Source organism: Fulvia fulva, chromosome 2 (assembly GCF_020509005.1).
Source record: "Fulvia fulva chromosome 2, complete sequence".
NCBI classification, from domain to species: Eukaryota; Fungi; Ascomycota; class Dothideomycetes; order Mycosphaerellales; family Mycosphaerellaceae; genus Fulvia; species Fulvia fulva.
Window position 1 is genome coordinate 5421846 of NC_063013.1, and position 509691 is coordinate 5931536.

General features: G+C 51.5%; 153 protein-coding genes across 153 annotated transcripts; 70 read left to right on the plus strand and 83 right to left on the minus strand.

The window, feature by feature from the left end:
• Window positions 1–67012: 67012 nt before the first annotated feature.
• CLAFUR5_03423 (Ecp5) lies at window positions 67013–67808 on the plus strand (the record flags this gene model as incomplete). Its single annotated transcript, XM_047902571.1, has 3 exons — window positions 67013–67016; window positions 67068–67150; window positions 67548–67808. The coding sequence occupies 3 exons, from the start codon at window positions 67013–67015 to the stop codon at window positions 67806–67808; spliced, it is 348 nt and encodes a 115-aa protein (XP_047758939.1).
• A 481-nt stretch (window positions 67809–68289) lies between these two features.
• On the minus strand, window positions 68290–68863 carry CLAFUR5_20157 (uncharacterized protein; the record flags this gene model as incomplete). Its single annotated transcript, XM_059462994.1, has 2 exons — window positions 68290–68442; window positions 68495–68863. The coding sequence occupies 2 exons, from the start codon at window positions 68861–68863 to the stop codon at window positions 68290–68292; spliced, it is 522 nt and encodes a 173-aa protein (XP_059318901.1).
• Window positions 68864–68965: 102 nt separating this feature from the next.
• CLAFUR5_03424 (uncharacterized protein) lies at window positions 68966–69728 on the minus strand (the record flags this gene model as incomplete). Its single annotated transcript, XM_047902572.1, has 2 exons — window positions 68966–69280; window positions 69336–69728. The coding sequence occupies 2 exons, from the start codon at window positions 69726–69728 to the stop codon at window positions 68966–68968; spliced, it is 708 nt and encodes a 235-aa protein (XP_047758928.1).
• Window positions 69729–71221: 1493 nt separating this feature from the next.
• Window positions 71222–71687, plus strand: CLAFUR5_03425 (uncharacterized protein; the record flags this gene model as incomplete). The annotated part of the gene is made up of 2 exons (XM_047902573.1): window positions 71222–71291; window positions 71344–71687. The coding sequence occupies 2 exons, from the start codon at window positions 71222–71224 to the stop codon at window positions 71685–71687; spliced, it is 414 nt and encodes a 137-aa protein (XP_047758927.1).
• Window positions 71688–72948: 1261 nt separating this feature from the next.
• CLAFUR5_03426 (3',5'-cyclic-nucleotide phosphodiesterase 1) lies at window positions 72949–74754 on the plus strand (the record flags this gene model as incomplete). The annotated part of the gene is made up of 1 exon (XM_047902574.1): window positions 72949–74754. The coding sequence occupies one exon, from the start codon at window positions 72949–72951 to the stop codon at window positions 74752–74754; it is 1806 nt and encodes a 601-aa protein (XP_047758991.1).
• A 489-nt stretch (window positions 74755–75243) lies between these two features.
• CLAFUR5_03427 (uncharacterized protein) lies at window positions 75244–75864 on the minus strand (the record flags this gene model as incomplete). The annotated part of the gene is made up of 1 exon (XM_047902575.1): window positions 75244–75864. The coding sequence occupies one exon, from the start codon at window positions 75862–75864 to the stop codon at window positions 75244–75246; it is 621 nt and encodes a 206-aa protein (XP_047758929.1).
• A 220-nt stretch (window positions 75865–76084) lies between these two features.
• CLAFUR5_03428 (Tannase) lies at window positions 76085–77883 on the minus strand (the record flags this gene model as incomplete). The annotated part of the gene is made up of 4 exons (XM_047902576.1): window positions 76085–76645; window positions 76687–76766; window positions 76797–77601; window positions 77632–77883. The coding sequence occupies 4 exons, from the start codon at window positions 77881–77883 to the stop codon at window positions 76085–76087; spliced, it is 1698 nt and encodes a 565-aa protein (XP_047758990.1).
• Window positions 77884–78726: 843 nt separating this feature from the next.
• On the minus strand, window positions 78727–79385 carry CLAFUR5_03429 (putative kinetochore protein spc24; the record flags this gene model as incomplete). The annotated part of the gene is made up of 2 exons (XM_047902577.1): window positions 78727–78901; window positions 78961–79385. The coding sequence occupies 2 exons, from the start codon at window positions 79383–79385 to the stop codon at window positions 78727–78729; spliced, it is 600 nt and encodes a 199-aa protein (XP_047758989.1).
• Window positions 79386–79663: 278 nt separating this feature from the next.
• CLAFUR5_03430 (Mitochondrial fission 1 protein) lies at window positions 79664–80330 on the plus strand (the record flags this gene model as incomplete). The annotated part of the gene is made up of 4 exons (XM_047902578.1): window positions 79664–79682; window positions 79764–79782; window positions 79847–79940; window positions 79998–80330. The coding sequence occupies 4 exons, from the start codon at window positions 79664–79666 to the stop codon at window positions 80328–80330; spliced, it is 465 nt and encodes a 154-aa protein (XP_047757540.1).
• Window positions 80331–80726: 396 nt separating this feature from the next.
• Window positions 80727–81335, minus strand: CLAFUR5_03431 (uncharacterized protein; the record flags this gene model as incomplete). Its single annotated transcript, XM_047902579.1, has 1 exon — window positions 80727–81335. The coding sequence occupies one exon, from the start codon at window positions 81333–81335 to the stop codon at window positions 80727–80729; it is 609 nt and encodes a 202-aa protein (XP_047757541.1).
• Window positions 81336–82019: 684 nt separating this feature from the next.
• On the minus strand, window positions 82020–83438 carry CLAFUR5_03432 (Zinc finger C2H2 protein; the record flags this gene model as incomplete). The annotated part of the gene is made up of 1 exon (XM_047902580.1): window positions 82020–83438. The coding sequence occupies one exon, from the start codon at window positions 83436–83438 to the stop codon at window positions 82020–82022; it is 1419 nt and encodes a 472-aa protein (XP_047757537.1).
• Window positions 83439–86108: 2670 nt separating this feature from the next.
• On the minus strand, window positions 86109–88205 carry CLAFUR5_03433 (uncharacterized protein; the record flags this gene model as incomplete). The annotated part of the gene is made up of 1 exon (XM_047902581.1): window positions 86109–88205. The coding sequence occupies one exon, from the start codon at window positions 88203–88205 to the stop codon at window positions 86109–86111; it is 2097 nt and encodes a 698-aa protein (XP_047757539.1).
• Window positions 88206–88647: 442 nt separating this feature from the next.
• Window positions 88648–89152, plus strand: CLAFUR5_03434 (U6 snRNA-associated Sm-like protein LSm7; the record flags this gene model as incomplete). Its single annotated transcript, XM_047902582.1, has 3 exons — window positions 88648–88840; window positions 88894–88965; window positions 89016–89152. 3 exons carry the CDS (start codon window positions 88648–88650, stop codon window positions 89150–89152), a joined length of 402 nt encoding a protein of 133 aa, XP_047758623.1.
• Window positions 89153–89723: 571 nt separating this feature from the next.
• CLAFUR5_03435 (Cytochrome P450 monooxygenase TRI4) lies at window positions 89724–91019 on the minus strand (the record flags this gene model as incomplete). Its single annotated transcript, XM_047902583.1, has 1 exon — window positions 89724–91019. The coding sequence occupies one exon, from the start codon at window positions 91017–91019 to the stop codon at window positions 89724–89726; it is 1296 nt and encodes a 431-aa protein (XP_047757956.1).
• A 1055-nt stretch (window positions 91020–92074) lies between these two features.
• CLAFUR5_03436 (Rpb7-binding protein seb1) lies at window positions 92075–94495 on the minus strand (the record flags this gene model as incomplete). The annotated part of the gene is made up of 2 exons (XM_047902584.1): window positions 92075–94264; window positions 94373–94495. 2 exons carry the CDS (start codon window positions 94493–94495, stop codon window positions 92075–92077), a joined length of 2313 nt encoding a protein of 770 aa, XP_047758622.1.
• Window positions 94496–95780: 1285 nt separating this feature from the next.
• On the plus strand, window positions 95781–97284 carry CLAFUR5_03437 (Citrate synthase, mitochondrial; the record flags this gene model as incomplete). The annotated part of the gene is made up of 2 exons (XM_047902585.1): window positions 95781–95903; window positions 95980–97284. 2 exons carry the CDS (start codon window positions 95781–95783, stop codon window positions 97282–97284), a joined length of 1428 nt encoding a protein of 475 aa, XP_047757526.1.
• Window positions 97285–98251: 967 nt separating this feature from the next.
• On the plus strand, window positions 98252–99302 carry CLAFUR5_03438 (Citrate/oxoglutarate carrier protein; the record flags this gene model as incomplete). Its single annotated transcript, XM_047902586.1, has 3 exons — window positions 98252–98459; window positions 98517–98889; window positions 98945–99302. The coding sequence occupies 3 exons, from the start codon at window positions 98252–98254 to the stop codon at window positions 99300–99302; spliced, it is 939 nt and encodes a 312-aa protein (XP_047758239.1).
• Window positions 99303–99900: 598 nt separating this feature from the next.
• On the plus strand, window positions 99901–100841 carry CLAFUR5_03439 (Short chain dehydrogenase citE; the record flags this gene model as incomplete). Its single annotated transcript, XM_047902587.1, has 4 exons — window positions 99901–99999; window positions 100029–100154; window positions 100206–100627; window positions 100697–100841. 4 exons carry the CDS (start codon window positions 99901–99903, stop codon window positions 100839–100841), a joined length of 792 nt encoding a protein of 263 aa, XP_047758240.1.
• Window positions 100842–101051: 210 nt separating this feature from the next.
• On the minus strand, window positions 101052–102152 carry CLAFUR5_03440 (uncharacterized protein; the record flags this gene model as incomplete). The annotated part of the gene is made up of 1 exon (XM_047902588.1): window positions 101052–102152. One exon carries the CDS (start codon window positions 102150–102152, stop codon window positions 101052–101054), a length of 1101 nt encoding a protein of 366 aa, XP_047758362.1.
• A 527-nt stretch (window positions 102153–102679) lies between these two features.
• On the minus strand, window positions 102680–104113 carry CLAFUR5_03441 (uncharacterized protein; the record flags this gene model as incomplete). The annotated part of the gene is given in 3 exon segments (XM_047902589.1): window positions 102680–102937; window positions 102973–103566; window positions 103583–104113. 3 exon segments carry the CDS (start codon window positions 104111–104113, stop codon window positions 102680–102682), a joined length of 1383 nt encoding a protein of 460 aa, XP_047758361.1.
• An 822-nt stretch (window positions 104114–104935) lies between these two features.
• On the minus strand, window positions 104936–106513 carry CLAFUR5_03442 (putative cardiolipin-specific deacylase 1, mitochondrial; the record flags this gene model as incomplete). The annotated part of the gene is made up of 1 exon (XM_047902590.1): window positions 104936–106513. The coding sequence occupies one exon, from the start codon at window positions 106511–106513 to the stop codon at window positions 104936–104938; it is 1578 nt and encodes a 525-aa protein (XP_047758360.1).
• A 2821-nt stretch (window positions 106514–109334) lies between these two features.
• Window positions 109335–110711, plus strand: CLAFUR5_03443 (Sporulation-specific protein spo7; the record flags this gene model as incomplete). The annotated part of the gene is made up of 1 exon (XM_047902591.1): window positions 109335–110711. One exon carries the CDS (start codon window positions 109335–109337, stop codon window positions 110709–110711), a length of 1377 nt encoding a protein of 458 aa, XP_047758359.1.
• Window positions 110712–111577: 866 nt separating this feature from the next.
• On the plus strand, window positions 111578–113438 carry CLAFUR5_03444 (Manganese lipoxygenase; the record flags this gene model as incomplete). Its single annotated transcript, XM_047902592.1, has 2 exons — window positions 111578–111934; window positions 111987–113438. 2 exons carry the CDS (start codon window positions 111578–111580, stop codon window positions 113436–113438), a joined length of 1809 nt encoding a protein of 602 aa, XP_047758358.1.
• A 57-nt stretch (window positions 113439–113495) lies between these two features.
• On the minus strand, window positions 113496–114309 carry CLAFUR5_03445 (putative xyloglucan-specific endo-beta-1,4-glucanase A; the record flags this gene model as incomplete). Its single annotated transcript, XM_047902593.1, has 2 exons — window positions 113496–113777; window positions 113830–114309. 2 exons carry the CDS (start codon window positions 114307–114309, stop codon window positions 113496–113498), a joined length of 762 nt encoding a protein of 253 aa, XP_047757576.1.
• A 642-nt stretch (window positions 114310–114951) lies between these two features.
• On the plus strand, window positions 114952–115494 carry CLAFUR5_03446 (UPF0303 protein; the record flags this gene model as incomplete). Its single annotated transcript, XM_047902594.1, has 1 exon — window positions 114952–115494. The coding sequence occupies one exon, from the start codon at window positions 114952–114954 to the stop codon at window positions 115492–115494; it is 543 nt and encodes a 180-aa protein (XP_047758357.1).
• Window positions 115495–116103: 609 nt separating this feature from the next.
• Window positions 116104–116808, plus strand: CLAFUR5_03447 (uncharacterized protein; the record flags this gene model as incomplete). The annotated part of the gene is made up of 1 exon (XM_047902595.1): window positions 116104–116808. One exon carries the CDS (start codon window positions 116104–116106, stop codon window positions 116806–116808), a length of 705 nt encoding a protein of 234 aa, XP_047758356.1.
• Window positions 116809–116906: 98 nt separating this feature from the next.
• On the minus strand, window positions 116907–117248 carry CLAFUR5_03448 (uncharacterized protein; the record flags this gene model as incomplete). Its single annotated transcript, XM_047902596.1, has 1 exon — window positions 116907–117248. The coding sequence occupies one exon, from the start codon at window positions 117246–117248 to the stop codon at window positions 116907–116909; it is 342 nt and encodes a 113-aa protein (XP_047757575.1).
• Window positions 117249–117930: 682 nt separating this feature from the next.
• Window positions 117931–118366, minus strand: CLAFUR5_03449 (uncharacterized protein; the record flags this gene model as incomplete). The annotated part of the gene is made up of 2 exons (XM_047902597.1): window positions 117931–118278; window positions 118337–118366. The coding sequence occupies 2 exons, from the start codon at window positions 118364–118366 to the stop codon at window positions 117931–117933; spliced, it is 378 nt and encodes a 125-aa protein (XP_047757574.1).
• Window positions 118367–118779: 413 nt separating this feature from the next.
• CLAFUR5_03450 (Sphingomyelin phosphodiesterase 2) lies at window positions 118780–120961 on the plus strand (the record flags this gene model as incomplete). The annotated part of the gene is made up of 5 exons (XM_047902598.1): window positions 118780–118923; window positions 118954–119041; window positions 119092–119786; window positions 119824–120829; window positions 120867–120961. The coding sequence occupies 5 exons, from the start codon at window positions 118780–118782 to the stop codon at window positions 120959–120961; spliced, it is 2028 nt and encodes a 675-aa protein (XP_047758395.1).
• Window positions 120962–122064: 1103 nt separating this feature from the next.
• On the minus strand, window positions 122065–123456 carry CLAFUR5_03451 (uncharacterized protein; the record flags this gene model as incomplete). The annotated part of the gene is made up of 1 exon (XM_047902599.1): window positions 122065–123456. One exon carries the CDS (start codon window positions 123454–123456, stop codon window positions 122065–122067), a length of 1392 nt encoding a protein of 463 aa, XP_047758504.1.
• Window positions 123457–123935: 479 nt separating this feature from the next.
• CLAFUR5_03452 (uncharacterized protein) lies at window positions 123936–126128 on the minus strand (the record flags this gene model as incomplete). Its single annotated transcript, XM_047902600.1, has 2 exons — window positions 123936–126045; window positions 126103–126128. The coding sequence occupies 2 exons, from the start codon at window positions 126126–126128 to the stop codon at window positions 123936–123938; spliced, it is 2136 nt and encodes a 711-aa protein (XP_047758396.1).
• A 1739-nt stretch (window positions 126129–127867) lies between these two features.
• CLAFUR5_03453 (Major facilitator superfamily multidrug transporter mdrA) lies at window positions 127868–129669 on the minus strand (the record flags this gene model as incomplete). The annotated part of the gene is made up of 3 exons (XM_047902601.1): window positions 127868–128327; window positions 128415–129145; window positions 129193–129669. The coding sequence occupies 3 exons, from the start codon at window positions 129667–129669 to the stop codon at window positions 127868–127870; spliced, it is 1668 nt and encodes a 555-aa protein (XP_047758505.1).
• A 492-nt stretch (window positions 129670–130161) lies between these two features.
• CLAFUR5_03454 (Prefoldin subunit 4) lies at window positions 130162–130730 on the minus strand (the record flags this gene model as incomplete). The annotated part of the gene is made up of 4 exons (XM_047902602.1): window positions 130162–130354; window positions 130403–130470; window positions 130529–130660; window positions 130710–130730. 4 exons carry the CDS (start codon window positions 130728–130730, stop codon window positions 130162–130164), a joined length of 414 nt encoding a protein of 137 aa, XP_047758397.1.
• Window positions 130731–131724: 994 nt separating this feature from the next.
• On the minus strand, window positions 131725–132140 carry CLAFUR5_03455 (40S ribosomal protein S25; the record flags this gene model as incomplete). The annotated part of the gene is made up of 3 exons (XM_047902603.1): window positions 131725–131750; window positions 131813–132022; window positions 132083–132140. The coding sequence occupies 3 exons, from the start codon at window positions 132138–132140 to the stop codon at window positions 131725–131727; spliced, it is 294 nt and encodes a 97-aa protein (XP_047758398.1).
• A 274-nt stretch (window positions 132141–132414) lies between these two features.
• On the plus strand, window positions 132415–133074 carry CLAFUR5_03456 (ADP-ribosylation factor-like protein 3; the record flags this gene model as incomplete). Its single annotated transcript, XM_047902604.1, has 1 exon — window positions 132415–133074. The coding sequence occupies one exon, from the start codon at window positions 132415–132417 to the stop codon at window positions 133072–133074; it is 660 nt and encodes a 219-aa protein (XP_047758399.1).
• A 615-nt stretch (window positions 133075–133689) lies between these two features.
• On the plus strand, window positions 133690–138390 carry CLAFUR5_03457 (Response regulator mcs4; the record flags this gene model as incomplete). The annotated part of the gene is made up of 7 exons (XM_047902605.1): window positions 133690–133998; window positions 134062–134281; window positions 134332–135975; window positions 136024–136209; window positions 136258–136812; window positions 136866–138248; window positions 138323–138390. 7 exons carry the CDS (start codon window positions 133690–133692, stop codon window positions 138388–138390), a joined length of 4365 nt encoding a protein of 1454 aa, XP_047758400.1.
• A 1671-nt stretch (window positions 138391–140061) lies between these two features.
• On the plus strand, window positions 140062–140958 carry CLAFUR5_03458 (uncharacterized protein; the record flags this gene model as incomplete). Its single annotated transcript, XM_047902606.1, has 1 exon — window positions 140062–140958. The coding sequence occupies one exon, from the start codon at window positions 140062–140064 to the stop codon at window positions 140956–140958; it is 897 nt and encodes a 298-aa protein (XP_047758393.1).
• A 53-nt stretch (window positions 140959–141011) lies between these two features.
• On the minus strand, window positions 141012–142115 carry CLAFUR5_03459 (Hydroxymethylglutaryl-CoA lyase, mitochondrial; the record flags this gene model as incomplete). The annotated part of the gene is made up of 1 exon (XM_047902607.1): window positions 141012–142115. The coding sequence occupies one exon, from the start codon at window positions 142113–142115 to the stop codon at window positions 141012–141014; it is 1104 nt and encodes a 367-aa protein (XP_047758394.1).
• A 1849-nt stretch (window positions 142116–143964) lies between these two features.
• CLAFUR5_03460 (uncharacterized protein) lies at window positions 143965–144864 on the plus strand (the record flags this gene model as incomplete). Its single annotated transcript, XM_047902608.1, has 1 exon — window positions 143965–144864. One exon carries the CDS (start codon window positions 143965–143967, stop codon window positions 144862–144864), a length of 900 nt encoding a protein of 299 aa, XP_047758018.1.
• A 669-nt stretch (window positions 144865–145533) lies between these two features.
• On the plus strand, window positions 145534–146719 carry CLAFUR5_03461 (Sideroflexin fsf1; the record flags this gene model as incomplete). The annotated part of the gene is made up of 3 exons (XM_047902609.1): window positions 145534–145637; window positions 145761–145894; window positions 145944–146719. 3 exons carry the CDS (start codon window positions 145534–145536, stop codon window positions 146717–146719), a joined length of 1014 nt encoding a protein of 337 aa, XP_047758016.1.
• Window positions 146720–147429: 710 nt separating this feature from the next.
• CLAFUR5_03462 (uncharacterized protein) lies at window positions 147430–148644 on the plus strand (the record flags this gene model as incomplete). The annotated part of the gene is made up of 2 exons (XM_047902610.1): window positions 147430–148304; window positions 148359–148644. 2 exons carry the CDS (start codon window positions 147430–147432, stop codon window positions 148642–148644), a joined length of 1161 nt encoding a protein of 386 aa, XP_047758023.1.
• A 449-nt stretch (window positions 148645–149093) lies between these two features.
• On the minus strand, window positions 149094–155258 carry CLAFUR5_03463 (Pof6 interactor protein 1; the record flags this gene model as incomplete). The annotated part of the gene is made up of 1 exon (XM_047902611.1): window positions 149094–155258. The coding sequence occupies one exon, from the start codon at window positions 155256–155258 to the stop codon at window positions 149094–149096; it is 6165 nt and encodes a 2054-aa protein (XP_047758019.1).
• Window positions 155259–155497: 239 nt separating this feature from the next.
• On the plus strand, window positions 155498–156394 carry CLAFUR5_03464 (putative transcriptional regulatory protein; the record flags this gene model as incomplete). The annotated part of the gene is made up of 1 exon (XM_047902612.1): window positions 155498–156394. One exon carries the CDS (start codon window positions 155498–155500, stop codon window positions 156392–156394), a length of 897 nt encoding a protein of 298 aa, XP_047758031.1.
• Window positions 156395–156566: 172 nt separating this feature from the next.
• Window positions 156567–156782, minus strand: CLAFUR5_03465 (uncharacterized protein; the record flags this gene model as incomplete). The annotated part of the gene is made up of 1 exon (XM_047902613.1): window positions 156567–156782. The coding sequence occupies one exon, from the start codon at window positions 156780–156782 to the stop codon at window positions 156567–156569; it is 216 nt and encodes a 71-aa protein (XP_047758028.1).
• A 29-nt stretch (window positions 156783–156811) lies between these two features.
• CLAFUR5_03466 (uncharacterized protein) lies at window positions 156812–157654 on the minus strand (the record flags this gene model as incomplete). The annotated part of the gene is made up of 3 exons (XM_047902614.1): window positions 156812–156830; window positions 157006–157398; window positions 157485–157654. 3 exons carry the CDS (start codon window positions 157652–157654, stop codon window positions 156812–156814), a joined length of 582 nt encoding a protein of 193 aa, XP_047758034.1.
• A 359-nt stretch (window positions 157655–158013) lies between these two features.
• CLAFUR5_03467 (uncharacterized protein) lies at window positions 158014–159443 on the minus strand (the record flags this gene model as incomplete). The annotated part of the gene is made up of 3 exons (XM_047902615.1): window positions 158014–158147; window positions 158201–158329; window positions 158417–159443. 3 exons carry the CDS (start codon window positions 159441–159443, stop codon window positions 158014–158016), a joined length of 1290 nt encoding a protein of 429 aa, XP_047758033.1.
• Window positions 159444–161160: 1717 nt separating this feature from the next.
• CLAFUR5_03468 (Aristolochene synthase) lies at window positions 161161–161893 on the minus strand (the record flags this gene model as incomplete). Its single annotated transcript, XM_047902616.1, has 3 exons — window positions 161161–161308; window positions 161366–161558; window positions 161608–161893. 3 exons carry the CDS (start codon window positions 161891–161893, stop codon window positions 161161–161163), a joined length of 627 nt encoding a protein of 208 aa, XP_047757517.1.
• A 698-nt stretch (window positions 161894–162591) lies between these two features.
• CLAFUR5_03469 (uncharacterized protein) lies at window positions 162592–163510 on the minus strand (the record flags this gene model as incomplete). The annotated part of the gene is given in 3 exon segments (XM_047902617.1): window positions 162592–163275; window positions 163330–163366; window positions 163383–163510. 3 exon segments carry the CDS (start codon window positions 163508–163510, stop codon window positions 162592–162594), a joined length of 849 nt encoding a protein of 282 aa, XP_047757516.1.
• Window positions 163511–163794: 284 nt separating this feature from the next.
• Window positions 163795–164763, plus strand: CLAFUR5_03470 (uncharacterized protein; the record flags this gene model as incomplete). Its single annotated transcript, XM_047902618.1, has 2 exons — window positions 163795–163958; window positions 164013–164763. 2 exons carry the CDS (start codon window positions 163795–163797, stop codon window positions 164761–164763), a joined length of 915 nt encoding a protein of 304 aa, XP_047758345.1.
• A 469-nt stretch (window positions 164764–165232) lies between these two features.
• Window positions 165233–166474, plus strand: CLAFUR5_03471 (uncharacterized protein; the record flags this gene model as incomplete). Its single annotated transcript, XM_047902619.1, has 1 exon — window positions 165233–166474. One exon carries the CDS (start codon window positions 165233–165235, stop codon window positions 166472–166474), a length of 1242 nt encoding a protein of 413 aa, XP_047758346.1.
• Window positions 166475–166702: 228 nt separating this feature from the next.
• On the minus strand, window positions 166703–167715 carry CLAFUR5_03472 (Oxidoreductase BOA1; the record flags this gene model as incomplete). Its single annotated transcript, XM_047902620.1, has 2 exons — window positions 166703–167221; window positions 167251–167715. The coding sequence occupies 2 exons, from the start codon at window positions 167713–167715 to the stop codon at window positions 166703–166705; spliced, it is 984 nt and encodes a 327-aa protein (XP_047758343.1).
• An 816-nt stretch (window positions 167716–168531) lies between these two features.
• CLAFUR5_03473 (uncharacterized protein) lies at window positions 168532–170781 on the plus strand (the record flags this gene model as incomplete). The annotated part of the gene is made up of 3 exons (XM_047902621.1): window positions 168532–169246; window positions 169303–169643; window positions 169699–170781. 3 exons carry the CDS (start codon window positions 168532–168534, stop codon window positions 170779–170781), a joined length of 2139 nt encoding a protein of 712 aa, XP_047758344.1.
• Window positions 170782–171564: 783 nt separating this feature from the next.
• On the plus strand, window positions 171565–173248 carry CLAFUR5_03474 (BZIP-type transcription factor MBZ1; the record flags this gene model as incomplete). Its single annotated transcript, XM_047902622.1, has 2 exons — window positions 171565–172507; window positions 172560–173248. 2 exons carry the CDS (start codon window positions 171565–171567, stop codon window positions 173246–173248), a joined length of 1632 nt encoding a protein of 543 aa, XP_047758349.1.
• A 749-nt stretch (window positions 173249–173997) lies between these two features.
• On the minus strand, window positions 173998–175560 carry CLAFUR5_03475 (uncharacterized protein; the record flags this gene model as incomplete). Its single annotated transcript, XM_047902623.1, has 5 exons — window positions 173998–174054; window positions 174106–174679; window positions 174736–174829; window positions 174881–175451; window positions 175507–175560. The coding sequence occupies 5 exons, from the start codon at window positions 175558–175560 to the stop codon at window positions 173998–174000; spliced, it is 1350 nt and encodes a 449-aa protein (XP_047758350.1).
• Window positions 175561–176672: 1112 nt separating this feature from the next.
• On the plus strand, window positions 176673–177488 carry CLAFUR5_03476 (40S ribosomal protein S5; the record flags this gene model as incomplete). The annotated part of the gene is made up of 3 exons (XM_047902624.1): window positions 176673–176812; window positions 176929–177112; window positions 177171–177488. 3 exons carry the CDS (start codon window positions 176673–176675, stop codon window positions 177486–177488), a joined length of 642 nt encoding a protein of 213 aa, XP_047758347.1.
• Window positions 177489–177913: 425 nt separating this feature from the next.
• CLAFUR5_03477 (SWR1-complex protein 5) lies at window positions 177914–178951 on the minus strand (the record flags this gene model as incomplete). Its single annotated transcript, XM_047902625.1, has 1 exon — window positions 177914–178951. The coding sequence occupies one exon, from the start codon at window positions 178949–178951 to the stop codon at window positions 177914–177916; it is 1038 nt and encodes a 345-aa protein (XP_047758348.1).
• A 334-nt stretch (window positions 178952–179285) lies between these two features.
• CLAFUR5_03478 (uncharacterized protein) lies at window positions 179286–181112 on the minus strand (the record flags this gene model as incomplete). The annotated part of the gene is made up of 1 exon (XM_047902626.1): window positions 179286–181112. The coding sequence occupies one exon, from the start codon at window positions 181110–181112 to the stop codon at window positions 179286–179288; it is 1827 nt and encodes a 608-aa protein (XP_047758351.1).
• Window positions 181113–181602: 490 nt separating this feature from the next.
• CLAFUR5_03479 (RuvB-like helicase 2) lies at window positions 181603–183072 on the plus strand (the record flags this gene model as incomplete). The annotated part of the gene is made up of 2 exons (XM_047902627.1): window positions 181603–181611; window positions 181663–183072. The coding sequence occupies 2 exons, from the start codon at window positions 181603–181605 to the stop codon at window positions 183070–183072; spliced, it is 1419 nt and encodes a 472-aa protein (XP_047758352.1).
• A 260-nt stretch (window positions 183073–183332) lies between these two features.
• On the plus strand, window positions 183333–184343 carry CLAFUR5_03480 (Tungstate-binding protein TupA; the record flags this gene model as incomplete). Its single annotated transcript, XM_047902628.1, has 1 exon — window positions 183333–184343. One exon carries the CDS (start codon window positions 183333–183335, stop codon window positions 184341–184343), a length of 1011 nt encoding a protein of 336 aa, XP_047757673.1.
• A 1664-nt stretch (window positions 184344–186007) lies between these two features.
• On the minus strand, window positions 186008–189058 carry CLAFUR5_03481 (Hypoxia up-regulated protein 1; the record flags this gene model as incomplete). The annotated part of the gene is made up of 1 exon (XM_047902629.1): window positions 186008–189058. One exon carries the CDS (start codon window positions 189056–189058, stop codon window positions 186008–186010), a length of 3051 nt encoding a protein of 1016 aa, XP_047757672.1.
• Window positions 189059–190128: 1070 nt separating this feature from the next.
• On the plus strand, window positions 190129–191346 carry CLAFUR5_03482 (CRAL-TRIO domain-containing protein; the record flags this gene model as incomplete). Its single annotated transcript, XM_047902630.1, has 1 exon — window positions 190129–191346. One exon carries the CDS (start codon window positions 190129–190131, stop codon window positions 191344–191346), a length of 1218 nt encoding a protein of 405 aa, XP_047757671.1.
• Window positions 191347–192956: 1610 nt separating this feature from the next.
• On the plus strand, window positions 192957–194717 carry CLAFUR5_03483 (High-affinity glucose transporter ght2; the record flags this gene model as incomplete). Its single annotated transcript, XM_047902631.1, has 3 exons — window positions 192957–193096; window positions 193154–193945; window positions 194009–194717. The coding sequence occupies 3 exons, from the start codon at window positions 192957–192959 to the stop codon at window positions 194715–194717; spliced, it is 1641 nt and encodes a 546-aa protein (XP_047757670.1).
• A 493-nt stretch (window positions 194718–195210) lies between these two features.
• On the plus strand, window positions 195211–196374 carry CLAFUR5_03484 (Regulator of phospholipase D SRF1; the record flags this gene model as incomplete). The annotated part of the gene is made up of 3 exons (XM_047902632.1): window positions 195211–195702; window positions 195771–196009; window positions 196062–196374. 3 exons carry the CDS (start codon window positions 195211–195213, stop codon window positions 196372–196374), a joined length of 1044 nt encoding a protein of 347 aa, XP_047757677.1.
• Window positions 196375–196890: 516 nt separating this feature from the next.
• On the plus strand, window positions 196891–199946 carry CLAFUR5_03485 (ATP-dependent DNA helicase PIF1; the record flags this gene model as incomplete). The annotated part of the gene is made up of 3 exons (XM_047902633.1): window positions 196891–199638; window positions 199691–199773; window positions 199838–199946. 3 exons carry the CDS (start codon window positions 196891–196893, stop codon window positions 199944–199946), a joined length of 2940 nt encoding a protein of 979 aa, XP_047757676.1.
• Window positions 199947–200163: 217 nt separating this feature from the next.
• Window positions 200164–201288, plus strand: CLAFUR5_03486 (uncharacterized protein; the record flags this gene model as incomplete). Its single annotated transcript, XM_047902634.1, has 2 exons — window positions 200164–200304; window positions 200353–201288. The coding sequence occupies 2 exons, from the start codon at window positions 200164–200166 to the stop codon at window positions 201286–201288; spliced, it is 1077 nt and encodes a 358-aa protein (XP_047757675.1).
• Window positions 201289–202609: 1321 nt separating this feature from the next.
• Window positions 202610–205205, plus strand: CLAFUR5_03487 (Beta-glucan synthesis-associated protein KRE6; the record flags this gene model as incomplete). The annotated part of the gene is made up of 2 exons (XM_047902635.1): window positions 202610–204134; window positions 204187–205205. 2 exons carry the CDS (start codon window positions 202610–202612, stop codon window positions 205203–205205), a joined length of 2544 nt encoding a protein of 847 aa, XP_047757674.1.
• A 679-nt stretch (window positions 205206–205884) lies between these two features.
• CLAFUR5_03488 (uncharacterized protein) lies at window positions 205885–206824 on the plus strand (the record flags this gene model as incomplete). The annotated part of the gene is made up of 2 exons (XM_047902636.1): window positions 205885–206672; window positions 206725–206824. 2 exons carry the CDS (start codon window positions 205885–205887, stop codon window positions 206822–206824), a joined length of 888 nt encoding a protein of 295 aa, XP_047757679.1.
• A 302-nt stretch (window positions 206825–207126) lies between these two features.
• CLAFUR5_03489 (Elongator complex protein 2) lies at window positions 207127–209541 on the minus strand (the record flags this gene model as incomplete). Its single annotated transcript, XM_047902637.1, has 1 exon — window positions 207127–209541. One exon carries the CDS (start codon window positions 209539–209541, stop codon window positions 207127–207129), a length of 2415 nt encoding a protein of 804 aa, XP_047757678.1.
• A 190-nt stretch (window positions 209542–209731) lies between these two features.
• Window positions 209732–210153, plus strand: CLAFUR5_03490 (Ubiquitin-related modifier 1; the record flags this gene model as incomplete). Its single annotated transcript, XM_047902638.1, has 3 exons — window positions 209732–209766; window positions 209817–209981; window positions 210036–210153. The coding sequence occupies 3 exons, from the start codon at window positions 209732–209734 to the stop codon at window positions 210151–210153; spliced, it is 318 nt and encodes a 105-aa protein (XP_047758495.1).
• Window positions 210154–211741: 1588 nt separating this feature from the next.
• On the minus strand, window positions 211742–213362 carry CLAFUR5_03491 (uncharacterized protein; the record flags this gene model as incomplete). Its single annotated transcript, XM_047902639.1, has 3 exons — window positions 211742–212790; window positions 212843–213205; window positions 213254–213362. The coding sequence occupies 3 exons, from the start codon at window positions 213360–213362 to the stop codon at window positions 211742–211744; spliced, it is 1521 nt and encodes a 506-aa protein (XP_047758496.1).
• Window positions 213363–213720: 358 nt separating this feature from the next.
• On the minus strand, window positions 213721–215739 carry CLAFUR5_03492 (uncharacterized protein; the record flags this gene model as incomplete). Its single annotated transcript, XM_047902640.1, has 1 exon — window positions 213721–215739. The coding sequence occupies one exon, from the start codon at window positions 215737–215739 to the stop codon at window positions 213721–213723; it is 2019 nt and encodes a 672-aa protein (XP_047758497.1).
• A 352-nt stretch (window positions 215740–216091) lies between these two features.
• CLAFUR5_03493 (Aprataxin-like protein) lies at window positions 216092–216992 on the plus strand (the record flags this gene model as incomplete). The annotated part of the gene is made up of 2 exons (XM_047902641.1): window positions 216092–216215; window positions 216268–216992. The coding sequence occupies 2 exons, from the start codon at window positions 216092–216094 to the stop codon at window positions 216990–216992; spliced, it is 849 nt and encodes a 282-aa protein (XP_047757599.1).
• Window positions 216993–218247: 1255 nt separating this feature from the next.
• CLAFUR5_03494 (uncharacterized protein) lies at window positions 218248–220196 on the plus strand (the record flags this gene model as incomplete). The annotated part of the gene is made up of 3 exons (XM_047902642.1): window positions 218248–218568; window positions 218620–218766; window positions 218856–220196. 3 exons carry the CDS (start codon window positions 218248–218250, stop codon window positions 220194–220196), a joined length of 1809 nt encoding a protein of 602 aa, XP_047758491.1.
• Window positions 220197–220593: 397 nt separating this feature from the next.
• CLAFUR5_03495 (uncharacterized protein) lies at window positions 220594–222400 on the minus strand (the record flags this gene model as incomplete). The annotated part of the gene is made up of 4 exons (XM_047902643.1): window positions 220594–220620; window positions 220678–221287; window positions 221338–221478; window positions 221535–222400. The coding sequence occupies 4 exons, from the start codon at window positions 222398–222400 to the stop codon at window positions 220594–220596; spliced, it is 1644 nt and encodes a 547-aa protein (XP_047757598.1).
• Window positions 222401–223952: 1552 nt separating this feature from the next.
• CLAFUR5_03496 (uncharacterized protein) lies at window positions 223953–224663 on the plus strand (the record flags this gene model as incomplete). Its single annotated transcript, XM_047902644.1, has 1 exon — window positions 223953–224663. One exon carries the CDS (start codon window positions 223953–223955, stop codon window positions 224661–224663), a length of 711 nt encoding a protein of 236 aa, XP_047758493.1.
• A 46-nt stretch (window positions 224664–224709) lies between these two features.
• Window positions 224710–224991, plus strand: CLAFUR5_03497 (uncharacterized protein; the record flags this gene model as incomplete). The annotated part of the gene is made up of 1 exon (XM_047902645.1): window positions 224710–224991. One exon carries the CDS (start codon window positions 224710–224712, stop codon window positions 224989–224991), a length of 282 nt encoding a protein of 93 aa, XP_047758494.1.
• A 23-nt stretch (window positions 224992–225014) lies between these two features.
• CLAFUR5_03498 (uncharacterized protein) lies at window positions 225015–226538 on the minus strand (the record flags this gene model as incomplete). The annotated part of the gene is made up of 2 exons (XM_047902646.1): window positions 225015–226115; window positions 226170–226538. The coding sequence occupies 2 exons, from the start codon at window positions 226536–226538 to the stop codon at window positions 225015–225017; spliced, it is 1470 nt and encodes a 489-aa protein (XP_047758489.1).
• A 375-nt stretch (window positions 226539–226913) lies between these two features.
• Window positions 226914–227435, plus strand: CLAFUR5_03499 (uncharacterized protein; the record flags this gene model as incomplete). The annotated part of the gene is made up of 1 exon (XM_047902647.1): window positions 226914–227435. The coding sequence occupies one exon, from the start codon at window positions 226914–226916 to the stop codon at window positions 227433–227435; it is 522 nt and encodes a 173-aa protein (XP_047758490.1).
• Window positions 227436–227784: 349 nt separating this feature from the next.
• Window positions 227785–228116, minus strand: CLAFUR5_03500 (uncharacterized protein; the record flags this gene model as incomplete). Its single annotated transcript, XM_047902648.1, has 2 exons — window positions 227785–227955; window positions 228012–228116. The coding sequence occupies 2 exons, from the start codon at window positions 228114–228116 to the stop codon at window positions 227785–227787; spliced, it is 276 nt and encodes a 91-aa protein (XP_047757808.1).
• Window positions 228117–228559: 443 nt separating this feature from the next.
• Window positions 228560–230737, plus strand: CLAFUR5_03501 (uncharacterized protein; the record flags this gene model as incomplete). Its single annotated transcript, XM_047902649.1, has 6 exons — window positions 228560–228565; window positions 228685–228702; window positions 228755–228826; window positions 228884–228934; window positions 229068–229370; window positions 229436–230737. The coding sequence occupies 6 exons, from the start codon at window positions 228560–228562 to the stop codon at window positions 230735–230737; spliced, it is 1752 nt and encodes a 583-aa protein (XP_047757809.1).
• Window positions 230738–231035: 298 nt separating this feature from the next.
• CLAFUR5_03502 (uncharacterized protein) lies at window positions 231036–232150 on the minus strand (the record flags this gene model as incomplete). Its single annotated transcript, XM_047902650.1, is given in 3 exon segments — window positions 231036–231548; window positions 231568–231828; window positions 231941–232150. 3 exon segments carry the CDS (start codon window positions 232148–232150, stop codon window positions 231036–231038), a joined length of 984 nt encoding a protein of 327 aa, XP_047757806.1.
• A 383-nt stretch (window positions 232151–232533) lies between these two features.
• Window positions 232534–233971, minus strand: CLAFUR5_03503 (tRNA dimethylallyltransferase; the record flags this gene model as incomplete). Its single annotated transcript, XM_047902651.1, has 2 exons — window positions 232534–233802; window positions 233858–233971. 2 exons carry the CDS (start codon window positions 233969–233971, stop codon window positions 232534–232536), a joined length of 1383 nt encoding a protein of 460 aa, XP_047757807.1.
• Window positions 233972–234287: 316 nt separating this feature from the next.
• Window positions 234288–235189, plus strand: CLAFUR5_03504 (ABC transporter domain-containing protein; the record flags this gene model as incomplete). The annotated part of the gene is made up of 2 exons (XM_047902652.1): window positions 234288–234423; window positions 234477–235189. The coding sequence occupies 2 exons, from the start codon at window positions 234288–234290 to the stop codon at window positions 235187–235189; spliced, it is 849 nt and encodes a 282-aa protein (XP_047757812.1).
• A 385-nt stretch (window positions 235190–235574) lies between these two features.
• On the minus strand, window positions 235575–236198 carry CLAFUR5_03505 (uncharacterized protein; the record flags this gene model as incomplete). Its single annotated transcript, XM_047902653.1, has 1 exon — window positions 235575–236198. One exon carries the CDS (start codon window positions 236196–236198, stop codon window positions 235575–235577), a length of 624 nt encoding a protein of 207 aa, XP_047757813.1.
• A 30494-nt stretch (window positions 236199–266692) lies between these two features.
• On the plus strand, window positions 266693–267793 carry CLAFUR5_03507 (uncharacterized protein; the record flags this gene model as incomplete). Its single annotated transcript, XM_047902655.1, has 2 exons — window positions 266693–266915; window positions 266961–267793. The coding sequence occupies 2 exons, from the start codon at window positions 266693–266695 to the stop codon at window positions 267791–267793; spliced, it is 1056 nt and encodes a 351-aa protein (XP_047757811.1).
• A 722-nt stretch (window positions 267794–268515) lies between these two features.
• Window positions 268516–277365, minus strand: CLAFUR5_03508 (UPF0648 protein; the record flags this gene model as incomplete). Its single annotated transcript, XM_047902656.1, has 1 exon — window positions 268516–277365. One exon carries the CDS (start codon window positions 277363–277365, stop codon window positions 268516–268518), a length of 8850 nt encoding a protein of 2949 aa, XP_047757814.1.
• A 646-nt stretch (window positions 277366–278011) lies between these two features.
• Window positions 278012–279123, minus strand: CLAFUR5_03509 (COP9 signalosome complex subunit 5; the record flags this gene model as incomplete). The annotated part of the gene is made up of 2 exons (XM_047902657.1): window positions 278012–279048; window positions 279102–279123. The coding sequence occupies 2 exons, from the start codon at window positions 279121–279123 to the stop codon at window positions 278012–278014; spliced, it is 1059 nt and encodes a 352-aa protein (XP_047757815.1).
• Window positions 279124–279331: 208 nt separating this feature from the next.
• On the plus strand, window positions 279332–282737 carry CLAFUR5_03510 (DNA polymerase delta catalytic subunit; the record flags this gene model as incomplete). Its single annotated transcript, XM_047902658.1, has 2 exons — window positions 279332–281934; window positions 281999–282737. The coding sequence occupies 2 exons, from the start codon at window positions 279332–279334 to the stop codon at window positions 282735–282737; spliced, it is 3342 nt and encodes a 1113-aa protein (XP_047758571.1).
• A 2545-nt stretch (window positions 282738–285282) lies between these two features.
• On the plus strand, window positions 285283–287488 carry CLAFUR5_03511 (Pyriculol/pyriculariol biosynthesis cluster transcription factor 1; the record flags this gene model as incomplete). Its single annotated transcript, XM_047902659.1, has 2 exons — window positions 285283–285608; window positions 285661–287488. The coding sequence occupies 2 exons, from the start codon at window positions 285283–285285 to the stop codon at window positions 287486–287488; spliced, it is 2154 nt and encodes a 717-aa protein (XP_047758570.1).
• Window positions 287489–288846: 1358 nt separating this feature from the next.
• On the plus strand, window positions 288847–290307 carry CLAFUR5_03512 (uncharacterized protein; the record flags this gene model as incomplete). The annotated part of the gene is made up of 3 exons (XM_047902660.1): window positions 288847–289224; window positions 289339–289839; window positions 289894–290307. 3 exons carry the CDS (start codon window positions 288847–288849, stop codon window positions 290305–290307), a joined length of 1293 nt encoding a protein of 430 aa, XP_047758573.1.
• Window positions 290308–290347: 40 nt separating this feature from the next.
• Window positions 290348–291082, minus strand: CLAFUR5_03513 (uncharacterized protein; the record flags this gene model as incomplete). Its single annotated transcript, XM_047902661.1, has 1 exon — window positions 290348–291082. The coding sequence occupies one exon, from the start codon at window positions 291080–291082 to the stop codon at window positions 290348–290350; it is 735 nt and encodes a 244-aa protein (XP_047758572.1).
• A 490-nt stretch (window positions 291083–291572) lies between these two features.
• On the minus strand, window positions 291573–293536 carry CLAFUR5_03514 (uncharacterized protein; the record flags this gene model as incomplete). Its single annotated transcript, XM_047902662.1, has 2 exons — window positions 291573–293243; window positions 293294–293536. 2 exons carry the CDS (start codon window positions 293534–293536, stop codon window positions 291573–291575), a joined length of 1914 nt encoding a protein of 637 aa, XP_047758575.1.
• A 1584-nt stretch (window positions 293537–295120) lies between these two features.
• Window positions 295121–296539, minus strand: CLAFUR5_03515 (uncharacterized protein; the record flags this gene model as incomplete). The annotated part of the gene is made up of 4 exons (XM_047902663.1): window positions 295121–296075; window positions 296129–296218; window positions 296273–296380; window positions 296433–296539. 4 exons carry the CDS (start codon window positions 296537–296539, stop codon window positions 295121–295123), a joined length of 1260 nt encoding a protein of 419 aa, XP_047758574.1.
• Window positions 296540–296982: 443 nt separating this feature from the next.
• On the minus strand, window positions 296983–300953 carry CLAFUR5_03516 (Endoplasmic reticulum transmembrane helix translocase; the record flags this gene model as incomplete). The annotated part of the gene is made up of 2 exons (XM_047902664.1): window positions 296983–297588; window positions 297639–300953. 2 exons carry the CDS (start codon window positions 300951–300953, stop codon window positions 296983–296985), a joined length of 3921 nt encoding a protein of 1306 aa, XP_047758577.1.
• Window positions 300954–301544: 591 nt separating this feature from the next.
• CLAFUR5_03517 (Cullin-1) lies at window positions 301545–303930 on the minus strand (the record flags this gene model as incomplete). The annotated part of the gene is made up of 2 exons (XM_047902665.1): window positions 301545–301733; window positions 301792–303930. 2 exons carry the CDS (start codon window positions 303928–303930, stop codon window positions 301545–301547), a joined length of 2328 nt encoding a protein of 775 aa, XP_047758576.1.
• Window positions 303931–304614: 684 nt separating this feature from the next.
• CLAFUR5_03518 (Mitochondrial intermembrane space import and assembly protein 40) lies at window positions 304615–305529 on the minus strand (the record flags this gene model as incomplete). Its single annotated transcript, XM_047902666.1, has 2 exons — window positions 304615–305288; window positions 305337–305529. 2 exons carry the CDS (start codon window positions 305527–305529, stop codon window positions 304615–304617), a joined length of 867 nt encoding a protein of 288 aa, XP_047758579.1.
• Window positions 305530–305745: 216 nt separating this feature from the next.
• CLAFUR5_03519 (Thiamine pyrophosphokinase 2) lies at window positions 305746–306573 on the plus strand (the record flags this gene model as incomplete). Its single annotated transcript, XM_047902667.1, has 1 exon — window positions 305746–306573. One exon carries the CDS (start codon window positions 305746–305748, stop codon window positions 306571–306573), a length of 828 nt encoding a protein of 275 aa, XP_047758578.1.
• A 1528-nt stretch (window positions 306574–308101) lies between these two features.
• On the plus strand, window positions 308102–310915 carry CLAFUR5_03520 (Importin subunit beta-2; the record flags this gene model as incomplete). The annotated part of the gene is made up of 1 exon (XM_047902668.1): window positions 308102–310915. One exon carries the CDS (start codon window positions 308102–308104, stop codon window positions 310913–310915), a length of 2814 nt encoding a protein of 937 aa, XP_047757861.1.
• An 830-nt stretch (window positions 310916–311745) lies between these two features.
• On the plus strand, window positions 311746–312755 carry CLAFUR5_03521 (Rhamnolipids biosynthesis 3-oxoacyl-[acyl-carrier-protein] reductase; the record flags this gene model as incomplete). Its single annotated transcript, XM_047902669.1, has 4 exons — window positions 311746–311815; window positions 311870–311915; window positions 311976–312281; window positions 312341–312755. 4 exons carry the CDS (start codon window positions 311746–311748, stop codon window positions 312753–312755), a joined length of 837 nt encoding a protein of 278 aa, XP_047757862.1.
• Window positions 312756–313255: 500 nt separating this feature from the next.
• Window positions 313256–315649, minus strand: CLAFUR5_03522 (Glucan 1,3-beta-glucosidase; the record flags this gene model as incomplete). Its single annotated transcript, XM_047902670.1, has 1 exon — window positions 313256–315649. One exon carries the CDS (start codon window positions 315647–315649, stop codon window positions 313256–313258), a length of 2394 nt encoding a protein of 797 aa, XP_047757863.1.
• Window positions 315650–317348: 1699 nt separating this feature from the next.
• On the minus strand, window positions 317349–319175 carry CLAFUR5_03523 (uncharacterized protein; the record flags this gene model as incomplete). The annotated part of the gene is made up of 1 exon (XM_047902671.1): window positions 317349–319175. The coding sequence occupies one exon, from the start codon at window positions 319173–319175 to the stop codon at window positions 317349–317351; it is 1827 nt and encodes a 608-aa protein (XP_047757864.1).
• Window positions 319176–319413: 238 nt separating this feature from the next.
• Window positions 319414–321090, minus strand: CLAFUR5_03524 (uncharacterized protein; the record flags this gene model as incomplete). Its single annotated transcript, XM_047902672.1, has 2 exons — window positions 319414–319927; window positions 320090–321090. The coding sequence occupies 2 exons, from the start codon at window positions 321088–321090 to the stop codon at window positions 319414–319416; spliced, it is 1515 nt and encodes a 504-aa protein (XP_047757865.1).
• Window positions 321091–321961: 871 nt separating this feature from the next.
• On the plus strand, window positions 321962–324652 carry CLAFUR5_03525 (uncharacterized protein; the record flags this gene model as incomplete). The annotated part of the gene is made up of 1 exon (XM_047902673.1): window positions 321962–324652. The coding sequence occupies one exon, from the start codon at window positions 321962–321964 to the stop codon at window positions 324650–324652; it is 2691 nt and encodes an 896-aa protein (XP_047757866.1).
• Window positions 324653–324785: 133 nt separating this feature from the next.
• On the minus strand, window positions 324786–326357 carry CLAFUR5_03526 (uncharacterized protein; the record flags this gene model as incomplete). Its single annotated transcript, XM_047902674.1, has 4 exons — window positions 324786–325172; window positions 325213–325497; window positions 325639–325899; window positions 326157–326357. The coding sequence occupies 4 exons, from the start codon at window positions 326355–326357 to the stop codon at window positions 324786–324788; spliced, it is 1134 nt and encodes a 377-aa protein (XP_047757867.1).
• A 1236-nt stretch (window positions 326358–327593) lies between these two features.
• Window positions 327594–330245, plus strand: CLAFUR5_03527 (uncharacterized protein; the record flags this gene model as incomplete). The annotated part of the gene is made up of 1 exon (XM_047902675.1): window positions 327594–330245. One exon carries the CDS (start codon window positions 327594–327596, stop codon window positions 330243–330245), a length of 2652 nt encoding a protein of 883 aa, XP_047757868.1.
• A 168-nt stretch (window positions 330246–330413) lies between these two features.
• Window positions 330414–332890, minus strand: CLAFUR5_03528 (uncharacterized protein; the record flags this gene model as incomplete). The annotated part of the gene is made up of 3 exons (XM_047902676.1): window positions 330414–331241; window positions 331532–331878; window positions 331933–332890. The coding sequence occupies 3 exons, from the start codon at window positions 332888–332890 to the stop codon at window positions 330414–330416; spliced, it is 2133 nt and encodes a 710-aa protein (XP_047757859.1).
• A 426-nt stretch (window positions 332891–333316) lies between these two features.
• On the minus strand, window positions 333317–334152 carry CLAFUR5_03529 (uncharacterized protein; the record flags this gene model as incomplete). The annotated part of the gene is made up of 2 exons (XM_047902677.1): window positions 333317–333888; window positions 333984–334152. The coding sequence occupies 2 exons, from the start codon at window positions 334150–334152 to the stop codon at window positions 333317–333319; spliced, it is 741 nt and encodes a 246-aa protein (XP_047757860.1).
• Window positions 334153–335999: 1847 nt separating this feature from the next.
• On the plus strand, window positions 336000–337272 carry CLAFUR5_03530 (Transcription factor atf21; the record flags this gene model as incomplete). The annotated part of the gene is made up of 2 exons (XM_047902678.1): window positions 336000–336226; window positions 336279–337272. 2 exons carry the CDS (start codon window positions 336000–336002, stop codon window positions 337270–337272), a joined length of 1221 nt encoding a protein of 406 aa, XP_047758646.1.
• Window positions 337273–339193: 1921 nt separating this feature from the next.
• On the minus strand, window positions 339194–340116 carry CLAFUR5_03531 (uncharacterized protein; the record flags this gene model as incomplete). Its single annotated transcript, XM_047902679.1, has 2 exons — window positions 339194–339884; window positions 339959–340116. The coding sequence occupies 2 exons, from the start codon at window positions 340114–340116 to the stop codon at window positions 339194–339196; spliced, it is 849 nt and encodes a 282-aa protein (XP_047758645.1).
• Window positions 340117–341051: 935 nt separating this feature from the next.
• CLAFUR5_03532 (DNA polymerase alpha subunit B) lies at window positions 341052–343118 on the plus strand (the record flags this gene model as incomplete). Its single annotated transcript, XM_047902680.1, has 2 exons — window positions 341052–342884; window positions 342942–343118. The coding sequence occupies 2 exons, from the start codon at window positions 341052–341054 to the stop codon at window positions 343116–343118; spliced, it is 2010 nt and encodes a 669-aa protein (XP_047758644.1).
• A 98-nt stretch (window positions 343119–343216) lies between these two features.
• On the minus strand, window positions 343217–344080 carry CLAFUR5_03533 (uncharacterized protein; the record flags this gene model as incomplete). The annotated part of the gene is made up of 1 exon (XM_047902681.1): window positions 343217–344080. The coding sequence occupies one exon, from the start codon at window positions 344078–344080 to the stop codon at window positions 343217–343219; it is 864 nt and encodes a 287-aa protein (XP_047758643.1).
• Window positions 344081–344363: 283 nt separating this feature from the next.
• On the plus strand, window positions 344364–345209 carry CLAFUR5_03534 (Ubiquitin-conjugating enzyme E2 J1; the record flags this gene model as incomplete). The annotated part of the gene is made up of 1 exon (XM_047902682.1): window positions 344364–345209. One exon carries the CDS (start codon window positions 344364–344366, stop codon window positions 345207–345209), a length of 846 nt encoding a protein of 281 aa, XP_047758642.1.
• A 138-nt stretch (window positions 345210–345347) lies between these two features.
• CLAFUR5_03535 (uncharacterized protein) lies at window positions 345348–345608 on the plus strand (the record flags this gene model as incomplete). Its single annotated transcript, XM_047902683.1, has 1 exon — window positions 345348–345608. The coding sequence occupies one exon, from the start codon at window positions 345348–345350 to the stop codon at window positions 345606–345608; it is 261 nt and encodes an 86-aa protein (XP_047758641.1).
• A 1272-nt stretch (window positions 345609–346880) lies between these two features.
• On the minus strand, window positions 346881–347960 carry CLAFUR5_03536 (uncharacterized protein; the record flags this gene model as incomplete). The annotated part of the gene is made up of 1 exon (XM_047902684.1): window positions 346881–347960. One exon carries the CDS (start codon window positions 347958–347960, stop codon window positions 346881–346883), a length of 1080 nt encoding a protein of 359 aa, XP_047758640.1.
• Window positions 347961–348379: 419 nt separating this feature from the next.
• On the minus strand, window positions 348380–349883 carry CLAFUR5_03537 (uncharacterized protein; the record flags this gene model as incomplete). The annotated part of the gene is made up of 4 exons (XM_047902685.1): window positions 348380–349383; window positions 349440–349478; window positions 349539–349688; window positions 349763–349883. 4 exons carry the CDS (start codon window positions 349881–349883, stop codon window positions 348380–348382), a joined length of 1314 nt encoding a protein of 437 aa, XP_047758639.1.
• Window positions 349884–350645: 762 nt separating this feature from the next.
• Window positions 350646–351265, minus strand: CLAFUR5_03538 (uncharacterized protein; the record flags this gene model as incomplete). Its single annotated transcript, XM_047902686.1, has 2 exons — window positions 350646–350845; window positions 350896–351265. The coding sequence occupies 2 exons, from the start codon at window positions 351263–351265 to the stop codon at window positions 350646–350648; spliced, it is 570 nt and encodes a 189-aa protein (XP_047758638.1).
• Window positions 351266–352104: 839 nt separating this feature from the next.
• CLAFUR5_03539 (DNA polymerase gamma, mitochondrial) lies at window positions 352105–355608 on the plus strand (the record flags this gene model as incomplete). The annotated part of the gene is made up of 1 exon (XM_047902687.1): window positions 352105–355608. The coding sequence occupies one exon, from the start codon at window positions 352105–352107 to the stop codon at window positions 355606–355608; it is 3504 nt and encodes a 1167-aa protein (XP_047758637.1).
• Window positions 355609–356208: 600 nt separating this feature from the next.
• On the minus strand, window positions 356209–357496 carry CLAFUR5_03540 (Fructose-bisphosphate aldolase; the record flags this gene model as incomplete). The annotated part of the gene is made up of 3 exons (XM_047902688.1): window positions 356209–356308; window positions 356362–357110; window positions 357266–357496. The coding sequence occupies 3 exons, from the start codon at window positions 357494–357496 to the stop codon at window positions 356209–356211; spliced, it is 1080 nt and encodes a 359-aa protein (XP_047757707.1).
• A 737-nt stretch (window positions 357497–358233) lies between these two features.
• On the plus strand, window positions 358234–363155 carry CLAFUR5_03541 (Pre-mRNA-processing factor 19; the record flags this gene model as incomplete). The annotated part of the gene is made up of 11 exons (XM_047902689.1): window positions 358234–358246; window positions 358301–358345; window positions 358403–359320; window positions 359373–359810; window positions 360133–360163; window positions 360205–360418; window positions 360508–361704; window positions 361768–361917; window positions 362368–362590; window positions 362661–363020; window positions 363076–363155. The coding sequence occupies 11 exons, from the start codon at window positions 358234–358236 to the stop codon at window positions 363153–363155; spliced, it is 3669 nt and encodes a 1222-aa protein (XP_047757708.1).
• A 163-nt stretch (window positions 363156–363318) lies between these two features.
• On the minus strand, window positions 363319–364292 carry CLAFUR5_03542 (uncharacterized protein; the record flags this gene model as incomplete). The annotated part of the gene is made up of 3 exons (XM_047902690.1): window positions 363319–363469; window positions 363529–363695; window positions 363747–364292. 3 exons carry the CDS (start codon window positions 364290–364292, stop codon window positions 363319–363321), a joined length of 864 nt encoding a protein of 287 aa, XP_047757706.1.
• Window positions 364293–364738: 446 nt separating this feature from the next.
• CLAFUR5_03543 (ATP-dependent DNA helicase pfh1) lies at window positions 364739–366544 on the minus strand (the record flags this gene model as incomplete). Its single annotated transcript, XM_047902691.1, has 1 exon — window positions 364739–366544. One exon carries the CDS (start codon window positions 366542–366544, stop codon window positions 364739–364741), a length of 1806 nt encoding a protein of 601 aa, XP_047757625.1.
• Window positions 366545–368284: 1740 nt separating this feature from the next.
• CLAFUR5_03544 (Na(+)/H(+) antiporter 1) lies at window positions 368285–370254 on the plus strand (the record flags this gene model as incomplete). Its single annotated transcript, XM_047902692.1, has 4 exons — window positions 368285–368307; window positions 368360–369128; window positions 369184–369347; window positions 369402–370254. The coding sequence occupies 4 exons, from the start codon at window positions 368285–368287 to the stop codon at window positions 370252–370254; spliced, it is 1809 nt and encodes a 602-aa protein (XP_047757623.1).
• Window positions 370255–370804: 550 nt separating this feature from the next.
• On the plus strand, window positions 370805–371011 carry CLAFUR5_03545 (uncharacterized protein; the record flags this gene model as incomplete). Its single annotated transcript, XM_047902693.1, has 1 exon — window positions 370805–371011. One exon carries the CDS (start codon window positions 370805–370807, stop codon window positions 371009–371011), a length of 207 nt encoding a protein of 68 aa, XP_047757705.1.
• A 258-nt stretch (window positions 371012–371269) lies between these two features.
• CLAFUR5_03546 (Mitochondrial inner membrane protease subunit 2) lies at window positions 371270–371935 on the plus strand (the record flags this gene model as incomplete). Its single annotated transcript, XM_047902694.1, has 1 exon — window positions 371270–371935. One exon carries the CDS (start codon window positions 371270–371272, stop codon window positions 371933–371935), a length of 666 nt encoding a protein of 221 aa, XP_047757621.1.
• Window positions 371936–372032: 97 nt separating this feature from the next.
• Window positions 372033–373197, minus strand: CLAFUR5_03547 (putative tartrate dehydrogenase/decarboxylase; the record flags this gene model as incomplete). Its single annotated transcript, XM_047902695.1, has 3 exons — window positions 372033–372394; window positions 372459–372906; window positions 372955–373197. 3 exons carry the CDS (start codon window positions 373195–373197, stop codon window positions 372033–372035), a joined length of 1053 nt encoding a protein of 350 aa, XP_047757704.1.
• A 509-nt stretch (window positions 373198–373706) lies between these two features.
• On the plus strand, window positions 373707–374378 carry CLAFUR5_03548 (Pleckstrin y domain-containing family A member 8; the record flags this gene model as incomplete). The annotated part of the gene is made up of 2 exons (XM_047902696.1): window positions 373707–374026; window positions 374081–374378. 2 exons carry the CDS (start codon window positions 373707–373709, stop codon window positions 374376–374378), a joined length of 618 nt encoding a protein of 205 aa, XP_047757702.1.
• Window positions 374379–374507: 129 nt separating this feature from the next.
• Window positions 374508–375879, minus strand: CLAFUR5_03549 (U6 small nuclear RNA (adenine-(43)-N(6))-methyltransferase; the record flags this gene model as incomplete). Its single annotated transcript, XM_047902697.1, has 2 exons — window positions 374508–375684; window positions 375746–375879. 2 exons carry the CDS (start codon window positions 375877–375879, stop codon window positions 374508–374510), a joined length of 1311 nt encoding a protein of 436 aa, XP_047757703.1.
• A 608-nt stretch (window positions 375880–376487) lies between these two features.
• On the minus strand, window positions 376488–379696 carry CLAFUR5_03550 (Elongation factor 3; the record flags this gene model as incomplete). The annotated part of the gene is made up of 2 exons (XM_047902698.1): window positions 376488–379370; window positions 379421–379696. 2 exons carry the CDS (start codon window positions 379694–379696, stop codon window positions 376488–376490), a joined length of 3159 nt encoding a protein of 1052 aa, XP_047757481.1.
• Window positions 379697–382902: 3206 nt separating this feature from the next.
• Window positions 382903–383523, plus strand: CLAFUR5_03551 (uncharacterized protein; the record flags this gene model as incomplete). The annotated part of the gene is made up of 1 exon (XM_047902699.1): window positions 382903–383523. The coding sequence occupies one exon, from the start codon at window positions 382903–382905 to the stop codon at window positions 383521–383523; it is 621 nt and encodes a 206-aa protein (XP_047758465.1).
• Window positions 383524–385184: 1661 nt separating this feature from the next.
• On the minus strand, window positions 385185–386837 carry CLAFUR5_03552 (GATA type zinc finger protein asd-4; the record flags this gene model as incomplete). Its single annotated transcript, XM_047902700.1, has 3 exons — window positions 385185–386015; window positions 386305–386395; window positions 386575–386837. 3 exons carry the CDS (start codon window positions 386835–386837, stop codon window positions 385185–385187), a joined length of 1185 nt encoding a protein of 394 aa, XP_047758467.1.
• A 928-nt stretch (window positions 386838–387765) lies between these two features.
• CLAFUR5_03553 (Phosphatidylinositol 4-kinase lsb6) lies at window positions 387766–390093 on the plus strand (the record flags this gene model as incomplete). The annotated part of the gene is made up of 1 exon (XM_047902701.1): window positions 387766–390093. One exon carries the CDS (start codon window positions 387766–387768, stop codon window positions 390091–390093), a length of 2328 nt encoding a protein of 775 aa, XP_047758466.1.
• Window positions 390094–390419: 326 nt separating this feature from the next.
• Window positions 390420–391625, plus strand: CLAFUR5_03554 (uncharacterized protein; the record flags this gene model as incomplete). The annotated part of the gene is made up of 1 exon (XM_047902702.1): window positions 390420–391625. One exon carries the CDS (start codon window positions 390420–390422, stop codon window positions 391623–391625), a length of 1206 nt encoding a protein of 401 aa, XP_047757479.1.
• Window positions 391626–393493: 1868 nt separating this feature from the next.
• CLAFUR5_03555 (Pre-mRNA-splicing factor CWC21) lies at window positions 393494–394056 on the minus strand (the record flags this gene model as incomplete). Its single annotated transcript, XM_047902703.1, has 2 exons — window positions 393494–393773; window positions 393827–394056. The coding sequence occupies 2 exons, from the start codon at window positions 394054–394056 to the stop codon at window positions 393494–393496; spliced, it is 510 nt and encodes a 169-aa protein (XP_047757478.1).
• A 250-nt stretch (window positions 394057–394306) lies between these two features.
• On the plus strand, window positions 394307–395617 carry CLAFUR5_03556 (Cell division cycle protein; the record flags this gene model as incomplete). Its single annotated transcript, XM_047902704.1, has 1 exon — window positions 394307–395617. One exon carries the CDS (start codon window positions 394307–394309, stop codon window positions 395615–395617), a length of 1311 nt encoding a protein of 436 aa, XP_047758464.1.
• A 91-nt stretch (window positions 395618–395708) lies between these two features.
• Window positions 395709–397565, minus strand: CLAFUR5_03557 (Cytochrome P450 monooxygenase; the record flags this gene model as incomplete). The annotated part of the gene is made up of 3 exons (XM_047902705.1): window positions 395709–396144; window positions 396521–397152; window positions 397287–397565. 3 exons carry the CDS (start codon window positions 397563–397565, stop codon window positions 395709–395711), a joined length of 1347 nt encoding a protein of 448 aa, XP_047757480.1.
• Window positions 397566–398338: 773 nt separating this feature from the next.
• On the minus strand, window positions 398339–399496 carry CLAFUR5_03558 (putative thioesterase atnL; the record flags this gene model as incomplete). The annotated part of the gene is made up of 2 exons (XM_047902706.1): window positions 398339–399244; window positions 399299–399496. 2 exons carry the CDS (start codon window positions 399494–399496, stop codon window positions 398339–398341), a joined length of 1104 nt encoding a protein of 367 aa, XP_047758461.1.
• Window positions 399497–400481: 985 nt separating this feature from the next.
• On the plus strand, window positions 400482–401615 carry CLAFUR5_03559 (uncharacterized protein; the record flags this gene model as incomplete). Its single annotated transcript, XM_047902707.1, has 4 exons — window positions 400482–400512; window positions 400561–400661; window positions 400711–400817; window positions 400871–401615. 4 exons carry the CDS (start codon window positions 400482–400484, stop codon window positions 401613–401615), a joined length of 984 nt encoding a protein of 327 aa, XP_047758460.1.
• A 48-nt stretch (window positions 401616–401663) lies between these two features.
• On the minus strand, window positions 401664–402875 carry CLAFUR5_03560 (Epoxide hydrolase A; the record flags this gene model as incomplete). Its single annotated transcript, XM_047902708.1, has 3 exons — window positions 401664–402416; window positions 402470–402701; window positions 402775–402875. 3 exons carry the CDS (start codon window positions 402873–402875, stop codon window positions 401664–401666), a joined length of 1086 nt encoding a protein of 361 aa, XP_047757934.1.
• A 684-nt stretch (window positions 402876–403559) lies between these two features.
• CLAFUR5_03561 (Transport protein particle) lies at window positions 403560–407858 on the minus strand (the record flags this gene model as incomplete). Its single annotated transcript, XM_047902709.1, has 1 exon — window positions 403560–407858. One exon carries the CDS (start codon window positions 407856–407858, stop codon window positions 403560–403562), a length of 4299 nt encoding a protein of 1432 aa, XP_047757935.1.
• A 351-nt stretch (window positions 407859–408209) lies between these two features.
• On the plus strand, window positions 408210–412117 carry CLAFUR5_03562 (Tuberous sclerosis 2; the record flags this gene model as incomplete). The annotated part of the gene is made up of 2 exons (XM_047902710.1): window positions 408210–408301; window positions 408655–412117. The coding sequence occupies 2 exons, from the start codon at window positions 408210–408212 to the stop codon at window positions 412115–412117; spliced, it is 3555 nt and encodes a 1184-aa protein (XP_047757936.1).
• A 649-nt stretch (window positions 412118–412766) lies between these two features.
• On the minus strand, window positions 412767–413107 carry CLAFUR5_03563 (uncharacterized protein; the record flags this gene model as incomplete). Its single annotated transcript, XM_047902711.1, has 3 exons — window positions 412767–412857; window positions 412924–413046; window positions 413094–413107. 3 exons carry the CDS (start codon window positions 413105–413107, stop codon window positions 412767–412769), a joined length of 228 nt encoding a protein of 75 aa, XP_047757755.1.
• Window positions 413108–414152: 1045 nt separating this feature from the next.
• Window positions 414153–416040, minus strand: CLAFUR5_03564 (Developmental and secondary metabolism regulator veA; the record flags this gene model as incomplete). The annotated part of the gene is made up of 2 exons (XM_047902712.1): window positions 414153–415831; window positions 415896–416040. 2 exons carry the CDS (start codon window positions 416038–416040, stop codon window positions 414153–414155), a joined length of 1824 nt encoding a protein of 607 aa, XP_047757921.1.
• A 3495-nt stretch (window positions 416041–419535) lies between these two features.
• On the minus strand, window positions 419536–423044 carry CLAFUR5_03565 (uncharacterized protein; the record flags this gene model as incomplete). The annotated part of the gene is made up of 2 exons (XM_047902713.1): window positions 419536–419652; window positions 419715–423044. 2 exons carry the CDS (start codon window positions 423042–423044, stop codon window positions 419536–419538), a joined length of 3447 nt encoding a protein of 1148 aa, XP_047757924.1.
• Window positions 423045–424790: 1746 nt separating this feature from the next.
• CLAFUR5_03566 (Beta-galactosidase) lies at window positions 424791–425537 on the minus strand (the record flags this gene model as incomplete). The annotated part of the gene is made up of 1 exon (XM_047902714.1): window positions 424791–425537. The coding sequence occupies one exon, from the start codon at window positions 425535–425537 to the stop codon at window positions 424791–424793; it is 747 nt and encodes a 248-aa protein (XP_047757754.1).
• Window positions 425538–425582: 45 nt separating this feature from the next.
• Window positions 425583–426119, minus strand: CLAFUR5_03567 (Beta-galactosidase-1-like protein; the record flags this gene model as incomplete). Its single annotated transcript, XM_047902715.1, has 2 exons — window positions 425583–426012; window positions 426070–426119. The coding sequence occupies 2 exons, from the start codon at window positions 426117–426119 to the stop codon at window positions 425583–425585; spliced, it is 480 nt and encodes a 159-aa protein (XP_047757933.1).
• A 194-nt stretch (window positions 426120–426313) lies between these two features.
• On the minus strand, window positions 426314–426661 carry CLAFUR5_03568 (Beta-galactosidase; the record flags this gene model as incomplete). Its single annotated transcript, XM_047902716.1, has 1 exon — window positions 426314–426661. The coding sequence occupies one exon, from the start codon at window positions 426659–426661 to the stop codon at window positions 426314–426316; it is 348 nt and encodes a 115-aa protein (XP_047757756.1).
• A 313-nt stretch (window positions 426662–426974) lies between these two features.
• On the minus strand, window positions 426975–427900 carry CLAFUR5_03569 (Dihydroanticapsin 7-dehydrogenase; the record flags this gene model as incomplete). The annotated part of the gene is made up of 3 exons (XM_047902717.1): window positions 426975–427261; window positions 427318–427552; window positions 427607–427900. The coding sequence occupies 3 exons, from the start codon at window positions 427898–427900 to the stop codon at window positions 426975–426977; spliced, it is 816 nt and encodes a 271-aa protein (XP_047757757.1).
• Window positions 427901–428814: 914 nt separating this feature from the next.
• Window positions 428815–430329, minus strand: CLAFUR5_03570 (Tyrosinase P; the record flags this gene model as incomplete). The annotated part of the gene is made up of 4 exons (XM_047902718.1): window positions 428815–429019; window positions 429072–429432; window positions 429585–429723; window positions 429850–430329. 4 exons carry the CDS (start codon window positions 430327–430329, stop codon window positions 428815–428817), a joined length of 1185 nt encoding a protein of 394 aa, XP_047758521.1.
• Window positions 430330–469938: 39609 nt separating this feature from the next.
• On the plus strand, window positions 469939–471016 carry CLAFUR5_03571 (uncharacterized protein; the record flags this gene model as incomplete). Its single annotated transcript, XM_047902719.1, has 3 exons — window positions 469939–470381; window positions 470433–470478; window positions 470600–471016. 3 exons carry the CDS (start codon window positions 469939–469941, stop codon window positions 471014–471016), a joined length of 906 nt encoding a protein of 301 aa, XP_047758520.1.
• A 316-nt stretch (window positions 471017–471332) lies between these two features.
• Window positions 471333–471836, plus strand: CLAFUR5_20158 (uncharacterized protein; the record flags this gene model as incomplete). Its single annotated transcript, XM_059462995.1, has 1 exon — window positions 471333–471836. One exon carries the CDS (start codon window positions 471333–471335, stop codon window positions 471834–471836), a length of 504 nt encoding a protein of 167 aa, XP_059318902.1.
• A 598-nt stretch (window positions 471837–472434) lies between these two features.
• On the minus strand, window positions 472435–473291 carry CLAFUR5_03572 (uncharacterized protein; the record flags this gene model as incomplete). Its single annotated transcript, XM_047902720.1, has 2 exons — window positions 472435–473042; window positions 473102–473291. 2 exons carry the CDS (start codon window positions 473289–473291, stop codon window positions 472435–472437), a joined length of 798 nt encoding a protein of 265 aa, XP_047758519.1.
• Window positions 473292–474651: 1360 nt separating this feature from the next.
• On the plus strand, window positions 474652–475063 carry CLAFUR5_03573 (uncharacterized protein; the record flags this gene model as incomplete). The annotated part of the gene is made up of 2 exons (XM_047902721.1): window positions 474652–474865; window positions 474921–475063. 2 exons carry the CDS (start codon window positions 474652–474654, stop codon window positions 475061–475063), a joined length of 357 nt encoding a protein of 118 aa, XP_047758518.1.
• A 737-nt stretch (window positions 475064–475800) lies between these two features.
• On the minus strand, window positions 475801–479684 carry CLAFUR5_03574 (Regulator of nonsense transcripts 2; the record flags this gene model as incomplete). The annotated part of the gene is made up of 3 exons (XM_047902722.1): window positions 475801–476382; window positions 476436–479560; window positions 479618–479684. 3 exons carry the CDS (start codon window positions 479682–479684, stop codon window positions 475801–475803), a joined length of 3774 nt encoding a protein of 1257 aa, XP_047758621.1.
• Window positions 479685–509691: the final 30007 nt, after the last annotated feature.

Genomic DNA, 509691 nt, shown 5'->3' on the forward strand with positions numbered 1-509691 from the left:
CTTGCATCTCACAGGCCAGGCTCTCGCCCTGACATCACAAAAGACCAACAAACCGTCAACCACTCGAGTCATCCTTATGGGTGACCACGCCACCGATAGAGGTGTTAACCTCGACAACCAAGACACTCCATTCCACTTTAGTGAGTGGACTGACATCCCCTTCTCGAACGCCGCTGCCTTCGGTGCCTAGGCAAACGCCAACCCCGACACCGCCTACGCTCTCATCAACCGCACCGTCTCCTCTTTCCGCGAGACCGCCCAGTAGGTCGAGCAAGCAAACAACTAAGCAATATACCTTCAAGGTATTGTGAACACCTTCCAGAACCTCGCCCCGTACGCCGACGACAACCGCCGCCAGCACTTCTCCAAGAAGGTCAACGACCCAGACGAGTTCGACGGCAACAAGAGCAAGTTTGAGGCATTTGAGACACAGCTCACTATCAAGCTGTTGGCTAATGCCGACCACTTTCCGTAAGAGAAGGACAAAGTCACGTACGTCTTCTCCCTCCTTCGGGGAGACGCCGCGGCTCAGGTACAACACTACATCGACAACGCCACGTAGACTATCGGCTGCCCGGACGTCCTCACCTTGATGCAGGACCTCCGTGCTGCCTTTAGTGATCCAGACCGTAGAGCTACCGCCTAGAACGCCATCCATAACCTCCTCTAGAATAACAAGAGCTTCGCCGAGTACCTCGCGGCCTTCAACCGCGATATCGGGTTCACCGGCTACAACGAAGAGACCAAGAAGAGCACTCTCCGCCGTGGTTTGTCAGCAGAGCTTCTTCGAGCCCTCGAGGACAAGGACGTCGGTGCTATAAGCTTCCGTAAGCTCGTCGAGACCTACCAGCGCCTCGACTCTAACATGAAACATACCGCCTCTCTCCTCGCTTCCCGTTCTTAAGGTCGTCAGCCTCGTGGTCCCGGAAGCCACTTCGCTGCTCCACTAGGCGCCGCCGCTCCTACGGCTCTCCCTCCCGTCTCTGTAGGTGACGCTATAGATCTTAGCGCTAGTGCCGCCGTCCCTCGAGTCCAGGGCCTCGTCAACGGTAAGCTCACTCCCGAAGAGAAGCTTCGCCGTCGCCAGGCCGGACTCTGCACCTACTGCGGCGGTCCAGGCCACATCGTAGCTAACTGTCCGCAGCTCGCTGCCCGTAACGCCCGCAACCCGGTTCGCGGCGCTGTCGGCGCTATCGAGCCTGCTCCTGCTGCTCCCGCTGAGCAGGAAAAAGCCTAGGTCTTCCTCATCGACGCGATGAAGACCAAGAACAACGTTTACCGAAAGTGAAGAGAGGAAAGAAGTTGAGGATTAATACAGCACAGCTAGACCTGTACGACGAGACGGGCAAGGACTACGCTTGCAAACCGTTCGTCACGAATGTAAATATCGGCTCAAAGAAACTCTCTTCTTCCAATCTCACTCTCATAGACACTGGCGCACTAGGCGAGTCTTTTATGGACTATAAACTCGCGACCTCTCTCAACCTCGAACCCTAGGAACTGAAGTACCCTCGCACCCTTGAACTCTTTGACGGCACGGAGACTACCACTAGTAAGATTACTCATGTTGTATACACGTCAATCACCCTCGGAGGCAAGCGTATGTCGATCACTAGCTTCCTTACGTCCCTACCGCATCAGAAGTTTATCCTCGGCCTCCCCTAGTTCAGACGACACCGACCTATCATCGACTGGACTTCCCTTACTGTCAGCTTCCCTCCAGAAGTTCCTCCGGCACCTCCGCCTTCTCCGCCGCCTTAGCGCGGTCCTGAGTATACCAAGATCTTCTAGGTGAACGCCGCTACCTTCACCACTGCTGCTAAGCAGCCCAAAGCTCAAGTCTTCGCCGCCTCTCTCCGCGATATCGACATCGCCCTCGAGAAGCTCGACAAGAAGCGTACACCTACCGACCCTACTACGAAGGTCCCTCCTTAGGCATACTATATCCTCTACGTATTCGATACTAAAGCCGTAGACGAGCTGCCTCCTTATCGCCCTTACGACTATAAGATTAAGCTAGAAGAAGGTGTAGAGATACCGTTCGGACCGCTATATTCTATGTCCCGAGCAGAGCTTATCGTCCTTAAGAGATACCTCGAAGAGAACCTAAAGAAGGGGTTTATTCGAGCGAGCCGTTCTAGCGCTAGTAGTCCCGTTATGTTTATTAAGAAGCCCGGCGGTAGCCTACGCTTCTACGTAGACTACCGAGGCTTAAACGCTATTATAAAGAAGAACCGCTACCTAATACCGTTAATTTAGGAGACGCTCGAGCGCCTCTCTAAGGCTAAGTACTTCAGTAAGCTCGATATTATCGCTACGTTTAACAAGTTACGAATGGCAGAAGGACACGAGTATCTCACAGCCTTCCGTACTCGCTACGGGCTGTTCGAGTCGCTCGTTATGCCCTTCGGCGTTTGTAACGGGCCTAGTACCTTCTAGAAATTCATTAACGACATCCTTTAGGAGTTCCTCGATCAGTTCTACACTGCCTACATCGACGACATCCTAGTCTATAGCGAGACCAAGGAGGAGCACCGCGAGCACGTCTCTAAGGTCCTTCAGAAGCTCGCAGACGCCGGCTTGCAGCTCGACATCGACAAGTGCGAGTTTGAGAAGACCGAAGTCAAGTTCCTTGGTTTGATCATTACCGCAGACGGCATCAAGATGGACCAAGAGAAGATCGACGCTATCGTCGAATAGGATGCTCCTACGAACGTCAAAGAGGTCCAGGGTTTCCTAGGCTTTGCCAACTTCTACCGCCGCTTCATCCACGCATTTTCGGGCGTGGTACGCCCTTTGACGAAGCTCACGCGCAAGGGTGAGAAGTTCGCCTGGACCGACGAATGCCAGGAGGCTTTTGACTTGCTCAAAGCGAAGTTTGTTGAGAACCCGCTTCTACGGCACTTCGATTTCGAACTGGAGACCCGTGTAGAGACCGACGCATCCGACGGCGTGGTGGGCGGTGTCCTGCTACAACGCCGCTCGCCTGAATCCCCCTGGTTACCTGTCGCCTTCCTCTCCAAGAAGATGACCGCCACGGAGTGTAACTACGAGATCTACGACAAGGAGCTTCTCGCCATCGTCAAAGCTTTCGAAGAGTGGCGCCCCGAGCTCGAAGGCTCTGCTATGCCCGTCCAAGTAAGCTCCGACCATAAGAACCTCGTCTACTTTATGAAGAGCAAGCTGCTCAATCGTCGCCAGGCCCGCTGGAGCGAGTTCCTCTCCCGGTTCAACTTCGTGATCTCGTACACGCCCGGCAAGGCCAACTCGATGGCCGACGCCCTTACCCGCCGCCCTGGTGACTCTCCAGTTGATCGAAGAGGGGGCCGGCAAATCGCAGGGCAACAAGTCATCAAAGAGCACAACCTCTCTTCCGAGCTTCGAGAGTACCTATCGAATGGCCAGCCTACGCTCGCCGCTTCCTTTGCTACTCTCGTGCTCGCTCCTGCCTACCTTGACGAGAGTGACGATGAATCCGAGCCTGAAGAATACGCCTCGGACGCTGAGGACTTGAACGACGATGAAGAGGGCTCAGTAACGACCGACGGCTCATCCGAATCAGACTTTGAGGGGTTTGATAATGAGGAGCAGCCCGAAGGCATCATGGCACGAGTACGAACAGCGTACGATGCCGACATAGACGCCTAAGAGTTAGTTCAGGCCCTTGAATCTAGCGCGAGGACATTCCCGGGCTTCTCGCTATCCGAGTGCGAGCTCTAGGAAGGTGTCGTCTACTTCCGTAAGAAGCTTTACGTACCGCAGCCCGAAGGCTCTAATATCCGAGCTGAGATTCTTCAAATCATCCACGACTCCGCCTCTAGGGGTCACCTAGGCGTAGCTAAGACCCACAAGCTCCTCGCTAGGTATTACTAGTGGCCGCATTCCTAGAAGGACGTCCGCCGCTACGTGCTGAACTGCGCTGCTTGCCGAAGAGCCAAAGCTAACCGCCACCGTCCCCACGGTCTCTTGCACCCTCTCCCGGCTCCTGATCGTCCGTGGAAGCACATCACTATGGACTTTATCACCGATCTTCCTCACGGCAAGACCTTCAGCGGCGTGAAAGCAAAGGCCCTTCTAGTGATCGTGGACCGTCACTCCAAGGACCGGTACATGATCCCGTGCTAGAGCATGACCGCAAAGGAGACTGCTCGCTTGTTCTACGAATTCGTCTGGCGCTTTCAAGGCCTCCCGGATAGCATCACCTCTGACAGAGGCACCCAGTTCATCTCGCACTTCTGGAAGCGTCTGTGTGCTATCCTGGGCATCAAGCATAACCTCTCGACCAGTTTTCAGCTACAGACCGACGGCCAGACCGAAATTACGAACGCTATCCTCGAGCAGGTCCTTCGTTGCTTCGTCGACTACCACCAGAAGGATTGGCCTCAGCATATCCCTGCGGTGGAGTTCGCTACTCGTAACTGGGACTCGGAGACTACTGGCTACTCTCCCTTCTATACTACGAGAGGTTACCACCCTCGTATAGGCATGGAACCAGAAGAACCTCTCCCGCCTACCGAAGACGCAAACGAGCAAGCAGCAGACGAGTTCGCTACTATGCTCTCACAGATCCATGAAGAAGTTCACGACGAGATGGTGTACGCACAAGCAATCTACGAGGATCAAGCCAATCGTCGTCGCCAGCCAGCTCCCGACTACCAAGTAGGCGATATGGTCTACCTCAACTCCAAGAACATCAAGACAGACCGCCCCTCCAAGAAGCTGAACTGGAAGAACCTAGGTCCTTTTGAGATCACCGAGCGTATCAGTTCACACGCCTAACGTCTAGCTCTTCCTGCGAACATAAAGATCCACGACGTCTTCTATCCCGTACGCCTTCGGCCGTCGGCTAAGGACCCATTCCCGAACCAAAACCAAGACATGCCAGGTCCTCCCGATGAAGTAGAAGTCGACGAGCCTATTAACCTACCTTCTGACGACTATGCCGTCCGTAAGATCCGGGGAATCCGCGTAGAGCCCAACGACGTTGAAGGACTACCGCCGATCAAGTATGAAGTCGAATAGCAAGGTTGCCCTAAGTAGGATACCTTATAGGAACCTATCCAACATATCATCTTCAATCGTTAAGCAATCGAAGAATACCACGCCCGCGTAGACGGCCTAGAAGTCAACATCGGCAGGCTCTTCGAATCTGAGCTCTTCGACGGGGCTTACTAATAGCATATCGACCATAACATTAGGCCTAGGCCTAGTACTAAAGCTGAACATCCTCGATATATAGAACTACTACGGCTTCGTAGGAACTCAGCTTTGTTCGGGGGGGCTACTGTCATGGTCTCCCCACAGAGTGTACAGAAGGTGGGGACAGAAGAGCCTCAGAGTGCTCAGAAGTCGTCAAGAAGTGACAGTCCAGCTTGGTATGTGAGCGCCAAGAATCACATGCCCCGCAACATTCACTACGGGACCCAGCCCTCCAAATTCACCCCTCTACCAAACCTTGACAGATTCACTTCGGCTCGTGACTGTGTGACTCACGGCACTCCCGCGAGCACCCGCGACTGCGCTGGACCCTGGAAGAAGCACGTGGAAGACTCGGAACGTAGGGCAGGTTGGAATAAGGTTTTGAGCAAAGCTGCTGAGCGCGGCTTCGCACGGGTTAGCCCTGTTGATGCGGGGACACGCACTCGCGAGGGTCGCGTATAAATATCTGGCCTTCCCCAGGCCTCTCTTGCTTTCTTCGTCTTTTGTTTTGTGTAGCAATCATACCATACCCTTTTGCATCTGCACTTCGCACCTGCATTCTCGCTTTCACCCTTGCATCTCACAGGCCAGGCTCTCGCCCTGACAGTAGTATACTACATTAATATGCTTTGACCTATTATAGATATAGGCATCTTTAATAAAGGTTAAAGCTACTTAGTTGTCACCTATAAGCTTTACTAGTCTTAGCTTATTAGTAGTACTTTTGCTAACCTTGATCCTAGGTTAGAATAAACACTCTCTAACTAGGTCAGGACACCTCATCTCTCTAAGGACTATAGTAAGAAACTGTAACTACTTAGCTACTATATTTATAGCTATAAACTCAGCCTCTATTGTTTATATAGATAGATATTTCATTAAGCTGTTATAGTGCCCTTTGGCCTATATAGCTATACTATCTTGTTTTCGTATATATAGAGGGGAAACCGTGTTAGTGAAAACCCCTCCTCCTTCCCGCCTGTCTTTTCCTCCTAGTTATTGTCTTAATTTTCCCTTGTTAGGGGTACGCTAGTGTTATAGGCCTGCCCTAATAACTACCCTATCTGCCACCCCCTAGCTTCCGCCTCTTGTCTATCTACTCCTCCGTCTCGCTAGCGAGGCTAAACTGCTAGAGGTATCCCTACTGTAGTATCTACCGAGAGATTCGGCGAATATTGCCTTTGTCCCTAATAATTGACTTGTAGTCTCTCCTTCCCGCTTAGTGCCTCTAATTTCCCCTGCCTCTCGCCTACTACGGGCATCGTAGTAGTATATGTTCTAGGTTTTACGATAGGTAGCTATACTAGTAGGCTGGGCTATAGATGTCTAGTACGCGTCTTCTAAATAGGTAGGCCCTTAACCTAATATGTTCGGACCTGATTTGGATCGCTATGCTTGCCTCGGCCCTTGTCAGGTCCCTATATAGCTAGTAATTGTGTCTCTAGAAGGCTCGGAGCGCTATCGGGCCTATTGTCTTAGGGGGCTTCCTTTTCTAGTCCTGCTCCTATAGGTAGCTCGCTATCTATTCCGCTAGGCTTTAGGTCTTAGCCTTGCTCCCGCCGGCCTAGCGAGTCCTACGCTCCTCCTCTTTTCGTGCTAGCCATTCGGTGCTTGTCTATATAGCCGTAAAGGTAGTAAGGTCATCCTCTTTTTGGCTTGTCCTATATCCGGCCCCTCTCCGGTAGTGGCTTTCTATCTTATTCTTTACCTCCTAGATCGTAGTTTGTACTAGGTAACCTGTCGTCCTTACCGCGTATTGAATTCTTATTCCCCGGATGTACTAGCCGATTAGTAGTGTTCCTGTCTCCATTTCTACCGTGCTTATTGACGTTGTCTTATATACGCCTAGTACCCTACGTAGGTTGCCTACCTATGTCCTGTTTAGGGGTTGCTCTATCCGTTTCGGGATCGGCTTGCCTACGCCTCCTGTTCCCTAAATCTGTGCCCCGTATAGCATAGCTAGTCTGACGATCGCCTTATATATTACTCTTGCCTTATCGAATGTTGCTCCCTATGTAGATGCCGTAAGTCTCTTTATCGAGGCTTCGTTAACTTGTGCTCGACTCTAGGCTTTCTTAACCTATACATTCTAGCTTAGCTTTGGGTCGAGCTAGATCCCTAGTACTCGTAGCTCCGCTAATAGCTTTGTCTCGTAGCCTTAGATTCTTACCGCCGCCTTTATATTATAGTATATTCTCGCTTTACTAAATTGTATAAGTTAGTACTTTTTAGGGGCGAACTGGGCACTATACTTCTTTGCCCACTCCTCGCATTTCTTGTGCCTATCTTCGAGGAGGCGACAGTTCTCTTCTGTCGAGTCTGACTAGGCTAGGATGTTTATGTCGTCCACGAACCCCGATACTAAGGTTTGCGGAGAGGTGAGTAGGGGGATTAGATCAGACATAAATATTAGAAACAGGATAGGGGAGAGAGTAGATCCCTAAGGTATTCTAGTCTCTACCTTTACCGGGTCGGACGTGTACCTTCCTAGGACTAGGTATGTCGTCCGTTCCTAGAGAAAGGAGTAGACGAACGTCGTTGCCTACTAGGGGATGCCTTTCTACTATAGGATATATATTAGCCTTTGGTATAAGACGTTATCGAAGGCTCCTACGATGTCGAGGGATAGTAAGGACGCCGCTCGGTTCCTACCGTAGTACTAGAGGGTCTGAATTTGCTCCGTAATTAGCTCTATTACTATTAGTATCGATCGCTAGCTTCTTCCCCCTATCTATGTTGCTAGGAGTACGTAGTTGTCCTCGGCTAGCTACGTAAGTCTCTAGGCTACTATCTTTTCTAGGACCTTCCCTATCGTGTTTAGAAGTGCGATTAGTCTATACGACTTAGGCTAAGTATAGTCCTCCTTCTATAGCTTACGTAGCACTACTATTATAGACTCTCTATACGGCTTCGGGTGATACCCTAGCCGTAGGTACGCGGTAAACAGGTTTACTAGGCTCGGCGCGATCTCTTCTCTATACTCTTTTAGTAGTATATTTAGTATCCTATCTAGGCCTAGGGCTTTCCGTCCTTTTAGCTTACTTATAACTCCTATTACTATATTAGAGCTAACCGCCCAATCTATGTCTAGGGGTTCCGGGTATATGCTCGGGTCGATATCCGTAAGGTCTACCTCTACTTACGTCGAAAAGAAATGGTCGGCTAATACTTTTACCTTACCCCGGGGCGTAGCCTAGGCAATCCCTTCGCGGTCTACGTAAGGAAGGAATCGTATTTAGCAAGCTAGCTACGAGATAAGGTGACAAGTCTTAACCGCGCTTTCCTACTTATCTAGTACTACCGTATAGCCTCGTTTCGAGAGGTTAGCCCGGAGTAAAAGCTTCCCTCTACGCCCTCCCTCCCTGTTTGCTCCTTAAGCCAATATCCACCTCTATAGGCCTAAGCCCTTTAGTGCTCTCTATTAACCGATATGCGCATCCGTCCTCTCGGGCTATATAGACAGTGTTAGCCGTCGCTACTAGTATATACTACGCCCTAGGTTTTGACGCCCTTCGCGTTACCGTAGCCTATCTCTAGAAAGCGGCCGTCTATACCTCGTAGGTTTGCTCGGGGCACACACTACGCCGGGCAGCGTACTCCTTACGTTTCTATCTACTAACTAATATGAAGTTCCTTATTACCCTGCCCTCGATCCTCCCCGATTATAGAACTAATCCACTCGTATTATACGTCTTTTCCCCGTCCTAATAGCCGTCTTATCCTTACTTAGACTATCGTCTTTTCCTCGTCGTAATCTACTATATTAGACTAGGTACGTTATATAGCGGGATAGGTAGTACCTTAGGCAAAACCCTCGTTCCTATACCGGGTGTTCAATAGGCCCTTATAGGCTTCGTCGCGTGTCTACCTACCCACCGCATTGCCCGCTAGCAAACACTAGATTGCTTCGTAGTCCGCTCGACGCCGTTACATAGTCCGCTCAGTTGTTGTTCTGTAGTCCGCTCGTCTAATGTTCGTTGCTTAGCCCGCTCGGTTTGCGGTCTCCGGAGGTGAAAATTCTGCACTTATACTAGAGGTGTCCTGTCGAGCGTATAGGCCACGGTTCCGCGCCCTTCTTATACGTAGAAAGAAGAGGGACTCGCTCCCGACACGAGTACACGCTCGTCGGGCTCTATTGTTTATATAGTAACAGACCTCTGCTTCCTACTTATCTAGGACATAGTTGATCTATAAAGGCACTGTATATATCTAAGGATTAAGACTCTATCTACCTTATCTATAGTATAATTATAATCTGAGTATCCCTAGAGAATACCTCCTCCTCTTCTATACATTAAGCCTAGGTCTAGGTATGATCTTAGATATCTAGAGAGTTTCTTCAAAGCTCTAAGATGTTGCTTTAAAGGGTCAGTAATATATAAGCTAATCCTTCTAAGGGAGAAAGCAAGGTCTAGCCTTGTTATTGTTATTAGCTATATCTAGGTACTATTACAACTCTAGTACTCCTGTTTGTTATACCTCTTATCTATAGTAGCTAAAGGTCTTAGATTCTTATAGCTGTCTATAGGTAAGAGTATAGGTGTGGCGTTCTCTAGAAAGATGCCTATCTTAGTAAGGTTAGTTTAGATATAGTGTCCTTAATCAAGCTTTAAAGTACCTTAGGACCTGTTTCTTATAATCCTTATTCTAAGGATCTTCTTAGGTTCCCTAAGATCTTTAATCTTAAATACTCTTCTAAATTTAGCCTTAAATTACTAAACATCTAACAGCTTTAGAGCTATAATAGGGATGTTATCTATATAGGTAAGGACTATAATGTCTCTTCCTCTATAGATGAGTAGGTATAGATCTACCTAGGACTAGGTGAATCTAATCTATTCTAGCTTAGTAATATAGGGCTTGTTCTAATCTCTAGCTACTTGCTTTAGTCTATATAGGCTTCTAAGGACCTTAAAGACTATATTTAGTAGAATTTCAACACCTAGGGGTGGGATTATATAGATGTCTTCAAGAAGGCTACTTTCGATAAAAGCATTGTTTATATCCACCTAGTGCATCTTAAGATCTCTCTTATATACTATAGCTATGAAGACCCTAAGGGTATTATACCTAATAGTAGGTACAAAGGTATCTTCAAAGTTAATACTATATTTCTGTAAAAACCCTCTTATAACTAGTCTTCCCTTGAACTTTTTAATAGCTCTACTGATCATTCTTTTCATATCAAAAACCTACTTAGATGTAACCAGGTTTACACCCCTTGGTAGTACAACTGGATCCAAGGTGTTGTTGCTTCCTAAGGCAATAAGTTCTTTCTAGATTGCCTCTTTCTACATATGTCCCTAATTGGGGTCTCCTACTGCCTCCTTATAGAACTTTAGGATTAGCACTTCCTACTAGTAGGCTATAGCCTGCCCAACAGTAGCAAATGTATGTCCCTCTATATCATTCAGGATTTCCTTAACCCAGCTTATAGTTAGATCAAGATGAAACATCTGAGCAATCAATGCCCTATAATGCTTGGCTTCATGCTCAGCAGAGCTATCATCTTCATCCCCCCTTGACCTCTTGTTGCCTACAAGCTGAGGCGGCTGTTAAGGTTGATCCTCCTGAACAAGTTCCTCTTCCTTTTCTTTTCTTGGAGTCCCCTCTCCTCCAATCTTCTAGTACTCTCTAATGTCTTTTAGAGGTTAGGGAAGTTACACAAACAGAGGCTTTACCTAGAGCTGCTGTGGCTGCATTAATGAACTAGAGACCTGAGCAGGGGGTCTTCTAACAGGGTTTCTCTTTGGGGCTCTGCTTGACTAGTTTGTGAAGGTGATGCTAAGATCTACATCACCCCCCTTCTTATTCTTAAACTAGTCAACTTGCCCGTGTGTTTTGATGGCTTTCATAACAGGCTCCCAGAAGAGCCATTGCTTTGTGGTGTTCTCCACATAGCTAACAAAGACAACTTCTTTACCCCTATTCATGAGCTTGTCACTTCTCAAGCCTTGAGGTTAGGATCTCGGGTCTACATAGACTACTGCTTTACATCCCCAGACTCTCAAATGGTCAACTGTAAGTACCTGGCTAGTGAAGGCTTCTTCTAGTGAAAGAGTAGTACCATCTATTATTAGTCTATTTGGAAGTCTGTTTCTGGCCACAGTTTGAGCAATAAGGGCCTCTGGCCAGAATTCAACTAGCATATTTGAGTCCTCAAGCATAGCTCTCGCTGTGTTCTTAGAGGCTGAGATTGACCTTTCCACAGGTCCATTCTGAAGTGAGTTGTAGGCATCAGTTGTGTCTATCTGAATGCTAAACTCCTTCTCCCACTGTTTTAGCAAGGAAAGAATTTCCCTTACACCATTACTACGGATTGCAGATAGAAAACACCTTCAGCTGTTCTCTACCTGAACCTTCCATTCCTTTAGAGCTGTAGGAGCATCACTCCTAGCCTTTAAAGGGATTACCCACTTCTTATGTTTGCAAGGGAGCAGACCTTACAGTTCTGGTGTTTAGAAGGAACAGGAATAGGATCTTTCTTGTCAGTGACTCTATACAGGTTTCTTAGCAGCCCCTTGCCAAGGTGTGCACATCTTCTATGCTATAGCTCCTACTGGTCCTGGGACTCAGTGGCAGTCATAGCCTGTTCCAATTCATACTTAAAATGTGTACCTAACTTAGACAGATCTAAGTCATGCTCCTGTAGAGAGGCATATGCTTGAGGCATAGCTTCAAGCTGCTCTGAAACACTTTGAATGAATAGAACACCCCCTCTTAGCTTTGTCTGGACAACAGGTTTTCTAGAAAGGGATTTGAGGGTGAAACTGGGTGGTTAGACAGCAAACTGTTGGCTGAATTGATTCCAAGAAACAAGGCTAACTCTAAGGCCAGGAACAAACAAAACATTCTTCAAGACAATCTGCTTCCTAGAAGGACCACCCATCACTGCACTCCCCTCATGTGTGGCATGTAGGTAGCCACCCCCAACCTTGATCCACTTCCTCTTCTGAAGAGGTTTCAGGGTCCTGAAAAGTGAATCCTGGTCAGTCATATAGGATGAAGCACAAGAGTCAAGCAACCACTCTGAGGAGGGGTACTTGCTTTTGGCTTCCACAGTTGAATAGGCAACCTCATCAACTTTATCATCCTCTGATGGTGTCTCAGGGTCTGATGAGTCTTCATGGGTTGTATGGGCTCTTGCAGGCTTCTTGGTGGATGAGGCTTTCTTCTTCTGGCTGTCACCCACCTTCCTTGTCAGGTCCTTCATCACCACTAGGATGTCCCTCAGGCTTGGGGATAGGGACCTCCTTCTTGGTGGTGATGATTGTCTCTTTGTAACAGAGGTGTTTCCTCTGTTGAACTTGTCCTTCCTGACAGCATGCTTGGCTCCAGAGAGGTGTGGGCAATCCTTGATCACATGATCACCATCACAGAGATGGCAGGTGATCTTGCCCTGGAAACCTCTTCCTGCAAACATTGCTGTTTCCTTGGATGCAACTTCCAGCCTGGATTCATGTGACTCAAGCAGTTGTAGACAATCTTCATATGACAGTCCTGGCTAGGCCAGGATGGTGTTCTTAGTATCAAGATACACCTTAGGCAGGGCTTGAAGCAGATGCTTCAGCTTCCTTGTAGGCTTTCTGTAGTGAGCCTCTACTAGGTCAACTTTAGCAATCCTTCTTGCAAGATTGCCAAGGTGGACCTAGGCCTGTCTGATGGTCATGCCATCTGTCATTCTGAAGTTGATTAATTCTTGAACAACTACTAACGTGCTTCACCACCGAGCGGGCCACACCACCGAGCGGGCCACTTTTGCCAAGAACTGTACCACTTCCACAGATACAGCTATGCAACCACCATTACAGCGTATATTGTCTTCAAACGAGGCCAAACTGACCTTAGCTGTCCAGGCCACGAAACGCGACGCGACAATCACGAATCGACTTGCTACAAAGGTATACGACGCGTCTCGAACTATACTAGGGTATCGATTAAATAGACGACCTCCTCGGGGTGACTGCGAGCCCAATTCGAAGAAGCTTATAGAGCTAGAAGAAAGGGTGATACTTGAGTACATACTCGAGCTAGATCTTAGAGGCTTCCCGCCATTAAAGGCTAGTCTACGAGCAATGGCCGATTTATTACTATAAGAGAAGGGTCTTAAGCCCGCTGGTCTCAATTGGACAGACAAGTTCATTAGGCGGTATCGTGAGCTAAAGGTTCGCATAACACGTAGATACGATCGTCAGCGAGCCCTAATAGAAGATCTAGACGTTATCGAGGAGTAGTTCTTACTTATACGTAATATAAAGGAGAAGTATAGCATCCTTAACTAGGACACCTACAACTTCGACGAGACAGGGTTTATAATAGGTGTCATCACGTCTTAGAGCGTCGTTACGGGTTTAGAAAGGCGTAGTAGAAAGAGGAAGGTCGTTTAACAGGGCAATAGAGAGGGAGTAGAGAGATAGCGTATTAGATAGCTCTTATACGAAGCAAGATTAGTAAGCTACGTAAGTCTAACGAGGCCCTTATATAGCGGGAAGTACGAAAGCGCAAGTATATTTAGTCTAGAGGGTCTCTAACCTTCGATAAGGCGTCGTAATTAATACCTCTAGAGGATACTAGGAGGTAGGAAGTGAGTAGTAAGTCGCTAGATAGTGTTCGGCTAGTACTAAGGCTATAACGCTATAAGCAATATAGCGAGTCGGGGTATAACGTACGCACCTATTAAGTAGACTCGCTAGATAGCTAAGAATCTAAAGAGGAGTTGTCCTCCTAGTAACGATTCTATAGGATGTCGTCGTATTAAGATACCGTCGTAATTAAAGTAGAAGTAGTATAGTTCTTAGTAAAAGTAGCCCGCTCGGTAGTATAGCCCGCTCGGTAGTAAAGCACGTTATTATATATGTAAGTTAGCATAAACCTTGCTATACTTTGCCCTTATCTTAAGCTAGATCTCTCTAGCTTGTCTTATCTCTAATACCTTATCTTAGTTATCTTGTGATAGGTAGATAAAGATCTTATATCTCGCCTTTATATTTGCTTTCCTCCTAACTAGACTATATCTTAACTCTTTAAGTCTAGGTAAGGGATCTGATAACTTAGATAGTATTAAGGAGCTAGGTGTGCTTAATAATAGATAGCTTATATCTATAACCTAAAGCACATCTTAAGCTTTAAGATAGTCTTATATTAATAAGAACTATTCCTCTAGTTGTCCTTAGTTAGGATAGGTACTACTCTCCTCCTACTAAGGGTACTATGTCTAGTTCCCTCTATACCTTTATATATAGGACAGGATAGCTACCTATAGAAGAAAGGTATTCGTTCGTACGCGATCGGATCGATAGGAGGTGAACCAAACGCGAGGTTTATAGTAGAGAGAATAGCTATCTACTAGAAAGCGAGGAAAGTCGGTCGTAAGGATCGTGTTTCTAAGACACTGTCTATAGCTCTCTTAGGGGAGGGTGTTCTAAGACACTACGGCTCTCTTAGACGGAATAGTTAGTTAGTAAGGACAATACGATGTCCTAAGAGCAACTCTTCCTAGTAGGCTCGCCTACCTTTCTGGAGTATTACTATAGGCTTCTCTACTAACCCTCTAAGTTAGTCAAAGTCTAATAGTGCCTTACTAGGCTCTTTTACGACTAATATACACCTATAGCGAGCTATAGCTTCCTATATAATGCGGAGGCGGCCTCTAGTCTCCCCTTCCTTTTAGTATTATAGAGGAATAACTACTACGACTTTAATCTATAAGACCTAAAGGCTAATCCGGGCTTATAACCTATTAAATAGGTACGAATTACGTAGCCGTAGAAGATAGGAATTACAGAATCTATAAATAAAGAAGGACCTAATAGGATAGCGTATATCTAAATATAGTATCGCTAGTTAATAGTATAGGTATTTTAGGAGGGATAGCTATACTTAGGACTTAACTAGTATAGACGACTAACTACCCTAGTAAGTAAGGGCGCGCCTAGTGACCTTAGGATAGCTTACGCGTAGGTGTATATACTTGCCGGTCCGCGGGCCGTGAAATATATATAGTGATCCTAAAAGATAATAAATCTGAAATTTTTAGATTTCCGTATTTTCGCCTTATAGAGAGATTCTTCGTAAATCCTAGCTTCCTACTAAGGTCGCCTCCTAACTATATATATCTCAGTAGTACCCCTATATACCCCCGCTACGTAATCAACTATTAAAGGTTAACCTTATATTCTATATCAGAAATTAGACTATACCCGCGGATCGATCTCTACGCCAAAACAAGACACATTCGAAAGCTCTTATTAAGGCCATTCTAACGATATATAAAGCAGGCCACTGCCCCTAGGACTAAGGGAGTTCTACCTTATTTAATCTAGACAGCTTGAAGCTCTCCTCACCCTGTTTCTTTAGCTCTAAACGCCGCGGAGGCGCCTAGCTACAGTAGGTAACTCCTAGGCAATAGTAGCCTAGGATACGGCACTAACGGCGCCTACGGCCCTATAGGCGAAGCCCCCCTAAGACAACTAGTAGCAACTTATAGAGGACGTAAAAAGTATAGAAACTAACGATCAGCTCCCTTACCGGTCTCTATAGGTAATGATCACTTAGCTACGCACGGCGCTTATACTATCGTATTACCGAGGGCAATAAGAAATGAGGACGACGTCCTAGGCGATTAGTAAGGCCACCCGGAATCAACACCCCTATAGCTAGGCATCGGTCGCGGTATCGATACTAGGCCCCCGCCTAACGTACGATATAGTTACGATCCGTATTATAGTAAAGGAAGACTAGGCCGAAGTTACGAAGCTATCGAACAAGGAGCTCGCCTAACAAATTAACTAACTAGGGGTGGTCGTAGTGAACTAACAGTCTAACGGCACTCTATAGATCTATACTAGCTCTACTACTACTAGGAGGCACCTAGAGGCACAGCTATAGTAGGCATCTAAGGTTGCGGCATTAGCGAAGGTCTTAACGAAACAATTTATGATCCTAGTCTACGACATGCCTAAGGAGTTTGACCTAACTAACTAGGGTCACCTACGCGCTCTCTAAGAGGACAACCCGGTCACTCTTAACTCTCTAATCTAGAAGGCGACTTAGCTCTATAGGAAATGGCTAGAAGGAAAGAAGGCCTCGGCGCTAATAGTAGAGCTATAAGACGCGAAAGCGGCGGATCTAGCGATAGAACAAGGCCTAGTCTAGTAATATAGCCTCAAGATAGTAGAAAAGTACTCCTTATCCTTTCGTGTCCTCTAATACTTCAAATGCCAACAGTATAGACACCAAACCTACACGTATAGAAACAAGTAGGCCTGCTCGAACTGTATAGGAGACTATATGTCTAGGGACTATATATCGACTACGAGACGGTACGCGAACTGTCCGGGGCACTACCTATCGTATAGTACGGAATGCCTATAGCGGAAACTAGCGAAAAACAAGGCAATCACAAATAGAACCGTCGCCCTAAGATTCTACGGCGACCGTAAGGCTAGCCTATACCGGAACTAACTAGCGGCGGTCGGGTATAAGCGCCCTAGGCCCGAGAATAATATAAAGGATACGTAACCTAGGGCGTACGGGAGGCCACGTGCTCTACTAGCTACGGCGAGGGAATCTAACTAGGCCCGGCTCCCCTTTAGTATATAGCTAATAGGCGTAGACTAGGACGTATAGGGTAGTAGGACATAGGACGATATAGAGGAAATGATTGTCGATACCGATAACTAGCCTCGACACGCTTAGTATTATCTAGTATAACGTCAACTATAGTAAGGATATAGTCTAGAACCATTTCCTACACGAGGCGGACCCGCGCGTCTACTACGTCCTTACAATCTAGGAGCTATAGATTAACCCGCACTATAAGAGACTAACGACCTATAAGTCACTAGGCTATACGACATGCCTACGAGGCGACGGCAGACCCCGTACGTACTTCTATGTCAGTAAGGACATACTAGAATCCGACTGGGAGGTAGTGTACTACGTAGACGAAGAAGGCGGGGGCGATATTACCTCCCTCTACGTAGGTAGCACCTAGATACACAACCTATATATACAACCGCTAGCCTCGAGGTCTAGCCGCGACCTAGGGGTCTATAGACACCTAGACAGTGCGCTTAAGAGACAAGGGTACCACATCGTAGTAGGAGACTTCAATATATACCACCCTTCCTAGGAAAGCCTTATATAGCCGCACCCTATAGCCGACGAAGTACTCGACTTAATAGCGAGTAACGCAATTGCCCTCAATACCCCGAAGGACCTAGGCACCTAGAAGAGAGGGGGACTCTAAGGCACGATCGACCTCTCCTAGATCTTAGATAGCTACTACTACACGGTAACCTACTATAGGATCGAACATAAACTCGAGGCGTCGTCAGACTATATACTAGTCAGGACCTCTATTACGACATAGATATAACGCACACTAGCGAGAACCCCTAAGCTAAACTAGGGAAAGGCCTACTAGGCCAACATCTAGGCGTACCTCGATAACTCTAAGAGGCTAGTCTAGATCGCGTAGTAGTAATACAATAGTAAAGACGAGATAGACGAAGTAGTCTAGGGGTTAACGGACGAAATTAGAAAAGCCACCTTACTTCACGTTCCGCTTACCTAACTAACGATATAGTCTAAGCTATACTAGACGCCGGAGTGCACTACGGTAGTAAGAGAAGTAAGGAGAGCCCGCCGGGTATAGACGAGTAGCTATAGCGAGGAGGCCTAGAACGTATATAGGGAGGTATACTAATAGAAGAAAGCTATAATACGAAGGGAGAAAGCAGTCGGCTAGAGGGCTATAGTAGAAGAAATCGCCGGTAAGCTAGAGAGGATATAGAAGCTAGCGAAATGGGCCCGATAGGACCCTATATAGGGCCCCTCCTTCTCTATCCTAGCGCTATAATCGCCTAGTAGCCCGGTTAGCGACCCCGAGGCTAGGGCGCGTCTACTAGCTAGCAAGTTCTTCCCGCCCCTAGTCGAGGCTAATCTAAGCGATATAAACAGCTCTACTCCCCTAGCCCCTAGTATCGCGGTCTAATAGGAGGTGTCCGAGGGAGGAGTTACCGCTATACTAAGGAAGTTGCCGGCGAAGAAAGCCCCGGGGCCGGATAGGATCCTAAACGAGCTACTAAAGAAGTGTAGAGATCAACTAGCCCTAGTAGTTATAGCAATCTTTAACGCCTGCCTATAGACCGGATACTACCCGATAGCTTTTAAACAATCGACGATAGTGGTCCTACGTAAGCCGTAGAAGGAAGACTATACGTAGGTGAAGTCGTACCGCCTAATTACGCTCCTTAACACTCTTAGGAAGGCGCTTAAGAAGCTGGTTACAACGAGACTCTCCGAGGCGGTAGAGGAACACTCCCTACTCCCGGACACCTAGATAGGTACGCGCCTATAGCGATCGACGCTATCCGCGATAGAACTTATTACCTCTTAGGTAAAGGCTATCTAGTATAAGAATAGGGACAAGGTGGCTTCCTTACTTAGCCTAGACATATCGGGAGCCTTCGACTACGTGTTATACCCGCGGCTACTCTATATCCTAAGGTCGAAAGGACTCCCTAAGTGGCTTGTTAACTTTGTACGGTCCTACCTCCAAAACCGTAGTACGTCGATCCTAGTCGGCTAGTATAGAAGCCTATTTCAAGTAGTCTATACTAGAATCCCGTAAGGCTTAACGCTAGTACCTATTCTATTCCTCTTCTTTATAGCGACGCTACTCCTAGCCCTAGAATCCTAGAACACCGCTACGAGCGGCTTCGTAGACGACATAAATATCCTAGCGTAGTCTTCCTCGACTAAGGAGAACTATAGGCTACTAGAAGAGAAACACAAGATCTGCGAGGACTAGGCTAGGAGGCACGGGGCTCGGTTTGCCCTAGAAAAGTACAATCTAATACACTTTACGCGCCGGCCACGGTTCTACAATATATAAGCTTCTATCTAGATATAGGGGCATATAACTAACCCGGCAAATCAGCTTAGTATCCTCGGACTATAGGTGGACCCGGCGCTACGGTAGAGGAAGCACGTATAGGCAATATTACGGAAAGCTAAATAGAATATAGCATTATACTAGAGGCTTACTACGTCTATATAGGGGGCGGACTTCCGGTAGTTACGACTTCTATATACGGCTATTATACGGCCGGTCCTTACCTATAGTAGCCAAGTATAGTCCTTAGGCGAGAGGGCCTACCTATCGAAGGGACTCGTCGCGCCGCTAGCGAAGATCTAAAACTAATGCCTAAGGAAGGTCACCGGGGTATATAAGTCGACACTAACGAGGATGCTTAAGTACGAGACCGCTATACCGCCGATCGACCTATATATCTAGGGACTACGGACCTCCTACTAAGGCAAGTCGGTACAGTACCTAGTATAGAAGGTTATCGCTAGTATAGCCGTAAGGGCCCGCGAATTAGTACTAGCGTATAGGGGCATTCGACCCGGAAACGAGCCGAACTACCGGGTAAGGGACGAATAGCTAGTAATACAATAGGAAGGTAAGAAATCGATTATAGAGCAACTATAGAAAGAGAGGTAGAACAACCAGGTTGTAGGGTATAGTAGACGCCCTTAGCTAGCGGGACAATCTAAGGAATAGTTAGCTACAAAATCCGCGGTTAAGCACCCCCCGAAGCTTATCTACTACCGCCTTACGAGGGTATAGAGTAGTATAGTAACCTAACTACGAAGCGAACATATCGGCCTCTAGGGGTACCTATTATAGAGGAAGGTTCTAGGATACACGAATACTAGCTACCCCTACGGCTATCGCTCCTAGAACGTACGGTACGCACTCCTCGTCTATCCGAGGTAGTTATAAGGAAGGGGGGAGTGGATAGTAAAGGCGAGGAACCGGACGATTAGGGCACTTCTTAACAACGCTAAGGACCTACGGCGCATTACGAACTAGATACTAGAGAAGGGCTAGCTAGAACAGTACCGCCTAGTAGGAGTAGTATAGGAAGAGAGGATACGACGTAGCGCGACGAGACCGGCTAGGAGCGGGGGCTAACGGGGTAGTGACATAGACTACGTACGTTTAGTAGGAAAGCTAATCTAGATAAGGAGAAGTTAGGGGCGGGAAGGGTTTTTACCTATTCGGGTTTCCCTTTGTATATAACAATAGATATATACCTGTATAGGCCGGATAGGGTCCTAGAACAGGGAAATGACAAATCTATCTATCTATTAAAGGTTAACGAGATTCGACGCGCAAATTTCAGGGTCTAGAGGGTGCCCTTAGCTCGTTAATATATCCTCCCCTATTACGAAACTGTCCCTAGTTGCACCTCTACTACGCCTATCATAAACTAAGTGTTATAGTCTCCCTATAGAGTATATAGAAGGTAGGGACAGAAGAGCCTTAGAGTGCTTAGAAGTCGTTAAGAAGTGAAAGTCTAGCTTAGTATATAAGCGCTAAGAATTATATACCCCGTAATATTTACTACGGGACCTAGCCCTCCAAATTCACTACTCTACTAAACCTTAATAGATTCACTTCGGCTCGTAACTATATAACTCACGGCACTCCCGCGAGTACCCGCGACTACGCTAGACCCTAGAAGAAATACGTAGAAGACTCGGAACGTAGGGTAGGTTAGAATAAGGTTTTGAGTAAAGCTACTAAGCGCGGCTTCGTACGGGTTAGCCCTATTAATACGGGGACACGTACTTACAAGGGTCGCGTATAAATATCTAGCCTTCCCTAGGCCTCTCTTACTTTCTTCGTCTTTCGTTTTATATAGTAATTATACTATACCCTTTATATCTACACTTCGTACCTACATTCTCGCTTTTACTCTTATATCTTATAGGCTAGGCTCTCGCCCTAATATCACGAAAGACTAACAAACCGTCAACTACTCGAGTCATCCTTATAGGTGACTACGCTACCGATAGAGGTGTTAACCTCGATAACTAAGACACTCTATTCCACTTTAGTAAGTGGGCTAATATCCCCTTCTCGAACGCCGCTACCTTCGGTACCTAGGTAAACGCTAACCCCGATACCGCCTACGCTCTTATTAACCGTACCGTCTTCTCTTTCCGCGAGACCGCCTAGTAGGTCGAGCAAGTAAACAACTAAGTAATATACCTTTAAGATATTATAAACACCTTCTAGAACCTCGCCCCGTACGCCGACGATAACCGCCGCTAGTACTTCTCTAAGAAGGTTAACGACCTAGACGAGTTCGACGGTAATAAGAGCAAGTTTAAGGTATTTAAGACATAGCTCACTATTAAGCTATTAGCTAATGCCGACTACTTTCCGTAAGAGAAGGACAAGGTTACGTACGTCTTCTCCCTCCTTCGGGGAGACGCCGCGGCTTAGGTATAACACTATATCGACAACGCTACGTAGACTATCGGCTACCCGGACGTCCTTACCTTAATATAGGACCTCCGTGCTACCTTTAGTAATCTAGACCGTAGAGCCACCGCCTAGAACGCTATCTATAACCTCCTCTAGAAGAATAAGAGCTTCGCCGAGTACCTCGCGGCCTTTAACCGCGACATTGGGTTTACCGGCTATAACGAAGAGACTAAGAAGAGTACTCTCCGCCGTGGCCTATTAGTAGAGCTTCTTCGAGCCCTCGAGGACAGAGACGTCGGTACTATAAGCTTCTGTAAACTCGTCGAGACCTACTAGCGCCTCGACTCTAATATAAAATATACCGCCTCTCTCCTTACTTCCCGTTCTTAAGGTCGTTAGCCTCGTAGTCCCGGAAGCCACTTCGCTACTCTACTAGGCGCCGCCGCTCCTACGGCTCTCCCTCCCGTCTCTATAGGTAACGCTATAGATCTTAGCGCTAGTACCGCCGTCCCTCGAGTCTAGGGCCTCGTTAACGGTAAGCTTACTCCCGAAGAGAAGCTTCGCCGTCGCTAGGCCGGACTCTGTACCTACTACGGCGGTCTAGGCTATATCGTAGCTAACTGTCCGTAGCTCGCTACCCGTAACGCCTATAACCCGGTTCGCGGCGCTATCGGCGCTATCGAGCCTACTCCTACTACTCCCGCTAAGTAGGAAAAAGCCTAGGTCTTCCTTATCGACGCGATAAAGACTAAGAATAACGTTTACCGAAAGTGAAGAGAGGAAGGAAGTTAAGGATTAATATAGTATAGCTAGACCTATACGACGAGACGGGCAAGGACTACGCTTATAAACCGTTCGTTACGAATGTAAATATCGGCTTAAAGAAACTCTCTTCTTCCAATCTCACTCTTATAGACACTAGCGTACTAGGCGAGTCTTTTATAGACTATAAACTCGCGACCTCTCTTAACCTCGAACCCTAGGAACTAAAGTACCCTCGTACCCTTGAACTCTTTAACGGTACGGAGACTACTACTAGTAAGATTACTTATGTTATATATACGTTAATTACCCTCGGAGGCAAGCGTATATCGATCACTAGCTTCCTTACGTCCCTACCGTATTAGAAGTTTATCCTCGGCCTCCCCTAGTTTTGACGATACTAACCTATTATCGACTAGACTTCCCTTACTATTAGCTTCCCTCTAGAAGCTCCTCCGGTACCTCCGCCTTCTCCGCCGCCTTAGCGCGGTCCTAAGTATACTAAGATCTTCTAGGTAAACGCCGCTACCTTCACTACTACTACTAAGTAGCCTAAAGCTTAAGTCTTCGCCGCCTCTCTCCGCGATATTAACATCGCCCGCGAGAAGCTCGATAAGAAGCGTACACCTACCGACCCTACTACGAAGGTCCCTCCTTAGGCATACTCTATCCTCTACGTATTCGATACTAAAGCCGTAGACGAGCTACCTCCTCATCGCCCTTACGACTATAAGATTAAGCTAGAAGAAGGTATAGAGACACCGTTCGGACCGCTATATTCTATATCCCGAGAAGAGCTTATCGTCCTTAAGAGATACCTCGAAGAGAACCTAAAGAAGGGGTTTATTCGAGCGAGTCGTTCTAGCGCTAGTAGTCCCGTTATATTCGTTAAGAAGCCCGGCGGTAGTCTACGCTTCTACGTAGACTACCGAGGCTTAAACGCTATTATAAAGAAGAACCGCTACCTAATACCGTTAATTTAGAAGACGCTCGAGCGCCTCTCTATAGCTAAGTACTTTACTAAGCTCGATGTTATTGCTACGTTTAATAAGTTACAAATAGTAGAAGGACACGAGTATCTTATAGCCTTCCGTACTCGCTATAGGCTATTCGAGTCGCTCGTTATACCCTTCGGCGTTTATAACGGGCCTAGTACCTTCTAGAACTTTATTAACGACATCCTTTAGGAGTTCCTCGATCAGTTCTATACTACCTATATCGACGACATCCTAGTCTATAGCGAGACTAAGGAGGAGCACCGCGAGTACGTCTATAAGGTCCTTTAGAAGCTCGTAGACGCCGGCTTATAGCTCGTTATCAATAAGTACGAGTTTAAGAAGACCGAAGTCAAGTTCCTTAGTTTGATTATCACTATAGACGGCATTAAGATAGACTAAGAGAAGATCGACGCTATCGTTAAATAGGATGCTCCTACAAACGTTAAGGAGGTCTAGGGTTTCCTAGGCTTTACTAACTTCTACCGCCGCTTTATCTACGCATTCTCGGGCGTAGTACGCCCTTTAACGAAGCTTACGCGTAAGGGTAAGAAGTTCGCCTAGACCAACGAATGCTAGGAGGCTTTTGACTTGCTCAAAGCGAAGTTTGTTAAGAACCCGCTTCTATACCACTTCGATTTCGAACTAGAGACCCGTATAGAGACTAACGTATCCGACGGCGTAGTAGGCGGTATCCTACTATAACGCCGCTCGCCTAAATCTCCCTAGTTACCTATCGCCTTCCTCTCTAAGAAGATGACCGCTACGGAGTATAACTACGAGATCTACGATAAGGAGCTTCTTGCTATCGTTAAAGCTTTTAAAGAGTAGCGCCCCGAGCTCGAAGGCTCTACTATACCCGTCTAAGTAAGCTCCGACTATAGAAACCTTGTCTACTTTATAAAGAGCAAGCTACTTAATCGTCGCTAGGCCCGCTAGAGCGAGTTCCTCTCCCGGTTCAACTTTATAATCTCGTATACGCCCGGTAAGGCCAACTCGATAGCCGACGCCCTTACCCGCCGCCCTAGTAACTCTCTAATTAATCGAAGAGGGGGCCGGCAAATCGTAGAGTAACAAGTTATTAAAGAGTATAACCTCTCTTCCGAGCTTCGAGAGTACCTATCGAACGGCTAGCCTACGCTCGCCGCTTCCTTTACTACTCTCGTACTCGCTCCTACCTACCTTAACGAGAGTGACGATAAATCCGAGCCTAAAGAATACGCCTCGGACGCTAAGGACTTGAACGACGATAAAGAGGGCTTAGTAACGACCGACAGCTTATCCGAATCAGACTTTAAGGAGTTTAATAATAAGGAGTAACCTAAAGGTATTATAGCACGAGTACGAATAGCGTACGATACCGACCTAGACGCCTAAGAGTTAGTTTAGGCCCTTAAATCTAGCGCGAGGACATTCCCGGGCTTCTCGCTATCTAAGTACGAGCTCTAGGAAGGTGTCGTCTACTTCCGTAAGAAGCTTTACGTACCGTAGCCCGAAGGCTCTAATATCCGAGCTAAGATTCTTTAAATCGTCTACGACTCCGCCTCTAGGTGTCACCTAGGCGTAGCTAAGACCTAAAAGCTCCTCGCTAGGTATTACTAGTAGCCGTATTCCTAGAAGGACGTCCGCCGCTACGTACTAAACTACGCTACTTACCGAAGAGCTAAAGCTAACCGCTACCGCCCCTACGGTCTCTTATACCCTCTCCCGGCTCCTAATCGTCCGTAGAAGCACATCACGATAGACTTTATTACCGATCTTCCTTACGGTAAGACCTTTAGCGGCGTAAAAGTAAAGGCCCTTCTAGTAATCGTGGACCGGTACTCTAAGGACCGGTATATAATCCCGTGCTAGAGCATAACCGTAAAGGAGACTACTCGCTTGTTCTACGAATTCGTCTAGCGCTTTTAAGGCCTCCCGGATAGTATCACCTCTAATAGAGGCTCCTAGTTCATCTCGTATTTCTAGAAGCGTCTATATACTATCCTAGGTATTAAGTATAGCCTCTCGACTAGCTTTTAGCTATAGACCGACGGCTAGACCGAAATTACGAACGCTATCCTCGGGTAGGTCCTTCGTTACTTCGTCGACTACTACTAGAAGGATTGGCCTTAGTATATCCCTACGGTAGAGTTCGCTACTCGTAACTAGGACTCGGAGACTACTAGCTACTCTCCCTTCTATACTACGAGAGGTTACTACCCTCGTATAGGTATAGAACTAGAAGAACCTCTCCCGCCTACCGAAGACATAAACAAGTAAGTAGTAGACGAGTTTGCTACTATACTCTTATAGATCTATAAAGAAGTTTACGACGAGATAGTATACGTATAAGCAATCTACGAGGATCAAGCTAATCGTCGTCGCTAGCTAGCTCCCGACTACTAAGTAGGCGATATAGTCTACCTTAACTCTAAGAACATCAAGACGGACCGCCCCTCTAAGAAGCTAAACTAGAAGAACCTAGGTCCTTTTGAGATCACCGAGCGTATTAGTTTATACGCCTACCGTCTAGCTCTTCCTACGAACATAAAGATCTACGACGTCTTCTATCCCGTACGCCTTCGGCCGTCGGCTAAGGACCTATTCCCGAACCAAAACTAAGACATACTAGGTCCTCCCGATAGTGTAGAAGTCGACGAGCCTATTAACCTACCTTCTAACGACTATGCCGTCCGTAAGATCCGGGGAATCCGCGTAGAGCCTAACGACGTTAAAGGACTACCGCCGATTAAGTATAAAGTCGAATAGTAAGGTTGCCCTATATAGGATACCTTATAGGAACCTATCTAACATATCATCTTTAATCGTTAAGTAATCGAAGAATAATACGCCCGCGTAGACGGCCTAGAAGTTAATATCGGTAGGCTCTTCAAATCTAAGCTCTTCGACGGGGCTTACTAATAGTGTATCGACTATAATATTAGGCCTAGGCCTAGTACTAAAGCTGAACATCCTCGATATATAGAACTACTACGGCTTTGTAGGAGCTTAGCTTTGTTCGGGGGGGGCTACTGTTATAGTCTCCCTATAGAGTATATAGAAGGTAGGGACAGAAGAGCCTTAGAGTACTTAGAAGTCGTTAAGAAGTAAAAGTCTAGCTTAGTGTATAAGCGCTAAGAATTATATACCCCGTAATATTCACTACGGGACCTAGCCCTTCAAATTTACTACTCTACTAAACCTTAATAGATTCACTTCGGCTTGTGACTATATAACTTACGGCACTCCCGCGAGCACCCGCGACTACGCTAGACCCTAGAAGAAACACGTAGAAGACTCAGAACGTAGGGCAGGTTAGAATAAGGTTTTAAGCAAAGCTACTAAGCGCGGCTTCGTACGGGTTAGCCCTATTAATACGGGGACACGCACTCGCGAGGGTCGCGTATAAATATCTAGCCTTCCCTAGGCCTCTCTTACTTTCTTCGTCTTTCGTTTTGTATAGCAATTATACTATACCCTTTACATCTATACTTCGTACCTACATTCTCGCTTTTACTCTTATATCTTATAGACTAGGCTCTCGCCCTAACACTAAGAAACTATACCTATAAGTTATACGTAAGGAAGGCGGATCCGGCGTCTAGTCAAGTAGTTAGTCTAAAGATATTAAGGAGATCGTAAGTTCATTCTATAAGGGGCTAAGGAGGCTAAGTTAAGGTCTAGTCTTTGTAGTATACCTGCTCTCAAATTAAGGATATAGCCTACAAATTAGTCAAGTACGCTAGAAACTAGGTACTAGAACTAGAAGCTAGTCAAATTAAGGTCAGAAACTAAAAACTACTAAGTGAACTCCTTAGTAAAGGAGGTACGACTAGGAAGTAAGAGCCTCCTTCTAAGCATTTTTCTAAAGGCTAATATATATCTATCGTACTAGTGAACTATAAGTTAGGGACCTCCTTACGCCTAAAAAAAGAAATAATAAAATCCTATCCCTCCTTTGACCTAAATCCTAGTAAATTTGGCTATCTCCTCCGTAGTAAGGTTATAAGGCCGTACCTATAGTCTCGTCGGCTTAGATTCTAGTTCCGGGGGTATAGTAGCTCTATTAATGCCTATTAGGAGTATATGGTCATCCTCTTTATCGTTAGATTCGGACGTAGTAGGTCTATTCTCGTTCGGAAGATCGCCTTTTTGACATTCGTAATATTAACCCTATACTCTAGCGCTATAAGTTCTTTAGCTTTAGGAAGATTAAGCTCCGGGTCCGGTCTTAACTATAGGATCAGCTTTAGGTTCTCTCGGGCTTATATACCCTTTAACCTCGTACTATTAAGCTCTTCGAGGACGTATATACTAAACCCTAAGTATACCTTAGCTATACGATACGGCCGAAGCTAGCGGTAACTAATCTTTCTAGATAGGTCATCCTTATACGGCTTGTCGAACTTGACTATAAGATCTCCGACCTAGAACCCCTAGAAGTTAATACTACGTTTAGTATTAAAGTATTCCTTACTTAGGGCACGAAGCCTTACTCTTCGTAACTATACCTCCTAAAGACTTATGTCCCGTACCTGTAATTAACGCGCCTAAATAGCTAATAGCTGCTCCGTTAATCTAATAGATCCCTATTTACAGTTCGCCTATATCGGGTATTCTACCTCGATCGGGAGAATAGTACGATAGCTATATAGGACCTCCGCCGGAGTTATAACCGTAATTCTAGATACCGTAGTTCTATTAGCCTAAAGCACCGTAGTAATCTATCGTTCCTAGGACTTCTAGGTGTTCTTAGTAAGCTTAGCTAATATAGCTAGAATAGGTCGATATCCTACTTCTATAGTTATATTAAACTACGGATAGTAGGGTAAGATCTAGATATACTTAATATCTATTCTAATAAGCATCCTCTCTACCTCCTCTTCGTTAATACTAGCGCTATTAAGTACAATCTTATAGTAGTATCTATACCGGCTAAATACTATCTTATATAGATAGATAGATTTGTTATTCCCCTATTCTAGGACCCTATCCGGCCTATATAGGTATATATCTATTGTTATGTATAAAGGGAAAACCGAATAGGTGAAAACCCTTCCCGCCCCTAACTACTCCTTATCTAGTTTAGCTTTCCCTCTGAACGTACGTAGTCTATGTCACTACCCCGTTAGCCCCCGCTCCTAGCCGGTCTCGTCGCGCTACGTCGTGTCCTCTCTTCCTACACTACTCCTACTAGGCGGTACTGTTCTAGCTAGCCCTTCTCTAGTATCTAGTTCGTAATACGCCGTAGGTCCTTAGCGTTATTAAGAAGTGCCCTAATCGTCCGGTTCCTTGCCTTTACTATCTACTCCCCCCTTCCTAGCGACCACCTCGGACAGACGAGGAGTATATGCCGTACGTTCTAGGAGCGATAGCCGTAGGGGTAGCTAGTATTCGTGTATCCTAGAACCTTCCTCTATAATAGGTACCCCTAGAGGCCGATGTGTTCGCTTCGTAGTTAGGTTGCTATACTACTCTATACCCTCGTAAGGCGGTAGTAGATAAGCTTCGGGGGGTACTTAACCGCCGATTTTGTAGCTAACTATTCCTTAGGTTGTCCCGCTAGCTAAGGGCGTCTACTATACCCTACAACCTAGTTGTTCTACCTCTCTTTCTATAGTTACTCTATAATCGATTTCTTACCTTCCTATTATATTACTAGCTATTCGTCCCTTACCCGGTAGTTCGGCTCGTTTCCGGGTCGAATGCCCCTATACGCTAGTACTAATTCGCGGGCCCTTACGGCTATACTAGCGATAACCTTCTATACTAGGTACTGTACCGACTTGCCTTAGTAGGAGGTCCGTAGTCCCTAGATATATAGGTCGATCGGCGGTATAGCGGTCTCGTACTTAAGCATCCTCGTTAGTGTCGACTTATATACCCCGGTGACCTTCCTTAGGCATTAGTTTTAGATCTTCGCTAGCGGCGCGACGAGTCCCTTCGATAGGTAGGCCCTCTCGCCTAAGGACTATACTTGGCTACTATAGGTAAGGACCGGCCGTATAATAGCCGTATATAGAAGTCGTAACTACCGGAAGTCCGCCCCCTATATAGACGTAGTAAGCCTCTAGTATAATGCTATATTCTATTTAGCTTTCCGTAATATTGCCTATACGTGCTTCCTCTACCGTAGCGCCGGGTCCACCTATAGTCCGAGGATACTAAGCTGATTTGCCGGGTTAGTTATATGCCCCTATATCTAGATAGAAGCTTATATATTGTAGAACCGTGGCCGGCGCGTAAAGTGTATTAGATTGTACTTTTCTAGGGCAAACCGAGCCCCGTGCCTCCTAGCCTAGTCCTCGCAGATCTTGTGTTTCTCTTCTAGTAGCCTATAGTTCTCCTTAGTCGAGGAAGACTACGCTAGGATATTTATGTCGTCTACGAAGCCGCTCGTAGCGGTGTTCTAGGATTCTAGGGCTAGGAGTAGCGTCGCTATAAAGAAGAGGAATAGAATAGGTACTAGCGTTAAGCCTTACGGGATTCTAGTATAGACTACTTGAAATAGGCTTCTATACTAGCCGACTAGGATCGACGTACTACGGTTTTGGAGGTAGGACCGTACAAAGTTAACAAGCCACTTAGGGAGTCCTTTCGACCTTAGGATATAGAGTAGCCGCGGGTATAACACGTAGTCGAAGGCTCCCGATATGTCTAGGCTAAGTAAGGAAGCCACCTTGTCCCTATTCTTATACTAGATAGCCTTTACCTAAGAGGTAATAAGTTCTATCGCGGATAGCGTCGATCGCTATAGGCGCGTACCTATCTAGGTGTCCGGGAGTAGGGAGTGTTCCTCTACCGCCTCGGAGAGTCTCGTTGTAACCAGCTTCTTAAGCGCCTTCCTAAGAGTGTTAAGGAGCGTAATTAGGCGGTACGACTTCACCTACGTATAGTCTTCCTTCTACGGCTTACGTAGGACCACTATCGTCGATTGTTTAAAAGCTATCGGGTAGTATCCGGTCTATAGGCAGGCGTTAAAGATTGCTATAACTACTAGGGCTAGTTGATCTCTACACTTCTTTAGTAGCTCGTTTAGGATCCTATCCGGCCCCGGGGCTTTCTTCGCCGGCAACTTCCTTAGTATAGCGGTAACTCCTCCCTCGGACACCTCCTATTAGACCGCGATACTAGGGGCTAGGGGAGTAGAGCTGTTTATATCGCTTAGATTAGCCTCGACTAGGGGCGGGAAGAACTTGCTAGCTAGTAGACGCGCCCTAGCCTCGGGGTCGCTAACCGGGCTACTAGGCGATTATAGCGCTAGGATAGAGAAGGAGGGGCCCTATATAGGGTCCTATCGGGCCCATTTCGCTAGCTTCTATATCCTCTCTAGCTTACCGGCGATTTCTTCTACTATAGCCCTCTAGCCGACTGCTTTCTCCCTTCGTATTATAGCTTTCTTCTATTAGTATACCTCCCTATATACGTTCTAGGCCTCCTCGCTATAGCTACTCGTCTATACCCGGCGGGCTCTCCTTACTTCTCTTACTACCGTAGTGCACTCCGGCGTCTAGTATAGCTTAGACTATATCGTTAGTTAGGTAAGCGGAACGTGAAGTAAGGTAGCTTTTCTAATTTCGTCCGTTAACCCCTAGACTACTTCGTCTATCTCGTCTTTACTATTGTATTACTACTACGCGATCTAGACTAGCCTCTTAGAGTTATCGAGGTACGCCTAGATGTTGGCCTAGTAGGCCTTTCCCTAGTTTAGCTTAGGGGTTCTCGCTAGTGTACGTTGTATCTATGTCGTAATAGAGGTCCTGACTAGTATATAGTCTGACGACGCCTCGAGTTTATGTTCGATCCTATAGTAGGTTACCGTGTAGTAGTAGCTATCTAAGATCTAGGAGAGGTCGATCGTGCCTTAGAGTCCCCCTCTCTTCTAGGTGCCTAGGTCCTTCGGGGTATTAAGGGCAATTGCGTTACTCGCTATCAAGTCGAGTACTTCGTCGGCTATAGGGTGCGGCTATATAAGGCTTTCCTAGGAAGGGTGGTATATATTGAAGTCTCCTACTACGATGTGGTACCCTTGTCTCTTAAGCGCACTGTCTAGGTGTCTATAGACCCCTAGGTCGCGGCTAGACCTCGAGGCTAGCGGTTGTATATATAGCTTATATATCTAGGTACTACCTACGTAGCGGGAGGTAATATCGCCCCCGCCTTCTTCGTCTACGTAGTACACTACCTCCTAGTCGGATTCTAGTATATCCTTACTAATATAGAAGCACGTACGAGGTCTACCGTCGCCTCGTAGGTATATCGTATAGCCTAGTGACTTATAGGTCGTTAGTCTCTTATAGTACGGGTTAATCTATAGCTCCTAGATTGTAAGGACGTAGTAGACGCGCGGGTCCGCCTCGTATAGGAAATGGTTCTAGACTATATCCTTACTATAGTTGACGTTATACTAGATAATACTAAGCGTGTCGAGGCTAGTTATCGGTATCGACAATCATTTCCTCTATATCGTCCTATGTCCTACTACCCTATACGTCCTAGTCTACGCCTATTAGCTATATACTAAAGGGGAGCCGGGCCTAGTTAGATTCCCTCGCCGTAGCTAGTAGAGCACGTGGCCTCCCGTACGCCCTAGGTTACGTATCCTTTATATTATTCTCGGCCCTAGGGCGCTTATACCCGACCGCCGCTAGCTAGTCCCGGTATAAACTAGCCTTACGGTCGCCGTAGAATCTTAGGGCGACGGTTCTGTTTATAATTGCCTTGTTTTTCGCTAGTTTCCGCTATAGGTATTCCGCGCTATACGATAGGTAGTATCCCGGACAGTTCGCGTACCGCCTCGTAGCCGATATATAGTCCCTAGATATATAGTCTCCTATATAGTTCGAGTAGGCCTACTTGTTTATATACGTATAGGTTTAGTGTCTACACTGTTAGCATTTAAAGTATTAGAGGATACGAAAGGATAAGGAGTACTTTTCGACTATCTTAAGACTATATTACTAGATTAGGCCTTGTTCTATTACTAGATCCGCCGCTTTCGCGTCTTATAGCTATACTATTAGCGCCGAGGCCTTCTTGCCTTCTAGCCATTTCCTATAGAGCCAAGTCGCCTTCTAGATTAGAGATTTAAGAGTGACCGGGTTGTCCTCTTAGAGAGCGCGTAGGTGACCCTAGTTAGTTAGGTCAAACTCCTTAGGTATATTATAGACTAGGATCGTGAATTGTTTCTTTAAGACCTTCGCTAATACCGTAACCTTAGATGCCTACTATAGCTGTACCTCTAGGTGCCTCCTAGTAGTAGTAGAGCTAGTATAGATCTATAGAGTGCCGTTAGACTATTAGTTCACTACGACTACCCCTAGTTAGTTGATTCGTTAGGCGAGCTCCTTATTCGATAGCTTCGTAACTTCGGCCTAGTCTTCCTTTACTATAATACGGATCGTAACTATATCGTACGTTAGGCGGGGGCCTAGTATCGATACCGCGACCGATGCCTAGCTATAGGGGTGTTGATTCCGGGTGGCCTTACTAATCGCCTAGGACGTCGTCCTCATTTCTTATTGCCCTCGGTAATACGACAGTATAAGCGCCGTACGTAGCTAAGTGATCATTACCTATAGAGACCGGTAAGAGAGCTAATCGTTAGTTTCTATACTTTTTACGTCCTCTATAAGTTGCTACTAGTTGTCTTAGGGGGGCTTTGCCTATAGGGCCGTAGGCGCCGTTAGTACCGTAGCCTAGGCTACTATTGCCTAGGAGTTGCCTAATGTAGCTAGGCACCTCCGCGGCGTTTAGAGCTGAAGAAATAGGGTGAAGAGAGCTTTAAGCTATCTAGATTAAATGAGGTAGAACTCCCTTAGTCCTAGGGGTAGTGGCCTACTTTATATATCGTTAGAATGGCCTTGATAAGAGCTTTCGAATCACTATCTTATATAAGAACTTAGTAATCGCTCGCGAATTTAGAGGCTTCCGTACGACCTTCGCCTTAATTTACCTACTTAGAGCTTCTCGGGCGATAAGTAAGTACCCGTTTCTATATACGTAGACGGGATCGTAGTACTACCTCTCTCCTATAACCTACTAAGTCGATAAATACATTTCTCCTACTCTCTAGTTACCTCCGCGAAAGTTATAAGGAGTATAAGTCCTTACCTAATTCGATACGTTAGAGAAGTCGCCCTCCTAGTAATACCGGCTAGTAATTAGATTATATACTAGCTCGGTACTCTAGTAACTATGCTTTTTATAATAGTACATTACGATCTCTTTCTAAGCATTATTATCGTCTACTACTAGCTATATCGGGACACCCCTTCGCCGCTAATAAAATAAGAGCTTATCTCTTAAGTAGTACCGAGGACTCTTATTAACGAGGTTTCGATACTTAGCCCGGGTGACCCCTTCCGGTCGTATTCGATATTCTAGAATATAAGCTATAAGCTAGGAATTGTTACTATACTAGGGTTCGAGGAGTCGTTTACGCTCTAGAATAAAGGAGAAAGTGTTAATTAGCTCGGCGTAACGGAAGAATTTGTCGTTAATTATCTTGTTAATATTATTATTAGGTTCCGTAAGCTCCTTAGCTATAGGTAGTTTACGAGACAGTACATCCGGTCCGGAGTGCTTCTTCCTATCGATATACCTTACTTCAAAGGTAAATAGCCAGATCTAAGTAACCTACCTTACTATTATAGAGTTTAGAATATCGAATACTAGCCGATTTAACTACTATACTAGCGTTTTAGTATTAACTTCGAGGATAAAGTCTACTCCTACGAGGTAGCGCTATACCTTCTTAAGGCTCTTTAGTACTCCGAGGCACTCCCGCTTTTATATATCGTACTTAGCCTCGTCTACGTTCTAGGTACCGCTCTTATACCTTACCGGGCATCTTCGTCGAGTATTATCTAGTGATTCCTACGATATTATATAACCCTACCTAATACTACTCGCGTTAATAGAAACGAAGATCCTACTAGCTCCTAGGGCGTAGGAGATAGTTACTAACGCTAGTGTTATTACTAAGAATCTTACTAGGTTCTCTTTCGAGAACTACTTATTCTTAGTCTAGACAAACTCGACGTCCTTCCTTAAAAGCTTATATATTGACCGAGCAACGATCACGAACTAGGGGATCTAAATCCGGAAGTAAATATAGATCCTAATATAAACTCGAACGTCCTTTACGTACTTTAGGGTTAGCTAGTCTAAGATCTTAGCCACTACCTTAGGATCTAGATAGCGGCCGCTCGGGCTAGTAATATAGCCTACGATCTTTAGGGTCTTATAAAGCTACTACGACTTCTCCCCTACAACTATCGCTCCGGCCCTCTCTAGGTCTATAAGAACAAGATTAAGGGATATAATATATTCTACGACCTATCGTTAAAGGCTAGGCTCTACCTTAGTATTACTCTAATCCTTAGTAGGACCTTTTATGCCGATATCGTTAAGAAATAGTTTTACTCGGTAAGAAATATAGTCTATTAATACCTTAGTTACTGCCCGTACGAACTAAGTAACTAAGTTCGTCGTACCCTATAGTAACGTAATATACCGTAGAAGCCTAAGAGGCGTTATTAAGGCCGTCAAATCTCGGCTACTTTCGTGAAGCGTAATCTAGTCGTACCCCGAAAACAAGTCTACTAAAGAGGCTACTCTATATCTAGTAAAGTCTTCCGAGAACCCGTCCGTATCTAGGGGAATGTTCGTATCTGTTAAACAGGTACGAGTTGCGTAGCAGTGGAAGACGGCGGATCACACCAAAGACGAAGAAGGACCCAATGGGATAGCGTGTATCTACATACAGTATCGCCGGTGTTGGTGTAGGTAGATGCTAGGTGCCCGGATGTTTGCCAGCCTATAGGCTGGCAAACCCTAGTCACGTGATCTAATCACATGACACACCCACACCTACATGCTTGTCCTGCGGCCTGTATGTTCTCAACACTCCCACTCAGGCCACATGGTCTCCTACAATCCCTTTACGCAAGCTGGAGCTGCCTTACAAAGTTTTGGAACTGCTGGCCATTGAGGGGCTTTGTTAACCCATCAGCAGCCATGTCCTTTGTATGGCAGTAGTCCACTGCAATCTTCTTCTGCCACCAGAGATGTCTGACATAGTTATATGCAACATCAATATGCTTTGACCTTTCATGCACATGGGCATCTTTGACAAGTGTCAAAGCGGCTTGGTTGTCACCCATGAGCTTGACTGGCCTTAGCTCGTCAACAGTGCCCTTGCTTGCCCTTACACTCGGCTGGAAAGAGCTCTTTCCCACCAGTTCTGGGCACCCCATTTCCCTGAGGACAGCAGCAAGAAATTGTGACTGCTTTGCGGCTGCGTGCATAGCCATGAACTCAGCTTCCATTGTTGATGTTGCAACAGACTTCTGCTTCCTACTCATCCAGGACACAGGTGATCCACAAAGGAACCACACGTATCCCAGAATTGAGACTCTATCCACTTTGTCCATAGCGTAGTCAGAGTCCGAGTATCCCTGGAGATTGCCCCCTCCCTTTCTATACATAAGACCTAGGTCTGGGTACGACCGCAGGTATCGGGAGAGCTTCTTCAAAGCCTTCATATGCTGCTGCGAGGGATCAGCAACAAATGAGCTAATTCTTCCAAGGGGGAATGCTAAGTCTGGCCTTGTCATTGTCATTGGCCACATCCAGGTACCATTGTGGCTCTGGTAATCCTGTTTGTTGCACCTCTTATCCATAGGTGCCGTAGGCACTAAATGCTCGTAGCTCTCTATAGGTGAGTGGGTTGGCGTAGCCTTCTCTCTAGCCATGTTCATCTTGGCTAAGTTAGCGTGGACATAGTGTCCTTGATCAAGCTTCAAAGTGCCTTGGGACCTGTCTCTTGTAATCCTCATTCCAAGGATCTTCGTAGGTTCACCAAGATCTTTAATCTTAAACACTTTTCCAAGCTCAGCCTTAAACCACTGAACATCTGACAGCTTCGGAGCTGCAATGGGTATGTCATCCACATGGGTAAGGACCATAAGGTCTCTATCCGTATGGATAAGTAGGCATGGATCTACCTGGGACTGGGTAAATCCAATCTTCTCTAGCTTCGCAACACAGAGCTTGTTCCAGTCTCTAGCTGCTTGCTTAAGCCCATAAAGGCTTCGTAGGACCTTGAACACCATGTTTGGAGGTGCTTCAACTCCTGGGGGTGGGATCATATAGATGTCTTCAAGAAGGCTGCTTTGGGTAAAAGCATTATTCACATCCACTAGGTGCATCTCGAGATCTCTCTCACATACTACTGCCATGAATACTCGGAGAGTATCATGTCTAACAGTAGGTGCAAAGGTCTCTTCGAAGTCAACCCCATATTTCTGTGAAAACCCTCTTGCAACTAGTCTTGCCTTGAACTTCTCAATGGCTCCACTAATCATTCTTTTCACATCAAAGACCCACCTAGAAGTAATTAGATTCGCACCCTTTGGCGGTACAACTGCTTCCCAGGTGTTGTTGCTTGCTAAGGCAATAAGTTCGTTCTCGATTGCCTCTCTCCACATATGTCCCCATTCGGGGTCTCCTACGGCTGCCTTATAGGACTTTGGGATTGGCACTTCCTGCTGATAGGCTATGGCCTGCCCAACAGCAGCAAATGCATGTTCTTCCACGTCGTTCAGAAGCTCCTCTACCCAGCTCATTGTAGGGTCTAGATGGAACATCTGGGCGATAAGAGCCTTATGGTGTTTAGCCTCATGCTCTTCAGAGTTATCATCTCCGTCCCCCCTTGACCTCTTGTTGCCTGCAACCTGAGGTGGCGCTGGGTGTTCGGATGGGTCGAACTGAACGACATCTTCTTTTTCTTTCATTGGAGTACCCTGATCTCCAAACTTCTGGTATTCCCCAATGTCCTTTGGGGGAGGGGGAAGTTGCACAAACAGCGGTTGCTGTGGTGTTGATGACTTGGGTAGGTTCTGTATAGATCCACCGTTATCGGCCTTCGACAGTGTTGAAACCGCCTCAATATTTTCTCCTGGGCTTCGTAACGGTGTCTCTGATAATCCCCTATCGGAAAATTTCGCCCCAAAGGGCTTCCTCCCAACAGGATTGCGCTGTGGCGCTCGACTCGGCTGGTTAGTGAAGGTGATACCAAGATCCATATCTCCCCCCTTCTCATTCTCAAACCAGTCGACGTGACTATGCGCTTTTATTGCTTTCATGTCGGGATCCCAGAACAGCCGTTGTTTTGTGGTGTTTTCTGAGTAGCCCACAAACACGGCTTCTTTTCCTCGGTTCATCAACTTGTCTCTCCTCAAGCCTTGAGGTTGGGCTCTTGGGTCTACATAGACCACAGCTTTGCATCCCCAGACGCGGAAATGGTCGACTGACGGTACTTGGCCAGTAAAGGCTTCTTCTGGTGAAAGAGCAATACCATCAATGATCGGACCATTAGGCAGTCTGTTTCTGATCACAGTCTGTGCTTGCAAAGCTTCTGGCCAGAACTCAACTGGCATGCCAGAGTCTTCAAGCATAGCCCGGACTGTGTTCTCAGAGGCTTGAATTGACCTTTCCACAGGTCCATTTTGAAGAGAGTTGTAGGCATCAGTTGTGTCCATCTGAGTGCCAAACTCCTTCTCCCACTCTTTTAGCAAGGCGAGAATTTCCTTTGCACCATCACTGCGGATCGCAGACAGAAAGCACCTTGACTGCCGTTCTGCCTGGACCTTCCAATCCCGTAGGGCTGCAGGAGCGTCGCTCCTGGCCTTCAAAGGGATTACCCACTTCTTCCTAGAGAAGTTGTCTACAATCTCAAGCCAATATTTGTATCCTAGCCTAGAGACTGCGCCCTGAAAAGGCCCACAGATGTCAATGGAGATGAGGGCCAGCCTCTCCCCTTTCCTCTCTGTGGCAGGTCCTTTGAACTTCCTCATGTTTGCAAGGGAGCAGACCTTGCAATTCTGGTGTTCAGAAGGAACAGGAATGGGATCTTTCTTGTCAGTGACTCTATGCAGGTTTCTTAGCAGTCCCTTGCCAAGGTGTGCACATCTTCTATGCCATAGCTCCCACTGATCTTCGGACTCAGTGTTAGCCATAGCGGTACCGTCACGTTCTTGAGAGAGTATGCCAGCATGCTGTGGCTCAAGAATTTCCGAGATCGAGTGGATAAACGGTACTCCTCCTCGAAGTTTGGTCTGGACAACGGGTTTACCAGACAAGGATTTTAGGGTGAAACTGGGTGGTTGGACAGCAAACTGTTGGCTGAACTGATTCCACGAAACAAGACTAACTCCAAGGCCAGGAACAAACAGGACATTTTCTAAGACAATTTGCTTTCCAGAAGGACCACCCATTACTGCACTTCCCATATGTGTAGCTTGTAGATAGCCACCCCCAACCTTGATCCACTTCCTCTTTTGAAGAGGCTTCAGTGTCCTGAATAGTGAATCTTGGTCAGTCATATGTGATGATGCACAAGAGTCAAGCAACCACTCGGACGAGGGGTACTTGCCTTTGGCTTCCACAGTGGAATGGGCAACCTCATCAACATCATCATCTTCTGATGGTATCTCAGGGTCTGATGCGTCTTCCTGGGTCGCATGGGCCCTTGCAGGCTTACTAGAGGAGGCCTTTGGCTTGCGGCTCTCCTTCATCTGCTTTGCAAGGTCCGTCATCACCTTGAGGACATCACGAAGGTTTGGTGATGATGACCTCCTACGAGGTGGTGACGGTTGTCTCTTAGCAGGGTAGGTAACCCTAGCTAGTTTGTCCTTGTTCCTAACAGCCTGCTGAGCTGCAGAAAGGTGTGGGCACTTGCTCATAAAATGGTCACCACCGCAGAGATGGCACGTGAGCTTGCCCTGGAAACCCTTCTTAGCGAACATGGCTGTCCCTTGATGAATCATTGATTCTTGCTTCTCCCTAAGAATTGCAAGAATGTCTTGTGGTGAGAGATTCACCTGGGCATCAATTGCATCGCGAATTGGGCCAAATGAGTCTGGCAGAGCTGCTAAGAGTTGCTGGATCTTTCTGTCCTCAGTCTTGATGTCTTGGAACTGAGGCGAGATTGAAACAGCCCTCCTTGCAATTGAGCTAAGCTCCTGCCAGGCGTCATCTATAGACTGGTCTTCTGTCATCACGAAATTGGTGTATTGCTGAAGCAAACTTCTTCCAGTAGCGAGAAGTCTTCTCTTATATTTAGCTTCAGCCCATTCCCACAACTCCTTCGCATGCCGGATCTCGTATGTCATCTCTTGGTCATCTGTCGACAGACAGATGTACATCTCATACAGGGCCGTTGCATTGTGCCGTCTGTACGATGCCTTCCTTATCGCTTGATCCAAAGGAAGGGATGACTCCGATGATGCAGAGGGTGTCGCTATAGATGGGGTTGCAGCGGGAATGTCCGTGATGATGTCTTCGAGGACCCAGTCAACCTGCTTTGATACCAGGTGTATTCTCATCAGCTTGAACCATGTTTCGTGGTTCTCTCTTGTCAGAAGAGGTGCTGCTCTCTTTCTTATGAACCCAGTCTCGTTCTCCATTTTTTTGTAAGTTGAGGGACAGGTTGGCTGCCCTTAGGTAAAAGGATGTATTCGGTCGTACGCGATCGGATCGAAATGGGATAAACCGAACGCGAGGTTGATAGCGGAGAGGATGGCTATCCGCCGGGAAGAGGAGGAAAGTCGGTCGGTAAGGATCGTGTTGGTGCTGAGACACTGTAGCGTAACTCTCTTAGCAGAGGGGGTTTCTGAGACACTGCGGCTCTCTCAGAATGAACAGTTAGTCGATGCGAACGCGATGTCCGGAGAGCGACTCTTCTCAGTAAGCTCGCCCACTTGTCTGAGGTATTGGCACAGGCTCCCTGACTCGGAGTCTGACAGTGCCTCACTAGGCTCTTTCACGTCTTATATGCACCTACAGCACGGCTGTAGCTTCCTGTGCAAGGCGGGTGCGGCCTCCAGTCTGCCTTCCTTTTGTTCTGAAGAGGAATAACTCCAATACGACTTTGTCGAGGGTGAAACACCGAGTTGCTAACCCGGGCTCATAACCTGTTAAACAGGTACGAGTTGCGCAGCAGTGGAAGACGGCGGATCACACAAAAGACGAAGAAGGACCCAATGGGATAGCGTGTATCTACATACAGTATCGCCGGTGTTGGTGTAGGTAGATGCTAGGTGTCCGGATGTTTGCCAGCCTATAGGCTGGCAAACCCTAGTCACGTGATCTAATCACATGACACACCCACACCTACATGCTTGTCCTGCGGCCTGTATGTTCTCAACAGCCTAGATATTAGCCTAGTAGGCCTTTCCCTAGTTTAGCTTAGGGGTTCTCGCTAGTATACGTTATATCTATATCGTAATAGAGGTCCTAACTAGTATATAGTCTAACGACGCCTCGAGTTTATATTCGATCCTATAGTAGGTTACCGTATAGTAGTAGCTATCTAAGATCTAGGAGAGGTCGATCGTGCCTTAGAGTCCCCCTCTCTTCTAGGTGCCTAGGTCCTTCGGAGTATTAAGGGCAGTTACGTTGCTCGCTATTAAGTCGAGTACTTCGTCGGCTATAGGGTGCGGCTATATAAGGCTTTCCTAGGAAGAGTAGTATATATTAAAGTCTCCTACTACGATATAGCACCCTTGTCTCTTAAGCGCACTATCTGTCATGGTCTCCCCACAGAGTGTACAGAAGGTGGGGACAGAAGAGCCTCAGAGTGCTCAGAAGTCGTCAAGAAGTGACAGTCCAGCTTGGTGTGTGAGCGCCAAGAATCACATGCCCCGCAACATTCGCTACGGGACCCAGCCCTCCAAATTCACCCCTCTACCAAACCTTGACAGATTCACTTCGGCTCGTGACTGTGTGACTCACGGCACTCCCGCGAGCACCCGCGACTGCGCTGGACCCTGGAAGAAGCACGTGGAAGACTCGGAACGTAGGGCAGGTTGGAATAAGGTTTTGAGCAAAGCTGCTGAGCGCGGCTTCGCACGGGTTAGCCCTGTTGATGCGGGGACACGCACTCGCGAGGGTCGCGTATAAATATCTGGCCTTCCCCAGGCCTCTCTTGCTTTCTTCGTCTTTTGTTTTGTGTAGCAATCATACCATACCCTTTTGCATCTGCACTTCGCACCTGCATTCTCGCTTTCACCCTTGCATCTCACAGGCCAGGCTCTCGCCCTGACATCACAAAAGACCAACAAACCGTCAACCACTCGAGTCATCCTCATGGGTGACCACGCCACCGATAGAGGTGTCAACCTCGACAACCAAGACACTCCATTCCACTTCAGTGAGTGGACTGACATCCCCTTCTCGAACGCCGCTGCCTTCGGTGCCTGGGCAAACGCCAACCCCGACACCGCCTACGCTCTCATCAACCGCACCGTCTCCTCTTTCCGCGAGACCGCCCAGCAGGTCGAGCAAGCAAACAACCAAGCAACATACCTTCAAGGTATTGTGAACACCTTCCAGAACCTCGCCCCGCACGCCGACGACAACCGCCGCCAGCACTTCTCCAAGAAGGTCAACGACCCAGACGAGTTCGACGGCAACAAGAGCAAGTTTGAGGCATTTGAGACACAGCTCACCATCAAGCTGTTGGCTAATGCCGACCACTTTCCGCAAGAGAAGGACAAAGTCACGTACGTCTTCTCCCTCCTTCGGGGAGACGCCGCGGCTCAGGTACAACACTACATCGACAACGCCACGCAGACTATCGGCTGCCCGGACGTCCTCACCTTGATGCAGGACCTCCGTGCTGCCTTTGGTGATCCAGACCGTAGAGCCACCGCCCAGAACGCCATCCACAACCTCCTCCAGAAGAACAAGAGCTTCGCCGAGTACCTCGCGGCCTTCAACCGCGACATCGGGTTCACCGGCTACAACGAAGAGACCAAGAAGAGCACTCTCCGCCGTGGTTTGTCAGCAGAGCTTCTTCGAGCCCTCGAGGACAAGGACGTCGGTGCTATGAGCTTCCGTGAGCTCGTCGAGACCTGCCAGCGCCTCGACTCCAACATGAAACACACCGCCTCTCTCCTCGCTTCCCGTTCTCAAGGTCGTCAGCCTCGTGGTCCCGGAAGCCACTTCGCTGCTCCACTAGGCGCCGCCGCTCCTACGGCTCTCCCTCCCGTCTCTGTAGGTGACGCTATGGATCTCAGCGCTGGTGCCGCCGTCCCTCGAGTCCAGGGCCTCGTCAACGGTAAGCTCACTCCCGAAGAGAAGCTTCGCCGTCGCCAGGCCGGACTCTGCACCTACTGCGGCGGTCCAGGCCACATCGCAGCCAACTGTCCGCAGCTCGCTGCCCGTAACGCCCGCAACCCGGTTCGCGGCGCTGTCGGCGCTATCGAGCCTGCTCCTGCTGCTCCCGCTGAGCAGGAAAAAGCCTAGGTCTTCCTCATCGACGCGATGAAGACCAAGAACAACGTTTACCGAAAGTGAAGAGAGGAAAGAAGTTGAGGATCAATACAGCACAGCTAGACCTGTACGACGAGACGGGCAAGGACCACGCTTGCAAACCGTTCGTCACGAATGTAAATATCGGCTCAAAGAAACTCTCTTCTTCCAATCTCACTCTCATGGACACTGGCGCACTAGGCGAGTCTTTTATGGACTATAAACTCGCGACCTCTCTCAACCTCGAACCCCAGGAACTGAAGTACCCTCGCACCCTTGAACTCTTTGACGGCACGGAGACTACCACTGGTAAGATTACTCATGTTGTACACACGTCAATCACCCTCGGAGGCAAGCGTATGTCGATCACCAGCTTCCTTACGTCCCTACCGCATCAGAAGTTTATCCTCGGCCTCCCCTGGTTCAGACGACACCGACCTATCATCGACTGGACTTCCCTTACTGTCAGCTTCCCTCCAGAAGTTCCTCCGGCACCTCCGCCTTCTCCGCCGCCTCAGCGCGGTCCTGAGTATACCAAGATCTTCCAGGTGAACGCCGCTGCCTTCACCACTGCTGCTAAGCAGCCCAAAGCTCAAGTCTTCGCCGCCTCTCTCCGCGATATCGACATCGCCCTCGAGAAGCTCGACAAGAAGCGTACACCTACCGACCCTGCTACGAAGGTCCCTCCTTGGGCACACCACATCCTCCACGTATTCGATGCTAAAGCCGCAGACGAGCTGCCTCCTCATCGCCCTCACGACCACAAGATTGAGCTAGAAGAAGGTGCAGAGACACCGTTCGGACCGTTATATTCCATGTCCCGAGAAGAGCTTATCGTCCTCAAGAGATACCTCGAAGAGAACCTAAAGAAGGGGTTCATTCGAGCGAGCCGTTCCAGCGCTGGCAGTCCCGTCATGTTCGTCAAGAAGCCCGGCGGTGGTCTACGCTTCTGCGTAGACTACCGAGGCTTGAACGCTGTTACAAAGAAGAACCGCTACCCAATACCGTTGATTCAGGAGACGCTCGAGCGCCTCTCTAAGGCCAAGTACTTCACCAAGCTCGATGTCATCGCTGCGTTCAACAAGTTACGAATGGCAGAAGGACACGAGTATCTCACAGCCTTCCGTACTCGCTACGGGCTGTTCGAGTCGCTCGTTATGCCCTTCGGCGTTTGTAACGGGCCTAGTACCTTCCAGAACTTCATTAACGACATCCTTCAGGAGTTCCTCGATCAGTTCTGCACTGCCTACATCGACGACATCCTAGTCTATAGCGAGACCAAGGAGGAGCACCGCGAGCACGTCTCTAAGGTCCTTCAGAAGCTCGCAGACGCCGGCTTGCAGCTCGACATCGACAAGTGCGAGTTTGAGAAGACCGAAGTCAAGTTCCTTGGTTTGATCATTACCGCAGACGGCATCAAGATGGACCAAGAGAAGATCGACGCTATCGTCGAATGGGATGCTCCTACGAACGTCAAAGAGGTCCAGGGTTTCCTAGGCTTTGCCAACTTCTACCGCCGCTTCATCCACGCATTTTCGGGCGTGGTACGCCCTTTGACGAAGCTCACGCGCAAGGGTGAGAAGTTCGCCTGGACCGACGAATGCCAGGAGGCTTTTGACTTGCTCAAAGCGAAGTTTGTTGAGAACCCGCTTCTACGGCACTTCGATTTCGAACTGGAGACCCGTGTAGAGACCGACGCATCCGACGGCGTGGTGGGCGGTGTCCTGCTACAACGCCGCTCGCCTGAATCCCCCTGGTTACCTGTCGCCTTCCTCTCCAAGAAGATGACCGCCACGGAGTGTAACTACGAGATCTACGACAAGGAGCTTCTCGCCATCGTCAAAGCTTTCGAAGAGTGGCGCCCCGAGCTCGAAGGCTCTGCTATGCCCGTCCAAGTAAGCTCCGACCATAAGAACCTCGTCTACTTTATGAAGAGCAAGCTGCTCAATCGTCGCCAGGCCCGCTGGAGCGAGTTCCTCTCCCGGTTCAACTTCGTGATCTCGTACACGCCCGGCAAGGCCAACTCGATGGCCGACGCCCTTACCCGCCGCCCTGGTGACTCTCCAGTTGATCGAAGAGGGGGCCGGCAAATCGCAGGGCAACAAGTCATCAAAGAGCACAACCTCTCTTCCGAGCTTCGAGAGTACCTATCGAATGGCCAGCCTACGCTCGCCGCTTCCTTTGCTACTCTCGTGCTCGCTCCTGCCTACCTTGACGAGAGTGACGATGAATCCGAGCCTGAAGAATACGCCTCGGACGCTGAGGACTTGAACGACGATGAAGAGGGCTCAGTAACGACCGACGGCTCATCCGAATCAGACTTTGAGGGGTTTGATAATGAGGAGCAGCCCGAAGGCATCATGGCACGAGTACGAACAGCGTACGATGCCGACATAGACGCCCAAGAGTTAGTTCAGGCCCTTGAATCCGGCGCGAGGACATTCCCGGGCTTCTCGCTGTCCGAGTGCGAGCTCCAGGAAGGTGTCGTCTACTTCCGTAAGAAGCTTTACGTACCGCAGCCCGAAGGCTCTAATATCCGAGCTGAGATTCTTCAAATCATCCACGACTCCGCCTCTGGGGGTCACCCAGGCGTAGCCAAGACCCACAAGCTCCTCGCTAGGTATTACTGGTGGCCGCATTCCTGGAAGGACGTCCGCCGCTACGTGCTGAACTGCGCTGCTTGCCGAAGAGCCAAAGCTAACCGCCACCGTCCCCACGGTCTCTTGCACCCTCTCCCGGCTCCTGATCGTCCGTGAAAGCACATCACTATGGACTTTATCACCGATCTTCCTCACGGCAAGACCTTCAGCGGCGTGAAAGCAAAGGCCCTTCTAGTGATCGTGGACCGTCACTCCAAGGACCGGTACATGATCCCGTGCTGGAGCATGACCGCAAAGGAGACTGCTCGCTTGTTCTACGAATTCGTCTGGCGCTTTCAAGGCCTCCCGGATAGCATCACCTCTGACAGAGGCACCCAGTTCATCTCGCACTTCTGGAAGCGTCTGTGTGCTATCCTGGGCATCAAGCATAACCTCTCGACCAGTTTTCAGCCACAGACCGACGGCCAGACCGAAATTACGAACGCTATCCTCGAGCAGGTCCTTCGTTGCTTCGTCGACTACCACCAGAAGGATTGGCCTCAGCATATCCCTGCGGTGGAGTTCGCTACTCGTAACTGGGACTCGGAGACTACTGGCTACTCTCCCTTCTATACTACGAGAGGTTACCACCCTCGTACAGGCATGGAACCAGAAGAACCTCTCCCGCCTACCGAAGACGCAAACGAGCAAGCAGCAGACGAGTTCGCTACTATGCTCTCACAGATCCATGAAGAAGTTCACGACGAGATGGTGTACGCACAAGCAATCTACGAGGATCAAGCCAATCGTCGTCGCCAGCCAGCTCCCGACTACCAAGTAGGCGATATGGTCTACCTCAACTCCAAGAACATCAAGACAGACCGCCCCTCCAAGAAGCTGAACTGGAAGAACCTAGGTCCTTTTGAGATCACCGAGCGTATCAGTTCACACGCCTACCGTCTAGCTCTTCCTGCGAACATAAAGATCCACGACGTCTTCCATCCCGTACGCCTTCGGCCGTCGGCTGAGGACCCATTCCCGAACCAAAACCAAGACATGCCAGGTCCTCCCGATGAAGTAGAAGTCGACGAGCCTGTTAACCTACCTTCTGACGACTATGCCGTCCGCAAGATCCGGGGAATCCGCGTAGAGCCCAACGACGTTGAAGGACTACCGCCGATCAAGTATGAAGTCGAATGGCAAGGTTGCCCTGAGTGGGATACCTCATGGGAACCTATCCAACATATCATCTTCAATCGTCAAGCAATCGAAGAATACCACGCCCGCGCAGACGGCCCAGAAGTCAACATCGGCAGGCTCTTCGAATCTGAGCTTTTCGACGGGGCTTACCAATGGTGTATCGACCATGACATCAGGCCTAGGCCTGGTACTGAAGCTGAACATCCTCGATATGTGGAACTACTACGGCTTCGTAGGAACTCAGCTTTGTTCGGGGGGGCTACTGTCATGGTCTCCCCACAGAGTGTACAGAAGGTGGGGACAGAAGAGCCTCAGAGTGCTCAGAAGTCGTCAAGAAGTGACAGTCCAGCTTGGTGTGTGAGCGCCAAGAATCACATGCCCCGCAACATTCGCTACGGGACCCAGCCCTCCAAATTCACCCCTCTACCAAACCTTGACAGATTCACTTCGGCTCGTGACTGTGTGACTCACGGCACTCCCGCGAGCACCCGCGACTGCGCTGGACCCTGGAAGAAGCACGTGGAAGACTCGGAACGTAGGGCAGGTTGGAATAAGGTTTTGAGCAAAGCTGCTGAGCGCGGCTTCGCACGGGTTAGCCCTGTTGATGCGGGGACACGCACTCGCGAGGGTCGCGTATAAATATCTGGCCTTCCCCAGGCCTCTCTTGCTTTCTTCGTCTTTTGTTTTGTGTAGCAATCATACCATACCCTTTTGCATCTGCACTTCGCACCTGCATTCTCGCTTTCACCCTTGCATCTCACAGGCCAGGCTCTCGCCCTGACATCACAAAAGACCAACAAACCGTCAACCACTCGAGTCATCCTCATGGGTGACCACGCCACCGATAGAGGTGTCAACCTCGACAACCAAGACACTCCATTCCACTTCAGTGAGTGGACTGACATCCCCTTCTCGAACGCCGCTGCCTTCGGTGCCTGGGCAAACGCCAACCCCGACACCGCCTACGCTCTCATCAACCGCACCGTCTCCTCTTTCCGCGAGACCGCCCAGCAGGTCGAGCAAGCAAACAACCAAGCAACATACCTTCAAGGTATTGTGAACACCTTCCAGAACCTCGCCCCGCACGCCGACGACAACCGCCGCCAGCACTTCTCCAAGAAGGTCAACGACCCAGACGAGTTCGACGGCAACAAGAGCAAGTTTGAGGCATTTGAGACACAGCTCACCATCAAGCTGTTGGCTAATGCCGACCACTTTCCGCAAGAGAAGGACAAAGTCACGTACGTCTTCTCCCTCCTTCGGGGAGACGCCGCGGCTCAGGTACAACACTACATCGACAACGCCACGCAGACTATCGGCTGCCCGGACGTCCTCACCTTGATGCAGGACCTCCGTGCTGCCTTTGGTGATCCAGACCGTAGAGCCACCGCCCAGAACGCCATCCACAACCTCCTCCAGAAGAACAAGAGCTTCGCCGAGTACCTCGCGGCCTTCAACCGCGACATCGGGTTCACCGGCTACAACGAAGAGACCAAGAAGAGCACTCTCCGCCGTGGTTTGTCAGCAGAGCTTCTTCGAGCCCTCGAGGACAAGGACGTCGGTGCTATGAGCTTCCGTGAGCTCGTCGAGACCTGCCAGCGCCTCGACTCCAACATGAAACACACCGCCTCTCTCCTCGCTTTCCGTTCTCAAGGTCGTCAGCCTCGTGGTCCCGGAAGCCACTTCGCTGCTCCACTAGGCGCCGCCGCTCCTACGGCTCTCCCTCCCGTCTCTGTAGGTGACGCTATGGATCTCAGCGCTGGTGCCGCCGTCCCTCGAGTCCAGGGCCTCGTCAACGGTAAGCTCACTCCCGAAGAGAAGCTTCGCCGTCGCCAGGCCGGACTCTGCACCTACTGCGGCGGTCCAGGCCACATCGCAGCCAACTGTCCGCAGCTCGCTGCCCGTAACGCCCGCAACCCGGTTCGCGGCGCTGTCGGCGCTATCGAGCCTGCTCCTGCTGCTCCCGCTGAGCAGGAAAAAGCCTAGGTCTTCCTCATCGACGCGATGAAGACCAAGAACAACGTTTACCGAAAGTGAAGAGAGGAAAGAAGTTGAGGATCAATACAGCACAGCTAGACCTGTACGACGAGACGGGCAAGGACCACGCTTGCAAACCGTTCGTCACGAATGTAAATATCGGCTCAAAGAAACTCTCTTCTTCCAATCTCACTCTCATGGACACTGGCGCACTAGGCGAGTCTTTTATGGACTATAAACTCGCGACCTCTCTCAACCTCGAACCCCAGGAACTGAAGTACCCTCGCACCCTTGAACTCTTTGACGGCACGGAGACTACCACTGGTAAGATTACTCATGTTGTACACACGTCAATCACCCTCGGAGGCAAGCGTATGTCGATCACCAGCTTCCTTACGTCCCTACCGCATCAGAAGTTTATCCTCGGCCTCCCCTGGTTCAGACGACACCGACCTATCATCGACTGGACTTCCCTTACTGTCAGCTTCCCTCCAGAAGTTCCTCCGGCACCTCCGCCTTCTCCGCCGCCTCAGCGCGGTCCTGAGTATACCAAGATCTTCCAGGTGAACGCCGCTGCCTTCACCACTGCTGCTAAGCAGCCCAAAGCTCAAGTCTTCGCCGCCTCTCTCCGCGATATCGACATCGCCCTCGAGAAGCTCGACAAGAAGCGTACACCTACCGACCCTGCTACGAAGGTCCCTCCTTGGGCACACCACATCCTCCACGTATTCGATGCTAAAGCCGCAGACGAGCTGCCTCCTCATCGCCCTCACGACCACAAGATTGAGCTAGAAGAAGGTGCAGAGACACCGTTCGGACCGTTATATTCCATGTCCCGAGAAGAGCTTATCGTCCTCAAGAGATACCTCGAAGAGAACCTAAAGAAGGGGTTCATTCGAGCGAGCCGTTCCAGCGCTGGCAGTCCCGTCATGTTCGTCAAGAAGCCCGGCGGTGGTCTACGCTTCTGCGTAGACTACCGAGGCTTGAACGCTGTTACAAAGAAGAACCGCTACCCAATACCGTTGATTCAGGAGACGCTCGAGCGCCTCTCTAAGGCCAAGTACTTCACCAAGCTCGATGTCATCGCTGCGTTCAACAAGTTACGAATGGCAGAAGGACACGAGTATCTCACAGCCTTCCGTACTCGCTACGGGCTGTTCGAGTCGCTCGTTATGCCCTTCGGCGTTTGTAACGGGCCTAGTACCTTCCAGAACTTCATTAACGACATCCTTCAGGAGTTCCTCGATCAGTTCTGCACTGCCTACATCGACGACATCCTAGTCTATAGCGAGACCAAGGAGGAGCACCGCGAGCACGTCTCTAAGGTCCTTCAGAAGCTCGCAGACGCCGGCTTGCAGCTCGACATCGACAAGTGCGAGTTTGAGAAGACCGAAGTCAAGTTCCTTGGTTTGATCATTACCGCAGACGGCATCAAGATGGACCAAGAGAAGATCGACGCTATCGTCGAATGGGATGCTCCTACGAACGTCAAAGAGGTCCAGGGTTTCCTAGGCTTTGCCAACTTCTACCGCCGCTTCATCCACGCATTTTCGGGCGTGGTACGCCCTTTGACGAAGCTCACGCGCAAGGGTGAGAAGTTCGCCTGGACCGACGAATGCCAGGAGGCTTTTGACTTGCTCAAAGCGAAGTTTGTTGAGAACCCGCTTCTACGGCACTTCGATTTCGAACTGGAGACCCGTGTAGAGACCGACGCATCCGACGGCGTGGTGGGCGGTGTCCTGCTACAACGCCGCTCGCCTGAATCCCCCTGGTTACCTGTCGCCTTCCTCTCCAAGAAGATGACCGCCACGGAGTGTAACTACGAGATCTACGACAAGGAGCTTCTCGCCATCGTCAAAGCTTTCGAAGAGTGGCGCCCCGAGCTCGAAGGCTCTGCTATGCCCGTCCAAGTAAGCTCCGACCATAAGAACCTCGTCTACTTTATGAAGAGCAAGCTGCTCAATCGTCGCCAGGCCCGCTGGAGCGAGTTCCTCTCCCGGTTCAACTTCGTGATCTCGTACACGCCCGGCAAGGCCAACTCGATGGCCGACGCCCTTACCCGCCGCCCTGGTGACTCTCCAGTTGATCGAAGAGGGGGCCGGCAAATCGCAGGGCAACAAGTCATCAAAGAGCACAACCTCTCTTCCGAGCTTCGAGAGTACCTATCGAATGGCCAGCCTACGCTCGCCGCTTCCTTTGCTACTCTCGTGCTCGCTCCTGCCTACCTTGACGAGAGTGACGATGAATCCGAGCCTGAAGAATACGCCTCGGACGCTGAGGACTTGAACGACGATGAAGAGGGCTCAGTAACGACCGACGGCTCATCCGAATCAGACTTTGAGGGGTTTGATAATGAGGAGCAGCCCGAAGGCATCATGGCACGAGTACGAACAGCGTACGATGCCGACATAGACGCCCAAGAGTTAGTTCAGGCCCTTGAATCCGGCGCGAGGACATTCCCGGGCTTCTCGCTGTCCGAGTGCGAGCTCCAGGAAGGTGTCGTCTACTTCCGTAAGAAGCTTTACGTACCGCAGCCCGAAGGCTCTAATATCCGAGCTGAGATTCTTCAAATCATCCACGACTCCGCCTCTGGGGGTCACCCAGGCGTAGCCAAGACCCACAAGCTCCTCGCTAGGTATTACTGGTGGCCGCATTCCTGGAAGGACGTCCGCCGCTACGTGCTGAACTGCGCTGCTTGCCGAAGAGCCAAAGCTAACCGCCACCGTCCCCACGGTCTCTTGCACCCTCTCCCGGCTCCTGATCGTCCGTGAAAGCACATCACTATGGACTTTATCACCGATCTTCCTCACGGCAAGACCTTCAGCGGCGTGAAAGCAAAGGCCCTTCTAGTGATCGTGGACCGTCACTCCAAGGACCGGTACATGATCCCGTGCTGGAGCATGACCGCAAAGGAGACTGCTCGCTTGTTCTACGAATTCGTCTGGCGCTTTCAAGGCCTCCCGGATAGCATCACCTCTGACAGAGGCACCCAGTTCATCTCGCACTTCTGGAAGCGTCTGTGTGCTATCCTGGGCATCAAGCATAACCTCTCGACCAGTTTTCAGCCACAGACCGACGGCCAGACCGAAATTACGAACGCTATCCTCGAGCAGGTCCTTCGTTGCTTCGTCGACTACCACCAGAAGGATTGGCCTCAGCATATCCCTGCGGTGGAGTTCGCTACTCGTAACTGGGACTCGGAGACTACTGGCTACTCTCCCTTCTATACTACGAGAGGTTACCACCCTCGTACAGGCATGGAACCAGAAGAACCTCTCCCGCCTACCGAAGACGCAAACGAGCAAGCAGCAGACGAGTTCGCTACTATGCTCTCACAGATCCATGAAGAAGTTCACGACGAGATGGTGTACGCACAAGCAATCTACGAGGATCAAGCCAATCGTCGTCGCCAGCCAGCTCCCGACTACCAAGTAGGCGATATGGTCTACCTCAACTCCAAGAACATCAAGACAGACCGCCCCTCCAAGAAGCTGAACTGGAAGAACCTAGGTCCTTTTGAGATCACCGAGCGTATCAGTTCACACGCCTACCGTCTAGCTCTTCCTGCGAACATAAAGATCCACGACGTCTTCCATCCCGTACGCCTTCGGCCGTCGGCTGAGGACCCATTCCCGAACCAAAACCAAGACATGCCAGGTCCTCCCGATGAAGTAGAAGTCGACGAGCCTGTTAACCTACCTTCTGACGACTATGCCGTCCGCAAGATCCGGGGAATCCGCGTAGAGCCCAACGACGTTGAAGGACTACCGCCGATCAAGTATGAAGTCGAATGGCAAGGTTGCCCTGAGTGGGATACCTCATGGGAACCTATCCAACATATCATCTTCAATCGTCAAGCAATCGAAGAATACCACGCCCGCGCAGACGGCCCAGAAGTCAACATCGGCAGGCTCTTCGAATCTGAGCTTTTCGACGGGGCTTACCAATGGTGTATCGACCATGACATCAGGCCTAGGCCTGGTACTGAAGCTGAACATCCTCGATATGTGGAACTACTACGGCTTCGTAGGAACTCAGCTTTGTTCGGGGGGGCTACTGTCATGGTCTCCCCACAGAGTGTACAGAAGGTGGGGACAGAAGAGCCTCAGAGTGCTCAGAAGTCGTCAAGAAGTGACAGTCCAGCTTGGTGTGTGAGCGCCAAGAATCACATGCCCCGCAGCATTCGCTACGGGACCCAGCCCTCCAAATTCACCCCTCTACCAAACCTTGACAGATTCACTTCGGCTCGTGACTGTGTGACTCACGGCACTCCCGCGAGCACCCGCGACTGCGCTGGACCCTGGAAGAAGCACGTGGAAGACTCGGAACGTAGGGCAGGTTGGAATAAGGTTTTGAGCAAAGCTGCTGAGCGCGGCTTCGCACGGGTTAGCCCTGTTGATGCGGGGACACGCACTCGCGAGGGTCGCGTATAAATATCTGGCCTTCCCCAGGCCTCTCTTGCTTTCTTCGTCTTTTGTTTTGTGTAGCAATCATACCATACCCTTTTGCATCTGCACTTCGCACCTGCATTCTCGCTTTCACCCTTGCATCTCACAGGCCAGGCTCTCGCCCTGACAACCTCCTAGTCGGATTCTAGTATATCCTTACTAATATAGAAGCACGTACGAGGTCTACCGTCGCCTCGTAGGTATGTTGTATAGCCTAGTAACTTATAGGTCGTTAGTCTCTTATAGTACGGGTTAATCTATAGCTCCTAGATTGTAAGGACGTAGTAGACGCGCGGGTCCGCCTCGTATAGGAAATGGTTCTAGACTATATCCTTGCTATAGTTAACGTTATACTAGATGATACTAAGCGTGTCGAGGCTAGTTATCGGTATCGATAATCATTTCCTCTATATTGTCCTATATCCTACTACCCTATACGTCCTAGTCTACGCCTATTAGCTATATACTAAAGGGGAGCCGGGCCTAGTTAGATTCCCTCGCCGTAGCTAGTAGAGCACGTGGCCTCCCGTACGCCCTAGGTTACGTATCCTTTATATTATTCTCGGCCCTAGGGCGCTTATACCCGACCGCCGCTAGCTAGTCCCGGTATAAACTAGCCTTACGGTCGCCGTAGAATCTTAGGGCGACGGTTCTGTTTATAATTGCCTTGTTTTTCGCTAGTTTCCGCTATAGGTATTCCGCGCTATACGATAGGTAGTATCCCGGACAGTTCGCGTACCGCCTCGTAGCCGATATATAGTCCCTAGATATATAGTCTCCTATATAGTTCGAGTAGGCCTACTTGTTTATATACGTATAGGTTTAGTGTCTACACTGTTAGCATTTAAAGTATTAGAGGATACGAAAGGATAAGGAGTACTTTTCGACTATCTTAAGACTATATTACTAGATTAGGCCTTGTTCTATTACTAGATCCGCCGCTTTCGCGTCTTATAGCTATACTATTAGCGCCGAGGCCTTCTTGCCTTCTAGCCATTTCCTATAGAGCCAAGTCGCCTTCTAGATTAGAGATTTAAGAGTGACCGGGTTGTCCTCTTAGAGAGCGCGTAGGTGACCCTAGTTAGTTAGGTCAAACTTCTTAGGTATGTCGTAGACTAGGATCGTGAATTGTTTCGTTAAGACCTTCGCTAATACCGCAACCTTAGATGCCTACTATAGCTATGCCTCTAGGTGCCTCCTAGTAGTAGTAGAGCTAGTATAGATCTATAGAGTGCCGTTAGACTATTAGTTCACTACGACCACCCCTAGTTAGTTGATTCGTTAGGCGAGCTCCTTATTCGATAGCTTCGTAACTTCGGCCTAGTCTTCCTTTACTACAATACGGATCGTAACTATATCGTGCGTTAGGCGGGGGCCTAGTATCGATACCGCGACCGATACCTAGCTATAGGAGTATTGATTCCGGGTGGCCTTACTAATCGCCTAGGACGTCGTCCTTATTTCTTATTGCCCTCGGTAATACGATAGTATAAGCGCCGTACGTAGCTAAGTGATCATTACCTATAGAGACCGGTAAGAGAGCTAATCGTTAGTTTCTATACTTTTTACGTCCTCTATAAGTTGCTACTAGTTGTCTTAGGGGGGCTTCGCCTATAGGGCCGTAGGCGCCGTTAGTGCCGTATCCTAGGCTACTATTACCTAGGAGTTACCTAATGTAGCTAGGCACCTCCGCGGCGTTTAGAGCTAAAGAAACAGGGTGAAGAGAGCTTTAAGCTGTCCAGATTGAATGAGGTAGAACTCCCTTAGTCCTAGGGGTAGTGGCCTGCTTTATATATCGTTAGAATAGCCTTAATAAGAGCTTTCGAATATATCGTGTTTTGGCGTAGAGATCGATTAGAAGGATATATACTCTACACTCTTACTATATAATATTAAGAACATATAGGCCGTAGGACAATTATATAGGTATAGGTATGTTATATAACTAGATTACGTAACTAGGGTTTACTAGCCTATAGGCTAGTAAACATCCGGATACCTAGTATCTACCTATACTAATACTAGCGATACTATATATAGATATACGCTATCCTATTAGGTCCTTCTTCGTCTTTCGTATAATCCGCCGTCTTCTACTACTACGTAACTCGTACCTATTTAATAGGTTATAAGCCCGGGTTAGTAACTCGGTATTTCACTCTTAATAAAGTCGTATTAGAGTTATTCCTCTTAAGAACAAAAGGAAGGTAGACTAGAGGCCGTACCCGCCTTATATAGGGAGCTATAGCCGTGCTATAGGTATATATAAGACGTAAAAGAGCCTAGTAAGGTACTATTAGACTCCGAGTTAGGGAGCCTATACTAATACCTTAGATAAGTAGGCGAGCTTACTAAGAAGAGTCGCTCTCCGGACATCGCGTTCGTATCGACTAACTGTTTATTCTAAGAGAGCCGTAGTGTCTTAGAAACCCCCTCTAGTAAGAGAGTTACGCTATAGTGTCTTAGTACTAATATAATCCTTCGACTTTCCTCCTCTTCCTAGCGGATAGCTATCCTCTCCGCCGTTAACCTCGCGTTCGGTTTATCCTATTTCGATCCGATCCGATCGCGTACGACCGAATATATCCTTTTACCTAAGGGTAGCCAACCTATCCCTTAACTTACAAAAAATAGAGAACGAGACTAGGTTTATAAGAAAGAGAGTAGCACCTATTCTAATAAGAGAGAACTACGAAACATAGTTCAAGCTAATAAGAATACACCTAGTATTAAAGTAGGTTAACTAGGTCCTCGAAGACATTATTACGGACATTCCCGCTACAACCCTATCTATAGCGACACCCTCTATATTATCGGAGTTATCCCTTCCTTTAGATTAAGCGATAAGGAAGGTATCGTATAGACGGCACAATATAACGGCCCTATATAAGATATATATCTGTCTATCGATAGATAACTAAGAGATAATATACGAGATCCGGTATACGAAGGAGTTATAGGAATAGGCTGAAGCTAAATATAAGAGAAGACTTCTCGCTACTAGAAGAAGTTTGCTTTAGTAATACACCAATTTCGTGATAACAGAGGACCAGTCAATAGATAACGCCTAGTAGGAGCTTAGCTTAATTATAAGGAGGGCTGTTTTAATCTCGCCTTAGTTCTAAGACATTAAGACTAAGGACAGAAAGATCTAGTAACTCTTAGTAGCTCTACTAGACTTATTTGGCTTAATTCGCAATACAATTAATACCTAGGTGAATCTCTTACTATAAGACATTCTTACAATTCTAAGGGAGAAGCAAAAATCAATAATTTATTAAGGGATAGCTATGTTCGCTAAGAAGGGTTTCTAGGGCAAGCTTACGTACTATCTCTACGGTAGTAACTATTTTATAAGTAAGTGCCTACACCTTTCTGTAGCTTAGTAGGCTATTAGGAACAAGGACAAACTAGCTAGGGTTACTAACCCTACTAAGAGACAACCGTCACTACCTTGTAGGAGGTCATTATTACTAAACCTTCGTGATGTCCTTAAGGTAATAACGGACCTTATAAAGTAGATAAAGGAGAGCCGCAAGCCAAAGGCCTCCTCTAGTAAGAAGCCTATAAGGGCCTATACGACCTAGGAAGACGCATTAGACTCTAAGATACTATTAGAAGATAAAGATGTTAATGAGGTTGCCTATTCTACTATAGAAGCCAAAGGCAAGTACCCCTCGTCCGAGTAGTTACTTAACTCTTATGCATTATTATATATAACTGACCAAGATTCACTATTTAGGACACTAAAGCCTCTTTAAAAGAGGAAGTGGATCAAGGTTAGGGGTGGCTATCTACAAGCTATATATATAGGAAGTGTAGTAATAGGTAGTCCTTCTAGAAAGCAAATTGTCTTAGAAAATGTCCTGTTTGTTCCTAGCCTTAGAGTTAGTCTTGTTTCGTAGAATCAGTTTAGCTAACAGTTTGCTATCTAACTACCTAGTTTTACCCTAAAATCCTTGTCTAGTAAACCCGTTATCTAGACTAAACTTCGAGGAGGAGTACCGTTTATCTACTCGATCTTAGAAATTCTTGAGCTATAGTATACTAGTATACTCTCTTAAGAACGTGACGGCACCGCTATAGCTAATACTAAGTCCGAAGATTAGTAGGAGCTATAGTATAGAAGATGTACATACCTTAGTAAGGGACTGCTAAGAAACCTATATAGAGTTACTAATAAGAAAGATCCTATTCCTATTCCTTCTAAACACTAGAATTGTAAGGTCTGCTCCCTTATAAACATAAGGAAGTTCAAAGGACCTACTATAGAGAGGAAAGGGGAGAGGCTAGCCCTCATCTCTATTAACATCTATAGGCCTTTTTAGGGCGTAGTCTCTAGGCTAGGATACAAATATTGGCTTAAGATTGTAGATAACTTCTCTAGGAAGAAGTGGGTAATCCCTTTAAAAACTAAAAACTAGGAGCGACGCTCCTATAGCCCTACGGGATTAGAAGGTCTAGGTAGAACGGCAGTCAAGGTGCTTCCTATCTACGATCCGTAGTAATAGTACAAAGGAAATTCTCGCCTTACTAAAAGAGTAGGAGAAGGAGTTTAGTACTTAGATAGATATAACTAATGCCTATAACCCTCTTTAAAATAGACCTATAGAAAGGTCAATTCTAGCCTCTAAGAACATAGTCCGGGCTATACTTAAAGACTCTAGTATACTAGTTAAGTTCTAGCTAGAAGCTTTATAAGTATAGACTATGATCAGAAACAGACTGCCTAATAGTCCAATCATTAATAGTATTGCTCTTTTACTAGAAGAAGCCTTTACTAGCTAAGTACCGTTAGTCGACTATTTCCGTATCTAGAGATATAAAGCTATAGTCTATATAGACCTAAGAGCCTAACCTTAAGGCTTAAGGAGAGACAAGTTAATAAACCGAGGAAAAGAAGCCGTGTTTATAGGCTACTTAGAAAACACTACAAAACAATAGCTATTCTAGGATCCCGACATAAAAGCTATAAAAGCGTATAGTCACGTCGACTAGTTTAAGAATAAGAAGGGGGAAGATATAGATCTTGGTATTACCTTTATTAACTAGCCGAGTCGAGCGCTATAGCGCAATTCTATTAGGAGGAAGCCCTTTAGGGCGAAATTTTCCGATAGGGAATTATTAGAGACACCGTTACGAAGGCTAGGAGAAAATATTAAGGTAACACTATCGAAGGCCGATAACGGTAGATCTATATAGAACCTACCCAAGTTATTAACACTATAGTAACCGCTATTTGTGCAACCTCCCCCTCCCCTAAAGGACATTAGGGAATACTAGAAGTTTAGAGATTAGGGTACTCTAATAAAAGAAAAAGAAGATGTCGTTCAGTTCGACCTATCCAAATACCTAGCGCCACCTTAGGTTATAGGCAATAAGAGGTTAAGGGGGGACGGAGATAATAACTCTAAAGAGTATAAGGCTAAACACTATAAGGCTCTTATCGCCTAGATGTTCTATCTAGACCCTATAATAAGCTAGGTAGATGAGATTCTAAACGACGTAGAAGAATATATATTTGCTACTATTAGGCAGGCCATAGCCTATTAGTAGGAAGTGCTAATCCCAAAGTCCTATAAGGTAGCCGTAGGAGACCCCGAATAGGGACATATATAGAGAGAGGCAATCGAGAACGAACTTATTGCCTTAGTAAGTAACAACACCTAGGAAGCAGTTGTACCGCTAAAGGGTACGAATCTAATTACTTCTAGGTGGGTCTTTAATATAAAAAGAATGATTAGTAGAGCTATTAAGAAGTTTAAGGCAAGACTAGTTATAAGAGGATTTTTATAGAAATATAGGGTTGACTTCGAAGAGACCTTTACACCTACTATTAGACATAATACTCTCCGAGTATTTATAGCAGTAGTATATAAGAGAGATCTCGAGATGTACCTAGTAGATATAAATAATGCTTTTACCTAAAGTAGCCTTCTTAAAGACATCTATATAATCCTACCCCTAGGAGTTAAAGTACCTCTAAACATAGTGTTTAAGGTCCTACGAAGCCTTTATAGGCTTAAGTAAGCAGCTAGAGACTAGAACAAGCTCTATGTTACGAAGCTAGAGAAGATTAGATTTACCTAGTCCTAGGTAGATCTATACCTACTTATCTATACGGATAGAGACCTTATAGTCCTTACCTATATAGATAACATAACAGACCTATTGCCTTGCTCAACACACTAGGCAAACTCCTGGAAAAGATCATAGCAGAAAGGCTGACAAACCTAGCTGAAGAACATGGAATCCTTCCTGAAGAACAGATGGGAGGCAGGAAACAAAGATCAACACTAACAGCTGTGGAACTTATCACAGAGCAGATCAAGACCCTATGGCACTTTGGGAACAACAAAGCAGCCACACTCCTCTCACTAGACATATCAGGAGCCTTTGACAATGTCTCACACCAGAGGCTGATCCACATCCTGAAACAGAAGGCTATCCCTAACTGGACAGTCCAGTTTATCCAGTCCTTCCTCAGAGGCAGAACCACAAGACTAAGACTGGGCAGATATAAATCTGACAGCATGCCTACAGAGACAGGAATCCCACAGGGATCAACAATGTCTCCAATCCTGTTTCTCCTCTTTATGGCAGACCTGCCAGCAAAGCTAAACTCCAGAAACACATCAGCCTCAGGGTTTGTAGATGACACAAACATCCTAGCCTGGTCAGACAGCACAGAAGAGAACTGCAGAATCTTGCAGAAGAAACACAAGGAATGTGAGGAATGGGCCAGGAAACATGGAGCCAGATTTGCCCCAGAGAAGTATCAACTCATCCACTTCAGTAGAGCCAGAAACAGACACAATATGCAAGCCCCAATCACTATTCAGGGACACACAACAGAACCCTCAAGTGAATTAAGGGTGCTAGGAATATGGATGGATCCAAAGCTCAGCTGGGGACCACAGGTCAAGAAAGCACAGGCAAGAGCAGACAACAACAGGCAATCAATTAACAGGCTTACAGCCTCCACATGGGGAGCCACATTTGCGAAAGCAAAGGTTATGTACAAGGCCATTGTGAAGCCAGCCATGCTATATGGAGCCCAGATCTGGTCAGCCCAAGACAAGATCCCAAAGAGAATTGCAGATCCCATCAGCAGAGCCCAAGCCTCCTGTCTGAAAAAGGTGCTTGGAGCATACAAGTCAACTCCAACAAGGGTGGTCGAAATGGAGTCTGGCTCCCCACCAGCCAAGCTCTACCTTCAAGGGTTGAGATACCAGTATGCAGGAAAGACGTCTGCATACCCAGCCCAGCTAGTAATCCAGAAGGCAGTCAACAAAATCAGGAGCCAGTGCACAAGAAGGCACAGACAAGCAAGACCCAATCCAGCCCCACAGAAGCAGCAGGACCTGCAGAAGTTCAAAGAACTAGCAGAACAGCTGCACCTAGCCCAGCAGGAACAGGACAGAAGGGCTCAAGGGAGAGGATCAGCAGCCAGCCAAGGGAAGAAGCAACAGTCTCTAGCTGAAAGGATGGCAGGACTCCTCTGGAAGACTGAATGGACAAGAACCCCACAGAGGCCAGGAACCCCAAAGGCACTCCAACAGTTTGGTAGCCACAACTACCTACTGTACTCAGACCTGACCAGGTCAGAAGCAAGCATAGCAATACAAATCCGCTCTGAACACATCGGAGTCAGGGCATACCTGCATCAGAGAAAAGTCCCAGGTATCGAAGACAAGAGTTGCCCATGCGGCTACCTGTCCCAGAATGTCGAACATAGACTTCTGGTTTGCAAAGAATGGAGTACAGGGAGAGGTGAATGGAGGGCAAGGGCAAGGAACAGAAACTTCCAAGCCATGATCAGCAATAAGGGAGACCTCCAGAGAATTACAAGGTGGATCATCCACCAAGGATTTTTGGAGCAGTTCTCTCTTACTAGGGAAACAGAGAGATGGATTGAGGAGAGAAAGAAGGAGGAGGAGAGCAGGAAGAGGGGGACAACTCTAGGGTTGCAGACAAGGTAGTCAGAGGCTAACCACCATGACACTAGTGCACACTAATGGAAGGAAAACTGAGAACTCATGGCAAGGAAGCTATTAGAGAAGGAGAGGAGGTTTTTACCTAGGAATAGGTTTCCTACCTTATGCAGTAACATATATAGACATAAACCCGCATGGGCCGGAGGGCACCACAACGGGTAAATGAATCATCTATCTATCTATATAGATAACATACCTGTTGTAGCTCCGAAGCTATTAGATGTTTAGTAGTTTAAGGCTAAGCTTAGAAAAGTGTTTAAGATTAAGAATCTTAGTAAACCTACGAAGATCCTTAGAATAAGGATTATAAGAGACAGGTCCTAAGGCACTTTAAAGCTTAATTAAGGACACTATGTCTACGCTAACTTAGCTAAGATGAACATAGCTAGAGAGAATGCTACGCTAACCTACTCACCTATAGAGAGCTACGAGCATTTAGTGCCTACGGTAGCTATAGATAAGAGGTGTAATAAACAGGATTACTAGAGCTATAATAGTACCTAGATGTAGCTAATAATAATAACGAGGCCAGACTTAGTATTCCCCCTTAGAAGAATTAGCTTATATGTTACTGATCCCTCGTAGTAGTATATAAAGGCTTTAAAGAAGCTCTCCCGATACCTACGGTCGTACCTAGACCTAGGTCTTATATATAGAAAGGGAGGGGGCAATCTCTAGGGATACTCGGACTCTGACTACGCTATAGACAAAGTGGATAGAGTCTTAATTCTAGGATACGTGTAGTTCCTTTATAGATTACCTATGTCCTAGATAAGTAGGAAGTAGAAGTCTATTATAACATTAATAATAGAAGCTAAGTTTATAGCTATAAACGTAGCCGTAAAGTAGTCATAATTTCTTACTACTGTCCTTAGGGAAATGGGGTGCCTAGAACTTGTAGGAAAGAGCTCTTTCTAGCCGAGTATAAGGGTAAGTAAGGGCACTATTAACGAGCTAAGGCTAGTCAAGCTTATAGGTAATAACTAAGCCGCTTTAATACTTATTAAAGATGCCTATATATATAAAAGGTCAAAGTATATTAATGTTGTATATAACTATATTAGACATCTCTAGTAGTAGAAGAAGATTATAGTGGACTACTACTATATAAAGGACATAGCTACTAATAGGTTAATAAAGCCCCTTAATAGCTAGTAGTTCTAAAACTTTATAAGGTAGCTCTAGCTTATATAAAGGGATTGTAGGAGACTATATAGCCTAAGTAGGAGTGTTAAGAACATATAGGCCGTAGGACAATTATATAGGTGTAGGTGTGTTATGTGACTAGATCACGTGACTAGGGTTTACTAGCCTATAGGCTAGTAAACATCCGGATACCTAGTATCTACCTATACTAATACTAGCGATACTATATTTAGATATACGCTATCCTATTAGGTCCTTCTTCGTCTTTCGTATAATCCGCCGTCTTCTACTACTACGTAACTCGTACCTATTTAATATATACTACTATAGGCTCCCTACCGCCGTATCGATTTCCGCCTCTACGCGGAGGGGTACCGGCGGTACGAGGGCCGTTATTCGTTCTTTTAGTACCTTATTAATCTCCTTCTAGTCCGCTCTCTTCTACTAAGGCCGTAGTTCTAGGGCTAGTAGCGCCTATAGGTATATTACGTCGAACGTCGTACGGATAGCTAGGTAGTCTAGATAGCCGGTATCGAGTTCTAGATCCGTATCGTAGAAGATAGTCCGCTAGGCTATCTACTATATCGCAAAGGTTAGGTTAAGCGTCTAGGTCGTATTTTTCTACTAATACGTAGCCGTACCTACGGGAAGTACTAGGCTAAGGCCGGATACCTCTACTAGACCGATAAGCGCGTCTACGGCGCTATAGGCCGAGAGTACGCTATCGCCTCCCTATCTTAGGTAGTAGAGGTTAAGGTCGCCGACTAGGATATATATATTAGCTTCCTCTTAGAGAGCTTCTTAGAGCTAGTAGAGGGTAGCCGACTAGCTATCGTCTTCTATCGAGCCCGGTACTAAGTACGGGTTATAGGCGTTATAGATAGCTATTATCTTACCGTCGGTAAGGCGTAGCCGTAGAGAGGCTATATCGCTAGAGTAGGTATAGGTCGTCTACGTTATTATCGCGATTTCTTTACTTACGTAGAAGTAGACCCGCGCTACCGGCTAGTTACCTTAGAGTACTATAAGGTAGTATCTCGGGTCTACGAGTATCGTCTTTCCGTTTATCTACTACTCCTAGATAGCGACTATATAGTACCGGCTAGGGTATAGTAGGCTAAGGAGTAGCTTCTAGGCCTTATCCTTACTCTTATTAGCGTTATACTATACGATAGTTAGCTAGGTAAGCGTACTATTTATAGCTAGACTATTATATTAGCTATAGTTCCCTATTCTACCTCCGTAGGTTTACTACTATATTATTATCCTCGTCGCCCTCGCCCTCGCCTTCGTTATCCTATCGCGGGGCCGGCGTTACTAGCGTAGCTACCGGTAAGGGCGCGCTACCTCGGTAGGGGCGGAATGTCGTCGTATCGAGGCGCGTCTATCCGAGGCCCTAAGCCCGGGGGTCGGTAAGCGCTAGTCGGCCTACTCCGTATATTAAGCGTCTATTACTATTTAGCGTCCTCTTCTTACTCCTATATATAACCGGCTAGAAGCCGTCGGCGTCGACTCTTAGACGGTATAGTACTATCGCTATTCCTCCTCTTTCCTAGCGTATACCTAGGCGCGCTCCTATTGCCTATTCCGCTACCTACCTCTTTACTCTATACCCGCCTATCTACGCCTTATAGTCCCCGCCGTAGTTAGCATACTTACTTATCTTAAGTTAGGGGTATTCGCGGGTATTATATACCTTCGCGTAGTAGCCGTAGTAGGTCTCCTACCGATAATACTTTATAGTATACCCGAATCCCTAGTACCGGAAGTACTAGGTTACTATATAGGTATAGTTATACTTTTTAACGTAGTAGTACGAGTAGGCTAGGACTAGTCCCTTCTCTATAGCCTAGATCCTCTAGCTATTATACTTAAACGCGAGTACGAGCGACGAGTATTTCCGCTCTATTCGTTCCGGCGTCTTTAGCTAGTACGCCTAGGTAATAATAAGGCCTAGGATAGTAGCCTAGTTATCCTTTACGATAGCCTCTACTATCGCTACCGGGCTAGTGTCTACTAGGAAGGTATTAACTCGGACACTATATATAAGGGCCTAGTATACTAGCGCGACCGGCGCTACGCTCTTCGCGTTTAGTACCTCGACCGTCTAGGCTACGCTCTATAGTAGCGTCGGTCTCCCCGCTATAGTTACGAGCGTATAGCGTACGTCTCTACTCTTTAGCTTCTAGGCTATAATAATGTCTTATTTACTAGCCTAGTACGCCTACTCTATAAGGCGTTAGTACGATAGTACCGCTACCTACTCTCTTTCTTTAGGGTTGTCTATATATATCGTAACCTCGCGCTAATCTAGCCTAACGCGGTACGTTAGTTACTCTACGGCTACTATAGCCGCTTAGGTATATGTCGCCGGCCTAGCTCTTCCTAGCGCCTAGATCTCCCGTAGGAGGTCCGCGTTCGTTACTTCCTTTACTAGCGCTAGCGCCTTCGTCGCCCGTAGTAGCTCCTAGATTGCTTTAGCTAAGCTCTCGAGAAGGCTACGGATCGCGCGTTCGTAGGGCAGATTAGCGCTCGCGAGGGTGGCTATAATTTCGTATATAATTGCGGTATATTCTGCCGTGTCTATACCGTGTTTCGTATGCTAGTTCTTCTAGTTAGTGGCTTGCGGTTGTTATGGTCGTTATGGTAGATAGTCTCCGTGTTTCGTTTCTCCCGGGCGCGTCGTCGCTCCGTGCGTTTCCCTTCGTTCGCCGCCTTTCGAGGGCGCTCTTTGCTTTTGCGACGCTGTCGCCCCTTCGTTTATCATCGTGGCTTAGCTCTTATCTAGGGTAAGTTGTTGCCCTAAATTAGTCATCGCAATCTCCTCGGCCAATACCCATTATATCCTTGCACCCTGTAACGCTCATTTCGACCTTATAATCTCATCTCACGCTACAAGGTTATGCCATCTTTTTATACACAGCGTACTCACCAATATTGGCAGTGACACCTATATTGCGGCAAGGAGATAGCGTTCCGGCGCTGGCAGACGCTGTAGCCGTGTCGGTCCCTATATACCCACGAAGCGGGTGTTGGACAACCTAGTGATATTGGACACCTCAATAAAACCACGCTTTCCAACACGCGTATCTTCTATTTAACACGCGTTATCTCATCAATATGGTTGCTTCTGTATATCGAGAAGAAGAGGAGCTCATTAGTGAGGCCGTACAGTGGTACTGCGACGCGTCAAATCCAGGTCCTATTAAGCAGGTAGCCGCCAACTGGGGTGTCGATTACCAACGCTTCAGAAGACGACTTCTCGGTCACAACTCACGCAGTACACGGCCGCGTACGCACACGGTGTTGACAGACGATCAAGAAGCTGTTCTTATAACCTACTTAAGGAGGTGTGACAAGATAGGCGTATCCGCGCGACTCCGGATGGTCCAGATCAGCGCAAATTCGATCCTTAAGCGATACTATACTGGACCTAGATCACCTCTAATTATGAGCTCGAAGTGGCCACAACGATGGCTCAATCGACATCTAGAATAGAAGAAGGTGAAGCAACAACTATTAGAAGCAGTAAGAGCAGCGGCATAGGATATTGGTGACCTTGAATAGTGGTATAGCAAGCTATAGGAGACCTGTTAAGAGCATGGCATATTGCCTAAGGACATGTGGAATATAGACGAGACTGGCTTCCGCATTAGTGTTGCGAAGAACTAGTACGTTCTTAGGCAATATCCGAAGAGGAAGAACTTCCTTCCTACTGCTAACAACCGTGAGAGCTCTACGGATGTTGTTGCTGTCTTAGCAGCTGGGCATGTGATTCCAGCCTTCCTCATCTTGATAGGCAAGATGCACCTAAATACGTAGTACTAACACCTTGAAGACGACACGGTTGTGGGTGTTAGTGATTCTGGATATACGAATGACCTGCTTACACTAGAATGGCTGCGACATTTCAACGAGCACTCTGCGAAGACATAGCGAGGCGCATACAGGCTGCTGTTGATAGATGGGTACGGCTCTTACTTCACGATTGAATTCATTGAATATTGTGACGAGCATCTAATAATCCCCTTTGCACTACCAGCCTATATAACACACTTTCTACAGCCCTTAGATGTGGTCGTATTCTAGCCTTACAAGCACTGGCACGCAGAGGCTGTGGATTCAGCTTCTCGCTATAGTTGTAGCGACTACAACAAGCTCGAGTTCTTGCATAGCTTCGAGGCCTTTAGAAGGCAAGTAATGAAGCCAACAACCATCATAAGCGGCTTCGAGAAGTGTGGTATCTACCCCTTCAATTCGGAGCCAATATTGGCTCGTGCAAGGCAAGACCTAGCTGCTCTTCGATCGAATAAACGAGTCTTAACACCGGAGCCGATTGTTAACGATAAGCAGCTTCTAACAACAGTGAGGACCTTCGGTCGATACACTGCTACGCTTATAGCTGATCCATTGATAGATGAGTCTATTAAGCAGCGACTGGAGCCACTCTTCCGTGGAGCCCAGATTGCTATCGTTGAGGGCGCCGAAGCAGTAGCTGAATTGAACAACACCACGGTCCGCCAGAACGCTCGCAATGCTCGCAACACTTAGAAGAGACAACACCTTCAGCGTGGAGGTGTCATGAAGGCTATCAACGCAAGAGCTGCTATACAAGAACGTGAAGAGAACACAGTAAAGCAGCTTGAAGCCCAGCTAGCACGTGCAAGAACAGGTGAATTGAGACACCGGATAAGCAAGATTATGAGCTATATCAAGGGGACGTACAACAGACCTGCTTATCCAGTGGAGAGACGGAAGATTATGCCAATATGGCTTGCCTGTATGGACGATATAGCCAATAGATAGTTGAATACACCTCATTGATATCGTTGAGGTGTCCAATATCACTGGGTTGTCCAACACCCGCTTCGCGGGTGCATGGGGACCGACGCGGCTAAGTCTGGCAATCGTAAGCGGTGGTCCAGACCATCATGAAGATTATTTAAAGGATCGCCAAGCGCAACTACACATGCATGTCTCTGCCGCCAATTAGCGCCGAAATGCTGAGAATCCGATATGACCCCTGGAGATGTTAAGAAGGATAAGTATCGCGCATGGCCTCACCGCGCGGCACTGACATAGCATTACACGAGCAGCCACCAACACGATAGCTGATATTATGAGCAAGTCCCGCTACATCCAACCCTTTCATATGCTCTCTAACATCCTAGCAGACACTTTTACTCTACTCCTGGCCACACTCCCACTGCTGGCATATGGCAGGGGCGACAATAAGCCCGGCCAGTTCAATTACATTGTAAGTGGGTCTTCGACGCTGGATCTGCCCATACCTCAATGTCCTTTGTCACAACCTCTCTCGCTAGAAGTCAACGGTGCCCTCGCGCGACGCGTGGCATATAGCAAACAGTGTGAGGCATCAGCGCATCGGTCCATGCTCTTTGGTCGTTGTCAGCTCAGCGGCCCTATCGCGAATTCGGCAGCATCGACATCAGGGCGGATGGTGAGAGGCGAGTCGAGAAACGAAACATGTCACCAGACTTGCCCGTTTCTTATGCATGAGCCGGCATTATCTCGAGATGGCGGTTCCATCTCGAGTCAGCCGCCTCACAGCAGAAACCTAGATCATTCTACCGAGAGACGTTCCCTATTCTCTTTCCCTCTGCTCAAACACTGTACTGATTCTCTATCACTAGTGCGAAGATATCCCTTGCGACGAAGAGGGGGTCGACAGCTGGATTCTGCAAGCATGCATCGGAATTGGAGGGACTGAGCTTACAGCTCATGGAGGGATATACGACACGACTGGAGAACTCGTTGGCCGGACGGCGATCTGCTTGTGTGCAAGGGGCCAGACGAAGGCGCATGATTATAACATCAGTGGGGATTACCCGCCAGGGGTTGCGCATTTGACGTTTGATGTTCGGGCGCCTTACTGGTGTCAGAGTTCTGGATAGGTCGTAAATGATGAAGGGGAAGTGAGACGATGGAGGATTTTGGGGACTGCTGGGTCAGGCATCTACTGTCGCGGCAACTGTCAACGCGCTGCGGATGCTTAACTTACATTAATGCACAAATCTATCAGGCGACGCGCTACACCTCGAGCGAATCGCCGTGTTCACTACCAGGTGCATGCACGCCAGATAGATCGAGAGGAAGCCTTTGGCTTGGTAAGGAGTTGAAGCGCTCAGCAGCTCCATGTTGTGTCGTCGTCTCCACCATGAACGGTAGTGCACGATCTGGCGTTGCGATAGAGTACATTACAAGTCATTGGCCGGCACGGCGTGTGCGGACATAAGCTACTGCCTCAGCTCTGTGCCATTGCCGGCCACAATCCTCTCATCCCTGCGTTCGATCCGGCCGCACTCTCGTGTCCATAAACTCGCAGTCTCCAAGCGCACCATTCTCGGCCACTTGCACTAAGAGGCTGTCGTCAAATTATCGTGGGTCTCGACGGTCCTCATCCAGCCACGGGATGCGATCATCGTGCACAAAGATGTGCTTGCCCTTCAGTCTCCACTGGTCGTACTTGTTGATGCCCAGGAACATGCCTTCACCATCGAATAGGCGCGCGGCGTTACTTGCCGCGGCCTGAGTCCTTGATGTAGTTTGGCAGCTTCCGCATCCTGTGCTTCTCTCTTACCTTCCAATGACCCACCACGGAGCTGATGTCAATTTTGCCTCTCACGAGAGCATGATGAATTGTCTGGCGGTTTCCCCATCGTTCTTCAGCCTCATTGTGCTGCCACCAATAGCGGAAGATCTCCCGACCAAGCTTGTGGATTTTGTATTGCGCATCACCACCGTAGTATTCGACACTCACAGTAGCTATGTCGCGCTCCACGTCGCGGAAGAGAGTGGTCCAGTGGGCGTGGTGAGCGAAGATGAATGGCGCAAGCTTGTGATCGCGACAAGCGCAGAAATGATCGATCCTTCGGCAGTCGCGCCCGTGTAGAGGTGGTGGGACAGACGATCCCGAAGGCCTTTGGTAGTACGATATAACTTCAGCCATCGCCTCCTTATACAATTCCACTGACCTAAGAATGCAAGAAATTCTTAGGGATGTGTTAGGGTACCATGCATAGAGACCTTTCTCAATGATGTATTGGGCGACTCAACCGCCCATCTTCTTGAAAAAGCCGTACTCGTGAATCCACTCGAGCAGATGTTGGATGACGAGCACGACGCTTGGCGACTTCGAAGTCCTCCAAGCTTTCGGTGGGTGGCCGGCCAAGAATGCAAACGCGATCTTGTGCGCAGACACCTTCGCTGAGATATGCTCTTCGGGCGTGAAAGGAGCCGAGTAGTCCCCATTGATGCTTTCCTCGGCGAATGCTTTCGGTCTCGCAGACCAGACGTCGGCATTAGGAGTCTGCTCGAGCAGCGAAGTGAGGTGTTGCTCTCGTATCATTGTGGGCGTGGCCTCAGTCTAGAGCAATCACTGTCAGCAGAGTCCGATGCCAGGCTAGTTTGAACCCACTTACCTTGCCTACCAGGGAGGCATCTGTGGGTGTTTTAAACTCAAGCTCGAATCGCTTGGGCTTCTGGTCGCCGACTGTCTTATTGTGTGCCCAATACTTGCTCAGGCTTGCACGCCAGAAAGGACTGCTCTGCTCCAGTACTGTGCTTGTGGTGATCACAGTGACTTGCTCGAGTGGTGATAACGAGATCACCACATCTCCTCCTTCGACCACGACACTTCTCGACCCTGTCTCGGGCAGACTTGCCGCCGCGAGGCCGCTCGACGAGTTGATTTTGAAATGGTGCGCGTAGTCAACAGGATCTTCGTCGACGTGATAATCATCGTCGCTGTCATATCCGGGGTCGTTGTATTGCCACTTGGAGTATGGCTGGCTTCCATCTTCTGAAACTTCCATCTTAGTGTCTGCTTCTGATGATGTGAGGTGGGTGCTTTGTTGTTCTTGATAATGGTCTTGATGTTCTATGTGGATTGTGCGACGGGTAACTGTTGAGTGACCAAGGTAAACTTATATCTAGCTAGTGATGAGGGGCAAGTCAAAGTTCGTACACGGGCACGAATCGGCTGGTGAATGAAGTACTCGGCACCGCAAGCTTCTTTTCGGGTTCGTGCTTCTCCTTCCCAAAGCACGTGCTGTAGTGTATATAGATAGATAGATTTGTCATTCCCCTGTTCTAGGACCCTATCCGGCCTATGCAGGTATATATCTATTGTTATGTACAAAGGGAAACCCGAATAGGTGAAAACCCTTCCCGCCCCCGACTACTCCTTGTCTAGATTAGCTTTCCCTCTGAACGTACGTAGTCCATGTCACTACCCCGTTAGCCCCCGCTCCTAGCCGGTCTCGTCGCGCTGCGTCGTGTCCTCTCTTCCTGCACTGCTCCTACTAGGCGGTACTGTTCTAGCCAGCCCTTCTCTAGTATCCAGTTCGTAATGCGCCGTAGGTCTTCAGCGTTGTTAAGAAGTGCCCCAATCGTCCGGTTCCTCGCCTTTGCCATCCACTCCCCCCTTCCTAGCGACCACCTCGGACAGACGAGGAGTGCGTGCCGTACGTTCTGGGAGCGATAGCCGCAGGGGCAGCTAGTATTCGTGTATCCTGGAACCTTCCTCCATGATAGGTACCCCTGGAGGCCGATGTGTTCGCTTCGCAGTTGGGTTGCTATGCTACTCTGTGCCCTCGTAAGGCGGTAGTGGATGAGCTTCGGGGGGTGCTTGACCGCGGATTTTGTAGCTGACCATTCCTTAGGTTGTCCCGCTGGCGTAGTGTATATATACTTGATCTCCTGTGTGGCCCGCCTTGGCCGATAAGTGTATATATGTTGCTGGCATGCGCAAGTCCAGTTCGCGCTCTGATCAATAGTCGGTGGGAAAGCCATCGCGCACTAACCAGCGCTCCGTGAGGCGCAGCACCGATGTCCTCGAGTATGCTGGGTAGCGTGAGGCCTCTCAGGCTGGTGGCGCATCCTGTGGCGCATCCAAGCACTGCCTCCGATCGAGAGGCAACTCTTAGTTCATGGACTTTGGCCCAAGCGTGCGTAGACTTCGGGACGCCTCTCGACGAGCAAGAAGGCATATGCCATGCAAGTGTGCTCTAGATCGTTCGGTCGGCCAGTACTGTCATGATAAGCGGCTACTGTGGTCAGAATGACCATAGAAGATTGTTGTACTGGCCATGATGGTCTGCTGTCTACCCAAGAGCGCTCATATCAAAGGCCGCCGTTCGGGCAACTGCAGGTTGACGTTGCACCAATCGATGCAGGCGAACGTCATCGTGAAGCATTGTGAACACCCCTGCAAGGAGAGAGCAGTCGCGTTTGTTGACCTTCAATCTTGACCTGCCTTCAGGTTGTGCATTTCACCTTGACAAACCCTCTCGAAACAGACATCAACATGCTATCCGGCATCAGACAGCTCGCAGTCCGCCGAGCAGGATTCGCGCCCGGGTCCCAGGCCGCTGGAAGTAAGTGCAATCAGATCGATCCTGACACCTACACAGGACTCACTCATCCCAGACGTCGCCCGCCGCTCATATGTCAACGAAGGCGCCACAAGCAAAGGCGGACCGGGAGCGACCAATGTCCGCGACTCACCATCCAGCAGCGGCGAGGCCAGCGGTGTGAACGCCAGCCGTGGCCTTGACGGCGAGACACGTGAGAGCAAGTCGACAACCGCTCGCCCCGTCACAAACCCGGAAGAGTCAGGTCTAGGCGGCCAGGAGGAACCGCAGCCATCGCAAGAGTACATGAAGCGGCCGAAGGACGAGCCAGATCACATCAAGCGCCAGCATGTCGAGGCGGAGGGACAGAAGCCGTTGGATCCAGCTGATGATGGCTATGGCATCACGAGTAAGAAGTAGCGGGAGGTGGTGGTGATGATATCGCGAAGAGGGCAGCGACTGCTTCACTATCTCAAAAGCTGCTGGCACGTTTGGGAGTGATTGGGAAGGATGGTAGCTGATGAAGGCGACAATCTACAGTACTTTGACAAGCAATGATTTCTTCATGCCTTGTGACGTTGGACGACAGACGTTGTTATCAGAGCCCAAATCTCTCCCGACGCATGATCCATGTCTTGTTGAGTGCATCGTCGTCCGGTGACCAGCGCATGTTCCTGCCCAACACGGCAATTTTCCAGATGGTGCGAAGAAGATGCGAAGATCCGGGGCATCGACGACGACGATCCTGACGACATTGGCGTGTCATGTCAGACATGCCAACGGTCTGTCTGCATGTGAAGGGCACAACAGCGACAACGAAGCTGCTATACATGACCAGGTTGATGCGGTGCGATGGCCGTGAGGAAGGAGAGCCAAGTGTCGTCGAAGCTGCAGGAGCTGCTACATACATGCATGTACACACATCGGGTCGTCGCAACGATAGACTTTGGCCAGACCAGGGGGCGCCATGGCGGAGCTTTCGGGCCATGCTTTCGCCCTATGATTCTATGAATCTACGATGCCGTGGTCGCGTGTGGTACTCAGGTACTGTAGGCTGTAGCGTGCTGCGTATCGGTATCGTCGCAGCTGACAGTGACTTGATAGCGTGCCAGACTGTTCAAAGGGACTTTCGACTGCATTCCGTTCCTGCTAATAGGTACACAACTACAGCTCGTGCGACGACGCTCTACTCAGCAGCCGCGACTCGACGGCCCATGCATGTACGCTTCTGGCCCGCATCGATTCAGCTGAACGCGCCCACCTCCAGGTCTAGAACGCGAGCTCGTCACAGCCCTCGCAGTGTGCAACCACACACAACATCAGCTGAAGTAGCATAACGCGAAACATCGCCCACACACATTGTGTTTGTGTTTGCTCAGGAGCGAGGACAAAGCGATTGTGTACGATTCCATCGGACAAGCATCCTGTGCTGCATCCGTGGTTCAGGGTCGCGGGAAGGTGCATTGGGAAAACGAGCACGTGGCCCTTTGTTTCGTATTAGACAAACTCGACCGCCGACTCGGTGCGCCCTTCAGACACTCGAAATCGACCACGGCCGACGAGCAATACCCCGAAACACCTCGAGGACACAGCAAAACGTAGGCACTGGATGGTGTCGCAACAGAGTGCAGCGGCTGAGACAAGCGGACGGGCAGGCTGAGGCACGGGTACATGCGCACTGATGAAAGACACGAATAATGAAGCGGCGGGCTCAGACATAGGGCTGCATGGTCAGGAACCGGCATTGCACGTCATATGCCTGGGTAATTCAGGCGGACCCAGTGAGGAGAATGTGACGGCCTTCTTGGTACGCTCGATAGGCAGCGAATGGGCTAAAGGCTCGCTGCTGGCAGTAGATGCTGGTTCACATCTTGCGCCCATAACCAGAATCCTCGAACAGAGCTTCCCGAGCATAAGCGGGGACAGGAGCAAGGCTGGCAGGGGCTCGAACGGAAGCCATGCGTCGAATGGGGATGGCATTAGTTTGCCTGGTCGGCTAGAAAGGGCATCATTATCGCCATCGCCTGCTGTGCCAGAAGACAACCCTCCCAAGCCAGAACCCACAATCTTAAGCGAAGGACCATTTGCTGGCCTAAAGTTTCCCAACGACTCAGCCCGTGCGAATGCGCTGCATGTCTTGCGGACTTATATTGCAACCTACCTAATCACGCATCCACACCTTGACCATCTTTCGGGTTTTGCCATCAACACAGCAGCTTTCCATGCGACTTCACGACCCAAGACGCTGGCAGCACTGCCAAGCACAGTCAATGCGATCAAGGACCATATTTTCAACGATGTTATTTGGCCGAACTTGACCGACGAGGATGGCGGTGTCGGCTTTGTCACATTCCAGCGCTTGAAGGAAGGCGGCGATGTCATGATCGGCGAAGGTGAAGGTAGAGGCTACATTGATGTTTGTGATGGATTGAGCGCGAGGGCGTTTAAGGTTTCGCATGGGACATGCACCAAAGGACCGCCGAGCCATCACCATCGGGGAAGCATTCCAGGCATACCAGATGGCAGCCCGCCTTACAATGGCTCCATCGCGGGGACATTACAAGACCTTGGATCTACAGCAATGAACAGGACGACGTCGTTTCCGCACTTGCAGTCAGGTCCTCCGACACCTGGTGTATCGTCTCGGCAGAGCTTCTTCAACAGCCACCCTTCACCTGCGGTACAGGCGACCGATCAGCATCGTGCATGTGTGGTGGACAGCACGGCTTTCTTCTTGCGTGACGAGTATACACAACGGGAGGTGCTGATCTTTGGTGATGTCGAGCCGGACTCCATATCTCTAACGCCCCGAAATCACATCATCTGGCAGGAAGCGGCGCGAAAGATCGCACATGGTGTGTTGGGTGGCATTTTCATCGAGTGCAGCTACGACGACAGCCAAGTAGATGCTCTCCTTTTTGGTCATCTCAACCCAAAGCACCTAATCGCCGAGTTACAGTACCTCGGACGACAAGTCAACGAAGCCAAGTCCATTCGCGAAGCGGAGAGGAACACCAAGAAACGGAAGCGTTCTGGTCCTAATGGTCTGGACAACATTGCTAAGAACGTGTTCCCAGAGAACGACCACCGCAAACGAAGCCGCAGCCTAGCGAATCGAACAGTCTTCGCCGATGACAGACGGCGCAGCAGCGCGCCCGACAACAGCACGACGAGTGCCCCGACGGATGCCACGAATCGCTATCACCCCCAACTAGATCATGACATGATTTCGCCACAGAACACATCTTTTCCGAGACCTGATAGTGTTGTGGACAACAGTACCGGCAGCACTGCTCACCATGAAATGCCTCTTAGTGGCATTAAGATATTGATAATTCACATCAAAGATACCCTTAAGGATGGTCCGCACGTTAGCGAGACTATCTTGACGCAATTGAAAGATTATGAGGCACAACTTCAGGAGGAAGGACAGGGTTTGGGCTGCGAGTTTGTTATCTCGCAAAGTGGGGAGAGCTACGTGTTTTGATACTGGGGTTGGGGTTCATGGGTCTTGGCAACACATGCGACAGGACGCTCTCGATAATCTGATCCATGGTTGCGCGCGTAGGGCAAGCATATCGGAAGGAGTTACGGTGGATCGGCCAAGCATTTGACACGGACTTGAATGCATGGAAAAGGTGCGTGGTTCAGGAGCTAGTTCCAGGTTGACTTGCTCTCACATATACTTACTCAAAAGTGTGTCTCATCCCGTTAGCAACGCGCTTTGCTCTCTTCCGACTCACGTCTTCGCACCCGCAAGGGCGCTCGCAGTACTGGTCTGCTATCTGAGTCTCTTTGAACAAATACATTGCACTTCTATTCGCAAGAATAAAAGTGGCGGCGACGCGCTCAGCTCCCTCGAAATGCTATACTCTCAGCACCGCTGCGACGCGTTGGCCTATCTTAGGCAAGTCGTCGATCATAGAGTGGCGACGCGCTCGGACAAAATGCACTATCATCCGACCTGGAACCCGCTTCAGCCCAGTCCGCGAACAGGTCGAGCAGCGGCGTCCAACTTCCGCAGCATGCAGAAAATCTGCTCCTTCATAGCGAATTTTGATGCTCCGACCTCCTGCTCGCTCGTCCCTTCTCCTTTCATCTCAACTTTCCTGAAGAACTTGCGACCTTTCTTTGTGTAATCAAAGATGCCATGAGCGGTGTTTGTTAAACTTCCAAGCATCGGGAGAGTGACTGTCGCATCGATCCGCCACACGTTGGTTCGAGCGAGGAGTGTAGCGCTGAAGGCTACGTGTCTGTGCTCGCTATCCTCGCCTCCGCACTCTTGGGTGATTGTGAGGTGTTGGATGTGTTCGAGATCGATTGTCGGAATCCGAGAGATGAGCGTCTTGTCCAGTTTGGCATGAGTGTTGTGGCCACACTCGATGATGAAGCGCAAAGTGCGCCAGTAGTTGCGGTAGGCGCTTCGGTAGAGACCCTGGGCTTCTTCGTGGATCTGCCGGCAGGTCAAGAGGAAAGCTTTTGAGGGTGGCGTAGCATGGCGGAGGTCTACGGGATCTGTCTGACGTTGCGCGACGCAGAGTTGGTAGATGGAGTTGCGAAGTTCGGCTGGGGGTTGGAGCAGTCGCGATGATGACATAGTGCGACGCGGCGATTGTTTTCGACAAAGAGGGAGAGAGGATGTCTTAGCAGTGATTGTTTGTGTGGAGTCGAGGTGGCATGGAAGCGTGAAGAGAGACTTTCGGGAAATCTGCGCTTGAAGCGTGTCCTTGTTCATCTAGTGGCATTTGCATGTGATCTGGTCTTGAGATTCTTCTAGATCACAACAAACACTCATGAACACCTTACAACCCCAAAATCTAGCATATTGGCACCTTGAAAGCCGGGAAGGTGTAAGTCCAACTATCAATCGACGCTTGATCACTAACACAGTCGAATGTAGAGCTGTGACCCTGCCAAAGCGGACGGCTTGGCCACTGGCACAGCTGCTGTACCTCGCCTTCGTAAGGGTTGGAAGTAGATGTGATCGCAGCGTTTAGTCGGCTTGGCTTCACACCATTCTCGACCCAGTCAATCATGGTCTGCATATTGTCCTGTGGGTAGGGACCTGGCTGCAGCGTGTTGGCACCGCAGTGAGCAGCCCCTGGAATGAGGTAAAACTGGTACCAATCGGACAATGCCTCCTGGGCTTCCTCGTCGGTAGAGTTGGGGTACACGATCGAGCGGACAGACTGCCAGTAGTGCACAGAGGATGCAGAGGGAATGCTTGGGTCAGATTTGCCGTGATAGTGCAGCAGTTTGCCTCCGGACTTCTGGAATGGAGTCAAGTCTGGGATCGTGGTCTGGAGACTATCGAGGTAGCGGAAGTAACCGATAGTCATCCACTCGACCAGATTATCGTAGGTCACACCATCGAGGTTCTCGAGATTGTCGATGTCGAGAGCTGAATAAATTTGGTCACGTATTGGCCGCCGGTGGACGGGCTATTGAGAGTCCAAGATTGAGTGCTATTGTCCCAGGTCGGGTCAGCATGGGATAGATCTTAGCCGATCTGGTAAGACAAGTATGCACGCTCGCCTTGCGAGTTGTGCAGGCCATCGTAGTACGCTTGGGCCACCGCGATATCCTTCTCTGTGATGGTACCATTCTGAGCAGGGGTCGAGCTACTTTGGCTACCGGCTGGTTGTCGCTTCACCTTGTTCGAAAAGCCAAATCCGAGCGAAGAACTCGTGGTAGCCGCACAGTAGTAGCTTCCGCCAACGAGCGAACTCAGGTCGAAGTTCAGCTTGCAGAGGTCTGTTCTAGAGATGACACCATTTGTACGGCCGTCAAGTGGATCGCAGGCTGCAATGGTAGCGTTGACGATCTTATCCGAGGCGCAAGTGGGTGTGTAGTAGTCCATGGCGTGCTCGATAGTGGCTGGGTAGACATGGTTGACCTGTTGCTGCGCGAAGCGGAAAGCTGGGGCGCCCGTGATAGCATCATCGTACTCCTCGCCCCATCTCTGGACTTGAGACATGCCTTCTCTGCGTCCATCGGAACAGCCCTCGTAGTAGGTGTAGATCTTTGTGTCAGTCGAAGAGCCGTAGAGCGTGGGCAGAATCTGCTTGGCCATCCGGGTCATCTCGCCAAGCGCGGTGTACGCAAGTGCGTATGTGGCGTCCCAATTGATTGTGCCATTGCCATAGAGCACCTCCTTATCGTAGCTGTAGTTGAAGGCATCGTAGCCTGCGCTGATCGCACCGCTGGCGGCACTGTACTCGAGACCTCCAGTCGCATCGCTCGACAAGGAGAAGCCACTACCACCAGCCACGTAAAAGCGACTCTTGTAGTTCGATGGCACCGGAAATGCGTATTTGACGACCACCTCATCGTTCTTACCTGTGTGTGTTTAGGTGACCGGCACGTTGCAGTAGTTGAAGGTTTCGGACGACGAGCTGGAACTGCTTGACGCTTGACGCTTCATCATTCCTCCACCAGTAGTTGCGTTGTACACGGCACTGGCTGTGACTGCGGACGTGATGAGGTCAATCCCAAGCAGTGTACCATTCGCTGGAAGCGCGGCCTGCACATTCGACACTGTGCACACAGTTGAGAGTGGCGAGGTATCAGCTCTTGCTGCCAGACCAGCGGCAAGAGCTCGAGTGATTCCAGGCATGGTTACAGTGTCCAAGAGGATGAGTCGAGATCGCGAATGAAGTGCTTGCAGGGTGTGTTGTCCTACATCAAGAAGCGGAACTCTTAGACTCGCAGCAACTGGAGAATGCCTACCTTGCACGAGAAAGATCGAGCCACCAGCCTTACGGTGGCCATATGCGCACGGTGCCGACGACTCAAGACACTCGTGGTCGTCGTAATCCTTGCAGGCAGCGAAGAGGCCAATGGCTAGAATTTTCGTGTTTTGAGTATAGCCATGCAACACTGTCGGAGATGAGTAGCACACCGCAGTGCAGCCATGAAGCCTAGCCACGCAACCGCGCACTGTACCGGTCTGGAAGATCGTGGCTAGCGATATCGAAGGTGTAATTATGGCAAAGTCTCTCCCCCGAATCGATCAGAAGGACTCGGCCTTTAGAATTCGAGCGTGTGGTGATCGTTTAGTGTTCATGGATTTGTGACCGCCACTGGCGACAACCAGAATACGTCCTCGCCGCAGATAGTCTTTGCGAGGGATCGCCGTAACCTGCCGCCAGTTGAAGTTGAAGGTGACGAGTTGAAGTTTCGGCCGACCTGAGGGATTGAGTATTTGAGAGGTTGAGGCTCTCTGAGCAGCAGTTCCGGTGGCCCACATCAGCCGACACATACAGCAGCTTGCACCAATGTCCGAAAAGAATCCGTCGCTTCGCACACATGGAACTCGTTTAGTCAGTGTCACAGAATGGTGCTGGAAAATGGTGTTGACCCAAGTTATTGGTCATTATGAGACGAGCCCAAACTGCCCATCTTCCTGGTATCTTTCGCAAACGCCAAACGCCTTCCCGTCTGTCTGCAATACATCAAATCATATGCTATCCCACAAAGTCTTGGTGTAGTGGCCTGGAGCCTGCGAGCTGTCCACATCAATCACATTGACATCTCCCTTGCCAGCGTTGTGAATGACGGCTCTGTTGTATTCTCCGGTCTTCGCGTCTTGCTGTACCTCGATTCCGAGAGAACGGTAAAAGCTCAATTTGAGGCTATTGGAGGGATTAGCATCAGTCCCATGGACAACTCCCATCACTCCCTGTCCACTCACATATTGGCATCCTCTTGCTTCTGCACAGATCTTCTCGCACCACCCTCCACGCCTTCTTTCTCGAGCGTCTCCAACTGCTGTTTCAGCGCCGCAAGCTCCCCGCCTAGTCTTTCTGTCTCGATCTCTGCATCGTTGACGCCTTTCGCGATCCTGAACTTCTCGGTGTCCATCTTGAGCATCTCTGCTGCGTGACGTCCTGCATCGTGTCGCTCCTCTTCGTAGTCGTACTGTCCCTTGATGTTGTTTAGCCGTCTACTGAGGCTGCTCAAGACGTCGGTCTGTTGGTCCAATCGCGATTGTCGCGCGCTCGCCAGTGTGTGCAGTGATTCTGATATGCGGTTCAAGCTGTCCTTGTCTGGTGCAATGCGGAATTTGCTCGTCGTTGCGGACATCAAGTCTACCGGGTCTTCGTCGAACAAGACCATATTTGCGGCTATCGCGTTTTTCGTGCGCGTTCGTGGGTCTGTTCGAGGGCAAATGCAAGATTGTCGCACTTCAAGGCCAATGTTGATGTGGTGCGTCACTTCCCAAACAGAACGCTCCTTCCTCAGCAACCACGCGACGCGGACCGAGTCCCGCCTGGCCCAAGCTTCAGACCCTTGCCCGCCGGGTGACGTTTTGGCCGCCACGCCTTGTGAGAGTTGGCGAAGGCAGTCGCAATCCACATCTTCTGGTGCAACAGATCACCACATCGGAAGTCACCATGGCAGAACATCTACCCTGTGAGTCTTGAACCAGCAACGTGCGACGACTTGAAATCATCATCAATATGGATGCAAAAGCTGACCAAAACCGCTTTCCAGATGCCGCGGATGCAGAGAGGTATGCCGTCGCCTTGGTCGCGAGTTCACGATGTTCGGGACAGAGAGCTGATCCACCCGTGTAGCCCCCTGAAGCCAGCAGAACTCCAAGTCCTGCGGTTACAGTACGAGAAAGAAGGCGAATATGTCTCGCTGCAGACCAAGTTCAACTATGCATGGGTATGATCAGGGCCAGACACCTCGAAGCACTTGGACAAGCTCTCATGATTACACTAGGGCCTCATAAAGTCATCATCGCGAACAGACCAACAAGACGGCGTACGACTCCTCTCGGACATATTCCGGCAGAGCCCCGATCGAAGGCGAGAATGCTTATACTACCTCGCCCTCGGCAACTACAAACTCGGCAACTACGCAGAGGCACGACGATACAACGATAACCTACTCGAGATCGAACCGAATAACCTGCAAGCACAGAGCCTGAGCCAAATTGTCGAGGAGAAGGTAAACAAGGAAGGTCTCGTGGGCATGGCTATAGTGGGAGGACTGGCAGTGGCCGCTGGTGTCGTCGGTGGCATGATTTTCAAAGGAGCACAACGAAAGAGATAGCGGAGCAGAGAGTCCGTACAACTTGCATTGAATAGGGAGCGGGAGCATGGCGTTGCAGATAAGTTGTTCTTCGAGCTACAATTACGAGTCTAATCTCTGTTACCCTTTGGCTGCTGCCCTGGTCACTGATCCATGTCTGGCCCTATCTCACGACTCGAAGTCGAGCCTAGGTGCGATCTTCCCTGCCGCTACATCCTGAGTCACTCCCAGGCGTTGCCGAAGCTCGAACAGGTCGAGCCGTTGCTTGCCATTCGGATAAAAATTGCTCTCATCCAACCACTTCTCCAATGCCTGCTTCGCTATCGACCAGTCGTCGTCGATTAGACTTAGCCAGGTCGAGTCGCGAGATCGACCTTTTGCGATCAGATGCTTCCGAAAGGTGCCCTCATACTTGTATCACAGTCTCTCAGCGGCCCTTCGCGAAGGCTTGTTGAGAGCATTGCACTTCCATGTCACTCTTCGATACGGTGGTGAAGTGCCCTTTGCTAGTGCTTGGGACTCTGGATCGAGCACATTCTTCAACAGCAAGTAGTGCATTTCTGTCGCAGCGGTCGTTCTCTGCAGAGCCGGGCCAAAGAGGATGCCGCCGACCTCGATGTCTCGATGCTGGTTGTTGATGTTGAGGTAGGAAATAATGCCCAGGACGTCACTGTGTTTCGACTCAGAGTCTTCAACTGTCCTCTCGGCGTTGAGGGGGCTTCGAGCAGCTTTGACTACATAAGTTACAAATCCTGCTTCGGTTCCCAAGGCGGAAAGCGTGCTCCAGAGTTCATCTACGCCTTTCGGTATCGTCCAGGGTAGATAGTCAAACAAGTAGCCATTGCTCTGGAGTTGAAGGTTATCGGACAGACTTTGCATGTGAGAGCGGTCGATGCGTTCGAGTGTGACAAGTTTGCCTTTTAGTGTGAAGGTGTTGTCTGGGATGGCGCATAGAGTGGTGTCGACTTCCGGTCCCAGATCTGCAATTCGAGGGACATCCTCGACTGCTTCTTGGCTAGGCGGCATGGTCGTATGCTTTGCTGCAAAGTGTCAGTGAGACCTTAAAAAGGTTGTTCAAAGTCTCTGTATTTCGAAGGGAAAATGTCTTACGCCTTATACAAGCCGAATACGGCAAGGGCGCAACAGCCTGAAGCTCAAGCTCATTGCGCGATGGCAACTGCCAGATCTAGCAGCTGGGATTGTCAACGTAGGCACAATTCACTTCAACACATGATTGGAAAGCACACACTGCTGTATCATATACAGTCCCACCCCCTATGTAATATATTTCAATACCATAGAAGCGCCACCCACCCTTCTTCCTCCCTGATGCAAGATTCGTTACCTAGAATACAGTATCAAACCCGAGAGTACAAGTAAACTCCGAAGCGAATCTCGAGCGTGGTATCCTCCTTTTCCAGGTTGTCCCATCCTTCCATGACTTTAAATTCCCCATGCTTTCCGTGGCCCAAAATCCAGTAACAGCCCTTCCGTTGGGGTATATCCGAGACCGTAATACGCAATGCCGCCGTGATACTCATTAAGTTAATCGTTCATTACCGCCCATACCTGTCGTAATAAAAATGCTTTTCACATTGTGCATTGGCCATAGAGCTTTTTGTGCTCGGCCTCGATCCAAAGTGGTTTCTCGTTCGCGTACCACTTGCGCAGATTGTTGAGAAGCTGGAGAAAGGTCAGTCTTGTCAAATATTAGGCGTGAACGGTGAGTGTGCTCGCCTTGTTTGCGGTCTTCTCATCGTACGTTTGCACGATCCCTCGCTCAAGCACATGGAATTCGAACGGAGGGTTGCGGCGACCCTTCGCGTTAGGTCGGAGGTGGGTCTTGAAATGGTCGCCTGTGTTATCTGGGCGACTGAAGGCTTTGCCGCATTTAGGCAACGGGCATTTGTAAGCACGCTCTCTCGAGTGCATGCTCATATGCCGCTTCAAGTGCTCAGTTCGCTCGAAACGACTACCACAGGGGTTGCCAGGTTCATCTTCGTAGGTGCACCGATGCGGCTTGGAGTCTTTCGATTCATGGGTGTGGGCTATGCCATTCTTGATCTCAAACGGCTTTCCTTCACATTGTACGATTATGCCGTTAATTTCTTGCTCCAGCCATGCTTTCCCTTCATGCTGGGACTTGCGTGAACGCTTGGCAGAACGACTATTCTTTCGTGCAACGCGCTGAGGGTTGTATCCACCAGGAAGCTGCCGCGATCGGGGCGTCGAGGTGCCACGAGACGGGGATGAGTACTCGTTCTTGATGTGGACGAAATCCGGGTCGGACTCGTCGAAGTACGCACCCATGGGGCTTTCAGGTCCTACTGCGTAAAAGTCACTGTATCCCGAGGTGTCTGAATCGAAGCTCTGCGTATAAGCACCGTGAACAGTCTCGCCTGTACCGTATGCAGAGCTTGTGTCCATCGTATAGTCCTCTTGGGCATTGACCTGCGATGGGACCACATGTTGTGGCTGATGGAATGCTGACGATGCCAGTGAAGCATGAGACGGTCCATACTGCGAATATGATGGTTGCTCAAATGATTGCTGAAACGATTGGTCAACATTGCGGTACCCAAGTGTGGCAGGTGAGCACTCCTGGCTGAAGTTCAACCCGGTAGGGGCTACGAGGCTGGACGGAGTTTGCCGTGCGATCGACCAAGCGTTGCGAGCTGGCGACGCGGTCATTGTGGACGCAAAGCTGTCTTGTCCAACAGAAGGGTAGATCGGCATGTTTGAAGCATCGCTCATTTGCTGGTGTTCGAATGGCATGCCAAACATTGACTGGCCCAGGTGCGCATTCTGGCAACTGTCGTTCATGGTCGCGGCGATGGAAGCGTGTAGGTCAACGCCGTCCGTCCAATGCGCAGTAAAGTCGTGAGACTGCGCCATGCTATGAATCGGCGTTACCGGCTGTGAGTAGCCGCTGATGGACGACGGGCCTGACTGGGATGCATCTGATAACGCAGAAAATGCCAACGACGGTCGTCGAGAGTCATGCGCAGACTGAGGCGGCGTAAGAGGCAACCCATGGAAAGCGAGAGCCTTTTCAGCAGGGCCACGAGTGTCAATACCGGGCACGACAACGCCACGCCCAGGTCTCACAGGTGTACCCGATGAAGACATGTCGAAAACTGCAACACGTTGTCAGCCGTTTCGTCCCAATTCGATCACATTGTCTTTGAGACTCCATACACAAGACAGATACCTCTCGTGATCAGCGTTCGATGTTCAAATGAGAAGAGTCAATAAAGAGAGAGACTCAAGCAGGTGGGAATGTTTCGGTGATTGGAAAGTGTGTGGCTTTTAATCGTGGCATGAACACCTATGGCTCAGGACGTAAAAGAGGCCAAGGAGGCTCGCTCGAACTCACCATTGTGCACTAACATCCTCAGGCTGGCAGACTGCGCTCGTGTCGTACGCAACGCAAACCTTATGTCAGGGTTGTTGTGGAGGGTGTCCTGGGCGACGATCTGTATGGCACAGTCAGTACAGTCTGGACGCAAAGGTAAATGCCAGTACAACCGAAACCGAATCAAAAGTGACGGACTCACTGGTTGTCCAAACAGAATTCAGCAAGAATAGGCGACCAATTTCCAGTAATTCTGACAGGATTGCTATAGGATCAGCAAGGGGTAGTTCAACCGGTCCTGATCTGGTGTGGCCTCAGGAACAACGGGCGTTTGGGACTGTGATGAGAAGTGAAATGGTGGATGGGAGTACTTCTCTGCCGCAAACACAGACCTTGCTGAGAATAAGTATTCGTGCGTCCAGACGTCTCAAAGCTCAGAGTATACGCCTTGCAGGCGGACTCTTGTGCACAACGACGGCCCGGTAGATCGGCTCAGGGTAGTAGGAAGTTGTTGAGAGGGTGGTCTACCCATTGCAACGTCAGCCGTATGGGGAGAACGCCTCCAACCTGAGGAATGCAACAGTATCGGCAGTTGCCAGCCGGTACAGCAATCATAATGCTGTCCGATCGATGGCCGAATGACATGCGTAAGAGGTACAGATGATCAGATTCGCCCTCAACGATCTCGCGGATCTGCCGCAGCGAAGACGGTTCGTCTTGATGTTTAGGCGGTCTGCAAATGCTACCCTGTACCTACATCTGTGGTGAGCACGGACTGTTTCAGAGACTGATCGAGCAGACAGTCGGACTCTTCTATATGTATCCAGGTTGGAGACGCCGTTGCGGCTATTAGCATCGATACGCCCACGAGTCAGGAAGCGCGGATCTCCAAGAAGCCATTCTCATGCGATGGTTGCGCAACATGAACAGAACGGTTCCTGACTGGCCATTGTCAAGAGATGTGGGCCTCAGATTCTTACTGTCCTCGGTCTCGGCTGCGCTGTAGGCATGCACACGGCTGCCAAACAGAGCGGCGCAGCACAATGGTGGCGCAGAGTGGGCTCCTGCCGTGTATTGGTAGAGTCCGAATGCTTCGACGAGAGCTGCAGCCATCCACTTAGCACACGATGCATCGTTGGACGATGGCAGATGTCAATGCCAGAACCCGTGATGAGGCCATGGCTTGAACGACGTCGTCTTGTGTAATCATCACTCATCAATCTCCAGACTTTAGTGTGGAGACTCCCGTCATGATCATGAGAGACTCTGTTGACACACCACCGGGTTGTTGGAGTTGTCAAAGAGTCCGCGTTGTCGCACAGGCGGCAGGGAAGAGGCCTGCACGCCCGGAAGTTTGAGGAACGCTGTCAACTTCAAGCGAGGCTTCTCCACTCCACTGTCCCCCAGAGTAAAGAGTCGAATCCTGACCTCTTGCATCGTTGCTTCTTTGCTATGAGCTATCGAAAGCCTTCGTCTCTCGGAAATGCTAAGAGGTGACGTTGCAACCAGGATGGCTCAATGCGGCCAATTGCATGAACGCGTGAGTGGTTGATCCGCCGGAGGCGTGGCGCTGGATACATGTAGTCTTATGGCAGACGGGTACCTACCTCATCTGCGCGCTTCACTCCGGCATGGAGTCCATTCTCCAGGTTGGATCCTGGTCCCTGATGGCGCTACTGCTGCGCGTTCCTGATCTCCATGCCGCGCCGCCCTTGTCTGTGCCGTGCATCGACGTTTCAGCAAGCGCATGGCCCGCCAAAGTCGTTCAAATGCAGCCGCGCTTGGTGTGGAGAGCGCGATGAGCTCCAGCCCGGCAAGCCAGATTGATGTGGATCCACACCCTCAATATTAAGCTGCAGAAGCAGTTATGTCTCGCATGTCGCTCCTTGCCGTCACCCCCCATTGGGCACAACGAAAAGTTGCACACAGCCTATGTGATGTACCGCGGGCCGATCAGGAACTCGGCCAGTGAGTTCGCCTGCTCACTCACTAATGGCGAAGGACATGTCGCTATTGCGAGCGTGGAGGTTGGCGGATGACAGCATTTGGATTGATGGATGGTTCGTGGTACCAACGAACATACCTCGTGAAGGCAGCATCGGTCTTGGAGGGGGAGAGACCTGCATGTTCTGACGGCCACCCGCATCCGCATGCTTAGACGTCCGCGTTGTCAGGGCACAGTCTCGAGGCTTGGCTTCGGAGATTTTCCTGCCTCTTGTATAACATCTGGAGCTTGTCATCAAACCATCTACAGCGTCGACGGTCAAACCTGCGGATGATCAGCACCTTCACTCAACTCACGTTGCACAGCATGTCGAGCGGAGTAGACCAAGCAGTTCAGACTTCAAGAGCACCAAGGCCTCTTCACCTTGTCTAGATCTCTATGTCTGCAAGTGCGGATAGCTGCTCACGACCCGACAATCAGGAAGGACCGGCGGTTGCAGTCAGACAGCCCGCCAGCCAGAACTCAAAGTTACACCATCGCCAGCATTGTTGTTCACCGCCTGAAATCCGCCTGCATGGTCTGAAGAATGGCCATTCAACTCAGCACCCGCCACGATCAAGGGCTCTGCTGCATCGCCCGGTTCGGCAAATACACTTTCGGAACGACCTTTGTGCGACTCGTCGTGTACTGGGTCGTAGCTTGGTCGCTTAGCACTGAGGCTCAGCGTGTCCTGGACATGTTCGACACGGTCATCGTGCCGGTCCCGCAGTGTGCTGTCTGGCACTCGGTTTTCTGCTGGCTTAGCAATCTGCGTCTCGTCGCCCGCCAAGCCGACATCTCCATCTTGGCCGTCCTCCCAACCCTGTCTGGCAAGTTGCCGGGCGTTGGCCAGACCTTCTTCGTCCTCTCTGATCTGCATCTCCTGCTCTTCTTTAGCATCCAGAGCTTCCAAATCTTCCAAAGGGTTGCTATCGTCTTCGTCACTATCGTCGTTCCGGTTCTCACCACTCTCGCTGCGAGCGGCATCGCTGTCTCCGTTCAGATAGCCATTGCCCTGCGCGGAGTCACGAGAAGGCGAGTACCCCATCGATGGCGGATATGCTGAGTCCATCACATGATCGAGCGCTCCAAGTTCGTCGCGCGACACATCACGCCAATGACAACGCGCGTGCTTTCTGGTGCAGCCAGCACAGGAAGTCAAGTTCTTCACGCAATCCATGCGTAACCGCCGGCAACGATCGCATGGAGGCAACACACGTTGACCACGAGGCAAGCCATCCATATGAGCCTGACATAGTGGTCGGAATGGCTGACTGCTTTCGAGCGCAGGCGGCAAAGGGCGACTGAAGTTGTGCTTTAGCGGTGCGTGAGTGCCATTGTACATGTGAGCGCCGATGCTAGACGACGGCCGATGTCCAAGAGTGGTCACATGGCTGACAGACTGGGTACGAGAATGTACTGTGCTATCTCCAGCAGTGTAAGGCATGATGTCGTTGCTAAAAGCGTTGGGTGGTACTGGCGATAGCGAAGAGGCGTTGGAATCGATACCGTCGTGATGGTTGATTGTGACCTCTGAGGCTCGAGGAGCGAGCTGCTCAACAACAGAATGGTGTCTTGCTTGTGGCCTGCCCGACCCTTGATTGTGTGGCAGGCTTTCAAAGTGTTGCAATAGCTCGTTCCTGACGGCCGCAGATGATCCCAGGCTTGGCTGAACAGGCTCTGGTCTAACAGTATCGCTGGCTTGTGGGCCGTTCGACGTATTCACAGCGACGAAGTTTGAGCCAGAGGTGGGCGGCGCAGTTGTGGTCTGCACAGCATTCGCTTTGGCTGGTGTCCCGCTCCCACCTTCTGCTCTCCTCTCGAGTATTGCTGCTCTGCGTCCCTTCAGCCGATGGCTCAGCTGCCTAGTCCGAGCCGCAACCATGTCTGCCGCATTCGTGAGCTCCTTGAGCTTGGCTTCCAGCACATCGCATGTTCCCACTTCCTTCTCCTCATCCTCCCAGATCGGTAGCGGCGGAATCAGCTCCTGACATCGTCCACTATTGATGAACAAGAAGTCTTCCTCGCTGATCTGCACGCGCAACTGCCTCTGTGGGTAGTAGAACTGACACACGCGCTTGCCCTCTGAGAAGGTGCTCAACGTGAACTGACTCGGGTGCGAGCGGGCGAACTCAATGACGTCGAGCCAGGTGATCTGCGATGCATCCTCGAGGTTGCTCGACGAGTGCTTCTGGTGGGTAGCGACGACCTTGGGCGGTGTTTCGAAGCAGCGTTCGAAGCGCTTGATCAGTATCGGTCCGAGCGGTCGGGCGCCCAAGTTCGAGGCCAGCGACTCGTGTCGATCGAGGATGTTGCTGTAGGCCGATAGCAGATGTAGGAGGTTCGGTAGGGTGTCCTCCTTGTTGATTAATGGCAGATCGTCGTGCGATTGACGGGCGAGGTAGTTGATGCTCAGCTGGTGGCCCGTCTTTGCAGACTTCGGTGCTGGAGCTGCATCTGCGCCTGCACCGGCGCCTGCTCCTGGGCCACTGTTGCTACCCATCGAGGGGCTCCTCTTCCGCTTCGACGAGTCCATCGCTGACCCGGTGAGCTCCATGATGGGTGGCGCATAGCGGAGGGAAGGGGCAAGAGGTCGCGACAAGCAGCAGGAGTGGGAGGCAGCGGCAGCGGCTGGCTGGCTTCGTGCGTGCGTGGGAGCGGCATTCAACTCCGCCACCTCACCTCCGCCCACCAGACACATGCCCGCTCACTCACGCGCGAACAGGGGTGATGAGCCACTTTAGCTCCTCCACCGACGCTGGCAACGGTGGTCATGGCCGGAGCCGCTGTGCATGTCGTCCGTCAGCCATCTAGTGTCAAACAGTCTTCAAGGTCCCGTCAAGTGTTATTGAGTGCAATCCCACACGCCCTCGCTGACAGCCACCACGCTCCACCCTGCCACCTGTTTTGGGGAGCGGGCCCGCGGAGCCGATGGGCCGATCCTTCCACTTCCTGCACATCGGCTTTCCGTATGACTTGCCAACAGCACAGCATTCATCATGTCGGAGCATGCAAGCTTCAGAGGCGGCGGTGACAGAGGTCGCGGTGGACGTGGTCGTGGAGGCGGCGATCGTGGCGGACGTGGCGGAGGCAATCAGCAGCAGGGCGCCGAGCGAAAGAAAGAAAACATTCTCGACCTCGCCAAGTACATGGACAAAGAGATCAGTGTGAAGTTCAACGGTGGCCGCGAAGGTGAGCCATACCAGTATGGTGAGTTGCTATTTGCTAACATCGATTGCTGCTAGTGACCGGTACCTTGAAGGGCTATGATCAGCTCATGAACCTCGTGTTGGACAACGTCAAGGAAGTGACGAGAGGTAGGCCATGCCGAATACATCATTCTAACACTCATACTGACTACATACAGATGAGGAAGGAAATACCAGCACCCGAAATCTAGGTCTTCTAGTGGCGAGAGGCACACTCCTGGTCTTGATATCACCACTGGATGGCAGCGAGGAAATCGCCAATCCCTTCATACAGCAGGATGACGATGACGAGTAAGCAGAGAGGCCTCACGAAATCCCAACGCAGCGCGAAGCATTTGGTCATTTGTGTACTATGAGGCCCGCAAAGCGTACGCACGAGACGTTGTGCAAACGGCAGATGCGGAGCAGCAGCACCAGTCCAGGCTCGGAACGTTACTCGCATGCCTCCAGTACTCTTCGGACGCGCCAATCTGAAACATCGCTCGCATCGGGGAATGAAGCGATGTTCAACGTCGCGTAGTCATGATATGGCACTTTTGCTAGACCCAAAAGCAGACCACGATGACAAAATGGCCGTACCACAGCACAACAGCAAACGAGAAATTAAAAATGGTCAAACGCTACATTACACCTTGTTCTACTCTCCCTCTAACCAAAACCTGGATACCCTCCGTATCCAGCCTCGGATGCGCAATTTGATAATCGTGCAAGAAAGCAACATCTCTATAATCCGTCCGATACAGCTCACACTCAAACTCAGCAAAGCTCGCCAACACCAAACACATTGCCGCATTCGCCACATTCACCCCCAAGCACTCACTTCCTATGTCCCTTCCCCATCGCCATCATGCTCCGCTTCCGCCGCTTCACATCTTCACCATCTCCAATCCATCGCTCCGGGTCGAATGTGGTGGGTCGGGGAAGAGCTCTTCGTTCATGTGGGTGCCGTATGTTATGCATGACATTTCCGTTCCAGGCGGGAAAACGTAGGTCTGCCCTTTGTTGGGACCGTAGCTGGCTGTGTAGGTCAAGCTTTCGGTGGGAGAGGACCGGGTCATGCGGTTTGTGACGCCAAAGGTGAGGCGATTGGTCTCTAGTATCACTGCGTTCAGGTACGGAAGTTGCAGCAGCTCGGTGAGTGAAAGCGTATCGTGGTCAGATCTGCTACGTGCTTCGTGTAGCTCATCTCGCAAATTTTGGAGTGTTGTAGGATAATGGAGCAGATAGAAAGATCCATACCCCAAGGACTTTGCCGTGGACTCCGTTCCAGCCATGACGAGGATCGTGGCTTCATCCTGGAGTCGTGGCAGCGTCTTCTCCTCAGGCGGGAGGGTCTCGCTATCGCGAAGCTCATAGAATACGGAATGACGACCCTTCCTGTCATTGTGCGTATCCGCCAGTACTGCCTCGATGTCCTTGCCAGCTGCTGCCTTGAATTCTATCAAGTCCATGACAGCTGGCGGAACCGCAAACCCTCCCAGCTTACTGAGCCCTCTCCCAATCCACGGAAAGTGCTTGTTGATCTTCACACCTGTCAAAAACCTCATGAGATTGTTACTCTCGACCTTCGCCTCTGGTAGTCTATTCATCAACCCATTATTTGATCCAAAGCAGAAGTTGCGCACAAGGTCATTCGCGAAAGCGAAATACACATCTGAAAGGTTCAGTGGCTGGCCCGACTTCAACGCACTCTCAACATGCCTAGTCACCTGCTCTCTCTTCTCCACAATCAAGTATTCCATCGATAAGACCGACTTTTGACTAAAATAAGGATTAAGCGCATCCCTTCTCATCTTGTGCAAGTAAAAGTCCTCAGCCCCAGCAACGCTCTGATCAACCATCAGCCCAAACTTGTTGGGATTGTTCCGATTTCTGAGAGCATATATCGTGCCCAGAAACTCCGGGTCGTTGATGTGAACCTCCTCAGGAACAGGTCGTATGATGGGCCCATACTTGGCGTGCAAGTCTCTGATTCTGGAATGGTATTGACCTGGCAACCAAAGTTCGTAGTACATTTCGTACAATGTGCTGATTCCAACGAGAACAGGTCCAGGGACTTTGGCCAGTGGGTGGAAGAACAGTCGATGAGTGACAGTGTACACCAGTGCAGCAAGCAGACCACCAGCGACCATGACGGCCAGATGGGTTGGGTGTACGTCCATAGTGCTACAATTCTGAAGGATATATCAACCAAGCTCATACCCATAATATGCTACAGGTACAACAAAAGAGCTGACATGTGCCATAGGCAAGCCGCTTAACCCGGGTACGCGGCGTGATGCATTTCAAGCTGACGCCAATGTGATCCATGATGCGTATGTGCTGTGAGACATGGCGAGGCAACTTGGTGGCATCCACCAACACCGGGTGTGAAGCTTCAGCATATCTGCCCTGTAGGTCTAGCAGATGAAGGGCCTGCAGAAGCGCAATGCTTCGTGATCCTGCATGACTACATAAAATGATATGCTGAAAGGCCTCCGTCCTTATTGAAATGAGCGAAGGGTAGCACCCGCAGCTCGAGGAAGCAGTTGTCCGCTGTCCTCGCGATGCCGCATGCTGCTGTCGTCGCAACGTGTATATATATTGTTTCCTACGTACTCGGAAGGGGATTCACCGCGCCGGGGCTAAGAAGCGAGCCAATTAAATAATTGTAGGTTCTTTTTCAGCCAATTAGACGACAGCTCGAGTTTGTTAGCGATGGCCTTTATCCTAAGACCTACCCCTACTAAGCACGGACCTTCGCCTTCCCCTTCCCTTTCCCCTTCCCCTTCCCCATCTACCCCTTTACCTTCCCGTTCGCAGCGCTTCGAAGGTGACAGAGTCTGATTGTTATTCTCGCTCCAGGGCGCTTGGAGGGTACGCTCGAGTGCTCGCAAGCTCGCACGTCGCAACCCTCACCGCGCGCCCTTCGCTCAATCAGCACGCGGCACGCAAAAAGTCTATCCTGCACACGACCGAGCCCTGAAGACCACCAAGTGTTGTTTCTGTACAGTATATGAATGGCGACACTGCACGTCTTTCCACAGCCCGCGCTGTGAAGCAGTATTGGATGTTGCAGAAGTCGTCGCGGTAAGCAGATAATTACATGTACGCTTACAGAAAAGCCGGTAGTACCGACCGCTATGCCGCCCAATGCACAGTCCCGATATGCTATGCTGTTCTTATGCTGGGTTTGCCTGACCCTCGTCCAACGCCTCGCTAATTGAAATCAAGCAGTTCACCGGCTCTGGGGCAGAAAGCTGAATCCGAAACCAGGCACTGCCGGTGGTGTCGCGACCGCCACAGGCTCTGGCCTCGCGGCATAAGCGTATGGATCCATCGCCGGAGGTCCTCCTGTCACGCCACTGTAACCCCCATATCCTTGATCGCCTCCACCACCACCACCTCCACCCCCGCCTTGATGCTTCTTGCCATGTCGACGTCCGCCCCCACCTCCACCGTCCTCCCGCTGCCTCTTCGCTGGTGCATTGTTCTCCGGTCCCACACGCTTGCTCATCGCCTTGCTGCTGACTCCGGCACCAATCTCAATGTCCGGCTCTTCCAAGACCATGCCTCCTTCCAGCGACCTGCCGCCAGTGCCGCCATACTCAGCCGTGTGAAGCCACTTGAGGTCCGCCTCAGTGAGCTTGTGAATGGGAATAATACTCTCACCCCGCTGGTAGTCACAACACTCACGTGGCCCAAATCCAACGCCCCATTTGGTCTGGCGTGCGACAGCCATGACCTCTCTGTCGTTGCGATTCTGCATTTCCTCCATCCCGACTTTCGCGGCCAAAGCATGGTTACGTGTCGTCATCTTCACGAAAGCATGGCGTTTGTCACGGTTGGCGATACACGTCTGCACCCGACCGTAGCGCTCGAACACATCCTGTATCTCTTGTTGGGTTCCGTTAGCACCACCGACGAAGAGCGTGCGTGACAAGACCTTGATGTTGTCTGGCGGCAAGCTGCTGTCGTGACCGATGTACTTTGGCTGCATTGGCCTACCGTTCATTGCATACGCTCCAGGCCCAGGACTATTGCGCATGGGTGAGCGCTGTCGGTAACGGCCACGCTGATTGCCTCCACGGCCTTCATCGTTTTGGCGCGATGTGGCATCATATGATCCATATACGGGACTGCCGCGTCCGCCACGACCACCACGTTCCGGACTCCTGCTACGACCACTACCATTGCGGCCATAGTCACCTTGGGCAGCATATGCAGGGGCAGGCGGCCGATACTGTTCCTCGAATGCCTTAAGCACTGGACCCCACTTATCAGGTGGGATGCCAACCTTCTGTAGATCCTGCAAGAGTTGAAGCGCGGGAATGAGCTTTTGATGATCGTTCAAGATGTTTTCGGGAAGAAGACCCCGCAGCTGTGCGAGTGGATCAGCTGTTTGTGCCCTTTGCGCTTGGTGCGCTGGCGGAGGTGCGACAGGATACCCTTGTGGAATGGATGGTGGCGGTTGTGGTGGGTAGCCGGGGAACTGTGGAAGAGATGGCTGCTGAAAGGTGGGAGTTGGCAACGGTTGCGCAGAAGGGGGAGGAAATCCAAACGGTGGCGGCACAGGCGCCTGCACTGGCGTTGCCTGTTGTCCTAATGTTTGTTGACTGAACAATGCAGCCAATTGTGGTGGGAGGCCTGCGGGAAGACCTGCAGGAAAGCCTGGTGGCGGTGCGGCAGATTGTGCTGCGGGTGGGAATGTTGGTGTTGGTGCAGGTGGTGGTACGCCTTTCTGTAGGGCAGCCATTATGCTGTGAAGATCGGCTCCTGGAACAGGTAAAGGCTGCGTCGCTTGAGGTTGTGATGGCGCCGGCACGGGCTGTGGAGCATGGCCGTTTGCTTGAATCTGAGGTGGTTGCGTTGCACCTTGAGGCATGCGAAGGAAGCCTTGTTCGTACAGATGAGCTGGCGGGTAGCCAACAGGTGTCTGGACAGTTCTAGTTGGGATGGGAGCCATGAACTTCTCTGTCGATGGTCGCTGTGTCGTCGAATGTCCTGTGTTCCCGTTGACTGCTGGAGGTGCAGGGGCAGGTGCAGGAGGTGCGGGCGCCGGTGCTGCTGCTGCTTGAGGAGGTGCGCCACTAAGCTTGGCCTTCAACTCGGCGATCAAGTGTGGAGGGAAGGTGCTGCCTCGCTCCCATATGGTGATCATGTTCGCAAGCTTAGGTTTCTGGTCTTCAGGGATGGCTCTCATGATGTCGTCGAACAACACGGGCATGAGTTCAGTGACGCGCTTCACAGCAGCAGGGTACGAGCCCATCTCACCGCGACCCTCGATGTGCAGATTCTGTCCGTTCTTCTTCGCGGCGTCTATCCATTGCCGTACTACGCTGTCGATCACATACAATGCGCCGAGTTTATGCGTTGCTGGTGCCTTCTTGAGTGCGCGATAGAATACCTGCACGATTGTGGATTCTGCCTGCGACGCCGTTGGTTAGTTTCGTCTCATCGTCGCATGCGCCACTTCGAGTCACGTGCTGCCTGTCGACCGTTGCAGTTTGGAGCGCTGTTGGACTGGAGGACATACCTGGATGTTGCTGACGCAGATCTGCGTGATGGTGGCGATTTTGTTTTTGCTTGCTCCCGGTGGCTTCAGCTGGTTCAGCGAAGAGAGGAGACCGTCAAGGTCATTCACGTTTGGAGTTGCCATAGTGAAGCCTACTAGTGCGCTGCCCTTGTCTGTGTCAAAGATGTCGAGCTACGCTCTACGTGTGGCCTTGGGTGGCTCTGTCACCAGTCTACAGCTAGCTCACGGCGATTACTGAAGGACAGTCAGCAACAGAAACCCGCTACAGCTAACGTCTCCTGTCGATGTCGAGATCCTTCAAGCTACGTGGTGTGATGCGTTGTCTGTCCTGATCACTTTGCGCGACAGCCGCTGCGAAGATAGCTTTGTATGGGACTCGAGTGTTTCTGTTCCAAAGTGTCCACTTGTTGCCACCTCGTTTCTGCTCAACTACTGAGCTTTCGAACTCACCCGTGTGGAGGCCAGATGATGCCAAGAAGGTTGTTCAATCTCCGAGATGGCTTTGCGGGTGGTAGGCTTCGATACTACAGCGGTAGTGCGCACGGTAGAAGGTGATGTGAGGTGATCCGAAAGTGGTCCTGTGGTCTGGATGTGTGCAAGAAGCAGCTGAAAGCGCGCAGAAAGCGAGTTCTGGAGGCTTAGTGAGAGCGACGGAGACGACGACACTCAAGAGCCTCAAGTCTTTGAAGTGAATGTACGTGTATGGAAGGTCAGTGGTCACTCGAGGTGATTGAAGTGCCTTCCACTGGCAGACGGTCGCACGGGTCACAGGATGCGGCAAGTGCTAATTGTCGTACCAAGACGATTCTTATTAGGTGGTTCCGGAGCCGGCGATGAGGCTGAAGGGGCAGGAGGGTGTTGATGTTGGTATCCACAGAGGATGTTACCTGCAGTCGAAGTCAAGGAGGAGGAAGTTGTCGCAAAATCTTGCCTCTAGTTCATGCCTGCCCTGCACGTGCCTCGGGCGCGCGCCTTCCTTGTGCTCGGTCGGATCAAACCTAAATCGGCAAAGCTCTGGCATCGGCGACGGTCTTCAACACATGCATTGATGCGGTAAGAAGGTGCGGACGACACGGTGATGAGAGGAATACCCTATTGCTGCATAGTCAATGCAATTCAACATAGGTAGACTGCGGCCGTAGAATGATAAGAATACATATCCCGCTGCAACGAGACGTTGCTGAGAAACACCCCTGCTCACTCTGTCATCCGTGCGCCGACGCAACAGCTTCCATTCGCGAAAGCTCCCGCTCCGATAAATCTTCACCAACACCTCAAGACCACAGTCGCTCCGACAAGCCATAGCCACTTTTCGCCTCGCGTACACTCCAGCACCGAAGCTATCGTTCGGGCTGGTCCTTCTGACACTTTCTAATCCTCTTCTATAGACCTGCATCACTTCGTCGACATGGTTCTCAACAACATTGCCCGGACTGCGCTTCGCCGCACCATGGCCGCCCAGCCTGCCGTCCAGAGCTGGACTTCCCGTTCGGCATTCAACGCAACGAGGACCTACGCCAGTAAGAGCGCCGTAAGTGATGCGATTGTTCTGGCCTGGCCAAGAAGTCTATCGTTAGAGCATCAGCTAATCGATCGTTCCTGCACAGTCGCTGAAAGAGACATTCGCCGCAAGCCTCCCGGAGAAGATTGAGCAGATCAAGATGCTGAAGAAGGAGTACGGCAGCAAAGTCATTGGTGAGGTCACCCTCGACCAGGTATACGGTGGTGCCCGTGGCATCAAGTCGCTCGTGTGGGAGGGCTCAGTTCTTGACTCTGAGGAGGGTATCCGATTCCGCGGCAAGACTATCCCAGAATGCCAGGAGCTTCTTCCAAAGGCACCAGGTGGCCAGGAGCCATTGCCAGAGGGCCTTTTCTGGCTCCTCTTGACCGGCGAGATCCCAACAGAGCAGCAGGTTCGCGACCTATCCGCTGAGTGGGCTGCCCGCTCTGACGTTCCATCGTTCGTCACCGAGCTCATCGACCGCTGCCCATCTGACCTCCACCCAATGGCTCAGCTTTCCATCGCTGTCAACGCGCTCGAGCACGAGTCTGCTTTCTCCAAGGCATACGCCAAGGGTATCAAAAAGACGGAATACTGGGAGCACACATTCGAAGACAGCATGGACCTCATCGCAAAGCTGCCCACCATCGCTGCCCGTATCTACCGCAACGTCTACAAGGATGGCAAGGTTGCACCAATCCAGAAGGACAAGGACTACGGTTACAATTTGGCCAACCAGCTTGGTTTCGCTGAGAACAGCGACTTTGTTGAGCTCATGCGCCTCTACCTGACCATCCACTCTGACCACGAGGGTGGCAACGTCTCTGCCCACACCACTCACTTGGTCGGTTCGGCACTCTCCTCTCCATTCCTCTCGCTCGCCGCTGGTCTCAACGGTCTCGCCGGTCCTCTCCACGGTCTCGCCAACCAGGAAGTGCTCAACTGGCTTCAGGAGATGAAGAAGAGCGTTGGCTCGGACCTGTCTGATGAGAACATCAGCAAGTACCTCTGGGACACCCTCAAGGCCGGCCGCGTCGTGCCAGGTTACGGTCACGCCGTTCTCCGCAAGACCGACCCACGTTACGTATCGCAGCGCGAGTTTGCCATGAAGCACCTTCCAGACGACCCAATGTTCAAGCTCGTCTCCCAGGTGTACAAGATTGCCCCAGGTGTCCTCACGGAGCACGGCAAGACCAAGAACCCATACCCCAACGTCGACGCACACTCCGGTGTCCTTCTCCAATACTACGGCCTCACCGAGCAGAACTTCTACACCGTGCTCTTTGGTGTCAGCAGAGCCCTTGGTGTCCTTCCACAGCTCATCATCGACCGCGCTGTTGGTGCTCCAATCGAGCGACCAAAGTCGTTCAGCACCGAGGCCTGGGCCAAGCTTGTCGGCGCCAAGTTGTGAACTGCCTACACATTTCCGCGCACACCGAACAGCGATGCACGCGTAAGGCGAGCACTGCACATACTTGGAGGCGATGGAGGTGGCAGCGAAATGAAATACAAGAAGAAGTGAGATGGCATAGAGCGCGAATTCCAGAAAGCGCTCCTGCCAGTGTACTACAAAGCTTTTTGCGTGTGTCAATAGGGATTGCTGTTGGATCATTGGGAGCTAGAGGTGTTCGAGCGAGTGTCACAACTAGAATTAGCCTGATGGACCTATGTAGCATGAGACCTCTCAGACCATGAGCGACAGCTGTTCTGTTGCCCAGTGATGATGATGGTGCGATTCTGTCACCAGCTTCACTTTGCCATACATGATACGCCGAGAGCACCTCCTAGCGCTGTCTGGGGTCGTCGTTATCGCATAGCCGGGCGCCGTATTGTTATCGTGCAATACCGCTGGGACTTGTTATGGAGTCGAAGGGACGCGGGTGAGACAGCTGTGTGGAGGTGTGAAGCTCGTTGTTGAGTGTCTCAATCTTGGGTGAGCTGTTGTCAGCCTGCACAGTCAAGGAAGCGAGCATATATTGGAGTAATGATGGATATATTTCAAGGTCCGAGCTTCGACGAATGCGCCGGCTCAACCAAAAGTTGGACGATATCGAAGACTCGAGTCAGGCATTCTTTGCTGTCCCGGACTATTGTGTGAAGTCGTGTCTTGCTCTTCCTACACCTCGCAATTGTGTATACTGCATGTGTCCATTGTGCTCGTCGCGTAACCACCCTACCGGTCAACTGACCTCTTCGAGTGCTGCTGCTGCTCTCTCGGCTGTCCCTATCGTCCCAACCGAATCGCAGCATCACACGTCCTCCCCGAAACATCGTACACCACAACGACCATCCCAACCCATAACTTCAGCTACTAGGCCACGAAGCCGCACGATTGCCTTGGTCCGGCCTTTGATACCCGCACAACACCTCATATCAGCATGTCCGTCGTCAGCACTGATGGCAAGAAGCTCGAGAAGAAGCCCGTCAAGTTCAGCAACTTGCTGCTGGGCGCCGGTCTCAACATGTTCGAGGTGACGACCCTCGGCCAGCCTCTCGAGGTGATGAAGACCACCATGGCAGCCAACCGAAAGGACGGCATGGCAGGCGCTGTCGCCAGGATCTGGAGTCGTGGTGGCCTCTTCGGCTGTGAGTAGCCGTGGCATAGAGTGTCACTGGGAACAGTTCGCTGACAGCACCACATAGTCTACCAGGGTCTCATTCCATGGGCCTGGATTGAAGCTTCCTCCAAGGGCGCTGTCCTCCTCTTCGTCGCTTCCGAGGGTGAATACTACGCCAAGAGCTTCGGCGCGAACAACTTCGTGGCTGGTATCAGCGGTGGTATGCTGGGCGGTCTCGCGCAGGCATACGCGACCATGGGTTTCTGCACGTGCATGAAGACTGTCGAGATGACCAAACACAAGGCTGTGGCAGGAGGTGCGAAACCACCGGGCACGATGGAGACCTTCATGGGCATCTACCGTGCGGAGGGTATCAAGGGTATCAACAAGGGTGTGAACGCGGTCGCCGTGCGACAAGTCACCAACTGGGGTTCACGATTCGGTCTCAGCAGAGTTGCGTACGTTTACTGATGGGCTGGGACGCATGGGACATGGCGAGCTAACGATTTGCAGTGAGAACGGTATTCGCAGCTTCACCGGCAAGACCGACACCTCGCAGAAGCTTTCTGCTCCCGAGCGAATCTTGGCTTCTGCTCTTGGTGGTGGTCTCAGCGCGTGGAATCAGCCTATCGAAGTCGTTCGTGTCGAGATGCAATCGAAGACCGAGGACCCGAACCGTCCAAAGAAGATGACTGTCGGAAACACTTTCTCCTACATCTACAAGCAGAACGGCCTCAAAGGTCTGTACCGTGGTGTTGCGCCACGTATTGGTCTCGGTGTCTGGCAGACGGTCTGCATGGTGGCCCTTGGTGACATTGCCAAGGAGATGGTCGAGAAGGCCACAGGCGAGGCTGTCACTGCGAAGCATTAAAGATCGAGGAGCACATGGCGTTTGAGGAAAGACCTGGTAAGGGAGCGGCAGTAACATGCCACAGCTCTGCTTTCTTTGGTTATGCTGTTAGAACTGCATGAAGCATGCGTACTGGAACTGTAGAGATTTGACTGATAGAGAGGCAAGGCAATATACATCAAATGACCAGACAGGTAGAGTCGGGATGCACATCTTGCCATCCAGATCCAACACCCAGGTCGTTTTCTGACAGGTATCCGACCATTGCTGCAAGCAGTCCATGAGCAAACTATGTGGCTTTGGTCGCCAGTATAACTCGAACTGCGATGCTGCAAATGCTGACTTTTTAGTATCGCTGAAGACTGTCCTGAAGATCATAGACGAGCCGGCTACACTAAGTCAATTCAGGAAGGACGAGCTGCAACCTAGTCAGCAAGTGAGGCGGTACCACTCACATCAAGGTTTCGTCCAGTTGAAGCAGCTCAAGGTATCGCCGCCATGTCCGCCAAGTAAAGCCCGAGAGCCGGACCACATTAGTACAGTACTACATGCGTATCGTACGTCCTTTCTCAAAATCCAACAACGCAGCAAGCACGATTCCGCATTGCAGACATCCACCATGGCACGTCTTTATCCTTCCTTCACGCCAACGTACCACAACGACCAGTATCCAGCAATTGACCCACCTCAGCCGCACCTTGACTGCTCAAGCAAGATCGTCTTGATCACAGGTGCAGGACGCAACAGGCCATCGCGATAGCATTTGCTCAAGCCCACGCGAAAGGCATCGCTCTGCTAGGCCGAACCCGCTCAACCTTGAACGAGACCGCCGCGAAGGTCAGAGAGATTTCCAGCACCACAGATGTCTTCCTCGTAACAGCTGATATCACCTCCCAACCTGAAATCCAAACGGCCTTCGACTAGATAGTCGCCCACTACAACGCGGCCCCTGGCATCCTCGTCAACAACGCAGGTGGCTTCAGCGGCATAGGCTCACTAATCGATGTCAACTTCGACGAGTTCTGGCAATCCTTCGAACTCAACACTAAAGGGCCCTTACTCGTCTCCCAATGCTTCATGCGCGCCTGTCGCGACCATCAGGGTATCGACTCTCGCAAAACGCTCATCAATGTCACATCAGGCGCCGCCCACATCCCATACTTCCCAACCGGTGCCTCCTACGCCTGTTCCAAGCTGGCCAGCGCGAAGATTACAGAGTATATTCACTACGAGTATCCCGAGTGGAATGTCTTCAACCTCCAGCCGGCAGTTGTAGCGACGGATTTGGCGAGGCAGGCAGGGAGGAAGGCGCCTGATTCGCCGAGACTGCCGGCAGGGATGGCGGTGTCTTGGCGAGGGATCCGAGGGCGAGGGAGTTGAGTGGGAGATTTGTGTGGGCGAATTGGGATGTGGAGGAACTGGCGGAGCGGAAGGAGGAGATTGTGGAGAAAGAGGTTGCTGTTGCTGGGCTTAAGGGGCTTTGCGGAGGAGGAGAATGACGAGGAGTTGATTAGACGGGCGAAGAGTGTGCATAGGAATGCGGATAAGCCTGCTGAGTAAAACAGCAGTGATTCGGTACTGTATGGAAGAGTGAAATTTCTCGAAATTATCATCTCAAAAGGCAGTCATTTCATAGTAACGCTTCCATTTGTAGGCGCCACAGGCACAATCTAAGTCTATGCCTATACTTGTATCCCCGAAAGCCACCCAATTCCCTCGCAGGAGCTCCAGCGACTCCATAATGATTTTCAATGATTCTCGGCTCATGCCCTACTGCAGTCCAAACATGTCTATGTCGATGGCATCTTCGTCTTCTTCCACCCTCGCAACATTGACACCAGCCGAAGGCGGAGCAGCAGGTGCGGCCAGCGGTGCCGTGATGTCAAACATAGCATCGAACTGCGCGTCCATGAAGCCAGCCGGCTCAGAGTCCACAGGCTGAGGGTCGGAGTTCTGAGGATATTCTGCAGCACGGGCCGCGATGATTCGAGTGAGCTCCGTCACATAATCACCTCCCAGTGCTGCCGCCGTCGAGCCTGGCACCTGCCGAGGCGCTCCCGTATACCCATCCGGCTGACGTGGTGCAGTCTGCATAGGTGCCATCGGCCTGTTTGACGTCTGCTGAGGTGCAGTGTGCGGTGCCGGTCGCTCGTCCACCTCCTCGACCTTGAACTTTCGGGGCACGTGGGCGAACTCCTCTGATTGTGCCTCCTCGATGAGGCCCCAAGCACTAAGAGAATAACCGTCAGGCACGCCACGCAGGTCGAAGACTTCGACCTTCGTGTCTCGCCCATCGATACGGCGGTCTTCGAGCAGCGAGCACTTATGGGGATGAAACTTGCCGCCACTTGGGGTGGAATATCTGTAGCCAGTCCGAAGCTTGGGGTGCAGAGCCCTGATGCCGAGCTTCTTGACATCCGTGTCCCAGAATTCTTGCTGCGATAGACGGTAGATGTCGTACGCTCTGACATGCCAACCAACTGCGACCGGGTCCAACATCTCCTCGAGCCGGCGTCTGGTCTGGTCTTTCTGCTTCTCACTTAGCATCTGAACCTCGTTGATGAACTCGTAGTCCCTTCTCTCTGGAGTTTGGCGCAGGAGTCTGGTTTGGCCAAAGAAGATAGTGTGATACATCGGTAAGCTTTGCTCGATCAAGTTTGAGAGAAGTCGAAGGGCTTGGTCGAGCACAGCGTAATCGATCTTAGGGTAGCCTCTAAATGTGCATTTCGATACGACTGGGGGTATAGCAGTCTTCAGGTTGGGCTCCGAGATGTCGATGAGGCCCTCCTTACGCACGAAGCCACTGCAACATACGAGAGCGCAGTTCTTGACTAGCGGTTTTGGTGGATGACGAATCGACATTGCCTGCATGGTGGCCGGTTCTCCTGAAGTCGGCTGGTGATGAGAGTATCCTACTGCTTGCGTGTTTGGCGAGGTAGTGCGACAGACTTGTGCTGTGGTCCAGATGGTGGCCAGAACGGTGTTGTCTTGAGTATAATGAATCCATGATCGCGTACTAGGTGAGTAGGAGATGTGTCGTGCTGTATAACACTCGCGCAAAGTAAGTCTCTCGATACGTGAATATAGTCGTGAAGCAACCGCCCCGGTGGACGCATTCATAGCATTCACTAGACTCGAGTCGGAAGTTGAGTAAATCGGTTGATAAGCAGAGTGGAAGCTGGATGATCAAGTATCAGATGTGGCAGTTCTTGCTCTATATGTAGACTTTGTGATTATTGGTGGCGCGGAGGACCATCAGTCGCCAGTCACCGCCTACATGCTTTTCCAGGTCACCTGTTGCATGTCAATCTCTATCTCGTCTAGGATGCGGCCATCGCCATCCGCATCCACGACATAGTCGCCGAACATTGCCACGTCGTCCTGCATATCCATGTCTTCTAGTTCCTTCTGCATCGTGCCGTTGTGAAACCGGCATCTTCGAAAAGTTGGAAGCCTTCTGCCGGCATCGTGTTTAGTCGAAAGCCGTGACCCTCGAAGACAGCCGGTGGGTTTTGATGATATGTTGATGTAAGTGCTTCCGCAGAAATTTGCGCAGCCTCCTCGTCGTCTTTCTCGTACATCGGTATATCTGCCATGGCCGGCTCCTCCACTTCCTCAACCTTGAATTGGCGTGGAAGAGAAAGGAACTCTGGTGACTGAGTAGCCATCTGGAATGCACCCGGCCATGCACCCTGTCTTCTTCAACCATAACCGCTTTGTGAGGATTGAAGTAGCCATCCTCTGCGCTGACGTAGCGGTATCCTGTGCGACGAGTGGGATGCAACGCTTTGATACCGATGAGCTTGACATCTATATCCCAGTAGTCTTGCTGGGAGAGTCGGTAGATGTCGAAAGCACGAACATTCCAGCCCATACAGATCGGGTCCAAAGGCTCTCCACGAACACCGATGACTGAGTTCGAGCTGTTGTACAGGTTGGCGGTGTATCGGCTCGGAAAGTCGATGGACACAATCATCTGTTCGAACGTGCTTGGTACTCTGTCCACCTGGTAGAAGTCGACTCTGTTCGGTACCCTTGGATTCTTGAGCTTGCGTTTCGGTGGCGGCAGTTGATGGGCCATACTCCGAGAACTGTGCATGTACTCGATGATGCCACCATTGGTCCTCAGTTCCCATTCGAAGCCCTCCTCTGCGATAGGACTTCCGTCAAAGTAGAAAGCAGGCGCATCCTCCCATCCGTTGATCAGCTTGCTCTCCTTGCGGCTGGCCATAACAGCGGCGTGCGCAAGCTCATGGCCGAGATCTTTTGCGAAGGCGAAAATGGGCTGTGAAGCGCTGAACAGGGTCAGCGTTCGGCTTGCTGGCCTCCACCACAGCATCGTAGACCTCTTGGTCGATGCGGACACGGCACTCTCGCAGGAAGAATGCGTTCTTGTGCTCCTTTCCAGTCGGAGCAGTACTGCTGCCCTTGCCCACCTCGATCATGACATATTCGGACATTATCTCGAGTGCTCGTCGAGTCTTCTCCTTCTGCTCCCAGGTGAGCTCCTGAGGCTCGCTGTAGAAATCATAGCTTCGCTTGTTGTCGTTAAGTCCCTGAATGTGTCGCAGGTTGCTGAAGAAGATGGTGAAGTAGAACGGAAGGCTGACCTCCAGCATGTTTGATAGCATTCGCAGGGCTTGGTCGAGAACACCGTAGTCGACATCGTGGTAGAAGTTTTTTTCTGATAACAGCGGATGGATGTTGCCTGTCAGATTTGGCTCTTGCAAACTGATGAGACCTTCCTTTCGGACGAACCCGCTGCAACAGACCGCCTCGCAGCCCTTCACCGGGTTCTTGGCCGGATGTACGAGTGCCGTAGCCCTGAGCATCTTGACAAATTCCTGGCGTGGATGATGTGGTGATCGTTGAGCGGGGTTGGGGATATGACTGGCCTTCTCGGTGGTGGGTCGAGCCTGAAAGCTGTCCGAGGTGGTGGTGTTTTGAATATACCGAATCCATGGTCGCGTACTGGGTAAGTAGGAGATGTGTCGTACATCGCGCTGTATAACAAGGCGTAAAGTATATTTCGATGCGTGAAGGTAGTGTAGTAGTGAAGCAATCGTTCTGGTAGAAGCATTCATTACGTTCACTAGACTCCGGTCGGAATGTGAGTGAATCGGGTCATTAGCACGTGTCAAATGAATAGAATGCGTGGCCGCAGTCCTAGTAGAACTCATCGCCTTCGATTTCTGCGGTGCAGGCAGCTGAGTCCGGGATTGCAGTCGTGACGTCCTTGACGATGAGCGTGTATGGCCAGAGCCCAGAGAATTTGATGGCAGAATCATGACTTCAGGCGAAGTCTCGCGAACGCCTCTCAACTTCGTCTCTTCCACGAAGTATAATATGGAGAATCGACTGTGTTTGCTGGGCGGTCAAGATCGAGGCGTTCTGCTACATGCAGCGCTGCATGGCACCGAGTTTCTTTGTGTAGCGCCTCCGTGTCTCGGACTCGTAGTGACCACCAGTCGATCATCGTTTCCACAGGTCTCAACATGATCTTGAAGCCGCGAGTAATGGCAAAGTCGTCGTTGTAGGTGGTATAATGACCTCAATGGTGCTATGGTCGTCGCCGCTCGCGCTCTATGGTATAAATTGGTCTAACCGACCCCTCGCTATGCAAAAACTCAATCGAGAGAGAGACAGTCGCCGTGTCATTGCAATGATGCTAGTCTCTTCTGTCGCTTCTCAACATCCTTCATCTCATTCAGTACTTCGTTGTTGAATTGTTCGTAACCATCGAGGTAGACGTGATGTCCAGCTTTGCGGATGATGGTGACCTTGGTCTCACCATTCTCGAGCTGCTTCTCACGCTCACTAGCTTGCGACAGCGCCTTCTTCTTCTCCTCTCGCATCCGCTCTTGTGCAGCATATCCGCCGGCAATGTCCATCCAGTCGTTCTCGCCGTACATCATCACGACCGGAAGTCCAGTCTCTCGTTCTTTCCTCGGCACTTCCTCGGTCTTTGATGAAGCGTTGTCTGGAGACGGCTCTCCGTGTTGTTCCAAGAACTGCCTGCCTACACCATGGATTCTTCGGACCAAGGGAGATCGTGCAAAAGCGCCCGGCGCAAGAATGTATGCAAGCGCGTACTCGCCACTACCACGCTGTCGAAAAAGCGAGTAGCTGTAGTCGTGCAGTGCTTGAGCCTCGTCAGCGGGCAGGTGCGAGAAGCGCCTGCTGGTCCAGCCAGATACTAATCGAGGTCCAAGTGGTCCAGAAAGCCTTACCAGCGAAAAAGGCGAGATGTTAGCATCCCAGAGCGTTGTCAGCCACTTCGGCATTTGCCGCCGTGGTGGCTTGTTGTCGCCCTTCACTGTGCCCACGCTCGCGTCCTGTGCGACTTGGTTCGCCATAGTGCTGTCCCCGGGTTCTGGCATATCTTCGTTGACCGCGTATGGGTCTTCGGGTATGCCCACAGGCGAAGCCAAAATGAGTTTGTTTAGGTGCCCAGGATACTTCAGCGCGTAACATACTGCCATGTACCCACCCATACTGTGTCCTAGGAGTGTAAACTTATCGATGCCCTTCTTCTTTCGCCACTCTTCCAATGCATCGACGAACCAAGACTCAGCCGCGCGAATTTTCCCTTCCTTGTCTTTCGCGTTGATTCTGAAAGGTGGTCGCGTGCTCCGACCCATACCAGGGAGATCCAGCGAATACAGCCTCCAGTTTGGTAATCGTGACAACGCTTCGTAGTTCTTGTAGAAGAAGCCGAGTCCTGCACCGTAGCCGTGGACCATGACAAGGTTATTGTCTACTTCCTCGCCCAGCCTCTCCACGCTGAACTCGTTCAATGCCCGGTTCTTGCCACTCAGCTCGACCATCTTGCTCTGCCACTGTCGCGGTCCGTGAGGATCGTGTATGCTGGTCGTTCGCTCGATAGTCTCGCCACTTCCCGAGCTCTTGCTCTTGTCGAGACTTAATGTGGAGTTGTTTGCGGGCACAGGGGCGCTGCCAGTCTGCGTGTGCGTGGGCGGCTTTTGCAGATACGGAATGAAAGCCATGACTTTGTGCTCCGTGACTGCAGGCGCGAGACCAGCCCACCATTGTGAGAAGCCCTCTTTGTAGCCCAGCGGAAAGTATGCGTTACCATCACGCCCATGTCCTTTGGGCTCTGCCTGTGCATCCTCGTTCGCGCGCTGACGTGCCAACATCGGCTTGCCTCCCATCGGGGCTGTTGGGTATTGAGGCCCGTTGTGGCCGTCGGCGGACTCAGAGGTAGACGCCATGGTCGAGTAGCTGCTCTCTTGAGTCGCAACGGAGGATGGTGTGAGTGGGCTCGGGGTTGTGGTGTAGATGGCAGCGAGCAAGACGGTCGATCGTACGGGAGCTGGGAGCGCGAGGATGCCACTCGCTGATCGGAGTGAAGAAGCCACTTTGGCTGGGAGGCTCGGGCTTTCTTTGATCACGCCGAGGTGGCAGATGTCGTTGTTGACAGTTGTATACTTCGCCCCTCGGACTTTGGCAGGAATGTATCGCCGCAGCGGCCGCGTCTCTCATGCAATCATCGCTGCAATGACGACCCCCCGTGGACCCTTGATCCGAACAACCCTACACCTCAACAAAGCCTCAACATTCCCTCCAGGCGGTGTAGTTCATCACTTCACGTCGCTGTCACCCTGAACACCCACCACCAATCGCGTATGGCGACTACAGTCCAGCGAAGACTTCTTCATCTGGCATCGTACAAGGGGACCGACGGCAGCAGATCCACCGCAGATTAGGTGTAGCGACTCAAGTATGGTCGGGCACTGCTGTGGTATGGTGATATCGGTCTACATAAGATGGAGCTTTGCTAACGATAGACATTCGGTGTGTCGCGCTTGACCGACCGTCCTCAATCTCTGGATGCCGACATCACTTATCGAGGTTGACAGAGTCCTGGCCCTCCAGGTGCAATGACCTCGTTCGGGACAACCTTTGGAAGTCTAGTCAGCCACTGATCTTCAACTTCGGTGATTGCCACGTACTTCTTTCAGGTAGACGCCTTGCGGGACTAGGTTCTCTTCCAGCCCAGTGCCATGAAAGAGCGGACCGCAGGCCTCCACCGAGCCTTCGACGTTGGAGCAGTCAGCTGCGGTACCTCGCAGGCAATACAAGAACACGCCATGTTAGCCGATTTTGCACGCCACCCGCATGCTCGAGGAGCGACGTCGTCTTACGTTCCACGCAGCCCACCAAGTGAATGTCGTTGAATCTGGTTCTACCGGCTCCCAGTGGCGAGCTGTGAAGGACAAACGAGGTGGAAATAATCGAGGTGGCGTGGTAGCCCTACCGAGGACCTCAAAGAAAGAATCGTATCTGGAATCCGAAGCATCATTGCCATCAATGGTGCGATTGTTTGTTGTAAGTCCTTCGGCCAGAAGATTGGAACAGTAGTTCTCGGGTCCTCCGTTGTCTGGTCCAGTGCAGCCTACTCCGGCTCCGCCGATATCTCGTGGTTTTCCTTGGCGGATGAATGTCGAGTTGTCCTCGACGGCGACCGTACAGTCCGCATCGACGCCTCCACAAAGAAGGAGCATAACCGATATCGTAAAGAAGAAGATCAAGGAAGGTGGAGGTGCATAGCTAGACCTGAGATCACTCGATCTCTGAGGAGCTGTGCGAAGTTCGCCCTGGCAAAAGGAATCCCAAGCAATGCTCTGTACGTCCTGCGATTCTGCATTCGCGTTTCCACCAGTTGAGACGCAGTCGATGAATCTTGAGACATCTGAGCTTATTCCAGTCCCACCGGTGGCACAATGCATGAAGCACCCCAGGTGTTCTTCAACTTCAGCTTCGCCGCAGCAGGTAGCCATCAGCGTGCGATTGTTCGTCTTCGTCCCGCAGCGGACCATGTCAGAAGGAGGCGGGAGTATGGGACTTCTGCGAAATTGGCACATTCTGATTCGGTCAGACTGAGGGTTCCGCCATAAGCAAACGTTTGAAGAGCCCTGCTAGGCGTGAAGTCTCCACAGGTCGTCATATTTGCCGGCGAAATGTACTACCAAATTGATGCGATACCTTACGGCCTGCCAGTGGCATGTCATGGCGAGATATACTCAAAGACCTTTCGGCACATGCCACAAAGGTGACGTGAACGCCGGGACACCCACGACCTGGTGACTGAGCATTGCTAACGAATCGATCAGGTATTCTGTGGAAGGATTGTAGCCAAGCAGCAATACTGCAGTGGCATCCAACGCTGTTTATGTCGACTTAGCGTTGGCACCCAAGGAGTGACAGCTACGCAAGCTAATGTGAAAGTGAATGTGCATACTGTGAAAATGGCCAAGACAATACGCCAAGACGACCTTGATGGAAGTCTTAACACTGAGATACTCTCCGCGGCGTCTCCCATGTTGGGTTGCCTTACGCGTTGTGGTTCAAATGGCCGCGGGACTTGGCCAGAATGTCCACAAATCGACAAGACTAATGCTTCCGTGGTCGTGAAGAGTGTGCAAGCTTCAGTGACATATGGCGAGCACGGGAGAAAGCGGTAGGCGGCGAACTGCACACTGCACTTGTTCAACTTTGCCGCAGGTAACAGCGCACAGGGGTAATTGATCACGAGCAGTTGTATACTGATACTTGCGCTTCAATTGAACAAGTCAAAGACATCTATTGCTCATTCCTAGAAGGGAACTTCTCAACATTACTCCAGGCTTGCGTGCGCTGTGCCTGCCATACTTGTTCATGATTGATCTAAAATGAGTTATGTAACGTATGGGATCTTTCACATGCACGTTTCCCTGAGCATTCGTCGTCAAGTACATGTTTCCGGTGAAGTTCGATGTCGGCCAGGGTTTCTCCGATGCAGGGACCGACCAACTCGGAAGGACCAAACTCCGGCCATCACCGCCACAGCACATGCATTTTCACCCATCAGCTCACGACCTCAACCATTCATCGTATCACTAGCCCGACTCTCACATGATTGCGAGCATGAGGTGAACGACTCGTCCGTCGACGTCACATATGCCGGGATGCTGGAGCTGAGCTCGACTTTACTGTTCACCGTCGCGTGGCTGGGCAGCGTAAATACAGAAACTAGCAACGGCTCGGTGTATCATGAGCGACCCGATCGACCGCATCGTGAAGGGTGCTCCTCCGCCTGATGTCAGTGCCGAGCAGGTGGCGGCGAAAGCAAAGGCTTCATCATCATCTTCATCTATAACAGCGCCACTTTTGCCGGATGGAACGAACAGCGACCCCCGGGATGCGCTACCTTCGAGTCCGCCGCAGATATATCTCAACTTGCTGATCCTGGAGTCATCTCTACGACTGCAGTACATAAGCTTGCGAGCCCGGCTGAAACTACACCTACTGCTGGTTGTGGGACTTGCCGCGTGGAATCTGCTCTTCACCTACCTACTATTTTTCCGCCCGCGAGAGGATGGTAGCGGAGTCGGTGGTAGCGTCTACTGGGTCGTAGAATCAACTGAGAAGCTAGGGTGGTGCAGTGGAGTGGTCACGCTGTGTCTCTTCTGGGGAACTGGCATGTACGAACGTGGCGTGCGATGGCCTAGGAAGTTTGTGTCGACCACAAATCGTGGTCTGCGAGGCTTCAACTTGAAAGTTGTGGTTGTCAAAGGCTCCGTTCTGTCGGAAGCGGCTGGATGGCTGGCTATGCTGGACCAAATGGGCTGGTTTCGAGAAGATCGCGTGAACTTCCAGATTGTTCCCAAAGACATCGAATTAGGGGCGCCAAAAGACCACTGGAACGCACATGCAGAACGGCATGGTATGCTGGAGGAAGACATTGCGCCGGGCGGCGATGTTTTGCGAGTATTGTTACTGCCCAAGCCGTTCTCTCCCGACTTCAGAGAAGGATGGGACACTTTCAGGATGGAATATTGGGAGCGCGAGAATGCGCGGCGCGCCACTTTACGTTCAGTCGTACGAGCACGGAAGCGCGAGGTAGCTAAGAGAGATGGAGGGTGGTTGTGGTGGACAGGCTGGCGTGGATGGCGCAACGTCCGACTCAACATTTTCTCTGGAAGAAAATCAAGGCGACAGATGGAGCTAGAGAAGCTGGCCATCAAAGACAAGCCTTCGGCGGAGCGCATCAAAGAAAGAAGGCGCAAAGAAAGCCTTCTGCGCGCCGGGTCACATTCGCGTCAATCCTCACAATCACGAACACCGACACCAGATCCCGAAGGCGGGCCACAGCGACGACCGCGCCGTGGTAGTAGCACTCACTCGACGGCTGCTGGTACGCGTAGGCCACGGCGACCACCCGTTGACTCCAAGAGCCGGCTGAGCGCCACGGAGACGCTGCTCCACGAGTCGCGCGGACCAACGGCTCTGTCTAAGAGATCTAGCACGATTAGCGCTTCCAGCGCTGAAGATGCATTTAAAAAGGAAGAAGACACCAGCAGTTCTTCTCCAATGAAGCAAGAAAACCTATTCGCAGACGAGATCAAGCAAGAGCCAGCCGAAGCATGATGGGGTATTTGTCTGGTACACCTTTTCGCAAAAAAGATGCACATCTTCACGAAAACCGCAACTCATTCCGTTCCTGTTCGATCACACTTGAGGTAAGACTGACCAGCTTTTGCAGAGTCAGCTTTGATATGCAGCCCAGCCGCCACCCGGTGGCCGAGTGTCAAAGGGAAGTGACTTGCATGAACCTCGACAGGGCAGTCTCGCTGACCCCGGGAATGATCATACTCCAGGACGAAGACAGAGTTGTGCACACAGACTCAGCCTTGCCTTTACCCGTTCGAAGACGCGCCAGTGCTGCAAGATTGTAGACGGCATGATCCACCTGAAGGTGGATTAGCCATCCTGCATACACAATGCCGATGGGTTCGCCACGGCACCCACAAGTTGATGCCATCTCGTTTCGCTCATCACGAGACATGTGTTGACAGCAAGCGTACACTTCCTCACACCCTGTCCATGCATGAGGGCTGACGCGGGACAGCCGCTGCCATCACATTTAAGGTTTCAGGTGACTGATTTTAGAACAGCTGACTGTGTGCAGTGCCACATTCTCTGATCCTTCCGCTAACATCTTCAGGGGTCATTTCGGATTCTCAGCATCTCGGAAGCGTGTCGCAATATACGCCGCTTCGACAGCCAGAATATCCTTGTCGTGAGAGGATGTACCCGCGCGCTACCGAAATGCTGAGGATCCGAAATGACCGTGGTAGATGTTAGTTGTGGTGTGCTACACCTTGCCATCCTGCACAACAGCTATCCGGGTTGGAGAGCCCTGGCTGCATCCTACACACCACAAATCGCACCCCAAACGGATGGTTAAATGGGGGAGTTCCGCACGCGACCTGTAACTGAACATCTTTGTCGCAATGATTGTCTCAAAGTTGGCCGTATGTACAGTCGCAATACTTGGAGCATCTGCTTCCCCGGTCTTTCGTCGTTCAGTCGCAGCAACGGGGCTTCGATCGAGACAAGATGGCACCATATCGTCAACAGCCTACTCCGTGCCTGGAGCCAACAGTAATGAACTTCGAGCCGATGAAGTTAGCAGAAAGAAAGAGACCTTTCTGTATGGGCCCTCCTTGGGGGTAGGACCAGCGTATCCAGCTGGAGAGTTGGGACTGGTATACATAAACGCAGATGAAGCCATCGTGACTGCTGAGCGTAATGCCCAGCTAGCCGTATCTAGAGGTGATGGGACGCAGGCAATGGCAAATGCAGCAAAGGTAAAGCCGCTGGAAAACATTCTGGAAGATGTGGATACTGATGAAGGAACAGTACAATGGCCTCAAGACGCTCGATGATTACACGAGGCTCTACGACCATGAGTGGCAGAACAGCTCCAGGCCAACGGGCCAGGATTCAGGCATACTAACCAACTACACGCAGGACCTGCTCTTCTCGATGGAGCGTCTTTCTGTCAACCCATACGCTGTTCGCCGGTTGTTGCCACTAGAGGAGCTGCCGTTCGCTGTTGAGGATGCCACCATTCGAAGCATGGCTGGCCAGCCTCTGCGAAGCCTATTGGACGACGGACGACTGTTCTACGTGGATCACAGGAACCAAAGCACTTACAACCGAACTGACAAGTTTGGCGCAGCCTGCGATGCTTACTTCTACATCTCACCATCGTCTGGCGACTTTCTGCCATTGGCCATCCGAACCAATGTTGGCAGTAACCTCATATACACTCCGAACGACTCACCAACGGACTGGCTGCTTGCCAAGATGATGTTCAACGTCAATGACTTCTTCATGGCTCAAATAGATCACCTGGCCAGAACACACAGCGTGGCAGAGATTCTATACCAAGCTGCAATCAGAAGCCTTAGCGACAAGCATCCTGTCCTCGCAATCCTGAAACGGCTCATGTACGGCGCCTTCGGCATACGCCCGTTGGCAATGACAATTCTCTTCAACCCGGGTGCGGCGATCGACAGATTCTTTCCGTGGACTGGCACGGCTGCGACGCAGTTCAACAATGATACTTACGCAAATGGCTACGCCGGTGCCTTCCACGCCAATTGGATCCGCAACAATCTTCGTCGCCGCGGTCTCATAGACTGCGCCCATGGTCCACCTCTCAAGGATTTCCCGTTCTACGAAGACGCCGGTCCAATCGTGGACGCCATCCATCGATTTACACGCACTCTCGTGTCCTCCTACTACCCGAACAATGCCGCCATCCGTGCCGACCCAGAAGTCCGCGCCTGGCTGGCAGAGTTGACTGGCAATGGCGAAGTCATTGACTTCCCTCCCATCGACACACGCTCCGATCTCGCCAATGTGCTCGCAGAAGTTGCGCGCCTCGTTTCGGTGACGCATCACGCTGTCAATACGAATGAGCTCATCACCAGCTCGGGGACACTTCCGTTTCATCCCACAGCTCTGTATCAACCTATACCGACTGAGAAGGGTATCACCAATGTAGTGCCCTGGCTACCACCTTTGAACCAGAGCCTTCGCTGGATAAGCGTGTCTGCCAACTTTGCGAGGCCCTTGTTGGCGGGTACGAATAGAAGTATTGTGCATATGTTTGATGATGACGTGATGCTGGGGAGGATGAATGAGGACACGCGAAGGGCAAATGATAGATTCATGGAGACGATGAGGGCGAGGAGTAGGGTAGTGAAGAGCAGAGGCTTCGGTAAAGATGGACTGAGTCAGGGCATGCCGTTCGTATGGAACGCTTTAGACCCTGATATCGCGCCGTGGAGTTCGACAATTTAGCGTAGAAGATGTGGCAATGTTACAAAGTATGAATCTGTGCTGCATCTGCCTGCATCTCTATGCTACCGTCAAGCTGTATGCAGAAGTGGTAAAGGTAACGTCGCTGCCAGAGAATGCCTCGGTTCCAGCGCCGGCGCTGATGAGATATTGGCTGGTTGAGAAACCCTGCTGCTGGACCAAGTGGTCGAAGAAGTCCATGAGGTCGCCACTGAAGGCATTCACATCGCTTGGCGCAACGAAGGAGTACACTGTCATCTGCCCATCAGGACCCTTATACAGGCTCCAGTCTGTGCCCGCGATGGTGGTTGTTGCCAGTGCGGTGGGATCGCCGTCAGCGCCCTGTCGACGTTAGTTTCATCATGACATGACGGAAGAATGTAGGAGCACTTACGTATGTGCTTGAGATTGGCCCGGCATCGCCCAGAGCGGCAAGCCAGATCATGATCTCAAACTCCTCATCACCTTCGGCGGAGGATGAAGTGAACAAGTCGGATGCAACATCTGCCACAACATCACTGCCCTCATTTGTCCAAGACCACTCTGAGTCCAACGACGAGACTGTTGCAAGTTGCTTTGGTGATGTGACCAAGGATCCAAGGACGGCATTTGCGTATGACTTGACGGAGGTATCGCCCAGCCAGGACCATGTCGTTGCCCAGGATAGCAGGTTGTTGGTGAGCCCAGTGACGCCGAAGCATTGCTGTCCAGAAGTGGCTTGAGCTTGACCCCACAGGTTGTTGTAGAATGTGTAATCGCCAGTCTGGACGCTGCCATATTGCTCGCAGTTTTCGGCGCGCTTATCGAGTGGCGTTGGTGAGGCTATGGCGAGGTTGGCCAGCGCCAGTGCGAGGACTGCCAAGGGTGACTCCATGGTTTCGATGAGTCGTCGGAGTGGCAGGCCGAGATGGTGGTCAAGAAGGTAGACTGTGGATTAGATGAACGTTCAAGTCCCAGCCTCGAACAGATAGGGCTACGAAGAGATGCACGATGAGGGTGGTGAATGCGAAGGAGTGTTGAGTTCAGATAGGCCAAGGCCGGCAACCCTCGCATAGACGCTTCTTCCCGATACTGCCAATGCAGTGCTGCGCTCAGCGAGTGGCGTAGCACCGTTCCGCCATAACGTGCGAGGTAGAGCGACCTTTCCAGGAGCCGGCAGACGCGATGGTTCGCAGGTCAAGACAAAGCTTGTCCGATCATCGTTTACCAGCACATAGCAAGCGTTGCTTGCAAGCGAAGGCGCTATTCAACGATGAAACAATGTCCTGTTAGGAGTAGACAAGGATGCTCCACAAGTGAAGTTCGGTCTTGAAAGCCAGTGTAGGCCGAGTGGACGGATTTGACTGCAGAAGTGTAAGTGTAGCATGCAGTGATGATATGGTCGTCCTAGTCGCGATCACACGAGTGCCTCCTGCTTCAAGCTTGGCTGCTACGACGGCTCCACAACAGCACCGAACCTGCTTGACCTCCAATGCTTCACCACAAGCAGCTAATAGTCGTTCAGCCATCCGCAATCATGGCCGCAGAGCCCACGATTCCCATGCCGCCTCGCGAGCTCGAGGAGATCAACATCATCGACAACTCACTCACATTCCCCACGTTCACCGCAAACACAGCCTGGACGTTGGGATCACTCCTGAGGACCCGGCTACTTCCTTTCTCCAAGCCCGTGGTCATAGACATCAGCCTCGCGAACAACAATCACTGTCTCTTTCACGCAACGACACACTCCGGAACAGCTCCTGATAACGGTTCGTGGGTTGCTCGCAAAAGGAATACGGTGCTTCGGTTTGGCGTGTCATCATGGTACTTGCACAACAAGTTCAAGGGCGATGAGAGCGCCTTTGGTGCCAAATATGCCCTCGGCGCACGAGCTGGGGAGTATGCTATCCATGGCGGTGGCTGGCCGGTCAGAGTGCAGGGTGTTGAAGGTGTGATTGCGGTCATTGTGGTTTCAGGTCTGAAGCAAGAGCAGGATCATGGTATCATCGTGCAGATCGTGAGGGAGTATCTCGAGGAGCTAGGCATTGAAATGGGCGAGAAGAAGAAGGAGGATTGAGGAAGGCACCCTCAACACTCGTGGCCGAACAGTGCTGCTGTCGAGTCTCACTACCACAGCTTCAGACCTAGACCTGAATAAATTCAGCCTATGCCACGCATGACTTTGCTTCCTATTGGAACCCAAGCATGCTGCCTACTCTACACCAAGCCATTACAGATTATGGCCGGTCTCTAGCGCAATAACGGCAGGCTTACCGGGGTCCTGGCTATCTTTGTGTCAACGAGAGCTGTACAGTGGGCTGTCAATCTTGTCGAGCCATGATTTGGGTCAATGTCTGATGTGATGGCCATGGCGTGAATTTGCAAGGACGAATCAGCATACCCGAACCCGTTCCTCACATCATCTACTTCATATCCACTGCACAGTCTTCTAGACCCCCTGCAGCGGTCTTCGAGCTCTTGGTGAATCCCAAACAACCTTTGCTGTCTTCATGGATTTGCTTCTCGCTTCACTCCTTCCATCGCAAGCACATTACGCGAGCTCGAGCGGGTGAATGCATGTGATGAAACGCATGAGCTAACAAGGGCTCACCCCCATCTATAAAAGCACAGATGATTGGAAATCAGCGTCTGTAGGTACGGCAAGGAGAATGATCCAGCTCAATCGATGAACAAGCCCCGCCGAAAGCACCGACTATGCTGCAAGTCATGGTCGCCCGTCACCGAGTCGTTGTCACTTCAGCTTCTGCGCGTGTCGCGATTGATCTACAACGAAGCAGCACTCGTGGTGTTTGCTGACAACACCTGGCTCATCGAGGCCAGCCAGGGAGGCTTCCAGAGATTCATGGCTAAGCTCATGCCTTGCCAGCTACGAGCCATCAAGGAAATTGAGCTGTATTGTCGCCTTCGTTACAGCGAGCGCGGCGTACTCCCAAGATCAGGTCTTACCATCGGCAAGAATCTTGCCAGCCTTCGTCGCCTTCGCGTCGGGGTCGTCCTAGATCACCATTACATTCAGACCCGGGAGGATAAGGACCTGGGGAAGTGCTTGAAACCCCTAGCAGATCTGGCGCAGGGACAGCTCGATGTCGTGAAGCTATCTGTCTCGAGGGTGAAGGGCAAGGTGTCTAAAGAGCTACATAAGCGATTCCAAGATCTGGAGAGCTTCATGCGGTTGAGCAAAGCAGAGCTCGAGGAACGTAGAGCGAAAATGAAACAGGACAAGGCGGAAGAGGTGGCGCAGGCTCGTGACGAAGTTCGAGAGAAGGAGGAAGCTCAAGCACAGGCGCAGGCGAGGCAACAGGAGGCGCGGAATGCTTCGAGGGATATGGCCCGTGCCAAGCGAGGCCTCCGTGCTCTCAAGAAGAGCTAGATGGTCAGAGTGAGTCAGACGAGAGAAACTTGAGGATGGCCTCATGCAGCTGACCACCGGCGCGCTGCCTGATACCGAGGGTAGTCCACAGCTCAGTTCTAATGCATGCCCAATCTGCCACACTTGCACGGCGTGGTCGAAGTGTGGAAACACGAGGGATCAAGCTTCTTGCTCCAGATCTTGTCGATAGTCGGACGTCGTTGCATCTCGTCAATAGTCAGACCATCCAATTTGAAGCCATACATGTCGACACAAGTGTGCGAAGTATGATCCCATGCGAATATCATACACCGGTCTGTGCGCTCTCTTTCGCTCCGAATGGCCTCGAGGCAGGCTTGGTGAGCTTCTTCCTTGTATGTGACTTCCCTCTTCTTTGGCGTGTTGGGGTCCGGACTGCGGAGGAAGGGCGGAGTCCGTGGGATGTTGATGTTGATCGGCATGTCGTTGACGTGGCTGGAGCCGAACCTGTTCGGGTACGTATCTTATGTTTGAACCGCGACTCGGGGGAAGTGTTTGCTTTTGGTCAAAGAAGCTGCGTGTCTCGTGTTGAGAGAACGACTTGACTCTTCTCCACGGCTCTGAGAAACACAGGCTGCTTGAAAGACACTTGACGCGAGCATCGCCATGGCTAGATGTTTCGCGCCGGCTTAGTGAGCAGCCGTTAGCAAGCATGACTTGGCACTCTCAGATAGTTGATTGATCTGAGGAGATGCCCGGACGCCGGAATGGATTGTTGACCGTTTACCAGAAATACCATTGCTAGATGGGTGCCGTATACATGGTTGGATGTGTCCGCACGTGGCTGACGGGATCCAGCATGAGCCATCTAAGCTCATGACTTCTGGCGGTTGCAAGCTGAAATTCAGTCTACTGCATAAGTCGGCATCGGGCGCTCTTTGATGTACGCTGTGTCCGCGCAGGCCAGGTCAAAATCCAAGAACGACATAGATGCCGATGCGTTTCCGTCTAGGAAGAGAACTGAATGGTCGCAAGTGACCGGACAGCGTCAGTTCATCGTAAGCCCTTGTTCGAATGTGTGATGCGGCGAGACTGCGAGAAGCTGTGGTGGTCAATAGCTGTGCTGAGTGGAGTGGAGATATCCTTCATGCTGCATGGCCTTCTTCATCCTCGCCACGTCTCGAATAATGCGTTCCACGGTGAAGACGGTCCCTCTCCAGTCTTTACGGTGGTCGCTTCCACGATGTCCGGTCTGGGGGTTTGCTTCTCTGCCTCTTGATTCACCGCCACCTCGGTGCTCTCTCCCTGCGCCTCCTTTGCCAGTCTCTGTGCTCTTGCCGCCAAGCGCCGCTCCTTCAGAATCTTGAGCTCCTCTGCAATCTCATCGCGCTCGAAGGGGATCTGATGAGTCTGTCCTTCCTTGGGCCAGAAGTCGGGCACGTTGAATCTCGAGTGCAGGTTGATGCCGAAGTAGTACATGAAGCCGATGGGGAACATGATGTACATGCCGAACTACATGTACATTCTATCAGTCTCGTCGGCTCCTGTCGATGCAGAAGTCGTTCCTCACCTTGAAGACTTCGAGATGTGGGCCACCCATGATTGCGACAGTTCGGTGATGATATGTGTTTTGACGCTCACTTCAAGACAGCAACAAACAGAGTACACGCAATGTCGATGTAGCCCCGTCGGTGTCGATGAGCGCTAGACGCGGACTCATGCTCAGACCATAGAACTACCCACATTCTGGACTTTTGGTCCGAGCGCATGGCAGAAACACACGCACGCATAAATGAGCCGGGTAAGGCGGCATGATCGCGCTTCACGTGTCGCACCTTGACGAACCCATTGGCTCTGATACCAGGAGCATGGGTACGTGTACACAGTCCCCGCGACGACGCAGCCCATGTGGTCCGCAGCAGTCAACCATGCCAAGGCTAGTGCGCGTCCAGGACGTCGACGGGCCTTCCTCCATCGCCACCACCATGTTCCAAGCCAAGAGGGCAGCCGGGGATGGATGGCAATTTCCAAGCCATACTGCTCCTCTCCATCGCAAGGATGGTCCTCTTTGAACGCGTCCTTGCGCTTGCCCCGCTTCTGCTTCAGCTTGGAGATGCACAATCAAGATATGGCAGTGCAGCAGCCAGTGCGCCTGGTGTTAGCTCTTTCGTTGCGCCATCTGGCTAGCCTACGTCGGTCTTCTCGTCCTACTACCCATCTCCGACCGGGCAAGAGCCCCAGCCAGCAGTCTATCATCCGGTCCTGAACATTACCTGTGTGCTTGCTCAAACAACTCCAGACAGTCGTTATGCTGACATCAGCCAGTCCCTGCCAATTTGACCAATCCAGACACGATACCAGACAATGATCCCGACCCCGTTTACTACCCCAAGCCAGTCGCGAACTTGACCAACGCAGAGCAGCAGAAAGTCACCGAAAATGTGGTCAAGCAGGTCAAGGAAGTCATCGCAAGTCCCTGCTTCACCAGCAACTGCTCCAAATGCATTGCGGCACTTTCACTCGCCAAAGGTGCTGCCGATTTTGCTCCCAGTCTTGTTCCCGCAGCTATGGTCAGCCTATGCAACGAGACCAGCCTGCACTCTGCCAGTACTTGCAAAGAAGACTTCGAAGCTACCACTTTCGGTGCGATCTGGACGCAGGTTCTGGCATTCGCGGATGTCAGTGGGCTGGATGGGCAGTATATCTGCCACTCTATCTCGACCTCATTCTGCCCGGCGCCGCTCACGTCATCTCTGAATACCGCGAACTTGTTCCCAAAGGCCAAGCCGGAAAACGCTACAGCTCCTAAAGCAAGCGGGAAGCGTGTCAAGGTCCTGCATATGAGCCATTTTCACATCGACCCACGTCACAAAGTCGGCTCTGAGGGCAACTGCACTTCTGCGTTGTGCTGCCGTAACAACAACGATAATACTGCACTGCCGCATGGACAAATCAGCTTTCCAGCGCCGCCTTTTGGCTACTTTCAGTGTGACACTCCCTACGATCTGGGATTGGGCTGCGCTTCAGGCCGTGGGCCCGTTGACTGGCACTTCAAAGGACGACCCACTGGGTTGGACGATATACACCGGTGATCTTGTCTCTCACGACCCTCAGACTCAGCTCAATCGTGCATACACCGAGTATGCTGAGACGTCCGTGTACAACTACCTCTTCAAGAAGTACCTCACTAGACCTGTCTTTCCTGTCCTTGGTAACCATGACACCAATCCAGAAGCTATCGATGCACCTCATTCACTTCCTGGGCCACTTGGACAGCAAATGAGCTGGAACTACGACCATGTTGCAGCGCTGTGGAAACATGAAGACTGGCTCGATGATGCAGCAGAAAACCAAGCTCGAGTTCACTACGGCGCTTACAGCATCAAGAACCACTATGGCCTACGCATCATCACTTTCAACAGTGACTTCTGGTACAAGAGCAACTTTCTCAACTTCATCAATACCAGCAATCCCGATGTGAGTGGAACGTTCAAGTTCGTCATTGATGAGTTGCAAGCCGCTGAGGACGCCGGAGAAAGAGTCTGGCTATTTGCACACGTTCTTTCGGGATGGGATGGAAGCAACCCGATGCCAAACCCTTCCAACCTCTTCTATCAGATTGTCGAGCGGTACTCACCACATGTCATTGCCAACATCTTCTTTGGGCACACACACGAGGATCAGTCCATGATTTACTACGCCAACAACGGCACAAAGCAGTCGCTTGACACTGCTCTCAACAATGGATGGATTGGCCCATCAGTCACTCCTCTGACCAACCTCAACAGTGGCTTCCGAATGTACGAAGTCGATACCGGCTCTTTCGACATCTACGAAGCGTACACTTGGTACACTGATGTGCATACTTTCTCAAATATGACCCGTCAAGGACCTACCTTTGAGCTTGAGTACTCTACTCGTGAGACGTATGGTGGAGCTGCTGGGTGGCCACAGGATGCACCGCTGAATGCCACATTCTGGCATGCGGTCACAGAGGCAATGGAGAAGGATCATAGTCTTGTTAGTAAACAGAACACATTGACGGGCAAGAGCAGCATCAAGAGTCCGAACTGCACCAATGCTGCTTGTGCTGAGGCGAGAATCTGTTAATATGAGGTCTGGAAGTGTTGCTCTGGGTCAGCAGTGTCCGCAAGGTTATGGGAGTGTGCAGAGTGCTTTCTCGCCCAAGTCGTAATAAATTTCCAGAAGGACGCGATATGTACAGTAACATATATCACAAAGGCAGCACATTGAGCTACGATGTCCTCCCGATTTCTTGTCGTGTTTTAAGAAACCTGCATGAAGCTTCGAGCGCTCTCACAACTAGATGCACTATCATCACCTGTTCTTCCTTACACATCTTGCACGCCATTGCTTGCTCTTCATGCTTGCGAAGTCCCAAGTCTGTACGCTCTCGCGTGGAACGGGCCACCGGGGGAGCTCAAAAATAATCCCAAAATTGCTTCCCTTCCACCCCAACTTATTACTTACGACGAGTTCAAAATCAAAGATTCAGTCCACTGTTACGGAAACATAGATAAGGCTGCGGGCCCGCTTTACTTATTACCAACAAACAAAAAAAAAGATGGTACTTTCAATGCATCGGCCGCTGGTTTATAGTTAGAACATGCATTCGCAAACACATGGCGGAGTAAGAACTCACGGAATCGAACCCGGGGCTAGCCGACAAAGCAAGTGAATGCAATGGCAACGGCTAATTTTACCACTAAACCACCAATGCTGGTCGCAAGTCGTGCTTGCTGATGAAATTTAGTCGAGCAGTGCCGTATATGTACCTTTGTCTTAAGGTGCGGTGGGGCAGCTGTCGCTTGCTGGGATCCGCTGGCAAGCCTCGCAGGCTCCAGGAGTTAGCTCTGCTGCATTTCTGGCCGAGGAGTGAGCACATGGAGCAGATCTCGCAGCTCTGAAGCGCGGTCCAGTCGCCAGCTCTGTACATACAGAGTGACAAGCAGTCGGATCACAGAAAGAATCAGTGTCAATGAAGATGTGGTGCCATGTGGTTCGGTGGTCGGTGGACAAAGTCGGTGAACAAAGTCCGTGAGACGTAGAATGACTTGGCATCACGTGATATCGCACGGGCCTCTCACAGCCCAGAACCACCACAATTGGAACTGCCGAGAATGCTTCTGTTTGGCACAATAATGCATCTACTCAAGCTTATGAGGGAGGAAAGCAACTCCAGGAACAACTTAACGGTACTTGCTGTCTATCTCTACACCTGACCCAGTCTCACACAGGGAAGGAGGACTACCCACCCATGTACCCTACTCCTACACCCTACTTCAACACCCCTGAACTCGGTCCCGCATACCCACCATTGCGATACATTTCAATAACAGCATTCTCATCAATCGTCGCTGCCGTCTGCGGTCGCGAGTAGATCGACGAAGGTATCGGCGCCCTCTTTGTCGGTCTCTCAACACTCAGACTCTGCGGCCTCACGGAAGCACGACTGTAGTTCTGCGTGCTTCGATCGACAGGCTCGTCTTCGAATGGGTTTCGGATTCTGTACTCCTGCGACACGGTCTTGGCTTCAGCGTAGAACTCACGTTGCACGGCGCTCATACGTACATGACCTTCAGAAGCGAAGGGAGAAGTGTCCGCGAACGGGGCGTACTCTTCTTGCGCTGGTGATCGTAGCGGTTGAATAAGCGGAGCTGTTGAGGAGGCACTGGTGGGTGTTTGCGCCCATGAGTCGGGCGTGTCCTGCACCATGGCGTTAGTGACTTTGACGTGGTCCTCTTGGCTGAGAGATCGGTCTGGACGTACTGGCCTTGAGCGGAACTTGTAATCACCAAGAGCAGGCATACAGGACGGACCTGCCACCGGTCTTGAGTTTGGTGCAGGATGAAGCTCGAAAGGCGGATTCGAGTTTACAGCGCTGGATCGATGAGGACTGCCGGCTGTCGAGCTTCTGGCCTGCTCCACGAACTTGTCGATGTAGTCGCGAGGACCATGTGGGTCGACCGATTTGTTTGCCTCGCGCGCTGCTCGGAGTCTCGAGCCACATTCCCACATCCCAAGAATCGCAGGCTCTTCCTTATAGCTGAACTCGACACATGATCTAAGCATTTCCTCAAAGAAGTGCACTCTTTTGCTCTTCTTCCAGTTTTCAGGTCGGAGCCCTGCGATCGTAAGAGCCCCGAGCGCAGTGACAGCTGGACCACTCTGTGCGATGTGGCCAAGTTTGCACACTACACATTTGGTATCGAGGAAGGACCAGATACAGCTGGGACTTGGATCTCTGCCGAACGTCTGCCTAAAGTGCGTAGGCTTGAGCCAGATGGCGTTCATATCTTGGAGCAAAGCAATTGGAAGGCTGTCAACGAAGTCGTTGCCTCTGATGTCGGTCCATCGCTCAAGTGCTTTGAGAGACACCTCATCTTGAGTGACGCCAAGGATACTGTCCAAGGGAAGAGGGTTGACCTTTTTGTGGGTTGAGCATGAAGATGTCATGAGAGGATACTTAGCTTGAAGATGGGCAGGAAGGTCAGCTATGCGCTTCTTGATATCATCATGGTAACAGGCTGCCGCAGAGGTGCCAGGAGGGGGGATCGGGGCTGCGATAGAGGCAAGCTGGACAACGTCCGCCTTACTCAGGTCCTTGTAGTCGATCGTGTACTTGGAGGACCGATGGGAGTCGTGGTGGTGAGTGTGTCTGTGTGACATGTTTGCGTATAGTCCGTCCCTTGCTGTCATGGAATCGATGGTGATGATTGGTGGCTGAACTTTGGGTCTTGTCTGATCTCGTTTCTTCTGCGTCGTGTGTTATTCCTACCTTCACTGTGAGACACTGCCTGCAGTGTTGTGAAAGTCGGGGTCTCGTGAGCGCAGTCGGTGAACGTGAAAAGCAAGGAAACACAAAGCAAGCAGGCAAGCCTGCAATGCCTGGCAGGTAAGATATATATCTTTTAGTGTTCTCTGGTACAATGCATTATGCTCGTACAATGGAGCCTTTTATCATCAAGACCTCGTCTTTGTTATCGTTTCACCGTGACCTTGTCTGACAATCCAATTCTGGTCATTGGAGGCATACATCGAAGGCTTAAGACAAAGAGCATTATTTAGCGACTCGCTTCGAACGCTCAATATGAGGAAGTTGTTGCGCGAGGATAGTCGACCTATCTCTCAAAGGTGGAATAATTGTATCATGATCGTGTGCGGCTCCCGACTTTTACTTTAAGTCCGGAACTTGGCCTCGTGCATAAGAAGCACGTAAACGTATTTGATAGAGAAGCTGGGTTGAGTCCCACACAGGCCGCGTGCGTGTGTTGAGTGCAGGAGATGCACTGAACCAGTACCATTCCCTGATCGTGAGGCACGCCGCAAGTGCAACGGATCAACAGCCGACCTGGCTGAGCTGCCCGTCGTAAGTCGTGTTGCGCGTAGGGATTTTCCGGGAACTGATGGGTAGGTGACACCGAGTGCGGCTGATCCATAGACATTACGCTCCATCTTCGGTTGTGAGCGTCCAGCGCGGTCTCTGGCCACTCGAGGCTGAGACTAGGTGTCTGTGCTCCAGCGATGGAATGCTGTCGATCAGAGTGCATGTCCATGGGAGCAGTGTCGATCGTGGCGGCCGCCGAGCTCGCTGCGCGTCGCTGGCCATTTCGACTGGGGGTCTGTTTTCGAAGACTGCCTCCACGCCGCAGCTGAGCGGCGGCAGCGATAGCGGCTCTGGAAGGTGTCACTTTCATCGAAGCTGATGAGCTTGAATGAGGTATGCTCAAGCCTTCGAGGTTCTCCACAGGGGGGTCCAGTTTCGCGACCTTCGACTTCCTCTCCTCACCTCTGGCGAAACTGAGAGAGGCGCTGCGGCTTGGTGTTTGGTCCTCCTCGTCTTCCTCCTCATCACTCGTGTCGCTGTCGAACAGGCCTGGAAACCTCTCTTGATACTTGTCAAGCATCGACTTGCTGGGAACAAGGCTTGGCACATTCTGTGTCACTGTCCTCGCTCGGCCACTCTCGTCAATGGTGAGTATGACAGATGCACGCGGTGTGATTCTTCTCGATTCGGATATTGAGCCAAGTGGCAGTCTGCCAACGCGCTTCATAGGCGATGCTGTCCGTGGTGGCTGCAACGTGCTGCTGCTGCGACTTAGGCTTTCGCTGCTGTTGGCTCTCGGTGCGCTTGGCGGCCTGGCTGTACCTGTGGTGTTGCTCCGTCGAAGGCCCTTGGATGTACTGGACGTCGTCGATACAGTGTCCACCGACGATGTAGTCTCGGTACGCTTATGTTCGGCATTTCCACTGTCTTTGCGCTTAGTCTCAGACTTGGGCGCAGTGATTGGCGGTCTGTTAGGCTTAGTGTTTGACGACTTCACGGGGCGTATCGGTGAGCTGTAGACCAGAGAAGGGTCCACACTTGCTGTGGTCATAGCAGGGATTGGAGGTGCCTGCTGCGATGTAGCGACGGGCGCTGCGGATGCTGGCCTCTCGAACGGCGGCTGTACAGGGAAACTAGACATGGCCGGCGTGTTGAAAGACACAGTCTGAGCAGCACTGGTCTGCATCGTTTGGGTGGGCCAACCCATGGGACCTGATGTCGTCGGTGAGAATGGGTCGTCTAGTCTGCGTGGCTGCTGCGAGTACATGGTTGGATTGGGCGCCTGTTCCCACATGATCTGTGTCTGAGGATAGATAGGTGCAGACTGTGGGCCAAGGTTGGCGAACTGAATCACCTGAGGCGAGAACTGCAAGTGCGGAAACTGCATAGGCATTTGCTGCTGACTCTGTGGTGGTTGAATCGCGGCAGGGACCTGTTGCGGGCTAGCAAATCTTCTGGATGCGATTGTCGATGGCGTCCCGAAGGCAACGAACTGAGACGGCGTAGGCTTCTTGACAGATGATCCCCGCGTAGGGGGAGGCGTCTGTATCTGAGATGTGTCGAAGGACATGGCAGCTCTGGGCTGTACTGGTTGGCCATTGGAGTACCCGTACACAGGACTCACCATTGCCGGTGGGGCACTAGATTGTGTAGGAGGTGGCATCGCCGGATGTTGGAGCATTGTGCCATTGGACTGCATATTGGCGTAGTAGTTGTCCATGTCTGCCGGCATCTGCTGCTGTCCTTGCACCGGCGTCATGATAGCGTAGTCTGGCTGATGGGGTGTAGCATAGCCAGGCATCTGCGGTGTGCTGAAGGCATCGTTGAAGTGGGACTGGAAGGTGCCCGTCTTGGGCGTCTGATAGACATGCTGCTGAAAATTGCCGGCCGTGGGTGTCGCCGTGGGACTTGGGAAGGTCCAGTCTACGGCACTGAGCACAGTATCAATATGGGTACAGCCACGACTTGCCCGTGCGCACTTTGCCTACCCATTGTATGTGTGGTCGAACTCCATGACACTGTGCGTTCTGTCTGCCGCCCTGGCAGGAGTGGGAGCAGCCCTTGAGTGACGGCGAAGTCTCTATTCCGAATCTTATTGCATCGTCGTCTCCACTCTGCTTCGTCAGGTGTATGGGACCGGTGTGGGCGGGCCGGGAGACGGTTTCGTGCCGCGTTGGTCAGAGCAACAAAGGTCGAAGGGAGGACGACGGGTGGGGTGGTGGGCGGATGGCAGGAGTGGATGGGAGGATGGGATGAGGTGAGGCGAGGTGAGGTGGGAGACGGGTAGATTCTTGCGGTCTGCAGAGCAGCTGCTGAACAGCACAGGAGCACTGAGCAATGGTACTGGTAGCTCTCCTGGCAACGGATGCAATTATTCCAAGGCTGCAGACACTCTACAGGGCATGGCTCGCCGCAGCGCAGTACTCATTATTGGCGGAGAGCAAGAAGAGCACGGTCGTGTGCACTGTGCCGAGCAAGGTACAAACGGTGCGGCGGGCTGTGAGCGAGATGTGTGATGATGGCATGGCAGTTGCCATTCCTCGGTGGCATGGAAACTAGACATGTTGCATGCATCTCGGAACTTGATCAAGATATGTGCGATGCGAACGCAGGCACCGCAAGCGAGGCCAGGCAAGCCCATGCACCCATGCACCCATGCACCCATGCTAGCTCTCTCGCCAGCCCGCCGTTGCTCTTCTGGCCTGCATGCAGCATACCAAGTCAGAGTGTGGCGGCCACTCAGTGTCGAGCGGAGTTTGGAGAGCTATCTCGTCGCTCATTAAGCTTTGTCCAATCAAAGTTTGGGCGAGATCTTCCACATTCATTCAACATTGATGAAGCCCTCAACTAATAAGCCATCCTCCGCACTCTTTCACGCCTTCTGTGCCGTGCCGTGCTTCCTTTCCCATCACTTTCTCATCAAGACCTTCCATACTACATACTGATGAGAGACGTGCTCCATGTATCGAGATGCTGCTGCAAAGAGCGTGTCATGACCGACTGGTCATCAATCGCCGGCGCCGATCAGAATTCAGGCCCCCTGCTTGCTCTACTGCTCTATTGCAGGGACACTCCCACGTGACTCCGAGCAGCCGGTACGCCCACACTCGTACACGGTACCTTGCACAAGCGTTGCGTGCTCTGCAACGAAGCTTTGACCCTAGGAAACACACACCTGCGTGACCTGCTGGTATGCCACCGTCCACTCTGCTGCGAACCAGTTTGTGCCACTTTTCGCATGCGACGCTTGACGCCTGCCATGAATCGCCTGATTGCCAATCACCCAGCTCGCATGCCGTGACTCCCGTATGCACACCACCACACCTACAACACCGTATCGACAATCTCTCATGAGCGCGCCTGTCGCTCGAGCGTCAAACGTGAGATCCAGGGTCCACTTTGCGGACGAATATCGAGTGGTAGCTTTACGCCTTTGCGCCATCAATCGCACGGAACATTCTATCCTATTGCGCTGCCCTCTCATCACATACATAGACAGATGAGTGAGCGTCAGATGCCGGGCCAGGATACCATGCTTGAGACGGGAATGTCTCACTTCGCCTTATCTCCTTGCTTATGACTGCATCATCGACTGCAGGTACCTACACACACTTGTATTCATTTGACTAGCGAAAAGTGAACACGATTCGTGCTGACATAACTGCGGTTGTATTACTGCCTACGCATCTGCAGAGCACAAGTTGCCGCAGCTGCCCGAACCATCGTCCGGACCCATGTATATCAAACCATATCCTAGACTTGCTTTTCAGGGTCACTGCGCACAAGCTGCTCCGCGACGCCAGGACTCTGCTGCCCTTCTTCGATTTGCCGCCGCTTCTCTTGGTGGTCCGCTTTCTGTCGTTTCAGTTCCTGACACCACTTCGAGTTTGCTCTAATACTCTCTCCATACTTGATGAACACAAACGGTATAACTCCCATCGCTATGCTCACGAATCCCAGTAGGCTACAACTCCAAGCAATGCCCAAGGTAGTGTACATAGATCTCGCTGCGAAAGGAAGCACAACTCCAAATATGCTTCGTGAACAAGATGCTGCGCCCATAGCACTCGCTGCGAACACTTCGTAAGCGTCGATGATATAGTTGATCAGGGCCATGAAGATCAATAAGAACCCAATGCCAAACGGTATAGCAGAAAGCGTAGGAACAATCCAGTGTATATCCGATCTCGCGGTCCAGCCGAGCCAGAAAAGACTGATGGCAAACAAGGGCGCTCCCAGCAATGCAATGGGGAGCCGAACATATTCTTCCTTCTGCGACCAAGCTGGGGGCGGTGATTACGATCTCGCTTTGTCCAGGTAGTGCTCCCAGTAGAGGTATATGCCAGTCGCGAACACAGATCCAACGCCAATAGGAAGGAATGTCAAGCCCACTTCTCCAGCGTTGAAGCCATAGATTCCTTCGAATGTGGTCGGATACGCCTGGAAGAAGAAATAGAAGACAGCGTATACCATGCTGAGATAGAGGCAGCTAAATAGCACGATCCATTCGAACAGGAACATCCGGACTGGGCGTGTAAGGACCACTGTGACAAACTCCATCCAGTTCTGCTCCACAAGCTCTACCGGTGCAATGATGTTCTGGTCACCAGTCTCCTTTCTAAGCTTCTCAGCACGTCGTTTCAGCAATATCGGACCATATGTCTCAGGCAAGAACAAGACAAACGGCCACGTCACACCAGCTATGATGAGTGCTATCCAATACGCCCATCGCCAGGAGATTGGCGCAACGAAGCCAGAGATGATCGGTCCAGCAAGCGGGCCCCAGGTTGTGGCAGCCATGAAGGCAGTGACTGCACGCCCTCGAGTTTTTGGTGTGTCGAAGACGTCGGCGTACATCCCGCCGACGACAGATATTGGTGTGGACGAGCCAATCCCGACCAGCAGTCGCATGACGATAAGGCCCGAGAATGTCGGAGCAAGAGCGCAGCCCAAGTGAAAAGCTGTAAAGATCACAAATGTGCCTATGACTACCCACTTCCTGCCAAATGATTCGCTCATTGGAGCGAAGACCTTTCGTATGTCAGAACTGTTGTAAGCGACCGCAGGACTGGACTCACCAAAGGTCCTAGCACATATCCAACAAGGTAGATGGACACCGGCAGCACCAACAAGCTTTCGTTCGTGATGCCAAAATACTCCGGTGTCTGTTTCGAGGCACCTGATGGTAATGCACTCCCAATTGTCGAGTTCATGACCAACGCTATGCAGGTCAATGTAATATAAATCTTCTTGGTCACGCTCCAGTTGTATGGGTTTTCTGGATCGCCCTTTGGGAACGACACAATGGTCCGTTCTGCCACATTGTGCTCGCTGGGGCACCGTGAAGGCAAACTTGATGCATATCTAGAATCCTGAACTGACTTGATGTCGGGGTATCTAACCAAGTCGACATGGTCGTTCGCGATGATGTGCTTCCTTTCGGCACCGGAATCTGTATTGTCTCCCACGAAAGTGCCTGTAGGTCTGTTCAACCCGTGATCAGCCTCAGATGTAAGAGATCTGTCGTCGTGACCATCTTGGCCATTGTGCGTCATGTTCGGTTGAGTAAGAGGGGATACATAGGTTTGCCGAAGGCAGAGTGGCAAGTTCAACAGATAGCAGATCTATTTTGAAGATGTGAATAATAAGGAAGTTGTCATGATTTGCTTTGATAGAACAAGCGTTGTGATGCCACTACACGCCACTGACAGCATACACACATGTTGTGATCGCTTGTTTCAACCTTTCCTTAGCTGAAGGTGAACGGGAAGTCGGCATCGTTGCCCAAGCTTCTAAGGTACGTCTATCATCTTGCCGACCTCGGCTAGTGTGCCGTCCCGGGTTGGCATATACTCGGCGTGGGATAATCGAGTTGCATGCGTGATTCATCTGCATCTGTCATGAAGGTGCATCGTCCTGATTGGATCTCAAGTGTTTTTCCTGTAAAGATTGACAGGCCCGGTATGCGTTGGCGGGAGCGCCAAGACTCGTCTTCCGCAGAACCGGGAGCTGAACCTGAAGCGTCCTGTCGAAGGTAGCAGTCTCCATCAGGCCTCCAGGTTTATTGACTTGCCGAAGCGTCCATAGAGTGCAGCCTTGAGCTTGTTCATTTCTTCGCGCAACTCGGTGAGCTTGTCTTCCACACCTGACACGTCGGTATCGATACGTTCCACAGCTGCGGTGAGCAGTTCCTGGACGTCTGGTACCGGCAGGTTGAAGAACGAGTCTCCAATCTTGTAGCTGCGCTAGGTCAGCCAGAAGCCACAGCATCTTAAAGTCGACTCGTACGGGACTTTGTCATCTTCATCTGCAAGCTCCAGCTCTGTGGAGATCTCCTCGAGATCCTCCTTGTCTTTCTGATTGCACTTGGTTAGTTTGACCGATTGTGGATTCCCCGAATTCATGGAAACGTACCTGCTTGACTTTCAATTCTTCTTCCAAGGTCTTCTCTCTCGAGTGCAGGCGGCTGAACCGATTTATCTTCTCCTGGTCTTCGCGGCGGACTTCCTTTTCTTCGCCGATCTGCTCCTCTTCCTCGCGGGAGAGCTGTGGTGATTAGTGCCCGGTTGATTGAGATGAACGATACGCTACGTACCATGCGCGTTCTGGACAGCATCTTGACAGTAACGTCGATGGCCAACAGGTTGAATGCACGACTGACCTGAGACGATTGCAGAACACGTGCGGTGGCGCTAACATTGACAGGGGTACAAAGCCAAATTCGGGGCAGGTCAAGCGGACCAAGAAGCAGGCACCAAGGCCCGAGACACAAGTCGTCCAGAGCTGCTCTTCCCCCTCAACCGCAAGTCCGAATGCTTTACATTAGAGACCTAGACCATAGTGCCTTTCTGCTCAGACACAGTCACGGGCTCAGTCCCTGCGGCTATACCGGACGCACGCACGAGTAGGCTGTGCCGAATGTCAGTGATTGTGCGAAGTGTTAGTTGTGCGCATCATGATTGCGGCTGTCGCAGATCTCATGCCAATTACCGCACGGAGGATGGAGGGTACAACATCGCGAGACTTTGAAAGACCGAACAGAAAGCACACTGGATTCTGCCCATATAGAGCCAGGGCCATGGACAGACGAGGGGGTTACCTATACAATGCTGCCGCACTCTCTTGAGCACGACGATAACGATAGGGTAGCTTGGCTACTCCTTGAGACTTGTGAGCGTGTTAGCGCAACGCTCGCGCTTCGTCTGTTGTGCGTCGAGGATCAAAGATATCCAAAGCTCGCAGTGAAGATCGTCGTAGCTCGCTCTCTGGCGGTGCGGCGGACACCACTTTCGTCCGTAGCCTTTCGAGTGACCTGCTTTCGCATCTTACCGTTGCCGCACTCCGGCTTGATCTCCCACTGCGCGCTTGTGTGAGGACAATGATAGTTGAGAGTGTTTGGTTCGTGACGTTTCGACGGCTTTTTGCTTTCGTTGCTGCTGTCTAGGCTGCTTGTGCTATTGTGCTACTCGAGCCTTCCTCGACGACCGGCATCATGCGGTATCAAAGCGTGCCTGCCTTTCCGCTCATTGCAGCTCGTGTTCGCTGTGCTCCTGTGAACAAATCCATCCGATGCGCCGTAGGTATCATGCAGAAACGTCGCGCGGGCCCATCTAATCGCCACCACCGACTGCGCGTGCTGTAGAGTATCGTCAGTATGCTGCGGCAAAGGATCCCATGGGCCGATATGTGGACACATACTGTAAACCTTGCAGGCGCTGTGTCCGATCACTTGCTTGATGACACCCTTCTCCTCGAGGTCGTTAAGGGCCTTGCGTGCTAGCGAGCCGTTGATCTTCAGTCTGTCGACGAGGACGGCGACTGTGATGAGGCGGTATGACTGGACATCCTTCTGGAGCTTCTCGCCAGTGTTCTTGTCGAGCACCACGGCGTGGTTGGCCTTGTCCTTGACTGTGCGAAACTGTCAACATCTCTCCGGTACACGCCCAGCGCTCCCGATTGTGTGCGTACCCTTGCCCTTGGACCACTTCTTCTTTTGCTTCTTGCCACCTGTTGCTGCTGGCGCCATGTTGTCGGTGATGTGGATGGAGTGGACGATCTGGTGCGAGACTTCGAGGTGGGAAGTGCGCTTCGCCAAGAATGAAGGCCAAAAAGTGGAGTAGATGATTCACGTGCACGGGTGGTCGATCGGTCGCCTTACAATTCAGGCAGGAACATCAGTCGCGCTTGCTGTCCCTTCACCTTCAACTTGCTGGCTGCACTGTTTCAGTTCCACTCCCACAGCCTCTCACACCTCGCACCTCACGCCTTGCTATGCGGTATAGCGACTACTGGTAGCAGAGATGTATCATCTCTTCAAATCCCTCTACCTTCACGCCACCAGCAAAGAGGAGTACTCGATCCTCTTGCTGGGGCTCGACAACGCGGGCAAGACGACATTGCTCGAGCAGATCAAGAGCTTGTACAACGATGCCCACCAGCCCAACCTCAAGACCGTGCCGACAGTAGGTCAAAATCTCAGTGTCATCGATCTACCAGAACTCTACCTGCGGGTCTGGGATGTAGGTGGGCAACACTCTCTGCGCAATCTCTGGCAGTCTTATTACAGCAGTTGTCATGCCATTGTCTTCGTCATTGACAGCACAGATATCGGCGACGCGGATATTGAGAGATTGAGCAAGGGCAACGTGAGAGAGGACGAGGAAGGCCGTCTGGACGAGTGCAGGATGGTGCTGGAGGACGTCCTACAGAACGAAGAAACCGAAGGTGTTCCGATCCTAGTTTTGGCCAACAAGCAGGACCGCGAAAACTGCGTCGAGGTTGTTCGGATCAAGGAGGGCTTGGTGAGGAAGGTCTTCGAGGGTGAGAAGGGGCAGAACGTACGGGACAGCAGAGTGCTGCCACTGAGTGCCTTGACTGGCACTGGCGTAAAAGAGGCCGTTGAATGGTTGTGCAGTAGAATCAAGTGGAACAAGGAAGCGAGGCCACCAGTGATGCGGTGAGCGTGTGGCTTATTGCACAGCAGCGCAGCTCTCAGAGCGTGTTGGGTAGATGTCGAGTGCACGAATTCGCGCTCGCATTTTACACGCCTCTGGTGTCCATATGCGGGGAGTTGAAGTGTTACGCGGCCACGATGCGAGGGCAGGCACCAGGCGCTCACGCTTACGCTTACCAGTGCTTCCTGCTGCTGCTTCTGGCCGGGCCTTCTCGCTGCCGGCTTACCGACGCATGCCTTCCAATGACGATGCACCGGTCACCAGCTACATGTACCAACCGATTGTGCCTGCAATGCCGGTCTGGGGCCTTGCGTGGCTACTACGCTTGCTGTAGTTCGACTTCATTGTTACAGCGGCTCCGGTCCAGACGATCACCGGCGTCCTGCTTTCCCGTGCATCATCGGTACGACATGTTTACAGCCACCCGAATCGTACCTTGGTATTGAGTATCGTTTCTCAGCAACTCGCCCATGTGTGCTTACTCCTGGAAACCTTGAGCTCTTCGGCATCAACACCTCGATCATCAGCAAAGACCGTCACCAGAAGCTGCATCACTCATTCTTCCAATTGACGCCCATCGCTACCTATCACTCCTAAAAGCTTCCAATTCCTGGTATCGACATGCGCTCACGACGAGGCTCATTCGTGGATACTGGTGATCAATACACCGAACCTAACGATGTCGGTGAAAAAAGAGCCCGTGAACTATATCAGTACTACAGGCCTCAGAAAGAAGCCAAGAATGAAGTCATTTTCCTCCCCTACCCGGCCACTGTTCTACAAGCACATGCGCAACTGGCTGCCTACCGCCTTGATGTGCAACGCGCCTTCGTAGCCCTGGTCGACAAAACCAGCTCCTACTTCGTTGCCGAAGCCACGAAGACACTGGATCTCGAAGACAATAGCAGATCTGAAGCAATGGATGATGGCGTGTAGTGTGGCAGCACCTCTATGCCCAAGTCTGGTGGTCTGATCGAGTGGACTCTGAGTCAGGATCCTCGTGAAGAGAGAGGACAGCATATTCCAGCACATTTGGAAATCCTGGACATGACGAAGGATGATCGCTGGAAAGACAGCAACTTTGTGACTTCTCAACCATACTTCCGCTACTACTGTGGCCTGCCGCTACGCACCGACAACGACATCAAAATTGGAGCTCTCTTTTTGCTCGATACACGGCCGCGCGAATCGACAAGCCTAGCTCGACTCAAAGGTGAATTTCTCACGTTGACTTCAGATTCATCAAGCTTACTTATGTTGTAGTACTGAACACCATCGCGCACAACATCATGGTACATATGCGGACTGTCAAAGAGTCGCATGAGAAACAGCGTGCCGTTCATATGAATATGTGCATGGCGGACTTCATCAATCCCGAGCACCGTTTCCGCAGTCGGCAGCTACATCCACCGGGAAGGTCTGACTCGCGGGACGCCCATCAAAGTGCTCCTCAAAGTCCGGCCCAGCTCTTGGATACCTCTCCATCGCATCATATGCCGAATGGGGATTACTTCCACGAGGATGAAGAGTCCGAAGGCAATAATGCTTCGCAGAGCATCGCAGAAGACGCGTTCCATACAGATCAACATGCACAGGCTCCTTCGAGCACAGAGGATGCCAGAAGCAATGGGGCCTCGGCCGCCGGTGTGTCGACACACACACGTAGCAGCAACAAGAAGTCCACTGAGCCTGCCGATGACAACGAGATGCATGACGCTCTTCCTAATGACGCTCTTCCTAATGACGCTCCTGGCGCACAGACTGCTCGGAGTGTACCTGAAGGGGATGATGAGGCTGCGGAGGAAGCACCGAATCCAGAAGATTCGCAGACAAGCATCCAAGGACCTTTTAGAGCCGATGCACAAGACTCTGGACACGATGCATCGCTACCAGTGCCGGTCAACGAGCTGAGGGACTCGAACAGTGAGCAAAGTCAGGTCACGAGTCCAGGTACCGACTCTCCCCGGGGTCGGATGGTGCAGCGATCTGCAACTGAAACATCCTCTGTTAGCCCGCCACCCAAGAAGAATATCACCGAAGCGGATCACCAGCGGGTGTTCGATCGCGCTGCATACTTACTTCGTCAGGCTTTGGACTTAGAGAAAGCCGGCGGAGGCGGTGTTGTTCTGCTTGATACAAACGCTCTCGCGGACAGCACTGATCCAGCGATGAGAAGGCAGCCATCACAACACGACGAGAAGGGCGATTTGTCGAGGCCTCCTTCCTCTGACATGCTCACACCCAGTGGGCAACCCACGACTGCGCGTCAGACCAAGACAGCTTACAGTGGAACGATACGGGAGAGAGTCGTGCTAGCTGCTGCATCGATTCAGCCATCAGGAGAAAGTCCGCCCCAGAATTTCGGACGGGCAGACCCAACTTGGAAAGTCACATTGTCGCCTCCCGAGCTTGCCAGAATGTGCAGAAAGCATCCAAGGGGCAAGCTGTTCAATCTGCCAGAGAACGTCGGCACGTCTCTTTTCGACTGGGAGGGTTGCCCTGTCACGGGGAGTCTCTCGTCTAAGCTCTATGAGTTGGTTCTTCTGCGTCGACAGTTCCCGGATGCCAAGCAGGTGATATTCGTCCCGATGTTCCACGCCAAGCTGAACCGCTGGACGTCTTGTCTCGCTTATACCAACTCACGGATGCGGATATTCTCGTACGAAATGGATGACCTACCAATACTCTCGTTTTGCAATTCGATCAGAGCAGAAATCGTTCGGCTAGCCACTGTCTTTGCTGATCAGCAAAAGAGCGACTTCATCGGATCTGTGTCGCACGAGTTACGAAGCCCCCTTCATGGCATACTCGCGTCCATCGAGTTTCTGCAGGACACCGAGTGCGACGCTTTCCAGAAATCATGTGTGGACACGATGGATGCTTGCGCACACACTCTGCTTGATACAGGTACGCAACATAGCAGTGAAACTCGCTAACGTTGGCTGACTTTGGCAGTCGCAATGGTCCTGGACTACAGCAAAGTCAACACTATGAAGCGCAAAAAATCGGACGATTCATTGTCACAAGACTCTGATCGGCAAGAGCCAAAGATGCCGACCACCACGAGCTTGAAGAGCGAGCCATTGTTCGCGACCGATCAAGAGTGTGATATCGCTTTGATCACTGAGGAGGTCATTGACGGTGCGTTGCTCGCCCAAAGCGAGTGATAACATTGCTGATACTTTACAGGGCTGGCCACCGGTCATCTGGCAAGACATCGTACCAATGCAGGCTTTGATGAAGCCCCACAAAACTTCAATAGCAGCATACATGACAGCCTGCGGCCAGAGTTGCGACGTGTCATGAACGCAATACGTGTTGAGGTCGAGCTAGTGCTAGACATCCAAGGACCTTCGAAGTGGACTTTTGCCACACAACCTGGAGCTGTACGACGCATTGTCATGAACATTTTTGGCAATGCCCTCAAGTATACGAAGCATGGACACATAAACGTCTCCCTTCGCTTCGTCAGCCAACAAGGCTCGCAACATGGGGACCAGACCGTGAAGTTCGACCAGCGAGACAAGCCAACAAACGTAAAGCTCACAGTCACCGACACTGGGCAAGGTATCTCACCAGAACATCTGCGCACGAAGATCTTCACTCCTTTTGCGCAAGAAAATGCCAAGTCCGCTGGTACCGGTCTCGGGCTCAGTATCGTCAGGAACATAGTCAACATGCTCCAGGGTGAGATTGACATCAAGTCGATCGTCAATGTTGGGACCATGGTGATCGTTACATTGCGTAAGTCATCTCCTTTATTCTTGTCATCACGCCGGCTAACACAACGCTACCAGCTATGAAGAAAGCGAACCCCGATAAGGCAGCCCGGGCACCACCACCAGCATTAATTGCAGGACAACCAGCCTCGTATTTACAAGTCAAGGATCCCAGCATGTCGGCTTTACAAACCTTGCAGAATCCGCCACAGGTCGCTATTTACGAGCCCGCAATGGAACATGACAGCTTTGGACAGTCGCAAGGTGCCGTGGCCGTGCATGCGGCGCTTGTCCAGTACTTAACCGGGTGGTTCGGCTTTCCGACTCTGCAAACATGGGACTTCGATCTGCCAGCACAGGTCCTCGTTGTGGACGAAATACACCTGCCGACACTGCTCGCCCGACGACCGCAATTTCTAGAAACTCTGTCTCGGCAAAGTTTGATCATTCTGTGCGCGAATGTCGCTCGTCAGGCTGTATTAGCCAAAGACATTCAGAGTACGAGGGTCGAGTTCGTTTCAAAGCCATTCGGCCCCTTCAAACTGGCAAGAGCTCTGCACAGAGCCCTGGAGAAAGCTGCAACGACGTCCACAAAAGTCAGAAATGTCGTCCTGGGAGTGGATGATGCTGGCACGTCAGCTCTCGGGTTAGCTAATGCTTCACCTGACGAACAGAAAGCACTGCAACCCGGAATCGTCTCACCATTGGAGTGTCGTCCGAGTGCTGCATCAAGCCCAGCACAATCACCTGGGACACCTGTCGAAGAGATCAGACGTGATGGTTTTCCATTCACTGCCAAGCAGACTCCGCCGCCTGTTTCGCCTCGCCCTGGAGTGCACGAGGTAGACCCAGAGGCTAGCTCTGTCGGGCGACGGCAAATTTTGCCCAGCTCGCTAAAACCACCCCCACGAATCTCATGTCTACGCGCAAATACCGAGATCACCACAGTTCCTCGGCCTTTACCAACACCTATCCCGGAGAAACCAGCATCATCCGATGATCTTACGCTGGTCCCCGGGCCGAGCTCAGCGCTTGTTCCTTTCTCTATCTGGAACACACCAGATACACCGCAGACCAGAAGACCTCGCCTACTCCTCGTCGATGACAACAGACTCAATCTGTCTCTCCTTCACACCTTTGTGAAGAAGCGTGGGTTTCTCGAGGGCTTTGCTCGTACAGCAGAGGACGGCGCTCAGGCGGTCCAAAGCTTCGAAGGCAACGACCCCGACATCATGTTCATGGACTTATCCATGCCTGTCATGGATGGACCGGAAGCAACTCGCAACATTCGCAGTATCGAGGGACTGAGGCGCACCGGGAGTGATCGTGATAAACTGGCGGCCGGAAAAAATGTTCTCGCGAAGAATAAGCAACCGGCGCTCGTAGTTGCCATCACCGGCAATGCGAAGAGCAGCGATCAGACTGAGGCGTTCGACGCTGGACTTGACGTGTATATGACGAGTAAGATCGCCCCGGCCGCTGACGGCTTCTGCCCCTTCCTTGGAGACGCCAAGGCTGACATACGTTGCTCTTAGGACCCGTCAGCTTCAAGGAGGTCGGAAAACTGCTTGCGAATTGGAGGGAGAGGGCACACCCGGAATGAACGGACGCTGCCTTACGAGCAGATGATCATGTCAAAGGGAAGTGCTGGGGAGCAGGAGGTCAATCAGGTTAGTTGGGTTCAAGTAAGGAGGCATCTATCTGGTCAGCTACAGGTTACAAAGACCCTGAAATGATGAGACCTACACCAAGCATAGCATACCACTGAAGGGAATGTTCATTGGGGAGGTTTTAAGTGGTACTGTATGCTAAGCTCAAGGGCTGTCAGCGATCGCTGCACTGCTGATCGCTTCTCCTCACGGTTAGCTCATCATGGCGCTCTGCCGACCTTTGTTTCTAGTCAACTTCTCCTTCGTCTATGTATATCTCTCAGACGAATGCCGTCGCCTGGATCATGCCACGTTGATGTCTAGAGATGCTGCATGCCACTGATGTCTCAACACGGAACAGAATCAGAACCAAGACCATCTCGCAAAAGGCAACGCTCGCCTCCTCCGAGCACCTTCTGAAGCTGCACTACCGAACACACCGCATCACACTCTTCGTTCACTGTCACCGACTCTAGTCACAGTCAGGCAAGTTATTCGACGCTAGCTACGTCCTTCGATAGCGTCGCTTCTTCCTCAGACGTCGCGGCAGAATGCGAGACGTCCAGCTTGACCCGAGGCACTTCGCCCAATGCGGCACGAGATCGACCATATGAGCCATTGCCATCGCCCAACAGCATCAGAGTGCTTAGTCTGTTGCCAGCGACGTCTCGAAAGGATCCGCTCAGTGCCGACTTACTCATCGTTGATCTTGACCATGGATGCGCATTCGAAGCGCTTTCATTAAGCGTAGCGACCGAGCGCTAGCCACACCGGAGTACGAGCTTGCGAGTACGTAGGTGAGGCGTCAGCGAGGGAGTGAAGCTCTATACCAGCCCTCAACTAGCCTTGGCGCCCGCTCTGATTGGTCAACTTTCAAGTTTTAGGGTCACGTGACCTGCCGCACTGTGCCTGTTGGCGAACTCGCAAACATATACTCGTCGCTAACGCCTATGTCGTCGTATAATAAGCACTGTACGTCGGGTAGCGGTAGCGTGGATCGCACGCTACTTTGCAGTCTAGAAGGGTTGGTAGAGAGCTCCACTCCGCTACGCTTACCTTTGGAGGTTCACAACCGCCAACAGCACATTTTACACCTGGGGCGAAGCTTTCCACGGGCAGGACCCTGGCAGGGATACGATCAGGCTCGGTCGTTTGCCGTTCACCATCACAGGTAATCTGGGCCATGCCTTGAGAAGATTACGTTATAGAGGGCAGGCTAGATGTCTCTGGGTGGACGCCCTATGCATAGACCAAGGTCATGATCGTGAACGGGGTTACCAGATAGAGATCATGGAGCATATATACTCACACGCAGACCATGTCTTGGCTTGGACAGGCGAGGACTCGGACGCTAAAGATGGAGACTACATCTAAGTTACAAGTTTTGCGAAATTGTTGAGCGCTCTCCTAGGCCTCCCCAGCGCGCACTTGCGGCGTTCCAAGCTCAACATCACAATTACAAGACATTGAGCAGCCTATTCGCGAAGAGACGATACTTCCATCGGAGATGGGTTATCCAAGAGCTCTGCCACGCGAAAGAAGTGAAGGTTATGTGTGGCGGCAGCTGCGTTAGTCTGGCCACATTCAGCGCGTGTGTACACAAAGTGCCCGCCTCTCGCAGGGGCATGGAGAAGCTGAAGGAACTATGTTCACTGATTGGGCACATCCGTCAAGGACTGGCTGACTGGAGACTGTATCAACGATATCCAGACCATCCGAGGCTCAGGGAACTTAATGTATTGCGAGTTCCGATATTGACGGACTTCCTCTGGATGCTGCAGCGATTCCATGCTTTCGACTGCACAAAAGCCAATGACAGACTCCACGCTATTGCAAGCCTGTGGAAGAGTACTCAAGCGGCCGAAGTCTTCAACATATCTTCCGACTACACTCTCTCATGCGAGCAGCTGTATACACAGTTTGCTCATCGCTTCATCACGGCACATCTGCCGAGGACCCAGGCCATCAGCCAACTCTTGAGTATCGCAGCAGATCAAGCAGGTAGCGGCACTAGGGAGAACCGCGAGCCTGTGCCTTCCTGGGTGGTCGATTGGCGACTGCAACCCGCGTTGAACATCAGTCTGGACGAAGTTTTCGGCGATGTCAATCTGCGGCACTCCGAACCATCTGACGCATCGGAAATTATCCTAGCCACGCGATGCTATGGCACAGTCGTCGAAGCCCATGGCCACTATCGCGACTGGACTTTGCTGACGGAACGCGGTCTGGTTATGCCATGTTCCGAAGGAAATCTTTCTGATGATGAGTACGTCACTTCATTGAGCCAGCTTTGCACCAGACTAGACCCCGGAGACATTCTGTGCCAGCCATACGCGCAGTATCGTGGAAGACTCGGTCATGTGGCTGACGCAGGCATCGTCCTGAGACCTTGCAAGACACAACCACACACGGTGAGAATTGCTGGCCGCTTCCCCTTGGACCTCTGGTTCAATGGGGCCACTGGAATAAACAGAGACACCGCTAGCATACCGTCCACCGCCATCACCGTCTGCATCGTGTGAGCTTGTTGCTGATGGATACGCCATGCCAGGCATGATCACTTTCGAAAAGTTGTTCAGAATTGCAGTGGCATTGCAAATTTATGTCTGCTCCGCCAGAGCAAATGGCAGCCAAGCCACACGGCCTCGATCTTCAAGCCACCACTAGACGCCTGTCGTGCATGCTTTCTGACCGTAGATGGTCGCCTCAAAGCTAGTCTGGAATGCGGCCCGGCTGCTTTTGAGCCTTTGAGGTTTCCGGCCAGCGCTTCTCCCACACGACTTTGGTTGGCAGTACCGAGTTCCGCCGTGATCCAGCTACCAACTTCGGCAAGAGCGTCCAGATCAATGCCGGTCTCGATGCCAGCTCTTTGAAAGAGGTACACCAGATCCTCGGTCGCAGCGTTGCCCTTAGCTCCCGGACAATACGGGCAGCCACCGAGCCCAGCAACACTGCTGTCAAAGACTCTCATGCCATGTTGATATGCCGTCCAGGCGTTACTTGTAGCTTGACCATAAGTGTCATGAAAGTGACCCGCAAGCGTAGTGATCGGTATTTTGGCTGCCTTCAAAACTTCTAGAAGATGGCTAACATCCCTCGCAGTTCCGACCCCGCTGGTATCACCCAGGCTGACCTCGTAGCAGCCCATGTCCAGCAATTCCTGAACAACAGCGGGAACGCAGTCTTCTGTCGATGTGCCCTCAAATGGACATTCAAAAATGCAGCTGACGTATCCACGAACACTCATGCCAGCCTCGATAGCGCGCTCGGCAACCTTCCGTGCCCTGTCCAGGCCTTCGATCACCGAGCAGTTGATATTGGCTCGGCTGAAAGCTTCCCTTGCGCTGACGAAGACTGCGACTTCATGTACACCCTGGCTGATCGCGATCTGCAGGCCTTTCATATTCGGGACCAGGACGGGATGCCGAGTGTTGCCATCACGTAGCAACTCCTGGATGGGCTGGGCAGCTAGCAGCAGTTGAGCATCAGAAAGTTGCGGCACTGCTTTGGGTGACACGATGGACGTGAGCTCGATGGAGGTCAACCCAGTCTTCCGGAGTCTTGATATGAGCTCGATCTTCGTTTCCGTTGAAACGGCCTTCTTCATGTTTTGAAGTCCATCTCGAGGCCCAACTTCGACGATTCTGACAGCTTCTCTGGATTCTGTACATGGCTCCATGCCCTCTACCTGGCTGCAGTTTAGGAGAATGTATATCGCCGTCGAATATGCCAGGAGAACGATTGCCGTCGTCGATTTTGCGGGAAGCTCGTATCTTTGTACTAATCTTCAGCAAGGTGCGTCTTCGGCCAGACAGTGGAGTACTATGACGCTACATGAGTGCAGTCAGCGATTTCCGGGTTGTGATGATAGAAGTGTCATCAGCCGGTGTCCGAGGCTGACGGTTCAGTGGAGCCGAGCTGTAGCAGCGTCGGCTGCACCGAACATGTCCTACGCTGGCAGCTGTCTCACACGTTCGGGAAGATGAAAGCAAACACCCATTCTTCGTTCTTGCACATGTGTGACAAAATAGTCTAGAACCAACCATGTTCCATGCATCCCAAAATTCGGAAACCTTGGTGACACTAGCTTGCTCGGGCATATCCTGTGGACATTCATGGTGACGACTGCGGCGTCGTGCGTGGGTGTGCACTACGCACAAGCTGATGCGCAATTGCGGTGCTGATAGCGAGTGCCATAACGGGACGTATGCTGTAGCCACTTCGCAGAATCCTGCACCATGTCAATTGAGGTGCTTTCTAGCTTCTGGGTGTCTATGGCAATGGTGGACCTGGACCGAACACCGTCTCTACGTGCTCAATTATCGTCAGAGGCTCCGCATGTCAGTAGTCAGGCATGAAGACGAAGTCAGGTCGCTGTCTTTGAGCAAGAACACAACGCCGGTCCAAATACCTGAGAGTCGCTTGAGCGATCGCGCGCAAGGTGTAGAAGATGTACAGTTCGGTGCTGGCCAAAAGAAAGTGAATCATGAAGCCCTATAGCAGTCACGCTCCAAGACCATAGTATTCTCCCGTCACAGAACCAGCAGTGATGGGTGGACTTGGCACATCCATATATGCAGCCCAGGCCAACAGGCTGCGAGCCGAGGAAGCCGTCATCGGATGAAAGCAGTTTGTGCCCACCACGATCATCTCCTGCTGCTGCTGTGTACTGAGACAAGAGGGCTGCTGACGTGTTTCTCCCCGCGATCCAGGTCTTGTCGCGCGCATCAAGATGCTGTGATGTGCCTGCGGCTGGACGCTCCTTCATATTCTTACTGCATCGCACTCGTCGTGCATGCCATGGCATGTCAAGCAGACGGGACAGCGTCAATGTGACGAACATGTCTTTGCTGCCACAGGCTATGGCACCGCACCGGGCTCGGAAGAGCAGAAGGATCGAAGGTGGCTCATCTCAGCGGTGGCAGAGACCTCTGGAGGCAGTTCGTGTTCGCAGTTGACAGTCCCGCCTGGCGCACAGCTTGACCAAAGCCAACTGTTGTCCAGGTAACGCCAGTCAAGTTTTGATGCGGATTATCTAACCTTAGTGAGAGTGTGGCGCCAGGTGGGATCGTGCAGCACATGGGGAAGACTTCTAATGCTCGTGTTGCGCACTGCCGTAGGCCTCTCATCTCCACTCCTTCCCTCTGCTCTCCTCTGCTCTCAATCCTGTTAATAGGTGATAACATTGGTCATCCACTCGCCTGACGAGCCCAAGGACGTCGTGTCCGTCTGCAAGACCGCTCTCACGAGATTGATCGCCGTGCGACCTTTGTACGTCCATCTAGCTTTGCAATCTAGAGCATCGAGAAAGAGCTGCACCTCGAGATATCAACAAGCTGGCTGGACAGTGGGCCGACGCGGCAGCGGAGGGCACGACACATTCCACGGCAGACCTGAAGACCTCTAGACTGGATGCCTTCAGAAGGCTCCGGCCTATACGGCCGCGAGCGCAGAGCTATAGCAATCTCGATGGACGTCGCGACACAGTCAAATGGTACTGGAAGGTGACAGCCGTTGGCAGTGCATTCATGATCTTGGGAGGCTTCCTGATGCTGCCGGCTACATTCGAGAAAGAGCGGCTGCACGACTCTGAGGATCATCAGGGACACGATTCAGATATACGAGTTACACCTGCGGTGCTGGGCATATTTGCGATTGCACTTATCACAGCCGCGCTCTCTTTCACTGGCTTGCTATGCTTCGCCGTGAGGAATGCACTTTTCCAACGAGACCTGATCTTCCTCCCGTGTCTGGCCTCGTGTGTTCTCGGATTATTGACTGTAATCTATGACTTCCTGGTCTTCTCGAGATACGAGTTCAAGACACCAGCGCTCTTGACCACGGTTGCCGCAGCTGTGTCGACCATCGTTTACAGCTCACTCCTGATCTCTAATCAGCGCAGGATCGGGAAGACCAGGACAGTGCCAGCGCAGCTCCCAATACCAATGGTCACGCACCAGCATCAAGACAGCGAATCTACCCTGTGGCAGGATCCATCGTACTACCAGAACTACAATCGAAACATGTTCCCAACTGCTCATGTGCCGAGAGAGCCGCCGCCATCGGGCTACGACCCGAACACTATCACGGAGGACGAAATGCAGAGACAGCAAATGTTGATGCTTTTGCTCAACAGAGATCAGCCGTCTACGCCAGACCCGTCACAGAGTACTTTCCGCCTCGACTGGAATGGCCAAGACGATGAAGATGCACCGCGCAATGGGTATTATGGCCCGCCTGACTCGGCCCAGCCTTCGACCGCATATCCGGGGCCTTCGCCGGGCATAGTACGACAAATGACGAACGAGTTGCGACCCTGGGATGGTGTATGGAGGGGCGTGACCAACAATCGAAGGATTCCAAGACCTACGAGCAGAGAGTTCAGAGAACAACGCCGCAGGGAGATCGAGAGGGGAGGACCTGAATAGTGTGTGTGCATATGGTGTATTACGAGGCGTTGTCTGCTGTTGATGAACTACTTGGGCACCCTGATAGCGGCGGCGCATTGGATGTTGTGGTGTTGGGTCGTGCATAGATGTCTTTACCGTAATGTCAAAACTGAGGCCGTAGTTGCTTGTCTCACCGTACTCGAGCTTTCGTGATGCTGTTCCGATGTCTGAAAATTACAAGAATGGCATTGATGACCATCTTGGACTCAATCGTCGAGTTTTTCTCATCTCATGCACGGAGTGCATCCAGCTCAAGATCTTCCATAGTGAGGGTAAGACCGAGCGCGGGAAGAGATGTGGTTGGTACCTACGTACACGGCCTAGGTATCTTCGGTCGTACTTAACTTAGACCTGGGCAAGGACAGTGTTCAGTTTCTGCGGAACTTTCTGCTGGACGTGGTGAAGAGGAAGTCACAAAAGTGAGCGCAGAAATTGGAGAGATACCATGGCTCGTGCTTGACATGCATGAAATCTTAGTGAGCGGCCACTATTCAAACACGCGCAGCCGCCGGAAATTTGCGGCTTGTTGATCAGCCGATCGGATAGCAGAGCCGAGATAGAAAGAAGCTCTCACACCGATTCGAGCGCGTCCTTGGTCACCTCTCGTCTCTGCTGCCACATTCGACCCACACTGTGCGCAGTGTCGACATGTCAGCCTCACTCCCGGGCAGCAGAGAACTACCTGCCTCTCAATATGATTTGAGCACATACTGGGGCCGCGTGCGGCATTCCATTGATTTGACAGACCCCAGGTGAGCCACGACGAAGCGAAGACACGATATGATCTGCATGGATCAATAAACGTACGCTTTCAAGCTCAACGCTCCGTCGTGCTGAGAGCATCGAAGACCGGAAAGCTGACCATGTCACCACAGGACGCTCTTCACCTCCGGCACGGGGCTCGAGCAGGCAAAGTCCCTCATCACCAAGTACAAGCAAGGCGAGATCAAGTCGATGACTCCTGAGCTATGGAGTGCAAAGAAGATCGTCGATTCCACACTACATCCAGGTGCGTGCAAATCGCCGCCTACTGTCGGACGATGCTCACCATCACGCAGACACGGGTGAACCAGTGTTCCTGCCCTTCCGCATGTCAGCTTTCGTGCTTTCGAACTTGGTCGTCACTGTAGGCATGCTCACGCCGAACATGTCGAATACTGGAACGATCGCATGGCAAATTGCTAACCAGTCCATGAACGTGGGAATCAACTTTTCGAATGCCAACAAAAGCTCGCCTATGCCTACTTCGGCAATTGTCCAGTCTTACTTTACCGCTGTTGGTGCCAGTTGTGGTGTTGCAGTCGGACTCAACTCCATCGTTCCTCGACTGAAGCGAATCAGCCCAAGTACAAGGGCTGTGCTGGGGAGACTCGTGCCCTTCGCGGCAGTGGCCAGTGCTGGTGTGGTCAACGTCTTCCTAATGCGTGGCGAGGAGATCCGTCACGGCATCGACATCTATCCAAGTGAATCTGAAAGTGCAAAGGCGAAGCGTGAGGAGGCCGGCAAGCCTTTGGAAACCATAGGCAAAAGCAAAAAAGCTGCGACCCTGGCGGTCGGTGAGACTGCGGCTTCACGAGTGTTGAACGCAACACCGGTCATGGCTGTCCCGCCACTCATTCTGATGCGATTGCAGCAGACCGACTGGCTGAAGTCGAGACCGCGGATGGTACTTCCTGTGAACCTTGGGTTGATCTTTGCGACAAGTCTGGTAGCATTGCCACTTGCGTTGGCCGCTTTTCCACAACGCCAAGCTGTGCAAGCCACGAGTCTTGAGAAGGAGTTCTGGGAGAAAGGTGGCGAGGGCGGTCTCGTGGAGTTCAACAGAGGTATTTAGACCCGATCTGATCAGCAATTTTCAAAGCTGGCGTGGAGTCTGGGCGTACGATGGCATGGTCCGTGGGGATGGAGCACCAGATGCTTCGTAGTGGTAACTTCAGTGTAGCCGGGAGGTACATTGCTGCAGTGGTATCACTCAATTGCTCTCCTACGGTAAAGTTCAGACCAAGCATGATCAAGCATGCCTTGTCATGCAGACGAACGCGTGGCAAGCGACCCCACTTCCTCTTCGCGCGATGTCATCCGACCTCACCTGTCGAGCTAATTAAGCGTAGCGACCGAGCGCTAGCCACACCGGAGTACGAGCTTGCGAGTACGTAGGTGAGGCGTCAGCGAGGGAGTGAAGCTCTATACCAGCCCTCAACTAGCCTTGGCGCCCGCTCTGATTGGTCAACTTTCAAGTTTTAGGGTCACGTGACCTGCCGCACTGTGCCTGTTGGCGAACTCGCAAACATATACTCGTCGCTAACGCCTATGTCGTCGTATAATAAGCACTGTACGTCGGGTAGCGGTAGCGTGGATCGCACGCTACTTTGCAGTCTAGAAGGGTTGGTAGAGAGCTCCACTCCGCTACGCTTACCTTTGGAGGTTCACAACCGCCAACAGCACATTTTAACACTCGGGGTCTATACATTGAACCATCATGTGAGTATCTCATAATCTGCAACATAAACAAAGCCGCCAGATGCTCATCAGCGCACCGGGACAATGCCTCCTTCGAACCTCTTCCACCGCCTCTCCAGCGAGCTCGGCATTACAACCCTCATGAACTCGTCCAACGATGTCCACCTCCTTCTCATCACCCGCTTCATTCGCATGTTCGCCTACGGCTCCTCTACTCTGATTCTAGCCCTCTTCTTCGCCGCACTAGGACACTCCGACACCAAGGTCGGGCTGTTCATGACCCTGACATTAATCGGAGATGTTCTAATCAGCCTAGGCCTGACACTGGTCGCAGACCCCCTTGGTCGACGCAAAATTCTGCTTCTGGGAGCGCTGCTCATGGTTCTGTCAGGTATCGTGTTTGCGAATGTATCAAACTACTGGATCCTGCTGTTCGCTGCTGTGGTAGGGGTGATTAGTCCAAGTGGGAATGAGATTGGTCCTTTTCGAGCGGGGGAGGAGTCGACGCTGGCACATCTCACCGAGGCGAAGACGAGGTCTGATATTTTTGCACTTTATGTCGTGGCTGGTACTCTGGGAACTGCGGGTGGGAGCCTGACGTCTGGATGGGTCACGCAGGAGTTGCAGGCCCATGGGTGGGGCGTGACCTCGTCGTTTCGATTCATCTTCTGGATGTATGCCCTTGTTGGAGCGGCGAAAGCCGGGATGACTTTGTTGTTGAGTGACAAGTGCGAGGTGCAGTCTGGGCCAGCTCCAGAGGTCGTGCAGATGCGGAGACAGGATCCAGAGGAGGATTCTGGAGAGCGGGAGCCGTTTCTTGATGATGCAGATGCAGATGGTGAAGAAGAGGTCGCAAGGCCGGCATCTGTGACGCCGAAGAAGTGGTTCAATCTGTCAAAGAGGTCGCAGACTATGCTCGCTAAGCTATGTGGTCTATTCTTCTTCGACTCATTAGCAAGGTATCTGCTCTAGTTATCACATCGCTATATGATCTCGCTGACTTAATATCGCAGTGGCATGGTTCCCGCCTCTCTGGTGGCATACTTCATCTCACGTAGATTCGGCATGGAGGAGGGTACGCTGGGCACAATTATGGCCAGCGCTCAGTTCGTATCAAGTATCGGCAATATGTTCGCCAGCTCCGTGGCGAAACGTATTGGGCTAGTCCGTACCAGTCAGTCGTCCACAGCACACGATAAATGGGGCAGTCATGCTGACAACCGACAACAGTGGTCTTTACTCATCTACCGAGTGCTATCTTTCTCGCCCTACTGCCAGCGCCGTCGTCTCTATTCATGACGATCATGCTTCTCGTAGCCAGGTCAATCCTGAGCTCAATGGACCAAGCACCCCGCAGTGCTTTCCTGTCAGCCGTGGTCCTACCAGACGAGAGAACAGCTGTGATGGGGATCGTCAACACTGTGAAAACGATGAGCCAAAGCTCAGGCCCACTCATTACTGGCACTCTGGCCAGCGACCAGCGCTTCTGGATTGCCTTTGTGCTTGCCGGTAGCTTGAAGGCTTCTTATGATCTGGCGATGCTGAGCATGTTCGTGAACACCCCTCTGGAGGGTGAACCAAGGAATATCAATGGGTCCAACGTAGCAGCATCGAGCACCCAAGGACATCAAGACGGTCCAGTACCTTTCGATGGTGCTCCGACTTCATCGCGATTCGAAGTTGGCGATGACGAACAAAATTCCGACGATGATTCACAAAATGTCGCAGCAACCAGGTTCTGAAAGTGCTCACCCACCAAAGTTCATCTTGAGTGCGATCGTGGGCTCTCGGTCTGAGCTGAAGTCTTGTCTCGAACCACGATTGCCAGTCTGCGACTTTAAGATCTTCTCCATCAGCTGTTTCTCACCACCCGCTAGGCTGCCGACCAGGGTTCTGAAAGTCGTGTTGTCCGCGGCAGCGAGCTCCAATAGCCGCGCTGCGATCCTAGGATACACCGACTGGCCATCCTGTGCTGCCCTGCTGAGCAGAGTCTTGATCACCAGTACAATTGCAGCTGGTCTTTGGTCAGGGGCGATCTTTGTTGCAGTATATGTTGTGAGTGTCTGAGCCATGACAGACTTTGTCTCAGCCATGCCTTCCAAATCGGGAGCATTCAGCAGAAAGTTGACAGCATGTGAGAATGTCAATCGAGTGGCGACACTCTGTAGCAAGAGTGTGCGATAGCAACCAGCGGTGACCTTGGTCGTCATTGGCGATGAGAGACACTCACGCAGCTCGCCAATGAAGCGCAGCATCAGGGGATCATCGCTCTCGAAAAGCGGCTGAGCGGCCGAAAGTAGGATGGTGATGGTGAGCAGAGTGTTCTTCTCACAAGGCAGGCTTGCTTCCGCCTCCCGCTTCTGAGCATTTCGCAGGATTGCAAGCATGCGTTTGAAAGCATTTTGGACTTGTTGCTTCGTCTGAGGTCTTTCGTCTTCTACAATGCTCGCAATGAAGCGACGAAAGATTGGCAGCGCTTGAGGGACAACAGCAGTCTGACAGCTTGCGGTGCCGAGAATGGTCACGAAAATGTGGAGGATCGATGCGTGCAAGTCCGTCTTTATGATGGAAGGAAACACTTCCGAGACATCCACAAGTGCCTGCAACGATGCACGCACCAGGCTAGTAGCCTCTTCTGAAGACTCCAGCTGCGCAGATACTGGCGTTTCAGCCAGACCCGGGACGAGTCCGCCAATGACTAGGACGATGATGCGAGTGAGCTCAAATAACTGCTCGATATCGTCTGACAACTGTGCTTCGCCGTTGATAGGCGTCTGCAGACCTTGCCTGGACGATGGGTGGACAAGGCAGAGATTCCGCGCGATCTCGACAATGATGGACTGCATGCTCAAACTTTCCGTGAGCACCATGCGATCGAGCAGGTCCATTGTCTCTGCGAAGACAACTTCCTGGTAGATCGCATTGCCAGACACCGACGGGCGTATGATCTTCTTCAGAGCCTCCAAGATGTCCAAGTTGCGTCGTCGAGCCATTACATCGTCGTCGCCACTTCGGACGGCAAGCGATTCGAATGCCAGACCGTAAAGCACGAAGAAGAACGCCACTGGCTCTTCTCGATAGTTGATGCCGGTGTTCTTGCGGGCGATGGTTCCGTCGATGCCGTCTTCTTCGTTATCATCCTTATGTTGCTCTAGCTGCTTGTTGTCAAGCGCATCAAAGACGAAATCGCTATCCTCATCAATAAGACTTGCGATGGCGTCAACCAAGCTCAGCCACGAAGCATGGTAGAACTTTAGCAAGGTCTCACGGTTCAGCGCTGCGTAGACTGTGTCGAGGTCTCCAGACGTAGCAGGTGTTGTGGTGGTTGCCGAAATTTCTGGCTCAAAGCGCAACCGAGCATACTCTCGCAATGACAAGATCCACAGAGGGACTAATTGTGCGATGTGAGGCTTCACTACTTCGGCAAGATACTTTTGCTCTGCGCTTGCAATTTGTAGTTCTGCCCAAGCAGCGAAGACAGCCATGCGAACCATAACCTGTGCACTCGAGCTGAGTCCCTTGAGATCTCCGATGCTGGCAGTGTCTGTATCCTGGGAGAAGCTGTCTAGGGCGGAGACGAGTGTTTTGAGGATGCGACCCATACGTTCGATGTCGGTCACGATACCAGTAGCAATGAAAGTGGCGCAGACGTTGACCGCAGCCCCAGCCAGCTCAGGTGACGAGTCAGCAGCGAACGCGGGCGTCAACGCGGAGCTGATCTGAGCCTGGTACTGTTCAAGCAGCATCGCTTCCTGGAAGTCAGGATCTGGTGTCCTGCCAAACATCTTCAGAATCTGGTCAATGATTTGCATACCTACCACGCGCAGAGCGGCCACGCCGGCAGTAGACGCCGAGAACGCGATTCGGATAACATCTGCGACTTTCTGCTGCAGCGCCGCCTCGCCAGGAGTGTCGTCACTGACAGTAGCCTCTTTTTGAATCATTGCAATGAGATTGTGTAGGCATTGCATTGCGAACAGACGTACCTGCCAGCGCATGAGCTCTTGTGTTGAGGATGCTGCTTCAGCTTCGTCTTCTTTGGATGCGCCAGCAGTAACTGCAAAGCCAGCAACTTCTTCGTCTTGAAGGTCAACGCCCGCAGTAGCGGTCGCACTTTTGGCCACCGCCGTCTTCGACTTGTCTGCCTTCACCATGGTCTTGGTCAGTATGTCGTTACATCTACGGATCCAGTCTGCAGGGTCGCTGGACCCGGTCTGTTGTAGCCAGTTCAAGAAGATGTTGCGGACAGCCTGCTGCGAAGGCTCGAAATTGAGGTACTCCCAGAGCCGTTCCTCGAGACCAGGTCGCGCAACTCGCACAATCTCAGGGGCGTCGCGTCGCATCAGTGTGAACAGACCGTGTAAAGCAAGCTTCGAGACATCCTCCGAAGGCGAGTCGATGTCATCCTGCAAGCGGCGAACGTACTGAACAAACTCCATATGGCCCGGTGCATATAGTGACAGATGCTCTAGACATCGCAGACTCTCCAGCAGAGCAGCAGTCTCCTCTTCTCGAGAGAAGAGACGCACCATCGTTAGTATCATATCTCGGGCCTTCGCCATATCCTGTAGGTCCGGCCCAAGGACATTGATGAGCGCATCGACACCACGAGCCAGTGTGGCAGCCACCGGCAGATCCATGGACATGTTTGACGAAGCCTGCGCCACGGTCTCAATGTTGTGACTGTCTGACACGTACAGCTGGCTAAGTAGACCTATCGTAGTCGTAACATAGCCCGAGAAGTTCAGTCCGGCTGACTCCGCAATCGTCGCGAGACTGCCCAGTGCCCAAAAGTGAACCAGTGGATGAGTATCTGCAGCCAGCGACATCAAGATGCCAACAATGTTCTTCATGTGCAGTCCAGCTGCCATGCCACCAAGTTGTGAATGAATGTGAGCAAGCGCAGATGCGCAGCCAGCACGTACATAAGGCTCACGGTTGTTAACAATAGTTTCTGTGAGATAGGTAACCTCTGAACTCGTAAAAGCGGTGCCAGAGCTCGAGCACAGCCGGCCAAGCGCGGCAGCAGCCATGCATCTAATGCTGTCGTCTGGGTCCTTGATGCAAAGGTGAAGTAGCGCCTGCAGACCCTTCTCGGCCTGCATGCTCTTTAGCTCGCCACGAGCTGACCCAAGGTCTCCTGTTGTCACCCGCAACGCCATCGAAAGTGCAAGCGCAACATTCGCGACGATCGCTACTTTCCGGGCAGGGTCCTTCTGCAGCATCGGTGCGTTTATAGAAGAGCTGATCTGCTGTATAGTGCTGTCTTGTACTTTGGGGCTCTGTAGAGGCAATGAGAGACCAAATGCCGCGATGGCTGCATTCACGACTTCGGTGGCCGGAGGTCCAGGCAGTTCTTGCTCGGTTTGCGCAGATGACAAGTAGCAGGAGGTAGGGTCATTCTCAGCGGCTACGCCGACTGGCGACAGTATGGCTTGATCGATCTCTGCTTCTTGATCGGATCTGCTTGTCCAGTGCCTTTCATGTCCACCAGTGATCGGATTGCGGATGTCGAGACCTCGTAAACACCCCGATACACCGAAGCCATAATTGTCGCTCAGATCCCAGATGCTTTCGAAAGTGCTTGCAGAAGATGCGATGGCGGCGCTCAATGAATTTGGTGCGTCGTACTCGGAGTCTGAAAAGGAGGCGACGGCAATGGGCAAGATGGTCGAGTGCGCTGTTGCTTCAAGGCTTCCAGCTGGACTCAGGCTGAGGAGCTGCGAGAAGCACTGAAAGACCCTGCGTCGAACCATGACCTCGTAATCTTGCAACTGCAGCGCGGCAGAAAGACGATTCGATGGGTCATCGCTAGTTCTTTTCGAAGGCAACCCTTGCAAGAACGTGACAGTGTTCTCAAGCATCACCGATAATCGCCGAGAGATATCAGATGTGAGTAGCCGTTGATTGTACGTCAAGAATGCTTTTATTGACCCCAGAGCGCACTCTCGTACATGAGCCAAGTAGCTCAACTCTAGCATGTTCCGCTTGCTGATGTGGTCGCTAGAGACGGGCTTAGGCAGTGCATTTCGCCACAAGAGCATAAGTTGCGCTACGTGAATCTTCACGAAGTTAGGTCCAAGGGACATGAGACCTCCAATCATGATCCAGGCTACCTGCAACTGGCAACTTGACACTCTGAGGTCAGAGCTGCCGCTCGACTTCAGTAAGTTCGTAGCCTGTTGGAGCACCCTGGCATATACGTCAACCGACCCGTATAATGGATGCTGGCTCGATGTGCTTAAGATGGCTGCCAGACCGTGCGCGTAACCTATGCAGCGACGCTGGCTCTGGCGCGGACCTCCCAAGAGATTCAATTCGCGACTGACACTGTTCATGCATATCGTGACCGTGGGCAGTAGCTGTTGTGGACACGCGAGGGTGAACGTGCGCAGTGCTCGTGCAGCATGCACCTGGACTGTAAAGCTTGGGTGTTGAAGTACCTGCAGTAATCCTTCGCGGCAGCCTTCCGCAATAGTGCCAATCGCAGTGTCCAGTCGTTGAGTGAGCGAAGTCAATGCACTGATCGCACCAGTCAGGACTGCTTTCGATGGCTCTGGTCGTTCTTTGACGGTCTGTGGATAATCTTTGATGATATCGTTGAGCAGAAATCTGCAGGCATTCATTTGCGCTGTTTCGCCTATCATTCCACCTATGACTTGGTCGAGGATGATGCGTACAAACTTGCGGCACATCAATTGCCGATACTGGTTGTATTGCCAGCCAGGGTAGTCTAGCAGGTCCTTGAACAGATGGTTCACGATCTCGCCATACTTTTGTTCGACAACACCTTCGCCAAGTGCTCTTAGCACTTTAATGTAGCAGACCGCGATGCCAGCTCGAGCTCTGTTCGGTGTAGCGGGTTTGCAGAAGTGCGTTGACAATAGCCGAAAGATCTCTAACAGCCCATAAGACAGTGCCGTTGCAGATTTCTCTGGCGCTGGGGATGAAGCACGTTCTGCTTCATCACCTTCTTCCGATAAGCCAGTCTTCTTCGACTTTTTTGGCTTTTTCATCTTAGGTACCGCATCCTTATTCGGCGACTCGGTATAGCTCTTCACGAGCTCTGTTGCAAGACTAGAAGCTGCTGCATGTCGGACCCTGACAGAGGCGCTCTCCATCGCCTTGAGTAGCGCCGCCTGTAGCTTGTCAAAGTCGCTGGAATTGTCGAAATATGATGTATATCGTATCAACTGCTCCAAGCACCAACATGCGTTAGCCTGTACAAGGAGAGATCTGTCGGTTCCTGCAGCATTTCGAGCTTGTTTCCATATAGCACGTCCCAGATCTTCGTCTATCGCGACAGCGATGCCCTTCGCAATCTTCCCGCAAGCCTGGAATATGGCACTTCGAAGTGCCGTGTCGCTCGCTGCAGGCTTCAGCAGCTTCAGCACAGCAGTACATGCCAATGGTGACAAACTGATTGCACTGTCGCCCGCAGCGTCAAAAATGACGCCCAAACAGTATACCGCGGCATGCTTCGCGCGGGCGTCCTTGTCTTTGCCGGCATTGACAATCGCGACCAGTTCATTGATCGATTCGTAGAGGATCTTCCTGCTGCCTTTTGTAAGGATGCCGTGGAAGCATCTACCAACATTCTTGCGTATTACCCTCGTCGGCGCTGGAGACGCGAGGTCGATCACTTGGAACAGCTCTTTCTTCAACGCGACCTGCTCTGCGCTGACTTCGTCGTTCGTGATGTCCTCGACATGCTTCGCGAGGTCGGCCGTGAAGGTGAGGAGATATAGACCTTGCTGCTCCGAGGGGAGCGAGTGCAGCTTTGAGACATCTAGCTCGTATGCAGATGTCGGTGCAGCTGCTTCTTTCGTGCCATTCGTAGTGGTACTCGTGGTGGTAGCTGGCTTATTGACGGACTTGGTGGGGGGTTGTGCTGCAGACTCCGGGTCGGCCATTGTGACCAGGCAGTGCTATGCTATGCTATACCATCCCGCGGCCCCGAGTATGCCTTCAAACACGTAACAAGGCCGTAAAAAGTCGTTCAGTCGTGTCGTGTGTTCATGTCAGGAGCAAGGATGTTGAATGTACAGTCCAGTTATAGCTCCACAAACATTTAATCCGAATGCCGAGCTATGTCCGCTGATACACTTCTCTCTACCCTTGTTAGTCTCCGTTCTACTTCACCATCACCATCATGGCACCCAGCAGAGGCCTCCACTCCCTGGATCTCATCCATCGACCCTACCAGAGATACCTCTGCTCACAATGCCGCACGCGGTCCTTCGCAACAACACCCACCTCCCTCTCCGGTCATAGCAGGTGGTCCAAGATCAAGCATGACAAGGCAAAAACAGATTCCTCAAAGAACAAAGCACGCAGCATCTTCAGTCATGAGATAGCAACAGCCTCGCGCCTCTTCGGCCCCGACCCCAACATGAACCCTCGCCTCGCCGACATCATCACCAAGGCCAAGAGAGAGTCGTTCGCCAAAGCAAGCATAGAGGCAGCCATCGCAAGAGGTCAGGGGCGGAGCTTGAGCGGGCATGCTTTAGAGAGCGTGACGGTTGAAGGGTTACTGCCGAACAATGTCGCCGTCATCGTGGAATGCGAGACGGACGGAAAGCTCAGGACTTTGGCAGAGGTACGGCTGGTCATCAAAGAAGCCGGAGGCTCTGAAGGCAAAACTGGATATCTGTTTACGAAGAGGGGGAGGGTTGTGTTTGAGGCGAAGGAGGGAGTCGGGATGGATGATGTGTTAGAGCCTGCGTTGGAAGCTGGAGCACAAGATGTTACGGAAGATGATGATGGGAAATTCGTGGTTTGGACGGAGCCTGGAGACACGAAGCATGTGGGCGAAGCCATGACGGAGGCTCTTAGTTTGCAAATTGCCACGTCGGACATTGTGTCGGTCCCAAACGAGGATACGAAGGTTGCGGTACCCAGCGAAGAGGCTGCAGGCGAGCTTAGACACTTCATTGATCAGCTGCAAGAGAAGGAGGCGAGCGTGCAGAGCATTGCAATGAACGTTTCCCAGGGGAACCTTGAAGCCGATGCCTGGAACGACTTGCGGAGCCGCTTAGGAGCGTCGTAAATTCTGGTCTGTACAAAGGACAGCAAAGCTAAGTTTAACTTCGGCTATCTCTTCATCTCAAAACCTGTCGCCAACAGTGGCATGCATACGCTGATTCCTGAGCATCGCTTTACTACCAGCATGTGTATCCTCTTCGAGTCCTGTACAGTATGCATCACATCAACGTCTCAGCTCACACCTTCTGCTTCCTAGACGGTGGCTCAGCGCCGATCATGTCGAAGAATTCAGCCTCTGTGAGGGTCTTCAGCTTCTTCTCCTCGATCTCCTCCACTTTCTTTGGGCCTGGTTTGATGCCGAGGATGACATAGTCTGTGTCCTCGAGCTTCTTGACGATCTTGGCACCGCAAGCGACAGCGGCTTTCTCCATCTCGGGCCGATTGGCGGTCATCGTGCCAGTAAAGAGTAGATCGAGGCCCTTCAAGGATCCTGGAGTTCCCTCGATGGCGGTGGAAGTGCTCTTCTTAGCTGCGGCAGCCTGCTTTGGAGCGGCTCTCTTGGGTGCGGACTTCTTGGCTGGGGGTGGCTCTTCCTCGACTTCTTCCTCGGCCTTTCCCTCTTCGCCCGTTTCCCGGCCAGCGGCCGCCTTGCCAGTCTCGACCATCTCCAGGAACTCAGCCTCATTGATTGTCTTCAGAGACTTCTCCTTGATCTCGTCGACCTTCTTCGTTCCAGGGCGCTCTCCAACCACGATGAGGTCGGCTTCCGCAAGCTTCTTGTCACTCACAATGTCGGCACCATACACTTTAGCAGTCGCTTCACAAGTCTTGCGGTCCATGGACTTGAAGGTTCCTGTGAAGGTCATCTGCAGCTTGTTAGCATAATCGCGGCCATCTTGACGGACACCACTTGCTTTCAGACCCTGCAGCGAATCGGCCTTGCCCTTTGGTATGGCCTTCTTCTCTGACTTTTCGGCGGCGGCCTTCTTGCTCGGGGCCGGCTTCTGGTCATCGTCCTCCTCGTCTTCAGCGACGGTCTTCTTGGTCTTCACTTTCGAAGCAGCGGCACTACAAATCAGATCAATGACGAGGACAGGATCACAGGCGTTCTGAACCTACCCCTTGCCACCCTTGGCCACCCTTCCTTTACTGACAGTTCCGTGACCTCAAATTTCACCTCAGCATCCTCCTCCTCGCCATGGGCTTCGGCAGCTTCAGTGGCCGCGTCTCGAGTGGCGAATGCCTCCAACACTTCGAGGCGACCTTCAGAGTCAGAGGTGAAGTCGCGTCGCGTAACTAGAAAGACCGAACGCGGCGGTGCCATCGCAAGTGCAGCTTCAGGCCGAGATTAGAGAACTTGCAGTCAACTACTTCTGGGCTGTGGTTTTGCGATTACGGTAAAAGACGGATGCGGTACAAAGATCGAGCAAAGCAGGAGGCGACTTGGTTGTTGATTGTTTAAGCATTATGGAAACAGACGCTTGACCGGTCAGCTCAGGTGGAGCTCAGGCAGCAAGACCCTGGGCACGCAGTCACGTGTCGGAATCGACGGTTTTATTCCCCCGAAAGAAGAGGGACGAACGCTGTTGCCGCCTGTTGATTTGCCACAGCCTTGCCCAGACCCAGAGTCTTCACGTTGAACCGCCGTCTTGGTCCCATCATAATTCTGCCATACCCGCCATATCACGGCTGTCCGGGTTCGACGATGTTGTCTGCCACTCGACCCAAGCGAGCATTGGGCAGCCAGGTGTCCTCCGGATATACCCACCAGGTAATGATACCGAAGAGCGTGATGGCGCCGAAGATCACAGGCGAATCTGCAGCAGTCAGTATCGATACACTATGCGTCCATGCGAGCGGTTCGACTTACAGTTGAAGCTCTGGGAAGTGACTGGGAAGACGATTGGTGAGAACAATACGCATGCCAGGTAGGTGTTCCAGATGAAAGCAATGAAGTTCAGTGGTCGTGACCAGCGCCCGAGAGACCATTTGGCATTCGCTGTTGACAGGCTGTGGGGAGTCAAGAATGTACGACCAACTGTGTCATATTAGCTCTCTTCGGCGGGTCTGTCAAGCCAAAACTTACAGCAGATCAGAGCATATGCCGTGATTGTGGGCACACCAGCCGCACTAACCAATGACGTGAAAGCAACCGGGCTGGCCAAGATAGTGCAGAGCAACAAGGCCGCGACTGCATGCATCACGATGATCGCGTTCTTGGGTTCCTTCTTGTCGCTGACTTTCGCAATCCAACCAGACCACGGAAGAACGCCATCGCGAGCCACAGCCCATATGAGCCTTGAGCTCGCCACTCCAGCGACAGTCGCATTAAAGATGAGCCCAAGGATGCAGATGACATTCATGAAAACATGCCCACCCCTGCCCATGCTGAGAGCATAGATGGAGACGAATGGCTGCGGTGCATTCAGACCGTATAGCGTCTCCAGATTCGGCAGGCAGAACAGGAACAAGATGACAATCGGGAAGCCTATCGCAGCAGACGCAGCGGCAGATGTAAAAATTCCTTTGGCCGCAACCACATTGGCGTTCTTGGTCTCCTCTGCAATGTGCCCGCTTGCTTCGAAACCGACCAGGACTCCAGCAGTGACAAAGTAGCTCAGCATCCAGTTCCACACAGGTGGAGCTCCAGTCTCATTGTAAGTCTGTGTGAAGACGTACTTGGCGTCTTGAAACCCATAAGTCTTGGACACTGCGATCGGGAGCCAGGTGATGTTGAGGAAGAAGTCCAAGAGGATGAGACAAATTGCAATCCGGAACACGGTCCTGTAAGTTTTCGGGTCCAGGTAATTCATCCCAATCGCGAGGAAAAGAATCACCTCGGCCACGATCCACTGTACCGCACGGAACTTGATGTTTCCAGTGTCAGTCGGAAAGTCCACGCCGAAGATGGTAATCTCGGACAACAGGAAGTTCGCGGCGGCCTGGCAAGTGCTGGCAATGAACGTCGTCCAAGCTGTGGTGGACCACCAAGCCACTACGAAGCCGAAGAGTCTGCCATAACGTCGCCCACCGCTCTCTGCTGCCCAGAAGTAGATCGATCCGGCTGCAGGGAGAGCAGAGCAGATCTCAGCCAGTACGGCTGCAGTAATCATGACGAAGAAGCATGTCACAACGTACGAGCTCCAGTATGCTGCTGGACCTCCAGCACCAACTCCGATGGTGAAGGTCGTTCGTACGCCACCCACGGAGTAGAGAGCGGCTAAGAGAAGTCAGTGACCATGCCTTTGCTGGTCTTCATAAGACGAACCAAAGCTTGCCGCGAAGCTCTCGAAGAACTTCCATTGACGATGGAGTGACTGTGAAATGTCAGCACTCCGTAGGTATGCAAAGCAATACAGTACCTACCTGTTTGTAGCCAATTTTTTGCTTCTGAAGTCAGTTGCACACGTTTCAAAAGTCAAGGGGCAAGAGCATCGGCTGATATAAGGGTCATGCATCTCCAATTCCGCGCAAATTACTGCGATCAAGTTCAACACGGTATATTCTCAGCCTTGCCCATATGCCGCTCTCACTCCCTGACTGATGCGTGGTTGGTGAGAGGGTCAGATGGCGAAGCACCCGCGTGCATGACATTAAGCTTGATGCTGCTCGTAACTCACTGAGTATCTCGAAGATTACTTTGAACCATTGCTATCACTCCATAGTGCTCTCGCTCGGTCGTACCAAGTAGCGTTCGTCTGAATCCATGCTAGAGGTCTCGTCGGGAAAGTCGGAGTGAGGGTCGGAGACGACATCGTCGTTAGCCTTCGTTTCCTTCGTTGAACGATGCGTAAGAGGTGCCATGGCGACAAGTGTAGTCTTGGCAGGTGCTTGAGGTGAATGACTCTTGACAGGCGACGAAGCGAGGTCAAGAAGTCAAGAAGAATGTTTTCAATTGCACCGAGATTGCTCCCCACGCCATTGACGCCATCAGCCATCTTATCAGGAACCTTATTGGTCGTCGAGGGTCATCACGGCAAATGCGTGGAGTGCTACCTGCTTACGTCGCTATCGACAATGCTGTGCAACATGAAAATGGCATTGAGGTTCTCAAAGCCATCCCATGCCGTATACATGCCCAGAATCCTGTAACTCTCTGTCGGACCACTCCCCATCGCATATTGACCGCACATGCTGCCATCAATTCCAGACTCGTGCGTGTCTCTTGGTCCGAAGATAACAAGAGGCTTCAACGGGAACGCTGCTCTCCTGATCCATGTCTGCTACGCCCTCGATGTCTCCAAGACAAACTCTGAGTGCCTATAAAAGAGGCTTGTCCTCCGCGTTCCCAATCGTCTGGACCATGTCGTGTTGCGTTTCAACCAGTCAAAATCGGCCACAGTATGCCGGTCTCTGGCAATCTCATATCGGAATTGCATGCAATCTGCGATCTGCACTTCTTCTTGATCTCATGATGACGACTGCTCGAGCTGCGGTCTTCCAGCGGTTCGCTCTATTTATGCTTCTGCTAAGACCTGACTAGGGCAAGACTTTTAAGTGATGGCGTAGGCATAGAGGGGAAGCTGTGCCTCCCACGAGGTTGTGCCAAGCTTGTGCTTGCAAGCGTCGAGACGACTACGACCGGCGGTGCTTTGCAGCAACTGGCGTCGACATGCACAGTCTGTACCTTTTGCACGAGTCGCCGGACGGCGTAATGCAGACGAATCGGTCTCGTCGAGCGACGTTCGTGATCCTTTTCGTGGTGGAGTGTCTACCGGCATCCTTTCTTGGTGATGGTCCCTGGTCGTTACCCTTGATGTCACTTGGATATACTCATGTGGTTGATTAGCCGTCGAAACGCAAAGGCGTAAGTTAGCCTCGCCGGTCATTTCAAGGAGAAGAGAAATCGTTCTCGAGACAGTGGCCGATAGCGAATGGCTCAAGAGCTCCAACCAACGAGTATCCAAGCCGGAGACTGGCAGGGACGCGGTATGAATCATGTCGATGCTGAGGTCGGCCTCGCCTAACGAGGTTCGCGCTGTCTATTGTCAGCTACAAAATTCATGGGAGGCGCACCGCAGCAATACTTCCTTACCTCAAGTGTGCCAGGCTCGTTGACCAAATGTCATCGACAGCAAGATAGTCGACGGCTCTCATCTCATCCAGGGTTCCGCAAAGCATCCAGACTGCTGGTATATTGTCGTCTGGTAGCCAGTAACCTTTGGCCGCTGAGTCGAGTGCTCCAAGGTAGTCTTCGCCATCTTCTAGGTCGAGTTCGACCAACGACTCTGCACATCCGTCAGCAAGCTGCGTACAACTTGGAACAGGACATCTTACCTCCGATCAAATACAACAGAGCCATTAGTCGCGCCACAAGGACCATCCGCTCGTCCAATCCAGATGGGAAGTATTCGTATGCCAGATGACCGACTCTATGCTTAAGGTACTCAATCTTCGCCGAGGCGTCCTCGAAGTTCCAGTTGCCCAACACATATTCGTTCGTGAACGCCGCCACTTCATCCTTCTTCAGATCGTAGTCGCACATCGCGTATTCGTCCACCTCCGGCAGGGTCTTACGCTTCATCTTGATGCCAGAGTCGGCACGCGAAATTGAGGTCGTCATGTTCGCTCGAGAAGTCCTGTGTTTGTCGCGGTGCAGGGCGAGCGCTGCTGCGTATAATGTGCTGTTCTGCTCTTGTGGTGAAACAGAGAAAGATGAGAAGAGAAAGACTCGAAATAAATCGATCGAATCCTCGAGGATAATAAGATTTACCTCTGCAGGCCTACCACCGGCCTTTTTACCAGGCACCTCTCATCATTTCTGCGAATAGGGTTGCGCAGAAGAATGCAGTGCTGCCGTCACGGCACAATGTTGCACGGTTTCGAAGGATGCACGATAGTGTACAAAGCTCAAAGCGGTTGTGAGGGCGGACTTTGATCTAGATTGTGCCACTTGCAGTTAGATTGCATCCTTCGCTCGTGCCACGGCCGCGCTTATCAGCAGATTAATGCAAGCCACTCAATGTTGGAAGGGCCCTAGTCGCAATGCAGATATTTGTCCTGCAGTGTCCGATGGCTCATACCTATGCGCCAACCAATCGCATTGTATACCTAGAAGTCTTCAGCTCGTCCTCTTCTGACCGACTTACCCATACCACGCCTTTCAGCTTGCGACCGAAGTGCGTGGCGTGCATCGCTTGTAAAAAGTCCAGCTCGATCGACCAAATGTTGTGTAATACCTTCGCAAGTTGCAGCGAACTTTGCTGTACAGCATAACCACGATCTTGCAAGCAGAGCAGCAAGACTCGCACAGGTCTCATGTTAGCCCTGCACCCGCAGCATCGCCGGGTCTCTAGACTTGATCAGATGGAACTCCTCCTGTCTGCCGTAGACCCATTCGAAGCGCTCAGTGTCCCGGTCCCAGTACACATCCTCCTCAAGGAAGAAGTTGAAAGTGTCGTTCATCTCTGGCACGAAATGCTCAGCATACAGCTCAATGCTGTAATACATGTCCTTCAACAGCTCGAGATCGCCAAGGACCGAGACACCTTTTTGCAGATTTGACATGCCAATCAGCGTCCCAGCCGAATGTCCCCAGTCGCCTATCGGATGCGAGTAGATTCGTCCTTCGATTGCCTGGGACTTCATCTCGTCCTGAGCATACTTGAGGATTTGGTTGCCTGTGAAGCCTGGCCGCATCATTCGACCAACAATGTCTTGTAACTGATTGGCTTTACGCAGGCCATCGCGGAAACCTTTAGGAATGTCCTGTTTTGATCTTCCTGGTGGAAGAACGTACGCCAGGTGCTGAGTGTCTGTGTTGAGGCCCAGAGCAGTAACGCCGAAGTCTACGTGAAGCAAATCTCCGTGCTCGATCAGTTCCTTGCCAACGAACGGTGGGTTCTGCGGTACATCGGTACTTGGTAGCACGACGGTGACGTCTGGGTGGAACCACGTAGTATAGTTCAAGGACTGTAGCTTGTCTCGAAGCCACCATTCCACGTCCTGGAAAAGAGATCAGTCGTGGATGTGTTTGAATCGCAGAAGACAGCGACTTACTGTCGGTTTCGTGTGGCCAGGTGTAATGACACGCTCACTAAAGCACTTGTCACCCTCTCAACCTCCCGTCTGAAGCACAGTCGACAGCCGTGGCCATGAACACTCCGTCTCCACGACGACGACCATCGGATGTTGCTGCCGCAGCTCCGATGCCCTTAATCAATTGCCCAGGAACACCCATGTCGGCGACCAGCAATGCATGTTCTTGGCATGTTGTGCCACGAGGAGGGAGGTGGAGACTGGAGTAGGCTGTAGCTTCACGTGGCTGGGACCGTCCAATGACAGCACGATACAGAGCTCATTGTACCTGTCCACTCACCCGAGGTACAACTCTCACCAGTAATCACTATGGGGTGCGCTTCTCCTAGCAGTCGAGCCATCTTGCTCTGTTTGCTGCTTCACCAGACTGCTGCAACAACACTTGACTGTCGCTATACCAGTAGACCAACATAACTAATCACAAGCATGTCGGAACCAGCCAGCCAGCCAGGTGCTCCCACAGATGGCGCTCAGAATCAACCGTCGCACGCCTCCGAGAAGTCGCTTGCAAGAGAGGCAGAGAAGAGGATGCCCAAGAAGGCAGTCAGTCTGTTGGCGACCCCAGATCGCATCATCCTGCGACTGAACAAGTATGCAGTCCGCTCTGCAGATGAGGTGTGAACGTTGACTTACATCCACAATAGGCTTCTGGCTGCTCCAGGCGGTTTGAGCGCGTTCCTCTCGACCTTCAACTACACACTGTACCTCCTCGCCCATCTCGACTCAAAAGCCGGTCCCCTCAAGGCGCGCATTGCCGTGTTCCTCAACCGCCAGACAGCCCTCCCATCTGTAACTCCTGTAGTCGTAGGGGAGCCATCGCCGATTCAGAACCTCGGCTCGTTGCTGTCTGCAACACGCACCACACTGCGTCTCTTCGGACTGTTCCCAATGTACGCATGGGCAAGGCAGCTGTTGCAAGGACCAAAGCCGGGGCAAGATCAAGTGCTGTACGCGACATCAGTAGCGCAGTGCACGCTATACATTATCTTCCAGTTCTATGAGAACGTTGCGCTGCTCACAGACAGCAAGATCCTGCCAGGAGCGCTCACAGCGAAGTACACGGAGAAGTACGGCGGAAAGGCGACTGCCATCTACACTACAGCGTACAGGGCATGGTTCCTCGGTTTCTGCTGCGACTTTGTCAGACTTGCAAGAGAGGCACAGCTGGACAGTGGCAAGCGTAGCTCGAAGAGCGCAAAGGAGAACGAAGAGAACGACTCGAGGTGGTACGCTGAGCTGCTGGTGCCAATGTGCTGGTTCCCGGTAGGCTTCCAGTTCGCGCAATGGAACGAGTCTGGGTTCCCAGGGTTCAACTTGGGTTTCATGGGTGCCGCTGGAGCCATGGCTGGTCTGTCCAAGACGAAGGCGTTGTGGGACGCGACTGCTGATGCATAGATTGCTCAGCTTATACTGGTGGAGACAGACTTCAGAGGAGAGTGTGAGGATTGAACATGGAAAGAGTAGTCCAGTAGGAGACGGGCAGGAGCGACAGATTTGAGATGATTATTGTTAGCAGAAGACTGTGTGAATTTACAAGCAGCAAGGCGTTAATTGCAGCGCGCGACTTTGATCATCAGCAACTTAACGTGCCGCAAGACAGGCGCAGTACTGTGGGTCAGACCAGTTTCGTAATCTGTGGACGTTGTCAAGATGAGTTTGAGTCCATCAGGATGTTTTCATTGCATCAATTGAGTCTGCTTCATTCGCCCTGTGTCATGTTACTGTTTGCCAAGCCCAGCATCGTCGTAACCCTGAAGCCCGCTCATCTTCTGAAGTTAACACCATGCCTGCAGCCTCACTTTACTTACTCAACTCGCATGTGACCCGCAATCGTCGTCACACTTCGCCAATCGATATCCACACCATGTCGACTTCACACCACCTCCCGACATCTGACGCCCAGGAATGGCGTGAGAGTGTGCTCAGTACACGATCCCTCTCCTACATCAGCAACGCCGGCACGCCTCGACCAGCGAATCCACATTACTACCGCGCCCCAACACGACAAAGCACTCTCAACAGCACGAGCGAGTACTCAGAGGACGAAGATCTGGAGATGGCGGGCACTCAGCCAGAACCTCAGGCTCCCGCCTTGAACGATAGACCCGAACTCCCAGACAGCGTCGCCAACTCACTGCTGTTTGAGCTGCCCAGGGAGATCCGCGACCGCATATACTCACTGTGCCTGATGTCAAGAGAAGCCTTGCCCGTGGAGTGGCCCCGTCCAAGAGACGCGCATACCAGGTACAACCTACAACCGCAATTGTTGAGGGCCTGTAGAATCATACACGACGAGTCTGCAGCGCTACTATACACTCTCAACAACATGACATTCCATCATCCGTCAGACGCCAACATGTTCGTCAAAGCGATAGCCTCCTCGCCAATGTATGGTCAACAGATCACCAACCTTAGTCTACACATCAAGGCCCAGGACATGCGTATATGGATGCCGTACATTACAAGCACGGACGAGTCTCGAAGTCTCAAGGCAGACTTTCCCAACCTCAAGGAGCTCGGTGTACGCTTCCGTAGTAACAAGTGGGCACACCAACACACACCAGACTCCAACCTCAAGACATGGCACGAGGATAGCCGACTGGACGAAGTCATCGACGGACTGCGTCATGTCTTCATGCCAGAGAGCCTTCCAGAGCCGATCAGTGAGCGCGACTTCCAGGAATACATGGCACAAAATCCCACAGCCTTTCAGGAAGCAGGAGACAACTATCCGTTGAGGAAGCGACTGCTCGAGCTGCAGAAGGCTCGAGCCAAAGTGCCAAAGCATCGCCACGATGCTCCAGTCATTCGAGTGTGCTGTGCTTGTCGAGTACATACATCTCATTTCACCGCCCTTACTGAGCCACAGCTCACTGACGCAGCGGCGGGCGAGGAGTTACCACCTCCAGTACCTGTCAGAGAAGGCGAAGAGTTCAGCGGCTTCACTGCAGTCGACTTGCAGAATGGCGTCAAGAGGCTCCATGATCCAGACCTTGGCTCTGCTAACGTTGCACGAACACCATACGCGAACAATAATGGTATCTTGATCGCGCTTGAGATTCATTGCTTAGATCCGAAGAAGGACTCTGCGGAGCGGACAGCTTGACTAGACGGGTCCCTTGAAGTTGTGTTTGAGGGATGCGATCGGTGTGGCCGAGTCTTCGTCACTTGGGCAAGACCTGTGGAGGGCGGTGCTGCAGTGGTGAAAGACTGCCCTTGCCTCAAGCTGTTTGGGCTAGGCGGTCTTCTTTGCTGTTGACTGAATACGATTTGAGAGCTCACTCGAAGCAGCAGATAACCATACAAGGTGTCGACTTCTATCCATAGACTACCACTACTTGGTCTTTGCGTTATCGAAGTCTCTCTGCCCAAAGATCTTGTTGTCCACCCATGCTGGCTCTTCCAATTCCAAGCCGCTCCACCACTTCTCGATGAACTGCCGAGCTTTCACAGGCTTCACATCAGGGAATGCCCTGTTCAGATCGTCTCCGACCATAGCCCACCCTTTCTGAAGCGCGACTCTGGCCTGATTGTACAAGGCCTTGCTTGGGTTTTTCGCAGCTTCATCAAGCAGAACGTCCAAGTCATTCTCCTTAACCGAAAACTTACGACCCTGCACGTCCTCGAGCATCCCGACCAATTCCTGGAAGGACACGACATCGCCTTGCATTCCCAGATGCTCGGGCCATCTCTCCAGCTCGAGCGCCCTATAGACGAACCGCGCAACATCCCTTGTGTCAGTCAACACCATCTTCGCGCTCCCGTCCCCCGCCAAATCCGCAGTGCCAGCCCTCATATTCAGCACAAAGTTCCACGGCCTCAACCCTGCCAAGGCTTCTGTTCTCCCGTCTGCCTTCCCTCCCGGAGCCCGACTTCTGTGACCTCCTTCGGGGTCCCCGTCGCCAGCACAGACATGAACAACCCACAATTGAAGCGAGTATACTCCGGAATCCCAGACTTCCTCACAGCTTTCCAGACTTCCGCCTTAGGTCGGTACATTTCCACTCCCTCATACCCATTGCCAGCATACTCGCTCGGCGCGAAGCGCTGTACCCCTGCCTCCTTGGCGGCTTTGAGTAAGTCGAGCTGAGGATTATGGCGACCATCGAGTTGGCCGCCGATCAGGGAGAGGACAGTGTGGACACCCTGGAGCGCCTTCACGGGTTCGGCGTGGTCAGCGTAGTCGACTGTGCGAAGGTCAACGCCCAAGGCGGAGAATTCGGGCTGCTCTGATCGGGAGAGGAGGACGATCTTGTGTTCTTGGTCTTGCGCGTTGAGGTGAAGGAAGGTGTGCAGGAAGGTTAGGCCTAGGCCTGTGGTGGCTCCGGCGAGGGCCACTGTTACCATGACAAGGGTTGTGATGATGCTGCAGAAGCTGGGTGCTGGGCGAGAGGAAAGATGAGATGTGCTGGTGGATTACTTATATCTACGATCCCTCTTGAGAACTACGGTGAACGTTTCGACACGAGGGTATTGAAGAAACGCATTACCAACCCTATCCGATGCGCCCGCTATATCCATCTTGAAGCTCTGGATCTGTCCGAGTGTTGCAGGATATCTCGCAAGAGCGACGATGCAGTCGAAGCAAACATATCGCCAAGGATCTGAAGGCTGAGCAGGTTAGGGTATGGGCCCGACACCCGACCCAAGGGGGCCGAATGCTGTGTCACATGCTTCTGAGATATCACTGTCGTTGCTTGATCTGGTCGTGGACGCGGATGTACAGTAATTTTCACGAGCGTTCGCTCCGTGGACACTCCGGATGGTGTCGTATGCAGGTCGTTGAAACCATCATTTACCATACAGACTTGATCATCTGAGTCCAGCCACGAGCAAGTGCGGGTGCTGCGGCGGGTAGCGGCAGGACTTCAACTGTCGAGCAGAATACGGCATTACGCATTCTGGTCAGAGGTAGCCTCGACATCAGGACCGAGCCAACTCGACATCATATCTGCGGCTGGTGGTGGGGAAGCAAACAAAGTCGATCATGCTAGTCCGGGGTCAGCTGGAATGTGGCATGCATTCCAGACGTAATCAAGAACAACATTGCGGCTTCCAGCACCTTGCAGTCAGTACTTTGCCGATGCCTCACCGCTTGTACCTCAAACACCTCGTCGGCATGATGTGAGATCTCTGCTGTGACCACACTCAGCAATATCCATCATGCTCATCATGGGTATCATCAACATTGCCCAGACCATTACGGCCTTGGTCTGGGTGACCGGGAAATCAATCACCGTCAGCATCGCAGACTGCCTTGTCGCAGCCACAACAGCCACGATCGAAGTGTTGAAAGACGACCCCATCTTCCAGACAGGACATCCTCGCCTCGATGGCATCCTCGCCTGCACCCTCTACCTCGCTCTCTTCATCGCCTGCTACATCGTCCTGTGCGAGCTCCTCCAAGCTTGGACCGACGAGCTCGGGGACGAGCTCCAGGACCTGGCAATTCCAGACTGGCAAGCTCTCAACGAGGGACACGTCCGCCGCCAGCGCTTAGCCAAATTCTTCCTCACCTTAGCAGCTCTGATCCTCATCTTCGTCCACACTCTCCGCTTCAAGCACCGCAGTATCAAGCTCAGCTCTTTCAAACTCACGCAGGAATGGCAAGAGGCACAGAACGCTTTGAAAGGTACCAAGAACTTCGGCGATTACCTTCCTGGCAGGGTTGATGTAAAGGCGAAGGTGTACAAGTATGCGTACGGCAAGTTGCCAGATTGGCTGGTTGAGCGGTTTCAGTGGCTTCCTCACGATTGGAGTCGCAACGCAAGCGTGTGGAGCTACTTCCGACTTTTGATCGATGAGAGCCGGCGAAACTGGTGGACGAGGCAGTGGATAATGGGTTGGGGTGCTTGGTCCGTGTTTGTTGTAATCGAGAGTGAGTATCGAATCGTCACCTTTGTCGCAGACTGGCGCTGATGAAACTTCCTGTAGCTGTGAACCGTGACTATCATTGTTTCGTGCCCCTCAGCTATATCTTTCTGGGCTACTGTAGTAGCCTGGCTTCGATGCAATCTGTGTTCTTCGCGCAAATACTGTTGCGCCCAAGACAGACAGAAGACTACAATGGAAAGAAGGTGGACTTCTGGATACCTAGGCCAGTGTGGGTCCTGGGGATAGGAGCTATCGAAGCCTTCTGCCTTGGAGTACTACCAACTTTGCTCCAGTGGATGTCTGAGGCATCCAGCGAGGCCGCATCGATATGGAATTTTATCTTTGGTTTGGTTCAGGCAGTACTGATCTTGGCGCCGTTCGTGATTGCTATTAGTGATGAGGTGAGTAGTGTGTTGGGAATCGTCTGCCTCAGAAACTGCGCTAATCATCGTGTAGATTGGGGATGACTATACATCCGCCGAGACAGCCAGGAAGACGCTGTCAAAGGCGTGGTGCGTCCTGTCTGTCCTCTCCGCAGCCTCGCACATCTGGACATCGGTTCTGGCCTTTCGAGAGGCGAATCCTGCTGGATGGTTTGGCAGGCACAGTCGGTGGGGAGGACAGCTCGGCTGGTTCATACCGTGGCGAAATGAGTACTATCGCTCGAAGGACGTCGGTAGCGCAGGTTGGAGCATCTTCGAGGAGCTAGGCGATCACCCCTGGATCAATGCTGTTGGTTGGGACGTGGTCTTCTCCGTGCTAGGGCTGTGCATCTGGTCTGTCATCAGCTCTGCGAACGTGCGGGATATGCTCCAGTGCACATTCATGCCTTGGTTGGACGACATCGAAGACGTGGTGGAAGACGTGGTGGAAAATGCGATGGAGCGAGTGCACCAGATGACTGAGGAAGTGGTGTCAAAAGCAGGGAGTGCCGCACAAGGCGTACAGGAGATATTCGATGATGTTGTTGACCAAGCTCAGCTTTTCGTGGAGCCAGCTCTAGAGCAGGCTAGCAGGACGGCGGAAGACGTACGCGACAAAACAGCGCCGATGCTGGACTCTGCGAAGAAGAGATTACAGGAAGCCTGGTCGCAGAAGCCAGAACTTCCCAAGCTGCCAGGCGCTCCTAAGTTGCTTTCGAAACGGAGCTCGCGCGCACTCCCTGGAACAGATGAGTCTGATGAGGACGCGCAAGTCGATCGGCACACGTCGAAAAAGACTCGTGCACGTGCAACGGCTCAGCCCACGACGAGGGCTTTACGATCACGCAAAGCAGCTGGTTCACGTTCAGCTTCTCGTCCTGCGCAGACAAAACCTAGGCGTGGTCGATCGGGGGGCTTGGGCGGCGCCTCGGGCCTGTCTGGTGGAAACGACAGTGCTGGTCGACGTGGAAGACATCAGAGCTTGTCGTCGACAGCGAGTGAGGTGATGGCTGCTGCCATCAACGCGGAAGCTGCCGGTGTGACGTGGGTGCTGTGGGTGGTTGGAGGTTTGGGAATGGCTTCTGCCGGCGTGTACGGAGCTGATCAAATTTCATGATATGTCCTCTTTATCGCAGCTGGTGTGGCTTTGTGGTAGACGTCCAGGTGTGTTCTGTAGGTGAGAATTCGAATGTGCCTCGCAGTGCCTCCTCAGCTTTGGCCGAGACGGCAGTGGACTTTTGGAATGCAAGGCGGCGCCTCATACCGGGACGTCCCCATTCAGACGACGAGCATTCCGCTGCTGCCCACGGCTCCGGTGGACCACCCGGTCGGTCAGTGTGAAAGAAAAGTTCAGGCAGTGGTCGCTGACGACCCTGACGAGAGCCCTCCGTGAGCATCGGTGCACGCGAATGTCGAGTGTGAAGGTGCAAAGCAGCTGGGCAGTCTTGACATGACGTGCTGATGTCGCTAAAATTGGTGCACTACAGCCGGAGCAGTCGGCGCTTCGGACAACGGGTGGTGCACCGTGCACCGTCACCGTGCGGACGTGAAACAGATCCCTGCTTGTGCCGTCTGCTGTCTGCTCCTTAGCGCCCGGCTGTTTTTACACTGCCACGATGCCTCCTCGCTCCTTGCACGTCAGCCAGGCCTCCATCTCGACACTCTCTCACCTTCACCACACCATCGACACTACTCATACCCCATCAAACAGCGACTCAACCCTTCGGACCACGCTCGCTCCGACCAATACCCCCGCAATCGGGCACTGGAACACCGCGACAGCCTCTGAGCCATTGGAAACAACCAGCTGACGCGGCCTCCGACATTGCCTGCAGCCGAGGCGACAGATTGCGAAGAAACGCCAGATAAGGCAATCAGGCACGCACATCACTCCCTTTGCATGGCCCACTCACGACATCACTCCCAAATGAGCCGACCGACTCCTCAATTGAAGACTGAGCAGTTCGACATGGACTCTTTCTTCGACTTCAACCAGGGCGGCAACCAGCCCTCGCCCGTCACAGCCTCCTCATCGCGCACCGACGCCCTGTCGCCATTCGAGAAGGAGGAACAGCAGAAGTTCAATGGCCCGAGCCACGACTATGGCCAGTTCAAGCAGCAAGTCGGTCTGCCCGTAGGCAGCATGGCGAATATGCCCGTGAATGGCATGTACGACGGCTTCAACTCGGGCGTCGATGACATGCGCTTCAACTCTGGATTTGGCTGGAACACCGGACTGGACATGGACGCCGATATGGGCATGGACTACGGCAACTCACACACTGCTATGCCTGCCATGTTCTTCCCGCCCAACGACAGCCCGGCAGACAACTACGTCAACCCAAACAGCGTCGGCGGCCACGAGGAGCCACCAAGCAACGTAGGCCGCCTCTGGCCTGGCATGCACTCACAACAGGCTCAGCAAGCTGCCATGCAGAAGGCTGCCCAGGCGCAAGCCGTACAGCAACGCCAATTGAAACTGCAAGCCCAGCAGGCCCAGTACCGCCAAGTCGCCAGTCAAAGTCGATCAAGCCAAGGCTCGTCTCAACAGACACATGGCAACGGCAAGCGTGCATCGCATGCTTCTGAGCCACACGTCGAAGAGTCTATCTCCCGTCTGCTTAACCAGATGCGCCAGAACAGCCACTCTGTGCCGGATGGCGATGACGCTGACTCGCCGGGCAACATGCTGCCTCACATCGCACGCATGAAGAAGGATGAAGAGGAGATGGATGAGGATGAGCGCCTTCTCGCATCAGACGAAGGCAAGAAGCTCTCCAGCAAGGAGCGCAGACAGCTGCGGAACAAAGTCTCTGCTCGCGCCTTCCGTTCAAGGAGAAAGGGTAAGCTTTGATCGAACGTGCACCCTCACGACACGTACTAACAGCATTACAGAATACATTGGCCAGCTCGAAGGCGAGGTAGCCATGAAGGCCCAGGAGAGCAATGTTCTTCGACAGGAGAACCAGGCACTTCAGGCAGAGAACGAGCGTTACCGTGGCTTGATCGAGACTCTCCTTCGCCACCCAGCGTTCACGCCATTCATCAACGACATCAGCCAGGACCCTTCGGTGCTACTACCCAAACAGCACCAGCAGCAACGTCAGCAGCTACAGCCATCCGTTGCTCCCACTCCTCAACCTCAACCAGCGCAACCCCACCAGCAACAGCAACAATCGCAACCGGACGTGAAGCCTGAGTACCTCAACTTCGATGCATCACTGCTTCAGATTCCACAGTCACAACCAGAGCAGCAGAAGCAGCAGCAGCAGCAGGTTGGCCTCGCCATGATACCGGAGAACGATTTCAGCAAACTCAATATCAACGGCTTCAATGCGATGAACTTTCAGGCTCGGTTCAACAGCGTCAATGCCTACGCGGTGACAGAGCTAACAAGTGGGCCTGATCCTGTCGAGCTACTCATCGAATCGCCAATCCGCCTGCCATGCTCCGCCTCTGCTACCTCTTCTACTGCCTCGCCTGCCACCTGCTCTGGCGCCTCGAACGACTCTTCTCTGAATGTACTACTGGCCAAGCTCGATTCCGCCGCGAAACGAGTTTCAGCCGACTCACTATACTGCTAGCTGTTCAACAGCACCACTCGATACCCTCGCCGTACCACATCATCGTCGACCATCACAAGTCGACCGGCGTTTTCTTGTTTCCGGAGTTCCTCGGCTGGCGGCGTGAGACCACATACTAGCGATTTTGCTTTTCCGTTTGTTCAGATAGAAGCGTCAAGTGTGTCATAGCTCATAGTCTCCAAATCATCAAGCGATCTTCGAGACGACTCGCAATCCCACGTTCTCCTCTACCTCACTCCAGCTGCGCGACATCCTTCGTCTCACCTGTGCACCATCGTACGATTCTGCGTACCAGGATATCTGTCTCCACAACAAGGATTCCATCTCACAGCCACCTCCCAGCCGTGGGCTAATGTAAGCGGTTGGCTGGCCGCCAGGACGCCTGGTACTCTCTGACTGAGCACAAAAAGGCTATACATGGCAAGTCAGCGTCACTACTGCAAGGTACGAGGTGTGTGTCAGGACTGCATTGTCGGTGCTTTGGAGACCGCATTGCCGCTTGTATGCATGCATAGCTGCAGAGCCGGAGGGAGGTGTTGAGCCGCTTTCACATCAGGCTTTGAGTGTGCATGCATACGCGGCGCTCATGCCGGCTCCTCACTTCAATGCCAGATGCAATCTTGGGCAGCAGTTTGGAGTTTGACGGCATCGGACTGATGTGGTAGGGCTGGGACGTGGGGTGAGAAGGAAAGCTTTTGGTTTGGCGAAGTTGTTGAACAGTGATGCATGCTGCATGGCCATTCTCTATCTCACCTCCCAAATACGGAGAAGGCTTGCGTTCTCCTCCCAATCCAGCGCTGCCAGTACTATATCATACGTCAGTCTGCGTTTCTGCAATGCCGAATGGAATGACTGACCTGCTCAAAGTAGTACCTCGCAAAGTACCATCCTATCATAGGCCACGAATTCAGATACCATGACGCGAACGACACGCTCCGCAATCGAGTGAGCTCAGTCTCCTGCAACGCCTTACGCTCCCACTCTGCCACTCTGTCCTTGCCAAGACGCTCGCTCTGACTTGGCGGGCAAATCACCTCTTTGACCAATGTAGTCGCAGCAAATGCAGCAAGACTCGTTCCCATACCAACATTCGGCTGCGACTGTGTCAAGGCATCGCCGATGAGGAAGAGTCGGTTGTTGAAGTACGCGGCTTTTGGTGCGCTGATGGAGCTGATAACGGACACGAACGGCTCTTTAATGTGCTCGGCTAGCTCGACCAGCTCTGGGTTGAGGAGACGGCGTGCTTGCTCCAGCTGTGACTTCCAGATGTCTGGTTGCAGTTTGCCTTTCGGAATCGTCGTTCGATGGTAGTGGCCATCACTGTCGGTCATGATGTCGCGTAGAGAGAATTGCGTGGGCCAGAAGTACCATGCGAAGTTGATGTATCGTTCCCCTGGCTTGAGAGAGCCGTTGTTGCCTGGAATTGTGTATCTGCATGCACGTAAGGCTAGGCGACTAAGCTGGTCGAATCGATATGATAGGCTTACATGACGCAGTATGTGTGCTGCCCCGGCCAGATGATGGGCTTGTCCTCGATCTTATCGAGAAGCTCCTGCCTGAGATCTTTCGTAGGTACTGTACCTGCTTCTGCGTCAGCAAGCCCGCATCACGACAGCCATTCGAAGCATTTACCACGCCATATCACGTAGCCAGGCTCCTCGCGCTCGAGGCCAGGGTTGAGCTGCCGCCGGATCGGGCTGTTGGCGCCATCTGCTGCTATCACAATGTCGCCCTGGTAGTGCTCGACCTCGCCACTTTGCGCATTCTGAACAATGGCAGTCATTCTGCCATCAATATCATCCACCTTGGTCACTTTCTTGCCAGTCAAGTAGATACCCTCTCCCTCGTTGCTCTCAGCGTCGACTGGTGGTGGGTCTGGCACATACGAGCTCGCATATCGATCGAAGTTCGCTCTTGCCCGGTAGTATGCCGAGTCCCAGGTAGTCAGATTGGTCTTGGTCGGCAGTTTGTACTTGACATCCATATTCCAGTCCAATACATAGAAGGCATCGTTTGCCACTCCCAAAGGTCTGTCTTTCAGTCGATCTTCAGTCTCGAAGAAGGCCTTCACATGAAATGATAGGCCAACGCCCGCAGCCAGTCCTTCTCGCTCGGATGATTCGGCTTGCTCCAGAATTCGAACATTGTGACCTCTGCGCTTCAGCAGTATGCCTGCCATCAAGCCACCCAAAGAACCCCCGATCTGCAGTACGATTCAATGTCATATGTTAGGTGCCGACAGCGTGGAGCCGACTTACGATGAGCACATCCAGCGGCTTCAAGTCGGACTTACCACTTTCGAGGCTCGCCATGATGCTCAGTGCTGGCTTGTCTGAATCCTATTAATGTTTGCCACACTACGTCGAAGAGGTTGAGGAGTAGTGTACGCAAAGGTCAAGATGACAAGTCGATGGATGTCAAGAAGTTGAACCCTGGTCAAGCTCAGATCACAACACCAGGGATCGTAGTACAGCCGAACCTGCGATGTGGAAGGCGTCGGAGAGTGGTAGCGTCGTAGATCCCGACATGCAGTCAGTGGAAAGTCGCAGGATCGAGCAAGAGCTGACTGCAGTGTCACAACAAACTCAGTTGATGCAATGATCGACGGAGGAAGAGACTCAAGGGCGGCAGGAACCATATCAATAAGCTGAGGGCACACTTGGAGGCCGACTGTGTGCAATGTGCCGTACAATCATCGCTTCGTTCACGATTGAGCAAGACAACCTGATGGTATTTACTGAAATGGTGGACGGTGGGCGGTGGCCGGCATGGAACCGAGTCGATTCTAAAGTTCGGAAGATGTGGTTTGCCTTTTCTTCCACGTGTCGTGACTCGTGCGTGTGCTGACCGCTGCGAACGTGACTGTTTTATCAGCCGCGGAGTAGCAGCACCCGATTACGGGCGAGAGACAGCGTGAGTGAGTCTGTTCCCACTACGATCGTGTTGTCAGCGCTCTGATGCCGAGGATGGCTTCGTCAGCGAACAAGACGCCTCGCGCAGTACGGTGAGACCGTTGGCGGCGAGGAGCGTGAGTGTGTTTGTGTACATGTCCAGTTCCGCCTGTACGGCGGAGATCCAGCATATGCACTGCAGATGGTGTGTACTCGACGTGTGCCGCGTGTGTGAGAACGGTGTGGTGTGGTGTCAGTGGTGAAAGTCGACTGTGGAAGGTGCTCGCTTTCTATCTCAGCAAGCTCAAGCACATCCGGCCTAGCTCAGCCATCTCAGACCACCCAATCACTGTCCTTGCTCGGCCACGACATTTCGCCCGCCAAGGCTGGAGGGCACACTTCGACTTCGGCGTGTCTTCTGCCTCACACAATTGCGGCGACTCCAACTAACCACGGCAGCACACCTCGCACCAACACACCACTCCTACACCAACTTCCTCACCCAGGACCCGGAGTAGCAGTCCATCGCGAACATGTCTGACGGCGAGGTCGAAGTCGAGGCCGTCCAGGCCTACCCAGTCCTGCCAAAGGATGTCACCGCTGAGATTGGCAGCACCAAGCTGTTCAACAAGTGGAGCTACGAGGACGTCGAGATCAGGGACATTTCGCTCACGTATGTCTGCCCATTATACCCCGAGATGCAGAGATGGAAGTGGTGGAGATGGCGCGGAGAGGGCACACACAGGCGCATTGATATAAGGGCATATGGCTGACGATATGGCATCACAGCGACTACATTCAGATCCGCCAGCCAGTATACATCTCCCACTCCGCTGGCCGGTACGCCGTCAAGCGCTTCCGCAAGGCGCAATGCCCCATCATCGAGCGTCTCACCAACTCGCTCATGATGAACGGCCGCAACAACGGAAAGAAGCTCATGGCTGTCCGCATCGTTGCCCACGCCTTTGAGATTGTGCGTTTCACACAATAACATCTTCCCCACCGATCACCTTCACTAATACCATCACTAGGTTCACATCATGACCGACCAGAACCCAATCCAGATCGCCGTCGACGCCATCGTCAACTGCGGCCCTCGCGAAGACTCCACCCGTATCGGTAGCGCAGGTACCGTCCGTCGTCAAGCCGTCGATGTTTCCCCGCTCCGCCGTGTCAACCAGGCCATCGCCCTCCTCACCATCGGTGCCCGCGAGGCCGCTTTCCGCAACATCAAGAGCATCGCCGAGTGCTTGGCGGAAGAGCTCATCAACGCTGCCAAGGGTAGCAGCAACAGCTACGCCATCAAGAAGAAGGACGAGCTGGAGCGTGTGGCCAAGAGCAACAGATAGACGACGAGTCGATATGGTCAACGAACAGGCTGGTTTCTTGCATGGATGGATCGGTGTTTAGTGGTGGTTGTGGCACACAGTTCAGATTTGGCTGTGCCTGCAATGCGGCTCGCTGGCTCCATCTACCCTTAGGCAGGTCGGGTATGGAAGCTGTGCCTGCTGTATGGCGCTTTTCACGCGCGAGACTTTGGTGTGGTGTAGACCTGAGGCTGTATGTTAAGCCTTTGCCATGATAAACCCCAAATCAAACAGTGAAAGCGACACGAGATGACGTTCGCATGCATCGCAATGAACATAGAATCACAACCTGCTCCACCAGTAACACAGTCTTGGCACGAACAATTGTACATCAGGTCTGTTGCATGACCGTCATGGGTATCTCTTAGCATCATTACGCCCCAACACCAACCCAACACTAGCTATCGCTACAGCTTCAACCTCGCATCCCTCGCAGCCTGCTCCCTCGCACCAGCTGCACGATCCAAGAACGCCTCCCTCGCCAAGAAACCCCTCCGACTCTTCCCATACTCGTCCAACTCGTCCCTCAAACCCTCCTGATCCACGAATCCCTTCCAATCCAACTGACTCTTTTGCACCGTACTCATCTTCTGCGCCTTCTTCTTCTTCTCCTCCGCCCTCTTTTCCGCCATAAGCACATCCAATCTCGTAGGAGCTTTGAGCCGTAACTTCTCCGGCGCAACACCTTTGACCAGTCCTATCGGATTCGGCTCGAACATGGAGGGACGTTTCAGCGGCTTCAGTAGACCTGTTGAGTCTGCGGGTGTAGGATTTGAGGGGTCGAGTTCGGGGTGTTCGGCGAGGTATTGTTTCGCTTCTTTCGAGGAGCGGGGGACTGTGTCTGTGACGATGGTGACTTCGCCGGCGTATTCGATGCGGCGTTTTATGGTGATCATATCTTCTGACGATATTGGGGCATTCTCCTTGTTGTTCTCCTCGTCGTCGATGTCCATCGCATCGTCCTCGGGTTTGGGTGGAGTGATCGTTGTCCGACCTATGGGCATGCTGCTGAGGTCTGCCCATAGTGCATTCACATCGATTGTGACTTCGCCATCTCGTGCACGCTTGCGATTCTTGCGTTCTTCCTTCTCTACTACTCTTTGCGCCCTCGTTCGAACGAGACCGCCCTCGCCGCCCGAGTCTTCATCGTTTGCGCCTGCGTCCTTTCTTCGCTTCTTGCGCTTCCTCTCCTTGATTGTTGCCTCGTCACCGGAATCCAAGTCTCCATCTACGTCCGCCGTCTTTCGCTTTCCGCTTTTCTTCGGAGCAGGCTTGGTTGCCGCCGTATTTTCTTCATCTTCGGAAGACGACGAAACGTTCTCGTCGTCGTCGGCTTCTTCAGGCGCAAAGTCCTCGTCTTCGTTCTCGTTGTATTCTTCGACTTCCTCTTCCGGTGGCTCAGGCTCTGGCTCTACGACCTTGCTCACATATCGTTCTCGCGCCATGGTGTTGTAGTTTAAAAGGTTCGGGATGAGTAGTTGCAGTAAAGCCGTGGTTGGGAAGTTGGGAGGACTAGCGATTGAGGTAGGTTGCAGATCACCAAGCACGCTAACGAAAGTCTATATTCGGGGCCTGCCGAATGCTCGTCCACATTTGCGCAACTAAACGCTGCGATCATAGTCTTAGTGGACATAATTACAAGCCCTACTGTGGTCTTCCAAATGCCCAAACGCCTTATCTCGCTCATCGCTCATGGGGTATCTCGCCTTTGCACTCGTAGAAAAACGCCTTGCCACCCTATGCACAATTCAAGCCACCAGCACCATCGCTCAAATCATCTCAAGAAGTCGCATCATTGAGTGCTCTCTCCAGCGCATGCTGTTGGGTACCTTGAAGCTGCAGGACATCCTGGCAGAGGGCCTTGTACTCGCTGTCAATCTCGGCAAACTTCTGCTGGCCTTGGATGACAGCATTCTCGTGCGCCTCAACCCGCATCGTCAAAGAAGCAGAATCGGCACGGAGCTGGCCGATATCTCTGGCATGAGCTGCCTTGACTTCTTCGACAGTAGCGGACCAGGTCAACAAGTCTGGATACTCCTTGTTGTACTTCTCTCTCATGACCCTCATCATCGCGTCATGGATCTCGTCTGTGCTTGTGTTGTTGAGTCGCATCGTGTTCGAATCGTTAAGTGACTGCAAGGCGCCGATGTGGTTCTCGATCCAGTGGTCCCACACGACACCAACAGGTGGACGTGGCCACAGTATTTCCATCGTTGGATTCTCTGGGGGCGGCTGCAGCTCTCTCACGACCTCCTTGACCGGCTTGAACGGCTTCATGCCCAGTGGGTTGCTTGGGTCGACAGCGGCAGGAGGAGTGGGTTGCTTGGTCGGCTGCATGTTGTTGGTCTTGGATGCCAGAGCATCTATTTGCTGCTGGAGCGTCTCGAGCACTTCTCTTGAGCATCCCTGCGAGACGTTCTCCTCGAAATCTTTCCGGAGGCTCTCCTGGGAGCTCAGGCACTCGTTGATCGTCTGAGCGTTGGCGTGTTGAGCCAAGGTCACCTCCTTGGTAGTGCCCAACAATGATTCGAATTCTGCCTCTGCCCATTTCTTGACCGCCCCAACCTTCGTGTCAACAAGCTTCTCGAGGAGTCCAAGATGGTCATTCTCTCTTCCCTCCATGTCATCCAAGCGATCTTCCAACCCTGTGAGCTTAGCTGGGTCCATCGTCACGGGAGGTTGCTGCGGTGCCGATGCTTGTAAGCGTTCTATCGATGCATGATCTTCGTTGACGCGCGCCTCCAGTGTCGCGAATTGCTCCGCGGTATGCTGCGGCGCCGTGGACTGTTGCTGCTCCACGTCGTCTAAGCGCGTGGACAAGGAAGTGAGCTTCTGCTCGATCGATGCGAGCTTTGGCAAAGCTTTCGATATATGACCTGCATTGGCCTTGACGACTCTGAGATCTGCTTGGCCGGTGAGCTGTATCTCGACAATTGCGGTCGCAGCTGCGCCAACGCATCTCTCTTGGGTGATTCGTGCTTGCTGGAAAGACTTCTGAGCTGCATCGTAGCGCTTCTGCATATTTGTTCGGGCTGATGTCTTCTGCTCTTTGATCGCTGGGAAATTGGCAAACTGCTTCTCCAAGGCGTCGTGTTCGCGCTGGGCCTTGCGCAGGGCGATATCTGCTTCCTTGAGCGCCATCTTGTTGACGGCCACCTCGGCGGCTTGATCTGAGACACTCATCAAGGCTTTGAATATGGAAGCGTGTAGATCAGGAGAAGCGTTCTCTGTTTGGGGTAAAGCAGGTGCAGCACTGCTCATGAACGCAACAGGCGCGGTTGATGTCTGTGGCGTGTTACCCCCGCTGCTGCCCATGTTACCAATTGGGGATGCATGTCCGTTTTGACCATGTAGCTGTTTCGTGCCAGTGGAAATGCCATTGATGCCGTTGGTGTTGACTGAAATGGAGTTGCGACGGCTGCCAGCAGGAGAATTGACATTCGACCGACGTGGATCGTTGATGTTGATGGAAGACTGGCGAGAATGATTGCCGCTGATCACTGATGCTGGCTGCTGGGTCTGGATGGGCTTCTTGATCACAGGCTTGTCGCCACCAGTTGGCGAACGACTAGCTTGCCGCTTGCGGAGATCTTCCTGCTTGGACATGAGTGTGCGCGGGTCGTTGTTGGCGCGCACGCGAGGATCGCCTGCAGCGGCGTGGGAAGCTATTTGATTCTAGCAATGCGTTAGTGTTTGCAGCAGCATCAAACAGTATACAGATGTGAACCGCGACAAGTGTACTTACTGCTTCGCCGTCAGTGGCGTGTTGTTTCGATGGTTTGGAAGTCACTTCTCGAGTGCGATATTGCGAGTAATTAAAAGTGGGGCATGGATTCAAGGATACTGCACCGCAAAGCTCGAAGATGCGGACAGAAGTCGAGTTGAAACGCGAAACCGTTCCAGCGCGACTGAGCTCCTGCTGGTCGAAGCTGCATGTATACTTTCTGATATTGCTTGCAACACCCATATACCCTGCTCCAACAACAATCAAACTCAACAGATCAATCGCACAAACGCCCTCGACTACCCCTTCCGAGCCAGAAGGATAACATCTTCGACAGGCTGTTGCACAGGTAAAGTCGCAAAGCTCAGCAAAATGGCGGCGGTGTGCTCAACCCAGTAGTAACGCGACAAACATTAGCTGACATTGAGATAGCCTATAACGACCGTATCCGACTCGAAAGAGCGCCAGGGGCTCAATCTCATCGCCGCGCACTCTCACATTCACGGCCTCGGCGTCACGCCAGACACTCTTACACCAAAACCTGCAGCAGATGGCTTAGTCGGGCAGTTGCAGGCGCGAAAGGCCGCCAGCGTCATATTACAGATGGTGAAGGAGGGCAAAATCGCAGGACGAGCTGTGCTGATCTCTGGACCGCCGAGCACTGGAAAGACAGCCATTGCGATAGGCATGAGCAAAGGCTTAGGAGAAGATGTACCATTCACGATGTTGGCTTCGTCGGAGATTTTCAGCCTCGAGATGAGCAAGACAGAAGCATTGGAGCAAGCATTCAGAAAATCCATCGGAGTGCGGATACGGGAAGAGAGCGAGGTCATTGAGGGAGAGGTAGTAGAGATCCAGATTGACAGATCTGTGACTGGGAACAACAAGAGTGGGAAGCTCACGCTGAAAACGACGGACATGGAAACACTGTACGACATGGGCACTCGGATGATCGACAGCATGACGAAGGAGAAGGTGATGGCCGGAGACATCATCAGCATCGACAAGGCCAGCGGCAGGATCACAAAGTTGGGACGAAGCTACACGAGGAGTCGAGATTACGATTCCGTGGGCGCAGACGCGAAATTCATACAGTGCCCTGACGGCGAGCTGCAAGTCCGACGAGAGACGGTACACACAGTTTCCTTGCACGAGATCGATGTGATTAACAGCCGCACACAAGGATTCCTGGCCCTGTTCTCTGGTGATACCGGGGAGATTCGATCGGAGGTCAGGGAGCAGATCAATACCAAGGTCGCAGAGTGGAAGGAAGAGGGCAAGGCGGAGATCGTGCCTGGCGTGCTTTTCATCGACGAAGTGCACATGCTGGACATTGAATGCTTCAGCTTCATCAATCGAGCACTTGAAGACGAGCTGGCTCCCATTGTCATCATGGCATCCAACCGTGGCTCAACGACTATTCGAGGTACCAGCTATAAGAGTCCGCATGGCTTGCCTTTGGACTTTCTGGACCGCGTGGTCATTATCTCTACACAACCGTACCAGTGTGATGAGATCCAGCAAATCCTGTCCCTACGTGCCCAAGAAGAGGAGCTTGATGTGTCGCCAGACGCACTGGCTCTCTTGACCAAGATCGGTTTGGAGACAGGTCTGCGGTATGCCAGCAACCTCATCACGACATCTCATCTACTGTCTCAAAAGCGGAGAGCCAAGGAGGTCGAAATTGGGGACGTGCAGCGGTCGTTCCAGCTGTTCTACGATCCGACCAGGAGTGTGCGATTTGTATCAGAATTCGAGAGAAGGTTCATTGGCGAAGATGGCGGCGTGACATTAGGAGCGGGTACAAATGGTGTTACCAATGGGGACGCTATGGAGACCTGAGGGATGCCATGACCGTGTTGTCACTCGGGACTGGGACGATAGATGATGAGATCTGCATAGCAAGGCGCGGGTGGAGTTCTTGCCGGCTGCAAGCAAGCGAGCTGGTCGGCGAACCAGCGTCGGGCTTTGGATCGGGCGTGACTTTGGCTGAGCTGAAAGTTCTTTCAGCACCAGCAGACTGTAGCAATAGTGTTTCAATAAAGACTCTTGATCAGCCCGCCTTCATTCGGGCTCCTATTTGACATCGCTAAACATTGGGTATGGCCGATGGTCTTCGTGAGGCGGATCACGTCGATGCCAATAGTCTCCCGCAATGTATCGCTGTCACGCACCCACACGTGGCACGTTATCGGAAGACGCGGTTACTCGAGCAAGATCATGGCCCTGCTGGATCGCAATCGCTGAGCACCATAGATCAAGAGGTGTACGGCGACCCCAGGCACCCGATCCGATTCAGGATAGGCAACGGCGGCGCTGGATTCACGGGGCTTCTGAGAGTACTGAGCGAGAGCTATATCCGTGAGCATGGCAACGACTTCGGGATAGGGTGGGTCGCGAACCACAGTCGCTACTCACAGCTAGCCTTACTCGCCGATGTCGTGCAAGTGGCGTTGACTTACGAACCCGACAACGAAGACCTGGCCATTGGAGAAGGCTGGGCTGTAAGAGTCTGTAGAGCATTCAATGACCACTTCGTGTTGGCGGGTCCCGAAAGTGATCTCGGAGCTCGAACAATCGTTGAAGGCTTACGCTCAATCGCACAACGCAATCTTGTGGCAGATTCTGGTCCCCAGCGATTGCAGCAGCTGATCTTTCACACGCGCGGCGATGGCTCTGCGACGTACTGCAAGGAGCGCTCACTCTGGAAGGCCGCCGGTACTGACATCGAAAACAGCAAGTGGGTCAAGACCTATGCCGTTGCTCCATACGATGCTTTGCGCCGAGCAGAGGCAGAAGGCGCGTTCCTGATTAGCGATCGTGCAACCTTTCTCTCCGCGAAGGAGGATGGGGTGATATCTTCTCTTAGGGTTCATGTCGAAGGCGGTCCAGAATTGCTCAATCCATGTTCAGCGCTAGTGAGGGACGATGCGACCAGGATGGCGTGCCAAGAGGGGGCAAATGCATGTGATTTTGCGAAATGGCTAAGCGGAAGCAAGGCGCAAGATATTATACACGACTATGGTCGGGACTGGAAGCTTGAGAAGCCACTCTTTACCGTCGCCACGCAGAAAGAATTCGCAGAGGACGATAGACTCGTGCCTTCCCGATGAAGCACCAAGGCATCACCCGCACCCTCCAGCAGCGACATACAACACTGCGAGCACCTTGCGACCAGACAACGACATACACTTGACAATAAAGATCAGAAGCATCTAACGGGTCTCAGAGGTTTGAGTCAAGAGTTGATGGTAGCCGTTGGTGCTCACATTGCGGGCGGCGAAAGTGAACGCACAGGCCCACCCGCTGGTGAAGCCATATATCTGCACAGTCAAATTGCACTCACAACAACTTGAATGTAAGTCGCTAGACTAGCATCCATAATAAATTTGCTGGTTTAGCGCAGTCGTTGTGAGCAAGCAAAACTACAGTGGGACTTTCCTCATTAGAGCAAATACCCCCGATGACTCACAATTACCCTCTTGAGGAAAACTCTTGAGGATATTCTGAGTGCTGTGTTCTCTTCACGCCGCTAAAGGCGTTTCTTTTTGCTGTTTGTGCGCTATCTCCGACCGCGAGTTCGACTCCTGCTTGCTGCACCAAACCTCCAGCTGGTCTTTTCCTTTTTGGACTTTTGCTTCACTTCGAGCACATACGCGCAACCACGCCTGCGCCTGCAATTTATACTGCACCAGCATACATTCGACAGATAGCATTCAATACAGTACTACCATCACTTTGGGTCCACCCATCACGTCCCTGCCCCCTTTTTGCCTCGTGCCTGCACTTGAACTCGACTCACATGCTCCTGCCAGCAAGAATCTCACGTGCCGCACCTGCTCCCCGCTCCCTCTTGCCCCTCGAGATGGACACTGCATTTTACTTAGACAGACCACGTGCGTACCATCTCGTCACCCTCGAGTGTTCCGCACTCCAGCGTGAAATTCGCGATCCTCAGCAACCTTATCACCAAATGCTCATCCACACTCTGCCACACGCCGCACCTCCACAGCCACATTACTTTCAAGAAAGAGCGCTATACGACGCTACCATATCATCACGCCCTCTGCATCTCCCTTCACATCTCATTCAGCGTCCCACTCATCCCATGCATACTCGCCGTCCTCACACACATCCACCTCCCTTCCCTGCGCTCCCACGTCCAGGTGCATGTACTCTTGCTCTCCCCATCATTGGGCATGCCGCTGTTGCGGATCACAGTAAAGACCGTGGCAACTGGATCGCCACGAGACTGAATCACATGTGAGTCCGTCACCTCAGTGTGGAAACCCGGATTCGCGGAGCAGAGTTCACGGTATCTCTCCATACAGCCCTCTTTGTCGGACGTGACGACGGTGCACCCGATGAAGTTTTAGACGGTGTGCTCGAGATGGGGTGACATGCGGTCCCAGATGGGGCTCTTGAAATCTCGGCGATTGAGAGCGTCGAGGAATGCGATGGTGAGGGTTTCAATTTTGTGACCTCTAGGTCGCTCCTTTACTGGGGCTCTATGCGCTGAGTCCTGCATGGTTTTTGGCTGGCACTACCATTTGATGCAGTATACATGTGGTCGCTGTGAATCCGGAGGAAGTGGAGATGCCTCGCGTATACTTGCCCGTCAGAATCCATGTCGATCATATGTCGACTACTTCACCTACCAGGAGCACCACGATACTGTTTCCTCTTATATCATTTGCAAAGGACCTGAGAACGGTTGTCTGTGCTGGATCAGATTGCAAGTATTCGTTTCACTTTATGGCATGACCTCTACGCCTAACTACAATTCTTCATGTTCCCTGTCAGGAGTCTCTTTCTTCCCATCTTTCTTCATCCATTTCAGCATGTCCTCAATGCTTTCGCCGCCCTTGACTGGCTTCTGTTCTGGAGCCTCAGCTGCTTCTGGGTCCGCGGCTTCGTGTGTCTCATGCTGTTTTGCCGCCGAAGAATCTTCAGGTGCGGCATCTGCCGGTACAGGCTCTTCCCCGTCAGCTGCTCGGTCAGCAGTCGCTTTGCTCGGCTTCGTCGTCTTGGACTTGGTCGTCTTGGGCTTCTTCGCTTTGGCTGCCTTGGCCTTGGTCGTCTTCTGTACCAGATCCTCCAGTGCTCTAGCAATCTGTTCACTCTTGCGCTGAGCGTCTCGTGAGAGGAAGACTGGGTCTTCGTATGGCTTGAGCTTCTCCTGTTCTGCAATTGTCTCCTTCAGCCAAGTTGAGATGGAGTTGTAGGTCTCGTTCACTGTCGTCAAGTCCATACCTTCGTACGGGTTAATTGCGGCGGGCGTTTCACTCGGGGTTGGCGATGTTTCAGTCTCCGCGCCTTCGAGTTCATCGAGATCGGAGGGTGCCTTCGAACCCGCAGTTGTTGAAGTTTCTGATGAAGCTGTAGCAGCGCTAGCTATGCTTGCAGCAGCCTTCGATGCCGCTGATTCGAGTCTCAAGATGCCCTTCTGAAGTTTATCAAGGGACTTCTGCAAGCCTTCCACGGTCTCAGATCGGCCCGTACTTTCCCTAAGGCGGAGCTGTATCGGTTCAACGAGCTTCTTCAACGCCTCGCGCTTCTCCTTTAGGGTTTCTGTAGAAGCTTTCGATAGATCACCAGACTCCATCCACTCCTTGGTCGATTGTAGAGTGCTGCTGATCAGGTCGCGCTGCTCCTTGGTGCTCACCTTCTCATAGACCTTGTTCTCCAGGAAGTCGCGGACTGTGTAGGTATAACTCTCGAGAACATTCTGTGCCTCATCACGAGCGTAGCGGGCTTTGTCGGAAAGATCAAAGTCTTTCAAGCGTTGCAGCACCTGCGTGATTGCATCGGGCGCAGGCTGCGGATTGCCTTCTGTTGTGCTGGTCCACTTCAATGGGATCACTTCAGTCTGCTTCTTGGGTGGTTCTGGAGCCTTGGAGCTACTCGCAGCCGCAGTGGACGATGATGCAGCTGATCCGGAACTTGCTGACGCTTTGGCGTCCACTTGCTCCACAGGACCATCAGCCTCGTCGTCCAGGGGCTGTTGATCACCCTTCCCGAAACCAAGCCAGCCCTTGACCGAGTCGCCGATGCTGCCGGTCTTCTTGCTCGGATCGACTTCACAGCTGACACTTCCTCCGGTGACATCAGGTAGTCCGAGCGGCAGGCCAAGTCGCACGCTGAACTTTGTGTCAATCGACTCTTTGCCACAGCCAGCGATACGGATCAGTTCCTCAACAGAGGCGGTGAGGTTGCTTGACTGCACTCTCAAGGTAGGTCTGTCCACACCGCCAACGTTCTGCACGAAGCCAAAGGAAAAGTCCTCCTTGTCTTTGAATGAGACTTGCTTGGTCGTGGAACCGGAGCCAACAGGCGAGTTTGGTTCGAAGAGCGGCTTTCTCCGCTCTTTACCTTGGTCATCATACACCAAGGTCGCTGCATAACCGGCAACATCAGAGTCACGGATCTCCTTAACCTTGAAGCTCGGCGAGAGTGCAGCCGCCTTGAAAGCGGCGCCAAACACAGCAGACTCGTCCGCGTTCACGTTGCTGCGTAGCTTGGCTTGATCGTCAACAGCGCCTTGAAGTTTTGTCTGAACGAAGGGAGTGCGAACGGCACCTCCGTGTAAGATGACCGAGTTCAGGTCTTCGACCTTCAGATCAGCCATCTTCAACGCATCCTTGATTGGAGTCTGAACGCGATCCGCGAAGGACTCCGTCAACTTCTCGAATTCGGTGCGGGACATCTTGGTGCGGAAGTCAATGTCAGGCATGATCTCTTCAAATCCGCTGTTGACCTCACTGTTCGCGCTTAGGATCTGCCGGGCTCTTTCAGCCTCCTTCCAGAAACGAGCCATAATGCGCCCATTCTGCTTGATTTCGTCTTCAGTTGTTCCACGGCTCTTCAGTGCGGGCTTCGTTAACAACTTCTTCACGTAGTCGTCTACGATAACATGGTTCAGAGCATCTCCTCCAAGTGTGCGATCCCATCCAGCACCAACAACGGCCACTTCCTGCACCGTCTTGTTGAATCGACCAGTATCCTTCACGCTGCGTGACTGGAAGCGCATGATGGTGGCAGTCGTGGACCCCGCACCCATGTCGAAGACCATGTGATACTCTGGCTGCTCGCCCTTGGTGACCTCTGGGAACGTCCTTGGCTTCGCGTAGTCGAGACCGACAGCTAGACCATCTGATATCAGGCCATTGACCTGAAAGCCGGCAAAGCCTGCTGCCTTCATGATCGCCTGCCTCTCGTCGGCTGTGTAGAAGGGTGGAATGGTAACAACCACATCATCCACGCTGCTTCCCTTGCCTGCCATATTCTGGGCATTGCGCTTGATGTTGGCCAGCTGCATCGCGACCAGCTCTTCAACACTGAAAGCCCGCTCATCTTCGGGGAATGCCGAGCTCTTGATCACCGTTGTTCCAAGCTCTTCAGATGCTTGCAGTTGCAGACCAGGGTATCGCTCCTTGTAGATCGATGTCGTCGATTGGCCTTCGTTGCCCGATGGTATGCCCAAGAGGAACTTCAAGTTTGGGAAGACCTCGCCGGGAAATCGACCTTGTAGTGAGAGTGCATCGCCGCCATAAGCACGCTCTGGGTAGCTTCCGGCCTCAGTGATGAAATTGCCCTTGGCGTCTCGGGTAGGCTTGAATGCTACAGCCGCCACTTCTTTTCGTTTCGAGTCTTTTGTCAAGACGATGTCAAATGGTATGCCTGGTTTCACCAACACTGCTTTTATGTGTTCTGTCCCAAAGTCGATGCCGAGTACCGCAGCACTCGCCGAGCTTATGAACAGCAAGAGGCTGAGGCATAAAGCTAGTGGCGACATTGCGCCAGCGCGCCGCCTGCCTGAAAGTATCATGATGTGTCCTTTGTGGTGTGGGAAATATGTACGCGGTCGTGCCGCTGACGCTGGTCGCTCGTGTGAGGGATTACCGAGACATTGAAAGTCGTGCGCAGTCCGAAGAGGAGAAAGCTGGAACAAGGTGTTGTCAAGAGTGGTCACGACGAAGGGCAAGCTGTTCTTCCGTGTAAGGCTTCTGGTCTCTTCGAAGGACAGATGTTCTTTAAATCCAATTTCGTCAAAGCTTCGAATCTTCAGGGTTCAGCTGCAGGCTGCAGGAGCTCTTTCCGTGCGATATGATGCAACATTAACTAACACTGGCACGACTCCGATTGCATGCTCATCAAGCAATGTAGCATCTTTCACACGGATCCGACACAGGTAGCCTGTGAACTGCGACTGTCATCTAATAGGTGCCTCAGGCACGAACTGTCACATGTCAGCAACACCACATGCATCTCTCGAGATGATCGTTGACATGTGCGTTTGGAGAATGTACATAGCATCGCGATCTATTCGCCATGAGCAATCAACGGTGTATGACTATGACAATCAGTGCTTCTGCATAAATTTCAGTCATAACATGGATCCTTTGGAGGGCCGAACAAAGCCAAGGGGCTCGATAGTCGGCTCGCGGATCTTCATCGCATCCACAGACGTCACAAATCGTACAGCTCGGGTGCTCGGATGCAATAATACGTGCGGACTGGCTCTGGACAGTCTTCGGGCTGCTATCTGACTGTGATAGTTGTTCACAAATCCTGCCAGAAATCCAACTGACACCAATGCCACGAATGTGAAAGACACATTTCCGTCAACAAGTCTGAAGCGAAGATTGTGTTCCGTCTCCTGCCAGCGCAAACTCTCGTCAAAGCCAAACGCCAAAGCAGGGTCCGAAGCTTCCTAGCAGTCTGATTGATATTGTTGGAGGAGCACTGGAGGTAGGGCTGAACCAGCACCATTCGCCCGTCGCAACCTCCTTCCTTCATCCTTATCGAAACTGACCTGCTCGGTTCAGGTCGTCCACTCGCTTTCTGCCCTACAATCGTACAGAAGTCGGACTCTACCGACATACAGTACACAGCAGGATGACGGACACCCCCCAGAGTGGCGCCATTGGAAACGAGAACCTCAGGCCGAAGATGAACGGAGCACCAGACGACAATTCTCGGCCGGCGTCGTTCGTTTCCGCCGTCTCATCCCAGCTTCAGACCACAGACACGCCAGCCAGCAGCGCCACCCAGACTACCGCAGGTGCTGAACGAGAAGAGGAGGAATGGACACCACCTACCAATGGCCCGTTGAAGACCCCAATCCCGAAGCATTCACGACACAGCAAGATCGCGCCACAGCCCAAGCTCACAGCCGAGCAAGAGTCGAAATATACCACAGTCCTGGAACAGGTGTCACAATGGACAACAATTCCTACCTCGACTGCCAAGGGTGCCCCGCAGGCACCGCTTGAGGAGCACGAGCGAATGTTCTTGACACGAGAGTGTCTGCTCAGATACCTACGTGCGACCAAGTGGAAGCCGGTCGATGCTGTACGGAGGTTGCAAGAGACACTGAGCTGGCGAAGAGAATATGGCGCAGACACGTTCACACACGACTACATCAGTCCCGAGAACGAGACGGGAAAGCAAGTACAGCTTGGCTTTGACAATGATGGGCGTCCATGCCTATACCTCAACCCTGGAAAGCAGAACACCAAAATGTCGGACAGGCAGATACACCATCTATGCTACATGCTCGATCGGACTATCGATATGATGCCGGCAGGTGTGGAGAACAGCGCGCTCATCATCAACTTCCAGGGCGCTGCTAGTGGCACTGTCCCGTCAGTCGGTCAAGCAAGGGCAGTTTTGAACATTCTCCAAGGACACAACCCTGAGCGTCTAGGCAAAGCATTGATCAGCAAGACTCCGTGGTATGTGAACACCTTTTTCAAGCTCGTTAGTCCTTTCATCGACCCTGTGACGAGGGAGAAGATGAAGTTCAACGAGGACCTCCGAAAATACATTCCTGTCGAGCAGCTCTGGAAAGATGATGGTGGTGACCTCAACTTCGAGTACGACCATGCAGTTTACTGGCCTGCATTTGACGAGGAGTGTAAGAAGCGACGAGAGTCATACCGAAAGCGATGGGAGGAGGGCGGCAAGAAGCTCGGCGAGTATGAGGAATACCTACGAGGAGGCAGCCAGTCTTCTCTTCAGCAAATATCAGGGCAAGCAGACGAGGCTGCTACACAACCGCAGAGCCAGGACGCTGACATGGCGGCTGAAGGAGCGGCCAAGTTGACGGTTTAGACAAGTTGCTAGCATCGTGATTGACGGTGAATGATCGACCGACTCCGTGGCAACATCATAGGCGCAATCAGCAAGGCTGCTGCATGCAATATCAGATGCTCCGTGGAATCAGAACGAGCTTGTACAGAATAGCAGTGATTTCAGCAAAGCAGAAACCGGCCAATCCAGGTCCAGAATAGACATTGAAGAGAAGCCCGGATAGCGTTTGACAGAATTCGCTTTGAGCCTTTATATACCATACCTCTCCGCCGACCCCATACACCATTGCAAATCCTGGTCTCGGGAGGTGGTGCGTACTCATGCACTGAACATGCGACACGACTTGTGTGTGTGGTCGTTCAGCCTCGTGGTCACAAACATCACGTTGGATCCATGCATAGAAGAGTAAAGTGTTGTGGTCTGGTCCATGATTCCGACTATTGCCGTAGCTGCGTCGACAAGGAACGTTCTTCGTGCTTTCTGTTGCATTCTGCTAGCGACAGTCTGGGCATGCGTCAAGTCGATTGTTGCCTTCATCGGAAAGCCTTCGAACTTCCTTGCAGACACTGGCCTATCCGATCCCGAGTTTTGCCCTGGCATGCTTCCACAAGAGCCGATGGCCGGACTCGAGTGTGGGCCGAGTATTCGGTCACTTCACGGCGGTATCGCAAAAGCAGTACCTGGCGGCCCACTATCTCCTGTGTCAAATCTATGGAGTATGATCTAGAAGCAAAAAGACCTTCTCCAAGCTAATGGGACACGTTCTTCGTCTCCAGTGCCCAGATCCTCAACTTCCATTGAGACCATTAGCAAGATTATTGAGCAGCAGAAGGGTGGACGTTGAAATCGATCTGCAGAGGCTCTGCTCTGCCGGAGACTAATGCATGCGGGCCGATCCCAAACATCCTTGTCGAAAAAGTGGTCTGAGCACAGCGATATCAACGGCGTGACACGTCCAGCTTCTGAACAGAATCTTTCCACCAGACCAGCATCAAACCTTGTCTGTTCGCGCGCAACGATCCACAACCACATGCCGTCAGACTTCGATTCGGCTCTCTCAGCGGCAGACAAGAATTTGCTAAGCCGCCGAATTGGACACTACTGTGGTTCCTGCAAACAGAAGCTTCGCTCAAGCACCGAGAATGTGTCCTTGCAAAGGCTGTGCTCGCGTCGTACGGCATACATTGAATGCTGACATAACCAGCCTTTCGACTGTCGCTCCCTTCCAGAATAGGTATGATTGCCAGGTAGGTCCGATGTGATAGGACCACCAATCAATACTTCACCCTACGGATCTTTCCTGCCGCGGTCCACTTCAAGCGCGCAGGATGGACCCATCTCTCTACATGAGTGCAGTATAGCACTTGGCCCGACCACGCTCCAGCCGAGCACAGGCACGACGGAGACGACAAGTTCTGCAACCCGCGTGCCCGCCAGAGTTGCATTCTGATATTGGGGCTTGCCACGGGCCTCCGAGTATGAGGCCCCGCGACTCCAGCGGCCGTGTTGCGGCGCGTATTGTCGGATGTTGGAGAGCATAAAAGAAGTCTGCTGGTCCTCGTCGTTTCTCTTTCTCTCACCCCACCTCCCTTTCTTTCCAGCAACATCAACCGTTGTTCTCCTGAGCGACCATGCCTTTCCTCAAGCGCACAGAGCGGGAGGCCCAACATGCCAACCAACTCGAGAAGACGGCATCTCCTGAGCCAGTTGGTGGCAAGGTAACATTCATGGCAGTGTACCTAGGACTGGTCGCCAGTATTGGTGGCTTCATGTGAGTCTAGCATGGGCAAGTCTACGAGAGCTCCGTTCGCTGAAAGCATCACTCCAGTTTCGGTTACGTCTCTGGTCAAATCTCTGGTTTCTTCGAAATGGCAAACTACGGTCGACGATTCGGGCATGTCCAAAATGATGGTACAATCGTTTTCTCTGCCGCACGTCAAGGTACCATCACTGGTCTGCTCTGCATCGGATGTCTCTTCGGCGCCCTGATCTCTGGAAAGATGGCCGATGTTATTGGACGAAAGCTTTCCATCTCCGCGTCTGCCTTCTTCTGTTGCGTGGGAACAGTAATCGAGATCTCCTCCGAAACCGCATGGTACCAATTCGCCATTGGGCGCCTCGTCAATGGTCTTGGAATTGGCGCTCTGTCAGTGCTTGTGCCAATGTACCAGTCGGAAAGCTCGCCTGCCCGCATTCGTGGTGTGCTGGTGTCATCTTACCAGCTGTTTATCACTCTCGGTATCTGGACTGCGGAGATGGTCTGCTACGGCACTCACAATATGGCCAGCACTGCATCATGGCGCATCCCCAATGGTCTGTCATTCCTGTGGGCCCTGATCCTCGGTGCCGGTATCCTGTTCCTCCCAGAGTCGCCTAGATACGCATACAGAGTTGGTCGTGAGGACGAAGCTCGCACTACCATTGCGAGACTCGGCGGTCTTGCACCAGACTCACGTGAGGTCAACATCTTGGTCAACGACATCCGTGTCAAGCTGGACGAGGAGCATGCCGGAGGTGTTGCTAACTGGCACGAGTTCCTGACGGGTCCACGCATGTTCTACCGTGTGGTCCTCGGTATCGTACTGCAAGCAGGTCAGCAACTCACAGGCGCCAACTTCTTGTAAGCAAGCCCTTCTCCAAATCGAACATGTCTTGGAGACGCGCAAGCTAACGTCACCTCTAGCTTCTACTATGGGACCACGATCTTCAAGGCCACCGGCCTCAACGACAGCTACGTTACACAAATCATACTGGGAACAGTCAACGTTGCATGCACTTTCGGTGGCCTATACGTAGTGCAGAAGTGCGGTCGTCGCAACGCGCTCATGGTCGGCGCTGCATGGATGTTCATGTGCTTCATGGTCTACTCCTTCGTCGGCCACTTCGCTCTCGACCAGAACAACCCTCAGGCGACCCCGGCTCCAGGCAACGTCCTCATCGTCTTCTCTTGCCTCTTCATCGCTGCTTTCGCCACTACCTGGGGACCGATTGTGTGGGCTGTGGTCGGTGAAATGTACCCATCGAGGTACCGCGCTCCATGCATGGCCCTCGCTACCGCATCCAACTGGTTATGGAACTTCTTGATGTCATTCTTCACCCGCTTCATCACGGACGCCATCGACTACCTTTACGGTCTGGTCTTCGCTGGATGCTGTCTAGCACTTGTGATTATCGTGTTCTTCTTCGTCATTGAGAGCAAGGACAGGTCGCTGGAGGAGATTGACACCATGTACGTGCTCAAGGTCAACCCGATAACCAGTGCCAAGTGGGATGGAAGCCAGGTACCAAAAGAGCCAGACAGTGGATTCACCAGCGGCAGGAACAGCAGCGACGCTGAGAGAGCGGCCGGTGCTCCGGTTGAGCGCGTGCCAACAAAGACTCTGGAAGAGTAATGCAGTTCATGATTTTGTTCGCGCGGAAAGGTGGCGTTATCACAGTTGAGCGCTGGAGTCAGTACAATAGTCGTGTAATCCATTGTTGGATGCTGCAGATGCACAATTCGTGAACTTCCTTGCCTTGCTTCTTGTATCGTTATGAGTATCGTTATTAGGTATATCAGGCTCTACTACTGCAATGCGAGCAAGACACTGTCTGCTTGTGATGCCCAGCAGTTGTCAAGCAAGCTGAAACCTGCTTTATTTGGCTCGGCAGAGATGTCATCATGTGTTAGCTGGAAATGGCGTGGCTGGTGACGCTCCCCACCAAATGCATGAGATCGTCCGCTAAAGTCGATCGCCAATCTTACCACCGTTTCGTTCTTCACCTCCGCCCCCCTCCGTCCACACCCACGTTGCACAGCGCTGCGGAGAGTGTCGCGTGGCGGTGTATTGTGTGGCGAGCGAGCGAAGGCTACGGGCACCGGGGTGAGCGAGTTGGAAGAGGAGAATGCCACTACTCCCTGCCAACGTCGTTTCTCCGGTCAAGGAAGAAGACAGCGATCCGCATCAAGCCGGAACCATACCACCATGGGTACACATCAACGACAGCGACGAGAAAGCGCGCTTCCTCCCGCCAGAACCATCAGTACCCAATACGCGGCACTATAAACCACCAACCAAGTACGAGCCGGGGCGGAAGTGGGATGCGTTTCGGACGGCAGAGCCAGGTCTGCTGTCGATGCCCATAGCAGACCATCAGACGCGATGGATCCCGTTTATGCAATCCGGCCCGAATCCACGAGAATACAGAGGGGAAGGCGTTGTCAAGGATGAGCAATGGATGGCTGAGAATACGCCTATATTCACGAGAGGGTGGGAAGAGGAAGATGAGATCGACCCACAGGCAAAGGCGGGCCAGACAGGCATGCAGGGGATTGCGTTCCTAGGGAAATGGCTCATCAGTCCGGAGAGACAAGAGAGGACGGTCAAGTTCTTCTGGGTAAGTCGAGAAACCAACGCGGGTAAAGGTCAGTATCATGTGTGATGCGGATGCTGACAACAACGCAGAGAATGCTCCTAAAGAATGCATTTGTGCCACTGGTCTTTCGACTGACCATTCTTACATTCTCCGCCGCTGCCGCTGGCGTTGCTGGAACCATTCTTTCATCTGTCCACAAGGTCAACGAGGATCCCGATCCTAGCAACCAGTGCGCACCACGAGCTTCTACATACATGGGCATCATTGTCGGATCGATAGGCGTGCCGTACATTGCCTACATTACATGGGACGAATATATGAGCAAACCGTGAGTGTCACCCACTTCTGCATCATGTTGAGCATGTACTAACGGTTCTCAGGCTTGGTCTGCGCTCCGTTGCGGCTAAGACACTTCTTCTCCTCTGTGATCTATACTTCATCGTCTTCTCCGCCAGCAACTTGTCTCTGGCATTTAGCGCTCTTCTGGACGACAGCTGGGCTTGTTACGATATCTCCTACCAGGTTGTCGGTGATGTTCCAATAGCGGTCTCTCGAACATGTCCCAACAATCCCGGGATATGCTCCAAGCAGAAAGCCCTGACGGGTGTGCTCTTCGTGGCTTTGGTGGCATGGTTGTTGTGCTTCAGCATCAGCGTGCTGAGGGTTGTCGAAAAGCTGCGACTCGACTACTAGTACTGGTTGGAGAAGCAGCGGTATACGATTGACGAATGATGAAATGATACCCAGAACATTGGTAATGTGTATACAAGCGCGGCGTAGACAGGTTGGCAGGGCATCGAACGAGCATTGGGTGTAGCATACAGTACAGGATACTGGCGTCAATGTACGAGCGTTGTGTCAAGGCCTTAGGGCATCACCAACACCATGCGCAGTGGCGACATGCTGTTCACTGCATATGTCGCAAAGCATGCAGTAAGCTCTTACCTTCCGATGGATCTCCTTCACGAAGCGCACGCGAAGGCTTGGTCAAAGCTCACAAAACGCGAATCTCGCGTCGCGTCTATCTGGGCCAACCACGACCTTATCCCACCACACATCATGCATGCCAGATATCTATAGTGCCTTCCTGGCTGCTAGCATCGTTGAAACTGGGCACTGCTGTTGCGACAGTCGCTTGCTAAAGATATCGAACCTCCTGGACAACTGCAACACAGATAAATGTGACATCTGGCTTCGCAAGACTGCAAAATGGCCCTACCTCAAACAACGTTCGTACCTTGTCCGAACGGCACCGGACTGATGCCTCATCCTCTGGCACTGGACTCGATCTCTCAGGCCCAGTGCAGAGTGTACCAGCAAGACCGTCCAGTGGTCGAGGGAGCTTTTCGCCAAAACACCATAACTTTCAGCATGCGACAGATAATGCTTTCTCACCTGTCCTTCTATTGCTATAGAGGCGTGCTCAATGGGGCGCCCTGTACGTTGTCCGAGGGTCAGCTGACGAATATGGGCACGTGGCTTCTACAGCAGTATCCGGCATTGAGCATGGAGGAACAGGTCACATGGCTCAGAGCAGATTTGCAAGTCCGGGAATCAATCTCTACGAAGGACCAGCAGATACTGAAGCTAGACAACATTGCCCAAGCCCATCGTGGCAACTCAGCGACTACTGAGCCGGCTACGGAATATATCCTTGCGATACAGCGACGCCTTCAAATCACCTTGCCTCAAATTGATCATCTGCGGAAGTGCGAGGAACGGGTCATTGCTCTCATTGCTTCCCGGCAACTTGTCAAACCACTGCCGATTGTAGAGCCCGTCTCACAGACTCCGGCCAAGTCGGTGCCAGAGCGGACCCCTTTGGCCTCACTATCTGCGAACATGGCATCCAAAGCACAGACAATGCCAGGCACTTCGCTGAAGAGAAAGCGAGCTGATGCTGAGCCGAGGAACGCATCCGAAGTGATAGAGCTGCTTGACGATTCCGAAGATGAAGATCAATTGCAAGGCAAAATTGAGGCTATACAAGCGAAGATCGCCGCGATGCGTTCGCGGACGAGCAAAGAAGATGAAATTATCCCTGGCAAGCGAGTAAGGAAGAGTCGTAAGGTGGCTGGTGAGACCAAGACCAAGCCAGTCGTGCAACAGGGGCCCATACTTGCGAACGCGCAAATTTCACCGAGGCCGACTCCTGTCACCCGGGATGCTTATGCACCTCCTCGAAGCTCGCAAAGGTCGCCACCTTCGCGTAGCTCCAGCGGGAGCGTGAAATCGTCACAACCCCGAGAAGCAATATCGATGGCGGCGAAGAGCTCAGCCGCGGGGAGGGCCTTGCCCACTTCGAGCGTGTTCTCGCCACAGAACCAACGGAGTCTTCCTGCCTCGTCTAGACCTTGCTTTGGGCTCGTCGCGGCGGGTCAAGCTACAGCACCTGTTCCGATGTCGAACTTGTGCCAGATAGCTCAGCCCCCCAGCAGCCAGGCAGGTCGACAGCAGCACGTGGTAGATCTAACATCATCGAGTCCGGTACGAGCCCAGCCAGCTTCGTCCATGCCGGCATCTCCAGATGGACCAACTTTGTGCAAGGAACAGCAAGAAGTCGTGAACCTCATCATGGCCGGAAACAATGTTTTTTACACAGGCGGCGCGGGCTGCGGAAAGAGCACAGTCCTCAAAGCATTCGTGCCGCGTCTGCGGGATAGAGGCAAGGTCGTGCGAATCGTTGCGCCCACTGGCAGAGCAGCTCTCGATATCAATGGCTCGACTACTTGGACGTATGCCGGCTGGACGCCTCTTCACATGAAGAAGCCTTTGGCAGATCTAAGAAAGGCCGCGCATGGAAAATTCGTACGAAACAGACTCAAAGGCACGGATGTGCTGGTGATAGATGAGATCAGCATGGTCGAGAATCATATGCTTTCCAGACTTGATGCGATCATGAAGGAGGCCCGTGGCAACAACAATGCCTTCGGTGGAGTCCAGCTGGTCGTCACTGGGGACTTCTGTCAACTGCCTCCTGTCCGCCCTTTCCAGTACTGCATGCATTGTGGTCGCGAACAGGCGCAGAAGATCCTCGCTGATGGCAGGACTGTCCATCGTTGCTACCAGCACGGCGATTCCAATGATGATGACAAGTGGGCTTTCAGAAGCACAGTCTGGCAGGATTGCAATTTCAAACACATCAATCTGACCAACATCCATCGTCAGAGCGATGAAGTATTCATCAAAATCCTTCAGAAGCTGCGGATCGGGACAGAGCTGACGACAGCTGACCGGAAACTCTTGATTGATCATCCTTGCGATGTCAACAACGCCGTGAAGCTGTTTCCTACTAGGGAAGAAGTGCGCCGTATCAACATGGCGGAGTTCGACAAGTTGAAGACAGCTAAGCACAGCTTCACTTGCCTCGACCACTTTCGGTGGAACGAAGAAAAGCACCCACACCGCAGGACGAAAGGCGACCGTGATCACCGTGATGGTTCGCTCGTGGCATTGAGAGAACACCGCTTGGACAGTTTGGTCGAATACAAGCAAGGCATGCTGGTCGTGCTGTTGGTGAACCTCGACATTGCGAACGGATTGGTCAACGGCAGTCAGGGTAGAGTTATCGGCTTCGAGCCTTTCGATCCCGCGAAGCTGCCGAAAGCAGGCCGAGATGTGGGTGGTACACGGACAGGAAAAGCTCCTTCCGGAAGATTCGGTACATCGCAGGGCGGCGGCCGTCGCGCGCGGGAGAGGTCCATGGAGCCTGAACAGGATTCCAAGGGAGAGTTGCGAGGGGAGTACGCCTTCTTCAGAGAAGCGCAGATCTCCGAGTACATTCAGCACGCTCGCAACATATCGAAGTTGTGGCCTATTGTCGAGTTCGAGAATGGCCTGAAACGAACGATCTATGCAGACTGCCAAGTCAATGAGCTTGGAGATGAAAAGGAGTATACTCTTTTGGCTAGGACCCAGATACCGCTTATCGCGGCTTGGGCGATGACGATACACAAGGTGAGCAAAGTCCTACGACACGAGCAAAGCATCACACTGACCCTGTGAACAGAGTCAAGGCATGACATTGAACAGGGTTATTGTCGATCTTGACAAAAGCTTCGAAGAAGGGCAGGAGTATGTTACTTTGTCGAGGTAAGTCGTGACAAGATACACCTGTTCGCATGCGAAGCACGGTCGCTAACACTTTTGGGTCCAGAGCGAGGAGCTTGGATGGCCTAAAGGTCATGAGTCTGGGTGACAATGTTGGAAAGGGTGGTAATGCACAAGTGAAAGAGTTCCTGTGGCAGAAGTTCAAGTTGAGATAAGTATTGAGTCAGCTTCGAGCGATACAAACACTCTTCACCAAGTGGAATCTGACGTAGTGGATTGCCTCCTGCCTCCTTCCCTACCGGCGTGCGTCGCAAAGACGTGAAGCGCGAATAAGTGGGTCTCGCTGCCTGGAAACGCGACGAGCTCGACTATCCAACATCTTTCACATTGTCTTCCTCGAACCAAACATCTCTCACACACACCGTCGACGCGATGCCACCAGCTACGAAGCGACACAAGACTGCCACCGTGAAGGCATCTCCCAGCAAGAGCTCAGACACACCTGCAGGAGCGAAGCCATGGAAGACCACGACGCGGCTGACGGATGGAAGGGAGCTTTCTGAGATGTCGAGGGTAAGTAGATAGTGCTCTGACATACAACATTCGTTGACCACATCTCAGTTTGACGAAATAACCTCGAAATTCACTCAAGCCGTCACCATCAAGTACAAAGAGGCCTTCACACTGAGGCCACTCATCATCACCGAAGGCTCGCTCCAAGGTCGTCGCGTTCTTGTCGTGGAGCTCTTCAAGGACTACTTCCGCTTTCTCGATTTGCCGACAGAGATACGCTTGATGATATACGAGATGCTGCTACATCCACACTCGGGCCCGATGAAGATTGGCACAGCAATGCGGAGAGGAGAGAATAGGCGCCCTTTCCGCCGAGGCGAGGATCTTGTCAATTACTCTTACATACTCGCTGCCAACCAGCAGATCTCCGCTGAAGCTGCACACGTGTTCTACGGCATCCGTCGCATCGACTTTGACGACCTCGGACACTGTCAGCTTTTTCTCAAGACAATCGGTCACATGCGCGGCTATCTACGGGATATTCGTATTGGTCCAAATGGCTACAGCAGAAACAAAGCACGATCAGTCTTCAGCATGCTCAGGGATGCAAATGTACTTCGAAGACTTGAGTTTGACCACACTAACGTGTGCCGCGATAATGCACCGACCTGGACTCGCGCTGCGAATGTTGACACTGTGGCAGCGGACCTGAAGACTCTGTTCAAATCGCTGCGCAAGACCCACAAGACCTTTACAACCTTACAGGATATCCTCGATCTGCTTCAGGTAACTGGAAACACGTGTGGTCATTGTCGAAGCAAGAATGGGGAGAATGTGGCGTGCTTCAGTTGTGACATTGCGAGTCGCGGGGAATCTCATACTTGTGCAGGCTTCGATTGCGGCAGCGGTGGGGGTACTGTGAGATGCTCAGACATGCAATTGCATTGCGAGGAGGTTCAGAAGAAGCTTCGCGCTGCCGTAGCCAAAGTATTGGGCATCGAGGTCGAAGACGGGAGCCTAGTGCACAAGTCTACACAAATCTGAGATGCTCGCGATGCCGCCGATCATGGGCATTAGGCTTGGGCTTGCTCGGTATGTACATGCACGAAGTCTAGCTCGGTGGGCTGTCAATGGCCATCACTTGCAGACAGTCGAAGGATATTCGCTGCAGCAACACATAGGAGTACCGATATTCGTTACATCCCAGTGAGACTCCAACACCGTTGCGGTGTGAGATACAGTGTATACGAAGGTAGTGTTGTCGCGATAATTCTCTGAACGCACAGACTTCTCACCTGCTTTTGCCCAGGAATTGAACTCGCGAGGTACCTCCCCAACACCAATCAGCATGACCGACGTTCTCGATGCAGCTGCGGCAGACCTGCAGCGGAAGGACCTGCAGTTGCAAGGGCAACGGTCGGGATCGACAGAAGACGCAATCAAGCAATCGTTCGCAGCAGACACTTGCATCTTCAAGCAGGTGGTGCCGGACCACCCATCTGGCGGGAGTTATGTTCGCGTCGTTGCGAAGATGCTTCCATTCGTATCTCCTAGGCTTTCGAATACGATGTTTGACGTGAAACAGATCCCGGCGGCGACTCTTGCATTGGCATTTGGTCCGCTTGCGGTTGCACGAGCCGAGCAGGAGCTCAAAGCTTAGAAGTCTTCCCCATGTGCTGCACGATCCCACCTGACACCACACTCTCACCAAGGTTAGATAATCCGCATCAAAACTTGACTGGCGTCACCTGGACAACAGTTGGCTTTGGTTAAGCTGTGCGCCAGGTGGGACTGTGCGCCAGGTGGGACTGTGCGCCAGGTGGGGAAGGCTTCTAATGCTGGCGTGCATACGCTAGACTGTGCTGTGAGACGTCACATTGAATGTGGTGAAGATGCAGGTACCTGCCAAAATAGCGTTTTAGCTTTAGCTCGTCCCAGCAAGACGTCACTGTCCTGGCCAGGCTGGCCTGGATGTTTCTGCTGGTCTGCACATTCGCTTTGCGGTCTTCACTTCACTTGTTTCCTGCACGATACTGCACCTGCCACAAAGACGACGACCACGCGAGCCACTTTCCCTATCCGTAACGCTGCGATGCACTAGCACGCAATCCCCGACTGCACCCACACTGGCGACGATTCACAGCAGGCCCATCCGACCACGACGAGCAGACGGCGCGTGCTCTTTCTCCAGATCCACCTCCACCTGCTCTCTCTCCCCACATCGATCCAGACTGGACGCTGCCATCGTCTATACTGCACATCGTCACTGCCAGCTCCCACCAGACGCCGCTCGCTCATGCATGCGAGCTGGGTGAAGGCCATCTGGACGCTGCTTTCACCCAAATAGTCGCTCCGACGCCAGTGCATGGTCTTCCAGGAGCTGTGGGCCATCAATGCAATGGCTCCCCCAAACCCTCAGCAGCCATACAACCGCAATATAAGACCCACACTGCGAGGTCCTCAGCGATACGACGGCGCCGGTGAGCGGCAGATACAACAGGCTGGTCGGTCAGCAACGAACCTCAATGCGCAGGCCTCAGCGCAGTCATTCCGGGAAGCCTCACGGCCCGGCTCTACGGACAGAGTACCACAGGTCCTACCACAGTCGCCCTCAGAGCACGACAGCAGACAGCTAGAAACATCAGACCTATCTCCATCATCACCATCATACCAAAGCGGTCCAGTCTCACCCTACGCACCTCCCGTGTCCTCGCCGTTGAACCCGACGCCGTCGAACTCAAGTGGAGGCAATGAGAGCAGAAAGGGCAGCCATGGCAGTGCCGGCAATGTCACAGAGCCGTCAAGTCCTGTGGAAAGCAGAACTGCGGTGGCAGCAGCGGCGAGCTCGTCACTTCCATCGGGTGCACAAACGCCTTCCCAGCCCTTGCTGAGACCTCCAGAAATGTCGCACAACGATTCAACGACAAGTCTGGCGCGAGTGTCTACGCCTCGATCGGTGCGGGATCTGGGAACGGACTACGATCGATACTACAACCCATTCGCTACACAAAACAACTCGAGAAACAACTCGCAACTAGACCTATCGTCATCTTTACCACGATATAATTCCTCCTCGCAACTGCATGCACAAGGTGCAGTCACTCCGGCTGATTTGGCGTCACGGCTTTCGAATCCGTTCAGAGACAACAAACGAGCGTCGAACCCGTTTCTTTCAGCGAACAACACAGAACCGTGCACTCCGGCACCCGAGAGGGACTATCAAGAGAAGTCCGATGCTAAGGCTCCGGTGGTTGGCGTGACTGCAATACCTCCTAGGAGCGGGACACCAGTCTTTATCAGCAACGCTGATCCAGAAAAAGTACCCTTCTATCCTTGGGTGGACGATCGGCTTAGTGCGCCGAACCAGTACATGCTTTATGCCGACCAGAAAGAGGACGACGATGACATGCATATGCCAGCTTGGGACGACGACAAGAAGTTCAAGCCAACATTGAGGGAACGATTCAACAAGGACAACATTATCAACACGATTGGTATGATCTTCCTGTTGACAGGGTTGTTCACAGTCTTTATCATCCTGCCTGTGGTGTCATACACCGGTACGAGCTTGATTCCTTACAGCTACGAGACGCCGCTGGACCAAATGCCTGGCTACGGTGATGAATCCCAAGCATGGGCGCATGTGAATGACAAGAGTTATCCTCTACTCACAAACATCAGGACCGGCTTGATTGATCCAGACACTCCATCTTCGGCTAAGACTCGCAAGAGTACTGATGGAGACGATCTTGTTCTGGTCTTCAGCGATGAGTTCAATGAGAAGAACAGGACCTTTTACCCTGGAGATGATCCATACTGGTTCGCACCAGACATCTGGTATGGTGCCACGCAAGATCTTGAGTGGTACGATCCAGATGCCGTCAACACTGGTAGGTTTTGTATGACAAGCCTCTTTTTCGCCATCGCTGACTTTCCTCGCAGGCGGCGGCACTTTACAGCTCCAGCTTGACGCCTTCAACAATCACGGTCTTCAGTACAGGTCAGGTATGCTGAATTCTTGGAATCAGCTATGCTTCAAAGGCGGCGTCTTTGAAGTGTCCATGAGTCTGCCAGGACCCGCTGGTGTGCATGGCCTGTGGCCAGGCGCTTGGACGATGGGCAATCTTGGCCGACCAGGCTACCTTTCCACAACGGAAGGCATGTGGCCATATACTTATGACAGCTGTGATACCGGTATCACACCAAACCAATCTATGACCGATGGCACGAGTTTTCTGCCTGGCCAAAGGTTACCCAATTGTGCTTGCTACGGCGAGGACCATCCGACTCCAGGGACTGGTCGTGGCGCACCTGAAATCGATATCGCCGAAGTCAGCGGAGATTGGGGAGGTTTGGGAGTAGGAGTTGCGACGCAGTCCTTCCAGGTCGCGCCGTTTGACATCTTCTACTACCCAAACTACGAGTTCATGGAGACACCGCATTACCAGTTCAGCTTCGTGAACACCTACACTGGAGGTCCTTTCCAGGAAGCTGTATCAACGACAACGATGCTGAACAACGACTGGTATGATGGCAAAGCATACCAGAAGTATGCCTTCGAGTATGTGCCTGGAGGAGATAAGAAATCCCACATTACATGGTTCGTTGGCGACGATGAGATGATGAAGTTCGACGCTCGAGCTATTGGTCCCAATGGCAACGTTCAACAGCGTCTGATCGCCGAGGAGCCTTTGTCTATGATCCTCAATCTGGGGTTCTCCCATAGTTGGGTTAACATCGACATGGCCAACCTCCGCTTTCCGACGGTCATGAGGATCGACTATGTTCGGTGGTACCAGAAGCCAGGAGATGAAATGGTTACATGCGATCCTCCTGGCTACGAAACGACCGACTACATCCGCAGACATCCAGCGGCATACAACAATCCCAACTACACACGATGGGAAGACGCGGGCTACTCATGGCCGAAGAACACCCTCGTGCACGACTGCAAAGGGTGATCATCATGCTTGGAAAGAAAGGCGTGTTTGTTCACACACATACACATTTGTACATATAGTACAGTACGCATTACTACTACGGCGTTTGCCCCAGGAAAGGCAGAGGGATCTTTCTATGTTACAGCAACGAACGACGATTATGGGCTTTTATGATACACCACAAATGCATGATGAGATGGGACCGGGACAGTCTAGGGAAAGGAGTAAACTGTGGAATGGGCTTTGATGGTAAAAAGGCGATATGCGATAGGCATATTCTGTGATCACTAGACGCACAATGTTCAGTAGTGCATATAAATGAATGTGTTAATACCTTACGATGGCCTGCTGAACAGAACGCCACGAGATGTGATCGTGCAAGGTTCTTGTCGGTACACTCCTTTTACCAGCTGGAACTCATGTGTTCTGGACACCGTAATACCTGGAGCTGATGAAGTCACACGACCGGTCCCAGACATCACTCCATAGCGCGAGTAAGAATCCCGGGAAAGATCTACGACGTGGTCGCAAGTAGAGTTTTCGCTTGCCACGGAGTCACCCGGTGGCGTCCTCGCATCCCGGCTGACGATGTCTGAGAGCTGGTGGTGAAGATTGTAAGACGTAGACACCTCTCGACCGCCACGGCGATATAATAATGTTGGAGGAGCCGCGCTGTTAGCATACGTTCTTGAGTATTGTCATGCGCTCTTGGATACCATGGAGGAAGCAGAAGGGTGACGGAACTTTGACGGCGCAAGGAGATGCTGAAGTAAAGACGGCGGCGAATTCGAACGAGGAGAGGATTGCCGCAGATCATGTACAAGGGAAAGCGTTGTCACAATGTCAGTACATGATACCGACACTTCTCGCCGCGCTGAAGGCGGACCCGAAGCTCAAGGTCTTGGACGTGGGTTGTGGATCTGGGGCGATTGCTATTGAGCTTGCTCAATTGGCACCCGAGGGCCAAGTCACTGGCATTGATATATCAGGGGCAGTATTGGAAAGCGCGAAGGTCCAAGCTGAAAGTCGGGGAATCTACAATGTCGATTTTGTTAAAGGCGATGCTTGCAAGCTGCCGTTCGAAGATGCTACGTTTGACGTAGTGTGTACACATCAAGCCGTGGCGCATTTCCTAGATCATGTCAGGGCTATCAAAGAGATGAAGAGAGTCACAAGAAAGGGTGGGATTATTTGTATGCGGGAGGGAGATCTGAGTACGGCGAGGTTCGGACCTGGCTATCCATTGTTGGAGGAGTGCGTTAAGGTAATCATGGAAGTGCACAGAATGGGTGGTGGCACACCTGATGCAGGGAGGAGACTCAAGGCTTGGACGTTGAAAGCTGGTGTGCCAAAGAGCAGTATTGTGGAGACACATTCTGCGTGGACGTATGATGCTCTTGAAGGCCGTAGAGAGTACGGAGGTCATTGGCCTGCCCGGTGTACGCAAGGTGTCTTTGCGGAAATGGCAAGAGATGTTGGAGTCACAAGGTATGATTTGTGTGAGTCGCGAGGGGGTTACATGCGCTGATGAATCCCGAAGCGATCGACTAGAGCAGTACGCATTAGCCTGGTCGAGATGGATCCAGGATCCGAATGCCTCTTTCACTATGATGCACGGCCAGATCGTTGCCAAAGTATGATGCTGGGTCTAGCATGGTCGTGTACGGTCGTCGGGCCGTGGCCACCAGCCATATCGCAGTAGTCGCAGATCACCGCTGGACAGGCGCGTATCCGGCGACTTTTGGAGGCCGCAGCAGCAGTAGTAATAACAAGGATACCATCTCTTCCAGTGCAGAGTGCAAAGCTGTCAACCTTTCATTGGCAATGCCGTGGTATGAGCATCACGGTGGCTAGCCTGGCGGTGTCGCTTTCGTCAGGCGAAGCAAGCTCTTGTATGGCGATTGCTCCTGTTTAATCATGGCATACCATTAGAGATGATACATCAGATGTCGTATATCCTAACAGACATGTCGTCACTGGCTGATGCGAGTTGTGCCTTGCTAGAAGTGCTCGAAGCATCATCGGTGTTGCCCACAGGTCTCCATCTGAGAGCGGTAACAGTCTTACAATGCGTCAATCGGGCATCGATGTCATTCCTCTGCAGGACCTTCAGCGTCGCAGCATCTAACAATGCGAGGCCGATTCGCCCAGTGTCGTCGCCAAACGCGATCCTAAGGGTATCCTGGCCAATTACGGGGTCGAAAGCTACAGTTGTGACAGGTGCAGCCGTGGCAATTGTAGCCACGCAGTCCGCCTTGCCGTCGGCAAATTGCCAGATCTTGATGGACTTGTCTCGTCCGGCAGTAGCAAAAGTGTAGTTGCAGGTGACTGGTGCCCACGAGCAATCCAAGATCATTCTTGAGTGACCTTTCGGATTCGATGTAAACAGCGAATACGATTTGAGGTCGTCCGCGGCTCGCTTGAAAATGGCCCACTGACGGTCTCGACCTACACTGAGCAGGTACGAGTCGTCTGGAGAGAATCCAAGACTCGTTGCTGTCAAGCTGTGTGCAGTCAGGGGCGGCTTGACCTCTCGCCACTCCTTCGTGTCATACAGTCTGATGACAGCATGATCAATCGAGCTTGCCTTGCAAGCTGTTGCTACCAGTGATCGATCATTGCTGGTCGCAACCGCGCAGATCTCATAACCGTGACCGTACAGCTTTTCATGCTCGGGCCATAATGTATGACGAGCCAGATGGTCTTCGAATGTAGGATGTTCCACATCGAACGGTGTCTTGTTCGTGGCAGCAGTAGATGGCTCTTGTGGCTCAGTATGACCATTCGTATGTCCGTTGTCAAGTCCATTCGGCTCTTCGTCTTCTTCAGCGCCGGTCATAGCCTTGTTCGACAGCCCGAGCACGGGAATGTTCGCCGTATCTGGCAGATCACTTGAGGGTGATGTAGTCTTGCCCGCAAGTTTCAAGACGATCTCGTCTACGGCTTTCGGCTTGTTGAAGACGCGCAACAACTTCTCGTCGGCACCCGAGATGAATTGATTATCGGTGACAGTATCAATGCAGTTCAGATCGTAGCCATGTATCTGTGGACGCGACAGCTCGTGCCACGAGGTTGTGCCCTTCTTCTTCCATTCCGCCAGCAGCCTCGTCGTTTGATCGGATGCTGTCGACAGTAGGTAGTTACCAGAGGGCGACCACGCTAGCCCCTGCACTTCTCCCACATGGCCACTGATACCCACCTTTTGCAGCCACATGTCGCTGCCTTGGTCGTATGCCCACCGCCGCCAGCTACCACTCCGACCTAGACTGACCACAGATAGACCTTCCGGCTGCCAGAGTCCGATCCAGAATCCGCCCGTGCTTCCTGTAGCTGACGTAGAGCCTTTGAGGGAGCTTATCTCTCCTAGCCTGCTGTTGCACACCCACAGACCGGAGGCGGCATCAGCATGCCAGATGGATAGTGAATTGTCGGCGGATGCTGAAAGCAAGATTGGACCCTTTTCGGTGCTCTCACCGGACTTCCATCGTGCGGTGTATATCCAGTCCTCATGGCCGATGAGAAGCGCCTCGAAAGTGACGGAATGCTTGGAACCACTTTTGCCGACTTCATGTGTCTTGTTGGCAAGTGACTTCTTTTCGATGGGGGCAGTCATCTCGTCTGCGATTTGTGCCGACGTTGTCGTTTCCTTCTGCCCTTCATGGAATCGCCACAGTCGAATGTACTTATCCTGGCTTGCCGATGCCAGCAGAATGTCACTGTCGCTTGAATTGGCCTCCTTCGTGAAGTCCAAGGACCGAATCCAACCTTCATGACCACTCAAGGACGCCTGTAGCTCAAAGTTGGCGCAAGGCTGACTAGATACATACAGCTGGATCACGCTGGACGTCCCCGCAACAGCAAGAACAATATCGCCGTTTGGAAGTGCAGTAAGAGCAAGCGCTAGAGGAAGATATCGTGGCTTCAATGAGATAGACTGAATGAGCTTAGCTGTTGTGTTCTCGAGTCGCCACACTTTCACTGTAGCGTCTGCGGATCCTGACACGAATATGCCAATATCTGGTAATATCGCCAGCGCGTTGATCGATTCGTTGTGTTCCGTGAGGCATTGGGTCTCCTCAAACGAATTCGATACATCGTTTGCTGCCGTCCACAAGAGAATCGTCTTGTCTGAACTCCCACTGATGATCAGGTGCCGATCTCCGCGCTCCACTATCTTCACGGCGTTGACTGAGTCGGTATGGCCAGCCAAAAGAGACTCGATGCCTCGTTCTGATTCATCTTCTGGGTTCCATAACGCGATGTTGTTGCCGGCGCCGAAGGCCAACAGCGCAGACGCCCAGTCCGCAGCGGATGAGTGTCTGTTGCCGCCAGCAGCGATATACTCCAGTGTGGCCATTAGATCTCCGAAAGCATGGTGTTGTGTTGCGAAGAAAGAAACTTGATGACTGCCGGAAGGAGGCTCGCTTGTGGCTGCGAATTTTGGCCACGAAGCAGTCAGCGCATGGCTTCTCCTTGCCACATCGACACAACAAGACCGTCTCTCAACATCACAAGCGGTCACTGAATCGCATCGCGTCGCGGTAATCATGGCGGCAACTGTAGATCTCGCAGTCGAGTTCACGTAGGTGTTTCCCACTTCTCTTATCTACTTCCCGTCTAAGTCATCATCAGTGGAGGACTCGAGCTGCTCTTTTCAGATCAACGAAAGCACAAGATATCAATACCTGCGAAAGACCCATCTGGACAGCCTGTGAACGTGGCGTTCCTCATACAGTGGCTTTGCGATAACTTGATGAAGGATCCAAGGAAGGACATGTTTGTTCTGGACGATACAGTGTGAGTTGCCAACTCGCGCGACAATGATCGAGTTGGTTGTCTGACCTGGCGCAGGCGACCTGGTGTTCTTGTCTTGATCAACGACGCAGACTGGGAGCTGGAGGGTGAGGACAAGTACGAGGTTCAGCCAGGCGACAACATTGTCTTTGTGTCGACACTACATGGAGGCTGATGAGTGCCTTCTTTCACGTCACAATGCAACGGATACATGGAAGGCCAATGAGCTGGAAAGCAGTGCTGGCCTGTCAAAAATTGACTGCTAACGACCTGCCTTGAGGTACGAGATACTAGGCCACGATGAGCAGGGAGATCGCCATCAAGATATCCCAACGTTGTGCTTCGCGCAAGCGATGATCTTTGGAGCCATTGCGGCATGTCCAGCAGGAGGTAGTCGGTCAGCTCAGCATCCCTTCATCCACATACACACGTTGCCACAATAATATCTGGTCACACAACCTTCATGAGCAACAATGCTCCTATCAGTGTTACTCGATCATTCAACAAGAAAATCGCCAAGGCGGATGTCTCCACATGTCACAGAACAATACGAACAACGCCGGCTATATACTTGAATTTGCTCTAGCAGAGCAAAAACTAGAGCAAAAAAATGTCACAAGCTTAGCCTGTTGGTAGATAAGGTCCCTGACTGGATGTTAGAACATGACTGTCAGAAGCGACATAGCAGAGATACTCACTACCAGGAATCGAACCTCTGAACAGACGTTAGGAGAAGTTCCATCAGTGACCGTAAAATCAACTTACGGGTTCCCGGAATGTTGATTGAATCAATCAGAATCCTATGTGATGACTGGCGAAGACTGTTAGCTACATATCGAAACAGATTGTAACAACTCGACTTACCCGCTACACTATAAAAACTCGGCTGCTCGAAGACGCTGTATAAGAGTGCAAAAAGAACAATGACAAGCTGCGCTTATTGGTACTGAGGTCGTACCAGGAATCGAACCTCTATATAGGATATCAGTGGTACTCCCGGCGGCAAGGAAGAGGAACACGAACGGGTTCCCGGAATATCATGACTGGGCGTCAGAATCCGATGTGATCTAAGGCGACGTTAGGCAACGGTCAAGGCAATCAGGGCATTGTTGCTACTTACAACCGCTACACTATACAACCGCATTGTTGATGAGTATAACCCCTCTTTTGGGCTGCGGTGAGATGAGGCAGCAAGACTGCTTGGTATTTATATACCCGGTTGATTAGGTAATGCGACTGAAGATCTACTTCAATACATACCTTTGTTAATGGGCCGAGGATGTTCCAGACGGCGGCGAGGTGCTCAGCCTCACGGGAAAGAATAACGAAGAGTCGCCATGGATTCTATGTGTCAAGAAGCAAATTTTGGCCAAGTAGGGAGAGCTATACTGAGCTGTGCAGAACTTTGCTCGATCAAAAACTCTCGGCGCACTGAACATGATTTGGGAGTTTCGTCGACCCAGCAGGTTTGCCAGGCTTGCGTCTTTGCTGCCGTTGACTACGACCACATAACATCTGCAAGGGCCACTTCGGATTCTCATCACTTCGGAAGCGTCGCCAAGCGCACGGGTAACTCCTCTCACGACCAGGATGAAATTGCTGGAATAGCGGCGTACAGGTCGATACGCTACCGAAGTGATGAGAATCCGAAGTGACCCTTGCAGATGTTAATGTAAAGCATACATGGAGAGCGGCACTGACAACGTTGCGAGCTATATGATCATTTCTATCGTTCGAGCGACGACCATGTGATGACAACTGCGTCAAATCTTCTCATGAGCCAGGATACCCCAGCCCAGCACGCGCCAGACTTCCTCCTTGAACCACTCCTGAATGTCGGCCTCCTTGACCTTTGGCGTCGGGATATCCTCAGCAGCCGAAGGCATACTCAAGAAATCCATGAAAGGGTCGTCTTCATCCCTTCCTTCCATACCGAAGATACCATTCACCAACGTCCGCTGCAAGCACTCCTTTGCTGCAATCGACAAAACACCCTTCGAAGCTGTCTTGCTCGACTTCGTCTTGCCCGCTTTGCTGTTCGACGTCGACCCGAAATATGCCGGCGCCAACGACATGATTTTGTTCAAGAGGTGAATGAGGTATGGTGCTTCGATCCGGACTTGCTTCAGTTGTATCTCGTTCAGTGGCGGCTGCCCGGGATCCTCGATCTCGTCCTCGCTCTCCCTACTTTGCAAGATCTCCCCCTCCGTTGTCGCTCCTCGCGAATGCCCGAAGACGGTGGTGAACAGCCGGTTGCCCAGTCTGTCAAGGACACAGTAGCTGATGCCTTCGAACAAGGATTTGTTTGAATCCAGCTTCGAGTCTAGTGAGTCGACGACACCGCACAGGAACGAAGTGTACATGCTAAGCGATGAAGTCTCTCTTGCTGTTGGCACCTTGGATTTGATCTTGGCCTTCGATTTGTCGATCTGCTTCTGTGTGGATGAGGCAGGTTTGCCAGATTGACCCTCACATGCTTCAGCCTTAGAAAGCTGCTCGAGTCCCGCAAGGAAGTCCTTGAACAACTGCACGATAGCATAGATGATTCTGTTCTGTACCGCAACCCCTTCTGGAATGTGGCTCAGCCTGTTGAAGCCCACGAGTATTGACACCACAGTTCGGCTTGCAACGCTGAGGACTGACTTCAGGTCGTCCTGAGTTGTGGCATGAGCATCCCGAAATTGCTGCAGTACGATTGCCGGTAATGTAGCTGAAGCCTTCTGAAGCTGGTAGGCTAGCTCCAGCGATTCCGTTTTGAGATTGCTTCTGACAATGGCATGGATATGGTAAACGCTGCGTAACAAAGTGTCGCCTGGCACATGTCAGCTTCACGGTTCTGCAGCAGGAGACACTGGACAATATACCTGTCTCTCCAGCTTGGCTGAATTCTTGGTCTTCCGGAAGATGAAGGCCACCAGAAACAGTTGATGGTGTGGTCACATTCGTCTTCGACTTCTTGGGCGAACGCGGCACTGGGATTGTATCTTCATCAACTTTCTTCCGCTTCTTGTTTGGGCTTGAAGGTCTTGGTGCATCACTTTTGCCCTTCATGGCGTCAAGCTCTCTTTGCAGGTCGGCACCGTGGTTCTCCCAGGCCTTCACCGCTTCCTTCATACGTTCGGCCTCTGAGCGCCAGTACGAAGACCTGTCCAGATGGCGGTGCTGGCTGCTGATGGCGAGGTCTCGCTTGCCTTTCGCCACATGTTGTTTCAGGAGACGGATGTATTCTGCACGACGTCAGTAAGCAGTGGGAAGTGTGAAGTGGATCTGCTCACCTCCTGCAGATAGCTCCTCGGGTTTCGATCGCAGCACTGAGGTGGCAAGTGCGATCACTTCCGCACTTGGCGTTACTGCTGTCATGCTTGCTGAAGCTGAAGCTGCCATAAGCGGCGGCGCGGTCGCAACTGCTCTGTCGATCGCGGGAAGTACAGGTCAACAAATGATAGTTCGAATCGGATGAGACGACGGGAAGTGTCTTTCAATTAGAGTTGTGGTGCCACATGGACCAAGTCGTAGCAAAGGAAGGCACGCCGCTTCGGATACGTTGAAGTCGCGCCTTCCTCCAATCCCTAAGACCTCGGGACCTCGCGATTGCCTCGAATCGAACTCGCCTTTCAAGACAGTCTACCATGTCTCGCATTTCGGCGAGCGTGAGCTATCACCCGCGTAGTCGATTGTGTGGAGGTATGAACAAAGCAGGTCAGTATCTCAGCTGCGACCCGTCCTCTTGTGCCAAACCCCATCAAGGACTACCTTGGGCGAACCGACCACCCTCCTTGGACTGCCTCGCCACATCGACTTGATCCCTGAAGCTCCGCCATAATCGCTTAATCTCACCATCACGCTCCATCTGGTCGACGATCTTGTTTGCATACTTGCGCCTCTTCTTGGTGTTCCACCGATCACGCTCGACGATGCGCTCCGCGTGGAAATACCCTCTCCCAGTGAGGAAAGTGAGCACCCATTGGTTCAGAGCGTGACGCCAGTGTTGAAGGTTGTGCGCTGTTTCCGCGTTGCTCTTGCAGAACTTGCCAACATAGAAGATATGTGTTTCTGGCACAATCTCACGGTCTTGGGCATCCCACGCTGGCCTGTCTGCCCGGTCGCCCTCGGCGTCAGAATCGGAGTCGGAATCCTCGTGCTCACCCTCGTCGTCGTCATTCGCAACATCTTCCAGAGTGTTTCGGTGATATGGTTGACCGCGGAATTGAATCTCCCAAGTTGCTGGATGGTTACTGCGATTGCAAGCGTCGCACTTATCTCGAAGGTAGTGCTCTGCGGCCGAGCGATCGAGCTGCTCGAAGGCGATCTCAGGTCGTGCTTGTAAAGCGAGAGTGAAATCGGGCTTCCACGCGGACGATGTGAACTTCGACCCAGCAAGCCCTCGCACTTCGTCATCGAGCTTTCTGAATGTGAGATCGTAGAGCTGATCATCGCTCTTGAACGCAGGGTTGATCTTCTTCTGTACCATCCACTCAACTGCGTACTTGAACAGCTCCTTTGGCTTCATAGAAGCGTACTTGGTGAACTCGATCGGCAAGCCATGATCTGGTACTCCAACTGGTCCTTCCTCTTCTTCTTCAACCACAAAGTCATCGTCGTTTTCGTCCGGCTTGAATATGTGGCGGCTGCTTGTGATTTGTACCTCGTCCTCATCCTCATCATCCTCCCCGTCGTCAGGGATCTCTTCCTGCTCTTGGCCTCCATCATCCTCGAGCTCCTCGTTGTCATCTTCCACCACCTGCGGTAATTGGCCTGTTCGCTTGCGTTTGAGCCTGTCCAGTGCAGCTTGTCTAGCACTCTTTTGAGTCGATTGAGAGGTCGTCGGGTTGAATTCGAAATCGCTGCTGGCCCCAAGATCACCCATATCCTCGGCTAGATCTTCTCTTTCCTGCTGCGACAGCACTCTCCGCTGCTTTAGTCTCCGTCTGCTTGGCGTCTTTGGCGCGTCTGCATCGTCCTGTTCGGCCTCTTCCTCGCTTTCGCTCGCCTGCCTCCGCCGCTTCCGGCTTGGTCGCTCTACTTCAATCACGTCGTCATCCTCACTCTCGATTGCCGCCGGTGGTGAATCAACGATGAAGCTGCTGTGAGAGCCCCTACGCTTTGGCTTCCGCTTCTGCTTGCCACTCGTCGTTGGCATTCCGTCTTCGTCTTCACTCTCTTGCAGTACTCGCTTCTGTCTCCTACGTATCGCAGTCGATGTTACCACGTCGCTTTCTTCGTCTTCGTCGTCCTCTGCAGGTGCTTCCTCTTTCTCCTCAGCGGCTGGCCTGCGAGGCTTCGCCACTGCCTTCTTGAGGACGGGCAGCTCCGACTCGGAGTCGCTGGACAGGTCCACAAGCGCGTGCTGTCCCTCGGAGCTGAACAAGCCTTTCTGCGCCGAGCCGGAAGACCTCACACGCGTGGAAGGCAGTCTCACTGGGGAGTGGAAGCTCTCAGGATCGCGGGCGCTACTGAAGTCTAGGCGTTGCTGCTGAGAACGAGTGCGGGACTTGCGCTGTGTAGGCTGGATCGGTTCATCATCACTATCATGATCAGACACGGGTTCCTTTGAAGCCTTGAGCGGTCTCTCCAGTGACGGGGCAGGTGTTGGGATCGTGGAGACCTTACGCCGCTTTGCCGAGCTGGGAGAGCTGTCGAGAGTCACAGCGGCGGCGCGATCGCGTATCTGCTGGTGGTAGTCCTTCGCTGCTGGTGATGAAGACGGTAGTGGCGTGAAGGCCAAACGGCTCTGTTTGCGAGACGATCGTGAGGTAGGCATGTCGGTTATGATGTCGAAGAGCTAGTGTAGTATTACATGTCGTTGCAAAAGGAGCAAAGCACAAGCAAGGCAGCAGAGCGAGTGTGTTAGTGTGGTGTCAAGAAAGTGAATGGAAACACTTCAGTGGAAGACGCGCAGCGCGACATAGAACCTACTGTATGCATGATGCGATCACGGAGCTTCGGCAGCCTTCGAGGCTCGAGCACTCATCGCCCCTCTGACAGGGTGGGGTTTGCTCTTCCAATACTCGACTCACCAAAACAACATCGGCTTTCACATGTTTCGATTCACTCCCACACGGTGACTGTGCTCTCCCACGTCGCGCATCCTACGCGTCCGACGTATACCCACGATGGCCACGAACCGGGCGTCAGCAGACGATTTCGAAGATCCGACGCGTGAGCATGTCACAGGCACAGCTGTTCCTGGCCAGCAGCCAACGAACCAGTCTCCACCTTCTGAACGACCCAATGCCTGTACGCCAGCTTCTCCTTAGGTCGTCTTCATGATGTCTGATATCTGATATAGTCACAGAGATGATGAAGCCCAAAAAGAAACAGACTGCGAGCAACACCGATGCACCGACCAAGCAGACCATCTTCTCTGGACGCGATGGCCTAGCAGCATACACCATAGACCCAGCGTCCTTTCCACAGAGCCGGGTTGTACGCTTCAACGACAAGTTCACGATCATCAGAGACCTCTTTCCTAAAGCTTGGATACACTTGCTCATCCTTCCGCGGGATCCGAAAAAGAATGTGCTAAGACCACAGGACGCTTTCGATAATGTACGATTCCTCGAAGAGTGCAAGCAGGAAGAGAAGAAGGTTCGTGGCATCGTTGCAGAAGAGCTACGGCGGAACTTTGGGAAGCACTCCAAGTCAGAGCGGGCGAGGATGGAGGCTATGGAAGCGGAGGACCCGCCGGATGAGCTGCCTACAGGGCGCGACTGGTCGAAGGAGGTCATTTCTGGTATCCACGCGAATCCAAGCATGAATCATGTCCATATCCACGTTCTGTCCCGCGACATGGTTAGCGAGCCGATGAAGAAGATCAACCACTACCTTTCCTTTACGACAGATTTCTTCGTATCACTGGACCAATTCCCACTGCCGGAGGATGACCACAGGAGGAACTACCGCCACTTGCCGGCGGACATGCATTGTTGGCGTTGCGGAAAGAATTTTGGAAACAAGATTTCCAAGCTCAAGGAGCACTTGGCCGAGGAGTTTGAAGAGTGGAAGAAAGAATAAGAATGAGGCGACTTGATGAACAAGGCATATTGGCAGGTTCCGCATTGGTCCGACAGCAACACGAGACCAGTGGTTGGGACAACTCGACTTCTTGGCAAGAGTCCGACTACCAGGTTTCTCTTCACCTGTAGTGTTCTCATACCTCTGACTAGAGCTAGACTGTAGGTGCTCACTCATCGTTTCGATCATTACTGTTTTTGCTGATACTCGGTTGTAGAGAGAAGACGCAATAGAGTTGCAGCGGCTCTATGCATAAGAGCAAAGAGCTTTCCGCGTGGTAAGGACCATATTGCTGCTGTAGGCGCCCGAGCCAGATGGAGCTGCGACCGGGTTAAGGTATGGGGTGAGTCAAGGCGACGCATCTCGTGCATACAAAACCGCCGATCCCTTTGCTCTGTAGCATTGTGTGAGAGGTAGTAATATTGACTTGGGAGCATCCTGGTCGAGCATGATCGCCAACTGATGTCACCTCGAGCCGAAGTTGAGACGTGAATTGGCTGACATCTCAAAAAGACGTGACCCAGCACAAACATTCCCAATAGCTGCCCCAGGTCCTCCACATCCGCGATCCATATCCGACAAGACCGGCTCTGCGTTGCCAGCACGCGCTTTGTTGCTTCACGCCATCTTCCGAGAGACAGACAACGCCACTCGAGTTGTGCACGTCTCGCGTGTTACACCGCGCCGCCAAGGCTAAGCTCGATTCGTGAGAAGTTTTGACGCTGTGAAACAGCACCAGTCCATCACAACGCGCACTGGCGCATTCAGCACATCGCAGAGCGCTCACCGCGTTCCTGACGCCGTTTGAAAGTCGTCTGCGCGGAAGGCCTCCTGCAGTGCCAACGAGTGAAGTTGCCGCACTTTCCAGCTGCTGGCGTCGCTTGCAAACGCTGCTTCCCTGCTTTCCGCTCGCGTCCCGCCGTCTGTGCGCGTCGCGGTCAAGGCTTCTGGATCCCGACCTTTCTCTCTGGGCACATATCAGGAAGCAGACAGCCAGACCTGCCACATCGCCATCGCCACGCCCACACCACCTCCGTCCTCGCGACACACTCCACCATCCCACCGGCATTGGCGACACATCCATCATCCTCACTTCGCATCACAGAGAAAGTCTTCCAAAACTCTAATCCTTCCGCTTCGAGAATCCGGCCGCCATCACTTTTTTCACCAACTTCATCCACCACCGACTTAACTTCGGAAACACTGCCGCCAGCAAGACATTCATCGCTCATCATCGCAATCACTGCAAGCAGCCATGCTAGCACCGTCAGCCGACTCGGACCCTGATCTCGATATCCCACTCAACTTCAGCATGGCCTCGCTAGATCCCATAGGCACTCCTCGCCGCAGTGGCTCATTGGCAAGCTCGATGAACGGCCTCAGCGCCACAAACAGCAACGGTAACGTCCATCTCGCTGGCTTGGGTGGAGTGAGTGGCAGTCGCTTCTTCAGCAATGGCGTCCGCAGCAATGGTGTTGCGACGCCCCCAATTGAGAACAATGGCTCGGCGGCTGGGTTATATCAGCGCTTCGAGTGGCTCAAGGATAAGGAGTCGACGAAGGACAAATTGACTGAGGTACTTACTGCTCATAGCAAGATCAGCCGGTTACGCTGCTAACGAGTGCAGGAAATCTTAGCTCGATATGCCTTCCTTGAAGGAAAACACGATGAACTGCTTCGTCAGCTCGAAGAAGAACGCAGCAACCGATCAACGCAACCGAGTAACAACGAGGAGATGTATCGGAGCTATATGCACCGCATGACGGAGATGCTTGTAAGTATTGGGCGATCCCTCCTCTGACCGCTACGCCACTGCCTCGCAGTCAGCTTGCCAACGAACCTGTACTGACAGTCTCCTCGCAGAACCGTGAAGCCTTCATGCTGATCCTCATCGACGGAGACGGCATGGTCTTTAACAATGTTCTCCTTCGTCTTGGCGAGAAAGGTGGTCAGGAGGCAGCCAAGCAACTCAGGAACACCGTTCATGAATGGGCGAAGACGACATTGAAAGACTGTCCTTCCGACTTCAAGGTCGTCGCACGGATTTACGCCAACGTCAACGGCCTTGCCGAAACCTGCCGACGTGCTGGCCTTGTAAGCTCACCGGAGATCATCACTGACTTTGTCCGCGGCTTCACAAACAGCGGCGACCTTTTCAACTTCATCGATGTTGGCCCAAGCAAGGACAGGGCCGATTTCAAGATGAACGCAGAGTTCAAGCTGCATATCTGGAACTACCAATGTCGGCACATACTCTTTGGTTGCAGTCACGATAACGGCTTTGCACGCCTGCTTGAAGGCTATGCTTTCGATGATGAGGCACGCAGTCGTGTTACTCTTCTGGAGGGCGTCAAATTCGAGAAGGAACTAGCAAAGCTGCCATTCAACAAGAAGAAGCTCGATGGCCTGTTCCGAGAGAGCAAGATCAACCTGACACCACCAGACCTACTCACTGATCTGCCGCGCGATCGACACGATTCTAAGAACTCCTTCAATCCCGCCAGCGGCGTGTTCACCCCAGCTTCGCGTACTCCAGTACCAGACACTCCCCTCTACAGTCCGAAGACCTTGCCTCCGCCTGGCATAACGACTCCAGCTCCGTCTGTTCGCGGCGATCTCACACGCACCAACTCGATCGCTTCGTCAACAGCCGTGTCTGATACTCCGGCTGTTGCAGCTCCTACTGGTGGTACTCGCGGCGGCGGTTGGGCCAACGTTGCGCGTGCGTCTGCTGGACTGCCACTACAGGATCTGACCAAGAAGCCATCCGATGCCAAGATCGCTACAGGTCCGGTCATCCGCCAGAACAAGGACGGCTACCGCGTGGACGCTCACATGGAATACCACCACGACCGAGTGTATGAGCTCAAGAAGATGAAGTACTGCAATCAGCATTACATCGGCCGCGGCTGCTGTCATTGGAACAGTGGCAATGGCAACTGTCCGCACAAGCACGATACCAAGCTATCGAAGGACGATCTAAAGTGGCTACGTGTCGTTGCTCGAGAGACTGTCTGCAAGAAGGGGGCTTCCTGTCTGGAGTTTGATTGCATCTATGGTCACCATTGTCCTTATCCCAAGATGACCGAGGGCTCTTTGAGGGGCATTGGCTGCATCAATGGTGAGAGTTGTCGGTTTGCGAAGGAGATGCATGGCATGGACACTACTGTCGCCACTATACTACGTCCGGAAGACCTTGAGTAGGGCTGGTAGCTCGTGGAGACACGAGCTTGGGACTGCGCCTATATGGCGCTTAATTACATTGACATTCTCGCTGAGACGTCGATCCACTGCAATGAGATGGGAAGCTCCCACGCTTTCGCTTGCAACGTCACCCCAGATGTCTCCTTGAACGCCCTCGACGCGTGCCCATGAACTAAAACCTGACATTACGAGTAGTATCGGTGACAGCACTGCAGCAGCTTTTCTGGCTTTTCGATACTGATAATGAGGACGTTGTGACCTTTCAAAAGCAAGTGTACATGTAACTGCTCAGTTCCACGGAAACCACTTGTCTCGCAATGCAGAATCGGCCGTGCTCTTCGTTGTGATCTATACAGTATTGCTGCCCAACAGAGAACTCCATCATGGTCTCCGCACATCACAAGGTATATCTAAAATGCGGATTCTGGAAAAGACGTCAGTAAGCCTCCGCCGATGTAAGCGCAGCACAATCAGTACTCACCTCGAGGTCCGTCATATTCGCCTCTCCCATCCCCTGTCCAACCCTCTCCTGTTCCTCCTTGCTCAATCCACTCGCAGCAGCAGCCTTATCTCGCTTCCAGTTCTGCCACATGTAATAACCTCTCCACGCACAAATCAACAGTCCCTCGAGTCCCAAGCAGACACAAGCTCCAACCGTGCCCGGAACATACCTTGGCGCATCCGCCTCCTTGAAGATCTGCGCGCCCACCATGTTCCCGACACAATAGCCCACGAACGTCGCGGAGCTGATGATTGTCTTCTTCGTCCTGCCGGCGACGTTCGAAGGGATAAGAGTCCAAGCCAAGAACATCGCCAGCACAAAGGGCACGGTGATGAGGTACATGCCCCATTTCGTCCATTTGTACTGCTGTGTGTTGGGTAGCATGGACATTGCCAGGAGCCCGACGAAGGGTGGGACGCAGGCAGCAGCCATGACGAACATTCTGCGATTGGGGACGTTGCGAGTATAGAAGCCGACGGCCACGAAGATGAGGACTGAGATCACGGAGCGGGGAATTTCGACGAGGAGGACCTGGAGTTCGGTGAAGCCGAAGGACTTGTTGATGATGCTGCCGAATGTTGTGAGGCAGCTGAGGGGTGTTAGTGATAGGGTATGCGCTGGAGATTGAGGAGAACCTACCCGTTCGGAACTGAAGAGAGGAAGGCGTTGACCATGCAGAACCAGAGCTGGGGGTCTCTGAATGCTTCGCCGACTTGGTACCATGCCCACTTCACGCCAGTGACGTCTCGTCCGGCTTTGTTCTGGACAACACGAGATTGCCTTCAAACCCTGTCAGCATATGGACCTGACGATCAATGGCACCGGAAAGCACTGACGCAATCATCCTCTCCTCACTCGACAACCAGAATACTTCCTTCGGACTTCCAAGCAGCCCAAAACAAATCAGTGACAGCACAACAGTGCATGCCCCGAGAAAGAGACTGATGCACCTCCATGCCGCAAGGCCGCCGTACTCTTCCGCATGGCTCCCAATTCCATACATACTCAGATTGCCGATAATTCCGAAGCCAGCGTTGGCACTTTGGAAGAACAACGCCCTAGAGCTATGCTCCTCGGTCCTATACCAACTCCCAATAACCAACACAAATCCCGGAGAGATAGTACACTCAAAGAATCCCTGCAGCGCTCTCAGCGCCATGAGATGGGACCAGTTCTGGGCAGCGCCGATGCAGGTGACCACAACTCCCCAGCAGAACATGTAGATACTAAGAGACTTGCCAAGGGACCAGCGCTGGAGCAGAAAGTTTGAAGGAAATTCTCCGCAGAGGTACGCGATATAGAAGATTGTGGTAAGCCAGGAGTATTGCTGTCCAACAAGGCCGGTGTCCTCGCGAAGACCGAAGATGGCCTGGGTGCCGAGGGCGGTTTTGTCGGTTTGCTGGATGCCATAGCAGAACCACATCAGGGGGAGGAGGAATCGATCTAGCCGGGAGTTAGCACGTGGCAGGGGGATATGTCGGCCGTTCGCTGGAAACATGCCTATCTTCCTGAGAACTTTCTTGTACTGTTCTGGAGTGTAACCACAGTGCGATGAAACTTCGACCTCGCCATCTTTTTCCGAAGGAACAAGCTCAAGGTCGGTAGCGATAGGTGTTTTCTTCTCATCGATCGAGGTATCCTTGGAAGTATCAAAGACTTTGTTGACCTCGATGGGTACCACGACTTCCGGAGTAGATGCCATCTCGTCTGGGTGTCGTGGAGTATTAACCACTTCGAAACACCTTGATGGCGATTCAGGTCAATGGATATATCTACCAGGTCACCTTCGAGAACTGCATGATAGGCACTCAAAGTCGTGCTTGGCAACTCCCGGCAGAAGCTCCGCCTATCTTGCGACATTCGCCACGAAAGAGGCGAGCGACATGTGCGAATCGCTGCAGGATATCTCGCCATTGAGGCCCAGTAGCAAGGGACGTACGCATCTTGTCGAGATTGTTCGTTAGCTGGCGTACGTTCTTGCTCTACTCAGGTGGAAATGATCGGCCAGCCTTAGCAACTCAACAGTTCTTCTCGCTTCTCGTACAGTATTTGATTCGTGCAACATTGCGATGTGTTGGCTAGAGATATCCGTGTACATGGCCTCTCGACATGATAGTCAGACTGCAGCTAGACCTGTCGTGCTCGGCCACGGAATTGTGCCGTGCTCGACGAGTGCTATCAGCAACTCGACAGTACTACAAACAACAGGATAATCAATCATGCAGATTGTATGTGTCTGCCGGGACAATACCCGTGCGATCATCGCTATGATCGGATATCAACATGGTTGTGATGGGCTTATCAGTCCAGGCCACAGAGCTCTGATACTGCCGTACGTACCCTCGATCTGGGCACGCAACCTTGAACTTGGCATGCAGTCTCCATTCTAGTTGCAGGCATGGATGATTGCTATTTGAGCCTTGCCTGATATGGGGTGTTCGGTAGAGTGGAGAGAGCCCATGCAAACGGAGAGGTGGCGGGAGAAGGGACTTCCGCTAGTGGATGGTGTAGCTGATTGGTTGTCGCAAGTAATTGCGGTATCTGCTGCTGTGCTGCATCACCTGTCAGTCTGAAGCTTGTCTCTGTCGCAAAGTGTATGCGACTGCAGGCCGCGCACAAAGAGAACGGGTCAGATGCTGTAGGCCAATGGAATGTGCGACGAGAATGGCGTAAGAGGCAGAGGCATGCCAGATTAGAAAGAGATTCAATGAGAAAAGCAGGCTTGACCAGACGTGACCTGACGATTTCCTAGCAGTGTCTTACGGAGATTGCTGTCATACAGCGGTGGTGGTCTCCGCGTTGGCGATATGGAAACAGCCACGGAAAGGCCCTTACCGGGCGTCTCCCACTAGCGACGGGAAGAATTGACTGGCGCAGGCAGGCCAGCTGGAACAATCCTGACGAGAACAGCTCACAATGGTAACTTTGCTCCTACTTATGCTGGTGTGATGCTCCAGTGATGTGCAAGTCACTTGCCCGGGAGTATCGTCGTCATAAATCTGGGAGAGCATCTACGCTCCGCATAGGATCTGTTGTATGCTTATGTGTCAGCTCGCTTTGAGCCGCAGAGACTTGGCTACAGCTGTGGAACTTCTATAGCCAGTCTCAGTGGCTGGGGCTGAGCATGGCACATCCATTCAATCCTAGGAACGAAGGAGCCCTATAAAGCTGAGGTTGAGGAACGGCATATATGATGGCCGTCTCGTACTTGCGATGGATCGGACTTTATACTCGCGATTCATCCTTACCTCGCAATGGCTCGGAGCATGGGCGTGGCCATCATTGGCAGCGGCATATTAGTGGTCGATGAACACCTTCCAGCTGTCCAGGCATGTGATGAGCTCAGCCTCAAAGCCATCTACTCTCGGACTTTGAAGTCGGCCCAGGAAGCCTCCAAGGACCTCTCCGGCGTGGACCTTTATTCCGAAGACTCCGAAATGTCGTACAGGGAACTAACTCCTCGAACGGGAAGATGTCGAGGGGGTCATCATTGCCCTCGCGATACCAGCAGCCCCGACCTTCATCCGCAAGCTCTGGCAGCAGGGAACCACGTCCTCGCGGAGAAGCCTCTTGCCAAAGATCTCGCAACGGCGCTTGAGCTCTTGGACTGGTGCAAAAATAACACAGATCCTAGCAAAGTCTTGTTCGCCGTTGCAGAGAACTTCCGTTTCACTGGCGTTTTCGCCAAGGCAGCAGAGCAAGTGCAGGCTCTCGGCAAGATCCAGGTCCTCAATGCAAAGGTACATTTTCACATCGCAGACGGGTGGAAGTACACCAACACTGCATGGCGCCAGAAGCCGGAGTATCAAGGAGGATATCTGCTGGACTTTGGCGTGCACATGATGGCCGTCATTCGTCGACCAGTGGGCAAAGAAGCAAGGGTCAAGCAGATATCAGCTTTCACAAGTGCGATTGCGGCACCCCCTTCCCTCGGCCGATACCATGACTGCTATCCTGCAGCTTGAAAATGGCTCAATTGGAGCTGTGTCCATCTCGTGGGGAAGTACCTTCATGGACGGTGATTTCAGCGTGGCTTGTGAAGGCGGTGCCGTGAGCACCAACATCTTCACGTCAAAAGTGACTGTGAAGCCTGCTGGCGGAGAGGAAAGCATTACGAGTGCTGCAGACGCCACCAGCAATGTTCAGCAGGAGGTCGTAGCCTGGGCTAAAGGTCTGCTGAGTGGCTCGCAGGACAAGAGGTTGAGCCCTGAGGAGGCACTGGCTGATCTCGAGATGGTTGAGGCGATGTTGACAAGCAAAGGCGCTCCTGTCGATCTGAAGTACCAGTTGTAGAGCAGCATTGACGGGAATCATTTTCAAGCAGCAGTGGCAGTGCCTTTCTCTATGCTCTCGTAGACCCCATTCAAGCTGAGCTTCTCCACGTCCACGGCCAGTGGATCACTCTCCATGCTGGCTTCTTTCGGTCCTTCGTAGCCTGGTGGCGGTAATGCCCACTCTGGTAGGGGTGTCTCGTAGCTCCAGGCTCCATCTGCGTCTGCATACTTGCGAGCGTGAAGGTAGATGCCCAGCTCGTGCGCACCTGGATCGCTGTAGAGGGGCGTGTCGCAGATCTCGCATAGCTCTCCAGTCATCTTTTCTGCCTTCTTGCGGTTGTACTCGTCCACCATCTCATCGTGGTAAGCAACGGCTTCTGCAACATCTTCTTTGCCCATTCGCGACAGCCTGCTGATAATGTCTTCATCATCATCTCCTGTACTCGACGCCTTACCCAGATTGGTGCCCCAGACACGTTGGTTGCTATATATCGGATCGTTCGAGATTGGGTGTCCCAGGAACTGAAGATGAACGCGCAGCTGATGTGTTCGTCCCGTCAAAGGTCGGCAGCGGACAATGCTATAGCCGATGCCATGGCCATTGAGAGGAGGATAGTACGCCAGCTTCTTGAACACAGTCCTCGCCTCTTTACCATTGGCTCGCACTCTGTTCAGGCCGAGCTTTGGAGAGATCTGAAGAATCGGTTGTTCACAGACGACATCACCATCTGGGAACTCTCCGATAACTCTCGCGACATACTCTTTGCGCACTGTCCTTCCCATGAGCTGCTCGGTGATCCTCTCAGCTGCTTTCTTGTGCTTGCCGATGAACATGACACCGCTCGTCAATCGATCCAGTCTGTTGCACGGCAAAGGTTTGAACTGGTGTCCTCGCTCTGCGCGCATGATCTCGATGACGGAGTTGTAGTTGTATCGCCCTGCTGGATGCACTGGCACACCCGCAGGCTTGTTGATGATGATCACGTCTTCGTCTTCGTGCACAACACCGATTGGTTGTGCAGTGACTGGAGGCTCGTGTCGGTGGAGGGTGTGGCTGATGATGTCGCCGTTCTTGACCTTGGTCGCGGTCGAAGGCACAGGCTTGCCGTTCAAGTGGATGGCGCCGCTCTCGATCGCACCTTGCTGCACGTGTCAGTCAGGCAAATGTCCAGAGTATGCTCCACCTCTTCAACATACATAGTACTCGACCGGCCGATCTCGAAACTCATCCTGGAAGATCTCCAGGATTTCGCGGCCTCGCCATCTTTCTTTGCAGAACGTATTATAGGTAAAGTGATAAGGAGCAACTCTCCGCAGCCCTCCGTCGAGAATGTATGGTCGTGGCCAGGGATCGCAGGGCGTGACGGCGGTTTTGGGAGGAGGCGCGAGAATTTCCGGTTCCTCCTTCTTCTCTTCCACCGCAACGACGGCCATGCTCGAAGCAGGAATGCGCCCTTTGCGAAGGAGGTATTCGAGCACTCGCGGCGATGGTCGCAACAGCACTGCACACCTTCTCATCAGCTTGTCAGGTGGGCAAGAAGTCGAGTCGGATTTGAAAGGAATCATGATGTTAACTCTCGGAAGCTTGAAGTGAGGCTTGACCCTGACCTTGTCTGCACCTGCATCCCGTTCCACCAACATCTTAGGTAATGAGGCTGCACGGCACGATAGGCGTGCATGCCATGCCCATGCGACATTCCCAAATCATGCCTTTGACAGTGAGCGAGCCGTTCGACATACTCACGTCTTCACGTCTTCACGCTGCCATGCCGATCAAGGTCATCCAGCTTGAAGAAAAAGACATCCCAGGCGCAATACAATGCATCCAGGTCGCCTTCGCTGAGGATCCATACAACAACTGGATCGTTAAAGACTAACAATCGGAACACATTCTCGCTCACGCGCAATTCAGTCAGTCTCGGTATTCGATGTCGCTGGGGTATGAAGTATGCACTTTTCCACGTGGCGAAAGACAGAGAGGATCCCTCAGCAAAGGTTCTAGGGGTCGCATGCTGGCTTGCTCCCACCAACCCATTTGCACCGCAGACATGGAGTGACTACTTTGGAAGCTGGTGGCTCTGGCTTGAGCAGGTCAAGATGAACCTCTGGTATGGACGTGGTGGTCTCAATACCAAGCGATACTACATCTGGAAGACGGCTCAAGCAGAAGCTCAAAAGACACTCTGGACCGATGAAAAAGGATACTACTTCTGCAACATAGTCACTGTGCTGCCGGAGACGCAAGGTCAGGGGGTCGGTAAGATTTTGTTCAAGCATGTCACGGATCAGGCAGATGTAGAGGCCCTAGAGGGCCGAAAGTGCCATCTGGAGAGCAGCAGAGCTGAACCGAACATGGCCATTTATGAACGCATGGGGTTCAAGCTGGCGAAGGAGATGACCTGCGATGATCATGGAGATACCATCAAGCTCTACTGCATGGTGAGAGATCCAAATCCTGGTTGAAATGGAGGCTACGAAGTCCTTGTGAATCTCAAGTTCACGCGCGCTGAAAGTCAGAGCCGGCATGCCCACACAACGAGACACAAACCTTCGCTCTGTGGGTTAGGCACGACGTTTTTGTCTGTCGGCGACTTTAGCGGCGTCTTTACCATGGACCACCGGGAGATGTGAGGGCCATAACTTAGCAGCTGTACTTCCAGTAGTAGTTGGACAGCTTATTTCCGGATCCCTCAGCCAAATGCTGTGATATTTGTGATTCGACTCCCCACAGTACCGCTAGCACTGAGCTTGAAATTCCTTGCAAAGGACATCATTGGCTGCTGTAACCTATGCTTATTCATCGCCCGGCTTTCTACTCGGCGTGCATGCTGCGTCCGTCCTTGTCGTACTGGAGGTTCATCTGTTGCTTTGTATCCTCCTTGGCCTCACCAAACATGCCAGAGCGCTTGCGTAGGTCGGCGATGCTGACCCTCGGCTGCAGACCACGCAGCTTCAGGCTACCCTCAAACTTCGAAGGCTTGCGCTATATTCGCCCACATTAGCTCCTTCATAGACGGTGATACTGGGTCAAAAACGTACACGAAGTGTGGTGGCTGCGTCGATGAAGTCTTGGAGCTTGTCTTCTTCGTAGTATTGGTATGTGGTCGCAAGAGATGGGCTGGTCATGTCGCCGATGTCACCCATGGTTGCTGGAATGGACGTTTGTTTCGCAGACGGATTTTGTGAGCACTGCGCGCATCACTTCGCAGCAACAAATGTGCACATGCAGCGGGGTCGCGTCTTCACGCATTGTTATCGACATCTGAGCAACTGCACTTCCAATGGCAGTTGGTACAGCGCATTTCCGGCTTCCCTCAGCCTCTTGCGAGAGAAGTGACAGGAGTGTCACACGTGGCACCGGCTAGTGTTACCTTGACGATGGCGAGTGGGGCTGGCTGTTGGTCCCTGCGCATGAGCATCTTGTAACCTTCAAGTTCAGGCCAACATCAGCTGAAACTAATCCCTCGCCATTGAAGCAAACAAACACCTCATAAGGCACGACATCTCCCTTGCCGCCTTCTCTTGGTTCACACTATACTACTTCATTCCGACACACCTTTCCGCGACAGTCGCCAGCAAAGAACAGAATGGGTGTAAGTGATACCCCGCCGCGGGGATTCCGCTGACATCACCGAGAAACATGTCTCTCAGACTGGGGAGAAGCAGCATGGGATACATGTATTGGAAGAAGACATACTGACAGTGAATGTAGCTCGCCAGTAAACTAGCAGTACAGTACAGCCTCGGAGGCAAAGCGATACAAGTTCTAATCCTCGCTTCAGGCTGCGCAAGGAGGCGCTGCCGCAGTCGCAAACTATGGCGCTGCACCTGGAGCTGGCCAGCACGGCGGCTACGTAAGTGACTAAACGAACATGTGACGCGTTCACAAAGCTTTGCTAATATCTGCACAGCCCGGCCAACAGAACCAGCAGTACCAAGCTTACCCTGGCGGACAACAGCAGGTGAGTTGCGCCACTACTCTTTCATCCTTCCCTCCTACACTTGCGACAACCTGCGTCGTCTTTGCTCTTTCTGCCACCGACACACCCACACGAACTACTCCGCATGCCTCTCGCATCGAGACTCGCTGGGCAGGGTCCGCCTTCCGCCGTTCCAGCACCTCTCCAACCAGGCGGGGGATATCAACAACAGCAACAGCCTATGCAAGGATATGGCGCCCCTCAGCAAGGCTATGGATCGCCAGCTCCAGGCTACGGTTCCCCCGCAGGCCAAGCTTACCAGAGACCTCCTCCGCCTCCGCCGCGACCACAAGGAGGAACAAGCCCATATCCAGGACAACCTAGCCCCCACGGTCAACCGCCGCAGCCATATAGCCCTTCGCCTTATCAGTCACAGCCGTACCAGCAACAGCAGCCGCAGGGTGGCTATGGAGGATATGTTCGTGACAACTATGACGTCGCGCAAACAATGTATGATCACAGCTGACAAGTAGGGTGATCTAGGGCGGCCCACCACCTCAGCAAGGCCAGGGCCAATATGGCGCACCTCCCCCAAGCGGCGCTCCCGGCTACGGACAGCAACCACCCCCAGGCCAGCAGCAGTATGGCGCCCCACCTCAGGGAGGCATGAGCGGCCCGGCCGATGTCCAGGGCTACCAGCGTGAGCTCGAGCGCGCCGTTCAAGAGAAGCAGTTGCAGGCATTCTACGGTCCAGGTACACCAGGCGCGCAGATGCTGCCTCAGATCGCAGCTCGGGCTGCGCAGTCGGTCGATCGACTTTGCCAGGCGTGGCGCATTCAGAAAGAGATTGCCAACGATATCGTGCGACTGGCGCTATACGATGTCATCATCTACGTTGACGACAGTGGATCAATGTCGTTCGAGGAGAATGGAGAGCGTATCAAGGACCTGCAGCTTATCTTGCAGCGAGGCGTCTTCGCTGCCACTCTGTTCGACGATGATGGTATCGACCTCCGCTTCATGAACGAGGATCTGCCACCACACGAAGTTTCTGGCATTCGCAGTGAGCAGCAGGTTGAGCAGATTCTGTCGCGCAAGCGCTACAAGGGTCTCACTCCATTCGGTACTGAGCTGCGCAAGAAGGTCATCGACCCAATCTTGGTTTCGAAGCTCAACGGCCAGATGCGCAAGCCGCTCCTGATTCTTAGTATCACAGACGGCCAGCCAGCCGGCGAGAACCAGAACACCTTGGTGGAGACAGTACAGTATGCTGTTCAAGCCGCTCAGCGCTCGCGCTATGGCACGGGAGCTGTCGCGTTCCAGTTCGCGCAGGTGGGCAACGACCAGAAGGCCACCGAGTTCCTCGCTAAGCTCGATAATGACCCCATGGTTGGCCGTATGGTGGATTGCACTTCTAACTATGAGAATGAGTCGGCCGAGATGGCCAGGGCTCAGCCACCAGTCGACTTGACTCCAGACCTCTGGATGATAAAACTCATCCTCGGCGCGATTGATCCAAGCTATGACACCAAGGACGAGAAGACACATATGGCGCCAGGCAGTGGTGCACCAGGTGGTTATGGAGGACCAGCTCCTCCAGGCCAATATGGTCAACCACCTCAGCAAGGCTACGGTGCTCCACCACCAGGTCAGCCTCCATATGGTCAGCAAGGCGGCTATGGTCAGCAACCTCCGCCAGGCCAGTATGGTGGACAGCCACAATACGGACAGCAACAGGGCCAGCAACAGTACGGTCGCCCACCTCCACCTCCAGGTCAGCAACCCGGTGGCTATCCCGGACAGCAGCAGTACGGTGGCGGTGCTCCACCACCGCCTCGATACTAGACGTATTGAGCGCAAGTAACGGCTGTCTCATGAGAGAATCGACCTGGATGAGCACATGAGGTGAGCCGGACTACAGAACCTCAATGTTAGGATGGTAAAGGGACCTACGTAGTCGCTAGGCAGGTTTCACTGCAAGTACAGCAGCTCTGACAGCAGGATTCCGAAGGCAAAGCAGAGAGCACTCGCCTAGAAAATGGGAAGAAGTGCCCACGAGATTTGACACTCACATTATCAACCTGTGAGACGTGGTGAGTTGTTTCCTTGCACCAGTGAGTGGTACCATGCCTCACACATGGGCTCACAATCGTCCTTTCGTCTTCCTTTGCGCCTCTATCTCTTCCTCCTCCAATCCCTCCCATCCTTTCCGAATCTCCCCGACCTGCTCCCCAGCGTCCTCCGGCAACTTGACCATCCCATCCTGCGTGATCGTCATAACATGCTTCCCCCCAGGACTCCACACCCTGCTATAAAACAACCCCCTCGAGCCGCTGTACCGCGTACACCAATCCTCCTTGGCAAACCACTTACTCCCTTCAGGCCCCTTGTCCTCCCCAAAATCCATATCCTCAGCATTAGTATGGAAAATGACCTGATGCACCAAACTTCCCATGGCGGTGTAGAGATAGCCGATATCCATAGCATTCGCAACGATGAAGAGGCTATTGCGATCCGAAGCGTAGAGCTGTGCGCAGAGGTGTATGTTAGGATTCCCGTTGGGGATTGTGCCGATGGAGCGGTAGAAGACGAGCTGGCGGCGGTCGAGGGGGTGTTTGGTCTTGTTGTAGGTTGACATGTCCACGGTCGAGTTGTTCTTGCCTGTACCAGGGTACGTCGTAGCCGGGGCATGGGTGGAAGTCTGCTGGGTTCTTGCCTGCTAGAGCGAGGTGGTATTTGTCCCATAGGTCGATGCTGGATTGAACGTCCAGGAGGGTGTCGTCGGGATTCTTGAAGACGCATGTGCAGGTGAACATGTAGCCTTTGCCTTCTCTATGCGAGACGTTGACGATGCGAGTGCAGTAGGACCGGCCATCGCGGATGTTTTGAACGTGGTGTGAACGGGATGGTGGGGATGCCGGGTGCAATGAAGTTTCCTGAGACGTTCTATGTGACATTAGAGATCAGCACATGAAGCATTTCAGTGGTGAGCAACGACAGTGCCATTGGGTTCGAACAAGTCTATTGACTGCCAGCGGACTTACATACACTCAAGCGGAAACCTTCGGCGACCGTCAAGCAAGCGGCCCATGCGGCTTGCATGTAGACATGTCCTCCGTACGCAAGACCAGGCTTGCTTCCAGGAGCACGTGGCGCAAATGGAAGAGCTATTGATCTAAAGGTCTCTTTGGAAAGTCGCTCCAGCTGTATGAGCTGCTCGAATGGAATTGGCTCGTTACCATCATGTGGTGGAGGCATTCTCACTCGGCTGTGCCCGTTACCAGATCTAGAGACAGATGTTGTCACGAGCTAGTGTGCAACATGAGGTTGCAAAACAATCGTGAAGCTGCTCCAGGTTGACCTCGGCCTCAAGCTCCACATTAGCGCGAGCTTGAGCAGCCGGTAATAACATGACACTCATGCTTACTCTTCACAAGCCCGTGAGCTAAGCACTACACGACACAGGGTGTTGTTCGGATGAATACCATCGTTGCCGATATTGATCGTGCAGTCGTACGACCTCTGGCTGCCAGCCCTGATTTCGTGACATTGCAATTTGACTGATCGTGCGCAGCAGCCCTGACTGGAGAGGTGAGACAACGTCGAAATGCTGTTTCCAAACAAGAGCGTTTGATCCAGAATCAGTCATTCTGGCGCCCTGGTTGATGTTCAGCTTGTCGGAGCTTTGCGGTCAACTTCTTATGCGCTTTGCTCTTGGTATGCATTTGCCATTGCTCGGGTGTGACACAAGTAACATCGCAGGCGAGACAATACTGCTTTGCCCACTTCTCCGGCTTCGGAGCAAGATCGTAATCGCGAGTAGGCTGAAGCAACTCCTTAGCTGCTGCCGACATCGATGCAGGTTGGGGCAGTTCTTCGCCTCTCAGAAACTGCCCAGCCAGTTTGACCGCAGGCTCGATAACATCGTCGTCGAAGCGGCTGACATCGGTACCGTCCAGAAGATACAGGCTCTCGCTCGACCTAGATTCCGCGAGGGCATTGACAAGCTTGATGCGGATCCATCGGACCTGTCGCTTGGCATACTGGCGTGTGGCAATTTGTGTTCTTTCGACACCTTCGGCTTTCATCTTCTCGAGCTTTGCTGCGTCAACAGAAGGATCTGCCTGTGCACGACTGAAGTCTTTGAACTCTTTGTAGCCGATGCTGACCCAGATGCCACGCGATTCGTCGATAGGGATGTCAGCCGCAGCATGTTCAGCGGCGCCTTTGCTCAATGTCGCGACCTCGTGCAATAGTCCTCGCTCGAGCATCTTATCTACACGCTTGTTAAGCCGCGAGCGTAAGGTGTCTGTTTCGGCATGCACCCATAGTACCAGTGTCGGGAAGCGCATGCCACTCCCTTGTGCTGTACTACTGTCTTGGACCTCTTTGGCGGCACGTTGATCAGCGTAAATGCCCGATGCCGGTCTTCCTGTCTGCAGATATATCTCGAGGCTCCTCTGGATCTTACGCCTATCATTCGGATGCCATCGATCTGCCATGACCGGGTCAACTTTCTTCAGCTCCTGAAGCAGGACATCGGTCGACTCCTGCAAGATGGGCCACTTCTCTGACGTATTGGCTACGAATTCAGCCTTCTCCTCAGTGTCTCCTTCCGCTAACCGATCGTGGAACAGCAGACTCTGGGTGTAATAGTGCGTGCCTCCAACTAGAATGGGCAATCGGCCTCTTGACCTGATCTCCTCGATAGTCTTCAGTGCTTCACGTACGAATGTGCTCACAACCCATGTCTGCTCTTGAAGTCCTATCCGTCCGAGTAGGTGGTGTGCTATGCCTTGCTGTTCCTCCGGTGTGATCTTGTTCGTGATGATGGGCAGACCTGCATAGAGCTGCATCGCGTCTCCGTTGATGATCTCGCCATTGTATCGTTTCGCAATCTCAACCGCCAGCTGCCTGCTGTGGTCAGCATCTCGTGCGTCGCGTGTTATGTTGAAGATGTCGTACTTCAGACTTGCCAGTGCCCGTTGCGCCAATGACGGCGACCAGGGGATTGCGTGGAGGTGTCCGGGTCATCGTCGCGAACGTCCTCCTCAGACGCAACACGCGCAACTTGAACATGGAGCAGTCATGATCTTGTGACACCAGGGCACATTTTCGTCGTGTGCAGACGCGAGATGGTTGCGAAGAGCTTACAAGGCACACTTCGACTAGTGGCTATGTACAATCGAACCAAGATAAAGGGCCGATCTTCGGTGGATAACGAGCTCGTCATTACTCAGAGAATATATCAAGCGAGTCCGTCTCACGCCTTACAAAACCGGACCAGCGCCCTGCAAGAATTCTGTCACTTCCGCAAGGGATAGATCTAGACAATCGTTAGACCTTTCAGGTTCAGCAACAACAAAATCCTTCTTCCTTCCTCGTCTACACCGCCATGGCTCCAGTCGCACCCAAAGGGCCACCTTCAATCAAAACCAAAGACCTCTCTTATGCCTTTCCCGACGGCAGCAGTGGTCTCACGGACATCAGCCTCGACCTCCCCGGCGGCGCTCGTTGCCTCCTCATAGGCGGTAAGAATCACCCTGCCCCCTTGCCACATACACGGAATGCTAAATCCTCAGAGCAAATGGCGCGGGCAAGACAACCCTTCTCCGCCTCGTCTCCGGCAAACGTATGGCACCAGCTGGCACCGTGAGCGTCGCCGATATCGACCCCTTCAGCACGGGCCTCGAAGGCGTCACCTACCTTGGTCTGGAATGGGTCCTGAACCCCATCGTCCGCAGTGACATTGGAGTCCCAGAACTACTCAAGTCAGTCGGCGGAGACCACTATCCCGAGCGCCGCGACGAGCTGGTCCGAATTCTGGATGTGGACCTCTCGTGGCATCTACACGCCGTCTCTGACGGCGAGAGGCGCAGAGTCCAGCTTTGCATGGGACTGTTGAGGCCATGGACCGTGTTGCTTCTGGATGAGATTACGGTCGACTTAGATCTGCTTTCTCGCCATAATTTCTTGCAGTTCCTCAAGAAGGAGACTGAGACGAGGGATTGCACGATTGTGTATGCTACGCACATTCTGGACAATCTGGCGCAGTGGCCCAGCCACCTGGTGCACATGTCGCTGGGTAAAGTGAAGAAGTGGGGACCTATCGATACGTTTGAGGTCCCAAGGACGGACGGTGGGGAAGAAGGAAACAGTAGACTGGGTCAGCTAGTTATGAGTTGGTTGAGAGAGGATTTGGCAGAGCGAGGACCTAGGAACGCGCGCAAGGCAGAAGGGATGAGTTATCAGAATCTTGAGGGCAAGGGAGGGTATGGCGCAGAGAGCAAGAAGTGATTGGGAAAGTCTGTGATCGAAGGAGACCAAGTTGCGCTCAACAGCAGCTGGAGACTATGGCAGATGTATCATCACCGCAGTATTAGCGAGGCGTTCAACAAGTAGACGTAGAAATGGCTATCATGGCATCCGCGTATATCTGCATTGGTACGTAAAGTACCATCATGGAAGCTGTGATCTGTGTCGAGAACAGCGGAAATGACATTGAACGGCATAAAAGTAGCTCGTACTAACAAATATCTAGGACTTCATAACTCATGATGTGATACTATCATGCACCCAAACGCCCGCTAACCAAGCAACGCACCACCCATACCAAACGCAATAAGGTGCTTCTAGACCTGGAATAGTCGTGACATGTACACAATTGCAGCAGCCGATCTCCTTACCACTTCCCACCGTGCGAACTGCCACCGTTTGGCTTGTTATGTCGGTCCTTCAGCTTGTCCTCACCCTTCGAGCCGAGGAAGGCACCTGCGAGAGCGCCAATGATACCATGGCCAGCCTTGTGACCAAGGAGACCGCCTCCAATGCCGCCGGCCATCGCGCCCATGAAACCTCTCTCGCCTTCTTGTGGGTTGTTTGGATCGGCTGGATCTCTTGTGTAGCCGTACGGGTTCGATGGGTCTGAGCCGTTGTGTGGTTGTTGCTGTTGGCCGTAGTGCTGCTGTGGCTGTTGCTGGTCGTAGCCGCCGTAGCCCTGTTGCTGGCCGTATTGAGGTTGACCTCCGTGCTGGAAGCCACCTTGTTGTGGCGGGTATCCGCCGCCGACCTGTTGCTGACCTCCGGTGTAGTCCGGTGCCGGGGGAGCACCGTAGCCTTGGTATGGCTGCTGTCCGTACCCGCCTTGTTGCTGATAGCCGCCTCCGTAGCCTTGGCCTTGTGGAGGGTAGTTGGGGTCGTAGTTGCCGTATTGCTGCTGCTGCTGGCCGTAGTTTTGCTGGCCATAGTTCTGCTGACCATAGCCTTGCTGGCCGTAGCCGCTTTGATTGTCGTAAGGGCCTGACATGATTGCTGCTCTGGGTCTGTGTGTTGTGTGTGAGTGGGCTTGCGCTTCGATGTTTGTGAGGCGTAGGATGAAGTGAGGTGGTGAAGAAGAAAGGTACGACAGTGAAGAAGATATACCTCGTAGTTCAGGCGATCATATGAGGTGGTCAGTCGGGTCTGACAAAGGCAGCGCCCTCGGCCAGCTGAAGCCTCTACTCAGCCTCCCAAGCAGTACCCGCATCAACGTCACTCTTCCGATCAAAACCGCGCAAGTACCAAGACAGGCGACTCTTCGCTCACCACTGCACCACTGTTGACCTCCTGCCCTACCTGTTTGTTTTCAGATACTTCTGTTAGACTGGGACTGGTGGTTGTTGAGGTTGGATGATCGTATGGCAGCCAACGAGCTTGGTCGTGGTAGCACTGGTGGTGGGTGGAGAGAGGAGGGGAATACCACCAAAGTAGTTCTGACACAGTAACCGTGTCGCTCCCCCACCCGCGAAGCGGGTGTCGGCCACCTTAATGAAAATTAATACCTTAACGATAATTACGACCTATATAGTCTGTTGGGTCGACGACGAGAATCACCTGTACGTGGTGTCGGCTACGAACCTCTCGTCTTGCTACGAGAGAGCCAAGTATTCTCACGCTAGAGCGTCGTGGGCGCGACGGGCGCGTAACGTAGGCGAAGCCGTGGCGAACAGAGGACTACTAGCAAAACGGGTATAAAAACCATCCGACGAGCGTATACTCGTGTCGGGAGCGAGTCCCTCTTCTTTCTACGTATAAGAAGGGCGTGGAACCGTGGCCTATACGCTCGACAGGACACCTCTAGTATAAGTACAGAATTTTCACCTCCGGAGACCGCAAACCGAGCGGGCTGAGCGACGAACATTGGACGAGCGGACTACAGAACAACAACTGAGCGGACGGCGTCGAGCGGACTACGAAACAATCTAGTGTTTGCTAGCGGGCAATACGGTAGGTAGGTAGACACGCGACGAAGGCCATAAGGGCCTATTGAACACCCGGTATAGGAACGAGGGTTTTACCTAAGGCACTGCCTGTCCCGCTATATAACGCACCTAGTCTGATATAGTAGATTACGACGAGGAAAAGACGATAGCCTAAGCAAGGAAAAGACGGCTATTAGGACGGGGAAAAGACGTATAGACGGTGTCGTTCTGCTGAGTGACCCTGATCGTGTTGAGCCCAAGCACCTCAGTGGCTGGTGGAGACCAGTCGGATGGAGCTGCGAAACCTGCAGGCGTGGACAACTCCGGCCGGTTATGGTGAAAGTCTGCAACAGCGGCGGCTGCGTATTCAAACATGTCCTCAGCCGGTTGCCAGGTCTCACCATCCTGCTCATTCTGATATCCTAGCCATTTCACCTTGTACTAAGTGTCCACCTTGCGCTTCTGTCCCTTCTTCACCTTGCCTGCTCGCTTACGAGTGTACATGTCTAGAATCTTCTCTACTTCGTACATCGGGGAAGCAGGTATGGCTACTACGTCGGCGATCGCATCAGCTTCGGTCGTGTCGGGCTCGATAACTACCGGCGGCGGCGGTGCGAGGTGCTGGTCTTCGAGTAGAGGTAAGTTTGGGTCGTCGGCTTTTTGCAGAAGGGAGGTGTGGAAGCAGTTGTCGAGCCCTGCTATCGCATCTAACAAGTCTAGCTTGTACGAGAGTCTAGCAGGCATCACCTCAGTGATTCTGTAGGGACCAGCGTATCGTCTGTCGAGCTTCTTAGACGGCCGTGTCGTGCGGATGTTCTTTGTGCTGAGGTACACCATGTCGCCCACTTTGTAATCTGGTGGGATGCTTCGATGGCGATTCGCGGCCTTAGCTTGTAGCGCTTGCGACATTCTCATATTCTCTTATAGATTCTTATGTAGGCTGCACAGTCGCTTGACAAACGTCTCGGCAGATTTGCTGTCTAATCGCTGTAGTGTCGTCATCTGTCGGTCTTTGCCTGCCTACACGTCGATGCGCTCCGTGAATTCTAGATTGTAGCCAAGCGTGGCATAGAGAGGAGATACGCCGGTGGTCTCTGAGATGTGGTTGTTGATTGCGAATTGCGCTAGACAAAGCCAGTCTGCCTAATCACTTTGTGCCTCGTTAACGAACATACGCAGGTACTGTTCTATAGCCTAGTTCGTACGCTTAGACTGTCCGTCAGTCTTAGGGTGGTAGGAAGAACTTAGCTTACGATTGATGCGCAACATCTTGTAGAGCTTCTTCTAGAAAGTCGCGATCCACTACCGCCCTCTGTCCGAGGTGATGGTGTCAGGTAGGCCTCGACGGCAAAAGACGTGTTTAAGGAAAAGTCTTGCCGCGTTCTATGCTGTCATAGCTCCGATAGGAATCAACTCGACTTCTTTAGTCAGTCGGTCCGTGACGGTCATGATGTTGTTATAAGTCATGCCGTTAACGGTGCTGTCTAGAAGTTCGACGACGAAGTCGACTACGATATGTCTCTAAGGTCGGTCCGGAACAGAAAGTGGGTGCAATAATCCTAGTGGCTAGGTGTGCAGAGATTTCGATGTGCGGTAGGTACGGCAATTCGCGGTGTATCTACTACGTACGGATCTTGCTAGCCCAGGCCAGTAGAATTCACGTACTACGAGTTCGTATATACGTGCCCGCCCTAGATGTCCTACTACTAGAGCATCGTAGTTCATCTTGATCAATCGAGTCTATAGAGCTTGGTTATTTAGTACCTATAGGCTCTAACCTTCGTACTGATTACGGACATATAATATGTCGCTATCCACCTTGTAATACGTAGGGTGTATCTTCGCCTTCTATAACAAAGGAGGAATAGTGCTACTATCCTTCTATAGTAGCTTGATAGCTGTTTTGAGCTCGCTATCCAAAGCGTAAGCGGTCGTTATACGGTATTCGAGTTCGGCTTTAATCTAGACTTTATACGTAGGCTATACTAACTACGGTGCTAGCTCAGGTTCTGGAATGAACTCTACGGCTTTAGGGTTCAGTAGAGTCGTGTCTTCCTCCTCGGGCGTATCTTCGACGGTAGCTTATATAGAGTCGATCTTAAGGAATCGCTCCGGCGGAAGTAATGTCTAATACTAGTGCTGATTTCTCGGATCGTCCACCCCCTACGGAAGGTCCTAGCTACGTCTCGTTAGGCTATCTGGCTTAGTTCCTTATACCCCGGGGCGATATATAATCTAGAAGTTGAATTGCGATAGGAACTCTACCTACCGTACTTACCGGCGATTTAGCTACTTCGTCGTTATAAAGTATTCTAAGTTCTTATAGTCCGTAAATACCTTGACTAGCTCGCTACTATTATCTGCTTTATAGGCTAGCTCCGGTTGCTATTCCTCGAAGGCCTTAGTAATTACGAGGAGCTCCTTATCGTAAATCTCGTAATTACACTCCTACGGACTAAGCTTCTTTAAATAGAAGGCCCCCGGGTGCAAAACGCCTTCGTTATTATACTATAATAACACTCCTACGTTTATAAAGTCTAAGGAATCCGTCTCTACTACGGTCTGTCTAGCCGGAACGTAATACGCGAGTATACCCGCTTTACTAAACGTAGCTTTCAATACGTCGAAGGCGCGCTAACAATCTACTATCTAGTCGATTCTCCGATTCTTGTGATTGCTAGGTCCTTCGCTTCTTATCAGATTGGTCAAAGGTACGGCTAGTCGTAAGAAGGCCTTAATAAAGCGGCGGTAGAAGTTAGCGAAGCCTAGGAAGGCCTATACATCTTTTAGGTTTATTAGTGCTTCCTATATCTATATATATTCGAGCTTCTCTAGATCTATCTCAATTCCGTTAGGCGTAATAATTAGTCCTAGGTACTTGACTCGCTACTAATAGAATTCGTACTTATCGATGTCTACCGTTAGCCCTACGTCTCTAAGCTTAATAAGGACTTTACGCATATACTCGATATATTCTTCTAGTATATCGCTAAAGATTAGTACGTTATCTAGGTATACGGAGACGAAGTCATCTAAATGTTCCTATAACACCTTGTTAATATAAGACTAGAACAAGGCTAGGCCGTTATATAGTCTAAAGGGTAATACGAGGCATTCGTATATACCGTACCGTGTCGTAAACGCCGTTAACTATTTATACCCCTCTATAATACGTAACTTATTAAAGGCTACTATAATGTCTAGCTTCGTAAAGTACTTCTTACCGTGTATACGGTTAAGCGTCTCCTATATTAGGGGAATCGGATATCTGTTCTTAATCGTAATAGCGTTAAGGCCGCGGTAGTCGATATATACTCGTAGCCCTCTACCTAGTTTCCTTATAACTAGGACCGGCGTAGGCGATTGACTTGTCTTTTGGCCTACTTTACGTATTTTGTCTTCTTCGGATTGCTCTAGTATCTACTTCTTTACAGCTTTATTTTCCTTCTTAGCCAAGCCGTAGGGTTTGCGATATAGTGGCTCCTAGGGCCCGTCCGGTTTAATATAAATCTCGTGATCTATCCCGGGTCGATAAGGTAGGAGTCCCTTATAATCTTTCGCCGAGAAGGCGTCCGCGATGTTATAATATATCTATAGGAGCTTCTCCTTCGGATTATGGTTGAATTACTTGTTTAGGAACTGATCTAGGTCATTAGCCGCTATAGTACTTAGCTTTAGGTCGCCGCCCTCGTCCTTACGTCTCGTAGGTAAGATATAGAAGCACTTAGCTCTAGGCCGGTGTTACGGATCGAGTCGTCTGGACCCTACGAGCCAACCGATTTCGGATCACGTGGTGCCGAGCCAACTAGTGGGCACTCCCGCTGCAGCTCGCTCGCAGCGATTTCTACGCTCGGTACGCCTTCTAGAGAAAGCACAGAAATGATGGAAAGCAAAGAAAGCAATACCCCTGGGCATAAGGGGATCTCCTTTGTATTTAGGAACGCTGAGAATCCCTTATGGCTTCGAGGCGTTCAACTCACTGTTTAATATCACTGTTTGGAATACACCACAACACAACCTCTGCCTCACTGCTACTTGATCTCTGCGAGACAAGACAGCTACTGCTTCATCACCCTCCCTCAACTTCCCATCGGCCCGAGAACAAACCCGATTGAGCTTGGTCTTCTGATCTTGTGATATCATTAGGTTATACCAAACCTAACAGCTTTGAACGCCCTCTACGATGGGAGACCGACAGAGTGACCGGGGAACACCCGCCCCCAGTGAAGCAAGCAGAGCCCGACGACCTCAGACCGCGAACGATGCTATCAATGCCTTGGCTACTCATACAGGCAACGACACCCTCAAGATTGGCAAGCCAGATTTCTACTATGGCGACCGAGACAAGTTCGACACTTGGGTTGCTCAGATGGACATGTACTTCTTGTTCAACTCCATGGCTGAGAACCTCAAGCCTGTCTTTGCCACTACCTTTCTTCGAGGACGAGCACAGCATTGGGTCAAACCATTCCTTAGGAAGTACCTGGACAGCAATGGAGAAGATAATGCCGACGGAGTCTTCAAGTCTTACAATCATCTCAAGCATGCTATGAAGAGCGTCTTTGGGGTCTCCAACGAGATTGCCACTGCCGTTCGTGTAATTCAGCACTTGACTCAGAAGACATCCACCGCCGAATACGCTGCCAAATTCCAGGAGTACGCACAACTTACCGATTGGGACGACGAAGCACTTCAGGTCATGTACCGACGAGGACTGAAGGAGCATGTCAAGGATGAGTTAATGAGGGACGGTCGGAGGATCGATGGCTTAGGCGACCTAGTCCAAGTCACGATTGATCTTGACGACAAGCTCTACGAAAGAGCTATGGAACGACGATACGACTCCAAGGTATCCGGAAAGGCCGGATACACACCAGGCTACGACAACCATAACAAAGGCTTCAACGACAACTACAACCACAAGCCTAACAACAAACCATATTACGGACCTCAACCAATGGAGCTCGACGTTACCGAAAAAGGTCGCAAGATCAGGAACAGCAAGGGGAAAGGAAGACCCCCGAGTTCAGGAAGAGAAACACGAACCTGCTATGGATGTGGCAAACCTGGCCACCTAGCAAGGGACTGCCGCGGTAAGAATATGGTGCGCCGCGAACAGTTCAACATGATGCAACCCCGAACTAGTAAATCTGAGAGCAGTGTTGGATCTCCGGGAGATACCGACTATACTCAGAGAGTGGAGGAGAGAGCTAGCAACAGAAGCACGAAGCCTCTCCTGGACCCCTCACAAGGACGAGGAGGATACCATGGGCAGCGAATGGAGGTCATTCCATTCGGACTGCAGAACCGACCACAACAGTTCAACATGATGGCACGAAGAGTCGATTACGAGATCGAATCCGAATCTCGAAATGGTCATGGAAGCCTTCATTGGCGATTCTGTTACCAAGACTCGTGTCAAGTTCACTACTCCGCAAAGGCTGGAGCAGGGTATTGGCCTCAGCAACCGCGAGGAACCCTGGGAGCGACGCATAGGCAAGACGCTACGCTCCGAGAAGTGGACATCGACGAATCCTGCTTCGACGACGACGACAAGGAAAACCAGGACCCAGGATGGAATGGATCGTGGTCACCGGAACCACAAGAACGTCAAGAAACCACCGGGCTGGATACGATCGAAGAAGACCAGGATCCGGAAGAATCAAGCCAAGAAGATTCCTCCGAAGGAGAAGAGAGCGACACTGACGACGACAACGAACAGTTGACCTTCACGATTGATGCACCTAAGAAGCTATTCGACATGATCGTACATCTACAGAGAAGGCATGAAGAATTCCTACCGAAAATATCGGGACGGCGAATGCTACACCCAATTGAGTTCGACAAGACCCTCGACACGCTACGGGCAGTGGTATGGACATACCCAGCTGTGAGCGTCACCGAGAACCTAGCAACAGCTGTCATCGAGAGACCACCGATAGGAAGCCATATGATAGGACCAGGATACCTTACACCGTCAGGAACATTCGTATCGAACGAATTACGACACGCCGTACAACACGTACGATCTCTCTACTCAGAAACGCAGAAGATCCAGGAACGTCACCGACTACAGGTGTGGACACAGAAAGGCTCGCGCCAGGTTCAAGCGGAGGCCTCGAGACACGAAGCACGACGTTCCACATACGAACAGGGAAAAGGATCGACTCCTCAGGAATGAGCGACCGAAAGGAGTTATGCAACACAGAAAAGGCTCAAGCATCGACTACAGTGTTTCGAACGAAGATTATCGTCAATGGGCATCGGACATATGCCATGATAGATTCCGGAGCGAGCGGGAACTTCGCCTCCGAATCATTTGTCAAACGACACGGGCTAGCTACCCGCAGAAAGAAAGAGGGTTATGAATTGATCGCGGTAGACGGATCATCCTTACCCAGTGTGGAGCGCGAGACGATACCGCTACCACTTGCAATCCAACAGCACCACGAGGAAATTACCCTGGATGTCACTGACATGGCCAGTCATGACATTGTACTCGGTACACCTTGGTTGAGAAAGCACAACCCAGTAATCGACTGGAGAACAGGAGTACTCAGATTTGAACAATGCGATTGCGTTATCGCTATTGAACCTACGCAGCGGCAGCGTTCGCTGGTGGATGAGGTAAGACAGCTAAACAGGATACAGCTTGCACCGACCAGAAGGACAGAAGAACCACCTTCGACTGGGATAGACACCGACTTGGGGCAGTTGGGTCACGAGATCACCAGAACGGATGGAAGTAACGCACCATCGAAGATGACTGGAAAATCGGAGCCAGACATCCCTCAGGAATATCGCAGATGGTCACGACTATTCCGAGAAGAGGAAGGCAAGAACGCCTTACCTAAACACGCACCATGGGATCACAAGATAAACATTCAGCCAGGAAAAGAGCCTCCATGGGGACCCCTATACCAAATGTCCGAGAAAGAGCTCCAAACCTTACGAGAATGGCTGAAGGAGAAGCTGGCCAAAGGATGGATACGACGATCCACCTCGAGCGCAGGAACTCCATGCATGTTCGTTCCAAAACCGAACGGGAAACTACGACTCGTACAAGACTACCGAAAGTTGAACGAGATCACAATCAAGAACCGATATCCGCTACCCAACATCGAAGAAGCACAAGACAGATTAACCGGATCGGACTGGTACACGAAGATTGACCTACGAGATGCCTTCTACGCGATACGAATGGCAGCTGGAGAAGAATGGAAAACCGCCTTCAGAACAAGATATGGACTCTACGAGTTCTTGGTCATGCCTATGGGACTGACCAACGCACCCGCATCCTGCCAGGACCTTGTCAACGAAACGCTTAGAGACCTGCTCGACGTGTGCGTCATTGCGTACATGGACGATATACTGGTCTACACAAAAGGATCCCTCCAGGAGCACACCAAGCAAGTTCAGGACGTCTTCGAACGACTCACCAGAGCCGGGTTCAAGACGGCACCCGAGAAATGCGAGTTCCACAAGAAGCAAGTCAAGTTTTTAGGCTTCATCATCAGCACAACAGGAATCACCATCGATCCTGCGAAAACACAGTCAATCAGAGAATGGCCAGAACCAAAGACAGTCAAGGAAGTACAATCGTTCCTTGGACTCGCCAACTACAACCGGAAATTCATCAAGGACTACTCAAAGACAGCAACACCAATGACGATGCTTACAAGAAAAGACGTCAGCTGGAAATGGGGAAAGGAACAACATGAAGCGTTCACGAAACTCAAGGAACAATGCGCTTCAGCCCCAACGCTTCGACTATTCGATGGTAGTAAGGAAGTCCACATCGAGACCGACGCGTCCGATATGGCAATAGGCGCATGTCTTACACAGACACACGAGGGGAAACGACACCCAGTGGCCTATTATTCCCGAAAAATGACCACAGCGGAACAGAACTACGACATCCATGACAAAGAGCTTCTAGCCATTGTTGCTGCCATGCAACATTGGAGAGTGTACGTCGAGGGCCCACCGAAGTTAACGATTCTTTCAGACCACAAGAATCTTACGTACTTCACGACGACGAAAGAACTTACCCGAAGACAAGCCCGCTGGTCGGAGCTGCTAGGACAGTACAAGTTTGAAATCAAATACACTCCAGGAACAGAGAATGGCCGCGCAGACGCGTTGAGCCGACGAAGCGACTACATGGAAGGAAAAGAACCAGTGCAACACAAGATACTTAAGACGAACCCCGATGGAAGTCTTAGTGCCAACACGAAAGAGTTCAACAACATCGTACAGATCCTAGGCGACAAGGAAGAACAGTTCCCTATATCGCAAGGAAAATACCAAGTACCGAAGGACCGAGAAGAAGAGTGTATACAACAACATCACGACGAGCCAACTTATGGACACCCTGGAACTACGAAGACGGTTGACCTTATACAACGTAGCTTCTCATTCCCACAAATGAGACAAAAAGTATTACGCTACATTAAGCAATGCGTACACTGCCAACAAAACAAAGCTGCGAGACACGCCAAGTACGGTCACCTACAGTTCAGGACACCACCGACGAAACCATGGGACGAAGTTACAATGGACTTTATTACAAAGCTCCCATTGTCGAAAGACCAAGTCACGAAACAAACGTACGACATGATACTGGTCATGGTCGACAGACTCACAAAATATGCACACTTCATTCCTGCATCGGAGACATATACAGCAGAGCAGCTCGGATACCTCGTACTAGACAGATTGATCCGATACCACGGATTCCCGGAAACATTCATCACGGACAGAGATAAGCTCTTCACGTCCAACTACTGGAAAACACTTATGGGAACGATCGGGATCAAGCACAAGTTGTCAACAGCATATCATCCAGAGACCGATGGACAAACAGAAAGAACGAACCAAACGCTGGAACAATACCTAAGACACTACATTAACTACGCACAAGACAACTGGGTTTCACTACTGCCAGTGGCGCAGATTGCACTAAACAACCACAAATCAGAGACAACTTCAACGACGCCATTCTATGCGAACTTTGGCAAAGATCCTAACCTGTTCGGAACACCTGGATCTCACCCACAAGCCGAGAGAGCAATCGTGACGACGGAGACTCTCAAGGAGGTGCACAAAGAAGCACGCAAAGCGATCGAAGATGCACAACAAAAATTGTCTCAGCAACGGCAAAACCAAAGAAAAATGGCACCTCTACTAAAAAAGGGGGATAAGGTCTATCTCCTCACAAAAAACCTGAGAACGAGAAGACAGACCAAGAAGCTGGATCATGTTAAGGTCGGACCATTTTTCATCGATAAAGTCGTAGGACCAGTCAACTACCGGTTACGACTACCACCTGACGCCAAAATCCATCCAGTCTTCCACATCTCCAAGCTGGAACCCGCAGACGCCAAAACACCTTGCCAAGAAAGCTTCCATTTCGAGCCGGAAGCAGAAGACGAATTCGAAGTCGAAAGAATCCTAGACAAGAAGGGTCAGAAATACCTTGTCAAATGGAAAGGATACGACGAATCAGAAAATACCTGGGAGCCAGAAGAAAACCTCACGAACTGCTGCCAGCTCCTGCGACACTTCCGCCAGGATCAACAAATAAAGAAGGATCGAACCGGAGGGTCCCAGAGACGCCAGCAAAGAAATCTGAGGAATCCAGGGACGGGTCGTTTGCCCAAGTAAATGGAGACAAAGCAAGCTCGGGACCCAGGGAAGCTACCCCCTCCGGAAGAGATGATAACGAGCGCTCCTCAGCCTCCGCCTCCAGAGCGTTGGCCTCCGCAACCGACACTGCATTATCCGCACGACGATCCAACAGCTCCAGCTGTTTCGCCAGCCGCTCCTCCTTCGCTAAAGCCGTTGATGTGGCCTCGCGAGCCCGCGCGACGATCTCGCGCTCCCGATCCATCGCAGCGGCAGAAGCCAGACGCGCATCTTGAATTTGGGACAGCAGCTTTGCGCGCTCCTTGCTCAACCTCTCCCATTCCGACGCAGTGATCTTAATGTCACAACCCTTCAACCCGTGGATGTTGCACTCGCTGCAGCGACCTGATCTTACGTGCACCTTGCACACCCGACCTAGACGACGACAATTCGAGCATGCCCGAGGCATGATTTCGCCGTTCGCGCGAATAAAAATTCCAAGACGCTTGCGATCGTCGGAGGAAGAGCGTTTTGAAGAGGACGCCTTTGGCATGGCGAAGGAGAAGAAACGGTCATAACGACCTACGAATAGAAGGGACCCCGCAAGCTTATGATTAGCTCGGGACGAGCTAGACTGGAAGGGGGATGGTGTTACGGATCGAGTCGTCTGGACCCTACGAGCCAACCGATTTCGGATCACGTGGTGCCGAGCCAACTAGTGGGCACTCCCGCTGCAGCTCGCTCGCAGCGATTTCTACGCTCGGTACGCCTTCTAGAGAAAGCACAGAAATGATGGAAAGCAAAGAAAGCAATACCCCTGGGCATAAGGGGATCTCCTTTGTATTTAGGAACGCTGAGAATCCCTTATGGCTTCGAGGCGTTCAACTCACTGTTTAATATCACTGTTTGGAATACACCACAACACAACCTCTGCCTCACTGCTACTTGATCTCTGCGAGACAAGACAGCTACTGCTTCATCACCCTCCCTCAACTTCCCATCGGCCCGAGAACAAACCCGATTGAGCTTGGTCTTCTGATCTTGTGATATCATTAGGTTATACCAAACCTAACAGCCGGTACGCGTACATCTCCTATACGCGTTAAGAAACGCCCTAGTAGTCCACCTCTTCTTCGTCGCCTATACTAAACGATAAGACATTCAACTCCGCCCCTCCTACTATAAACCTACCGGAGGTTCTAGTAAAGGGCTCTAGTCCGTATCGTACTTATGCCTACCTTCTAAGGTAGTTTAGGGACTGTACTATTATCGATGTCCGGTTAGGTAGATAATGACTAAAGTAGTAGTCGGATCTAAAAGCTACCTCACCTATAGCCTAGAAGATGTCGGGGTTGTGCTAGCTTAACTATAGTAGTCTAAGGACGATGTCGTACTCGAGGTCGGTTACGTAGTATATTATTTGCTCCTAATAACTACCGATAACTACGTCGATTAAGGCTACGTAGGTAATGCGCCGTATACTTACCTTTCTATCTCCTAGCGTAAGCCTCTTGCTTTTTACTAGCTCGAAGAGGGGTAATATATGTTTACGTATGAATTTCTAGTTAAGAAAGAGAGATATACTCGTAGAATCTAATAGGCCTCGAGCCTTTTTATGTTATATTATTACTAGTAGTACTATATAAGGATGTATATCTAGTTATTGTCCTTTTAGTACGTAAGCTAATAATCTTAGCTCGCCCTTACTATAGTCCGCCTCTTATATTCTGTGTCTCTTAATCTTATGCTCTTTCTAACCTAGGAAGTTCGGTTGACCGCTATCTACTACGCTTAGGTAGCGGTCGTACTATTTCCCTATTACTATAGGTCTATAGTAAGGGAGCTAAGGTTCGGGTTAGCGTTCGCGTTGTTTCGTAGTCGCGGTAGGCGATAGTCGCTATCGTAACCGTATATCGGGCACTCGGGGTTAGTCGATATATACGAGCCTATACGGTAGCGGTAGTACTTACCTTACTTCTTAAGTTCTTCGCGCTACTTACGGTTAAGCTATAGTAGATTCTATAATAAAACGGGTAGATCTTCCTTCTTCTTAGTACCGGCGTATTACGGAGGACGCTAGACTACGGTACCTACTATGCCTATAGCGGTACTAGTAGCTACTAAGCTATTCTAGTTATTCTAGCCGCCGTTACCGTTACTACGAGGACGCTCCTTCTACGGGTATAGGCGGTCTGTTTCGTAGAAGCTCTTGTCTAGGGTAGTATACTCTTCGATGACGTCCTATATATTATATAGTCGACGGTCGACTTCGCGGTCACTAAAGGTCTTAATAAAGTACTTACGGTTTAGTCGGTTACGGAATAGTATAAGCTCGGTCTTATCGCTCTATTCTATCTAGGTACGTAGCTTCGAATAGCGAGCGTAGAAGGCTACGAAGGTCTCGCCCTACTCTTACTTATAGGTAGCGATATTAACTATAGCCTTAGTTCCTTCGTTACGGGTACTATACTAGCGTATTATCTAATCTAATAGTTCTTCGCCCGTCTTGAACTTATTAAAGGACTATTGCCCTAGTATAGGGATCCTCGGCTTAATGCTTTGCTAGGGATCTCCTTAGGTCTATCCGTACACGAAGCGTAGACTATCTACTTCTATACGGAAAGTAGCTATAGTTAACTTTAGGAGCACGCTACTATACTAGCTATCGAAATTCGGATCGTTATCGTTCTTAAAGTATCTAGGATCTAGTACGCCTTTCCTAATCTCTTTACCGCGAGTTAGGGTACGGTCGATAGTAAATAGGCGTTTAGAGAGGTCTATAAGTAGTGTCTATATACGACTAGAACGTAGTCTCGAGTCGCGGTTATCTAGGCGTAGGCGATCATCGCGGCGGTTATTACGTCTTCCGCTATTACTATTATTATCGTCATCTCTACTACCACTACCCCCGTCTCTACTAGTAGCTTCGCGGTACTTACGTATTAGCTGCTCGAGTAAAGTCTTACGTAGGCGGGAACGAGAGGGTCGACGACTAGATCGGCCTCGATTGCCTCCTTCGTTCTATATAGTACCTATAGCTTCGAGTCGAGCCTTTAAGTTATCGATCTCCTTCTATAGGGCTAGGTTTTTTACTTTAGCGTCCTACTTCTTTGCCTCGGCATCCTATGCCTTCTTCTTCTCTTTCTCGTAGATCTTACTAAACTACTTATACAAGTTATTAGCTTCCTTATACTTCTTCTCTACCTCTTATAACTTGGCTAGGTCGTAATCCTTCTTGCTCTTAAGGTCCGCGGCTATTCTCTACGTTATAGCCTCTTCGCTTTATAGCATCTTATAGATACGGTCGTACTCGGTATATAGCGTAGTATACTAGTCGTTCTAGACGGTATTAGCTCGCTCTATTATATCGAGTTACTAGCCTTTAGTAATTGTAGTATTAACTACCTATAGTACTAAATCGTAGGTAGTCTTTAGGTGTTAGGAAGCGAGGTTCGCGAGTTTGTCTAGATCGACATTCTAGTATTCGGATACGAGGATATACTCTGCCTCGTCGAGTGATAGATACACCTCGTCTAGTTTGTCGGGGTCGTTAGGGTTCTCTTCGAGCTTAAACTCGAATAGTTCTATAAAGTTAATCTCGCTAGCTACTACTCGGTCGATAGCCTTCTAGTATACTTTATCAATCTCTTACTATAACGCGACACCGGTGTTAACTATAACACGCTAGTTATCGTCCTATATCTAACTCTAAGGAAAAGAGGAGAGGTCGGGGAAAAGAGAGGTACGTTACTACTTACCTTTACCCTTCTAATTAGGCTTCTAGGGTAGCGGTATACCGCTATCTATCTATAAGGGTATATTGTCTAGATTGTTTAGGGGAGGCGTAACGATACCTATATCCTGACTGTTTACTAACGCGCGACTACCTACTAATAATGTCGCCGCGTTACGCTCTCTAGGCATCTACGCGTAATACGCCTTACCGTGTTCTAGGGTATCGCGCTCTCGCGATTCGAGTTCTATCCTATTATTACGCGTCCCTTACCTAAATCCGTGATCTAGGTAGGGTAGTAGAACAAACTATAAGGGCGCGCGTACTATAGAGTCTAATTGAGATAGTTATTGTTCTACGAAGCTACGAAAGAGGAGCGCGAGGCGCGGCGGGCTTATAAGGAAGCGCTAAGCCGCGCTAACCCGATACGGAAGGTCCGCGGTTTAGCCGGGCCGACGCTTCGGTAGTAAAGTAGCGCGGGTCGCCCGTAATAGGATTAGTTCTATAATCGGGGAGGATCGAGGGTAGGGTAATAAGGAACTTTATATTAGTTAGTAGGTAGAAACGTAAGGAGTACGCTACCCGGTATAGTATATACCCCGAGTAAACCTACGAGGTATAGACGGCCGCTTTCTAGAGATAGGCTACGGTAACGCGAAGGGCGTTAAAACCTAGGGCGTAGTATATACTAGTAGCGACGGCTAATACTGTCTATATAGCCCGAGAGGACGGATACGTATATCGGTTAATAGAGAGTACTAAAGGGCTTAGGCCTATAGAGGTAGATATTAGCTTAAGGAGCAAATAGGTAGGGAGGGCGTAGATAAAAGCTTTTACTCCGGGCTAACCTCTCGAAACGAGGCTATACGGTAGTACTAGATAAGTAGGAAAGCGCGGTTAAGACTTGTTACCTTATCTCGTAGCTAGCTTACTAAATACGATTCCTTCCTTACCCTCGACATCGTAGGAGCCTTTAATAACGTCTTATACTAAAGGCTAATATATATCCTATAATAGAAAGTTATCCCCTAGTAAGTAACGAAGTTCGTCTACTCCTTTCTCTAGGAACGGACGACATACCTAGTCCTAGGGAGGTATACGTCCGACCCGGTAAAGGTAGAGGCTAGAATACCTTAGGGATCTACTCTCTCTCCTATCCTATTTCTAATATTTATGTCTAATCTAATCCCCCTACTTACCTCTCCGTAAACCTTAGTATTGGAATTCGTAGACGATATAAACATTCTAGCCTAGTTAGACTCGATAGAGGAGAACTGTCGCCTCCTTAAAGATAGGTACAAGAAATGCGAGGAGTAGGCAAAGAAGTATAGTGCCCGGTTCGCCCCTCAAAAGTACTAACTTATATACTTTAGTAAAGCGAGAACATACTATAATATAAAGGCGGCGGTAAGAATCTAAGGCTACGAGACTAAGCTATTAGCGGAGCTACGAGTACTAGGGATCTAGCTCGACCCGAAGCTAAGCTAGAATATTGTCACGGGCAGCCCGCGACCCCTCACTGTAGCTGCGTCGGCCCGGCTGAACCGCGGACCTTCTGCATCGGGTTAGCGCGGCTTGGCTTTACTTTATAACTTCGCCGCGCCTCGCGCTCCTCTTTCGTAGCTTCGTAGAACAACAACTATCTCATTCGGACCCTATGGTACGCGCGCCCTTACAGTTTGTTCTACCTTACTACCCAGATCGCGGATCTAGGTAAGGGACGCGTAACAACAGGAACAGACAGAACCGCAGAACTCGAGAACGCGCAGAGCCGCATCAGAACACAGAACACGGTAAGGCGCACAGCGCGCAGATGCCTAGAGAACGCAACGCGGCGACACCATCAGCAGGTGGTCGCGCGCTCGTAGACAGTCAGGATACAGGCACCGTCACGCCTCCCCCGAACCCAGACAACATGACTTCACAAACAGCGAACGGCGGCATGCGACCGCCACCTAAGCCTAAGGGCAAAAGCAAGCAGCGCACATCTCTTTTCCCCGACCTCTCCTCTTTTCCTCAGAGTCAGACACAGGACGACAACCGGCGGGTCACAGTAGACACCGGTGTCGCGCTACAACAAGAGATTGATAAAGCTTACCAGAAGGCCTTCGAGCGAGAAGAAGGTGGTGAGATTGACTTTACAGAACTGTTCGAGTTCAAGCTCGAAGAGAACCCAGGCGGCGACCCAGACGAGGTGTATCTATCACTCGACGAGGCAGAACACATTCTCGCATCCGAATACCAGAATGTCACCCCAGACAACCTCACGACCCTTGCATCCCAACACCCGAAGACCACCCACGACTTCGTGCTACAAGCAGTCAACACGGCAATTACTAAGGGCAGACAACTCGATGTAATGGAGCGAGCCAACGACCTCCAGAACACCCAGTACACCACGCTGTACACCGAATACGACCGCATCTACAAGATGCTGCGAAGTGAAGAGCTTGTCACACAGAAAATGGCAGCAGATCTCAAGAGCAAGAAGGATTGCGACCCAGCTAAGTTGCAAGAGCTGGGGAAGAAATACAAGGAAGCCAACAACCTGTGCAAGCAGTTCAGCGAGATCTGCGAGAAGGAGAAGAAGAAGGCACAAGATGCTGAGGCGAAGAACCAGGCCCTACAACAAGAAGTCGATGACCTGAAGGCTCGGCTTGAGGCAGGAGACACCACACAGAACGGAGGTAGGGGCCGCTCAGGCCGCCGACCCTCTCGTTCCCGCCCACGCGAGACCTCACTCGAGCAGCTATTGCGTAGGTATCGCGAAGCTGCTGGTGGAGGGGGCGGTGGCGGTGGTGGTGATAACGATAACGATGGAGACGACGATGACCGTGGCGACAATGGCCGAGGACGTGACAACGACCGTCCGCGACCAGGACCCAACAACAGTCGTGACTCGAGAATGCGCAACACCCGCACCCAGACACCACTGGTTGACCTTCCAGAACGTCTCTTCACCATTGACCGCACCCTCACTCGCGGCATGGAGATCGGCAAGGGTGTGCCCGACCCTAAGCACTTCAAGAACGATGACGACCCCAATTTCGACAGCTGGTACAGCAGTGTTCTCCTAAAGCTGACTGTAGCAACCTTCCGCACTGAGGCAGATGGTCTGCGCTTCGTGTATGGGTGGACACAAGGTGATCCTCAGCGAAGCATCAAGCCGAGGATCCCTGTGCCTGGACAGCAGTCCTTCAACGAGTTCAAGACTGGAGAAGAGTTATTAGACTGGATGACACGCCAATATGGCACACGCAATGAGGGAACCAAGGCTATGGTTGACATTGCTACCTGCAAGCAAGAACAAGGCGAAACCTTTGTAGCCTTCCATGCCCGCTACTCGAAGTTGCGCGCCTGGATGTCATGGACCGATGAGACCGAGCTCATGCTGTTCCGTAACCGACTGAACCGCAAGTACTTCATCAAGACCTTCGGCGACCGCGAAGTCGACCGCCGCCTAGACAGCATGCAAGACGTTATCGAGGAGTGCACCGCACTGGACGAGAGTTTCTACGAGACAGATCGACTATACCCGCAGAAGGAGCGCCCCCGGGGCAATGGCAACTCGAACAGCAATGGCGGCCAGAACAACCAGAACAACGGCAACGCAGTTGCTAGTGCCGCTGCCGGTGTAGCAGGTGCCTTGGTACAGCGCCCACTACAGTACGCTGGTACCAAGAAGAAGGAGGATCTGCCGACACATCTACAGAACCTGCCTACGCTCAACCGTGAGCAGCGCGAAGACCTTAAGAAGCAGGGTAAGTGCTACCGCTGCCGTACAGGTTCTCACGTGTCGACCAACCCTGAATGCCCAATGTATGGGTACGATGGCGACTATCGCCCACCGCGTCCACGCAATACCACGCCGAATCCGAACGCGAACCTCAGTTCCCTAGCCGCCGATCCGCGGCAGGGAAATGGCACGACCGCTGCCTAAGCGTGGTAGACAGCGGTCACCCGAACTTCCTAGGACAGAAAGAGCATGAGATTGAGAGACACGGAACGCAAGAGACGGTAACAGACTATAGTGAGGAGCTTAAGATATCGGCATGCGCACTGGATAAGCAACAGCCAGCTGTGTACCCTCACATAGTGTTACCCGTAATGATACAACAGAGAAAGGCTCGAGGCCTTGTAGATTCTGCTTCCACCTCTCTCTTTCTTGACTGGAAATTCACACGCAAATACACAATACCCCTGATCCCTTTGACGCAAAGCCGACGACTAACACTGGGAGATGGAACGGCCACTGCGCGGCAGATTACACACGCGGCCCCTGTAGACGTAGTCATAGGCGATCATCACGAGCAAATGTTATGCTACGTCACCGACCTCGAATACGACATCGTCTTTGGCCTGCCGTGGCTTACAGCGCACAACCCAAACATCTTCTGGGAGACAGGCGAGGTGGCATTCAGGTCGGATTACTGCTTTGGTCACTGTCTACAGAATAAGACACCGACAACAGTGCAATCCCTGAACCACCGCGAGAAGAAGAAGCAGGCACCAGTACGGTACGGACCAGAGCCCTTCACTGGAGATGTAGCGAGCTTCACAGCAGGAGGAGCAGAGCTGAATGCCTCATCATATGACCTGGAAGACATAGACGATGAAGAAGTGGACTGCCAGGGCGTTTCTCAACGCGCGTGGGGGATGTACGCGCACCGGCCTGGGGCTGAGTGCTTCTACATCATGCCCACTAGGCGTGAGAGCGACGGCGGAGAGCTTAAGCTGAGTGCAATGGCTGCTGATGATCTGGACCAATTCTTGAACAAGCAGTTCAATCACAACCCGAAGGAGAAGTTGCCGCCAATGTACCACGATATTGCGGACGCTTTCTCAGCTAAGGATCATGAAGGACTCCCACCTCACCGACTAGGCGTAGATCATGAGATTCACATTAAGCCTGATGGTCCACAAGAGCCACCATACCGCAAGCCCTACGGCCTAGCTGAGAAGGAGAACGAGGCAGTTAAAAAATGGCTAGACGAGCAAACATCTGAAGGGAAGGTGCGGAAAGCAGGGCAAAAGACGAACCAGTCTCCTGCACCAGTGCTAGTGGTACGTAAGCCTGGAGGTGGGCTGCGTGTTTGTATCGACTACAGAGGATTGAATGCGATCACTATCAAGAACCGGTATCCGATTCCCTTGATACAAGAGACGCTCAACCGCATGCACGGCAAGAAGTACTTCACAAAGCTGGACATTGTAGCAGCCTTCAACAAGTTACGGATAGCTGAAGGGCACGAGTGGTTGACAGCGTTTGCGACACGATACGGCATCTACGAGTGTCTAGTGTTGCCATTCGGCTTGTGCAACGGACCAGCATCGTTCCAATCATACATCAACAAGGTCTTGCAAGAACACCTAGACGACTTTGTGTCGGCCTACCTGGATGACGTACTTATCTTCAGTGACACCTTGGAGGAGCACATTGAACACGTGCGGAAGGTTCTCACCAAGCTACGCGATGCAGGACTTACAGTGGACATCGACAAAAGCGAATTCCACCAACAGAAGGTGAAGTATCTTGGGCTAATCATAACCCCTGACGGCATCGAGATGGACCCCGAGAAACTCGAATGTATTCAGACATGGGAAGCTCCTGAGAACCTGAAGGATGTCCAGGCCTTCCTTGGATTTGCCAACTTCTACAGGCGATTCATCGAAGCATTTTCGCGCATAGCTGCTCCTCTCACAAACCTGACCAAGTCGGACGGACCAAGCAATCACAAGAACAGAAGGATTCAATGGTCACTAGATTGCCAACGAGCCTTTGACAATTTGAAAGCTGCGTTCAGCAAAGCCGGCATGCTCGCACATTACGTGCCAGGCAGGGAAACAGTAATAGAGACAGATTCTTCAGATTTTGTGAACGCCGGCGTGCTTTCGCAGTATGACGAGAATGGTGTGCTACATCCTGTGGCCTTCTACTCGAAGAAGTTGAGTCCACAGGAGTGCAATTATGAAATCTATGATAAGGAACTGTTAGCCATCATCAAGGCTTTTGAGGAATGGAGACCCGAGCTCGCCTGCGAGGCAGATGATGAGGACTCACAGCCAGTCAAGATTTACACCGACCACAAGAACCTGGAATACTTCATGACGACAAAGCAGCTAAATCGGCGACAAGCGCGTTGGGCTGAGTTCTTGTCACAGTTCAACTTCAAGATAATATACCGTCCAGGACTTCAAGGTACAAAGCCAGACAGCCTGACGAGACGCAGCCAGGACCTTCCGCAGGGGGTGGACGACCCTCGGAACCAGCATCAGCATCAGACATTGCTGCCTCCTAAGCGATTCCTTAAGATCGCCTCACTACAGGCAACAGTAGAAGATGCGCCGGAAGAAGAGGAACCAGTACCGCTAAACCCTGAAGCTGAAGAGTTTATGCCTACAGAACGAGATGCGCCTACTGAACAACCGGCGACGCGTGAAAGTCAGCGGGAAGCCGAACTCGAGTATCGAATGTCGACGGCGTACGTAACCGATAACGAGCTCAAGACCGCGATTAAGGACCTGCAGAAAGACCGCACTCCTACACTGCTACAGAGAGCGAAGATTCACCCAGCACACTGCAAAGTGGATGGCGACCTGCTATATGTTCGAAACCAATACGACGGCTGGAGCTTATGGGTACCAAATGACCAAGCTTTACAGACCAGGATAATCAAGATAAACCATGACGCTCCAGCAGCAGGCCATCCAGGACGAGCTCGCACTTATGAACTCGTAGCACGTGAATTCTACTGGCCTGGATTAGCGAGATCCGTGCGCAGATACACCGCGAATTGCCGCACCTGCCGTACAACAAAATCTCTGCACTCCCAGCCACTAGGATTACTACAGCCACTTCCTGTTCCAGATCGGCCTTGGAAACACATTGCAGTCGACTTCGTTGTCGGACTCCCAGACAGCACTCTTGACGGCATGGTCTACAACAACATTATGACCGTCACTGACAGGCTCACTAAGGAAGTCGAGCTGATCCCTATTGGCGCAATGACAGCACAGAATACGGCAAGGCTTTTCCTCAAACATGTGTTCTGTCGGCGCGGGTTTCCTGACACCATTACATCAGACCGTGGCAAGCAGTGGGTTGCTACCTTCTGGAAGAAACTCTGCAAGATGCTCCGCACAAATCGCAAGCTGAGTTCTTCGTATCACCCAGAAACTGATGGACAGTCAGAACGCACTAACCAGGCGATGGAACAGTATCTCCGCATGTTCACCAACGAGGCACAGGATGACTGGGCAGAATGGCTGTGCCTTGCTCAGTTCGCGATCAACAATCACCTGTCTGAGACTACTGGTGTGTCGCCGTTCTACGCCACCTTAGGATACAACCCTGAGTTCATAGAGCGAGTTGACCTGAACGCTGGAAAGGAGGGAGGACTGACCACTCTCCAGCGACTGGACGCGCGATCAGCAGAAACCTTTGTGCGTCGAATTTGCGAGCTTCACAAACACCTTCAAGAGAATATGCGAATGTCACAAGCTCTCCAAGCAGAGGCAGCAAACCGCCACCGAAGCATTCCTCCAGACTACAAGGTGGGTGATTGGGTGTATCTTAGCACCAAGAACATCCGCACGACTCGACCATCTAAGAAGCTGGACAGGAGATATGCCGGCCCTTACCAGATCACGGAAGTTATGCCGGCCAGACTCTCTTATCGACTGAAACTATCAGACGCTCTAGTAGGACTTGATAACTGCTTCCACACCTCACTACTACAACGAGCCGACCACCCCGATTTCCCACCACTTGAAGGGCAGCATCTGGCGCCGCCACCACCGATAACTATCGAACCTGACACCACCGAGGCTGATGCAGCAGCCGATGTAGTGGCAGCACCTACGCACATGTACGAGGTGGAAAAGATCCTTGACATGTACACCCGTAAGCGGGCAGGCAAGGTGAAGAAGGGGCACAAGCGCAAAGTAGATACATGGTACAAGGTGAAATGGGCTGGATATCAGAACGAAGAGGATGGTGAGACCTGGCAACCTGCAGAGGACATGCTTGAACACGCAGCCGCCGCTGTTGCAGACTTTCACCATAACCGGCCGGAGTTGTCTACGCCTGTAGGCTTCGCAGCTCCATCTGACTGGTCCCTACCAGCCACTGAGATACTCGGGCTCAACTCGATCAGGGTCATTCCGAAAGACACCGTCACGAATGAGTCGCCTCGAGCCTTGCCTCTAATAGAATCTGCTCCGCACATATTCGATACTCGAGTGGAGCCTACAGAGCCTGCAATGATACCCAACTTTGGTCATAAGGATCATACGCGAGTGCGAGCCGAAGACAGACTTAGATCTGGGGCAAGCCAGCTAACTAGGCAACATGTTTCTCGAAGGAAGCCGGTCGAGGATAGTCTTGATAGAGCGAATGCGATGTTATCGGATGACGACAGGGCACTAGAGGATGATTCGGCGTTCGCGCGATTATGGAGCTCGACAGGCAAGTGGCCTCACAAGGTGAATAACGCTCAGAGGACTGAGGCGTGTTTTGGGAGGGGGGGTACTGTCACGGGCAGCCCGCGACCCCTCACTGTAGCTGCGTCGGCCCGGCTGAACCGCGGACCTTCTGCATCGGGTTAGCGCGGCTTGGCTTTACTTTATAACTTCGCCGCGCCTCGCGCTCCTCTTTCGTAGCTTCGTAGAACAACAACTATCTCATTCGGACCCTATGGTACGCGCGCCCTTACAAATATATAGATTAAGAAAGCCTAGAGTTAAGCGTAAGTTAACGAAGCCTCGATAAAGAGGCTTATAACGTCTATATAGAGAGCAACATTTAATAAGGCAAGAGTAATATATAAGGCGATCGTTAGACTAGCTATATTATACGGGGCATAGATTTAGGGAATAGGAGGCGTAGGTAAGCCGATCCCGAAACGGATAGAGTAACCCCTAAATAGGATATAGGTAGGTAACCTACGTAGGATACTAGGCGTATATAAGATAACGTTAATAAGTACGGTAACTCTTTAGGTCTACGGCCATCTTCTATATTATAGCCTCATCTATATTACGTTCCAAGGTTCAGAGAGACACGATGATAGCGATCGCAGGAAACGACCAGGAGCAGGAGAGTAACGAGTGGAAGGAGGTCTGCAGGAAGGCAGAAACAATGGCAATGGCAGGAGATGGCGAGCACCCAGAAAGAGCACTTAAGGGGATGATTTTGGAGCTCCTTGGAGGGCTAAAGGCACTAAGGAGCCAAACAGGACAGATCATTAACAGGACAGTAGCAGCAGCAGCAAAGAAGAGGACACAGGAAGGCCAGAAACTAAGCCAACCAACCTGGGCAGCAGTTGCATCCCAAAACCCTCCCCCCCAGAAAACAGCTATCAAGGTCTACATTTCCGACCAGCAAGAGCAGAAAGAGATTGAGGGCCTGTCAGGCAAGGAGATCATACAGAAGATTGGGATACAAGGCATCATTGGAGCCAGGAAAGAGAAGGGAGGTGTCCTTAAGCTGTTCACAGCACAGGAGCAAGACAGGAAGAGGCTAGAGACACAGAAGGAGTGGACAGTCAAACTAGGCAAGACGGCTAAGGTCTCACACCAACAAAATATGGTTATTGCCCATGGGATGACCACAAAGTTTGACATTGAAGGAGACCTTAAGAGGCTGCAGGACCAGAACCAGGCTGTATGCCCAGGGCTACAGATCACAAAAGCAGCATGGGTCAACAGAAAGACAAAGGACACAAAGAGAGAGTCTTCTCTAGTGCTCTGGATAGGCACTGTAGAACAGGCAAACACCGTGCTTGACAAGGGCATCTTCTGGGAATGCGAAAGAATGGACACAGAAATCCATAGAAGCACCCACAGACTACTGCAATGCTTCAAGTGCCAACAGTATGGTCATATCTCTACTAGATGCCCAAGCCAAAAGGACACTTGTTCCCACTGTGCTGGTAGCCACAAAGTACAGAATTGCACAGCCCCAAAGAGTGAAGCCAGATGTGCATGCTGTGGAAAGAAACACCCTTCCTGGTCCCAAGACTGCACAGCTAGGATTGAGGCAAAGAGGAGGGCAAGAGAAGCCAGGATCAACACCCCTATCAGATTCCAGACAGGGACAATCACCCAAGAACCCCTAAGGACTGTCTACAACCCTCTGAAAAGAGGCAGAACAGAAGAGACCACACAGGCCCAAGGCCACCCTGCTATGGGTAGACCAAAATCAATTGTGGTTGCAGGAAGAGACCCGTCACAAAGCAGGCTCAACCTTACCACAATCCCAAATAGCAGCCAGCAGCAGGAAGCACGAGAAGACCAGCAGGAGAACAGCATGGATGAGTCATGATTGAGACACCTAATCTTACCACTATCCAGTACAACGTCAACAAAAGCCAGCACAAGGTCCAGAGAAGCTTTCTCCAAGCACTGGACCCAAAGAAACACCTAGTTATTGCAGTCCAGGAACCTTGGATCAACAGCAAATCTAACAGACCATCTACTGCTAACGACCCAAGGTATCACACACTCCTAGCCAAACAAGGCACCCCTAGAACATGCATGTACATCAGCAAAGAGATGGCAACAGACAGCTGGGAACAAATCCAACAGGAAGGGGGAGACATCACCTCAGTCAGACTCAACACTAACCAAGGCAGCATCCACATCCACAGTGTATACAACCCACCCCCCAGCTCCAGAAGCAGCACCCAGCTGGGCACACTACAACAGCTGCCAGACATCCTGCAGAGTGACTCCCAACACATCGTGCTGGGAGACTTCAACTTGCACCATCCTACATGGGGATCAGACTTTGCACCTGCCCATCACTTCCTAGCTAACAGACTCCTCTCCACTACCCAAAGCAACAACATGCACCTAGTTACCCCAAAGGGCCTAACTACCTGGTCACAGAGAGCAAGCTCAAGCACCATTGACCTGTGCTTTGCATCACATGACCTGCAGCAGAAGGTCACCAGATGCTGGGTTAACCAGGACTTGGAGTCCTCATCAGATCACCTCCCAATTCAGGTGGAGTTTGAAACACAGACACAGCAGGAAGGAGACCTAGAACCTCAGCTGGCCTGGAAGGCAGCCAACTGGGAACAGATCAGACAAGACCTGGAACAGAAGCTAGCTGGACTAGAGACCAGGAGACTGGAAACAGCCTTAGACATAGACCAAGCAGTGGCAGAACTGGTTAGAACAATGCAGGAAACTGCGGCAGCCCACACCAGAGAAAAGAAACAGTCACTGTACCAGAAGCCATTCTGGACAAAGGAATGCTCAGAGAAGGTCAAGGCAGCCAGGCAGGCCAGGAGAGCCCTTACCCAGAGCCACTCCCAGGAAGCATGGGACAGATACAACCAGGCAACCAGAGACAAGAAGGCCCAGATCAAGAGGGACAAGATGCTGGAGTGGAGGTCAACAGTTGGATCCATTACCCAGAATCCTGAGAAGATGTGGAAACTAGCAAAGTGGGCAAGACAACCCACACAGGACAGAAACATGCTGCCCCAGTTTCCAAACATTGAAGACCAGGAAGGAGTAATCCAACACACTCTCCCAGGAAAGGCACAGGCATTGGGGAAACATTTCTTTGGCACACAGGTAGAAGCTGACCTGCAGGATCTGGAGGGCAGTGTGTATCCAACACCACTAGAGCAATCCTGCACAGTGGGAGAGGGAGAGATCAAGAGCATCATTAAGACACTCTCAGGAAACAAGGCCCCAGGACCAGATGGGATTCCAAACTTGTTCATTAAGACATGCAAGGACCAGATCTCCCCTGCACTGTCAAACATCTTTTCACAGTGCATGGCCCAAGGACACTGCCCTAAACACTTCAAGGAGTCACTGACTGTGGTCTTGAGAAAACCACAGAAAGAGGACTACACAAAGCTAAAGGCATACAGACCTATTGCCTTGCTCAACACACTAGGCAAACTCCTGGAAAAGATCATAGCAGAAAGGCTGACAAACCTAGCTGAAGAACATGGAATCCTCCCTGAAGAACAGATGGGAGGCAGGAAACAAAGATCAACACTAACAGCTGTGGAACTTATCACAGAGCAGATCAAGACCCTATGGCACTTTGGGAACAACAAAGCAGCCACACTCCTCTCACTAGACATATCAGGAGCCTTTGACAATGTCTCACACCAGAGGCTGATCCACATCCTAAAACAGAAGGCTATCCCTAACTGGACAGTCCAGTTCATCCAGTCCTTCCTTAGAGGCAGAACCACAAGACTAAGACTGGGCAGATACAAATCTGACAGCATGCCTACAGAGACAGGAATCCCACAGGGATCAACAATGTCTCCAATCCTGTTTCTCCTCTTTATGGCAGACCTGCCAGCAAAGCTAAACTCCAGAAACACATCAGCCTCAGGGTTTGTAGATGACACAAACATCCTAGCCTGGTCAGACAGCACAGAAGAGAACTGCAGAATCTTGCAGAAGAAACACAAGGAATGTGAGGAATGGGCCAGGAAACATGGAGCCAGATTTGCCCCAGAGAAGTATCAACTCGTCCACTTCAGTAGAGCCAGAAACAGACACAATATGCAAGCCCCAATCACTATTCAGGGACACACAACAGAACCCTCAAGTGAATTAAGGGTGCTAGGAATATGGATGGATCCAAAGCTCAGCTGGGGACCACAGGTCAAGAAAGCACAGGCAAGAGCAGACAACAACAGGCAATCAATTGACAGGCTTACAGCCTCCACATGGGGAGCCACATTTGCGAAAGCAAAGGTTATGTACAAGGCCATTGTGAAGCCAGCCATGCTATATGGAGCCCAGATCTGGTCAGCCCAAGACAAGATCCCAAAGAGAATTGCAGATCCCATCAGCAGAGCCCAAGCCTCCTGTCTGAAAAAGGTGCTTGGAGCATACAAGTCAACTCCAACAAGGGTGGTCGAAATGGAGTCTGGCTCCCCACCAGCCAAGCTCTACCTTCAAGGGTTGAGATACCAGTATGCAGGAAAGACGTCTGCATACCCAGCCCAGCTAGTAATCCAGAAGGCAGTCAACAAAATCAGGAGCCAGTGCACAAGAAGGCACAGACAAGCAAGACCCAATCCAGCCCCACAGAAGCAGCAGGACCTGCAGAAGTTCAAAGAACTAACAGAACAGCTGCACCTAGCCCAGCAGGAACAGGACAGAAGGGCTCAAGGGAGAGGATCAGCAGCCAGCCAAGGGAAGAAGCAACAGTCTCTAGCTGAAAGGATGGCAGGACTCCTCTGGAAGACTGAATGGACAAGAACCCCACAGAGGCCAGGAACCCCAAAGGCACTCCAACAGTTTGGTAGCCACAACTACCTACTGTACTCAGACCTGACCAGGTCAGAAGCAAGCATAGCAATACAAATCCGCTCTGAACACATCGGAGTCAGGGCATACCTGCATCAGAGAAAAGTCCCAGGTATCGAAGACAAGAGTTGCCCATGCGGCTACCTGTCCCAGAATGTCGAACATAGACTTCTGGTTTGCAAAGAATGGAGTACAGGGAGAGGTGAATGGAGGGCAAGGGCAAGGAACAGAAACTTCCAAGCCATGATCAGCAATAAGGGAGACCTCCAGAGAATTACAAGGTGGATCATCCACCAAGGATTTTTGGAGCAGTTCTCTCTTACTAGGGAAACAGAGAGATGGATTGAGGAGAGAAAGAAGGAGGAGGAGAGCAGGAAGAGGGGGACAACTCTAGGGTTGCAGACAAGGTAGTCAGAGGCTAACCACCATGACACTAGTGCACCCTAATGGAAGGAAAACTGAGAACTCATGGCAAGGAAGCTATTAGAGAAGGAGAGGAGGTTTTTACCTAGGAATAGGTTTCCTACCTTATGCAGTAACATATATAGACATAAACCCGCATGGGCCGGAGGGCACCACAACGGGTAAATGAATCATCTATCTATCTATCTATTTATAAGTGACCTATCTACCTACTATATAAAGGCTTTAAAGAAGATCACTAGGTACCTAAGATTATACCCTAATCTAGGACTTTAGTTCTTAATGTCACGGCTACGTAAGCGGCCCGCTTAGACCCGCGCTACCGGCTTACCTAAATAGGTAAAAGACGAGGTCGTAAAGCTCGTAAGCTTTATACTAGCGGAGCCTTATCTAGGCTCACTTCGGATAATAGACTACTCTAAGTGCCGCCGTGACACCTTCTCTCCCCTTTAGCTTAGATAGACATCTAACATAATTAATATATTAGTTCCTGATATATTGCTATATACTTGTACTATTAGTTAGTTAAAGATTGATCTCTTACTCTACTCCGCTACTATCAATCCGTACCTATTTAATAGTAGAGACGATATAGATGTTAATAAATAGGAACGTAAGAATAAGAGCTATAGTAATGAGGGTTAATTATAGAAGAGATTACGAGATTACGAGATTACGAGATTACGAGATTATAAGATTAAGATTAAGATTAAGATTAAGATAGCGATACTAAGTAAGCGACTTTGCTTATATATAAATAGAATAACTCTTCTATAATACTATTTATAAACAATATCGGTTAGTAGTATAACGCTTAGCGGCGGGGTCTTCGCTCGTATTTAAGGTAGGTCTCTACCTCTCTTTAATATTTTTAAACTACTACTAGATATCTTCTATATCGTATACCGCTACTCTTGCTATATCTAGTAGTTACTACTTTATCTTCTTCTACTAAGGGTTTCGCTTAAGCTATCTTAAGGCCTAGTAATAGCTAATACGTAGTAGAGGGCCTAGTCTATTATAGTATCGAGTAAGGATTAAATTAGTACTAATTATAGTCGTCCGGACGCGTACTAATACCCCTATTAGATTATATTGCTTAAGGTACGTAATAAGTACTACTTCTTATTTATTAGATAGGCGTCTATTAGTCCTACTACGTATACTCCTCAAAGGAAGGCCTTAAATACGCCTAGTAAGGCGTTAATAGGGGACCTCCTACTTACGAGCTACTACAGTAACTAGGGGTCGATTCTACTACTCCTAGTACTACTCGTAGGCTTTAGTAATAAGGTCTTCCTCCTTATAGTAGATAGGAGCAACTATAATAATAACTTTATTACGGTATAATACGAAAGAACGCGTATATCAAGGTGTAGGAGTAGGGATTATTATCGAAGTAGTAGTTATTATTAAGGTGGCCGACACCCGCTTCGCGGGTGGGGGAGCGACACGGTTAGCTGAGGAAAGTCGTGGAAACCTTGGAAGTCACATGGTCCCGACTCCCGACTCCCGACTCCTGACTCCTGACTCCCGACCAGGCGAAAGATGGCTGGGCTGGTGATGTACCTGCGCGATGCATACATGTACACTCCTGACAGATGACCTCGCACTTTCTGCATTGCTTCATTGCTTCTCGTCGCCGACGCTTGCAGCGCATGTGGCAGGTGCGATCTCGTGCTGCATCATCATGTAGCATTCTCGTCTCGTGGCCCGTCCTCGCCGCCATGCAGATGGGCAATATGCATGTAGGATACATGTAGGTACTCGGCAACGTGTCTGTGGTGTCGCAGCCTCGCAGGGCTCGCAGATCATCTGGGGCGCAAAGCACCAACGTGAAACGCATCCGACTTCTTCTCAGTTCTCACCTCTTCACCTTCGCCTGTTCTGGCCACAGGCGGCTCACAACCTAGGAACACCTGGCCTGGCGTTTCAGCAAGAGTGACACCGGCGGGCCGTAGCAAGCCCTGGAGCAATTCTACGCATGCGGCATCCACCACGCTTCATCCTTGCGCCAACTCCAATGATACCTCCTACCTCATCGTGTCCTTGGCTGATGCCGTAGCTGCCTTCTTGCACGTTTGGAGGTAAGGATCATGCCCGCAACAAGCTCATTCAGATGGCCTTGCACGGTAGGTACACCAACGGCTTAAAACACTTCCTTGACCTCGTCCGCTGTGACGCTCCCGCAAACGTCTGGCCCTCTCTGGATACCGCGGTCTGACACACTGCTGGGACACACTGCCCTGCCCTTTACCATCGCTGGACCGCAACGAGTGCGAGACTGAAAGACCTCCCATCGGCAGAGCGTAGAGCGTTCTCCATCCACTTCCACTTTCTTTCCACCTCGTAGCTGGAATCTAGCAGTATTACTTGATCACGCGTTCAGGCCTCCCAACGATTGTGACATACCAACCTTCACCTCACGTCTCGCCAACAAGATTCGCTCTCAACGCCGAACTGCTCGATACGACGTAGCTGATGGCTGCTAACGACAGTGAACCATCGTCAGGCTTTTTCACGTACACATCATCTTACGCGCCGCTGTCTACGGTATCAGCGGCCACGCCCACGTCGAGCATCCCAACGACGAGCACGATTCCAGCATCTGGCACAGCATTTACTGGGCAACAACCCAACGATGACTACTCATCCGGGCTATCGAGTAGTGCAAAGAAGGTAGTCATTTGCACTACAACTATCGGTATGTTCTTGCTTGTTCTAGATGACGGCCGCTGACATCCTGTAGGAGGCACTCTCATCCTGGCACTCCTTATGTTTGCCATGTGGCGCAAACGTAGAGGTGCATCATACTCTGAGATAGTTCGCTTCCGACCACAATCGAATCCTGACATGACTGGGCCCTGCTCACTAAGTGAAAGCCTGACAGCGTTGCCCATTTACCGCTCAGAGCGCTTTTCGGTGAGATCTTCGAGACATTTATTGGCCGGTGCTCCCAAGCCTCCGAGAAAGAGAGCTTCGAACGGGTCATCACTGGCGAAGGATCTCTGTCCACAAACACCAGAACCTCTCGTACCTTCCAGGCCACATACATCAAGATCGGGCAAAGCTCTCCGCCCCAAAGGCTCGCGAACATTCCTGAACGCTACGCCACCACGGCCGTCCTTGAATGAGCCAGAAAAAGCGCTCACAGCTCATCGCCCGAGCGAAGAACTGCCCGTCATGGGCCACTTCATACACTCCAAGACGTCTTATCACAACATGAAGCAGGAGCGTCCGTCAACCGCGCCCAACCAACACCCTAACCTCCACCTTGAAGCACCCGACGCAGCTGATCGCTGGAGCTGGACCAATTCGCAAGCACCTCCGACACCTCGAATCATTCCACCAGGCCGGCTCTCATTCTCAGCGCGGAGCATTCGCTCCATCTCATCATGGGTCACAGCCGGCAGCAAGAAGAAGGACGACGAGCCGAAAACGCCTTCACCACTACGACCAAAATCCAAACGACAAAGATCGCGGCAGGAACTGCTCAAGAATCATGCAGTGCAGCCAATTCTAGCGCCGCCGCTAGCTAGGAACAGGCTGTCGAAACATCAAGGTGGAGGTATACATCGATGAATGGGAAGTTTGTCTTCGATCTTCAAGCCGAATCCGGACTCTTTGATTCCTGCGCCGTTGAGTCCGAGGGTGGAGGAGGCGGGGCCGGGGACGCCTGCGAGTATCGAGATGAGGCAAAATGCTTGAAGGAAGATGTCTTGGTGATGAAAAATGGAGGGGTCATGCTTCTGTGTCCACGAACTTTTGGGGACAATGGCTTCAAATCAGACGCAGGAAGTCTGATGTGCTGGAAAGCTCCAGTACACGCGCGAGCGCGATACACCACTCTTTGGACTTTGTAGATGTTGAGATACCCATGGTTGAGCGTACTGTAGTGTTTGATGGCGAGAGGAGACTCTTTGTAGCACATAGATGTACGAGACATGACGTTGACCTTTCAGTCAGCTTTGACACAATACTAACAGCTCACTTTCCATATTCGTGAAAGCATGTGCGGACTTGACAGATCAAATAACCATAAAGCAAAGTATGTACAAACCCACGAAGCTGTAAAAGCGACAAGATCTAGAACTCTGTGGCCGTCCCATCATACACCTGGACTCAATTTACACTCATAGTGAGTGCCAATGCCTCCGTGTCTCCCTGATAACCGTCCTGTAGTCCCATCCTGTTCGAGAAATAAAAGCAGCCAGAGGGTATCACAAAGCTCTTCTATGCCGCTGCCCGCCTCCCTCATACCATGCGATGCAACGAAGAAACAACCAAAGGAAATGCTTTCCCCCCTAGTCCCGAAAACGACCCAAGAGCTTCTGTGGCCCCAAGAGAAGTTTGCTCTTGCGTTTCGTCTCCTCATTGTCCTCCACCGCCGAGCTCTCTGCCCCATGGTTCCCATTCGTGGCCTGCCGTTGACGCAGTCTCTCGCTGAAGCCGGATAAGTGCCTGGTAATGCTAGTTGCCCGGGGACGACTACCCTCAGCATCGCTGTTGGCTGCATTGTGCAGGGCACGAGGAAGTGGGCGTGGTGTTGGATGAGGACTGTTCTGCTCGCTGATACTGCTGCCATGCATGACCTGATCAGGTGCTGTGTCGCCTGAGAATCTGGGCTCGCTGACAGAGCGCGAAGGCGACGAGGTAGTGAAGCTCACGCTACTAGCCAGGTTGCTACTAGGTGGCCTGGCGCTCGCAGGCCGACCGGAAGTGTCGTCGAAGCTATCTTTTTGAATACTACTCGTCTCCGAGCCATTTGGGCCGGCAGTGCGGAATTGCCAGTCTGGCGGGCCTGGAAGGAGTTTCGTTTCGCTGGCGCTCGGGCTCATGAATGTGCTCCTATTCGCAAGCTCCCTAAGCCGGGACTGCTGTTGTCGACTTGGCTTGTGATGGCTGAACTTGTTGCCAATGATAGCGCCTGTGTGGCTGATCAAAGATCGTATGAAATCCTTCTTGATCTGCAAGGCCAGGTCCAGATTCGACCAAGTCTTGTTGCGATACTCTAGCGTGGGCAGTTTGAAGACCAGACCGTGCACGTCTTCTATGTTTCGTTTGCCTTGTCCCTTGTACGATAGACACAACACGATGCCAGGTATCTTGACGTAAGCCAAAGTCATGTAATTCGACGCTCTGGTCATCATTTGCGTCAGATCATCTGACGTCCCTTCCTTGGACTTGTCCTTGTCTTTCTTCTTCTTATCGTGGCTGGTTGCGCGCCCAGACACACGCTTGTCACCATCGACGCTACCGGCGGTGCTACGCATTGTGCTTAGAGAGCGCTCACTAGGCGACCTTGCCATGGGAGATAGACTGGTCTGCGACAGAGTCTGTCGTGAAGCCAGTGCTCGCTTGCTTCCTTCTTGCGACTTGTTCGAGTGCTGCCAGATTGCGAAGCCATGGAGACCAGTTTGATTCCCGTTGGGAATCCCGAGTCCGCGCTGATAATTCTTGCCCTTCTTCTGCTTACCAAGCGTAAGTGTTGGCCTCATGCGCTGCTCAAAGGAACCTGGTCCGTTGCGCTCGCCAGCGTAGTTGTTCGGGTCCGGCGACTCAACTCCAAGTACAGATTGCGAATCCTGCGGCCCTGCTTCACCAGACTCGTCTTCTTCCTCTTGTGTCGGTAACATGTTCTTGACCATGAAAGGCGAAAACCCGCCGCCGTCAAAAGCATTGCCACCAACACCTGGAAAGATGTACTCGAACAGTTTCTTGGCGACTTCACGCTCGACTTGAACCTTCAAAGGCACCAAGTCGACTTCAAAGTAGTCCATGACGGGGATTCCGGCAATGGCCTCAAGCATCAGCCAGTGGACGCGTAGCATCTTGGTATTCCCCAACCGGCGACCACCTTTGCTCTCATCCGTAAACGGAGTCAAGATCTCCGGGTAAAGGGCATTGGGCAGTAGATTGTATCCATTGATCAAGCCAATCTCCATACTGTTGTAGTTGGACCCGTCGTAGTTGTCAGTACGATCGAACGTGGCGTTCTTGAGCTGAAGCTCCATAAGCGACTCGTTCTTGTCTCTGATGAGATGCCACGCAATCTCCTTCGATGCAATATGCAAATGAAGCATGCCCGCAGAGTCGTCGGCGCCTCGAGGGTTCTCTTCATGCTGCTGGGATGTGGTGATTGCTTTCATCATGAAGAAAAGCTCGTCCTCACAGCTTGCAAGATCTTGGTCCATGGCAATGCGATCCTTCCAGCCTTGACGATCAAGGTATTTCTCGTTGACCTGGAAGTGCATCTTAATTTCCTCGAGTTGACGGATTCGCTCCTGCAACATCTGTACCATTTCGGGCGTACCAGACAAGTCGCTGAAATCGGATGCTAGCATGATCTTCTCGAGCCGCTCGCTACGCGTTTTCTCGAGGGGCTCATTGTATAGCAGCAGATCCATCACTATGATATACAATGCGAAGTACTGCGTAGAATCGCATATCGCTCGGAGATGCGGAAATTCCAGCCAGACATGATCCATTCGACTTTCTGCTTCTTCTGCACTTTCTGCGGTCTTTGGCTCACCGCCAGAGATGTCGTCGTTGTACTTGAGACGCAAAGTGTTGTACTTATCGAACCTCAAACTGGCAGAAGTTCGATGGACCACACGATTGAAACCATAAGGATTGGTCTTGAACTCGAACATGATCTCCATAGGCACCCAGGGAGGCCAGTACGTGCCAGCTTTGACACCATATCTGTTAGCAGAGTAGAAGTGGAGGTACTCAGTCGTGAACGTCTTCGCGCTGGTGACAAACATTTGCAGACTGTCTGCAGCTGCATTGAAGCGCCGTTGAACCAGTCCACTGACGTCGTCGTCGACTTTGTCCTTCTCCATGATCTGGACAACTTTAAGTTGCATGCCCTTGGCAGTGACCAAGACTGCAGATTTGGGGTTCTTCTCGCTCTGCAGCTGTACTTGGGGCGCGATCAGGCGGAAGTGGTAGGTGTTCAGCGGCGTGAACTCAACCGAGATGTCATCATGGCCGCCACCACTTTGTCCTGAATCCCATTTCTCCGCGAAAGGCTCGTCCGCGTTGACAAAGTTGCGGCCATCGCGAAGTAGTTGGTCGATACGACCCTGGACGGTGGCTTCATCGTCAACGTTTGGTGACATAGCACTGTACGTCGTAGCGTGCGATTTCTGGCGAGTTGGCGTCGAGGACTTCTCTGCCTTCTCTCGCTCCTCCAGGATCTCGAGTATAAACTTGACCGCGCGCCGTGACATGTAGTAGACGAAGCCACGACGCTGGCCGTTCTGATGGATGTAACGCAAGATGATGTTTCGAAGGGAGTTGTTCCACTTGATCTGCGCGTTATGGACAATGAAACGATTGTTGAAGTCGCTAGTGTAATCGGCGAGGGGCGCTGAGTCCATGTTGGACATGCCGGGATCTTGTCGGCGGGTATTCTCGTGTGCCTCAAAGAACTCTTCGCTGGTCTCAAGATCGGGCACAGCGGATGGGTCGTTCTCGTCAAGTCTCTGCAGCAAGTCATTCAGCATTCTTTCAAGAAAGTCGTGCTTGCCTTGCAAGTGATCCGTATGGCTCTTCAGCGTGTTCAGTTTGTCTTGAAGCGCCTGTTTCTCCGCCCTGTCGGCTTGTGGCTCCTGGACGAATTTGAGCTCAGCTTCCCCTACAGCGCGGACATTCTGCGCCTGTTTCTCTTTGATCGACGCCAAACGCCTCTCAATGAGTTCGGTCTGCACTCGTCGCGGATCGTTCTTTGCCGACATCACGCAATAATGGGTAGGCTCGTCGCCGAAAGGACTGGTCCGAGACGGATCAGCTGCGATGGTGCCGTTGTGGTCAGTCTGGCGGAAGTACGTGAACCTTGGGGCGTAGCCCAGCGGCAGAATCTTGGTCTCTGGATCAGCTTCTGCAGGTAGTATCCAGTCAAGCTCCACAAAGTCGTCCATGTCGATCCACGTGAAGTCGTTGTCGGGTATGTCAAACTTGGACATGTCCACCAATGGTGCTTGACCTTGCAGCGAGGCGAGCGTATCATCATTGGCTTTTTCGATGTCTTCTGCACTGGTACCTTCTATGTTCGCAGACAGAGCACGTAGATCGGCGGAAATGAAGTCTAGCTGAGCTTGGTTGATGCGCATACCGCTTGTCTGCTTGCCTCGCGCGCCCTCGCGATCTTTGAGGTCAAAGTGCTCTCGTCGTTGGTGCACATCGAGCATGAAGCTGTCGAGTCTCATCTTCAGCCCAGTGGCCGAGACAGTCTGTGCTTGGTAGTCCTCGGCATCCTTGTGCTTGTAGACGTGGCTGATGAATAGCGGCGAGAGCAGCAAGTTGTATTTGAGCGTGGCAAGATGACGGCCGAACTTCTTGCTCTTCTTCTCGGTCACACCCCATAGTGGTCCTTGCCGAATTGGCAGAGACATCACGCCCGAGAACATCGACCACCAGTTGAAGAAGTGTGAGAAGAATCGTGGTGTCAAGTGCACCGAGTTGTAATTGTTTGACGGCTTGATGTTAGACACAGACCAGTCACGGTCATGCGGCGCTGCGACAGCGATGGACATGTGGATGTGGTGACTTCTGAACCCGCGGTAGGCATCATATTCTTGGCCCTCGACACCTTTCGCACAGTCAGGATGCTTAAGGACCACGTCGTAGTGAGATTTGAAGTCGAAAGTGCGCTTCCCGTCTGCCAGATCTCGCTCGAACATCAGACCTGCGAGCCAAGTGACCTTACCAGAAAGCTTCATGACCACCTTCTTGAATACTGCATCTCGACGACCAGTGCTGGAGCCACTTCCAACGCTTGCATCGTCACCCTCCTGTAGCTCTTGCGAGCGCCGAGCATAGCTGTTAAAATCCGGTATTGCAAGGAGGTATTCTCCGCTGTCGACCTTCAAGAATCGACGAGGATCATCGTGCTGGGCAATGCTCCAGTTCACGTCGTTACGCCACACCATCACCAGACCAGCACCAGTCCCTGTAACGACATATGGATCTCGAGAGCCTTTCAAGATTAGGTGGACATCCCCATCGCCTTTCCATGCAACATTGACGCGGGAATGGAAGGTCAGACGGATCTTGTCCCAAAACCCGACCCTGTCAGAGGGATCGATAGGTGGCTTGGTGAAGCTCTCCAACACCTGCATGGTGTCTTGAATCGCCGGTTGGTACGATGTTGACCAAGCGATCTTCGTTGGGTTACTGGTATTGATCTCGAACTTGATGTCCGAGTAGGTTTTGACCGCAGAAATCGTTCGTCTGACGTCGATGAAAAAGCCGCTCGACCCATGGGCCATCTTCTCCCGTGGTACAACCTCTACATTGACGCTTCGTTGCGACTCGATGTCTCTGAACTCTTCAGCTATCACAAAATCGGTCTTCATCGATGCTGCTGGCATCCTCGGGGACTGCCCACTACCCAGAGCAGGAATGTGTAAAATTGGCAGTGGATAGTCGCGAAGCTGTATCCTGGCCTCGCCCATGGTGATGTGCAAACTCATCGGCAGTAGTAGACCATACTTCATGTCCCTCGGCATACCTTTGCCGACAGTGTGCAGAAAATTCGGATAGTCCTCTATCGGGAAAGAAGGTTTGTCGACAGTGATACTCAAGTCACTGATGGCGATAACCATCAGTCCTGGTCTTCTGCTCCAGGCCAATATCGGCTCATGCTGTTCTACGTCGTCGTCAAGCTCGTCATTGACGCCGAAGACTTTCCTCATCTCGCGGATGGCGTGGCTTTGAAAGCACTTTATGCGATCAATGCGATGCTTCCACGACTGCGCGTTCAGATGATCCAGTCTCTCTCTTGCTTTTTTGAGAGACACTGTCGAGCCTTCACTGATGCCACATTTCCCTTCTGTGTCATAGCGCATCTTACGCCGCGACTGCCGCTGACTGTTCTTTGGACTGGGAGAGTTCCCGCCATGACTTCGACTCCGACGATGGGTGACGTGTGGCTGCCGTGAGTCAGAGCTGGATTCCTCGCCAAGCTGAGCAGACTGCGCACGTAGCCTCGAGCTACCACGAACGGCAGAGCGCGCCATCCTTTTCTCCTTGAGCCTGAAAGCATCTTCCCGGGCTAGTCTTTGTTTCTGCTCCATCAATCCGGCTCGGTAGATTGCGCCAAGCTTCCATTCGAACAAATTGTCTTCGATATCAAACAAGAAGATCTGGGTACGAAGCGTAATGCGAGGTACGTGCTTCGTACCTTCTGGCTCCTTGGTAAGGATGTATTCATTCGTTCCAGTGATGAAGTGATGTTGCAATTGCTTGGTTGTCTTCACCACGTTCGTGATGTTATCGAAGATCGAGTGCACAACGAGAGAATTCGGTATCGAGATGCGGATGGACTCCGTGACCACATCGACGGACTTTTCGTGCACACTCTGCTTCCCAACCTTCCGCTTCACCTCGCGGAGGTCAAATCTGAAGGTTTTGATGCTGATAACTCTGCTCCAGGCTGATTTCGTTGCCGGTGCCCGGACATACATGCGAGCCAGTTTGCTCCGTAAGAACGGTGTTGACCAGCGATGCCTTCCGCACTCGAGAGAAAATATCTGCAACATCATGGGTGGATCCGCAGGCATGCGGCCCTTGATCTGCACCAGGCTCGCTTTGAAGTCCATTGCGGTAATTTCGCGACTTGCGATCTCTTCTAGAGTTGGATCTGCCACGGATAGGCCAAAACTTGTCGATCTTGCGATCTTCGGCTGAGCGTGCTCGTCCTCCTTCTCCCGGTCGAGGAAGGTTTTCTTGATGATCATGGCGGCCACACCTACTGCAAAGTGGTTGTACAACGAGTATTGCACCATGATGCTCTTAGCGAAAGAGTTGACGTGAAATATGGGACCGTGAGGATCGGTCGTTGTTGAAAATGCAACTTCGAAGCGTGGCAGTGAAAGAAAGGTCTCGGGTTCAGAATCTTCGATGGAATCCGCGATCAGTCCTTCCAGGTTTTGGAGATGGAATGTCAGCCGCCGACCATCAGCGAAAGTGTGGTATCTCTTTTTGGGCGAAGAGTGTTCTGTAGGCTTGTTCTTCTCCTTGCCTGGTGACTTGAGGGTGATGGATTTTCGACGGGCGGTCATATCTTCTTGGTCACGGGGGTCGTCACGTTGAGCTTTGTATTCGGTCGTCCAGGACTCAAGTTGCAGTCCAAACCCCCGGGTGTCTTTGGAGACCTGCTCGTCAATGCCTGCAAGCTCGAGCCCGAAGTCTGAGCCTTCAAGCTTCAGGTGCTGGAGCCATGCCGGCATTTGGCGCAGAAAGCTGGCTTGTTTCTTCTTGCTGCCATCGTGATGTGCTAGCACGTTGCGTCGCAACTGTTTCACGATTTGACGCACACCTTCGCAGATATCAGGCCGCACGAGGAAGATTGTGAAAGTCTGCGCTCTGCCGGTCGCGATCACAGCAACATCGGGAAGAGCGTTGACATCGACTTGTACTTCCACGAAGTCGCTGTGCAGTAGATCGTGTCTATCACCAGTGGCAGTCTGATAGCACAATCGATGTCTGGAGAGGCGATAATATGAATTGAGGGTATAGTGGTTCTGGCCATCTGTAGCATGAGAAGATTCACACTCCAGTGCGACTGAAGACACCGAAGATATGAGAAGGTCGAAATCATCGTCTTCCGTATTCTTCTTGTCCATGGGCGGTAATGATATTCGAATGACCGGCTCTTGGATAGAAATCTTCAGATGTGCCTTGGGCAGGAGCTGCGAGATCAGCTGATGGTGACTCAACTTGGCGTGACCTTGTCGACCGCCTGAACGCTTCTTAAGGAGTTCTCGCACCAGGGGCAAATGTTTCGGATCCAAGTCGACAGAAGGCGATGTACAGACCAGATTTGCGTACAGGATATTGGTGTTCTTGTCGTTCGGACCATCTGCCCGAGAGTAATGGACAGTCCGAGAAGGCAATGTCGTCTTCACTGTAGCAGTGATCATTGGAATGTACAGCATGCGTTCCGGATGTTCATGACCATCATCGATGCCAGCAGCGATAGCGATGCCAGTAAGCAGAGCCTGGTGCGCCACATCTTTGGGCGAGAAGTACATCCGGTGTGCTGGGCTTTTCGGATCAAGACGCAGGAGATCCAGGCCAAGTTCTTTCATAGCGAAGTTGAAGTAGACATCCCTGTCTGCGTAACCCTTGACCGCAAGCTTCCTCGACAAGCCCACAAATCCGATCGCGAACTGTACCTCCTGAATACCGCGCAAGATTGAAGCAACGAAAGCTCGAGAATCAGAAACGGTTTGTGCTATATGTTCGTTGGCGGGGCCTGGCATTTTGATCTCATCCGCCACGTCAACGAAGGACATGTCTGGCGGTGGCTTCTCTGATTGAGGCTGCGCATACCTACCACGCAGGAGATCGGCGCAGCGTTTCGCATACTCGAGATCATCGAACGGTATGTTGAGGCGACCTAATTTCCAGGCGATCGATGCATCACGAAGCCCCTCACGTTCTTGCTCGAGCATTCCATGGATGTTGAATGTGCAGTAGTCCAGCACTTCGGTCGACTCCCGGCCCTCGGGCGTAAACAGCACACTCCTGACGATGGACTTCCATTCGGCGGGAGATTGCGTTTGCGGCTTGTGCTTGTGATGTTGGAACAGCCTGCTTCTGTCGACCGTCTGTTTCCTCGTGTCGACCGAAAGCGTCACACGCTCCAACCTGATCCGGCCCACGCCCACGATGTCCAGCGTGAGAGCCGTTGCGATCAAGTCCACCAAGCGTAGCCACCGTATCTGCCTGTGCAGCCGCTTGATCTTCTCTTTCGTCTCGGTGAGCCTGCGCCACAGTTGGCCATGCCCATCTTCATCCTTGTGTTCTGCAGGCGTTTCCGGACGAGCCTCCGGAGCTCCACTGGCCTTTTCTCTCCTGCTCTCGTCCAGCGCCTCAAGGTCGACCGTCACGACCAGTTCAGTTATGACCAAGCTGCACCACGTTGGCAGAGCAAAGGTGGGCCGGTGCGGCGAGATGCCTACGCCACGAAGGTTGATCTTGATACCATGGGTGGGGCTGAAGGCGATTCGTCTGAGGCCGCTGTAGCCCACGCGCTGGATCGAGACCCCAGTGACTATGCGCAAGACGGCGAACAGGACAAACGTGCCCAAGTATGCGGTGACCAGCAGCCCGAAGACGAATGACAAGGTGGGTATAGCCATTGCGAACACTCCATTGCGCCCAAACGGGCTGACGACTGTATCTCAGACCCCCACAATTGCTCTGCGTATCATTCTGTTGTCCTTGCGATGCTCATGACGCCGTGAGTGCTAAAGATGGGTGTTTGCGATAGCTGTTGGTAGAATGCCGGCTGCTTGTTCTTGGCCGAGTGAGGTAGAGGGAGAGAGAGGGAGCTTCGCGGAGGGATGAATCGTCAAGACGCACGTGGATGCAAGCAAGAGCGAGAGTGTCCCGTAATCCTCGTCACAAGCCGCTGCCTCTGCTGCTGCGCATTATCAGGGCCGCGCAGAGCATTTGGGGAGAAGGATCTATTGACCACTAAGCGGCACAATGATGCTTTGCGCGGGATTGCGGAGCCAGTCGGACATTATTTAACCTCTGTTGGCGTTGACGATCATTGCACAACATCAACACGCAGTTCAGTAGACTCGAGAGGAAGCTGTATCATCCTGTACAGACATTGTGCGATTCATGGGACTTCTATGGCTCATCTACGCACTACGAAGTGCTCCAATGGCATTGAATGACGCAGACGACCACGCCTTGTCGCGTGTGCTCGAGCCTCGTTCGTCCCATGGAGCTCCGCTCACCGAACGCCACTTAAATCTTTGACCGCGAAAGCCTCCTTCATGCCTCCTTCATCTGAGTGTCGGCACCATTCTCAACCGTGTTCGCGGCCTCTGCTACCTGGGCAGCGCCATCGGCAAACACCTTCTCCTTCACCATGGCTGCCATAAGGCCAATCTTCTCCTCGCTTGCAATCTTTTCTGCCGCCTTGACGACCTTCGCCATCTGCTCCTCACCAGCCTTGCCCTTTCGCGGTGGTGCAAGCGGCATACCGGCCGATCGCTGCTTCACGCCTTCCTGCACCAGCTTCGTCTTGGCTGCTAGATCCTCGATTTGCTTGGTCACGTAGTCGTGGTTGGTGTCGAGCGGCGATGATGAGAGTGTCTGGACCCAGTACTTGTTCCACAATGCCTCAAGCAACTTGCTGTCTAGGGTGGACTTGAAGTGCGATACCTCGAGAGAGTAGTACCGGTTGGCGTGTGCTCCAAAGTCCTGCGCCTTGGCCATGGGTACTGCGGCCATGCCTTCTCCTGCTGACTCCTGGCCTTCCGGCTTGTAGCCTTCTGGGTATGTCCTGAACGCGCCAATCTCCACTTTGCCAGAGCTTACAGTCCGGTGCGGGTCGATCACGACGGCCAGGAAAGGGTCCGAGAAGGATTGCTGTGTGTGTTGTGTTGTCACATCGATGCCAGAGAGCCAGCAGCCGTATCCAGGATGACTGTGGTACCAACCCACCGCGTTCTCCAATTGACCTGCCGCTCTTGACTTTTCCAAGAACTGCACCACGTACTCGTTTGCCTCGTCCTGTGCGTTGACTCGGGTTTCTGTGCCTTCGACTGGTAGCCGAAGCGCATCTGTGACGATGAATGTCTCGTGCTCGACGTAGCCCACCATCAAGCCCATGACCTCGATGTCGCCTCCAGACCGCGCGTGCATGACCATCTTCACCAGAGCGACTGCTGATATGCGCACATACTTGAAGTAGTGTGGATCTGATCGCCACGGCTTCGCGGCGTTGATCTTCTTCTGCGACTCGGCATCGTATTTGTAGAGGGCATCGCGTTGCGAGTCGACTAGCTTAGCAGCGCCATCTGTTTCTGAGGAACATATCAGCGACAGTCTTGACAGTTGATGCCTGGGGACGACTTACCTGATGCGTGCTGTGGAGCCATGTTGGCGGTGGTAGTGGGAATGAAGTGAGTTGGGTGATGAGAGAAACAGCTACCGACCAGTGGGTGTCATACTTGGCCTGTCGGTTGTATCTGGAAAGAGTACTACGTTGTGTTTGTGTCGAAGCTCTCGGATGTTTGGCCAGTTCTAGCGCGAAGCTCGTTTACGCGTGTAGTTCTATCGTCGCGTCTCCGGCTTTGAACTGTCGACATGCACCAGATACATACACCCAACACAATGCCTGGAGTGCTAACACAATCGCCTGCAAAGGTGCCCAGCAAACGCGTGCTGCAGGATACCACACGTTCCAGGCAACACCAACAGGCCTCGCCACAGAAGAAACGCAAGCTCGAGGACTCGAAACCAGCCTTCAGACAACCAGGCAAGAGAGGCCCGAATGGCATTGGGTCTAGTCAGCCCAAGAGCCAGTTCGAAGAGGAGGTCCTAGAGAAGCTCACCCAGAATCTCGGGTCGTTGAAGGAGAACAATGCAGAGAAAGATCAGCAGTGGTCACGGCCGAGTCTCGACGGCTTCAATGAGAAGACAGACACCGTCTCCTTCCAAGCAATCGATGCTGAAGAAGGCACATTACATGGTGGCAAGGCGACTGTCAAACTGTTTGGTGTGACGGAAGCTGGGCAGTCGGTACTGCTGCACGTTACAGACTTTCTACACTATCTTTACGTCGCGGCACCCATTGCATTCACCAAGAATGATTGCGAACCATACAAGCTCTTCCTGGAATCCAGCATGGCACAACACTCCGCAGCCATTCAGTCTGTCCAGATGGTCCCTCGCGAGAACCTCTTCGGCTTTCAGGGCAATCAAAAGAGTCCGTACTTGAAGATCACCGTGACAGATCCAAAGTTCATCAACAAGTTGCGGACCACCATACAAAGCGGCAACGCCAACTACAAGGGGATGTGGAAGGTCGCCGAGGGCGGGATCCTGACCTTCGACAACATTCAGTATGTGCTCAGGTTCATGATCGATACGGGTGTGGCGGGCATGTCCTGGGTGTCAACTCACGGTGGCAAGTATCATATGATCCCCGATCGCGATCGTCAGTCAACTTGCCAGATTGAAGCGCACTGTCACTACCGAGACCTCATTGCACATCCTGTTGACGGCGAATGGCAGAAGATGGCCCCTCTGCGTGTGCTCAGCTTCGACATCGAATGTGCTGGCCGCAAAGGTGTATTCCCAGAAGCAAATGTCGATCCAGTCATCCAGATCGCGAACGTCGTCACTAGATATGGTGAAGAAAAGCCTTTCGTGAGGAACGTCTTCTGCATGGATACGTGCAGTCTGATCGTCAACACACAAATTTTCGAGTTTGGCGCAGAAGAGAAGATGCTCATGGCATGGCGAGACTTTGTCGAAGAGGTGGATCCTGATGTGATCATCGGATACAACATCTCGAACTTCGACTTCCCGTATCTCCTGGATCGTGCTGCGTTTCTCAAAGTCGGCAGATTCCCATTTTTGACTCGCCTCAGAAACATGAAGTCGATGGCCAGAGACACCAACTTTTCCAGCAAGCAGATGGGCAACCGCGACACGAAAGCCACCAACACGAATGGACGACTACAACTGGATCTTCTCCAGCTGATTCAGCGAGACTACCAGCTGCGAAGTTATACTCTTAATTCTGTATCTGCACACTTCTTGAACGAGCAGAAGGAAGACGTACATCACACCATGATTACGGAGCTGTACAACGGCACACCCGAATCCCGTCGAAGACTGGCCGTGTACTGTCTAAAGGACGCGTATCTGCCTCAACGTCTAATGGACAAGCTCATGTGTCTGATCAATTACACTGAGATGGCAAGGGTCACGGGCGTGCCATTCAACTTTTTGCTTTCGAAAGGTCAGCAAATCAAGTTCATCAGCCAACTTTTCAGAAAAGCGCTCGAACAGCAATTGGTGGTCCCTGACCTGAAGAGTGAAGGCAGCGACGAGCAGTATGAAGGTGCTACAGTCATTGAGCCTACCAGAGGATATTACGATGTCCCAGTCGCGACCCTGGATTTCGCATCGCTGTATCCCAGTATCATCCAGGCCCACAACCTTTGCTATACTACTCTGCTCAACAAAAACGCGGTCGAGAAAATGCAGCTCAAGAAGGATGATGATTACATTGTCACTCCCAATGGAGACCTCTTTGCGACGACCAAAGTTCGGAAGGGGCTGCTATCTCAAATTCTCGAGGAACTCCTGGGCGCGCGAAAACGTGCCAAAAAGGAGCTCGCTGTTGAGACTGATCCCTTCAAGAAGGCCGTGCTGAACGGTCGTCAACTGGCATTAAAGATAAGCGCAAACTCTGTTTACGGTCTGACAGGTGCGACGGTCGGTAAATTGCCCTGTCTGGCCATTGCCAGTAGCACTACATCCTATGGCCGTCAAATGATCGAAAAGACCAAGGAAGAAGTCGAGGGCAAGTACACAATAGCAAACGGCTACAGCCATGATGCCCAAGTCATCTATGGTGACACTGACTCCGTCATGGTCAAGTTCGGGCCCAACGACCTGGCAAAGGCTATGGAGCTCGGGCAAGAAGCCGCTGACTACGTCTCGAGCAAGTTCATCAAGCCCATCAAGCTCGAGTTCGAGAAGGTGTACTTTCCGTACTTGCTGATCAACAAGAAGCGATATGCCGGGCTGTACTGGACCAAGCCCGACAATTATGATAAGATGGATACCAAGGGTATCGAGACTGTGCGCCGAGACAACTGCCGGCTTGTGCAGAATGTCATCGAGACAAGCCTCAAGATGCTGCTCATTGACCAGGACGTACAAGGAGCTCAAGAGTAAGTCCTTCCGCGCGAGTGCTGTCGCCTGATCATTCCTCGGGATGTGCTAACTCGATCACAGCTATGTCAAGGAAACCATTGCAGAGCTGCTCCAAAATAGAGTCGACATGTCCAACCTCGTGATCACGAAAGCCCTGACCAAGTCGGATTACGCCAACAAACAGGCACATACTGAACTTGCCGAGCGTATGCGCAAGCGTGATGCGGGATCTGCGCCGGCACTCGGCGATCGCGTGGCCTATGTGATGGTGAAGGGTGCAGCAGGGTCCAAGGGCTATGAGAAGTCCGAAGATCCCATGTTCGTGCTCGAACACAACCTTCCCATTGACACCAAGTACTATCTGGACAACCAGCTGGCCAAACCACTGGGCCGGATCTTTGAGCCGATCCTTGGCGAGAAGAAAGCCGGACAATTATTGACGGGCGAACACACGCGTGCTATATCTGTCGCGGCGCCCACGATGGGTGGGCTGATGAAGTTCGCCAAGAAGACAGAAACCTGTCTCGGCTGCAAAAAGCCACTTGCCTCGAAAGAGGAACAGGGCGGCGCGGTCGGTGAAGAGTGCAGACCCAGGTTTGCTGAGCTTTATCAGAGATCGCTGAGCAAAGTGGCTGAGCTGGAGGTCCGCTTCAACCGACTATGGACTCAGTGTCAACGCTGCCAAGGCAGCATGCACAACGAAGTGATCTGTTCCAGCAGGGACTGTCCAATCTTCTACATGAGGATGAAGGCGAAGAAGGACGTCGAAGACGCAGGCAAAGAGATTGACCGCTTTGATCGGGACGCCACATTATGGTAGGTGAGGCGCATGCTGTTTTGGTGGGCGTCAGCTGGGATTGATAGGGTCACACGGCCACCGTTGAGTTTAGGAAAGTAGAAGCCTCCGCGGATTATAAGCATCGCAGTACGAAGGAGTTCCTTGTTGAAAGACAGCAGGAGGGCTCTGCTTGTGTTGCCATCCTTGCTCACACGACTCGCACCCTCGCTCGTGCACGGCGTGAAACGTCTGCAGGCGGATCCCTGGACCGATCAACAATAGAATGTTCCTTATACACGCGTGGCGTGTCTCCACATGATGTCAACCGTCGCATTGCGCGTTTGCAACACCTCTTAACGGCCACCATGCCGCGATATGCGCAATTCTGCTGCCTTTGGAGTGCAGTGAACATCGATTCATGTGCGTCGGCGCAGTCAGCATCTGCAGGTACAATCGCACCGCGCTCACGTGAGGCACTACTGTCTCACCTTGGACCAGCAGCGAAGCTTAATACACCAAGTTGCGGCGACACGGAGAGCACGGCTGTTCCTGGCGCTAGGAATCCTGTCGATCCTCCGGCATTCGGCTGACCACTGAGGTGCTGTCCTGCAACCTGCAACATAGCTCTTGCTGCTGTGCGCTTGGCTGAACCACACGGCCAACAGATCGGTGGAGGCGTGCGCTCACCTGGCGTCAGCTCGCTCGCTTTGACGCGTATAAGACGTGCTCTGCAACGAGACGCGCTAGAAACAGCCTCGCAAACATGATCTGCTGTGACTGGTGGTGTGGCTTTAGACTCTCGATGTTGTGTTCGTACTTGCCTATCGTGGCCAAGTCTTCTTCAGGCTGAGGGTGAGGGCAGTCGCCGTTAGGCCTGTCTCACGGGCTCAAACGGCGGACGGCGGCGCTTGTTTTCAGCAGACGAGGGGCTGCTGTTTTTCGCTGGGCCTTTGTACCCTGTCTGCGATCGGGTGATGTAGCGTGGTCCGCTGCCCGCGACAGACACTCGGGACAGTCCGCATCGCACAGCAGCAACACAGTTGCAGCTTAGGCTTTAACGAATAGGAGCAACCCTGGCGTGCCTGGCAGCCATCGTCGAGACGTCTTCCTGCCGGCTCTAGGAGTCGAAACTCTGTCCCAAAGTCTTGTGCGTTTAGTGCAGCTGGTGGACTGGACGTACCTCTAGACCACGACATTCCGGACGGCTGTCTTTCGTGGCGCTGCGGGCTCTGACTTGTGGCCCCTCCCAAGCTTTTGCAACGCGCGCAGACGCGATGCGACGATCGGTGCTGTGTGCCGGCCGACTGCGTGCTCAAAACGCTGTCAGCGCAGGGCCAGCGCCGCGGACGCGATGCCTCCGTGGTGCAGAGCAGACCCGAGCATGATGCTCGTTTAAGGAGGCTGCCGGGCCAGCATCAACAACACAACACAGCACGGCGACCCCCGTCCGCGGACCAGGACGGCCAACAGCTCACGGGCCACGCTGCTGCAGCCTGCAGCAGGATGTGTTGTCGCGCTGGCTGGCACCAGGATGCGGGCGGGCGTGGCAGCGAATCGGAGGATAGTGTTGTGTCGCAGTTGGGGGGGGGGGGCTCCAGGGTCTGCCTGTGTGTGGCCTCGACGCGCTTCTCATAGCGCAGCGCACGCGCCGCAACCGGGCGTCCCGATCAGGTCTCGCAGACTCGCAGGTGGTGGCTAGCTGGCTAGCGCGCTTTGGGAGCCGCAGCGTGCTTGACTGCTTGGAAGTCGGAGACTCAGACTACTACTCGCAGCGATTCAAGGGGGTTGCCGCTGATGCTGCAGTGCCAGCAGAGGGAGCCGGCCGACCAGTCCCAGCGCCAGAAACAGCGGCCAGCGGCCAGCGGTGGACCTTTTACTAGCTAGCTAGTACACTGTACTGCTGCATGGCCCGAGTGTCTGCCCTTCTCTTCTCCTCTCTTCCCGTCCCGTCTGTTTAGTGTCGTCTCGTCTCGTCTCGTCTCTCTGCCTGCACCTGCACCTCTGCTGTCCGGCAGCGAGCGAGCGAGATTGCTTCACCCACCGCCCGCCGTCATCCTCTAATCGTTCCTCTACTACTCACTATCGTCACTCTCTCCACCACCCTTTACTCTTGCGTCTCGTTATCGTCGTTGCGCACTGCTACCCTCGATTCGACGCCGGCATCATCACTCCTTCTGATGCCCAGTCGTCAGCCTTTCCTTTGAACAGCACTGCTATCTTCTTTGACACGACCCTCACGACCGCCGTCACTCTTTCCGGCGCCGACTCGTTCATTGGACCGCTCATTACTTTCTTTATCCAATACCAGCGCGCAGCACTCAGCATAATCGCCCGAACATCGACTACACCGCCCGCACACGTCGCAACTCCCGCCAGTGGCCCTATTTTCACCCTCCGCCTGGCCGCCGGAAACCTGTGGACAGCACAGCATCCCTTACTTACCTTGGCCGATTCAGCTGGTCTTCCATACACCGGCCCATCGCCTCTCACGAACTGGTCCACGACCTCGACATCAATTGTCTAGTACACTTGCGGCTGCGCCACGATCAACGACATCTCCTTACTGTATCATACTCCGACAGCCGTAATGGCCGAAGTCATGCAGCCTCAGGCTGTACACACCCCACTCATGGACTCGAAGCCCAAGATGGGACAACAATCGCCCACCACACCCACCAGCGCCAGTGCAAGCGTCAATTCGAGTCAGAATAACGCCTCGCGTCGGCCGCCCAGGAAGAGCACTCTCACCCAACAGCAGAAGAACCAGAAGCGTCAACGAGCCACTCAGGACCAGCTCATGACTTTGGAGGTGGAGTTCAACAAGAACCCGACGCCTACCGCCCTTGTGAGAGAGCGGATAGCGTCAGAGATCAACATGACGGAGCGATCGGTACAGATCTGGTTCCAAAACAGGCAGGTCCAGATATAATGGTCATCGCCTATCGCCATGCTAATTCCCTTCTAGACGCGCGAAGATAAAGAACATCGCCAAGCGAAGCATCGAGAGCGGCGAAGACTGCGACAGCATCCCCGAATCGATGCGTCAGTATCTGGCAATGCAGGCATATGGACCAGGCAAAGGGCTCCCCGCTACCATGCTCGGTCGAGGTGGCCCTGGCTTTGGTCCATACGGCGGTGGCACTCTTTGCCTCAACACCGACACAACGTCTGGCAAAGTCGTCATTCAGCACTTCCACTGCCGGTCACTATCAATCGGTACATGGCGCCGCGTTGGGCAGAGCACGATGGATCTGGTCATCTTCTATTCTCCCGACAAGGCATGCGTCACATACTACATCAACAACGACTCTGCGGGCTACAAGATCGAATATCCTTTTGCATGGATCAAGAACATCACACTCGAGCAGGGCGATGTGCTGGCACCGGCCGAGGGCGCCTCACAGCGATCAGGTGGTCTAGTCATTGAGTTGACTCGTCCCCCAAAGTTCTACATGGACAGCTCTGGGAGCGGTGGCTTCTACGAGTGCGGTGACTTCACAGAGGACCAGCAAGCTAGCCAGGTCCTCGTCCATCAGTTGGGTGGTCCTTCCAAGGTGCTGAGCGGCCAATTGGCCAAGCTCGTATCTCTTGAGGCATACCAGAACCGACACAACATGATGTTCGACCCAAGCCAGTTTGCAGTATCCGCTCCAGTTTCACCGATCGGCCATAGGCCTGCCAGCCAACCGAACCACATGATGCATCCTCACACTGGCATGTCTCTCTATTCACCACAGGACATGGGAGCAGGCTTGATGGGTCCTCCAGGCCCTCGAGGACACAAGCGACAACGTAGCCGATCCGTTCCAACTGCGGTCGATTTCAACATGCTGCGACAGGGACCAATGCCATCCTTCCTCATCCAGCACGAAGGTCAACCTCCACAAGCGCCAATGCAAGATCCGAACATCTTCGCTCCGATTCCACATCATGGTGCTCCCGACGGCTTCGTTCCTGGTCCCGCTGGCCCACATCTTAGCATCGATACTTCGCAGGGCTTCAACATGGGTCTGCAATTCAACGGCTCCTTATCAGCCACCACGGCCAATTCGCCTAGCGAGTATGGCACGCCTGGATTCTTCACTGCAGGTCCTTCAGCGGATGGTATGCAACAGCCACATTTCAGTCTCAACAATGGCTACCTGGCTGTTGACGCTGGTAACATGATTGGCACGAGCAACACACCTCTGTCCGCGGTCTCGAGTCACGGAGATCCTGTCATTGCTGATCACTCACCACCACTCAATGGTATGGGCCGTAGCCAAAGCATCGACATTCTCGGCACACCTGGTGAAAGCTCGCAGCTCGGCAGTGACGAAGGCCTGTATCTGTCAGATGCCTTCAACAAGCAGATCGCGCTGCCATTCAGAAGCCCGATGTCCGAGCAGGCGTTCCACTCTCCGATGCCAGACGGCATGTTCAACTTCCAATCTCCTCAGCCTGGATCGGAGTCGCAGGATCACATGAACGGCGCGCCGCAGATGAACTTTCCAAGCCCGCAGCATGCTCAGGACGGCACTGCCTACAACTCACCGCAGCACTCCGGCCAGAGCCATCAGGACAGTGGCGTCGACTTCTCGACGCCGCCTCACGATCAGACTGCCATGTTCAGCGGCCAACAGGATAACACGATGCTGTACCAGGACTCGAAGATGTACTCAAGCCCTGGTCAGATGCAACAGATACCCGACGATCAGCAATTCTACCACCACAACTCTGGCAACGGATACGACATGCAAGCGCAACAGATGTTCGGCTTCGTCGATCCTCACACTCTTGGACAGCAGCAGTAGATGCTGCCCACACTTTGCATCATACAGCTCCACGATAATGAACGCGCCTCGGAAAAGGCCACAAACACGGCCGTTGTCTTGCAAATTGGCGTTCGCGACTTACACTTCGTAATATACCCAATAATTTCGTGTGGATGGTTTTGAAAACTCTTTGGCGGTGTCGTATGTGTCTGGAGATGAAAGAATCTCCTTGTTTTGTTTGGCGGGCCTGATATGAAAATCTCTAATTTTTAGTACCGGCGTTTACAAATGCCGCAGTGCGAGCGTTGGGGAAAATGGTCTGGATGAGGGTGGCCTCTGGATACAAGGAATTATTGGAGACGGCCCTTAGAGGATACCCAAGGCTGAAGCGGTTTGGTGGAAACAACGTTGAGGATGATATTGAACCGGATGGTCATTGGTGGTTTCGCGCAATCAGTAGTCCTACAAGCCAGTAGCGGTCCAGCATGTTCACGTTCCGGTAACGATGAAGGGGGACCAGCACTCAGCTTGGTTGTATGAAAAGACTGCTTGTTCAGCATGTTCACCGCTCCCAGGTCGAGTTGGCCGTTTCCCACCAATGCTCCCAAGCGAGGTCGTGCGCGCCGTGGGACTGGCAAGACACACGACTATACATATTCACTCAGCCAAGCTTGAGAGCTCCGTGACGACCGTGGTAGCTCCAGATGATGAGCAGCAAGCGTAACTTGCATGTACCGAAGGCAAGTCATCGTACGGAACACAATAGCCAAGTCATCCGAAGCTCGAGCCCCTTGCCGGCATCTTCGGCAAGCACTAGCTTGGTCATGCAGCTTGTCTTCTGCTCGCGTGAGCAGGACCTCATCCCGCTGCAAAACACCATCGAGCACGCGACCAGTCAGGTGTTTAATGATCCTGCCTCTCTACGCTCATGGGGTTACTTGTGCTACTGCAGATCACTCTTGACTGTAGACATGGAGCTTTTCCACCGTATGCTCAAGCCTGAGCGAAGAGGAACTTACAGAACCACTGAGGCAGACTGCATTCGACCAAACGATGACCAAGCACTCTATACCATTGACCATCCAGGGTGGGTCTCGACACCAACATCTTCAACCCTTCTTACTGTTGTAGATCCCATACACCACCGGCAGCCCGCGGAAGCAACGCACCGAGTCTTACAGCATCACTGGCATCATGTCGTGTAGGCTTACCACCACCCTCGCCTGTTTCTGCGACATGATAAGGCAAGTCAGCGTACATCATGATCACCGATGGTCGCGTTGTCGCAGATCTCCTTTATCCTTGGTCTGCACTCTTGACAGTCACAGAGCATTCGATCTCGTGAATAGATCTCATCTTGACATCCTCTGCGAACATCCACAACCGCTCTCGGTACCATGGGCATAGGAGCCTTTGCCGAGCCATTCGTGGTCATTTCCCTCCTTGCAATTGGTTGCTATGTCAATCGTGAGACAAGAGATCCTACAACGATGCTGGTCAGCGCGAGTCACAAACGAGACGACAGTCTGGAGTCAGGAGGCTCTAGCCCAAGCTCTGAGGCTGGATTGCTCAGTCCGCTTGACAGACCAATCCACGATGCGGCCGCAAGGACGGACTTCCAAGGTCACCACGTACGAACGATCCAGGTATTTGGATGGCGGAAGGATCTTGTGACGGTCAACACTCGGCAGTTCGCCAGTCGATGGTTCAGTCGTCTGATCGTTCATCGGAAACCGTTTATTGTTGAGGTTCTGTATTGGGCTTTGATATATTGGGTGAGTGCTATGGACGTGGTGCTCGACGCTATTCCGATCTGGACAACATTGCTCGGGCCCTCCAATGCACATCAGCGTAGTCGATGACCAAGATTAAGTACTGACTTCCTTTAGGTCTACCAACTCGCCCGCGCGTTCTCAGCATATACCCTGGTCGAGGAAACAGTAGACGTGGCTCGTCGGCATGCGCTCCAAGTCATTCACCTCGAGCAAACCCTCGGCATCTTCTGGGAGCCAGCCATTCAGCAATTCTTCCTGCGATATCCCACCTTGATGCACTGGATCAATCGTACATACAGCTTCGTACACATCCCCGCCACCATCACCTATCTGATCTGGCTCTACTACCTCACCATCACTGTGAATCGTACTTCCTACGCCGAGACACGCGAGCGTAGTCCGGCAGGACCAGTCCTATATCAGGCTCGACGACGTATGATGGCGATGTGCAACTTGATAGCATTTGTCGTGTTCACGGCGTGGCCTTGCATGCCGCCTCGGCTGCTCAGTGATCCTAGCTACGAAGGAGACGATGCTCAGGAAGCCAAGTCGTTTGGCTTTGTCGATACTGTCCATAGCGCGGAGGGCGAAAGTAGCGTGTGGACTAAGAACAAGGTAAGCCTTACCTCTTGGAGATAATGCAAACATAAGTTCTTACATGGCGTGCAGTTCTGCAATCAATATGCCGCCATGCCGTCGCTCCACTTCGGCTACTCTCTCCTCATCGGCTTGACCATAGCGTTCTTGCCGCTGGCATCTGACAACCGACGCAGAATTGGGACGATGTATGGACTCCGTGTGCCTTCGCTCAGCTTGAAGCGCATCGTGTGCCTTGCTGTCGGTTTTGGGTATCCTGCGTTAATCCTCACCGCCATCGTGGCGACCGCGAACCACTTTATTCTCGACGCAGTTGCTGGTGCCATGGTATGTGGTCTCGCTTGGAACGCAGAGCCTTTGACGTTGAACTTGTTGCCCCTGGAAGATCTGTTCTTCTGGTGTATCAGAACACACAAACCAAGTGTGGACGTGGAACCGATGCTCAGCCTGGAGGAGAAGCTTGGTGACAGGAGATCACCGACCTGACGATAGTAATGCTCTTAGCATACAGCAAACCCCAAAGATTTCATAGCGGTTGGTCAAGACCTTGCGGCAAGCCTTCCTTCGGTGCACCTCCATTGATTCTCTCACCACTAACCCAAGCATCCCATCCCGGCACACCCGCTACATAGGCCTCGTTGTAAGCCGCGAACTCAGTATCAACAGGACTCATCATGCAGTGTTCCAGCCATTTTGCATACCTTCCATCTCCTACACTTCCCTGCACAATCACCTTCCCCACCCCACGCACACCTTCGAACAGCTTCAAGTTCGTAAAGTCGCAGCTTCCATACATTGCCTGAAAGACTTCCAGCTCCAACACATCAATCCCAGTAAAGCTCTCCGTAGCCTGTCCATTCGAGAACCTTGCATCTATATCCAGTCGAACATGTATATGATATCGTCGAATGTACGGCAGCATCCGCGGATGCTTCACCGGAGGCAGACTGACTCTGGTGGGCCGCCTGATCAATAGAAACGACGGCAACGCGCTCAGCAGACTGGGATGTGCCAGGAAGGTATTCTCGCCGTATAGTATGGGCGTCCCCTCATTCCAAGCTTGTTTACAAGTGCGCAACACATTCGCACAGAATCGATCGCCGTTGTCGCTGATGCGTCGTGAGCAGTCTTTCTGGACTAGGAGGAGCTCCCAGATTGCGACTCGGAGCTCTGCTGGGAGACTGAGGATGCGGCAGGTGGGTTGTGGTGCTATGGCGTTGAGCTCTGGGGAGGGATGCTCTTTGCGGAGGAGGACGATCATGGTTGGAGTGTGGTATGGAGATGGGAGAGAGATGTGCTACGGGGTCGTCGTGTGATGGGAGGTTGAAACTAAAGCTATGGTAGCATTTCATGATCAGGTCATTGAGATCGTGCGATAGACTAAGCTCGGGCCGAGATGTTTCCTGCTCGCTGCCATACTATATCGAGCAGGACGACATACAGCACTATGCAGCCCTCTAGAAGGTTAGATCGTATTGCTGGAAGATGTTTTAGGAGAAAGAAATCTAGTAAATGAGCCGGTAGCTTTCGAGAGAAACAAGTGCGGATGTGCTAACAGCAGGCGTTGCATGGTGTGATTAGTTGCATGTACTCATGTATGTCCAAGTATATATGTGTCAATGTCCTGCTACTACTGATCCACCAAAGTATACAATGCTGATGAAACAATGTGGTATATTCTCACTAGACGATCAATCATGAATGCGGTCAGTCTTATACCAAGTCGTGAGATCTTGATATGCTCATTCGTGTCATCGTTCCAGAACGTGACCGTTGGTCTGAGGTATCGCTTGTGTGCCATTATTGGCGTGTTCCTGGAAATCGATCGGGAACGGGAACTCTCCAAGCACATCGTGAGGCAGCTGGAAGGCGTCAAGAGGTGTGTGCATGCCGAGCGAGTTGGTGGAGCGCAACGTGGGCGGCTGGGCGCCAGATGTGCCATTTGGGTAGATCGAAGTGCCATTGGCACCGAGACCTCCGGCCAAATCACCGATATTGGCTTGGCCGCTGTTGAATGCCTCAAGCTCTCGGCGCTGGCCTGACATGAAATGATCAATGATCTGTATTCTTTCTCGGATCTCTTTGCTTGCGCCTGCGGTTGGTTGAAGGGTCGATTCCAAACCCTCGAGAAGATCAGCCAGTCCACCTAACGATCCTCGGACGCGGTCATAAGAATCGAGATTCAGTTCGCCGTGCATCAATGTTGACAGAATCTTACCAATCGCGCCCAAATGATGCACGAGAGGCGTCGATATTGCGCGAAGATAATGACCCTGTATGCTGCGGAATGCATTGATGACGTGGTCCACGACGTCGCATTTCCTCCATAGATCCAATTGAGGGCTGCACTCACAGAGCGCAATCCGGACCAACTGAATCGTCGCTTGTATGTTCGCCGCTTGGAATCCAAAAATATCGTGGTTCATGTCGCCTGTCACGGCCATGCTGTACTCCTTGAAGCGGTCCGGTAGCTCGTCGTAGAGTCCATGGACACTATGCATCACATGCGTATCCGGTATAGCGTCAGAGACAGTCAAACGCGCAACATCTAATCGATCCCCTCTGGCCTGATTGTTGCGCCTGAGCCGTCCAACCGTGTGTTCTAGTACACGATAAAGATCTGTGGTGAAGTTCCATCCTCGCAGCCAATTCTGGTTGTTGGTCGGTGATTCAAAACCAGAAAGGAGTTCCTCGTCAGTAGACTCGACCGGGTAGCGCACATTTGAGTGACTTTCCTGTGATTTGAGTATCGTGTTGAACACGATCGAGGTGTAGACATCCCATGAGTACATTGCCCAGAACAGTCGCCGACGCTCCTCTTTCTCTATCAATGTGATGTTCTCTGGCCATTGACTTTCATCGTGGAAACGCTGTATCGCACTGAGGGTGTGATAATGTCCAATGTACTGGTGCATAGTAGGGATCTGCCCGTACTGAATGCTGGTGATTGCTAGGAGTGCGCAGGCTCGCATGTAGCCTAGTCCTTGCGCCGTGCCGATGTCCTTGGGAATCGTGTCCTGAGCAGCCGAGAAGAACATCTCGGTGATGCCGCCCAAGTTCTCCTCAAAATGATATCGACCTTCGATAGCACCGTCGCGCACTCGTGCAGCCGCAAGTGCGCAAGCAGACATGATCGAAGCAAAGAAACCGCGGTCTTTCAAGTAGTCCAGATTGTGTAGCCGACTCCGTAAGGTTGGTCCGTGGAAAAAGGGGAACAGCGGATAGACAACTTCCATATAGACATCCATGAGACGTTCGATGGTGGACTGGCTAGCCATAGCAAAGTATCGCCAGGCCGTGTTGAGAGAGTCTTGAGGCATGCCTTCACGCATGACTTGATGTAATCCATGGTGGTCGGTCGACCCATTGCCATTGGAGAAAGTGGGACTACGGCCTTCTACTTTGATGCTTGGAGAAGTGGGCTGCAACTGGTAAGCAAGACGAGTGTAAAACACCGACACTGAGCACGTACCGAGACACCTTGCTGCTGCGCAGGCTGAAGGTTGGGAGGTGCACCATTCTGTCCAGACTGGTTGCGCCTTCGCCTCGAGGGACGCTTGTAGGTGCAGTCCACGGCGAAGTCATAGCAGTTTTGGCATTGGTGCTGAGGATTTTCGGTACTCGGCCGGCATCGTATGCTGCGTCGATGGCACAGATCGCAAGCCTGCGATATTCGTTGCAGTTTCTTTGGCCGTTCGGGTGGTAGGTTAGGCATCTCGAGTAAACATTCGCCAGGACCCAGGTCCGCAGGATACCTGGTAGGCTGGTAACCGGGTAATTGGCACTCTGTGACACTTCTGTCCGACTTTGTTTACAGTGTTATGTTACCAGTGTAACACCTGATGGCAGTATGCAACCGTCTAGCAAGCGCGCAGTACAAGGCTACGCGCCGACGGTGAAGTACAACGCTTTTCGGAGGCGCGAGCGCTCTCGACGGAGATGCTCTGCGGCGCTTGGCAGGTGGCGACACGCTGGTCTGCTTGTTGGCCGGAGGTTGAGCGGGATGCATCGAGATTATCGAGCACTTGCAGATTCCCCCAGAGAGTCGAACTCAAATAACGACAGCGCTGACGCTAAGCACGGCACAGCGGACCTTTCTCTGCGATTCGCGATATCTCTGAGCAGCGGAAAGGAGGCTGGGAGTACGAGACAAACAGTTCTGAGCACAAGAGAAAAATCTGCAGATCTCTCCTCAACAGTCAGCCGCTCCGACTTGTCCGGCTGCCATGCAATGAGGCATGGATGACTGGACGACTCTCCAGACGACTGGATGGTGGGCTTGACCACTTGACGGGATTGAGCTTTCGTAGTAAACAAAAATGGTGTCGCGGCTGTGTCCAATGGCACGACACAGCAAAGGTAGGAGCTACCACCGAGCTGGGCGCACCGCGCACACGAGTCGAGGCTTGCACAGCGCCGCTCACGTCACTCTGCTGCGAGTGCCTGGCTAGATAGTAGAAGCAGTGCGCAACAGCTGGCCGTGTCTCATTGGGCCAGCAGATCGTCATGCAGCACCACAACGCACACTGCGCATTGTGCCATCCCAAACAAGCAGGCGAGAATCTCAAACCTACATGTACCGCAGGAGCCGACCCTCCGCATCTTCGTCACCAGACTTTCGAGCGGGCTTTCACACATCCTGCGGGATCAGCGCCCGATCGAGATCCAAAGCTCCGACACGTGCTTGTGATTCCAAAAGCCATCGCCGTATCGTACAAGTCCAGTGACATGCCCATGGACGATGTTCTCCTCATCGGCTTGCGTGTTGGCATTCGCACTTCCTGGTGCAGGGAGGAGGCTCGCTGCGCCCCTACTCTTTCCGGGCATGACAGCAGCCACGCCGCTGGTCCGCGGGTCTGGACTTCACCGTGTACTGCAGGTTTTGTCTGACAGACCGCAGGTATCGTGAAGGTACACGATGGTCGCTGCAGATGCAACGTTGTCGTCGAAACGCTCTTGACGCTGTAGAAAGAGGAAGAAAGCGTGAAGTGGACAACAGTGAGACTTTGCTGAAGTGCAAGGCGTGTGCCAATGGCCCGATGAACAACCGATAAGGTATGCATGGGCGAGCCACACTATCGGGTCGTACGTGTATAACATACATGTACCAGTGAAGAGTGTCGGACATGATAGCCTTTGGGCATGGAATACATTGAACAAAACAAATGTACGTCTGTCACAGTGGTCGCCCTCTCAGAGTGTACTGCACATTGTCCTTCCAAGCACCAGCTCAAGACCAGGCAGAACTCAGCTGCAGCCATGCTACAACACCCGTCGTAGCACATCAGCATGAGTGCTCCTAGTAGTAGTGTGGCGCGCCAGGTATGTTGCGACGGCGGTGAGCCTGCTGCTCGGCCTTCTTCTCAGCCCAGAAACGCTTGGACTTGTTCTTCTTGGTACCGTAGTACTCGCGCTTGCCAATCTGGAAATCGTCGCTGACTTCCTCCTTGCGTGTCTCAGGATCAGCGCCCCAATCCAGCGTGACGAAGTTGGTCGGAGCGAAGCTCTTGGCCTCATCAGGTTGCTCTATCTCCCGATTGACCAGCTTCACCACATTCTTGTCCTCGCGGATGAATTGACGGTTCCAGTTTGCGGTGGCTGGAACCAGCAGTCCGTCCCTCGACACGAGCGAGTCGTTACGTGCCTGGGCTTCACCCTCTTCGAACGTCATAGGTTCCTCGAAGCTCATCAGGTCGCCTGATGTAGCCGGCTTGATGACCTTATTCTCCCAACCAGCATAGGCAGGTGCCTCGACTAGCTGGCCATTGCCCTGCACGGCCTTGTTGTGCTTGTCTTGTGCCCATCCATGTTGGCGTGACGGCTGGCTCTTGCCTTGCTTGACGACCTCGAACTCCTGAATTGCCGAAATGCGTACGGTCCCGCCCTTGTCGGCCGCCGGACCTCGAAAGACACGTTCGAACGCGAAGGAGAGGTCGAGAATGGCAGCCACATCCACGAGTGTGATGCCTTCGAGATGCGCCTGGCTGAACGAGCAACCCGTGAACCGAGCGCCTTTGGCAATCAGCTTGACGATGTTGGTGTCTTTGAAATGACACTTGTTGAAGACGACATCATCGAGGACACAATCGTCGAAGAGAGTGCCCTCGTACGAATCGAAAGCGCAGTCGACGAAGCGGACGTTGGAGTAAGTGCTGGTGGAGGTAGCCTTGACAGTGATGCCGCATTGAGGAAAGCGGTGGCGGCGCTTGTGATCGAGGAACTCAATGTCGAGGTCTTCGGCGACATCAGATGGGCTGTCAAAGGTCATCAGCAATCTTGGACGTGTACATGGCGCGGGTGATCTCACCACAGAGGACGGGCGTTTTTCTTGATTTTGTGTGTGGTTGTGCTGCTGGCGGCTATGGTAGTGCTGCCTGCGCTGCCAGCACTGACCGAACTACGGCAATCAATCAGCGGCGAGTATCCGAATGAAGAATATGTGAGGACTCACGTGTTGCTGTTGGTGGTGGTGTCGCCGTCGCTGCCATCTTGAACGCCACCAATTTCGCTGACAGTATCGAGGACTGAGGCCGAGAGGACTGCATGGGTACGTGGAGTACTGTATCTGTCAGCTCTACTCCACGACATGTCATTGCAAACCGCTGACTCACGCTTGAGTGACTGGACTGGACGAGGCGCGTATAGCACTACTGCTACCTGGATACAATGCCGCGATACGTGCGTTGATGGCAGCAAGCTTGGCCGCTGGATCGGCCATTGCGAGTATGCCGGCTGCGATGGGAGATGCAGTAATGAATGACTGGACCAGACGGGACCAAGAAGGGTGATGGTGGTTCACCGGTGGCAAAGCTGGAGGAATTCAGGTGAAGGTGAGGACATCGGCGGTGTTGAGGGAAGAGAGGAGGAAGTTCTGGGAAAGCCCCAGTGCCGTGAAAGCCCAAACGTCACTCGAGATTTCTTCAGGCAACCATGACAACCACCGCGCTCGAGCCAAGAGCAAACGCTGCAACACACAGGCAGGACCACCAAACCCCCACAACTTCTGATAAACATTGCATACAGCATCAGCAAGACCACGATAGCAATGCAGCAGATAAGCCACGGCAGGTCATCACCAGGGGTACTTCAAACGTCTCTGGCAAGAAAGCAGTCTATACTTATCTGTATGGTTCAGTCATTCACACAGCTGTATCAACAACATCACGCCTTCCCAGCAGCTTCCTCCTTAGCTCGATCTGCCGCTTCTTGCTCAGCAGCCAACCTCTTCTGCTCCCTCTCAAGCTGGTCCGGCCTCCTGACCGCGATATCTTTAGGCTTGTAATCGCTAAACAGCGTCTTGAGTACCTTCTCAAAAGTCCAGCATCCAACATAGTCCAACACCATAACTGCCACAAGATGAATCTTGAACTCCGTCTCGAACGGCACAAGCTTCAGCTTCTCGTTGATCTCAGGGATGAACTCGGTGGCACAGGAGAAAGCGACCGACGTAACAAGCACGATGCCCCAGTACATGCCCTTGTTCTCCTTAATGGACTCACGGAAGGGTCTGCCCTGGTAGTTGATGGCGAAGGTCGAGATTTGCTGGATGAGCTGGAGGAGGTAGATGGCAGAGTTCAGCAGTGATGGCTGGAACTCACCCTCAAGGTCGATTTCGCTGCGGTCCTTTTGGGTCTCAAACTTGCGGACGAAGTTTGAGATGTAGATCAGGGTGGCGATGTGGACCGCGAATTGTGCGAGCACAGACGGTATGATGTACCAATTCCAGATGTTGTTCTGTGGGCGCTCTTTGGAGAGTGCCTCGACAGGCTACATCAAGTCAGCAATCAAACCATACATTAGCCACTAGCGATACTCACCTTCGCGCGGGAGATGCTCAAGAAGCAGACACTCATGAGCATTCCACTTATTGTCACTTGTCCATCTCCGAACTTGATGCCATCCAGGTACAGGACGCTCAAACTGTAAGCACTAATCAAGCAGTTCAGCGCCAAGATCTTGTACATCTGGATTGTCGCCACCAAAGTGCATCGTCCTTGTCGGATGATGTTGGGAATGGCAACGACGTTGGCAAGTTTACTGGTAAAGGGCGCGGCGACAGACGCATCGCCAAGCTTGATCGTCGGTGGCTCGTCTGCGTTGAGTTCGTCCTCCAGCATAGACATGGAGAGCTTCTCGGCCATCGAGCTAGCTGCAGCCTGTGCTTTTCCCTTCTTGAGCTCCTGAGGCGACTTGGGCTGTCCGTTGGTTTGTTCGGCTGCCTGGACCGCCGGTGTGTACTTCTCCATGGTACCATTGGCAGTGGCATTCGCCTCAGCTTCCCTCTGTGCCAAGATCTGAGTCTTCGTGGACTGCTCCCGCTCCATAGCCTTGTCGTAGTGTGGATTCTTAGGTCCAGGTGGATAGAGATGAGCGATGTGTGCCGGTACCGGAGGGTCTGGCTGGTTGAACCGCTGCATCATAGCCTTTTGCTTTTCGTAAATCTCCTTCATCTTCGTCTCGCGGAAGTTCTTGCTGATCCTGTCCATGTCCTCCTTAGTGCCGTTCAACAAAGCAACACCAACATGTGCTTGCTTGAGCGCTCCGACATCATTTGTGCCATCTCCAGCCATGAGCGTGGTGTAACCTTGCTCTTTGAGACCGAGCAGGATGTCTTCCTTCTGCTTTGGTGAGACTCTGGCGTACACCCAAGCATGTCGCAGCAGCGAGTGCCACGCCTTCTTGTCTCGGAATTTGGCCAGACCATATCCGGTGACGCAGAGATCCTTGTTCTTGAGTACACCTTCTAGATCGAGGTCCTTTGTAGCATCGACGGGGACATTAGTCTTGTCGTCTACGCTTCGCCATACCAGCTTCTCGCCGCTGTCGTCGTGCTCGGGGGCATCAAGGATGAGAACTTCTCGATCGACAATCTCCACCTGCCGCGCAACATGTACAGCAGTAAGCGGGTTGTCTCCCGTAATCATTACCACACGGTGGCTGCTGTCGTTGAGCATGCGCACTGCCTTGATGGCATCCGGTTTGAGAGGGCATTGCAGAATGAGGAACCCGGCGAAGTGAAGCTGCTGCTCCACGTCTTCGCGCTTAAGGTCGTTGATCTTCTTTGGTGAGAGCTCATCATTTGTGGACAAGTATCTGTAGCCCAGCGCCAGCACACGTGCTCCGTTCCTGCTGAAGAACTTGAAAGTCTCTTCGTACTTGGTCGGAGCGTCGATAAGCATTTTGCGGATGGTCTCAGGCGCGCCCTTGACGCCAACGAAGGTGCCTTTGGACTTCCTACCAGTCTGACGATCAACTGTGACAGCAGTAGCCACGGAGCTTTGTCGCTTGAGGGCAGATGAGAACTGGAAGCGGCGCTTGATCTGAACAGAGTTGCCGCCCCCGACTTTCGGGCTCAAGGTATCGTTCTTGTTGAGCACCCATCCCAGCGACTGCAGAGTAGCTTTTTCCATAGGTTCGCCAACCACGTCACCGTCCTCAAGCTTCACCAGAGCGTGAGCAGTCGCGAGTGTCAAAGCGGTTTCTTGACCAACGTCTGTGACTCTGGTGAGCTGACTTTGTGCGCCATCGGATTCGGTTCGAACGTCATTCCTGCCCAAGAAGAGGCCAGCAATACCGTCAACCACCAGGTCCTCGCCGGTCAGCGTTCCAGTCTTGTCGAAACAAGCGACGTCCACGCGTCCGGCGAATGGTATCCGGAAAGGCTCAGTACAGAAGATGGCGTACTTGCTTAATGCTGCAAGACTTGTGTTGACAGCCAGACTGAGCTCCATGGGAAGCTCTGGTGGTACGACGGATGTGACGATGAGAACACAGTCCAGCAGCAGCTTCGATCGCTTGCGGTCCTGCTTGACGCCCTCCTGCCATACGTACCAAGACGCAACAACAGCGAAGAAAGTCAAGAACAGGATGAACAGGAGGGCTTCGACGTTGTTGGCAGACACACGCTCTGTCGAGTATATCATGGTTCGGACCAGTGCACCCTGGTTGGTCTCAAATCCAGTCTTGATCACGATAGCCAGGGCGCCACCATCTGGAGCTGGTGGCACGCCCGACGAGATCTGAGGTACAGCCTCTGATGATGAGTCCGCCGAGCCATTGCCGCGTTGTACTTGCAAGACCTTTGTACCTCCCCAGAGGAATGCGTTCTTATCCAGACCCTCCGGCTCCAGTCTTGCGTCCGCGGGTCGCAGCTGTACCGAGTCCTTGAGCACAGGCGTACTCTCACCCGACAGCATAGCCTCGTTAACGATGGCACTGCCCTCGGCCAATATCATGTCGCATGCAACTCCCGAGTCTTCCTTGGTTCTGCCCACTGACACCAGATCTCCTGGAAGAAGTGCATCACTCTGTACCTCTGTCCACTTGTTCTGTCGGTATACCCAAACTGCGTACGGCTTGATGCTCATGCCCCGGAACTCCTTCAGGGTTCGCTGACGCTGCCACACAACCGTGGACTCGAAGACCACCAGCATGAACAGTGTAAAGAGTGAGTAGTACCAGTACTCGTCCAGCATCCAGAGTCCAACACAGAAGATCTGGAAGACGAAGAATGGAGCGACCGCATGTTCCTTGAACAGTTCCGTAAATGTCGGTACTGGGATGTCGAAGACATTCTGTCCGTAGTACTGCTGGAACTTCTCAATCTCCGATCCATTTGTCAGACCCTTTGACTGCTGAAACTCCTTGATCAGAGGCTTGGGCTCCTGATCGATGCTGTAAGCCAGTGGCGCGAATGTGCCTTTCTCCTCATTCCACAGAAAGCGCCTCTTCTGGAACAAAAAACTGGTGCTCTCCCTGCCCGCAACTCGCTCTTTCTTGATCTCGCAGATCTCGCTCGCGCCGGCGTTCTCCTGAGGGATGACTTTGATGAGACCCGCATTCTGGACGTCCTTCGCTCGTGTCGCCGTGAAGAGTGCGCGGATGTTGACGTTCCAAAATGTCATGAGCCATAGTAGCGACTGGAGGGTGACGATGCTGCCGGAGAAGACGAAGGTCCACTCCTGGCCGTTGATGTATTTGTCATAGCTCTCCTGCGAAAGATAGAAGCTGAAAAAGGCAGGCCATAAGATCAGGAAGGGCCAGATGTATGTGTGAAGCAGAAGCGGCGTGGGATTGTGCAGACTCGCCGATTTGATCTCAGGCCGGTCGACGAGTGGCGCCCTGGACGACATGGTCAGTCTACGTCGATGCGATGAGACGGATAGTGCCTAGCAGACATACATGTTTGGCAAGGAAAGTATGCGCGCACTTAAAGGCGAGAGAAGCAAGAAAGTCAACGTAGCTTTCTCAGACTCGAGCTGCCACGCGGGAGAGAGCGCGGGCAAGGCTTGTGATTGGCGCACGCGTGGCGATTCTCAGGCACGTGAAGGCGATAGGAAGCGCATGGACATTTTATTGGCCTCGCTGAGAGCTCGGCTCTCGAGTGGAAACATGAGATCAGTGGGCACGGGTTGCAGGATGACTATAGAAGATCACAGGGCAAGACATTGGCACTCTGTTCATGCTTCTCATCGTATCATGCTCTCTATGCTGCTCTACTACGAGCTAGGCTGCATGCTATGCGTATCGACGCTACATGTCTCATCGTCACTCAATGAAAGCGACGCAGTTTGAACGCCTACGCCATGCTAAAGAAGCACACCCACGACCCAATCGTAAAGTCAATATCCGTGCCAACCCGCAGCCGCAGCCGCAGCCTTTGTTGTCATATTTTCGTAACCCTTGCCGCGAACGCCGTAGTTTGATGAAAGAATAGCGTATTCTTAAGCAAGATAGCCAAGTTCATCGGCATCCAGACGCTCGAGGTACTCCTTCTCCAGGAGGATGTCAATGCACTTCTTGATGTCGGCCACCTTGGGCATGAAGCGGCTCTTGATCTGGCCGATCGTCTCCGACACGAGCTGGTTGTGCTTCATCTGCTTGCGAGACTTCATGATGCGCACGATAGCTGACTGAGATAGGAGTTAGTAAGGGTCTATCACTAGCGGAGGAACGATGGCGCAAACTTACCTGCATCAGCATCTTACGGTCCTCTTCAATCGTCTTGTGCGTGTCCTCGGCCTCTTGCTTCTGCTCCGCCTTGATGGCCACGTTGAGATTGACCTTCAGCTTCTTGTTCTTGAAGCCATGGTTGAGCGAGTATGATGTGCCACTCTGTGGCGATGCGCCCTCTGGGCTGGCTGTCAAGACCTTGGCCTTGATCATGATGCCGATGGATGGGTCAAGTGTCTCCTTGGCGAGGGAGGTCATCTCGGAGAACTCATCGTAGCTGACGGTATCGGAATCGTTGAACATGAGCAGGATCGCCATCTGGTAAGTCGAGACCTGGAAGGTGTATGGGACCTTGTTCAACTTCACATAGTTGGCACGGATCTCGCCCTTGCACAGATGCCACAACCAGCTAAGCTTGCGGCCACCGTGCTTCTTGTTGTAGAACGTTGCGAAGCGCTCATACGTTTTGACAATGGCAAGCGGTGGTGCGAATGGTGTACTTGGAGGTTGCAGCGGCCAGAATCCGGTACCCAAGACCTGGTAGTTGGCATCGACATCGTCCTTGCGATCCTCCTTGTCGATATTCTGATTCCGCCAGTCTTCGTACTCGGCATTGAGATCCCTCGATGTCTGGATGTCTTGGTACATACGCTGCAATTTGTTAGTGTACTCGAACCCTGAAGCATCCTTGAGTTTAGAGATCATGGACGTCTCAGCATCAGCCGAAGCGCTGGTGCCGTTGACCAAACGCTTGGCCAAGTGCCGCGAGTAGAACTTCTGAAAGACGTCCTTGTCCTCGATGTACTTGAAAATGGTCATGATGTGATCGAGCATCTTCTCCATATCGTCTTCTTCGGTGGCCTTAGTAGACCGCTTGAGGACGTTATCGGAGTGCTTCGCCAGTAGCTCAGGTGATCGATTCGAGTTCTTCGCGCAGGCCTTGTTGCGGTTGACGTACTCTCTGCAGGCATTGTCAAGCGAGCGAACAAACTCGGACTCCCCGGTGAAGGCATTCTGGACGAGAGCAGCATACTGCGTGTGCACCTCCAGAAGTGCATCGATGTACGCCTTTGGGTCGAGGTTCTCGCCTTGGTCCGCAACCTTCTCAACTGCCTGGTGACCGGCGGTCCGCACATGGGTCTCGAACTTGGCCCGGAGCGGGTCGAGACCTTCTGGAATGCGTGCAAGTAGCTTATACATGCGTGCCATGTCCTCTTCACGATCGTTGTCAAGCAAGATCTGGAACTCGTCGCGGAGAACAGGTGCATGCTTGGCGATCAGCGATTGTTCGCAAGTCTTCATGAGCGGAACCATGATCTCGGGCAGCAGGTATAGTGGCACACGCTCCTTCTCCTCATCCAGTCTCTTCTCAGCCTTCTTCATATAGTCAACCACGGAGTTCTCGGCCAGGAAGGACTGCGATTCTCTGTCGTAGTATGCGGCGGTCGCGTCCAGGTACGGCTTCTCGAAGTACTGGCGGTAGACATCGAGCGTGGTCTTGGTACTGTCTGCTTCGTCGATACCGAGGGAAACGAACGAGTTGACCACCTCTTTGACTTTGCTCTGCTCAATGGTCTCGCCATTCCGCTGCTTCTCGACGAGGCGCAAGACGGCATCCATGACAGCATTCTGTGTTGAGCCAAACATGTCCTCCTTCCATCGTACCAGGTGGAGAGTGTAGATGTCGTAGATATCCTTCTTGCCCTCGTCCATCTCGCGCTTGACCCAGTGGCGGTTCAGATATCGGAAAAGGTGGTTGTTGTACATGCCGGCCTGAGTGTATCGCTTCCACTCCTTGATGTAGAAAGTGAGCAGTGCCTCATCTTGGTGCTCGATCATCTCCTTATGCACTTTTTCCAGATGGCTCTTAAGGTACCCATTGAGCCGGTGGTAAAGGTCTTCTCCGAGTAGGTGTGCGCCACGGTGGGTTGAGTTGAGAGCTTGTCCGGTGCCGACTGCCTTTTGCGCTGTGCAGAAGTTGTGGATGCTGGTGTACAACGACATGTACGTCTTGAGGTCAACGCCGTCCTTCAAGCTGTACATGATCTTCTCGACACCCCACTCGAGGTAGTTCCATGTGCCCACTATGTCGTCTTTGGATGCTGGAAGGGGTGGTGGCTGTCTGCTGGCCGCAGCTGCTGCCGCCTGCATCGACATGGCGGATGCGGACGCGGTGTGTGTGTGGTTGGTGAGGGGAGGTGGAGGTGGATGTCGAGGGTGGAGAGTAGTGTCGCGTTGCAGTCTTAAGGACGAAGAGCTGCGATGACACGTGCGGGCCGCTAGTTAAGGCAGCTGTGCTGAACTTAACCCACTCGAGGAAGCGCCTGAGGCTCGCGCGTTATTACTAGCAGTTAATTATTGTACTGCGGAAGAATGCCCTCAGGGTGGTGTATTCGCGGTGAGTGGTGAGAAGGATGGTGGTGGTGGTTGGAGGGAAGGAGGAAAAGAAGGAAGTGGCGGTTTTGTTGCTTGGAAGAAAGAGGTATCGGGTGTTGTTCGAAGCTTGCGTTGGAGTGAAGAGCCTCAGCCCGCCGAGAATGGTCCGTGGCGGTGCATCAAGCTTTACGGAGTCATTCATTCAGAGGCAACCACGGCGTTCACTACCAGCACCGTGACTTAATGCAATTTGGAGATGACCATTGAATGCACGGTTCACTAGACTTCTCGCGAAGACCGACTGATTGTTAATCAGGCCCATGGTGTTCGGCGTGAATGAATCTGTACAAATATGGTACATCTATGCTACAGTGTAGTGCTTTTACTGTCAATGCCGCCCCAAATGCTACTGTGTCAAGAGCGAAGATGCCGCCGTTCTATGCAAAGTGTCTCGGCTCTTGGTCGTTACTTCGCCGTCGATGCTTCACGGCCATCATGCCACGCCTTTGGCACAACTTGATCTACCTCGTCCTGGGGCCCTGTACTCTGGCTAACTTGATCCTTGGCCGCTCGCACACGCTGTCGATGCTCGGGTTCGTTCGATGGCGTAGCATTTGATGCATTCGCAATCGCCGCTGCTGGGGCTGGCTGCTCTGACACCAGGGTACTAGCCTCCTTTCCTTCTGCGTCGATCTGAGCATCCACCTCCTCCTCGTCGAGCTCCGAACCGTAAATCTCCGGGTGCTCGCGGAAGCAATCTTGCATTGTCTTAAAGTGCTCGATGCAGTCCACGCCCTTGGGCTCTTCTTTCGAGTAGACAAAACAGCTGAAAGCAGCTCTGAACTGCTCGCCACAAGGACCGTGTGCCATCCCGCCCAAGCACGGGCAGTCCCAGTTGATCTCTCCCGTCTCCTCATTGAAGGCGCCCTGTTGATCTGCTTCTTCCTCTAGGGCCTCCGGTCCTCCTGCTGCAACTTGCTCGGCATCTGGTGCTGCACCGTCGGCCACTATCGTCCGCTCAGAAGGCTGTGATTGTTGCTGCGTTGCTCGTGCTCGAGCTCTACGTTTCTCTGCGATCGAGTCGATGTTCTGGTAGGTCTCGGACTCGCTGTGCGTCTCCGGTGGCCCGTTGATTGCATCTGGCACACGATCAGCTCACGCCCCTGTGTTCATCGCATGCTGCGTACATTTTGGCTCTTCTGCGAACACTGTCGCGGTGTTATAGTAGTACACTATGGCGCCAGCCGCAGTCCATCTCACAGCAGAGCCCTTCCAACTCCTTGACGTTGAAGGCGCAGTGCTGGCGAATCGTCTCCCAACTGTTTGTGCTTTTGGTACGGTGCGTGCGGTCGAAGCTGCCCTGAACGCCGGTCGGAACATTGTCAATGCCGTTACTACAAAAATGAAAACGAAGTTCGATCAACCTTGGTCGTGCCGCTGCCAGGCGCAAGTTGTGTTTCGATGCTCGGAAGATCGTCTTCGGTGATTTCTAAGCGTCGTCTCGGCCCGCTTCATGCTGCATGTCGTCACCTCCACCGCGGCAAGGATTGCCGGCGATCATCAATTAAAGGCAAGGGCAATGCTCCCGCATGCACGATGGAGAAGGGTCATGGTGTGAAAGACAAGACGGATGGGGGGTCTCCTGCACAGATACATCTCACGCAATTTCTGGCAGCTACGTTGAAGGAGAATGGGCACTCCGACAAATCCACGACCGCTTTGATCATCCTCAACTCCCCCATCAGCGACTTCGAGTGCTTCGAGAGACTATACAACCACGCATCCTACGTCCTTTGCGTAGATGGAGGGGCAAATCGGCTTCACGATCTGTTAGTCGCGCGTCATCACGACCAGCCGTGGGCGTCAGCTCTGCAGAAGGCGCTCCCGAATGCAGTACATGGCGACCTAGATTCTGTCAGAGACGATGTCCGAAAGAAGTACGAACAGGTTGGCGTCCAAGTATCTCATGACCCTGATCAGTACTGTACGGACTTTGGAAAGGCCATCAAGAAGGTAATGGCGAACGTGCCCTGCTTGGAAAATATCCTTGTCCTGGGCAGCATAGGTGGGCGTGTCGACCAGGGCATCGGACTCCTTCACGAGATGTATCGGGAACAGAAATTCAATCACCCGGAGCTACGTTTCTGGTTGTTTACTGAGTCCAGCATCAGCATCTTGCTGCAGAAAGGTACCACCACAATTCACACGCCAATCAACAAGGGACTCATCACTCCGAACGTGGGCATTCTGCCACTCTACGGCAAAGCCTGCATCTCGATCAAGGGATTTGAGTGGGATGTGACTGCTTGGGCGACTGAGATGGGAAGACAAGTCAGCACCTCGAACCACATAATGGCCGACCAAGTGTTCGTTACCACCGACACGGAGGTTCTGTTCACGGTCGAAAGGCAGATAGAACGATGACACACTGATGAGCTCATACGTATGTGAAATACACTGAGGCTGTTGTTCAGATACTCCACTGTCGTTCCCTTCGTGCTGCATGTGCATCTTGCACCGCAAGTATGAAAACGAGATATCTCAAATGATTTGAGTGACACACAGCATTTGAGATCGCCAGCTATAGGAAGTGCGGCTGTGAGGCGGACGAAAGGTTCCAACCGGTCGGAAGTGCAGCACCGCGGTATTGCATAGCACAAGCAAGGCTGAATAGTACTCCCAGTCGCAGCTCGCTATGCTGCCACAGCCATGACTGAGGATGGCACCAGCTGCTGTGCTTGGCGGGGAGATTCGGAAGGAGCAGAGAGTTCGACAGAGATTCACTTCGAAGAGACCTCTGGCGTGGATTTTCTTTCAGACTTGTCCGCGACCTTCACGGTCCACGATCGATACATGTATGCAGCGTCATTACAAAATCCATCATATCCCAACCGATCATCGCACTCTGACAGCATCGTATCTTTGTCTGGTGGGCATCGACTCTCGCTATCGAAATCAGTGGTGCCACACTGCTGCCATCTCGATTTAGGGGTTCCTGCATTAGAGCAGTGTGACAACATTTGACGGGCACGTGCAGACCCTCGACGCATGCGCTGCGGTGCGTACACATGGACGTCAACGCTCGTGCACAGCACGGAGCCACCTCAGGTCGCCAAATGGTCTGTCCGACGAGATATCTTCGCGTTTGACATGCTGTGCTCGAATGAGACTTTACCTGGTTGGCAGCTCCAAGAACATTTCTGAGCATCATTGCAGCAAACAGCAGTAGACAAGGATCTCGGCGGGAGCAGAGCCCAGGCGGTGCATTCACCGCAATTTGTCAACTGTTGTACGCTCGCCTGCTATCACGAAGAAAAGTCCGGCTTGTGAGAAAGACAATGGGGCATTTGAAGTGAGGAGGCAAAGAACAAAGCGAGGTCAGTTGAATGGTTGGTAGCGCCCGCAGACCCCGAGCCGTCTGTGCACCTCCCTCCGCCAGCCGGGAACGGTTTGGGGAAGAAATCATACTCGCACCTCGCACCTCCATGCGCGACCACTTCATGCGATACAGCCGCCTTTCTCTCCAGCACCACTCCTCACACCACCATACTCGCACGCAAACGTCGACATCGAAGTCCCGCAAGCTGTTGGGCGCACACTGCACGCTGCACGCTGCCGTCCGGGGGTCCCTCCCAGTCCCCAAGAGCCCCCGCCAGAAAGCGCCTGCAAGAGAAGAACAGCATCGCCATGCGCGGGACACGATGAGCCTGCGCACTGTAGAACGCATCACTGCAGCCCCTTCACACTGTCAGTCAACCGCAATCTGTGCGCCACGCAGTTTCGGCTCTCGTTGTCCTCACGCACACGCTAAATCGTTGCTCTCATTGCAGGTCCAACATAACACCCCATTCTTCCGCGCCTCTACTACTTCTACCACGCAACTGCTATACTCCAGCACCACACACGATACTCCGCCGCATATTGCAACTTCCGCCACAGCGCACTTGCCACCATGGCGTGGCAACCACAACCAGAGAATCTGGCCCAGCTGGCCCAGTGTTTGCGAGACTCGCTCAGCGGCCACGACATTGCTGCACAGAAAAAGGCCGAACAGATGCTTCGCCAGGCAAAGTCGTCTCCAGATATCAACAACTACTTAACGTATATCGCGGTCAACCCTACGCCACCTCAAGGCATGACCCCGGAAGCATACCACGCAGCTCGCAGTGCATCAGCCATCATGCTCAAGAACAACGTCAAGACCTCCTACAAGTCCATGCCAGAATCAAACAAGTCGTACATCAGAGCGAACATCCTACAGGGCCTACAGGATCGCAACACGCAGATCCGTAACTACATCGGCAACGTCATCACAGAGGTCATACGACAAGGTGGCGTTCTCGGCTGGCCACAGGTTCTGCCGGATCTAGTCAGCCTCGTTGCTAACGAGTCATCTGCCCTTGAAACCCAGGACGGTGCAATGGGCGCTCTACAGAAGATTTGCGAGGACAACCGAAAAGCGCTTGACGACGAGTACCAAACACAGCGGCCTCTAGCTTTCTTGCTACCCAAGCTCGTTGAATTCATGCACAGCCAGAACCCAAAAGTACGGTCGCGGTCGCTTGCCACGATCAACGTCTTCCTGAGCGAGCCTGTGGCGCTCACTGTTCGCGACCACATCAACGACATCCTTCCAGAGATTGTCCGTCTAGCCACTGATTCAAACGATGACGTACGCCGGTTCGTATGTCGTGCCTTTGCGCTTCTTGCAGACGCCCTTCCCGAAGTACTTGCTCCACATATTGGAGGTGTCATCGAGTATACAATCTCGCAGCAAAAAGCTGAGCAGAACGATGAGCTGGCTCTTGATGCCGCAGAGTTCTTCTTCGAGGCAAGCAGCAGACCCGGCCTTCGAGATGCGATGGGCCCCTATCTCAGTCGAATCGTACCCGTCCTTCTGGACTGCATGGTCTACAGCGAAGACGATCAGATCAGATTGGAAGGCGATGATGATGATGCAGACGTGGAAGATGAGGCCAAAGACATTAAGCCTCAATTCGCCACTTCGAAGACATCTCGCGACGCAGGTTCAAACACGCAAGCAAACGGGCAAGTCAAACCTGCTGTCAACGGGTTTGCCTACGAAGACGACGACGATCCTAGTGAGGGCGAAATCGACGAAGATGATTTGGATGATATTGATCCGGAAGAGGAGTGGAACTTACGCAAATGCTCGGCAGCGTCACTCGACAGTCTGGCCAGCCACTTTCACGGCGCCGTCTTTCAAGAGGTTCTACCTTGGCTGGAGTCGAACGTGAAGCACAGGGACTGGCCAAACCGCGAAGCGGCTGTCCTCGCTCTGGGTGCTATCGGACCCGGCTGCATGGACGACATCAAGCCACATCTTCCACAGCTTATCCCGTATATGCTCAGCCTGTTACAGGATATTCAGCCAGTCGTACGACAAATCACCTGCTGGTCACTCAGTCGCTTTGCGTCCTGGGCTGCACATGATGAAGAAGCACCGAAGGACCAATTCTTCGTTCCCATGATGGAAGGTCTTCTCAACCGCATGTTGGACAATAACAAGAAAGTACAAGAGTCAGCAGCTTCGGCTTTTGCAGCACTCGAGGAGAAGGCGAACACAAAGCTGGCGCCCTACTGCCATGTCATCCTGCAGCAGTTCGTGCAGTGCTTCGGCAGATACAAGGACAAGAACATGTACATTCTGTACGACTGTGTTCAGACACTAGCTGAGCATGCCTCACCGACGCTTGCAGAACCGCAGAATGTCAACCTCCTCATGCCGGCATTGATCGAGCGCTGGAAGAATGTGCAGGATCAGTCTCGAGAGATGTTCCCGCTATTGGAATGCTTATCCTTCGTGGCAACGGCATTGGGTGCGCAGTTCGCACCCTTCGCGCAGCCATTGTTCACCCGCTGCATCAAGCTGATACAGCAGAACCTTGAGGATGGCATCACTGCGGAGCAGTCCTTCCTCGACACCCCTGACAAAGACTTTCTCGTAACCAGCTTGGATCTGCTCAGCTCTATCATTCAGGCGCTAAACGAGGAGCAGAGCACTCTGCTGGCTGGTCATGCCGAACCCAACATGTTCCAACTGCTGGCCTACTGCATGGAAGATTCCAACAACGATGTGCGGCAGTCAGCTTATGCTTTGCTCGGCGACTGTGCGATCTACATCTTCCCTCAGCTCAAGCAATATCTCTCGGCACTGATGGGGATCTTGATTCAGCAGCTCGACATCAACAACATCAGGGGGGACCCCGAAACCGCTTACAGGGTCATTAACAACGCCTGTTGGTCGTGCGGTGAAATTGCCATGCGAATGAAAGAGGGTATGGAGCCATACGTGGAACGTCTTTTGACGAAGCTGGCCGTCATTATGTTCAGTGCCGATGTTCCCGATTCACTTAACGAGAATGCTGCGATTGCGTTGGGCCGACTTGGACTCGGCTGTCACCAAGCGCTGGCACCTCACCTCGCCAATTTCGCTGGACCATTCCTGCGATCGATGCAAAAGGTCGGCTGGACGGACGAGAAAGGTCACGCGTACAAAGGCTTCGTCAACGTGGTGCTCGACAATCCATCAGCTTTAGAGAAGTGTCTACTGGACTTCTTCATGGAGATGGCGAATGCACCTGGCGTCTTTCTGACGGGCATGCAGGAGGATGGCCCATTGGCAGGCTTCGAGCGTGTGCTGGCTCAATACAAGCAGATGATCGGTGACCCCGGTTTCGACAATTTCTTGCATAACCTACCTCCCATGCAAGAGCAGGCGCTGCGCCAGCTGTACGCCTTTTAGGAAAGGGATCCAGTCATGGTGCACGCATACACAGGATGATCGATACGACGACTTGCAACGCAACGATTCCCACGTCGACCTGACGGCAAAGTCATATCGGATCATCACATTGCTTTTGGCGTTTCTTTTACTGTTTTCGCGATTGCTTACGATACCAATCTAGATAGCGAGTTTGTGGCTCAGTGCTTTGTGCCTTATAAAGGCATGCATCGTGCCAATCCAGCGTTTAAGTTAGCGTAGCATCTGCACGCAATAGGCGGCAGCATCGAAAAGGATCTCATGGGCGTGGCGTTCTTATCACATATACGGTGGCAGACAGTATTGCTTCACCGGGGAAGAGGCGATTGTATCTATGGATGGCGAGGAGCCTAGCTAATGTGGCTTGGAGAGGCGACATGAATCGATGCGTGCATGAAGATGACATGCTACCATGATGATGGGTGGCTCTGGCAGCGATGGTAAAGCGCAGTGGAGGATATGTAGATAGATAGTTATTACTCATACTGTAGCTCGCTATGAGAAGAAGCTGAGCGAACGATGATATTCTCAATCTCTTAGCTCAGCATGCTCAGCCCCCTGCACCAAAGCGTGTGGCGTGAGCATAGCGAGACGGACAGACAGTACGCTTCCAGTTTGGGCTGTACGACCGAGCCTCGGTAACTGCTCTTGACGGACATGTCGCGACGAAGTGGACGCATTGTAGGAAGAATCTCGCTGTAAGTGCTTATCGTCCTGGTCTAGATCATTCATCACCTCTACTGTCTCGTCAGCCTTCATATCTAGCCATATACTGTACATCTCGCAGGCTTGTCCCACCGACCACCGCAACCATGTCGGCCGAGGCAGACGTCAAGCTCAATGACTTCAAGAACATCTTCTCGCTCGCGGGCAAAGTAGCAGGTAAATAGCAGGAACAGCATCGCCGAGAGGGAACGATCGCTGACATCTGGACAGTCATCACCGGCGGCTCACGCGGACTCGGTCTCCATGCTGCATCTGGGTAAGGAGCAACCCCAACCACCCTCCAAATCCCCGACTCTGACATTGACGTTACCTACAGCCTCGCCCAGGCCGGCTGCTCCAAGATCTTCATCACCTCCCGCAAAGCCAAAGCCTGCGAAGAAGCCGTCGCCGCCCTCAACGCCCTGCCCGGAAACTGCCAGGCCATCTCCGTCCCTGCAGACATCGCAGAGGCTGGTGAAGTTGAGAGACTAGTCAAAGAGGTGGAGAAGCACACCGATCATGTCGACATCCTGTTCGCGAACGCTGGAGCCACATGGGGAGAAGAGTTCGACAAGCACCCCGAGAGCGCGTTCCAGAAGGTCATGGATCTGAACGTGAAGAGTGTCTTCGTTTCTTCGCAGAAGTGAGTAAACAGAATCTCAAAAGATCGAAGCGCACTGGGCACTGACACCCTCACGATAGATTCGCACCCCTCCTCCGAAAGCGCGGCACAATCGAGGACCCCTCCCGTATCATCGTCACAGCCTCCATCGCAGGTATCGGCGTCGGCACGCTCGGCAAGCAAGGCACCTTCGGCTACTCCGCCTCCAAAGCAGCAGCGCTGCATCTATCCCGCAACCTCGCTCTGGAGCTCGGTCCCCAGGGTATTCTCGTCAACAACTTGGCACCAGGTTTCTTCCCGACCAAGATGGCGAACGGCTTGATGGAGATGAGTGGTGGGATCGAGAAGCTGGCAAACTTCAGTCCGAACAAGAGGTTGGGCCACCCTGAGGATGTGGCGGCGGCTGTGGTGTACTTGTGCAGCAGGGGAGGGTCGCATATCAATGGAGGGACTCTGGTGTTGGATGGAGGCAGCGTGTTGCAGGCGAAGCTATAATCTAGATCATGAACAGTATGTATGATGCAAAATGACTTGTACAGAATTCATCGAGATCTCTCGAGCTTGCCGCGAAAGGTGAGGCAGAAATGATGACGACCTGAAATGGTTCATCGTGATTCCCAAGCTCGATGGAAATGTTACGTGTAGCAGCGCCAACGAAGCGCCGTCGAGGGGGAAGGTTGAGAAGCGAAAGGGAAGATGAAACGATATCGACAGTAATTTCGGACTTTCACAAGGTCAAAGCAGACCCGAGCATACGCTATCTAGAGCGTGGAAACGCCTTATGCGCCCAGCGCGCAAAAGCGAGCGCATTCATTGTAACGCCATCCCATCCTATCCGTATGAGCACTTCTTAAGCGCTGGGTATTGTTCTCGCTACTGTATCCCCGTATCTTGCTCCATCAAAGGTCTCCTCTAAAAAACCATGAAAGCTCGCATGCAATCAATTTGTACGCCAGAAAGACATTCGCCATGCAGAAACTCAGCGTCCAGCCACACTATTGGCTTTGCTGCCCAGTGAAGTAGTACGCCAGTGTGTCGCCGAAAACGTTGCGGTTGTCTGCGCCAAGGATAGGAGAACCAACAGCATCGTCTTGGATCATGTTGACAGCGGCTTTGGTCGTCACCGTGTACATGTCGACTTGGCTGTTCTGAATCCTAATCATATTCTCCTGGCAGTTGTGGTTCCAGACGCACTGCTGAGCGTAGTTGTTGAAAAAGCTGTACATTCCAACGGCGTAGATGAGGACGTTCTTGCTGTTGACCACCCTTAGTCCCCACGCGTCCTTGCAAGGTACCGCTGCGCCTGTCGAGTTCGAACAGATCGTGAAAGTGGGATCATCGTATCTCGCATCGAAGGTGAACGGTTGGGGAACCTCGGGGTTGGGCTGGAAGTATGGTGTCTCCGTCTGCATGAACCCTCCGAAGAAAGCTTCAACTCCATCAAGTTGGTAGTTGTATATCACCGAATGTTCCGAGGCACTTCCCCATGCCCATACTGCTCCCTTAGACTGGAACAGAGCGCCACGAGCACTGTAGAGGGAGATCTGAGTCTGGTTGTTCTGCTCAAGATCATGATCTGCGACCCAGAACCAATCGTTCTCGAGGTAGATACCACCAGATTCTGGGCGAGCATGGAACATGAGGAACACGCCTTTGCACTTGTCCGTGGGCTCGACGCCGGCAGGGTTTCCTGGACATTGCTCTTGAGAGAGCTGGGTGAGAGCAGAACCGCCTATTCTGATATGTGCGTCCCACATCCCGGATTCTCCTTGCTTGGACTTCATGTTCCATTCAACCATGATGGCGCCGGGCGCAGCGCCCTTGGTCTCGAAGATGAGGTCAGACATCTCGACGGCACCTTCTTCGCCTCCACGCTTGCCGATCTGGAAGACTGGGCGAGGGTTCGTCTCGTCGTTGAAAGAAGCACCGTCGGCAACGATCAATGCCCAAATCTGACCGACCATTCTCGTTCCCGGTGAGACTGTGACGGTGTTCTTGAGAAGATACGCTCCGTGTTCGAACCAGGCGATCTTGTTGTTGTCTCTGGCGTTGTTCAAGAAGTTTTGCACACACTGAGTGTCATCAGTTTCTCCGTCACCTTTGCAGCCAAAATCTTTTGCGGAGAGGAAGCTCGTCACAGGCACGTCCTCGTATTGTGGCTTGCTTCGACCAAAAATCTTGCCGTCTGGTCCAAGAAGCGCCTGGGCCTTGTTGGGTTTGGTGGCAAGAGCCTTTGTCTCTGTTGTTGCCTTGGACGATTGGGTAGCGCCGTTGCCTTGCGCCCACGCATCGATGATTGTGCCACCCGCGAGTACAGTCTCGCCGGTTGCGTTTTGGTACACTGCTGCTCCTGTGACACCAGTCATGTCGACATTGTCAAGCACAAGAGTGCCACCGGTAGCTGGAATGTTGGTGTTGCTGGTTGCATTCCCACCGTATGCAGTCTTGATGCCATACTGAGTACTGGTCATCTTGCTGTCAGTGAGAAGTACGGAACCAACAGTCTGGTTGGCTGGGCTGTTACTCATGTCGATGCCAGTCTCGCTGCCGGAGATCGTGATATTGCTCAGCGTCCATCCCCAATTCCAGTTCATGAAAAGGGCCGTTGAGCAGTCCGTGAAGACCAGATTGCGAGAGGTAAATTGCTGGCTTCCGAGGAAGGCGCCGTACCTTCCCCCGGTGAAGGTAAGGTCGCTCATCCAGCCTCCACTGCCGTTGTCCATGAAGATGCCCTGTTGGTTAGAGCCCTTCTTCATCTTGAAGTCAATATTCTGGAGCGATGTTGCTTGCGCCACCTGCCAGTGAATGCCTGTGGCTGTGTCTGTTGACCCGGTAAGATCGATCTGGAAATTGCGAACCTGACGAAAGAAGTTGTTCTGGTTGATGTACCAATTCTGGCCAGATGGTTCGTATGGGTCGGCATCAAGGACAGCCATGCCTGCGAAATTGGCACTGGCTTTGATGACAGGCTTGTTCGTTGCGTCTCCGATCATCTGCGTGTAGTAGAACATCTTGACTGGCTTACTGATGAGGTACGTGCCAGCAGGGAAGTAGACGATTGCAGGAAGGATAGTGGAAGAGTTGCAGCCCCATCCGCACCGGCCCTGGAACTCGATGGCTTTCTGTACGGCGGCGGTGTCGTCGGCGACACCGTCACCTACGGCTCCGAACTTGTTGACATTGCGGAAGATCTCGTATGAGGCGTTGTTCTGTCCCCAGACGCTGCCTTTGCTGTGGTCGATATTTTCAAGCCAGTAGCTTGAGGTGCCAGCGGCCTGTGTTGCTTGAGGTGCTGGAGCGGGTGCGGCAGCGACTTGTGTGGAAGGAGCAAGTGAGAGGAGGGCGCTCAGCGCCGTGGCGAGCAGTACGATACTGAGGGTCGAGAACATGCTCGCAGTTGTTGCGATGTTGTCGGGTTTGTTGATGGAAGCTGAAAAGCTGGTGTGTCAGTGTCCTGCACTGAAAAAGCTCTAGAGAGTGTCGCAGTTGGCAGTTGTGGTTCGGTGGATGTGTGTTGTGAGTTGGGGAAGGAAAGTGCGGGTAGGAAGAATCCGGAGCTTATATCTAGCCAGATGCCGACAATGTGTTATTGAATAACGCGGAAAATGCAAAGAGTGAGTGACGACAGAAGGACAATGCAGTTGTGAAGGTGAGCGCAGAACAATGGCGCCTGACAATAAAGCACTGCGAAGGTGCAAAAGGCGAGCGAGGGTGAATGCTGCTGGCGGTGCGAAATGTATTATGCACCGGCGCAGAAGCAAGCGGGTAGTGGACTCACATGTTTAGCGCAGCTCAAGTGTTGTCGTAGGCCAATCCCTCTCATCGGCGTGTGAACGAGTGCGTTTCAGATCTGCGTTTTCTCCTTCCGCTGCACGCAAACGATGCTTCTATCCTGTTTATGTCCGCTTGCTGCAGCCGCGCTGCTTATATCTCCCTCGGCCATCGTTTGCCCCATTACTCAAGGGGCAGGCTGTTGCCCAGACTGTCTGGTACCACTACCTCAGAGGCAAGACTGCCTTTGTCTTAGTAGTCATTTCTCCTAACCTCATGGTCCACCAGACCGCCCTCGGTTACGAGCATGCAAGCACATTGGGCACGCATAAAGGCGGCGGCGCAAGAATGTACTGCCAGGCCTGCCCACCAGCCCTGTGACATGCCAGTCGACGGCCATCTCAACGGCGTCACGTTGAGTCGCGGCGGGGTGCGCATAGCAAGGGACCGGCGCTGCCATACCACGAGCCATCATGCTCAGGTGGCCCAGCGAGACTGCTGTGTGGTTAGACCTGAGGTGTACTTTCCCCAAACCTAGTGCATGGGCCGGTAACAGCCACACCCGTTGCAGCCGTTTCATAGGCTGGGAAGGAAGGCGCGAAACGCGCTAGCGCCACGACGCATCTCAGGTTTTGCCTCAAGATGCCACCGCAAAGCTGCAATACTCTGCGTCACTGGTCGACGTGACTGTGGACACTCATTAGACTGATTCTGATCAAGACTGATTCTCCGTGAAGCATTTGGCGTCTTCTCCGGCCCAGAAGCGTCGACGCCGACTCGTCACCTGGCTGACAGGGTTGCTGGCGCAGCGTACCAGGATCTCGGCACGAGGCCGCACGGAGACTTCGGTACCTGACAGATCGTTCTTACCTGTTGTCCAACCACATACCCCAGAAGCCTCACAGAAATGGCGATACACATCTGGACAGGCCGGTCTGGAAAATGCAACGAAGACTGAATGACATCGATAAACATCAGTCCGCTTCTCGTCGCTGATTCTTTCCGCATCGTCATTCTCGATTCACGGCATTGCTGCTCCTGACGACCGATCTTAAAACATGGCGCATGACTAGGAGGTCGTATGCTTGTCCTGCGGTCCCCGCATTGTGCTGGTCACGGTATGTCGAGCTTACACGCATGCGCCTGTCTGTATCACAAAGGTACGTCCCACATTGTTATTTGGAACGGGTCGGTGCAGCCGTGCAACAAAGTGCATAAAGGCCATGTGAGAAGGATGAGCTGCAGGTGGATCGCCGACAAGTAGATCGAAGTGCACTGTTCGGTGAGCCTGAGATTTCTGTACGCTTGATCGACTAGCTAATCTTGCCTTCGCAGGCCTCTCAATCGCCACCTCTCGAGCTCCAAGTCCATCTTCATTGTAAAGCCTTTAGCTTTGCTCTCGAGCTGGTCGGACCGATTTGCAGTCATTGCATCGGAGCTGTCATCGTCAAGACCATGTAGCACATGAGCCAGACTAGAGCTTTTCCACAGCGGCAGGCCTCTCCGTGCGGTTAGGGTAATGGTCACTACAACGAAGCAGACCGTGAGACCTAGCAGCACCAAAGGCAGGATCGCCCACTCCCAGCGTGCGTGTACTAGGTTCTGCGCTGTGAAAGCCGTGCCTGCCACGCTTTGCTCTTCAGCACCAGCACTTCTCACATGGTTCGTTAGACTAGTCGCAACCCTTTCCATGATTGCACTGGGTCCACGCATTTCCCAGGCTTGTGTGGCGTTGGCGTGTTCAAGCTGAGTTGAGTAGAAAGCTTGAGGTACATCGTTCCGAGATTGTGCCATCAAGAACTGAGTGTTGTAGCCAGAGGAATACACAAGCTGCAGCACGAAACCGAGCCAGTTACGCAGCAAGTTGTACGAGTCTAGATTGTATATGTACGAGGTATCGTCGCCGGGAGGACGTAATTCCAGCTTCCTGGGAATCAACACATTGCAGGTGGAGTACTGTGAAATCGGAGACAGCTCGTTGCAGCCTTCTCTGTACGTACAGTTACACATCGATTTGAGAGCCGGATTTTCGCTCAATGTTGCATTGACAGGAGGCCAAATATCTGTTACTGTCTCTTTGTACTCGCCATTGGCCATGACTGCATCGTAGGTCTTGACACACGGCCATAACACGCATTCAGCAGCGTTGGCACGCGTACTGTTGGTGTCTCTGAGCAGCGTGGCATTCACAGGCGGAAGATAGATGAAGCTGAGATCGATTATGCTTTGGTTTGCAAACTTCTGGTCGAAAGCCAAACTGTTCCATGATCCGGCTACCATCCAGCCCGCGGAGGAGTCACCGCCAAGGAGGCTTATGGACTGGTTGAGACCGGAGCCAATGCCACCATTCGGCAGTGTCCAGACCGGATAATCAGGGTTGGTGCTACTCACAAACACTCTCGAGGTGATGTTTGCGCAAGCATTACATACTCCAAGAGAGCTGAATCTGGGCCATGTGCAGTTACCAGTTGGCCATACTGGCATTATCGCGGCGGTATTACTCAGCTCTGTGTCGAATATGCCGGAGTACACAGCACCCTTCATACTCATGTTGAGGATCGGATTGGAAGCACCGTCATTCTCATGTCCCGTGATCGATATGATTCGTGACACGCTGGCATTCCCAGTTGCAACCGTACTGAGCGAAAGAATAGGTATCTGTTGCAGAGAAGGCTCCGCGGCGATCGCGGCGATCGTGAGCCCAGCGCCCAAAGAGACGATGTTCCAGAGTCGTGGGTAGCACCGTAGGACAAGGCTACCCCATGGGCCGCGACTCGCACTGTCATATCGCTCAAAGTCCACGACTGGTCGTTGCTGATTCCAGAACCAGTACCATTTCAGCTGGCTGATGGCTTCCGCAGTGGGGAGTACTATGGATGCCTTCGCGATACCAGCGAGAATGGAGACCAGACCGTTGACCGTCAGGCCATAGCTCCAATCAGGTACTGGCTTGCCGTTGAAGATGGACAGAATACATATTATCGCACCGATGCAAAGCGTACTGGTCAGTAAGCCTAGCAGTTCCCACAGCCAGAGGTTGAGGCTTATTAGACGAATGGTATGTTGAAGTCTCCCTCGGGTGTTCCACGGACTCGGGACTTGCTTGTCGCGGGATGGAGGAGTAGTGTCGCGAGGATGAGACATGGACAGAGCTGTTCCAGAAGGTTGTTCAAGCCAGCTAGACACGCAGATGGTCGCACTGCATTGTTCTCACGTCCACTGCGCAACAATATACTGCAGCTGTGCCGCAATTGCAAGCGCCGAGAGCCACTGCATATCCATCTAAGAGCTGACAAGGTCGCGAGAGCATATCGTTTGCGCTAAGCGCCGACCATGGGCGGCTCACGAAACAATCAAGCGAGCCAGGCGACTGAGCGTCGATTCACATGAAGTTCTGCAGTCTATCCTCGTCCTCTGCTTTCGGCACCATAACATAATCTCCTGTCGAATGTGCGCCCGCAAGTAGCTTCTTGGCGACAACAGAGATCCGCCTTACGCCTTCACGCAGTTTGGGCTCATCTTCGAAAGCGAAGCACAAGCGTATGTCATGCTCGAACTTGGCACTATCATCCGCAGGTACCTCGAAGATGCTACCTGGTGCAATGATCAATGCTTCAGCTTCTTGACACCTTTTCGTCAGCTCGATGGCCTTGATCTCGTGCGGAAGTCCCAGCCATATGAAGTATCCGCCTACGACATCGCGGTCCGGCTGTGACAAGCTGAAGCCTAGTGGAAGTAAGTGCTCTTTCGCTGCTTTCGCCATAGTGTTGTATCTCGAGGCATAAGCCGGCTGTAGCACGTCGGAAATGTGCTTCTGTACCTGGCCGGACACCAGCATCCTGGAAATGTAAATGCTCGTGAGATGTGATGGAGCGCCGCCTGATCGTTGGGCGCCTCTGTCATTCTGTGCATCAGTATCTTGGTATATGCCAATGTCATACAAATCGCACGACGCACGAAAATATGGTCAAACGTCGCCTTGCGACCTGGGCACTGTACTCAGTGATGCAGGTACCGCGCTGCGATGTCAGGTCCAGAACAGGAAAAGTAGCACTTACGCTTGAGAAACGCCGTAGGAGAACTTCTCTGCGCCTTCGACCCAGCCGCACCGAAGCCCTGGCCCTAGCAGTTTGGAGAAAGTGCCATTGGAGCACACGTTTCCAAAACCATCAGCACCATCTCGCTCGGGCCCGCCGTCCAGCTCCCGATCCACGTCCACTAGGCGCGGTAAGTGTGATGTCTTCATCATCTCGAGCTTTGTTCCTGATCCGTTGAGCTGGTTCTGAGACACATCTGCTGGCCACTGCAGGAAGTCATACACATCATCACATGACACTAGCATGTCATACTCTCGTGCTAGTTGCACGAGCTCGCGTCGCCTCCTGAGACTCATCGTCCTCGAGGAAGGATTCGAGAACGTAGGAACGCAGTAGAGGACGTGCTTGTAGACCTTTGCTCGCTCCCTGTGCGGCTTGTATCGTGGAGCAGTATTTCCTTCTTTTTTTGCCTTGGCCTCGCTCTGTTCGAGCTCTCGCCGCAGATACTCAAGATCGATTCCTTCCTCATCCTCAGGCACAGCACGCTGCTTGTCGCCATGAAACCCGGCGTCTTCGAAGACTCGGAATGCCAGCATGTAGGCCGGGCTTACGAACCATACGTTGCGCGTATACTCGGGATCGGTGTAGACGCTGAGCAGACATGCTAGGCTCTGCGATGCTCCGCCGTTGATGCATATGCGGCCAGCTGAAATGGACGCGGTGGGTTTGTAGAAGGACGTCAGCCAGGAAGCGATAGCCACTCTGGCTGGTTCGTAGCCAGGGTCTGGTCCATACCATAGCCCATCGTAAGCTACGGAAGTGTCGCTGAGCACTGCATTAGCTGCCTCTTTAATTAGCTCGACGGGCAGCAGTGAACTGCTCGGCCAGCCGCGAAGGAGATTGATGGCAGGCTTAATCTCATCCTCCAAGCCCGCAGGCGTCGCACTATAGTTGGTAGACATATCCGTGTTTGCCGACCAGAGGAGGTGCTTTACGAGGTGTATGAGATTGAATGTTGACATGGCGGCTGTTCGATAGCAACCGCTAGCACAACTAGCACAACTAGCACAACTAGCACAAACTTCAATGACGAATGCGTCAGATTGTGGGAAGCAAAGACGGCGTCGTCGTATGCACTCAGCACTGCAATACGGAGGAACGTGCCGATGCCGCTGATATCGATACTCGTGTTGAAATGTTAAAGGTACAGTATACATACGTTGGCACAGCAGTGCTCAGCATCATAGCATGTCAATCGATGCCTATTGCGCCATACCGGCAGTCGTCTCAAACCTTTGGCCACCGCACCCGTCCTATGTTTAGACAGCTCGTGGCCTTGGCACACATGGCGTCCCTCAAACAAACAGGCTGACGCCCGGCGGCTGGTCGAGTCCCAAATCCGTACATGTACCCGCCCCCAATGCAAGGCTGGAAAGGCTTGCCCACGCTTGCCTCTCGCTTTCATAACAATTGATGTGATGTTGGCTACAGTAGTCCTCACGGATCGCGGATCTACGAGACATGGGTGGAGAACCTTCTCAAAGCACTGCACGACCCACGACCCTTGAGCTCCGCCCCGACCACATTACGTAGCTGCACATGGGTCGCCAGTAGACTAGTAGTTCTTCTTCGCGCGGCTATGTATAATGTACCTGCTTGCCTGCGCCGCAGTCGACGGACGTGTGTGTTGTTCTGCTTTGAAACTCGGCCATGCCCTACTCGCAGGAGGCACATGCAGCCCACTCCTCTTCCTCCTGACACCCGACATTCACCTGAGCAGCCTGGTCGCTTTTCTTCGCAAGCATCACGTTCGCTTGAAACTTATTGCTATTGATTGCTGCTGCGTGATCGCATGACCGATCATAATCCACCGCAGTCAAGACTCGAGCCACCATGTCGCGGCGCTTATCAGCAATCTTCACCTCTGGCCTATCTTCCGAGGACAGATCGGGTCCAGCCAGCGGGTCTGCCTCTCCACGACGAATGTCGCCGACCGACACGCGCTCCAAGTCCCCGGGCAAGCTCTCCAAACAGCCGCCAGCCTACAACACCGCGCGAAGACCCTCTGGGCAGCAGTTCTTGACCCCTGCCGAGCCAACGCTACCGAGTCTCCAGCAGCTTCAAGATGGCGATGCTGCTCTTATGCCCCCGCCCAGCATCACCGCCGCTGGCTACCACGCGCGGAACGAATCGCGAGACCGTTCGAGGCCTGGCACGCCAGGAAACTACAGCAGACCTGTGACACCGAGTATACAGCTGCCCGACCAGCCATCCATCACCCCGCAATCGCCAAATGATGCTGCAAAAGAGAAGAAGAAACATTGGTGGAGCTCAAACAAGAAGAAAGACGATGCAAGCAATGGCCCAGTCGCCTGGATCGCGGGACACCCGCAGCGAGTACCATACGATACAGATGGGCTTATCAATCCGCAACCCGCACAAGATCTCTGGGACAACACAGACGGCAACTGCTTTGTGTATCTGTACCCTCGGACTTCTGGGCGAGGAGCGACGTTCAAGGTCGACTCGGCCGTATTTGCTTCGTCGCCAGTCTTGACGAAGCTGGCATTTGGCGACATCTACAGCAATGCAGCGGTCGTATCTGGAGACCGAAGGCAGATGCCTCTTGAAGCACGGACGCAACATCTATCTATGAACGACCCTGCAACACCTCCATTGAGCCCCAAACGTAACGCAGAAGGCACTAGCTCGACATCCTCGCGAGACTCTCGTGGCCACTATTCCCAGTTTTCGGAGGCCCAGGAAGCGCATCTCTATCTGCCCGTCAAGCTCAGTTCTGATGGCGCAGCACACACACCCCAGGGTCCAACTTCTACAAGGCCTGATGGTGAGAAGGGCGCTATGGAGGACCTGCAAACGTTGATCGACTACCGCAACTTCTTCGCCTTCCTTTGCGGACAGTCGCTTGTGGCGACCGAACGACGAAGCACTTTCTTCCATATCTTCCTGACCATTGCCGGAATCTTGAAGTCGTTCCAGTTCAGTAATGTCGACGGGTCCACATACGGCGAAGTTGCGAACTCGAGCTTTGACAACTATATTGAGGAACTGGGACTCGCTGATGTCAGAACCAGTCGCGAAAAGACCATTGAAGGTGCTGTCTTGGGTGAGCGCATGAAGAATGTCTTGCTTTACAACGAAGCCTTCACACATGCTGTTGGGAAGCACAGCGATCTCTTGGCGCTGAAGAGCCCCAAATTCGCCATGATTTCTCCCATCACCCAGAATCGGCTCACGCGCGCTGCAATGGACCTTGAAAAGCGCGTTGCGTCAATCAGATTGATTATGACCGACTTCGATTTCCCTTTCCTGTTCTCAGGGATCATGAACTCCAAGACTTCGATCGAACGAAAAGAGGGCGTGCGATTCGACCAATGGAAGGAGCATTTCTTGGGCATGCGCAAGTTCATCATGGGTATGTACAAGCAGCGATACGGCGACTGGCCGCCAAAGGCTAGCAGCAAGAAAAACAGCCTGGAAACCTCTGGCCTGAATAGACTCGTGCTTCGGGATGTGTACCATGATCTTTCATCTTTGTACGATCTTCTGGTCGACCGGAATCACTTGACCACCCGGACGATCGATGGCGTCAACGAGGATGGAGGCCGAGATGAACCGGTTGTACGAGGCCTAAGAGCTGTCCTCTCGGAATATGATCGTTCCTCACCCCCGGTGAAGCCTCCGATGCCCTTCGACTTGCCTAGACTCCCATCCTTGAAGCACACGCGACCCGAGTTCGGACAGGATGCCAAGAAGGACGCCAAAGCTATGCAGAAGAAGATCAAGGACGACGAGCTCCAGAAGCTGTTGCGGTCAAGCTGGAACGACGATGCAAGAGTTACACCTTTCGTCGATGCCTTCCGAGAGATGGAGAAACGTGCTGCTCATGGCTGCACGATGCACGAACTAGAAGACATCCGGATAGGACAATGGATCTTCATGTACACGGTTCTCCAAGCTTTACCCATGTTGGCTTGTGACGCGCCTGGACTGAAATGGACAAAAGCTGTGGAGTACTTCCTCTGCGAACCACCTCGTTCCGGCGTGCCTTGGGCCAACCCTAACGCCGCTGGAGCCGGAGGCAATCGCAGGACATGGTTCTCTGTCGGCGGCGAAGGCGGTGGAGTTGTGAGTCTACCTTCAGACATCGTCGAGCACGGTGTTGAGGGTATATACCGTCGAAGCCACTGCTGGGAGATGGCTGAGAAGTGGTGTGCGTCCAATCCTATCTTGAGTGCTGCTTTGAACATGCAACAACAGAGCAATACGGGCGCCGAATATGATGACCCGCTTCCGGCGCCGCCTTCAGGCAACGATCTCCTTCGGCCAGACAGCCGTACCAGCAATCGTAGTGGCACGAGCAGGGCTAGTAAGCGGTACTCGTCGTTTGGACTGGGGCTGGAAGCTCTGCCACTTCCTGCCGGTGTTACGCCTGATGGCAGCGCGCCGAGTCCTATGGAAAGGCCAAGAACTCCTGCGCATTCTGTTGATACCAGCAAGACGTTTGACTCGATCTTGGGTGGCACAGATGTCAAAAATGCCAAGGGAAAGAAGAAGAAGTGATCTCGATCTTCCAACACAAACGCTTGGTCAGTTGAATGGTCTGGAGACTGCTCCTGATGATACTCCTAGCGGTTCTTAGCCCTTGTGTAAGACATGTACAGTGACATACTGTTACGATAATGATCATTACCTCTCATACTGTGTTGGCTCCAATTTTCTTTGATGCTTCGCTTGTCTTGATTATGTGTGGTGCCTCTTCATCTTCATGTATCGTGTGAAACGGCGGTCGCGAGTCAGCAGGATGAGAGTTTGGCATATTCGAAGCACTGTTCGTGGATGACGCGGAAGCGCTGAGTCCTGTGCTGCCACTTGCCGAGCTGCCACTCTGAAACGACCATCCAAGCCCAGGATTTGTGAGTTCGGTCATCAAAGGTGTAGGCAGAACAAGCTGTATCGCTGGTCGTTCAGGTCTCTTGGTGCCGGTCGCTGGATATCGACGGGTGACCCTGATGATCCCCTCGAGCGAAACCACCAAGGACACAGTTTGAAGCGCAGAGGCATGAGCGCTGGCAAGGAACAACTGGAATGTCGTCAGAGATGCCTGTCGGGGTGAGCCACACCACGCACCAGATGATCGCTGTCTGCAACTCGGCAGCGGCGAAGACAGTCGACATGATTCCAGTCCAGGTAAAGTCATGTATGACATCCGCCGATTTTGGTATTGCGTCGAACGCACTTTTCAGGCGAAGGATACTAGCTATGCACGACGATGAACTGAGACCGAGCAGGACAATGGCGCCGATGCGCTTGGTGATAGGGAATTGTAGCCTCCACAACGATGGGACCAAAATACCGAGCATGATCCAGCAAGTTGCGGCCTCGTAGGCGGACTGTGCGGCAACAGGCTGTCAGCGGGTTGCTCGAACATTGCATTCAGGCGTTGAATGATGCGCGACACTCTCTTGGTCATGACCTTCTTACCTGAATCTGCCAGAATCTGTCGTGGGGACTATCAGCATGGGGACTATGATGAGGACGCAGCTCACAATTGTAGCGTACAGCCTTTGATTGAGACATTTCGTGTGCTCGCTTTCACGCAGTGCCGTATCCCAAACCGCTTCGAGAGGAAAGCATGCAGTCATGACGACTGTAAAGGTGACAATGCCGCCAGCGACCACGAAAGCCATCAGCGTCCAGATTAAGAAAGCAGTCTTGCGTGTCGGGAAGAGTCGAAGATACTGCACCAGGATGGACATCTTTGTTCCCGTGATTGAGAAGACCCATAAGGTGACCGCAACAAAGTTCATCTGCTTGGTGTCAGCGAGTGTTAGTGGGTCAAGATGATGCATCTCATACTTGCGCGATCTTGTCTGCGTCGTGCATCGTCACTGCAATCAGATGACGGCCGTCACCGTAGTATATTTCTAGCGCAAGGTCAGCTCGCGCCACTGAAGCAGCAGCTTTCACAAACGGTAGCGGATGAAGACGGCCATAACGGTGCATATCACCTCCACTCCGACGTTAGCATCAGACCTTGACAAGTAGATGTAGTCAGGCTCCGTACCATGCTCACAGCAATCAGCCAGTCGTCCAACGTAAGTCTCTGCAGACGGATCCAGATTCTAGTTGACACGAAGATGGCTGACAACGCATAGAAGGAAAACAGGACCCCCAGGGCCATAGGCTGTCTGGTCTCACGAAACAGCCGCTCCTTCTCTTCAGGCGTAATGTTCGCAATGATCTGCGGGCTCGCTAATCGTGACATTGTCCCAGGATGATAGTGTGGCGGATACTGACATTGTTACGACGTGTTCAACCTGAAGCACAGCTGGTTGGTGACGGCAGAATCCATGGGGAGTACTTGCAAAGAGCACCATCAAGGATCCGGTACACGGCCGCGGTGTCAAATGCCGCATGCGATGCGGTACGTTCTTGTTGCTCCGCCCAGGGATCACCGGGGCCTTCCTCGCGCCCATGTCGAAGGTTGCTGCAAGGTACCTACCTAGGCAGTAATAAGTGGATGCGGACCTTGTGATTTCGGCCGCGAGACGACACGGGCAGTACAAGGTGAAAAGCTAATGCAGCGTGCGCAAAGGCAAGTGCTGGTACGGCGAGTGCAGATGCTGCAGTGATATCAGGATGCAAGTTGGAGAAAGTAATCATCAGTCTTCGAGCAGGAAGTGTTGAGCGTATGGCAAGATACCAACGGCGCATAGGTGTTGATGGGACCTCACTGTCGAAAGTCAGTTCCCAGATGCTTATGGCATGTAGTCATGCTGGGTTGGCCTTCTTTTCATCGTCGTCAAGGGTGATATTCGTATGCCCGTTGAGCTGTAAGCAGTGAGCACGTGAAGATGAGGGTACGAAGGAATACGATGGACTTATCATGTGTCGTTGGAAGAATATAAAATGCGTTGCTGCTCGGATGTCGCGGCTGGCTTCCATGGGACCGTGTTGTTTCCGAGGGCCCCCAGCCTATCATGTCATTGACTGCCCTGATGTCTGCCATTTTATGCACCGCTGTGCCACTTATGTACATATGTACCTCTTTCTACGCTGCCGTTCACGTTGGTGGTGACATTATTGCTGCCGTCCGGCACGCCGGCTCCTTCGGCAGGCGTGAAGGGCTGCTGCGCTGCTGCGCTGCCTACATGTAGGATGCGAGGCCTGCGAGATAAACAAGGAAGACTTGGTCATGCACTGCTCCTTCTATCGCTCCCGTCTTGACATCTGTCGCCAACCCCGAACTCCTGCGAACACGCCTGCCAGATACATACGACGCACGAACATGCACAGCCCCTGGTAACCCTCCCAGGCCATCTCTATCCGCATCCTACGCAGTAGAAGCATCACATCATGTCGCGCCTTGTGTCAGGAACACTTGCCCCGTTCAATGCTGGCTCATCATCATTATTGCACTGACGACCTTGATCAGCATTTTGCCGCTGACGGGAACCTGGTGATATGACTGCAGTCTGCAACATCCAGGCCAAGCTCTAACATGGCACCCCCCGGACTGCCTTTGAGCCGGAGCGCGCTGGCAGAGCTTCAATACAACAACATCTTGGCCTTCGATACAGCCACTTCGTCCGACGATGACAATCCTCATCAAGCTACGCCCGACGAGGACTATGTGCGCAAGACAGTGGGCGTCAGTATCGGAAAGGAGCAAACCAGATTGTTAAGTCCGACAACGCCGGCGGCCGAAAAGGCGGCGGCAATCGATCAAGCTGGCAGCTACTTCGCAAACAGTTTTGCTGGCGCCACACCGGGAGTTCAGGAGGCACAAGAAGAGCCCAATGAGGAAGATGAGCCGTCATCCAGCAGTCGTCAACTTCCGCCATCCAAGGATGTGTCCCCCAAACGCTCGCGCGCCGCTCAGCGCATGCCATCGCCGTGGCGACCAGAGCACAAGCAGTCTCAAAGAACTAGTCAGACCAGGTCGTTCCTGCGCGATGGCTTCTCCTTTGGTAGAAGGAGAGCTTCTTCTGGTCCGGAACCGAAAGGTGACAGTCGGACCAAGTCGATGTTCCCAAGCTTTCCATCCATACCCAGAAACTTCTCCTTGACCTCGCCATTCTTCTCGAGCCGCGATAGCGAAGAGCACAGTCTGAAGAAGAATGCAAGTTTTACCAGGCTGCCTCGTTTTGACGGTCTTTGCGAACAACGCCCGCGGACTCAATCGGGCGCTGCTCAGATCACAGCAGGCTCTTCATCATCGGCGTTCAATAAGACCGAGAACCCCAGAGAAGCGGAGGAAGCAGAGGCAGTTGGGGAGCTGCCTAAACTGCAGCCGACTAGGACCAGGCCTCCGCATCTGCGAAGATCGACTTCCGACAGTTCACTTGTTACACAGCGCACACTCTCCCACGTTTCTTCTCTTGGAGATGACAGCCGATTCGAGAATGTATCAGAACAAGTGAACAGCAGACTGAAAGCTATCAAGGACAGCTTGCAGGACTCTAGTATCAGACTGCCAAGTATGCCTTCGATATCAAACTTCAGCGTCTCCAGCTTCACTCCGGACTTCCTAAATCGTGAGCGATCTTGGTCGACATCGTCGAAGACAGGTCAAGTGCCACAACCAATCTCAAATCATGCTCGCAAGCATTCGTACAAGCCGGTGGATCCTATGACAAGGCAGCCCTACCATTCTGCAAAGGCTGCGCTATTAGACGCGCCTGCAGACCGTGCAACGGCCGATCACCCAAACTTCTCAGAGGCCCTGGAAGACTTGGAGGGTGATCTGGTGGTGCTTGGCGGCTATCGTGGATCTGTTCTCAGGTCGGCTGAGCCTCCCCATCGCCAATTGTGGGTACCTGTGAAAGTGGGACTCAACTTGCGTAAAGTTGACCTGGAAGTCCCGATTACAGAAGATGGCAACGAGCGAGCCAAAGATACGGTCATACCTGGTGGTATGCTCACACACATTGGACCCGTGGACATCTCGAAACGTCTGTTTAAGCGCCTGCGTTCTAGTGAGAACGGCCGCTCTGGTAGATTGAGACTTCACGACTACGGCTATGATTGGCGATTGGATCCAGCATATCTGAGCAAACAGCTCATCGCGTTCCTCGAGACTCTGCCCGACAATAGACCCGAGGCGGGTAAGCCCCGGAAGGGAGCTACAGTCATTGCGCATTCTCTGGGGGGACTGATCACCAGACATGCCGTCAATCAGCGTCCCGACCTCTTCAGCGGTGTTGTGTACGCCGGCGTACCGAAAACATGCGTCAACATCCTTGGGCCCTTACGAAATGGCGACGAAGTTCTATTGAGCAGCAGGGTCTTGACAGCACAAGTTAACTTCACGATAAGAACAAGTTTTGCTTTGTTGCCGCTCAACGGCAAGTGCTTTTTCGACAAGAACACCCGCGAGGAGTATCCAGTGGACTTCTTTGACCCTCAGACGTGGATCGACTACCGACTCTCGCCATGCGTAGCCCGTCCTCTACCTTCCTTGGCATCGGGACCAAAGCCAACAGGACTGTCAGGATACGTTAGCTCCATGTCAAATGTACTACCAAGCCTTCCACGAACCGGGCGCAAAGGTAGTCTGCTACGTAGCCGTCAGTCAAGCGATCCGACAGACACAGCGACGGCTGGTGGCATCACAGAACCAGATATGGCCAAGGGTACCACGAATAGCGACCAGGATAAAGTCGTGAGCGGCAACTTTGCAAAACCAGGAAGTGATGGCGACGACATCAATGCAGATACACCCTCGCCCAGGACAGCAGTCACTATCCCACGAGAAGAGGCAATAGCATACCTTACGCGGACACTGGCTGAAGTAAAGAGGTTCAAGCAAGAGCTTACTTTCATCCCGGGGCACCACGTATCAAACGCGTACCCGCCCATCGCGGTGATATACGGGAAAAGCACCCCGACAGTCTTCGGCGCAAAAGTAGACGGCAGAGAAGGCATCAAGCATGCCGATGCTTACGATGAGTTGGCATTCGCAAGCGGAGATGGAGTTGTGTTGGCGAAAGCAGCGATGGTACCAGAAGGTTACCGTACTGCTAAAGGGGGCATTGTCAGCTCGGAGCGAGGGCATGTAACACTACTTGGAGACTTGGAGGCCGTTGGAAAGTGTTTGAACGCTGTGCGTAAGGCGCGCAAGCGTGGTGTTGGACTTGAAAGTAGTACGTGATCTATACTGTATCTTCTATATACCCTGATAGCGTTGATTGCATAGCCTAGCGACATTCTATGTTATCCTGAGCTTGGGAATGTCTAGTAGTGTAGTCCACAGGTCTTGGGCAGAGTCGGCTCCCATAAATGCCGAGAGTGCTTCGCCTTCCATCCAACCTTGCACGAATCAAGTGCCAGAGATCTTGTAGATCCCATCGTCCTGCTCTCGTAAGAGCAACGGTACAGAACAGCCAGCGAAGATGGCCAGATGCCACGGCTTGTCTGAGACGCTTGTATATGATGGCAGCAAGCCCATGTAACCGCTGTCAGTCACGAAGGGTCTCCTGCCTCGCAGGACAGTCTTCACGGTTGTCCATGCATCGCTCCTATCGTATTCACTTCCATAGCGTCTAATGTGCCGAGAGTCTTGCCGAATGCTGACATACTTCTCGCCCGGATGGAGCTCGGAGCAGTTTTCTGGGTTCTCATCTCGAGGAGGCCACGCCGCTGTGCAGTCACCGTGCATCATCGCAGTAGCGGCTTGCATATTGTCCTTGTAAGTCATGATGCCGTTGGTTGAGAAATGGTCATCCAGCTCCTTCGTCCATGTCTGGAACTTGTGAAAGACGTACGGGTCGCTGCTGAAAGGGACCAAGGTGCCATCCGGCATTTCAGGTGCGTCCTTTAGCACAAACTGCACCTGGTCGAGCAAGATTCCGGTACAGCAGAGAACATCTTCATCGAAGTAAAAAAGCGGTTCGTCGAAAGCAGCTTGCTCGATACCACCATCTGCAGAATACAGTACGCCGTCCAAGCTGTTGATTGCCATCATCAAGATGTTCGGAATGCGCTCCCGTCGGATGAGACAGCTTGCTGTACTCGGAGTAGACCAATCCGGGCACCACGAAGGTGCGTCTGCGTAGAATGACTCGCTGCCGTAGGCTTCGACAGCACCAACGATGTCCAAGTTGGAGTGTTGTGCTATCCAAGCTTTGGTGAAAGCCATGTATGTAGACTGTGTTGATCTTGCATAATCAAGCGAAAAGGCGAGACCATTCTTATCTTGGGCAATGTTCCAAATGGACGCAATTTTGTCTCTTGGGTCACTACACTCAAAGTCTCGAGCGAGAATAAGAGTCTCCAGGAGGCCAGGCGACCCTTGTTGTATGGTTGCAAAGGGAAAAGCATGTGGCCTGGTGCGCCTCTGCTCACAAGATGTCGGAAGTAGAAAAGCTTTCTTGGAAATGCAAGTTGATCTATGTCGACGGATTTCAAGGAGGCGTCCGAGCTCAGTATTTGTCCTACCATGCTCGGGTCGTTGCCGAGAATAGACTCGAAGTTGTAAGCAGCCATATCTAGCTGATCGAACTTTGTGTCGTAGTTCGTGCCGATGCCGATGGTCGGGTTCGAAGCGAATGCGTTTTCTTGCAGCACCCAGCTATGTCGGAAGTATGGCCGGGTGACAAATTTATACAATGCAGCACACATACGTGCAAGCTGTGGCGGCTTGATGTGGTTCTCACCAAAAGTAGGCCCATTCCCTGGATTGTAGCTCCATTGACCGAAATGCCACTCCCCATCTGGATTAAGCCTGATCATGGGTTGCTGAAGCTCCCTGATCAGCTGCAGCGCCAGATCGCTGTCGTCACTCGCTGAACCTATGTAGCAGATCACCGCGGAGGCGCAATCATAGAGTCGTCCCATACGAGGCACCTGACGGCTACGCTCTGGCAAATCTTCTTGATTGATGGAAATGGTATCGATCCATAACGGTTGTAAGCATTCCTTATGTCGTATCGACCTGAGAGCTTCCTCCAGGTTCTTCCTTACGTATTTCCTCTGTCCGTTGAGCGTTATCATGCCTTCCTCGTCATTGACGCCCCACCTGTAGGAAAGAGCAGCGTAGTTCACCTCGCATCTCATCGGACAGTGCGCAAGATCCAGTACAATCGGCGCCGTAACGTCGACCGATGGCACAAGCACAATGATCCGGATCTCCTTTGCGACCAGATCCAGAGGGCTATATTGGTATTCCGCGACCGGTGCCTCAATCCTTGAATTTCTCATCACAGAACCTGGGCGAATCGGATAGACCTTCGGCAGTGTGACGGTTTCAAGCCCTCCATACCATTCTTTGGTCCATCTACTGTATCTGGAATCGTGAACTTGCTGGACCTTACCTCTGTCGATGAGATCTGCATTGAAGGCAGACATATCCACGACTTCTGTGGCCATCGCGTACATTGTGTCGGACCAGTCGCGAGTCCAGAACGAAGTCCGTTCGCGGGCATCCTGCTGATCGACACATAGGTGTCTGACCCACAGCCGTGTAGGCTTGGTTATAGTGCTCCGGTAGTGCCTCAGAAATCTCTCCAATCCAGCAGAGATGATCATGCCATTGCCATCCACCTCGATTGGATCTTCCAACAAGCGATACCCTCTAGCGTTCTTCACAGCGATGTACGGCGGAGCTTCAAAGAAGGGGCTAACATCCAAGTGGCAGCGAACATGCGAAGTCTGATCATCAGCAGGCTGGAGAATGAAGAACCGCTGTTCATCTTCCCCCAATCGCTGGAATTCGAAGACCGGCACGGTGAGGCTGCGAAATCCATTCTCGTCAGTCGTCCACAAAGCGATTGCCCTATGCTCCTGCGCGAGCACCATCGAAGGGGGCGATGCGTGGCGATGCTCTGGGGTATCGTGGCTGTGTCTATGTTTTGAGGACTGGCTTTGCCAGCCTCTCAAATCAGGACGCTGTTCTGGCGGGGCAGGGGTCCAAGTCAAGCTTGGCGAATCCTCCAGCGGTTTGTGTGCATTCTGTCGAGAAGGCGCTCGAATGACATGCATGCAAAAGGTGCTTTGCTCGCAAATGTCCAAAAGATCGAATTGCCAGACCGATTGTTCTCGAGTGACGCCCATGTGTCAATAATTGCGCCGCGTTTTCGACTTCCAGTCCCGCTATAATGGAAGCGTTGCTCGGGCTTATGCACCGCAGCCTCTGGCCAGTACATTGAGCCAGCCAAGCCCATCCGTCCAGAATGTCGTGTGCAGCACACACCACAGAACGCTACATGTGTTTCTGGCATAACTTCATTTTGGTTTGAGCATGGTGCGGACTCGATCGATTCGTTTCTGAGCGGCTTCAAGCCGGTCCAGTCTCTTACGGCGTTCGACATCTCTCTGTTCCATCACCTGTAGCTTTTGACGCAGCTTCTCGTTCTCCTTCCTGGCGGCGATTACCGGACCATCCGCGCCAGCACTTTCCAGGTCACGTATCCTCGCCTGCAGTCCCGCATTAGTTTTCCTCTCATTGGCAACCATGTCGTTGGCCTGCTGAAACAGCGATGCGCTCAGCTCTTCTATCTCAGCATGGACCTGCTTTGTTTTGTTCTCCGCCTCGATCCGAGCATACTGTTCTTTCGCGAGGGATGCCTCTAGTTCCTGTTCACGGGGTGAGGGTCCTGATATTGTAGCAGCGAGAGAAGGCTTGCGCATGAAGCTTCCCAGTCTGGACAGTCCTGGACTTGCGGTGTGGACGGGAGTCGAAGGCTCTGGATCGTGGGCATGATGCGCAGCGAGGGCTGCTGTGTGGCGCTCTTGCTGCTCTCGTAACTGTGTCCGCAGCTGTAGGATGTTGTTCTCGTAGTCGACAAAGCGCTGGGCTGTCCCGGGATCATTAGCGAGTTGTTTGGCACTTGCTGATCGTGGACCAGAGCAAGCGCTGGCACAAGGGTATACGCAGCACGATATGACCTACAAGCGGCAGTTGCCTTCTCTGCCAAATCGGAGTTCTCGTCTTCGAGCTCCTTTAGCCTCATGCGGAAAACCTCGTCCTTGCTGGATCCAACGTCAAGCGATATTCTGGAGTCCTTCGCGCCATGTCGCTGCGCAGTCGCTCTGACGCCAATAGGGGTGTTGTATGCCATATCCACATCGATCAAAAGGTATACCGGCGACAGGCGACATGTGCGCCTGTGGACGAGCAACAGCTGGCAGAACGATGCGCGCGTTGCCCAACCTGGAATGCGTTCTGTTCTCGCAGATGTCAGGATTCCGGGTTGGGACTGCAGCTCGGCTCGAGCCGCCGCTTTCTTGCACCGCTAAAGATGTTTTGTGCAAATGAGCACGTGTCGTGGCTGGAGGTTATGCATGTCGTGCAGGACGAGGCAAAGAGCAGTGTCTGCAGCGCTGCCGATCCAGCGCCATGTCCCCTGACTTGCCCGTTCAGCACATTTTGAAGCCACGGTCAGCAATTGCTGGGCCCTCGCATTGCCCACGAAGAGGAAGCTGCCCACGCATCGCCATCACCCAGGCCGCAGGCTCGTGCTGTCACCGTGGTTCTGATACCTCGTAGCTGTGACGCTTCGCTAATACATGCCTGAAGCCACACCGTTGCAAAGAATGGATGATGACAGCTAATGGCGCGTCTGCGAGCTCGGGGCGTGGTGCGGCTTGCCGAACGGACTAGACACGAGTGTGAAGAACGTAGGGACAAAGTCAACTGCTCCACGACCAGAAATCAATGGGAAAGCACCACATCATCGCTTGTGCCTCATTATCGGATGTAGCTCCATCAGGCAAGTGCGACACCACGAAATGTGGATGGATTCAGGTCCTCCAGGAGCACAGCATATGCGTCGACGTCACTTTTGATAGACGACAGACTGGGCGAGCATGGGTGGATAGCAAGGGTGCCTGCGATTTACAGTAGTACAGATCGCAACAAGCACGCACACCGAGCCGATATTAGCTCTGTTGTATCCTACAGCTAGAACTTCACAGACTATACGATTCTTTCCTGCTCGGCACCAGCCGATGGTTTTCGAGATCATATAGAGGAGCTACTATGTGCCTGCATAATGAGCTAGTCGTGGGGCAGACATTGAGTTTTGTACTTGGCCTCACCGCGCGAAAACGGCAGGTGGCTGTTCGAAGGTCAGCAGCGCACCGAACTTGGTCCGGTTCCCAAGTTCCAGCGACTTGCGCAAGCGAAGGTGGAGGGGTTCTGTCAGTCGACATCCCGAAGCTCAGAACAGCGAGTAAAGTGCGATGCCGACGTGTGCCAGGAAGAGAGCCGCTGCAACGCACTGGCTTGAGTGATGTAAAAGCGGGCGCGTTGCTAGGATTGCGAGAGGAGTGCGGTGGCGGAAGCGCGTGAAATTGTGGCTCGTGAAAGGCGATCGGCGATGGCTGCCGCATAGAGCGATGCGGACCCCTTTGATTGGTGCGAATCGCTAGTGCATTGGTGGCGCTCCTCTGTCCGCTGCACCACGTTGGCCGCGATGACATCTAGGTAGCGGACCTGTCCCCGACGCATTCTCAGAGCTCTGCATCTCGCGCGAAAGTGCCACATCAATCGTGCTTCCATCAGTCTGCAAGCAAGGGCATCACAGCAAGCATTACGGCTGCGTGACGGAAGCAACTTCCACAATACTATTCATACCCAGCGGAACGCTCCCTCCAATATTGCGGAGCTTGCTGCGACGTTTGATTTGCCACTCCACCATCACCTTCAGAACTCACCTTGATTTTCCAGTACAATCACCAACCATAACCAGGAGACATCCGCAGCATAGCGACAAACGGTCACTGAGCGCCAGCATACCAGCACGAGGCTTTTAGGTCTCCAGACGGCGCGACGAGGTTGCCGCACGTTGCTTGCCGCGAAAGGAAAAAAGTCGCCACTTCCTGACCAGGGCCATTCCAGTCTTCACCCGCGGCCAAACCTCTGTTATCTCACGCCTGCTGGAACCATCGTCATATCTAGCTTATAATGGCGAACCTCCAACAACAACAGCAATCACCAATGTTCCAATCGCATCATCGTGATTGCACCGCACAGCACCAGTCGCTTCCAGACTCCGCATTCGACCCTCAATCCGGCTTCATGTTCGACGACAGCAACGATGACGAGCTCCGCAATATGCAGCAGAACATTGCCTCGCTGAATGTGCTCGCGGAGCAGAATGGCCAGCACTTTCCAGGCATGCACGGCGTAAAGTAAGCCAGCATCGCAATGCGCACATTCGAAACAGCTGCTGACCTCGGATAGTGGCCCAAACATGCATGCACAAGGCACCGCGATGGGTGATCAGTACGGCGCCAACTTTGTAGATCCGTTTGTTTTTGACCAAGATGTTTCGCCGGACTCATCGTCGTGGCCGGCGAGTATGAACATGCACCCGCAGTCCAAGCAAGGCGACATCGCCAGCCGCCGTAGCACCAGTGTCGCCCATCAACATGGCCAGATAACACCGCCCGACGACAACACACCCAAAGGCTTCGCATTGCCCTCCAAACCACTTCGTGTCGTGCCACCATCTTCTGCTGCTGCAGTCGCGAAATCGGAGAGAGCTCGTAACGCGGCCAATCAGAGACACGCCAAAGCCAAGAAGGCGCGAAAGGACAGTGGTCGCGCGGTCGAGAGTCCAAAAGATGAGGAGGAAGACGGGTTCGAGGATAAGCGGGAGCGGTATCGCGAGAAGAATCGGCTGGCGGCGGCCAAGTGTCGACAAAAGAAGAAGATTAACACCGAAGATCTAGAAGAGTCAGCTAGAATGGCTACAGCAGAAAACAACAAGCTGAGAGCCGAGGAGAGAGAGCTTCGTGACTTGTTCTCGAACCTGCGTAACCAGGCACTGGCACACGACCCCAGTAAAGGGTGCAACTGCAAAGCAATCCACAACTACAACATGCTCAAAGCAGCGGAAACTGCTCGAGGCGCGATGAGTGGAGTTCACATGAGAGCGATTGCATCGCCTTCAATGCGAAGCTTGGATTCGGCATCTCCAGTGTCCATGGGAGGAACATCATCGAGGACGCACTCATTTTCTGGCCCACAGCACCCGAAGCACTCTCGGGCGCAATCTTTGGCCGGTATGGGTGGAAGTCGTCACTCGGTGGGTGACCACAACCAGTCCGCGTTTCGACAGCCTCCGATAGCACAGTCGACGCAGTCTGGTCCAGGAGCCTCACAAGTTGGCGACCAGTTTTCACAGTTCATGCGGAGATCTTCTGACAGCCACCAGCTCGGCTTTCAACGATAGTCGTCGGAGTACACTAGCGAGCGTCGGACAAAGACACGATGTGATGATTGGACGACCAGATTTCCTTGTGTAGCTTCTTCAGTAGCTTCTGGGTCGCAGGAGACAATGCGTGGCGTTGGGGTGGCTGTGTACTGTTAGTCGACCAGATACCAAAAGACAGAACCAGAATCCAGCATATATAATGGCAACCAGTGTTGAATTCCTGATGCGTCTGCAAAGCGTCGTTGAGGTAACATTGTTTCACTAGGTGATGAATTCGGTGAGATCGCCCATGACTGGGACATGTCGACAGTCGAACGTCACGGTGACCATTGCAGCCAAAAACCCTTGTTGCTTGGAGCAGGCCGAGACGAAGCAGGTCCCCTGTGGTGTGTTTTGGTGCAAAACCCAAGTCGGTAGCTTAGCCGACTCCGTCTCGCCACAGCAGAGCCGCTTGCCTGCCTTCGCAACACGAAATCATGTCGTGAGAATGCGGCAATACTGTTGACATGTTTGGCTTTGTGTTGCCAGCTCTGCGAGTTGTGTCTGCTGGGGAAAAGCTTGTCGTCCTGTGACGCCGACCACAGTCGCGGTATCGCAGTCGCGGTGGTGTGCTTGTGTAGCCATCGTGACTTGGTGTTTGAAGCTCGAGTGTATCGCATAGCTCTACGCTACTGGAAGTCCCGTCTGACTGCCGTATTCTTTGCGATGTCCGGGCGAAGCAATTCGACTTGGCGTTGGCTTGGTTGTACAAAGATCAAGGCATGTCGCATATGATCTGCTGTCGACTGACAGTAGTAGTGGTCGACTTAACAGCCAACTCGAGTGCAGCCATATTTCCAGACTGTACCGCTCGAGATGTATCGACTCATCTGTGGTTTTGCAATGATGTGTGGCGCGTCCAGACTCCGGTCCAATTCGCGACCGCGAACATGACGCTCGACCAGAACATGCGACAAGACGTCAAAAACTCAATGAAGGCTCCCTGAGGTCGATGAGCGTGCGAACTGATCGCTAAGAATTCGTTCATCGTCGTGTTGAGGTGGCTGATGTGTTGGTCGATGGTGGTGTCGGAGACGTCGAGGTTGAGGGGCAAGAAGAAACTGCGACGGCAAGGAGAAGCACCCACGGCGGCGCTACATTACTCGACCAATGAAAGCCTGGCACAAATGTCACAGTGATGCTGAAGCTGGACGCGGGATGGCCCGCGTCGCTGGTCAGACCGGCTCCGACGAGAGTCAACTAGTCACTCCCGTCGGCGACAACATACTGTAACAACAACTTCTCCATCTTCAGCATTCAGCTCTTGCTCAAATGTCTATCAGCTGGGTTACTTCAGACGGCGGTCACATCTATTCCGCACAACAGTCGTATTCATTATCCACTGGTTGGCGAGACCATAATATTATCGCTTTCCTCTGGCACACCACGCCCACTGGTGGCCAAGCGATGTGCCTGGCCAAGCGACTCATCTTCTGCTCTTCGCTCTCGCTCACACATATTTGCTTCGGTCGGAATTACTATAAACACGCAAGCAGAAGAGGCAAGACGACAAATTGAAGGTTCAATGCACGAAGTATGGAGCCTCTCGCGCTGCCTTCGTGTCATGCTGAAGGTAAGTACGCTCAGAAGGTGTGTACATCTCCCTGATATTGTCCTTGGTTCACTTCAGTCGCATACCGTATTTGGACTCAAGAAGGTTCTCCTCCATGACTACTTACAATCTCGCAGGCTCTTGCACGTCATGCTCTCAGCGTTCAATGTCTTGCTGCCGCTTGGTTCTTCCCCTACGAGACCGTGTTGTTGCCGTGCGCTTCTTTGCAGTGAGCCCAGCATTTGTCCGGTTCAACCATGTTTTCCCCTAGCAACTTGCTTGCGTACACTGTCACAGCAATCCCCTAACCATACTGGCACACCCCTTCAAGCCAATGTGTATGCTGCATCAGTTGCCAACTGTTGGACAGAGTTCTAGGAATTCTTTCAACGGATCTGCCCAGCGTGGCGTGCGAAGCATTCGGCTGAATCCTCGTGGTGGCACACCTGGAGGGAATACAAGCATCCGTGCGCATCCTTGATCACCTGCGTTAAGCATGAGCTTCACCATATTCAGAAACTCGCCACGTCCGATGGCCATCTCCTTGATCGCGTTGACTAGCTCTGGCGGGAGACGGTGACCCGCAACGCGCATGACCTTGATCCCGACAGCACATCGTGTTTGGCAGAACTTCAATAGGCCAAGAGCAGTGCTGAAGATTGAAGGGTCCTTCTTGGTCAAGACGTCTCGATACTTGAATGGAGGTGATGACGCGCCGAGTAGCGCACTCCATACCTTTCGGATGCGATCATCCAAGTACATGGGCAGCCAGTCGAGGTCTCGACCCTCCTTCAGCAGGTGGAGCCAGTGTGAGCAGATCATCCAGGCCAAAGCTTGATCGAAGTTCTTGATGTAGCGACCGAAGGCGCCTTGTGGCTTTCTGATCGACCTCCAATACTTCATGTGGTCCATGTAGTTGGCGGGACTGCTAGCTTTGGAGAATGCCTCGAACAGTTGGTCAACTGCCAGGTCGAAAGTGTCTGGGAAGGTGGCAAGCTTCTTGATCGCGCTGAGTGGGTACAAGCCGTTGCCCTTGTACCTAAAAGCAAAGGGTTCAAGGTCAGCAGATGTCTCAGACACGCGAAGATGTCTGGCACCCTTCAGTTTGCTTACAGCTTGACGATGGCTGTGGTGAAGTCCTTCGCGTCTGCGACATCGGTGGTCGTATGCACTCGCTTCAGCAGCATCCTGGTAGTGTATTTGTCGGCATTGACAGGCGTCTTGCTCTTTGGTAGCTTCTTTGCTTGCAGGTCATGGTGAGCTACCAGCATCGTCAACCTCGCGGTTGGCTTGTGGCGCTGGACGATGTTGCTGCTGAGTTGGCTGGCGCAGCGACTTGCTCGATTGTGGCAGACGCTGGTGGCTGGGCTGCGGCGGCAGCTGGTGCTCCTGCTGCTGCCATGGCTTTCTGGTGGCAAGTAAAGTCGTGTTGTGTTGTGAGCTTACGTGTTGGCGCTGCAGAATCTGGAACACCAGCCTCAGCTTGAGTTGGGTCAAGAGTAGCGTGCTTGCCAGCCGTTGCACGCGCGCATTACAAGGGTGTGTGAGGAAAGAGCGGCGAGTAGCATCAACGCTGTATACCTAGGTAGTGCATGCTGGAAAGTTGCGACTGATCAGTGGCTTTCAAGACTTGACGCTACATGTGATGCCGCATTATTAACATTCCATCCCGATCGACGGACCAATGCGCCAAGAAGGACCAAATGCTGTCTACATGAAGGCCAACGACAGATTGTGATCGTGTCACTAGCCTTCTGTTTCTTAAGCTCTTACCACATACACGCTGCAGCACTGTCTTGCACTGATAAGACGCATTCGATCTTGCCACGTCCCAAGGCCGTCTCCTGCAAAGGCAGTGGCCTCTTTTCTCGGCAATCCTTGTATGAAAGTCGTCGATGTGCCGTGAGATCTTGCGTCTTCGCATACATGTATTGAGTGTCTCGAGTGCATGTCTCAGGGAGGACCATGTGCAGAGGGACAGCTCCATGGTGAGTGAAGAGTGAGGCGCTTTGAGGTGAAGGAACCCTACCGTGCCGACGTGAATTGACGCAGGCCATGATCCCTGCCAGATCGTCAGCCGAAAACACGCTAGAGCCCTAGCGCGGTGGTCTCGCGTTGAAGTCAATGTTGGTCGCGTCGTCTGACTTGACGACGCCGCGAAACAGATCGATTCTATCGAAACAGATTGACATTGTACAGCAACAAGATGGCGGACGTCGAGAAAGCAATCAACCAGTTCTTTGCTCCCCCAGATGCGCCTCTTCCCCAAGATGTCGTCACCGAACTCTTGCACATCATACAGCTAATGTCCTTGACACCGGAGGACCTCTACTACAAATGGGACAGCTATGTCATACAGATGGGCGCAGAGACGACCAAACTCGACTACAAGACTGTGCGAGACTTCAAGAAGACATTGCAAGATGCCTTGGAGCGCGACTCGAGGAAGGTGCACACGAGCCATGCAGCTGCTAAGAGAACAACAGCCACACCAAGAGGAGGCACAGCTGGAGGAGATGTGTTTGGTATGCTTGATGGCATGGTGTCTTCAGCTCCTGCCTCACGGATAAATGCTGCGAAGAGGAAATCCACCAACTTCGACACGCCGTCCTCGAAAGCCGTGCGAAGCGGCTTGAACAGCTCGCCAGCAGACAACAAAACACCGGCAGCGGTGGCAGCAAGAAATGTTCCTACTGTTGCATTTCAGGATCGCAAGAATGCTGGTGATATCGTGGAATCGATCAACTCACACCTTCCAACTGCTACACCATCAGAAATTCCTCCCGCAGAAGCACGAGTAAAGCTGAAGGCAGCCATAGACTTGCCAAAATTTGCATACAAGCCGATGGCCATGAAACTGTCTGAAGCGTCGGAAATCCTGGACGACCGGATTGATAGCTTCATGGATCAAGTGCAGAAGCATTATGAACTACCGGATACAGCGTTTGGGAACCCAGCAGCACAATCCACGGCCGAGATCGTCACGGTGGGCAGAATAGCGTGCGATACACCGACTGGCAAGCTTAATGCGGCCAGCATGGTGTTGGAAACGAGTAGACGGATGGGCGCGGGCATGCGGGTGCCCTTGAAGATGGGAGGTCTCGGATTTGACTTCTTTCCTGGCAAGATCGTGGCTCTGAAAGGGACCAATGTCAGCGGGGAGTTCTTCGCAGCGACGGAAGTGTTTTCAATGCCGATGCTTCCACCAGCGGCGTCACGGACGGAGGACATTGCATTGCACAACGATCGTTCGACTGGAGCGGACGGTGAGCCGAGACCTTTGAGCATGCTGGTTGGCAGTGGACCATACACAACCGACACCGACCTTTCTTTCGCACCCCTATACGCACTGTTGGAAAAAGCAGAGTCCGACCGATCGGATGTGCTCGTATTGACAGGACCGTTCCTGGACCTCGAGCATCCCGTTGTAGCTTCTGGTGACTTCGAACCACATCTGCCGTCGGATGCAAAGATACAACCAGACCAAGCCACAATCCTCGATGTGTTCAGAATACTCATCAGTCAACCGCTCCAAAAGCTTGCGCAAGCAGTGCCCACCATAACAATCGTGATGGTCCCTTCCATGCGAGATGCCATCAGCAAGCACGTCTCCTGGCCACAAGATCGTGTTCCCAAGCCTCAGCTTGCCTTACCGCGGCAGGTACAGTTTGTTGCGAACCCTATGGCGCTCTCAATGAATGAGATGCTCGTTGGCATGTCCTCGCAGGACGTGCTCTCGGAGCTGAGACGCGAGAATGTCTACCAGGCAGAGAAAGGACAGGCATTTAATGATGACCTTCTAGGGAGACTCTCAAATCATGTGCTCGAACAGAGCCACTTCTTCCCAGTGTTCCCGCCAGCAGCACGCGAAGACCTGCCAAAGCCCACAGCTATACCCGATGAAACGCCTGCGCCGGGTGGCGAGGAACGAGTGGCGATGGGTGCCAATATTGATTTGACGTACTACAAGCTCGGCGAGTTCTGGCAGGCCAAACCAGACATGCTTATACTGCCCTCAGTGTTGAACCCTTTTGCAAAGGTAGGCTAGCTCCGAACTCTCAAAAGTCTAACCGTCGCTGACTTATCCGCGATTTAGGTGATCAACGGAGTACTGTGCATCAATCCTGGCACGCTCAGCAAGAAGCGAGGCGCTGGCACTTACGCGGCTGTGAGCGTGCAACCCCGAATACTCTCGGACGAAGAACGCGAGTCTGGCGAGGTCGCTGGCCATAATCTGTACGATCGCGCGCGTGTGGACATTACCCGGATATGATGTAGCATGTGCTGTGGCATCCATACTGTAGATAAAGTTGAGTTAAGCGTGTTGCGAATTATGATCCCTGATCATGGCAGTCTGTCATGCCCACCCAGTCATGCTGTCTCACGCCATGCTTCCCTGAGTCCAATCAAGCCCGGCATCGTGCCCGAAGCTCCCATCCAGGCCTCCGTTACTGGACTGTGCTCTTCGTCAAGGAAGCTGAAGTGAATTCCTGGCAGAAGCCAGCCGCCATATGCGTACAGGTCTGACCACCACTTCTCTTTCAGCTTCTGACTTTGAACTGTCACTACTCCATCATCTACAACCTTCTCGGCTCCGAACTCTTCGTTATACCGCAACTGCCTCACTCTCGCCAATCTCAACAACTCCAGCACAACCTCGGCAACCCAGAACCTCCCACTCCACGCCCACCATTTCGCCTCGTTCGCCGTGGCTCTGTCTCCTCGTAGCACTCCCCGTCTGACCAGATATGCCAGGTTTTCAAAGATTTGGAAGCCACTGTATGCACCTATCCGCGCCCAGAGCAATACTTTGATCGCAGGATCTCGATGCTCTTTCACATACGTCTCTTTCGCCCACGTGTACACACCCAGTAATCCAAACAACCTCAAGAACAATCTCACATCCTCAGTCGCATCGCCCAGCGATTTCACTCCGGCACACCATTGCGTCAGGCGCAGGTGCGGTGCTTCGATGTGCGCGACCATTGTTTCGCCCGGGAGGAGAGCACCGGAGGCCTTTGAAGCGATGCTCAAGGCGAGTTTCTCATAGCGAAGCTCCAATATGCGGGTCAAGCGGGAGTGCACGAACATCAGGGTGTAGTAAAGGGTTGTGAGGCTGGAGGCGAGGCCCTTGTGGGTAGTGAGCAGGCGGGAGAGATGGCTGATGAGGGCATCGCTGCGGTTCGCAGTGGCGGAGAGGAGGAGTTTGAGATGTTGGATGGATGGGCTGGACATGGCGAAGGTAAAGATGATGGTGGTGGTGGTAGTGGTGTGTATGGAACGAAAGCATGTGAAGGTGGGTCCCAGGGTGCACCATGCGGAAATAGCTCCGTCGGCATTGGAGGGTGAATGGCAACGTCAACGTCAGCCAGCATCCATGCATCTGTGAATCGTGATCGAACACCTGGCACTTTCGCTCCTGTATTACATACTGCTACCATTCTTATACGCTTGACCACCATGAACCACCGACATTGACATACCAACTACATCCTTCCCACCCCACATCGACTCAACTATGTCAACCAGATCCCCAACCATCAAGCGCATCCTCAAAGAAGCATCCGAACTCGCCAACTCACCCTCCACAGACTACCACGCGGCACCACTAGAAAACGACCTCTTCGAATGGCACTTCACCCTCAAGGGAGCACCCGCTCCTTCTCCCTTCGAAGGCGGCATCTACCACGGCCGCATAGTCCTCCCGCCAGCATATCCACTCAAACCACCATCATTCCGGTTCCTCACGCCAACCGGCCGCTTTGAAGTCAATCGAGAGATATGCCTCTCAATCAGCGGGCATCACGAAGAGACATGGCAGCCGGCGTGGGGCATTAGGACGGCACTGGTCGCGATTCGCAGCTTCATGGACACAGAAGCCAAGGGTCAGCTGGGAGGCATGGATGCCAGTGACGAGGTTCGGAGGAGGTTCGCGGCGCAAAGCAAGGCGGGAAAGTGTGCTGCATGTGGGAAGACGAATGAGGACATCATGAAGGAGCAGGAAGCGGCAGTCAAGGAGAGTGGTGCTGAGGAGAAGATAGATGTGGTGCCGGAGGAGTTGAGGTTGGCGTATCGGGAGGATCTGAGTAAGCGAGACGCGACAGCGAAGGGCGAGGGATCAAGCCCGGCGACGAGAGCTTCTGAGGTGCCCCCTGCAGCCGTTCCTGCACTCATATCACCTCCATCAGCCGACGCGAGACCTGCCTCAGGACCAGCGCCTGTACCGCCTGCTACCGCTGCTGTAGTACAACAGCAACAACATCCAGCTCGTCGACGGGACGATGGAATTCCTGCTTGGATCGACAAGGCGATTTATGGTGTCGTTGCTGCGCTAGTCTTTCTGCTTTGGAAGAAGTACCTCTAGGCCATACCGATATTGCTTTTAGCGACCTGTTAGATGATAGATGATACCCACGATTCGGAATGGAAATAATTGCGCTTGCGAGTGCTGCCCATCATTACTGTTTTGCTCCGCCTCCTACCTCATTGACTGCGACGACTCATGACTGCCATCCCAGGGGCCAACGTCAGTAGTCTCGGCCACTTCGAGGACTTTGTCAGCTTCGAGCAGCAGAAGGAAATTGTTACCGAGCGGGATGCCGTTGGTGTTCTATGCTATCTGATTCCAGCATACGCAGTCACATACATCCTGTTCGGATATGCTGTCAACATTACCCAGATGGGAAAGTACCCAATCGAAGTGCAGCAAAGCTGGGGTGTCAACAAACACTGGCTTTCGGTCTTTCATTCTGCCTCAGCCTGAACCAATGCCGGCATGAGTCCTCTCGACGCCAATATGGTCGCCTTCAATACCGATGAGCCCATACTGAGCTTCATGAGCTTGCAGATCATCATCGGCAAAGATGTGCTTCTCCATCTTCCTCTTCATATGAATTGCTGTCCTCTGGATTAGCCTCCGCACCTTTCGCCGCTTGCGCGTGCAGGTGCTGTGGTTGAGACGCAAACAAGAAAACTTGGAAGGGCTCGAAGTGGCCCTTTACTACCTTGTCGCTTTTCCAAGAAGGTGTTCAATCCATATGTATACACTCAACCACTATCAGCCTGTCCATCTGGTTCCTGGCTATCTCTTCCATGGACTTTAGTGCGTTCTGGGTCGGGTCCTCAGGCACACAGTACACGGGTGGTCCATTCCAAGACACAGAAACTCGCTTCGTCAGCAACGCCTTCCAGACTTTCTCGGTCCGGATGGCTGGCTTCGATAGCGAGTCCATCGCGGATATTACAGTCCTGGGCATAGTTTTTACAACCCCTGTTCTTCCACCTTTCCTCATTAGAAAGGATGTATCCACTGCTTGGCGTAGCTCACCACCTGGTGTGTCCTCCATTGTTGGCTATTACTGCCTCGCAGCGTTCTCGCATACTCTTGCATATACGTTGTATGTCCTCAGGTGTGAGCTTGGCCCATTCTTGATAGTGAGATTGAAGGTAGCAACACCTTCTGAGATGGACATGGATAGCCGGAAGGGGTTAGCGTAAATACAGGGATTGTAAAAACTATGCCCAGGACTGTAATGCTTCATGCTTCATGCTTCATGCCACAGCAGCAGATATCATTAATATGATATAGCATCACATGCAGCACGCTAAGCGATGAAGGCATGCTCTCGTGCCACAAAAGTGCTTCGCATGTAGTAGTCGAACGAAAAAGTGTGGACAATACTCTCTGCATTCCTTGGCATGATATTCCAAGCTAGAGCCAGGTTCGGTGAATAGACGCTTGCACACGCAAAGCTTCCTATACCAGTGGACTCTAGGCATTCTGCTAGTCGCCGACCCAAAATTGGTCCGGAAGCGATCGTGTGTGGTCGAGAAAGATGCGTGCTCCGTCGAGTCTTCTTATGGACAGCTTCGAATGTTCGCGATGCCACATGATCACCCAACAGTTCTTTCCAGTCGCTTAGCCGTGCAACGTCGAAGCGGCCCCAGCATCTCAGTCTGCTATCTTGAGCGCAAAGCGTAGCGAGCAGCGAGCAGCGAGCATCGAGCATCCTGATCGACACTGGCCCACAGCGCTTCACCATATACTCATCTCCATCAACACCGCAGCCCTGTGCAAAGGGTCTAACTCTTTCTCATGCATGCTTTTTTGGACATTGTTCCACGCCCACCGCGTCGCAACAACATAGGCAAACTCGCCATTGAAGGCCACAGGAAACGTCGGAACTTTCCACTCCTCAAAGAACAGAGCCTCGTTGCCAGGTCTTACAGACCACCGCGGGTGAAAGTTCAGTCCTGTGAGAGTCGGCATATCTGGCCGTCCCATAGCTGGACTTGAGTCGTCACCCATCACAGCGGGAAGGTTGTTGCGCCCCCCTTTGATCAGTTCGTGCCACTTTTCCAGCGATTTCACATCAACCCCGAACCCTTCGGGTGGCAAATATCTGCTGCAGTGGACGACAAAGCTGATCCGACTCGGCCTCCAATGAACATAACTTGGACCTTGACCGGGCGGTGGCTTGAACTCCTTGTGATCAAATTGGAAGCCGATGTACGCGCGGAAGATGTGCAACGATATGTTGCAAATATCACAGAACAAGGCTGTCGCTGCCCGAGGGTCCCTAATTCTGAGTCGCTGATAATTAGGTTTCGAAAGCAGCCAGTAGCGGGCGAAGGCCTTGAGGAGATTGCCCATTAGTGTGAGGTCTGTTGATATACGTCGGCGCCAGAGAAAGCGGGATAGTGCTTCGAGGAAATCGATGTCGCCTGTACTGCGTGAGCTGCTTGGCGAGGTACAGGCAATGGCGAACAGTAGGTACTCACCACGACTGTAGTCCAACCAGTAGTCAATGAAGTCTTGGAGTCGTCTTCTGGCTGCCCTCTCGAATGGGGCGGCAAGCACACAGGCATGCTCACTGATGACGGAATTCATGTACCGAGACGTACAGCGCATCGATAGTAGCTGCTTCAGTCCGATATGCGACAGTACCTGTAGTTGTAGCTCTGTAGGCAGAGCAAGGAATTTGTGGAACTCATGTTGCCTTGAGGTAAGTGCATCGTGAGATAAGGTGCCTTTTCTAGAGGCAGCTTCGACCGACTGACGGAGAAGAGGTTTCTTGGATGAGCGTCCGTAGCAAAGGAAGTGGGCGTTCTCCATGATCGATTTCGTGCCACTACACAAAGTGTCGGCAAAGTGAATCAGCGCGGGATATTGCGAAAGACATCTGAGCTTTTCAGGGGCTGCGTCCCAAAATTCGATGCTGCCAAGCAAGCTGACCATTGGCACTGATAAGCAACGAAGACACTTGAGCTTAACCCGTGTCCTCGTGAAGAGTAGCTATATCTTGAAAATCATGTCTCACAATGCTGCCTAAAATCATGTTTGTTTCCTAAGGTCGTCAACGATCAGTACTGCTGACGGGTATACTCATGCCTTCAAATGCCTAAACACAGCCTGTACAACTCCGACTTTCCGTCAATCCTGCAATGATCTCGACAATCGTGTTCTCCTTACCCCAATCCGAGCACCATGTTCCTGCAGATTTTCTTCTGGCGACCAGTCAGTCGCTTTGACACCTACTGACTGCCCTCCCGTCCTTTGAAAGCTTTACTGATACTCTTGCGGAACCCTTTCACTTTCTTCGAAGCACGACGTGCAATCTTTTCGTCCTCGACGCTCTTCGTAGCAGGTGTATCTATCGCCGTAGCCTTAGTTGCACCCACATCCGTACCCTTTCCAGCTTCGGGCATGCCTTGCGTAGGAGCTATTGGTTTGGTCGATCCGTAATACTCGAATGTTCCAAGACGGCTACTGGAGCTCGTGGCTTCGTTCTCTGGTATGAACGAATCTAGTCGGTGCTGTCGATCTGCTGCAGCTCTGGCGCCGAGGGGTACGCCTCCCGCAGTAGGGATTCTGCCACTCTGCTGTATGACTGACTGTCGTCTCGAGGAGATGCTGGAAGCTCCAGTGTCAGCGGTAGAATATGTCCTTCGCGTGTATCCTGTCTCTGTGTTGATGGACTCGTCCCTCGTGACTTCTGATCGATTGCTGGCGTCACTATTGATATCGTCGGTGTCTATCGCCCTGGCCTTACCTTTGCCTTTATCGGTCATAACGGCCGCTGGACCAGGCGGCACATCTTCTCCGAGGTGATTTGGGAGGCCAGATGTGACTTCCTGAGGCCGTGAGATGCTGGACGGCTCGACGATAGTGTTACTCACACCTGGTGGAACATCGGCACCAGGGTGATTCGGTGGCAGGTCTTTACCCTCGAGGTCGGTCTTCTCTGCACCCTCACTAGACTGCTCCCCGCTCGGTTCTTTGGCCTTGGGGTCAACATTGTCTTCAGCAGCTACTTCGGAGACACTAGCCTTGCGGGCGAAGGGGTTGGCGTTTGTAAACCAGCCAGAGCTTCCGATTGTAGGTTTCTTGGTCAGTGGTGCGGGGGTCTGCTTCGTGTCACTGCCAATTTCACCTGTGCTAACACCCTGCGGCTTGATGGATTGTTGTGGTGTGTTGCTTGATGACTGAAGAGACTCGTCGGGCGGCAAAGAGGAGGAAGGTGCCAGCTCCGCAGATCCTTCATACCATCATCAGCATCTACCTACGCAATGCTAGATACTAGCCGAAGCTAACCTGTATGTTGAGGTGCTTTGCCTGCCAAGTCTGACTTGTCTATGGTAGCTAATTAGTCAATGCTAAACTGTAACGTTCATGGAGATGCGCTGCACTGACCCTCCTGGTTTCCTTGATCGAAAGGCTCGCCCGCAGTGCCTTTACCCTGACTGCCGGAGATCGGCTCCTGACCCGATTGTGACTTGTTTGGTGTTGCCAGTTGGGACTCGCCTGTGCTCTGAGCCGATTTGCCAGCCAGGTCGGCGTTGTCTACAAAGTATTAGTTCAGTCCAATTCAAGCATTGATGTAGAGGCATTGAGCTATCGGGCCACGCGTTACGAACCTTCTTGGTTGCCTTGGTCGTATGGTGCGTCGGCGGTGCCTTGACCTTGGCTACCAGATACTGGCTCTTGTCCAGATGCGGCCTTTGGATCACCCATGATGACCTTTTTCAACGTGTCCATTGTTGTTGGATGGTGTTTGTGATATTTCGAGTGTGGTTTTTGGTGTGGCGGAGTCAAGAAAGTGTCGTTGTGCAAACGTCACACGAGTCGTTGTCAATGAAAGAGGTATGAAGTGATGCCTCGCCCTCACTTCACCTCAGGAGTAGAGGTACCTCTTGTTGGTAGCGCCGAAGGATGGGCCGCTCAATCAGTTCCAGATCTCGGGAAGTCAGAGCCGCTTCAGCCTCGAAGGTTGATGATCAGATGATGCGCAACGTGCAGCTAACAGCGGCTCCTTCGCTTAGTGAATGTGTGCAGTGCCCGGTCAGCGATGTGCGGTATTTGTGATGGATACGCAGTCTCTGGTAGTTACTGTAGGAAAGTTAACAGACTCAGAGTTTTGACAAGCTTCGATGACAGCCATTTGTGCCACATGGGAGCGTGCAAGTCACGCTGACGATCGAAGTCGAGGTGATGTATGCCAAGCCACTTTACGCGCTACAGATACGATACTGTACATCATACATGCACATGCGGGATACAAGCGTTTTTGGGTTGGTGTTGGTCGCAATGAGAGTAGTGCGCAGCATGTGTGTCGTCCGCTTGGTGCTGTATTTGCCTGAGGACGCCCATCTCTACTGTTAAAGTAAAACCGTCTATGCAATACAGTACTGCTTTGGATATCATGCTGTCACCCTTCCACCTTCGTGAACCTCCAGCCAAGGCCTGACATCTGTCATCCCCAAACGCCGCGCTCAAGTAAAAACAACCAGATCTAAAGGGTCAGCCCGCCAGCCCACGCTTCTGCTGGTTCTTGGTGAACTGCGACTGCTTCATGAATTGAATCGGTATGACGTCCATCTTCTTCTTGTTCGTGCGTGATAGGGGCTTACGGCAGACCGGACAGGTTCCTATGCCTCGGTCGCTGCTCTTCTCGCCAGTCATTAGAGCCTGAGTCAGGCACTCGTGGCAATAGAAGTGGCCTGGATGACTGTCAGTACATCGCAAATATCTAGACAAAACGGGAACTCACCACATGATGTCGCTGTACAGTTAGTGAACTTTTCCATGCAGATGATGCATTGCCTCTTTCCGATCTTCTGTGGGCCTTCGTCCTGTTCCGACTGCTGCTGCTTGATGGCGTCTCGCTGTTGCTGTTGCAGAGGTTCTTCCTCTGCAGACAGCGCTTCGTCGTTCGCGAGATCGATCTCTTCAATTCTCTCCGTGGATATCCTCCGACGTCTTGGTGCGCGCCCTGCTTCGGCATCCGCTTCGTCTGCTGACCTCTTCCGCCGCCGTGACTGCTGTGAGGATGTAGCCTGGGTAGCGGCAGCGAGATCTACCGCACCAGATCCACGGCGGTTGCGGCTGCCAGTATTTCGGGCTCTTGTAGCAGTAGGCATGTCGGAATCGTCTGACTCGCTAGATGAGTCTTCGAGACTGACAAACTCGCCGCCCGATGCGTTCGACTGAGGGGTAGTCTCGTCTCCCGAGTCGAGTATGGCGCTGATACTGTAGCCGTGGGTGCCTCTGCGGGCTGTATTGTGCTCTTGCTGCTGGCTGTGTTGTCTGTTGCTTTCGGTACGTGTCGAGGATAGTGCTGCTGGGGCAGGTCGACGGTGAGGTTGCGGCGCTGGATTTAAAAGATCATGCAGGAAAGAATTTGGCGCACGTGCAGCGGGCTGGTGATGTGTGTTGTGATGTTGCGGTCGATGCGAGTTGTGTTCAGGGAAGGTGAGAGACGGAGGTCGATGTGATGGCCGGCGGCTTTGTGCAGCATCTACGCTGTCGTCACTTCACGCTACATCAGTCACCTCCGCCTCACGTCTTTCCAGACACTTGCGACTAACGGTTCCCCTTCACTGATGTTCCCAAAGCCCCATTCACTTCCGCCTGTGGCCGTGGGATGGTGCGTGTTTCCACCGAGGCCGGACAGATCATCATCATTCTCGAAGTTCCGTGTCGACATCTCGTCCCGATCTCCTTCTCATCGCTCACAAGCAAGACACAAATTGATATGGAATGAGCAAGTGTCAGCAAGAGCGTCGCACTGTAGACCTGACCACCGGCGATATGGATCGGCGGAACCGATATCTCCACCTGCAGGGGCCACCGTAGGGCTGAGGAAGCTTTCGGGAGAGCGCGTCATGACCAGACGTGCATCCAGACTCTTGCAACACCACCTGCACTGCTTGCCACACTCCCATCATGTACGATCAGTAAGAGTCAGCGGCGACAAGCGATGCGATCACGATGCCACCGGAATGTGGTGCATGCGCTCGAACGAACGCAGCAGACGTCCTTGCTCCGGCTGCGACCGCAACCCCTGAAGAAATGGTCGTGTGCACAGAAATGCTACGCGTCGACGGCCGTGGCTGCGGACGTGGCAACACACCATCGGCCACGGCTGTTGGCAGTCTCGTCAGAAGCCCGACACAACGAGATTGGCGTGCAGCAAGTCAGCGCACACATCCATCCGCAACTGTTCCCCACGGCGACCGCTCCCAAACCCGACGCCGAATTGGTCTCCTTGTCGAAAGATCATCTTGCACGGCATGAGCTGCTGGGAAAGACGAGTGACAATGCGTTGCCCATCGGCTTTGACTTGCCTACCTTGCATGGTGCCTCGCTGGACGAGCACTTCTACCGCTTAGGCATGGACAGTGCAGAACCATTCCTGAGTCTGTCGAAGAAGTATGCTCGAGCGTCGCCACCACCGAAACCGCGCCAATGGGTGCAGAGAAGTGGCTGGACGAAGTACTACGAAGATGGGAGCTCCGAAGCTGTAGCTGCGCCGGATGCTGATGAGTTGACATTCGATACCGAGGTGATGTGGCATGAGACTAGCTTCCCTGCTATGGCGTGCGCTGTCTCTGCGACTCACTGGTATGCTTGGCTATCGCCGTGGCTACTGGGAGAAAGTGAGAACGACAGACATTTGATACCTCTGGGTGACCCGAATCAGCCTCGCATCATCATTGGACACAACATCAGCTACGACAGAGCTCGTGTTGCCGAGGAATACAGCTTGGAGCAATCGAACAACTTCTTCATGGACACCATGAGCTTACATGTTGCCGTGAACGGTATGTGCAGTAGACAGCGCCCGACGTGGATGATGCACCGCAAGGAGCGTGAAATGCAGGATAAGATTGCTGCCGCGGACGAAAGTGTTGATCTCGCTTCGCTTCTGGACAACAGAGAAAGCTTCGATGAAGAAGAAGAGCTCTGGGTCGGCAGATCATCCGTAAACAGTCTGCGAGATGTTGCAAAGTTCCACTGCGGTATCACAATCGATAAAGCAAGACGAGAATGGTTTGGTGAATTGGATCGTGATGGTGTAGTCGAGCGACTGGACGAGTTGTTAGACTACTGTGCCGCTGATGTGGAGATCACACACAAAGTGTACAAGAAGGTCTTTCCGCTATTCCTGGAGACATGCCCTCATCCAGTCTCGTTCGCGGCGCTCAGACACATGGCATCGGAGATACTTCCTGTTAACAAAAGCTGGGAAGCGTACATCGCAAATGCGGAGGCAACATACCAGAAATTGTCAAGCGGTGTGACGGAGCGGTTGGTAGATCTCGCGGACAAGGCGCTCGAACATCGAACCAGTTCGGGCGTTTACGAGAAAGACCCCTGGTTGTGTCAGCTGGACTGGAGCGGCCAGGAGGTACGAATGGTGAAGGGCAAGAAGAAGGGCGATCCTCCTCGACCAGCTGCACGACAGAAGAAGCCTGGCATGCCGCAATGGTACAGAGGCTTGTTCGCAAGGAATGACGCCGATATTGCTCTCACTGTTCGAACTCGAATCGCACCTATACTGCTGAGGCTGGCTTGGGACAACAATCCACTGGTGTGGTCCGACAAGTACGGCTGGACTTTCAAAGTGCTGCATGCCAATGCAGGCAAGTACCATGATCAGTCGATGACCATGTGCAATATTCTGGAAGAAGAGGACTTTACCCTTCGCGACGATCTCGAGCATACCTACTTCAAGCTTCCACACAAAGATGGACCTGACGCCCGATGCACGTCGCCATTGGCAAAGGGCTACTTGAAGTTCTTTGAGAGTGGGACTCTTTCCTCCGAATACGCGTATGCAAAGGAAGCGCTGGAGATGAATGCATCGTGCTCGTACTGGATCAGCGCTCGCGACAGGATCACGTCACAAATGGTTGTATATGAGAACGAACTCCCTGATGCGCCATCACCTGAAAGCGAGCTTGGTTACATCTTGCCCCAGGTAATCCCGATGGGCACAATCACACGTCGAGCAGTGGAGAACACATGGCTTACAGCTTCCAACGCGAAAAAGGACAGGGTAGGGTCTGAGCTGAAGAGCATCATCACTGCTCCTCCCGGCTACTGTTTCGTTGGTGCAGACGTCGACAGTCAGGAGCTGTGGATTGCCTCCTTGGTTGGCGATGCCAGCTTCAAGCTGCACGGTGGCAACGCCATTGGCTTCATGACGCTCGAAGGGACGAAAGCTGCTGGTACAGATCTGCATTCGCGCACCGCCAAGATTCTAGGGATATCTCGCAACGATGCAAAAGTGTTCAACTATGGCAGAATCTATGGCGCAGGCCTGAAGTTTGCGCAGTCACTGCTACGCCAGTTCAATCCGACTCTCAAAGAAGAAGACGCCAAAAGGATCGCAACCAATTTGTACCAAGAGACCAAAGGCACATCTACCACGAAGAAGATGCTCCACGAACGCAAGTTCTGGCGCGGTGGTACCGAGAGCTTCGTCTTCAACAAGCTCGAAGAATTCGCTGAGCAAGAAAGACCCCGTACACCAGTCCTCGGAGCTGGGATCACACAGGCCCTCATGCGTCGTTACATCAGCAAGGGCGGCTTCATGACCAGTCGTATCAACTGGGCCATTCAGTCCTCTGGCGTTGACTACCTCCACCTACTGATCATTAGCATGGAGTATCTGTGCAAGAGGTATAACATCGACGCACGCCTGTCACTTACCGTGCACGATGAGATCCGCTACCTTGCCAAGAACGAAGACAAATACCGCTGCGCGATGGCGCTACAAGTCGCCAACGTTTGGACTCGAGCAATGTTCAGTCAACAAATGGGCATCGACGACCTACCACAGTCCTGCGCCTACTTCAGCGCCGTCGACATTGATCACGTTTTGCGCAAGGAAGTCGACATGGATTGCGTTACCCCATCACACCCTACCGCGATACCTCCTGGAGAGTCACTGGACATATTGCAGATCCTGGAAAAGGGCGATGAAGCGTATCTGGACCCTGCTGAGGTGCCCAAGACCGCTCCTCGACCAGAACGCTTCGACTACACCTACCGCCAGCCAGTGATGGAAGGCTTACACAACGACAATGCTCTTCCCTACCTCAAGGCACAGATCGCATCCACCCCAGCTGAGCTCAACAAGATCATCAAAGAGCTCAAGACGCCCGCGCCAAAGAACGCTTCGCCCGACGACATGGGTGGTAATGGAAGCCAAGGCGAGGGTGGTGCACTAAAACTTAAGCGCACCTCTAAGACTGGTGGTCGCAAGTCCAAGAAGTCCGATGACCGTAACGCAGGTGTTCCCCTTCGAAATGTTACGCAGTTGGCCAAATTGGCACCGTGGGCGCCCGAGCCTGTAATCCATAACAGGTTTACGAACTGGTACGATTATACCAACAAGGACCACCAGCTGTCCAGGAGCTGGGGCAATACTGCTGTTGATGTTGGGGTCCCAAAACGATTGCCTACTATGACTTGAGGGGCTTGTACGTAAGAACGTTGTAAGATGCAAAGACGGCCGATTGCACTGAATATACTTGAGAATATTGTGCGGTTTGAACACTGCTGTAGAAATAGCTTGTACAGAATCGATCAACGTTGGGAGAAAGTATAATGCTCTGACGTTCCACATCGACTCAGAAAGCGACAGCGATGATGACCTTCGCCGCGTGGTATGGATGCGCTCCACCTCCGAAGGGAGGCAGAGACAAGGCGTGCGAGACACGCGGCTCTGCTTCACGACCGCAAGCTGTAGCCAAGCCTCTTGTTGCTGTTACCGTGTTCAAACGCCGTCGAAGGGCTTGTAAGGGTTGTCAATCTCTTGTCCCAGAGTCCTCGGCTGTGGGCACGCGAACCAGTCCGGCTGATCATTCTGGCGATGGAGAACATACCGAGGGCAGCGAACAACGCCATCGGAAGGAAACGGGAGACAAGCTCATTTGAGCATGAAGGGATGGTGGAGATGGAGGGAAGCTTTTTTGGAGGGAAGCTTTTTTGGACTATCTACCATACCGTCATCGACTCATACTGAGTTGCGTGAAAATGCAAATTGGTCATACCACTGGGCAGCTGGAATCGTTTACAGCTGGTTAGCAGTGTTGAAGTCCTGGAGCGCGACAGCAATACGCTTCGACATGGTCTTCTCTCCCTCGCGAACCCACACTCTTGGGTCGTAGTACCTGTAGTTCGTTCGTTAGCACAGCACGCCGTGATCAAGTGGAGAGCCACTTACTTCTTGTTTGGCTTGTCATCGCCATCTGGGTTGCCAACTTGCGAGTTGACGTATTCCTTCTTGTTGATCATGTAGTCGCGGATGCCCTCGGTGTAGGCGTACTGGAGGTCGGTGTCGAGGTTGACCTTGCAGACACCGTAGCTGATGGCGTCAAGGTAGTCCTGCTTGCTGGAGCCGGAGCCACCGTGGAAGACAAGGAAGACTGGCTTCTCATCCTTGGTGCCCTCCTTCTCCTGGACGTACTTCTGGTGCTTCTGGAGGAGCTCTGGCCTAAGCTTGACATTGCCTGGCTTGTAGACACCGTGCACGTTACCGAAACCGGCGGCGATCGAGAAGTATGGCGAAATTGGCGAGAGAGCCTTGTAGATGTCGTAAATGTCCTCTGGCTGTGTGTAGAGAGAGTTGTTGTCGACGGACTCGTTGTTGACACCGTCCTCCTCACCACCGGTGATACCGATCTCCATCTCGAGCCACTGCTTCATTGGTGCAGCGCGCTTGAGGTACTGGGCGGTGGTCTCGATGTTCTCCTTGACTGGCTCCTCGGAAAGATCGATCATGTGCGAGGAGAAGAGTGGGGTGCCGGAGGCCTTGAACTCCTTCTCATCAGCATCGAGCATGCCATCGAGCCATGGGAGGAGCTTCTTTGCGCAGTGGTCGGTGTGGAGCACGACCGGAATGCCGTATGCGGGTGCAATGGCGCGGACATAGTGTGCTGCGGCGATGGAGCCCTGGATGGAGGCAGACTGGTCCTACAAACACAGAAGACTGTTAGCTACCCTCAAGAGCTATGCTGGTACCTCAGAGGACGGTGTCAATGTGGAGAGAGGGCGTCGTGCTGTGCATGTTTCCAACAACCCACTGCACTCTGAGCCACCGTTCGACCTCTGAGACCATTCAAACGTACCTTGTTGTCGACGCCCTTTCCGGCGAAGTAGGCTGCACCACCTTGAGAGAACTGGAGGATAAGTGGTGCCTTGGCGTCACGGGCAGCTTCGAGGGAAGCTACGACCGTGGAAGAGGATGTGACGTTGATTGCTGGAATAGCGAAGTTCTTCTCCTGTGCGTACTTGAACAGGTTCTTGACGTCGTCGCCGTAGATGACGCCGCTCTTCTGCTTGAGGACGCTCTGTGCCATGGTTGCTGTGATTCTGTTGTGATTGTGGTGTGAGGTAAGCTTTTACCAAATTACTCAGTATGGTGAGTGTATGCAGGTACTGTGATGGTCTTTCAAAGTAAGTGCGATTGAGAAGGAGGAAGGTTCTGGTTCATAAGAAGAATCTTTTGCAAGGCAGTGACGCAGTATCCTACCCCGCCACAGCCCACCAGACCAGGTCCAAGATCTCCTGCTATTCACGGCTGCGCGCAAGCACAGCACCCGTTGTTTGCCATTGGTGCTACAATTCTACCCGACTTTGGCCGACTGGTGCATTCGCTTCAGCCTTATCGCTTGCATGTGACTCTCCAATGCAGATTCATACCAGACCATCGATTGTCCTCCGTGGGGTTGGTTGCAGCGTTCAGGTAGGGAGTGCCTCGCTGGCACGGGATGATTACGGCGGGCGTCATTTGCGAGAGGGTTGAGAAACTGGAGTCTCACCAGTAACAGCGACGTCAATCAGACTCCACTGTTGTAGTCGGTCCGTAATACGTTCGGTGTATCTTTGATGAGGGAGCACGTGCGGAGATGATGGCCTGAGCAACGAGAAACGAGAAACGATTGAATGCCCGGATGCCTGACAGCCGGAGAGGCGAGAGCTAGTGTTTTACAGTTTCGGTGCGGTTCGAAACAGCGTTTGAAGAAGTTTGGCAAGCGCAATTGACCAGCAGCAGGTGCAAGTCATCTAGCGTTGCAAACAACACATCACCTTCACTATGCTTTGCGCAAGTAAGCACTGAACGAGTCCGCTCCAGTAATCGCTCTCACTGACATTGTTGACAGTCTCCGGCGAGGCACCGCAGCAGCCAGTGGCTTCGCGCAAGTCTGGTCAGTCAACCGTCGTCTGCTAGCATGGGGATTCGCAAAGGCTTACAGTAGGTATAGGCAATGTCTTCGAGCGTCGTTTGATAGAGACTTACATCTCTGAGCACGGCTCCGACCCTGTCAATGGCGAGGAACTTTCTGTCGACGACCTGATCGATCTCAAGCAATCGCGTACCGTTAAGCCCCGGCCACCACAGCTCACCTCGATTCCGGCACTACTTTCGACCTTCCAGAACGAGTGGGACGCTTTGGTATTGGAGACATATCAGCTGAAAAAGCAGCTGGGCGAGACACGGCAGGAGCTGAGCAACGCGCTGTACTACAACGATTCGGCGCAGAGAGTCATCGCACGTTTGCAGCAGGAGAGAGATGAGGCTCGCGATGCTCTGTCGAGAGTGTCGGTTACAGGAGGAGCGAATGGTGTGAACGGCACAAATGGCGATGCCATGCAGATTGATGGAGCTCCGCTTTCAGATGAGGTTGTCGCCAGAATCACAGAAACACAAGAGCGCCTGTCCAGCACCCGGAGGAAGCGACCTGTGCCTACGGAGTGGGCTACTGCGGATGAGATCCAGACCTACGATGTCAAGGGCTCGATTGACACACAATTCACTGGCGCCAAGTTCCTTGCGGCAGACCACACCGGGGACTTCTTCTTGTGCGGTGACTCTGACGGTGCCATGGCCATCTACGATCTACAGGCTGGTGCCTTCACCACGAGGAGCAACCTTGGCGCTGGTGCGATCCTAGGTGGTGGATGGTGCAATGACAAGCCTGCTGTGGCTACATCAAGCGGCGTGGTGGCAATAGCAGAGGAGGGTGCTGTGAAGGCGAAGTTCCATCAACATGCGGGTGCTGCAACAGCTGTTGCTGGTCATCCAAGCGGCGAGATTCTGGTCTCTGTGGGCGTTGACAAGAGCTATGTCCTGTACGACATACACGCATCCAAGGTGGCCACTCAGGTCTATGGCGACGTTGGTAAGTTATACGCTCGACAGACTATGTGGACTACTGCTGACTTACCTCTCAGAACTTTCTGCTGTCGCCTTCCACCCCGACGGACACCTTCTCGCAGTTGGTGGCGCGGACGGGAGTGTCAGACTGTACGACGTCAAGGCTGGACAGCACGCACACACATTCCCAGCACCATCAGCTGCAAGCCCAGTTGTGGCTATCACTTTCTCCGAAAACGGAACCTGGTTGGCATCGGCGAACGAGGGTCAAACCGCGGTAACTGTGTGGGATCTTCGCAAGCTCAATGCTCTGAAGACACTCGACATTGGTACTGTAGTGACCGGCATCTCGTGGGACTACACCGGCCAATTCCTGGCGGCTAGCGGAGCAGGTGCAGTGGTGGTCAGCCAGTACTCGAAGAGCTCGAAGTCCTGGTCTGAGCCTCTTCGCAAGGCTCTCAACGCAACAGACGTGAAGTGGGGATCGAAGGCCAAGAGCCTGGTGGCTCTGACTGGCGAAGGTGCAGTCAGCATCCTCAGTGCATGAACTGGTGTGGTGAACATATGAGGCAGGGCGTTCTGGCGCTTAGGGGCCAAGGGGCTGTAGCACTTTCAGCATGTGGCCTGAATGCTACATGAACAGGCAGGTTGTAAAAGACTCTTCGATACTCTTGTGGCAGGTAGTTAGTTGTTACACTCGCGCGATTAACGCCGAGCTGATAAAGCCGCTTGCCACTTCATGCATCAACCTGCTCTCCGAGCACTTCACTTCTGTTTGACTCCGCACGTATTCAGCGTGTTCTTCTAGAAAGCACTGTCAGCACAGATGTACTTGAGCAAAGAAGCGTCTTGCAAGGTGTGAAGGAAAGTAGCACTCCTTTGTTGACGCAGGTAAACCTACCGGCACAGACCAATCGGTTCATCAGCGCCTCCAACACACACACCCTCCGAAACCTCGCGCTTCTCGACCTCGACCACGACTACACAACACACAGCACCGCACTGTGACTTGCGAACCTCAAACTTGTGCAGCCATCGCCCGACTTCACCTAAAGCAATGGATCTGGCGACAGGTGCGAGCAGTTCTGGTGCTTTCCCGCTCATAAGACGCACTTCCACGAAGGCAAGTAATGCTGAACGCCGGCTGCTTCTTGCCTGCCCGAAATGCAGCAGCATTCACTGTGGAGCTTGCTTACTGACTGTGACCTTCAGAGGAGCTTCGGTACAATGGCAGACGACAGCCGCGAAAGCTCGCCTGATTCACTATTCATCCCGCAGAACGATCACTACACGAATGAACACACCGCACAACGTGCTCGTACACGTGGTGCACTTGCTCTTCCACCACATATCGCAACCCGACCATTCCGCTTCCCTGGCGACGGACTCGACTACAGACGACCGATCATGTCGAACGGTGAAGGTGCAGCAGGTGGAGCAGCGAGTCATGGTCACGAGGTAATTGATCTTACGGATGATGGTCAGGGTGATGCTGCAGCCGAGCCTGCGCAGCAGACAGCAATGGCGAGCTCTTCACGTGCGCAAAGGCCTCCCAGATTCGGCAGGAACATAATAGACATCGAGAGTGAAGAGGAGGAAGAGCATCGCAGTGAGGCATTACATGAGCAAGCCCCCGCCATGACCGGCTTCATACCTCCTCGAGACCAACGTAACCCTTACGCTCACCATCCACGATTCTCACAACTACGACGACCCTCTAGACAAACCACAAGCAACTCTGCCAATACGGCCGACCTCGAATTCCTCTCAGAGCGCCCTCGCTCACGACCGCAGACTGCTAGCCGGTCACAGACGCCGGCAGTACCAGCACCAAGAAGTCTCACTCCATACCCAACAGGCGTGGGCGAGCCGATCGACCTTACTGGGGAAGATGACGAGGTGGTCCACCTCAACACTGTGCCACGGCCCGCTGATAACCTCGTAAGACCAGGCACGACTGCTGGCAGTGGTACTAGGAGCTTCTTCGGTGGCGTGGCCGGCATAATCAATAACATGAGTGCGGGCAACAGACTGGGAGAGCGTATACGGGGATACTTTGGTGATTTCGACATGGCAGAACAGCAGGAGATACTCGATCGGGCATTGGAACGCCGGCAGCAGATACCGCCGCCGCGTAGAGGTACGGTTTCTGCTCAAGGCGGTCGGGTCGGTAACATGCCTGGAATGCACATCGCCTTCGACTACGAACCCGTAGCCTTCGATCTGGGCATCGTCGGAGGCAATAGACCGCCCACACCTCCGTACGAAGCCCCTCCACCTGCAGCAGCCGGATTCACACGCAGCCCTGGAGAGGACGAGGTGGTGGTGTGTCCGAACTGTGGAGACGAGCTCGCGATGGGAGACGGCGATGAGAAGCAACAGGTTCACGTTATCAAGAAGTGCGGCCACGTAAGTTCTAATTTCTTTCTAATTTCTTTCAAAGCCTGCACAAGAAGGTTCTAACTTATCCAGGTATATTGCGGCGATTGTGCTCGGAACCGCACGAAGAGCGCTCGAAGCAAGAAGGGGAAGGGCAAAGCACCAGCTCATGGACCTCAAACCTTCAAGCACTGCGTCGTGAGCGGATGTAAGGAGTCTGCTACTGGCAAGGCGATGATTCAAGTCTTCCTGGGCAGTTAGCGACGTTGAGAGGTAATACTTCTGCGATACCCAGAGTCGAGCAAGGTGTTTCGGATCATGGCATAGCAAGCCCATTCGGGAGGTGCTGTACAATAATGACATTGTAGTAATGCATCAAGCGGCCGTTGGAAGTGGCATTGGATTAATAGCAGTCTTCTGACCACCCATTTCCTCGTTGCTGTGAAACATGGCGTCTTGTACGTGTGCCAGCGATCCTATGGTTCTTTTGGACGTGTATATGATTGATTATTCCTGGCTGGCTACGTCAGTGCTCAGGTAGAACTACGCGACAGGGTTCAGCTACATGTAGCTTGCATATCCGTGCGGCTCAACGACGATCGTGCAGCAAGAAACGCATGCATCCAGTGCAACTCACCATCGTACCGAACTACTTCACTCTCAATCATGGACCGGCCTGGCGATTCACAGAAGCCTGCGCGGACAGAGCCACGCACTAAAAGCTCGCCCTCTGGCCCGAAGACTCTCTACCTCATCCTCTACAATGCCATCTCCGCCCTGCTATGGTCTGTCGTGCTTGGACGCGTCCTCCTGATCGCACCGCTCCATGGCTACCGAAACGTGTTTGTTGGAGTTGGGGAATTTACAAAGTGGACACAGACGCTGGCCACGTTGGAGATTGTGCACTCGCTCTTAGGTATACATACTCTCTTCCCACCATCTCGTGCAAGATATCGAAGCTAAGTTCCACCTTCCCTCCTCTGCAGGCATCGTCCGCGCACCACTCCTCACCACTCTCATGCAAGTCGCATCCCGCCTTCTCCTCGTCTGGGGCATCGTTCACAACTTCCCGAACACTACCGCCCGCAGCTCGCCAGCTTATTCGACCATGTTGATCGCGTGGAGTGTCACGGAGGTTATAAGGTACAGCTACTTTGCTGTGAACCTGGCGTATGGACGCGTGCCGAAGTGGATGACCTGGCTGAGGTATAATACGTTCTTCGTGCTGTACCCTTTGGGAATCAGTAGTGAGTGTTGGTTGGTCTGGAGGGCGATTGAGCCGGCGAAGACGTGGAATGCGGCGTTGGAGTGGGTGTTGAGGTTGGTGTTGTTTGTTTATGTGCCGGGTAAGTGGCAGATGCAATGAGAGAGGGAGGGAGACATGAGCTAATGCTGTGGTAGGATCGTATGTTCTGTTCACGCATATGATGGCACAGAGGAAGAAGGTCATGCGGAGCTTGAGGGAGAAGAAGGCGGAGTAAGAGGTTGGACGACATCATCGAGACAGACGGCAGCGCACACGCAAGGCAGCGGCAGCTCTTGACATCTGCTTCGAACACACGGCCGCTCTGGCACAAGCCCATGGGACGTTGTGGAGTGCATCAGCAGCCCTGACTCAGCGACATCGCTCGGCTCGTAGTACGCTCACTGGCTCGGTTGAGCAGCTGCCTCTGGATTCACGCTTGGAACATCAGAGCCTGTTGCGACAGTCGCACCTGCATCCACAGGCAGTATCACGCCTGTTATCCACCGAGCTTCATCACCAGCCAGGAACCTGATCGCAGCTCCGACATCCCTACAAGTCGCAGATCAGCTCATACATACCAAAACATTGATCCGTTGAACTTCACTCACCATGCAGTACCTTCTGTCTTGAGGAGACTTCGGTTCTTTCGAGATTCTCTTGCCTCTTCGGACATCCCAGAACTGTACATCATAGGGGTGTACACCATGCCGGGACACACACAATTTACTCTGATACCCTCCTCAGCATGATGCGATGCCATTGCTCGCGTCATGTTCTGGAAGCTGTCAGTAAAGAACCGCATCGTTCTGGAACGGCTTCGACTCACCACAATGGCGCCTTTACTCGTAGGATAAAGCAGATGCGGGTTGCCACCTCGAATGCCCGCAACACTCGCAAGATTGACAATGCTCCCCCTCCACTGCTGCCCTTCATTCTTCCTCATCTCCGGAATCGCATACTTCGCCATCATTACCATACTTCCCACATTTACCTCCATACTCTTCGCCCAAGCCGCCATATCAACATCTACTGCCGTTCCAGTCGCACCACCAACTCCAACCCCATTCACCAAAATATCAACCCTCCCATACTCACTGACCGCTTTCTCAACGACAGCTTTACAGTCTGGTTCTGAGGCAACGTTGGCTTTGATCGCCACTACTTTCCCGTGTCCATCGGTTTGGATCATTTCGGCTGTACGTTGGGCTAGTGAGATGTCCAGATCTACGCATACTACTGAGGCGCCTGCTTCAGCCAGGAGGATTGCTGAGGCTCGTCCGTTGCCGATGCCTTCGCCTGCTGCGCCTGCGCCGGTCACGATGGCGACGCGGCCGGCGAGGGAGCGGGTCGGACGGGTGAAGTGTTCGCTCATCGTCTATGTTGTTGTTGATCGATGGCTAGAAGGGTGCCGGAATTCTGAAGGATAAGTTGGGCCTATTCTTTGTCGTTTGATGTCCAGCGCCTCGAACGTCTTGTGTCTTTCGATGGGTAACCTTCTTGTGGAAGGACTGTTCTCCGGTGGGATGGGGTCGTATTGGTCTGCGCTACTCTCCTTCAGGTGCTGGCTATCAGTTGCAGGAAGTCTGGCCGTATTACTTGATATGGAGTCAATGTCGCGGGGTCGTGAAGTGAATGATGTGGGGTACGAGCTTTGGTTGAAGGGTGTTGCGAAGTCGGCGCTTCGTCGTACCAACAATATCATCAGTGAGAGGGATAGTTCATAGGAGTGCTGAACTTCAACATGAGATAGCATCCATATGAAGCCACTAGATCACTACATATCGCCCAAGATATAACAGAAGCACACCAGTGCCATACCTACTTCACATACTCACCAATGGCCCACTTCGTCTTCTTCAAGAACCTGAGCACCGCAGGATCCGACTTGTGCTTGTCGAAGTCTTTGGTCTCACCGATCACCTTCAAGCCTCGCGTGGACTTGGCGCGAGACAAACCCACATAGACCTGCTCTGCCTGGAACACATTGTCAAGATGCACAATGACCTTATCCAAAGTCATGCCTTGTGACTTATGGATCGTCATAGCCCATCGAGCTGTGAGCGGGATCTGCGTGCGACACTCCTTGGAGTATGGCTCCTCGTTGCCGTACAGCTCGAGGCGGCAATCGGGGAGTATGACTACCTCGACTCGCCTTGCTTCGTTCTCAAACAGTACCCTGGGCCATTTGATAGCCGTGTCTGGGTCATCTGGATCCGAGTTTGTGGTCACATACTCCTTGATTTGGTCTGAATAGAGCGAGGCAAATTCACCTCCACGAGATGGAACGTGGGCGCAGGACTCGCCTTGGTAGATATGAGCGGACCACTTGTGGACTTCTTCTCTCTCCACGCCCTCGAAGCCAACGACTCGGCCCTGGCTGCCATTTACCAGCCCCCGTTTGACGTCGATGTTCCGTAGGAGGATGACTGGCATTTCAAGCTTAAGCTCCAACTCCTCAGAGTAAGAGTGCCGCTCTTGCTTCATCTTTGGGGAGATTGTCTGACCAGCAGGTATCTCTCTGTCATAGAGCCAGCGGTGATCACGATTCCTCCAGAAGTAGTTGTGGCACTGGTACGACATGGTCTCCCCTTCATGAGTCTCGAAGTCCTTCTTGTTCTCCTCGTCGACTTGCTCGTTCTTGGCGAATAGCTTGATAGCTCCATCAGTATTTTCAGGGTGATGTAGGATGAGAGCTTTCGAAACAGGAGGTATTTTCTCACCGCGCGCAATCCTGTCGAGTGTCGAGACGAAGGAAATCTCTGACTGGCGCTGATTCTTGCCGAGAAATACATTGTCGAATTTCGCAGCTTTCCAGGAAGCGGCACTGAAAGCCCATCTTTTGCTTTCTTTCTCCGTTATTCCACAAGGCTCGCAGTCGTAATACCATACTTTCTTGACCTTCTTCCTCTTCATGCTTTTGCCGCACTCGATGCAGTGCTCGAAGGGAGAGACAGGTGGCAGCTGACAGAAGTCACCGCAGCACACCAATTGAACACCTCCGAAAGGTTCTTTGTGAAGGGTCTCAACACGAGGTGGAGGGCCTTCGTCATCGTCATCATCAATGACACTGTCATGCTCAGCATTGTGGCCTTCGTCCTTGTCAGCACGGCCGGCTCGCAGTGCATAGTTGAGGCGCTCTAAGGTGTAGCTCGACACCATGGATATCTCATCAATGATCAGGGTGTCGAGGTCTTTAAAGTGCTTCGAATTAATATCTTGGCGTGCGTTGTCCTTGATGTCGTTCAGACTCTGTTTTCGACTGAAAGGACTCCATCGGGCGAAGTGAGAAAGTGTGCTACCTCCAACATGTTCAGCAGCTCGTCCAGTTGGGGCAGTCACGTCCACGCGCTTGTCCTGATTCCTCAATCGGCGGATGGCCTCCTTAAGCACAACAGTCTTCCCACTGCCAGCTGATCCAGTCAGGAAAGTGTTCGCTCCCGATACAATTAGATCGATGGCGGCCTGCTGCTCTTCGCTGAACACCATCGCAGGTATTTGGACTTCATCCTCTGGACTTATACTGTTGACGTCGTGTTCAAGCTTCGCACGCTTCGCTGGAGGTTGCTGCTCGCATGCAGGCGACGCCGAGGGCGTACGCCAGGGGAAGTTGTTGCTCGCGGACATCTCGATCAGCCACTTCGGAATGTGATCTGTTCCCACTTGCAAGTGCTGTCGATTTTGTAGCAGTCGCCGTCCCGCTGCTCGGAAAGCGCTGATGTGTTTGAATACCTGGAGCGGAGCACAGATTGAGCGTTCGATCAGTGAATTCGACGTTTTACCGGATGATCAGTTAGTGAAAGGTGCCTGTGGTGTCAATGAGGATCAGTCTGCTGCGAGGTTAGCTGGGTGCGAGAATCTTGATGCCGATCGATCGTTTCGACCTGCTGCATGCGGTGAGGTATCGTTCTCGAGCGTTGACGCCTTCTGGTCACCAATAGGCAAGAGCTCGAGCCGTACCTTGATGCGGTAGCTGGTATAGTGATTAGCAGATGCCAGGACGGCGTTCGTCCATCTGTGCCTTTCGTGGATCAGGCTTCGTTGAGTGCTAAGTCGCTGTGACTATACGCGAGATGCTTGACTCTGGCGCTAGCGTGGGAGGTACAGCTTCGATAGCAACATACTAACGTTAGTGCTCATTCCCTTGGGATTGTCTGTGGTCGCTGTCGTCCGACGTGTGAATGGAGGGGAGGTGATGCCAGGGTAAAGGGGAAAGGCTGCTGAATCGTTCTTGCCTATCACTATGTTGCTGCTGTCAGGGCGATGGCCGAGAGTCAGTCAGTGAAAGTGAAAGTGATTAAGAGGGGCCAGACTCCTTTACTACCATAGTGCGCGTCGATGTGTTGATTATTACAAGCTTGCCGTAGCAAAAGCTGCCTGCCGCCAGACGAATCTTTGAAGACAGCATGCTCCAGCGGCTCATCGCTTGGGCTCACCAACCACGCAGAGGAGGACCTTGAACCAAACACACCATAGCTCATCACAACCACGGACTGTTGGCTTGGTCATACATACACTGTCGCCTCGGTCTTGCAGCAAAGCAGGCACAATCACCCTTATGGTACATGTAGCCGTCGGCGTTGCAGAGGGAGGCACTTCCGAGGGCAGGTGGCAAAGTGGATTGCCGCCGAGCGCTTCGACTTCTTATCGAAGCCAAGGCCTTTGCTTGAACGCGCTGGCGTGTGGCCAAGCAGCAAGGCCGCATCGATGCATTCGAGCTTGCAGCGCGTCGCGGTAACATGTATGATACACGGCCACGCGCTCGTCGGAAAGCATTTTGAGAAGTCAAGTCGAGACCCAAGCCGGCGACGCACTGCACTTTGTCACCAGCCCTTGTTCGTCGCGTAGATACATGTACATCATCTTCCGTGGCTCACATTGTGTGCTCTTGTGCTCGGTCTTCCTGCCTTCAAAAGTTTCAATGTTGCTGGCATCGAGGACGATGACGATGGAGTCATCACAGCCAAGCCGGCAAAGTGGCGCCACTCAAGCGTTCGTCCATGAACTTCTCATCACATCCATGTCGCCGCTTCATCATCAACAAACACATTTCACACCAGGCAGAAAGCGCAAAGAACCGCGACACACCCAGGGCGCACTTGCAGTCGAACGCGTCCGGAGGCCATAGGACAAAGTGGCAGGAGAGAAGCAGGACGAATCGCAGCAACTCAATGGCCGGAGCTCAATAACACATGTTACTGCCCTTCCCGGGAACCTTGCACTACGCGCTCGAGCAGCAGCGACGAGAGTACGATAACAACTGCTGTGGGCTTTGGTGAAGTCTGTGTAGCACCAAAGCTGTTGATAAAAAAAGAAGGAAAAGAACACGATTTCTAACAAGCTCGCTGAGCGCCAAGGTTGCCGAAAATGCCCACCCTCTCAGTCGTGAAGTAGGTCGCAGAATGGCTGTATTTGTCTTCAATGCGCTGATGACTGCTCCAGCTTCAATATAGTCTGCTCCGTGCTGGGAGGATTCATAACCATCTTTGGCCTGGTCTCCTACCTGCTCAAGGAGAAATTCCACCTATCCGAGGCTTTGATCTCGACGTTAGCTGGCGTCGTGTTCAGTCCGCACGCCACCAACTGGATCCGGCCTCTGGACTATGCTGATGGCAACGATGTTGACCTCGAAACAATCACACTTTATTTCTCCCGGCTTGTCCTTGGAGTACAGCTTGTGCTTGCCGGTGTACAGCTGCCAAGCAAGTACTTGTGGAAGGAAAAGAAGAGCCTGTCCATTCTGCTTGGCCCTGGGATGATCATCATGTGGCTGGTCACATCATTGCTTGTGTGGGGACTGATGCCAGATATCGACTTCGTTATGGCTATTGCGATTGGATCCTGTGTCACCCCGACCGACCCGGTCCTGTCCAACAGCATAGTGAAGGGTAAGTTTGCAGACAAGAATATCCCGCCGCCGCTGCAAAAGATCATCATTGCGGAGTCAGGAGCCAACGATGGATTGGGCTATCCCTTTCTATTTCTGGGTCTCTACTTGCTTAAGTATGCCGGAGATGGTGGCCTCGGTCAGCATGGCGGCGTGGGACATGCTTTTGCCTTGTGGTTCTACGACACGTGGGCATATGTCATCATTCTGTCCATAGTCTACGGGGCTCTTATCGGATGGCTTGCCAAAGAAGCACTTCACTGGGCGGAGGAGCGTCACTACGTCGATCGAGAGTCTTTCCTCGTGTTTGCCATCGCACTTGCGGTAAGACCATCATGACCCCTCTGAGCTGTCAACCCAGTAGCTGACTGTGTCCCAGCTTTTCATCGTCGGAACGGCTGGCATGCTGGGTTCTGACGATGTGCTCGCCTGCTTCATTGCTGGCAATGCATTCACCTGGGACGACTGGTTCAGGCTCGAAACTAAGGATGACAGTCTACAGCCGACCATAGACATGCTACTGAACGTGGCAATCTTTATGTGGTGAGTGCCGCTGCAATCGCTACACTGTGTTCGGCAGTTGACATGCTATTCTAGGTTTGGCGCTGTGTGTCCCTGGCACAGCTTCGTTCACAATAGCGTGATTCCGATATACCGCCTCATACCTCTTGGGATACTCGTTCTACTTCTCAGGCGTCTACCTATGGTTCTAGGCTTCCACAAGCAGATCCACCAGATCGAACATTGGCAGCACGCGTCTTTCGTCGGCTTCTTTGGACCCATCGGCGTAAGCGCAATATTCTACCTCTACATTGCGCGGGAGTTCCTCCGCGAGATTGAAGTGGACGGACACGAACGTGAGGATGCTGCACGAGAGTTCGAAGTTTTGGAAGTCGTCGTCTGGTTTTTGGTGATATGCTCCATTGTGGTGCACGGGCTGAGCATTCCGCTAGGCAAGCTGGGTCTCTACCTACCACGGACCCTTAGCACTGCCATGTCTTCGGAGCGTGTCTCGCGCAGTCCCAGCCGGAATCGTGGCGATGCCAACAACAATGATGAGCCAGACCTTAATCTCTCGCCCAGCAGGATCTTCAGCATTGCGAGCAACTTCTTCGGACGCATTCGAAGTCACACTGCTCGCCCAGTGGGCACGACTGTCCATGGAGAGCACGAGCCGAAAGAGCATGATAGCGAAGCTTCGCACCCGGAAATCTCCGCTCCTAGGAATGCCCGAATTATTGGCAACCCTATCAACGCTGGCAATGATGCCAGTCAGCCACACGAGGCACCTCTCGACAAAAGCGGACGACATTCACCATCGAAGGACCGTGTCATCACCCCAGTGTCTGGACCCACCACGCCTACCGCCGGAACATTTCAGAGAAGTATCAGGTTTCCGGATGAGGCAGACACATCGAAGGCGTCAAGCGTTCGCGGCCGCCGCGAATAGCATCGTCTGCGGGTTGTGCTGGCAGGTCGTTGCGTTCTTGCATTGCCTCACCTTCTCCAAGCCACACGACTAGCAGCGCAAGAGCCCAGGCTAGGCACGGCAAAGCACTATTCAGGAAGCCTACAGGTGATTCTGTGTTACTAACTGGATGCATACAACGTCGTGCATATTTTGGCGCCAACTATTAGCATAAGCTTTCACACGGGTCAACATATTCAATGCTATTACTATACCTCGCGCTCACGTGCGATACTAATAAGCGGGCAGCGTGTTCCTGCTGTTTGTTCGACCCAAACGCTCCATATTTCTGACCATCAGCCAATCAAAATCAGTTGATTACCCCGCCTTCCATGGTTACCACAGGCATATCGCTGGCCTGAACTCTCGACTGGCGGGGGTAAAACAAAGCCTCCTCCAGGTTGCTTGACCGTCTCCCTCTCTTGTGTTCTACTACTTCTCATCACAAAGCAAGGACAAACAAGCTCACATTCCTCCATACAAGCTTCATTTCGATACCTTCTGTTTGTAGTCAGTCGACCTTGTCTCCAGTATGGCTTCTGCTGCAGTCGTAGGCCCAGTCAACGCACATCTACCACCCACCCACCCAAAGCTGAGCGAGAAAGAAGCAGGCGCTATTTGCCCCGTTACCTTGGCCACATTGAACCACCACAAGGGCAAGGTTGCGTTGCACCCTGCTGTGCCAGATGATGCGCCAGCTCAGAAATGTCCAGTCGCTGGAGCGCAGATGGCAGCTTAGATGACTGGGGTATGTCATGAAGATACGAGCGTACGGACAGGAAAGAAACAGGAAATGTTTGTACATATCAAGGCCACGGCGTTAGTAGTGGAACATCATCATGTTTGGTCAGCTGCAATGCGTTTGAGATGATACGCCGTTGAATGAAAGTTGCGCCAATATTTGATGAAGTCTCCATCAACCGACACAACACTCCGGTCCGTGTGTCTACACTCACCTTCTTCTCATCACCATGACATCCCTCGCTACTATGCACCCATGCCATTGAAAGGCCCATATTGGGCCCTCGTCCGGGGCGGCATCTGGGGTGTTCTCTTGCCGTCTGGACTCACCATCGCCTCTGCCATCTTCATCAAAGATCATGTCTTCGAAGGCACCTGGATCACCGGCTCCTCGATGGCTCCCACTCTTTCACCCAACTTCAAGACCTCAAAAGCCCAAGACTTTGTCCTCTGGAAGCAATGGCAGCCAACGTGCAACCTTCAGCGCAGCGATGTAGTCCTGTTTAACGCACCTCATAACCCAGATAGAACCGCGGTCAAGAGAATCGTCGCGCTGGGCGGAGACACGGTCATATTGGATCCGAAGAGACGTCCCGATGGCGTGTTGAATGGGAGAGCCAACCCGGCGGCGAAGAGTTGGGACCTGCGTAGGGGAAAGGTGCAGGTTCCAGAGGGACATCTCTGGGTCGAAGGCGACAATATCGAGAAGACGCTTGATAGCAATACATATGGGCCTATCAGCGAGAGTCTGATACTTGGCAAGGCGTTGGCAGTAATCTGGCCTCCCAATCAATTCGCGCAGAAGCCTTGGGAGGGCTACAAGAGTGCGACGAAGGTCGTCAAGGGATCATTTGAGAGGAGGGTGTTGGAGGAAAGGGACCAGGATAGCCAGGCACAGGCTGTGTGGAAGCCAGACGGCTGAGAGACATGAAATTACAGCCTCTATGAAGTGCAGATAAGAAGTGTAGTAATGCACTGATGCAGGTCGACTGCCGAGAGGTCGATGGTAAGTCGTTCTGTTACTTCCCAAACACGACATCAATTTGCTTCATCACAGCATCAGTAACCTCTTTCGTGTTCGCAGAACCACCCATATCCTTCGTCCTCGTTTGGGGGTTGCTCGTCACGTTTTCAATGGCTTGCATGAGGCCGTCCGCGACCTTGTCCAGCTCACCTCGACCCAGCCACCTCACCATCTCAGCAGCCGACCAAAAAGCACCAACGGGATTTGCTATCCCTTGCCCTGAAATGTCAGGCGCTGAGCCGTGGATTGGTTCAAACATGGATGGATACTGCCTCGTTGGGTCTAGGTTCGACGATGGAGCAATACCGGTTGAGCCAGCAAGAGCAGCAGCGAGGTCAGATAGGATGTCGGCATGCACTAGACGAAACGCAACGTTAGCCAATCTCTCTCAGACGGCTCTCGTGGGGGAAGAAATACGTACGATTTGTGGCAACGATCGTGTCCATTGATTGAGGATTGTTCACCATACGTACAGTCATAGCATCGACCAACATCTTGTCGTACTCGACCACACCTTCGTACTCTTTCGCAACCTCATAGAACACCTTATCCCACAGCACCATCCCATGCCTTTGTGCATTACTCTTGGTCACCATCGTCAGCTTCCTCCTCGGCCGGCTTTTCGCTGTCTCGAAAGCAAATCTCATAATCCCTTCAATACCGACTCTTGAGAAGATTGCTACCTTCGTCGCCACGGTATGAGGACTATTATCGTGGGTTGTTCCGCCTTGCCCAGCATATTCGCCCTCACTGTTCTCACGGATGATCACCCAGTCCAGATCCTGCGGCCTTTTCTGGCATTGAGCTAAGGGCGCTGTGGTTCCTGGGAGAATCCGTGTTGGACGTACGTTCACGTACTGGTTGTTCCACTTTCAAATAGGGAGGATCAAGTTCCAGAGAGATATGTGGTCAGGTACAGAAGGCCAACCTACTGCACCGAAGTATATTGCATCGTGCTTTGCAAGCTGCTGCATTCCATCCTCGGGCATGTACCAGCCACGCTCGAGGTAGGCTTTAGAAGACCAGTCGAAGGTAGTGAAGTTGAAGTTGAAGGTGCCAACGACTGAGGCGAGTTTGTGGAGGACTTGTTCGGCTGCTTCTGTGATTTCTGTTCCAATGCCGTCGCCGGGTATGGAGGCGATGTTGTATGTTGTGGACATGATGGAGTGGAGGGCAGGAAGACTATGAATGGATTGTATGTGACATAACAGATGCTGCGTCCGCACTAACGCTATATATCTCAACGCGAATGAGGGCGAACACAAGGTAGGCCATGACCGGTGACATGAACAAGGCCCGGGATGAGTTCAGGCTGATCGGTTTAACCTTGGAAGCACCTGGCCGACTTCGGACGTTGTGGTCTTGGTAGCATGACATGTATTGTAGTCCGGATATGCGAGCATGTGATGGTTGCCTTGGTGTATTGGCACGATGCTTCCAAAAAAGTGTTTTGGGAGTATGAGGCTTCGCAAGGAAGATATCGCACCCTCGAATAGTCGAGCTCCAGAACGAAACTCGAGCAGGGTCCACGTGTCTCGCTTGACTAGGTCGAAAGCTTCACCGTAACATTACTATCGAACATTCCAGCTTCCTGTTCTTGCCATACCATAGCCAAAGCCCAAAGTCATTTGCTTCAAGGCCTTCTACCTGACCATCTCCTCTAACAATCATGGCAGCGTTCCCTCCCGGCGGCACTTACTTCGACGGCAAGAAGTCGTTCGCCCAAGTCCCAGTCGATGACAGCAAAGATGGCGGCGCTATCTCAACAACAGAATTCCTTGAGGCAGCAGAAGCTCTGACTGGCCTGTTCGATATCCTAGGACCTACCGCCTTCAAGCCCGTCAAGACCGACATGGCCGGCAACATCAAAAAGATCCGCGATCGCCAGCTTGAGAGCCCCGTGGACTCGGAGACACTTCAAGATCTGGCGAGGAACGAGCTGAAGACGAAGAAACACACTGCAACGGAAGGTCTACTATGGCTAACAAGGTACACTCTCCTCCTTCTCCCATTCGCCTCACGAACTAATCCCATCCCTCACAGAGGCCTCGACTTCACAGCCCAAGGTCTCCGCCACAACCTCAAGCACTCCGACCAAGAACTCTCCGTCTCCTTCCGCGAAGCCTACGGCGGCACCCTCAAGCCACACCACTCCTTCGCCATCAAACCCATCTTCTCCATGGCCATGTCTGCCTGCCCGTACCGAAAGGACTTTTACGGGAAGCTTGGTGATGATCAGCCGAGAGTGCACAAGGAGCTCGATGAGTGGCTGCAGGGTTTGGAGAAGATCGTGGACATCTTGAATAAGTTTACACAGAGCAAGGAGGCCCAGTGGAAGTAAAGATGGGAAAGTTGCGCCAGCCGGAGTGATTGGGATCGCGGGGTATATCTGCTGTCGACTGCGGCAATGGCACATGATCAGGCGTGCGAGAGAACGCCTGATGATACTCGAAGACGCAGCAGACCATCGCTACTTACGGTCAGAAAGCGAACGCTTGAGCATGCCGCAAAAGCTCTCAAACAGCGCCCACTCATGTCCCCTCAGCCATCGAACTTCGATCTGCTGATCTTTGCAGCTGATCTTCACCGCAAGAGCGACGAGGTGCTCTTCTTCGCTGTCCCTCTCCTTCTCATCAGTAGCCATCTTGGTAGCATCGTTATCGGACGAACCTATCTTCCTCTTTCTCCTTGCAGCTCGACTCCACACGTTCCCGATACTCTCCACGACGCCCGCATCAAGCAACGCTCTCCATTGCCACTTGACTTCAAGGCCTTGCATCACCTCGTTGACTCTCTTTCCACACGCCTTCACATCTGCTCCAGGTACTTTGACAGTTTGAGCAGTAAGTTGTGGCAACACACTCAGCACCAACTCCCCGTGCCTCGCTACATCGTTCCTCGGCCTCAAATCGCCAAAACTCCATGCCACCGCATATCGCTTGGTCCGGTGCCCAGGATGAAGCGAGGTAACCGCAAAATTGTTGATATCATGCTCCTTCAGCTTGGTGATGATCTGCTGCAATGATGAAAGTTTGCTGAGCATAGCCGTGTACCATTGCACTCTCTCGCGCAGGCGGAGACTTTCGTTCAGGATTCGAGTCACGAACCCGACATCGCCTCCAGGACATATCATTTCGTTCGAGGCGCCGGTAAGAACTGCTGATGGTGCTTCTTTGCCGTCCTCCGAGAGCTTTGCGGCTGATTCGAAATCAGATTGAGAGCTGTAGAAGGGTGGGTTGGTCATGACGAAGTCAAGCTCTTCTATCTTCAGAGAATCGAGAGGGAGGATAGAGCCATCGTTGTCGACTTGCTTGAGCTTAATCCGCGACTTCAGGCCGTTGCCTTGATTGTTCTTCTGTGCCCATGCGAGAGACTCCGCGTTGATGTCCGTCCCTGCCATTCGCCAGTTTTCACGCGTGGAGCAGGCAAGTAGGGCGTAGATGCATGATGCGCCGACTCCAATATCCAGGCCGAGGACCTCACGATCCGGATCGACGGCTTCTCTGTACTCTTCGTTGGTCGTGTCGAGAAGTTCTTGTATCCAGTGGACATAGTTCCATCGAACTGGCACGGGCGGGCAGAGCTTGTCGTCCGGCAGCTGTATTGAGAGATTGAAGTCGGTCTTGAGCAAGCTCTTGGTGAGTTGCCTGTGACCTTCGTCAGCACGCTTGAGGGCAAGGTAAGGTACACGTAGCAGAGGGACGTTACTGCACTATCTTTGTATCTTGGAAATTGATGAAGCCATCGCGCTTGCCGTGCTGCGAGATGATGGCGAAGTCAGGATCGCGTTTGGCCAAGTCATCAAAGTCCACATCGCGGTCGTAGTAAGGTAGGTTCTTCATCGCATTGTTCGGTTGGCAAGAATGAAATGTTCATGTTGTGATAAGGAAGCGTGTGAAGAGCATGAAGAAAATGGAGGCATGAAATCACTGGGAAGCTGGAGGAAAGCTCGGTTGAAGCACGCTCCGATACGCACAGGTGCCTTATGGTAGCTAGAGACACGAAAGTCGCGTGGTAAGTTCGCGTGCAGTCGAGATGGCGTCGAGCAACGGCTGCCTGAATTTTCCAATCATTCTCTTCTTGGGACATCCAGCAATGAGAAAGTCATGGGGACCTCGAGCGGCAGGGGAGCCTGACTGCACGACCGCGCTCCAACACGCACAAGTGCGTGAGAGTGGCTGAAGGCACACCAGCCGCTTAGTGAACTGGCGTGCAATGGAGAGACAGCGTGGAGCAGTGGTTGTGAACGTTGCAGTCTTTCGTTTTTGGGAGATCTAGCGCTCTATGCGCTGTCTAATCTAAACAACTAGGGAATCTTGAATTCATGCCGTAAACCGTAACCCAGCCTTTTTCGAAAGCAGAACGCCTAACCCATGCACAGCCCGCAAGTCGTACGCATACACATCATTAGTATGGTCATAGCTATACGTGGCGAAGCGCGGCGAAGCGCCTAGTCATCCTCGTCAGAGAAAACCTCCTCACCGCGCTTGCGGCGGGCCATGCGGTCCTTCTTCTTCTTGCGCAGCTCAGCAGATGTGAGCTTCTTAGCCTTCTTCGTGGATTCGATCTTGTTGCCCATGGCATCAAACTTCTCCTCCTCGTCTTCATCGCCCTTCAGTCTGGGGCCGGCACCCTGACCTTGCACCCAGTTGTGGCCAGATGGGGTCATGCGGCCGTCCATGACTGCCCACACTTCCTCAGTGAGATCCTTGGTGAACTCAGCGGAGTGAGTGATGATGATGACACCACCCTCGAAAGCCTTGATGGCCTTGGATAGAGCACCCAGCGAGTCACGGTCGAGGTAGTTGGTTGGCTCGTCAAGAACGATCAAGTGAGGACGTTGCCACGAGCAAGCGGCAAGCACGACCTTGACACGCTGACCACCGGAAAGACCCTTCATGCGGGAGTGAGAGACAAGCTCAGCATCCAGACCGAAGTTGGCGCAGTGCTGCTCAATCTCCTTTCGCACAAGAGGACGGAACTGTCCAGAGGCAAGAGCCTCCTTCTGGTCGACGTCGGCAACCATCTTCTGGTGAGATTGGATGAGCTCAGTGCGAGGAATCCAGGCGTTGTCTGCAGTCATCATGGGTGTCCACTTCTCGTTCTTCATGCCGATGTTGTCACCAAGAGCGAACGAACACTCGTACTCGTAGGAGTTCTTGAACTTTCTTCGCGAGTGCACGCCGATGACACGACGCTGCGAGCCTTCGATTCTGTAGATCTTGTCCATGGCCTTCTCATCCTCGTCGGTGACAATCTTGTTGGCACGGTCCATGGTCTCACGGTCCTCACCGGTCTGGAAACGCCACTGGATGTACTCGGATGGAGTCTTCTCGAGGTGGTGATCGATGTGTGCGAAAGCGTGCTGCTTGATGTAGGCGATACGGATGTTCTCGTGTTGGTAGACATCACCAGCGGTTGGGATGAGCTCACCAGTCAGAACGTTGACAAGAGTGGACTTGCCAGCACCGTTTGGACCGATGACGGCAATACGGGATCCGAGCGAGCACTGGAAGGTGATGTCCTGAATCTGTGGCTTGGAGGTACCCTCGTACTGGAAGCTCATGTTGGTGACACGAACGATGGCCTTGGCCTTGGTCTTGACACCCTCGAGGAAACCTGGCTCTGGGAACTTGAACTCCATCTCGGATGCACCGAGCTCGTAGTATGAACGTGCGGATGGCACGCGCTTGACGAACTCGCTGAGCTTACCGCGGTAGCGCTTCAGCTTGTACTTCTCGTAGTGGATGACGTGCTGGACAACGTTGTCGAGGAACTTGCTGTCGTGGGAGATGATGATGGATGTGCAGGGCGAGCTGGTGAGGTAGTCCTCGAGCCACTTGACGTTCTTCACGTCCAAGTGGTTGGTTGGCTCGTCAAGCAGGAGGATATCTGGCTTCTCGAACACAGCACGGGCGAGAGCAAGCTTCATCTTCCAGCCACCGGAAAGAGCGGTAATGGGTCCAGAAATCTGTGCGTCGACGAACCCGAATTCGATGAGCTGCGCGCGGATCTCGTCCTCAGTGAGGTTGAGGCCAGCCTCCTTAAGCTTCTTGGAGGTCCACTCGATGGTAGTCATCTCAGTGTCGGCAGAGTCTAAGTCGTGCTCAACGTACACGGTCTTGACCTCGTCCTGCTTGGGGAAACCCTCGACCTGCTCGTTGTTGATGGCGCGCATGAGTGTGGTCTTGCCGGATCCGTTGGGGCCGAGCAGACCGTAACGCTGACCACGCTTGAGGCGGAGATGTGTCTGGTTGAGCAAGATCTTTGCACCGTATGCCAAGTTGAACGTGCAGTTGCACAGGTCCTCGCCCTCCTCCTCATCTGGCTCGACGGCATCTTCAGCTGCGGCACCTGGCGAGGCACGCTTGCGGAGCTGGTCGACAATGTCTGCAGTGTCTGCATCGCCAACAACGGTCTGAACGTATGGGCCGAGGCTTGTCATCCAGGTTGCGCTGTCAGCGTCCTTCTGGTCGACAAGCTGACCACCAATGGCAGCGATGTACTTGAGAAGAGCATCGTTCTTCTCAGCGACCTCCTTGTGCTTGTAGCTCAAAACGTCCTTGAGCTTGCCGAGCACAGTCTCAACGTCGCCGTCGTGCGAAGCCTCTGGAATCTTGCCATCCACGACGTTACCGACGCGGGTAAGGGTGTCGAGACCCTGCTTGGTCTTCTCACGGGCTTCTGGGTCGGCGATGTTGTCGTAGTTGTAGGTGAGTCCAGGCATCAGCTTGGGCAAGAAAGAGGCCACAATGTTGGGGTCCTCGACCAGCTTGCACATGTTGTCGACAATGACTGCGGATTTACGCTTGATGGCAGTCTCACGCTCCTTGAGACCACGCTCGAGGAGTGGGACCATGATGGCCAGTGTTGGCTCGTGGACGTCGGTGACGAAGGTGGTGGCACCGAGCAAGTGAACAGTCTCGGGGACGTTCTCTGGCTTGGCAATACACTTGATGAGCTCAGGAATGAAGCGGTCGATATCCTTGTTGACAATCAACTGACAAACCTTCTCCATTGTGCCGTACGCCTTCTTCTTGATCTCTGGCTTGGTATCCCACATGGCTTCCGAGACGATTGGGATAAGGTCTGGTACCTGGTAGGCAAGCTGTGCTGGTGCGCTCTCGCAGAGAGCCTCGATGCACTCGAGATCGGTCATCTTTTCGGGCCACTTCTGGGCGTTGCGGATCGAGTCGATGAAGCATGGGATGAGGAGCTTGACGGCGTTGGGGTTGACGGCCTTGGTGATGGACAGTGCGGCGTCCTGTGCGGCGACCTTGACGGTGGCCATCTTGTCACCGACAGCGCTGAGGACGGCTGGGAAGATTTGGACCTGAGCACTGTTAGCCCGCTCTCGAGTGTAGTGACTTCGCAAATACGTACCAGAGCGGCCTCGACGGCAGAGCTGAGCTCTGCATGCTTCGCGATAGTCGCAATCGCCTCCGCTGCGTTCTGTCGTACTTCCGCCTTCTTCTTGTCGGTGAGCTGCTTTCGAATCTGCGAAAATGAGGTCTCGATGGCGGTCGACCCTTCCTTTGCTATCTCGCCATTTAGCAATGTGGCCAGCTCCTGGCTGGTGCCCTTGGCTTCGTCTGCGGTCTTTGCGACCGAGAGCTTGGACAACAACTCAGTGACGGCCTTGACCTCGGACTCAGGCATGATGAATTTGGGACGTGTTGGTGTGTGTGAGAGGAAGAAACGAGGGGTGGCGTGAAGTGGTGGGCTTTTGTGCGCTCCTGCCGATTTTTCTTCGGGAGCGTCCGGTAGGAGAATTTATGTGGGGCAGCACTAAATACGCAAGTCGGCCAGTAAGCAAAGCGGCGGTGGTACTGTTTTTGTACACCGGTCGGTCGCGTCGGTGGCAGCGCGTGTCGTGGTTTTCCTCGAGCGATGTATTCTGGATGGAAGTGTTGTAAGAAGTGCGAAATACTTAAATGGCCCGTGCATTCTCATGCTGTCTCTTTTGAGGACAGTCACGTGACTGGCCGGCTTTCTTGGACCCTTGCCGACATTCATCGCGTAGCTTGCGATAGCAGTCTCAACAAATCGCTCTCGGTCTCGACTACCCGCTCACCGCTCTGTAGGAGGAGTCAGCCACTATTCTTGGGGATGGCAGCAGGCAAGTCATCCACGTTCTGCAGATACTTTGGAGACATGACCACCTCATGGCAGTATACAATGTCTATGTGCTAATCATCTTGTAACCGCGAGCTCTTCTTTCACGATCCTGGCCATGAACTTCCTCCACGCTCCACGTCGACAACGTTCCTGCCGGGGCCAATGTACACTCAACTGAAGAACGGTCGCGAACGGTCGTCCCAACGGTCAGAAGACGAGCACCTGCCGTTGCCGCGCTCGCCACGTTCGCGACACAAACATAAGCACTGTGGAGGCAGATCCACTTCCCCAGACGCACAGAGGCTGCATGAGACGCCAAGGTCTCATTTACGAGATCACCACTGGCCATGTCATCTTCCATACACATCTTCAGCCACCCAACCACTTCCGGCCACTGTCGCCGCACCGTGAACTTCGAAATTCTGCCAATGCACGAGCGTCCGCAACGTTGAACACTCGATCGCGCCTCGAGCGTACTCCATTGCCTTTCAACCGCCGACCCGCTGCGCTGCTCTGGTGCCCTTCGAGCAATGCCTTGAACTTTGGGCTCATCTGGTTGGGTGAGACGACGAATCGTCAAAGGCGTTGAAGCTTCATGGCAACAGCCTGCGCAGCACTGCTCTCCGATATGACGCGCGAGCCTTTCTGGCATCTACGCGCTGCTGACGTTCTTCGTACACCTCCTGGGCTTCTTTGACTGTTGGAGCGTTGATGAAGAGGAAGAACTCGCAGCAATACCGGCAATACATTTCGCCACATCCCGCAGTCCGCTGAAATGGTTGGCTACAGATGGGGCACAGATGCGAATCTTGCTCGATGAGAGTTTTGAGAGACTTCGCATCGGGTGGCTGATATTGCCTTAGCGCATTCTTGTACATCCAGTATTTTTTGCGCCAGACCTATATCGGGGCCATACTGCGTCGCACTGCGGGCACCCCATCTTGCAAGGATGCCTGACATCAAGTTGCGCAAGAAGCGCGTCGGACAAGCAATCCCGGCAGACCATGTTGTCGACGCTCAGAAGATGAGATCTGCATCTTGATGGAAGGTAGGCCCATTTCGTAAAGTCCGCACTTGGCTTATCCTCGCAGCAGTAAGCGCATTCGTACGATGTTGGCAGCGGTGGCTGTCGCAGTGCCAGTCTAGTGAGCTTGCACCAAGTACGATGTATCTTGGTCGCCATTTGATGCTTCGACTTGCAGAGTCCTGGAGCAAATATTGATCCTCGTCGCTTGCTTTGTGGAATAGGATTGTCGGCTGTGACGTGCTTCGAGGGAGCCTGTATTGGGTACACACCTGGTCGAAAGCAGCTGGCCGTGCTGAATCGTATCTGGGCTGGCTGTCCGGAGTGTTGATGTGTTGAGAGGCTATGGCTGAAGATACTCGGGGCCAGTTGAAGAGCTTTGCTACCGAGACTTATAATTTTGGTCCAAACGTTGGGGAGTGAAGTTGTAACACTGGTAATACAAGAGGAAATATCTCTCGTACAACCCTGAGGACATAAGGACGCAAGTTACTAGGTACCACACACATGCTTTGGTATCGGCTGACCGCTACTGGGCGCATGTTTGTGTGCCTAGCATTGCATTTACTGCTTCAGATTTCCGGAAGGCTAGCTGCGTAAGCATTTTGCTGACCATCAGATACGTTCGACCCAGCAATACGTTGCGACTGACTCTGCAAGAAATTTATCCCTCGATCTCACGACTTCCCGACAGCATCGAAAGCACCCGCGATGGATTCCCAGATTACCAGTGCCACACGAAAGGCCAGAATCCTCCTGGCCCCTGTAAAGACCATCACCAATATCTACCGGCAAATTGTGCCGGTATACGAATGCTCCCTTTGCATCGAGAAGAAATCGGCTAGACACTACTTACGAAAGCACATCCCGGAGTGCTGCACGGGTCACCTTGATATGAAGGATGACGAACGAATCTGCCGAAAATGTCTGTCCAAGTGGTTCGCCGTTCAGCTCAACAGCGTTTACGTCACAAAGATAGGGTGTCCACGGTGTGCATCGCTATGGCCCTCCGGACACGTATTCAGATTACTGCCATCTGGAGACAGAAAGCTGTACCTGCAATACTTGCGGCGAGCCACTAAACCATACCCAGGGCACATGTACCATCCTCCTGACGCCGAATCACTGGCGACTATGATCAATCAACACCATCGGCTCTGCCCTGGCTGTGCACGACCGTACGAGATCATGTCACCAGGCTGCGGTTACATGATATGCTCATCTTGTCATAGAGGCTTCTACTGGAAAAACACTTTTACGGTGATGGAAGCACATTTGAGACATCGTGCAAATATCAGCGCCTCTGGATACTCGAAGGGCGAAGTAACAAAGACCGTCCATGACTACGCCCAAGTCTTTGGAAGTCTCGGGAACATCAAGAAGTGACCGAGAAGTCATCCGGTATTGCAGAAAGGCAAGCTCACGGAAAGACTTCCGAGGCTGATGGGCAAATAACTACTTTGATAACGGGCTGAGGCATTGTGTTGTGACTGGCTGGCCATGAAGGAGCTTGGGGTATTCAGCCGAGCTCCGTTTGTCATCCAAAATTACGAAGTCAGAACTCGAGACACGCAGGGCACGGCTGTCACATGCTAATCTTGGATATTCCGCCCCACTACGCTGTGCTCCAGCGTAAGCTGTCCCCAGTCTTATTTGCATGCACTTCACAGACACTCAACATATTCCAAACCACCACAGACACTGATTACCAGCAACCGCCAGCATGACAGCTACAGATTGGCCAGGATCCTTACTATCAGAACGACAGTCTGGGCTGTACCGGATGCAACGTGCTCTTGGTGTCAAGACCAGTGGTCGTGACCAGCGCACTCTCAATCGTAAGAACACCGGCATCATCAGCTGCACGATTCTAATCTATACAGTACGGCCCAAATTGGATCCGACCCGCCCGGTACCATTCGTCTCCGAGAAGGACGTCATCTTGGTTGCAGTAGACATCCACGTTCAAGGACCCCACGATACGCCATCGTACATCGAGGTTGGGCTGTCAGCCCTCGACACGAGAGACTTAGCTGGGACTGTGCCTGGGTACGATGCTGCCAACTTCGCTGCCCGCATTACATCTGCCACCTATGTTGGGCACGACACTGCGATTAGCTTTCGTCCCAGTCTCGAAGGCGACTCGAGGCTCCCCGTTTGGATCTCGGGATGTCTGAGGAAAGAGGTCGCACACTGGCTTCACAGAACTTGTCATCGCATCGACGCTTCCGAGATCAAGATCCCACCCAGTGATTTCGCTGCAAACATTGTGCTGGCGACTCACGAGAAGCAAGAACAACTGGGGAAGCTCAGCCTCTTTGGGTGCGATCTCGAGCAGCAGTAAGTCTTTTGTATCCAGTGTTGCAACAAAGCAAGCGAATGCTGGCAGTTACGCGGTCCTTGATGTTCTGGATGTGCGAGAACTCCACCAGGCTTTCCGCGAACGGACATCATGGACACGTTATAGCAATGCGGATGCTCACACCCCCGTATCTTTGGGTCTCGAGGAACTCACGGCAGAGTTGCGAATCACTGCGCCACAAGAGCGCCGATCTGCGCTCCTCTCGCCAAGCGAGCACATGTCGTCCTACAAGCAGCGCTGAAATGTGCCATCAACGATGCCGAGGACAACATACTTCCCTTGTCTACAGTTGTCTGCGATGGTGGAGATCTCCCTGGTCCCGTCGCATATGTGCGAACAGATCGAGAGCGTCTTAACCACACTCTGTCGATCAGGACCACCATGACTGCCAAAGAGATCCAAGAAGAAGTTGGCCCAGCTCACGAACGGCGGCTTCACTTCATGCTTGGGGTCAAGCTGATACTCCTCAAAGCGCTGCAGTAAAGGACTAGCCGATGCGCCTATAGGCGCGCAGACAGCACTACGCTTGCTCTGGAACCCATCTGATCCCCTCCACCAAGTTCCTCCTAAACAACTTTCCACCCTCCACAACCGGAAAACACCAATAATAGTGCGGAAACCCCTCAATAACATCCCGCCTCACCTCCACCCCAACATCCCTCAAAAGACCGTTCCGTCATCTCTAAAATACTCCAAGTCCGTATTGACCACATACGTTCTAGGAAACCCCTTAAACCCCCCAGCCCCCAACGAGCAAGGAAACCACTCAGCCTCACTGCGTTCTGGTGGGACCAGCGGAAGGTGGTGTACGAGTCGTCGATGGGTGTTGGGAATGTTACGTATGGGCCTAGGCGGTAGGCGACCGAGATGACAATGCAGTTGTTCTCGAAGCAGACGGTGCGGCAGATGTGGTCTTCTGTGTCGAGGTTCCCGGCGTGCCAGCCGCCGCCGTGGAGGAAGACGAGGAAAGGAAGGCGGTGATTGTGACCATTGGTATAGGGAGGCGTGTAGATGCGGACCTCGATGTCGTCGTTGATCGCCTCGTCGCCTTGCAACATCAGATTAGCATCCAGCTTTCGGTATGCTCAATTTCACTACTTTCCGTTTACGTGCTTCGATTCCAGGATTTGTTTCCGGCAGTGCTTTGGACAACTGCACGAGCATACCATCGAAGAGCTTGGCTCTTTCTTCCGGGGTATCTGGAGAGGAGGTGGAGCTGCATCCATTCGGGGTCGTACGCAGCCATATTGGGTACCAAAACACAAGCGATCGAAGACAGCCTGGAGAGTGCGGGCAAATTCCTACCAAGAGCCAGTGGACGAACGAACATAAGAACAATGTCGCCCGAAGCTTCAATGCTCAGCTCGTCTACGCTAAATAGCGCTTGCCTAAAGAGGTAGGTGCCGACCCTCAAGCATTCCCACGCGAAGAAATATCACAGCCGAACAGCTGAATCACAGTGCATCTTCTGACATGTGGTGATGGCATGTGTATCGGACTTTTGAGCAGTTTGCATTAGTCCACTTCGGTGGTATTAGCTCAACAGGTGCTATATGGGGTATTCTGGAAAGCAGTTCGTGACCTGCCCGCCCGCCGTCTTTCTCGCGGTGGCAAAACAAGCTCGCTTTTATTCGTCATGTCGTTCATATGCTGGTTCCATCGCCACTGTCGACAGCTGGAGTACTGTTGCCACTTCTGTCGCCCAAGTCGTTGTTCATCTTGACTCTCTTCCTTGCAGGTGAATCTTCGGCCTCTAACTCGGCGATTCTGGCTCTTGCCGCAGCCAGCTCTGCATGCAGGCTCTGCGTTTGTCGCCTAGCCTCCTCTTCGTGTGCCTCCAATTCTCTGACTCGTCCTTGGTACAGGCCATTGATCACCTCCAGCTCATTCGCGCGAGTGCTCAGTTGCTTGTTCTGCTCGATCAGCGCGTCGTAGCTTTGCGAACCATCATTGTGGTTGGTCGAATTGCCGTTCAGTGCGCTGGTCGATGGGCTTGGTTGGCGCAGCGAGAATTGAGGCAGACTAGGGCTGGCGAACGTGTCTGGCGGTAATGTCACCGTGTCGAAGATGTGTTGTGGCGCGATGTTAGGGTTGTGCGGACCGATGTTGGAATCTCCATTGGAGCCCGAGCCTGGAGAAGGGACTCTGTGGTGCTCACCATTCATGCCCATAGGCATACCGTGCTGATGGTGTTGAGGGTGCTGATGGTGTCCAGCATGGGCAAGATCTGGATGTGCAGCCGGGTACCCATTGGAAGCATGTGCCATTCCGTCGCCTCCACCATGGCTGTCTCTCTTCTTGGGTCCCGCTGTCTTGACACGATTCCGACTCTTGATGACATCCGTCTTCAACGAGATTGGACGGGCCCGACCGTGCAACTTCAGGAACAGGCCGCAGGCATTGCATAGGACCGAACCACTCTCATCGCGCCGCCACAACGGTGTCGTCGATGTCTGACAGTTCTGGCAGACAGGCTATGAATGTAAGTTAGCATTGCGATGGCTCTACATTCAAAGTGCCTGTGCCTGAAGGATGTGCACAAGTTTCACGCGGCGGTAGGTGCAGAGCAGACTGGCGACGACGCTGATCGCCTAGTCCAATGCATACACATGCTCGAGCGTTCGCACTCTTCATGCATTCTAATGTTGCTCGCGAAGTTGCGTACATGTACGCCGCAATGCCTTTCCAATTGCGATTCGACGGCCTCCAATCGATAAGGGTTTACTAAGCAGAAATGCGAGACGGGAGGGGAATTCATCTTACCGCGACATTTGACGAGGTTGAAGCAGGCGCCGAGAAGTGTGCAGGCTGTGTCGACATGTGCGCGCTATTGCTTGGGGTGGATGATCGAGTGCTAGAGAAGGAGAAAAGGTCAGAACAGTTTGAAGTTCTTCGGCCAAGCTTATCAGGCGTCTGACCGGGGTGCTACATGTAGCCGAGAGATGAAGACGTGCGAACTGTGAAGCACGCAGCCACGATACCGCCGATCCTCAACTGCATGTGTGCTCCACGTGGAGTCTTGTATTCACTCACCTTCCTTCAGCACTTCCCTGACTTGCTACTGCGATCGGGGCTTGTGCAGCACACGCCGCTAGAGCAGAAAGTGAGCTGCTTCCGTTGCCTGCACCAGCTGTGCCTGCTCCCAGCCCATTGAGCGATGACTGCCGAATGCTCTCGTATGAGTGATGTGAGGCTGTAGATGGAGGTCGTGCGATCTCGAAGTCGTTGTGGTGGACCGTGCTATGCGGGCCAGTCGGGAAGTGCTGAGGCGCGCTCGGAGCAGCGTATTGAAGCATTGGGTGTTTGTGGGATGGGGTGGTATTATCGTGATCGTGATGTAGTCGTGATCCGGATAGCAAAGCGATGGTCTATGGTGTTTGAATGCGAGGAAGCGGAAGGAGGAGGAGTTCTGGCATGCGTCGGCTGGTCAAGTTGTTGAGAATTAGAAGAATGCTGTCTGTGCACGTCGTGTTGTCAAGACCAAGCCTTTTACAAAGTTACAAAAGATGTTGTCACCAAAGACAACGTATGATGAGAAAGTAGGTGCATCTCAAGGATAACAAGTTCCACGCAGCAAGCGATAGGAGAGACAGCAGCACAGAGATCCCTGGCCTCTAGCGGCGCCATGCATTGATCGAGATTGCGCAATTAACATGACCGTACCTGTCGGCCACCATAGATTGATCCCTCTCCTACCTTCGTGCCCGTCGCATATCACAACCAGAAGTAGAAGCAGGTCACAGGATATTGTAGCATCTTTTCGCATGCCGATTAAGGATGTTCTCGCGTCATCATGGTGTTCGGAGCGAATGCACTCCCTTGTCTGGCGCCCGGCAGCACTTTGCGGCCGGAAAGTCAATGAGGTGCGGCGGACTGACAAGATGCCCTCTTGATATTGCATAGCGATACAGTACCTAGTGGACATTGCAGCAAACAGAAGAGCAGAACGACCTGATTCTCACGGCGCCTTTCCTTCCCATCAACACATCAACACACCATCTGGCCGCGTTGTTGTTCGCGTCTGCGTTGGTAGATTGGCATCACGTAGCGCGTTAGTTCTGTAGCGGAGATCGGGCCGTTTGAGATTCACGTTTCCGCAGAGCCTCATCCTTGCGCCAGAGCTCCACCTGCCTTCCGTCACCCTGACCCTTCACATTCTGCCATACAACTTGCTGTACAAGAACGCGGATCCCATGATCGTCAGGCATCAGACCAGTCCATAACATGCCAGGCAAGCGACCTGCCACCTCTGGCTATGCCCGTATTGCACAAGCGGAGGAAGAGGACAGCTCCGACAACGAGGATCCCTTTAATGACCCCTCCAACACAATCTCGTTCCCGACCACCGACTATGCGCCTATACAACCACGCCGACGAGACTCAATACGACTACCGAGTGGCTCAAATTCGCCGGGCAGGCCCGGACGACGACGGCGAGCCAACAGTGGAGTCGACATCAAAGCTATAAATGCTAGGCTGGAACGATGGGCCGACGAGATCAAGGATCGTTTCAAGAGGAGAAGAGTGAAGGGCAAGACTTCAGAGGAAGAACAGCTGGAGATACATCACTCCGTCTTCCAAGCCCCCGACTGGATCCGCCCAGCGACGAAGGAAACCTTGGAGGCCGACTATGGTGACGAAGGAGAACGAATGTCGAAGCTGGAATTCGATGATCTCGTCGAGTCTGTCAGGACAGCGATCGAGTTGGGGCTTCATCCGAAGCTCATTGCCCAAGGGAGTAGTGGCTCATACTTTGCACGCAGTAGCGGCGGTAAGGTCGTGGGCGTCTTCAAGCCGAAAGATGAGGAACCGTATGCGAGCAAGAACCCCAAGTGGACGAAGTGGATTCATCGGAATCTCTTTCCCTTCGCCTTCGGCCGTGCCATGTTGATTCCGAATCTTAGCTATGTGTCAGAGGCAGCGGCTTATGTGTTGGACTGTCAGCTGCGGACAAACTTAGTGCCATACACAGATGTGGTTGGCTTCAGCAGTAAAAGCTTCCACTACGACTGGATGGATCGCCGAGCCTATTACCGTAAAGGACGGCCTCTGCCGGAGAAGCTAGGGTCGTTTCAGGTATTCCTCAAAGGATACAAGGGAGCTACTGACTTCTTCCGCGAGCACCCCTGGCCTGACCAATCGACTCAAAACTTCTCGAATGTTCCCTCGCAAAAGCGCAAAAGACGGAAACGGTGGGACGAGAATTGCCGGCCCAAGAGCAGAGGAGGCACAGACAATGACTACGACAGTGACGATGAGGAGGAAGGCACGAACTCTGGCTCTCAAAGTAGGCAAGAGCACGCATTTTGGAGCGAGGAGCTGCAGCAGAGTTTCCGAGAAGAGCTCGAGAAGCTCGTCATATTGGACTATGTTATGAGGAATACGGACAGAGGTACGGATAACTGGATGATCAAGATCGACCGGGAGACACAAAAAGCCACAATCGTGAGTGAGCCAATACAGCTGGATGGAAAAGCGGACGATGATGTCGGCTACCACAGGCGGAAGGAGAGCATGTCAGCAACGCCCAATGGTGAGGGCACGCCGAAAGAGAATGCTATACCCAGAGTCGGTGCCATCGACAACAGTCTGTCGTGGCCGTGGAAACACCCCGATGCCTGGCGGAGTTATCCTTTCGGCTGGCTGTTTTTGCCAGTGAGCTTGATCGGACGGCCGTTCTCGGAAAAGACCCGGAAACACTTCCTCCCACTCCTCACTTCGAAAGAATGGTGGAGTGAGACTCAAGTCAAACTGCGAAGGTGTTTTGAGATCGATGCGGACTTCCAAGAGCGCATGTTTGCACGACAAATGGCTGTCATGAAAGGACAGGCTTGGAATGTGGTCGAGACCCTCAAGACACCTGATCATGGCCCGCTAGAGCTCACCCGGCGCAATCGCGTTCATGTTTGGGATGATTTGGTAGATATACCTGTCGCAGTACCGTTGCCACGAGCCTCCGAAGAGATGCGCCGCAGGGCAGCAGCCAGTAATGCAGCAGACTCTCAGAGGCGAGCATTGGCCGTAGCGACACCGCCACGCCGCCACGAAGAAGAAGAGGAGATGGATATAACATCTACCCTCCAGCCAGGCACTGCGGCTAACAGTGCAGATCTTCTTGGACTGACGGGCACGTCTTTACCAACCGGCGTCAATCGGTTCAATCAATCGCGGCAGCCGTCCGCCCAAGACATAAATCGTCCTGAAGCACAGGAAGTCATCAAAGAGCATCTCTCACCAGAGCTACAACCGAAGGAACTGAAGTTCTCGCCTTCGACCTTGAACACCGGCACAAGACCAGGAACGTATAGATCACGGACTGGAGAGAATAGAATGAGCCACGACATCCCGCGCAGCCAGTGGCAGGCGAGTCCGCAGACACGAAGTCGAAGGTTCAGCTTGAACTTCTCGAGAAGCAACAGCTTGGGCGCGTTTGATGATGATGGGGACCTTGGTTATGCGGCTGCTGCGGATCAAGAGAGCAGTATGCGGAAGGTGATTGTTGAGAGGCTTGAGATGGTCAAGAGCAAGCCTCCGGTATTTACGTGGTGTTAGGAGGGTGTTTGAGATGTGCAAGATATCCCAGTGCTTGTTATACTTGTTACTATAGAGAGCGCTCCGGGGGTAGAAGGTCTTTTGGGCGGTAGACAGCACGACTACGATCATGTGCTACTGATGACTACATTGGACACTGCGCAGTCGAGAGAGAGTGGCTGAGATTCCAAGCTCTCGCGCCCCGAGCCAGGCATGCTGTCGGCTGGCGGCTTGGTGCAACGGTGGCTTGCTGGTGTGACTGCCAATAAGGTGGCAGTGCGAAGGCAGCACAATATATGTGTTCACATTCGCCGATCAGTGGTCACGCAGGGCTTTCAGTCAACAGCATGTCGACCAATGATACAGGAAGCAACAGTGCGAGATCTGTATCCACCGCGCTCGATACCTCTCGTCGCGAGATCCGCATATTGGCCATCAACCCTGCTGACGACCTCGACAGTATACTGGTGTGCAACTTGCAGACAGTCGCCTTAGACGACTGTACGCCTGAGTACCGCGACAGTCTTCGCTCCGGAATCGCTGCAACGGATGTCAAAACTGGAGCTCAATATGAAGTCTACTGCAGAGACTGTGCCTACGATGTTCCGTGCTCAAAGATCAAGATACCTCGGTGGCGATTCCGTAACCAGCGACTCTCTTGGTACGAGATGAAACGAGCCTTTGGAATGCATCCAGACATGGAAGACCCGACCGACGCCATGTCAACACCAGCTCTTACTGTCAATGATCCGATGGTACTGGTATCGGCACCATGGAGGACGGCTTGCGTCACGCCACGGTACACATGGGGTGACTACCAAGCTCTTTCTTACTGCTGGGAGTCAGAGGAAAAGGTTTGCAAGGTGGTCCTAAACGGGTGCACTGTCTTGATCCCTAAGAACTTGGCAGCGGCTCTCAGACGACTCCGCAGAACAGAGGAAGTCCGCTCCGGATTGAAGATCTGGTGTGATGCATTGTGCGTCGACCAAGATAATATCGCCGAGCGGAATCATCAAGTCTCGCTGATGGGCAATGTGTACCGCGGTGCTCTGGCTGTTGTCGTTTGGCTTGGTCCAAGTGGTGACGAAAGTCAAAGCGCTTTTCACAGTATGCTACAGCTGCATCATGTTGAGAACGCGTTCTGCTGGAATCCCGAACCTAGGGATCGGAACAACTGTGAGGATTGGCTACGCGGCATACCTTGGGTGGCTGTACTGAAGCTTTTCTCGAGAACCTACTGGCGTCGACTTTGGATCGTGCAAGAGTTAGCTCTCAACAACCAGATGACGGTCTTCTATTGCGGTGACGAGCAGATCTCCCAAGAGGCTCTCTCCATTGTAGCAGCACTTATGAGGGACATTTCCAGCACCATCACCATTACTCTGCTGGCGCAGCGTACGAGCAGTGGCGACAGCACTGGCAGCTCACAGCAATACTCTCAGCCAGAGATATATGCGCTTTGTGATCATGTGCGCGTTTTGTCAAGCGACGATGACTTGGAAATTGGCAGATATTCTGAACCTAGCACAGAAAGCAGGTTGCAAGGATGCTAAAGACAAAGTCTATGGTGTACTGGGTTTTCTGCCACAGGAACTGACCAAGGGACTTGCTGCCAATTACAACGTCAAGAAGCAAAAGCTCTATCTCGACTTTTCGCAAAGACTTCTTGAGCACAGTGGTCTTACCGGCCTGCTGTGCTGGGCACACAATCCGGCAGACGCTTCACCCTCCTGGATATCAGACTGGACCGTCAAGTTTCCTCGCAACCATGTGCAATGGCTAATGAGACGGGACTCTGCGCGGAATACGGACTTGATGGCAAGGCCTTGGATTTCGCGGGAAGTCGGGCAGCTATTTTGCAGTGCTGTGGTGGTCGACTCGGTCCATCTGCTCTCGCAACGAGACGAAAGCACCTATGAGGAGGGACTCCTGTGCTCAGACCAACATCCCGGCCGTTTGGATAGGAGGTCACAGCTTGTGGGCCATCGCTATGGGCCATTGCTGCAGCAGGCTCTTGAATTAACCATTTTGATGTCGCACCCAAACAGTCGAACAGTCTCGGTGCCATGCCCAGAACAAGACACAAAAACAGACAGGGCCCTCAGCGCGATCTACTGGACAGAAGACTGTAGCACCAATATTCGAGGATCGCATCGTTCTTGCGCAGTCTCCGAGGCAATGCAGTCGGTCACAGATAATCCATTGTGGGAGTACTTTGATTCGTTCCGCAAGTCGAATCAGCGTCTTGACATATTCGGCACGCCATTTCGTGATTTCTTCTTGTCGGAATCTGATATCGCGAGAAGGAACCTGGACGGCCACGATGTGGCCAACATGAGACTCGCTGTTCTAGCTCTTGAAGGCAGGAGGCTGGTCACAACATCGACAGGGTACCTTGGCCTGGTCCCTGAGCAGTCAAGAAAAGGAGACTTGATCGCTGTGCTTCGTGGTTGCAACTTCCCAGTGGTGGTGCGGCCGCTAAAGTGCGACCTCGAGATGGTGCGCATGTCTTGTCGTCGCTACAGATATATTGGCGAATGTTACGTGCATGGCTTGATGAATGGTGAAGCAATCGGTGGGAAAGATGCTGGCAAGCTGAGCGAAGCAATGATTGCGCTGGTCTGAGAGCAGCTCCATGGCATCGCGGCGCTGCTGGTGCTTTCCATGCCTGCGCACAGTGCCATCAGTATGTCCTTCCCTGATTCGTATATCGATATCGCCTGGCGGAATGAGTGATGAAGGACCAAGGTCGCCGTTACAAGATCTTTCCAACTCGTGCATGTTCGTGTGGGACACCGTGATCACATCACATTCCATGCGCACTTTTCTTCGAAGAACGCCAAGGCTCATCCTGCTCTCGCGACCTGGCTCTGTGCCTCCGCCCATTCATTGGGATCAAGGACCAACGTTCCTACGCAGAACTTGTCTTTGTGATCAACCTTCTTGAAGTAGAGGCCCACTGTGGCTTCGGATAGATCTCCTTCATACACAAATCGGTCATCCTCCTTCCTGCTCCACTCCTTGGCCACGGCGTCCAACAACTCCTTCAAGCGAGTGCCTGCGCTGGATGGTGGGTGGTCGTATGCAGGAAGTGGAGCGAACGAGTGGCTACCACGGACAGAAATCAGGCGGAAAGGCGGTGCGGCTTAGGGCAGTAATCAGCGGATAGCCACTGCGCATGTGACGCGCAAGTCGCGTCGGTATTGCGGTGTGGCGTTGCCGAAGCACAAGCACGAGGATGGCCGAAGCACAAGCACGAGGATGCTTGGGAGAAGTCAGTCGAAGGACTGATTTGTAGGCACGCGGGTGTTGCATGTGCAGGCTCACCAATCCACCAGTTCAATTCAAATGTTGCCTCTTCACCAGAACGCCTCGCTAAATTCCGGTGGCTGTCTCAAGGCGCCGGAGGGCATGCTGCACCTCAATCACGATCTCTGCCAATCTCGCCCTTTCCACGCTCTCGCTCCATCTCCAGCTTTCGCTCTTCTTGTCGCTTCCAATGGCTGCCCTCTTCGTAGTCCTTGCTGATGCCCAGCGCTCTTCGCAGCTTTTCACTCTCGTCCATCTTCGCTCGCGCCAACTCGTGCACTTGGTGGGACTTCAGACCCTTCGCGGCTGGGCCACCACCCGATGTGCTCTGCTCCGACTCCAGCTTCTTTCGCAGTGCATCGCATTGGTCGTCGATGTCGTCTTCGTCAAGCCTGCCAGATTGTTAGTATGCATGCATCGTCTCTTGCCTCGGAGTCACCCATACCCTTCATCTTCGAGTTTGTCGCGCAGCTCGAACACTTTCACCTCAGTCTCGCGCTTGCGATCGTGCTCTAGCATCTCCTTGTCGGGCTGTCGTTGTCGGTGCTTGATCGAGTCGATGTCGGTGGGGTATGGCTTGGGATTGTCGCGAGGTCGGAGATTGGCCGAGTTGCGCTGCACGTAGCCAGATGTGCCTGAACCTCTCGGTGTGGTGAGTCCTACGTTCGAAGACATCTTGGCAGTGTAGCAGTGAGCAGAGCGAAAGGTGGTTGATGTTGCAGTAGCGCAGAATCCATGTCATATGCACAATGTCCCCGCCAAACCTTCCTCACGTCGCAGTGAGTCAGTGACGCATCGTGCATCTTCACATGCGACTCACAACATGAATTCTAGAAGCTCATACTTCTTGCACCTGCACTTCTTCTTCTTCTTCTTCTTCTTCTTCTTCTTCTTCTTCTTCTTCTCTTCTTCGTCAACACCCGCCATGCCTTCAGCAACGATCGACGATATTTCAGCATCCAGCATAATGGCGGAACCAATCGACGACGATGCTTCTTCAAGCAGTACTCCCTCCACGTTACCGTTCCCGCCTGTCACCAAGTCCCAGATCATGCACTGCTCCTACCATTACTGGCATCCCAAATACAGAGCCATCACACCCAAGGCTAGACTGATCCCTCTCACACAACCTTTCATCGATTACCTACGCGCCGACGGAATCATACTCCCCGACGACGAAGAGCCAGTTGATCATTGGGACTCAGACAGTGGCGTCTTCTCTTCCTCAGACAATCCGGAGGCAAGAGATGACAGTGATGATGAGGAAGAAGTGGATGTGGCGGCAGACTGGAGAGATGTCCATCAATCAATCAAGAGCACCATCGACGAACTCGGCGGCAAGGTCATGCCCAAGCTCAACTGGTCTGCACCAAAAGATGCAACATGGATGAATGCAAACACAATGGAGTGTAGAACACCCAGTGATATCTATCTGTTGCTAAAGAGCTCCGACTTTGTTACGCACGATCTCGAGCATGCATTTGACGACTGCGTAGACACACCGGACTCAACAATATCACAACGCGACATTCCATACCACCTTGTGCTGCGGAAAGCCGTACCCACCTTCAACCCTTCTGTCGAGTTTCGGTGTTTCGTTCGAGAGCGAAAGCTGTTGTGTATATGTCAACGCGACCTCAACCACTTCGACTTCCTTCTCAACATGCAAGATAAGCTGCGATCGATGATCAAGGAGTTCTTCGAAGTAAGACTACGAGACTCTTTTCCCGACGAGAGCTTTGCCTTCGATGTTTACATACCACAACCGTACGATCGAGTCTGGTTGGTCGATTTCAACCCTTGGGCGCCGAGGACAGACCCAATACTTTTCAGTTGGCTGGAGCTATTGAGCATGGACGCACCTCAGGAGCCAGGACCCATCCCAGAAGGCCAGTTCGCTCGACTGTACTTCAATGCACCCAAGCCGGAAGGACTCGATACTGCTGCGTTAGAGGCTCCCGCGAACGAAATTGACGGTTCGTCAGAAGAAGAAGAAGAAGACGAAGAGGACGCTGATGAAGAGCTGTATCTGCCTGAGCTGCGTCTAGTCCGTAAGACAGATCCCGAAGCATACAGCTTCGCTACTCCCCAGTACAGCGCGCACAAGCTACCCAAGGACGTTGTCGAAGCTGGTGCAAGTGGCGAAGGGCTACGCGAGTTCGCGCGGGACTGGCAGAACATTCTCGAAAAGCGTCGAGGTGAAGACGCTGCAGCAGAAAGCAGTGACGATGATTGAAACGATGATCACGATAATGAACAATGGGTCCATGGCAGACTTGCTTGCTCTTCCATTGAATTGGATGCTTATGCCTAAGCACTACCGGGCTCTAACCTTTCTTTGCATAAGCAGGAGGAAGGTCCTGTCCGCTGCGCAACTGAATCTGGCCCGGCGTGTTCCTGGATGGTACGGCGGACTGTCTCGATGCAGAACTTGGTCCTGACACCGATGAAATAGCGCCGACATCTGGCACGGTCGTCAACAACTCATGGAGTCTCTCCTCGACGTGTTTCTTAAACGCTCTGCAAGCCTCTGCCTGTGTCTTGCCGTCATCGCTGGGCTCGATCTTCGCCTCGATGATGCCTCCTCGCATCGCTACGAGAGTGGCTACGAAGCGACCATTCGGTCTGCGGGAAAAGAGTAGTCTGAACTGATAGTCTGTAAGGTTGAACTTGATTCTGCCGTTGTCGGATAGGACACTCAAAACCGCGTAGATGAATTGCTCACGGTCGGCATCGTTGCGGAAGATCTTCTTGTCAACCCATCTAGAACTTCATGAGCTTGACAAAAGGCCCATCGAGGTTAGCGACCGTACTTATCATCTTCCAGTCCATGGGTGGCTGCGACGGGCTCCAGTAGTGCTGCTGTGGCGAGTTTCAGACGGTCAGGGACTAGTGTAGGGGCTGCCGTTGCTGGTGTGTTGGGATGGGTGGCGTTGTGAGGCAACGCAGGAGATCATCTCGCCATAATCTCGACCTCCAAGCCGTGCCTGGTAACCAGTAAAGTCAGCTGAATCGATCAACATGGGGAAGGAAATCATACCATTTCGTCGGGAAGCTGCCTTTCTCCCTCCAAACATGTCCTCCTGGACCAGGCTCTCCATCCAGCCTATTGAGCACTCTAAGGTCAAAGTTCGCGTACAAGCTTGCCAACACTTTACTCATGCTCAGCCACGCAACATTCTTGCCAGGGCACTTCCTACTCGGACCACCAAAGCTCAGGTTTCTGGTCGTCATATCACTCAACTGCGCCTTGTCGGCATCCAGAAATCTCTCCGGCCTGAAAGATTCTGGCTCTGCGGCGAAGATCCGGTCATCGATGGCCAGTTGCTTCGATTGCATGCCAACTGTGTAGCCACCGGGGACGTAGTAACCATAAATCTCGATACCCGCTTTGGGTACGATGCGTGGCAAAGAAATAGCAACGTTGGGCCAAAGACGTAGTGCTTCGTGGATGCAGGCTTGGAGATAAGGGAGCTTCACTGCTTCGTTATAGGAGACGGGAACGCCTTTGATGACGCTTCCCGCCTGAATGGCAGCATCCATCTCAGCTCGTACACGAGCGTTGGCTTTCGGACTCATGCCAATTCCGACAATCACAGCGGCGAGCGTCCAGGACATTGTGTCTACGCCAGCTCCGAGGTTGGTAATGGAAAGACGAAAGCTCCACGTCAAGATGAACTCGGAATTCGATCTGCTGAGCTGGTGCATATCGTTGTGAAGACACGGTCTGAGCTGCTGGCCTTCATCCTCGGCCTTGGAGTGCTCCATCACCTTGGCGACACATTAAGGGGACACCGGGAGGTTGCTGTTCTTCAGCTCGAAGACGATGTTCCAAGGCATCCAATATTTGTCAAGGTAATTAAGCCATGGAAGATACCCGATCCAACCCCACCACTTCCACGTACTGTACGATCCATGTTTGCCATGTGATCATCGTCGCTGCCCTTCTCGATTGCGCCGTACGGCTGGCCAAACGTGAACTCGGTCATCATATCGACATTCATAATCTCCCACGCGTAATAGATATCCATGGGCCGATCGGTCATGGTCTTGAACCGTGTCAGCAATCGAGTTATGTTGTTGTCGATCAGATGCTCGTGTCTTTGAGCATTGCTGATTGAGTAAATTGGCCCAGCAAAGCGTTTCTGCAGCCTCAATTTCTCGATATTGTCCTCAGATAACATATTAAGATGTTCCCAGTTGTTTTTAGTGGCATCTCTCGGTGCTTCATAGAAACGTCCTTTCGTGAACTTAGTCCCGGCACCGTACACTTCTCAAAAGTAGTCCGGGTTGGAGAAGATGATCTCGTTCGGCGAAATGCGCACGACGGTTCCATACTGTTTGTGCAGTTTGAGGTCCAGGCGAGGTCGTCGTTGATGGAAAGCTTGCCATACGATCCATGGTGGAGTTATGCTTGCAAGAATGGGCCCAGGTACCTTAGCCAGTGGATGGAAGAAGCGATTGTATGCGATGTGGGCTACTAACAGCGCCAATGGTGTGTATATGATCCACATTGCTATCGATGGCGGTCAATCTGAGATGACTTGCGGTCGCAGCTAGATGTTACCTCCAGATGCGCCATAGGATGATCCTGTAGTGCTGCCCTGATGGCCTTTTAGTCAGAACGGTCAGACATCCTGAAGGATGAAGTTTATTTCGAAATGCCATCCGTCCAGTACTACCTATATAGGATGTACCTTATGATGTCAACCAGAAGGATGCCAGTAGAGATGAAGGACCGCCCACGCCATGCCTGCTGCCCTGATGCATGCTAAAGCTCCTGTTTGGTGCTGATGTCCCTGCTTGCATCCTCTGCGACAGTTCGCTCACAGTGCAAGTCCGCCCGGCGGCTGAGAGGTATCAAGTGTTCCTGTACATAGCATACATGTCTATTCTCTTACATGTATCGCTTTGGCATCCTTGCCGGGTATGTTCGTGTGCCTAGCAGCCAAGACCTCTACCAGTAATCCCCGTACTTTCCAAGCACATCACCACCTCTTAGTTCGCCGTGACCAGCATTCAATGCATCGAAATGTGTCGCAAGTTCCAACCCTCGCAGACGCTCCTTCTCCATATCGTCCCAAGTCCAGCTATCGTCAGCTAATTGTGCGGTGTGAGCCACGTCGGCTAATCTCGAGCTGACCTCGTCGACATCGGTTTGCGTGTTCCCATTCGCGGCGGGCGTGGCCGGTGTGCAGATGGCCGGTGTGCCGTTAGCGGATGCCTCGCCATCACGGGGAGGGAAGCCGATGCCTGCGGGCCTTGGAGGGAGTAGTCTCGACCTCTCCAACGGAATTTCGGGGTTTATCGTAAGGCGGCCCTTCTTGAAGACGTATCGTGCGATGGATGTCGCAAAGATGTGCTTCGTAAGATCCTGCTCCTCCTTCTTCACGGCTGCTTGGTGCTTCCTCGAGTTCTTCCAAGGCTGTAGAACATATGAGTCCGGCTTGATCGCCCCCTTCTTCACGATGTGCGAGATGGTGTAAAGCCACTTCCTATCCCAAGTCAAGACTCTGGTGTAGATCTCAAAGCTCTGCAGAGGCTCAATCTGACGCTGGAAAAAGCAGCTGACAGCGCCCAGTGCAACGATGTATTTTCCCTTTGCCTCGATGTTCGACTTTGGCAGACCTTCTTGGTCGCCGGAGTTGAGTCTTGCCAGTCCCGTCTTGATCACTGCTCCAATGTAATGCGCTCGGGAGACATCGAGGTCGGCGAAATAAGTGGAATTGGACTTGTGGAAGTTGTAGTCGGTGTCGTATGGCGTGTTGTATGAGTGCGTGATCATGGGAGCGAACAGGTGCTTCGGGGGTATGGGCCGTTTCTGGAAGTAGATCTGGTAGATGATGCCTCGCAGCACGCGGATCTAATCGTCGTAAGAAGACGTTCCAGTCGCGTGAGATGCACGGAGATGACTTACATGCCAAAAGCCAGGCAGGTGCTTCAAGTTGATCAGAGCCGCAGCCCCGATCAATGCCTTGAGGATAGTTGAGCTCGCAGAAGTGCCCAAATACTTCTCAATGAAGTCCTGCACTGCCGGATGTCTCCATAATGCGACCACTGCTCCAGTGAGTGCCAACGTGCCCGCGACAACGGGAACTTTCGTCGCTGCCGACATGTGGCAGGAGGGGAATGGGTATTCGAATGGTGAGGCTCAATCCGGCATCCAGAATACATGTCAGATGTACATGTATCGACGGCACTGTCCCGACTCCCCCCAAGATGACGTAGGTCGAGGCGTGAGGAAAGTGCTCACACGATTGGAGGCTGCGGGAGGGAGCAAAGGCACACGTCTGTGGTTATAAGCATTTTGCTCGCACTAGAACGCGTGCCATCACATGTGACATGCCAGTGTGCGGAGCGGACGAGCACGAATCTCATCTTGCCCAACACCCCAAGCATTCACTCGCGACCGAGGGATCCCGATCTCTTTGGGGCCCCGCAATCGCCGTCTTCGGGAAACGCGAGAACGACGGCAGGCACCTCCTGACAACAACATCCACCTCTGCACACGCGTTGATATGGGACCCTTTTGATGGTCCTGGGAGCTGGGTCGAAGCACCATGTCGAAACGCTCGTCATGGCACTCCGTGCCGATTCAGCAGCTCAGCACCCAACGACTCTCGCGAGGAGCGCATACACTCAGTCCAACATCTCGACTTGGCCCGCACATCAAACATGGATCACAACCGTACATGTACTTCTGAACGTGTGAACGGGATGCTTCGGAAGAGTATCGACTGCGAGGTCGCTTGCTCGCGAACCGTCTACCGAAACAGACAGCCCCCCTGAAGGCACGACGCTTCATACCAGCCGTGCTGAAAGTCCAGACACATTTACGAAACGTCTCACGTCTCAGCTGTCAGACACCCTCGAGGGCGAGTAATTGTGTCAAAAGTGCTTGGCTATGACCATAGGCCGACACGTCTCTGTCGAACACAGAGTTCAACCCACTCAGGGACCGACCTGGACAACGACAATGCCTTGCAGTCCTTCTTGATGACGATTCTTCTATACTAAGCAACAGCACGTCACCTCCTTCTTCGACCTCATGTTCACAATCACGTCGCAAAAACGGCGTCGTCGCCAGCTACACCTTCCACATGGCTCAAGCGGTCCTGTATGGCGATGAAGGTACGCTCTTGGTGTGCCTTACCTGGGCATGGACAGGCATCGCTACAGTCCTGGTCCTCATACGCAGCGTCGTAGCGTCTCGTGCCACTTCTGACCGCCCTTCGTTCTCCGCCATCAGATGGGATTGTCTATGGGTGATGATAGCATATGTAAGGACCAAACCCTTCGCTCACGAACAAAGATACTGATCTGGCGAAGGCGTTGGCATTGGTGGCACAATCTTTCATCACCGTCAGTTATCGATATGCCGTCGAGAAGAGCGAAGACGCATACGAACAGCTCAAAAGCATCCTGTACTGGAGCATGTGAGCACCCAGAGGATTATGTCTGTAAAGACAGCTGACTGACTGTCCACCAGCATTGGCACCATGTTCAACATCTTCTCCATGGCGTTCGGTCGTCTCAGCGTCATTGCACTGCTACTCACACTGCAGGGCACAACAATCTCACTAGGCTGGCGTCGAGCACTACAGATTCTTGGAGTCCTCCAACTCATTATCAGCGCGCTGCAAGCCTTGGTCACAATCTTGCAATGCAATCCACCTCGCAAGGCTTGGGATATTGCCGCCCCAGGGTCCTGTCCTCTTGCTGAGGAGACCAAGCAAATTGGCTATGCTTCCGGTGCGTTTGGGGCCTTCTCGGACTTTGCTCTGGCCATCTACCCCATCGTCTTGATCATTGGACCTCAACAGCAGATGAAGCGCAGCCTCAAGGTAGCAATCTGTGTCATCATGAGCGGAGGTGTAGTCGCAGGAGTTGCTGGCATCGCAACTTCAGCTCTGGTCAAGGACGTGACATACACGGGAGGGTATGGCACCGTGCTCACCTGGACGCTGACGCAGACTTGGTTCATCATCATATTCGGATCTCTACCAACGATCAGACCAGTCTTCGTGGCGTTTGGCGAGACCCTGCGCATGTTGAGCGCAAGACTCAAGAGTCGACTGGTAAGTCACGAAGCCACGGACAGGTCAAGCTGGATAGAGCTGGAAGACCAGAAGCAGCCTGGAGCTCAACATCGGCCCGATGCTTGGCTCGACACGCACACGACTCAGACGACGATCAACTCTAGCACGGAGAGACAAGATAGCGTCATGAGATGACGAGAGGTACAAGAACGAATGTATGTTGACTTTGGCAGCTCATCAGCTTCAGTGCTTCTGCTTCGCAATGGGGCTGTGCCAATGGGTCGGCCAATACTCCGGCAGACTCTCCAACAACCACTTCGCAATGACACCATTCGTCTCTTCCGCCTTCTCCAACTGAACCCAGTGACCAGCATCAATCGACGCCATGCTAAGATCCTTGCACAACTCCTTCATCGGCTCCGTATTCCTCGACCCATAAGTATCACAAACAGTATCGTACTTCGCCTCAATGAACAAGACCGGCATCTCGAGAATTCCATCGTTGACAGAATTCTTCAAGACCCATTCGCGGTTCGCCTTGTGGTTCATGTAATACGCATCACCACCGAAGAACCCCGTCCTCGCCATCGCCTCCTCTAATTCCTGCACATCCTCCGCAGGCAGGTTGTCCAACGTCGATGCACCAGTCGGAATCTGGTCCTGCGACGGCGGCTTAGGGGCTCCACCCATCCAGCCGCCGTCTTTCACGACGGTCGCGGTCCTTGCAGGTTTGTCCAGATTCGCGGCCGAGCCCTTGATGAACAAGACCCGAAGAACTCCAGCTGGGTCCGCATCGAACCAGGACGTGGCTTTCTCGAAGTCCTGCTCGTAGAAGACTTGATACGACCACTGGCCGTATGGGAACTCTGCCTCGGGGTACTTCTCCCGATTGACGACTTTCATGAGTTCCTCCAGACCCAGTTCGAGGAGACGGTATGGGACTGCTAGGTTTATCACGCCGATACAGACTTCAGGATGAACGGCGGCGAGAGTCCACTGCACAACATCAGTTCCATGGGTGTTAATAGAGTCTCAGCAATGATACGTACAAGACACCCACTACCCCAATCATGAGCCACCCAGACTGCCTTCTTCCTCCCCGTATCAGCCAACAACGCCAGCAGACCTTGCGAGATCTCACTCTGCGCATAGGCAGAGTAGACTTTGTTCGCCGTGCTCTTGCCATAACCCGGCATATCTGGAGCGACGACTCGGAATCCCAGACCGGCAAAAGTCTCCAACTGGGGTCGCCATGTTTTCGCAATCCCTGGCCAGCCGTGCCTTCAAACGAGGATTAGAATCTGTACCGCAACGTCTCCAATGTGAGGGGATCTAGTCCGGTGGGTTTACTTACACGAAGATTATCAGAGGGCCATTTAGAGGGCCAGCAGCGACGTAGTGGATAGTTTTCTTGCCATCCGAGTAGGAGACATCATGTTCGGTGAGGTGGACCATTTTCGTGGTATGACGCGGTGGTGGAGGATTGATGTGTGAGCGGAAGGTGAGGTTGGAGCAAGAGAGAGGCTCCTATTCAGACTTGCAAAATGGGTGAGACCTCCAGCCGCCTCTAGAGGATGGTCCTTTTCATGTCTTCGCGTAGCTAACTCCTTAGTAAGGCTAGTTATAAGGCTGCAACACTCGACGTAGATCCGACCTTGCTTTGCCTACTATATACGCTTGTTTCTAGAGCCTTATCCGTTGTAAGCGATGCGGTATTATACATCAACTCGAAGTTCTTCTCGGCTTGGCAACGATTAGTTTCTGGACTTTGGGTGATCCGGATTAGAGCCGGTCGAAAGAGGCTTCTGTGGAGAACCCTGCAACAGGTCTCACCCATTTTGCAAGCTTGAATACTTCCGAGGTTGAAGTGGATCTTTCCTTATGTGGTAAGTTGACCGGTCGGTAGGATATAATAGCCGGTCCGTCGATTAATGCGAGCCTACCTCCTACTTTAATGCTAGTACAGGCAGGGGCTTGACGGGAGTCTTTGAAGTAGTGCGTGGATACTTGAGGAACCTCGTATAAGCACGAAAGATGTGCTTGGTTATGCTAATCCTGTGCATCACCTGATCTGTGATCGGTATAGGGCAACAGTCTGATCTGGACCTGATCTACTGTCGAAGAGCGATAAAGTGCAGTTTAAGCAGTCTCAATCTTGATAGAAAGAGACTTGCTGCTATGCCACTGTCTGGTATTAGCATAGGCGCCAATCCTCACAGGCTGTACCACCGCATCCAATTCCATGGTGCCAGCAAGCAACGGGCACACAGTAAAGTCAACAACGCTTTCTGCACCTTGCTCGAGAGGCGGAAGGACTCGCTGCAACGTGCCAGCCACAGCCATACGTTTTTCATCACGCCCAGTCTCTGGACCCCGAGGTGACAGCCGAACCAGCAAAGGGCCGGATCTGCTCCTCTCTTGATTTGTGATCTTGGTTCGGATGCTGATGAAATCTCCGACTTTGCATACCTTCTCTTGGGTCGTAACAGAGAGACGGATTGGCTTGCTGCGAACAAGCTCAATTGCCTCGGACGATAGTGACAAGCCGTGGACATCGGCGACACCGCTGCGCTGATCGACGTGCCACGCTACATGCAGACGATCCAGGAACCGCGCCTGCACTGACTTCGCATCATCGTCACTCGTATCATTACTGTCGAGATGCGGCACAATCATATGGACACGACGGACTTCTCCCGGCGTGATGGGTGTGTCCATGTCATCCTTGTCGACCGTGCGAGGCTTCGAGTGGGCGCCGCCATCGAAGCTGCAAATGTAGGAGATGGATCTCGGCCATGCATTGCGGACATCGTACGAGACCACCAGCGTACCGTCCTCATCGCTTTGAGCTGGGGTAATCTCTAGATTGTGAAGCTGCAGTGCAGCATTTACAGTCATGCTGATTGGTGCGGAAACCACTCGCGCAGATCGGGGATGACCGGATCCATTCGCGCAGTAGAAGAAATTGACTTGTGTAAAAGACAAACCGGCTTTGCCGCACAGCTGAAGTTCAAATGCTGTGCTCTCGCCTGGCTCAAGGACGGTCTGTGATGCATTCGATTCGGCTAAAGCTGATGTCGAAGCGCCTGCCTCACCATCAGCACTTGATTGGTGAGTCTGGTTCACGACATTCGCAGTGTCCGAGATCTCAAAGACATAAGCTGCCGTGGTACTATTGTTGCTCAATGTGATGCTCAAGCTTCGTTCCTCGCCCTCCAATAACATAAGACCATTTTCGGGAACTGAGTCGGGCTCGAGGAGAAGAGTCGGAAGAGAGCCGATGACAGTGGCAGACACAGTGCCCGGGACAATGCCTATGCTTCCCAAGTCATGTCTCGATTCTCCTTGGTGCGACGTAGAGACAGCCTCGAGACCCAAAGCCTTGACAGTCTGTGGAGCGGATGGAGACCATGCCTCGTCCACGATCGGGAATATCTGTGCCTGACAGCCCTGCATCCTGATTCTGCAGCCTGTCACTTTCAAATCTCCTGCAGACTTTGGTGTTATCGAGAGGGTAATCTGCTGGAGGCGTAGCGGACCGAGAGTTACAGGCTCGTGATAACACGACAACTCCACGCCCTCGGTGACCAGTTCTAGCTCTTCAATATCCACTGGAATGTCGAAGGGGTTCTGGAGGGTGACCAAACAGGCGGACGTTTCGCCCTGCACTAGCACCGAAATTGGCGCTACTGCCGTGCCCGGACGGCTGGCGTTAGGGTCATACAAAAGAGGATTGCCTGGACCAACCTGTCCTGTTAGATCTGCTTGGCTCAGCTTGGACCGGTCGATGACAGCCTGTGGGCCTCGGAGGTGTAGAAGCTCAACTCCACGGACCAGAAAAGGGTCCCAGTATGTCGCCCGAGCATCTGTGAGTCCGAGGTTCTTGGAGACGGCGACCGTGCGATGAATGACAGCGGCATAATGCATTTGCTCCTCCTTCGAGAATTTGTTCGCTGCTGATTTGTATGGAACAGCATCGACGGCAGCATTGGCGCCTGCTGTCCTGAGTAGAGATGATGTTAACCATAGCACACCCTGCGGATCTGGCGACGCTTCGCAGAGACCTGTGAGTTGTCTCAACAGGGCCAACTGTAGAGCCTGGCTCCCGAAAAGTTGCATGTCCAGATATGAGACGTCTTCTTCTACTCGCCGTTGCGTTTCAAATCGAGCACCGTAGATCGCGGACACATCTGCCATGAGGTCTTTGATGCCGCTAGTCTCTTCTGCAGTGGATAATAGAGTGTCCGTACCTGCATCGACAGAGAGACTTGCGGCTGGATGTATGCCCATCTCTGCCGCGCCAAGCTTCCTGGCTTGAACAAGAGCGCTGGTCAGTCTGCCTACAAGTTCTTTGATTGTGATGGCTTTCTTGCGTGCCATGCCTAGTGCAGAATACGACGATGCTATTGCTGCGAGTAGTCTTATGCTGTCTGCGGCCGATAGACCGTCATCTTCGAATGGCAAGGCTTGGGCGAGGATATCCGCGACTGCAGCCTTGGATATTCTGGAACTCGCCAAACTCGAAGCTCGATTCGACGCTGGGTTATGTGACGAAGCCGTCTCATCGAAATGTTTCTGGCTGCCAATAAGCTGTCTCAACATTGCGGGACTTGCGTGGCCTTGGACCGAATTCAGCTTTGTCAAAAGCTTTGCAACGCGAACAGAAGCTTCGGCTACAATGAGATATGGCAGCTCAAGAGCACCTTCCGTGGAACGATACAAGCTGAGAATTAGCCTCGTGAGCTCAGGAAGAGCTGCTGAAAGGCGGAACAGTTGGAGCTGCTGTTTTGTTCCTTCAGCTGCGGCCCTGGTCTCTGCTGCAATACGAGCGGCACTGGCTGAGCTAGAGCGATCTGCCACAGGGTCGCATATCGATGGAACAGAGAAGTCTACGCCGGACCAAGCAAGGAGTATCATGCAGACCATCATGTTCTCAAGACCCTTTGCATACCACAAATGATCGGAGAGTTTGCGCAAGGTAGTCGTGTGATCGAGCATGGTTCGCAGGGCTTCACTCCAATGTCCGGCAAGCATGTGAATCGAGCCGTATACGATTCCAACTCGTGCCTTGCCACGCGAGCGTGCTTTCTCTTGCGAGGTATTGGACCCGAAGCCTTGCACAGAGACGCGGTCCTGACTGGAAGCTCGTCCACTGCTCTTGACCTTAGCGGCAGGGTTACTAGACCTGCTTTCGGGCCGAGCGCTGGGTAAATTGGCACTGGGTATCTGATCGAAGGACGTTGCAGGTAAAGGCGGCGCTCGCGAAGATGGCGCCGATGCGGGACTGCCTTCATCAGTCGGACTCGACAGATCTACGCTTTGACTTGGCGTGCTGCGACCCGAGCTTAGTCGCTTCTCACCTTCACGCAAAGACGTCGTCGTCTGCAAGCTGCGAGCTGTCTGACCTGGTGTCTGAATGGTCGGTGAAGCAAATACTGCCTTCGCATACGTAGCGAACTCGACCAGGAGCCTAGCCGACAGCTCGCAGACAGCGGATCTAAGCGACGCATCATTATCGTCTTCGAGATTGTAGACATCGACAGTGTTTGTGATATCCGTGGAGGCCTTGTCACCAGCTTCCTTCAGCACTATGAGCTGGCGGTGAACGACACGAGGGTGACGCTCCTTCAGGTATGCTGCTGCGCGACCCAGCTCTTCCGCTCCATCTTCGTCCTTCTTCTGCGCGCCGTCGACTACTCCAATGACCAGCAAGGCGTCTCGGAACAGCTCGAAGGGCGACAGCGGCTGTTGCTGCTCGGAGGGTGCCGCCGAGGAAAAGCGGTAAAGTAGCGAGCCTCGTGGCGACAATTTCGGCGAGAGGAAGAAGCCATTGTCCTGCGTCTGCGTCTTCTGCTCCACGTCGGCCAGCGGGATGATGCTCGCCTCAGCCTGCAGTCGTTGCAACAGCCGCAGGAAGCGCTGGCGCTCTATGTCTCCCACAGGCAGCACGAGCACGCGGATATGCGCCGGCGAAACGGGCGAGAAGGGATCCATCCGCGCGACATCTTGCTCATTGCATCGTGGCGGCTGCGCTGCTGCTCCTTCGATCACGACGCCTCCGAATGTTGTCGGTCGGATGTGACAGGCACTCCTGTGGGTTGTGCCGTTCGTGCTGATGCTGATGCTGATGCTGATGTTGATGCTGGTGCTGGTGCTGGTGCTGATGCTGATGATGCTGAGCTGATGCTGATGCTGGTGCTGATGCTGATGCTGATGCTGATGATGCTGAGCTGATGCTGATGCTGATGCTGATGCTGATGCTGATGATGCTGAGCTGATGCTGATGCTGGTGCTGGTGCTGGTGCTGATGCTGATGCTGATGCTGATGCTGATGCTGATGATGCTGAGCTGATGCTGATGCTGGTGCTTATGCTGATGATGCTGATGCTGATGCTGGCAGAGTTGGCTGGAACAAGCTCCGAGTGAGATGCTAGCCATGTCGATCCCCCCATGCACCCGCGCGAATAGTGCGTGTGCCGGTACGCCATGGCCCATGAGGTACATGCCGCTAGGGACTACGGCTTGCTCTACGTGCAGTTCCGAAACTGTTGGACGTCCATCTCTCACTCACAACCGTCTGCCGCAGAGGAGGTGCTTCGGCCGATGCTATGCGCTCTGCTTGTTGACAACGGACTGTGCCTCTGACGAGATCTATTTTCTATTTCCTTGACCATCCGGACATGGCACGAAGATAGTGACATCGGGCAAGCCGGCTTCCTGACAACCTCCAACGATGCTCCTGCCAGGATACCATCCAGACCTCGCCGTCGAAGCGTCCCGGGCGTGTTCATGGACACACGGCATCGACATGATGCTCCGACAACACCGTCGGAATGGCCGTCCTCCAGCCTCTCCTCAACGCCGACGCCTTCATCGAAAAGGTACGCTTCCATCCTTCATTTCGGCACCGTGGCATCTGCACCTCGTGCACTGCTGGAGAGCAAACTTGAATCGAGCACGCGCTGTTTTGAGTTGCTGCAACCTTGGACGATGCTAGCTTTCGTTGGGCAGCTGCCCGCACTTTGATGGCAGCAATCGCTACAAAGCGTGACTTCTCGTTTCGGGGGCAGGCGGCACCTGCATTGTCGGCTCACCTGTCGTGAGAAAGGGCCATGTCACGCGCAACAAGGCGTGCTTCGTAGCCTTGGCCGGAAGCCTACTGTGTACATTCAAGGCTTCTGCAACTGCTGGGCTGTTCAGCGTCATTGCCCGCACTGTCTGACACACCTCGCAGCACTATCCCACCTTCCAAGCAAGTCGTCCTCAACATCGCCGCCTCGGGCGGAACACTATCAAACACCGACATGCCCTCTCGCCGCGAGATAGCACCATACGAGGCCTTCATCTGCGAGAGACTGACGCGGGAAGTCAGCAAATGTGATGCCTTGGGGAGCAATTCTGTGCAAAGTCCAGCAAGCTCGTCTACCCAGGCCTCACTCTCCGGCGTCTTGCAGGAGGCGGCCACGGCAATACAGTACCATGCCAAATGGTTCGCGCCTGCTGCCCTTTCCAATCTGCTGCAGACGGCGTTGAACGTTGCCAGCAGATCGTCCTCGACGGCGGACTTGTATGCAGCGTTGGATCTCATCGATACGGTTTGCACCTATTCTCTCCTCCCTTGTTTGGTGCCGGCGGTACGTTTCATTGCGTATGCATACTACCAAGGCAGTCGATCCAACAGACATAAAAGGCTGAGCCAGCACGCTTGGGCTGTTGCACAACATATCCTGGAATCGCACCTCGGGGGACAATTTGCAGGCGCATTGCTTCAAGTCATCAGCGACCCTTATGATGGCAGATCCAAGTACCACTTCGCTGCGAGCGTCGGAGCTTTGATGATGACCACCAACAAGCTGTTCGCAGACCATGAAGCACAAGCCCATAATATGCAACCAACGCAGCTCCTCATCGGCCTTCGCGAAACATCCATTGCGAACAACGCTATACTTCGAGAACAGGTCACTATCTTGCTAGGCACAATGCTCCAGGATGATGCCATTACGGATCAAGTCGAGGCGGACGCTGGTCTGGACATTTGGCTGAATCTGGTAGAGCGTTGCGTCGAACAACCGAGCGACAAGGAGGCGTTGGAGGTATTGTTCACCGGACTACAAACCAGGGTGGCTAGGTTCGAAGCACGGCATCATCCAGCTCTAGCTCAACTTTTCGTCCAGGCCAGGAGGCCTCTGCCTAAGAACCTATCTAGCCAACTGTTGGACCCGTGGCAGCGTGCATTGCTCCTTGAAGAAGAGACCGTTTGGACTTCCGGCTACCGCAGCATGCTTGGAAAGCTTTGCGATTCTTCGCTCTACCTGGAAGAGCTCGACGCTTTCATCACTACTAGCGTATCCGCTTACTTCCAGACCGACAACTTTATGGCAAGAAAAGATTTTGTTTATACTTTGGAGACTTTGATAGTGGACCCCACGACTGCTGCTCCCGCTGTGGACATTCTGGCAAGAGGTGTCGTACGAATATTTGCCCATAAGACGCAGAAAGAGAAATGGGAAGGACAGCGCAATTGGCTCTTTCCCTTGCTTTGTGGCCTGGCGAAACATAGTCTTGAAGCGACAAGGCTTCTGCTGAGAATTCGTGCCGACGAGGCTGGCCAGGGATATCTCGAACCAGAGCGGACGAACGAGGATGAAATGGTGCTCGACAAACGACCGAAGCCTACCTCCAATTTGTATGGCTTCACAGCGCTATCCCTCGAGGCTTGGGTCAGTGCAGTGGAAGGGATGATCTATCAGGAACCGACTCGATGGGACATATACAATGCACTTCTGAAAGACCTGGCGCCGCAGATTCGTAACCATGCCCTGTGGCGGGACAGGTCCGAGCACATCATCGCACTGCGGCAGGCACTGTGCAAGTGCCTTGATACCGACATCTTTCTTGAGCCTCCAGCGCAAGCTGGCGTCAGCAAGTCATACGTAATCGGACAGCTTCTTCAGATCTTGACAGCTACCATCAGCTATCATCGTCAGATACCCAGGAACGATATCAAAGCTGCGATCAAGACCGTAATCAACGTGGCTGGCTCGCGCGACCACACTGTCAGCATCCATTGCATTCATGCGCTGACAATCTGCTGCTATGAACTGCCTGAACTCATGGCTGGCTACATGGACGCGTTGATCAACAAAATGGCACGTATGGTGACTCAAAGGAACTTGGCACTGTATGTTCTGGAGTTCTTTGCTGGACTCTCCCGGTTCCGAGATCTGCAAGACAGGTTGCGCCGGGATGACTTCAAGCGCATATTTGGAGTCTGCCATAGCTACCTTCAGTCAGTGCGAAGCACGTCAGTGCTCGAACGCAAGCGCACACCAACAAGTGAACAAAGTGCCGCTTTGAGCAGCAGTACCTCTAGCGATGACAGTGTTCAATACGTCTATGCCCTGGCACATCATGTGATCACTTTCTGGTATATGGCGCTCAAGCGCGAGGATCGACATGGACTTAAGGAGTACATCACGAGCTGTTTGCGGTACACTGATCTCGAAGGGCATGAGCACATCGAGGATCAAGGACTGGTCACGATCGATCTTATGGATCGTGTCGATGCGGAAGAGACCACAACCACTCCCGGTCAAAGCATTTTCACGGAGAACGACGGCCGAATCATTACACGCCACCGTGTGACCGGAATACTGTTGATCACGACGGACACTGCTCTTAGGACGGGGAAGACACTCGTGACCATTCGAAGACCCTCTGGCACGGCCGAGAGACTAATACAGTCTCGCAAGCGCCATGACAGTGTGGTACCCGCAGACCTCGAAGCTCGATTTACCGCATCGGTCACGGTCGAAAGTGATGACCAAGACTATATTGCAGTCTTCCCTGAGGACGTTCTAGGACGAACATATGGCAAGGTAGCCATTCCTCGACCATCATCGGCACTCGGATCCCTGGAGATCATCACGCTGCCGGAAGAAGATGCGGTCGACCGTGCCATCAAGTCCTTCGATCGAACATCTGCACTGGACTCTCACAAAGCCGGCATCATCTTCGTGGGCGAAGAGCAGACTACAGAAGCCGAGATCCTGCTGAACCAGTCAGGCACTCCAGACTATCGCGAGTTCCTGGAAGATATGGGTTCTATACGCAGTCTAAAAGGCGCGACCTGGAACGCGCAAGGACTGGATCGCTCCCAAGATGCCGTCGATGGCGAGTTTACGATTGTGTGGAACAACGAGGTGACCGAACTCGTTTATCACATAACGACATATATGCCCCGTGACCCAGGCGGCGACGACCAATTGACAATTATCAACAAGAAGCGACACATTGGCAACGACTATGTGAACATTGTGTTCAACAACAGCGGCAATGACTTCCGCTTCGATACGTTTCCATCTGCCTTCAACTACGTCTACATCATCATCTCGCCTTCAGAGCGAACGAGCTTCCTACAAGCCCGAGAGATAACGGCCTCGAAGGAAAAGAAAGATCGCTTCTACAATGTCCACTGCATTACACGACCGGGGTACCCGAACCTCTCCTCGGCAGCTGAGGTGAAGGTCATCTCCGGCGCATCTTTAGGTGGCTATATTCGCAACCTGGCATTGAACGCATGCGTGTTCTCGGCGATGTGGCAGGCAGGCGATGACATGGGCGAGTACCCTTCATCCTGGCGCCAACGATTGCATATGATCAGAAGGCTCTACAAACAATATCAGCCCAAGTGGTAGAGCCCAAAAAAGGCTCTATAGAGATACCCAGTGTATATACCAAAAGTTTTGCTTTTCCCACTCATATTGTACCATGCCACGTTCTCACGCATGGCCTTGCACTATAGTACTCCACGCAGTGTTGCCATCCCATCAAAAACTCTGACTAAACACCCTTCACACTCACACATGTCATCGCCGTCACTGCACACCACACTAATCCCTCGAGCCATTCCGCTCCCGCTAAGTTACCCGAGACAATCGGGACGCACCAAGAACCACGATCTGTGAACAGGGTGTGCTGAAAACCTTCTGGCGAGACTGCGGTCTCCGAATACCAGCAGGGCGGTAAAGATTCTGCGGCACCGTTCTGCTGCTAGTGTGTTAGATGGAGAAACATCGCCGAGACCCGATTACCACTACGCAGGGCTACGCAGGGCTACGCAGGGCTACGCAGGGCTACGCAGGGCTACGCACGTTCCCGCGGGCGACTAGAAGCTGAAGAAGTGGACATGGATTTTTTAGTGGATTTTGCGACTGTAGGGTAACACGGCGTAGCTGCGCGAGCACCCTCTCTGTTTCTCTCTCTTTCTACCATGACTACTATGCGTGACTCGTTATAGGGGACGGCGAAGATGTGGGACGTCGTCGTCGGCCTTTGCTTCGACGATTACTTTCCGGGCTTGTATTCGCCGTCCTGTTCGGCATCATCTGGGCCGCCGTCTGCTACTGTGTCTGCAGTGCTCAGGCCACCGTCCTTGCTGTGGTGGTTGTCGTCAGCCTATGCATACCATCCAAATCTCACACAATAGATAGAGTGCACATACGCAGTACCACCGACATTCCTGTTCGGGTTGCCAGTGTGGCCCTCCTTCTTGTTCTCCTCGCGACCATACTCAAAGCCGTCCTTGACCTGCTCCGAGTTGCTCTTGTTGTGCTCAAGCTTATCCCTATAGCACGATCACCCATGCATTAGTGAAAGCCCGACCGACCCTACTCTGCAATGTACATCGTCTTGGTTCGGTACAGGGTAAGGTACCGAGAGACGACCGCACGGGGGGAAGGGAGAACATACATGATGTCTTAAAATTGCAATTTCAATGTCTTGCCTTGGGTGTGATGAAGAGTTGTCCAGAAGAGTATGGGAGTCTCAGTGATTCCATGGTAAAGTCTCGCCTTATATGTACCCTCGCTACAGCCGAATGCGCGAGACATGTCTGGGCAGCCATTGCGTAGTCGCGTGAGGTCTTGAAGGTTCCCGTCATAAGTGACGTTGCGTGGAGGCCACGCTGTGCAGTTTGTGCGCATGGTCGAGGACAGCCCGAGGGGGTGTATCGGATGCGGGCCATTCAATCGTCGATGCCTTGGCACTGTAAACCGGCTTTCTGTTCTGCTCTAAACTGGCAAATGCGTCACTGGACTCCTTCACGCCAAGACGGCTGGCCAAAGCAGGGACAGAGGTAAGATGATACTGTAGGAAAGGCTCACTGAGTTGAATTGTCCACCTCGTGGATTGTCGTCATCTAAAGTGTAGATACTGGATCACTGCCATGATCCAAATTCTACATACAAGTGCCTTACCTCCGTGATCTCCCAATAGTGATGAAGTTGCGAAGCGGATCGTAATAGTCGTAGAGAATGCGAAGAGCACTGGGTTGTGGATATTGTGATGGTCGTCGTTTCCTCCCCCGACACATAAAGAGAACAGTCAGTAGATTAGGCTTAAATTCGCCTGCCCAACGAAGTCGTGGCAACACCGTGCCTCCCATACAAATGAAAAGTTTTGAACATGGCCGCCCTGCGGAACGCTGCAATGTACGCCGACAGCGCCTTACTTCGATGGTACCCGCCCTAAACCGCCCTGTTGCTGCGAACTGAAGCTGCGTGCTGATTGTAAGATGTCCAATGGAACGTGGTCGCCATTCGATAAAGGATGGCCCGACGAGGAATCTGCGCTGTCGCTCCAATCCCCATCTTCGATAATCCCCTTGTGAATGTCATCACAGCGGGCAATCGATTCCTCTGTGCCATTCCCTGGTGTGAACGATGGTGCTTTCTACGCATGACCAGGCAAAGCACGCTGAATCTGTCGGCCATCCGCTCTACGGTAATGCATGCCCAAAGTCGTTGGATCCAGCTCGGCGCCCGCGTTGTCATCATCGTCAGCTGCAGGCATGGAAGTGTTGGTCGTAAGATTGTCTCCTTGACCATAGCTTGGGCGCTGTCCTTGGCGCAGTGGTCCATTTTGATGCCTGTTACTGAACACGTCACCGTAGCTGCGCTTGTGCGTATCAATAGGGGGTTGACCACCACTAAAGTAGGCGTTTGTCGGTGCTGCGCTGGTTGGCGACGAGGCTTCGAGCTTGTTGCTGGCCATAGCTGCAGTGTTGAGTGGGGGTAGATCAAAAGAACCCTTAGGTGCTGGAGTATTACCCCTGTGGAGTGGCTCTACTGGAGCCGGTCGTGAGTTGAAGAGATCCATCGACGGGAACGAGGAGTGTTGTGTCGTCTGCGGTGGTGGAGGTGGCGGCGGTTGCTGATACTGTTGCGCCGGCGGCATTTGTGCCGCATACTGTGGTTGCATCGCTTGAGGATAACCTGTAGGATGAGGCGGTGGTGGAATCTGCTGCGAGTTCCTGCGGTACCCATCCTGTGCAGAATAGTCGACGCTTGGGCGGTGTGGCTGAGCTCCAGACTCGTAAGTATGTGATGGCATATTGTACTGCTGCGCTTGGGTTGCTTGCGGCGGCGTGGGCGCAGGAGGATAGCTGTAATAGCCCTGCGGCGGTTGAGGTTGTTGTGCGGTCGTGACCGGCGGTGGTGCTGGGTAAGACTGTGGCGGAGGTGGCTGCATTGGAGGTGGTTGCTGCATGAACTGATTGGGTGGGTACTGTTGTCCTGAGGATGGTCCATATGCAGCTGTCTGAGTGTATCCATTTTGGGGTGTATGCGGTGCTGTGCCGTAGTGAGGTTGTTGGTGGTAGGCCTGTCCTATCTCCTGCATGGACGGTCGACGCGAGATGGACCCAAGTGATTGGTGACTAGCGTTACTGGCAGACCGTGGTCGGGAATTTGGCTCGATGTATCCGTGTGGTGTTTGCATGGCCGGGTACATGTTTGGATCCGGAGTCGCCGAGGCTCTTGCACGTGCGACAGCAGTCTCTTCTTCATACTCATCCCAGTCCTTTCCACCAGATTTCGGTTCTCGTCTCCTCATCCGAACATCCCGCCTGATGCGAACGCGGCAACCTTGCTCGGCCACCATCCGGCTGAGGGAGGTGCTCTCCGTGAGACCCGGGAACTTCTTTGCGCTGTAGACATGGAAGGGCTTGGACTTGACTTCAAGACGATGGGTGACATGGGCATCACCACCGGCGTTGGCACCGCCTTCGTCCAGTTTGTCCTCATCCTTGGCATTCTTGAGCTCATCGTACAGACTGAAGCTAAGCCTGTATTTACCCTCGTGGCGGACAGATAGATCTGGAAAGATGAAGTAGCCGGCGGGATTTGGGCGGTCCAGGTACACCATTCCGGCGACGGGAGTTCCAGTGAGCACGGGATGCGTGCTGTTTCTATCCTGCCCACGGGCATGAGCCATCGGACGCGCTTGCTCCAGGGTTGCGAAGAGGAAGTAATTAGCGTGCATGGTATAAGTAATGTCATCCCGTTTCTCGCCCTCGAAGATCTTGAGCTCGACGATGGGTGGCGGGTCCACTGGCCTGCGGTCGGCCGAAGCTAATGACATGTCAGCGCGATGGCGACGGCGATGGGTATAGTAGGGACAACAACTACAACATACATTTTGCGCCTTGGCCACATGCTCTGGCTCTCATGGGCTGCTGCAGGACCTGCATCTCGTAGGTGAGGGTACGGCCATCGTTGGTCGTTCTCGTGGCCGAGCTCTTGGTCTCGTTGTCGACGGGGAGCAGAGTGTCGTGGTTCATGATGAAACTGGCTACCAGCAGTGCGGTCAGTAAAGATTGTGTGGGAGGAAGAAGAGTCCAGGTGAGAGCTCTGAGGGATCTCCCAGTCCGATGTGTTGGTGAAGAGCAGCAGCGGCGGGTTACCACGCTCCCGGAACATTGGGCCAGGTAGCGCGCGTGAAGCAAGGGAGACTTACAAGACGGCAGCAAGAAATTGCCGCGCGGTGAAGAAATGGATCAGAAGGGTGCTCGCTCAGCAGCAGCGTCAGGTGTTTGCGGGCGGCGTGCAGCAACGTGCAGCGCAGCGAGATGCAGTCGGAGGAGGAGGAGGGTGACACCTTGCGCGTCCTCGGTCCAGATGGCGATGGTGGTCTGCGGGCGGAGCAGCTTTGAAGGAGCGCGGGTGGGCGGGCGAAGCGAAGCGACTTCCCAAAGGCCAGGTCCGGGTGCTTCGGGGGGGGCAGGTAGTGCTTGACGAAGGTACTAAGGAAAGCTCGAGCGGGACCACATCGAGTGTTAACATGAACAAGCGCTCCGACCACAGGCTGCAACGAAGAAAGACGCTGACCAGCTCACAGCTCTGGCGCTGGGAGAGAGCTGGGCGGGCAGCGCAAGATGAGGAGTTCGCGAGAGGGACGGCAGCGACTTTGGGCGGGTGGACGCTCAGACCAGCTCTCCGTCTCGGGAACTACCCTCCATTGACGCTAGCTAGGCGGCAGAAGGTGGAGACGGCCATCCCTGCAAGTTGCAACGTACCAAGGATCTGCTCCTCGCGCGATGCCTTGTTCAGCAGCTCTGCGCGCATCACCACGATCAACGAGATTATTGCGGGCAAGAGCGGCAGCCATCTCTCGCCAGCATCACCTGTTGTCATCTGCTGGCTGGAAGAGACCTCGACTGTCACTGTGCTGCTGCCATGGATACGATGTCAATAAGCGCAACCTTGCGTGACCCGTCCTGCTGGATCTCGCCGAGTCATACATTTCTCGCAGTCGCTGCTGAAACACCATGGCAGACGGTCGGGTATCGTCACCCGCGCACAATCCGCTATCTGACGGTCTGGGACGTGCCGCACGGACTGTTCAGTGTGGTTGGTCGTGGGCGCGCCTCTGCCCAAAGCTCCCTCGCAGGCTCGCAGCTCACAGTTCACAGCATCGTCACTTGCTCAGCTCATCACAGCCACCGCGAGCTCTGTTGGCTCCGCTTGGGTCTCATTTCACCCAAACCTCTTCCCCTCCCACCTGCTCGGGACCGACGACTGGCAGCCGCGTGAACGCCTCGCCGTATCTCTGAGTTGCTGCGGTACCAAGAGCCCGACCAGCAGTGCACAGATTAATAACATTGAGATCGAAGATGGCACCAGCCTGCCGGAAGCTGCACACTCTTTGTGCTTGATTCTGGCTGCCAGTCGGACATTTTGCAGGTAGCATACAAGCAAGTGTACATGAGGACGGTGGATCGCCATGCTCCGTACCATTGCGTCCATCTCCCGTCGCGCCTTGCCCTGCACTCCTTTGTGCTTGATCCTTGCCATTCTGAGCAGATTGCTGCAGGCTTGACCCTGATGTCCCGACCTTCACAGCAATAATATACTCTGCTGTGCTGACCAGCAGCGACGTAGTTCATTTTAAGGCACGCGACAGAGCACTGGCAAATACTGTTACGCACGTACGCATTCGCTATTTCGCTTGTAGATTGGCCACATCCGGCAATTCTGAGAGTCCTTGGGCATTAAGGTCTGACATGGCCGTAAGAACTTCAAGATTCTTAAGGGCTAATCTTTGTGCTCGAGGACAACGAATTTTATTAGGCCCCCCAACCCCCCAAGGGGGGCTCAAAAAGCATAGGGTACGAGGTCTTGCAATTCAATCTACATCCCTCAAATCTAATCTCATTTTGAGTGCGCCATTATTGAGGAAATTGTTTGTGAAGTTGGTCACTTCAGCTAGATTCAAGCAAGAGCCGTACCAGCGAGAAAGCAAACCCGTACGAGCGAAATAGTATTTGCCCAGAGCACTCACCGTCGAGCTCGAGAGCGTAGAGACCAACGGCTGCTCATCTCAGCCTCGTGCTGATTGAGAAGTCAATCTCGAAATCGTGCACGCCTCCAGTTACAGCTTGGTACTGTGTCGCCGAGAGGCGTTCGTCGCGTGCGACTCAGCATGCAACTGGTTGGAAGCTTGACAAACCGCTCGCCTCCGTTGACTGATATGCCTTGGTCTTGGACCTGTCAAAAGGTGGATCGCTGCATGAAATACTGCAATGATCCACCGCTGGCGGCCAGCACAACACTCCGCCTTCCGTTTCCACATCGCCAGCAAAGCGCCGCGAAAAGCGCACAAACACTTCTCTGCCATCCAAATCCGACCCCCGGTGACTATCGTCTTCACCTGCCTTCGGGGCGCCATGAGTTTCACAGCCGGCTCGGTAAGAACGACGAGGTCAGGCAAGCCTCCGAACCGAGAACATCAACCCTGTCAGATCCGTACCAACACACCGGTGCATCCGACTTACGTCCATCTGCCTCCAAAGAGTTCCCTGAGGACCGAGATAAACGCAGAACAAGGATGCAGTGTTTCTCTTCGTGTTACACGACAGGCGGTATGAAGCTCTTTTCGACGCCACTGTGTACGCTCCTCGCCCGGAAAGGCCATCAAAGCGTTCTCGGTCGAAACAACTCAACAACGAACCAACGATTTCTCTGCATGATCACGAGATGTGGCTTCAAGGCCTGTCGCAGGGAAGAACAACAACGAGAATGCTCTCGACGCCATAAATGCTACATTGCCTCCTTCACCTGTATGCAGTAGTAAGCCGAAGCCAGCCTGCACATGAGCGCTTTGGATGACGCAGCTTCTGAAGGAGACCGAGTCAATTCTGCTCCTTCACTTTGATGATGAAGCTGCCGAATCACAACGTTTGTGATGTGCTGGCATGCACGACTCGAGGGAGCCGACTTTGGAGGCCCATGACATATCGCGCGTGGCCTTGGTCCTACATGCACACCCCGCCCACTGTCACTCAAGGGACGAAGTCCGAGAACGACATTGCCTCGCAGGTGAAGCATGAAACTTGATCTTCACAAACGCTTAGGAAGATGAGATGCTGGAGACATGTTTTCGTTTCGTTCGTTCGTGGGTAAGCTAATATAACATGGCAGGAAGCGGGAGAGAGAGCGAAATCGCAACACAGTAGTCCTCACCCATCCGATCCAGTAGGTGTCGCTGCTCGAACTTTTGGCAACAAGCTACCGCCTCACTGCCGCCGTCGTAAGAGCAACATGTGCTTCGCATATCTCACCCTCCTTTGCACAAAGTCGAAGCAGGTCCCGGAGAATGTGCCCAGACGACCTTCATTACCGCCCTGGAATGCGGAATATACCCACCCAAGCCAAAGGCACGAAACACCCGCTTTTGACGCCGTTTGACGCCGTGTGTCCCACATCCGCACGATGAAAAATTTCATCTTAACAATGTCATGACTGGTACATGTCCGTTCGTCTCGTTCGTCCCGTGTTTAAGCAGTCATCTCCAGGGCTGGGCGACTGGTCTCGAGAGTGTTAATTTTCTGCTGCGAGACATGTTGCATTCCCGCTCGTAGCACAATCGACGAGGTTATGGCGAAGAGTGGCATCTGTTGGTAAAGTCAGTCTTGTACAGGCTACAAGGTTGTGATCCGTGGTGCTCGCAACTTACCCAGAGCCACAAAGGCGGATCTTCAGATTCGGTCTTGTTCGGCGCGCTTAAGGCAACGCCGCTCAGCTGGTCGGACATCGCGGCAAGCTTCTCATCAGCCACTACGACTGCATGCTCGGGCTCTGTTTCCACACATTCTGGCCAAAGAGACTGCTCTTGCGATGGGGTGATCATCGGTACCGGCGCCGACTCCTCGGTGGAGGCTGACGGTCTGACCGAGACATGGCTTGCTGTCTGCTGTGCTGCAAGAGACGGAATTCCCGATGCCTTCGCGAGATCCAAAGAGCCGAAGACTCGCGATCCAGTCGGACGGACTTGTGACTGGACACGCGATGTACGCAACGGAGCACTCTCGCAAGAGCTACATTTAGGTGTGGCCAGCGAAACGCGCCACGTCAATGTTTCTGCGCGTCTAGAATGCTGCCGAGAAGCTGCCCTATTATCACTCGAACCACGGTCTTGAGTTTGCCTGGTATCATTGATCGCGATCCCTCGATGATGAGCTGAGTAGCCCTGCTGGAAACCAGTGTCGGCGCGGCCCACCCTCTGCTGCATATAGGTAGCGGCATTCTGCTGAGCAAACGTCTGCCACGCCTCAGACTGACCGTATTGCTGCTCCGAGAGTTGCTTCAGGGCCATGACCATGACATCTTCGTTGCTCTGCGTGTACTTGTACACTGGCTTATTGAACTGCTCAGGATAGCGAGGCTGACCATTCGGTGCCACCACAGTGACGAAGACGGATCCCTGACGATTCGGAGGCGCCATAGCGCTTAAGCCTGTGGGCGACAGGAACGAAGTCTGAGCAATTTGATCACCAAAAGCGACCTGCATGCCTGGAACGAATCCTTCTCCGAGGATAGCGACTTCGTTGCCACCAGCTACCGGTCCTTCACTAGGTATGGTCCTTGACACTTGTGGGAGTGGTGCTGGGCTTCCTTGATCTGGTCGAGCTTGGCCAACAAATATAGTCTGGGGACGAGGGTTTATGCTGTTTGTGGGGGTTTGAATGGGCTGTTGTCGAGCGTATGCTGCCATGTTGCCTCGGGAGTTCATGACAGGAGAGTTCGATCTGCTAGGCACGGCAGAGGATGGATGGGAGAAGTACGCCTGGTTTGCGGGTATCTGAGACAAATCTACCTCAGGTTGACTGAAGTTGAACGGACCACTCTCGTTGGGCGTCGGTGGTCCGCTGTTGTAATACTGTGCTGGCCCGTTGTTATTCGGTATCGTCATGTAGGATTGATTCATCTGGTTCGGGAAGCCTCCATTTGATGGCGAGAACTGCGAGCCCATCGATATCGCGGAAGGCATATTCGAAGATGGTGGCTGACTCGTGTCAACTCTGGGGGTCATCGTCAATCCGCTTGGCACTTTACGATGGAAGGTCGATGACTTCCTCTTCTTGTTCGGGCCTGCTTGACCCGCGCTCGTGGGAGATCCAGGTCTTGAAAGACTTGTCGGAGTCATCGTTGCTGACGTGGTCTGCGAATTGTAACCCGAACCAGGAAGCTGGTGTACGTGGCTGTGTGGATTATAGCCTGCGGGATAGGCAAGTGCTTGCAGATTGCCTGCTGACCTGGAGGCCGTGAATTGCGGAACGTGCTGTGTCATATCAACCATGGAATGGGACATCGGCAGCCCGTTTGGTAAGAACGCCGCGTTTTGGTAGAATCCTTCGCCTGGCACGGCGGTGGAGAAGCTCTGTGGATGCGTCTTGTGATCGTCTGTGATGAGGATGGAGTCGGACATCTGCTGTGCAACGACATGTCCCTGCTGATCCTTCAGGGTGAAGATGACCTGAAAGCCCTCCTTTTCGCTCTGATGCCTGCAGTAACACGCGATTCGCATTGCTGCAGTCACTTGAAGCGATCCTTCCGGCGGGATATACTGTTCGCTGTCCATCCCGTCTCGCAGCGGCTGCTGTGCTCCCTCGTATGGCTTGAATGGCAGGTATTCGTTCGAGTTGAACACCACGACTCGTTCCGTCTCATATCGCTCCCAATGCTGTTGTTCCTCTTCTCTTTTCGTCTTCTTCCTGCCAGCTCGCTTCCTCTCGCGTTGTATACAGTTACTGCATATCCTAACTTCTCCACCATTTGCAGGCTTGTCAGCCTCTTCCACGTTCTTAGGGTCATTCTTTTCCTCGTCGCTCGATTCTCTTGCTAGCTCTGCTCGTCTCTGAATCTCTTCGTTCGATGCTGACGCCGCCATTTGCAAAGCTTTCTGCCTGACTTCTGCGTTGTGCATGGCACTACTGCACACAAGCATAGTGTGTAACTCCAGGACTTTCGATCCATCGTATTCCTCCTTGGCCAGGAGCTTTGATTTGGCTATAGTATGCAATGGCAGATGCAGATTCTCGACGCCGGGAGGAGGTTTCTCGAGCGTCATGACTACATTGATCTGTGTTTCGACTCTAGATTTGGTTGAGATTGGTGCAATATGTAACGGAGATCTGCCCGGACGCGCTCCTGTACCGCGAGCTGGGGCTGCTGGAGTACCATTAGCACCTGGTGACGGGGTGAAAGCGATGGCGCCAGGTGAAGCCAGGCTACTGTTGAAGTCGCCCGGCCAATTGGGATTCTGTGCAAGTGAAGGGTTCCAGTTGGGGTGATTGGCGAGGCCCTGGCTGTCCGACGATGGCGTAGAGAAGATGGCATTAGGTGACGCCTGGCTAAACATCATGGTGTTCGTGGCTGGCGACTGGTCGCGTGAGCCTCCTATGGTGAACATGCCTGGGTTGATCGTCTCAACGGGGGAGTTCTCGAACTGCGCAGCGACATTCGCCCGCGGCATATTGACGTGCGCGTCCAGTGACATGGTGTCGTAGTCGGTTCGCTGGACCGGGCTCGACGCCGCGCTGTTGAACATGCTGCCGTCTCCATGACCGAGGCTGAGCTGATTCATGGGCTGAAATGGAGGATCGAAGCTTCGGACCTGCGAGATGTCGGGCAGCTGCATCTTCATGTCCTCCTGCTTGATCTGAGCATCCCTGTTGCCGATTTCGGTCACCGGATCTGAGATGGGACTCTCGCTCTCTGTCTTCCTCTTGCGCCTGCTCGATGTATCCGACGATGAGTCTTGGCTCGAGTTCTCTGAATGCGCGTGCGCGTGCGCGCCGGCTGCGGTGTCGGGTGCTGCTTTGGAGCTCAGCGGCATGGGCGAGTTCGCTGCGTATGCGTCCATGTTGGTGAACTGATCGAAGGCACTTTGGTTCGTGTAGGGCGAGTCGGAGAACTGGAGATCGTCCAGCTGTGCGCCGGCGCCATTGGAGAAGGAGATGGAGTCCCAATCGATGCTGTCGGTCATGGTGGTGTTGCGGTCCATACTGAGCTCCTGCAGTAGCTATCCCCGGCGCGGTATAGCACGCCCAGGGAGCCCGTGTGGGGAGAGTGATGCGTGGCCCTGCTGGTCGTGTACGCGTGATGAGTGATGTGCCGTCGCCTTTGGCAGGGCGGAAGAAAGCGTCAAGCCACAGCAACGCTCACCAGGCTTCTAACGGCGGCATAGCATAGCGAGTGTAAGTGGAGAAGCACGAGCGATGGCGGCCGGGGCTCGGTGGAGTGTGAAGCTGAGCATGTACACGCGCGAGGGCGGTGGTAAGAGGTAGTATACACGGGAGTGGTCGAGGACAAGGTAGCGTGCTCGTAGTCCAGCCGTGCCAGCCAACTTGCTGACGGCCTACTAGTTCTAGTGGGGTAGTACTTCGTGACCTGGATGCGAAGCTTGCCTCCCTGTAGGCCTCCATACAGCAAGTGTCATCAGATACTCGAGCAGGAGAGCAAAGCATCTCGCCGCTGGGTCTGGGTCTGGGTCTGCTGTGGAGTGGACTACATAGTCTATCCAGGTGATCCGTATCCCGCATTGGGGTCCCTCGGTCTGTGCAACGATGCGACTAGCTAGAAGCACATCTCCGGCGAACGACACAGTCACATCGTCCTCAGGCTGCCACAGCCACATGGACTCGCACGAGCCCATTCACTCGGCGCCGTTCACGCTTGTCAGCCATATGCTGCCGCCACAGCTGCAGCACGACGGCAGCGACCCGAAGCCAAGGCGGGCAGCATAGGCGCAGCAGGACTCGAGACAGAGGGTCTGCAGCACCCCTGTAGCCTGTAGCCTACGCACTCATCCACGCGCCATCTCCCGTCGAAGCCGGTGCCGCACAGTCAAGGATCTGGAGAGAATCCAGGAAACAGCCACTCAGCAGTTGCCTCTGTCCAGTAGTCAGCCTCTGCAAAGCAAAACGTCTCCGCAAGATCATCTGAGCATTCGGCATCTCGACTGCTCTCAGACTCTCAGTGGGTTAGTGTCGGCCCGTCTGTGCCGTCTTGACCGCAGCAGGGATGGAGTGCTCGCACGTTCACCAAATGCTTCTGACAAAAAAGGTGGCCCCTGCGCTTCCAATGGCGACAGTGATGAGAGCCTGCTGTGTGATGTTACGTGACACTACTGGAAGAGCCTTCCTTGCACAGCTCGCCAAGACAATGCGATATCACCAACGCAGCAAGTATCGACACAGCCATGATCTCGAATAGGAATTCTGCGACGTTGCAAGCATTACGCCTGGCAGTAGCGAGAGTGCGAGACTGGCCGACAAAGGTCCGGAGGATGCCACATCTTGATACACTAAGACTGTAGGGTGCCATACCCAGGGGACATGTCACGTCTCAGTAGACAACTACTATCGTCGCAAGAAGCTAAGCTATGGGGCTACTATCAAGAAGACATGCGTTTAGTGGCCTATCAAGACGACTGCGATCGATCAGAATGGCGCTGCCGATTCTCTTTAGACGTCTATGATGGCCTAGTGGAAACACAAATCAACGTCGAGGAAAGGCAGCGCCTACACTTGTGGGATAGGCGATGCAAAGAATTCAGATATCAGACTACTCGTGTTGCTGCTCTTGGGACACCCTGTCAGACACACTTCAAGCAGTCAGGATCTGGCTTGTTGAACCACTGCCTCTCCGCAAGACCAACTGCAGTCATAGTGCCATTTACCTGATCAGGCTCCAACTCCAGGACAATCACCTCGTTCGCTTCGCCAGGCTTGACCAATGTACCTGGGAGCTACAGCGACTGTTGTGGGCCCACGAGCCAGTATCGACCAAGATTGGAGCCATTGACGAAAACCTGACCCCTGACGCCGGCTGGTATCGACAAGAAAGGATCAAGAGCTGCTGGATCCGTGCAGTTCATGCCACTTGGTACTTTGAAAGTCCCATGATAGAATTGCGGCAACTGCCCTTTTGCATCCGATGCATTGTTGGAGTACGATGGCGCCTGTGTGGTGGACGGAAGCTCCGTCAAAGGAATTGTGTAATGGTTCCAGCGGGTCATCGTTTTGCTGCCAACAGTCACATTCCCAACAATACCCTTGTGCGGTTGTCTGAGGTAATCGGCGTATTTGTTGCCAGTAGAATAATAGTCCACCCGGCCCAAGCTCTCTATCAGCATACGGAGAGTATCCCCAGGCTTGAGGTCTACGCTGACGTTGTTGGGATGCTGATACTGACTGTCGATGATACCCACTCGAACATTGTTGACATACACCAGGACACGATCTCGAGGACGATCACCGGGGTGCAGGATGCCAGAAGAAGCCTCTGTTGCGGTGTGCTCGCACAAGATGAAACCGTACGATTGTCCAAGCGCCTCCATCGGCACTGGGTAGTCCTTTGTCACTTTCGCGGGCAGAGAGTCGGCCAGAGACACCAGTGGCTCAAGTCTGATCTCAGGAACAGCCATCATTGGCACATTTGCTGGGGGCGCCGGTATACTTCCTTTCGGTACGTACTTTGCGATCGTATCTCGCATCGTCTGGTACAGTTCGGTTGTCCTGCCACTCTCATCGATAGACGCCTAGCAATCGTAGCTGGTGGTGAAGACCGTTGTCCGATTCTGCCACAACGCACCATTACTGAATCCGAAATTTGTACCTCCATGAACCATGTAGAAGCTGATGGATGCCGTCTCATTGCCGAGCACATAGTCAATACCCTTGACGAATTGCGTTACTGCTTGCGGGTCACGCTGCGTGCTATTGTGCGAGTTGTAGGAACCCCATTGATCAGGAGCATAAGTGTAGTACTCTCCATCGAGCAATGATCCGAGTTCGCTTGGGTCGGTGATGTACAGACCTCGAGCCTTGAAACCGGATGATGGATCACCGTCAATCTCAGCGAGAACACCAGGGATTGAGCCGCCATCCAGTCTAAATTCAACTCCACCATCGTTGGTATACAGGGGAACGTCGAAGAGAGACTTGAGAATGTCGCGAAGAGCCGCGATACTGGGGATCTAAGGTCAGCACTCAGACACTTGGAGATATCCTCAAGGGACTACTCACTACTGATGGTTAGAGCCGAAGCTTCCATACTCGTTCTCAACCTGAACCATCAAGATGTTCCCACCCTTGCTAACCTGCAGATCACTCAACTGCTCAGCGAGCTTGGTAAGATAAATCTTCGAAGCGTTGAGATATGGCTCATTATAATCTCTGACCACCAGTCCAGGCACCTGGCTGAGCCACGGTGGAAAGCCTCCAAAGTCATGCTTGCCACAGATGTATGGCCCTGGTCGAAGCACGACATTCAACCCTTCCTCTTGGCAGTCTTGACGTAAGTCGCGATATCATTTTCTGGCTGGTCGAAAGTCCACTCTCCAGGCGATGGTTCGAGGTGGTCCCAGAAAACATACGGAAAGATGGTGTTCAAACCCATGGCTTTGGCCTTCCTCAGTCGATCACGCCAGTATTGTGGAGGTATACGCTGGGGGTCCATCTGTCCGCCGATGATCTGGTATGGCTTGCCATGGAGGAGGATGGTGGTAGCGTTGTATGTGAAGGCTGGTGAGGCATCATCTCGAGCTGGAAGAATCGATGCAGCGGCGAATGCCCTTGTCAACGGCGTTGCTGCTATCAAAGATGTGGAGAAGTACATCCTGCCAATGCGCTGTCCACGAAGCTTCACGGCGAGATCTTGGCTTGCTTATACATATCTGCACGTCAGTGTGTTCGTCATGGTAGTATGCACTTGGCCTGATCTGCCAACAATAGGCACTGCAGCATAACAAGGTATCATGGTGTGCGCGTAGAGTGTAATAAAAGCGTTGCAAGTTGCAACACAGGGAGGCATTTGCCGGCGGGGTGTTGCTTTCGTGAAAGTGGAGCCACGACGAGCGAGGGTCATGATGCTGGAGATCGACATGGAAATCTGCCTAATGTCAACGAGCTCTTCGTCTTCTCCAAATAGCTTATCGCGCAAGATAACCACCATCTATAGGCAGATTGACTCCGGTCATCCATTGTGCATCATCGCTGGCCAGAAAAACATATGCCTTGGCAATATCTTCAGGATTGCCTACGCGGCCCCAAGGATGCATTTCCTCCAACTGGCTCGTGATGTCTTTGTCTGCGAAGAGCAGATCCGTCATATGCGTTCGGATATATCCAGGGTTGACCGAATTGACATGTATCCTATGCTGCGCACAATCCAAAGCCGCTGCCTTGGTCAAGTTCGATACTGCTCCCTTTGATGTGCCTGGGCAAAGATTCATCAGCTCAACATGCTCACCATTCATGACGGCTTGTACTCACAGTATGCTGGTGCAGCAGGTGTGCCCACCAGGCCATAGACTGAAGCAGCATTCAAGATCCATCCTCGGTCGCCGTTCGCTAATGGTTCCTGCTGCATCATCTGCTTCGCCGCATACTTGACGCCATAGAACACGCCATCGACGTTCGCGGCCATAGTCTTCTTGTATACCTCCAGGTCGGCATCCCATATTGGATTGGGCACTCTGGTCTCCAAAGCAAATCCTGCGTTGTTAACCTACAAATAGTCAGATTAAGGTGAGCCTCAACTGTCTTTTTTGCGATGTATCACCATAATATCCAAGCGCCCATATTCTTTCACTGCAGCTGCCACAGCCGCTTCCACTGACTTCGGATCTGTCACATCGCAGTGTACGTATGCAGCTGGAAATCCATCTTTTTGTAAACGCTCGTGCGTGGGTTCGTTTGCTTCGTCCGAGGGGGCGTTTTCTCTCCAAGTATCCTCCGTTATGTCTGAGCAGACAATTTTAGCGCCTTCACGTGCATATGCAAAGGCTGTAGCTCTTCCTATTCCAGAAGACGAGCCTGTGATGAGTGCTACACGATCTTGCAAGCGACCTGGCATTGTGTAGCGGGCTACGGTATCGGCTGTGTGTAGGTCGTGAATCGATGTCTATAAGAACCAGGACTGTCCTTGACATGGTCCAAAGATCTGAGCAGCACGGAACAATAAATCTTGAATCTGTTATGGGAATTCTAGCTTACCATCTTACACGACCGAGGTATTACGCCCTATAAAGGTGCCGCGCAAGTGCCCCATTAGCCGCTCTACAAGCCATGGCGGACGACAGAGCTGTAGCGAGTCGTCTCGGAGGGAAAGTGCGATCGAAAGTGGCTCCTTCGTGGTGCGTACGCTCCAACAGTGCCACAACTCCGTCATATTGATCGCATCCCTTCGTCTGACAGTAAACAAAGTTGATACTGCCGATAGGCTTCGACAGAGAGTTCGCGCTAATTTACGCCGTACGACAGCCAAAGCTTGCAGTGCTTTCCAGGCGAGAGGCGTACGGTCTACCGTACAGCTTGGTGGACCCTGAAGTCTAACAGGTAGTACCAAAACCAAGTCCGAGAAGGGCATGCGGTTCGTGTTGACAGAAGGAGCTTCAACACGATTGCTTGGAAGGAGGGGTCGTCGGTGGGGAGCTGTCGAAGTGGGTAACACGGGCACGCTCGTCACTGCGACTCACCACGTGCAATAGACACCTTGGAGACGCGATGTGTCTGCTAGCTGAACACTCAGTATCGTTGTCGTCCGTTCCATGTCGTCACGTGCTGTAAGGTGAGCGACTTCGGACAACTTGTCCATCATTAGCTATTATGTTTTGTGCATAGTCTATCTGCGGGAACCTCATTCATTCCGGTCACCATGCCCCATTCTTCGATCTTGAAAGTTGTTATGTACCAGTTGTGGCGCCGCATGTACAGAGGCGAGTCTTGTCGTCCAGAACGAACGTGAGCAGCTTCTGCTCTACGGATGAATTACTCGTATCGGTAACATAGAGGGCCAGCGAAGGTGTCCATCATTGTTCTGAACACTGGGTTGGCGGAGCGCACGAAGCCGAAAGGAAGCTCATCAGAGAGTTGCATTGCCGGGCAATCTGGCACGCTGCAGCCAAGATTGGCGGTACCTTGGATGATATCCTGGCGACGGTAGATGTCCAGGTTCTGCCAAATGGTCCATACTCTGTGCAAGCGATTAGTACACTCTCTAGCAAACGTGCGAAGGCTGTACTCACCTGTCGACCATTCCGTGGTGGAGGTAGAACAGTGGATCCGCAGGCGAAGAGTGGAAGTCCATCATGGAACCACCAATCTGCCAGTGGCCACCACCATGAACACCAAACTTGTCAGTGTCACTGTTGTAGCCTTGCAGGCGCCATTGGAAATCCTCGAGGTATATGTTCTCGAGGATAACTTCAGTGACGTTCTTCCAAGTATTGTAGTTGTTGGAGAACCACGGGTTGATGTCACGCTCGAGACAACGGGGGTTGTATTGGAAGGATGAGGCGACATTATCTGCGTTTGGCAGATCCAGTGGTCCGAGGTTCACAACCATGTCGCTGAAGGGACCGCTCTCAATACAGCCTCCGCCGAGACCTAGCAAAAACGACCGTTAGCCATACTCGAGAGGCACACAGCGACTGCTTGAACCATAAGGATGGAGCACAGCGCATCGTGCAGCGCATGCGTTAAACATTGCACGGTGATCTCAGGCACTGCTGGCAACCCGGACCGCTTCATTGGCTTACCTGGAGGAAATGTCACGTCCTGTTGTGCAACCCAGGTGTCGGTGCGGCCTGCAACAAATTCGCCATTGCTACCCATGCTGTAAGCATCGCCCGTGAATAGAGGGCTGTCTTGCGGCGCAGCGGAGTCCTCGGCCCAATTCTACACAAACAAAGACGCATTAGCTATACTCGCACTGTACGTGGCAAGGCCTCAGCAAGAAATGCTGAGCAGAGACGAGGCCGCGGACTGTCTTGAAAGACAATGCCCTCTTCGCTCCACACTCACCCAGTATGGCATGATGCCAGTGTATCCACAGAGGGTCTGGAGATCTTCCTCGAGATAATGGACAAAAGCCCTGTGCCATGCGAAGAAATCGGCTGTGTCGTGGATATTCATAGTGTAGTTGATGTGAGTGGCGACATATTCATCCCAGCGAGACTTGACGCCAGGGTAGTCGGCAGCTTGAGCGGCGGTCATGATCTGTGGCTCCATGTTCTGAAGGCATACAACAGCATCCGTGAAGCTCTTGCGTGTTGCTTGTGATAGTGTTCGCCACTCCCTACGGACATCGGCGTTCTCGTACGTGCACTGTGCGTTGACCCGCGAGCCAATGTTGGATCTAATAGATGCATCGGCAATGTCGGAGATGTCTTGGAAAGCTGCACCGCTGGCAATATCGGCGGCGCTGTAGTCGTTGATGCTTGGTGCCTGAGCAGTGGCGAGTGTGGCGGTTGTGACCAGGCCGGCCAGAGTCGCGAAACGCATTGTTAAAAGTGTTGGGTGAAGTTGAGCAGTGCAACGAATGTGTGCAAACGAATGTTTGAAGAACTGCTTTTATGATCGCCACAGGGCAGCTAAGACCTGTAGTAGTGAAGAAGAGGCGTGGTGAACGAAGAGAGTGAAGTTTGTAGACTTGCCAGCGCAAGGACCATTATTGTATATTGCAGGTGGGAATAGAAGCCGCTCAAAGCGGTCCTTCTGCACAATCGATTTGAATGCTCGGCAAGGCGGCAGGCATGTGGTCGGCAGCACAGGGCTATCTGTCGAATGGTGCACGCTGTAGCAAAGGCTTGTCTCCGCTATGCGAACGGTGAATGGATCTCTTCGGGTGATGGTCCACAAGGAGGCGCAACGATGGCGTGGTCGGCACGGAGCTTGGTGGACTCGTTTGCAGCAACAACGTTCCTGCAGCCGGCAAGGACGCCAGACTCGCATGGAAGGACAAGGATCGCGTTGCCAAGCCTTTTCTATGATTGGGAACGATGGCTGTAAGAGGGAACACAGGCGGCCAGCGAAGTGCCTGAGAGGACGAGTTACAACCGAGAGCGTGGATCCGGTATCCATATCCAGCCCATGGCGCATCCCGTATTGGAAGATGCGGTGGATCACGTATGATAGGAGTGTTGCTTGTCTTCATAAGGTCTTGGTGCGCATGCGTCGTGATGGCTGGACGGCGGATCTGTATAGGCGCCCGTGACTTGCATACAGAGAGGCACAGATCAGGCAGGTACGACTCACAGATATCTCCTCTCAGTCTTTCGTCGAGCTGGGTGTAAAGCAGACAGCGGAGCGCGCATTCGTGGCCGACGTTCAGCCATAGCATACGATGCAAGGTGGATATATCATGTCCAATAGTGGACTCCTGACTGCTGCATCACGAAGAGGTCTCCATCTCGTACGGAGGCAGTCTCGCAGCGGCGATAGAAGCGATGGGGTGTGCTCGACCACAGCGACGGTGGCGATAACAATGTTGATGATGTAGTTGCTGTACAGCCTCCTTGCTTGGGCGAAAGAGAGGAAGCAGGAAGTTGGTTTGGTGCGGCTCGGCTTTGACTTTGCGGCAACGTGCCGTCATCATTGCGCCGAAGGCGCGTTTTAACATGGGCGAAGCTGCACCAGAAAGCGACAGCGTTGATTGGGCGAGCGGCAGCGAGACTAATCAACGCTAGCTTTCTAGTGCAGCTCGCCCATTGGCTCAATCTATAGGGTGTGGACACTGCGGCTGTGGCCGAGCTTACGAGGCGACTATAGTAGTTACTATAACTAACTATAACATAGATTAAGCATAATTAATAAACTCTCATATAACTAGAGAGAGACACGATGATAGCGATCGCAGGAAACGACCAGGAGCAGGAGAGTAACGAGTGGAAGGAGGTCTGCAGGAAGGCAGAAACAATGGCAATGGCAGGAGATGGCGAGCACCCAGAAAGAGCACTTAAGGGGATGATTTTGGAGCTCCTTGGAGGGCTAAAGGCACTAAGGAGCCAAACAGGACAGATCATTAACAGGACAGTAGCAGCAGCAGCAAAGAAGAGGACACAGGAAGGCCAGAAACTAAGCCAACCAACCTAGGCAGCAGTTACATCCCAAAACCCTCCCCCCCAGAAAACAGCTATCAAGGTCTACATTTCCGACCAGCAAGAGCAGAAAGAGATTGAGGGCCTGTCAGGCAAGGAGATCATACAGAAGATTGGGATACAAGGCATCATTAGAGCCAGGAAAGAGAAGGGAGGTGTCCTTAAGCTGTTCACAGCACAGGAGCAAGACAGGAAGAGGCTAGAGACACAGAAGGAGTGGACAGTCAAACTAGGCAAGACGGCTAAGGTCTTACACCAACAAAATATGGTTATTGCCTATAGGATGACTACAAAGTTTGACATTAAAGGAGACCTTAAGAGGCTGCAGGACCAGAACCAGGCTGTATGCCCAGGGCTACAGATCACAAAAGCAGCATAGGTCAACAGAAAGACAAAGGACATAAAGAGAGAGTCTTCTCTAGTGCTCTAGATAGGCACTGTAGAACAGGCAAACACCGTGCTTAACAAGGGCATCTTCTGGGAATGTGAAAGAATGGACACAGAAATCTATAGAAGCACCTATAGACTACTGCAATGTTTCAAGTGCCAACAGTATGGTCATATCTCTACTAGATGCCTAAGCCAAAAGGACACTTGTTCCCACTGTGCTAGTAGCCACAAAGTACAGAATTGCACAGCCCCAAAGAGTGAAGCCAGATGTGCATGCTGTGGAAAGAAACACCCTTCCTGGTCCCAAGACTGTACAGCTAGGATTGAGGCAAAGAGGAGGGCAAGAGAAGCCAGGATCAACACCCCTATCAGATTCCAGACAGGGACAATCACCCAAGAACCCCTAAGGACTGTCTACAACCCTCTGAAAAGAGGCAGAACAGAAGAGACCACACAGGCCCAAGGCCACCCTGCCATAGGTAGACCAAAATCAATTGTGGTTGCAGGAAGAGACCCGTCACAAAGCAGGCTTAACCTTACCACAATCCCAAATAGCAGCCAGCAGCAGGAAGCACGAGAAGACCAGCAGGAGACCAGTATAGATGAGTCATGATTGAGACACCCAATCTTACCACTATCCAGTACAATGTCAACAAAAGCCAGCACAAGGTCCAGAGAAGCTTTCTCTAAGCACTGGACCTAAAGAAACACCTAGTCATTGTAGTCTAGGAACCTTGGATCAACAGCAAATCTAACAGACCATCTACTGCTAACGACCCAAGGTATCACACACTCCTAGCCAAACAAGGCACCCCTAGAACATGCATGTACATCAGCAAAGAGATGGCAACAGACAGCTGGGAACAAATCCAATAGGAAGGGGGAGACATCACCTTAGTCAGACTCAACACTAATCAAGGCAGCATCCACATCCACAGTGTATACAACCCACCCCCCAGCTCCAGAAGCAGCACCTAGCTGGGCACACTACAACAGCTGCCAGACATCTTGCAGAGTGACTCCTAACACATCGTGCTGGGAGACTTCAACTTGCACCATCCTATATAGGGATCAGACTTTGCACCTGCCCATCACTTCCTAGCTAACAGACTCCTCTCCACTACCCAAAGCAACAACATGCACCTAGTTACCCCAAAGGGCCTAACTACCTGGTCACAGAGAGCAAGCTCAAGCACCATTGACCTGTGCTTTGCATCACATGACCTGCAGCAGAAGGTCACTAGATGCTGGGTTAACCAGGACTTGGAGTCCTCATCAGATCACCTCCCAATTCAGGTGGAGTTTGAAACACAGACACAGCAGGAAGGAGACCTAGAACCTCAGCTGGCCTGGAAAGCAGCCAACTAGGAACAGATCAGACAAGACCTGGAACAGAAGCTAGCTGGACTAGAGACCAGGAGACTGGAAACAGCCTTAGACATAGACCAAGCAGTGGCAGAACTGGTTAGAACAATACAGGAAACTGCAGCAGCCTACACTAGAGAAAAGAAACAGTCACTGTACTAGAGGCCATTCTGGACAAAGGAATGCTCAGAGAAGGTCAAGGCAGCCAGGCAGGCCAGGAGAGCCCTTACCCAGAGTCACTCCCAGGAAGCATTGGACAGATACAACCAGGCAACCAGAGACAAGAAGGCCCAGATCAAGAGGGACAAGATGCTGGAGTGGAGGTCAACAGTTGGATCCATTACCCAGAATCCTGAGAAGATGTGGAAACTAGCAAAGTGGGCAAGACAACCCACACAGGACAGAAACATGCTGCCCTAGTTTCCAAACATTGGAGACCAGGAAGGAGTAATCCAACACACTCTCCCAGGAAAGGCATAGGCATTAGGGAAACATTTCTTTGGCACACAGGTAGAAGCTGACCTGCAGGATCTGGAGGGCAGTGTGTATCCAACACCACTAGAGCAATCCTGTACAGTGGGAGAGGGAGAGATCAAGAGCATCATTAAGAGACTCTCAGGAAATAAGGCCCTAGGACCAGATAGGATTCCAAACTTGTTCATCAAGACATGCAAGGACCAGATCTCCCCTGCACTGTCAAACATCTTTTTATAGTGCATAGCCTAAGGACACTGCCCTAAACACTTCAAGGAGTCACTGACTATAGTCTTAAGAAAACCACAGAAAGAGGACTACACAAAGCTAAAGGCATATAGACCTATTGCCCTGCTCAACACACTACGCAAACTCCTAGAAAAGATCATAGTAGAAAGGCTGACAAACCTAGCTGAAGAACATAGAATCCTTCCTAAAGAACAGATAGGAGGCAGGAAACAAAGATCAACACTAACAGCTGTGGAACTTATCATAGAGCAGATCAAGACCCTGTAGCACTTTAGGAACAACAAAGCAGCCACACTCCTCTCACTAGACATATCAGGAGCCTTTGACAATGTCTCACACTAGAGGCTGATCCACATCCTGAAACAGAAGGCTATCCCTAACTGGACAGTCCAGTTCATCCAGTCCTTCCTTAGAGGCAGAACCACAAGACTAAGACTAGGCAGATACAAATCTTACAGCATGCCTACAGAGACAGGAATCCTATAGGGATCAACAATGTCTCTAATCCTGTCTCTCCTCTTTATAGCAGACCTGCCAGCAAAGCTAAACTCTAGAAACATATCAGCCTTAGGGTTTGTGGATGACACAAACATCCTAGCCTGGTTAGACAGCATAGAAGAGAACTGCAGAATCTTGCAGAAGAAACACAAGGAATGTAAGGAATGGGCCAGGAAACATGGAGCCAGATTTGCCCTAGAGAAGTATCAACTCATCCACTTCAGTAGAGCCAGAAACAGACACAATATGCAAGCCCCAATCACTATTCAGGGACACACAACAGAACCCTCAAGTGAATTAAGGGTGCTAGGAATATAGCTGGATCCAAAGCTCAGCTGGGGACCACAGGTCAAGAAAGCACAGGCAAGAGCAGACAACAACAGGCAATCAATTGACAGGCTTACAGCCTCCACATAGGGAGCCACATTTGCGAAAGCAAAGGTTATGTACAAGGCCATTGTGAAGCCAGCCATGCTATATGGAGCCCAGATCTGGTCAGCCCAAGACAAGATCCCAAAGAGAATTGCAGATCCCATCAGCAGAGCCCAAGCCTCCTGTCTGAAAAAGGTGCTTAGAGCATACAAGTCAACTCCAACAAGGGTGGTCGAAATGGAGTCTGGCTCCCCACTAGCCAAGCTCTACCTTCAAGGGTTGAGATACCAGTATGCAGGAAAGACGTCTGCATACCTAGCCTAGCTAGTAATCCAGAAGGCAGTCAACAAAATCAGGAGCCAGTGCACAAGAAGGCACAGACAAGCAAGACCTAATCTAGCCCTACAGAAGCAGCAGGACCTGCAGAAGTTCAAAGAACTAACAGAACAGCTGCACCTAGCCCAGCAGGAACAGGACAGAAGGGCTCAAGGGAGAGGATCAGCAGCCAGCCAAGGGAAGAAGCAACAGTCTCTAGCTGAAAGGATGGCAGGACTCCTCTAGAAGACTGAATGGACAAGAACCCCACAGAGGCCAGGAACCCCAAAGGCACTCTAACAGTTTGGTAGCCACAACTACCTACTGTACTCAGACCTGACTAGGTCAGAAGCAAGCATAGCAATACAAATCCGCTCTGAACACATCGGAGTCAGGGCATACCTGCATTAGAGAAAAGTCCTAGGTATCGAAGACAAGAGTTGCCTATGCGGCTACCTGTCCTGGAATGTCGAACATAGACTTCTAGTTTGCAAAGAATGGAGTACAGGGAGAGGTGAATGGAGGGCAAGGGCAAGGAACAGAAACTTCCAAGCCATGATCAGCAATAAGGGAGACCTCTAGAGAATTACAGAGTGGATCATCCACCAAGGATTTTTGGAGCAGTTCTCTCTTACTAGGGAAACAGAGAGATGGATTGAGGAGAGAAAGAAGGAGGAGGAGAGCAGGAAGAGGGGGACAACTCCAGGGTTGCAGACAAGGTAGTCAGAGGCTAACCACCATGACACTAGTGCACCCTAATGGAAGGAAGACTGAGAACTCATGGCAAGGAAGCTATTAGAGAAGGAGAGGAGGTTTTTACCTAGGAACAGGTTTCCTACCTTATGTAGCAACATATATAGACATAAACCCGTATGGGCCGGAGGGCACTATAACGGGTAAATGAATCATCTATCTATCTATATAGATTAAGCCTACCGCGTAGTACTATAGCGACGTATAAGCTTATTAATACTCGAGCGGAGGTCGCTAAGTCTAGCGGAGCGTTACGAATACCTCGCGCTAGCGTATTAGGTAAAGGGGTGTCTAGAGGGTCTCCTCTAGAAGTAAAGAGATAGATCTAGATACTATATTTACTAATACCTCGCGCTAGCGCGGTAGGTAAAAGGGGGTCTAGAGAGTCTCCCCCGGAAGTAAAGAGATAGATTTAGATACTACGAAGAGTCAGGGTTAGTATTAGTATTAGTATTAAGATTACGCCCGAGCTACGATAAGAAATAGATTACGCCCGGAAGAAAGAGATAGATATAGTATAGTAGTAGTTAGTAAAATAGACTACGACCGAGCTAGACGATAGAAAAAGAGGTAATAGAGAGGATAATAACTACGCGAGTACCCTACTAGCGGTATATATAAGGTATTTCTTATACCGCTATTAGCTAGTAATCGAACCGTAGAAACGAGCCTATCTATAGTAGTCGTAGCGATTATAGCGTATTAAATAGGTACGAGTTACGTAGTAGTAGAAGACGGCGGATTATAGGAAAGACGAAGAAGGACCTAATAGGATAGCGTATATCTATATATAGTATCGCTAGTATTAGTATAGATAGATACTAGGTGTCCGGATGTTTACTAGCCTATAGGCTAGTAAACCCTAGTCACGTGATCTAGTTACGTAACACACCTATACCTATATACTTAACCTACGGCCTATATGTTCTTAACACTCCTACTTAGGCTATATAGTCTCCTATAATCCCTTTACGTAAGCTAGAGCTACCTTATAAAGTTTTAGAACTACTAGCTATTAAGGGGCTTTATTAACCTATTAACGTGCTTTACTACTAAGCGGGCTATACTACCGAGCGGGCCACTTTTGCTAAGAGCTATACCACTTCTATAGATATAGCTATATAACTACTATTATAGCGTATATTGTCTTTAAACGAGGCCAAACTGACCTTAGCTATCTAGGCTACGAAACGCGACGTAATAATTACGAATCGACTTACTATAAAGGTATACGACGCGTCTCGAACTACACTAGGGTATCGATTAAATAGACGACCTCCTCGGGGTGACTACGAGCCTAATTCGAAGAAGCTTATAGAGCTAGAAGAGAGGGTGATACTTAAGTATATATACGAGCTAGATCTTAGAGGTTTCCCGCTATTAAAGGCTAGTATACGAGCAATAGCCAATTCATTACTATAAGAGAAGAGTCTTAAGCCTACTAGTCTCAATTAGATAGATAGGTTCATTAGGCGGTATCGTGAGCTAAAGGTTCGTATAATACGTAGATACGATCGTTAGCGAGCCCTAATAGAAGATCTAGACGTTATCGAGAGGTAGTTCTTACTTATACGTAATATAAAGGAGAAGTATAGTATCCTTAACTAGGACACCTATAACTTCGACGAGATAGGGTTTATAATAGGTGTCATTACATCTTAGAGCGTCGTTACGGGTTTAGAAAGGCGTAGTAGAAAGAGGAAGGTCGTTTAATAGGGCAACAAAGAATAGGCAATAGTGATTAAGACTATCTATATAGACGGAATAGCGCTCCTACCCTACGTTATCCTTATAGGCAAACAGCACATTAGTACCTAGTACTAAGACGGTAACTTAGGTCTAGACTAGACAATAGGGCTAATAGAGAACGGCTAGACTAATAATAAGTTTAGTATACGGTAGCTAGAGTATTTCTAGAAGTATACTATAGCTCGTACGACTAGGGTATAGAGACTACTTATTATTGATAGCTACGAGAGCTATAACTCGAAAGCATTCTAGAATCTATATAAGGAATATAAGATCTTAGCCCTATATATACTATCGTACGCCTCGTACTTACTCTAGCTATTAGATATAGGTTGCTATTCGCCTTTAAGGAAGGTAAACGGTACTTAGCTCTCGGGCTTAGTACGCTAGCGCATTACTTATATCGATAAAGTAGAGTTCCTACGCGCCTTCCGGGTAGCCTATAATGCTATATTTAGATAGGAGAATATCCTATCGAGCTTTAGAGGCGCTAGTTTAGTTCTATTCAATCTATAGGTAGTAATAGACAAGCTTAAAATTACGCTACGTAAGCCTTATTTGGCCGTCTTACTATTACTATAGAAAATATTATAGCGCCGTAATTCGTATAGTATCTCGGTAGTATTGCCGTACTATTATCTCGACTAGATACGCGACGGAGACTATTTACTATAACGACTATAATAACTAATAGACTTTTACCCGTCTTCGAGGCTATATCCTACTATTAGGGTAGATAGCTTGAAGTTTTCTTCACCCTATTTCTTTAGCTCTAAACGCCGCGGAGGTGCCTAGCTACATTAGGCAGCTCCTAGGTAATAGTAGCCTAGGCTACGGTACGGACGGCGCCTACGGCTCTATAGGCAAAGCTCCCCTAAGACAACTAGTAGTAACTTATAGAGGATACAAAAAGTATAGAAACTAACGATCAGCTCCTATACCGGTCTCTATAGGTAATGATCACTTAGCTACGTACGGCGCTTATACTATTATATTACCTAGAGTAATAAGAAATAAGGACGACGTCCTAGGCGATTAGTAAGGCCACCCGGAATTAACACCCCTATAGCTAGGTATCGGTCGCGGTATCGGTACTAGGCCCCCGCCTAACGTACGATATAGTCACGATCCGTATTGTAGCAAAGGAAGACTAGGCCGAAGTTACGAAGCTATCGAATAAGGAGCTCGCCTAACGAATTAACTAACTAGGGGTAGTCGTAGTAAACTAACAGTCTAACGACACTCTATAGATATATACTAGCTCTACTACTACTAGGAGGCACCTAGAGGCATAGCTATAGTAGGCATCTAAGGTTGCTATATTAGCGAAGGTCTTAACGAAGCAATTTACGATCCTAGTCTACGATATACCTAAGGAGTTCGACCTAACTAACTAAGGTCACCTACGTGCTCTCTAAGAGGATAACCCGGTCACTCTTAACTCTCTAATCTAGAAGGCGACTTGGCTCTATAGGAAATAGCTAGAAGGTAAGAAGGCCTCGGCGCTAATAGTATAGCTATAAGACGCGAAAGCGGCGGATCTAGCGATAGAACAAGGCCTAATCTAGTAATATAGCCTTAAGATAGTAGAAAAGTACTCCTTACTCTTTCGTGTCCTCTAATGCTTCAAATGCTAACAGTATAGACACTAAACCTATACGTATATAAACAAGTAGGCCTACTCGAACTATATAGGAGACTATATATCTAGGGACTATACATCGGCTACGAGACGGTGCGCGAACTGTCCGGGGCACTACCTATCGTATAGCGCGGAATGCCTATAGCGGAAACTAGCGAAAAACAAGGCAATTATAAACAGAACCGTCGCCCTAAGATTCTACGGCGACCGTAAGGCTAGCCTATACCGGAACTAGTTAGCGGCGGTCGGGTATAAGCGCCCTAGGGCCGAGAACAATATAAAGGATACGTAACCTAGGGCGTACGGGAGGCCACGTGCCCTACTAGCTACGGCGAGAGAATCTAACTAGGCCCGGCTCCCCTTTAGTATATAGCCGATAGGCGTAGACTAGGACGTATAAGGTAGTAGGACATAGGACGCTATAGAGGAAATGATTGTCGATGCCGAAAACTAGCCTCGACACGCTTAGTATTATCTAGTATAACGTTAACTATAGTAAGGATATGGTCTAGAACCATTTCCTACACGAGGCGGACCCGTACGTCTACTACGTCCTAGTAATCTAGGAGCTATAGATTAACCCGCACTATAAGAGACTATTGACCTATAAGTCACTAGGCTATACGATATGCCTACGAGGCGACGGCAGACCCTATACGTGCTTCTATATTAGTAAGGACATACTAGAATCCGACTAGGAGGTAGTGTACTACGTAGACGAAGAAGGCGGGGGCGATATTACCTCCCTCTACGTAGGTAGCACCTAGATACATAAGCTATATATACAACTGCTAGCCTCGAGGTCTAGCCGCGACCTAGGGGTCTATAGACACCTAGACAGTACGCTTAAGAGACAAGGGTACTATATCGTAGTAGGAGACTTTAACGTATACTACCCTTCCTAGGAAAGCCTTATATAGCCGTACCCTATAGCCGACGAAGTACTCGACTTAATAGCGAGTAACGTAATTGCCCTTAATATCCCGAAGGACCTAGGTACCTAGAAGAGAGGGGGACTCTAAGGCACGATCGACCTCTCCTAGATCTTAGATAGCTACTACTATACGGTAACCTACTATAGGATCGAACATATACTCGAGGCGTTATTAGACTATATACTAGTCAGGACCTCTATTACGATATAGATATAACGTATACTAGCGAGAATCTCTAAGCTAAACTAGGGAAAGGCCTACTAGGCTAATATCTAGGCGTACCTCGATAACTCCGAGAGGCTAGTCTAGATCGCGTAGTAGTAGTATATTAGTAAAGACGAGACAGACAAGTTAGTCTAAGGGTTAATAGACGAAATAAGAAAAGCGACCTTACTTTACGTTCCGCTTACCTAACTAACGATATAGTCTAAACTATACTAGACGCCGAAGTGCACTACGGTAGTAAGAGAAGTAAGGAGAGCCCGCCGGGTATAGACGAGTAGCTATAGCGAGGAGGCCTAGAACGTATATAGGGAGGTATACTAATAGAAGAAAGCTATAATACGGAGGGAGAAAGTAGTCGGCTAGAGGGCTATAGTAGAAGAAATCGTAGGCAAGCTAGCGAGGATGTAGAAGCTAGTAAAATAGGCCCGACAGGACCCTATATAGGGCCCCTCCTTCTCTCTCCTAGCGCTATAATCGCCTAGTAGCCCGGTTAGCGACCCCGAGGCTAAGGCGCGTCTACTAGCTAGTAAGTTCTTCCCGCCCCTAGTCGAGGCTAATCTAAGCGATATAAACAGCTCTACTCCTCTAGCCCCTAGTATTACGGTCCGATAGGAGGTATCCGAGGGAGAAGTTGCCGCTATACTTAGGAAGTTACCGGCGAAGAAAGCCCCGGGGCCGGATAGGATCCTAAACAAGCTACTAAAGAAGTATAGAGATTAACTAGCCCTAGTAGTTATAGCGATCTTTAACGCCTACCTATAGACCGGATACTACCCGATAGTATTTAAATAATCGACGATAGTAGTCCTACGTAAGCCGTAAAAGGAAGACTATACGTAGGTGAAGTCGTACCGCCTAATGACGCTCCTTAATACTCTTAGGAAGGCGCTTAAGAAGCTAGTTATAACGAGACTCTCCGAGGCGGTAGAGGAATACTCCCTACTCCCGGACACCTAGATAGGTACGCGCCTATAGCGATCGACGCTATCCGCGATAGAACTTATTACCTCTTAGGTAAAGGCTATCTAGTATAAGAATAGGGACAAGGTAGCATCCTTACTTAGCCTAGACATATCGGGAGCCTTCGACTACGTATTATACCCGCGGCTACTCTATATCCTAAGGTCGAAAGGACTCCCTAAGTAGCTTATTAACTTCGTACGGTCCTACCTCTAAAACCGTAGTACGTCGATCCTAGTCGGCTAGTATAGAAGCCTATTTTAAGTAGTCTATACTAGAATCTTATAAGGCTTAACGCTAGTACCTATTCTGTTCCTCTTCTTTATAGCGACGCTACTCCTAGCCCTAGAATCCTAGAACACCGCTACGAGCGGCTTCGTAGACGACACGAACATCCTAGCGTAGTCTTCCTCGACTAAGGAGAACTATAGGCTACTAGAAGAGAAGCACAAGATCTGCGAGGACTAGGCTAGGAGGCACGGGGCTCGGTATGCCCTAGAAAAGTACAATCTAATACACCTTACGCGCCGGCTACGGTTCTATAATTTATAAGCTTCTATCTAGATATAGGGGTATACGACTAACCCGGTAAATTAGCTTAGGATCCTCGGACTATAGGTAGACCCGGCGCTACGGTAGAGGAAGTACGTATAGGTAATATTACGGAAAGCTAAACAGAATATAGCATTATACTAGAGGCTTACTACGTCTATATAGGGCGCGGACTTCCGGTAGTTACGACTCCTATATATAGCTATTATACGGCTAGTCCTTACCTATAGTAGCTAAGTATAGTCCTTAGGCGAGAGGGCCTACCTATCGAAGGGACTCGTCGCGCCGCTAGCGAAGATCTAAAACTAATGCCTAAGGAAGGTCACCGGGGTATATAAGTCGACGCTAATAAGGATACTTAAGTACGAGACCGCTATACCGCCGATCGACCTATATATCTAGGGACTACGGACCTCCTACTTAGGCAAGTCGGTATAGTACCTAGTATAGAAGGTCATCGCTAGTATAGTCGTAAGGGCCCGCGAATTAGTACTAGCGTATAAGGGCATTCGACCCGGAAACGAGCCGAACTACCGGGTAAGGGACGAATAGCTAGTAACACGGTAGGAAGGTAAGAAGTCGTTTATAGAGCAACTATAGAAAGAGAGGTAGAACAACTAGGGTATAGGGCATAGTAGACGCCCTTAGCTAGCGGGACAACCTAAGGAATAGTTAGCTACGAAATCCGCGGTCAAGTACCCCCCGAAGCTTATCTACTACCGCCTTACGAGGGTATAGAGTAGTATAGTAACCTAACTACGAAGCGAACATATCGGCCTCTAGGGGTACCTATTATAGAGGAAGGTTCTAGGATATACGAATACTAGCTACCCCTACGGCTATTGCTCCTAGAACGTACGGTACGTACTCCTCGTCTATCCGAGGTAGTCGCTAGGAAGGGGGGAGTAGATAGTAAAGGCGAGGAACTGGACGATTAGGGCACTTCTTTATAACGCTAAGGACCTACGGCGTATTACGAACTAGATACTAGAGAAGGGCTAGCTAGAATAGTACCGCCTAGTAGGAGTAGTATAGGAAGAGAGGGTACGACGTAGCGCGAGAAGACCGGCTAGGAGCGGGGGCTAACGGGGTAGTGATATAGACTACGCACGTTTAGGGGGAAAGCTAATCTAGATAAGGAGTAGTTAGGGGCGGGAAGGGTTTTTACCTATTTAGGTTTCCCTTTATATATAATAATAGATATATACCTATATAGGCCGGATAGGGTCCTAGAATAGGGGAATAACAAATCTATCTATCTATCTATTATAGCGCCGTAGAAATACGATAATAAACGAAGGGGCGATAGCGTCGTAAAAGTAAAGAGCGTCCTCGAAAGGCGGCGGACGAAGGGAAACGCGCGGAGCGAAGACGCGCCCGGGAGAAACGAAATACGGAGACTATCTACTATAACGACTATAATAACTATAAGCTACTAACTAGAAGAACTAGTATACGAAATACGGTATCGATACGGTAGAATATACCGCGATTATATACGAAATTATAGCTACCCTCGCGAGCGCTAATCTACTCTATAAACGCGCGATCCGTAGCCTCCTTAAGAGCTTAGCTAAAGCGATCTAGGAGCTACTACGGGCGACGAAGGCGCTAGCGCTAGTAAAGGAAGTAACGAACGCGGACCTCCTACGAAAGATCTAGGCGCTAGAAAGAGCTAGGCCGGCGATATATACCTAAGTAGCTATAGTAGCCGTAGAGTAACTAACGTACCGCGTTAGGCTAGTTTAGCGCGAGGTTACGATATATATAGACAACCCTAAAGAAAGAGAGCGGGTAGCGGTACTATCGTACTAACGCCTCGTAGAGTAGGCGCGCTAGGCTAGTAAATAAGACATTATTATAGCCTAGAAGCTAAAGAGTAGAGACGTATACTATACGCTCGTAACTATAGCGGGGAGACCGACGCTACTATAGAGCGTAGCCTAGGCGGTCGAGGTACTAAACGCGAAGAGCGTAGCGCCGGTCGCGCTAGTATACTAGGCCCTTATATACGGTGTCCGAGTTAATACCTTCCTAGTAGATACTAGCCCGGTAGCGATAGGAGAGGCTATCGTAAAGGATAACTAGGCTACTATCCTAGGCCTCGTTATTACCCGGGCGTACTAGCTAAAGAAGCCGGAATAAATAGAGCGGAAATACTCGTCGCTCGTACTCGCGTTTAAGTATAATAGTTAGAGGATCTAGGCTATAGAGAAGTGACTAGTCCTAGCCTACTTATACTACTACGCTAAAAAGCACGACTATACCTATATAGTAACCTAGTACTTCCGGTACTAGGGATTCGGGTATACTATAAAGCATTGTTAGTAGGAGACCTACTATAGCTACTATACGAAGGTATATAATACCCGTAAATACCCCTAACCTAAGATAAGTAAGTACGCTAACTATAGCGGGGACTATAAGGCGTAGATAGGCGGATATAGAGTAAAGAGGTAGGTAGCGGAATAGGCGGTAGGAGCGCGCCTAGGTATACGCTAGGAAAGAGGAGGAATAGCGATAGTACTATACCGTCTAAGAGTCGACGCCGACGGCTTCTAGCCGGTTATATATAGGAGTAAGAAGAGGAGACTAAATAGCAATAGACGCTTAATATATAGAGTAGGCCGACTAGCGCTTACCGACCCCCGGGCCTAGGGCCTCGGATAGACGCGCCTTAATACGACGATGTTCCGCCCTTACGGAGGTAGCGCGTCCTTACCGGTAGCTACGCTAGCGACGCCGGCCCTACGATAGGATAGCGAAGGCGAGGGCGAGGGCGCCGAGGACGATAATATAGTAGTAAACCTACGGAGGTAGAATAGGGAACTATAGCTAATATAATAGTCTAACTAGAAATAGTACTCTTACCTAGCTAACTATCGTATAGTATAACGCTAATAAGAGTAAGAATAAGGCCTAGAAGCTACTCCGTAGCCTACTACACCCTAGCCGGTACTATATAGTCGCTATCTAAGAGTATTAGACAAACGGAAAGACAATACTCGTAGACCCGAGATACTACCTTATAGTACCCTAAGGTAACTAGCCGGTAGCGCGGGTCTACTTCTACGTAAGTAAAGAAATCGCGATAATAACGTAGACGACCTATACCTACTCTAGCGATATAGCCTCTCTACGGCTACGCCTTACCGACGGTAAGACAATAGCTATCTATAACGCCTATAATCCGTACTTAGTACCGGGCTCGATAGAAGACGATAGCTAGTCGGCCACCCTCTACTAGCTCTAAGAAGCTCTCTAAGAGGAAGCTAATATATATATCCTAGTCGGCGACCTTAACCTCTACTACCTAAGATAGGGAGACGATAGCGTACTCTCGGCCTATAGCGCCGTAGACGCGCTTATTAGTCTAGTAGAGGCATCTGGCCTTAGCCTAGTACTTCCCGTAGGTACGGCTACGTATTAGTAGAAAAACACGACCTAGACGCTTAACCTAACCTTCGCGATATAGTAGATAGCCTGTCACGGCCCTAGGCCTAGTAAATAGACAGCTAGTACATAGGTCACGTGACCGCGCGTACTAGCGTAATACCTCGGCTTATATATAGCCTTAGCGTACCTCGCGCTCCTCTTTCCTACGTACCTAGCTACTCTATATTAATACGACTATAAACCGCTATACTTAGCTAGGTCTCTATATCCGTAGAAGAGCTACGACGGGATCTATAAGAGTATAGATCATTAATAACCGTAATAAGACATTACGGCGTACGTTAGAAAAAACGTATAACTCGGTATAAGAGACTACTATCTTAGGCTAAGTAGTACCTAATATAGTACGCCCTTAAGGACAACGAGGCTTACTACTAGCTATATAACTAGTAGTGTAGCGCGAGCCTATATATAATATATAGACTCTAGGATAGATATAGTAGTAGTAGTAAACTACCGACGACGCCTTATAGTATAAACTCGAGAGCTTATAGCGACTAGTTACCGACCTACCGTCTAAGTTCAACCTATACGACCTTCTTTCCGATAACGAGATCTAGAATATTAATAGTATAGCTACGGCGGTAGTTAGCTACGACGACGACGGCGCTACCGAAGAAGGCGAAGGAGAGGAAGGTAAGATATAATAATAAGTCGCGAAGACCCTCCGAATCCCCGTTAACGACCTCCTATAACTCGATACCGATCAACTCGTTAAGCTCGTATAGGAGCCCGAGAGGGCCGCGGCTATCTAGTTTATCCTACGACGTACCGAGTAAGAGTATAGAAATACGGTATAAATAGCGACTATACTCTACGAGTAATTAGGCAAAGTAGGGCAAGAGCTTAGGAGATAGAAGAGTTACGATTAGTAGATACGTAACGAGTACGACATACTAGTTAAGGGTCGCGATATATAGAAGATATAGAAGGAGGATACTATTAAGTACCGCGACGCTTTCTAGAAGGACCTAGGTACGGTACGAGGAGAAATAGATTAGGCTAAGTAATAGCTTGCTTAGGTCTAGTAGGAACTCGATAACCTAAAGGCCTAACCTAGAGTATCCTTAAGTATAGTAATGACCGCCGAGATTAGCTCGCTTACTATAAAGAACGATACCCTAAAGAAGTAGGCGAAGGAGGTACTTTAGTAGTTGTCTAATAACGACTCGAAGATTAAGGCCCTCGAATTTAACCTTAATATATATAAGATAGAAGCCTAGACCTATTAGAGCGATATCGAGTAGCTTAATAAGTCGTAGTAAACTTAGGTAGATAACCTTAAGAAGTAACTCGACGACCGCCTAGGCCGCTCTCGAGTACGATCCTTACTATCTCGCGCTATATTATAGCGCCGTACCCTATAAAACGGCCGAACCCTATCTAAGGATAAGAATAATAATAGTAGAGCTAGTAGAGCTATTAATAAGGACCGCGGTAATAAGTACGAGGATAAGGTAGCTCGCCGTACTACTAGAAAGAAAGCTAAGAAGTCTATACGTAAGCTAGATAATAGTAACGACTCCGATCTATTATCTAATAAGTTAGAGGAGGCCTCGGATTCGGATAGCGATACTCGTGCTCATCGCCGCTCTTCTAAGAAGGAGCTAGTCTACGACTTCGAGTCTCTAGTTAAGTACGATCCGGACCTTAGCTAGCCCTTTAAGACTTAGCGTAGTATAGACAAGCCTAAGAAGTTCGTCGGTACTATTAATAGTAAGCTATCTAGACCCTCCCTCGAGAAGTTCTTCTCCGAGTTAGAGACTATTATCGACTATATAGTCTTCCGCGACAAAAAGGTAGTACTTAAGTTTATATACGACTTACTAGCCTCGCTAGGTAACGCCTAGGAGTTAGTTAGACCTAAGATCCCTACTATCTTAGGAAGCCTAACTAGTAGTAAGAAGACGTATAAGGGCCTTAACGTCCTAATTAAGGAACTCGCTAAGCAATATAGAGACCGTAATCTAGTCGGTAGGGCTCGTAACCGCCTAAACAATCTTAAGATAGACAATAAGGATAGCTTCTAGACCTTCTTCCCTAAGTAGCGCTAGAATACTAACATCCTAGGCCTTAAGGGTGAAGATGTAATAGATAATCTATAACGTAAGCTAACTATCCGCTACCTTAATAAGTATCTTAACTTCCGACCCTTATTAATAACTAAGATAATTAATAACCTCTATTAAGTAGACGAAGACTCTAAGATCCTCGACGCCCTATACCTACGCTCCGAGAAGCTAAAGAACGATAAGAAGGATAATAAGAACAAGGACGATAAGCTAGTAGGCCTAGGCTCGGGCTTAGGCTCTAATAAGCTAACCCGTAAGGCCTAGTCTACCCGTCCTAAACCTTTTAAGAGCAATCTCGGCGAGACTATAGACGAAGCTAAGAATACTCGTTATATACGTAGGAACCTCTATAAGAAATGTCGTAAGCCCGGTCACCGTCTATAGTAGCGTACTTCTGAACTCTTTAAATACGAGATACTAGTACGTCCTAGTACTAACGCTAGCGGCACTACCGTTATACTACCGGCGGAAAATACCTAGTCCGCTATTTAAGCGTAACAAGTAGTAGACACGAAGAGGAGAAGATACGATACGAGGAAGTACTACTAGTAGAGCCGCTAGAAGGGCTTAAGCTATTATTATATATTCTTAGAATAGTAAAGATAGAATATAACCCTATTATCGGCTTATACCTTATAATACTAGGGATAGCTAATAGGCAATATACATTTACTTTCCTTAATAATAGTGCTAACTCTAAATATATCGACTTCTCCTATACGTAAAAATATAGCCTACCTCTAATTAAGCTTAATAACCTACTAGCTCTCGGGTTAGTAAATAGATCAATAGCTAAAGAAATGATAGAATACCGTATAAACCTAGAACTTATACTTAGTAACGGTTATATAGAGACAAGAACTTTCTAGGTAACTTATCTTAAATACGATATCGTACTCGGAAGGCCCTAGTACGACGAATACTAACTAGGCATCCACTTTGCCTCTAGTATAATAATACTTAACTCGGAGTACTATAAGGAATATTACCTATAGGATAGTAAGTCAGTTTGGGCCTAAAGTGTTAATAATAGAGGATAAGAGCCTATAGTTACTACGTAGAAGTTTAAGACTATATTACTAGTACGACTACCCTTCCGAGCTACTATAGAGGAAGATAATAAAGGAGATCTAGTATAGATAATGACCTCCGGCATAATTATAAAGCCGCGTCTACGCCTACGTACTTACTCGATATCGCCGTCGACTACGCTACCCGCCGATAAAGTAACTATACCGACACTACCGGATATCGATATCTAGGAAGTTAGCGCGGGAGCGATCGAGAAGATAGCTAAGTAAAAGGGAGCCAAAGCCTATATAATATTTATATTCGACAAGAACGAACCTTAGTAAATAGGGGATCTACGTATAATAGACCCTCTAATAGCTTATACGATAAGTACTCGAAATATACGTAATATTGTACCCTATATACCTAATACCGACTATAGGATACTATCTAATAACGAGACCACCGAGCGGCTAGATATACGTATAGCGACGTTTATACTAGTAGCGTAGCGCGTTAGTCCGATACTTTCCGCCTATAAGATATATACGTAGTCCGATATAGATAGGTTTATAGAGAAGAAGGCGGAAGTTATCGATCTAAAGGATCACCTCCTACCTATCTATTATGACTTCGCGCATTGCTTCTTAAAGCAAGACGCGAAGGAGCTTCTACCTTACCGGCTAGGTATAGATTACGAGATCAAGCTTAAACCTAGCGCGACTCCTCTATTTAGTAGACTATACCGTATATTAAACTAAGAAGATAAGATTATCGCCTATTAGGTCAACGAACAGCTTGCCTAGAAGAGTATACGCCGTTACTAAGGTAGAGTAGATGCCTCTTTACTAGTCCTTATCGTTAAGAAACCCGGTAGAGGCCTACGAGTATATATCGACTATCGTAGTATAAACGAACGTACTATTTAGTCAAGATATCCGATTCCCCTTATATAGAATACCCTTAACCGTATCGTAGGAAAGAAGTACTTTACTAAACTCGATATTATCGTAGCCTTTAATCGTATACGGATTACTAAAGGCTTAGAATAGCTAATAGCTTTTACTATAAGATATAGGTAGTTTAAATGCCTTATAATACCGTTTAGTCTATATAACGCCCTAGGGACGTTTTAGTCTTATATTAACGATACCCTAAGGGAGTTCTTAGATGACTTCGCCTCGGTATACCTCGACGACATCTTAATATTCAGTAATAGCTTAGAAGAATATATCGACTATATAAAGAAGGTACTCTAGAAATGCGGCGAGGCCGGCCTATAACTCGACATTACTAAGTACGAGTTTTATACCTAATCTACTAAGTACTTAGGTCTTATTATTAGTAAGGACAGAGTCTTAATAGATCCGGCTAAGGTATAAGCAATACGAGAATAGGGCATACCGGCTAATATCAAAGATATCCTTATGTTTAATAGCTTCTCCGGCTTTTATCGGCGCTTTATTAAGGGCTATAGCAAGATAGTACTACCTATAGTAAAGCTGACTAAGAAAGACACACCTTAGTAGTAGACTAAAGAGTATTAAAAGGCCTTTAATAGGCTAAAGTAAGCGTTTACCGACGTAGAAGGTACTGTCCTTATAATGTTCGTTCTAGAGCGTAGAACCGTCCTTAAAACAGATACTAGCGACTTCGTTACTACGGCGGTACTGTCTTAATACGATAAGGACAATATCTTAAGACCTATCGTATACTTATCTAAGAAAATAAGCCCGTAAGAATATAATTACGACATCTATAATAAGGAGCTACTTACTATTATTAAAGCTTTCGAAGAATAGAGACCTAAGCTTATAGTAGGTAATATCGATAAAGAATCCGACTTCGAAAACCTATAAGACCCGAGCGGCCGCCCTATACTCGTATATAGCGACTATAAGAACCTCGAGTACTTTATAAGTTCGAAATAGCTAAATCGTCGACAAGCGAGATAGGCCAAGTTCCTATTACAATTCTTCTTTAAGATCGTATATAGACTAGGCGTATAAGGGGCAAAGCTAGATAGTCTTATACGACGCTCTTAGGATATAATTCTATAAGACAAGTCCGACCCGAGGTATACTTAATAGGACCGGATCCTACTAAAACTAGAGCACTTCCTTTTAGTCCCTACGAGTACGATTCTCCGACTGTCTTCCTTAGAAGTAGGAGTAGTCGTAGATAAATAACTAGCTACCGATATTAGTAAGTTATATAAATAAGAAGATACGATAGAGGCTACGACTTAGCTAGTAGCCGGTAAGCCCGTTAAGCTCCTTTATAAGAATAAGATCGACGATAAATATACAATACTAGTCGATAGTATAATCTATATTAAGAACCGATATAGCGGATATAGCCTTTTTATCCCGCCTATAGACGATAAAGAGAACACTATCTATATACGTATTATTAAAGCCTTCTACGATACGCTAGTAGCGGGACACCTAGGGAAGAGTACTACGAGTAGATTAGTATTACGGTACTATATAACGTGCTTTACTACCGAGCGGGCTATACTACCGAGCGGGCTACTTTTGCTAAGAACTATACTACTTCTATAGATATAGCTATATAACTACTATTATAGCGTATATTGTCTTTAAACGAGGCCAAACTGACCTTAGCTGTCTAGGCCACGAAACGCGACGCGACAATTACGAATCGACTTGCTACAAAGGTATACGACGCGTCTCGAACTATACTAGGGTATCGATTAAATAGACGACCTCCTCGGGGTGACTACGAGCCTAATTCAAAGAAGCTTATAGAGCTAGAAGAGAGGGTGATACTTAAGTATATATACGAGCTAGATCTTAGAGGTTTCCCGCTATTAAAGGCTAGTATACGAGCAATAGCCAATTCATTACTATAAGAGAAGAGTCTTAAGCCTACTAGTCTCAATTAGATAGATAGGTTCATTAGGCGGTATCGTGAGCTAAAGGTTCGTATAACACGTAGATACGATCGTTAGCGAGCCCTAATAGAAGATCTAGACGCTATCGAGAAGTAGTTCTTACTTATACGTAATATAAAGGAGAAGTATAGTATCCTTAACTAGGACACCTATAACTTCGACGAGACAGGGTTTATAATAGGTGTCATTACATCTTAGAGCGTCGTTACGGGTTTAGAAAGGCGTAGTAGAAAGAGGAAGGTCGTTTAATAGGGCAATAGAGAGGGAGTAGAGAGATAGCGTATTAGATAGCTCTTATACGAAGCGAGATTAGTAAGCTACGTAAGTCTAACGAGGCCCTTATATAGCGGAAAGTACGAAAGCGCAAGTATATTCAGTCTAGAGGGTCTCTAACCTTCGATAAGGCGTCGTAATTAATACCTCTAGAGGATACTAGGAGGTAGGAAGTGAGTAGAGAGTCGCTAGATAGTGTTCGGCTAGTACTAAGGCTACGATACTATAAGCGATATAGCGAGTCGGGGTATAACGTACGTACCTATCAAGTAGACTTACTAGATAGCAAAGAATCTAAAGAGGAATTGTCCTCCTAGTAACGATTCTATAGGATGTCGTCGTGTTAAGATACCGTCTTAATTAAAGTAGAAGTAGTATAGTTCTTAGTAAAAGTAGCCCGCTCGGTAGTATAGCCCGCTCGGTAGTAAAGCACGTTATAGCCTCGAATAACTCGTTTTATTAGGTCCTTCGTACGCGCCTTTCGGACATACCGTAATAGCCGTAGTATAAATAAACCTTAATACGGGCTACTTATACCGCTACTAGTTCTATTCGATACTTAGGACAATGTTATAATAGACTTTATAGTCGATCTACCCCTAGCGAGGTATACGATAGATAGCTAGATCTACGAGAACGTACTTATAGTTACGGACCGCTTAGGGAAGGAGCGACATTACATTCCTATCCTCGAGATAATAGCCAAATATATCGCCTATATCTATATTAAGTATATCTTTTTACGCTACGGCCTACCGAAGACGATTATATTAGACCGCGGGCCTTAGTAGATCTCCGTATTTTAGGGGCGGCTCTATAAGCTACTATAGATTAAACGTAAGATCTTAACGGGTTACTATCCGGAGACCGATAGTTAAAGCGAAAATACGAACAAGATAATAGAACAATATTTACGCGTCTTTATTAGCTATATATAGGACGATTAGCTAGATTAGTTACCTCTCGTAGAGTTTAACGCTAACGACTACGTCTCTAAGACTATAGGAGTAAGCCCGTTTATAGTAAATATCGGTAAGAACCTACGATACGCTAATACTAAACTTAACCTACTATAAGTATTATAACTATATAAGTAACGGCTCGACGTATAATCTCCCGACGTATTCGCTCGCCGTATAACTAACCTAAGACATAGACTTCGGGATTTAATAGAAATGGTATAAGTAAGCTAGGTAGATTATACTAACGATTACCGTACGATTATACTACGATACGAGGTCGGCGATCTAGTCTACCTTAGTACGCGTAACTAGCGAACAAAGCGACTATTAAAGAAGCTCGACTACCGCTACGTAGGGCTATACGCAATTATAGAAGTCCTACCGTACGATACGTATCGTCTAGACCTACTACGCTCCCTTAGTAATCTCTATAACGGGTTTTATACTAATCTACTCTAACTAGCCTACGCGCTAGTCCCTAGTTAAGTTTAGCTACCGCCTACCCCGATCGAAGTAGAGGACGATAATAGTAATAAGAGCGCGTAATAGGTATTATACGAGGTACTAGACGTCAGGAGCTCGCTACCGCTAGGCCTAGTACCTCGTAGTAGGAGGAAAGAGTAAAGATATAAATACCTAGTACGATAGGTAGGTTATAGTAAGCCTACTTAGGAGCCCGCTAAGGAGTTAATAGATACTATAGCCGCCTCTATCGCAGACTTCTACTATAACTATCCTACGAAGGATAGGCTAGCCGGCTTTACGCCGCTACTAGGGTAGATTCCTAATAAGGATACACCCGAAGACGTCGTAAACGCTTCGTTAATAACTACGACTAACCTAGTAACTATAGGAGGGCTACGCGAATTAATTATATACCGGACTAATAAAGGAGACGGATAAGATAGAAGATATGGAGGACGATATAGAATATGTTAAACAGGTACGAGTTGCGTAGCAGTGGAAGACGGCGGATCACACCAAAGACGAAGAAGGACCCAATGGGATAGCGTGTATCTACATACAGTATCGCCGGTGTTGGTATAGGTGTTTCAGGAGGGACAGCTGTACTCAGGACTTGACTAGCAAGCCCTGATTACTAATCCCCCTAAGCACTCAATGTTGACCCTATGACCTGCATATTCTCAACACTCCCACTCAGGTCAGAAGGTCTCAAACAATCCCTTATACAAGCTAGAGCTGCCTCACAAAGTTTTGAAACTGCTGGCCATTGAGGGGCTTAGTCAGCCCATCAGCAACTATGTCCTTTGTGTGGCAGTAATCCACTGCAATCTTCTTTTGCCACTAGAGATTCCTGACATAGTAGTATGCCACATCAATATGCTTTGACCTGTCATGGACATGGGCATTTTTGACAAAGGTCAAAGCTGCTTGGTTGTCACCCATAAGCTTCACGGGTCTCAGCTCATCAACAGTACTGCTTGCCTTCATCCTAGGTTGGAATGAACACTCTCCAACCAGGTCAGGACACCTCATCTCTCTAAGGACTGCAGCAAGAAACTGTGACTACTTAGCTGCTGCATTCATGGCCATGAACTCAGCCTCCATTGTTGATGTGGCAACAGACTTCTGCTTCCTACTCATCCAGGACACAGGTGATCCACAAAGGAACCACACATGTCCAAGGATTGAGACTCTGTCTGCCTTGTCTATGGCATAATCAGAATCTGAGTATCCCTGGAGAATACCTCCTCCTCTTCTGTACATCAAGCCCAGGTCTGGGTATGATCTCAGATATCTGGAGAGTTTCTTCAAGGCTCTAAGATGTCGCTTTGAAGGGTCAGCAACATATGAGCTGATTCTTCCAAGGGGGAAAGCAAGGTCTGGCCTTGTCATTGTCATTGGCCACATCCAGGTACCATTGCAACTCTGGTACTCCTGTTTGTTGCACCTCTCATCCATAGTAGCTGAAGGTCTCAGATCCTCATAGCTGTCCATAGGTGAGAGTGTGGGTGTGGCCTTCTCTGGAGAGATGCCCATCTTGGCAAGGTTAGTTTGGATGTAGTGTCCTTGATCAAGCTTTACAGTACCTTGGGACCTGTTTCTGGTAATCCTCATTCCAAGGATCTTCTCAGGTTCCCCAAGATCTTTGATCTTGAACACTCTTCTAAATTCAGCCTTGAACCACTGAACATCTGACAGCTTTGGAGCTGCAATGGGGATGTCATCCACATAGGTGAGGACCATGATGTCTCTTCCTCTGTGGATGAGTAGGCATGGATCCACCTGGGACTAGGTGGATCCAATCTGTTCTAGCTTGGCAACACAGAGCTTGTTCTAATCTCTAGCTGCTTGCTTCAGTCCATACAGGCTTCTAAGGACCTTGAAGACCATATTTGGTGGAATCCGACACCTGGGGGTGGGATCATGTAGATGTCTTCAAGAAGGCTGCTTTCGGTGAAAGCATTGTTCACATCCACCTGGTGCATCTCAAGATCTCTCTCACATACTACAGCCATGAAGACCCTAAGGGTATCATGCCTAACAGTAGGTGCAAAGGTCTTTTCAAAGTCAACACCATATTTCTGTGAAAACCCTCTTACAACCAGTCTTGCCTTGAACTCTTCAATGGCTCCACTGATCATTCTTTTCACATCAAAAACCCACTTAGATGTAACCAGGTTTGCACCCCTTGGTAGTACAACTGGATCCAAGGTGTTTTTGCTTCCTAAGGCAATAAGTTCTTTCTGGATTGCCTCTTTCCACATATGTCCCCAATTGGGGTCTCCCACTGCCTCCTTATAGGACTTTGGGATTGGCACTTCCTGCCGGTAGGCTATGGCCTGCCTAACAGCAGCAAATGCATATCCCTCCACATCATTCAGGATTTCCTCAACCCAGCTCATAGTTGGATCAAGATGAAACATCTGAGCAATCAATGCCCTATGATGCTTGGCTTCATGCTCAGCAGAGCCATCATCTTCATCCCCCCTTGACCTCTTGTTGCCTGCAAGCTGAGGTGGCTGTTGAGGTTGATCCTCCTGAACAAGTTCCTCTTCCTTTTCTTTTCTTGGAGTCCCCTCTACTCCAATCTTCTGGTACTCTCTAATGTCTTTTGGAGGTTGGGGAAGTTGCACAAACACTGTTTTAGCAAGGAAAGAATTTCCCTTGCACCATCACTACGGATTGCAGATAGAAAACACCTTGAGCTGTTCTCTACCTGAACCTTCCATTCCTTTAGAGCTGTAGGAGCATCACTCCTAGCCTTCAAAGGGACTACCCACTTCTTCCTCAAGAAGTTGTCTACAATCTCAAGCCAGTACTTGAAGCCAAGTCTTGAGACTGCACCTTGAAAAGGCCCACAGATGTCAATAGAGATGAGGGCCAGCCTCTCTCCTTTCCTCTCTGTGGCAGGTCCTTTGAACTTCCTCATGTCTGCAAGGGAGCAGACCTTGCAGTTCTGGTGTTCAGAAGGAACAGGAATGGGATCTTTCTTGTCAGTGACTCTATGCAGGTTTCTTAGCAGTCCCTTGCTAAGGTGTGCACATCTTCTATGCTATAGCTCCCACTGGTCCTGGGACTCAGTGGCAGTCATAGCCTGTTCCAATTCACACTCAAAATGTGTACCTAACTTGGACAGATCCAAGTCATGCTCCTATAGAGAGGCATATGCTTGAGGCATAGCTTCAAGCTGCTCTGAAACACTTTGAATGAATGGAACACCCCCTCTCAGCTTTGTCTGGACAACAGGTTTTCCAGGAAGGGGTTTGAGGGTGAAACTGGGCGGTTGGACAGCAAACTGTTGGCTGAACTGATTCCAAGAGACAAGGCTAACTCCAAGGCCAGGAACAAACAAAACATTCTTCAAGACAATCTGCTTCCCAGAAGGACCACCCATCACTGCACTCCCCTCATGTGTGGCATGTAGGTAGCCACCCCCAACCTTGATCCACTTCCTCTTCTGAAGAGGTTTCAGGGTCCTGAAAAGTGAATCCTGGTCAGTCATATGGGATGAAGCACAAGAGTCAAGCAACCACTCTGAGGAGGGGTACTTGCTTTTGGCTTCCACAGTTGAATGGGCAACCTCATCAACTTCATCATCCTCTGATGGTGTCTCAGGGTCTGATAAGTCTTCCTGGGTTGCACAGGCTCTTCCTTGTAAGGTCCTTCATCACCACTAGGATGTCCCTCAGGCTTGGGGATGGGGACCTCGTTCTCGGTGGTGATGATTGTCTCTTTGCAACAGAGGTGTTTCCTCTGTTGAGCTTGTCCTTCCTGACAGCATGCTTGGCTCCAGAGAGGTGTGGGCAATCCTTGATCACATGATCACCATCACAGAGATGGCAGGTGATCTTGCCCTGGAAACCTCTTCCTACAAACATTGCTGTTTCCTTGGATGCAACTTCCAGCCTGGATTCATGTGACTCAAGCAGTTGTAGACAATCTTCATATGACAGTCCTGGCTAGGCCAGGATAGTGTTCTTGGTCCCAAGATACACCTCAGGCAGGGCTTGAAGCAGATGCTTCAGCTTCCTTGTAGGCTCTCTGTAGTGAGCCTCTGCTGGGTCAACTTCAGCAATCCTTCTTACAAGATTGCCAAGGTGGACCCAGGCCTGTCTGATGGTCATGCCATCTATCATTCTGAAGTTGATCAATTCTTGAACAACTGTCATTGCATATGCAGCATGAACCTTGCTGTACTTTGCCCTCATCTTGAGCCAGATCTCTCCAGCTTGTCTCATCTATTTGCTTTCCTCCCAACTGGACTGTATCTTGACTCTTCAAGTCCAGGTAAGGGATCTGATGACTCAGATGGTGTTGAGGAGCTGGGTGTGCTTGATAATAGATGGCCTCCATCTACAACCCAAAGCACATCTTGAGCTTCAAGATGGTCTTGTATCAATGAGAACCATGTCCTCTAGTTGTCCTTGGTTAGGATAGGTGCTGCTCTCCTCCTACCAAGGGTGCTGTGTCCGGTTTCCTCCATGCTTTTATATATAGGACAGGATGGCTGCCTACAGAAGAAAGGTATTCGTTCGTACGCGATCGGATCGATAGGAGGTGAACCGAACGCGAGGTTGATAGTGGAGAGAATGGCTGTCCACAAGAAAGCGAGGAAAGTCGGTCGTAAGGATCGTGTTTCTGAGACACTGTCTGTAGCTCTCTCAGGGGAGGGTGTTCTGAGACACTACGGCTCTCTCAGATGGAACAGTTAGTCGATGCGAACGCGATGTCCGGAGAGCGACTCTTCTCAGTAAGCTCGCCCACTTGTCTGAGGTATTGGCACAGGCTCCCCGACTCGGAGTCTGACAGTGCCTCACTAGGCTCTTTCACGTCTTATATGCACCTACAGCGCGGCTGTAGCTTCCTGTGCAATGCGGGTGCGGCCTCCAGTCTGCCTTCCTTTTGTTCTGAAGAGGAATAACTCCAATACGACTTTGTCGAGGGTGAAACACCGAGTTGCTAACCCGGGCTCATAACCTGTTAAACAGGTACGAGTTGCGCAGCAGTGGAAGACGGCGGATCACACCAAAGACGAAGAAGGACCCAATGGGATAGCGTGTATCTACATACAGTATCGCCGGTGTTGGTATAGGTGTTTCAGGAGGGACAGCTGTACTCAGGACTTGACTAGCAAGCCCTGATTACTAATCCCCCTAAGCACTCAATGTTGACCCTATGACCTGCATATTCTCAACAGAATATAATGTCGTATTCGTAGCGGTAATAATACGAGCTTAAGGGACTAAGTACGATTTAAGAGGGGGGGGTAGTATCACGGCCCTAGGCCTAGTAAATAGATAGCTAGTATATAGGTTACGTAACCGCGCGTACTAGCGTAACACCTCGGCTTATATATAGCCTCGGCGTACCTCGCGCTCCTCTTTCCTACGTACCTAGCTACTCTATATTAATATAACTATAAACCGCTATATAGCCTAGCGGACTATCTTCTACGATACGGACCTAGAACTCGATACCGGCTATCTAGACTACCTAGCTACCCGTACGACGTTCGACGTAATATACCTATAGGCGCTACTAGCCCTAGAACTACGGCCTTAGTAGAAGAGAGCGGACTAGAAGGAGATTAATAAAGTACTATAAGAACGAATAACGGCCCTCGTACCGCCGGTACCCCTTCGTCTAGAGGCGGAAATCGACGCGGCGGTAAGGAGCCTATAGTAGTATATAGTAGGAGTAATCCGGGATAATCCCCTATACCCGACCCTCGAAGTACGCGTCGCTAGCCTAGTCGTAGGAATACGTAGACGTAGTCCGTATAACGGTAGCGGCGCGGCGCCGGTAGAACGAGATAAAATAGGACGCTATATACGCCCGATACCGCCGACTAGATAACGAGAAGGGTAGGATTATTAGGCGCTAGGGCAATATTACGTAGCGTAACGCCGTCCGTAAGGTTATAGGAGACCGAAGTAAGGTCTAGAAGCTCGCTAAGTAGGCGCGTACGAGGAAGCCGGAGACGCCGCTACTACTACTATAGTTCCTACCTATCTATAATAGGTAAGGGGTCCTCTAGGAAGCCTAGTAAGGTAGAGCCGACGCGCTAGTAGAGGCGTTCTTCCCTCCTCCGGTTACTACCCGACTCGACGATATCGAAGGCTTCGTATACCTAACGGAGCTCGAGACTAGCTAAGAAGTAACGGAGGCGGAGGTACTAATAGTACTAAAAGCGGCGCTACTAGATAAGGCCCTAGGACTAGATAAGATCTCTAACCGTTTCCTTAAGTACTACCGCTAGACGCTCGCCCCGTACCTCGCGGGGCTATATACGGTATACCTCTAGTAGTTATACGTACCGACCCCCTTCCGGTACTCGAGTATAGTCGTCCTCCGTAAGGAGGGTAAGGCTAGATATAACGTTAGGAAGGCCTACCGCCCGATAGCCCTACTTAGTACGATCGGGAAGGCGCTAGAGCGTATCGTAGCTAATCGTATCTCTAAGCTAGCCGAGGAGTACTAGCTCCTCCTAGCTAAGTAAATAGGAGCCCGACTAGGGCGGTCTACGACGACCGCCCTAGAACTCGTTACGGAATAGGTTTATATAATCTAGGTAATACGCCGATAATAGGTCGCTACCCTACTATCCCTCGAGATCTCGGGGGCGTTCGATAAGGTTTCCTACGCCCGACTACTCTATAATCTCCGGGCGAAAGGTCTACCTAGCTAGCTCGTTACGTTCGTTAAATCCTTCCTTAGTAACCGGTCTACGTAGCTCGTCCTAGGGGAGTAGCGTAAACCTTAGATACGGCCTATAGAAACGGGAATCCCGTAGGGCTTATCGCTCTCTCCGATCCTCTTCCTTTTCTTTACCTCTACGCTCCTCCCGCTACTTAGGGGAAGCGCCGGCGGTACTAACTCCTATATAGGCTTTATTAACGATATAAATATCCTAATATATAGCGACTTAACCGAGACTAATTACCGCTAACTCGAAGCGGCGCTCGAGGTATATAACGACTAGGTAGCGCGATACGGGGTAGTCTTCGTACCTAAGAAGTACTAGATAATCTACCTTACGAGGACCCCGAAGAAGTATAACCTCTAAGCTACGATTAGGGCCGGGACCGGCGTAAGCTAGATTACTCTATAGCTATCTATCCGAGTCCTAGGATTCTAAGTAGATACGTAACTCCGGTAGTACGCCTACCTAAAGTAGCTCCGGTAGCGGGGAGACTAGAACAAAGCCTTAGTTATACGCCTCGCGGCCTCTATATAGGGCGTAGCCTTCGTAAAGGTACGCTAGCTATATAGCTCTATCCTCCGACCGGCGATCACCTTTAGGGTACTTGTCATGGTCTCCCCACAGAGTGTACAGAAGGTGGGGACAGAAGAGCCTCAGAGTGCTCAGAAGTCGTCAAGAAGTGACAGTCCAGCTTGGTGTGTGAGCGCCAAGAATCACATGCCCCGCAACATTCGCTACGGGACCCAGCCCTCCAAATTCACCCCTCTACCAAACCTTGACAGATTCACTTCGGCTCGTGACTGTGTGACTCACGGCACTCCCGCGAGCACCCGCGACTGCGCTGGACCCTGGAAGAAGCACGTGGAAGACTCGGAACGTAGGGCAGGTTGGAATAAGGTTTTGAGCAAAGCTGCTGAGCGCGGCTTCGCACGGGTTAGCCCTGTTGATGCGGGGACACGCACTCGCGAGGGTCGCGTATAAATATCTGGCCTTCCCCAGGCCTCTCTTGCTTTCTTCGTCTTTTGTTTTGTGTAGCAATCATACCATACCCTTTTGCATCTGCACTTCGCACCTGCATTCTCGCTTTCACCCTTGCATCTCACAGGCCAGGCTCTCGCCCTGACATCACAAAAGACCAACAAACCGTCAACCACTCGAGTCATCCTCATGGGTGACCACGCCACCGATAGAGGTGTCAACCTCGACAACCAAGACACTCCATTCCACTTCAGTGAGTGGACTGACATCCCCTTCTCGAACGCCGCTGCCTTCGGTGCCTGGGCAAACGCCAACCCCGACACCGCCTACGCTCTCATCAACCGCACCGTCTCCTCTTTCCGCGAGACCGCCCAGCAGGTCGAGCAAGCAAACAACCAAGCAACATACCTTCAAGGTATTGTGAACACCTTCCAGAACCTCGCCCCGCACGCCGACGACAACCGCCGCCAGCACTTCTCCAAGAAGGTCAACGACCCAGACGAGTTCGACGGCAACAAGAGCAAGTTTGAGGCATTTGAGACACAGCTCACCATCAAGCTGTTGGCTAATGCCGACCACTTTCCGCAAGAGAAGGACAAAGTCACGTACGTCTTCTCCCTCCTTCGGGGAGACGCCGCGGCTCAGGTACAACACTACATCGACAACGCCACGCAGACTATCGGCTGCCCGGACGTCCTCACCTTGATGCAGGACCTCCGTGCTGCCTTTGGTGATCCAGACCGTAGAGCCACCGCCCAGAACGCCATCCACAACCTCCTCCAGAAGAACAAGAGCTTCGCCGAGTACCTCGCGGCCTTCAACCGCGACATCGGGTTCACCGGCTACAACGAAGAGACCAAGAAGAGCACTCTCCGCCGTGGTTTGTCAGCAGAGCTTCTTCGAGCCCTCGAGGACAAGGACGTCGGTGCTATGAGCTTCCGTGAGCTCGTCGAGACCTGCCAGCGCCTCGACTCCAACATGAAACACACCGCCTCTCTCCTCGCTTCCCGTTCTCAAGGTCGTCAGCCTCGTGGTCCCGGAAGCCACTTCGCTGCTCCACTAGGCGCCGCCGCTCCTACGGCTCTCCCTCCCGTCTCTGTAGGTGACGCTATGGATCTCAGCGCTGGTGCCGCCGTCCCTCGAGTCCAGGGCCTCGTCAACGGTAAGCTCACTCCCGAAGAGAAGCTTCGCCGTCGCCAGGCCGGACTCTGCACCTACTGCGGCGGTCCAGGCCACATCGCAGCCAACTGTCCGCAGCTCGCTGCCCGTAACGCCCGCAACCCGGTTCGCGGCGCTGTCGGCGCTATCGAGCCTGCTCCTGCTGCTCCCGCTGAGCAGGAAAAAGCCTAGGTCTTCCTCATCGACGCGATGAAGACCAAGAACAACGTTTACCGAAAGTGAAGAGAGGAAAGAAGTTGAGGATCAATACAGCACAGCTAGACCTGTACGACGAGACGGGCAAGGACCACGCTTGCAAACCGTTCGTCACGAATGTAAATATCGGCTCAAAGAAACTCTCTTCTTCCAATCTCACTCTCATGGACACTGGCGCACTAGGCGAGTCTTTTATGGACTATAAACTCGCGACCTCTCTCAACCTCGAACCCCAGGAACTGAAGTACCCTCGCACCCTTGAACTCTTTGACGGCACGGAGACTACCACTGGTAAGATTACTCATGTTGTACACACGTCAATCACCCTCGGAGGCAAGCGTATGTCGATCACCAGCTTCCTTACGTCCCTACCGCATCAGAAGTTTATCCTCGGCCTCCCCTGGTTCAGACGACACCGACCTATCATCGACTGGACTTCCCTTACTGTCAGCTTCCCTCCAGAAGTTCCTCCGGCACCTCCGCCTTCTCCGCCGCCTCAGCGCGGTCCTGAGTATACCAAGATCTTCCAGGTGAACGCCGCTGCCTTCACCACTGCTGCTAAGCAGCCCAAAGCTCAAGTCTTCGCCGCCTCTCTCCGCGATATCGACATCGCCCTCGAGAAGCTCGACAAGAAGCGTACACCTACCGACCCTGCTACGAAGGTCCCTCCTTGGGCACACCACATCCTCCACGTATTCGATGCTAAAGCCGCAGACGAGCTGCCTCCTCATCGCCCTCACGACCACAAGATTGAGCTAGAAGAAGGTGCAGAGACACCGTTCGGACCGTTATATTCCATGTCCCGAGAAGAGCTTATCGTCCTCAAGAGATACCTCGAAGAGAACCTAAAGAAGGGGTTCATTCGAGCGAGCCGTTCCAGCGCTGGCAGTCCCGTCATGTTCGTCAAGAAGCCCGGCGGTGGTCTACGCTTCTGCGTAGACTACCGAGGCTTGAACGCTGTTACAAAGAAGAACCGCTACCCAATACCGTTGATTCAGGAGACGCTCGAGCGCCTCTCTAAGGCCAAGTACTTCACCAAGCTCGATGTCATCGCTGCGTTCAACAAGTTACGAATGGCAGAAGGACACGAGTATCTCACAGCCTTCCGTACTCGCTACGGGCTGTTCGAGTCGCTCGTTATGCCCTTCGGCGTTTGTAACGGGCCTAGTACCTTCCAGAACTTCATTAACGACATCCTTCAGGAGTTCCTCGATCAGTTCTGCACTGCCTACATCGACGACATCCTAGTCTATAGCGAGACCAAGGAGGAGCACCGCGAGCACGTCTGTAAGGTCCTTCAGAAGCTCGCAGACGCCGGCTTGCAGCTCGACATCGACAAGTGCGAGTTTGAGAAGACCGAAGTCAAGTTCCTTGGTTTGATCATTACCGCAGACGGCATCAAGATGGACCAAGAGAAGATCGACGCTATCGTCGAATGGGATGCTCCTACGAACGTCAAAGAGGTCCAGGGTTTCCTAGGCTTTGCCAACTTCTACCGCCGCTTCATCCACGCATTTTCGGGCGTGGTACGCCCTTTGACGAAGCTCACGCGCAAGGGTGAGAAGTTCGCCTGGACCGACGAATGCCAGGAGGCTTTTGACTTGCTCAAAGCGAAGTTTGTTGAGAACCCGCTTCTACGGCACTTCGATTTCGAACTGGAGACCCGTGTAGAGACCGACGCATCCGACGGCGTGGTGGGCGGTGTCCTGCTACAACGCCGCTCGCCTGAATCCCCCTGGTTACCTGTCGCCTTCCTCTCCAAGAAGATGACCGCCACGGAGTGTAACTACGAGATCTACGACAAGGAGCTTCTCGCCATCGTCAAAGCTTTCGAAGAGTGGCGCCCCGAGCTCGAAGGCTCTGCTATGCCCGTCCAAGTAAGCTCCGACCATAAGAACCTCGTCTACTTTATGAAGAGCAAGCTGCTCAATCGTCGCCAGGCCCGCTGGAGCGAGTTCCTCTCCCGGTTCAACTTCGTGATCTCGTACACGCCCGGCAAGGCCAACTCGATGGCCGACGCCCTTACCCGCCGCCCTGGTGACTCTCCAGTTGATCGAAGAGGGGGCCGGCAAATCGCAGGGCAACAAGTCATCAAAGAGCACAACCTCTCTTCCGAGCTTCGAGAGTACCTATCGAATGGCCAGCCTACGCTCGCCGCTTCCTTTGCTACTCTCGTGCTCGCTCCTGCCTACCTTGACGAGAGTGACGATGAATCCGAGCCTGAAGAATACGCCTCGGACGCTGAGGACTTGAACGACGATGAAGAGGGCTCAGTAACGACCGACGGCTCATCCGAATCAGACTTTGAGGGGTTTGATAATGAGGAGCAGCCCGAAGGCATCATGGCACGAGTACGAACAGCGTACGATGCCGACATAGACGCCCAAGAGTTAGTTCAGGCCCTTGAATCTGGCGCGAGGACATTCCCGGGCTTCTCGCTGTCCGAGTGCGAGCTCCAGGAAGGTGTCGTCTACTTCCGTAAGAAGCTTTACGTACCGCAGCCCGAAGGCTCTAATATCCGAGCTGAGATTCTTCAAATCATCCACGACTCCGCCTCTGGGGGTCACCCAGGCGTAGCCAAGACCCACAAGCTCCTCGCTAGGTATTACTGGTGGCCGCATTCCTGGAAGGACGTCCGCCGCTACGTGCTGAACTGCGCTGCTTGCCGAAGAGCCAAAGCTAACCGCCACCGTCCCCACGGTCTCTTGCACCCTCTCCCGGCTCCTGATCGTCCGTGGAAGCACATCACTATGGACTTTATCACCGATCTTCCTCACGGCAAGACCTTCAGCGGCGTGAAAGCAAAGGCCCTTCTAGTGATCGTGGACCGTCACTCCAAGGACCGGTACATGATCCCGTGCTGGAGCATGACCGCAAAGGAGACTGCTCGCTTGTTCTACGAATTCGTCTGGCGCTTTCAAGGCCTCCCGGATAGCATCACCTCTGACAGAGGCACCCAGTTCATCTCGCACTTCTGGAAGCGTCTGTGTGCTATCCTGGGCATCAAGCATAACCTCTCGACCAGTTTTCAGCCACAGACCGACGGCCAGACCGAAATTACGAACGCTATCCTCGAGCAGGTCCTTCGTTGCTTCGTCGACTACCACCAGAAGGATTGGCCTCAGCATATCCCTGCGGTGGAGTTCGCTACTCGTAACTGGGACTCGGAGACTACTGGCTACTCTCCCTTCTATACTACGAGAGGTTACCACCCTCGTACAGGCATGGAACCAGAAGAACCTCTCCCGCCTACCGAAGACGCAAACGAGCAAGCAGCAGACGAGTTCGCTACTATGCTCTCACAGATCCATGAAGAAGTTCACGACGAGATGGTGTACGCACAAGCAATCTACGAGGATCAAGCCAATCGTCGTCGCCAGCCAGCTCCCGACTACCAAGTAGGCGATATGGTCTACCTCAACTCCAAGAACATCAAGACAGACCGCCCCTCCAAGAAGCTGAACTGGAAGAACCTAGGTCCTTTTGAGATCACCGAGCGTATCAGTTCACACGCCTACCGTCTAGCTCTTCCTGCGAACATAAAGATCCACGACGTCTTCCATCCCGTACGCCTTCGGCCGTCGGCTGAGGACCCATTCCCGAACCAAAACCAAGACATGCCAGGTCCTCCCGATGAAGTAGAAGTCGACGAGCCTGTTAACCTACCTTCTGACGACTATGCCGTCCGTAAGATCCGGGGAATCCGCGTAGAGCCCAACGACGTTGAAGGACTACCGCCGATCAAGTATGAAGTCGAATGGCAAGGTTGCCCTGAGTGGGATACCTCATGGGAACCTATCCAACATATCATCTTCAATCGTCAAGCAATCGAAGAATACCACGCCCGCGCAGACGGCCCAGAAGTCAACATCGGCAGGCTCTTCGAATCTGAGCTTTTCGACGGGGCTTACCAATGGTGTATCGACCATGACATCAGGCCTAGGCCTGGTACTGAAGCTGAACATCCTCGATATGTGGAACTACTACGGCTTCGTAGGAACTCAGCTTTGTTCGGGGGGGCTACTGTCATGGTCTCCCCACAGAGTGTACAGAAGGTGGGGACAGAAGAGCCTCAGAGTGCTCAGAAGTCGTCAAGAAGTGACAGTCCAGCTTGGTGTGTGAGCGCCAAGAATCACATGCCCCGCAACATTCGCTACGGGACCCAGCCCTCCAAATTCACCCCTCTACCAAACCTTGACAGATTCACTTCGGCTCGTGACTGTGTGACTCACGGCACTCCCGCGAGCACCCGCGACTGCGCTGGACCCTGGAAGAAGCACGTGGAAGACTCGGAACGTAGGGCAGGTTGGAATAAGGTTTTGAGCAAAGCTGCTGAGCGCGGCTTCGCACGGGTTAGCCCTGTTGATGCGGGGACACGCACTCGCGAGGGTCGCGTATAAATATCTGGCCTTCCCCAGGCCTCTCTTGCTTTCTTCGTCTTTTGTTTTGTGTAGCAATCATACCATACCCTTTTGCATCTGCACTTCGCACCTGCATTCTCGCTTTCACCCTTGCATCTCACAGGCCAGGCTCTCGCCCTGACAGTACTAGTCTAGTATCTATCCTACGCGACTAGCTAGATAAAGTAGATTCAAAACGTATAGAACGAATATTTATATAGGGCGACCGGGGTATACCGTACTATACCGACGTAGGTCCTAGAAGCGGACGCGTAGATCGCGCTACTAGACCTCTACCTCTAATAGCTCGCTATAGGCTATACGCTCTAGACGGTAAATAGTAAGGTAGGGAGCGATATCCGCGCGGCGTACTAGGCGATTACGACACGCCTTCGATCTATAGCGCCTAAAAAGAAGATAGGATTATAGGCCTAGCGGTAGCTAGATACGTAATAAACCCGGATAGTAAAGTTCCGAGTATAGGCTCTAGCTAGTAGTATACTAGTAATAGGCGCGGGATAGGGACGCGAAGAACGGAAGGCTATAGCGAACGCGGTCCGTAGATATATATAGAGAATCTAGAACGAGCGCTAGGAGAAAGGCGAAAGGTACCCGAATAGGTAACTACTACGGCGACGAGTATACCGACGAGAAGACGAGGTAGCGGCGAAGATAGGACCGATTAGCCGAGATAGGGTAATACTCTTCCGAGCCCTTACCCGCTAATAGGTAATAGTCGCGATACTACTCCGCTCGGAATAGATTAGGTTTAAGGACTATCTATATCGCCGAAAGGTACCGGGAGTAGATAGTAGCCTATACGAATATAGACGTATTTAGACGCCGAAATACGTCGTACTGTTCTACCTACGCTTTATAGAAGCCCGGTAGGTAATACGCCTCGAGACTAGGGCTATAGACTTCTAATATATAATAGGTATAGCGCGTAGAATATAAGTAGCGGTACGAATAGTAATATAGACCGGCCTACTATAGTAGTTCTAGATAGTAGGTAAGATATTAGTAAGAATAGGGGAGATAGCCTAGGAGGAAGAGCTCTAGGAAGCCTCCGAAGGCGCCCTATCTATAGACGTAGTAGAACTCCGGTAGTACCGACGACTACGTAGGCGGGTAGACCGTAGCCTATAGCGACCGCGAGCGTAGGAGGAATAGCGATAGGAGTACTAATAGAGTATAGGAGCCCGGAAGGGTCGACTCGTCGTCTACTCGACGGCTAGCCCGTTTTCCGCTCGAAGGTCGACCTGTCTCCTACTCGATAGGCGACCCGCCTCTACTAATAGTCGACCTATCGTCTACTCGATAGTCGGCTAGCTACTAACACTCGTTCCTAGGCATCGGGTAGATTAGTACTCCGGGGCGGCTAACTTCCTAGTACTTACCGCTTCTAGTACGATAGATTAACCGATAAGTAATAGAAAGAACTTACTAATACCTAAAGAGGGTTTTTCCCCGTATAACGATTTTCCCCTCTCTCTTCCTTAATAGCCCCCGGCCTCGTAGACCTTTTAGGAGCTAGATAGGCATTATAAATATATTTATTTATTAAGCTACGTACGCTAACCTCTCTAGCTCCGGACTCTACCCCTTAGGAGTCGAAGATACTATAAACTATACAAGAATTCGACTCTTAATCGATACTAGTAACGAACAAAATGCGTACCCGGGCAGGTTTATCGCTAAACTCGTTATAGGAAGGGGTATATTAGCTTATAAAAGGGAGTAGAGAGATAGCGTATTAGATAGCTCTTATACGAAGCGAGATTAGTAAGCTACGTAAGTCTAACGAGGCCCTTATATAGCGGAAAGCACGAAAGCGCAAGTATATTTAGTCTAGAGGGTCTCTAACCTTTAATAAGGCGTCGTAATTAATACCTCTAGAGGATACTAGGAGGTAGGAAGTAAGTAGAGAGTCGCTAGATAGTGTTCGGCTAGTACTAAGGCTACGATGCTATAAGCGATATAGCGAGTCGGGGTATAACGTACGTACCTATTAAGTAGACTTACTAGATAGCGAAGAATCTAAAGAGGAATTGTCCTCCTAGTAACGATTCTATAGGATGTCGTCTTGTTAAGATACCGTCGTAATTAAAGTAGAAGTAGTATAGTTCTTAGTAAAAGTGGCCCGCTTAGTAGTATAGCCTACTCGGTAGTAAAGTACGTTAGACATATAATATAGATAGTACTAGGTCGTACTCTACCGCTAGATTTATGTAATATTACTCGTTCTTAGTAGTAGTAAGCGGAGCGTTAATAGTGGATAATAGACTAAGCTAAGTAATAACGCTAGGCTATAGATAATGTTAGCGGGTTTATTAGGAAAGACAAGTTTATACTGCTATAGGGTTTTAATAATAATAATAATAGCGATAAGATAGATAAGGATAAGAATATAAGTAGTTAGTAGAAAGTAGTAAGGGGGATAAGAAGAGAGCGAGAGATATAGAGGGCTTTAGTAAGGATATATAGACTAACTATAACTAAACAATCTTGTTACTTAATTATCCTATTTAACTTACGGCTCTTTAGTTAAGTAGTTATAACGTCCTATATTCAAGAAAGGCCTAGAGGATAACATCCGTTTATAACTCCTTCGTACAGTGCTTACATTGTTGTCGTCTAAGTAATAGGAAGACCTGTGTTCGATTCATAGAAGAGCTATTCTTTCTGCATATAATATAGCCGTTGAAGTCGTGTTGTAATTGGTGCTCGGCCTTCGGCGCTTGATGAGGACTGGTTCTGCCGCCTCATAACACATTTTTCGTTGCTGCGCAAAGATTGTTTGGCAGAGCCACTGTCTTCTGACACGCCGGCAACATGTCGCCATAGTATTTGATCATACCGTAGCCCTGCTCTGGCAGCATAGTTCGAATCGTAGTCTTCTTGCTCGAAATTTCCACGGCGCGATGCGATTATTCCTCCTGCCGATATCGACGCGACGGACACTCATTTACTGCGAGCGCATCCAGGAGCAGGTCACAGCTGGCCAGAAGCCTCCTCTGCAAGAGCGCGTGATCAACAAGGCTTCGACGACGTGGGCGACGTGGGAGAAGGCGGAGAAAGGCTGGCAGAAGCAGGTCACCGTCTACGCCAACAAGCTGCTGCGTCGCATCCCGTACGAAGAATGGGGTCTCAAGTCGATACCGCCAGCCACGAAGCAGAGGATTGAGGATATCAACAATGGCAGACTTCAGTTCGAGTGCATGTACCCGAGTGCCTTCTTGAAGAGCGACAGGGTACCTGGTGTGCTGAAAGCGCTTGCAACAGAGCGGCAGGCGCTACATAGAAAGAAGATGTGGACAAGCATAGCATGGATGCCCGTATCTGCGCCATTCACTCTCGTTCCAGTGTAAGATCTAGCAACGATCCCATCAATACGCGCCATCTGATCGCTTCGTAGGATACCCAATCTGCCGTTCTTCTATCTTGTCTTCAGAGCTTGGTCGGTAAGTGAGCGCTCAGAACGTTCTGTAGACAGCCCTTGCCCTTGCCTGGGGGATGCGCCTTCCGAACTTCTCTCGCCGCTGCAGTAGCTTGATGTGACGGTCGCTAACAAACGGTTCACAGCATTACAAGGCTCTGTATGGCGGGAAACTCCTGGAACACGTATTGCAAAACAATCACATCAAGACGATCGAGTCCAGGCAGATGAACGAAATGTATGCTTCGGGTCTGCTTCACCCCGAACGACACATCGTGCGCGAGAACGAGAAACCGGCCGAGACGGACATTGAGAAGGTCGCTAGCGATGTCGAAGCTCAGGTGCAGGGTGGTCAGGAGGAGGTCATGCTCTTGCAGAGGTGGAATGGCAAGCTCATCGCAGAAGGATTTCACCTCCCTGAAATGGAGGTCGAGATAGAGCGAGCAGTCGAACAGGTGGAGAACGCAATCAAGGACAGAACTGCGTCTCAGCAAAATTCCAAGCAATCGGAAGCTGGAACAGAGAAGACGGCGGATGTCAAGATAGAGGAGCTGAAGAAATGAGGTACGAGTGATGGAGACGACTGTACAGGATACAACGCTTGCATATGGCGGCGCAGGACTTGGGTATGAGAGATAGACGTGTAACACTACGCTCATGGCGACAACGGCGACAGCGCGCAACCAGTCTGCGGTTTCTATCGCACAAATTAGCAGCCCGGAATCACGGACAATGAAGATCAATGTACAGCTGACCTACCTCAGCCAGAGGGAGTGCGACTGAAACCCGCGGATGCGATGTAGCACGAGGTCAAGGCAGCAAGACCGCATAACATTGCATCGGACTCCAGCCTCAATCACAACTTCACATCACCCATCCATGGCCTCTCCCATGCAAGACGACCCCGAAAACTTCGAACATATCCTCAGCCCCCCCAACAACCGCCGACTCCACTACTCCAGCGCCGGTAACCCCCAATCGAACCTAGTCGTCCTCTTCTTCTCCGGCTACCTCAGTATCGGTACCACCTCTGACACCTCCCTCCCCGCCCCCATCAAGTCACTCGGCGCTCACTACATAGCGCCCACCCTCCACGGCAATGGCAGGAGCAGCAGCACTCCTGTCCACACTCATTCCGACTGGGGATTTGAGCCTGCGAAGCTTGATGAGCAGCATGTGAACGGGGAGAGGAAGATCCTTGTCGTGAATAGTGACGGCGATGATCTAGGTGGCGGTATGGCGAAGTGGCTAGTCGGGAACTACAAGTTCGCGACGTTAAGAACGATTGAGGGAGGGCATCTTGCTGCTATGTATCATCTTGACAGCATCTATGAGGAATTACTGGCCGGCTCGTCAAAGTTCGCCGTGGACAGCGTACAATGAAGCACACTGGATCACGGGGATTCTCATGCCGACGATTTTGCGATTCACCGCATCAATCGGCACACTCGTAATCGAAATGGGTGGCAGGAAGCATTAATATGTTGTCGTAGGCTGAATATACGACTATGGAGCCGTAGCGCTGGGCACGGCTAGGAACTGCTTGGGGTCACATCTGACGCAGACCGCAAAGGGGTAAAACACGTACGACTCAGATGATCCTGCCACACGGATATACGTCAAAGCCATGTCTAATGTCCAGGCTTGACACAGAACAGAGCGTTCTCGACAGATGAAATCAGATGCAGGCCTATAAACGACACGGTCGAAGACAGCGGATGGTATTGTCGCTATCTATCCCGCGCGTCTGGACTATGTCATGGCCAGCAGCTCAGACGACGATGCTACTGATACCTCCATCGGTCCTCCAATATGTACAGTATGCAGACAGAACGCAAACCGTCTCAATTACTATAACCAACAACCGGCGCTGCTTTAGCATTTCTAGCTGTATTTCCGCTCGCCTTGAGCGTTCTGATTTCTATCATGGGTATCTAAAGCCCGTGCTGCCAACGCCTTCGCTAATATTGCAGTACTGGTATCAGAGAAGCGGGACCCAGGCCTTCAACGGTAGGGGACAATCGTCTGCGATGGGCGACGAACAAGAGTCTGGTGTAAGCTGGCCATGTTGCCAGAGAGATGAAGTGCCATCGAGAAGAAGCTGCAAGGAGTAATTTGCCGCGAACTCGGTAGTGTCCGTTGGACGTTCGTTGAGCTTGTCAGCGCCATGAGCAGCGTCAACATTCAGTCTCAGCCGTGCCTCCTGAAGCTTGTGCTCATCAGCGCTGAAATGGAGCCGGAAGTCCAGCATAACAAGCAGATCCATAATGGTCTTGTCGATGCGGCTTGCAGTCCAGGCGCAGTCGCAGACATGGTAAGACCACCACTGTGCTCTTGGTGTATGATCGCAGGAGTATGACACCGCAAGACTGAGAGCGGCGACCACGCGAAGGGCTGGCGGCGCATCGCCCAGGTCCTTGGTATTATCATCGGTCGTGTGGAGAGCAGCCAGAATGTTGAAAGCCACAGCAAGAAGCACCACAGGAAGACCAGCTCGCACGAGCACACCTCGGATGGCGGCGATATCCACGGGACTTGGGTCAGTGACCAGGCTGACCTCAAGCGCGAAGACGGATGAGATGTGATCATCTGTATGCTGTCAGCGTCACGGCTCTGTCACTTCGCTACAAACCGGATCAGGGACTTACAATCTACAGAGATATCGTCACGCCGTGCCAAATCTTCCAAGACATCTATGACTTCGACAAGCAGATCCTTCTTCAGAGGCGGTGTCGGGAAATGCGAAAGTGACCCTTGAGCAGCCAGAAATGCGTCCAGGTCGTCTATGCCATCAAGTGAATTGGAAGCGCTGAGCGCCGGTGATGGTGGAGGTAACATGTTGTCTCATGCTTTGTTGTTCGAGTATTCAAGATGCAGCAAGATCGATTTTGAAGACAGAGTAAGTCGATGATTGTAGCTTGGTCGATGGACAGCAGCCTTGTTCCGGAAGAATGAGGTTCGCGAGTCTGGGCACCAAGTACAAGTACAGTGTAGATGGAGTGCTTTGGACAGACTTTGGTACGTGGCTGCGAAAGGCGTAAGGATGTGCTGATGAAACGGACAAAGATGCTCGTGCCCGCAATGTCGAGGTGGAGTGCACAAGCGTCGAGCAGAGGGTTCTAGCGGCTATTCACCACCGTTTGCCATTTCCTCCCGAGCTCGCGCGAGGAAGGAGCATTGTCATGTTTGCAAAGCATTTGCGGAACACGACGGGAAGTTCGAGGCAGTGCATGAGCGTTGAAGTGGCACAAAGTCGGAATCGCTGGAAAGCGCGGTGGGGGATCAGAATGTGTAGTTGGAAAGAGCGGTTCAGCTGTCGAATCGGGACATTGACCACGCAACTCGCGAGTTGTCGACATTGACAGCGGCGGCCCGCTCCTTGGACGCGCAATGGCGCGACTCAGCATGTGATACTGACGCTGAAGATTACAGATGGCTTTCCAACCACCTTGGCTGCAGCCGCCAGGGCATGAGAATTGTGACGCGGATCCTGCGCCAACAGTGGCTGCGAGCACCCATGTTCCCAGAGTCGCGTCTGTCGTGCACTTTGACAAGAGAGACTGCCGTCAACGGCCGTGAACAATTCTCCATCTATTCTGCGGCAAGGACCGAGGGGACACTGTTTGCTCGGCCCGAACGACCCGGACGACCAGGATGCCGCGTGCCGATCGCCGCAACATCGTCTCTCTCTCCGTACGCATTTATACATGTGCAGCATTTCATTGTACATCAGGCCATGTTGCCATTGATGGACCAGCAGCTACATGTAGTTGCGTTGCACGACAAGTGCCTGTATCCTTGCCTATGCAGTGCTCACCTTCCCGCTGCCTTCAAGTTCACATCCACCCCGCCAACCTGCCTGCTGCTCGCGAGAGCTCTTTCCATCCAGTCGCGATGCCTGCCCCAAGGCAAGATCACCAGAGAGATACCTACATGTAGTATGCTGTGATTGACATGGTAGGTACAATCTGACCGAGGAGTCACTGGCCCCTCGTGGACAGAACAACTCTCAAAAGTTCATCGTCGCACGACACCTCCATCACACTCCAGTCGTCATCCCACTATACAGCCATCAGCTCTACCCCACCAACGGCTTTACAACAGCAGCAGAAAGTCCGTGTCCGAGTGTCAGGGCACTTCACGACTTCACAAACCTGCATATCTTCCCCGACACGACCATCAAAGACCTACAGACATCATGCTACCCTTGAACCCCTCATACTATCAACAACCACTCATGACTCCCTCTTCGCCCGCGCACCACAGTCACCCGTACATCTATCACAAGCCAAGCAGTCTTGCGACCCGGACCTTGGTGACTGGCCAGAAGCCTGTCCATGAGAAGCCAGTCAACCACTACGAGCACGCTGTTCAAGCCGCCGGTCAGAGCCAGCCGAAGAACGAGACAACTGGTAAGACATAGACAGGCTCATACCAATTGCCCCTGTTCTGACTCGTCTCTCGCAGGAGCTACTCCGACAGGCAACGCTGATAGCCCCGGTCTTGGCCGTCAACAAAGCTGGAACATGCAGGACCGCAAACGGGACCACCACACGTCAATGCTCGCCGATAAACCCAACGAGCACGGTTACTCGAGCACCAGCAAGTAGAAGCAGGTGTTCATGAATCTATTCTCCAGCTGCTTGTGCTGAAGCAGCTGCTTGACCTACTGTGTCCGCCGGCGCTAAGATGGAAATTGCACTGGAGGGCCGGGGCGCGATACCTCGAGGGCGAAGGCTTCAATGCGTTGGAAAAGCTGATACCTAATGGCGCGCGCATGTTCATCGAGAAGGAATTGTGACCAATTGGCGTTCTGACCTTGGAGTGAATTTGGACCTGCAAGGTAATGCCCCTGAACGACCTCATGACGATGCATGATTTTGTATCTCGACCTGTTACACAAGCAAATTGTATCAAAAGAGTGACTGCGGTCAGCACTTCAATCTCGCCTCCAATCTCGTGTTCTTCATCCTCTAAGCCTGTCTCGTATCATGCTGGCCGCTAACGTTCTACCACGCCCCTCTTCCCAGCGAAACCTATCCCGCCAAGCAGTCGACCTCCCGCGGTAGACTGTCGTGCTTGACGCAGTCATGGTCGGCCTTGGTTCAAGCACGAAGCTGAGCCTCGGTCTTTCTGGATCGGACGTGCTGCAGTTAAGCTAGGTCGTGTGTTGACCAGCTAGGCAGGGGAGTATCAGAGCCAAATTGCGCTGCATACCATGAGTTGATGCATAATAGCATCATATGATTGGTGAATGGTCGATCCATCGTATTAGTCGTCGTTGAACAGACACTGCATCTGTTCAGGCCGCTCGCGTTATGTCCTGTGAGCCACAACAAGCGGCCAGTCAGCCTTTGGATGCCTGGGCACTGCTGCGCCGAGAGACAGAACCACGACGACCACGCGTCGCCGACTTCTTGTCGACGACATACTGGTCGAGTGAGTGATGTCCCTCCGGGAGTTCGGCAGGGGTAGAAGCAGTACTGGAACGGTGTGTGCCATACCAATCGATGTCGCCCAACTGCAACTTCCTCGCGCGCTGCTTGCTGCGCGTGTTGCCTGACTTGTCGTATCGTGGGACGCCATGCAAAGAGTCGTAAGAACCTGTCTCGTCAGTGAATGATTCGGGATCGTCGTTGTCAGATTCGTGTGGGGTGACATTCTCCTCGTCGCTCTTGGTCGAATGTTGAGATCGACCATGAATGTTCAGGCTCTTGTTGAGTGAGCCTGTACCGACGAGTCGAACCGAATGTTTGTTGGACTGCACATAATGAAAGGCGGGGCGTGATTCACCGTCTGCCTGATCGTCGTTGAGATCATAGTTCAAGACCAGATTCTTGATCCTCTGTTGCTCGGCTTTCTCGGCTTGCTGCTGAGATCGCATAGCGACAGCGAAAGAAGAATCCGATGGCAGGTCGATCGAGCGAGTCTGGGACGAGAGTTAGCTTCAAGTCGGACACAGCCGCTTCGACAAATACAGACCTGCTGGCGATTGCCCTTCTTGCTCAGAAGTGCAAACTTCATGGTCGCAGCACCGTTGACTTGAGGTTGTGGCTGTTTGACTTCCTCGACATTCTCTTCTGTAGCAATGGCAGGATCACGAGCTGTGCGCCGCATCGGTAGAGGAACGTCGAACATCGGCTTGCGGTCAAACTTGCGCGACTCGACGCTTTCGGCCATCATCTTGGCAAGTTCACGATCGAAGTCGGCATCTGCTTCTGGATCTCTGTACTCATCTGGACGAGTGACAACGATGTGCTCCTCTTCGTCAGAATCATCAGCTTGCTTTTCATCATCACCTTGTGCGACATCATCGCTGTCAGACTTTGGGTTTCCACCCTCTACATCCGCGGCGTCATCGTCCTCCTCGCCGTCATGGCGGGCATCATCAGACAGCGCACCTTCTGCTTCGGGCTCCTCCTGCTCCTCCGGTTCCTGTGTCTTGCCTGCAGCGGTGTCGCGGTAGTGCTGCTTCGTAGCCTCGGCAAACACCTTCCCAGCTTCGGGAAGATTGCCCAGTACGAGCTTCCACTGTGGCCGAAGGAGATTGTAAGTATCTTGGATCACAAACTCAATGTCCATCGGAAGCTGGTCCTTGACGTTGATGTAGAACTGAAAGAAGTTCAAGAAGAAGTCCAGCTTCTTCTTCGCGGCGCCCTTCTCGAAGCAATGCCCGCAGGTTTCCAGGACAGCGCATACCAGACGTACACGAAAGAAATCGTCCGGCAGGTCCATTGCACAGGTGTTGCCTGGTCGAGCATAACCACCTGCATGACCGTAGTTGAGAAGTTTGTAGAGCGTATCGAAGACAAGCTGTGAGTCCACGATACGATACATGTACAGCTCTCCCAAATATTTGACTTCGGCGATCCTGCGCTGGTTGTACTTGAAGTCATTGATCTCCAGACCGACGGTAATTCGCTCCAGAAGCTCGTCCAATACAGTAATCGTGAAGCTCGGATGGAAGCGATAAAGGGCGGCAAGCATCATAGCCAGGAGGTAGATGTTGCCGAACCTGATCTTGCCTGGTTTAACGAAGATCTTGCGCAGGATATCGACCACTTCCGTCTCTTCCCAATGCAGTTTTCGAATCTGCTTGATGACCTTGTCGAGCGTCTTCTTGCTAAGATCGACGTAGACGAGCTTTCTCACATACAGGTCCAGGGTCGTCCGCTCTTTCTGCTGTATAGCAGCACGCTCGGAAGGATTCACGTAGTAAGCGGCATTTTCTATCAGCATGCGCTCTTGCTGACCGAGATGCTGAGCCGCCTTCTTGCGCTGCAATGTCTCCAAGAAGGAAGTCATCCGTGGCGAGGTGTCCGGGTTGCGCAGCAGGTAGCGACCACAGTTCTCTAGAAGATTTGCTATAACTTCAATGTTCATCCTGCTGAAGTCGTCTAGGCTGACCTTGAGACAGTGAAAGATGACGTGCTCCGGAACCACGCCAAATTTGGTGAGCTCTGCAATGTAGCGAATGTTCACCATGCGGACTTGACCAAGGAAGTCTTTCGACTTGCGTCGCTGCAGGCTTCGAAACTCATCGTCGAGATAAGAAATCATGGCCTGTGGGATGTCCTGTAGATATCGTCCGAGGGTAGCAACCAAGCGCGCATACAGAGGTAATAGATCGGTCCTGCCCTTCGGGATCTCCTCGATTGACTTGATGAGTCTGTTGCGAGAGGCCTTTGAATTGAGGAAGCAAAAGTCGATAGCGAATTGATCGACTTGCTCTTTTGTTATGAGTTCGTGCAACCGAGCGAGAAGCGCATCGACTTGAGCTCCAACGGGCTTGTTCGCAATAGCAGTAGAACTATCTTCGAGCTCGGTGGGCTTCTCCTTGGCATCTGCAACCTCGTCGACCTTCTTCCCGACTTGCTCATCGTTCTCGTTCTTCTTCTTCTTGCCATCCTCAAGCAGAATGCCAGGGACACGGTCTTTGAGGTCGACTAGACTCTCGTAGAACCGACGCTCGTCTTCGTCTTCCCAGATGCCCGCACCCTCAGCCTGGCCTCTTAGATACTCGCCAGTCTTGACCAAGCCTATGCTGCCTTCGAAGCCGCTCGAATTGCTGTCCTTCTCCGAGAGATCTGGCATATCAGCACCGAGCACCTCAGCCAGAGTCTGCGCACTCGACACAAGCTTCTCCTGGGCTTTGATCGACTTTTCGTAATTGGTCTGACGATCTTCAAACACTTCGCCAGACTTCACATAGGCCTCAGCATTGCGCTTACCTTGCGTCGTGAGGCGGTCCTGATCCCGTACAATATGCGACTTTACATCCTCAAAGTACCGTAGAAGGATGTTCTGAAATCGTTGCTGCAGTGCCGGCGGGGTCAGTGGAGGATCAGGTGAAGCACCATCGTCATTCTCAGTCGTAGTGGCCGATCCAGCATGGCCATTTGTCGTGCGAGTCGCGCCATCTTCGGCAACAGCCTGTCGTCCTTCGGTCTTCGCGGACTTTGATCCAAGAATATCCCAAGCGAAGGTCTTAACGAAGAGCACCACCAGTGGCAAGTTGACGTGTTCGCGGTCCTGGCCAAGCATGTCCTTTAGCACTTCCAGCGGGAACGGCTCCGGATCCGCAGTGTCTGACCTCGTCCCATTTGTCTTAGGCTTGACTGTGCCTTCTGCAGCCTTGGCTCTCCCTGCCTCCGCAGGCTGCACCACATCTTCCAGGCTCTTCAACACACCGACGAGCCACAACTCCGTCGCAACACGTAGCAGTACCCGCTGTCGCGCAATGCGCTCTTTTTCCTCCCGCTCCCGTACATCGGTGGCCAAGGCCTTGAGCTGTGCTTTGTCCGGCGTAGCCAGTCCTCGTCCGACATACCACCCTAGATAGCACGTGAACTCTTCTGGACCGAATCGTTGGTGTAGCGCACTTAGCACTTCGACTCCAGCAGCGATGTCGCCAACAACCTTAAGCTTGGTGATTCCCTCGTAGCAGGCGGAAATGATCTCGGCCAGGTATTTGTGCAGAGATAGCGATCGGATCTCTTGTAGGAAGATGCCGACGTTGGCTGCGGTGAGCGCCGTGCGCAGGCGTTTGATGAAGGCAGTGTTCTTTTTTAGGTTGGAATCCAGCGAGCCCTGCACAGGGAAGACGTCTCTTATGTGTCAATATCGTGGTGTCCAGGCCGCAATCAGATGTGCAATATCCTTACCTTGCTCTCCATTCCACACCTTTTCATTCGCCTCTTTGAGGTCCCTACGGCGTCGGCGCTTCATCATGTGTGTGTCATATGCGCGCTCTCCCACACATGTAAGTGCCGGCAATCGCGCCGGGTGTAGGTCCGTATGGTCCGTTTCAGCGATCGGGCATTAGGACGAAGTGGGTGTGACAAGCTCGGTCTCTTCGAGCCTGCATCGCAGTTATGCTGGAGGTGTCAACGGTGTTGTGTATAGCAGGTCGTTGTCGTGGCCATTTACTCTCGCTGCGGCTCGTATGTAGAACGCACTACGGACGACCGTTAGCGACTTCTGTGCAACAACTCAAAATAGCAACAGCGGCGCCGGACAAGGCCCGGTGCTATACTCTATCTAGATATATATCGATAAGGTAAAGGTAGAAACATACTATACATTACTTTGCAATTACTTATAGAATATATAGAAATTTATAAAGTTAACTAAGTAATAACTTATTAGTTAGAGTATTAAGTTAAATTTTAACTAGTTATAGTTTCTAATGACTATAATTTCAGTTACTGTTGAACAGGTACGGGTGGATGGCAGCGGAGTGGAGTAAGAGATCAATCTTCAACTGACTAATAGTACGAGTATATAGCAATATATTAGGAACTAATATGTTAATTATGTTAGATATCTATCGAAGCTAAAGGGAAGAGAAGGTATCTCCCTACAAGCTGAGTCATCGTAGATGCCTCAGGCTGCCAGATCACTTCCTAATTGTTGACTCCCTTTAAGATACTATATCTTAATAGTTACCTTACTTAGATCTTTATAAAGGATAACTAATACTTAATAGACTTAAACTTTATAATATGCTTTACTACCGAGCGGGCTATACTACCGAGCGGGCTACTTTTACTAAGAACTGTACTACTTCTACTTTAATTACGACGGTATCTTAATATAACGATATCCTATAGAATCGTTACTAGGAGGACAATTCCTCTTCAGATTCTTCGCTATCTAGCGAGTCTACTTAATAGGTGTATACGTTATGCTCTAACTCGCTATATCGCTTATAGTGTCGTAGCCTTAGTACTAGCCGAACACTATCTAGCGACTCTCTACTTACTTCCTACCTCCTAGTATCCTCTAGAGGTATTGATTACGACGCCTTATCGAAGGTTAGAGACCCTCTAGACTAAATGTACTTGCGCTTTCGTGCTTCCCGCTATATAAGGGCCTCGTTAGACTTACGTAACTTACTAATCTCGCTTCGTATAAGAGCTATCTAATATACTATCTCTCTACTCCCTCTATATTACCCTATTAAACGACCTTACTCTTTCTACTACGCCTTTCTAAACCCGTAACGACGCTCTAAGACGTAATGACACCTATTATAAACCCTGTCTCGTCGAAGTTGTAGGTGTCCTAGTTAAGGATGCTATACTTCTCCTTTATATTACGTATAAGTAAGAACTACTTCCCGATAACGTCTAGATCTTCTATTAGGGCTCGCTAAAGATCGTATCTATATATTATACGAACCTTTAGCTCACGATGCCGCCTAATAAACCTGTCTATCTAATTAAGACTAGCGGGCTTAAGACTCTTCTCTTATAGTAATAAATCGGCTATTGCTCGTATACTAGCCTTTAATAGCGGGAAACCTCTAAGATCTAGCTCGAGTATATACTTAAGTATCACCCTCTCTTCTAGCTCTTTAAGCTTCTTCGAAGTGGGCTCGTAGTCACCCCGAGGAGGTCGTCTATTTAATCGATACCCTAGTATAGTTCGAGACGCGTCGTATACCTTTATAGTAAGTCGATTCGTAATTGTCGCGTCGCGTTTTATAGCCTAGATAGCTAAGGTTAGTTTGGCCTCGTTTAAAGACAAGATACGCTATAATAGTAGTTATATAGCTATATCTATAGAAGTAGTACAGTTCTTAGTAAAAGTGGCCCGCTCGGTAGTATAGCCCGCTCGGTAGTAAAGTACGTTATTCTAAATATAGGGTAAAAACTTTAATTTTAATCTTATTTCTCGTACTTTAATTTTACTATCTTTATATAATAACTATTAAGATATAGCATCTTAAAGGGAGTCAACAATTAGGAAGTGATCTAGTAGCCTAAGGTATCTACGATAACTTAGCTTATAGGGAGATACCTTCTCTCCCCTTTAGCTAAGATAGACATCTAATACAATCAATATATTAGTTCCTAATATATTGCTATATACTCGTGCTATTAGTTAGTAGAAGATTAATCTCTTACTCTACTCCGCTATTATTAATCCGTACCTATTTAATAGGTTATTAGCCCTAGTTTATATAGGAATAAGAGCAACCTATCTTAGTATAGGTTACTTATATCCCTTACTATCGTAGTAGAAAACATCTAGGAATTAGAAGTCTACCCCGTCTATCCTATTAAGGAGCTCAGTTCGATACTAAGTAATAGGTAACCTAGATAAGGACTCTATACGGCTTACTTAAAGCCAATCCCTTAAAGATACTCTATAGGTAGAACTATATCGAGATACTATTAAGAAGGACTTTAAGTAACGTACTTTACTACCGAGCGGGCTATACTACCGAGCGGGCTACTTTTACTAAGAACTATACTACTTCTACTTTAATTACGACAGTGTTACCGTACCGGCGCATATTTACTTAAACCCGCGGGTACGTACCTAGACCTCGCGCCCGCTAACTAATCCGACTAGCGGCTTAGCGCCCGTATATAACTCTCGCGCCCTTCGCGCCTCCCTTAGATAGAGCATCTATTCGACTTATACCTTACCCGACTACGTACTTATACCTACCTATAACACTTCGAATAGATTATTACTAACGTATAGAGAGATACGAGAAGCTACATTCGGGAGATTATAGAGAAACCGCGATAGTATATAAGGAAGTACTAAGATTAGGTATCGTACTCGCTAAGTCGCACCTTAAAGTAGATTATAGCTATTATAGTAATAATAGCGAGACAGACCGGCACCGGCGTACTAGGCGTAAGTATAGAGAATACTAATAGACGCGTTTATCGCGCGTCCCTTAATAGATTATCCTTCTTTACCCTACTACCCGATAACGATAGTACGAACCCGGCGATATAGACTTAAGGACGTGAAGAGGATATCGTAAACAGGCTCCTCGACGAGAATAACTAGTACTATAAGCAGTATAAGAAGGTGTTCGACTAACTTAAGGCGATTAAGGAAGAGGAGGTCGAGATAGAGCTAAACTTAGCTAACCTATATAGGGCGGAGTTTATCGAGGATAAGATAGAAGATAAGGGTACTAAGGTACCGAGGAAGAGGAGGGTTACTATCGACAACTTCTAGGAAGCCTTCGACTCGTTAAACGGGTTAAATATAGACAAGTTTAAGAAGACGGTCAATAATCATCCCTAGTAGATCTATAAGATCCTCTATAACATCGAGTCTAATTACCGACGTACGTATAAACTTAATACTACGCTCGATATAGCTAACCGTATTAACCTCCGTAAGGCGTAAGATACTAAGGACTAGATAGACCGACTCGAGGATATAATCGATACGGAATAGGCAACTAGACAGTCCCTAGAAGAGGAGGTTACGCGACTAAAGGAGGAGCTCGCTAAGCGTAATAATACTATCGTTATCGACCTAGACGAGCTTACGAGGGCTAAAGATATAAAGAAGGTATATTATACGTAGTGTAAGGTAGCGGAGAGCAAGCTAGTAGAGACCGAGACTAAGCTCGTAGTAGCCGAGAAGCGTATTACTAAGCTTAAGAAGTTAGAGATAGACCGTGGCCGGTCTAAGAAAAAGTAAGACCTACTACCTTAGCGAACCGAGTCTAAAGAGTTACTAGAGCGTCGACAAAATAGAGGTAAACCTAATAAGAAGAAGTCGGACCCGGATTTATCGGACTTATTAGACGACGAGGACGACGGTAATAAGGGCTATAAGAACAGTCGTAAGGGTAGGAAGAATCGCCCGAGTACCGACTTAGATAGCAACCCTATCTCCGTATATACGACTTACGACGCCGATATAACTACTAGTATCAAGTCCTCTAACGAGCTAAAGGCCCCTACTAAATTCGACCTAAAGAGCGACGATATTAAGTTCTAAGAGTAGTAGCGTACTACCGAAGCTAAGCTCTAAGCCTCGAAGTACCGTACTATAAAGGACTCCCTTTAGAACGTCTAGAGCTAGTTAAAGAACGGTATATAGACCTATATCGACTTAAAGATCCCTAGTCTTACTAAGTCTATAGAAGGTACGACTACTTAGTACGCTTCTATAGATAAGATAATAGAAGATCTAGCCCGGCGCTACGGTACCCGTAATGCCTATACTAATACTATAACTAAGCTTAATAGTCTATAGTAGGGTAATAAGGAGAAGTTTAGTAACTTTTACCTATCCTTCTATAAGAACGCCGATATCGTTAACCTTAATAACGGCGCGAAGGAAAAGAAACTCGAGAAGGACTTCCTACTCCGTAAGTTAAACTCGCGCTACGACAACCGTATTATAAACGAGGACATAGTCAATATGACCCTTAAGCAAGTCGTGTCTACGCTATATAACTATAAGGACAAGTTTAAGGCGTTCGACCTTAAGTACGGTAAGACCGGTAATAGTAATAAGACCTAAGGTAATAAGAAGAGTACTAAGGGTAACGACGATAAGAAGGATACGGCTTCGGGTAGTAGCGGCAATAATACTAACCCGAACGCTAAGACTAAGTAGGCTAATCGACCTTAGGCATTTTAGTATATCTAACCTTTAGATACTACTCGCGCCTAGGAATATATCGATTAGAATCGGTGCTTAAAATGCGAATAAGAAGGTTACCGCCGTATAGATACCGATTAGTACCCCCTTCGAGATGTCGCCCGCCGCCTATTTACACTAGGCTATAACCTAAGTAATAAACGCCGTAACAGTAGTAATAGTAGTAACGCTAATAACACCGGCGGCACGGGAAACGCCTAGTCTACTCCGTAGGCGCAATACGTAGTAGACCGTACGGTTTAGAGTTACGAGAAAACGAGAAAAAGTATAAATATAAATATAAACCTCCTAAGGGAGGCAAGGTTCTAAGTATATCGGTATACTCCCTACTAGCTATAAACTACTCTATAGATAAACATAATCCGGTAATAGCTTCTTATCTAGTTATACTATATATAGTAAATAGAAAGATCCCTACTTAAACCCTTTATAATAGATAGATAGATAGATAGATTTGTCATTCCCCTATTCTAGGACCCTATTCGGCCTATAAAGGTATATATCTATTGTTATATATAAAGGGAAACCCGAATAGGTGAAAACCCTTCCTACCCCTAACTACTCCTTATCTAGATTAGCTTTCCCTCTAAACGTGCGTAGTCTATGTCACTACCCCGTTAGCCCCCGCTCCTAGCCGGTCTTCTCGCGCTACGTCGTACCCTCTCTTCCTATACTACTCCTACTAGACGGTACTGTTCTAGCTAGCCCTTCTCTAGTATCTAGTTCGTAATACGCCGTAGGTCCTTAGCGTTATTAAGAAGTGCCCTAATCGTCTAGTTCCTCGCCTTTACTATCTACTCCCCCCTTCCTAGTAACTACCTCGGATAGACGAGGAGTACGTACCGTACGTTCTAGGAGCAATAGCCGTAGGGGTAGCTAGTATTTGTATATCCTAGAACCTTCCTCTATAATAGGTACCCCTAGAGGCCGATGTGTTCGCTTCGTAGTTAGGTTACTATACTACTCTATACCCTCGTAAGGCGGTAGTAGATAAGCTTCGGGGGGTACTTAACCGCGGATTTCGTAGCTAACTATTCCTTAGGTTATCCCGCTAGCTAAGGGCGTCTACTATACCCTACACCCTAGTTATTCTACCTCTCTTTCTATAGTTACTCTATAAACGACTTCTTACCTTCCTACCGTATTACTAGCTATTCGTCCCTTACCCGGTAGTTCGGCTCGTTTCCGGGTCGAATGCCCTTATACGCTAGTACTAATTCGCGGGCCCTTACGACTATACTAGCGATAACCTTCTATACTAGGTACTGTGCCGACTTGCCTAAGTAGGAGGTCCGTAGTCCCTAGATATATAGGTCGATCGGCGGTATAGCGGTCTCGTACTTAAGTATCCTTATTAGTATCGACTTATATACCCCGGTAACCTTCCTTAGGTATTAGTTTTAGATCTTCGCTAGCGGCGCGACGAGTCCCTTCGATAGGTAGGCCCTCTTACCTAAGGACTATACTTAGCTACTATAGGTAAGGACTAGCCGTATAATAGCCGTATATAGGAGTCGTAACTACCGAAAGTCCGCCCCCTATATAGACGTAGTAAGCCTCTAGTATAATGCTATATTCTATTTAGCTTTCCGTAATATTACCTATACGTACTTCCTCTACCGTAGCGCCGGGTCTACCTATAGTCCGAGGATCCTAAGCCAATTTGCCGGGTTAGTCGTATACCCCTATATCTAGATAGAAGCTTATATATTATAGAACCGTAGCCGGCGCGTAAAGTGTATTAGATTGTACTTTTCTAGGGCAAACCGAGCCCCGTACCTCCTAGCCTAGTCCTCGTAGATCTTGTGCTTCTCTTCTAGTAGCCTATAGTTCTCCTTAGTTAAGGAAGACTACGCTAGGATGTTTATGTCGTCTACGAAGCCGCTCGTAGCGGTGTTCTAGGATTCTAGGGCTAGGAGTAGCGTCGCTATAAAGAAGAGGAATAGAATAGGTACTAGCGTTAAGCCTTACGGGAACCCTTTATAATAATAGTACTAACTCTACGTACTTTAATATCGACTTTACGTATAAGAACAACCTTAATATAATATAGCTACCTAATCTGTTAGGGCTAATATTAGTAGATAGCCGACCTACTAGTAACCTTATTACTTATAGAATAACGGCATAGATTTAGATCGGTAACTACGTAGAGACTAGGTCTAGCTACTACGTATTACTAGAATACGATATAGTCCTCGGCCGTCCCTAGTACGACGAGCATTAACCTACGTTCTACTATACGTTAGGAACTATAACCCTATTCTTACTATATTGTCGATAGAACTATATACTCGGAACTGAACTAGTATACGTATAGTCTATTAACGACAAGGGTATTATACTAAGAGGCGTTCTTTAGACCGAGATACTAGTACTCGAGAGTTCGCGGCCTTAAGCCCTATCTAATTACGCTAAACCCTACGTAGAGAATAAATACGAACCTATAGTAGTAAAGGAGACGTATACGACGAAGGTAGTAATACGACATACCGTCGATACCTACGATAAACCGGAAGCGTCTTACTACGTCCGCTAGCTACTACCCGCTAATAGGGTTGAAATACTTAAGCGCCTAGCGCGTCGAACGAAGAAAGAACTAAAGGTCGAGACTAAGCCGGAGATCGATATCAAGCCTATTAATACAGAAGTACTTCGGCGTATAAGCCGGAGGAAGGGCTATAAAGTATATATTATATAGATATTTAACCCGAAAGAAAATCCTAATAAGTAAGTCGCGCGAGACCCGCTATCCGCGTATATACTAAAGGCTTTCGGTATAAGAGCGAAGCCTATACTAGGAGGTAGCGCGGCGATGTTAGTAGATACTAATACTTATAAAAACATAGATAGATAGGAGGAACCCTAGGGTAACTATACCTAGCGGCAACTTAACGCCTCTACTATATTAGCTAACAACTATTAACGTTTTATAAACGGTAAGGACAAAGACTAGGATCCTATCCCTTTATTACTAGTAGAGTTTAGGGAAATAGCTAGGCTATTTAGCCGTAAGGAAGTAGATAAGGTCCTACCGCGTCGGCCTAGCGTAGACTATAAGATTAAGCTAAAGAATAGTTAGACACCGCTATTTCGAAGACTATACTCCTTCTCTATTCGAGAGAACGAGGTGATTAAGAAGTAGATCGACGACTAACTTAAGAAAGGTTTTATTTAGAGAAGCGTGTTACTAGTAGTAGTACCTATTCTAGTAGTTGAAAAGCCGGGTAGAGGGCTACGGGTATACGTAGACTATAGAGCTCTAAACGCGCTTACGACGAAGAGTCGCTACCCGATTCTACTATTTTAAGAGACCTTAGATCGTATTACTAGCGCGTAATAGTTTACTAAACTAGATGTTATCGCTACGTTCAATCGCATCCGTATTATAGTAGGAGACGAGTAGAAAACAGCCTTTACTACTAGATATAGGTAGTTTAAGTACGTAGTTATGCCTTTTGGACTATACAATATACTAGGAACGTTTTAGTTATTTATAAACGATATACTAAGGGAGTTTCTAGATGACTTCGTGTTATATTACCTTAATAACGCACTTGTCTTTAGTAAGACAAGAGAAGAGTATGTCTAATATATCCTAAAGGTCCTACGAAAGCTAGATACCGCCGGGCTCTAGTTAGATATTAACAAATACAAGTTCTTTAGACACGAGACTACGTATCTAGGTGTTATTATCATAAATAAGGGCATTAAGATAGACCTAGCTAAGATTAAATGCGTTAAGAATTGGCCTATACCCGTAAATATTACCGACATCTTGTCGTTTATAGGGTTTACTAACTTCTACCGTAGGTTTATTAAGGATTTTAGTAAGATCTACTTGCCTATACCGAAGCTTACGAGGAAGAATATTCTATAGGACTGGTCTCTAGTATATCAATAGGCGTTCGAGGCATTAAAGTAAGTATTTATCGATACGCCTACCTTAAAATACTTCTACCTAGGGCGAGAGACTATTCTAGAAACAGATGCCTTAGATTACGTAATAGTAGTAGTACTCTTATAACGTAACGAGCGAGGAGCGTGATATCCTATCGCTTATATATCTAAGAAGATAGATCCCTAGTAATATAACTACGATATCTACGATAAGGAGCTCCTAGCTATTATATAAGCTTTCGAGGAATAGCGACCGGAGCTAACTATTAACGAATACGGTACCGACAATTATAAGAATCTACTAGACCCGGAATCTAAGGATAAGCCGACGCTTATATACTCCGATTATAAGAACCTCGAATAGTTTATAAGCACGAAGTAATTGAACCGTAGATAAGCTCGCTAGGCCGAGTTTCTCTCGTAGTTCTTCTTTAAGATCGTCTATAGGCTAGGAGTTTAAGGTACTAAGCTAGACAGCTTAACCCGACGTTTATAGGACTTACCGAAGCCTAGAGACCTATATAACCTACGTAACTAATAGTAGCATTAGGTATTACTAGGCCTAGATCGTATCCTAAACCTATTATCTACTAGAGTGTTATCGGTATATAATAATAACGTTAAAGTACTACCGCTACCGTATAGGCTCGTACGTATTAACGAACCCTACCGCCGATTAAGTATAAAGTCGAGTAGTAAGGTTGCCCTAAGCGAAGGTACCTATCTTCGAGGCTATATCCTACTATTAGGGTAGGTAGCTTTAAGTTTTCTTCACCCTGTTTCTTTAGCTCTAAACGCCGCGGAGGTGCCTAGCTATATTAGGTAGCTCCTAGGCAATAGTAGCCTAGGCTACGGTACGGACGGCGCCTACGGCTCTATAGGCGAAGCTCCCCTAAGACAACTAGTAGCAACTTATAGAGGACGTAAAAAGTATAGAAACTAACGATTAGCTCCTATACCGGTCTCTATAGGTAATAATCACTTAGCTACGTACGGCGCTTATACTGTCGTATTACCGAGGGCAATAAGAAATAAGGACGACGTCCTAGGCGATTAGTAAGGCCATCCGGAATCAATACCCCTATAGCTAGGTATCGGTCGCGGCATCGGTACTAGGCCCCCGCCTAACGTACGATATAGTCACGATCCGTATTGTAGTAAAGGAAGACTAGGCCGAAGTTACGAAGCTATCGAATAAGAAGCTCGCCTAACGAATTAACTAACTAGGGGTAGTCGTAGTGAACTAATAGTCTAACGGCACTATATAGATCTATACTAGCTCTACTACTACTAGGAGGCACCTAGAGGTATAGCTATAGTAGGCATCTAAGGTTGCTGTATTAGCGAAGGTCTCTACGAAGCAATTTACGATCCTAGTCTACGATATACCTAAGGAGTTCGACCTAACTAACTAAGGTCACCTACGTGCTCTCTAAGAGGACAACCCGGTTACTCTTAACTCTCTAATCTAGAAGGCGACTTAGCTCTATAGGAAATGGCTAGAAGGTAAGAAGGCCTCGGCGCTAATAGTATAGCTATAAGACGCAAAAGCGGCGGATCTAGCGATAGAACAAGGCCTAATCTAGTAATATAGCCTTAAGATAGTAGAAAAGTACTCCTTACTCTTTCGTGTCCTCTAATGCTTCAAATACTAACAGTATAGATACTAAACCTACACGTGTATAAACAAGTAGGCCTACTCAAACTATATAGGAGACTATATATCTAGGGACTATATATCGGCTACGAGACGGTACGCGAACTGTCCGGGGCACTACCTATCGTATAGCGCGGAATGCCTATAGCGGAAACTAGCGAAAAACAAGGCAATTATAAACAGAACCGTCGCCCTAAGATTCTACGGCGACCGTAAGGCTAGCCTATACCGGAACTAGTTAGCGGCGGTCGGGTATAAGCGCCCTAGGGCCGAGAACGATATAAAGGATACGTAACCTAGGGCGTACGGGAGGCCACGTGCCCTACTAGCTACGGCGAGGGAATCTAACTAGGCCCGGCTCCCCTTTAGTATATAGCCGATAGGCGTAGACTAGGACGTATAAGGTAGTAGGATATAGGACGCTATAGAGGAAATGATTATCGATGCCGAAACTAGCCTCGACACGCTTAGTATTATCTAGTATAACGTCAACTATAGTAAGGATATAGTCTAGAACCATTTCCTATACGAGGCGGACCCGTACGTCTACTACGTCCTAGTAATCTAGGAGCTATAGATTAACCCGTACTATAAGAGACTATTAACCTATAAGTTACTAGGCTATACGACATACCTACGAGGCGACGGCAGACCCCGTACATACTTCTATATTAGCAAGGACATACTAGAATCCGACTAGGAGGTAGTGTACTACGTAGACGAAGAAGGCGGGGGCGATATTACCTCCCTCTACGTAGGTAGTACCTAGATATACAACCTATATATATAACCGCTAGCCTCGAGGTCTAGCCGCGACCTAGGGGTCTATAGACACCTAGACAGTACGCTTAAGAGACAAGGGTACTACATCGTAGTAGGAGACTTTAACGTACACTACCCTTCCTAGGAAAGCCTTATATAGCCGTACCCTATAGCCGACGAAGTACTCGACTTGATAGCGAGTAACGCAATTGCCCTTAATACCCCGAAGGACCTAGGTACCTAGAAGAGAGGGAGACTCTAAGGCACGATCGACCTCTCCTAGATCTTAGATAGCTACTACTATATAGTAACCTACTATAGGATCGAAAATATACTCGAGGCGTCATTAGACTATATACTAGTTAGGACATCTATTACGACATAGATATAATATATACTAGCGAGAACCCCTAAGCTAAACTAGGGAAAGGCCTACTAGGCTAATATCTAGGCGTACCTCGATAACTCCGAGAGGCTAGTCTAGATCGCGTAGTAGCAATACATTAGTAAAGACGAGATAGATAAGGCAGTCTAAGGGTTAATAGACGAAATAAGAAAAGCGACCTTACTTTACGTTCCGCTTACCTAACTAACGATATAGTCTAAACTATACTAGACGCCGAAGCGTACTACGGTAGTAAGAGAAGTAAGGAGAGCCCGCCGGGTATAGACGAGCAGCTATAGCGAGGAGGCCTAGAACGTATATAGGGAGGCATACTAATAGAAGAAAGCTATAATACGGAGGGAGAAAGTAGTCGGCTAGAGGGCTATAGTAGAAGAAATCGCCGGCAAGCTAGCGAGGATATAGAAGCTAGCGAAATAGGCCCGATAGGACCCTATATAAGGCCCCTCCTTCTCTATCCTAGCGCTACAATCGCCTAGCAGCCCGGTTAGCGACCCCGAGGCTAAGGCGCGTCTACTAGCTAGTAAGTCCTTCCCGCCCCTAGTCGAGGCTAATCTAAGCGACATAAATAGCTCTACTCCCCTAGCCCCTAGTATTACGGTCCGATAGGAGGTATCCGAGGGAGAAGTTGCCGCTATAATTAGGAAGTTACCGGTGAAGAAAGCCCCGGGGCCGGATAGGATCCTAAACAAGCTACTAAAGAAGTATAGAGATCAACTAGCCCTAGTAGTCGTAGCGATCTTTAACGCCTACCTATAGACCGGATACTACCTAATAGTATTTAAATAATCGACGATAGTAGTCCTACGTAAGCTGTAAAAGGAAGACTATACGTAGGTAAAGTCGTACCGCCTAATTGCGCTCCTTAATACTCTTAGGAAGGCGCTTAAGAAGCTAGTTATAACGAGACTCTCCGAGGCGGTAGAGGAATACTCCCTACTCCCGGACACCTAGATAGGTACGCGCCTATAGCGATCGACGCTATCCGCGATAGAACTTATTACCTCTTAGGTAGAGGCTATCTACTATAAGAATAGGGACAAGGTGGCTTCCTTACTTAGCCTAGACATATCGGGAGCCTTCGACTACGTGTTATACCCGCGGCTACTCTATATCCTAAGGTCGAAAGGACTCCCTAAGTAGCTTGTTAACTTCGTACGGTCCTACCTCTAAAACCGTAGTACGTCGATCCTAGTCGGCTAGTATAGAAGCCTATTTCAAGTAGTCTATACTAGAATCCCGTAAGGCTTAACGCTAGTACCTATTCTGTTCCTCTTCTTTATAGCGACGCTACTCCTAGCCCTAGAATCCTAGAACACCGCTACGAGCGGCTTCGTAGACGATACGAACATCCTAGCGTAGTCTTTATAGACTAAGGAGAACTATAGGCTACTAGAAGAGAAGCACAAGATCTACGAGGACTAGGCTAGGAGGTACGGGGCTCGGTTTGCCCTAGAAAAGTACAATCTAATACACTTTACGCGCCGGCTACGGTTCTATAATATATAAGCTTCTATCTAGATATAGGGGTATACGACTAACCCGGCAAATTGGCTTAGAATCCTCGGACTATAGGTAGACCCGGCGCTACGGTAGAGGAAGTACGTATAGGCAATATTACGGAAAGCTAAATAGAATATAGTATTATACTAGAGGCTTACTATATCTACGTAGGGCGCGGACTTCCGGTAGATACGACTCCTATATACGGTAATTATACGGCTAGTCCTTACCTATAGTAGCTAAGTATAGTCCTTAGGCGAGAGGGCCTACCTATCGAAGGGACTCGTCGCGCCGCTAGCGAAGATCTAAAACTAATGCCTAAGGAAGGGCACCGGGGTATATAAGTCGACGCTAATAAGGATGCTTAAGTACGAGACCGCTATACCGCCGATCGACCTATATATCTAGGGACTACGGACCTCCTACTTAGGTAAGTCGGCACAGTACCTAGTATAGAAGGTCATCGCTAGTATAGTCGTAAGGGCCCGCGAATTAGTACTAGCGTATAAGGGCATTTAACCCGGGAACGAGCCGAACTACCGGGTAAGGGACGAATAGCTAGTAACACGGTAGGAAGGTAAGAAGTCGTTTATAGAGTAACTATAGAAAGAGAGGTAGAATAACTAGGGTGTAGGGTATAGTAGACGCCCTTAGCTAGCGGGATAACCTAAGGAATAGTTAGCTACGAAATCCGCGGTTAAGTACCCCCCGAAGCTTATCTACTACCGCCTTACGAGGGTATAGAGTAGTATAGTAACCTAACTACGAAGCGAACATATCGGCCTCTAGGGGTACCTATTATAGAGGAAGGTTCTAGGATATACGAGTACTAGCTACCCCTACGGCTATCGCTCCTAGAACGTACGGTACGTACTCCTCGTCTGTCCGAGGTGGTCGCTAGGAAGGGGGGAGTAGATAGTAAAGGCGAGGAACCGGACGATTAGGGCACTTCTTAATAACGTTAAGGACCTACGGCGTATTACGAACTAGATACTAGAGAAGGGCTAGCTAGAATAGTACCGCCTAGTAGGAGTAGTATAGGAAGAGAGGACACGGCGTAGCGCGACGAGACCGGCTAGGAGTAGGGGCTAACGGGGTAGTGATATAGACTACGTACGTTTAGAGGGAAAGCTAATCTAGATAAGGAGTAGTTAGGGGTAGGAAGGGTTTTCACCTATTCGGGTTTCCCTTTATATATAATAATAGATATATACCTTTATAGGCCGAATAGGGTCCTAGAATAGGGGAATAACAAATCTATCTATCCATCTATCTATCTATATATATATTATATATCTAAGTACTATCTACGTAGAGGGAGGTAATATCTCCCCCGCCTTCTTCGTCTATATAATACACTACCTCCTAGTCGGATTCTAGTATATCCTTACTAATATAGAAGTATGTACGGGGTCTACCGTCGCTTCGTAGGTATATTGTATAGCCTAGTAACTTATAGGTCGTTAGTCTTTTATAGTACGGGTTAATCTCTAGCTCCTAGATTACTAGGACGTAGTAGACGTACGGGTCCGGCTCGTATAGGAAATAGTTCTAGACTATATCCTTACTATAGTTAACGTTATACTAGATAATACTAAGCGTGTCGAGGCTAGTTATCGTTATCGACAATTATTTTCTCTATAATATCCTATGTCCTACTACCTAGCGCGTCCTAGTCTACGCCTATCGGTTATATACTAAAGGGGAGCCGGGCCTAGTCAGATTCCCTCGCCGTAGCTAGTAGAGTACGTAGCCTCCCGTACGCCTTAGGTTACGTATCCTTTATATTATTCTCGGCCCTAGGGCGCTTATACCCGACCGCCGCTAGCTAGTTCTAGTATAGACTAGCCTTACGGTCGCCGTAGAATCTTAGGACGACGGTTCTGTTTATAATTGCCTTGTTTTTCGCTAGTTTCTACTATAGGTATTCCGCGCTATCAGATAGATAGTACCCCGGATAGTTCGCGTACCGCCTCGTAGCCGATATATAGTCCCTAGATATATAGTCTCCTATATAGTTCGAGTAGGCCTACTCGTTTATATACGTATAGGTTTAGTGTCCTTACTATTAGTATTTAAACTATTAGAGGACACGAAAGGATAAGGAGTGCTTTTCGACTATCTTAAGGCTATATTACTAGATTAGGCCTTATTCTATTACTAGATCCGCCGCTTTTACGTCTTATAGCTATATAATTAGCACCGAGGCCTTCTTACCTTCTAGCTATTTCCTATAGAGCCAAGTTGCCTTCTAGATTAGAGATTAAGAGTGACCGGGTTGTCCTCTTAGAGAGTACGTAGGTAATCTTAGTTAGTTAGGTCGAACTCTTTAGGTATGTCGTAGACTAGGATCGTAAATTACTTCGTTAAGACCTTCGCTAATACCGTAACCTTAGATGCCTACTATAGCTATACCTCTAGGTGCCTCCTAGTAGTAGTAGAGCTAGTATAGATCTATAGAGTACCGTTAGACTGTTAGTTCACTACGACTACCCCTAGTTAGTTAATTCGTTAGGCGAGCTCCTTATTCGATAGCTTCGTAACTTCGGCCTAGTCTTCCTTTACTATAATACGGATCGTAACTATATCGTACGTTAGGCGGTAGCCTAGTATCGATACCGCGACCGATGCCTAGCTATAGGGGTGTTGATTCCGGGTGGCCTTATTAATCGCCTAAGACGTCGTCCTTATTTCTTATTACCCTCGGTAATACGGTAGTACTAGCGCCGTACGTAGCTAAGTAATTTTTACCTATAGAGACCGGTATAGGAGCTAATCGTTAGTTTCTATAGTTTTTACGCCCTCTATAAGTTACTACTAGTTATCTTAGGGGAGCTTCGCCTATATAGCCGGAGGCGCCGGTAGTACCGTAGCCTAAGCTACTATTACCTAGGAGTTACCTAATATAGCTAGGCACCTCCGCGGCGTTTAGAGCTAAAGAAATAGGGTGAAGAGCACTTCAAGCTGTCTAGATTAAATAAGATAGAACTCCCTTAATTCTAGGGGTAGTAGCCTACTTTATAGATCGTTAGAATAGCCTTAATAAGGGCTTTCGAATATATCGTATTTAGCGATCTCCCTCGTAATCGAGTATCGAGCCTCCGGTCGCCTAAGGTTTTCTTATAAGATTAATAAGCAAATATAGTAGCGTATTAAGTAACTAATATAACTAGTTACTAAACCCCCTAAGACGATTAACCTCTCCGACTATATCCGGGACAACTAAGTAAAAGAATATACGACTAGATTAGATATCGAGTTTTATTATAACGATGATATAGTAATAGATAAAGGAGAAGGAGAATAATAGGTAGCTAGGACTTTCCGCCATAATCTAGAGGAGCTAAAGAACCTAGATATAACCGAGTTCTAAGCCCTTATAGCTAGTATACCTAAAGCACTATCTACGATCTATTACCTACTTCGACGCGCCTAAGCCGACGACTATAATATAATCGAGTTATGAAAGATACTCGGCTAGGTATATAACAAGCTTTAGGATAAGAGAGTAGTAGTTAGGACAGCCTAGGATAAGCTAAAGTAGGACAAGGCCGAGTTTAAGTAGAAGAAGTTAGATATATAGATATTATAGTAGAAGGTAGATAAGTAGGTTAAGCATCTTACGAATAAGGTCGATAAGTATAAGAGGAATGAGCCGGATATTACTAAAGTAAAGGACGATCTAAAGGCGATTATAGCCGATCGTAATAATATCTAGAAGAGCTTAGATAATACGACTAAGGAACGCGATACCGCCGTAAAGGATCGCGACTAGCTAATAGTAGCCCGTGATCTACTCTAATAGTAGGTCGACGGTTTTAAGAAACTACCGCCTACGCCGGATATAGCTAAGAACCGCGAATATATACTTAACTCTATGTCGTAGATTTAAGACAAGAATGTAGAGCTCTCTAAACTTAACGCCTAGATCGTAGAGTACGTCAATCGTGTCTAGGACCTCGAGAACTAATAGAGCGACGTCGATAATAAGCTCTCTAACTATAAGTCTACCGCTAAGGACTATAACCGCGAGATCGAGTATATTAAGAAGACTAATAACGATGAAATTATAGACCTAAAGAAGCGACTTGCCGAGAAGCCTAAGTAAGGACGTCGTAGCCGAGGATCGCGTAAGGACAGTCCCTAAGACGACAACCTATCTAATAGCTCTAATAGCTCGAGCTCGTCCGACTCCGATTCTAACTCCGAGCCTAGCGACGACGAAGATCGCCGTAAGTACCGTAAGAAGAAGTCTAAGAAGAGTAAGCGTAAGAGTAAGGACGAGGAGCTCGACGCGGACTAGGATACGGTACTTAATATCGACCTAGACCTTAACGTTATGTTTAAGATAGACAAGACGGAGGTAAAGAAGTTTAGCGGTAATAGGAACAAGGATAATACGCCTATTAGGCTAACGTTCGAGGTGTAGTAGAACACCTTAGAAACTAAGCTATAGAATACTACGTTCCGTACCTCGAAGGCTACGTTAAAGTTCGTATATAACTATACTAAGGATAGCGCGTTCTGATTAATCGGACCTTAAATCCCGTCCCTTACTAGCGTAAAGGGCGACCGTATATATAAGACACTTAATAAGCTTATAAAGGACTTACGTAAGCGCTATAGTAAGCGTAACGCGAGGGCTCGCGTACGCGACGATATAGCCGCCTTAAACTAAGTAGATAGACGTAACGACTCCTTTACCGAGTTTAACGTCTTATTTAGAAAGAGTACGAACATTATATAGCTTCACCGCGATTAAGAGGACTATATCGATATACTTAAGCGTAAGCTAAATTACCGGTACCTCTAGAAGTTTATCTCTAAGGACCTATAGATAATTAAAGCTATAGAAGATTGCTTATATCGAGCTAAGGAGGATTTCCGCCTAGTCGATATACTATACCCGAGAAAGTAGCCTACTAAGAAGGATGACAAGACCGACCTACCTACCGCCGGTTCTAGTAGTAATAACGGAGGTAGTAGCGGTAGCGGAGGACGATCTCGACGTACCCGTAAGGGGTAGGCGGATCGTAGCGAAGTTAGTATATAGGCCGCTAATATCGGTCCTCTCGATAACGCTAAGAACACTCGATATATAAACGAAGGCCGCTATAAGAAGCGTCGTAAGACCGGACACCGCCTTACTAATCGAGTATATAAGCTCTTCGACTACGAGATACTACCCCGTCTACCTACTCTATAATAGCGGGGAAATAGTTAGGCTAGCACTTGAGCGTAGTAAGTATTAGGCCTCTTAGAAGTCTAAAAGAACTAGAGCTACTACCGCTACTAGGTAAAGGGCTAAGGATATCTTCGCGTTCCTTAAGAACGATTCGAAAGGAACAAGAATAGTAACCTAAGGTAGTAATATACTTAGTAATACCTAGTATAGCGAATAGTATCAAATCTTAGTCGTTCTTTAATATCGGTACTAACTCTAAGTTTATAGACCGAACGTATACGTATAATAACAATTTCAAGGTTTATTTATTACTAGAGCCTCTACTCCTTACGCTAGCGGATAGCTCTACCTTAGGAGTAGAGATTACGGAATGGACAACGATAGAACTAGACCTAAATAGTTATAAGGAAGTTATAAGTACGTAGCTCGCCGACCTCGAATATAATATAGTCCTCGGTAGGCCTTAGAGTATAGTATATTAGCTAGGTGTCTATTACGAATCTAGGACGCTTACCCTCGACTCGGAGCGCTATAAGGAGCTATGCCTATAGGACGGCAAGCTAGTGTAGGTATAGTCAGTTTATAATAAAGGAAAGTAGCTTATATAGACGTATTAAACCTTCCGTCCGGTAGTAACTATAAAGGATAAACCGGAGCCCCGTCTCTATACTAGACTACCCTTACTAGTAGACGGAAGAGACACTATTAAGAAGCTATATAGGCGCTCCTTAGGAAAGGACCGGAGAACGCCGGTAGAAGTAACCGTAACTATAATACTAGGTGATTAGTTACTAGACATCCTAGAGGTAGGAGTAGGGGCTTTTATAATATATATAAGACGAAAGGGTACTTAAGTCTACCTTATATATATCCGAGAAAAGGATGAACTACTAGGATCGAAGTAAAGTACCGATCCTCTATACTTATACGCGATGTTAACCGCTTAGCTAAGCTCATACTCTATACAGCGCATAATAGGCAATTATAGTATAGTAGTAGACGATAAGACTACGTAACGACTAGACGCTCAAGCCGTAGCCTTTATACTAGTAGCCGAAAGATCCGGGCCCTCGTTACGGGCGTATAAAATATACGCGTAAGTAGATATTAACCGGTTCTATAAACCGCTTAATAAGGACAACATTATAGACCCGGTAGATCACCTACTATCCGAGTACCGTAAGTACGCCCGAACCTTCCCGGCTTAGGCGGAATATAAGCTACTACTATACCGACTAGGTATCGATTATAAGATCAACCTTAAGGAAGGAAGTAAGCTACCTTTTAAGCATCTATTCCGTATATCGCCTTAGGAGGATAAAGTGATCAAGCGTTAGACGGATAGCTACCTAGCCGACTAGAAGATTCGAAGGTACGTAGGACGAGCGGATATAGCTTCGCCCGTACTTATAGTACGTAAGCCTAGTAGTAGACTTCGGGTGTACGTAGACTATCGCGGCCTAAACGCTATTACGTTAAAGTCTAGATACCCTATCCCCTTAATATAAGACACGCTTAATAGGATGGCGGGCAAGAAGTAGTTTACTAAGCTCGATATAATCGCCGCCTTTAATCGTATCCGTATTACGGAGGGTTACGAATAGAAGACCGTATTTACTACTAGATATAGACAGTTCGAGTACTTAGCAATACCGTTTAGATTATATAATACGCTAGGTACATTTCAGTCTTATATTAACGACACTCTTTACGACTTCCTAGATAATTTCTACTCTATATACTTAGACGACATTCTTATCTTTAGCGACACCCTAGAAGAGTATATATATATATATTGTTTATTATGCTATTGTGGAGCCTATTAGCCTATATAGCTATACTAACTACTTCTAGTTATAAAGGGGAAACTCGTATTATAGAGTAAAAACCTCCTCTCCTCTCCTATACGTTCTTAACCTTACCTTCTTTCGTGTTTTCCTTATTAAGGGTACACTAGTGTTATAGGCCTGCCCTAATAACTACCCTATCTACACCCCCTTGACCTCCCGCCTCTTCTCTATCTACTCCTCCGTCTCGCTAGCTAGCGCGAACTATTTAAGAAAGCCCTACTATAGTATCTACTATACTATCCGTTTTACGTCTCGCTTGTCCGTTACGATTAACTAGTAGTCGCGTCTTACTGCCTTGGCTCTCTACTAGCTTCGTCCTTCTACCTATTACGGGCACCGTAGTATTATCTGCTCCGGGTTCTATAACGGGTAGTTATACTAGTATACTAGGCTATATACGTCCGGGACTTTCCTTCTATATAGGTAGGCCCTTAACCCGATATATTCGGACCTAATCTATATTACGATGCTTACTTCGGCCCTTATTAGGTCACGGTAGAGTAGGTAGTTGTGTCTCTAGAAGGGGCGTAAGGCTAGGGGTCCTCGATTTAGTAGGGGATTCTCTTTCTATTCCTATTCCTATAGGTAGCCCGCTACCTACTCTACGAGGCTTTATATCTTTGCCTTATTGCCCTTTTTCCTCCGTACCTTTTCCTCCTCCTCCTTCCTCTCTATCCACTCCTAGGTTCGCTTCACGACTTTAAACGTACGTAGGGCGTCTTGCTTTTAGCTTTAACGTACCCTAAGGCAAGGTAGTCGGTCGTACCTCCTAGCGATCTTCTCCGTAGAGTCCCGAATAACTTGTTATACTAGATAATCCGCTATCTTCCTAGCGTATTAGATCCTCATTCCCTTAATATAATGTTTAATCGGGGGGGACCCTATCTCTACCTCCGCTACTCTCGTTAGCGTTATCTTATAGGCTCCTAGTATCCGTCTAAGGTTCGCGGCCTACGTCCGGTTTAGGGGTCCCTCTATCCGCTTCGGGATCGGTTTACCTACTCCTCCTATCCCCTATATCTAGGCCCCGTAGATAAGGAAGGAATCGTATTTAGTAAGCTAGCTACGAGATAAGGTAATAAGTCTTAACCGCGCTTTCCTACTTATCTAGCACTACCGTATAGCCTAGTTTCGAGAGGTTAGCCCGGAGTAAAAGCTTCCCTCTACGCCCTCCCTCCCTATTTACTCCTTAAGCTAATATCTACCTCTATAGGCCTAAGCCCTTTAGTGCTCTCTATTAACCGATATATATATCTGTCCTCTCGGGCTATATAGATAGTATTAGCCGTCGCTACAAGTATATACTACGCCCTAGGTTTTGACGCCCTTCGCGTTACCGTAGCCTATCTCTAGAAAGCGGCCGTCTATACCTCGTAGGTTCGCTCGGGGCACACATTACGCCGGGTAGCGTACTCCTTACGTTTCTACCTACTAACTAATATAAAGTTCCTTATTACCCTACCCTCGATCCTCCCCGATTATAGAACTAATCTACTTATATTATACGTCTTTTCCCCGTCCTAATAGCCGTCTTTTCCTTACTTAGGCTATCGTCTTTTCCTCGTCGCAATCTACTATATTAGACTAGGTACGTTATGTAGCGGGATAGGTAGTGCCTTAGGCAAAACCCTCGTTCCTATACCGGGTGTTTAATAGGCCCTTATAGGCTTCGCCGCGTATCTACCTACCTACCGTATTACCCGCTAGTAAACACTAGATTGTTTCGTAGTCCGCTCGACGCCGTCGTATAGTCCGCTTAGTTATTGTTCTATAGTCCGCTCGTCTAATGTTTGTCGCTTAGCCCGCTCGGTTTACGGTCTCCGGAGGTAAAAATTCTATACTTATACTAGAGGTGTCCTATCGAGCGTATAGGCTACGGTTCCGCGCCCTTCTTATACGTAGAAAGAAGAGGGACTCGCTCCCGACACGAGTATACGCTCGTCAGATAGTTTTTATACCCGTTTTACTAGTAGTCCTCTATTCGCCGCGGCTTCGCCTACGTTACGCGCCCGTCGCGCCTATAACGCTCTAGCGTAAGAATACTTAGCTCTCTAGTAGTAAGACGAGAGGTTCGTAGCCGATACTACGGATAGGTAATTCTAGTCGTCGACCTAGAAGAGTATATAGAACATATAAAGAAGGTCCTTTAGAAGATTTAAGACGCGGGATTATAACTAGACTTCTCTAAGTACGAGTTCTATACGTGATCTACGAAGTACCTAGGCCTTATTATTAGTAAGGACGGCGTGTCTATAGACCTAGGTAAAGTATAGGCTATACGAGACTAGGCTATGCCGTAGTCGGCTAAGGATATCCTCGTATTTAACGGATTCGTACGCTTTTACCGAAGATTTATTAAGAACTATAGTAAGATCGTCCTACCGCTAGTTAGGCTTACTAAGAAGGACGTAGTGTTTATATAGTCCCTCGAATGTTAATCCGTATTTAAGGGACTTAAATAGGTATTTATAGACGCCGAAGGTATCGTATTAGCTATATTTAAACCCGGAAGAGAGATAGTGCTCGAAACTAATATATCTAACTTCGTAACGGCTACTATACTTAGCTAGTAAGATAAAGACGGCGTACTACGGCCTATCGCTTATATTTCTAAGAAGATGTCCCCCTAGGAATATAATTACGACATCTATAATAAGAAACTACTTATAATCGTTAAGGCCTTCGAAGAATAGCGACCTAAGCTTATAGCCGGAGATATAGATAGCGAGGAAGGCTACTTTAAGAACCGATAAGATAGCGGTAAGCCGGTACTCGTCTACTCCGACTATAAAAACCTAGAGTAGTTTATAACTACGAAAGAACTAAACCGACGCTAAGTACGCTAGGCCGAATTCCTCTCCTAGTTCTTCTTTAAGATCGTATATCGACCGGGCAAATAAGGTAGAAAGCCTAATAGCCTAATACGACGGACGTAGGACCTACCGGAGCGGTATAATACTAACGACCTACGCCGATAATACTAAAACCGCGTACTACTCGGCCCTAAACGATTCCTTAGTATAGCGGGAATAAACGTCTCCGCCTCTAAGGCTCTAAGTCTCTTAGCTAGTAGGATTATGTCTATAGCTACGACTACGAACACTAGTATAGTTATCGACTAGGGCCTCGAGACTAATATCCGGAATCTATATAACTAAGATAACGCCTAAGAAGCTCTATAGTAACTCCGTAATAAATAGAAGGTAACTTTACTCCGTAGTAGTAAGCTTAATAACCGCGACGCTATTATTATTAACGATACAATCTGTTAAGAACATATAAGCCGTAGGACAGGTATATAGGTATAGGTGTGTTATATAACTAGATCACGTGACTAGGGTTTACTAGCCTATAGGCTAGTAAACATCCGGACACCTAGTATCTACCTATACTAATACTAGCGATACTATATATAGATATACGCTATCCTATTAGGTCCTTCTTTGTCTTTCGTATAATCCGCCGTCTTCTACTACTACGTAACTCGTACCTATTTAATAGGTTATAAGCCCGAGTTAGTAACTCGGTATTTCACCCTCGATAAAGTCGTATTAGAGTTATTCCTCTTTAGAACAAACGGAAGGAAGACTAGAGGCCGTACCCGCCTTATATAGGAAGCTATAGCCGTGCTATAGGTATATATAAGACGTAAAAGAGCCTAGTAAGGCACTATTAGACTCCGAGTTAGGGAGCCTATACTAATACCTTAGATAAGTAGGCGAGCTTACTAAGAAGAGTCGCTCTCCGGACATCGCGTTCGTATCGACTAACTGTTTATTCTAAGAGAGCCGTAGTGTCTTAGAAACTCCCTCTACTAAGAGAGTTATACTAAAGTATCTTAGTACTAATACGATCCTTACTGACCGACTTTCCTCCTCTTCCCGGCGGATAGCCATCCTCTCCGCTATTAACCTCGCGTTCGGTTTATCCTATTTCGATCCGATCCGATCGCGTACGATCGAATACATCCTTTTACCTAAGGGTAGCTAACCTGTCCCTTAACTTACAAAAAATAGAGAACGAGACTAGGTTTATAAGAAAGAGAGTAGCACCTATTCTAATAAGAGAGAACCACGAAACATATTTCAAGCTAATAAGAATACACCTAGTATTCAAGTAGGTTAACTAGGTCCTCGAAGACATTATTACGGACATTCCCGCTATAACCCTATCTATAGCGACACCCTCTATATTATCGGAGTCATCCCTCCCTTTAGATTAAGCGATAAGGAAGGCATCGTGTAGACGGCACAATATAACGGCCCTATATAAGATGTATATCTGTCTATCGATAGATAACTAAGAGATAATATACGAGATCCGGTATACGAAGGAGTTATAGGAATAGGCTAAAGCTAAATATAAGAGAAGACTTCTCGCTACTAGAAGAAGTTTGCTTTAGTAATACACCAATTTCGTGATAATAGAGGACTAGTTAATAGATGACGCCTAGTAGGAGCTTAGCTCAATTGTAAGGAGGGCTGTTTTAATCTCGCCTTAGTTCTAAGACATTAAGACTAAGGACAGAAAGATCTAGTAACTCTTAGTAGCTCTACTAGACTCATTTAGCTCAATTCGCGATACAATTAATGCCTAGGTAAATCTCTTACTATAAGACATTCTTACAATTCTTAGGGAGAAGCAAGAATTAATGATTTATTAAGGGATAGCTATGTTCGCTAAGAAGGGTTTCTAGGGCAAGCTTACGTACTATCTCTACGGTAGTGACTATTTTATAAGTAAGTGCCTACACCTTTCTGTAGCTTAGTAGGCTATTAGGAATAAGGACAAACTAGCTAGGGTTACCTACCCTACTAAGAGACAACCGTTACCACCTCGTAGGAGGTCATTATTACTAAACCTTCGTAATGTCCTTAAGGTAATAACCGACCTTATAAAGTAGATAAAGGAGAGCCGTAAGCCAAAGGCCTCCTCTAGTAAGCCTATAAGGGCCTATACGACCTAGGAAGACGTATTAGACCCTAAGATACTATTAGAAGATAATGATGTTGATAAGGTTGCCTATTCTACTATAGAAGCTAAAGGTTAGTACCCCTCGTCCGAGTAGTTACTTGACTCTTATATATCATCACATATAACTGACTAAGATTCACTATTTAGGACACTAAAGCCTCTTTAAAAGAGGAAGTGGATCAAGGTTAGGGGTGGCTATCTATAAGCTACATATATAGGAAGTGTAGTAATAGGTAGTCCTTCTAGAAAGCAGATTGTCTTAGAAAATGTCCTGTTTGTTCCTAGCCTTAGAGTTAGTCTTGTTTTGTAGAATTAGTTTAGCTAATAGTTTACATCTAACTACCTAGTTTCACCCTAAAATCCTTGTCTAGTAAACCCGTTATCTAGACCAAACTTCGAGGAGGAGTACCGTTTATCTACTCGATCTCGGAAATTCTTAAGCTATAGTATACTAGTATACTCTCTTAAGAACGTAACGGTACCGCTATAGCTAATACTAAGTCCGAAGATTAGTAGGAGCTATAGTATAGAAGATGTATACACCTTGGCAAGGGACTACTAAGAAATCTATATAGAGTCACTAATAAGAAAGATCCTATTCCTGTTCCTTCTGAACACTAGAATTGTAAGGTCTGCTCCCTTATAAATATAAGGAAGTTCAAAGGACCTGCTATAGAGAGGAAAGGGGAGAGGCTAGCCCTTATCTCTATTGACATCTATAGGCCTTTTTAGGGCTTCGTCTCTAGGCTAGGATATAAATATTGGCTTAAGATTATAGACAACTTCTCTAGGAAGAAGTGGGTGATCCCTTTAAAGGCTAGGAGCGACGCTCCTATAGCCCTACGGGATTAGAAGGTCTAGGCAGAACGGTAGTCAAGGTGCTTTCTATCTACGATCCGTAGTGATAGTGCAAAGGAAATTCTCGCCTTACTAAAAGAGTAGGAGAAGGAGTTTAGTACTTAGATAGACACAACTAATGCCTACAACTCTCTTCAAAATGGACCTATAGAAAGGTCAATTTAAGCCTCTAAGAATATAGTCCGGGCTATACTTGAAGACTCTAGTATACTAGTTAAGTTCTAGCTAGAAGCTTTATAAGTATAGACTATAATCAGAAACAGACTGCCTAATAGTCCGATCATTAATAGTATTACTCTTTTACTAGAAGAAGCCTTTACTAGCTAAGTACCGTTAGTCGACTATTTCCGCGTCTAGGGATATAAAGCTATAGTCTATATAGACCTAAGAGCCTAATCTTAAGGCTTAAGGAGAGACAAGTTGATGAACCGAGGAAAAGAAGCCGTGTTTATAGGCTACTTAGAAAACACTACAAAACAATAGCTGTTCTAGGATCCTAAAATAAAAGCAATAAAAGCGTATAGTCACCTCGACTAGTTTAAGAATGAGAAGGGGGGAGATATAGATCTTGGTATCACCTTTACTAACTAGCCGAGTCGAGCGCTATAGCGCAATCCTATTAGGAGGAAGCCTTTTAGGGCGAAATTTTCCGATAGGGGATTTTTAGAGACACCGTTACGAAGGCTAGGAGAAAATATTAAGGCGGTTTTAACACTGTCGAAGGCCGATAACGGTGGATCTATACAGAACCTACCTAAGTTATTAATACTATAACAACCGCTGTTTATATAACTTCCCCCTCCCCTAAAGTATATTAGGGAATACTAGAAGTTTAGAGATTAGGGTACTCTAATAAAAGAAAAAGAAGATGTCGTTCAGTTCGATCTATCCGAACACCTAGCGCTACCTTAGGTTATAGGCAACAAGAGGTCAAGGGGGGACGGAGATAATAACTCTAAAGAGTATAAGGCTAAACACTATAAGGCTCTTATCGCCTAGATATTCTATCTAGACCCTATAATAAGCTAGGTAGAGGAGATTCTAAACGACGTAGAAGAATATACATTTGCTACTATTAGGTAGGCTATAGCCTATTAGTAGGAAGTGCTAATCCTAAAGTCCTATAAGGTAGCCGTAGGGGACCCCGAATAGGGATATATATAGAGAGAGGCAATCGAGAACGAACTTATTGCCTTAGTAAGTAACAACACCTAGGAAGCAGTTATACCGCCAAAGGGTACGAATCTAATTACTTCTAGGTAGGTCTTTGATATAAAAAGAATGATTAGTAGAGCTATTAAGAAGTTCAAGGCAAGACTAGTTATAAGAGAGTTTTTATAGAAATATAGGGTTGACTTCAAAGAGACCTTTATACCTACTATTAGATATAATACTCTCCGAGTATTTATAGTAGTAGTGTGTAAGAGAGATCTCGAGATGTACCTAGTAGATGTGAATAATGCTTTTACCTAAAGTAGCCTTCTTAAAGACATCTATATAATCCTACCCCTAGGAGTTAAAGCACCTCTAAACATAGTGTTCAAGGTCCTACGAAGCCTTTATAGGCTTAAGTAAGCAGCTAGAGACTAGAACAAGCTCTATATTACGAAGCTAGAGAAGATTGGATTTACCTAGTCCTAGGTAGATCTATACCTACTTATCTATACGGAAAGAGACCTTATAGTCCTTACCTATATAGATGACATACCTATTATAGTTCCGAAGCTATTAGATGTTTAGTAGTTTAAGGCTAAGCTTAGAAAAGTGTTTAAGATTAAAGATCTTAGTGAACCTACAAAGATCGTTAGAATAAGGATTATAAGAGACAGGTCCTAAGGCACTTTAAAGCTTGATTAAGGACACTATATCTATACTAACTTAGCCAAGATGAACATAGCTAGAGAGAAGGCTACGCCAACCTACTTACCTATAGAGAGCTACGAGCATTTAGTACCTACGGTACCTATAGATAAGAGGTGTAACAAACAGGATTACTAGAGCTATAATAGTACCTAGATATAGCTAATAACAATAACAAGGCCACACTTAGTATTCCCCCTTAGAAGAATTAGCTCATTTGTTACTGATTCCTCGTAGTAGTATATAAAGGCTTTAAAGAAGCTCTCTCGATACCTACGGTCGTACCTAGACCTAGGTCTTATATATAGAAAGGGAGGGGGCAATCTCTAGGGATACTCGGACTCTAACTACGCTATAGACAAAGTGAATAGAGTCTCAATTCTAGGATACGTGTAGTTCCTTTATATATCACCTATGTCCTAGATAAGTAGGAAACAGAAGTCTGTTATAACATTAATAATAGAAGCTAAGTTTATAGCTATAAACGTAGCCGTAAAGTAGTCACAATTTCTTACTGCTGTCCTTAGGGAAATGGGGTGCCTAGAACTGGTAGGAAAGAGCTCTTTTTAGCCGAGTATAAGGGTAAGCAAGGGCACTATTAACGAGCTAAGGCTAGTTAAGCTTATAGGTAATAACTAAGCCGCTTTGACACTTATTAAAGATGCCTATATATATAAAAGGTCAAAGTATATTAATGTTATATATAACTATATTAGATATCTCTAGTGGTAGAAGAAGATTGTAGTAGACTACTACTATATAAAGGACATAGCTACTAATAGGTTAGTAAAGCCCCTTAATAGCTAGTAGTTCTAAAACTTTATAAGGTAGCTCTAGCTTACGTAAAGGGATTATAGGAGACTATATAGCCTAAGTGGGAGTGTTAAGAACATATAGGCCGTAGGACAAGTATATAGGTGTAGGTGTATTATATAACTAGATCACGTGACTACGGTTTACTAGCCTATAGGCTAGTAAACATCTAGACACCTAGCATCTACCTACACTAACACCGGCGATACTATATATAGATATACGCTATCCTATTAGGTCCTTCTTCGTCTTTCGTATAATCCGCCGTCTTCTACTACTACGTAACTCGTACCTATTTAATATATACTACCCTTCCTAGGAAAGCCTTATATAGCCGTACCCTATAGCCGACAAAGTACTCGACTTAATAGCGATTAACGTAATTACCCTTAATACCCTAAAGGACCTAGGTACCTAGAAGAGAGGGGGACTTTAAGGTACGATCGACCTCTCCTAGATCTTAGATAGCTACTACTATATAGTAACCTACTATAGGATCGAATATAAACTCGAGGCGTCGTTAGACTATATACTAGTTAGGACCTCTATTACGATATAGATATAATATATACTAGCGAGAACCCCTAAGCTAAACTAGGGAAAGGCCTACTAGGCTAAGATCTAGGCGTACCTCGACGACTCCGAGAGGCTAGTCGAGATCGCGTAGTAGTAATACAATAGTAAAGACGAGATAGACGAAGCAGTCTAAGGGTTAATAGACGAAATAAGAAAAGCGACCTTACTTTACGTTCCGCTTACCTAACTAACGATATAGTCTAAACTATACTAGACGCCGAAGTATACTACGGTAGTAAGAGAAGTAAGGAGAGCCCGCCGGGTATAGGCGAGTAGCTATAGCGAGGAGGCCTAGAACGTATATAGGGAGGTATACTAACAAAAGAAAGCTATAATACGGAGGGAGAAAGTAGTTAGCTAGAGAGCTATAGTAGAAGAAATCACCGGTAAGCTAGCGAGGATATAGAAGCTAGCAAAATAGGCTCGATAGGACCCTATATAGGGCCCCTCCCTCTCTATCCTAGCGCTACAATTGCCTAGTAGCCCGGTACGCAACCCCGAGGCTAAGCCGCGTCTACTAGCTAGCAAGTTCTTCCCGCCCCTAGTCGAGGCTAATCTAAGCGATATAAATAGCTCTACTCCTCTAGCCCCTAGTATCGCGGTCTAATAGGATATATCCGAGGGAGATGTTACCGCTATACTTAGGAGGTTACCGGCGAAGAAAGCCCCGGGGCCGGATAGGATCCCAAACGAGCTACTAAAGAAGTATAGAGATTAACTAGCCCTAGTAGTCGTAGCGATCTTTAACGCCTACCTATAGACCGGATACTACCTAATAGTATTTAAATAATCGACGATAGTAGTCCTACGTAAGCCGTAAAAGGAAGACTATACGTAGGTAAAGTCGTACCGCCTAATTGCGCTCCTTAATACTCTTAGGAAGGCGCTTAAGAAGCTAGTTATAACGAGACTCTCCGAGGCGGTAGGGGAGTACTCCCTACTCCCGGACACCTAGATAGGTA